Here is a 545,614-nt window from a genome sequence, read left to right as displayed (position 1 = left end):
TGTCTCCACAGCTTCGGAACCAGTCAAAGTGCCAAGAATCCCCCCCACCCCCCGCTCCTTTCAGCCTGGCAGTAGCACACCCAGCTTCGGAGCAGGTAACACGCTAAATTTCCCTGCTTCAGTTCGACCTCAGTATCGACCAGGGGGTCAAAACAAAGGTTTATCCCTTCACATATTGCACGAGCTAAGTCCCGCACCCAGTTCACTTCGGCACATATCCGCACAACCGAGAAAACCAAGCACCTCACCTCCTTGCACAGGCATACACCGTATGCAGGCACAGTTACTTCCAACTCACAAAGCATGGAGTTCTTGACCGATACATATCCGCAACATGCTAATTTGAAAATGGCTTGCATAGATCTGCTCATGAGCATTGTACTGAATCCAGGAATGAGGAGTATCGGTAGGTGTGGACGTGTTGCAAGCTGCCCCATTCACAGCTGAGAGATCCCCACCCTCGGCACCAGCGTTAAAGAGAGTCCACTTCAGTACAACATTGAAATAACACTCTTAGCAAGCTCAATTGCTTTTCTGAGGTCTGGATTGTGGACAAGCAGTTTTTTTCTTGAATCCTCGAATTGTGTGTGCACTTCACAATTTGGTCCCTAATAATAAATCCATTATGGTTCCACATTTACATGTGTTTGAAAGGCCTCTTAAAACTGCAGTGTGACTGCTTACTTTTTCATTTTTCCCTTCTGAAATAATGTGTGCCTTTCTAGGACCACACTGATCTTTTGTCCAAAGTGCTCTTCATATTTGTGATATGTAAGTTGGTATACGTTGATCTCTTCACCTTCCTCTCTTCCTATAGTGGAATCTATTAAGTTTTCAAAGACTTTTCTGTCTTGAATGCCCAAAATGTGTTATAACTAATGTTCTTTTCACTGTAAGTATATGTAACAACATGTTTGACTCCACTGCCTTCCCTTAGTTGTTACATTCCATTCCTTGGATTTGACAGAACCTTACATGCTTTTTTTGCTAACTGGAGTGGTGGCTGGAAGGTCGCTCTTCTAATCTGTATAAGAAGAAAGATTATTCCAACATTGTACGGGAGTGAACCCTTTTTAGGTCGCTGCCTACAAGACAGCCCAGCTGCATGGTTTATAAAAGACATCTTGAGAAGTTTCAGAAAGTTGACTTGAAAATGCATTCTGCCCATTGCTTGCCATTGGCTTTGTGGTTTGTAGCTCACATTTTCTGGGCTCCTATTTGCTGGCTTTATTTGCTTAAGTTCGTTACTGCCCATGCTAAAGCCATGTTTACAGGATGCTGCCACAAACTCTTTTCCTGTAATAAACAGGCCTGTAAATCATATCTCATCACATTTGCTGCCTTCGGTTGACTTAAAAATGAAAGTATTTACAGGAAAAAGGAATCCAGTGCACTTTCTCCATGGACCCGACTTGTACTTTTTTTTTATCATAGTTTACATCTAGCCATCTCAAAAGGTATCTCATTCTTCAGCTGCACAAAACATTTGCCTTTTATTTGTGGAACATGAAGTTCACCATTGCCATTGTCAGGGTTGGTGGAAAACATAAACGTTTTAAAAATCATGTCTGGGCCAATTACGCTGTTTATGGGCCATCCATTGTCAAGCACATGATAAGATCTTTTCACAGGAAAAAGCCAGCCACATTGTAACACAATTTAACAATGCTTGGTTTTCACTTTGATGTTTAAAGAATATGCTGTATTTATTACATCTATGGCAATTCAAGTTTAAAGGCATTTTTTATCAGAGCCTTTGTGTTTATGTTTAGCTACACAATAATTATGTATTACGTCTGCAGCTGTGCCCATATTTTACTACTAAACAAACAGTAGTCACAAGTGCAGTTACCTTGAACGCCGGCCTAGGCCATGATTTGAATAGTGCAGCAGTGGCACAGGGGCCAAAAGCCCTAGGAAACCCAGTGAACACTGATTATTGCTATATTTTACTAGTAAACAATCAGTCACAAGTGCCGTTACTTTGCCAGCACTAAGCCTGTGATTTGAATGGTGTAAGGGGTGCAGTGGCACAGGGGGGTCTAAAAGCTCTGGGAAATCCACTGTACACTGATTATTGCTATATTTTACTATTACTCCCAGTTATGGCCAGTATCTCCCCGCTCCGTAGCGACCCTCTGCCATGACAGTGCTCTCTATGGCACTGTGCGAGCACCGTCTCCTCCGCCGCCACACTTCCTCGCCCTTCCTCTCTACCCTCTTGTGCGTCCTCTCTCGCAGGCTTCCTCTACTCCTCCCGTAGGAGACTGGCACTCCCTAAAAGTGTGCAGATCACCTTTTTTCACAGTACAAGCAGCTTTTATAAAAAGCACTTAACAGTTCTATAAAGTATTTCAGTGTTTTAAAGGAGCACCAGTTACATTGCACAAAGACACTTTTTTATGGCACTGGGGAGATTACATAATTTGGTCAGGCTCACAGGATGTTGAGGCAACACCAAGCCTCGACCCTGATTCCCCAAGTCGGCAGCTTTTTCCATCACTTCACATCTTTATTATAGTCATCTGAAATATGTACAAAAAACATTGACAAAGAAAAAGACAATAGATTTCGCAAAAGGACAATCTATAGGCTTTGCCAATGCTTGTTCTTTATTATTACATACAAATCAATCTTGAAATACATACATTCATGATGTGCGCTGTATGAAAACGTCTGCAACATTTTGTTTACTAAAATGTTGTCAATGTAGAACAGCAACCCAGGCCATCCAAAGGGTGCCCATAACTGACTTACCTCTTAGTTCACTAGTGGCATGGTCCGGGTGGGTGGAAGAGCAAACATTTCAAAATTTATGTTTCAAAACTAAAAATTACTTGACTGATTTAGCCTGATGTACTCCTACTACTACTAAGATTAAAGTTCTGCATGTGAATAAAATATTATCTTGACATGTTTTAATTTTTTTTTTCATACTGTACACCTTTGTTGCAGAATGTCTTTAAAAATTAAGGTGGCCCAAAAGTTAACTGTGCAGGAAACCCTAGTTACTTGCTTTCTTTCACGTTGATTAACTTGTAAATAAATACTTAACCTTTTTGAACAGGGGGCCACATGCAAAGTTCAGTGTACTTGCGACCCCAGACTATAGAGCTACAGGGGCGTTATAGTATAGATTATTCAGCAGCGCTGGCTTCAGTGCAGCATAGCTGTAAGTTAAAAACAACCCACTAGAACACATCCAACACTGGCTGTGTCATAAAGCTTTTTATCTTTACTTTTCAGCCATATTCAGCATGACTAAAAACATTGGCAAAACCACTAGGTCTTGCATATGCAAGACCTATTGACTTTGCAAATACCTGTTGACAATTTCCTACACTAACTTATTGAGTTAATGTATGCACCAAAGGCAGCTCAATTCCAATAAACCTGGTGCATGAACCCATTCCAGGCCTGTGCATGGGTGCTGAAGATGTTCACGATATGGCTCCTGATCCTCTGTAAGGGAACTTGACTCCTGTAGATATGGTTTTCAGGCTATCACGATGCAAGAGTGGGTACAGGGGTGTAGACGCAGCAGATTATGGGTGTGGGGGTGCATTAATTCTGGATGCATCAGTATACATCCTGAAGTTGGTGCCACAGTTCAGCACCTTCAGACCCTCATGGGTGAGTAGCCGCGCTTTACAAATGCTGATGGATTGATTGGCAGTGACATCACAATGAGAACAAATGTTAAATGTGGTTTTAGAAAGCAAAGCTCCGACTTACTCTGTGTGTAGAAGCCTGACATCACGGTGGAGCCCCTTGCTCCAAAAAGAGGGCAACTCAGACGTAAGCTCCCAACATTTTGGCCATTCCAGAGTAATGTGAAAAGAACAGTGAGCTGTAGCCTTACGCATAGACTAGTGGAAGTTAGGCCCTGGGGGTCCAGGTACATTAACATGCACAATAACATGGAAAACCTTCAGAAACTCACTGAGCTCCCCTCTCGTCGCTCCTCCTGCATGGGGCATGGCTTTCAGAGTGCAGTTCCTCGTTTTAGAGGCTGTGGCTGTTTTATTTTACAGAACTGGACAGGGCCTTCTCGAAAGATTGTTGGGTAGTGATCTTTCTGGTGCAAGCTCCAGCCCCCGGCAGATTCCTTATCTATTGAATGGTCCCAAGGTGCCAATCGAGATCCACAATATCTTCACTCACTCACCAGCAGGTGATGACACTCCATCCCTGGATGTGAGGATACGGAGGTCATGTGAGGCATCATTGGCATGCTGATATCGGCTCCGGGCCTGTTTTCCTGCCTTTCATAGGCAGGCTGAGATGAACCAATGTACAATTAGAAACAATGGTGTACCATGAGAACTTGATACTTTGGAAACCCAATAGCAGACCAGGAGTGTGGCCAAACCTTCTCTGGATGGGGAGGAAAACGAGCAGTAAGGAACCTGTGAGAAGAAAGGCTGTTTCAGAAAGTAACTAACCTGCTTTTCTCATGGACGCTTTCTGCAGATGCTTTAATTCTTGAATCAGTACTAAAGGTACTAAAGAAAAGCCCCCATTGGTGACGTGTCTGAGGGCAGAGGTTAAAACAAAGTCTTGCTGGACATAGCTGTTAAAATGACATCTGTTGCAGGCATCAGAAGCCTAACTGTAATGCTTTGTGAAGGTGTAGATAAAACTCCACAGGGTGGTACAACAGATGTCCGAAATTGCAGAGGAGTCCTGGGTAGGAAGCAAAATGTTCCCTCGCAGAATGAGCACTGATGCACTCCATTGACTCCTTTATTTCTATGAAATATCAAACCTTGATGCATAAAACGATCCAATTGTAAGGGGCACGTTTTTGTATAACTTTGCCTTTTTGTGACTAGCAAAGGCAAAGGCAAAGGCAAAAACAGCTGCCATTCAGATGTCCTTTTTCAAGCCCTGTCATTGTAGAAACTTATGGTCCAAGCCATGCGGGCTCTCCTCATACTTGTAGGTATGGGTAAGAGTTACGAATGTTGCCAAGGTGATGAACTGGCCTACATGGAATAGGGAACCCACATTAGGAAGAAAAGCAGCACAAGTGTACTGAACAAGTTTGTCTGGAAAAAACATAGCATAAAACGGATTTAATGAAAGAGCCTGAAGTTCACTGACCCGTCTCGCAGATGTGATAGCAACCAGAGAGACGGTCTTCAAGGTGCACAGTGCAGAGGTTCAAATGACAATACCATCAGTTTTAAATGCTGTTAATGTATCATAAATGGGAAAGATGGGAAGATAACATTAAAAACGTTGTTACTTTTAACACTATGGGGGTTATTCCAACTTTGGAGGAGGTGTTAATCCGTCCCAAAAGTGACGGTAAAGTGACGGATATACCACCAGCCGTATTACGAGTTCCATAGGATATAATGGACTCGTATAACGGCTGGTGGTAAATCCGTCACTTTTCCGTCACTTTTGGGACAGATTAACACCTCCTCCAAAGTTGGAATAACCCCCTATATGTGACTTGAACAAAGACATCTGGTTAGGAAGGTACAAAAAGACCAACAATACCACTGATGAACCTTTAGTCATGGCCAGTGCAAAGCAAGAGGTAATGAGAATTTCAAAACTACAGAAAAGAGGATCTGCCTGCTCAGAGGTACCCCAAGTCACACATTACAACCAATAACCAGAGTAGACAGATTTAGATGAAGGACGTCACGCAGCGAAGATGATGTCTGGGTTCTTAGAACAAAGATCAAAGTTACTCAAAGATCCCCGCTCAATTTCCAAGCATGAAGATGGGGAGTGTAGAGATAGGGGGTGCCTAACAAATCCCAGCTGCAGTGACACAAGATCCCCCTTGACTAGTAGGAAAATCAGAGGGCAAACCCTGAGTGCCAGCAGTTCTGAGTACCAGCCTCTCTTGGTCGAGTCTGGAGTAAAGAAATTCAAGTGCCCATGATCAGTAGAGATTCCCCAAGGGGGTGTTGCAGGGTTCTCCCACCCCCACTGTACACCTTCACATTCCAGATACATTTTTTTCCAGGTAATGATGCCTTTGATTTAACTGTTTTACCTCAGTACTGTAATCATCGCCCGGATTGGGACACGGGTTGCCCAAGTCGCTGTCACCTGGCTTTGGGTTATTGGCGAGGGTGTGGATACGCTGTTTCCCATTACAAACAGCATGACAGCAGTGTCTGGATTAGCTAGGTGAGTGGACTGTAGTCCTGTGTGCACAACCGTACAGGTGGCACCAGGTAAAAACGAAATATATTTTGTTAACACAATCATGTTCAATTTGCATTTGTTCATTATTTAATAAATACGCTTATATTAAACAGCGGATGGCTGCTATTGTGATCGTATTTAGAGCTGGGCATTGAGATAATCGTAGCTTTTTCACCAGACGATTGCCTTTCTATTAAAAAACCGTGTACATAATATACACAAAGAGGGCTTTGGTCAGCATTCTGCATCAATTGGTCTGTTAAGTAGGCATTGAAGTTTTGCTCCCACCCACTACAATCCAGTTAGCTACTTTGCCATTGGCTCTTTTCAGTTTGAGTTATTGAACAAATCCTGTGCACATTGTTCACATTCATCTAAAAATGTGTCTTCTGTGTCAGAGCTGATTCAAAGTGTGATTCTATATTTAGTTTCGGTTTTGTATATTAACTTTAATTAACAACTATTGATGTGGCGTGTATTTTGGGTGCTCATTTAGATAGTGGCATATATTCTGTCTCCTTTTTAATTTGAATACATTTTATTAGATGTTACCAAAGTTTAAAAAATACCAGGGATAATGCCCCAAATACCGCCGCCGTGAGTCCCCATCATACACGTATCTGAGTAATTCACATCACTGGGTTGAGACACATAAGGTAATTACAAATCTGATATTAAGCGGGTCGCCATTAATTTCATTACAGATCCAAGTGTCTGTTTTGTTGCATATTATAAGTCCAGTTGGTATTCTTCTACAGTTTGAAAGACTCGCCGTCTTCTCCGGCACTGGATTTCTCAAACGTTCCTAGAGAAGTATTGCAGGATCATCCCTCATTGTTTCCTAGGCTCCTGTTCCCTCTCCTGAGTGGCTTTCAGAGTGTTCTCCATTGCCTGGATCCATCAAGACCCTATCTATTGAAGCCACCTCCCCTAGAACTCCCCCTGTGCTCCATAGCGGTAGTATACATTGTTTGTCTGCCAGTAACAAATACGAGATAATTTTGCTTTCCTGCCAAACCTTGGGTATATTTCTTTTGAGGGTAATCTCAATAAGACAACCTCAGGACAGTGCGCTAATTAGGATCCTGTAACTTCTTCCATCGTCTTGAGGACAAATTGGCAAAAAGGTTGTAATTTCAGACGGGACCATAGGCCATGTGTCAGTGTACCCATTTCCCCACACTGCTGCCAGCATTGGAGCCCTTGGCCACAGTACGTGGCTTTTCAGTCTAATGGGGGTATAGTACCATCTGTAAAGTATTTTCATTATGTGTTATATAGTCTTTGATGTGTCTGTTTATGTTATCGATGACAACAAAATCTCACAGCAAGGTTGCACCATGAATTTTGGTGCCAGTGTCCTTTTTTTACTGACAGTGACAGGTCTAGAGTTTAGGAACACGCACCATAGTCTGAGATGGTTAGAGGAACCTAAGAAGCATCCTGAACTTCTGAGAGCAGACTATTGTCCAAAAGGATATGATCAAGTCATGCATGTCTTTTATAGGTGATTAGAAATAGTCCCTATTTAGTGGGTGTCTATATCACCACTCATCCACCAGCCCAATTTCTTCCACGTAGAGTCACCCAGGGCTCAACAGGACTAATGTACCTCTCTATGTGTGTTTTTTCAGGTTCCCCTTTCTATGACAATATTAAGCCCCCCTTTGATAAAAGGACTCTCTCCCCAGTCTAAAAGTTGTCCTATGGCCCAAAGCAGGAACTGCTCTTGACATTGGTCGAGGCAGAACATCGAAATGAGAGTGACAGCCTGCCCCTTGAGAGCACATTTCAACGCCACCCATCTGCCTTCCTTGTATTTTCAGGAATTTCTAACAAGGAAGCTGCACTCTTTCCTCAAAAAGTTACCCTCTTCTGCTGTCTTAGTCGCAGCTGAGGAAGAGGTCTGTGTAGGGAAGAGGTGGGTCATAGGTGGATCTAGTCTGCAGGAAGAAAGTAGGTATCCTGACAAGTGGCTCTTAGAACTGACATCCTTAGTGTGGTATTCCCCCAAGGTTTTTGCCTTCACTCCTTCTGTTTTGCTGAATTTGTTTATGCTGGCTTTAGGACTCTGTGCACTTGACCACTGCTAACTAGTGCTAAGGTGCTTGTGCTCTCTTCTTCAAACATTAAAATTGGACTATACCTAACTGGCAAGTTATTTACTTGTAAGTCACTAGTAAATAGTACTACATGTACCCTGGGCCTGTAAATTAAATGCTTCCAGTGGACCTGCAACACTCCTTGTGCTACCCACTAAAGTAGCACTTTATAAGCACATCTCAGGCCTGCCATTGCAGCATGTAGTGCAGTTAGTTTTAAACTGCCATTTCGACCTTGCAAAGTAAACATTTTGCCAGGCCTAAACCTTCCCTTTTAATACATATAAGTTGCCCCTAAGGCTCATGGGGCAGGGTGCATTGTATTGAAAATGCAAGACATGTGTACTTAAATTTTACGTCTTGACAGTAAAAAACTCGTAAAGTTGTTTTTCATTATTGAGCCATGGGGCTGCTTTCATGACAAGCTCTCTGTACACAGAGGGTTAAGAATTAACAAGGTGTTGGCACAGCTCTGCAAAACAAAGACAGTGACTAACACAGGGTTACCTTATCACATTTATTAAGTGCTAAATTTGGATTGAGAGCAGATAGAGATATAGGGCCAGATGTATCAAGGGATTTTACCCATTCTATGTCTATAGAAAAATGTTTTAGTACATCTGGCCCATACTGTTTACACTCAAAATAATTATAGTTTAGAATATGCTTTAATGGTAAAGTCCAATTTTAGGTGACAATCCTGAAAATGCCACTTTAAGAACGTTTTCTTGTCCCAACTATATACATCTTCTGCTGGTGTCCTGGGTCACGCGGCTGTGAATGGCCCTGCTGCTGGGGTATGTGTATTCCTTCCAGTCAGGCATACAAAGGGGGCTTAGGTGTGGACAGGATTGGCCATCCTGACTGGATGACTGGGGAGGGGCTGTACCCAGCTCCACTTACACTTCAAAAGAGTTTGCCTCCTGCACACAAAGGATTTTGACCCCATGCCTGTCCTGCCTTTTGTCACTCCCAGACATTTTGGAGCCTTGACCGGAAGGGGGAGGACTTTTCATAACCAGTTTTGGGGATAAGACCGGGAGTACTCCCTCACAAGGCTGGCACCAGGAATAAACATTGGACCTCCAGAGCTACTCATCAGAACACTCCTGGACCTGTGGAAGTTACAGAACAAGGGCCACCCTGCTGCCAGACAGCTGCCCTGCTGCTAGAAGGAATGCCTTGCTGACTAAGAAGGAAGACTGGACCTGTTTGCCTTCACCCTCAGGCAATCTAGAATGATTACAAGGGTCAGTTGGCTGACCTCCTGTGTGAGCTATAGAGACAACCCAAGCTTCAGAGGCCTCCCTGCAACTGCCCAGCTGAGCTGCTGCAACTGGAACTATCTGAGCCCTGCTGGCCTCGTCTGGAGCATGTCTCTGAGCCCCAAGAGGTGCCTCCCCCAGGTCCTGGACCCTTGGCTTGCATCAGGGTCTACTCCTTCTCAAGATCAGGTGAAAATCCTACAGTTTGGGCTCCTTGCGAACACGTATGGGCCCATCCGCACCAAGACTCTGCCACCCGTAACAACCACCAACACAAAGTACCGTGGGACCACTTCTTTGCACCGGCGACACTCTGCGGCGTCTGGCAATTCGAGGCCTGCACTTTGTGCTACAGCACTGACAGCCCGCGACGACAGCCCGTGACTACAGCAACAACGATCCTCGATGCTCGACTGGCTCTTCATGCTTCCGCAGTGGTTCACAACCTTTTGACTTCTGTGGACCCCCACTTTATCATTATTAGAATCTGGGGACCCCCCCCACTGAGTCATTGCTAAAAGCTGGGGACCTAATCTGTTAATATTATTTAATTTTCTTAGCAGTTGCGGACCCCCTGAGGAGGCTTCACGGACCCCCCAGGGGTCCCCAAACCAAAGGTTGGGAACCACTGTGCTTTGCGATGACCACCCATGATGCCTGCTCTGCTCTTCACGCTATAGCAAAGACAGTCCGCAATGTTCAGCCTCCTTCTTGCAGCCTCCACCATAAATGCAACTCTTCGTGCCAGACCTAGAAGGTAGCTTCTCAGCGAGACTAGCTAAGTCCCTGCTCCATCACTGAAAGCCTGAATTTATGACTTTCACCGGGTCTAGTGTGACCATATAACCGCCAGTGGCACTTTGTGCTTTTAGGCGTTATTTTCTCTTAAAAATTTAAAATTGAGTTGAAAAGAAATTCTACTGATTGGATTTTTGTTGTTCTAGGATTATTTTATTTCTTAAAATGTACTCTATTTTTTCTAAATTGGTTTGAGATTTTTCTTGTGTTGTGTTTTCACTTTATTACTGTTGGTGTGCTGCAGAAATACTTCACACATTGCTTTGATGTTAAGCCTGCATGCTGTTGTGCCAAGTTACCAGAGGGTTAAGCATAGGTTAATATAGCGACATTTTGTGTTTCACCCTGAAAAAGATTGTTGTTGTTGCCTGAGTGGGTATTCCTCCCTTCCTCAACCAATAACCCAGTTTCTACAAGGGCTATGTCTGTTTTCGACTGTGTTAGCTCAAAGAGGGGAGAGTGCTTTTTTTGCCGGGTTATTTCACTCCCTAACATTGTAAGTGGTGAATGAGGGGTAACATTTCTGGCAGGTAATAGAAAGATTGTAAACCAGTGGACTATGGCCCATATTTATACTTTTTTAGCGCCGCATGTGCGTCACTTTTTGGCGTAAAAGCGGCACAATTGTACTAAAATACAATTGCATTTTGTAAGTTTGTCCTGCTTTTGCATCAAAAAATTACGCACATGCGGCGCAAATAAGTATAAATATGGGCCTATGTGCTGGACTGTCTTATGGTGAAGTGGAAGGATAGGGGCATCAACCAAGTTCCCAGAACCAGAGTTATCAACAGTAACATAAACCATTGCAGTTTCACTAACAACTAACTGGAAACTAAGGGGCATATTTAAGAGCTCCTAGCGCCACCTTAACACTGCCATAGTGCCATTTTTTTAAGGCTAACGCGGCGATAAAGTGTCTTCTTTCCATGCACCATATTTACAAAGTGGCAAATTGTAAACCCTTGCGCCACATTATGCCTGCGCCAGGCATAATGTATGCAAGGGGGTGTTTCAGCGTTAGGAGGCCCACAAAAATGGTGCAGTGAAATGTAACACATTTCACGGCACTATTTTTGCTGTCATTATTAACACCTGCTCAGAGTAGGTGTTAAAATGATGCTCCCATAGAAACCTGTGGGCTTCCTTGCGTTTTGCTTCAGTAGCATCACAATGTTTGACGCTAATGTAGCAAAGCGCCACAATAGTTTAAAAAATGTTGACGCTATTGTGCTAACGACCGCCATGGTGCGCCGTATTATAAATACCATGGTGTCGTTAGGTGCCGATAGGAGGACGTGGAAAAAGTTGCGCATCAGCTCTGATGTGCCACTTTTTTAAAAATATGGGCTTAAGTATCTAATCCTATACACAAATTGTGTGGTGATGTGTTTGCAAGAACAGAACATGGTTCCGGAAAAGCCGGATGTACTAAGATGTATGGCTGGAGGAAATGCTAATGTTGTACTATTAGAGGAACTCACCCTACGGGGAAACTATGGGCCTGATTTAGAATTCGGTGGAGAGGTTACTCCATCACAAACGTGACGAATATCCCATCTGCTGTATCATAAGTTTCATAGGCTATTATGGAATCATAATACGGCGGACTGGATGTCCGTCACGTTTCTGACGGTGTAACCCCCTCCGCCAAACTCTAAATCAGGCCCTATAACTATAACTGCAAAAACACCCGACCCCTCGGGCCCCTTGCAAATCACACAGATACCACAGTCGGCAAATCAGCAGGGTGCAGGACCCATACCTTCATCACTGCCTGAGTGTCTGGCTGCCAGACAGGCCCAGTGCTGGAGTTCTGAAAATAAGCGATCATCGTCCTGAAACCCTCAGTGATTCCCTCAGCTTTCAGGGCTCGCCTGGTATGTTTTCTGGATACCTTCTGTCTGTCTCCTTTTTAAAATTGCGGTTATAAAATGTGTCAGTGACATTGCAACCCTATAGCTGCCTGTAATTTCAGGGCTTGGGTTGACTGTGGTTTATATAATTTATACGACCAATCTGATGGAAGTACACATCAAATGAACAAGTTACTTACCTCAAGTAACACTTTTTCTGGTAGAGACTTTGTCAAACTGCAAATTCCTTACCTTAAGCATATTCCCCAGGTGTCAGACTGGACCCAAAAGATCTTGCGCAGTATGTCTGCAACTAGTAGGTAGTGTCAATCAACTCCATGTCAGCATCGGAAGTGATGTGCATGCTGCATATACAAGCGCCACCCCGGAGCACTGACATCAGTTTGTTCTGTGACTATTTCAACATCAAAAAGTGCAGTCATGTCAGAATGATTTTTGACCAGAATCCAAAATCTAACAGAATGTTAGGGTGAAGAGCCCAATTTGCAGAACAGGAAGGAATCTGAGGTTAGATAGAGTCTCTACCAGAATTTTTTTTACGAAAGGTAAGTTACTTGTTCTTCTGAAAGAGACTCCTCTCACCCAAACAATAACCCCCAGAGGCCGGTCTGCGAGCTGTCTCAAACCAAGAAACTCTGGAGGACAGAAGAGGCAAATTCCAATGAGAGATGGTTCTCTTCTCCACTGCCTTGCCTTTTTTTTGCTCCTGTGAATCCAATAAAGAGTTGATCGATAAAGAGGTGGTCTTTGGTATGATCGATGAAAAAAAGCAGACCTTTTTTTCTATCCAGATGGTGGAGCCTCTTCTTTTCCTTAGAAGGATGAAGTGGAACAATTTTTTTTAGCAATATGATGTTTTTACCAACGTGGAATCGGGTCATCACCCTAGTCAATCAATCAATCAATCAATGAATCAAAACATTTGTAAAGCGCACTACTCACCTGTGAGGGTCTCAAGGCACTGAGGGGGGGAAGGTGCTGCTACTGCTCAAACATCTATGTCTTGAGGTGTCTCAAGAAGCTAGTAGGTCCTGTGTCTGTTGCAGGTGGATAAGAAGAGTGTTCCACCTCTTGGCGGCGAGGTGGGAGAACGATCTGCCACTGGTGGTCGTTCTGTGGATGCGTGGGACGGTGGCGAGGGCGAGGTCAGCGGAGTGAAGCTGTCGGGTCAGGGTGTAGAAGGAGAGCCATCTGTTGAGGTATTCTGGTCCGGTGTTGTGCAGTGCTTTGTGGGTGTGGGTGAGGAGTCTGAACGTGATTCTCTTGTTGATGGGGAGCCAGTGCAGGTCTCTCAAATGGGCTGTGATGTGGCTGTGGCGGGGGATGTCCAGGATGAGGCATGCAGAGGCGTTCTGTATGCGTTGCAGTCTTTTCTGGAGCTTGGCCATGGTTCCTATGTAGAAGGCGTTGCCGTAGTCCAGTCTGCTGCTAACGAGGGCTTGAGTGACAAGGAGGCATGAGTACGAATAACAAGTTTGTCTGGGTGGAAGCTGGTGAAGGGAGTGTTAAATGAAAGAGCTTGACGCTCACTAAGCCTCCTGGCAAATGTAAAGGCCACTAAGAAGACCGCCTTAAGAGTCAGGAGTCTCAGCAGACAACTATGTTGGGACTCAAATGGGGAGACCAGGAGAAACATTAGGCCCAAATTAAAGGCCCAGAGGGGCATAATGAAAGGGGTTGGAGGGAATAAACGTTGCAAACCCTCAAGAAAATGTGCTGAAAAAAAGCAGAGATGGACGAAAGTTAACTTTTAATGGTGCCCAAAGCAAGCCCTTACCGGGCTAATGACAGCACAAACACACCTCTGACAAGGGAGCAGAAAGTGTATCAACATGACTGGGGAGCACCAAGCCGCAGATTAGTCCTAATGGCAAGCGTATATAGTCTTTGTGGAGAGACACCTGGGTGCCAAGATGACTTCACAGATCTGATGAGGAAGATCAAAGGCATCAGCTGTCACATCTCAATCTCCATGCATATAGTTGGAGTGTTCACAGATTGGGGTGTAGGACCCTGCCTTGCTGCTTTGTCGCCCTAAGTGGGAAGGGTATGCCCAGACGTGGGTCCCGTGCTTCTCATGCCACTGGATTCAAGCTAGCCTGGCTGATGAAACCGGTCCCAGGATGCTTGTTTCCAGTCCAGGGAAGACCTGGCCTAGCAGTTCGGGCTGAACTGTTCCCATGGGGAACAGGGTCAAGACAGATTTGCATATGGCTGGGTCCAAACTGGAATGGCATGGGCAGCAAAAAAACGATGGATTTAGGCCTAGATCACTGTACTGGGGGTGAATGTTTGACAATGTTCAGCATTCCGTCCATCGCTTGTTGTTTTTGCTTTGCTGCGAAAGGAGATCTCCTGAAAGAGACAACTGATCAGAGGACAGATGCTCAGGAGTTTGGGATAGCAAACTCTCCTAAGCCCAGCCCGGAGCTACTAAGATGACTTGGGCCCAGTAGGCTCTGACATTTTTGAGAACTCGGGGCAGGAGAGCTATTGGTGGAAAGGCGTACAGGAGGCCTTGGTTTCAGTTTATCCGGAACGCGTCACTGAGAGAGAGCCACTTTGAAACATGCTTACATTGAGCTCTCCCCACAGTGGCGAATAGATCGAGCCAATGTTCTCCGCATTCTCAGAAAAGACTTTGTGCCACCTCCGGAAGTAGATGCTATTTGTGATCCACAAGGCATCGACAGCCAGGAAGATGTTTACTATACATTTAACGTACTGCTAATATAGATCTATATAAATTTATGTTTTTATAACTTGTATGAGACATATACTTACATTTGTAGCTGATTGTTAATACGTATTTTAGTACAACATTGCTGTCATATCTTTTCCTTGATGTTATCATATCATAAAATAACATGTTGGTTTTTGGTATGTAGGAGGCTGGCTCAGTGTATGGTGTTCACCTATGGTGAGGCACGATATACTAAGTCCAGGCAACCCTTAGTGATAGTGTTTAGGTGTCCAGATAGCAAAACTCTCTAGGGATAGATGTGGTGAGCAGCTAAAGCCACAATAATCAGTCAGTAACCATTCACAAGAAAGAACCACACCAGGTGTTGCAAAAATAAAGGTTTCTTTATTCCAACACTAAAGCTGTATTAAAATTGGTATATCTCCACCTGGAGATGTCAGCAAACAAAAATATACACTTAGCAACAATCAGAAAAAGCACAAAATACAAGGGGCCCTATTGGGGGCCCTTGGGGGGGGCAAACCATATACTAAGAAAGTAGAATAAGAATGGAGTTGCCCAACCAAGGCAAGTGTTTTAGGATCCCAGGGGCTGGGGGAGTAGGAAATCACCAGAGGTAAGTACTAGAAATCCCACAGGCACCCAGTTGCAGAGTTATCATCGAGCCAGGTGTCCCTTAGGCCAGGACCATTGCGGTTGGATTTTTATGGATTCTGTACCCTTCCCAGAGGACCCTGAGGAATACATTTGGCACAAAGAAGGTTGGCAAGTGCCCCCACCCATGGATGCCCAGAAGACCTGGGTACCTACACCAGGGAGCCCTGGTGCATAGAGGTGGAGTGGCATCGGAAACCCTCATTAGAGTCGATGGAAGCCTCGGTTGTCCAGCTGCTGTCGCGACCTGTGGACCTAGCCGGTGGAACCAAAAGGTGTATTCCAGACGTGAAGAATCTGAAAAAGAAGAGGACAGTGTCCATACCACTCAGAGATGTCCAGGCAGTGCAGGTGAGCAATGCCCACCCTCTTGAGGGTGCAGGACGATGAAAGAAGAAGTCCAGCTGTGGAGTCCAGGGGGATGCAGGAGATCCTTGCAGATGCCCACGAGCTGTCCCACGTCAGTCGCTGGATGGCTTCCCCACACTTACAAAGCCCAGGAAATGGAGTCTGGGGTTTTTAGGGTTACCCTCACACTTAGGGACATGCACCCTGCTCTTGGACTGAAGGGCCTACCGGAGGGGTGACTTACAGAGTCTAAGTGCAGTGACCATGATACAAGGCAAGACATATCTGAAGTGAAAGATGCATACACCATTTCAAACAGGCTGCAAAGGCATGGGCTCCCATGTGGGGCACAATACATGCAGCAGCCCATGGGGGTCCCCTGGTGTACCAATGCCCTGGGTACCTAAGTACCATATACTATGGACTACATGGGTGTACCAGTATCCCAATTGTGGTTTGTAAATGTTTACCAGCAACCAAATTTAGAGGAGAGAGCACAGACACTGGGGTCCTGATTAGCAGCTATTTAGTTTTAAAAAAATATATTTTTATTGAATTTTTAGTTTAGATCCGTTTCCAACATTTAACATTTACAGTTTCAGGATATGGTAGATCTGTTACGCAATTATCACACAAATAAACAATAGAACTTAACTTAGGTCTTGTCATTATACTAAAAAGGTGTTCAGGTGCAGTTTCTGGATGATCAAATTAACCATGCGGTTTTAGTGGACTTGTGTGCCCCGGCTTAGTAATGCTCTTTCCCTGGGCTATGCAGTTATTTGCTTTGGTGGGGGAGGCCCAGTTTATTGACAGTTTGTGGTGTATGGGTCCCCTTGACTTTATGTTCCTGTGCGGGGCACTAGATCCGCTCTTAATGATCACTATGGGTTGCTTCAGGTGGAAGAGGTGGGCGTGGGAGCGCACTCTAATTTTATAATGTGTCCCGTCCAGCTTACTCGGGGTATGAAGATTAGTTAGGTAAAAGTGTGTTTGTTTCGGGCCGCCATATGTTCCAATTCATGGCGGTTTCTCATCGCTCTTGGCCTCTAGTCTGCTTATTAAAGTTTCCCAGACCTCGCTTCCTGTATGCTGTTGGCCTTCCCTTGCTAATTTCCGCAGTACCAGTGACTCTGCGCTAGCCCATCTCAGTGTCATGCTGTGCCAGGTTTTCAGATCTGGAGCTGTGGCCGCTTTCCAGTTCATCGCAATCAGTCTTTTGTACATCACGTATGCTAGGTCTGTGAACTTGTGTAGGTGCTTATGTTTCTTATCTCTCTGTCTCAGGCCCAGCAGGCAGGATTTAGGGTCCACTGTGAGCGCCAGCCCCGTCAATTCCGATACCCTCTGCACCACTCCGCTCCACTCCCTGTGCACCTGGGCGCATTCCCAAATCATATGGTAGAAGTGTGCCAGTGGGGTCTTACACCTAGGGCAGGTTGGGTCTGAGCTGGGGAGCATGCGTTTGATCCTGGCTGGTGAGAGGTACGTTTGATGTGTGTAGTTGAATTGCGTGTAACGGAATCTGGGGCTTCTCGATACCCCCTGTGTGTGATGTAAAGCCCACCCCAAAACCTAAAACCCCCACCCACTCCCCAAAACCCAAAACGCCCCACCCCCCCAACCCCACCCCAAAACCTAAAACCCCCTGACCCCCCACCCACTCCCCAAAACCAAAAACGCCCCACCCCCCAACCCCACCCTAAAACCTAAAACCCCCTGACCCCCCACCCACTCCCCAAAACCAAAAACGCCCCACCCCCCCAACCCCACCCTAAAACCTAAAACCCCCTGACCCCCCACCCACTCCCCAAAACCAAAAACGCCCCACCCCCCCAACCCCACCCTAAAACCCCCTGACCCCCCACCCACTCCCCAAAACCAAAAACGCCCCACCCCCTCAACCCCACCCCAAAACCTAAAACCCCCTGACCCCCCACCCCCTCCCCAAAACCTAAACCCACCACTTACCTTTGCCAACTCACTTCTTTGTACCTTAACCACGCATGTTCGTTGTTCAGAACATACGTAGTTAAGGCACAAAAAAACGGAGTCGTGGTTAAAAAAAACGTTGTTGCGCTTTCGTTAACCACGACTTTCGGAAAAAAAAAGTCGTAAAAAAGGATGTTCCCCATGGTAGTTTACTCCAGAATCGTAACGACCCCTTTATGGAAGCCGATGTTCTCCCCAAGTTTCCATCTCTGAGATCCTCTGGTCTGTGATATATTTGCACCCCCAGGTATTTGAATGAGTCAAAGCACCATTTCAGATGCCCAGTCGGGGTTGTTTCTCTGCTTAACAGGGGCCGTATGGTCAATGGGAACATGCACGATTTTTCCCAATTCACCACCAGACCTGACATCTCTCCGAATTCGGTCAGGAGTGAAATTACTAATGGAATCGTCTTGCTTCCCTTCCGCACGTACTGTATATTAAGGCGTTGTCTGACTATAAAGATATTATATGGTGCGCCCCATTCCCGAATATACCCCATATCGCCAATGGTTCCATTGCTATTGCGAACAGCAAGGGGGGCATGGGGCATCCCTGTCTGGTGCCTCTAGCAATCGGGATGCTATCAGATTTAACTCCCCCCGTTTTCACACAAGCTTGTGGGTTAGAGTACAATGTCTGTACCCATTGTATATAATTAGGGCCGATTCCCATTTTCCGCATAGTGGTAAATAAGAAGTCCTACACTAGTGTGTCGAATGCCTTCTCAATGTCTAGTGAAAGCACCATTTCCTCATATGCCTCCAGCGGAGTGCCCCCCAGCACACCCAACAGTCTGCGGATATTTAAAAAGGTGTTGCGTTTGGGGATGAAGCCATTTTCGTCGTCATGTATCAAAGTGTGAATGACGGGTGCTAACCTATTAGCCAATATTTTACCCAGGATTTTGCAGTCAGTATTTAAGAGTGAAAGTGGCCTATAGGATTTAACACCCATGGGGTCCCGCCCCTGCTTGGGTAGGACCACTATCATAGCTTCTCTCTGCGTGGGGGGCAATGCCTTGTGGTTCCAAGCCTCCTCAAATACTTTCAGCAGATGAGGCTTTAAATGCTTTGAGTACTTCGCATAGTATTCTAGTGGAAGGCCGTCTATTCCTGGCGCTTTATTCCTGGGCATCTGGGCTAGTGCTACGTCCAATTCCTCTGTGCTCAGAGGGGCCTCTAGTTTCTCGCCATCTTCCTGAGATAGTTGTGTCAATTGAGATCCTGCAAGAAAGGATGCAAGCTGTGCGGGTGTACAGGCCGCTCGTTTGGCATAGAGGTTCGTATAGTATTCCCTGAACGCCCCATTTATCTCTTCTTGCGTGGTGGCTGTCTCGCCGTCGTCTAGTTTTATAGCCCCTATTGGAGACTGCTTTCGGTCCTCCTTTAGGAGCCACGCCAGCAGCCTGCCTGATCTGTCTCCCTCCGACTGTAGACGCATTAAATGATATTTGTGGTCGTGTCTACGAAGGCGAGAGTCTACTTCATTATATTTTATGCGCGCCTCCTTTAACGCGGTGTAGGGTATCTCCCTCCTTGCCACCACTGTTTCAAGTGCTCTCAGTTCCTTTTCTAAGTTACTGATCTCCGCGTGTAGGGTACGCCTCACCCACCAGGTGGACGACATACAGTACCCTCTGACTACCACCTCTGATTAGCAGCTATGCCAGAAAGATGGTATTTTCCTTCACAGTACATTTGAAATTAAGAGGCAAAAATATGTCACCCTTCTCAGGTTTTCTATTTAGCTTACCTGTATTTTATTCCTTTTTTCCCCCATCTTCACTGTTGTTTTTTAAATGTGTTGAAATTGATATAAACTAAAGCATCATGTTAACTCGATGTCAAAACTGTATATGTTATGGTTAGTACTCAAATCAAACATTACATCTTCACATTGTATATGTGAAAATGATAAATTAAATGATGTGGTTAAAAAAATAAGAAGCAGATTTAGAACTTAACGGAGGGGAATACTCTGTCAAAAATGTGAGAGATATCCCGTCCACCGTTTTATGATCCCATTATATTCTATGGAGAACGTAATACAGCGGATGGGATATTCGTCACATTTGAAACGGAGTATTCCATCCACCAAGTTCTAAAGCAGGCCCCAAATATATTTCCTGTCAGAGTACCTCGATTTGATTTCCTCAGGAGCAGATGATAAATCCTCAGTCCCAACCCAGACTATTCCCAACGAGTTAGAATCTCCGTATTGAGCACCCAAAAGGGGAAAGGGGAATGGGACTCAGAGAGACTGCCTCAGAGATGATGTACGTCAATTCTCAGACTGCCACCTCACGTCTTATATGATTGGATAACTGCACCTGAAAAAATCACATTCACAATTACTAGGGACACACTATATCAGTTACTATGCTTTCTTATTAATTAACCTTTTATTCTCTTTAATAGTCAATATTATTCTCACTCACCCTGAGCTCCCTGAGGTCTTTCTTCTCTCTAGTGGTGTATTTAAATATTATTATGACATACAATGAGGATACTAGACAGATTAACAACATTATCTCCAAGAATTGGAAGATTTTGAAGAGCGATCCCATTATTGGGAGCTCAATACAGAAAAGACCGCAGATCACTTACAGAAGAGGACGGAGTTTACATGATATTTTAAGATCGAATGATATTACTACCATCTCCCAACTCAATCTACATACAACATAATCTACAAGGTTTTTTTCCTTGTGGACATTGCAAAGCATGTTGTAATAGTGTCATGCGGAAGCAATATACTTTATGTAAACATGGGAAAGTTAAGCAAATTAATCAATTTATAACATGTAGTACTCCATTTGTGATTTATATACTTGAATGTCCATGCTTAAGATGGTATGTGGGCAGCACTAAACACAGTGTTAAGAAGCGGGTTCTAGAACACATGCGAGCTATCACATCTAAAGATGAACACTACCCGGTAGCAAGGCATTTTAAAGACAAACATAATTCTGATTGTACTTTGCTATCCTATTTTGGTATTGAACATGTGCCTGTACATCATAGAGGAGGCAACAGAGAATTGACATTGAGGAAAAAAAGAGTCAAAATATATCTTAGATTTAGAGACTAAGATACCAAAAGGATTGAATATGGGTGAAGAATTGAACACCCATCTGTATGATGATTAATGAGACAATGGAATTTAGCTGAAGTGTGTGGTCCATTGGGTTTTGTGAATTCATCATAGATGTATTTTGGGATGTTGCGAATCATGTGGATATATGACTAGTGAATTTTAGTGTATTTAATCAAGGTGATTAATAATTTTTTTGTATTTAGAAGATGTTTTGTTTTGTATATATTTATTGGTTGTTTATTTATTTATTTGTTTATATACTTTTTCAGATGTTGTGGGCTGGATGAAAAACCATTGAGCCCTGCTTGCCAATGGTTTCTCTATATTGCACGTTATTATTGGGTGATGACATTCCCTTTATAGACCCACAGATAAGAAAATCATTTTATTCATAATTTTTAGCTCATGTGTCCTATTACTACATACTCTTAATATAGATTTGTAAATACAAAAGAATGTTATGATTATTATCAGTACCAGTTTTTGGTTGGGAATTCTGGCTTTTAGAAAATGTTTTTTAGAGTTTGTAATTATTTCCATTTGGGCTTAAATCGATTATATTTTATCAGTTATATATTATGGTCCAATGGAGTACAAACTTTGCACTGTCATACTTTTTTCTGTGATAATATTTAATATTTATATAAAGTGCCAGGATATGAAAATCATAATAGGTATAATATTATGGTTCAGATAAGCTATTATTTTTGAATATGTACTGTGGTTGGGGATTGTTTGTTTTGTATGGTGTTTTTTCTGTCTCATTTTTATGTCTATGACATGATAGTATTTAGTAAATGTCTATTGGTGGTACTTATCATGTGACCAAGGCTGCTGTGTCAGTCGAAACGCGTTGTGTTTGTGATTAAACTAGTTTTGCTTTTTCCTTGAGCCCTGAGTGTGCGAATAACTTTCTTTTTCTTTGTATATATATATATATATATATCTTCACACCAGTTTGACAATTAGGTCAAGGATGCGGCACTCACAGGATTACATCAGTCTTCTTTTATTGCACTAAAAGACCCCAAACAAACTAACACCAACACGTTTCGACCTTCCCGGTCTTGATCATATATTATTATATATATAATTCCACACAAATTTGACACCTTTGGGTGTTGGATTAATCAGTTGCAGATTAAAGAAGTAATTCAAAGAATCCTGTGAGTGCAGCGGTTTTGACTTTGTGTCAAATTTGTGTGGAAGTAAATACAGGGAAATGGTCCTTCCCTGACGTGGGCACCGACGGTAAGAGCGCGTCTGGAGTGGACCGATTGTTGGAGAATATATATATATAATTGTTCATGGTTGAATTAGATAAGGTATATTTCCTCTTGACTGTCTTTTAAATGCTGTATCTGTAAATGCTTATTCGTTATAGTTAGTTTCTTCCGTAAGCTCGATGGAGCTGTGAAGAACTTTTGTATCTGTAAATGCTTATTCGCTATAGTTTGTTTCTTCCGCAAACTTGTTAAAGCTGTCAAGAACCTTTTTGTAACTGTAAATGCTTATTTGCTATAATTAGTTCCTTTTGTAAGCTTGTTTGAGCTGCCAAGAACTTTTTGTATTTGTAAATGTTTATTCGTTATAGTTCGCTTCTTTCATAAGCTCGTTAGAGCTGTCAAGAACTTCCTTTATCTGTAAACGCTTCTTGCTATAGTCCATTCCTGCCGTAAACTCTGTTGAATTGTCAAAACTTTCTGTAGCTGTAAATACTTGTTCTACCTGGATTATATTTATTAGCGGTTAACTGATTATCTGTAAAATTGAGTGCAACATCTAATTTTTCCTCATAAAACGTTTACCTCAAAAGCGCGCTGTCTCCACACATCTGGAGTCCTGTCAAACCTCAGTTGAAGAGCGAAAATTCCAAGCGGCGTGCACGTATCCTAGCAACTAAACTGAATGCAACACTAGCACTGCAACTTAACCTGCTGGATTCTCGTCGGCCATATATGGATTTGTCTCTTTGGCCTTTTCTTTGTATTAAACGTAATACTACTTGGCTAACCTTCTTCCAGCTAGGACGTCGCTGTCTCCACTGTGGATACCTTTTTGCCTGCATCCTTATTGCTTTTCTTAGACGTTTCACCGTTACAGCATGGCAAGTTTGAGTGGTCAAGACAATTCCTGAGATAATTTTCTCTCTGTCATAAACAACCAAATATTTAGGTAACAATAATAAATATGTATATGTAACAGTTTGGTACTGATAAACGATCTTCCCACAGCTTTGTACTAAATGTTCGTCCTCCGAAAGGGAGTTTTAACACTCCATGTGCTTTTGTAGCTCAAACACCTCCAAGAATTATTGGGGGGGGTTGTTTTTTGGGGGGCTTGGTCATAGGAGTGGACGTTAGTGAGGTAGGTGTAAGGAGAGATTAGGTGGGTCTGGGAGGTACTGGATGCTGGAATGGATATGGTGCTTTGGAATGGTTGTGTGTGTTGGGGTGAGGGTGAGTGAGTGAGTGTGTGTGTGTGTGTGTTGTGCTAGCTTAAGGTTCATGGGGGATTAAGATGGGTCTTTGGGTGTGGTTTTGGGTAGGTGCTTGAGAGTGGATGAGGGAGTAAGGTTGGGTGATTGGTTGATGTTGTTTTTTGGCTGTGTGTTTGGTTGAGCGTTTTTTTGAGTGTGTGCTTGGGGGAGGGCTTGGGTGGTGGTTTTGTTGAGGAAGTGGTTTTGGTTGCGTGCTTGGTACAGGGTGAGGGTGTTATTATAGGTGGGTTTTGGGGTGTGGGCGAGCATGTCTGTGTGTTGGTGGTGCCTGTGATTAGTAGTGGATGCATGGGTGCCTGTGAGTATGTCCTTATCTGTTTATTGCTTTTATCAATATACACTTTCAAAAGCAATACATATAATTGTGTCTGCTAGTGTATTTGCTAATGCAGGCTATTAACTTCCTCTTTAATTAGCACACTAGTCAGATATGTAATGATCATTGCATATTGCAGTGCAGCATAGGGTTGATAGTTTCCACAGATATTCTTTGTAAAACTACCATATGCTTTGTAAAACTACCAATTTAACTGTTCGTCAAACCTAACCACACCACTCACCAACATGATCATACCGAAGATTGGCAGCACAGTCTCAACACACAGTTCACTCTCAATGAGAACATCACACTATTAATGTCCCCACTCAGGGGTTATGTCAGATTGTGGTATCGATCCTGGATGTTCAAACATGTCTAGGGTCTCATTCCAGTTCCCTGTGCTGGGGTATTTCAAGCACTCACTGCTGTCTTCCAGTTTCAGTGCCACTTAGTCACTCCTTGCCCACTGGGCCACATCTTTCATCGATTGTGTGGTGGATAGGGCACTGTGAGATTTTCAGTTCATAGCCATGCGCCGCTTGGCCAGCGTAGGAGCAAGTGTAAGAAACCTGGAACACACCAATTGTTTTGTAGCCAACTGAGTGAGTCCCAGTAAATATATTTCAGGTAAACATGGTATCTCCTGCTCCAGTGCCTTGACCACATGCCCAGAATCGCTGCCCAATACTCTTCAACTACCACACATTCACAGACCATGTGCATGAAATCAGATTCAGTTTTTTCCCATCTGGGGTAACTAGACAGTGGTGGAGGATATTTGCGATAGCCTTTTGGGCATTAAGTAGGTTGCGTGAAGATAATTCAACTTGATAAATGTTAGCCTTGCATTGCAGGAGGCCTTCTCTGTGCTCTCTGAGGACTTGTCCCACTGCTTACCTGTGAGTGGTTTCTGGACATGAGTTTCCCATCGGGCTCTTTGGGTATGTAATGAAAGTTGAACATAAGGAGAAGCATTTTATAGAACCAAGATCTCAACCTGCCCCCTCCTCCCATTGTGAACAATAATTGTATAGGTTCATGTGTGTCCAGTTCAGTCAGCCCAGGCCCCCATGGCTCTCACACTATACCCAATATCCTCGTATATAAGAGGAAATGCGTGATAAGGAGGCCACGGTTGTCCATCATTTCCTGACCTGTGAGAAATTCCCCCCCATTGTAGCAGTTCCCTATCGTGAGGTTGTCCAGTTCTGCCCAACGCCTTTGAATAGCCTCTGGAGTCTCCGGCCAGGACAACTGCAGATTCCTGAGCGGGACTGTGGGAGAATAGAGCACTACCCCCTTATCTGATACTGACATCTGTTCCAAAATTTCACTGAAATAGCTCCCAGCCGTGGTAGACCTGTTCACGTCGCAGCAGCATTGGTAACAGGCACTGTGCTGCTTCTCAGTGCCCCCAAGTCAGATGGGTTCCATCCCTCTATCCATCTGGCAACCAGTGTAATTGAGAAGCTAAATAATAAGCCTCGAAATCGAGGACTCGCAGCCCTCTGCTTTCTATCGGTGCCTTCAGGACTGCCAAGGTTACTCTGTGTCTTCCTTCCCAACACAGGAAGTCTTGCAGCAGTTTATCAAGGTCCAGGAACCAGCCAAGTCTGACCTACACAGGAGGTTGGCAAAGTAATCGAACAGTTGCAGTAGCATGATCATCTTGGTCAGGCATGCCCATCACCGATAGGGTGAGCATTCTCCAGTTGCCCTCCTTAAGGTCTTTGTATCTCTGGTATACCCTGATGCTTAGATATTGAAAGGTGCATTCGCACCAACCGATGACCCTTTCTGCCAATGCCTCCGGCGTCACTCACCCTGCAGATCCAATGGGAATGACCAACAAGACCCGAGAGCTGGTAGCATGCTATATTAAATTTACAACATGCACAGTTAATGTGTTAGCGTGTTTAACTACTTAATGTCACCTATAACCTATTTTCTTTAGAGTAGGCCTAGCAGTCATACACAAACACTGGCTGATTTCATTATTCATAACAATGTTTAAATTCAGTTATGGAAATGTAAGAAAGATACGTATTTCACTTTTTTCTATAATAATGTTACATTCTCTACAAATAAACATTTGATTGTAATTTCTAAGTCAGAAAATAGCACTGTTGTATCAATTGACAATGAGGAGCATACATTTTTAGGGGCCTTGCTGGAAAGTTTGTGCTGCACCTGGGATGTGACTTTCAGTAACCCTTGAAAGTATTCTTGTACAATGCTAGGTACTGAGAGGAGTGAACTATGCTGCCAGGATGGGTGGGGTGGACCTGGTACCTGCCCCACATGCCTCTCAAATTAAAATAAACAATGCACACACAAAGAAAGCTAACGCCGAGCTTCTCTTAAGGAAGGTCTCACTAGACAGGCAGGGCACACTACTAGGAAGGACAAGGGAACTCACCAAACAAGTTTTCTGTGGACAAAGGTATGCCTTATCCACCCACAGGCTGCCACTAGTTATATAGATGGCATCCTCAAAATGCAAAATCACATCATTGGTGGCCCTGTGAAGATGAGAAGATGTACAGCCCTGCGGTCTGAAACCTAGAATGAAGAGTTCACCTGCTTGCCTTCACTCCAGGACCCCAGCATTATCTCCAAGGGTCACCTGACTGATCTCGTGTGCAATCTAGAGTGACACCAAAAGTGTCCATAGCAAACAATGTAATCACAAAATGTCTGTTATGCTACTTTTGCAAATTTAAGCATGTTCTGTAGTCAGTACAACTGACCAGATGAATGTTGACACACATTAAACCCTTCTTCGCATCTGCAGAATTTAGTATTAACTCCCCGCAGCTCCTCCCATGGTCCTGGACACCAGTTGATGGGCTTAAGTTCACTACACTGAAGAAAAGAATCAGAGGGGACTTTAACAAAACTGTGTTAAAATGTGAATGTGTAAACAACAGAAGACTGTGACAGCCGCAGATTTCTATCTTCCAGAGGTGCCTTGCTGCTGGAATTGTCTTTGCATCATCCTCAAATTATCGCAATTAGTGGAGTCATATGACTACAGATGAAGGAGGAAAAGTCACTGTTTGAAGTGGGTCTAGTTTAAACTGTACATAAGCACTAAAAAATGAATAAATCTATTCTAACAATTATCTTAAAACATCAATGTTGGCTTAATGTGACTAATCAATCACTTACCACACCATTTTATGTCCATAACTCACATGTATTTGTAATATTTGTATAAAACTTGTTTGTAAGATTCTTATAATGCACCTTGAAAAGAACAAAGGCTCAATCCAAGTACTAACTTACACTATACTATAACTGATAACCAATTATTACATAGAAGATCAGAGGCAACACTTGTTTGCCCAGGTATTATATATAACTCAATCACATAAAACAATTTATGGTTGACAGTATCTATATTGTAATTTCTTGAGATATATGAAAGATTTGAACAGAATATGGCCTTTTCACATTTTTTTCTAATACCTGTGATGCCGTAGCTTCAACGTATGTTCATAATGAGTAAGATATGTGCTATTGTGTATATGTGGGTGTATGCACATATATATATGTATGTATGTGTGTGTGTGTGTGTGTGTGTGTGTGTGTATATATATATATACATATATATATATATATAATAATATAGTTACTTTATTTTACTGTTTACACATCTATATATATTTTATATAGATATGCAAAGACACAAAGGCTAGCAACATGTTTAAATCGTTAGTGGTGGTCAGTTTTTATTAATTTCAAATACCACCACAAGCCACTCATACACACCCTTCACTATGTTCAGAAACGTAGCACAGTCACATATACGGCTTGGTAAATTTAGGCTTTTTAAAGTGTAACAAATGACACTATTAAAAGGTTAGAAAGCAGTTCTTGTAGTCTGCTCTAGCAACAATTAGTAACTTAGCACAGTAATGCTTCAACTGTTATTTTTCTTTAGATATTTGGAAATGTTTGCACATACAGACAATGTACATTTGTAGCCATTTTTAAATTTAAATTTCTAATTTATATATACATAACCACAAGCACAATGAGAGCAAAAGAAGGGCCCGAGTCACAAAGGTAAACTTAAATGTTTGGTCTAAACTTAGACCAAATGTCTAAGTTTAAGAATTTGGGAATTCAAAAAGGGCATTTGCGAGTAGTATCTTTTGTCCACACTCGGGGTGGATCTCCTCCCTGACTACGGACACAAAGATACCACTCGGCATTGCCCTTTGTGAATGCCCAAAGTCATAAACCTAGGGGCATATTTATCCCCCATTTGCGCTGAATTTGCGTCATTTTTTAATGCAAATTCGATGTAAATTTTTTTAATATTTTGACGTTAGACCCGTCTAACGTCAAAATATTGGAGTTTGCATCATTTTTTTAGATGCGTGAACCTATCTTGCGTCAATGAGATGCAAGGTAGGTGTTCCCATCTAAAAAATGGTGCTAACCCCATATTTATCCCCCGTGCTAAAATGACACACAGGTGGAAGGAGGGGCTAAATAATGGTGGAAAGCTTGCTTTGCACCATTATTTAACACCAGGGTCAGACCAGGTGTTTAGGGACCTGTGGACCCATTTCCATGGTTAAACACCATGGCATGGAATGGGTCCACTAGTGCCCTCCTCAAGCCCAAGGAACACCCACACCAGGGACACCAGAGGATGGGGGACCCCATCCCAGGTAAGTAGGGTAGTAAGTATAGGTAAGTAATTTTGAATTTTTAATTAAAGTGCCATTGGGGACCAACTTGGGGCCCCCGGCATGGCACAGGGTGCAATGGCCATGCCCAGAGGACACTGGTCCCCTGTGCTGGCTATTGGGGTGGTGGGCATGACTCCTGTCTTTTCTAAGACAGAGTCATGTGGTATGGATGGTTTTGTGTCAGAAAATGATGCTAAGCTGGTTAGAGTCATCTTTTTTACTCTAACCAGCCTAACATAATTTTTTTGGTGCAAAACCCCCTTCTCCCCTACCGCCAGCTCCACCCGGCTAACGTAACTTTTTTTTTACGTTATCCCACCCTTTGCACTGGCTTGCACCATTCCATAAATATGGTGCCCGGCTGGTGCTCAGGAATGGTGCAAGCCGGTTCTAAACATTTGGTGGAAAACTGCGTTAGTGCAGTTTTGCACCAAAAACTATAAATATGCCCCTTAGACTTTTGGTCTAAGTTTAAACCAAACGTCTAAGTTTACCTGTGTGAATCGGGCCCGAAGTGTTTTCCTTATCTGTTGCTCTGCATAGCCAAACAGTTGACTGTAGTGAGACAGGGCCTCATCTGTAAACATAAGTAGTAGTTCTTCAGTGGAGTTGGGGTCCTGCCTTCAGAACTCACTGCCAAGTTAACTCACAAGAGGTCAGTCAGCAGCAATCTTGGAGGCGATGTTAGCAGTACAAAGGTTTGGAGGCAAGTGAGAAATCGTTAGAGATACATGTATGCCATAGTGACGTATGCATACGTCAATGGGAGCCTACATCAGTCAGTGCATCTGCTAAAGTAAATCACACAATGTTAACCTATGAGTGTGTGTGCTGTTGATGGACGGATGTCTCAGTTGATGTACTTTTACTGTCCCATATCACGATCAAGTCAGTCATCCTCAATTTTATTTCTAGCACATGTTACCTTCTGCAGAGTTTGACGGACATACCTAAAATGATGGAATGTGTCCATTATGACTTTGTAACTTCCGTCACAAATAGTTCGCAAACAATACAGATGACATAGCTATTTACTGTAGAGTAAGCATGTCAGATGGTGTGTATTTTAAACCTCCATTGATGGAAAAAAATAAAGCACATAAAAACATCAAAATATATTAATATATTTAATTTTATGTAAATAATGTATAATGGCATTATAAATTATGAAAAATACTACATAAACCATATTAAAGCTTAATGTACAATTTTTGTTAAAGACAACTACTCCAGCTATAACAGATAGGCTAGATTATACCAGTTAAGAGATTACTGTTCCTTTCCAGACCTTGCCACCGTGCAAGAGAGGGATGTTGTTAGAACTGGCATATTTTGGCGCGTTTCCCCTGTCTTTTTGCCTTCTGACCTCCTGTTTTATGGTATGCTGGACTCTGTTTTTGCAGGTTTATTGTCTCTGTGCACTTTACCACTGCTGATCAGTGCTAAAGTGCAAGTGCTCCCTATGTAAATTGTACTGGTGATTGGGTTATCCATGATTGGCATATTTGATTTACTCATAAGTCCCTAGTAAAGTACACTATGTGTGCCCAGGGCCTGTAAATCAAATGCTACTCGTGGGCCTGCAGCACTGATTGTACCACCCACATGAGTAGCCCTGTGAACATGACTCAGATCTGCCACTGCAGTGTATGTGTGTGCAGTTTTGCGCAACCAATTCGACCTAGCAAGTGTACCCACTTGCCAGGCCCAAACCTTCCCTTTTTGTACATATAAGGCACCCCTAAGGTGGGCTGTAGGTAGCCGCATGGACAGGGTGCAGTGTATGTTAAAGGTAGGGCATGCACAAATCTGTTTTACATGTCCTGACAGTAAAATACTGCCAAATTCTGTTTTCAGTGTTGCAAGGCCTATCTCTCTCATAGGTTAACATGGGGACTGACTTTAAATATCCTTTAAGTGCAGTTTCCCATTGGGAGCAGATAGAGATTTGGTGTTTGGGGTCTCTGAACTCACAATTAAAAAATACACCTTTTGGTAAAGTTGTTTTTTAGATTGTCAGTTTGAAAATGCCACTTTTAAAAAGTGGACATTTTCTTGATTAAACCATTCTGTGCCTCTGCCTGCTTGTGTATTCCACATCTGGGTCAGACTGACAGTTGGGATTTTGTGAATTCCCTCTAGACTGTGACACCAAGGGAGCTGGGGTGTAGCCTGCATATCCCAATGAGTCTCCTGGGCTAGAGTGGGGAGGGAGTAGCTGACACTTACACCTGAAAGGGCTGTGCCTGTCTTCACACAAGGCAGTCTGCGGCCCCCTGGAATGTGTCTGGAGCCAGGCCTGGGCAAGGCAGGATCTTGTCAACAACAGAGACTTTCCTTTGAAATGTGCCTGCTTCAAAGGCAGAAAGGAGTAGAAGTAGTGGACCCAAAACTCCAGACTTTTAGAACACTTCTGGATCAAGAGGAACCTCTGCCAAAGAGAAGAGCTGGAGGAGGAGTTCTGCCCCTTTGCTGTGTGTGCTTTGCAGGGTTGGCCTGCAGTTGGTGTTTCAGCCTTACAGAGGCCAAAGACTGGACTTTGCTGTGTATCCTGCTTGTGAAGTTTCTCCAAGGGCTTGGAGTAGAGCTTGCCTCCTGTTGGAAGTCTCAGGGATATCAAAGACTTAAGGAACTGTGTGTTTTGTGCTGCAGCAGAAGAAAAACCACTGCAACGCCATCAACTATGCCGCTGACTACACAATGACCTGACGATGCCACAGGGACCGTGCCCCACATCGCACCACAACCCTGGTCTCACCGACACAGACACTTGACGCAGTCACCGAGCTGCTGCTTGCACCGTGACCTGTGGGCTCCGCACTCCCCATACCCTTGCTCACACCGCAGCCTTTGCATCTCCGTCCACTTCCGCTCCACACTGACACAGACACCGCTGCCTGCACCATAGCATGAGGACACCGCTCATGAGGTACACAACGCACCGTCCCATCCCGCACTGCAGACCCGGTCCACCGATGCCAGCGCCATGGACTCCAGCATAGTCAACAGACGCCTCTGTCTGCACCGCGTCCCATGGTGCCGCACGAAGCCCGCGCCGCACCACCACCTCTGGCATACAAATGGCAGCACTTCAGCAACGCTGCCGCAGCTGCCTGCACCATAATCTGGAGACACCGGACATCACACCAACCTGCTTCACACCACAGCTGTGGTCTCACCGATGCTGCAGGATGCCGTCACCGAGCCACTGCCTGCACCGTGACCTGTGGACACCGCCTGTTGCCTCGTCCTGCTTCGCACCGTAGCCCTGACGCCACCCACGCCAGAGCTCCTGACTTCGTCATCAGTCCGGAATTCAATCTGCAATGTGTGTGACTTTAAGGGCCCAACGACCTCCGCACTGACCTCTGGAACCGACGCCTGCGGCGCCAGTGACACCACACTCCGGATCTCATCGCGAGGATCAGAACGCCCTACGTTGCCAAGGTACTGTTTGGGGTCTTCCCGACACCATAGCTGGCACGCAACACCAAGGCCCGCCTGAACTGTTGGATTTGTTGTTCACAACACCGCAATAGCTCCAGACGGAGATATTGACTTCAAGGAACTGCTTTTTTAATTTAATTCTTACATAATTCATATCTTTATTACTGTATGTTGGATTTTTCTCGTTTTGGTTTTGTTTTACACAGATAAATATTGGCTATTTTTCGAAAACTGGTGTGGTGTCCTTTTGTAGTGTTTTCACTGTATTACTGTGTGTTATGTGCAAATGCTTTGCACATTGCTTCTAAGATAAGCCTGACTGCGCATGCCAAGCTACCAAGGGGGTGAGCATGGGTTATCTGAGCTGGGAATCTCCCTTATCCTGACTAGAGTGAGGGTCCCTACTTGGACAGGGTGCAAATCAACTGCCAACTTGAGACCCCATTTCTAACAGATGTTATTAAAACAGATTGGCTCAACTGGCAGACTGTATTGGACACAGAACATCACCTGTCCTCAGAACCAGATTATGCCAGTTTAGAGCCAGAACTGTTACCTCTGAATCGGAAACCCACCACTGCTACACCACCTGTGAAAACAATGGCAGTACTTTATTTCACTGCATATGGCTCATTCCAGTGCACAGTTGGGGATTGCAATGGAGCATTCCAAATCACCTTTTCAAGTGTGCTACAAGAATTCCTGAATGTAATGAGCACTTATAAAAATGATTACATCCAATTTCCAACTGATGTGGGTCCCTTGAAGACTATAAACAGATTCTATTTATATTCAAAGGCATTCCACCTGTTGGTGCTATTGAAGGAACACATATTGGTTTGGCACAGCTCCATGACAGAGAACAAGTAGACACATACAAGAAAAATTACCATTCCATCAATGTGCAGGTTGTCTGCATTCCAGACCTGTACATCACCAGTGTATATTTGCACGATTTCCAGGAGCATACAACAGCAGATGGCACAACTTAGAAGTAAGAGCGCCTGGCTTGTTTGTAAGTACTGTGATCAAACAATGTAAAGCATATCATCAATTAGTAGCCAGATAAATATCTTTATATATATCATATATTAATGTCTATTAAATATATATATATATGTGTGTGTGTATATATGTATATATATATATATATATATATATATATATATATATATATATATTCATTTTTACTTATCAGGAAACTGCATACCCTAGAAGACTGTGATTGTTACCACCTCTGTGGAATCCATCAATGCCAGGGGAAATCAGCATCAATGAGGCACATGTTCAAACCAGGAGGCCCGTGAATCCGGCTTTTGGGCTCCTCTAAGCACATTTGTGTTGCCTCAATATACTAGGTGGAGCCCTCAGCTACTAATCTGACAAGGTGTGCCAAATAACTCTTTTAGGATGGCTAGGGTGATATTGGAGATTTGCAGCATGAAGATGACAGTGGTGATCTCAGACAAGAGGTAGTTGACGACTTAGTTAGATAAAAAATAAACTTTGGGCCCGATTCAAAAGCTAAATTTAGACTAAAAGTCTAAACTTAGACCAAAAGTCTAACTTTACTTGTAGTAAAGTTAGACTTTTGGTCTAAGTTTAGATGTTTGGTCTAAACTTAGACCAAAAGTCTCACTTTACTCTGAGTAAAGTTAGACTTTTGGTCTAAGTTTAGACCAAAAGTCTGAATTTAGACTTTTGGTCTAAGTTTACCTTTGTCAATCAGGCCATTTATATATCACACATGGCTTTTTATTTTATTGTTACGTTCAATTATGTCTCTTTTAGGTGGTTGAACATTATTACCTAAAGTAGGTTTTAGATGTTTAGAAAATATAACACACTCATAGATGATTTTTGTTTGTCTTAATATTAATGTTGTGTACATTTATAAATTAACATTTACATAATTACTGGAAAAGGTGTTGTTATATAAGAAGAAGAATGTCAGTGTACATTAACAATGTCAGGTGCTTCCTTGACGTCCCTGTAGGCCACACCACACTGTCATCTTCTGTGCCAAGTAGAGAATGATGTTTTGGCCCATAGTTGTTCAAAAACTATGGGCATCTGTGGCCTCACTCAGCTGAGGCAATCCACGCCCACCTCTAAGCTCACTACCCTGTGAGCTAGTTACTGACAGTGGGTCCTGGCTCAACAGCAGATGTAGTTGTGTAGTTAATACAGGAGGAAAAAACACTGTGCACATTAGACAAGCAGTGGTGGTTGTAGGGGCCACAGGTAGCAAATACAACACCAAATTGTTGAAAATATGCCTGGACTACACTACTTGATGTGGCACTAGATATTAGCAGAGTGAGGCTCACCCTTGCAGCCTAACCAGATAAAGCAGATGGTCGAGGCTGTTTCTCCTTACGATCAAGACCAGCAGGAGATGTCTTCCCACTGAAGGTTTCCTGCAGGTGGTGGAGTGGTGGGTGGATGAATTTCACTGGTTTGCTGAGGTTCTCCTCAGGCTAATAGTCCTTGATCTATAAATATGAAACAGTCCTTTATGCGTGGTAAGTGGCAGATATGGTATAGTAGGTTGTGGGGAAACTGGGCCAGATTTTGCATTCATCAAATGAGATGCCCCATCACAAACATGACGTATATCCCATCCACTGTTATACAATCACAGGGAACATGATATATATCAATCTTGTCACTGAGTATGTTGTCTGCAAAACTCCACATGTGGGCCAGAGTCATGTGTGACATCACTTGATTATGACACGTTACAGAAGGTATTTTTGCAAGATTACAAAATGTGTTTGACTACTTGTTTTGGAACAATCAAAGTCATACAATTTCTGAAAATGGAACACAGAATTACCATGCCAAATGTATGTACTCTCACCCTAAAAGACAAACCTAAAAGACCCATTGCCTAACATCTGATTGTCATAAAGAGAAAACTGTACCTGTAATACCTAAGTGAATGTAAGTTTTAAAGCTTGTCTATGTGAGGTAAAGTCTCACATGAGGATTCCCTGCCTGGGCGGTTTGCCACTGGAGTGGCTAGAGAGAATTAGACACAAATGGTGTCCTTGATCCAGGTAACACTGAATCCAAATGTCCAGTTTAAGAATGCATGATTGGCATAACAAAGTCGTTGTAAATGGACCAGTGTGATTGTGAGGGTACCCAGCAATTGCAAAGTATAGGCAGAATAGGACAATCATTTTAAGTATAGCATCCCAGAGTGGCAAGTGAACACATTCATTCCTGGCAAACATTGGAGACTGGCTGAACTTCAAAAGTGCCATATCGTTGACTTGTTACCCCTTTCACAGTGTGACATATAGAAAACTGTAGATGTAACATATCCCTAAAGCAATTATATAGAAAACATAAGGTGGGATGAACGTAGATACTTTATATTGGAAACATGGGCAACCATGGTGTATTATGGGAAATGTATTCTTTGTCCCCAAACCGTTTTTCCAAACATGTGGGCCTAAAGGAGAAGTCACACAGGGTAAATAAATAGCAGTATGGTACATTAAAGGCTTTACTAATTGCAAACGCAAAGTGAATCATACAGACAATGCCACACAATAGGAGCAGGGTCAACAATACTAAAGCAACTGATCACAAAAAAAAAACCCACAAAATAGAAATTTCACCCAGACCAGTTAGGTCCCTGTGAGCAGATCCCAGCCTGAGTTTGCCAGGCAAAGTATGTTTTAAGCATTCTTTCACCATCACTGTTGAGTCTAAAGCAAATATGATACTCCTAGTACAATGACCACCAATTTATATAACGAGCATGGGGAGATCATATCTCCACCACCCCCTTTATTTGTTATACAATGTTAAAGTTAACATATTTTTAATTCATAAAATATTTAAATAATGAAATAAAAAAACTCTAGATATACACAACTTTAATTAGGATTATCTATTACCTGGGTGATTAAACAAAGTGATTTAATTTATCAGTCTCCACTCCACCAGGGTTTCCTGCAAAACCTCCAATGTACAGGAGTCCATAGAGCATCTCCTCACAAGGACAGGGGTTGAGGGACCTGGGAGAATCACCACCTGTCTGCTGGGCCCACAGGGGCACTTTTGAGGCCGGGGGGCACACACCACCTTGCAGATCATTCCAGCACTTCCTATTTTCCCCTTGTGAGGGCGTGTTAAATACTGCATTCACGTTTGTGACAGTTCTATCCTACACCACCTTCCTGTGTCATTTTGGTAATCTGAACAAGGGCATCAAACAACTGTGGCTCTACACTAATAACCTCAACCATTACTGTTAATTCAGTCTCTGAAAATCTAGGGTAGCTTCTCCTTCTACTTGACATGGTAAGAAAAAAGTTTAAAGAAAAAGAAAACAAGCAAAGTTAGGAAAAAAACATAATGATTTGGAAAGCTAAGGGCCAACTTTCCTGTAGTTGGTGCTGCTTTGAAAATTGAAAGGCAAAGGATTGTTAATTAGGAAGGGGTGTGTTTTATAGTGTGGTTTCCTTGTGTTATTATTGTGGACATCTAGCTCCGGTGTGCTTGATGCAGGTGCCGGCCATCGAGATGGAAGGACATGTCAATGGTGAACACGTCCGCTACGAAATGACTCTGTTGCAACACCGCCGAGATCAAGGACACATTTAAATCCTGCAGGCAGTAAACCTGCACTCCAACGCAGAAAGAGAACTGTGAGAGGGCAGACGAATGCACGCTGCCGAAGGAAGACAACCACTGGTCCAACAGAAAAACCTCCATACGGATGACAGAGGTTTTTCTGTCAAATATATAAATCAGGGATGAGACACTCTGCCGGCATGATGGATGGATTGAAACCTCTATTACAGAAAAGGGGCAGGTCAACCAAGACACAAATCGGGCCCTAAATCTTGTCTCCTTCACATATAACAAGAATAAGATGCATATGGTGCCTAAAAGACATCTTATTCAGGGCCCAAACTATTGCCAGGGCTTGTTTTAATTTGGCTGGACTCCCTCTTAGATTTTTAGTTCGAAGCAAAATTAGATTTTTATTACTACTAATAGAAAGAATGTGTGGGCGTTTCTATGTTAAAATAACTTACCTAGTTCCTGAATTAATTGACATTGAAACATTGTCCTTTGATGGTAAAAGCGAGAGCGCAGGAGACGTTTATCCAGTAGCCAAATTGTACAATGTGTAGCCAGGAAACCTGGGCTTCCCGATTGGATCAAACTGTGTTATCCTAGGGGAATGAGTTTCCTCTACTGTTTTTCATTTTGATTCTGAAATCTGAGAGCACCTTAAAGGAACTCAGTTCGGGATGTGTACCTACAAAAATGCTCCCATATATTTTCTCAGTTGGGGATGTGTTCCTATAAAAATGCTCACATAGATTTTACCAATCAATAATGCTTTACTACATATTACCAAATATTGGCTAAATATATAGTGCACAGAATCTCCTGATTTACTTATGCTCAGTGTTGTCAATGTATTAGGGTGGCTGGGGGTAGGGATGGTGGTGTTTATGTTTACAAATTCATTTTAACAGATGTCAATGCAAGTGATGCAGTCTAATGTAATTAAGGTAAAATCTATGGATTAAGGAAAAATATTTCTGATTTGCAATTAGGTGCCATAATTTTGTTTGCAGTATCTTTTACATGCCAAATCTTGCCGAGGTTTGGCTTCTGGTTTGGCACGTAGTGTCATGCCAGACATCCTTTTAATTTGCTGGATTGCTCGCCTCTAGTACCCACAGAGCTCATCAACCCTCCACAGCAGATCCTTCATTCATTTTTAGTTACCGAACCACACAGTTGTCCAATATTTACATTAAATTTACATTTTTCAATGACCATTTTTGTGATGTAATCTTTAATATGTACGCAAGATCTCTTTCAGTTTCACCAACCGTTGTTTCCCACCTTATGAAGAATCCGCCATCTGTGTAGGGAGAAAATAAGTTACTTATGGCACTATACATTTATGAAAATATGTACATTGTACCACAGGACCTGTTGAAAATATTTACTGCTGCAAGTAATAGAAGCATTTGTTCCAGTTTTTAAATATTTCGACAATACAGCTTGAGATCTACCTTACCAAATCCTTTATCGACATTAGTTGTAATACGCACCATCCTGGCCTATATGTTTAAAACATTTTTCTGGGGAAAACTCGGAGTCCCCTTTTTATTAGTAGGTCTCCCTTGCTTCACCTAAATCACCAACAACATTTACACCCCCAACACCTTTCAAGTCACTAGACACCACTGCCCGATTCCAACCTCTTCACCTTCCACAAGACTATTGCAATCCTAGGAAACATCTAGGGCCAGATTTAAGGAAACACGTGGTAGGGGGGGCGCCCCTTAGGACCTCCTACCGCCATATTTAAAATACGGCACCCCATGGCGCAGGTTAGGGGCAATAGTGTCATTTTTTGTGACACTATTGATGTACTCTGCAGGAGTAGCGCCAACATGTTGTGCTACTCCGGTAGAGTACACAGGGGCCCATTATAAATAACGGTAGGCCTCCTTTAAACGCCTGCTTTGAGCAGGAGTTAAAAGTTACAAAAAAAATGGTGCAAGCAAATCTCTTAGATTTTCTAGTGCCATTTTTTCAGCCCTCCCTAACTGGGGAACACCCCCCTTGCATACATTATGCCTGGTGCAGGCATAATGTAGCGCAAGGGTTGACAAAGTGGCGCGATGCAAGCATTGCACCACTTTGTGAATATGGTGCATGGGAAATGCCACCATAACGCCACATTTATGTCAAAATAAATGCCGCAAATGTGGTGGAAGGTGGTGCTAGGGGCTTATAAATATGCCCCTAAATGTAGAGATAAGTTCCATGAGTTCCACCATATTTGAAATGCATCTCCAAATACTGCAAAGAGGAAATTGTAAAGCACAGAACAGGAGGCACTACATATTCTTTGATATGGAAAACAGGTCCACATGAGGTACTCCCTACTAATTGAAAATCATCAACATCTAGGTTAAGTTCCAGCTCATCTACGAGGCAGCCACTGATCAAATCCTTTGCTCGATGACACACTGGGGGCCAGAGCCTCAAGATATCTAGACAAAGGGGTCACAACTCTACACTGCCTTGCTTCCTGTTCCATAGAATATCAGTGGCTTCTGGGGTTCTATTACAAATCGGGTACACTGACCTTGTTTGCACTGCGGTGCATCTTCAATTGGTACGCTGGTTGCAAAGAGGTTGTCCCCAGGGCCGATGAAAACTCACGGATGCCCTGGGGGCAGCGTGTTAGTGAAATATGACTGGACTACTTGAAACTGCTGATCAGTCTTTCACTGTGCAGGTGAAACCCGCCGCTACTTCAAAAGTGAGGCAAAGATTCCCCTGCAGGTGGATGCACTGAGCCATATACACAGGGAGGACACAGCCATCACCATCTTGCATACACATCCACAATTATCTGCTAACAAACCATCACACACCCACCATCATAAATGCAAACACCTACCATTTATGGCAGAAAATAACTAATTAACCCTGCCAGGAATCCCCAAAAGGATTAATGGCAGATCTAAATTATTTTATTTTATTATTGCAGATTTCTCTGCCACCAGTACAGAGAAAGTCATGGTAGTAAATCTCACAAAAACGATGGAAAGTGGGGGTTCCAAGGCATGGTTTCCCTTAGAAGTTGGTGAGCATTCACTAACTCAAATCCAATCCCTTCCCACCCTGGAAATGACTGGAAAGATAGTCCAGCCGAGGGTTAGTGTGGGGTAGACTGGATCGTAGTTGGGAGGATTGTGGTTGATTAGAGTGGGGTGAAATGGGATGGAGTGGGGTGGACTGGACTAGAGTGGGGCGAATTGGAGTGGGGCAGATTATTTTGGTTTAGAGTGGGTTGTTTAGGATTGGAGTGGGGCAGATCATTTTGAATTAAAGTGGGGTGGTTTGGGGTGGGACAGATTGTTTTGGATTGGAGTGGGGAAGACTGGGGTAGGGTGGACTGGATGGGGATGAGGTAGATTGGAGTGGGATGAATTGCGATGGAGTGGGGTGGACCAGATTTGGGTAAGTCGATTGGATTGGAGTGGGGCGTATTGTTTTGGATTGGAGTGGGGCAGATTGGACTGAGGCAGATTGGAGTGAGGCAGATTGGAGTGAGACAGAAAGGAGAACGGCAGATAGTTTTGGATTGGAGTGCAGCAGATTTAATAGGGGTATATTGTTTTGGATTGAGCAGATTGGAGTGGGGCAGAATGTTGTGGTTTGGGGTGGGGCAGAATGTTTGGATTGGGGTGGGGCAGATTGTTTTGGAGTGGTGTACATTGTTTTAGATTGGAGTGTGGTTATTTGGAGTGTGGCAGATTAACTGGTGTGGGTTATGAGTGTTGGAGTGGATTGGGGTGGAATGGGGTAGATTAGAGTGGGATGGATTGGAGTGGGGTGGATTGGGATGTACTGCACAATCATTTGTTAAAGCATAATTTCAGAAATTACACATAATAAAGAAACAGTGTTGCGTTGCAATATTTAGAAAAAGATAATGGTCATCTTTTAACAGCGCCAACAAGCAAACACCAAAAAACGAACAAAAAAAATGACAGCAAAGTGACAAAAGACAAGTTGGCAAAATAAAAGAAAGCTATAAAAAATAAAAACCTTTCAGCTTGTTTGTCATGCTTGGCAAGTGTTTTGACAGTCACTCATCTTCCTTTTGCAGGGCACTAAAAGTTAAAAAGGACAAAATATTACCTCAATCACACAGGGAGAAGTGGGCAGGCACTGATTAAGTTGAATTAATCAGTGCTTGGTCCCTGCTACACACAGAGGAACGGAAATGATGATGCCAGGACTGCAGTCACGAATTACGAGGTTGTAAAGCAGAGTGCCAGGCAAGCCCACAAATGGTAAATGATAGGCGGGCTCGAAGCAATTTACTGTACACAACATAGTCTCGCAAGCAAGGCACATGCACTAGCGCACGCACTCGCAGGCTCTTCTCTAAAAATAGAGGTTGGATTTAACGTTTGGTATCAGAGAAATAGCCCAAGGCTAGCACTCCCAATAACATCAGTACCCTTTGATTTGACTCACAATATAAAAATATTCCATGAATTGTGGAAGCTCAATAGCATTCAAAAGTGAAAGTCCATATCAAAAAGATTTCCCAGGTCCAGATCTTGTGTGTCTTCATCACTTATTTATTTAAAATGTCAATACTTGTAATACATTCATTGTACATCAAGGGTTGACCAAGGTTTCTAACAAATATGCTTGTAAAACTACATAAACATAGATATTGTTATGTATATTTTTCAATAATACATCCTATTCTGTGGTATAGAGTTTGGTCGTTTTGACGGTTGCAAGATGACCGATAATCAATGGAAGCGCTGATGTCGCTGGTCCTTGCAAAACATGTGTTGACTGCCATTTCTTCTTCCCACTCAGTAGTGAACAACTCTGTCCAGAATGGCCCCTATGAGGAGATTCGTCTGCAAGGACATCAGGGAGGACATCTTTTTGCTAGTGGATAACCGCAGGGATTACAGAAAGGATAATGTTGGTAAAGAAATCAGACACGCAGGAAAGCTCATGGAAATCTAACATGATTAATGAAAAAAATAACTAGCAAGCATGAAAATATTCTGAATGCAAATTTCCTTGTTAGCAGACCAGAACTTCACCCTCTAATCAGTTGGAGCATGTAATGCTAAATTCTAAACATTTCGGAGCAACATTAATACACTTTATATCAATTTAAAAAGCGAAAGGGACGTGTTATATTATCTGTATTCTTATGGTGTACTAATCACCCGAAAGGGAATTCCGGCCCTTGTAGCAGGTGTGTGGGTTCACCCTGGTGGCTTATCGAAAAGCCAGGTCTTCAGTTTCTTAAAGGAGTAAAGAGAGGAGGAGGCTCTGATGTGTTGTGGGAGGTTGCTCCAGGCTTTAGGAGCCAAGTATGAGAAGGTGCAACCCCCAACCCTGCTTTTATGTGTTCGCCCAAGCTGTGTGCTAGTGAGAGTCCATAAGAGCAGAGGTGTCTGGAAAGTTTGTAGAAATGATTGCGGCCATTCAAGCAAGCAGGGCCATTATTGTGGAGTGCACTGTCAGTGTAGGTGGGGAATTTCAAGTGCGCTTGAGTGTCAGGAGCCAATGGAGTTCCCTGTGGTGGTGTGATGTGGCTCGGAGGGGGAGGTTGAGGACTAGTCTGGCTGCTGCGTTCGGAACAGTGTGATGACATCTTGTGAACCGGCTGGTTATTGTTCTGCACAGGGTATTACCATAGTTCAGTCTTCTAGTGATCAGTTCTTGTGTGATCATTTTTCTTGTGCTGTCTGGTAGCCGCTTGAAGATTTCTTCAGCATCCTCAGGGTGTTAAAGCAGGAGAAGGCAACTGTGTTGACTTGGGCAGCCATGTCCAGTTTGTTGCCTCTAATGCTTGTGAGCTTGGCCTGGGAGTGGGCCCGATGTCTGTAAGCCATCAGGGGGAGTTCCATGACGAGATGTCTTTCCCAAACACAACCACTTTAGTCTTGTCCGTGTTCAACTTGAGGAAGTTGGACTTCATCCCGGTGGCACCTTCAGTCATGCATGTGATTAACTTGTTTCTGGAGTTGGGTGTTTTGTCTGAGGGACAGTATCATTTGTGTGTTGTCGGCCTAAGTGAGAATGTTTATGTTGTGGGTCCGGGTGACCCTGCCAGTGAGGTCATGTATATTTTGAAGAGTGTTGGGCTGAGTAAGGAGCCCTGCAGGACTCCACAAATGAGTTACTGTGCTTCTGAGGATCAGAGGACATCATGACATGATAGTCATGGTCAGCCTGGTCAGTGAACTGCTCTGCCTCCGCATAGCTCCACCAGCAAGTAGAAGCCAGTTCTGACTTGAACTCTGACCTCGGTCAGAAGTTTGAGGCCCTCCTCCCCACGCAGGCTTATGCCTGCACCTCATCCCTGGTGTCTATTGGGAAAGCTCTGCTCTTCTGCTGGGCTGCCATCTGCCTCTTTTCTCCGTTCTCTCTCCTCGTTTTTATCTGAGTGTGCTATTTTGATTGTGCCTTTCGCTTCTGCGCTTTTCTCTATCTGTTTCCTCGCTTTTTCCTATCATTCGTGCTTCTCTCTCTTTCCCCTCTCTCTCTGCCGCTGCTGCCCCTGCGGCCCCACCCCCTCCTCTCTCTCACTCTCTCCTCCTGCCGCTGCCCCACCCTCTTTTTTTGTGCTGTTTCCCGCTCCCGCCTCCCCACTGTTCTCTCCTCCCCCCTCCCTACTTAATGGCAGCCGCTGCGCAGTAGGAAGAGCAACCCCACTGTCCTGGTCAGTGAACTGCTCTGCCTCTGCATAGCTCCCACCACTAAGCAGAAGCCCGTTCTGACTTGAACTCTGACCTCAGTCAGAAGTTTGAGGCCCTCCTCCACCTGCAGGCTTCTGCCTGCGCCTCATCCCTGGTGTCTAGTGGAGAGCTCTGCTCTTCTGCTGGGCTACCATCTGCCTCTTTTCTCCGTCCTCCCTCCTCGTTTTTATCTGAGTGTGCTATTTTAATTGTGCCTTTCGCTTCCCTCTATCCTTTTCCCTGCTTTTTCTCGTTTTTCCTATCATTCGTGCTTCTCTCTCTCCTCTCTCTCCCCGCCGCTGCTGCCCCTGTGGCCCAGCCCCCTCGTCTCTCTCACTCTCTCACCCCTCCGCTGCTGCGCCCACTGCCCCTTTTTTGCACCGTTTCCCGCTCCTGCCTCCTAGCTGTCCTCTCCTCACTCCCTCCCTACTTAATGGCAGCCACGTGCAGTGGGCATGCTGCTGGAATGCTGAAGGCACACCAAAGGCAAGCCCATCCGCGACCAGCGGCAGGACCCCTGGACCTCCCAGCCACCACCGCTACTCATCAGCAGCACTCATCGCACTCAAACCAGGACACGACAACTGTAAGCAGGCATCACCAAGTAACACCAAGGGACAATACACCTGTCGCCACTGCAAATTCACCAGCCTCCATCACTCAAGCCCATCCCTGAATACCCACAAAACTGAACACATCCTCAGATGTATCCTGATCAACACTCGCTCCATCAACAGGCATGCCATCGAACTCTGGAACCTCATCGACACCACATCCCTGGACGTCGCCTTCCTCACAGAAACCTGGCTTAACCCCCCTTTGGCTTCAGACATCGCCATCACCATCCCAGACGGCTACAAGATCATCCGCAAAGACCGCACAAACCGCTCCAGGAGAGGCATCGCCATCGTCCACAAAGACTCCCTGCACCTCTCCACCAGCACCAAAGACTCCACAACCAACATGGAACTCCTCCACTTCCAGATTGGAACCAACCCTAACACCACTCTGCGAGGCACCCTCCTCTACAGGCAGCCGGGTCCCCGCCCCCTATTCTGCGACACCATTGCTGACATCAGCACCACCCACGCACTCGCTTCCAAGGACTACATAATCCGGGGGGACCTCAATTTCCACCTGGAGAACGCCAATGACAACAACTCCACAACGCTGCTCGAAAACCTTGCCAACCTTGAACTCAAGCAACTCATCACTTCGCCTACCAACTCCACCGGACACACACTCAACCCCATCTTCACTGCCAGCAACCACATCTCCATCAGCCACATCACCGAACGCCAATGGACCGACCACCATTGTACCCCCTTCACCTTCAGCAAATCCCCCGACCGACACCTTCCTCACCTATGACCCCACAGGAGCTGAAACAAGATAACCAAGGAACAGCTACTCACCAGCCTCAACAATTCACCCCCCCCCCCCCCCAGATGACCTCATCACTAACACAGCTGCCCTGGACCTCCTCAACTGGATCTCAGACTGCACCAACACCTTAGCCCCCATCAACAAACCCTCCAACAGATGCTCAGCAAGGAAAGCCAACTGGTTAACTCCAGCCCTCATGGAGCCCTAACAAAACTGCAGCCGCCTCGAAAGGAAATGGTGCACCGACAAGACCCACACCAAACACAAAGCCTTCAAAAAAGCCATAAACACAGACCACCAACTCAGCAGGACCACCAAGAGAAACGCCTTCCAGGAACGCATAAACAACGCACACAACAGCAAAGTGCTCCTTGTGATCAACAGCAAACCGACCAACCCCAGAGCGAACTCCACGGACATCCTCCCCTCAATCAATCAATCAGTAATTTAAGTGCCCCACTCACCCGGAAGGGTCTCAAGGTGCTTAGGGGGGGGGGGGGGGGGGGGGGTGCTACTGCTCAAAGAGCCAGGTCTTGAGGCGCTTCCTGAAGGTCAGGAGGTCCTGGGTCAGACGTAGGTTGACGGAGAGGGAGTTCCAGGTTTTGGCGGCAAGGTGGGAGAAGGATCTGCCGCCGGTTGTGATACGGTGTATGTGGGGGACGGTCACGAGGGCAAGGCGAGCGGAGCTGGCGTGTCGAGATGTGGAAGTTGAGATGCTCGTTGAGTTAGGCCAATCCAGCGTCGTGGAGAGCTTTGTGAGTGTGGATCAGGAGTTTGAAGACGATCCTTTTGTTGATGGGTAGCCTGTAGAGGTCTCTGAGGTGGGCTGAGATGTGTTTGTGGCAAGGGAGGTTGAGGATGAGTCATGCTGAGGTGTTCTGGATGCGCTGGAGTTTCTTCTGGAGCTTGGCCGTTGTTCCCACGTAGAGGGCATTGCCGTAGTCCAGTCTGCTGCTGACGAGGGCGTGGGTGACCGTTCTTCTGGTTTCACAGGAGCTCTGCAAGAACATCTCCACCTACTTCCACCGTAAGATAGCAGACATCTACGACAGCTTCCTGACTCAGGACCACCCCACGCCCAACACCGTCATAGCTACCACCGAAGCTTCTCCAAACCCCCACCACCTACTCTGCTGGGCCAACATCTCCGACACGGAAACCCTCAACATCATGAACTCCATTCACTAAGGCTCTCCCTCCGATCCCTGCCCCCACCACATCTTCAACAAAGCAAGCAACACCATCACACCTGGTTATTTCCAGACTGGACTACGGCAATATTCTCAACCTGGGTGACTTGAAAGCTCTGCTCAACCATCTCCAGACAGTACAAAACACCCTTCTACTCAACCCTCCCAAATTCACTCCCTCAGCCAGTTTGCTTTACAAACTGCAATGGCTACCAGTCGAACGTTGGGCCCAATTCAAAGCTTTACCCTACATGCATAAAGGTCTATCCAACACAAGGCCTTTATACCTGAGGTCTTTAGTATCTAGGTATATGTCCAAGTGTTCGCTTTGCTCAAGCAATCTCGAGCTGGTAGTGGTTCCCACAGTTAGAAAATCCCACCAAGGAGGTATTTGGACCCTAACCCCTGGAAGACTAAGCCTCAGAAACTGGGAGCCTGTAGCTCACTTGCAGTCTTTCATAAAGTGCTTAAAACCTGGCTGTTTCTTCCTGCCTAATACCTGATGACTGGGTATGACATTTTGGAATATCTGTATCAGACCCATGGTTTTTGGATGAACCTAGTGCTGGAAAAACATTTCTAGGTAGCTATCCGCTTTATAAATCCTTTAGAACAATAATAATAATAATAATAATAAAAGGAAGTCCGGGGTGTCATCTATTAGGTAGTGAATTCGAAACTCCACATACACACTAAAAAGCAGATGCCAGGCTCTTCTCTAGTGAAGAATGCAAGAACACCTTTTAGAGGGATGTGACATACTAAGGTAAGAAGTGTGACTTGATTAAATCTTCTGTTCTTTCTTCGTTGTGCTACGCTTACTAGACCAGCTTGGCTAAATATGTATTGTAGCACATGCACTACACAAATTGGAGTGCATTTAAAATATCTGCAAAACATTCTAAACGTTTACTGCTCTTTAAGCAGGTATAAAACAAATCATAATCGTTAATGCAAATAGGTAGGTGTACGAAAAATTACATCATCACTATTGTCTGGATGCGGTCTGCAATTAAGTGCCTCAGAGTTAGTCTTCACGGTTCACACACACTTGTATCCTCGATCTGTAAAGATTATTTGGAACTACTACCATCACCTATATAAACACCCAAGGGGCAGAGATAAGACCAAAGGTAAAATGGAAATTTCAAATGCTACAGACTCCTCCACTAAAGGTAGTCCCTGTGGGACTGCAGTACAGGAACATGAAAGTACATATTCTGCAAATCCACTGAGTCATCCAATTCCCTGGATCACAGGGGAAAAGGACCTGGGCTAAAGTCAGCACCTTCAATTTGTTCTTCCGCAAGAAGGTATTCACTGGGTGAAGATTGGCTTTACCGCTATATCATTTGGGCACCAAGAAACAGCAGGAGTAACAACTCTCACCCTTCTCATCCTCCAGCACCAGCTCTATGGCCTCACTGGCAAACATGTGACTGAACTTTCTGCAGAAGGAGGGAGGCAAGATCCTATAAAGTCTGAGGGAAAATAGGTAGGTTGTAAGGGTATTGTGTACCCTCTCTCAACAGTGACCAACACCCACGGATCCCATGTGCTGGCGTGCTTCCAGGTAGGAGAAACAAGCTCTTGCCCATACTGCCCGAGCATGACCATGAAAAGGGAAATCAAAAGTGGCTTTGCAGCAGTGTGGTGGGTGTGGAAGAATAGGAAGATAGTTGTCCTTGTTGGTACGCACAATCTCTGCCACCATTATTTACCCTTTGGCCATGAAAGGGATATATTGGCTGCTGCACAGGTTGCAAAGGCTGTCTCTAGTGGTAGCCATGTCCCTGCAAGTATTTTCTGAATTTTCAGAACTGCTGGTGGATCAGATAAGCCGAGAGACCAAACTTAAGAAACATGGCTGTCTCTGAAGCATTCCACACACAATCAGCCTTTTCATGAAAAAGTGTGGAACCATCAAATGACATGTCCTTCATGGATGCTTGCAAATCTCCAGAGAATCTTGGTGTGCATCAATACGTGGTACCATATCACCAAACTGATGACCATTTGCATCTGACACAACCTGTCTAGACTAACTCTAAACATGCACTTGACTATATCTTGTCCATGTTAGATCATCTGAGCAAAGGCATTATGAAATTCTTCCTGAATGTCCGACATGATCCTGCTAGTTATGCCACATAAGGCATGTGTGTATTGCCCCTGCTAGCAAAAGGTGTTCAGGGACCATTAGGCCAGGCTGGCTGATGAAAAGACTTTGCCTGAATTTGTTGATGCAGTTTGATTTCCTCTCCAGATGTGTGGTAGGGATTGTGTTCGGATTTACCTTACTACTTACTAGAAGCTGGGTCTGAAAGACATAATTACAAGGTATGGGCCTATGACACATAGCTACAGGATTACTTACAGGTGGGACTGAACACTGCTTAGATGAAGTTGCCATCAAAGTTTCTACCTAGGCCTTATGGAAGGGCAGCAATGGCTCTTAGGTTGCAAGTCGAGGCTATAATATCCCTGCTAAAAGGTTTGCAATAGATTGTATAGTGGGTGGTTGTACGTCTACCACTTGTGCTTGTCTGCGGACTACTACACCGAACAAGGCACTTCTCAGTGGGAAGGGATGGTGAGGACTTCAGCTTTGTCTGAGGTGAAGTGTCACCTCCACTGGCATTCTGAAAATCTAGCTATGAGCCAGCATAAGCATAGTGAAGGGGACAGTAAGCAGTGTTTAACTTGTAAAACATATATAAATAAGTGCCAGGGCCCTTGTCGGGGGCACTGCAGCTTATGCCACCCATTGCTCCTGCCAGCGCTGCAAATGATAGTCCCAACAGAACTACTAACCATCACACTTCTACAATAGACTATTCCAGGCTCTAAAGCTACAAGAATGGGTTGGTTAGTCATTTTAATGTATATTAAAGTAATAAACAGCTGTTGTGATCATCTTTAAATTAGACAAACAGTGCCCCTATGTGGCAGACTGTCATAAGTGCTGGTATTGCTAATTAAGTGCGAGTGCTGACCACTGGAAACCACCAGCGCATATTAAGGACTGAGAGTAAGTTAAGTGCCTCCTCATCATCGTTTTCATTGTGTGGGACATTTTTAAGCTCTTAAAAGTTGTCAGAATCTGACCAGCACAAGGGTTCAAGTCTCCTGTAATACTGGCACTGAGGGAAAGGCTGGGGAGCCTCCAAAGTTGAGGGGTGTCGTAAGGACCTCTTGGACCCAAGTTGGTCCCCCCTGTTTTTAGCTTCATTTTATACTTTCATATTTTATGCGTTTTAGCTTAGCTGATTTTAGCAGTGACCTTTACACGCATTTCTTCCAGTATAGTCTTCTAGAAGTCTGTGGTACGATTAATCTTTGCACGACATGTAATCTGTAATCTGTTCAAGGTAAGGAACACTGCAAACAATATCCTAGGCCCTATAATGCCTGTTCAGGAGACAGCTTCTAACATCTAGACACACCATTGCATCAGACCTGTGCTTCCAACACAGTATGGTTTTATTATATAAATGGTGCACTGACCCAGAAGGGGCAGAGGGCATTCCAGCCATGACTGTCCTGGGACGAATGTTTCCCCCAAGGAAACCATACAACAACTAAAAAAAAAAAAATAGATCTATATATCACTTTTGTCAATATGTGTGTGGTTTCCCTGAGGGCTGCGATCGGACCCCAGGAAAACCAGACCCACATATAAAAGTGATCATACATTTATATATAGATTTGCCACCAGTTGTCTTGCAGTTGCAGCTTGCGTCTTCAAAGCAATGCACATACTTCAACTGACGCTTTTCAACGGTAGCTTTTAGGCAGCAATAAAAAAGTCAAGTAAGTTTTGTGATTATGTTTCTGCTACAAAAGGGTCAGACTTGTCTAGTGGCAGTTTTAGTGCCATAAAGAAGCGCAGAAGGTTTATATGCCTACTGCAAAGAGCAAATCTGTATTTTATGTAAATAGCTGAGTACATTAGTAAAGTCAGCCATTACCTGCGCTATAGTACAAATGAAATGTATGTGCGGGGTGGAGGGCGGCTATGGAGAGATGAAGGGCACTTTTGCTGGGTGGTAATGAGGGAATCCTAGGAGGAGGGAGTGGGAGCACCAATGATGATTGTTGGACTGAGCGCAGGAGGTGCTAAAGACTGTGAGGAATGGTATGCGACAAGGTGTTTTTTGAGTGTCTTGAAAGAACGTGCTGATTGAGGGAAGAAGCGCAGGTAAGGTGGCCTCTACTGTTGCACGTATCTCACACACACCATCAATTTTGTGACTGTCTACGTAGGCTAGTGTTTTAGAGCAACAGTTTAGCCAATAGCAGAAATGGCATCTTGATGGATGACTGCTGCCGTCACTCGGGTTATAGAGGACAACTCTGACATAGGATCAGAGACTGAGACATCAGATACTGAGACAGCATCTGAGGGATAGGACAATGGCGCAGACTCTGGGAGTGATTTTTCAGTCGGAGGAGTCCCATTCGATAACTCCTCTTCCAGTACATTATGAGGGAGGTGATGAGGACGGTCCTTCGCAAGCAGTCTGTGCAACTGGGTAATAGTGGGTTAGCCCAACCCAGAGAGCAGGTGAATGCGGCGGCAAGCAGAGAGAGAGAGAGAGTGCTCTCTTGGGAGCTCCCCAATTTAGTTCAGCCCCAAATTCCACCGCCCAAATCGTATTGTGGAGACATCAAAATTATATATTGCAAAACAAACTGGTTTTGTAAGGCAGGCACCTGTGTTTTTGGTCCTGGGTTCGGCGGCCTTATAGAGAAACACACTAAACCCAAACATTTCTGGAAACTAGACATTCGGGAGAGTCCACAGAGGTGTGACTTGTGTGGATTCCCCAAAGTTTTCTTACCCAGAATACCCTGCAAAGCTGAAATGTTGAATAAAAACTCTATTTTTCTTGCATTTCTGACACACAAACTACAGGAATATGCTGGGATCCACTAAATTCCTACCACCCAGTGATTCCTCACCTGTCCTGATAAAAACACTACCCCACTTGAGTGCCTACACCTAGTGCCTGCGTCAGGAATGGATCACCCCAGGGTCAATAGCTGCCTCATGTAAGGACCAACATTGACCGTTGTGTGATCTATTCCTGTCGCGGGCACCAGGCCTACCCACACAAGTGAGGTACCATTTTTATTGGGAGACTTGGGGGAATGCTGGGAGGAAGGAAATTTGTGGCTCCTCTCAGATTCCAGAACTTTCTGTCACCGAAATGAGAGGAAAAAGTGTTTTTTGGCCAAATTTTGATGTTTGCAAAGGATTCTGGGTAACAGAACCTGGTCAGAGCGCCACAAGTCACCCCATCTTGGATTCCCCTGGGTTTCTAGTTTTCAAAAATGCACTGGTTTGCTAGGTTTCCCCAGGTGCCGGCTGAGCTAGAGGCCAAAATCCACAGGTAGGCACTGTTTTCTATGAAAAAATGTGATGTGTCCACGTTGTGTTTTGGGGCATTTCCTGTCGCGGGCGCTAGGCCTAACCACACAAGTGAGGTATCATTTTTATCGGGAGACTTGGGGGAACGCTGGGTGGAAGGAAATTTGTGGCTCCTCTCAGATTCCAGAACTTTCTGTCACCGAAATGTGAGGAAAACGTGTTTTTTTAGCCACATTTTGAGGTTTGCAAAGGATTCTGGGTAACAGAACCTGGTCAGAGCCCCACAAGTCACCCCATCTTGGATTCCCCTAGGTCTCTAGTTTTCAAAAATGCACAGGTTTGGTAGGTTTCCCTAGGCACTTTGCAAAAAACAGCTCTTTTCTGTCAAAAAATGGGATGTGTCCACGTTGTGTTTTGGGGCATTTCCTGTCGCGGGCGCTAGACCTACCCACACAAGTGAGGTGTCATTTTTATCGGGAGACTTGGGGGAACATAGAATAGCAAAAGAAGTGTATTTGCCCCATATCTTTCTCTACATTTTTTCTTTCTAAATATAAGAGAGAGTGTGAAAAAGACGTCTATTTGAGAAATGCCCTGCAATTCACATGCTAGTATGGGCACCCCGGAATTCAGAGATGTGCAAATAACCACTGCTCCTCAAAACCTTATCTTGAGCCCATTTTGGAAATGCAAAGGTTTTCTCGATACCTATTTTTCACGCTCCATATTTCAGCAAATGAATTGCTGTATACCCAGTATAGAATGAAAACCAACTGCAGGGTGCAGCTCATGTATTGGCTCTGGGTACCTAGGGTTCTTGATGAACCCTCAAGCCCTTTATATCCCCGCAACCAGAAGAGTCCAGCAGACATAACGGTATATTGCTTTAAAAAATCTGACATCGCAGGAAAAAGTTACAGCGTAAAACATAAAGAAAAATGGCTGTTGTCTTCAGCTCAATTTCAATTTGATTTTTTATTTCAGCTGTTATTTTCTGTAGAAAAACCTTGTAGGATCTACACAAATGACCCCTTGCTGAATTCAGAATTTTGTCTAGTTTTCAGAAATGTTTAGTTTTCCGGGATCCAGCATTGGTTTCACACCCATTCCTGTCACTAACTGGAAGGAGGCTGAAAGCACCAAAAATAGTAAAAATGGGGTATGTCCCAGTAAAATGCTAAATTTGTGTTGAAAAATGTGGTTTCCTGATTCAAGTCTGTCTGTTCCTGAAAGGTGGGAAGATGGTGATTTTAGCACCACAAACCCTTTGTTGATGCCATTTTCAGGGAAAAAAACACAAGCCTTCTTCGGCAGCCCTTTTTTCCCATTTTTTCCCATTTTTTTTGGAAAAAACTAAATTTTCACTGTATTTTGGCTAAGTTCTTGGTCTCCTCCAGGGGAAACCACAAACGCTGGGTACCATTAGAATCCCTAGGATGTTGGAAAAAAAGGACGCAAATTTGGCGTGGATAACTTATGTGGACAAAAAGTTATGAAGGCCTAAGGGCGAACTACCCCAAATAGCCAAAGAAGGGCTCAGCACTGGGGGGGAAATGGCCCAGCAGCTAAGGGGTTAAGGGGCTCAAACAGAGTTTCATTAATAAGTGTCAAAACTAACTGAAGATCCAACTAGGGCACAACAAATGGGGTTGGAGGTTACAGACTCAACAACCCCTTACAAAACGCATGGTAATGAGGACTTGAAAAGGGGTGGCTGGTCAGGCAGACAAAGATATCCAGACAAGGCAGATAAATAACTCTTGACCGTGCCTATCGCACAACCCATCTCAGCAAGGGAAAACACAACCTCCAAGGATGTAGGTGGAGGTCTCAGAGAATGAGATGGAGAACCCCCATCTTGAAGAGAAGGTGTGGCCTGAATGATAGAAGCAGCAGAGGACACTTGGAGAAGAGCAGAAGGTCCACATACCACAGCCCTTTGGTCAATCTGAAGCAATAAGAATGATGTGGGTCCAGTCTGGCCCATCATCCTCTGAACCTGAGGAATCCAGGATCAGGAGGAAATGCGTAGTGCAGCTGAAAGTTCTACCACAACTGAAATGCATCCCCCAATGCCCCCATTGACAGATACTGGTGGGCGCAGAACTGCTAGTAACAAGCTTTTTCATAGGAGGCAAACAAGCCCACCCGAGGAGTGCCCCACTGGGTGAAGATATTCTTGACTACCTGAGGTAGAAGATGCCCATTCATGATTGGCAAGATAACGGCGCCTCAGGCTGTCACCTCATAAATTCAGAGACCCTGCTAGGTGATTGACGGTGAGCTAGGTCGCTTGGTGGTGTGCCCAAAGTCACAGTCTCAACACCTCCTAACAAAGGAGGTGAGAATCTACTTCCCCTGAGGTGCCCAAAGCCAGTCTCAATGCCTCCAAACAAAGGAGGTGAAATGATACTCCCCTTGCTTTTTGATATACCACATTGCTGTTGTGGTATCTGTCAAGATCTGGACCGACCAATCTCAAATGGAGAGGAGGAAGGTCTTGAGCACCAGCCAAATTGCCCACAGTTCCAACTGGTTGATTTAAAGGACCTTTTCTTCTGGAGAAGAGAGGCCTCTGACCTCCAGAAGTCTCCCCACCCTTGTGTGGAGGCATCTGTGACTACCATAGTTGCAGCCAGAGGGGGACTGAAGTTCACCCCGGGGCTCAGGTTTGCCTTGTTCTCCCACCAAACTACTTAAGCATCAGTGCTGGGGAGACCACAAGTGGGTCCGACAGGTCTACTCCGTACTGAAGCCGCTGCCTGTGTGGTACCACTGCAGGGCCCTCATGTGCCAACATAAGTACTTGACCAGGAGAATACAGGAATCTAGCAAACCTAGGATTTTAGAATCTCACAACTATAACTCACATGCCTTGCTGGAATGATGGAACCATTTACTGAATGTTGATGATTTCTTGCAGTGGAGAAAAGGCTGGGAGGAGTATGGAGTTCAATCCTGCACCTATGAGGCTGAGTTGTTGGGAGGGCAGCAGGTGAGCTTTGGGCTCCTTGACTGAAAAGCACAGGCCAAACAGTGAGGATACTGTCACCTGCAGATAGCGCACCACCACCTCTGGTGAACCAGCTTTGATCAGCCAGTTTGCCAGATACGAGAATATTGGGATGCCTGATCTCCTGAGATGGACTGCCACCAATGCCATCACCTTTGTGAAGACCCAAATTACAAATGTCAAACCAAACTGGTAGTGCATAGAACCCACTACAAATTGCAAGTACTTCTGATGTGACTGCAGGATAGGGACGTAGAAGTATGGATCCTGCAGGTCAAGAGATACCTTTAAGTCTCCTCGTTCCAATGCCAGTAGCAGTACTTGAGCTAGGGTCAGCAGCTTGAACTTTTCCTTTTTGAGGAAAAAGTTCAGTTCAGTGAGGTACAGCTCGGCTGCAAAAAGTAACATGTGTAACATCCATGGTCTTTCTCCTACTCTGGCACTAACTCCACTGCTCCTTTTCATCTCCTGTTGCAGTATGGCGAAGTAGTTCGGAGGGGGATTAAGGGGAAGGGGATATAAGGTAAAATCTGAAAGAAGGGAAGGGTGTAAACCTTTGCACAATTTGGAGGACCCAGGGGTCTGCAGTAATGGTCTCTCAGGCATGGACAAAGGGAGACACCTGCCCTCAAGCAGGCTCCGTGTGGGTCTGGGGAAGCAAACTAGGTCTTTTTTTTTCCTGGTAGTACAGTAGACGAGGACGAGGAGGAAGGTTGCAGGATGGACCCATGCCCCCTTCCTCTGGATCTACCTTTGTACTTCCCGACCAATGGTTTTAGCTGTTGCTGGGTTTGCAGCTGGTATTCCTGCTGATGGTGAAAGGAAGATCCTCTTGAGAAGCCTGGAAAGAGTTTAAACTGGCTAAAGTCTTTAGAAAGAGGAGGCAGTCTGAGACCAAGGGAGCGAGACGTAGTTTTACTTAAAACGCTACAAAGCTGAATCAGCCTTGTCGCCAAAAAGAGGGAGGAGCTCAAGTCATTTGCAGCTTGCTCTCAGGCTATCATTGACCGTGTCACAACACTGAGTCTTTCCAGAGGAGGAACCTCTCACAATGAAGGCATCGCACTACATGACAATCTTGTTGCTTCACAAGCAGTGCTTAATTTGAGCCGGGGGTTTCTGGTGGGGGTCACCGGCACTTATTTTTCTGCATTAGGCATTAACCTCGAGCAAAAGACACATATGGAAAAAGATGAACAAAGAGAAAGATACACAAAGGGAGAAGGGAGAAAGCAGAAAGCTACAAGGGTGAGCTGAAGGGGCAGGGAGTGGCTTTAAATGGATTAAAGAGGCCCGAGATGGCTTTAGGATTAAGCTGCGTCAGTATTCCATGCTCGTACATTTAATTGCAGCAGCTGCATGTTTTAGAGGAGCGATTTGGGCAAATTAAACACTGTTCACAAGTACTGAAATTAATCACGAGCAGAGTGCACCAGTTTATTGCCATGACACAGTCAATTAAGGAATAGCAAAGGGTGGTAAGGGAATGCACACTTCACTGCTGGATTAGGTGTCACTGACTGCAACCACATGTCACTTCAGCCATCTCACCACACAAAACACCTTTTCCGTAACTGACACTTCTAGTGTTCGATCAACGTGCAAGCTGTCTGCAAAGCTAGTAGCTACTTCATTGATGTGTATGCTGCCTTTACGGGATGCATACAAGGCTTTGGCCCTCATTACAACCCTGGTGGGCTGGCGGTAACTACTGCCAAATTATGACATGCCAAACCGTCAATGTACCACACCGTCTGCCACGGCGGTAACGACCGCCAGGCTGGAGACATCAGTCTCCAGCCCGGCGGCCGTCACTAGTCTGCCTGCGGGATGACCCAGCATACCGCCATGGTTTTCGTGGCGGCTGTACCGCCATGAAAACCAAGGCAGTAGGCACTATCAGGAATTCCCTGTCACTTATAGGGGTCTTCCCTACCTCCCTCCCCACAGTCCTCCCCCAACAGCCACAACCCCCCTACCACTCCCCAAAGCTGATAGGACTCCCTCCCATCCCCCCAACTCCATCAGGCCCCCCATACATACCCCCCACTCATGCATGCACATACCACACACACACACATACACGCGCACACACATGCACACACATGCACACACACATGATACACCCCCGAAAAAACACACACCACACCCCCCACATTCAGATGCACTCACACACCCCCTCTATACACACACAGTCACACCCCCATTCACGCACACACCACACAACACCCCACCACCCCACTCCCCTGTCGGACGATCACCTTACCTGTCTATGTGGTCGTCCGGGGGGAACGGGTTCCATGGGGCCTGCTCCGCCGCCAGCACCCCGTCACCACAACATCGCCTCGCGGAATACTGTAACGTAATTTGGTGTTGTAATGACGTGGCAGTGACGGTGGAGCAACCTCTACTGCACCGCCGACCACCAGTATGGCTGCTGGCGGCTCTCTGCCCAATTATGGGGGAGAGTCACCAGCAGTCATAATATGGTGGTCGGAAGACAGACAACACTGGCGGTCTTCGGTCTGGTGGGACTTCGGCGGTGAGGTCATAATGAGGGCCTATGTCTTCCGTCAGTCAGTTCTGGTGGCTATTTGTTGGGGATTTTAGTGACATGTGGCTCATAGGTATATTATTACAACTCACACTGGGTCTGCAGGTGCATCAGGGGAATGGCATCTCAAACATACTCAATCATTACCCATTACAACACAATAGACACACATTATCCTAAATGTTACTGGATGTACGTAAATTTACATTTAGAATAGAGCCACATCTAAAGAAGTATCACATCTTCTTTGCAGGTGATGCCGATATGCTGTCTCTTCACATCCTTCCAACATTCAACCACACAGTCTCAACAGAGGTATAATCGGGCAACAACCACGTACACCAGCCACCACTGAATGTGCTTTTGGTACCCTTAAGTCACACTTCAGGTGTCTTGACTGTACAAGGGTGCTATACTCCCTAAAAGAAAACGGTACTTACCTTCAATAATGAACTTTCAGATATAGACTTTATCTAAGCACAAATTCTTCATCTTAGAATATTCCTCAGACATCCGACTGGATCCAGAAAACTTTGAAGCATTTTCGCTGTGCGCTGGAAGGTGGAGTCTGAGACTCCACACCAAGGCTGCCTGCGCAGATGTGACATACACAGGCCTATAGAGACAACACCCATGTGCACTGACATCAGTTGCTTTCTTCACACTTCCCTGCCCACAGAGCCACAATTAAATTGGTTATGACCAGTGTGTTGAGTCACAGATTGGGATATTTTTAGGTGAGGGATTCCAGTTCAAAAAAAGGGGAGGCTCAGTGAGGAATCTGTAGTTAGAGCTTCTACCAGAAAAACCATTACCTAAGGCAAGGGACTTTTCTTCTGATATAATATAATATAATGGAATGGAATTTGCACAGTGCAAGCTGATCACCTATGAGGGGTCTCTAGGCGCTGAGTAGGTGCAGAGAGTCAGGAGCATCAGACAAAGAGCCAGGTCTTCTAATAGAGACTTCTAACCACAGGTTCTTCACCCCAGAATAGATACCAAAACAGTACCTTCCAGGGGGTGATTCTGTGAACTGCCTCAAACCAAAAAGTCCTGCAGGACCAAATAGGAAAGATGACTGCCACACCAGGCCTGACTGTCCAAGAAGTAGTGTTTCAAGAAAGTATGGCAGGGAGTCCACGTAGCTGCCTGACTAAAATCGAGGGCAGGCACTTCACGGGCCACCGCAACAGCCTAGGCTCTGGTCGAATGAGCTTGCAAGCCTTCCGGAGACTGCTACTGTGCTAGTGCATAACAGATCTTAATGCATGGTACAATACAGCAGGAGATGGTTCTTTTCAGCATTGCATTTCCATTCTTTGCTCCTATGAACCTAACAAAATACAGTTTGTTTACTTAGCATTGCCGGGTATGAACAAAATAGAAACTAAGAGCCCTCTTTGTATTCAAACAGGGAGCCATTCCTCCTAATTAGAGGGTTGGGGTAGAGCAAAGAACTTTGGGATGGTGATGGATTGACAGATGAGAAAAGAAGTGTCTACTTTGTGCAAAAAGGAAGCTCAGGTCTGAAGAAACAACTTATCTGGACAGAAGGTGATATATGGAGGGCCTGAAGGTTGCTCACTCTCTGCACCAATGTTATAGCCACCAAGAAGACTGTCTTAATGGTGAGCAGCATAAGGGGACAGTTATACATGGGTTCAGATGGAGAACACATGAGGATTGGCAAAACTAAAGTCAAATCCCACTGGGACATTATGAAAGGGGAAGAGGAAACAAATGATGAATCCCTTTAGGAAACACATTACAATGGCTGGCTTAAACAAAGAAGGCTGGTCTGGCAAATGTATAAAAGCCTAAATAGCTGACAGATAACATTTAACTGCGCCCAACGCAAGACCTTGCTGGGCTAAAGACAAGACAAACAATAAATTCTCTGACAGCTTGGCATGAAGTGGTTTGACCTGTCTATTTGTACACCAGGCCACAAGCTTTTCCCAATGGCAGGAGTATATGGATTTGCTAGAGAGATGACTGGCTGCACAAATAGCATGCACTATCTACTGAGGGACAGCAAAAATGCTCAACTGTTTCCCCTTAGTCTCTAAGGATGGAGGTGGAGAGTACGTAGTTGCTGCCGAGACAGGCGGTCCTCCTGAATGGGCAGCTTGATTGGTGGACTGATGCACATTCTCTGGCATTGGGTAAACCATAATCTCCCCACTCAATCTGGAGTCACTAGAATGACTTGGCCCAGGTGTGAGTTGACCTTCTTCAGAACTCAGGACAACGCATGAAGGAGCCCAAAGCTCCATTCTACTAGGAGCACGTGTCCTAGCGAGAGACACTCTGGAAACTCCAAAGAATAAGAAGTGCTGTCATTGCACATTCTTGGCTTTAGAAATTGAGCCAAGGTTCTCCACGTTCACGGAAGAGACCCGGCACCACCTGCGGGTGTAACCACCATTCATGATCCATGAGGCGTTAATGGCTGAGCTCGTCAATACTGGCGTTCAAAGATCCCACCAGGTGCTGTACCACCAAGAAAATCCCCTGATGTTCCAGTATTGTCCACAGGTGAAGGGCCTCCTGGCGCAGGATCCAGGACCCCACCCAGCCCTGCATGTTGCAATACAATATGGAAGTGTTGTCCATGAACACCTGAAACAGCCTCCCTTGAATGGATGGCAGGATGACTTTCAACACCAAGTGGGTGGCTCTTAACTCCAACAGACTGATGTGGAACTGAGATGCTGCCCAGAGACCAGAGGGCTCTGATCGCCCCCCCTCTCCCAGACAGCAGCTCCAGCCCCGAAGCGATGCATCGGCCACCACTATCAGATCTGGGTGGGGTAGGGCTACTGATCTACTGCTGACCCAAGAGCGATCCTGTAGCTACCACTGCAAGTCTTTTGCAGCCTTCTTTGAAATCTGGACGTGTTCAGAGAAGGTCCCCTTCATGCTGCTGCTACTGGGACATCTATGCCATCGGCCATGTGTGGCAAAGCAGGGTGCAGGAGGTCATCAGTCTCAGCAGCATTGGAGTCAACTTCACTGAAATCCAGGACCAAGGCTGAAACATAAGGAACATTGTCTTAGACTCTCGCTCCAGAGGGTAGGCGCGAAACTGCAGTGAGTCCAGAATTGCTGAGATGAAAGGGAGTGTCTGCAGAGGAGTCAGGTGTGACTTTGTCATGTATATAGTAAATCCTAAGGATTTCAGAAGGTTGTCCGTGCTCTAGAGGTGGGTGATGACTGCCTAGGGCGAGGCCACCTTCAACAGCCAGTCATCGATGTAGGGAAAGACTGGGACTCTGGACCTCCGAAAGTGTGGTGCTACCACTGCTTTCACTTTTATGAACACATGAGGGGCACTTGTGAGATCAAAGGGGAGCAAAGTGAACTGAACATACTCCCGGCCCACCATGAACAGCAGATAGGCATGTATGGTGGGATGTGAAAGTAAGTGTCCTGAAGGTCGAACACTACCATGCAGTCTCCAGGTTTGAGAGCAGACAAGACCTTAGACAAGGTGAGCAGCTTGAATTTGTCCTTCTGCATCCTCTGTCCTTTTTCAGCACCAGAAAATAGGGAGAATAGCAACCATGACCTACGTCTGACATCGGGCCTTCCTCTATGGCTCCTTTGACCTGAAAAGCATGCAATTCTGTTGCAAAAGGGATAGGTGAGGTGGTCTTCTGTCAGCCATTCTTGAAATGGTGGCAAAGATGGCGTGTTTCCAGGAATGGAAGGGCATAACCCTGCTAAACTTTTCGGTTACATCCATTAATTTTAGGTGATGACCTGCCACTTCAGTAAAAAGTAGTGAAACCGCTGCCGACCAGGTGGCTGTGTGACACAAAGGGTACATCAAAGAAGCTTAAAGGTTGCAGACACAAGGGGCCACTAGCTGCCCCTGCTGGCAAGGCTCTGTTGGAGCCACTGCTATGAAAGGACTGAGAGGACTGGTGAGCTGAAAGCAACAGTTGGAAAAGCTGATAAGCATTGCCAAATCCAAGCAGGGGACAAAACTGGCTGTGTGGTGGGCAGGGGGTGGTAGACGACACAAGGGAGTGTGCCATAACCCTGCTGTCCTTGAAGTGCTCCAGTGATGAATCAGCCTTGTCCCCAAACAGATGGGACTCATCGAAGGGCATGTCCATAGGGCTGGACTGGACATCTCTTGAAAAACAGGTCTACCTCATCCAAGCATGTCTAAGGATAACAACACTGGTGGCAATGGCCATACCCAAACAATATGTAATATCAAGCCCAACGAGGACTGAAAACTTCCTTGCATCACATCCATCATACATGGTTGAGGGAAGGATAGCACAAACCACCTCAGGTGCCATAGGAAGGACTTAGATCATGAGTACCATAGACATAAGAGAATCTGCTCAAGAGTCAGGCAGTATTCAATATTCACAGAGCTCAGGGCAAGACTGGAGGACGAGAAAACCCAGTGCTCAAAAGTGTCAGTTCTTTTGGGTTAACAATTGAGCAGATTACCTGTCCAGGTAAGAAAGTCTGAATCCCACAGTGCAGGGCAGGGACGACGGGCAATCTAATGGTTGACCGGAGCACCGATCCAAGGTTTAGCAAGAAGAGGTTCCACTGCAGTTTGCCCTGGTTGTAAAATGGATCCAGAGGGCCCAACTGGTACTGAGGAAGGTCCCATTGCGTGGTTCCATTTAGAGGACCTGTCGACCCCATGGGGCCTGAAGAAGCTCAAGAGGGACTCAATTGTGCAAGCAGGTGCACTTTCTCCTCCTGGAATTGTGCAGGATTAGTCCCTGGCCCAGGAAATGAGGGCTGGTACAGGGTGGTATCAGGGATCCGCTCTACATTATGACTTTGGAAGTGGATCCTGAAGGTTTGGTGTCCTTGCCCCCTTTCGGCGGACTTGGAGTCCCCCATTTGGACTTCTTTTTCTTTTTGTGTAACTTCCTGACGAGTGGGACCTCAACAACGAGTCTTCCGGGGAATGGCTGCTGGGTGAAGATTAAGAATGGCCACTGACTTAGACCGACGAAGGGTATTTCAGTGTTGGGCGATAAAAAGCTTCACCTTCTGCTCCTGTATAGCTTTCGGGTCCTGGGTACAGTCACCGAACGCTGCCGGTTCGCAAGATGACACCAAAACAATACAGACAGACCTCGTTGCAGACGTTTGCCTGTGACACTCCACCACAAGGCTTAAACCCTGTCAATCTGTTGGGGGGCACGTCCCTTGCACACAGGAGAAAATTTGCTATAAAAAAATACTCAAAGTTGTGAGGAAAAACAGCCTTAAAGAAACCAGAGTTGGATCCAGAGCTGCATAGGCATGGAAAGAAAGGAACTGATATCAGTGGAAATGGGTGGTGGATGATGTCTGCACGGAGACATTGGTGACACCATCCAGCGCACAGGAGTACTGCTTCAAAGGTACCAGAGCCAGTGCGACACCTGGGACATATTCTAAGCTGAGAAATCTGTGATTAGAGATCTCTATCTGAAGTTGTGTGCAAGACAGTAATAGCCTGTTGCATATTGCAACACAAAGTCATGCAGTGGAGCTTACTCAGACATAACCCTTGATCTACTGCCACATCCAAGTTTCCAAGGGGGGCAGAGAACAGATAACAGAGTCTGCAGGTGTGTGACGGACAATGGTGGACGTTTATATCATTCACATATACCAACATGAGACAACACTGTAGCAGTACCATAATGTCATAGTCAATCAAGCTATTCTCTATTTAATAATACACATGCACTACACTGTTACTCATTTTATTGCTTTTACATCTGTACACTGAAATACACATAGTTCACACAAATATGTGTAAATACTAGTTTAAACCTTAAAATGTAGTTTTACAAGTTCTTAACAACTTTTTTCAAAATGTATGCTACAACCTTAATACATTTACACATTCTGTGTCGTCCTGTCACAAGGCTGCCTCCCGTGCTCCACGGAGGTTATATGGAGGCAGTCCATGTAGGTGCTTATATAGTTTGACCACAAATGTAACCACAAGGGCTGTCTCCTCCTCAGTGAATTTCCTCATTGTAAGAAATTGGATTACTATATTCGGGGGGTGTCTACCCACGTCAAGCAAGAATCACAACCCCTGTCAGTACAAACCCTCAGTCACTAAATTAACCTAAGCTCATAGGTTATCTTATGAATATTTGAAGAGCGCATCTAATACCCAAAGGTGTCTAGGCACTAGACTAAAAGACTTCATTGTACTGCCGAGCCAGGCCTAAGGGCGAGATAAATCCAGGGTTTCTTTGAACAGCCAGGTTTTCCTTCCACAGCGCTGGTAGCTATGGCACCGAGCAGACAGGCAAACCAGATTAGAAAAATGCAGTACAATTTAATAAACAAAATGACACAAAATCAATAAGGGGAACCAGAGATATTAATTTTTAAAGATTTAAGTAGGTATAGCAGTAAACTGGAACTTGGGGGCAATGTGGTGCTGACCGCGAGGGAGCATGGGTTATATACAACAACCAGTTCATCCTGGTCAAAAGGTTTACCTTCTGACTTTCGTCTTTCAAATCCCAATTCACCACAGGAGTACACTTCTACAGCCCCCAGGCCTTCAAGGAGGCTCTTACAGACTTGCAGAGTGTCAAGACAGAGGCCAGCAGCAGGATCCATTCCAGGTCTCATTGCCACTAGTTAAGTTGCAGGAAAAAGCCTCTAGTTTGTTGTCTCTCTGACGCTTTAAGAGGAGGCCAGCCTTAAAATGCCTGTAGTTCACTTCTTTGTCCTGGGTACAAGATAGAGACTGTCTATTCCTTTCAGACACTTCTCAGGTCGCAAACAGCAGGTTTAGTCCTCTTCTGATCTTTCTGAGGTCCAGAGGTGATCTGAAGTGAGTGCCTGGAGGTGCCACATTTGTGCACGGCATGAGCTAGTGGGGTGGGAATGACTTCTGGGTATGCCATAACCAATAGGATTAAAGTTGCCAGGGCCAACACTACCCACTTTGGGCATTTTAAAGATGGTGGAAGCCTTTGGCCACTCTGAACTTTGGCTCTGTGAGCTGGGTGTATTTAGGGGCAGAGTATTATGGTAATCCCTAGTGCCCACCCATATTTTACACTAAAATCCAGTTTGAAGCAGGTACATCAATAACCAGACAGTGGGTACCCAAGAATTGTCTTGCATTCTGTTATTGGCCTTTGAAGTGTATCTTAAGTGTTATATGTAAAGCCCCAGCAGACCTATGAAGCAGAATTTGACACTTCAGCACATTTTGACACTGTAATGTCAAAAAGGTTGTCCGCAGCCCAACCCTGCATCAGGTTCTGCGGGGTCATCTCTGTCTATTCAGGTTAGCCTACTGGTTGGTTCTGGGAGGCATTTCACATGCATTCACACCTATTCACATGCTAATTACGAGCTGACAAAAGTAGGTGAGCAAATGCAAATGGTCCTCCAGAGGCTTTAGGCAGGTAAAAGGTAACTTTTTAAAAGTACATTTTCCTAACTATTTATCCAAAATGTGACTTCACCATTGAAATTGATTTTAATAACTATTGTGGGGTAGGGTGTTGGCTGTATTTGTGTGTTTTTTAGTGAACAAGTGTCAGGTGTATATGGTTTGTGATTTGGGTCAGGTTTATAGTATATGCCTAGTTTCTACCTCAGCCAGGTGTAAAGTAAAATATGGTGGTAAAGCTACTAGTAGTAATTTTTAGGCTGTAAACTCAGTTGTAGGACGCTCCACACTGGTAGTTGTAAATCTCCACTCGGAAATGGTGAACAGCAAAAAGGGGGTGAGCTGTATTTTGAAGTAAGAGTAGATTTACATCTTAGCAGGTTTGCAGACGTAAATGTATTTTTGTGAATCGGACCCCTATTGTCTCTTTTGTTCACGGCACTTGCTGCATTTAAAAAAGGTTACCATATGTTAAAAAGATACAAATAAAGCATTTTTATATAGCGCTTAAATAACAATGCAGCTATAAATTTAACCTAAAGGCATTAGTTCTCTAAATTACAACACAGCAATTTGGGCTAATTGCATATTTTCAACTCATCACTCGTGTGTCATACAGCTTAACTCATGGTGCAGAGAAAGGGTTGGAGCTGTCGGCTAAAAGACATACCTATTGTAACTGCAGCACATCTACAATGTCCACATGTGAACATCCTATCATTAATATCTTATGGTCAGATTGTTTCCCACAACACAAGATGGCCTACTTGGAAAAAATCAACAAACCAAGGTCTTTTTTCTCCTCTGGGACACTCTGTTAGTGTAATAATATACTGCAGCTTGCAACAAAATGCTTTGGTGACCTTTCTAGCGGACAAAGGGAGTTGTCCATATGACCTGGATCACACTGCACCCATATTTCTGAGACAATGTTCACCTGTACACTCATACATACCCAATTATTCTTATGCACACACAAATATATACATGTCTTGATGTAAATATCCCTTTCCGCCAGGAAATGGTAGCATTAAAGCCCACCATGGGCCAGTAAGGACAGCCTGGTGCTGTTTTAAGAGGAAATGGAAGCTGCATTTCCTAGCTCTTAAGAGTCTGGCTTCGTTAAGTTTTCAGTCTTCTGCTCCCTTCTCTGAAGGTATCGAGTCCGAGCATCTGATATGGATGTCTCATCATTTCTTCTCTTAGCTTTCTTCAAAGCATCTTCTAGTGCCCCTTCTAGAAATATAATGTCAGAAGTTGTATTACACTGGAGAAAAGTGAGATGTGCAACTGCTAAATTATTAACTGCATTCCTAAAAACATATATCTATGTAAAATACATGTACATAATTTGTATCTATTTTTCACTACATCATCCTTTGACAAACAAGGATATTTGGTTAATCTTTGGTTAGACATCTGATGAACTCCTTCATCATCATTGCGATTAAGAAAAACAGGTGAGAAGGAAAAAGCAGAAAATTAGAACATGCAGTTCAACAACTAACAAATTGGTCAACAAGTGAGACACAGCAATGAGCAGAGAGCCAAAAGATAATTCAGGGGATGTAACTTTAAATAAATGAGTCGTAAAGAAAAGGTAAAGGTCAACCTAAAAGAAAAGTCCACCAAACAATTACTGATAAAAAAGAGCACATCTCCTTAAGGGGAGGAAAATCAACTATAAGGGCACTTTGATAAAAAAGATGACATTCCTAATTTAAGATTTTGTGTGAAATGTGGCATAACTCAGGATCTGTGCAAATATTTAAACAGGATTTCTATATACCACATATTAACCAGGATTAATTAATGTCATTGACTATACCAGCTAGGATTTGCATATCCATGCATTAGTCATAATCTGTACAAACAATTAACTGTAACTAGGGCTTCTATAGAATATGAAAATCTTTGATATGTATGTCACAAAAATTATCTAGGACTAATATCATGGATTAACCACCATTTCCTTATACATTGAACTATACAAAATGGGATGTACCTTGACTTATCAAGGGTTGAATTTGTTAAGCACACACTAAATCACACTGCCATTTAGGCAAGGATGTATTGTCTGTGAGTTTTAGTAAATTTCACATCACTGGAGCAAACAAACCATTTTGTGCACTAAATTTTCTCTGTGGTGCCATCCGCCCGATGTACTCAAGAGCATGCCACGAAAAAGTATAATCTTTCCCCTTAGGGTATGGAAGCTCTTGGGCTCACTCTATGCCGCTGAGTTTGTTCTAGTACTATTACACATCAGGTCTCTTTTCCAACCCATCAGGTCTCTTTTCCAACCCTACCAAAAATGCCATGCTGGCTCTACTACAGGTATTGACCATTTCTTTAATCATGTCCTGCTATTTGAAGGCTGATTCCGAGTGCTAAGTTGGAAGTATAAATGACAAGAGAGGGGAGGAGCCCAGGTACAACAATGAAAAAGGACAGTTACCACAGGATCATTCACAGTAACAACTGTCCTGAGAGTTTGTTCAGGGCTAGTTGAGAAGTGTTTCCAGTCCCCCATGCTCATTAAAAGCTATTTATCACTGCTAGTTGGGTTGTCATCCAGACAGTTTGAGTCTAAATTTGACAAGACAATGCCTTCTCTGAAATGAGAGCTGCAGTGGTGCTCACAATCTGTGGTAATAATACCCTAAGCCCTTGGCAAGATCCTATTTGCTGCACTATGCAAGCTTAATACGTATATCCTGATGAACTGGATCCTCTTACCACTTTATGGGAAACACCTCTGCCTGGACTACTAATGATTTAATATACAACTTTGGTGCAGGGGTTAACTGTGAGTAATTTTGGCCTGTGGTTCTTGTGCTGTAGTTTGGAAGCTTCACTAGTTGCATTCTGCTTCTAGCTGTAACTGTAATATGGTGAGGTTAAATGCCCCCCCGCCCCCACTGCCATCAATTGAAGTTTCCATTGTAACAGCTACAACAATTACCTATGTAGCTCATATTTCTGTGATAGGCTTCCAACCCAACCAACTGTGGTGCATGGGTTTTCTGTGCATTGCAGCACAAAAGAATGGGCTGTGTCTATTAATTTGTGCTTTAAAACCTCTGCGATCATATTCTTGCCAGGGGCTACTTGTGAAGTTGTATGGGCTGAGCCTTCTTTCTGGGTTACGGAAGATTGAAATGCTGCAAGGATTATCTGTGGAGTGTACAGAGGTGGAATCCTTACTCTGCCCAAACTGTGAAAGTTTCCTTTTTGATACACTGCCCATATGGAAATCCATGCAGTGCATAGATATGGACTCCTTCCCTTGAAACTCTTAACAGTTCGATTCTCATTCTCTGCTCCAGTGGTTAACTGTACATTTTAAAGGGTTGCATTCCTCTTCCTTCTACTGGCAGATGGAAGTCTCTAGTCTTTCTCTGCAGGAGGGGGTATTTTTCCTGTTATAAGATCTCCATCCCTATACTTGAACTTCAGAAATGTCATACACTTGCTCAGTGGCTACCAGTGCAATATTAAAGGCCTCAAGCACCTCCCCCAAGGTTTTAAAAGCTTCCATGTTCACTCTTTGCTCCAGGGGGTTCCCCTGTATTGACATGGGCCACATTCCTTTCCTTTCTCTTTGCCTACTTTCATGTACCCACTTGGCCTCTGGGACAAGGCTGCAGACAGTATACCCTTCTCTGTTTGCCCTGTCAAAGATTCCATGCTCACAGACTACTTTGTGTTGATGCCTATGAGATGTATCACTTCCCTATACAGAGCAATCTTCTATGCAGAATATTTAGCACAGATTCTGGTAACAGGTTGATTGACATTAAACTACGAGCTCCGTAGCACACTTCAGCACATACGTTCACCATCAGATCACCGTTGAACATTAATTGTATTTCCTCACCGTTTTGACGTTTCAATCCCTCCTTGATGTTCCACTTTGCCATTTCCTTCTCAGTCACAGCTTCTCTGGCCACGCTACTCAGTTCATACACATCCACTTCATGCAGCTTTGGCAGCAAGTCTTTTACCCATTCATAGCGAATGGGACACACAGTCTTCACAAAGATGTTGGACGTCACAAGAACATCATGAAACATGATCCACTCCAGCTCAGCCTCCTGTCCGTGGAGCTGGAAATCAAGAGATCATTTAAAACTGGTATTGTTTTCTTTAAAGCAAACCAAAACTTAAACACGTTTTCCATGTCTTTGCATTGAGAATGCATTTGGTCCTTGTTGTATAAAATTTTCAATTGTGAACAAATAGTCAGTTAAGGTTAGCAGATGACCCCATGACACTAGGACACAAGTTGGCAAGCCCTAGGCTTTCACTGAATAAATCATTGTGTTCAAGGTTTTTAAGACGAATTGTTTAATTTAACTGACCCAAGACAACCCACAGAATGCACTGACTTGTTAACTAAAACACAGGACTGGTAAAGAGGTGTTCCAATTGTAAAGAGTAATCTGGTAACACTAGTTTTATGAAGATTTTATCCCTGTGCAACAAATGTAAAAGGCTCAGTCATTATTCGAGAGATTGCTAGAGTTACAAGGAGCTTACAGGTTGGGGCCTTAAATAGGAGAGCGACCTCCTTGAACAATAAAAATCCAATATGCTCAGGCCTGAGATAATTCTGCTATGGCTCAAGTGATAAGCTTACTGGCATGAAATAAACACCAAAAGAGCTCCCTCTCGTGTGACATGTGTACAGGCTCGCTCAGGCACGAGATGACAGAGTCTTACCTGCGGTGAAACAGCTCTTACAGGCTCACTCAAAATACTGCAAAGCAAACCTTAAATAACAAAGCTCTTACTATCTCTAATCAGACCTATCCACTTACTGGCCTCAGTCAATGGAGCAATCCTGGGCACAGCTCTTGTGGGCCCAACCTGAGGCAACATACCTCCTTCTAGTGCCTTAGACAAAAGGGATATTCAACATGCAGCACAACTATTACTGGATCAGACCCCAAACAACACAGTTTTACCTTAGGAGAAATGTTATATTGGTCCATGTCATTAGTCTATAGGTTGACTGCAGGTACCACTCCAGCAATACAGTTCTTGCTGGGTCAGGCCTCAGGCAATGGAGTGTTTCCTCAAGTTACATAGCTCTTACTGGCTAAGCCCACAGCCAGCAGGTTACAAAGACTATATATGTCCAAGTCTTACATAGCACGACTATTCATTAGGAAACAGTCATTAAAAGTCCATTAACAGTCAGCTGCACCAGCCATCAGGCAGCACAACTTTTACTATTCCAGACTTTAGCCAGTAGTGCAAGTTCTCAGATTATGGGAGTTGAGGTCAGGGACAGAAAACAGACCCGGGCACCCAAATAATAGTGGCCCTCTAGAGTGAATTCGATAGCTCTAAAAAAGTGGCCCATGTTTGCCAATCGGGGCAGTTTTTAACTTGCAAAGACACACTGCATAAGTGTTTTGCAAGATATGGAAGACTGCATGGATCTGAGTTTGCGGTAGGTAATGTTTGTTATAATATCAGGGAAAACATCAGTTAAAAACCACCACGGCAGACCATAAAATAGACCCACAAACAGCGAAATAACACAGCCCTTACACTGACCTGTCATGCTAGCCTGTCAGGTACTGCTTGATTGCCCTATAAGGCAGTCCGACCCTGTACATGTTCATGCCTCAGACAGGGCTTTAGTTCTGTTTGCAAAGATGATACAGGCTCATACTTTAGCCAGCCGGACAGTCCCATAGAATGAACTACGGTTCCAGGAATCCTTATAGCTCAGACCATACACAGCAGTTTTAATTAGGGTTATAGGGACTTCAGCAGACTTTTTCGTCAGGTTTTACAGTTTTACCAGGTTTAGACCATATCCCTCAATGATCCACATTTTACTTGCAAATGCAGGGCTGACTTCCTAATGATAAAACATTGAAATGGGCAGTGTGAGTTAAAGTGGCAGAAAATGCCCCTATGCTATTTCATTGCAAATCCCCTATGGCCACTTACATCACAAGTTGAATTACGGTCTTCTGTCGACCTTCAACCATACAAGAGTAAAGAGAATGGATCATCGCATCACTTTTTTGCTCACAAGCACTGTCATAAGCATATAAATAACTATCAACTATAACTTTGGCAATCCGGAACCTAGACCAGTGCTAAAACTATATTACTTGAAAAATCATTGATACTTCTGAGACCAGTAAGCCTCTGATAAAATCACTGGGTTAACTGGTGTGTAGTGTATGCCCTAAAGAAGTGAATATATTACAGTGAAGCATTTATTGCCATTTCTGCACCTTGAAAAACACAAAAAGGCCAAAACACTTGGGCTTTCGAAGAACATATATCAATTCCATCTTCACTAATACACCACATTTTGGTGGAACTGAATTAATGAGTAGATAGTATCAGTAAGTGCACTCTTTAATTTCTCTACACATCTGCAAAAGTGGGACTGTTTTGATAATGACAAAACCTGAAAATTGGCAGTGTGGGTAACAGTGGCAAAATATACCTCCTATGTCTCTACTCTCTAAACACAGAATACCTACTGTAGCCAGATCACAAGTAAAGTGTTTACTCTTCTGCAGATGCTTAAGCCATTCCTCAGTAAGGATGCATTATATTTTAGTTACGTCAGTTTTCAGCTTCAAGATCAGACTGGAAGTATTGATTTGAACAAAAGTCACAGTAGACTTCAATATATTTGTTTTTAAATGCTACCATTTTAATAGGTAAGGGAACTACAAGAAAAGGATATACCATGTTTTCACATGCCTAACTGTCCAGTTGTTAAGACTGAGTGATCATCAAATGGCTGTGTTACTCTGGAAGAGATGAACAGGGTGTTCATTTCAAGCTCTATCCTATTGCATTTTTGCAGACCTGGAAATTTGTGCAGCTCACACTTTACTGTGAGTCAATAAAGACACTTTTTGGCCCTGTATAGATTTTTCTACTTCCCATTTCCCTTCTCTACAGCTAGATAAGGCAAACCCTTGGCAATATTTGAAGACGTACAGCTGAAGAAGGATGTATCTTCACCATAGTCCCACAGCCCTCCATGGTGCGAAATGTAGTGCCTGCTGACCTGAAAACACAAGAAACAAATACTAAGTTTAGGCTTGTCACAGCGCTTCATGCCTGTAATGCTTCAACATCAACGCTCTACAAACATCAAAACAAGCAGATAAGCATTTATCAGTCAATAATTACATTGTTAACCAAAAACAAAACAGGACAGTATTTCTCTGCCTTTAAACGCAGAGGGTAGTCCTAAATATGAATGCACAATTTAAGGCCTAACGCCTCTGGCTTATTTACCATTTATTTATTTAAGTTCCTAATAGAGCTAGTAATAACCCTAGGTACAGGGTGACAGGATGCTTTACAGTATCGTTGATATAAAGTGCAGATGGGAAAAAAAAAATCAAAAACATCAGCAGAATTTAAAGTGTAAAACGTTCAGGCTGGTTTGAGATTCAGCATGCACTTCTGGGCAGCCCACTTCAGATGATGGATGCGGTTCATTTTAAGACTGTTGAAGGCCCCTGTCAAAGACAGTGACTGATGTGACCTATCTGATGCTAACTAGGAGAGCATCCCATTTCTTTGTTGCATTTTCACAGAAAGATTGTTTCGGTCTGAAAGTTATTCCAAGTCCACCTTGAGTAGTATTAGGTGTCCAGGATTTTGTTTCTATCAGACATATGGAATTTCTGGCACCGGTAGTCAGGTTTTTGTCAGGCTGACAGTCTTATACCTAATGCATGCAATTTTATATGCTGAGCAACATTCCAGAGAAGGCTAACCTCAGGATCTAATGCGTGTGATGCGCTGAAATCTTTTTTTGTTGCGGACCAGAGGCATGCCACATTCACCATCTTGGGGGACATAGGTTAAATTTGGGCAGGTCAGTTGATAGATAATTACCATACTCAAAATATGAGAAGCTTGGGGTCTGCAGGGCCAGGTACAGGTCTTGCTTTGCAAGGAAAGACTTGAAACCTTGAGACTTAGTAGTAGTAGAAAAGGAAATGTATGCAGGATTTCCACTTAATCTCTTTCTGGCAGGTGATTTAAATGCCAAATTAGGTAATCGGTTTTCTCAAATGATCTCGCTTTTGACCCTGTCAGTCAGAATATGGATCTGGGGATCATAGATCTGAGAGGCTGTCAATTACACTCACTCCTGTTGTCATTGGATCTAGAGAGTGTTGTCCCTAGTGCAAGCAGTACCACGTTCCCTAAGTTCACTGGGTGGGGGTGTGGGACTACTATTGACTATGTTTTTGTTTCATGGAATCTGCAACCTTTGATTTTGGTGGCGGAAGTGATACCTACAATCAACAGTGACCACAACCAGATAGCGCTACAAGTCGTAGCACCCTTACAGCAACAATTAAGTGTCATCAATTCCTGTCAGACCCTAAATACTAAGGACGACGGACAGAGGGTGGTTTGGAGTTCTGCTGACCTGCCCCTAATTCTGAATCAGGTGTGTTGCAATTGTATGGACCTGGTGACCTCATGCTTTTCAGATCGGGGTGAGCCTTAGAATTCATTACAGAGTTTTGCTGACCTTTTGTCTTGTATTAATAACATGTTGAGCAGACCCATTAGAAAAACACCTATAACTAAAAAATTATGGCTCGATAAAAATTATACAGATTGTAGGGAAGCGAATATTATTTTGTGACAGGATCTAAAGCAAACCCCTTGGGATTTGGATGTAGTTTCTGTTTGTAGGAAGGCATATGCTCTATCTCTGAAAAAGAGAAAGTCTGATTTAAAGACAAGCAATGAGATGCTATTGTGGCCGCTTGTCAAAATAAGGACCCACAGGCTTTTTGGCGGATGGTCCGGGCTGGTTTGGCCAAGGGCCAATCTTCTGATACTGCCACTGTGTGTATCACCTCTGATGCTTGGAATGTGCACTTTTCTGGTATTTATGGCACCCATACTATAATTTCCAAAGAGGCTCATGAAGATTTGCTGGTAAATTTGAATCTCCTCTATTCAGAAGAGAAGTATTTAAGGCAATTTCCAATAGTCTCCCAAATAAGGACCCAGGTCCAGATGGGATGCCTTGATTTGTTTATAGGAGACCCTAGGTTTTGGTTTTCGATTCTTACTAATTATTTTCATTTGGTCTGCCCGGTCGGCCCATTACTCTCTTGGCGCATATCTAAAGTGGTACCAATTCTCAAAAAGGGAAATGTCCTTGAAGCTAGACGTTATCGTCCTATTTCCCTGCTTGGCTCTACCTCCAAAATAATTGGTAGAGTAGTATTGGGGCGATTGATGTCTTGGGCACAGGCAAATAATGTTTTTCCCAGTCACAATATGGGTTTAGAAAGGGCCTGGGTTCAATCGAACAGTGACTAAATTTACATCTACATATTGCTAAATATAAATTTGCGAAGGGCACCACAATCCATTTGGCATTTATGGACCTAACATGTGCATTCAATTGTCAACAGATCAAAGTTATGGGAAATTTGTTTGTTTGTGGGTCTCAATGTGGATTTGCTTATGTATCTACGCCTTCTCCATCAGGACCTTACCAATTTGATTAGATATGGGCACCATGGTGAGTGCACTCTCCCATTTAGAGCTAACCATGGTGTTCAGAAAGGGTGTGTCCTTGCCCCAATATTATTTTTGCTCTATATCAATAAGCTGGAAAGTACTTTGGTCTCTGTATGTATGCAGATGATGCGGTTTTATTGGCTCAGACAGCCAACGGGTTAAAACAGTTGGTTACTTGCTTCATTGTTTTAATGAAGGGCCTAGAGTTGGAGACAAATTATCCAAAGTCTTTTACAATAGTATATGGCCCCAAATCTACCAAACCAGTACACTGAGCATAGGTGGGCACACACTGGAGAGAATGCACTCTTTTCAGTATTTGGGGCTGGAATTTGATGATGCCTGCACCTGGTTTCTCTGTGTTAGAGGTAGAGTGTCCTGTTTTAGTGCAATGGGAGCCACCTTCTCCCTTGCCACCAGCATAAGGGGGAAAAAAAACATTGCACCTGTTTTGAAAATCTATAAAAGGAAATATCTACCAACTGTAACTTATGGTATGGGAGTGTGGGGGGTATAGGGAAGTTGGCAATACTCAGGTGGAGGAGAATTGTTTTTGCCACTGGCTGTTGGGTGTTATTCTTCCCATTTGGAACTACGTTTAGATTGTGTGCACAATATCATTACTGCAGCTTCGCTGGTGTTCGAGTGTTTGATTTGAGCTAATAAGGCAGTGGAACCCAATAGAGCAATTATCAATTACTGTCTTTCCAGTGACTATGGTCTTTCTATCCCATTGTTGAAGTATATAAGGAACACGGATATTTTTGGTTGTCCTCATTTGTTTGATAACCCTCAGTCAATTACAAAAAAGGATAAAGGACAAAAGGATTCAGGAATGTTTTGTCACCCATAGACAGTCTGTTCAGGAAGCCAACGAGCTAATGAAGCCATCTGATAGGGAGAATTGCATGATTCAAATGTCAATGGGGACTGCATCATATGTGCTGTATGTACAAAATTTGTATGAGAAAATGTTATTGATCCGGTTTAGGCTGTGGTCTATAGGTTGGCTGCTGAGTTTCCCTCAAGGGCAATTTTCAACTGTTGGCATCTGTTTCTGCCCATGTGACAAGTCATCTTCTCAGTCTTTACTGCCCTTGGTTTGAATTTTTTTTTTTTACATGCCCTTTACAAGACGTTATTTGCTACCTCTATTGCCAAAGTATAAGTTCCCTAAATGCAAGGTCGTATTGCATTTTCTACAACAGTTAATGGACAACCTGTTTTGCTGATGAATGCTTTTAAAAAGGTTCCCTAGGTTTGAGAAAACCAATGCTGTTTTAGTTATATTTATGTATATTTGCTGAAATATAGTGACTGGTATGTGAATTTTTAATGGCTTTTTATGTGTAAATACACTTTAATTTCTGGTCTAATAATGAATGTTATCTTTTATGATATATTTTATTACGATCAAATAAAGATTTAATTTAATTGAATTGAGACTTTGTTTTAAATGGAATTTGATGTTTCAGACCTTCTCTTTCAGACAAGGTGAGAGTGGAATAGTTTGCCAAGTCTGAAAGCAAAGAACTTTGCTGAAGTAATTGATTTAGGTGCCAAGCCCATGTTCTGAAGTTGATTTGTTCAGTTATTGGGGAAGTTCTGGGCCTTTCTATTAGGATAGCAGACGATTTTCTGTCTTTTCTAGGGTCAACTTTAGTTTCAAGTTTGTCATTCACTTTTGCATTTTAAACTTAATGTATCATTGGGTATTATCCACATATCATATAAATATGATATCTTGATTTTTTTAAATATTAGCTTGTGGCCCCACAATAGCCATACTGTGGTTAAAATGTTTTTGGAAGTTTCCTTGGTCAAAGGTATCGCTGGTTGCTACAGATGTGTGAAAAAGGACTAGAAGATTGGAGTTGTTTTTATTGAAGATCTAGAGGTTTCAGAGCTGTGACATGATTGGAAATTAGATTGGAAATTCACTAGGATAGGGCTTTTTCTGGTATAGTATTCCAGATGGCTGGGGACACATCTATGATTTGGAGAGGTAGGGGAGGCCAAATATGGGCCTGCATTTATTCAGTACTTCTTTGAGAGCACTACGGGGGTCATTTTAACCACAGCATTCTTTTGACCGCCAGGGTAAATGTGGTGGTCCCACTACCAACAGGCTGGCGGTGGAGTCCGCCACATTATGAGTGTGGCGGGGTGGCCTCTGCCAACCCACCACATCTCCACTCATACCGCCATGGCGGTTGGAACCGCCGGGCCGGAGATAATTATCTCTGACCCGGCAGTCCACAGAAGACCGCCGGCGGTATCGGAAGCCGCCTTTCCACCAGGGTTTCCAGGGCGGCAGCACCGCCACGAAAACCATGGCGGAAAGGCTACCAGTGACAGGGAATTTCTTCCCTGTCACTGGTAGACGGCTCCCCCACCCTCCACCCAGCAAGAACTAGACCCCTCCCTCCCCACTTCAGCCACAGCGCCTCCCTCCTGCCACCCCCTACCCTGCATACATGCACACAGACACCCACACGCATACACCCATTCACCTACACTCACACACATGCATCCACTCACACTCATCCATGCACGCATTCACAACATTCATACATGCATTGAAGCACACATCCATACACGCATTCACAACAACATTCATACACGGATTCAAGCGCGCATACTGACACCCATCCAAACACACATACTCACACGCATACACACTTACATGCAGACCCGCACTCACTTCACCATTCAGACACACATACAACCAAGCATACACACATTTATGCACACACGCAGACACCACACACTCATACACGCACATACAACACCCCCACCCTCCCACCCCCATCCCCCGTTGGAAGATCACCTTACCCGTTCCAGGGAGAAGGTCGTCCGGCAGGGAACGGGAAGGGCCACTTCCACTGCCATTAGCACCCCGCCAACAGGACACCGCCAGCTGTATTATGGCCCATGTTCCAACAATATAAACTTGAAAAGGAGGAGGTTGCTGATGGTGTCACCTCTCAGCTAGTCATCATCGCTACTGCACTTGGGCAGTCCTAGCTAGAGTCACCAGGGAAAACACTAACCCAGATCCTGTCAAGGCCTACAATGGATAGGACTTATGCCTTGGTTGGATGTCACTGTTGGTTACTTGCCAATTAGTTACCACTCTGACTTGGCCTCAGTCAACCGGGTACATTGAACCATTGCTGGATACATGGTAGCTGATGTGCATGGATCATTCCTGTCATTAGTAAAGGTGGCAAGGCAGTGGCTCTTGCAAAAGCCTGACAGGTGAAGGCCATACAACATTACTTCAATTGTAGATAACAACATTCCATTAATTATCATTGGCAGGTGATTAATGTGGAGACTTCCTACTTTAATAATTATATATATATGGTAGGATCTAAACAAGGTATGACAGAATGTAGCACATACAAATTAAATTGTTTGCTCTCTTTAATGTGGGAATGACGTATCCTTTCCACTTCCTGTTGCCAACCAGTTCCCTCTCCATTCCAATATTACATTTAGGTTTCAGAAGCTGAATTGGCCTTCTTTGAAAAGAGTATACAATAAAACTGTACGGCAGTGATTGGCAGCTGGTGGGCTTTAAAAGTGATTTGGGTCAAGAGTCCCCACAAACGTTTGTCCTCAGAAGAACATGTTTTAAAACAAGCACTGGAAATAGCAAAAGGTCTGCATTAAGGTGGTAACACATTCAAACACAAGCATGCATAAATGAACTTGTGCATGCTTGAATTTGGTTGTGTCAGCACTTTATGCCAGAGCTTTTGCTATTGTCCAACCTAGCTAATCTTTATGTCTTGCTGTGTGAGGACTTGAAAGGTGCACTTCAAACTACTGACTTCAAAAAAACATATGCTGCCCATGATGACAGCAACACACACAAAAAATACCCAGTGTAAAATATATCATACTATGAAATGAAAAATATATAAAAAAGGAACTAACTTGCCCCATGACTACTTCAAGCTGCAAGTGCTGAAAAATATATCTATTTTCAAAATGCCATGTATCAGCCAGTGACTTAAGAAGAATTTCCCATAGCCCCTTTCTGTATAATGTTGTATTTTGTGTTGTATAGTACTTGTTGCAGGGACATTAGGTTCTTGGAAAACAGCTTAACCTGTCTGTAGACCGACCCCGAAAATGGGACAAATGGTGTATTTCACAATACAATCTTCAAATAATGTTACTAAAAGCCACCAGTTTTACAGGAAGTTATCATGATGCACTCAAAGATTTTCCTATAGATTCATGGCGTTGGAAGAAAGCCTGATCCTCTACTTGTTTGCATGGGGAGGAAATGGGTGTTGGAGGAAATCAGCAGTCAGGATGAACTGTGGACAGCACTGATACATACATGCATCACTTCATAGGACAACACTTCATTGGCTTCCAGTCGAGAAGCGAATTCTGTTAAAGACACTTTGTACAGTACATAAAGCCCTCTACAGGAAACGAACAATAAACCTCAAAGACCAAGCCTCCAGCTGTGTTCTACCCAAGAGATTAACGTTACAGTGCCAAGGGTCGATTGAAAAGAAGAATCTTCCCCTCCTTAGCTGGCCAGCATTGGAATGCTCTCCGATTGTCGATTAAAGAGATAACCCTACCCTCACTCTCAATTTCATAAGTGGCTGAAAGAACAAGTTACTTACCTTCAGTAACACCTTATCTGGTAGAGACAATATCTAGTTGCAGATTGTTTACCTTTGAATTCTCCCCAGGCGTCCGATTGGATCCGAAAAATTCGGCATCATCGGCGTCGTCTATGCTGGAAGTGACACCTGATTTAGCTACATAGGCGCCACCTTGCTACGCTGACGTTAGTTACTTTTCATGACTTTCCAATCCACAAGTGCAGAGCCATGAGCAGCACTGACACTGGTGTGTCCAAACTAGGGCCCTGAAAGGGATCATCCCCGACCATAGATATCTGTCTGCAGAATGGTGAGGATGGGTGGGTCTGTAAGGAATCTGCAGCTATTGTCTGTACCAGATAAGGCGTTACCGAAGGTAAGGAAATTTGTTAATTTGATAGGGATTTCCAGCCGCAGATTCCGTACCTTTGAATAAATACCCAAGCAATACGATCTCCGGAATGGTGTCTGAACGAACATAAAGTAGGAAAGGACTTCCTGACTGAACGGGTGAAAATGCCCGTCCCTACAGACCTGTCTGTGCAGGCAGTAATGCTTGGTAAACGTGTGTAGGAAACCCAATGTTGCTGCATGGCAGATGACCAGGACTGGGACTCATTATGCTAATGCAGTGGTTGCAGCATTTGCTCTGGTGGAATGAGCCCATTAGCCGAAGGTTGCTTTTTCACCTATGATTAGCAGATCTTGATGCAGAGAACAACCCATTGAGAGATGGTCCGCTTCTGCACCGCCTGACCTTTTTTCACTCCAAAATACCCCACGAAGAGTTGGTCATTCACCCAGAACTCTTTAGTTCGATCAGAACAGCAATGCTTTTTTTAGGTCCAGAAGGTGGAGGCACTCCTCTTCCTTAGAGGAATGTGGAGGAGCATAAAAGGTTGGCAAGGTGACAGACTGATCCCCATGAAATGGTGTTTACCACTTTCGGCAGGAAAGAGGCCCTAGTGAGAAGCACCAGTTTGTCTAGAGAAAATGAGAAGAATAGAGGCTTAGAAGATCAGGCCTGCAGCTCACGCACCCTCCGGGCAGATGTAATGGCCATGAGGAAAGCTGATTTAAGCAGCCAGACGGGACAATTGTGAAAGGAGCACACATCAAGAATGTGAGGACCAAAATAAGATCCCACTGAGGCATAATAAAAGAAGAAATGGGTAACATTTGTATAAGGCCCTTCAGAAATCTATTTACAATAGGGGACTTAAATAAAGAGGGTTGGACAGGCAGCAGCAATAAGGCAGACAGAGTAGAAAGATAACCCTTAGGGGTGCCCAGTGCCCTGCTGGGAAAGGGTAAGGATAAGAGGCAAAATATCAGAATGAGAAGCAGAAAGTGATGAATGGACTTTTCTTTACAATATAATACAAACCATTTCTACTGGCAGGCATATACCGTTTTGTTGGAGGGATGCCTGGCTGCCAGAATAACATTGCAGACTTTGGGCGGAAGGTCGAAAGGTCGAAAGCTGCCAACTGCCACCACTCAATCTCCACGCAAGAAGAAGAGATGATAGGTTCAGCTGGAAGACCCTCCCCTGCTGCTGCGACAGAAGAGCCTCCCGAAGGTGCAGCCTGATCCAACGATTGACATTCATGTGCAATAGCTTGGGATAGCAGAATCTCTGTGCCCAATCCGGACCCACAAGGATGACTTGGGGCCAGTCGTTCCTGAGCTTCTTGAGAACTCTGGGCAGGAGTGGTACGGGCAGAAAGGCATACAGGAGGCCTGAGTCAAACCAAAAGCATCTCTGAGCAAGAGCCATCTTGAAAACTCCAGCGTGCAAAACTGCTGACATTGCCCATTCTCAACAAAGGTGAACAGATCTAACCAAGGTTCTCCCCACTGGCGAAAGAGACCTTACATCACCTTGCAGGTGGAGACACTACTTGTAATCCGCTAGGCCTCGAAGGCTGAGTGTGTCTGCTCTGGGGCACAGGAAACCTGCCAGATGTTGAACCACCAGGGATATGCCCTGCTGTTCCAGCCATCTGCTCTCCACCTCTTCCAGGTGGCCACCCCATCTCAGGAGAGACGCATCTATCACAACTGTGTGATCTGGTTGGGGAAGGGAGAGGGGTCTGTCTCGGACTCAGTCGCAGTTCGCTGGCCAACACTGCAGGTCCTTTGCAGATACCGCAGAGATCTGGACCATGTTGGAGAGATTCCCCTGATGCTGCGCCCCCTGGAACTTCAGGTTCTACGGCAGAGCCCACATATGCCATCTGGCATAAGTCACTAGCAGGATGCAGGAGGCCATGAGGCCCAGCAGTCTCAGAGGCAGTCTCACCAAAACGCAGGATAGAGGATGAAACATCAGTATTATATCTTAAATATCCTGGACTCACCGTTCGAGAGGATAAGCTGAAGCTGCACTGTGTCCAAAACAGCTCAGATGAAAGTGAGCATCTGAGAAGGAGTCAGGTGTGACTTTGGTACGTTTATAGTGAACCCCAGTGAATGCAGGAGGTCTGCTGTAGTCTGGAGGTGGGAGTCGAGATAGGGGAAGACTGACACCACTGATCTGCTCAGATGAGCTGCGACCACAGGCATCACCTTGTTGAACAGCCGAGGGGCCCTGGTAAAGCTGCAGGGGAGTACAGTAAACTGATAGTGCTTGTGACCTTCCATGAAACACAAGTAACTTCTGTGGGCAGGCAGGACAGGGATGTGAAAATAGGCATCCTGCTAGTCCAACGCGACCATCCAGTTCTCTGGGTCCACGGCAGACAAGACCTGAGTCAATGTGAGAATTTTGAATTTCTCCTTTCTGAGGAAGAATTTGAGGGTTCGGAGATCTAGGATAGGGTGAAGTCCCTTGTGCTTTTTGGGGTCTGGGGATCAGAAAGTAGAGAGGGGGGTGCTGGAGCAGACCACTGGCTACTTGACACACGGGGTCGAGAAGGACCACATCCTCGTCTATGTAGAGGCTGGGAAGCTTGCGCAGGTTTGTGGCTGGGATAAGATTGGTGTCGCTGAAAGTCCCATCTGCAGCCACAAAAGGAGTGAAAGGCACACTGAGGATGACGGGAGGAGCTGAGAGGCCCAAGGACTTGGGCTTAGCCTGTGAGTGCTTAAAACTTTCCAGTGTCGAGTTGGCCCTGTCTCCAAAGAGACAATTGTCATCAAAGGGCATGTCCATGAGGGAAGCCTGTACACCCCCTGAAAAGTCAGATGTTCTTAGTCAGGCATGGCGCTTAAGCACCACACTGTGGAAAATGGTCTGCCCAGCAATTCGGTTGTGTCCAAACCACATCATATAGTGAACTTAGCTGTCTCTCTCTCGTCTACAGCTGCTTGGGAGAGAATGGCCCAGGCCTCCATATAGACTTTTAGCAGAACCTGGGAAACCGTGTCCCACAGAATGTGGGAATAGCAGCCCAATATGGATGCAGTGTTCACTGAACGCAATGCAAGGCTGGTGGAAGAAAACATTTTCTTACCAAAGCTAGCCAGCCTCTTGGATTTCCTGAGCCACGGTAGGGGGAAAAAGCATGCCAGTATCTGGAGATGTGTCCAGTCTGGTGGCATCACTTGGTTCCTCTCACCAGTCTATATCCTGTCCTTCTGACTGGCATTCTAAAGGGTCCAGTGACCTCTCCCATTCATCTCTGAGGCCTAGCCTTTCAGAATAAGGCTCAGGCACCAACTTAAAACACAAGGGTCCTGTTGGTACCGGAATCAGTGTTGGTTGATGCGGCCCGGGCTCCATGTCTGATTCATGGCTCACAATGGGGCTGATGCTGCCCGTGGTGGAGGGAGCATCAGAGTCAGGACCAGCACCAGCGAAGATCACAGTGGCATGACCGGTGCTGGTTTGGATCCAGGATCAGATCCACGGAAGCCCATCAGAACCAGGGTCAGAGCTGCCGCAAAGGAACCATATGGGGCCCCCTCTGACCCTGTGGGGCCTGAAGGTGTTCTGGAGGAGTCAGCAGGCTCAAAGACGAGGTGCATGGCCTCGTAAAATTCTTTAATTTGAGCGTGGGCACTCTGGCTCCAAGAAAGGCTGGGAGACACGGGGTTAGCCCTGTCATATGCTCCAAGGAAACATGCCTCAAACGCCGATGTTCCTTTGTTGCATCAGCCATCGGATGAGAAGTTGAAGCACGCTGCAATTTCTTGTATTTTTCGTGCCTCTTACCTTAGTGTCCTGATGACTTTGATAGGGACGAAGAGAACTTGTAACTCCTGGAACGATCCTGGGACCTTCCTGTCACCTGGGACCGAGACCTCCGAGACGTTGCGCTATATGGAGTCACTTGCCAGGCCTCTACCAGCTTTAAGGACTGCTCCCTCAAAGCCTTTGGTACCATGGTCTGGCAGTCACGGCACGACTTGGAGTTGTGGTCAGGCTCCAGTCACCACAGACACATGAGGTTTGGGTCTGTCACCGACAAGGCGCGGTGACAGGCGCCACAGAGTTTAAAACCTGTCTTCCTCAAAGACATTCCATTGACACACCAGGAGGAAAAAATACTCAAAAAAAGGTTGACAAGACATCAAAAAAATCCTGTCAAAAAGTGACAGAGGGGTAGCTCTTCTCCGTATCTGTGCTATCTTGCCCAGAAAGAAATGAACTGACGGCAGCGTGCCAAGGTTGCACCTATATAGGTGAAGCAGTCATCACTTCAGGTGCAGACGATGCCGCACTAGCCGACCAACGCCACCTACTGGTGCGCAGTAGTAATCCTGAAAAATCTTCCGGATCCAATCTAACACCTGGGGAGAATTCAAAGGTAAGGAATGAGCAGCTAGAGGTCTCTTACAGATCTCCTGACTGCTAGGGCAAAAAGGCTGGCAGTGAAGACCGCCACATTATGAGGGTGGCGGGTTGACCTCTGCCAACCTGCTATATCTCCACTCATTCCGCCATGGCGGTCGGAGCCGCTGGGCCGGAGATGTGCCCACAGAAGACTGCCGGCGGTATTAGGAGCCACCTTTCCACCAGGGTTTCTGCGGTGGGGAATGTCTTCCCTGTCACCGGCAGACGACTCCCCTCCCCCCCAGCAAGCACTAAACCCCCACACACCCTCCAGACACAGCATCCCCCCCACCTCCCGTTCCAGACACAGTGCCCCCTACCCTGCATACATGCACACAGACACCCACACGCACCCCGCACTCATTCACCCATACTTACATACACACATTCACTCACATGCATCCATACCCGCATTCACCTCAGCATTCATACATGCATTCAAACATGCATACTCACACCAATTTCAAACATGCATAATCACACGCACTCATCACAACACTCATACTCGCATACACACACGCATATACACTTACATGCATATACGCACTCATTTCTACATTCAGACATGCATACAGCCAGGCATGCACACACAGAGACACCACACACTCACACACAACACCCCCCCACCCCTGTCGGATGATCAACTTACCTGGTCTGGGGAGGAGGTTGTCTGGCAGGGAACGGGTGCGTCCACCCGGGGCAGCGCCCCGCCAGCAGGACACCACCAGGCTGTATTATTGCACATAATACGGCAGGCGGTGTCCTTCTGGCAGGGCGGGGCCGGTGGTGGAACCGCCCCAGCGCCGCTGCCCGCCAGCACGACTACTGCTGGATTTCTACCCAAAGTGTGGCGGAAATCCAGCAGTACCAGTAATATGGTGGACGGAAGACCACCAGCGCTGGCGGTCATCTGGCGCCTGTGGCTTTGGGGGTCTTCAAGGAAGACCGCCAAAGTCATATTGACCACCTATGTCTTTTGTTGGCTCCCCTTCCAAGCACCAGGACGGGTAGGGTAACAGCCGCACTTGACAAAACTATTGATAATGATAGTGGCAAACCAGTGTTTTTTTCTGTACAATTTGTAGACAAACAGTTAAAGACCTATATAATGTACAGGTATTTTCAAGGAATTTCAAACAATCCAGGTATGCACCTTGACATAATATGACATTATCTCATATCACTTTTCAATATGTAGCATCTTTTTCACTTTTACCTTCTGCTCACTTTTTTTTTTTTTTTGCATCTTGCCTGTTACTCTGCTGATCAATAAAATAGGACTGAGAAAATTCTTGGAAGTGGCAGGTTGGCAAAATGAAAAGGTACATATATTGCATATGTTTCACAGGTTTAGACACTAAGGCCCTCAATCCGGCCGGGGACGACGGAAGCACCGCCAACAGGCTGGCGGTGCTTCCCTGCCCATTCGAGTCCGGCGGTTTTCCGACGGATTTCCCCCGGCTGGGCGAATCCGCCATGGCGGCGATTCTGACCCCCTTCCCGCCAGCCTGTTTCTGGCGGTTTTTACCGCCAGGAACAGGATGGCGGGAACGGGTGTCTAGGGGCCCCCTAACAGGGCCCAAGCCTGCTTTTCACTGTCTGCTATGCAGACAGTGAAAAGCGCGACAGGTGCAACTGCCCCCGTCGCACACCTGCAACACCGCCGGCTCCATTTGGAGCCGGCTTCAGTGTTGCAGGCCTCTTTCCCGCCGGCCCAGCGGGAAAGTTGGAATAGCACCAGCGGTCTTTTGACCGCGGTGCGGCCAAATGGCGGTTCCCGCACAGGTGGGAGGCAACCGCCGCCCGCCAGGGTCAGAATGACCCCGTAAAGGCCTAATTTAGATCGTGGCTGTAATAGTACCGCATCTGGTGTTCTGATGGAGAAAACATGACCCCTCGTCAACAGGCTTAAAGGTTGGAAACCTGCAATGGCTGTGTACTTGTGTGGTCACCAAATGTGAGATCAGGACCCCTGCAGTCATATATATGTCACAGTAATTGTTTTGAATTACTGTGCAATGCATATGTGGGGATCACATTTATGTGGGACATGGATGGGAACACACTGATACAAGACACGTATCGCACACATACACAACTGTCATTTTGGTGTCAGTATTCATTGCTAAATGAACGCTGGCACCACAGTGATGTTACTTTCACACCAGTCGACTATGTCCATGTGTGCACATTGCAAGGGGACCTGCACCTCTGAGGTTCTTCAGGTTGTGAGTCAGAACGTGTATGTGTGCGTGCGATTCAATTGGCTGGTTGAGGCAGAAGGACTGGAGTGGGTGATGTAGTTGTGCCTGTATGTGTGCCATTTGCATGTGGGTTTGATGTTGTTGAGTATGTTTGGTTGTGTGTTATGTTGCTGTGTGCAACATTCAGGTGAGTGTGGTTGTGTGATTGCTGTGATGTGTTTAGTTGTGCTTCTGTGTGAGTGTGTACAGATTAATGAACATGACTCCTAACTCTAAGTTCACACACCATTGTCAATAAATAAATATGCAGTCAAATACCTTCTTTTATAAGAAAAAAGTTTTTTTAATTTCTAACTCTACACATGCAAGTTAATACCAATCAGTAGGAACAACACAATGCCCTTGAGGGCCCTGTCCCACCCTCTATCTTGTAACATGGCCGTGGAATTCCACATTCACTGGTTGCCACCTCCAGGGGATGTGCACTACTAGGCCGTAGTGTCTATGGTGCAGCAGCACTGTCGGAAGCAAGTCCCCTGGTGCCCCACAGGCCTAGTTCAAGTTTTACACACTCCCATAGCACAGAAATGTTCGGCGTTGCGGTGATTGCCCTGACCACTTATGCTTGAGAGTTCTGATCTTGTTCAGAGAAGCCAGGATGCTTGTGGTACAAAGGACTGCACTCAGGAGGTGCGGACTCACTTGCGGAGTGGCGCTGTTGGCTTCACAGTGATCGGAGATGCTCCCAGCCTGGGAAGATGCTATAAATCAATTTTCCCCACATAGAAGGGAAGGGGGATTTCCGGTCTTCAGCTCCTGATTGGAGCCCAGCGAGATGGCAACGTCGTATGTAGCATCCTCTACAGCCCTCAGGGGTCAGCTGGGGCAGTTTTCTCACTGTCTGGGCTTGATCAGCTGAACGCAGCCTCAGTCTTTCCTTGGGCGAAAGCCCAAACTTCTTGGCAATGTTGGTGCCAGCAGCTGTTCCATGTACATGCGGTACTTTACAAATCCTCCACTGCAGTTAAAAGTCTCCACATTCTAGCTGCAGTAACTTCAAAGATGCCCCCCTCTGGCATTGGGGGTCAGAGCAACACGGTGGTACGGGCTAGGCAAGTCCCTACCGTCACACAGTACACAGCTCAGTCCACAGTGGCCCTCTCCTGGCATATGGAGGTCGCCAAGCTAACACTGCACACAGGCAGTGACCTGATTGATGCACTGCACTGCTCACACCTCATTCAGAGAGTCCTTTTGGTAGGGCTCCCCACCGGACCTCGCTCCCGCCAATGCTCTCCTCTTCTTCACAGGGCACACTGGTCTTGGCAAGCAGGCAGGGGCTGGTGTGCAGGCTCCAGGGCAGGTGGTCTTGGTTTCCCTGGAGATGTCCCCTCACCCAGCAGGGAGACTAGCAGGCCTTGGCCCCAGTCCTGGTCACAGGCAGAAGTCTTGTAGAACTTCCCCTTCTCACACAGCCTGTCTAGCTGCTTGGCAGATGACAACGTTTGGAGTCTCAACTTTCCCTTTTTATAGTCCTTTTAAAAGGTAACATATATATCATTTAAGGTCTGAGTCGTTGACGTTTTATGCAGGGGTTATGGTACACTTGAAGTGTGCATTTTTCCTTCTCTTCTTCCCTCTTGAAAGGCTACCTGTCACACTAGGAAGACTATGAAGTTGATATGACTCACAACACAGCTCATGGGAGAGACCAGAGTTCACATTTGGTTGTCAGTCACAGTGATATGTGAATCAAATGGTTAATTTAATCTTGGGGTCCCAACCCTACTTTTTATGATTCCCTTATCAACCCAATCTCCTTGCTGAGATGTGTCCAGTCCCCTTCCTTATGATCTATCAATGAATCAAATAGTACACTTTTAAAATGGGACCCAGGGTCCTCTACATAATGTATGTACCACTGCAGGCACACTTGCAGCTAGTGTGCATTCATAGCACACATCCTTGCATGCATACATATAACTCAGCACATGTACTAATCATACATGTACTGCACAGTATTGCTCTATCTTGTACTGTACCCTTCAAAGGCACACATAAATCCAGCACAGAGTCACTACTCCAGTGCTGTGCAGCACACCACATCCACCTGATGTAGGCAAAGGGTGAGTTAAGCACACAGCAGTGGAACTTTAAAAAGGTGTGAGTGAGCTTGTAGGCCTCACTCCAGTGTCACAGGGTAAAAAATAACCTGTAAATTGATCACTAAACTGTATACTGCCACCACTGTGTTCGTGCTGCTTAACTCTTGATGAAGGAGGTAGCCTTCCACCACTATCAGGGTAGCGCTTAGTGCGCCCCTATTCGTCAAACAAGACCACAATCCGTGAGACAGGCCTATGTCATTGTGCACACGCATTGCCTAAGACAAAACAAAAATCAGCATTTGTGTTCCAGACAACAGTACAGTTGGGCACTCAGAGCGGGGGTACACATTTTTACCATGCAAAGGGCTTTTCCATCACTACATACACTACCTACCCAAAAAAACTAATTCTGCCTCATGGACAAGAATACTGCCACAAGAATTCTCTTTATTTAGCAATGGGACCACATCACTGCTGCAGTGTGCCTCTTCAATGGATCCATCTGGACACACTACCTTTCAAGGCCCTATAAACTGCACAGTGTGCTTTCTCATGGAAAAGGCCTACTTATTAATTGCAACTATGAAACTCTGAGCACATATACACACTGTTCAAAATCCAAGAGGGTTCAACTCATGTAGGCCACCTTCTCCATCCAATCTTGATATGTTATTTCCATAATGCCTTATGCAAGGCCATCAAGATACAGATGTTTGGTAACACAAATCCTCATCGCCACCACAAATGTGAATGAGCACTGAATCTGTCAAGACATTCAGGTGCAAGTACTTAGCACAAGACAAGTCCTACAAATTCTGATACGCTTCAAGATGAGATTTCACCATTACTTGCACACACTGCGCCACAACAGTACTTTGTCTCTGCCCTAACACACAACACGCAAAACTTCTCCTCTGCAGCAATCACCCACACTATTTATTTATTTAGATTTGTAAAAGGTACAAATACAAAAAGGGGTGACTTGGTGATGGAACAAAAGGCACACGCTCAAGCACACTTTAAAGAGAATAAATGCTGGCATGGGGTGGGGGTGGAGGAAGAAGAGAACAAGGTTTCAAGCGTGTTGAGTAACAACAACAAAAAACATGTCAATAACTAACACAGTCTCTTTGATGTCTATCCTTGTTGATGACATAAGACCTTTATTATCTTAATGTCTCTAATGAACCTATCTGCATCATTTCTATTTGTCGGAGCATTCAACATGTCAGGTATCTTCAACATGACCAAACACTTTTTCAGTTGATGCTCAACAACACCATGGGGTCTACATAGGGGTCAAACCAATCAACACCCTCCTCAACCACACACTCAAGCACGACAACACTTCAAGGCAGCACTAGTGATAAACAAAGAACAAACATGAAAAGGTATTTATCACCATCAAGTGTGTCCGTCTTGAGCAACCATATGTTAGGGATTCTCACCATATGCCAGAGACATCCATCAGAAGCCAAAGGTGGCTACCACTACGCAATGCCATCATTGTATCAAGCACTAACACACCTATGATGCCCACTTTTATGCCAATAATGCCACAATATGAAAAGTATGGCCTCCTTATGATTATGCTAGGAATAACCATTACTATGTAATGATGGTCATGATCATGAAAAGTCTGCAAATATTATGCCGAGTGCAATGTATTCTATTTGTGACCAGTATTATAGCAGTGACAACAGCCACTGTATCTGAGATGGCCATCATTATGGCATGGATGGGCAACATGATACTAAGAATGCACACAAAATGCCATGGATGCCCAGGCACTGCAGGTTCACTATTATGTCACTAAGAGACATTATGAGGGTCATTACGACCCAGCTGGTCAGCGATAATGTGGCGGTAAGTATCGCCAACAGGCTGCTGGTACTTACCGCCACATTATGACATCAGCCAACCTGCCAATGTACCACTCCGACCGCCACAGAGGTAACAGTCGTGGGGCTGGAGATATCCATCTCCAGCCCGGCGGCCACCATTATTCCACCTGCGGGATTATGACCCCGCCTACCGCCAGGGTTTTCGTGGCATTCGTAACGTAGGCCATATCATTGACAGGGAATTCCTTCCCTGTCACTGATACGGGATTCCCCCGACCTCTCCAGTTACCCCCTTACCACCCCATCTCTCCAGTTACCCCCCCACCCCTACATCCATGCCCCCCTACACACACGCATACACACACTCATTCACACATACATACACGCATGCATACATCCAATCACACACACTTCCAAACATACACGCAGGCACGCAACCACATTTCACAACAACACGCAGTCACACGTCCATAGATGCACAAACGCATTCAACACTCAACACACACCTGCATTCATTCACACATCCACACACACACAACATCCCCCTCTCCCCTGTCGGAGACCTGACTTACCTGGATCCAGGGGTCCTCCGGCAGGAGACGGGACAGGGCGCTGATACTGCCAGCAGAACACCGCCAGGCCGTATTATTTCTCATAATACGTCTGGCAGCGGTCTACTGGGGTGGCGCTGCTGGTGGCAGCAGTGCCACCTTACCGCCATCCACCAGCATGGCCACAGCCGAATTTCCGCCATTCTTTTGGCAGAAATCCAGCTGTGGTCATAATATGGTGGATGGCTGGTAGCTGCGGCAATGGTCTTTTGGTGGCCGTTGCCGCGGTGGTAGGCGGTTTTTACTGCCAAAGTTATAATGAGGGCCAATATCAGAGATGAGAATAAATGTACCTGACATGATCGTAACAGTGCCAGGATCATTAGCCAAAATCTCAAAGATGCCTACATTATGCAAGGGTGCCAAAATAAGTCACAGATGTGCACAATATGCCACTTCCCTCAATACGTTAGAGGTGGCCACCGTAACAACAAGAGGGACTCAATATGTCAAGCATACCCAAAAAACAGGGCATTATTTAAGTCAGGTACAGCCATCATTACGTCTCTCACAACACAGTCCTCAAGAAGCAGTCATGAATGCACACATACTCAGAGACACTCCACAACCTACCACTCATAAACATGCTACTCAGGCTCCTGCTCCAGGAACTCTTTCCTGCAAACTAGCATTCACAGTTGGTAACTATGAAGTCTTTCCCCCTAACTCGAATGCCTGACTGTCCACTGGGTTTTTTTCTGTTCTCATGCCAGCAGGGGTTGGGAGCTTCAGAGCCGACAGTTCCCAAGCATTTCCCAAGCATTCCCAAGCATTCACACAGCTTAGGATCCCAGCAGAGACTTGGGCACCGGAAGCCAGGTATGCAGTAGTAGGTAGGGTACAGGGACTAATTGTGGAGCTACTGTGCACAATGAAGCAGGCAAGAGGGGCTGCTGTTCACAATGGGGCATACACGTTGCAGCGTAGGGAGGGATAGGCACTGGTCCACATAGATCCAACCACATCCTCTACTTACCTGAGGGTTTTTATGGCTCTGACAATGGGGAGCGGGAGAAGGGGGATGGGGTGGAATCTGCACTTGGTCCTGCCAAGTATTACGAAAGCTAGTGACAGTAATTTTAGAGGACGGGTTTTCAACCTCTTACCTTTTGGCCACATTGCTAAAATAGCCAGCACAAAGACACCTTCTCAACATCTCACTTCTAGGTCCTTCACATTTTTCCCTCGGGAAGTCCTTCATCTGTAGAAGCAAGGAGAAACAAGCAATCAGCATTTTTAATGACTAGAATCACTCTGCTAACAGAGAGGTCTTGTAGAGGATGTAAGGAGTACACTGATCATTGACACGTTAGTACATACCTACCTGGTTATTTCCAGAGCAGCATGCCAATGCCGGCCTCTCTCAGAGATATTTGAAACACTTGTAATATACATAAAAACTCAATATATCAGAATTCGGGAGACTGCGAATTTCTCTGATCTGCAAGTAATTATTTATTTAATTGTTTTGGATTGTTCATTTATTGTTTTGTAAAAAGTTAACTCCACCCACATAGGTTTCAGAGCAGTGTACAGAAACTTCATTTAAGATAAGTAAGTGTAAGGCTCCAGTCCATTTTTTTTAACTGTTTTTGTGAAGCCTGGCGGCAACATATTGAAGCTACTGTAGGGGGGACAAGCCTGTTTTTCTGCAAGCCAGTGAGTTCAGAAGGAAGATAACCATACTTTCAATTGCCAGTCTCAAATCCTGGTGACAGCTTCTTGAGTGTGTGCAGGTGGATCTTTGCAGTTGCAGCCATAGTGGATGTAACTTTTGGGGTGAAAGTTTGAGTCAAACAGGATACACAGGGATATGGCTGTGATAGCCAATGTTGGAGGAATATCTGCTGACTTTAGGTTTCTGAATTAGAGAAGCTTAGTTATTATTATTGTGGTGTCAACTGTATCAAATGATGTGGTTAAATCCATTAGGACAGCTTAGATGCCGGTGGGGTGGAGAATGAGCTAAGAGAATACAACCATTCAATCCCAATCTGCACAGATTTACAGAAAGTCACAGTAGATGAAAGACACCAGAGACAGGATCACATAGTGCAAAACTGGTTTTGGTCACTGTTTGCTCGACATTTGCACTAACCCACCAGTGCCCAGGCTATTAGTCCATTAGTATTAGCTATTAGTATGAGCCCATGTACCTTACCCTTTGACTGCAAAACATAGACGTACCAAGTAATCTTGATTCTACTGTGTTCAAAGATGTGCATAAACCTTGGAAATTTGTAGATGTATTTTTGATGGCAAAGAAGGTATCATACACCAACAGGGGCGGTCCCTGGAAGTTTGGGAAGGTCTGAAGCGTGGTTGGGGGTGGGGACGGGTTGGAGTGGGTGGTGAATGGCATACTACTCCTTGGAGGAATAGATATACACAGAGCTGTGGCCTACTGGGATATGCTGCTAAGTGCAAACCTAGGAGTGCCGAGAGGCGTATGGTATGGGATGTTTATAGATGCGGAGAGACAATACTTGCTAGAATGCTTACTTATATGCTTAAGTGTCTGTGGACTGTTCCCTAGTTCTTTCTAGTTTTGGTGCTATGCAAGTGTGGATTTATCAATATGTGACGCTTCTTTGGCTATGCTATGCGCCTGTTGAAAACCAAATAAAAAGATTTTTTTTTAAAAAGATGTGCATAAACTATTTCAGCATGCAGTACATGTAATTTACCCACTGCCACTCTTTAAGGAGATGAAAATGTCAGGCATGATTTAGCACCTATACCCTTATGTATGCTTCCAAACAGCTAATGCCCCTCTCATTTGCACAATGACGAGTAACTGGATATTTTGGTGAATGACACTGCTGTACTGCTGTGGTTCTAAATACTAAAATCTACAGAAACGGGCACCTTGCAGGGCTATTCTCTATTACATCTTCCACCACAAACCAAGCCAAACCGAATGCCATTTTAAGCAGCAGAGGACCAGGCAAGGGTCTTTAGACAGCTGCAGGTGTGCCACTCCACGCAGGCAGTGGGTGTAGAGTTCGACTGAGCTTGGTGCAAGGTGAGGACACACGTGGGTATGTGGAGGGTTCAGTGTAAGACCTAGACATGTGTACCTTGTGAGGAGAACAGGGACATAGAAAGAGCAAGAAGAAATAGCAGGTTGTAGCACGAAGTTGTCAGTAGTTGCTCGTTTTATTATTTTCTTAGTAATTTAATTCCTGCTTTTTAACTGGGAAACCAGGACTGAATTACCTACTCAGACAATGCACGGGGCGACGTTAGATCTCTGCTAAAGAAAGCACGTCCTGCGGTGTAGTGTTTTTTTTCTTTCTTTTCATTCAGTCTGTGAAATGTTTCAGGAGGCGACTGTCAGAAGTGCAGCAGCCCCCTCTTCTCCAATCTTAACACCCAACTGTAAAGTGCGCATTAAACCTAATTACACTGTGTTCTTAAATGCCTTTCAGCTCTCGTGTGGGCTCGGGAACTACAAACACCCTACACTGTTATTACGGCACTTTACAGCTCAAACCTTTAACTCCCTGCTGGGTACGATCCCAGGCCCGGTTCCTCTTAGCGCTGGAATTAAACCCTTTAAAGTGGGGACTCCGCTGCCGCCTTTTGTGCTGAAGCAGGGTCTCTGCGTGTGCGGGCGTGTGCGCAGCTGCTGAGAGCACACCACCCCAGTAACGCCTTCTGAAGCAACCACCAAACCTACAATTGCTGAGGAAAGCTCTGACCTTTTTGGGGGACAGGCAGAAAACAGGGCGGAGGTATGGTCTGGGCACTAATTTAACAGCCGTAAAACCAGAGAACCCAGGAGAAAGTGCTACAGAAAAGAAGAACTGACAAAAACAATCGGTGGGGGGCTCTTTGTAGTCTAAGGACATTACCAAGCTTTACAACCCCCTTATAGCTTCAGCGGAAGCGTCCCTCACACAGAGAGAGACAGTACTACACGTGCAACACCAAATCACACACACACACACAGTTATAAAAAATTACACAGTGGCGCTTGTTACTGTGTAGCATGGGTTCGGTCGCACTGTCCATTAAAAGACATCTTTTGATTTGCCTATTAGCTTTTACCCGACCCCTGAATGGCTCTGTAAAGAAACTGGTAGTCATTTGATGTAGTCAGCTAAGGTGTGGCATGGCTATTCCCATTCAGATCCGTGCCGGGGAAAAAATTAAGGAAGGGGGGTAAAAGTAATGTGTTTTCCCAATTTAGTTCTCGTAGGAAATATTGCTATCCCCAAAATATTTACATCAACCATGGCATGAAAGTATAACTTTACCGAGAATGCGGGCTTTTTGTTGCTTTGGAGTAAATATTTTTAGTGGTTTTTGAGATAGACGTTTTTGAAAAAGTTGACAAGGTGGTCAACATTGCAGACCGGAAATAAGGGCCTTCCTCTCTCAGTGGGGCCAGAGAGAAATCTCCAGCAGTCCTGGGCTCATCATCCGTTCCATCAATGCAAAATGGACTGACAAGTGAAAAGGTAAACGGGAAACCGCCAAGAAGACGAGCGAAAATGAGGATTCAGCTGTGAACACATCCAGGGCTTGGAAAGATGGTAGTGCTGAGATTTCCATCCTAGGTCCTGGAGCAGCCTGAAGATATATATATATAGCAACAAGGTCTGGTGGCATTTCTGCAGGAAGGGATGGGATGGGAACTAGAGCAGGAGGAAAGGCCTAGGGGTGGCAGTGAGCCTGAGAGAGCCAGCATAGCTGTGAATGTAGCTCATCGACCCCTGGTGCAGGCACCAAGAAGGCAAGCAGGCTTGCATTGCAAATGCCACCATCTCCTCAACTACAAAAGAGGAAGCACTACAGAGCAATAGAGTTTAGCGCAGCCTTCAATGCTGAGTGGCCAGGCCCAATGAGAAGCCGACCGCCAGCACAGGTGACATAAGAACTGCAAAGGAAACCTAGAGAGAATCAGCTTTGCACTAGACAGACATCCTAAGCTGTGGGCCTCTGTGAGGGGCCCGCTTCCCAGAATGATCTATTTACCTCAACATAACTCTGGCACTAAACATTTTGACAATCTACAACTAAGCCAGAGAACAGCTGAAAAATAATCAGGAACACTGATACTGGGCAGGTCCTAGCCTGAGTCAGAGACTCCCGGAATTGACTGTCAGGTCACCCTGTCTGCTGACCACCTCTCATCAGGAAGGCAGAAAGAAATACAAAAAATCCACCTACATACTGGTTGAGAGCCACGGGAGCACTATTATTCTTGGTACACAGTAGGGTAATTCCCTCTCAAAATGATCGCAGCAAGAAACAAACGAGACCAGTTGGCCAAGGTGTTATTTAGGTCAATGCCAATGAGAATAGAACCTCAAAGAATGGTTAAAAAGATGACCACCATCCTGAGGTACAGTTACCAGCACAACACACTAGAGATCAACAGACGATCCTGCTGTCTCTTTTAGCGTTAAAAAGGCAGAGTGATTGATCTGGGCTACATGTGAGTCTATACACAAGAACCAAACACAAATGCATGTAAACACAGAGAAATTACATAGGAAAATCCACATGAGACAAGAGTCAAAGTACGGACTATGAATATTTATTTTAAAATCAGGCATCAATACAGAAGGCTAAAGGGTTAGTCAACAGATTAAAAATGCTTAAAATGCAAAAAGTGTAAAATGCTGTTCTCGTGCCGAGAGAGGTGGTGAGAGGAGGCCGTGAGGAGATGTGGGCTCAGAGCTCAACTGGTTTGGAGCTTATAATGCCAGCCCGGGGTCGGAAGAAAATGCACGCGGAGCATACATTTTCTGCCCCTCATTTTTCTGTGCAGCCCTTTTAGGAAGGTAAGGGGCTCTTTTAAGGAACATAAGGGTGGGAGGTCACCCACAAGTTCTTAGAAAGATGAATGGTGGGATAAAAGGTGGATTAAGGGGAAAAAACGGTATAGTTGGCAGGGAAGAAAACCAGACTGCGACTGAGGTGCCTAGAAAAGTGCAGCCCAGCAAGGTAAATTGCGCTGAGATACAGAAGAGGCTAACTGGAGATAAGACATTAACGCCATTAATGGCTTTTTTCAATTCCCACCCAACGCCAGTTAGTGATGTTTAGGCAGTAAAAGTGGGTATAGGGGTTCCATAGACGTCCGCTTTGGTGGCTCATGGAATAGAGGCGCAAGAGTTGGAAATGAGTAGTGAAGAGTCCCCTCCACCTTGTGACGATTCTAATTTTTCCAGTATGCATTACCAATTTCCCCCAGCCTTTTCTGAACCAGGCTCTCAAGAAGAATTCCTAAGTTCACAGAAACTTCTGATTACTTTAACAAATGAGATTTGAGAGAGGTTTCAGGTCTCCGAAAGTAACTAAGAGAACATTAAAGAAGTGTGTGTAGCAATGGAAGGCAAGATTAATCTGCTGACAGAGAGAATTTCCAGCCTGGAAAAATCTGTAGAGGAACAAAGAAGCAAGTATGTGCGAACAGTTATGAGATTTCCCGGCTGAAAGCAGGAGATAAAGCTATTCAAGATAAGCTAGAAGTGCTGGAAAATTGTTTGAGGAGAAATAATATTAGACTGCTGAATGTTCCGGCGGATTCCAAGGGGCCGATATTAAAGGTTTTGTTATCTCTTTAGAGACTATGGGGGTCATTAAAGACCGCCAGGGCTGTTTGGGAGGAAGCACTGCCAACAGGCTGGCGGTGCTTCCAGGGGAATTACGACTGCGGCAGAAGCGCTGGGTCGCGCCGCTGGGACCGGTGGTTTCCCGCCACTTTTGTCCTGGCAGTTTAAATCCCCCAGGGCAGCGCTGCCCAGAGGATTACGAGCCCCCCTCCCGCCAGCCTTTTCATGGCAGTTTGAACAGCCATGAAAAGGCTGGTGGAAAGGGGAGTCGCGGGGCCCCTGGGAGCCCCTGCACTGGCATGGGCAGTGCAGGGGCCCCCTGCCACGGCCCCATGCAGCTTTTCACTGGCTGCATAGCAGACAGTGAAAAGCGCAACGGGTGCAACTGCACCCGTCGCACAGCCGCAACACCACCAGCTCCATTTGGAGCCGGCTCCCGTGTTGCGGCCGAGATCCCCGCTGGGCCGTCAGGCGGAAACCAGGTTTCCGCCCGCTGGCCCAGCAGGGATCTCATAATAGACCCCGCGGGAGTGTGGCTGCACTGGCGGCCGTCCGGCGGTTCAACCTTGGCGGGCCAAGGTTCTAATGAGGACCTATATTCCTAAAATCGGGCACCTAAACTTGGAGGAGGATATCCAAAGAGTACATCGAGACCCTTTTAAGAAAAGTGTTGCCAGGAAAGCCAGAGGAGAACCTTGTTAACTTTGCAACATATTCTATCCAAGAAATTATCCTTTTTGAAGAACTGAAAGTTGGCAGCTTCTTAAAAGGGGACTGGTCTTTCCGTGTACGATCTGATGTCTGTAGGGCCACATTAGATAAGCAGTGAGAGCTGGGAAAGCACATGCAGGAGCTTCGGGCTTTGGGGGCAACGGTTCAGATGAGGTTTCCGGCTGCTCTAAGGATAATGTGGAAGAATAAGACATATAAGCCCTCATTACAACCCTGGCGGTTGGCGGAGAAGTGGCGGTCTTTGGAATTATGACCATGGCGGTTACCGCCATGGTCATCCGCCACTTCTCTGAACCGACACCAGGGTGGAGACGACCGCTGGGCTGGAGACTTGGGTCTCCAGCCCGGTGGCCATCACAAGACCGCCGGGGGTATCATGACCCAGCTGACCTCCATGGATTTCATGGGGTTGGGAACCGCCATGAAATCCATGGCGGTAAGCACTATCACTGCCAGGGAATCCCTTCCATGGCACTGATAGGGGTCTCCCCCACCCCCCACCCGAGTCCTTCCCCGACACCCCCCAACCCCCTATCACCCCCTCCCCACCCCCACCCCCGACATTACTACACAGACACACACCCGACACGCATGCAGACACCACTAACACACATACCCGCACACACACACAAACATGCCAACAGACACACACACAGTCATACACCCACACCCACATTCAGACATACATGCACACATCCATACAGACATACATGCAGGCAGACACACACACATTTCCAAACACACTACACCCCGCATGCATACATGCACTCACACACCCCCTCTTCATACTTGCACACACACACACCCCCATGCACGCACACAACACACACCACCCCCCCCCAAACCCCCTTCCCTAACGGACGATCAACTTACCTGGTCCGCTGATCCTCCGGGAGGGGACGGGATCCATGAGGGCTGGTCCGCCACCAGCACCCCGTCAACATAACACCGCCACACCGATTCACGTAATGAGATTCGGTGGGCTGTGTTCTGTTGACGGCGCGGTGGAGGTGGAGCAACCTCCACTTCCCTGCCGACCGCCAGTATGGCTGCTGGCGGCTCTCCGTCCGGAAAAGGACAGTGGGCTGCCAGCAGTTATAATTCGCAGAGCGGAAAACCACCAGCACTGGCGGTCTTCAGCACGGCAGTCCCTCTGCAATCTTGTGAAAAGACCGCCGACGTTGAAATGACCCCCATAATATTAGGGAGCCAGGCGTAGTTGGTGCTTTGATAGAGCGGATTAAGGCATCACCCTAAGAAATCTGGATGGTTATGCAGGTTTTCTCTCAGAGAGCTCAAACAGGGGGCCATTTGCCTTTTCCCAAATAAAGAAAGGGAGGGTTCCCAAGGGTGGGAGGGTAAGGAGGCAGGGCGTTTTGGGTTTGTCACTTTTCTCTTTTTTTGCAAACTGGGTGAGGAAGTTTATTGGAAGGAAAAAAACAAAAAACATGTCGGTTTTACATTTTGATGTCCTTAGGATACATAGGAATCTTTGGGTTCTACTATATGCTTGTTTTTGTCTTTTCTTGGTTCTCTGGGCTGTTGATCCAAAGAGGTAATACATATAATCAGCTGAAGGTTCTTTTTTTTAATATAAATGGGCTTAGGGTTAAGACAAGAAGGAGGAGGATTTTAGAGTTTTTGCACAGAATAAAGGAGGAAGTGATCATTTTACAAGAAACACACTTGTTACGGGAGGAGTGGGAAGAAATTTTGAAGCATGTCAAGTGGGTTGATCAAAGTGTGACTACCAATCAATCTTGTGTAGTGAAGGGTGTGGCGATTCTTTTAAAAAGGGCTCTGAAGGTTAGGGTGGGTAAAGTGGTTGTTGACCCCAAGGGGAGATGGTTGTGCGCCGAGGTTGAAATATTCAGATCAAGGTTAGCAATAGCAGGATATTATGGTCCCAACACTGATGACCCGGTTCCTTTTCAAGAACGATATAACCATTTGTTGATGTCTGAATACCCCATTATATTAGGGGGAGATTTCAATGTACTTTTAGACCCTAAGTTAGATAAATCCACAGCCAGGAGCACAGTTAATTCCATAAAATCTAGATTTTGGGTGGAGCAGGCTATTAAGGACCTGGGTCTGATGGATATTTGGCAATCAAAATGGGGGGGGGGAGGAAGGCCCCAGATTTACCTTTCATAATAAGAAGTATGGTCATCACTCTAGGATCGATTTCATCCTAGTGCATAAGAGTTGATGTGAAAGGGTAAAATTTGTGTCTCATGCTCCAGAGAATCTTTCTGTCCACTCGGCAGTAAAATTGGATTTTGCTTTTGGAGCTGAATCAGGTAGCCCTTCATGGACCGTAAACCGGGCCTTATTTCTGGAAGCCTTGGTAGTGGAGACCCTAAAGCAGGATACTAGAGAATTATTTTTAATGAATTATAGATCCACCTCTTTGCAGGTGCTTTGGGACACATATAAGATATATGTAAGGGGCAGGTTGATTAGCTTGGCCGCAAGCAAGCATAAAGTGGAGAAAGATTATTTAGAAAGCCTCGAATCTGCAATAGGCCTGCTACAAAATTCCACCTCGACCTAGGAAGATACTCAATTACGGATTACGATGGATTCTCAACTGAAGACTGCTAGAGCAAAGTTAGAGCAGTTTTTGGAAATTAAAAAAAGAGAAGGTGGGAGAGTAGTCAATTTTCTCACTATGAGTATGGAGAAGGCTGCAGTAAATTGTTAGCATGGAAAATAAAAACAGATCGGTCAAAGACGAAATAGTCTCTATTAGAAACACAATCACAGGATTGAACAGCATACAGAACTCGGAAATAAGGGATATCTTTGCTTCTTTTTTTCGAAAACTCTACACAGAAGAGCTGGAGGTTTCGGAGGAGCAGGTTGAAAGCTTTCTAAAGGGTATCCATCTCCCAGGTTTGGATGGAATGCAACAACAGGAGCTGGAGGCAAGGATAGGGATGGAAGAGGCGATTAAGAGTCTAAAGAAAGGGAAAGCTCCAGGTCCTGATAGCCTGCCAAACGAGTTATACATTTATCTGCATGAAGAGTTGGCTCCTTACATGATGGAATTATTCAATCAATTTTTTTTTGCACATATGGAGGCAACAAAATCATGGGAGGAAGCTACAATTAGCCTGATCTTGAAGCCCAGGAAAGACCCGGCAGAATGTGAATCATATAGACCTATTTCACTATTAAATTCAGACTATAAATTGTATACGCATATTTTGGCCAAAAAGTTGGAGAGGGTGGTTACCTCTCTGGTCCATGAAGATCAGAAAGGCTTTATTAGGGGAAGACAGCTCTATGAGCTTACGCATGGTTTATTGGGTGCAATAGACTTAGCCCGTTTTGAAAATACTTATTTTGCAGTTCTTACTTTTGATGCAGCCAAGGCCTTCGATAAGGTTAGTTTTTTTTTGTTTTTGCAGAAGACGATGGAGGCCTACAAGCTAGGGAATGTTTTTATTAGAGCAATACAAGCTTTGTGTAAGAATCCAACTGCCACAGTTGTGGTGAATGACAAGTTATCTAATAGTTTTAAGATTGGACGAGGGACTCAGCAGGGTTGTCCGCTCTCCCCCCTCCTTTTTGATTTATATATTGAACCATTGGCTGTAATGATCAGAAGGAATACAAATATTTTGCCTTTTCAAAGTAACGGTTGGGAGAAGAAAGAAGCACTTTATGCAGATGACTTAATGGTATACACCAAAGATATAGTGGGTTCTCTCCCTAGTATACTATCCTCTTTAGAGGAATTTGGTAGATTGGCAGGCTACCAGGTGAACCAAGAGAAGACAGAAATTATGTGTTGGAATACTACTTACCACAGCCCATTAGTTAAGGAAGAGATAAGGTATTTGGGGGTGCAAATAACAGCTAACTTGGAGGAGGTAGCTAGGATCAATTTTAACAGAGTATGGGAAGAAACAAGGAGGCAGCTGAGGATATGGTCGTGCCTCCGCTTATCTTTTATAGGGAGGCCAAAATCATAAAGATGTCCATTTTACCTAAATGTACTTTTTTGTTTAATACTATACCTCTTGAATTTAAGTTGAATTGGTTTAAAAACATGCAGAAGGATTTGACTTCATTTGTATGGGCTTCAAAAGGTGCTCGTATAGCATGAAAAACATTATGCAAGAAAAAGGAGTTTAGGGACATTCAGAACCCAGATTTCTTTAAATATCATCTGGCATTCCAGCTAAAGAAATTAAGGGTTTTGTTAAACGATAGTTCAAACTTTACTCCCCTGTTTAGGGCAATGACTTATTAGTTTGCAAGAGCAGGCGATCATTTTTTGTATATGTTTGGTCACCCAAAGTACTTAAAAAAGATACGTCTGAAAATATTGTCTGCAGCCGCTAGACTATGGTTTCAGGATAGGGAGCTTATAGGGATTGTATACTATAGCAATACAGTTCCTATTTAGAACTCACTGGGAACACCAGAATGCCTTTTAGATGAACTTTCAGTGCACCTTTACGGGAGTGGAGTGGAAAAACGGGGTCAAATTTTAGAAGATGGGTTACTGATATCATGGCCTAGGTTTAAAGAGCTAGCAGGTCATTAGATTTCTAAACTCAAGTACTACCAACTCGTAAGTTGGGCTAAATCAGAGATGAAGGTAGAAACAGGGAGAAATGTCTGGGAGGGAAAATTGTTGCAGAAGTAAATTTTTCAGAAGGAGGTGGCCCTATGGTATTGGATGGTAATCGAGGCAAGGGAAGAGTCGCCTTCCCTTCCTGTGAGGAGGTGGGGAGAGGATCTGCCTACCTTGGATGTTTCTCATCTTTGGCAAGACTCAATGACCTTACTTTGGGGTATAGTCAAATCAGCTCCTCTAAAGAAGAACCATTTGTTCACCATGCATCGGGTGTATTGGTCACCGGAAAGGATAACAGCTATGGGAAAGGTTACAAAGAACTGCCCCCGATGTGGTGAGGAGAAGGCGAACTGGGGTCTTTCTGATACCCGGTTGAGAAGGTGTTAAAGAAGATAGCTTGTATGGAATTCGAGCTGAGTCTACCATTGATAATTTTTGGGAGGCAGTATGAGGAACAGCTGAATAAGGTGCTAACCAGGCAGCAATCCCACTTGCTCTTTGTTTTAATATTATTAGCTGGACAATAAATCTGTCTTAAATGGGTATCTTCATCTGCCCCTTCTGTTCAGGAATGGGTGGGGCCAATCAATAAACTGAGCTGTTTGGAACGTAGCGGTCCATTAAATAAAAGAGATGAGTTTTGGCTACTTTGGGAGAACAGCTGTCAAGAGATAGGTGTTTTGGAGTATTGGTAAAATGGAGTCCTATGATTACGTACTCCCACAAAGGACGCCACCGGTCTTCGGACTGTGTGGCAAGGTCTTAGGCTGATGATGTTTTGGGAGGACCCGTGACAATTTTTAACATCATCTTAGCCGAATACGGCAGGTCGCGGGGTGGGTCGGAAGGGGTAGACTAAGAGGGTGGTAGGGTGTCTCCCCCCCTTGGAGCAAACCCACGGCCCTCTAATTGCCAGAGTGGAAACCTAAGAGGACAAGAAAAAAAAAAAAAAAAAAAAGAGTCTTTGCTTTATGTGAAATGTTAATAATAATAGTTATGTGGATTATTAAGCTTGCTATGACCAGTAACAAATACACAACACTGCTTTCATATCAACACACATATCCAAAGCTAAGATATTCTGCATAAACAAAGCATGTAAAACAACAATTTATTAATTAATATTGATTAGTGCACTAGAGGTACTAGTTGCAAGCCGATCAATCAAAGTCAACACAGTTCTACTGTTCAAATCATTCAAAGCAACACTTATATGAGGAATCAACACACCAAATATTCCCATAAGCACTTTGTCCATATACAGGTTTCACTCTTGAATCAATTTTCACTCATTTCATTCACATGACACACTCAAGGAAACAATTAAGCAAGATAGCAGCCGACCACCCAATTTTGTGTGAGTCTGAAATAAGCCTTTTTACAACAAACATAATAAATCCCTTTACACATAGGCTCTTCATCCTCCAAAAATTCATCATCACCTAATTACATCTAAGTTCACTCTCTCCAACCATTTCGTATGAGTTCAACCCATTATATTTCTCACATATCATGCACACAACTCTTGCTCAATTCTAAGTCTAGGATGTATCTTTGAACTTCAGAATCTCTCTTCATCCTCAGTCTCTCTCGCTTCATCCAAAACTACACAAATTAGCAACCTCTCAATAAATTCTCTAATAAAATTCTGTTCAACAGCACCCATCTTACACTCTTCTCAACACAGCACTCAACATATACTCTAGATGATCTGCAATAGAACCTAGGCCCCAATTATAAGGACATTGACCTGATGAAATATCTATATAACTTGTTTCTGAAGGATCAATGTCAGTAAAATGCAGGACAGAACACAGGATAAAGGTAGTTGACTGTAGGCCACCCCCTCTGAAACAGAAGCAGGCAAATATGTGCATGCGTAACAATTTGAGAGATTCATTGTTACTAAATATTCATTCAACAAATCCCCTTGTTATCATTTTTATTCAAAGCTAGTTTAGATTCCATCAGGCTAAAATTGGGTAGAGGATTTAGATAATACTTGGAATTTTCCAGGCCATGTCTTATCTGCAACAGTGAAAAGAACTGTGACCTAGGCAACTGGTATTCTTACCTAAGGTCTCCAAATGACTTGATGTGTGTGGATATCCAAATATCAACAAGATGAGGAATGCCTATTTTGTCACACAAACCAAATTCCTTCATTGCTGGAATCCAGTAGCCCTCGCACAAAATGGGTCACCTTTGTCAACTTCCTACTCCATGCACTCCATTTTAAAACCTTAAACCAATAATTGATAGATAACCTCGGTACTGATGGCATAGTTTTGTGGGTATCTCTTGCTATACTGCTGTGTCAGTAATCCCATTTCTTCTAGGCACTGAAGTTAAAGTCTGATGATTGGGTCATCTCGTTCCACAAACAACCATCATTGATGGGAAGTATCTGGGCTGCTCAATAGTAGAATTGCACATACGTTATCCTCAGACCGCTATCATAGGGCGACTGCACACATCTCGCGAAAGCCACTTAGGTGGCTTCACAACCACAAAGTTAAGAGGAGACTGCAGTGACTTGAAAAAGGTAGAAGGCAACAGATGACGATAGCTTTGGAGGATATACAAAATGTGATGTAAAATGATTATTTTGAACAGTGCCCCTCTGCCCATTATGGAAACTGGAGGGTGACTGGGCTATATTTCACCTCCAACTCTTTTCCTGGTGGAGTAAGATGTAACCCCAGGTTCTTAAATGGGCCTCTGGTGACCTGCAGCTCAGAGGCAATAAATATGGCTACTACGTTGCACCCTGCCTGGGGCATAAAAAATGATTTGTGCCAATTAACTCTAAATTTTGAGGAGACACAATATATATTCCGGCCCACTGAGAGGTGTATAAGAGCCACACATAGGAGATAAATCTTGGTTCGAGGAAGGACCTAGAAATTAAGCAGTTGAATGCCTTCTTGAAGTTGATGGAGCCCAGCTCTGTTGGCAAGCAGATGTTATGCATGTTTTCCAAGGCTACATATACTTGTCTGAAGAATTATCTGGTGCCATGGGAGGGAGGGTATAAATCAATTTTTTTCAAACCCAATTACAGTCCTTACTATTCTTACTAGTTTGGTAGCCAGAACCTCAGCCAAAATTTTGGCCTTAATGTTAAGAAATATATTACCCTTTATGAGTAACATTTTGTGCATAACTTAGCAGGCTTGGGTATGATCACTATGGTTGCCCCACAGAGATCATTCGGCCAAGCCTCAGTGTATAGGGCATCTTGAAACATGGTTTCTAGTGGATTCACTAGTCTAACTGCAAATGTTTTTTAAAAATTTGGGGAGAAACCATTAGGTCCAGCTGTTTTTCCTGAGGACATGGATTTAATCTTTTCCAATATTTCAGGACCAGAAAAGGGTTTATCCAGTGTTTCTGTGTCACTTTTCTGTAAGGCAGGGAATAGACTGTCCTGCATTATTGGGTTATCTATATCAGCCTGAGGAACAGGAACTTTATGGTATATCTGCTAACAGTAATATACGAACATCTCAACAATTTCTGCTGCAGTTGTCACCGGACCCCTCTCTCGTTGTTGTATCTGTGGAACAACATGGAGCTCCATCTCTCAGTTTGCAAACCAACAGGGCAATTTGTCCATCTTGCCCCCTAGTTCATATAATCTATGCTGGGACACTACCCATGATTTATTTGCTGTGCCCAATAGTTTTTCCTGCCACCAGTTATCTAAGAACCTCTGTTTCTCAGCAATCAAGATAATGGGGGTCATTCCGACCTTAAACCGCCATGCGGCCGCACTCCCGCGGCCCCCATTCCGACATTCCCGCCGGCCCAGCGGGAATGAGGCCGCAACACAGGAGCCGGCTCCTAATGGAGCCGGCGGTGTTGCGGCCGTGCGACGGGTGCAGTTGCACCCGTTGTGCTTTTTACTGTCTGCTATGCAGACAGTGAAAAGCTGGCCGGGGCCCCCAGGGGCCCCTGGACACCCCTTACCGCCAGCCTCTTCCTGGTGGTGAAAACCGCCAGAAACAGGCTGGCGGTAAGGGGGTCATAATCCCCAGGGCAGCGCTGCTATACCGCCGCGGTCAGAATACCCAAAAAAGCACCGCCAGCCTGTTGGCGGTGCTTTGGTCTTTTTTGCCCTGGCGGTCTCGGACCGCCAGGGTCAGAATGACCCCCAATGTCTTTCTAGTTTAATTATTGAGGACTTGAGATCCATTCGTTCCCTCTTTCCTCCTCTTTATGTTGACTCACTGCATATGAGATATTTTCTCATACCGTAGCTCTTAAGGCCCCTCCAAGGATAACATTTGATGAAACTAAGGGTTTATTTAATTCAAAGTATTCCTTTATTTCCTCCCTAATCTGGTCCATAGACCGACTATCCAACATTTGCTAAGAGTTCAGGCACCACTGTCCCCTCCCCACCACTAGCAGCCCATTATCAGTATTTCCAGAGGGAAGAGTTCTGCCAGGCATCGCAGTGGCACTGTTACATTAGACACCCCGGCTAACTCCACCAGTGATGAGAAAAATAGTCTAATTATGAGTGTGAGATGTGTGCCCTAAGTGGAAGGTTAAGTCATGTTCATCAGGGTCACATATTTGCCAGACGTCAAACCCAAAGCAGAGGCCAACTCAGGAAGTGAGGTTCTCCATCCTGTAATCCAGAGAACCGTAGTGTTCCATTCAGGGACCATATCCAAGTTGAAATCCCTTCCCTACACCAAAAGGAGAAACCTACTCATGAGGGCCTTAAGTATAATTTTGGTAGAGTACTCTCCCTCGTGGTTGGAGAAACATATAGAGTGACAAATGTCAAAGAACAGCCACCCAGGGGACCCTACATTTTCTGCTGACCTCTACATGATGTGCGCATTGACCTGATCTGGTTAACGGACTCTGTTCAAGCTACTGACTAAGAACAATTAAACTCGACCCCTCGAACGAGGTTCCTCAATACTTTCCAATATGAACCACCTGTCACCCAAATACACTAACAAAGTAACTTCAAATTGGGCTAGCAACCTTTCCAGACTCAAAAGGCAGTAGAAGCCTTCTGAATATGTTCTGTTTCCCCAGAGTCCTGCTGTCCTGACGATTTCTACTTCCCTTCAAGTCTTACACTGCATCTGTTTGTAGTCTATAGCAATGTAGAATCACATTTGCCCACCCTCCTTTGTGGCAGCATGTGGCTCTGATCACAGATCTCTTCCCTTTTTATAATTAAGCTCCCTTTTTCCAATACATATGAGGACCACAATCTGTCTTCCCGCCACTCCGTTTCCGTACTACTCTCACCCGTTGTGCGAAAAACAAATTAATATGTATTCAGTGCGATGTGCGTTGCCAGCTAAAGGGGGAGGGAGGATCCTATATACCTCAAAAGACTTCTTCAAAGAAAAGCAACTTGCAACCATCCAAGGGCAATGCTAAATTCCCAGAGTATGGACAGCATGCAACTCTACAGCACTATACGGAATGAACAGATGCTTACTGGCTAGGACTTTTCTTTCCTGATCATTAGGTGGCCTCCAGATATCATTCTCATCTTTAATCTAACCTGCTGAAACCTGCTCTTCCTTTTCATCGTTTGGAACATTGTTTTGTAGAGTTTAACTGTTCTAAGGTTTTTATTGTTGTGGCCAAGAAACAATTTACACTCTCGTTTTCTGAGTTACATTCTTCATTTCATTCCAATGTACTGGGCATAACAGCACAATATTTTACAAATCCATCAACCTATGAGTTTGCCCAGTACAACCATATTATGTCTATTTTTATGTGCTGCATGTTTTACAACAGCAACCTACTTCGCCAACTAAACTGCATAGTGCAAGTCTAGAATTCTAGACCTATTTCTAATTGGATTGCCAGAGGATATCAAGAAACCCATTTGCGAACATAGGCAGACAAAATCATGGACCACGCCAAAACCATACTGACAATCTGTGAAGATTGTAACATTCACACAGCATCGTATTGTGATGGCTATCAGTTCTGCTACTTGTGCAGAAGTTACATTACACAACTGTGATGTTTCAACAATTGATGCAATTGTGAAAACATATGCTTCTCTCAAAATTCCTCAGTGGTCTCCCAGACAAGAAGTATCTATAAATAACATAAAATCAGCCAATTTGAATGGTACATCATGAATGGCTGGTCTTGGTTTGGTAGACTATTTTGTTACAGTGATACAGTCATGGTCACAATCATTGTCTCCATCATCGGAATCATCTCCATCAAGCATTGGCAAGAGTGTGGCGGGATTCAAGACATTACAATGTCTGAATTAAATATTTTGAACCACTATAATAGTGTGTTCATCTTTTTTTTTTTATGCAACTTCTTGTTAAATGCTGAGTTCAAGTACAAGTGAGCAAAATCTCAACTGAATCATGGACTACCACAATAGGTGTCCCTTCACAATCCCTTCACTCTGCTGAATGGTAAGACATGTAGCAGAGAAGCTCCAAATGTGGCCCAGAAGTGCAGCAGCTAATAGGAAGAATGTTGCTGAGAAATAATCCACTGACAGCTTTGCCCTTCTGTGTTGCTAAGTAAGAACTGAAAGTGAGCACCTTTCTCTCTCATGGTAGAATAAATAAAAATATTTTTTCCGTTACCAAACTATGGGCCTAATTACGAGTTTGGCCACACTCCCTGTGGTTTGACTACCAGATTCCGACCCTGATGGTCAGACCACTAGGAGACCGCCACCCCTGCCAGAATCATGGATCCTGACGGGGGCAGCTGTCGGAGTTGTGTTCAGCCACGGTGGTGCTGAGTTCAGCGCTGCTGTGCTGATCATGAGTCCTCTTTACACCAGCTTTTTCATGGTGGGGTCTCCACCATAAAAAGGCTTGCAGAAAGGCAGTACTGGGGGCCACAAGGGAGTCGCTGCACTGCCCATGCCCATAGCATGGTCCGTGCAAAGGCTCCTCTGCCATGACCCTTGGAATGTGCACTGTCTACCGTCCCCCAAAAGAGCCGAGGACAATGCTGTGGCACTGCTTCGGCTGGTCTGACCAGTGGACACGTCATAAAGTGATGTTTCTGCTAGTCAGCCCGGTTGAAAAACCGTAACACGTCAGGGGGGGGGGGGGGGGGGGGGGGGAGGGGAATCTCAGGGAGGGGGAGGCTGCCGGTACGACGGCAGCATCATCCTCGCAGATTTGGCGGTCTGCCAAAGTCGTAATCAGGCCCTATATCTGAGCTCTAGGAACATATACATACATTCATCATCCCAGCATACCCAAACACTCAGAGGTCTGTGAGTAAGTCTTTGCAATCAGGGAAACGTTTGGAATGCACTGTAGACAGTAGGGAACCATTCCCAAAAACATCCTCACATCATTCTGAGTTGTTCGTAAGTTCATTCTCAGAATCACAAATATGTGTCCTGTGGACCTTTCTCAACTTTATGACCCAAGTAAACAACTTCTTTCTAACAATATTGCAATTTTGTCAGGTACACTTTATCACCATGTTCTGCAAAATGATCAAACAGTGCAATAACTGTATCAAGTCTGCAATCCTTTCTCGTTTTGGGTGCCACCATCAGACCATCAATATGCTGCACCAGCACTGGATTATAGGGAGGTGCAGATCCTCCAAATCTTTATTCAGAATTTGGAAGTAGATAGACAAACTTTTATTATACACCTCAGGTCTGGACACCAGACCACGTCTGCATTCAAAAAACCTAAATGCAAAGAGATATTGGCTATCCTCATGAAGAGAAATACAGACAAATATGTGGCACAAATCTGTTATAGTGAACCACTTCCGATCAGCACGGATTTGGGACAAAATGACAGTACGATTCAGTACTACATGAAAACACTGGGCTACAATATTAAGTTTGAGAAGATCTTATACTAGTCTAAATTTGTAACTTATTTTGTTGAAATGCCTTTCTCAATCATTTTCTCAATGACAGGTGCCATTCCTTTATCTGATCCACAAGTAAGCTTCGAAACTCTACATTAGAATCTAGTCAGGGTAAAGGAGAATCACAATTAGTTAACCCCCGCTCGCCCCCTTGGTTGCTTGGCACGAGCAGGCAGGCTTAACTTCAGAAGAAATGTGTAAATTATTTGTACCAACACACACAGTAATACAGTGAAACACTACAAAATGGACACCACACCAGTTTAGAAAAATAGGTAATATTTATCTAAATCAAACAAGACCAAAACGACACAAATCCAACATACACAAGTCAAGAGATGAATTTTCAAAATAATAAGAGTCTTAATCCTCAGAAAACAGTGAGAATGCTGTTACACAAAGTACCTGGTTACTGTAAAAAATAAAGCCGCATGGGCGAGTGTGCTCCAGAAAAGTCAGCGATGCGTTGATTCCTTACTCACAAGTGAGGCTGTGAGTCGTTTCCTTCTCCGGTCGGGTTGGCGATGTGTAGTTTTTGTCCCTCGCAAGAGAGCGATGAGCCAATATCCAGACTGGCACCTTGGATCCGCGCAGAGTTGGGTTGATTTGGACTCCCAGGGACGATGCATAGAAAATTTGGTCGCATGGTGTTAGAAAACCGTGCTGCGTGGGGTTTGCGTTGTTATCAGCCTCCGTAAGCGGGTGTTGCGTGTTGTTTCCTCATCTGCGTTGTGTCGATCTCCCAGCCACAATGCAGGCAAACCGTTGTTTTCAGCCGCGAAGCTGGCGGCATGTCATTTATCAGCCACATTGCGGAATGTATGTCAAAAATTTGCCAGCACGGAGTTCTGTGCATGGATTTTCTGTTCTTGTCTGCCAACTTCACCTTTCCAGGGCCCAGGGAATGGATACGGCACCACTTGGCAGGGTAGGAGTCTCAGAAGAGAGTCCAGGTGCTGACAGGCGAAGTCTATGATGGCCCTGAGACTTCAGCAACAGGAGGCAAGCTCAGTTCAAGCCCTTGGGGAGTCTTCTCAAGCAGGAATGCACAGCAAAGTCCAGTCTTTTTCCCCATTCACAGGCAGAAGCAGCAACTGCAGGATAGCCCAACAAAGCACAGTCACAGGCCGGGGCAGCACCTCTCCTCAGCTCTTCTCTTTGGCAGAGGTTCCTCTTGATTCCAGAAGTGATCTAATTTTCAGGCCTTTTGGTCCAATACTTATACCCCTTTCTGCCTCTGAAGTAGGCAAATTTCAAAGAAAAGTCTCTCATTTTGTAAGATCCTGCCTTGCCCAGGCCAGGCCCCAGACACACACCAGGGGGTTGGAGACTGCATTGTGTGAGGGCAGGCACAGCCCATTCAGGTATAAGTGACCACTCCTCACTTCCCTCCCAGCACAGATGGCTCATCAGGATATGCAGGCTACAGCCCAGCTCCCTTTGTGTCACTGTCTAGAGGAGAGGTGCAATCAACCCAAATGTAAAACTGACCCAGACAGGGAATTCACAGACAGGCAGAGTCACGGAATGGTTTAAGCAAGAAAATGCATACTTTCTGTAAGTGGCTTTTTCAAACACACACTCTAAAAACAACCTTTACTAAAAGATGTATTTTTAAATTGTGAGTTCAGAGACCCTAAACTCCACATTTCTAACTGCTCCCAAGGGGAATCTGCACTTTAATAATATTTAAAGGCACCCCAATGTTAACCTATGAGAGGGATAGGCCTTGCATAGTGAAAACCGAATTTGGCAGTATTTCACTGTCAGGACATATAGAACACATTAGTATATGATACGCTGAACCCTGCCCATGGGGCTTCCTAGGGCCTAACGTAGGGGTGCCTTACATGTATGAAAAGAGAAGGTTTAGGCTTGACAAGTGGGTACACTTGCCAAGTTTAATTAGCAGTTTAGAACTGCACACACAGACACTGCAATGGCAGGTCTGAGCCATATTTACAGGGCTACTCATGTGGGTGACACAACAAGTGCTGCAGGCCCACTAGTAGCATTTGATTTACAGGCCCTAGGCACCTTTAGTGCACTGCACTAGGGACTTACTAGTAAATCAGATATGCCAATCATGGAAGGCCAATTATACATACATTTTACATAGGAGCACTTGCACTTAAGCACTGGTTAGCAGTGGTAAAGTGCCCAGAGTATCAAACACAGCAAAAACAGAGTCCAGCACACATCAAAAACCTGGAAAACAGAAGCAAAAAGTTAGGGGAGACCATGCCAAGGATGCCAAGTCTAATAAATTCACTTTGATCAACACTTGCTCTGCATTTTGTATTAATCCAATTTCTTATTCCGTAAATCCCAAACCTCTTCTTTAACTGTGTGTCTTAAATCAAGAGGTTAATCCTCTTTTATGAGAACCGGAAACAATCTCACTCTAGACTCTCGTGATTTTAGCTTAACCCCTTTGCTGCCAAGCCTTTTTCCCCTCAGGTGGCAGGCTTTTTTTGGCTATCTGGGGCAGTTCGCGCTTAGGCCCTCATAACTTTTTGTACACAGAAGCTACCCACACCAAATTTGCATCCTTTTTTTCCAACATCTTATTGATTTTAGAGGTACCCAGAGTTTGTGGGTTCCCCTGGAGGAGACCAAGAAATTAGCCAAATTACAGTGAAATGTTCTTTTAAAAAAAAAAAAAAAAAAAAGGGACTGCAGAAGATAGCTTGTGTTGTTTTACCCCTGAAAATGGCATCAACAAAGGGTTTGTGGTGCTACAATCACCATCTTCCCAGCTTTCAGGAACAGGAGACTTGAATCAGAAAACCACATTTTCAACACAATTTTGTCATTTTACTGGGACATACCCCATTTTTACTATTTTTTGTGCTTTTATTTAGTGACAATAATGGGTGTGACACCAATGCTGGATCCCGGACAGCTAAACATTTCTGAAAAGTAGACAACATTCTGAATTCAGAAAAGGGTAATTTGTCTAGATTCTACAAGCCTTTCCTACAGAAAGTAACAGCTGAAATAATAAATATTGAAATTGAAACAGCCATTTTTCTCCACGTTTTACTCTGTAACGTTTTCCTGCGATGTCAGATTTTCACAAGCAATATACCGTTACATCTGCTGGACTCTTCTGGTTGTGGGGATATATAGGGCTTGTAGGTTTATCAAGAACCCTAGGGTACCCAGAGCCAATAAATGAGCTGTACCTTGCAATGGCTTTTCGTTGGATACCAGGTATACACCAATTCATTTGGTGAAATATAGAGTGAAAAATAGGTATCAAGGAAACGTTTGTATTTCCAAAATGGGCACAAGATAAGGTGTTGAGAAGCAGTGGTTATTTGCACATCTCCGAATTCTGGGGTCCCCATACTAGCATGTGAATTACAGGGCATTTCTCAAATAGACATCTTTTTTACACACAGTCTTACATTTGGAAGGAAAAAATGAAGAGAAAGACAAGGGGCAATAACACTTGTTCTTCTATTCTGTGTTCCCCCAAGTCTCCCGATAAAATGGTACCTCAGTTGTGTGGGTAAGCCTAATGCCCACGACAGGAAACGCAACATGGACACATCACATTTTTACATTGAAATCTGACATGTTTTTTGGGAAAGTGCCTAGCTGTGGATATTGGCCTCTATAGCACCTAGGGAAACCTACCAAATCTGTCCATTTTTCAAAACTAGACACCTAGGAGAGTCCAGCATGGGGTGATTTGTGGGTCTCTCACCATGTTCTGTTACCCAGAATACTTTGCAAGCCTCACAATTTGGCAAAAAAAACAACACTTTTTCCTCACATTTTGGTGATGGAAAGTTCGGGAATCTGAGAGGAGTCACACATTTCCTCCCACTCGGCATTCCCCCTCAAGTCTTCCAATAAAAATGGTACCTCACTTGTGTGAGTAGGCCTAGTGCCCGCGACAGGAAATGCCCCAAAAGGCAACATAGACACATCACATTTTTACATTGACAACTGACGTGTTTTTTGGAAAGTGCCTAGCTGTGGATTTTGGTCTCTAGCTCAGCCGGCACCCTGGAAAACTTACCAAACCTGTGCATTTTTTAAAACTAGACACCTAGGGAAACCTAGGATGGGGTAACTTGTGGCGCTCTCACCTCCTCCCTTTTTGGTCCTGGGCTCAACAGCCATCTAGGGAAACCTACCAAACCCAGATATTTCTGAAAACTAGACACCCGAGGGAGTCCAGGGAGATGTGACTTCAGTGGATCCCCCAGTGTTTTCTTACCCAGAATCCTCAGCAAACCTCATATTTAGCTTTAAAAAAAAAATCTAATTTTTCCCACAGTTCTGTGTGGGATCACTGCACTGGGAAAAACTTCCTACCATCCAATGTTCCAATCAGTTTCCCGGTAAAGATTATGCCCCACTTGTGTAGGTGGGCCAAGTGCCTGTGACAGAGAAGAGCCAAAAACATGTCGAAATTGAGGGGGAACCAAAGCGGGTCCAAAAGGGCAGTTTGAAGAAAAAAACGTCTTTAGGCCGACAAGTGGGGCAGACTTTTTATCGGTGACAATGCTGGGTGGTAGGAATTTTGTGGATTCCTGAAGATTCAGGAAGGTTCCATCACAAAAATGTGAGGAGAATGTGTGATTTCAAGCAAAGTTGGAGGTTTGCAGGGCATTGTGGGAAGAAAAATGGTGTGGGGTGCATGTGAAGCACACCACCATGGACTCACCCAGATGTCTAGTTTTCAGATGTGTCTAGGTCTCATAGATTTTTCTACACACCAGCCTCCCAAAGTCCAAAAAGTGCAGCCCTCACCATTCCAAGTAGGACGATTTTGAGAGTTAGACAAGCTCTCGTGGCCCAAATGTAAAACAAAAACCAAAAATAATCAAATGCCCTCTTGCTTGCCATGGGATAAGATGTTTTAGTGTGCGGGGGAAGAGCTGAGAGACTGTTACCCCCTTTAGTTGGGGTGGGGCATAACCATGCCCATACTGGTTGGTAGCCACCACCCCACTATTTTTTATTTATTTTTTTATTCCCTGGCATCTAGTAGGCTTTCTGCCCCCGGGGAGTGGATCGGGGGTAATTGCCCCTTCTGCCCGCCGGTGGCCAGAACAACTTTGTTCCCATTTATTTGGGGTGGGGGTATGGCCACACCCCCACCCTCTTTTTTTCAAAACAAATCTTCCCTAAACTCTGCTGGGCTTCTGCCCCCGCTGGGGGCAGATGGTCCTTCCAAAAATAGGCTGATCTGCCTCCAAGAGGGGCAGGAATGGGCAACAGTAGTGTGCCCCCATGGGGAGGAGTGACCCTTGCCCAAGGGGCTGATCCCCCAAACAACACACACACCAATCCCTGGTGCCTAAGTGGTTTCTACCCCCTCCTCCCCCCTTGGGGCAGATCGGCCTAATAGAAATAGGCCGCCAAGGGGGGCAGAAATGGCCTAAAAGAAATTTGCCCCCAGGTGAGCGACCCTTGCCTAAGGGGTCGCTCCACACGGTAATAAAAATAAACGTAAAAAAAATTACTGGTGCCTAGTGGTTTCTGCCCCCCTTGGGGGAATATCAGCCTAATAAAAATAGGATTAAGACTCCTATTCTCAAAGAGCAAGATTCCAGTACAAATAACAAGGCATAACAAATTTCTGCACATATTAGCATTAGCCATACCTGAATTGCTGACAAAACATCTACCTCCGCATTGAGAAACATATTTGCACACCAACTCCCTGCATACTCAAATTTGCACCTGCAACAAAACCAGAATCAAAACCAAGATCGAACAGCTGGAAACCTTTCCTGTTACCCTTCTGAATGTACATCAGTGTGCCACCACCATTTCTCCTTAATCTTCCCCTGCTGTGCATCATAACAATCACTACAATACCTGGCACATTTCAAAATCTCATCAAGAGATCTTGCTTGCCAGCACATCACACTCTGCTGACCACAGGAACTAATTACTGGAAGTTGAAACAAATGTGCTAATGGCATCTTTTGCAAGTTCATCAATGCTGCTATACTGTCTATATATCTGCATTAATATCTCATGATAATATCTCATGCACCGATTCTTTAGGCACCTCTGTAATCCTCCTAATTTATTTCTTTTTGTGGCACTCTAGTCGTCAAATGTTCAATCGCTAATTTATAGTTACCCATCACAATAGGAGCTGGACCGTTTTGAGGTAAAACTCTTGGAGGTTCCTCATCTGCCCAGTTTACAGCTGCCTTGGTCTCCAAACTTAAATATTTAGGAATAATCTCAAACAGCATATTCAAATCAATCTACAACTTTTGATATTTTCACAATTATTTCCATCTCTGTGTATCCCTTGTCTGGTTCTTCTCTAAATTGTGGAAAATTCTTTGTAAATGTCCAGAGATGAGATCTTGTCCACGGCAAATTAACATATGCATCTCCCTGTATCTCTGTCAAAGGAAATCCCGTAACCATGTCACACTCACAATCACTCACACTAGTTCTCTTTTATTTCTCTTCTTTTTTAGTTCCTCTTTTCTTCAACCATTCTGTCATTTTACATTTTCCCATATTTATAACTTGTATCAATTCTCTCATGTTTATTCTCAAATTGACATGTTCCATTTCTGGTATTTCCCTGTCGCTCATTTGCATTCTATAGTTTCTGCACAATCTCTTTATGTACAAATCCACACCAAGATCATCTGACAATTCTTCAAGCTTGTATCCCTCAACTACATGCCTTGCTGCATCCTTATTCAAACATCTAAATTTCTCTTCATTTTAGGACAGTATTCTGTTGTGGCCTCTTTCTATCTTATGCATTCTCCCCACTACCTTAATGTTCCCTGCTGCTCAGCCAGTGAATGAGGTCATTGTATGGTTGGAAAGCTGACAGTGTTTGTGCCTGGATGAGTGGACAGTTGGAGTGAGAAGGGCTGAGCGGCAGGATGCTGCTCCTGGTGTGGCTTTAGCTGTAACATACAACTAAGCTAATAAACCTACTTCTTTAATAATCTACGAGCTTCCATCATTGATTACAACACTGGTGACGATTTAAGGAAGAACCAGTGCATGAATGAAGAAAGAAACTGAACCTACAGAAAATCTATGGAGGAACAGTTTACAGAAGAAAACCAAGAGAAGAGAGATTGAAAATCTAAGAGAAAAATATGAAGCAAAAGAAACTGAAGATTTAAGTGAAGAACAACACCCTGGAAGCCCCACCAGTGTCTTTTCTACCCGAAAGCCTGTACTCAACAGAAGTTAGAGGGCGTGTGACCTGTTTAACTTCAAGGCAAACTGTTTAATGTACTAGGTGTGCAGCAAACAGGAAGTGCAGTGGCCTATAGATTGAGAAGGTTCTCTGCTGTGCACGGAGCCAGACCTGTTGTACTTGCTTGTATGGACTGGTTATATTGAGGAAATGGTCTGCTGAACTGCGGGTGTAGAGAGTTAAAAAATGTATGGGACTGAACATTTGGAACCTAGTGGAAAGTCAGTTGAAGGAGCATTTAAACACTTTATGAAGAGTGATCAGTGAGCCTGGGCAGCAGCCACTTGAAGCGCTGCGCTTAAGGGCACACAATGTGAGTAACAGTTACAGTCTTCCTGTTGTCTGGGTTGCTGCTTTTCCCCACCCTCTGTTCTGCAAGAGAGTTCATTGGGTACCTGATCTGTTTCCAGGAAGCTTTCTGAGAGGAAGACTAGAGCGCCGACCTGGCACATGGGAACAGCTAATGTGCAGTGGAGAACATGTGTGCCAATTTTTCGTATGAGGATAAAGAACTGTGCGTGCATTTAAATGGAATAAAATGTACGGTGGCAATGTATTTGGGTGAGAAGTCGCTCACCAGTATGTAAGCTTTTTCACGGGAATAATTTAACTTTAGATATAGGCCCACATTACCACTTTGACAGTCTTCCATGAAGACCGCCAAAGCCACGGGCGCCAGGAGACCACCAGTGCTGGCGGTCTCCGCCCACCATATCACGGGTACCGCCGAATTTCTGCCACACTCTGGGTGGAAATCCAGCAGTAGTAGTGCTGGCGGGCAGAGGCGCTCTGGTGGTTCCACCACCGGCCCCGCCCCGCCAGTAGGACACCACCCGCCATATTATGGGCCTTTATATGGCCTGGCGGTGTCCTGCTGGTGGGGCGCTGCTGGCAGTGGAAGCGCCCCTTCTCGTTCCCTGTCGGCAAACCTTTTCCCCGGAACAGGTAAGGTAATCGTCCGACAGGGAAGAGGGGTGTTGTGTGTGTGAGTGTGAATGTGTGGTGTCTGCGTGTGCGCATGAATGTGTGGTTGAATGCGTGCCTGAATTTTGAAGTGAGTGCATGTCTGCATGTAAGTGTGTATGCATGTTTGGATGGGTTTGAGTATGTGTACTTGAATGCGTATATGAATGTTGTGAATGCGTGCATGGATGCGTGAGTGGATGCATGTATGTGTGTAGGTGAATGGTTGTATGTGTGTGGGTGTCTGAGCATGTATGTGGGGAGGGGACGCTGTGGCTGAAGGGAGCAGTGGGGGGATGGAGGTTAGGGGGTCTTGTGCTTGCTGGGGGTGGGGGAGTGGCGGAGCCTTCTACCGGAGACAGGGAAGGAATTCCCTATCACTGGTAGCCTTTTTGCCATGATTTTTGTGATGGTGCTACCGCCATGGAAACCATGACAGAAGGCCGGCTCCTGATACCGCTGGCAGTCTTCTGTGGACCGCCGGGTCGGAGATGATCATCTCCGGCCTGGCAGTTACGACCACCATGGCGGTATGAGTGGAGATGTGGAAGAGGCCAACCCGCCACACTCATAATGTGGCAGTGTGCACTGCCAGCCTGCTGGTATGTTTATGCTGACAATGCTTGTCGCTGCTGAAATGAATTTTTAATGCTGTATTGAATTAAGAAATGTTATGTCGTTACTGACATGTTTTAAAGTTGTTGAGTCATGGCATGTATGTTACGCATGGGAGGCGTGCCCTTATTTTATCTGAACATTAAATGTTGCTTACTATATTTTGTCTGTGTATATTGGGCTGAAGTTTCAAAGCTATGCTTGTTTTTAGAGAAGTATAATTTGAGGTTGGATGCTGGGATCACATGTGCAGAGTGACATTTTAATGTTGTGATATTAGTATCTTGGTCCGTATTTGGGACCGTGTTTTTGACCATCGTTCCTAAGGGGTTTAGAATGTGGGGACAGTGTGTTAAGCCCAATGTTAAAGTGGGTACACCCCAGTGATGTGTCAAACCTTCCTATGGGTTTAAGGATATGGGGGCAGTGTGTTAAGCTCAATGCTAGGTGGGGTATACCCTAGTGATATGTGTCAATACTTCCTATGAGGTTAAGGATGTGGGGGCAGTGTGTTAAGCCCACTGTTAAGGGGGGTACACCCCAATGATGTGTGTCAATCCTTCTAAGGGGTTAAGGTTGTGAGGGCAGGGTTTTAGGCCCAATGTTAATGGGGTAAGTAGTTACATCCCAATGCAGTAAAGGGTAGGTGAAACCCTGGTCCTGTTTGAGTATAGGGTGATGGGAGTACGTGGTTACACCCCAATGCAGTATAGGGTAGGAGAAACCCTGGGTCTGTTAAAGTGAATGGTGATGGGGGTACCTGTTTACACCTCAATCCAGTGGAGGGTAGGTGTATGGATGGGGCTACGTGGTTACACTCCAATGCAGTAGAGGTGGAAGAAACTCTAGTCCTGTTGAGTGTTGAGTTGTGGAAGGAAACAGACTGGCCCTGTTATAGTGTGCTTGATGTGGAGGGGGACATGTAGTTAGTGTTCTCTGTTGGGTGAGTAGGGGAGTTTAAAGTTATTTGTACACTTGTATTGTAAATTTGTGGAACATATTGACTAACTGTGTTTTACCATCGTACATTCAATTTGAGTATTGAAGTTATGCAGAGAAAGTGTTTGTTAACCTTTTCTGTTTATTGCAGAGGGTGTTTCTTAACCTGTTCTGTTTATTTCAATAGGGTGATAACGCATAATTTTGGAGGACAGTTGATAGGGGTATTTTGCCATTTTCTGTTCTGATGAATATTTCATTTTTTTCATAAGGGGAGAGGTGTGTTATGGCCTCTTTCTATCTTATGCATTCTCCCCACTACCTTAATGTTCCCTGCTGCTCAGCCAGTGAGTGAGGTCATTGTATGGATGGAATGTTGACAGTGTTTTGGCTTGGATGAGTGGACAGCTGGCTTGAGAAGGACTGAGCGGCAGGATGCTTCTCCTGGTGGGGCTTTATCTGTAATCTACAACTAAGCTGATAAACCTACTTTTTTCATAATCTACAAGCGACCATCATTGATTACCACATATTCGTTAATAGTACCAAGTCTAATTTCTCCCAATTTGATTTTAAGTCTAACAATATCAATTTCTTCTGGCTCTCTCAGTATTGGTACCACTACTGTAGCGGGAAAACAGGGCTCAGTTCTCCAGTTCATCTCTCCTGTAGTTGGATCATCATTATACAGAAGTGGTCTCAAATTCAACAATTCACCTAAAAACCCATTCTCCTCACTAGGAAGAAAATCACTTTCTACTTTCTCTTTTTCATTTTTATCCTAATTCTTTGTCGATATTTGTTAATTTATTTTTGTTTGTCTCTTTAACAATTGCAAGAAACACTACCACTCCTTCCACCATGTCCTCTCTCCATGCGTTATTTTTCATTCAATTTCTTTTATCTATCCAGTGACGCACCACGTTTTCACAATCTTTTTCAAAATGTTCCTACGCTTCTTTTCATTTGCCACAAAATCTCATTTACTTAATGCATCAAACTGTGTAGATTTAGGCTGTAGATTCGCCTAATACACAGCACATCTCAGATACTCACACTTTTTCATGTTTAAAGTACAATATAAAGGAAACTACACAAGCTTATCATGAGAAGTAATCGCATACCATTCACGGAGCCCTGATCCAGTGAAAAACGAGGACTGAATTCAGTTTAGCACAAGGCAAATAAGAAGTCAGAAATCGTGCAGTAAACACAGGAGACAAGAAGCATGAAAAATAAACCAAGGTATGATCAGCAAACAGACTAACATAGAGTCTTCACTCTAAGAAGCAAGGGGAAATGTCTGGCTCGTCTTGTAAATGAAGAGGTTTTATACACTTTTAGAGAGCAAAACCATACAGTCACTGTGGTTTGACATAAAGGTTACATTGAGCTGTCCAATAGTAAAACAGAAAACTCCTCACATGGTATAATGGCATTTACTCTACATATATTGAATAATCCTGTATTATGCCCTACAACAGAAAACAAAAGCACATTAGAAACACAATAACAATACCTCAGTTACGCTAAAGGGAATGGCCTTCAGTTGTATACAGTTGTAAATTTGTCTTCTGGAGGAACATGATGACCAGAAAATAATATATTTTAAAATGTTATAGTGCAAGCAAGACCATTGAACAAATGGAATTCTATACAATTAATATAACAATGAAGGTCACATTTGAGGCTCCTCTGTTCAGAGCAGGGAAAGAAAAGACATGGTTGTGTCAAGTTGTACCTCGCAGGCATTTTAAATGTGCAATTTTGATAATACAACTAGGCCTTCTCATACCAAACAAACTTTGGATTATTAAACACATTTAAAAAATCCTTTTGTTTCTCTCTGGTATTAATAAAAGAACGGAATAATCAGGTGTAGAATTTGCTTCCACAAGCAGAGGGCAGCAGGGAGGAGGAGCTAGAGTTTCTTCAGAGAGAGGTGACTGAACTCCATAAACAGAATGTTATGTTATGTCGATTTGTAGAGTGCACTAATCACCCATGAGGTTATTTAGGCCCTTGAGCAGCTTTGTAGGCGTGTGGTTTCCGCAGAATTAAAGATTCAGGACTTCAGCTTCTTGAGAAACTCAAGTAGCTTACTGTGGGAGGATGTACCATAATCTGGGTGCGATGCAAGCAAATGAGAGACTGCCTGCTTTGCTTTTGCGAATACGGGGTGTGTGTGGGGTGGTGTGTGTGAGAGAGTGAAGCGGAGTGTAGGTGTCTTGAAGGGTTGTGAAAGTGTATGCGGCTGCTCAGTTATGCAGGTCCTGTGTTGTGTAGGGCTTTGTAGGTGTGTGCGAGGAGTCTGCTTTGGCTGCGTTTGTAAATATGGAGGCAATGAGCTTCCTGAGAAGAGCTGAGATATGAGTGTGGCAAGGAAGGTTGAGTATAAGTCTTGCAGCAGCATTATAGATGGTCTGAAGTCTATTCACGAGTTGTTTGGAAATTTCAGCATACAGTGCTTTGCCGGGGTTGAGTGAGCTTTTGATGAGTGCTTGTGTGACAATCCATATGTTGTTCTGTGGAAGCCACCTGAAGATTTTTTGTAGCATTCATAGGATGTGGAAACAAGCGAAGCTCACTGTATTGACTTGTGCCGTCATGTTCAGACTGTTGTCCAGGACGATCCCCAGATTTCTGCATGGTCTAAGGGTGTTGGTGTGGGTCCCCTTCCGTCGGCCATCAGGTGGCATACCACAGGGAGTACTTGTTTCTGAAGACCAGTACTCCAGTCTTGTCAGAGTGCAGTTTTAAGCAGTTGATGCTCATCCATTCCGCTACTGGGGTCATGCAGTTTGTGAAGTTTGTTCTGGTGGTGGGTGTCTTGTCCATCAGGAAGAAGATGATTTGGGTGTCGTCTATGAAGGAGATGATGATGTCTTGAGACCTGATGATGTCAGTGAGTGGAGCCATGTAGACATTGAACAGGATCGGGCTGAGGAATGAACCCTGAGGAACTCCACATCGAAGCTTCTTGGCCTCGGATGTGAAGGTGGTAGTCTGACTCTTTGGGTAATCAGTGAGGAAGGAGCAGATCCAGTTGAGTGCTGGCCCTTAGATACCACACTCCTGCAGTCTTCTGATGTGTGTTGTGGGAGACTGTGTCGAACTTCGCCGAAAGGTCTAGCAGGATGAGGGTGATTGTTTCTCCTTCTCAAGGATGGTTCTCATTTTATCTTTGGCAGCAGTGATTACATTTTTCTGTGCTGTGGTTCTTTCTGAAACCTGACTGTGTGTTGTCCAGTAGATGGTGGAGCTGGCCTGTGAGTTGTTTGTTGATGGACTTTTCGATTACTTTCAATGCATAGAGAAGTAGGGAGACAGGTTAGAAGTTGGCCAGCTAGCTAGAGTCAGTTGAAGGTTTATTGATGAGGGCACAGACTTCAGCAAGCTTCCAGGCACTCAAGAAGTTGGCGAAGGTGATGGAGGTGTTCAAGATGTGGGTGAGTGCTGTGTTGATTGATGATGCATCGAGATTATGGATATGGTGGGGGCAAAAGTCTGATGTGTTCCTGGAGTGCATGGTCTGCATGATTGTGTTTGATCAGAACTGGTAACGCTCTACTGCCTGAGCAGATGGTTGTCTTGATTGGGGATGGGCAAGTTGGTGATGAGCTCCCTGATTGTGTGTTATCCAGCAGATGGTGGAACTCGAGGCGGCTTTTAAGTTGTTTGTTGATAGACTTTTTGAGTACCTTTCCTGGCTAGAGAAGCAAGGAGATAGGCCAGAGGTTGGCCATTTGGCATGGGTCAGCTGAATGTTTATTGAGGGCCGCATTGGCTGCTGCATGCTTCCAGGAAGGTGGCGAAGGTGATGGACGTGTTCAAGATGTTGGTGAGTGCTGTGCTGACAGGTGATGCACTGAGATTATAGATATGGCGGAGGCAACAGTCTGAAGCATTCCCTGATTGGACAGTCACATGATTGTGATTCTATTGTCGCTGGTAAGGGTTTACTGTCTGATCAGGTGGTTATTTTGATTGGTGATGGGCAAGTTTGTGATGAGCTCTGGGATCTGATCGGTGTGCAAAATGAATGTATAGTTCATGACTTTGCAGTGGAAGAAATTGGGTAGGTCATAGCAGAGTTCTTGAGACGTGGGGTTATGCTACTGATGGAGTCAGTGGCTATGGTAAAATCTTTAATGATGAAGAAGATTTATTTGCTGCTGTTGGAGTTCTCTTGGATGCATTCAGCTAGTGCTCTTTTCTTGTTTTCTCTTAGTTGCTGGCGGTATCTTCTGAGTGCAACTTTGAAGCTGGTTCTGTCGGTGTTTTTGTGGCTGGTGCTCCACTTTCTCTCAAGCTGTTTGCAGTTTCCCTTCGTGTCCCAGAAGGTCTTTGTGTACCAACTGCTTTGCTTGCTGCATCTTCTCTGTTTGTTGAGTTTGATGGGTGCAGGGGGTCTGTGCAGTTCTTGATCCAGTTGTTAAAGTTGATGATGTCCTTGTTGATGTTGTCCACAGGGTAGGGTAGGACCGTGTGGAGTGCGTTGAGCCATTCTGATTCTGAGGTTTTGCTTCAGCTGCAGCTGGGTATGCTGACATTAGTAGGTGCAATGGTCTATGGTGTGGATAGTGGATTATGGATTTGTTAGTCGATCTGAGGGATGAGGTTGACCTGAACTTGATGTCATTGAAGGTGATAACAATGGGGTCAACTGTGTGTCCGGCGATGTGTGTTGAGTCAGGTTTCCATGAGGAAAAGGAGGTCTTGTGTGTCGCTGCCTACCAGGTCCCAGATTCCAATTGCATGCATGTGAGTTTTGGGGTGCTGGTTTGTTATTCTTCAAGGTGTTGTGTGGGAAGTTTGTTGTGGTGGCTGGTGTTTGCATGAGGGGGGGGTGGGTAGTTTGCTGACTGAGTGAACGGAGTAGTGCTGCGAGGTAAAACTGGGGGCGGTTGAGCCAGGCTTTGTGGAGGTCATGATCGAATAGCTCTGGCCGATCAAGAATAACAACATGGAAGGTGAAACAGCTGTAAACAAACAAATAGTAAGGGGGAGAGCTTGCTACAGCAGGGACCTCTGATAAGCAAGGGCCAAGGTGAGCTGCAACAGTGTTGAGAAGGGAGCAAGGGACTTGAGAGGACAATAGTGACCATGGAGAGCCCTCATCTTATGGTGGCAGGAGATTAAGCAGCCATGTAATGCAAGATGTAGAGTGGATAATGGTAGGGACTATAGTCCGTTGTGAAGGAGAGGAAAGAGAAAAGGGAAGTAGAGAAAGGTAGAGGATAGGAGGCTAGGAAAAGAGAGAAAGACATAAAAGAGGAAGGAAGAGGATGGGGGGTGTATATTGTGGGTGTGGGGATAGGGAGAGCAGAGGAATGGAATTCAGGAAACATGGAGATAGAGAGAGGAAAGAGAATATTGTTTAGGAGAAGGAGGGAAAGAATAGGTGAAGAGTAAGTTAATCGGCGGGATTGAAGGGAAGAGAAGGGAAGTGGGAGACAGAAAAAGAGCGCAAGGTAGCAGGGAAAACGGGGACGACCGCAATGGGGGTGGGGGTAGTGGGGGAGAGTGAAGGGAGGGATGGAGGGGGGAGTGAAGGGAGCGGTGAGAGGGAGGGCGTGGGCGTGATGTTCAGTGGTCTGCAAGCTGTAGGAAGGGGGCTCAGGTTTGCTGAAACACCTCTGTCCGGTCCGGCAGGGCATAAATAATGTGCTCATGAGTAGCAGTTTAGAACATTGAGGAGGGCACTCATCATGGAAGGGGGGGATTTGCCACTCTCCAATGTCGTAGGATACAGAGTTTAGCCGTGGCTAATGCCGTATATAGCAGACTGAGTTGCATGCAAGACATGTCCCTAGCACCACCAGTATCATACAGTAGGAGCAAGGATGCTGGGAGAGTGGTTGTTAATGGCAGTACCTCCCTTAGCGTGTCCCCAACTGGCTCCCAGTGTGGCTGTAAGGTTGGACAATCACATAGTATATGCATTAAGTTACAGCGTGGGTGTGGGCAGCCCCAACTTTGCGCGTGGGGCAGGAGCCCAGCAGAACTGAGCTTCAAGGGTGTCCAGTACGAGTCATGGACACCTTTTTCCCGAACCTCTATGCCGGTAGTCCTATCTTCTATATCGTAGAGAAAAGGTTTTGGTTTAGTAGTTTATGCATGCCCGACGTCATTCCACGAAAAGAGCCCCAGGTTGCAAATAATTAAGCACCGGTGAGGAATGCAAAGTCAGTGGGTGAATACCCATGCGGCTGGAAAGACAATGAGAAAGCTGTTGGTATTGCCAGGAATAATGGGTAGGGAGGCTAAACTCAGCCCGTAAAGCCGGAAACGTTTTTAGTAGCCCGTTCGAGGAGTTGGTCAATAGTTAGGATGCCCTTAGTTCACCCGCTGGCCCAGTTAATCATTTCTCCACTTATCATTAAGCCGATATTGCCCCAAAGTGGTGCGTGTGTGAGAATCTGAGGGTCTATTCCTAAAAGGCGGTGGGCTCGACGCCATGAGTGTAGCATGGCCTGCACCCACTGGGTGGGCAGATTGTGACGTGGAGGCCTTGACGCTATAAAGTACATCCAGGCCTCCTAGTTTATTCAGGAGAGCGCGTTCCGCCTGCACCCAAAGGGCCGGATCTGGTTTGCCTGGGAGCAGGAAGGCCAGCTGAGACAGGTGGAGCGCCAACGCATAATGTTCCACGGAGGGCAAACCTAGGCCTTCGCATTCTCGGCGCGCGAGGAGTGTGCCTTTGGACAGCCTCGGCCACATGGAGCCCCATACAAATTTTCGTATGCAGGCACCTACCTTCCGCAGTATTGGCAACGGTGCCTGTAGCGCTAACATTCCAAGAACGTATGTGAAGTGGGGTAAAGTCACCATTCGGACAGCTTGTTCCCTCCCCCCAGAGCGAAAATCCCAATTGGGACCATTTCGCGAAGTCCTGTTGGGTGAAGAGGAGCAGGGGTTCCAGATTGTCTTGGATCATGTGGTCTAAGCCCTTGTTGATGAGTATCCCTAGGTATTTAAGGCGCAAGCTTTTCCAGGAGACAGGGAAGTCCGCCATGGCCACGCATGTGGTCACAGGAGTCAAAGTACGGGCCTTGCTTTTGTCCCAGTTAATTTTGTATCCTGAAAGTGCCTCAAATTTCATCAGAATCGCCCGCAGGGCTGGAAGAGAGTGAGTTGGATCTCTGAGCTTAAGTAATATGTTATCGGCATATAGATAAATCACAGAGCGCCCACCCGGGATAGCGACACCAGCAATGGTGGGGTTTCTGCAAATAAGCACTGCCAAAGGTTTGACAGCTGGACAAAATAGCAGCAGTAACAGAAGACATCCCTGCCGTGTCCCCCGGTTAACGGGGAACGCATCAGATTGAAACCCCCCGCAGTTGATCTGCTCTGTAGGCGAGTCATACAACCATCGGACTTTTCTGATAAAACTATCTCCAGGGCCGAAACCTTTTAAAGATTCAAAGAGGTACCATAATTCGATTCTATCAAAGGCTTCCTAGGCATCAAAGGAGATAGCCACTACCTCCTCCCAGGAATCTCTAGCAGCCCAGAGAGTATGCCCTAGAGTGCGGAGGTGGTTCCTCCGTGATCTCCCGCTCCCGGGTATGAACCCTACTTGGGTATTATGAATAAGACATGGGCTGACTTTCTTGATGTGGGCCGCCAAGACACCAGCCAATATTTTGACATCTCCATTGAGGAGGGAGATGGGACAGTAGATGCCGCATAATAAGGGGTCTTTCCCAGGCTTTGTTAGAACCGCTATGGATGCTCTATTTAAAAGTGGGTGCAAAGAGCCCGTCCTTTCCGTGGCCTGGAAGGCTTCATACAGGGAATCCACTGTTTCAGAGCCTGTCCATTTATAGAACTCTGCCGGAAACCTATCCTCCCCGGGGACCTCTTTGCTGATCTCACCTTCCAAGAGCCCTCTAGGCACCTTCGTGAGGCTGGGTATGGTGGCCTCTGCAAAGAATGTAATTAAGCGGTCATGATTCTCTGCAGTTTCTGGGGTGCAGAGGGACTGTCAGAAGCATCCAAAGGCACCAGCTATGTTCTGTGGGTATGTGACGATGGTGCAGTCAGTAGCTCGTATAGCAGGGATGGCTAACGCTGCCTCTTGTTGGCGCAATTGGGCTGCTAGTAGGCGCCCTGCCTTTTCCCCCTGCACATAATGCCTGTCCTTCAGCCGTTGTAGCACGTACTCCGACTGGGAGGTATAGAGGGCATTAAGCTCCATCTTTGCTTTCTCAGGGTGGCAGAGTGTGGCCGGAGAACGGGTCGCAGTGTATGCGCGAGTGCAAGATATTATCTTCTCTAGGTCCTGTCGCCGGGAGAGGTTCTGGGCGTTAGCAAGGGCAGCATCTCTCATAAGCTGTCCTCTGACTGTTGCTTTCGCTGCAGCCCAGAAAACGTAAAGGGAAGAGACCAAGCCATTATCAGTAACATAAGTAGTGACATGATTGCGAAGTTCGTCCTTGCCCTGTGGTGTACGATAGCGAGATGTGTTCAGATGCCATGGCTTGTGACCTTGAGAGATAAGACCCAGTGTGCTAGGGCTAAGAGCACAAGGGCATGGTCAGATATTGCTGCCTCTAGGATCCGGGAGTCTCTAGCCACAGGAACCAATTTGTGAGAAACAAGGAAATAATCCAGCCGAGACTGAGTACCGTGGACGGTGACATGAATGTGTACTCCTGATCAAGTGGGTGAGACAGACGTCAGTGGTCCACCAGCTCATGATCCGTCAGTACATCTCCCCACATGGTCCTGTCTATATTATTGCCGGTATCTAGTCTACCCGTATGGTCCAGGACTGTGCGGCGGGCCAGGTTCCAATCTCCTCCCAAAAGATACTGTGTGGCCCCAATCTCCGTGAAGTGACTATTAAAATGCAGAAAAAACAAATGTTTGGAATCCGTGGGGGCATATAGGGACCCTACAGAGAGCATGTGAACACTGAGTCTGAGTTTGGTAAAGATGTAACGTCCGTCCGGGTCAGACCATGATTTGAGTACCTTGCACTGTAGGGAGCAGCGGACTAGTATTGCAACTCTGCATTTACATGCAGTGCTGAGGCCCCCAGATGCAGACGATGGGCTTCCGCTATAACACCCAGCCCACCCAGTCACGTCGTAGTTTCTCAGACTCTGAGGGGGACAAGTGCGTTTCCTGCAATAAGGCAAAATCTGCACGCTTAGATTGTAAGTAGGAGAGGCCCATCTTTCGTTTGATATAGTGTGTGAGGGCATGAACATTCCACAACACTGCCGTCAGCAGGAGGGTAGTTCCCATGCCTTGGATTGTCACCTGGGTGCAGCGGGGGCAGGGTGGTCTCTTTCAGTTCTAAATGGTGCGCTGTGGATGTATGAGCTGTGTATGTTGGAGTGGAATATATGGTGGGGAGAATGGGAAGATAGGTAAGGCAGGTTGGGTTGGGGGGGGAGAGAACCACGATCGCACTCCAAAAGATTAAACCAAGCAAAGATAAAGGTAGAAGTAGGAGGTGTGGGCGGGAGGGGTAATGAGCAAGAGTGGAGCAGGGGGTAAGAGAAAGGGATGGGAGAAGGGTATAAGCAGAAGATACAAGCCTCAGAAGAGCTGAGAGAATGGTCCAGGTTCTTCACAAGATCTAGGGATATATCTCTCAGGAGCTTGGTGCTGTTAATCCGTGGGTCTAATTTTGCGAAAACACGCAGCTGGCCGCGTCCGAGGGAAGGGGATGAGGGTGCAGGAAAGCGGTTGGAAATGACTGTGGTATATCATACCTATGTTGGTGATGGGGGTGGGGAGGGGAGGTGGGGTTGTGGTAATGGGGGGGGAGGGCAAGGTGGGAAGGGGAGGTGCAGAGCAGGAGAAGGGGTCCGTATCATGCATAGGCGTATCTATTGGCCATGGAGCTGGGGTAAATTGTGGGTTATAAAAGATCCAGCCGGAAGAGAACGTAGATGAGTATCTTAAGGTACCGTGAAGCACCCCCTAGGCGAGGAAGATGTGCTTAGAGAATCATGGTGATGAGGATGAACAAGGAGAACAACAACAGAGGTCCCTACCTAAATCAACTGGGTGTCGGGAGGTATATGGTGGAAGGGAGGAATGTTCGTCCCACGATCACCATATTGATCATTGATGGGGTATCGGCAGACATGTTTCCATATACACCTATATCCTGCCAGGGATGGTGGAGCAAGGGTCACCACCCCAAGCGTCCTGGATATGCCCATTGTCAGGTGGTGGTACTCATTGTTTGGGGAGTGACTTTAAGCTCAGTAAAATAGCGACAACATCATCAAGAACAGCAGCAATAAGAAGAACAAAGATAACAATGATACATTATAACAATATAGCAATAACGGCATATGGAAACATGCGTGGTACTTAGTGCTCAGCAATTGGTCTTCTCATAATCTCATTGGCAGAGAGCCGGAGGTCCAAAAGGCATCACCAGGGGACATCTCAATGAAGCAGCCAGCAAGGAGATTAGGCTCCAGGGGGACCTTGACTTGTCTCTGTCTCTGAGTGGCCCCTGGGTGATGTCAGCCACGGCTTGGAGGACCAAGTTCCTCCCATCCTGGGACCTCAGGGGGAGGTCCAAGAACCTGCCTCTTTTTTGTGTTGCAGTCTGAATGCGAGAGTCAGTAGCATCAACAGCCACGAGCGAAGTGAAGTCACGTGGTGGGGGAGTGTTCGTTGTGAAAACCCCGGCTTCCTGATCCATAGGTTGGGGGGAAATATTGTCTAAAAAAGAGCACAGATCCGCAGGGTTGAAGAAGTCCCTGGATTTACCATCCACCGTGATCTACATTCTCGCCGGTTCAAAGAGCCCAAATTTGATATTCAGTTGACGCAGCTGAGGCCTAAGAGCAAGGAACACCTTCTGCTTCTCATTTGCCTCTCGAGAGAAGTCTGCAGAATGAAGAATGCCAGGAAAGCCGAAGGGCCAGATTCCTGGTGTGCTCCTAATAAATTCTCAGAGTGTTCCCAGAGGTGCCTTGAAGTGCTTCTGATAGTCGGATGGGGCGTGCCAGCTCCGAATAATAATATGTTAACACCTTGGGCCCTTCTGTGATGTTTTTTTGTGCGAGAGCACCAGCCGGTGTAGACTTGGGGCCCAACGGCACCGAATGTGGAAACAATGGCCCCTTAGAGCCCCCTTAAAGCTCCATGAAGCCCAGCGCCACTAGATGACGGGGCGCCAGCCCCGTGGGGAGCTTGTATCATCTGGGGGACACAACTGAGGATGTCTTATTGTGGGTTCTTCGTTGCAGAATGGGGTCTCAATGATGGGAGAGAGCTCCCCTCCAGGTGGTGCAGGGCCTTTATGGCACCGGGCTGTCTTCGCCATGGGGGGGTGGGGTGTCACCATAGAACGAGGACGAGTCTCGCCGGGGCTGGTGTAGAGAGGGCACCAACAGCGTCAAGTCCCCTGTAGCAAAGATTATTTTTTTCCTTTTCAGATTTTGTTTTTCATTTGATTATCCTGATTTTAGAGTTTGAATTTGAATTTGCCCCTTGTGGTAAGTGCTGAGATGTAGGGCCCCCAGCCCCATACACTCACCTTTGCCCGCGGCTCCCTTTTCAGTCTGGGTGGAGGTCCCGGACACTGCTCTTCACACGCAAGGGCAGGCAGGGGTGCACGGGGCCCCTCTCACAGGGCATCTCCGCCTGGCATCAGAACTCCGGTGGGCCTCCAACTATGGTCTGAACATAGCCGCTGCCGTCCCTGCAGCGGGCTCTCACCGCTGACTCCACCCTCTGGTCGGGTGCCACGACTGAAGCAGTTGGTGCGGTCAGGTCCTCTACGATGGGGACCCGCCACACGACATTTCTTCCCTGACTGAGGAATAGACCTGATGAATTGAGCCCGCGGCTGCTGTCTGCGCTGCAGGCCACTGGCTCCAACGGTGCTTCCTCTCTCCCCCGGGAGGGGCCTACCAGCCTGCATGGTCTTCCCCCTGATGTCAGTCGGGGGCAGGGAGGGGAGGACCTCCTTCAGGGTCCAACCGCCTCCGCCGCCTCCCTCAAAGACGCACAGGGCTGCGGAGCTCAGTTTTAAGCAGCCACCATCTTCGTGCCTAGACCATGCCCCCATGTGAATCTTTTTTTAGTTGTAAGCCCTCATTCCCCTATTCTGGATGTCTAAGTTCACATATATTGTAACCCCATTGTAGTATCCTGGACTTTATACCCACAAGTGTCCCAGCCCATAGGCTCGCCACACTGCTTGTGGAATGCTGGTGAAGTTTTACTGCATTTGTTTCACCATGGGGAACTTATCAGTACTGCCGGATGTCATTCGCCTTGGCACCAGCAGCTTTGGTGTTCCAGAGGGTGATAGTGACACTTCTTAAAGACATCAAAAATGTGCCTATATTCCAAGACAACATGTTAATATTCTCTCATGAATGCCTAACACATGATGACACACTGAAACATGTCCTTTCAGTCTTCCACCAACAGGGAGTTGTATTAAAGAGACAGAAATGTGAGTTTTTGAAAAATAAGCTGAAGTACTTAGACTATGTGATCTTGAACTCTGGTTCACTCATAAACTGACGCTGATCAATGTTATATATTACAAGCACCACCCACCCTTGGAGAAGTGTGGTGTTAAAGGTTCCCTCGGGTTACGAAAATGTTGTTCATAATTTATCAAGGATTTAGCATCCAAAGTTAAAACTATCTCAAATCTCCTGAAGAAAGAGGTGGATTTGTTTTGAGTGAGGAGTGTGTAGATGTTTTTGAATAGATCAAATCACAGTCGACGAGCGTTAAAGTCTCTCAAACCATATGAGCCTGCACTCAAGTGTGTTCTGACAGTCAATGCCAACAACACTGGCCTGGGTGCTATTCTTACCCAAAGAGCAGGAAATGTAAAAAATCCTATCGATTTTGCTTCAAGGGTTTCTCATGAGCCAGAACGCGAGTCATTGAGAAAGAGATATTGGCGTGTTGGTGGAACATCATAAATTTTCGAACTTACTTTTGGGGAACCCGCTTTGTGTTTGACTGATCACAAGCCATTAGTGTATATTCATGGGAGAGAGAACATTTAAAACAAGATCGCAAGATTTTCAGCCTGTTTGTTGCAATTCCAATTTGATGTTAAAGAAGGAGGGGAAAATGGGAGAGCTGATTATCTGTCTCTTTTTCCCATCAAAGATAACACAATAGATACTGAACTCTGTGACCATGAGGATGAAAGTCGCTTTGTAGCCCTGGTGGAATTGAATAAAGTGGGATCATTTTCTGAGTCTGAGTGGAAGCCAAACACACATGATGATGTGGTGTTGGGAAAAGTCTCTATGTATATGATGGAAGTTTGGTCAAAAGAAGGAAATGCTGGAGCCAGGTATCCAACCTTTCAGCAAAGTTGCTGAAGACATTTCCCTAGAAGATGGGTTAGTTTTGAGACAGGACAAACTGGTGCCCCCGTCACTATGTGAACATTAATTTTCAAACAAGTCTGTGATGGGCATTTGGGTGCTATTTTTACGAAATGTAGGATGCGGTGGTGGCCCCAAATGGTCAAAGAAATTGATATGTTAGTCAAAGATTGTGTTGTCTGTTTCACCAGTGATAAGGCTTTGACCACCACCCTTCATCTTTTTCACTCACATTGAATTTCTTTCTGGACCATAGTTACAGCTTGAAATTGACTAGGTGGGGCCTTTTAATTCCCATCCCTTCAATTCTAGTGTTGCTTTGGTGCTTATTGATTATTACACTAAGTGGCCTAAAGTAAGATTCATTGCTGAACCTCATTCAAATACAGTGATAACATTTTTAAAATATGTATGCACGAGAGAGGGTTTTCCAGAGTTTTTAGGTTCAGATAATGGAGTACAATTTGTCTCCTCGGAAGTTCAAGAGTTTCTAGAACCTACCACCCTCAAATGAATGGTCTTGTTGGGCGATTCAACAGTGTTTTGGGTGAGTGTGTACGATGGGTATTGCATAACAAGTGCGTTGTCAGTATGGCTATGAAATCTCTGTTGTGGTTTTATCATACTAAGCCTCTGTCCTCTACTTTGGCGTTTCCTTTTGAGCTCCTCAGAGGCAGGAAACCTGCTACTGATTTCAGGCCTGCATGGATGGTAAGATGGTTGAAGCAACAAGTAGATGTGGAAGATAAGAATACTCCTGCCAGGAAGACTGTGTCTTTTGCTCAGCATAAACAAAAAACCTATTATGTTACAGGGAAAAACGCTTTGAACAAACATGTTGTGGGTGACTGTGAGGATAAAGAAAGGTTCCCATATAAAAAAAGGAGTTTCAAAATTTACTACACCAGTAAAGTGAAGGGAGTTTGTGGCAATGCTGTTCGTGTGGTAGGTGGTCATTGGTGGAATTGTTCTAAAATTGTTAAAGTCTTTCTCTAACAGTATAGTCCATATCCAGATTCTGGTCAGGAAGTGCAGTAAAACAATTACTTGCAGCAGGCAAAATCTACGGGTGGGGAGACAAAAATGGAAAACGACTATACTGGTTAGCCTCTTGCCACCTGACAACCAGAATAATACTTGAACTCGTAGGTGCCTATGGCAATTCTGTCTGTGCCACCTCAGGGATTGCATGAACATTTGCACACTATTACCGCCGCCTATACACAAGCCCCCTTGATCAAGACTCAGGCCCTCATTCTGACCTTGGCGGGCGGCCTCCCGCCGTCAGATTACCGTTCCGCGGTCGAAAGACCGCGGCGGTCATTCTGACTTTCCCGCTGGGCTGGCGGGCGGTCGCCTTCAGACCGCCAGCCAGCCCAGCGGGAAAGAGGCTTCCACGATGAAGCCGGCTCGGAATCGAGCCGGCGGAGTGGAAGCTGTGCGACGGGTGCAGTTGCACCCGTCGCGTATTTCACTGTCTGCGCAGCAGACAGTGAAATACATGTAGGGGCCCTCTTACGGGGGCCCCTGCAATGCCCATGCCAGTGGCATGGGCACTGCAGGGGCCCCCAGGGGCCCCGCGACCTCCCCTACCGCCATCCGGATCCCGGCGGTCCGACCGCCGGGATCTGGATGGCAGTAGGGGGGGTCGGAATCCCCGCGGCGGTGCAGCAAGCTGCGCCGCCGTGGAGGATTCAATGGGGCGGCGGTACACTGGTGGGAGCCCGCCAGTGGTGCCGGTCCGACCGCGGCTTTACCGCCGCGGTCGGAATCCCCATTGGAGCACCGCCGGCCTGTCGGCGGTGCTCCCGCGGTCCTCCGCCCTGGCGGTCTAAGACCGCCAGGGTCAGAATGACCACCTCAGTCTCATCCGAGTTCCTTAGTGAGACACTTCTTCCCCGACTGTGCAGAGATGAGGCTCAAATGCTAGATGAACCACTCATAGCCACAGAGATAAGTGCTGCTATGTCGGCAATAGCTCCAAGGAAAACTCCCAGACTCAATGGTTTTCCTGCTGAATACTACACAGCATTCCACGACCCCCTGACCCCCCAACTCCTAGCGCTATATTAAGAAGTCAAACAAAGTGATATCTTTTCACCTGAAACACACACTGCCACGATAGTCGTGATCCCAAAAATGCAACCACCCTCCACTGCATGTGCAGACTACCGGTCCATATCCCTTATCCAAGGAGAGGTTGTGATTTTTGCCATGGTGCTGGCCTCCCAGCTGAAAAAGGTCCTTCATACACTGATACATCCCAACCAGTGTAAATTCATGCCGACTCGCAGCACCAGACATTACCTGCGCTGCCTCCACGTGGTCCTGGCCCACCATCTGCTATTACCTCCTGCTTTAGCCTTGCTTTTCATTGACTTCAAAAAGGCGATTCACACAGTGGACTGGAAGTACCTAGGGGCGGTATTTGCATTTGCTGGAATGGGGCTCCAATTCAGGAGTCTAGACCAGGCTCTCTATTCCAACCCCACGGCGTGGGTCCAAATCAATGGTACTCCCCACTCCTCTTTGCACTAGCGATTGAGCCACTGGCGTGCTTTTTCAGAAATGACGCTCAGCTGAGTGGGTGGAGATGCAACGAGGGGCAAGAAGATCGAATAGCTTTATATGCGGACAATGTTCTGCTATATCTTGCAGACCCCGCCACAAGTGGCCCCTGATGCCTGTATCTCCTCCAGTGATTTGAAGAAGCCTTGGGTCTCCAAATGAACCCCTCCAAATCCATAGTGGTACCCTTAGCCCCATTCCAAGACTGCTTTGATTGGCTAGATACCATTCCCATCCGAGGCCTTAGTTTTAAATACATTGGAATCTGGGTGGCTCTACATCCTGGGCTCACCTGGGCTTTAAACTCGAACCACTGATGAAGAAGACCAAAACTGACCTTGCCAGAAGGCAGTCAGAACTTCTAAATGCCATGGGTGGAATAGCGCTTTATAAGATGATGATTCTACTGAGATTCCTATGCATATTCCTAAACCTACCACTCAGACCACAATCCTGGTTCAAGGCTTTAGACAGAGTGGTGACTTCCTTCCTGTGGCGAGGATGTAGGCCCACCTTGCCCTTGCCACCTGCTAAAGAGCTTCATACGAGAGTGGACTGGGCATGGACAATCTCTACCTCTATTATCTGGCCTCTCACCTCCCGGTGATTCATGATTGGTTCAATGGGGGCTGGTCCGATCCTGCATACCAACCAGAGCTGTCATGTCTAGGCTTTTCCTTGGTGTTAGAAATGCTGTATGGATCCCCAATACCTCAGGACATTACACCAGTGACCAAGACAGTCTTACTGATGTGGAGAGCGTCCCTCTGCCACACCCACTGGAACAAGACACTTACACAACAAACACCCCTCTGGTGTGGAACTTGGCTACATTAGACGCGCAACTACAAGGTTTCAGAAAGTGTGATCTAAGTGGTATTTTATAGTTAGGAAGTGGGAGACCTCCAGACTACATGTGCCCTCTCCAACACAAAGTTCTATAAATATCTTCAATTGTGACACGCCTTACAACCCCATCTACCAAGATCCGAACATTTCTATATGTCCTAAATGCCAAGCACCCTACCTTGTGGACTAAAAGACCTACTTGGGGGTGACTTATCAGTATTTTAAATGGGGGGGAGGGGCGGGGGGGGTTACCTGCCAAAATGGTTTACTATGCTGGGATGAACAGCAATTTCTCCACTGCTACAACCATCCTACACTGGTAAGCCTGAAGCCACCTTTTACACTGTCACTGTAGTGGATGACACAATAGGTGATGAAGTCCACTTGTAACATTCAACTTAAAAGCCCAGGGTACACTTTCTACCATATAGTAAGGACTTTTAGGTAGCTTAAATATGCCAATTAGAGGCAAACCAATTTTATCACCTTGAAAGCAGGAGCACAGGCACTTTACCACTGGTTAGCACGGCTAAAGTGCAGAGTTCTACAGCCAGCAAAAACATCTGGAAAATTGGTGGGACATCACACAAAAGATGGTAATTTCCTACAGTGATTTTGGCATGTTTTTCTAAGTGCTCTTCAACTATAAGAGTACCTACAGGACAAGATAGTTACCATCGGTAATGCCTTATTTGGTAGAGACAATATCTAGATGCAGATTCCTTACCTTAGAATTTCCCCAGGAGTCAGTCTGGATCTGAGATTTTTCTCAAGCAGTAGCCTTGTGCGCTGTTAGGTGGTGTCAATCGGCTCTGTGTCCGTCGCTGGCATCGTCCACTCTGGATATGACATCACGGGTCATATACGTGAGCCACCCTGGTATGCTGACGTCAGTCATCTTTCTATGCCAGAAGCGCAGAGCCATAAAGAACATTGACCACTGGTGCTTCAAAACTAGGGCCCTAAAAGGGTAGTCCCTGTCCCTAGAAATCAGTCTCCAGAGTGGGGAGGATGGGTGGGTCAGTAAGGAATATGTAACTAGCTACATACTCTACCAGATAAGGTGTTACCGAATATAAGTAACTTGTCCATCTGATAGAGACACCTAGTAGCAGATTCCTTACATAAGAATAAATACCCAAGCAATACCATCTCCGGAGGTGGGTCTGCAAACTAAGATCATACTAGAAAGTCCTGCAGGACTGAACAAGCAAAGTTCACGTCCCTACGGACCTGACGGTCTAGGCAGCAGTGTTTATTAAACATTTGCAGAGATGCCGTCTGACAGGTGTCAAGGACTGGAACTCTGCATATTAATGCAGTGGTCGCAGCTTTTGATAGAGTAGAATGAGCATGCAAGCTCTCAAGGGGCTGATTCTTAACCAGTGCGTAGCACATTTTAATGCAAGCACGACCCATCTGGAGATGGTTCTCTTCTCTACGGCTCGACCTTTCAGTGCATCCACATAGCCAACAAAGAGTTGATCATCCACCCGCAACTCTTTGGTACGATAAAGGTAGAGTGCCAAATGCTCTTTTTGGTTCCATGCGGTGGAGTCTCCTGTTCCTTAGAATGATGTGGGGGTGCGTAAAAGTAAGCAAGGTGATGGATTGGCTTACATGGAAGGGCGTAACCACTTTTGGTAAACGAGGCCCTCATGCGAAGCACCATTTTGTCAGACTCAACGGAAAGGTAGGGTGGCTTACTTGACAATGCCTATAGCTTAACCACGCTGCGGGCAGATGTAGTGGCCACAAGGAAGGCTGTTTTCAAAGAGAAGCCTGAGAGGACAATTGTGGAGAGGCTCGAAAGGAGCACACATCAGAAATGTTCAAACTAAACTCAAATCCCACTAGGACATGATAAATGGAGATGGAGGAAACACATGAGTAAGGCTTTTAAGTAACCTAATTACAATTGGAGACTTGAACAAGAAAGGTTAATCAGGCAACCACAAAAAAGCAGAAAAGGCAGAGAGCTAACCTTTGAGAGTAACCGTTGCAGAGCCCTGCTGGGCCAGAGAAAGGATAAACAACCAAAACTCAGAAAGAGGGACAGGAAGGGAGTCAACAGACATGTCTGTGCACCATGCCACAAATTTTTTACAACAAAAGCTGTTTACCGTTTTTTGTTGAGGGATGCCAGTCTGCCAAGTTTACATTACAGACTTTGGGGGGGAGGGTCAAAAGCTGTCAACTGCTGCCGCTAAATCTCCATGCAAGAAGGCGGATACTGCACTGATTCGGGTGGAGAACCCTCCCCTGCTGCTGCGACAGAAGATCCTTCTGAAGGGGCAGACTGATCAGAGGACCGTAGGCTATGCTCAATACCCCAGGATCCCAGACTCTTTGTGCCCAGTCTGGAGCCACAATGGTTACGTGGATCCAGTTGTTCTTGATCTTCTTGAATGCTCTGGGCAGAAGTGGGATGGGGCGAAAGGCAGACAGGAGGCCAGAAGAAAAGCTTCACCCAGCGAGTGCTGCCTTGGAAACTCCAACGCGCACAACAGCTGACATTGCACGTTTTCTGTGGAGGGAAACAGATCAAACTAAGACTCTCCCCACTGCTGAAAGAGACCTTGCACTATCTCCCGATGGATATGCCATTCATAATCAACTAAGCATGTGAAATTGTCGGCTCTGGCGTTCAGAGAGTCTACCAGATGTTGAATCACCAGCGTAATGCCCTGGTGTTCCAGCGACATCCAGAGGAGCAAAGCCTCTTGACAAAGGGTCCACGACCTCACTGCACCCTCCTGCTTGTTGCAGTACCACATAGTGGTGTTGTTGTCCGTGAACACCTGCACTACCTTCCCTTTGAGAGAGGGAAGAAATGTTTTCAATGCTAGTCTAATGGCCTGGAGTCCAGACTTTGCCGGACTAGATGCCTCTGATCTTGCCTCTTCCAGCTGGCCGACCCATCCCAGGAGTGACACATCTGTCACTACTGTCAGATCTGGTTGGGAAGGGAAGAGGGATCTGCCTCTGACCCAATTGTGGTTAGTTAGCCAACACTGTAGATCTTGTGCAGTTCCCTCTGAGATCTGGACCATGTTGGAGAGATTTCCCTGATGCTGAGCTCAGTGGAACTTCAGGTCCCACCACAGAGCCAGCATATGCTGCCTGGCTTGTGTCACCAGCAGGATGCAGGAGGCCATGAGGCCCGGCAGCTTCAGAGTCATTCTCACCGAAATCCAGGATAGAGGCTGAAACATCATATCATAGCCTGAATATCCTGGATTTGCTGCTCAGGAGGATGAGCCCGAAACTACACTGTGGCCACAACAGGTACGATGAAAGTGAGCGTCTGAGAGGAAGTCAGGTGTACATTTGGCACCTTTATAGTGAACCCCAGCAAATGCAGGAGGTCCGCTGTAGTCTGGAGGTGGGAGATGACAGCCTGGGGTAAGTCTGCCTTCAACAGTCAGCCATCAAAATAGGGAAGACTGAAAGCCCTGATCTGCAAACATGATCTGCGACCACAGCCATCACCTTGGTGAACACCCAAGGGGTGCTGGTAAGGCCAAAAGTAAGCACAGTGAACTGAGTGCTTGTTGCCTACTGTGAACCACAAGCAACATTTGTGGTCAGACAGGACGGGGATATGGACATACACATCCTGCAAGTCCAAAACTACCATCCAGTCTCCTGGGTCCAGAGCAGATAGAACCAGAGCAACAGTGAGCATTCTAAACTTCTCCTTCTTGAGAAAGAGATTGAGGGACCGAGGGTCTAGGACAGGGCAGAGGCCCATGACCTTTTTGGGCACCAGGAAGTAGCAGGAATAACAACCACGACCTTCTTCTGACACAGGGACCCTCTCTATGGCTCCCTTGGTTAAGAGAGCCATAACTTCCTCTCCGGATAAGTGCCATGTGATCCTCCGTCATCCAATCGTAGGATAGTGGTATGGATGGGGGCGTAGTGGTTGATGGGAAGTAGCCCCTTCGAACTATCAGCAAAACTCACTTGTCTGACGTGATGTGGAACAGGTGATGGCGGATACTGCCTTTGACTGGTCCCTGATGGGGAATTGGCAGACTTGGAAGGTTTGGAGGCACCTGAAGGAGGTGTGGGGGCATGGCAGACTGACCAGAGCGCTGGCTCCCTGATCCACGGGGATCCACAGGGCAGCATGCATGGCACAGTGGCTGGGGGCCCCTTTTGTAGCCACCAAAGGGGTGAAAAGCAGACTGAGGGGGATGAGGGGCTAGCGAAAGGCCCAAGGACCTGGTCGTAGCACGAGAACCCTTGATGCGCTTGAGCGCCGAGTCTGCTATCTCTCTGATGAGATGGGTGCCATCAAAGGGCATGTCCATAAGATTAGCTTGGACATGCCCCAAAAAGTCAGACGTCCTCAAACAGGCATGGCGACTCGAGGCCATTGTCAAAGCAATCCCTATGGCCAGTGAGTCGGTCGTGTCCAGTCCACATCGGATTGTGAACTTTTCTGCATCTCTCCCATCATCAACTGTTTGGGAAAGTACAGCCCGGGCTTTTTCCGAAACCTGGGGCAGCACTTGCAAAACCAAATCCCACAGCGTGTGGGAATAACATCCCAAAAAGACATGCGGTGTTCAAGGACTACAATGCCAGGCTGCTGGAAGAAAACATCTTCCCAAGTGTGTCCAGCCTCTTGGATTCCCTATCCGGGGATGTGGAGGGGAACGCGCCCTGGGAGGTGGAGGCTTGGATAACCAAGCTCTCAGGGGTGGGGTGTTGCATCAGAAAACCTAGGTCACCCGGTGCTGTGCGATGGAGGCGGGCAATGGTCCTGTTCACAGGATGCCCTGTGCTAGGCCTGGACCAGGTACCCAGTATGACATCCATAAGGGCTTTTTAAAGGGAAGCAGGGGTTCAAAGGAAAAAGTCCCAGGCTGAAGCACCTCTATCAGCCGGTTAGCTTGATTGCCACCAAATGCAGCTTGAGGTCCAGAACCTCAGTTGCTCTTCGCACCATAGAATATGAAACTTCCTCCTATGTAGCCATGGTAGGGGGGAAGATCATGCCAGTATCTGGTGAGGTATCCAGTCCACTGGCTTCACCCAGGTCCATATGCCAGTCCATGGGGTCTTGGAGCTGGTATTCTAAAGGCTCAGGTGACCCCTCCATTTCCTCACCATAATGCTCAGAGTCCAACATAGAGAGCAAGGCCTCTGTTTGTGCTGGATTTAGCGTCATACAACGCACACCCGGCTCCATATATAAGTCGGTAATGATATTTGGGGCGCCGCCAGGAGCATCGATGTTGGGGCCGGTGCCAGGAAAGGTCAAGGTGGTACGACCGGCGCTGGTCCTGATCCAGCAAGGGATCAATGAGTGTCCCTCGGAGCTGAGGCCGAAGCTGCCGATGCGGAACCCAAAGGGGCGCCAGTAGAGTTGGACTGCCAAAAAATGAGGCACATGGCCTCATGAAACTCCTTGAGTTGGGCTGAGATCTCTCCAGTTCCCAGAAGCTCAGGGAGGCGTGGATTCGGTCCCGATGCAGGCTCTGCAGAGGAAGGCCTAGATCGACGATGCTACTGCTCCCTTTCCGGCAACAAACGAGCTGACACTGAATTGCTCAGTTTTCTTCGACTTCTTTCTGTGCCTCGATTTAGCCGATCGTCCTGAGGACTTGGAGTGGAACGACAAAGAGAGGGGATTCCGCAACCGATCCCGAGACCTTCCTCTAGACCGAGATCGAGACTTTTCAGAGCTGAGTGCTGGGCCACCGTGAGCTTTAGGGACAGCTGCCTTAAAGCTTTTGGATTCAAAGCCCGGTGATTGGAGCATGTCCTAGAGTCATGGTCACACTCCAAACACCAAAGGCACACGAGTTGCGGATCCGTCATGGACATCGTCTAATGACAGGATCCAAAGGGCTTGAAACCAGTCATATGAGAAGACATCCCTTGACACACCAGGATTAGAAATACTCAAAAAGGTTTTGACAAAAGTTGAAAAACAGACCAGTCAAAAAACAACTATGGGATAGCTCTGTCTTTGGATCAGTGTTGACTGGCGTGGAAAGAAAAGAACTGACGTCAGCGAGCTGTGATGGTGCTTATATGGGACCCGCAACATCTTATTGGGCGTGGACACTACCAGAGGTGGAGCCAATCAACGCCACCTAAAGGCACGCAGGGTTATTGTCAAGAAAAATCTCCAGATCCAGACTGACACCTGGAGAAAATCTAAGGTAAGGAATCTGCAACTAGATGTCTCTATCAGATATTAAATGTACTCTAACGCTACTGAAGAGTATGTAGGCAACATATACAGGGCATAAGTCACAAAGCAATAGAACGGCATGGGGGGTTTTAGTCAGTACTGGTAGGGCAGACGAAGGAGAGGGAGGAGTAGGGATACATTAGTTAACAGGAGGTTGCTGGGAAGGTGCTTAGACCCTTGGTCTGCAGTTTACAGGCAGGGTTGGTGCAGTGTCACAGCTGCTGGTTTGAAAGGGGCTAGTGTGGGAACTCTTTAGTGGTCCAGTATCCAAGTAGCTACACTGTAACAAGATGTGTTTTGAAGCCATGAGTTGACAAGAGTTTTGAGTGGATAGGGACTGGTGGATCTGAACCGGCATGGTGTTCCAGGTCTTAGGAGCATACAATATTTTTTCCTCTTCCCCAGACTGTGTACCAATAATAATGCCTAGGTGTAATCCTATTATTTTAGACTTTCCTTTTTTTTGGTATTTCTTTGACTGTTATGAATTGTTTTGCTTGGAGTCTTGGCCTCTCACCTCTTCCAGCAGGGTTCTACCCTGAAGTTATTAAAAAAAAAAAAAGAGTGTGTACTATATGAGTTTGTTAAAGGTGAGTCCAGGTACAACAGGATATTAGGGTGGGTGTTAAACCTTTTTTTACTTGGCAAATGATATACCTGAATGAGGTGTTATGCCATTAGTTGTGTTTGACCAATGACTTTGTGTTTCACCACTGCCCATATTAGTTGTTCAATGTTCATCAGTAGCACATTACATTTCGTATTCAGTTTAGCTGCCTATTGGCTTCATCGTGGAGTTCGACATTGCAGTTGAGACATTGCAGATGAGCTGTGTTTTTCCACATGGTAGACCGAGCTGTGTTTTTCGTATTGAATTCACACCGAACCCATGAGTGACAAGAGAGCGTATCTTTTGTATTTTCCTCTCTACTCAGCCTTGGGAAGAGGCGAGGTTTAGGAGATCTGGCCAATCTCCAATGGCTTGTTTACTTCCCAACTCTGCATGTTTTTCATTATAAGACGGTGTCCCTGGGCAGCAGCAAGGGGGAATTTTTCAGGACTTCAGTCAGGAGCGGACGTCAGCTGCCTGACCTCCCGTTTGGGTGGAAAATCTCTTTCTCGCAGTTGAACAGGAGTCATCAACTTGCAGGCAAAAGATGACGTGCAGCGATAGGCCGTACAGTGATGAATTTTGACTTTTATTATTTGCTTTGAAGTTATGCTATAATATAATCACATGTATTTGCTGTGTACATTGCAATTGAGAAGTACTTTGATATATTTTTGCTTTAATTGCTGTGACTACTTTTAAACGTGTGCTTCCAACCTACTAATCTCGTCTCTCAGGAACCTCGTGGTGAAGTAATAATAAATGTCTTCTTTAAACTAAGAAGTGCATTCCAGAGATGTTTTGTCAGCTCGGTCATAAGATAAGGAAAGTAAAACATGAGGCCTCACAGCTGTGAGATGAGCTATCAGAATATATACTGCTTTGATTTGTGTGTAGCTACTTGCAACCAGAAAACCATGTGTTATAAATCAACGTCTTTGAAAGCACAAAGAGGCGAAACACAAGATTATGGACTCAACATTTCTGAGTTATTCTACAAGTCCATGTTATTTTGCGACTGACTGTAGTGCTGAACAAAAATGCAACCTTAAACAAATAAAAGTGATTGACTTTGAGTAGTGAATCCTTACCTGTTTCAGTCTCCGAGTGATTTCTTGTAGCTGCCGTTCAACGCTAAATGCAGACTTCAAAGCCCTCCAATGCACAAAGTTTTGTTGACACCAACGGGCAGGTGATGTACTAAACAAAGGATGAACACAAATTGATAAAAGCAAAATATATATTCTCCATCAAGATACCAAGAGTAGAAAAAAATATGTTTAATTTCAATTTACTCGCCAGTGGTGAAATAAGCAAGCTTAACAATTCCAGCTAAAAAGTGAGCACAAGCCAGTGAGAATTTCCATACCTGCATCTTTTGCTTGTGCTTCGATTCTAGGAAGAAAACCCTGAAGAAGGGGAGATGTGTGTGTATATATGATGATGAGGAAGAACAATCTATATACCTCGGGGTAACACTCTTTCTGATGGATACTCTAACTGCAGATTCCTCACCTTTAAAATATCCCTGAAGGAAGCTGGCTCTGTAAGGTATAGTGTGTAGAGTCCAGTGGATATCCAGATGCTTTATAGAGGCTAGAAGTAGATAATACTAATGCTCTCTTTTATAGCAGTGTGGTCGATCAGTTAGGCTTATCAGAGGGTAGTGCTAAGCATTTGTTGAACACACACAGTCAAGAAATGAGACACACATTCAAGGGTCGGCAGGGTGCAGAGGTCAAAGTTGGTGTTGGGCGCCCAATGGAATCCTATGGAGACTGGGGGCACTCAGAAGTGAACGGTTTGCAGGTAAATACCAGAGGTGTCAGGGCACGGGCCCTAGGGGGTTTACATCAGCTCAGGGGTGGGGGGTGGTGGTGCGTGTCTTGGGGGGAATACCTAGATGATAATCAACAGAATGGTTTAATTGACCCATCTTCATCTCCTCATGGGGCTCCTCTTTTATTCATTCCAAAGAAATCAAAAGATCTGCGCCCGTGTTGACTTTTGTGGACTGAACAAGATAACCATCAAGGATCGATATCCTTTACCCCTTGCTAGGGATATACTTGATGCAGTCCAAGGTGCCAAGAGGTTTACCAAATTGGATCTGAGGGGTGCCTATCATCTCTTACGTGTCAAGGAAGGAGATGAATGGAAAACAGCATTTCGTACTCCGTTTGGCCATTATGAATACCGAGCCATGCCTTTTGGTTTAACAAACGCACCCTCAATATTCCAATGATTCATGGACTCCGTGTTTTCCGATTTATTGACTCACAGTGTGGTGATATATCTGGATGACATCCTGGTATATTCTTGTATACCTGAACAGAACACTGAGCATGTACTTCAGGTTCTGGAAAGACTCAGACAGAATCAGCTATACTGCAAACCTGAAAAATATGAATTTAACAACACAGAAGTACAGTATCTTGGGTTCTGCATCAATCAGACTGGATTAGCTATGGATCCAGACAAAGTACAAGCCATTTTGGATTGGCCCTCTCCCTCTTCTATTTAGGAAAACCAATGCTTCCTAGGTCTCTCCAACTTCTATCAGCAATTCAGACAAGACTTTGCCCATCAACAAAGCTTTATCACTCAGACACATGGTCAAGTACTCCACTCTGCCCTGTTTTTTATCATACCACAAGGCAATTGTGTTTACCGTGAGGACCTGAGCCAGTCTACCCTTGAAGAAAATAAGTTACTTACCTGTAACTGCAGTACTCCAGTATTGGTATCTTTCAGAGATTCACATGCTTGAATCATTCCCAGTCATCGAAGTGGGAGTCTCACAGTAACTTAATAAAGCAGTATATATACATCAATATCATAGGCTATAATGACAATAAAAAATTACAGTTTAGTAGCCTATCCATGTCCTTTTCTAAACAAGGACCAAACTTGAACTATAACCAATCAGGCGACAGCACCCTCTAGAACACTCCCAACGGAGGAAGAGCCCCTCAGATTTTCAAGCACAAGTGGGAATAGATAATCCCGAACTATGAGGGGAGCCTCTCTGGGCAGGAGGGTGGGTTGCATGTGAATCTATGAAAGATACCAATACTGGAGAACTGCACTTACAGGTAAGTAACTTATTTTCATCTCCAGCATTGGATATTTCATAGATTCACGTGCTTGAATCAGAATAGCAAGCAGTTACTGTATTTTTATATCTTATAATTATTAGCACAAATAGTGGATGGTGGGTAGAAAATGAGTGGACGGGAATGCAAAAAATATAAAATCCTGTGCTGAAGGAGACCACATAAAGGGATTGTTTCCGGACATACTTGTTAATTTCTGAAGAGTGTCTGATGGATGAACACTCCTCTGTTTTCTGAGGCAAAACCAAGAATAGAAGCCTATTCCTTGCTGAGCAGGTGGGCCTTTCTCTACAGAACCTTTGGTCAGGGTAGCTATCACTTTCTTCCGAATGAGATGGCGGAATTTGGGCGAACTGCAACATATATCTATATGTGAGGAGATCCAGGACTTATTTGTCTGATGCTATTTTCTGCCATAGATGACAACATTTTTGGAACTGTTTTTCCGAGTGGATGGTGTAATCAGCGCCAGAACGTTGCCACTGTAGGTAAGCTAGCCTAAGGGCTACTGAGAGGGTTGCTAAGTCAGATACTTATCAATAGATACATGTCTTTTTTGGGTCTCTATAAAGATTGTTTAATTCGAAATTGTAATGCCTTAAAAGATTGTGCAGTGTCAAGAGTCAGTTTTGACTTCTTGCAAGGAGTCGTCAACGTGCTTGGCAAACAGAGCGTCTGCATGACACTATAAAAATATTTGATATATTTGTACCTCAAATTTCAAGTGTTGTGACCTTGAACCATAACATCCAAGGACCACCGAACCTGCCAGTTGTGGGAATCCTACTGAAGCTTTCTCTAGAGTCCAATCCATGCTGACATATGATTACATCTCACCTCCATACAGAAGCATTTCTTTTTTCATCTTCCTGCACAAAATGTTATTAATGTGGCCATGTCTGACCACCTCTGGTGGCTATACCTGACCCATATTGCCAGTGAATTGGCAGCCCATACGGTAGTCTGGACCTAGATGAGAACGTGTCCTTCCTGGTTAGGCGGAATTATGAATGACAGGGTTTTCCATGATTGTAATTCCTCCTGGATATATCAGCAATTGGAATAGTTTTTATAGCTTTCCTATTTAAAATCATAAGGAAAAAACAAACAAATTTCTTGTTTGCTACAGGAAGCTGGAAGTGTTTGGTCGCTCGCTGCGAAGAGTATGGACACCACCAAAATTATTCTGGTGGGGAAACCCCCAGATGCAGGTATAATATGCTCTGAAGCTCTAGTACTAGAGATACATGGACCTGACCCATGCTCTGCAGTTGGAGGCGGAGTGGTGTAATTGCTCCATATATTGCCCCTCAATATATTGACTGTTGAAGACATGTTCATATTGGTACCTTAATGCTTGACACTAAATTATCCTGGATTATGTGTGTGTTGTTCTTGTTGATAATTACGTGTTTTCGTCTTAATTTGTACTGTAATCAAGTTCAACGAAGCAGATTTAAACGACTAGGCTGATGTAGACGTTTGTTGTTGGGGAGGCCGTCGTAAAGGCTGCAGTCATAGACAAGGCCGTTGTTGACAAAGCATACAGAGACGAGGCCATGGTAGACGTGGTTCCGTAGACTAGGTCATTGTAGGCAAAACAGTTGTAGTGGACAACCATCAGAAGTGGCTGTTGCAGCAGAACATCGTAGGTGACTATCATAGGTGATTATCATAGATGAGGCTGTCGTACATGAACATCATAGACCAGTGGTTCCCAACCTTTTGACTCCTGAGGACCCCCAATGAATCATTACTGGAAGCCGGGGACCCCCAGCAATTTGTACGATTTAATTTCAAACATTAAAACAGTAATTCGCAAAAAATATAACAAGTACACACCAAACAAATACTCAAATTACTAAAGATTAAATTCTTTTATATTGAAAAAATACGCAAAATTCTAATTTTATTGGGAAGGTTGGCGCTGCATTTTGGCAACTACCTTTTCAATGTTTGGTTTTATTTAGGAAAGGTGAATCCTCAGGTCAGATTCTACATTTCCAGAGCGGTTTCTGTTTTTATTTTCTAGGTATGCAAGATCTGAGAAAGCTTTTTCACATAAATAAGTGAAGGAGAAGGGAAGTAAATCATAAGGGCCTCTCATCTCTCCCTAGCCTCTCTGTCACATGTACTTCATTTGTTTTATAGCACCTCTCATACCACTGTAGGGTGTCAGGGCATTTTACAGGGGACTACAAGGTGTAGGATTCACATGTCATCCACACTGGTAGGCATTTTCTAAAAGTGCTTGGTCCGGAGAAGCACAAACCTAGGATTCAGAACACAGCACAGTGATTGGTGATGGCGTTAGCACAGTGCTTAATTTGTAAATAAAAATGTGCCGGTGCCCAAAGAACTCCTCTTAAATACGTGGCTGCTGCAATTAAATGTGGGAACACGGAATACTGAGGCAGCGTAAGCCTGAAGCCATCTCGGGCCTCTTCAATACATATAAAGCCACTTCAGCTCACTCTAGCTCCTTTCTACTTTCTCACTTTGTGATGCTTTTTCGTTTTTCCCTTCCTCCGTCTTTCTCATATGTGTCTTTTGCTCGCAGTAAATGCTTGTGGCAGAAGAATAAGTCCCGGCCCTCAAAAATAAGTGCCGGTGCTCAGCACCGGAAACAACAAGCATAAATGAAGCACCGCGTTAGCAATAAGAATGTATTTCTACAAAGCAAACCTTTTTTAGCAGCATAAGGAAAATGAAAGACTAGGTAAAAAACAACTTTCTAATTTGTGCCATGAGGGTTGCATGCAGCTCTTTAATGGCAGTTCACAACTCACTGCACTAGATTACGATTATGAACTGCACAGTAACAAAAGAATCTCCGTGACCAAAGCAGTAACCCACTGTGCCATGCACATAAAATACTGTTCTTTGCATGATACACATTCTTTGCAGCAGGCATATTAACCATCTGCACTACCTTTGAGTCAAAACTGCCACTGCACAAAACTCCCATCTCTCTCCAGCAGATACATTAATCACATGAGTTAGCTTGACAGTTTTATTTTTATAGTACAAAGAGCTTTGCAGTGTGTTTAAAAATGCTCAACAAAGGAAGTAATAAATATGAAAACAGCACGCTGGTGTTTGTCAGAGGCCCCAGCTGGAGAAGTGCCTTCCTCCCAGCCCAGGCTTGCGGACCCCCTGGGAATGTGTCACGGACCCCTGGGGGTCTGGGGACCACAGGTTGGGAACCACTGTCATAGACGATCATCGTAGATGAGGCTGTCATAGACGACCATCTTAGATGAGGCTTTCGTAGATGACCATAGTAGACGGCCATCATAGATGAGGTTGTCGTGGATGACTGTCCTAGAAGACCATCGTGGATGAGGCTGTCATAGGCGAACATCGTAGATGAGGCTATCGTAGGCGAACATCGTAGATGAGGCCATCGCAGACAACCATTGTAGGTGAGGCTGTCATAGACGACCATCATAGATGAGGGCTTCGTCGACTACCACCGTAGACGACCCATCCCGTCGCCGATGACTACTGTAGATGACCATCGTTGACGACCACTGTAGATGAGCATCATCATCGACCACTGTAGATGAGGATGAGCACTGGAGATGACAGTCGTCGACAGGTAGATGACCGTCGACGACGACCAGTGTAGATGACTGTTGTAGACGACCACAGTAGATGACTGTCATAAACAACCACAGTTGGGAGTGTTCAAGGTGGCTGTCGCCTGATTGGTTATAGTTCAAGTTGGTCCTTTTTTTTAAAAAGGACATGGATAGGCTATTAAACTGACATTTTCATTGCCATTATAACCCATGATAGTGATATGTATACTGCTTTATTAAGTTACAGTGGGACTCCCACTTCATCAACGGGGAATGATTCAAGCATGTGCATCTATGAAAGATTCAATACTAGAGAACGGATGGCTAGAAGGCTTTCAATGTCAAGGAAATGGCCCACAACTCCAACAAGCTGATGTGGAGACAAGTCTCCAAAGGAAACCAGCATCCTCAGATCTCCAAATCTTCCAAATAACTACCCCAACCCACCAGCAACGCATCTGACACCACAGTCAGCTGTGTGAGGTAGGAAAAGCAGTCTGCCACTGGCCCAGTAGCAGTTGAGCAGCCAACCATAGAGATCATTTGCAGTCTCTTCCGAAACCTTGATGGAATCTGACAGATTCCTTTCATGCTGGTTCCATTGAGACTTTGGATCCCGCTGCCGAGTCTACATATGCCATCAGGCATGGTAGATGAACACAATACAGGATGCCAATAGGCCAAAAATCATCAGAGCAGCCCTCTCTGAGACCCAGGACCAAAGCATCAGAAACATAGCCTGAATGTCCTGGCCCCCCTTACACGACAGGAAGGCCCAATAAGACACTGTGTTTGGGGTAGCTCCAATGAAAGAAAGCATATGCAAAGAAGTCAGGTGTGACTATGGCACGTTGATAGGGAACCCAGACTATGTTAAGAGGTTTGCCATTGTCTGGAGGTGGTCCAACTGACTGTGGCGAGCAGCCTTCAACAGCTAGTTCTCAAAGTAGAGGATAGACGGGTATACCTATGCTGTGATAACCACCATCATGATCGTAAACCCCCAAGGGGAACTGATGCAGTCGAAAGGGAGGACGGCAAAATGGAAAAGCTCCTGGCCACCTTGAGCCAAAAGCAGCACCTGTGAACCCTTAAGAACACGAAACCGTGCTACATTGTGGTTGGCCTCAAACTGAGCTATTTCTACTTTAAAGATTCATATCTTCGGTTCCTTTTAGTGTCATTTTGTTTATGAAATGTCACTCTATTTTTCCAATAAGTTTTTTAAAAATTGTTTTGCATTTACCAGTGGGCTCTATCATATCTGACAAGAAGTGCTTGCAAATTCGCAATTCGTCATTGGTTGGCGGCATGTGTGGCTACTCTTTTGCCAGCAGTGCCACACTTCTTGCTCTCTATCAGGTGGAGGAGCATCCCCTGAAGAATGGCCATTAGCCCTTTTTCTAGCCGCACTTACCACCACTGAATCTGGACGAACTTGGTGTGTGATGTAGTCTGGGTCTGTAGGAGCAGGTTTGTACTTTTTGTCAATTTGTGGAGTAATTACTGACCATTCCAGGTAACATGGGAAGGCACTAGTATCTAGAGAGAGTGGAGACAGAGTGTTGAACAAGAAATCCTCCTCTAGGGGTGTAGTATGCATAAGCACCCCATGATAAGCAGCTGCCCTGGAAACAACCTGCGTGTATGCAGTGGTGTCTTCTGATGGAGAAGGCTTTGAGGGGTACAAGTCAGGATCATTATCTGGAATAGGATCCGGGTCACATAGATTCCAGGGATCCACTGTAACTCCATGAGAGTATTATGAGTGCGTTGGAGAAGGCAATGGTGGGGGGCTATTGTGTGGAAGTGAAAAAGAAAGCTGTGGAGAATGAGGAGAAGTGGGGACAGGTACTGGCTTCTCTTTATGCTTTTGGAATTTTGCTGGTGATTGAACAGAGTCTAAGTCCTCTTGAAAAGCCATCTTTCTTTCAGTTTGTAAAGGGGGTGCTGTAATAATTCTGCCAGTCTCCTTGTGTATATGGATTCTGGATTGTCTCTCATCCATAACCTCTAGCATAGGCTGAATATCAGTGTCCTCATCAAAAGGTCTGTACGATTCTTGCATTTTCTTTGAGGCTTGCTTGAGTCGGCTCAAAAGTCCTTGTTCCTCTGAGGCTTTCTTCGGTTCCGAAGTTTAGATCTTTTTTGGTTCCAAAAATTAAGTTGGTTGTTTCGTCTCCAAAGCAGGGCATTGAAGCTTCGACTCTGAGGAGTGAGGACGCTTACTGGAGTCTGAGACATAACTTTTAACCAACATACTAGACTCCGAAGTGGACTGAGGAGTGGCCTTTTTCAGCGCCGAACCTGAAGGTTGGTCGACGACAGTCTTTTTTTCGGGCCGAACCATAGCCTTCCGGCAGTGGTGTACCCAAGGCCTTCAGTGCTTTTTTGTATGTGGGCGTAGAGGCAGACGAACTCAAGTGCTGGCCAGCAATGATAGGCATATCTTCTTCCGATTCTTGCTTGGAGTCGGTATCTCGGATGGAGACTGCTGTCTGCGCCTGTTCTTCTTCCATGACGTCAAGATGTTCTGTACTCTTCTACGCCACCTCTAACCTTCGGGCTCTCTGATCTCTCAAGGTCTTCTTGGATCGAAACAATGGACAGGCCTCACAATCCTCTTCTCCGTGGCCCGGAGAAAGCCGCAAGTTACAAACCTGGTGTTGGTCTGTATAGGGAAACTTCACGTGGCACTGAGGGCAGAATCGAAATGGAGTCCGATCCTGTGACTCAGAAAAGACTTCTTCAAAGAAAAACAACTTTTAACACTCCGAGCCCAACACTAGATGTCGGAAGAGATACGCCTAGGATGTGTATCTGCAGCTACACATGCCACTGAAGATATGTACGAAGAAGTCTTTACGGAGTCATGGGAGGAGTGGCTCCTCCTCTCGGTTCCAGTGCGCATGGGCATCGACTCAATTGTTAGATTGTTTTTTTTCCGCTGTCAGGTTCGGATGTGTTTCCTCTCGCTCCGAGATTTCGATTCGGAAAACCTCAGAAAACGATCTTATTCAGCGGTATTATTTCAATCTTGTTTCCCATCTAGCATTGAACCGGTAATACAGTCGGAACCTTAATTTTCTGCCCTTTGGGGCGCATGCGCGCGGCTCTGGCCTGTTCGGGCCTACCGCGTGGGAAGCCTGATGGATCAGGCTGCATTTCGATTCTGTCCTCTGTGCCACGCGAAGTACCCCTATACAGACCAACACTTGGTTTGTAATTTGTGCCTTTCTCCAGACCATCGGAAGGAAGATTGTGAGGCCTTTCAATCTTTTCGATCAAAAAAGACCCTTCGAGATCACAGAGCCCGAAGACTCGAAATGGCGTCGAAAAGCAGCGAACATCTCGATGTCATGGAAGAAGAGCGGGTGCAGACAGCAGTATCCATTCGAGACACAGACTCCGAACAGGGATCGGAAGACGACAGACCCATCACAGCTGGCCAACATGTGAGTAGGTCTGCACCTACACCACTGCACTAAAAAAAATTTAAAGGCCTTGGGTACACCACTGCCTGAAGGCCATGGCTTAGCCCGGAAAAAGACTGTTGGTGACCGTCCTTCAGGGTCGGCGCCGAAAAAGGCCACTCCTCCGTCCGGAGTCGAGCAAATCTGTAAAAAGCGCAGTTTCAGACTCAAGTAAAAGACCCCATTCCTCGGAGTCGAAAATTCGGCATTCGGCTTCAGAGCCAAGGCCTACAACTACTTTTTGGGGACCAAAAAAACTACACACTTCGGAGCTGAAAAAATCCTCATATACAGAGGAACAAGGACTTAACACAAATGACAAGACCAATCATGGAATCTCATAATACTTCTGAGGAAGAGCCTGAGATTCAACCAATATTACAGGTTATGGATGAGAGACAGTCCAGAATCCATATTCATAAGGAGACAGGAAGAATCATCACTGCACCTCTTTTAAAAACCAAAAGAAAGCTGGCCTTCCAAGAGGAACTAGACTCTGGGCAACCACCAGTGAAGGTGCAAAAACAAAAGGAGAAGCCACTACCACTCTATACTTCTGCTCCTCAATCTCCCCAGCTTTCTTTCTCACCTCAGAATAGCCTACCACCACTGCCTTCTCCAACACATCCTTTATATTCACAGGGAGGTACGGCAGACCCATGGGATCTCTATGACCCTGATCCCATTCTGGACAATGACCTAGACATTTTCCCATCAAAACCTTCTCCGCCAGAAGACACCACTGCATACACCCAAGTAATATCGAGGGCAGCAGCTTATCATGGAGTAACCATGCATTGTGAGCCATTAGAAGAAGATTTTTTATTTAATACACTGTCTTCTACACATTCCAGGTACCAGTGTCTCCCAATGTTACCAGGAATGGTTAAACACGCAGACCAAATTTTTAATGAACCTGTAAAAGCTAGGATTATCACCCCCAGAATTGATGATAAGTATAAGCCGGCGCCTACTGACCCAGATTACATCACTCACCAGGTCCCTACAGACTCAGTAGTAGTCAGTGCAGCAAGAAAGAGGGCAAATAGCCAGTCTTCAGGAGACGCACCGCCTCCTGATAAGGAGAGTAGAAAATTTGACACAGCAGGGAAAAGTGTTGCTACACAAGCAGCAAATCAGTGGAGAATTGCAAATTCTCAGGCACTTCTAGCCAGGTATGATAGAGCCCATTGGGACGAAATACAAGATATTATACAGCATCTCCCACAGGAGCACCAAACAAGAGCACAGCAAGTGGTGGAAGAGGGTCAAGCGATCAGCAATAATCAGATAAGATCTGCCCTCGATGCTGCTGATACAGCTGCAAGGAGTGTAAACACTGCCATCACAATTAGAAGACATGCATGGCTGCGCTCCTCTGGTTTTAAATATCTCCTAAACTATGGAATGGATTTACACCAAGTAACAAAAAGCACAATCTGCGTACCAGCAGCTAGTTTCTGCCAAATTTGGTCTAATTCCGTCCAGTGGTTTGGACTGTAAATATGTTGGCAGGTCCTGTGGGAATTAACATGGAAAACGTAACTTTCTTTTGACCCCCTTTTTCTCAGCCGCTGCTTGACGGATCACCCTGAAACTTCCTGTGTGCAAGAAGAATCACTGGGCCACTTTTTGTTTTGAAACTTTTGTGAAGTTTCGTCAAAACTGTGCCAAAGATTTAGGAAAGTCAAAAAATGCTATTTCTATGGAAAATGGTCCTAGCTATAATTACTACTCACCGGTGAAGATATATATATCTATATATATATATATATATATATACACCCCCCCCCCCCAAGTGGTCGCTACTAGCTAGTTATAGTTAGGACCTAGTTTCTATAGAAAAATATTTTTTTGTTTGTTTTACTTGCCGAGATCTTTGGCATCAGTTGACGAATCTTCACTAAATGTTCCCAAAAAATTCGACACTCATGTGAGCTGCTGTCTGGAAAGTCTTGGGGTGAATATGTCAAGCGGGCGCTGAGAAAAATGGAGGGGGGCCAAAATGCTTTTTCCCTACTCATTTTTCCTATGGGATTTTGAACAGCGATGGCACCCGAACCACTGGACAGAACTACACCAAATTTGGTAGAAAGGTAGCTCTTGGGCTAGAAAGTGTCATTTTTGTTATTTGGTTTAAGTCCATTCAGTAGTTTTTTTTTAGTAATTAAAGAAAAAATAAATCTGTGTATTGGGACGGTAAGACTTTGCAAACCTTCCCGATATTGTGTAGAGATCTGACTGGCTGCCAGAAGGGGCCAGAGTTGGGACACCCTGACATCTTAGTTCTTGTACTGGTGTACCAGAGCAAAAAAAAGTTGTATTTTCAGCAGGAGCTGCGGCGGATTAGAGAATCTGCTGAAAATGTTAAAAAAAAAAAACAAGTGTGGGCTCCCGCACTTGCTTAACTAAAGCCCCAGGGTGGGCCAGGTCCCAGGGGCATTGCCGAGGTCGGCCTAAGGGAGTAAGGCCACGCGGCGAGGCCGCGCACAGCATGGGGTTGAGTGGTTATAGGGGTTGGCCGCAGGCCCTGTGTCCAGGTCCGCAATAGTAATTAAAATTACTTATGTTAAAAAATAAAAAACACAGAAATTCACTTACCGGGGCGTTATAGTTAGGAAACAGAATTTAAAAAAGCATAGAAAATGCACTTAAAAAAACAAAGGTTAAAGGGACGTTACAGTCAAGTTCACATTTTAAACATACAAAACCATAGAAATTCTATGAATTTCTATGTTTTTTAAAATTCTAATTCCTAACTATGATGTCCCTGTAAACTTTGTTTTTTCAGTGAATATATACATTTTAGTTCAACATAATCCTTGAAATACTAGGAAGACCCGGACACTCCAATATCAAAATGCAAAACAGTTTTATTCCAGCGTGCATCTCCTCGTCCAACACGTTTCGGCTGTAGCCTTGATCACGGTTTTCCTAGTGTCTCAAGGATTATGTTGAACTGTGTTTAGGGCTATCAGTGCCCAACCTGGACCGCTGCATTTTTAGCCCCTGAAATCCACATTTTTTGTGTGTTTTGCACATAAATATAGCACACCCAAAGCCACCTTGATTGAATCAGTCTGGTAAAACTTAAAACATTTGATTTATGAAGAGGCAAAATGAAGGGGTTCATTTCGTCATAGAAATTATGGTTAGTGCAGTAGAAAATAAAATTAGGACAAGTTTTAAGTGAGTTCTCAAATATTTTCTTTTATTTCATTAAAACATTCTGACATGCATACAGAAACAATCACATTTAATTCTAGCAGCAGACTACCAGTTAACTCCCTAGTGATCAGCAGTTTCTTTACAGTGTTCTAATGTGCAACTAGAGTGGTACCTTTCTGACTTTATGTCAAAAGTGTGGCACCTTCTTGACTGAATCAGAGTGGAAAATTGAAAGCATTTTCTACTGAAGATATTATAGTAAATGAGGACATTGGGGAGCTTCATAACAAATAAGTCTCCCAAGATGGCCACCAGAGAAAACAAGAGCCCAAATGTAGCACAAATATCACCCAAATGTAGCCCAATTACAGCCCAATGACACACCTGTGCAAAACACTAAATGGTTGTGATTTCTTTGCAGCTTTATATGGAGCAGTCTTGCCCCAAAGGTATTGGAGTGCTTTAAATGAGCATCAGGTATATTACACAAGGACACATTAATAGGGGATGGCATGGGGATGGGAGATTAAGTGAATTTCACAAAATCACAGGATGTTGAGCTGACGCTGAAACTCAAACCTAGCTCCCCAGTTGCAAAGTCTGCAGCTCTGGCTGTAATGCCACATCCTGTCCCCTAAGTATAACAAATAATCAAGTGATGAACTGGATAAAAAGACCTAAAGATAGAAAATAAAATAAAAGTGATTTGTTGCTATTTGAGAACTCAGAAAATATGTCCTCATTTTTGTTTTTTACAGCACTAACCATCATTTCTATGGCAATAAGACCCTCCTATTTTTATAATTCCTAAAGGAAATGCTTTAGGTATTACAGTTGTGGTTACCTCAAGATGAAGTCAGGTGTGCCACTATTTTGTAATAAATATTGAATGTTAGCTATCTAGTTGTTCAATCAAATACAGTGGGGAGACAGAGGTCAGGGGCACAGACTCAGATAATTGAAGGCATGGAGGAGGGTGCAGAGACAACATTTTGACCAAGCTGGGCAGTGGCGAGGGGCTGTGGCAGCTCAATGGACCATGGAGGGAAGTGTAAAAGGGGGCAGGGAAGCAAACCAATCATGCAGGACAGACAAGAGAGGCTGTTTCAATATAACAGCTCACTGACGGCAGAAGGTAGAGGCACTGGCAGTGCAACCATACATGCTAACAGACCCAATTCAGGCAGGAGACTCCAGATGCTTTTAAGCCCAAAAACGCTGTATTGTATCTGTCTCCTGCCACAAATATCGTCTTTTTGATGTAAGTTAATGGGGAAAATCAGTTCCCCAGATTTTCTTTTGCAAAATCACTCTCTTATCAAGTTCAAAGTGTTGGCAAGAATGGTACATTGGATGATGGAGGACAGGAGGAATGGGGTAGGGACATGGAGTCAGATAAAGGGCAGGAGGGAGATGGACAAGGGCACCAAACTGATCTTACAGGGCAAGCACCAGGGGTTGCAGCAGCACAATACACCACACAAGGCAAACAGGTCAGCAGTGCAGCACAACAGACCATGGAAGGAAAAAGGAGGAGACAAGGCATCGCACATGGACAACAGAGAGAGGAGGGGAAAGAGGCAAGGGCAACAAGCTAACCATACTGGACAGACAAGAGGGAAAGTTGAGCTTAACAGTCCATGAAGAGCAGAAGGGAGGGGGCTGGTGCATGGACTCTGACAACAGAGGGTAGGGAGGCAGTGGATGTGGCAGCAAGCTAACTGTTTAGGGCAGTGGTAGAACAACGGCCACATAGGTCTGTAATGAGGGAGTAGAGGCCTGGACTTGGACAATGGATGGCAAGGAGGAGGGGGCAGGAGCAGCAATCTTGGGTGAGGGGCAGCACAATGCCAAGCCAGACCTGGCATCCAACACCCCGTCTGCCCCCCCCCCGCCCTCCACTGTGCATTGCGACTGCAATGGGCTCTTACTTAACGGAAAAAACACTAGAAAGTGACTGAAAAAAACCCAAAGGTTACAGGGACGTTACAGTAAGGCTCAGATTTTACATGCCCAAAACCATAGAAATCAAGCTGTTATAGTTAGTTATTTCAAGTAACTATAACTCGTGCCCTAAGGTAACTATAACTCGCACCCTGCCATGCACTACTAATTACCCCAGATATTACATCACTAATTACATCAACTATGACATCATTGACAATATCACTGTAACATTTGCAGTAAAAATATTGATGAGAAAACTGTGCATGATGAGGGCCCATGTGTTGTAGTTTCCTAAGGGCATTAATTATATTTACTTGAAATAACACACACACACATACACAAACACAATGTTTTATTGTTAAGTCTTTTATAGCACTCTCCTCCATTTTGGATAGGTTTGTGTTATAGGGTCACATGTAAAGCCAGACATATGTTACAGTAATATCGTGGGTAGGAATCTGTGACAACTATGGGATTCCTTAAAGCTCCTTTTTGTTACAATGGAACTTGTTTCTTTCTGTGTTCTTTGTAGACTATGAAAAATAAACTTGGGGTGCATAATGTATCCATTTCCTTATTTTATGATGTATATTGATGTAATACGCCTTCCTTTTAGCTAGTAACATCTTCCCTGTGTACTTCCTTTGGCTCTTCCGCAGGGTCTTGTCTCCTTGTCTGTAAGCTTGTTATCAAAATAATACTCCCCTTCATTTCAATGAGATACTGCAATCCATAGTGAAAGGACTCCAAGAGTGAAGTTAAATTATCAGCTGTCACAGATGCAACAATTTTGCAAACGCGACCTGTAACTCATATGTGAAAGTTTTCTTTGTTTTCTATTACTTCTGGATAAGGTTATGTATGAAATTCATTACTATGAGCACTTGATTTGCTGAGGGGTTAAGGGTGAATGTGTCTCTTTGTATGTATAAATCTGGGTTTCAGAAACACTGAAATTGGCCAGTTATATTTCAGCACACATTGAGGGGTAACACTCTGAGGCACAGGAAAAGATAGGAGTTATTAGTGGCTGACACACACTGACCCAAGAACTGAGACAGAGGACTGTTTCGATAAGGGTTCATGTGGCAGGGCAGACAGCAGTTGCAGACGTAACTTTATTCAGGGCAGGCAGGATGGATTGGAGCTTTGATAGAATAGTGAAATGAGGATAACTTGAATGTCACCCCAAGGAAAACACCTTATATACATATGGAAGGGCTGCTGCTATTCTTTTTACCTTTCTATCTTTCACCCTGTACCTGTAGATGCATGGTGAACAGTTCTTTGGATGAAATGTAGGCTAAGGAGAGGATAAAAGGAAATATAAGCAAACAGGAACAACAAAGAAGAAGAAAGGTGAGAACTCCACCTCCACCACGGACCCTTGCAAATAGAGCAGAAATCTGAGTGTACTCTAATCTTAATGGGCCACCTTGCTGTTAAAATGAGGGGTAGAAATGTTTTGGGATCTTTAGTCAAGAGGTAGGAATTGGTCAACAACAAAGGAAAAGGAAGTGGTTAGATTTTGTTGCAATGATGATTTTCACTGTGTGGTTCATGCCTCCATTCCAATTTAAAGATAGGCCCATACATGTCCACCACTGCTACTCCAAACCTTACTGCAACATAAACAAATGGCCATTCACCAGCATGGATAAACAGGGTGCCTACTAGCACACCACAGAGATAAACACACCTCCCTTCACTACTCTTCCAGAAAAGTGGCAATTCAAAACAGTGGAAGGTTTGGACAACCTGAATGCAAGGATACGGCACAGGTAATATGGCCTTTTTGTACGCGCACAGACAGGACACAAAGCCACTGTTGAGGAGAATATGGTTTGGGCAGAGGCACACCCACATATATCAAACCTATCCATCATTACTTTGTACTTTTCCTATGTCTGTTTTATTGTTCAAACAGTGTGGATATGCACAATGGCCCAATTTTAGTAGGATAAAGGTCTGCTTTATTTCTCATTTGTGCTTCAATAGAACACCTTGCCATGTAGTATATGAAGGGTTCTCAAATAAATTGGAAGCTTTGAAATATAACAATGCTTTGGATTCTGGTAATCTCATCTGTCAAGCACTTCATTCACATACCTCATGCGGCACTGTTGAAAGATATTAAAAAGCGTGGCAAAGTCATTGCTTCCCCCGGCCTCCATGGATAGCGCCTGATGTTTACGTTCAGCCTCCTCCCGTTTTTCTGAATCTCCTGAGGAAGTGCCAAAAGACATTATATTGAGTACACATACAAAATACTGCAGTGGGTGACCTATGCTAGTGCTCTCACGGAGTAGGCTGCTGTTTAAGTGAACACTATGTTTAATAAGGTGACAGAAATATTTGACCAGGGAAGTAAAACAGCAAGTATGTCAAGTTCGCACCTCCTCATAAAGTCCCCAAAAGCTTCAATGGTCATTGCCTGGACCACCCTTTAATTGGACATGTTTACTCTAGGAAACTGGAAGGACAAGCTTTCATAGGAATTGAAGCAGTGTTTCATTTTCATTCACTGGACCAGAAGAATAATCAAGATCACAAAACTGAAGACTTTAAAAAGGCATTCATAAGCCCATGATTAAAGAAAACAAACCTGGACCCACATGACCCCCAACTACAGACCAATAACAAATAGACCTTTCCTGGGCAGACTGATAGAAAGAGCAGCAATAACCTATATGCTACAATTCACTGAAAACAACTCCATACTTTCAGACTAACTAACTAGATTCCACCCAGGAAGAGGCACTGAATCTGCCCTCATCACCGTCTGGGATCATCTTAAAAACACAGTATAGTGCAATGGAATTGCTGCGCTACTTCTCTTGGACCTCTCAGCTTCTTTTGACACAGGTGATCATTACACACTAATACAAAGACTCTATGAAGCCGACAGAGGTGCCTGCCCTCGACTGGATCACATCCTACCTTCAAAACAGAGCAAATATCAACCATACTCCCCCTTCCCAGCTAAATCCTGCTTTACAAAAGCAGCGGGTCCCTCAAGGCTGAATCATCTCAAACATGCTTTTCAACATCCTCATGAAGTAATTACCGGCAATGATCAATGAATTTCAGATAATATGTTACAACTATGCGCGTGACACATAAATGCTCCTTAAACTAAAATGCCCCAAAGACATTGGAAACTCACAAATCTTCAGTTGCCTCAGAGCCATTGATCAGTGGATGACATGGAGCCATCTCGAACTGAATGCTTCCAAAATGGAAAGACTCACATGTGGCTAATGGAAAGATTATGTGCTGCTCTGCACCTGGACTGATGATCTTGGACCACCTCCTAAAGTATCTAAGGAAGTGAGAAACCTTGGAATTACCATGGACTCCAAGTTAACAATGAATGCCCAGGTGGACAAATTAGCAAAATCAAGCTTTATCACCATGAAAACTCTGCAACGCATCTTCCCCTACCTCGGATTTCCACACAGGGTCCAGGCTACAATCTCTCTTGTACTGTCTAAACTGGATTACAGCATTGGGCTTTACCATAGATCATCTCTATCTACTGTAAAAAAAAAAAAAAAACTACAACGCATTCAGAACTCAGCTGCCAGACTACTCCTACATGTAAAGTCACAAGCTCACATCTTCCCTGCCTTGAGGGTCCAACACTGGTTACCAGTTTCCAGACAATCCACCTTCAAGATGATTGTATCACCCACAAAGCAATATATGGAATAGGACCGCTTTTCATCCGGAATAAAATCACCAAATACATTCAACAAAGAAACCTCCGCTCAAGATTAGCACACCGCCTCAAAACCCCACCATACAAGAAAATTACAATAAGTGGTACATCTTTCTCTGTTCAAGCGGCCAAAATGCATGGACAACTAACATCTTCAGAAGACTACTTAATAGTTGGCTCTTTTCCTACATAACCACCATACTCAAACAGTAAAGGACTGCATATTCCTGTGCATCTAAACATTTATAATTTGATTATATGTATCAATCTAGATATCTGTATTTCTTTGTACAAATGTGTATAATAACTATTTTATCTTGAAAAATATACATATGCTTTAGGCCTGTTAAATGAATATATTACTTACTGTTAAATGTATATATATATATATATATATATATATATATATATATATATATATGGAAACTGTCACTAACCCAGTGTACATCTGTTCGTGGCATGAGTTGCTGCAGATTCACATGCTTTGCACATCCCGCCATCTAGTGTTGGGCTCGGAGTGTTACAAGTTGTTTTTCTTCGAAGAAGTCCTTTCGAGTCACGAGATCGAGGGACTCCTCCCATTTCGGCTCCATTGCGCATGGGCGTCGACTCCATCTTAGATTGTTTTCCCCGCAGAGGGTGAGGTAGGAGTTGTGTATTATAGTAATAGTGCCCATGCAATGGAGTGATTATGTATGTACATAATGTAGTTTAAAGTGATATATTTACAAATTTACAAATGTTTAAGATTAACTTCGAAACGGCTACAGGCTCCCGGGGAGGCGGGTGGGCACATGTGAATCTGCAGCGACTCATGCCACGAACAGATGTACACTGGGTAAGTGACATTTTCCGTTCGATGGCATGTGTAGCTGCAGATACACATGCTTTGCATCGACTAGTAAGCAGTTATCTCCCCAAAAGCGGTGGTTCAGCCTGTAGGAGTTGAAGTTGTTTGAAACAATGTTCGTAGTACTGCCTGGCCTACTGTGGCCTGTTGTGCTGTTAGCACATCCACGCAGTAGTGTTTGGTAAACATATGAGGCGTAGACCATGTGGCTGCCTTACATATTTCAGTCATTGGAATATTTCCTAGAAAGGCCATGGTAGCACCTTTCTTTCTAGTCGAGTGTGCCTTTGGTGTAATAGGCAGTTCTCTTTTTGCTTTGAGATAGCAAGTTTGAATGCACTTAACTATCCATCTAGCAATGCCTTGTTTTGAAATTGGATTTCCTGTATGAGGTTTTTGGAAAGCAACAAATAATTGTTTTGTTTTCCGAATTTGTTTTGTTCTGTCAATGTAGTACATTAACGCTATTTTGATGTCTAATGTATGTAGTGCTCTTTCAGCTACGGAATCTGGCTCTGGGAAGAACACTGGTAGTTCTACTGTTTGATTCAAGTGGAACGGTGATATGACTTTTGGTAAGAATTTAGGATTTGTACGTAAGACTACTTTATGCTTGTGTACCTGAATAAATGGTTCTTGTATGGTAAATGCTTGTATCTCACTTACTCTTCTTAGAGATGTGATAGCAATTAGAAATGCAACTTTCCATGTTAAGTATTGCATTTCACATGAGTGCATAGGTTCGAAAGGTGGACCCATAAGTCGAGTTAAGACAATGTTGAGGTTCCACGAAGGAACTGGTGGTGTTCTTGGTGGTATAATTCTCTTTAATCCTTCCATAAACGCTTTTATGACTGGTATCCTAAATAATGAAGTTGAGTTCGTAATTTGCAGATAAGCTGAAATTGCGGTAAGATGTATTTTAATGGATGAAAAAGCTAGCTTTGACTTTTGCAAATATAGTAAGTAGCTTACAATGTCTTTAGCAGATGCGTGTAATGGTTGGATTTGATTATTATGGCAATAATAAACAAATCTTTTCCACTTATTTGCATAGCAATGTCTAGTGGTTGGTTTCCTAGCTTGTTTTATGACCTACATACATTCCTGTGTAAGGTCTAAGTGTCCGAATTCTAAGATTTCAGGATCCAAATTGCTAGATTCAGCGATGCTGGATTTGGGTGTCTGATCTGTTGTTTGTGTTGAGTTAACAGATCTGGTTTGTTTGGTAGTTTGTGTTGTGTACCAAGGTTGTCTTGCCCAAGTTGGTGCTATTAGTATGAGTTTGAGTTTGTTTTGACTCAATTTGTTTACCAGATATGGAAGGAGTGGGAGAGGGGGAAAAGCGTATGCAAATATCCCTGACCAACTCATCCATAACGCATTGCCCTGAGACTGATCCTGTGGGTATCTGGATGCAAAGTTATGGCATTTTGCGTTTTCTTTTGTTTCAAATAGGTCTATTTGTGGTGTTCCCCATCTTTGGAAGTAAGTGTTTAGTATTTGGGGGTGAATCTCCAGTTCGTGGATCTGTTGGTGATCCCGAGAGAGATTGTCTGCTAACTGATTCTGAATCCCTGGAATAAACTGTGCTATTAGGCGAATGTGGTTGTGAATCGCCCAATGCCATATTCTCTGTGCCAGGAGACACAACTGTGTTGAGTGTGTTCCTCCCTGTTTATTGAGATAATACATTGTTGTCATGTTGTCTGTTTTGACAAGGATGTGTTTGTGGCTTATTATGGGTTGAAAAGCTTTCAACTGTAGAAATACTGCCAGTAGTTCTAAGTGATTTATGTGAAAATGTCTTTGCTGAGTGTCCAATTGTCCCTGGATGCTGTGTTGATTGAGGTGTGCTCCCCACCCTATCATGGAGGCATCTGTAGTTATTACGTATTGAGGCACTGGGTCTTGGAAAGGCTGCCCTTGGTTTAAATTTATATTGTTCCACCATAGAAGCGAGGTGTATGTTTGGCGGTCTATCAACACTAGATCTAGAATTTGACCCTGTGTCTGTGACCATTGTGATGCTAGGCACTGTTGTAAGGGCCGCATGTGCAATCTGGCGTTTGGGACAATGGCTATGCATGAGGACATCATGCCTAGTAGTTTCATCACCATCTTGACCTGTATTTTTTGTTTTGGATACATGGCCTGTATTACATTGTGAAATGCTTGTACCCTTTGTGGACTTGGAGTGGCAACCCCTTTTGTTGTGTTGATTGTTGCCCCTAAGTATTGCTGTGTTTGACACAGCTGAAGGTGTGACTTTGTGTAGTTGAGTGAGAAACCTAGTTTGTGGAGGGTTTTGATGACATAGTTTGTGTGTTGTGAACATCGTTCTTGCGTGTTGGTTTTGATTAACCAATCGTCTAGGTACGGGAACACGTGTATTTGCTGTCTTCTGATATGCACAGCTACTACTGCCAGGCATTTTGTAAAAACTCTTGGCGCAGTTGTTATCCCGAATGGCAACACTTTGAATTGGTAATGTACCCCTTGGAATACAAACCTTAGGTACTTTCTGTGCGAAGGATGTATCGGTATATGGAAGTATGCATCCTTTAGGTCTAGTGTTGTCATGTAGTCTTGTTGTTTGAGCAATGGGATCACATCCTGTAATGTCACCATGTGAAAGTGATCTGATTTGATGTAAGTATTTAACGTTCTGAGATCTAATATAGGTCTTAGAGTTTTGTCCTTTTTGGGTATGAGAAAGTACAGAGAGTAAACTCCTGTTCCTTTCTGATGAATTGGTACTAATTCTATTGCTTCTTTTTGTAACAACGCTTGGACCTCCAGTTGCAGAAGATCCATGTGTTGTTTTGACATATTGTGTGTTTTCGGTGGGACATTTGGAGGGAATTTGAGAAATTCTATGCAATACCCATGCTGGATAATTGCTAGGACCCAAGTATCTGTTGTTATTTCCTCCCATTGTTTGTAGAACTTGGTTAGCCTCCCCCCCACAGGTGTTATGTGTTGGGGAATTGTGACGTCTAAGTCACTGCTTGTTTTGTGGAGTTTTGGGACTTTGGAACTTCCTTCTACTTTTTTGGAATTGTCCCCCTCTCTATTGTCCCCGAAAACTTCCCCGCTGATATTGGCTCTGATAAGTGGGCCTATTTTATGAGGTTGTGGGTTCCGTGCTTTGTCCTCGAAACCCCCCTCGAAACTGTGTTTTACGAAATGTGCCTCTGCTCTGTGGGGAGTAGAGTGCGCCCATGGCTATGGCCCTATCAGTGTCCTTTTTAAGTTTTTCGATGGCAGTGTCCACCTCCGGCCCAAACAACTGCTGTCCGTTAAATGGCATATTCAGCACGGCTTGTTGTATTTCCGGCTTGAATCCTGATGTACGCAGCCATGCATGTCTCCTTATTGTCACTGCTGTGTTTACAGTTCTAGCAGCTGTGTCTGCTGCATCCATTGCTGACCGTATCTGATTGTTTGAGATACTTTGTCCTTCTTCCACCACTTGCTGTGCTCTCTTTTGGAACTCCTTGGGCAAATGTTCTATAAAGTGTTGCATTTCATCCCAATGAGCCCTATCGTATCTGGCCAACAAAGCCTGTGAGTTGGCAATACGCCACTGGTTTGCTGCCTGTGCCGCCATCCTTTTCCCTGCTGCGTTGAATTTACGACTCTCTTTGTCTGGAGGTGGTGCGTCTCCTGAAGTGTGTGAGTTCGCCCTCTTGCGAGCTGCCCCTACTATCACTGAGTCCGGTGTTAACTGTTGTGTGATGTACACGGGGTCTGTTGGTGGCGGTTTATATTTTTTCTCCACTCTTGGAGTAATGGCCCTTCCTTTTACAGGCTCCTCAAACACTTGTTTGGAGTGTTTTAGCATCCCAGGTAGCATGGGGAGACTCTGGTACTGGCTGGGTGTGGACGACAGTGTATTAAATAGAAAGTCGTCTTCAATTGGCTCTGCATGCAGGCTGACATTGTGAAACGCCGCTGCCCTTGACACCACCTGTGCGTAGGCTCTACTATCTTCTGGTGGTGACGGTCTAGCTGGATAACAGTCAGGACTGTTATCTGACACTGGTGCATCATAAAGGTCCCATGCGTCTGGATCATCCTGACTCATCCCTGTATGAGTTGGGGATTGCATCATTGGTGGAGTGGCTATTGGTGATGGTTGCGGAGAGCGTTGTGGAGACGGTGGCGGGGTTACTTGTTTAGCCACCGTTGCCTGTGGCTGCTTGTCTTTCTCTTGGAAGACAAGTTTGTGTTTCATTCGAATCGGAGGGAGAGTGCTGATCTTCCCTGTTTCTTTTGGGATGTGGAGCCTTCTTTGGGTGTAGTCTGGCTCCATTGTCTCCAGTTCCTGTCCAAATCTATGTGTTTGCATCTGTGAGGACAGGCCTTGTTCTTCTGTGTAGGAACTTTTCTCGGTTCCGAGACCGGATGTTTCGGTATCAAAACCTTTTCGGCTGCCTTTTTCGGTTCCGACAACACTTTTTTGCTTTTCGGCGTACAGATTTCTCGGGGCCGACTTGGTTCGGTGCCACTCTCTCGGTGCCGAGATTGCTCTGAAACGGTGTCTCGGGGTCGAGTGTGCTCTGTGCCGGTATCTCGACCGGAGTCGGATGACTTCGACACAGGCGTGCCCTTTTTCGGTGCCGATGCCGGGTCACCTATTTTTCGGGTTAAGCCATGGCCTGTTGGCGGTGGCGTCCCCTGGGCTTTGCTGCTTTTTACGCGAGTCTTGTGTAGCTACGTCCTACTCATGGTTTTCGGCGTCTGTTCAGGATCGACCTCTTCCGAGTCCGATTCTTCGATGGAGAAGGCTTCCTCTTCTTCCTCCATGTGTTTTTGTCCTGTCGGCACCGACGCCATCTGTAATTTTCTTGCTCTTCGGTCCCTTTCTGGACCGAAATGCTCGACAGGCCTCACAGGTATCCTCTTTGTGTTCTGGCGACAAACACAAATTACAGACCAGATGCTGATCTGTGTAAGGATACTTGTTGTGGCATTCGGGGCAGAAGCGGAATGGGGTCCGTTCCATTAGCCTTGAAGACGCACGCGGTCGGGCCGACCAGGCTCCGCCGGGGAATCGAAAACCCCGAAGGGCCGCCGGAGCTCTTCCGAATTCGGTGTTGATCTGTTGTAGCTAACCCGATACCGAACGCAAACAATACCGTTGAATTTTCCGAGTTTTTCACTAACTTTCTGAACCGAAGCGCGGAGCGAAAAGGATCACGTCCGAACCCGATGGCGGAAAGAAAACAATCTAAGATGGAGTCGACGCCCATGCGCAATGGAGCCGAAATGGGAGGAGTCCCTCGATCTCGTGACTCGAAAAGACTTCTTCGAAGAAAAACAACTTGTAACACTCCGAGCCCAACACTAGATGGCGGGATGTGCAAAGCATGTGTATCTGCAGCTACACATGCCATTGAACATATATATATATATATACACACATATATATATTATTTTGCGCTTAACATCTTCATAGGTCATTGCTTAGTTGCTATATAAGATGTTTGATTAGATGCCTGTGAGTCTCTGTTTTTATTTCATCTATCACAATAGGTAAATATTATCTTAACTATTCATCTACAAACATTTCACTATTAAAATATTGAGGAAAGATAAAATAATGTTACCAAGGAGGTGTAGCCGTGGAGGGGGGGTGTTTGGGGGGCCAGGAGTCATGGCGCTGGGTTCGGTCTAGGCATGGGCGGACGCAGATGGGCTTGCTTTTGGTGCTCCAGTGGCGCGGCTATGCTGCAGCCTCCACAGTATGTCCTGGGAGGTGGGAGGGGGTTGAAGGCAGGAAGGCAAACATGACAAAGTCCTTTACAATTTCCTATTTCTTTTTGAAGTAGGGTGATGGAGGGAATGCTGCATGAGGGCTTTTCATGGGACACTGGGCAGTTGGGTAACTGGTAGTGTCCTTTGGGTGCAGGGTTGTTCACCATTAGTGTCCCAGGGTCATATTACTAATGCACTGCAACTGGATAATCAAGTTATTTCCTTATTTTGGGCACTTGAGTACCTCTAGGTAGTGAATGATCATTGGTTACTCTGGGAGGTGAAACAGGCTTAAATTCAGAGAAAGTATGACACAGTGAATAATACTGATGTCCAGTCAGTGCTTTATCTAAGTACTTTACTAAAGAGGTAAGGAAACTGAATAGATAACGATAAGATAACTGAATAAAACAGAAGGCTCTTGCATAATCTGTCACTGAGATACAACCTCAAACATAAACATAGGTCTTAAGCACTGAATGCTAGATTTCTCATAATATTGGCTGCATGGTGGATATTAACTCTTAACAAGTTCAGCTCAGATCGGCTCAGGAGCCTTAGGGAGCTATCTAGATTTTGTGGCCATATGTGCGAAGCTTTTTTGAGGTTGCAAATGTCCCGATTCACAGAATCAGACCTTTGTGACTGCAAAAATGCATTCATGTACAAAAGTCAAATTGAAAATCTGTAACCTGTTAACAAATTGCCTTTAACAATGTGAAAAACTGCCTACTCCTAAAAAATGAAACTTCAACATTGCATTTCTGGGATTTCGAAGTTGCATTTCTGTTTTTTTAGAAACATTTTTAAACACATTCCATTTAACTTGGGCTGCATTAAAAAAAAAAGTCTTATTTGTTAAAAGCAATCACAGACATTGTGGTCTAATGACCCCAGCTCTATTTGCTGTGATTCCTTAGTAGGTCACAAATTGTTATCTGTCTCATTAATATTCATGAGGTAGGCATATTTGTAACCCAAATAGGAATTGCTATTTTAAAAAGAATTCTTTAGTACGTTAAGAATTGCAATTAAGTAAGAATTCCTAATGTTGGTACATCTGGCCCTTCGTCTTTTGTAAGAGCTTTCCTCAGACAAACGCATTTAGGAAGAAAATAAAAGATATGGATGCAGACATGGCAAATTTGGCAATCCTGAAGCACTGCTACTTCAAATTGCTGTCTGGATTATAGGGGCCTCCGAGCAAAGATTCCATAGTCAAAACTATTTGGGCTGATCTCGGGCAATTTGTGGAACAAGATCAGACATAGCTTGTCATGTTTTCCAATTGCCATTGAAGACAAAGAAAACAGAGGGAATGGGATGGACTGGTTCAATCAAGGAGGATACAACTAACTCTGGACAAAGAAGTGGGTTGGAGAACTGACACGCCCACCAGATAAAAAAGGTTTCAAGGAGGTGTGAACAGGCAGGTTGGTATGTGTAAGTTGGACTGGGATGCAGCCCAGAGTAATTACTGTAGGAAGATGGCCTGGTGTGTGGTGAGCACCTATATCACCTTATACCAGGTCCAGGTATCCCCTATTAGTGAGGTGTAGACAGTGTCTAGGAAGCCAGGGCTCTCTAGAGGTAGCTGTAGATGAGCAGCCAAGACTCATCTAGGAGACATGCAAAGGTTATGCAATACCACTACAGTCACACAGCACTTACACACCACATGAAAGAACCACACAGAGTTACAAAAATAAAGGTACTTTTTATGGGAACACAAATACTAAAATACTGAATATGCAATACTCCAATAGGAGGTGAGTAAACACACTATTATGTACAAATTGAAAATCCGTGATTAGCATAGAAAGCAATAGCAAATAGTAAAAACAATAGCAAATAGTGTGGGCCCTGGGGTGAGACCAAACCATATTCTATGTAAGTGGAAGGTGAAAGGCAGTCCCCCACCCAAGGAAGTGGAATCAGTGGGAGGGAGCTGTAGAAACTATGAACCTCAAAATGTAAGTACCAGGGTACCCACCCCCCCACGCGACCAAGAGAGAAGAGGTTGGTACCTGTTTTTTCCCCAAACCCACTGGAGAACTTTGGAAAAAGATTGTGCAAGACCCAACCATGACTGGGAAAACCCAAAGGTCAATCCTGGAAGAAGGGGGCCTGCAAAGAGAGGGGACCAGGTTCAGTTCGAGTTGGAGTGTCTGCTTGTGGCAGGAGCCACTACCCACCTTTTTGGAGATGCAGGACCAGGTTGAGGGTGGATGAATAAGGTCAGCAGTCCAGCACTGGAGCAGGAGAAGAGTTCCAGAAGTGATGCTAGTGATGTCCCACGTCTGCAGTCGTCTAGTGGTGCTGGAAAACCACCAACAAGCTTTGGCAAATGCAAGAGTCGGAGAAGAACGTTTTGCAAGGCTGCACAGGACCAGCAACGCCTAGGGGACTCGACCCAAGGAGGGGAGTCCGGGGTAACCTTCAGCAGCTGGAAGAGTCACCAGAAGAGGAAGCAGACCTCACAGGCAACCCACTGGCAGCAGGAACAGGAGTTGCAGTGAGGTCCATTCAGCACCCCTGGAGGAGTGTCCCATGTCGCTGGAGCAGCAGACAGGAGACTTTGGGTTGCAGGAAGAAGTGCTGGAGGCTGGGGCTACACGGAGCCTGACGAACCCTTGAAGGAGGAGCAAACAAGACTTGGTAGCTGCAAGAGCCGTGGTACACAGGGGTTCTGTCCTGCAAGGAGAGGCCAGGGCTCACCATCTCCCAAGTTGGACAGCTGGTAGAGAGGACCAAAGGGACCACTCCAGACCACCACCTGTGATGCAGGATCCACGCAGTTCCGGAGGAGAGAGGATCCACGCAGCCGGTCGTCATTACGTTGGTGCCTGCAGATGCAGGGGAGTGACTCCTTCACTCCAAGGGAGATTACTTCTTGCTTCTTTGTGCGGACTGAAGACTTGCCGCCCTCAGAGGATGCACAGCCAGGGAAATGTTGCAGATTGTGGAAGGAGCCGGAGAAACAATGTTGCAGAGCGAAGTCGTTACTGAAGCTGCAGATTGTAGGTTCCTGAAGAGTCCAGTTACGGATCCAGTGGCCAGAAGATGGAGTAAACAATGGAAAGGAGTCCTGGTGGAATCTTGCACGTCAAATCTAAGGACCCCACCAAAGAGGGAGACCCTAAATAGCCCTAAAAGGGGGTTTGGTCACCTGCACCGTGACCACCTATCAGGAGGGGGCTGTGATGTCACCTGCCTGACCTGGCCACTCACATGCTCCCAGAGGCCTCAGCACATCTTGGCTTCAAGGTGGCAGAAGCAAGTGACCACCTGCTTGAGTTCTGGGCACCACCCCTGGGGTAGTGATGAACAGGGGAGAGGTGACTCCCCTTTCCATTGTCCATTTTTGCGCCAGAGCAAGGACCGGGGTCCCTGGACTGGTGAAAAACGGTTTATGCAAGGAGGGCACCAAATGTGCCCTTCAAAGCATACCGGTGGCTTGGGGAGGCTAACCCTCCCATGCCATGTAACACCTATTTCCAAAGGAAGAGGGTGTTGCCCCCCCCTCTCTCAAAGGAAATCCTTTGTTCTGCCTTTCTCTGCTTAAGATGATCAAGCAGCAAGAGGGCAGAAAACTGTCTGGAGGGTGGCAGCAACACGGGGTGCTTGCAAAACCCTGAAAGACTGGTAGGAGCAATACTGGGGGGTTCTCTAAGAAGCCCCCAGAGTGCATGGAATCATACAACCAATACTGGCAACTGGCAATTGATACCAAACATGCCCAGGTTTGGAGTTACCATTATGTAGCTGGATACACTGTGTCCAGTACACAGGTAAAATGGCTTCCCCACAGCCACTGTGAATTTTCTCACTAAAGTACTGGATGTTCATCCTACCTTTCAAATGATGACAGGCTGTTACTCAGAGAATGACAGAGGACTTCTAAAGGAATATGGTAAACTAACCCTGCACAGGGTGCCACACATATTACCTACTGTGGAGATGATGATCATCAGAAGGTGACTAGTGGAATTCAAACATAACACCTGTCCCTTTGAAATGTGGTACAAATCCTAAGTTAGACAACTGAAATATTAATGGAAACTAAATGGTTGTTTTTCGGTAAGAGTAGTTTTGCAGATTGAAGAATTTTCTGTATGCACATGCTATTCGTTATTCTGCCATCTAGTGATTGGGTCTGGAACAGACTCCCTGAAGTCTCTCTTCTCTATAGTCTCTTTTTTTTTGGGGTGGGCGGTCGTCGACCATTTGGGTTTAAACCCCTCCTTGTGGTGTGATGTAAGGTGTATGCCCCAGAAATTCTTCAATTCAGTCATCTTCTCATTCTATTTTTTTTTTTACTTTATACTCGTCCGTTTTCTCTTGACTTGAGTTTGTATATACACCTCTACCAGTGGAGCTTGGTGGGTGAACCCCGAAAATTCTTCAAGCTGTAAAACTACTTCTACCAGTAAGTAACCATTTCGTTTTGCAACATGAATGTTTTCTGGATTCACATTGTGTTTATCGATTATAGAGAATTATTTTCTCCTGTGGGTAGGCTAGGTCTTTCGGAGTGTGTGTTTACAAACAGATGTTTCAGTACTCTGTCTCACTTCTGCCTCCTTGTTGATCTGAATGTCCATGCAGTAATGTTTTGTGACGGTATGGACCGATAACCAAGCAGCAGCTGCACAAATGTCTTCCAGTGCTACGCTACCTAGGAAATTGAGTGTTGCTCCTTTTTTCTTGTTGAGGGTGCTTTTGGCTTTTCTGTAAGGGTTACACCATCTGCATTGTGATAATACTGTTTCACTTGTACTTTCCATCTCGCAATCGTTCATTGGTGACTGGGAGTCCCCTTCTTGCGTGTATGAAGGACGCGAATCACTGTTCTCCTTTCCTAATGTCTTTTGTACTCTCCAACTAATATATAATTGTCCTTCAGACAAATAGCGTGTGCAATGTTCTCTCTTCTTGTGTTTACTCTGTTGAGAAAATGCCAGTAGATAGCTTGCTTAATGTGGAATTTCAATACCACCTTGGGTATGAATCCCAGGTTTGCCTTCATTACCAACTTGTCTCTATGTATCAGTAGGTACAGCTCCTTAGTGGTGAGTGCCTGTATTTCACTCAGAGGTGATAGAGTTGAGAAATGCGTTTTTGAGGGTTAGGAACCTATGTTGTGCATTCTCATTGGTTCGAAGGGTGATGTCATTAGTTGGATAAGTACTACATGCAGGCTCCATGGAAGCATTGGCACTCTTCTTGTGGGTGCAACCTTCTCTGCACCTTCTAGGAAACGTTTCACCAGTGGTGCAGAAAAGAAACTTTTCCTCTTTCCTCTTGTGCATGCTACAATGGCTGCTAAGTGGACCTTGATAAAAGGCATAGGAGAGATGCCTGCTCAGCAGATCTGTCAATTATCTAATGACTATGACACCCTGTGTCAAGTCTCTGTTTCCCAGGCCTGTTAACTCATTGTTCAAACCTCTTTCACTTCTTGCTGTAGACTGTCATTGCTCTCCTTGGCAACTTAAGGAGCTAAGCCTCTAAGTTTTCAAGAAACATACTGCGAGACAGAGTGTTTGGTTCTGGGTGCCATACCTGTGCCTCTGGTATAGTTAACAGGTCTCAGTGTGCCTAGAGTGCAATTTACTGTCCTTGGGATATCTTTATGAGGTCTGCGAACAATGTCTGTCGAGCCATCGCCGGGCTATCAGAATTAGGTTGACCTGCAATTTTGGATCATCTCTGGTATCATTAGAATTGGTGGAAAGGTGTAATCAAATCTACATGACCATTTTATCGAGAGGGCATCCCCCAGAGACACTGGGTGGTAGAACCTGAATGCAAAGCTTTGGCATTTCTAGTTCTTGTGTGACAGGGTTTTCCAGTTTCTCTGGTTACCCTGTTACCATTTGTTTTTTTTACTGGAATTCTGTAACCCTGCAGGGAGTCGTTGAATCCTCTCTTGCTCTTAATTAGGGCTTTGAGTTTGCCCTCGACGCATTTCCTTTCTTCGTCGAGTTCAGATTCATTTCTTTGTTTCAATATCGATGCAGAGGAACTCTTCTATGTTGAGATCAGGTGTCTTATTGTTTCGGCGGCTTTCGGCACCGATGCAGAGTGGACATTAGGCACTGTTGTGTGGCTAATATATGCAGAAGGCATCAAGCTGACTTTCACCATCTCCCTCCCATGCCTTTGATCTTCTCTCGAGGTCAAAGAAGGCTTTGAGGGTTTGCCTCCATCATCAACCCTTATTTTGGACCCCTGTGGCTCCTTGGGCTTCACTTTGTACTCCGGCGCAGATGATTTTGGCATTACTGTTGTTTTCTTCGAGTTCAACATCTTTGGCTCTATTGGGTCTCGGGCCTTAGGTATTAGCTTCCTCCCTGGTTCTTCTCCTTGGGCCTACTCCATCTCCAAGATGTCCCCCTCGTCACTGGATAGGCCCAGGTCTTTTAAGAACTCCTGTTTTCTCTGTGGTGACGCCATTGCGGACTCTTCCCACCTCCGTTGCTGTTTTAGCCCGATGGTCTTGAGCAAGAACTATGCACGCTATGCATCCTGGAAAATCACTGCAGGAGGAACAATCTCAGATTTCTGAATATTCCAGAAGGTATGGAAGGGGACATCATTAAAGACTTTATAGTATCCTTGATTAAAGACCATATCCCGGCGGTGTCCACCCACGATCTGGTCTCGGAAATTCAGAGAGTCCACCGAGATCCTTTCAAGAGGAACCCTAATAAGGAGAAATCTAGAAAGGTCCTGGTCAATTTTGCCTCATACCGAATAAAATAATTGATTCTGGCAGAAGCTCTCAAAGTCCAGGGTTTTCGGTATGAGGGCTGGTCATTCCTAATAAGATCTGATATGTTTAGGGCAACGTCAGATCGACACTGGGAGCTGGGGAAGGCTATGCAGGAGTTTAAGTCTTTGGGTGCTACTCCACAATTAAGGTTTCATACCAGCTTGAGGGTAATGTGGAAAAACAAAATGTATAATTTTCGAGATCCCCAAGAAGCTAAGGTTCTGATTGATCAGATAAAAGGGGAGAGCTAGCGGTTTGCGGAGGGTTGGGGCCTAAGGGTAGTACGAACCACCCAGTAAGGTTTCAAGGAGGGTCCCCCAGGGAGTGTTTGGGAAGGGCAGTGCACTATTTGCCTTAATGATTCGATTTAGGTCACAATGGGTGGGGAGCAGATGGGGGAAAAAAAAGAAAAAGAAATTGAGTCCTTGCACAATTGTATAACTGTTGAGGTCAGACAAGAGTTTTTTATTAACTGGGTAAGACATGATGGTGCACCCTGGTGATATAGTTAAACTCAAAATTTTGACCTGGAATGTGAATGGCCTTAGGGTGAGCAGTAGAAGAAGGAGAATCTTGGACCCATTTAAGATATGAGGAGTGGATGAGGATTCTTAAGTCACAAAGATGGATCGCCCACTTTGTCTGTACCAGTCAATCTTGCAATGTGAAAGGGGTTGCGATTATAGTAAAGAATAGCGTTCAAAGTCAGCTGACAGACATCAGTGCTGATTCTAGGGGGAGATGGGTCTTAGCAAATATTAAGTTAGGAGGGCTTCAATACACTTTAATATCCTATTATGGTCCCAACCTGGACGATCCGGGCCCACTTAGGGATCTCAATGAGCAATTGACCGGAAGAGCTCAGAACATAATAATTGCGGGCGGAGACTTTCATGTTTTGCTTAATCCTTCCCAAGAAAGGTCTACGCCTCGAGCGGCTTTCAGTACACCTAGAATGAGAGTTTGCTTACACAATATGATTGAACATTTTGGCCTGATTGACCCTTGGCGAAGCAGAATGGGTCAAACCAAGGAGTTCACTTTCTGGAATAAGAACCTTGGGCATGCTTCCAGAATTGACTTCTTTCTGATAGACATTAAACTTCACAATAACCTAATGGCAGTCTCCCACCAGCCAAGCTTTCTCTCGGACCACTCTGCTGTTCAGCTGACTATAAGTCTATCTGTCTCTCGTACTTGCACTAAATGGACACTTGATCGCTTCCTTTTGAGAGAAGAAGATATTGTTTTAAAGTTGAAAAGGGACTCCAAGGAATTTTTTGAGATCAACTTAGGCTCTGCTCCAATAGCCACGGTTTGGGAAACATATGAGTCCTTTATCCTTGGAAAACTGATCTGCTATGCTGCCTTTAGAGCCAAGAGAACCAGAATAACAATAAAGACTCTCGAGGATAAACTTTACACTCTGCAAGCCCAAAGGCTATCCTCTCAGGACCCAACAACGCAGCCAGACCCGCAGTATCAGATCCAGGAAGCCCAAAATTCACTCGAGGTCTTGCTTGAATCAATTGTGAAGAGTAGATGGGAAGCTAGCAAGCTGGCACATTTTGAGTATGGCGAAGGCTGTGGCAAGTTATTAGCTTGGAAGACTAGGTCTGATAATATCAGGAATAGGATCAAAGGAGTGATACTAGGCAAAACTGGCAGAACCTCCTCAGAAGACCAAGACATTATAGGAGAATTTGTCAAGTTCTTTTCTCAACTATATAGAGACGACTTGGTGATTTCAGCAGAGGCGATTGAAGAATGGTTGAAGGCAGACACACTTCCCAAGCTAGATTCAGTTAAGAAGCTGAGCCTCAATCAATGCTTTCTCCATTGTGAGAGTGCGTGTTATGGCTGGTTTGAAAAATGGGAAGGGTCCCAGTCCAGACGGAATACCTGCTGAAGTATATAAACCCCTGAAAGATGAGCTTGCGCCAACCCTGATTCAGCTAATGAACTCGATTTTTATAGATTCTTCACCGGTCCCGTCCTCTTGGAATGAAGCTATTATTACCTTAATACTAAAGCCACAGAAAGATACCAGAAAATGTGAGTCCTCTAGACCTATTTCTCTGCTTAATAATGATTATAAAATGTTTGCACAACTGTTGGCAAGGAGGTTGGATAAAGTGATCAGTGATCTAGTCCATGTTAACCAGAAGGGCTGCATGAGAAATCAACATTTAGGGGATCTGACCCATGATCTAGTTGCTGCAATTGATATTGCATCCACCTATAATATGCCTTTAACTATCTCTACAATCGATGCTGCCAATGCCTGTGACCGAGTGAACTGGCTCTTTTTGCAGGCGGTTATGGACCGTAATAACCTGGGTGACAATGTTCTTAATGCAATTAAAACTATTTATAAGGCCCCATTAGCTCGGGTATCTTATCCCCTCAATTTAAGATTGAACGGGGGACACAACAGGGTTGCCCTCTCTCCCCTCTTCTCTTTAATCTTTACATTGAGCCTCTGGCCAGGAGAATCAGGGCAGACCAGAGAATTGCGCCTTTTCATTATCACGGCTGGGTCCTGAAGGAAGCCCTATATGCGGACGATCTTCTGATATACACACAGAACCCCCAATGTGCTCTCCCAGCACTTTTAGAAATCATTGCCAGCTTCGGAGAAATTTCAGGTTACTTAATTAACGCAGATAAATCTGAAGTCATGACTTGGAATGGCCCTTTGGACAATCCATTGGAAAAAGACGAAATCCAATATCTAGGGGTCAAAGTGGTCAGGAATTTAGCAGAGATGGCCCAGGTGAACTTTGAGCATCATCTAAGGGAAACAAAGAAGCCACTCCTTCAATGGTCCCATCTACGTCTCTCTATCCTAGGCAGAACTAACTTAATAAAGATGGTGATACTACCAAAATTCACCTTTATCTTTAATGCTATCCCTCTATCCTTTAAAAAGGAATGGCTAAGGCGATTGCAGGGGGGGGTTATAGTTAGCTTCATTTGGTCCTATAATAAACCCAGAATAGCATGGAAAAAAATTGAGAAAGAAAAAGCTTGATGGGGGAATTGCGCTTCCGGATTTTCAACTCTATTACTGGGCATTCCAGCTGAAAAATGTTAGATCACTTCTTTATAAGGAACACCTCTCCTCCCGATTCCAGGCTCTGATAGGATGCTTCTGAGACCAGGGTACACAGTTTCTTTATAAATTTGGTCATCCCAAGTATTACAAAAAGGTTAGACTTAAAACTCTCTTTAATGCTAGTAGTATCTGGTATGTAGTAAGAAGTAGATTGGGTATCCATATTACAGTGAGTTGGCCCCAATCTTGAATTCTCCTGGTACTCCGATGTGTCTCCAGGATGTACTAGCTAAACCACTGAGGGAGGAATTGTGCAGTGGGGACAATTAGTCAGTGGGGGCTTGGTTAGCTCTTGGGAATCCCTATCTGAAGTAACCAACGCTAAATTATCTAGGTGTAAATACCTGCAAATTAAAGGATGGGTGCAAGGAGAACCTGAGGCTGGGTGTTCTACAGGATGGGAGAAGGAAATTACTGGTCCATTGAGCCAAAAGAAAGAGGTTTCCAAGTGGTACTGGCCACTTATACAAGCCGAAGAGGCATCTTGCCCACCCTCTGCAGAGGGATGGGACTTGGTGTTTCCTGCACTTGATCTCCCTTATCTCTGGCAGACTTCTATGAAGATTCTCTGGTCAAATCTGCCCCTTTGCGGCGGAAACACTTGTTCACCATGTATCGAGCCTACTGGACCCCTAAAAAGTTTGCTAAAATAATTTCCCAAGGTAAGAGCAGCTGCCCAAATTGTGATTTAGAGGAGGCAGATGATATACAGCTTTGGTGGCAGTGCCCAGGGATTCAGACTTTTTGGGAACAAGTGGGTAACTCGATTTCATCTTTTATAAATAGGCGTAGTGAGATAACTCTTCCAATGGTGGTATTTGGGTTATTCGAGACCGCTGAGAGGAGTCTGTGTGATAGATTAGAGAGGCCCTTGATGCATCTCTTTTTCTATTTGGTTCTGATAGCCCGGCGGGAAATATGTATCAAGTGCATCTCTAGTCTCCCCCCCCCCACCCATAGGGATTGGTTGATGTCAGTTAAGAGAATCTCTGATTTAGACTGTAGTAACCGCTCAGACAGGTCCCATAGAATGTGGGAGCCCTTTTTTGTCTATTATAGAACCACCTCGGTAGGCATGAGGCCAGTGGGAAATAACTAGGCTTGAGTCTTGGTTTTTGTATGAGTCCAATGATTAAGCCTTTAAGATCCAATAACCTGGAAGTTGGGGTGGATTAGCTCTGCCCTTTCCCCCCTAAGGCTGATAGGGGCCTTTTGCTATCTAAGCCCAGGTGGTCCACCAGGCCGAGACCCTGGTTTTGAATTTGATGTGGTTGATCCTGTCTGTATATGGCTATATATGAGGACTCAAAAAAAAAAAAAAAAACATGTCACGCAGTCCTTTGCACTGTGGTTCTTAGACAGGCAGAGGTTGCACACCTTGTGTGTGTCCTTCTGGACATACCTGTGGTGGCACTTAGAGCAGAACCCTGCCTTGGTATTACTCTGTGGTTTTTGGTGTTGTCCACAGAATTTTTTCCGATTTACTACATCCTATCAGTTATTGTCAATCATCTTCCGAAGCACTGAAATGTTCTCTTTTTGCCATTCCTTCTCCCTCAAATTCGGAGCTCTCCCTTAGGCTCTAAGACCCAATGAGGGAAAAAAGAATCTGAGGAAGGTGAATGGTTCAAAGGATTTCCGGGGCATACTTCTGCGGGCACACAAAAAGGAGTTTAAACCCAAATGGTTGACGACCATCACGAAAAAAAAAGGAGAAAACAGAGAAGACATACTTCAAGGAGACTATGCTCGACCCAACCACTAGATGGCAGAATAATGCACAGCATGTGAATCCAGGAAAGATTTACGCTGCAAAACAAATATTTAAGGGTAAAAAAAATAGTTCGCTTCCTGTGTAATAACTATGTGCTCAAGGCAGTACAGTGATTTGGAGCACGGCATAGATACTTATGCCTTACGGAGACGTTGCCAAAGTGGCTTCTGAAGGTATTAAATGTCTGATGAGCAAGTACCATGTTTCATGCGGCCACTCAGTAAACATTTTTGATTTACAAAAACAAACTTCCAAGGTGCTAAGTGTAATACAAAAATCTAATGTCCCTGACACCCATGGAGGTTTCTCCCAGGGTGTGGGATTTTTTTTTTCTTTTTTCTTTTCAGGACCACCAGGCTTTTTGTTACAGGTTTCAGAGAGAAAAAAGGACATTATACCATCTGCTCTAACATGGTGGACGGTCTGATGTACTTGCACTGACGGCCCCAATTAATTCAGGCGTTTGGTGTATGGTTTTTGTGACAGTGGCAGTGCCAGTGGATGCCCAGTCTGATAGATTAAATAAAGGGCATAGACGCAGAGTTTGGCACATGCTCGCCTGGTCTGTAGAAGAGTACCATGTCTGCCAGACTCTAAATTAGACTCTTTCTGCATTGACTTCCCAAAGACTGCAAAAGCTAATCTGCTGAGAAAGTTTAAGAGTTTTAGTCAAAAGGAAGACAACACAAAATGGTGTGCCTGCTTTGTTGAGGGCAAGAACTCTAGATCATTCCAGCTCAGAGAAGTCAGTAGCAAGACGTCATGCAAGGTCTGCCTCCATACTCAACGTGCACCTGTGTATGCTCTGGGGGTTGTAATCATGGCAATTATTCAAGGGCTTGCTTGTCTACATGTTTCATGACTTCTCAGGTCGCAGATACTTCTGCGGAACCGGTCCTTCTGGTTACTGCCAACACCCCATTCCTAAGCTAGATTGCGTCAAAAAACAAAAACTCTGTTGATTGAAATGGGAAGTAATTGTATTGTGGGACTTGTTCTCTAAAACAACACACAGTATTTTTTTAACAGGCACTCGAGCCTAAAACACTGCAGACTCCAAGGCAGCCACACAGAGGGCTTCCAAGTATTTATTTCTACTCTCCATTTTTTAAAGACAAGAAAGGGAGGGGCAACTAAGGAGGGTGATCCCAGCTAAAATGGTTTAAATAGAGTTCCTAAAGACAAACAATATATTTTGATCAATGGAAAGCTCATGCTACTTAACATGAGGGCTTTATTTTTTGTTAATAGAACTCTGTGTGAAAACAACTAGACATAGGCAAAGTGACAATACAGTAATGCTAACATTTGGATTGAAAAAAAAATGTAAACTGAAATGGTTAAAGAGCTTGTGTAATGCTCTGGGCCTCAAGCTCCAGCCGAGCAAAAATACCTCCAGTTCAAAAACGCCTGAAAAACAAACCTTTCAAGAAAGCGTTTATCTGAAACCAATCAACGTCAACAATTAAAGGATGTCCGCAGTGCTTAATTTGTGCTTGTTGTTTCCGGTGCTGACCGGCACTTATTTTTGAGGGCAGGGGCTTATTCTTCTGCCTCAAGCATTTGCTGCGAGCAAAAGACGCACATGGGAAAGACGGACGAAGGGAATAACGAAAAAGCGTCGCAGAGGAAGAAAACAGGAAGCTGCAAGAGTGAGCTGATGGGGCAGGGAGTGACTTTATATGGATTGAAGAGGCCCGAGGTGGCTTCAAGATGACGCCGCTTCAGTATTACGTGTTCACCCACTTAATTGCAGCAGCCGCGTGTTTAAGAGGAGGGCTTGGGGCACCGGTACCTTTTTATTGACAAATTAAGCACTAGATGTCCGAAGTTAATTCTGACCCACCGAACTGGATTATAACAGCCAGGTTACCCTATTACAGTTCGTATATGTTTGTCCTCATTTGTTACATAGGTTCCACAACCCCAAAGTAACAATATGATAAGAAGCACTATAGAAATCGCAAAAATAAATGAATACATAAATTCAACGGGTACTAGTGCTTAGCAAGTTGACTTAGAACTTTAGAGAGCACTAACATGCTATCAGTGAGGCCTAAGAAGGCTTAGAGTCCAAATAGGAAACGTTTTTGCTATAAGGAACAGGGGCTGCTTTATTTAAAAATACAAAAAAATCCTGATTTGTCGTAGGTCTGCTGTGCCTTGCAGGTCTCTATGTCTGCATGCACAACCGATTACAGGGGCATGCAAATTCTGACCTGCCAAATTAATATTTATTAGGAGGTTCGTTTTGAGACCTTCTGCAAATGGGAAATTTGTAACGTAACCTATTATTACGCAGGTTGCATTGCAAACTGAATTCCCAATCACAAACCAGCGCGTATGCAAAGTATGTGTCTCTGGTTTTCGAACGGGAAGGATCCAAATGGCCCACAGTGCTAAGCTGTTTCAATTTAGCCACAATGAAGGGAATGACAAGTGTGTAGTAGCCCACGTGGCTAATACATATTGACTCATCAGTTAAATAGGGACAGCAAATTCTGCAGAATTAGTTCAATCAAGAAGTAAGGTCCTGCCTTTCACACTCCATTTTACTAATCTATATTTTCAAACACAGCTGCAAAAAACTGCGACTTGTGCACATCACATGAACTCCCAACAGTGATCATCCCATCCTATGTGCAGATGCTGCTGAAACTGGGATATTTTGCTTGAAAGAATACGGAATATTGCTAATATAAAATACACGCTGCATACAGTATTTACCTTACACTTCGGACTGTCCCCTTACCTGGACGTATGAAAACATTTTCCACAGACAACATGGCTGCTATGGGAAGCAGAAGATCTTCACAACCCACAGATGCTGCCTTGATCACTGCACATGCCATATTTGGAGGCAGGGGATATTCCACCATGAACTTCCCCATTTGGGTGACGTGGCCTCTCCTTAATAGGATGAGAAAGACAAACAACCATCAAATCTCGAAAGGGTCCCTCAGTAATAAATGTACAGCTTACAATTATTACGTATTGCATCACTTGTAGATTAGAGCTCAAATGAATGTGAAACCTATATGTAGTAATAAACACCTGTGCCAAATTCCTGCTGAGTTTTGGCCGTAGATTTAGAGTTCTCTGCAGAAGTGTCTTTACTTTTCATAATCCAATAAGTTATTAAGAAATAAAACTTGCAAACCTATGTGCTGAGAAAATACCCTTCTAAACGTGATCTCCCTTTCTATATCATTTAAATTGAGGGTTTGCATTCTGTTTTACTTTCATAGCCATGTTCACGTGCCATGTTTGACACCAACCGATATGCAAGCATTTCAGTTGTAAAGCCAGTAGTCTTGACCCAAATCATATGACCATCTTCTGCCAAAGGGCCCTACCCTGGCAATAATGCTATCACTTGGCTGCCTGGTTGTCACCATGCGGTATAATCGCCGCATTCTGGACTTAGAGAACAAACTGTCTCAGAGCCCCGTCACCTAACCAGTTTGAAAACTGGAATCATTTTCCTGGAGACTATCTCTTATGCAACGTTGGAGATTCTTCTAAGGAGATCATCTCCAAGCAAAAGAATTATAGGTATGCCCCTTTCAGATGTTTTGGGATCTCCCACTATCATGTCTATTTCATCCCTGTAGGTACGAGGAGAGTACCTTCGTAAAGCATTCATAGATTTCTGCATAGTCTTACAAGACCTTGTCCCTATCCGAATACTCCAGCAGAATGGCAATCATGCCTCTTTAGGACTGCCCAGAGGAAGTGTATTCACCACAACTTTGTGTCTTCTAAAGTCTAAAGATCCTGTATAGGTTCCTTGCCCAATGTTCACAATAAGACCAATTTGGTCAGTGATGTTCATTGGTCTCCTTCAGAAGAGCCACTATCTGGAGAGATGGCCACAGCACGGGAAACACTCAGGAGTTGGCTTCACTCAGCCATATAAAATCTGCACTAAATAGAAATGTGATGGGCTGTGGACAACTCCAACCACCGGTTTTTGGTAGGAGAGGCAAGAACGGGATGTCTGAGATGGATATCATCAACTCAAAACAATTTAGTTCACCTTTCACACCCATAAAAATGAATCGTTCATTCAAGGACCCCAAACGATGGGACTGAAAGGCCCTTTACCTGACAGAGTGAGGAGGAGTCTCACCAGTGACATCAGCAACTGGTTCAGATGATGACAGACGTTAAGCAGAAGGAAACGTATCCAGTGGGCTTGCTTGACTGTTGAGCTAACTGGAGAAATACAGACCAGACTGTCCAAAAACAGACAAGGTCAGGGTAGCACACCTCGACCAAATCCTTTGAGAAGACATTCGTCCCGGTAATGTTTATATATGTATTCATCAAAGAAAACAGAAGTCATTTTTTATCTGTTTAGTGGGCTTTGTTTGGGAAGTATGGCATGATACACGTGTCACTTTCACATTCAGTTTAAATGTTAGATGATTAAGCTACAGCCGCCGGGGTAGGTCAGCAGGTACATTTTTGCACTGTACTGGTTATGCCAATGTACATCTGTTATAATTTCCCATTTAAGTATGTCTGTAGTACACCTTGCGATGTGACTGCAAACTATAGCTCTCACATATCACACTTAGCGGTGTTTTTTTGTATTCACTCCTACATTCAGGGCTGCTTTCAGAGCTGACAATCACCCAATATTGGACAATTATTGTGATGGGCATAAAAATGCAATACATCTGCAAACTAGCCCTACCCCCCTCTTCAGGTGCTTGAAAATGCATTCGGAAATCAAACCCACCTCTGAGCCACGACTACATAAGACATCATTTACAATTATCCCTAAATGCACAACAGCAGCAGCGTGAGGACTAAAGAAACCGGATACTAATTATTTACTAGTGCCCACCACAAACTGGATTGCTTCAAGACACCTAAATAAAAGGTGGTGTAATTATTACATTCGATAGCAGTCGTTTTTATCAACCACATAAGTTAAAAGGCTGAACAGGACCTGTTGGCGACACACATTCCTCTGCAGCCTGCACTCTTCCAGCCGCTAACTGCCTCAGACGCAGTTCATGTACAATAGTACATGCTTTTTTATTTAAGTAGACTGTACCGGTTTCTTATTTTCATTATGCATGGCGGTTCCTGTAAATTGTGGTGGTTAAACTGAGAAAATATTCGGAAGTGAGCAGACACACTGTTCATCCCCAGATCACACAGGTCATCAGTGAAACTGAGGCCTTATGAACCTAATCCCAGATACGGTCTCTGGAAAACATGTCGTGCATTGACTTCTGGCCACTACCGAAGATGCACTTTCGTGCATTTGGACAATCCACTGGTCACTGATGGATTTTCCTCTTGATCTAGCACTTACTCCAGAAACGAGAGAATGTTTGTCACCACTGACCTATATCAGAATGTCCTACCGTCAGTCTTTAGCACAAAGCAGATCAGTTTTAAACCTGTGAATGACCTATGACAGCAATACACGTGTCAGGGCCTTATTTCGAGCCTCTAAAATTGGGTTTGTAGCAAAGAATCTGATGACACCCCCATTCTGTGTGTTATTACAACTCCATCACTTGCATCAAGCATTGGCAAAGCCAAAGGGCCTGTTGTTGTCTGCCAGCCTTTAGGGAATTCTTGTTTTGTTTTTTTCCAGGCCCTCATCAATCTAAACAATAACATGGGCCAAAGTAAAAATGTTGTCTTGGTCTCAGAAATCCACACATTGCCATAGTACTCGTGTCACTGAAGGGAAGTACTCCGCGCTGATGTGCTCCTTGTGAAAGGGCTGGAAGCCATAATTCATGGTGAAGTCAGCCACTGGCAGAAGTGGGCTGACACATTGCCCCTTGGTGCATGTGGAAGACAATTATGAATAACAGAACCCCAGACAGAAGGAAGGAAGGCAAGACAGAAAAAGAAAATAGAAACAAAGAAGAAGAAAGAGGAAGGCAAGAAAGGAAGAAAACGGTAAGAAAGAAAGGCAGGAAATAAAGGGAAAGAAAGAGGGAGATAGGAAAGTAAAATGAATGAAGGAAAAGAAAGAGTGAAAGACTTGAAAGAAAGCAAGAAAGAAAGTGGTAGACAAGAAAGAAAGGGAAAAGAAATAAGGAGAAAGGAAACGAAGAAAAGGAAGAAAGCCAAACGAGTGAAAAAAAGGAAAAAAGAAGCAAAGAAAGAGGAAGAGAAGAAAAAGAGAAGGAAAGAGGAGAGGGAGAAAAGGAAAAAGAGAAAAGAATAAAGAGAAAGAAAAAGGACAGAAAGGGAGTGACAGGGTTGCAAAGACAGAACACCATCATCAGCTTATATTCAAAGTTCGTGCGAGGGGCTGGTAAGGTGTAAAAAAGCAGCAGTTAGATTAAAAAACAAAGGCCTGTTTAAAAAGGAATTCACTGCAGCTTTGGCAGGAGACAGGAACTGATAAAGCTAGACTGTGTGCTGTGCGCTCATCCGGTGGCTCTAAAACAAAGGCAGCACTGAAGTGATAATAAAGTAAAAACAAAAACAGTGGCAATGAAGGGACTACCTGGAGTGCCGGATGTGCTCCCTGTGAAAGAGCATAATGCGGTCACTCAAAGTGAAGTTAGCCAGTAGCTGAATGAGGCTGACCATTGCCCCGTGCTGTAGTTAGCAGGGAGAAGCAAAATGTGAAGTACACAAGAACAAACTAGCTGAAGAAGAGAAGAAGCTGAAAATCCCTTTATGTACGTACATTATTATACAAATAATTGTATTAAAATCAAAAGGTCTTGGCTAATGCTTATTTAATAAGCAGAACACACATTTGCTGAGGCAAATGAACAATGAGGCAAATATTGTACTGAAGCTGAGAAACCATGTGTTCCCCCAAGTGACACCAAGCACAGCACCCAAAGCATTACCACACAGTAAAGGCAAAGAGCAAAAACCAGGTCTGCACACCACCGCACCGAGGGTATATCAAGCAAGCACTAGAGTCACCCGGGAATAAGAAACCCTATTTCTTCCATTGCTCACCATGTATGCACAGAATGAATTAAAAAACACACACACACATACACGGTGAGTACTCAGCACACACGTGTGCAGATATTATTAATTGCATGCTATGTGTACATGGTAAAGGCCACCACAGTGATATGCACATGTAATCTTATTTCTCAGACGAAAATACCAGGAACGTGATGCTGTTGTAGTTGAGGAAAGTTGGAAAGTGCAATTCTTTTGGCATTTACAAATGAAAAGGGGTATGCCGCCACTCACCTGTCAATGGCATCGCACTGGAAAAGCTGCTTCAGAGCCTCCAGGATGTGCCTCTCTTCAGGGGGGTCTAAATAGGGAAAACTGACGAGAACACAACAACAATCATGTTACTTTCCGCTGCTGTGGCACAATCGGGTGTATTTACACTCTATCAGCTCCCTTGCGCCCCAGTGTTTAACAGCGGTTCGTGTTTGAGATTGGGGTTCTCTGATGACCCCTTAATATGCCTTTGTGCCTCGGGGGCGTGTGCGCGGGTGCGGCTGCCTTGATAAAGCAACATGACACCTGGGGTTGTTAACGTACCGTTTGGTCCATTCATAAGCAAGAACTCCATGTGCTGATCCTCAACTATTGAGTACTCGGAACCTGTCGTCAGCACAACCAGGTACTTGCAGCGTCACTCCCTATCGGAAGATCAGAGTGAGCCGGGATCTGCTCATGGACGTCTGAGCGAAGGGAACGGGCGGGAGCTGTAGGAAGGGTAGGTGATACCGCATGACTACAATCTGGAGCACCTACCGTCCCAGGCCTGTAGAAAGGAGGGTTCCTGTCCCCCCAGGGGCCGCGCATGCTCCTTCAAGAGGAATCTAGTGCCGAGTACGAGGGGAGGGGTTCACCTGTCAGGGTATCTGGTGAGTTGATTATTGGCATTACTGCTCAGCTATTCCATATCATCTTTCACCAGAACTTCAATGTTAACAGTTACACGCATTCAAGAGAAAATATAAACATAGGTCCTCTGATATCAATTCATACCCATATGAGGGACCGGTTCACACACATGATTCACGGTTTCAGTTCTCAGCAATCTATACACATACTGATTAACGTGCTATTCTCTATCAGCCTCTATAATAGTTTGTAATCAGATTACTTGTCAAGCAGTTTCAGTATAAATCCATACCCCTCCCATTGCATCATTCCCTTTTCCTCTCATTTTTCAAATACAGAAATCTGGGCTTAGCACATCTTAGTAAGTCATTTACCCAATAGTCTGGACTGGGGGGCATTGTATGATCTGTAGTTTATTGAGATCAGTCAATCGGGTAATAACAAGGGCAGGTAAATACCGTCACTATAAGATTATTTCTTGTACTGCTTTATCACACCAAAATGCCAGTCGTGTGTATAAGTGCCCTGGGACACAATATGGAGACGTTCGGATAGGTTCACCCTATCCCAGGGGCGTCAAGTATGTCCTATATAGGTATTATATTCTATGCTAGAAAACTGTTCACCACCTCAAATTGATTCAAGTGAGCCAAATGCTTTTTTCCACATCGATGGATATTACCACTGCGAAAGGCTTATCACATTCTAAGGGCCATATGTACTAAAGCATTTTCGCGTAGACACAGAACGGGTAAAATCCTTTGGTACATCTGACCCTAAGTTCTTTCAAGCCAAGCATATGGAACACGTGCACCGTCCCACTATAAACCCATTCTGATCTGGCATTAAATGTAATTATCTATTGGCTAGTATTTTCCCAAGATTTTATAAGCTATGTTAAGCATCGATTGTGGGTGATAAGATTTCTTAACTGAGAGATATCGTTGTGGTTTCAACAATGATCTATTACTCCTTGCTGGTAGACTTTTCAATGCTAAGAAGGCCAATATGCCATATAAACTTAAGAAGGGAGTTCATGAGCTCATGGTGATTTCCTTCTTGCAATTCAGATTTAGACCTTTTGCACTGTCAGCTTCTGTCTGAAAATACTGCATCATAGCAGCTATGTCTGTGATGTTAATATACAGCTGTGAATAATACTGAACAAACTCCATAATAATTGTGTACAGTATTTGCACTAGTAGAGATACGTTATACTCCAATCGTGTTATAAGTGGGCTGTGTGTGGCAATCTTTCCCAGTCACGCTAACATTCTATTCGCTTTATCACCCTTTTCGTATGACCTTCCAAGATGCTCCCTAAAATGTACATACCTCAGTCTCTCTAGTTATTCCACATACTCTGCATTTCTCCCCAAGCACTCTCACTGGTGCTTCGAATTTCGTCTGTACCTTCTGATGCAGTATTTCCAGATAATTTCCTAGTCTGGTCATCTTATACTACAGTACCCTATAGAGTGTTTTAATACTGTGATCCCTCAGAACCACCTTAAAGGTCCCCATTCCATTAAAGTCATTCCCAACAGACCCTTAGTTTTCTACGAAGTAATGCTGTATTTCATTTTTAATAGCACTTCTTAATGCTGTGTCTTCCAGCGTTAATAGCTGCAGGCGCCATGAGAGCAGGACTGTGTATTCTGCACCATTCAAGAGTTACAAGCAGAGGGGTATTCAGGGTCTATGATCATGCCTAATGTTCATTCCGAATACAAGACTGTATGAACTCTGGTATGTAGGTCATAAAGATACACGCAACCAAACTCGCACATCTCTTGGGATGACGCAATTGTCACATGTCTACCAGGTTACATTCTGAGGACCATGTTCTGTGTGCTCTTGCCCAAATTATAGCAAGGGACCCCATTTGGAGTGGCTGCAGCATCTCTTTCGGGGGATCAACTATGCAATTAAAGTCTACTCCCCATACTGAAGGCGCTGGGACTTTAACCACCAAATGCGCTGTCACCCCATCCAGAAACACTATCTAGTATGTATTTGGTGCATAAGTACATACTAACATATATCACTGCCATCTTCAGGATCCAGGGTTACTGCCAGTGCAATTAAGAGGGTCTTTAGGCAGATCCAAATACCAGTGCACCTGGCATATTTTGGGTATTTAGTAGAAAGCAACTGATCCCTTCCTTTAAATTTAAATTTCTCTGTTTCTATTTTATCAAGATGTGTTTTCTGCAAGAATGTTAATGTACTCCCAGTTGCCTTAAATAACAATACATTTGGTATCTCATAAGTACTGTGCCCAGGCCCCTAATTCCATGTGGAGTGTATGTCCTAGTGCATTGTGGGTTTCAGGGGAAGTATCACAATCCACCTAGAACCAGAACCTCCTTCTTGGAAGAAAAACATCTTCCAATGTCCGAATTCAACACCACGTGGCAGGAGAGTGCACATCACGCGCTCTACAGCAGCACCCTTAGAGAAAGGCCATAGAGACTGATTAATCAATTGTTTCTCAGTGATGACAATATTACTGTTTTTCAACTGGTTTTGTGTATGTGATGCTGACCATCACATGGTTCTTACAGGAAAAGCACACGGATACTGTCGGATGGAGTGTCTGGATAAGAACACAACAATAAATAAACCTGGCATCAAAGATTATAAACATTAATTTCTGGATTACGCTAACCCTGTGTCAAAGTCAATACATAGATGTCTGTTAAATGTGTAAAGCTTGTATTACATCGCTGGCTTTTTCTCCAAGTTAATTTATATTTACATGCATAGCATTTACCTGTGCGTAGAATAAAATGTTTTCCCCAAGTAAAGTGGCAGCATTATTGAGTGCTATTAAAGTTTTTACTGAGTTCTGAGGTTCTAGCCAAGGGCACCTCCCGGAGTAAGCCCTGCCAAGTAAGGGACAAGTGATCCCTCACTTGCTATGCAAGGGCCAGGTTCTAAAGTGGTAAATTTAGTACTCTTGTTTCATTTGCAGTAAGTAAGGGTACCATAGGAAAGCAGAAGACAAGTGCTCCAATTTACATAACGGAAGACCATTAACTGGCAGGCCTTCCACAGACATTTGCAGGCAGGCATACTGTCTAAGCAGTATGGCCGAATTGACCTAACTGCAGGATGTATTTGCACTAAGAACATCTAAAGAGAAGGGCGTGGCCAACCATCATGGCCACGTGGATATAATCCACAAGCGCTTCACTGCATTTCTCCTCAGGCTCAAGGCTTCTGGCACCAGTGTCTCACAAATCGCTACATACTGACATGCTGGAGCAGTGAGGGCGCCGGGGATGCCGTGGGGGCCACCTTTTGTGTTCTAAGAAAGTTGGCGAGAATGCTGGCGTCCGCCTGAGGCCGCAGTGGGCCACGTGGCAGCTCGAGTTGCGGCCCCGCCGCTTTGCTTTACAGACACTTAACCCTGTAATCCCCAGACCTGACTCCTGACTCCCCTGATCGGTCCTCCGGGGTGGAAGAATTGTCCAAGAGGCAACGCCAATTTCTTTGAGTGGGCGGGTTGGGATCATGGGTAGGCAACAACCCCCCCTAGGTCTATGGGTATTGCACATGCAAATGTTAATGTATTGATTCCACGGTTTTAACCACTTTGTCATGGAATGCTAAACGCCTCATTTCTCCATCTAAACGACACAAACTCTGGAAATACCTACTTGACCAGAGATACAATATGGTGGCATTACAGCAAACACACCTTAAACGCAGTGATGAACAAAGACTTCGACACAAAGCTTACCCCTGGTATACAGACCCTTAGCAACCACCAAACGAAGCAACCACCTCATCCAATTGAACTCTGTAAGGCCATCAAGAACTTTTTCAAATGTACGAACCTCGGGATACAATATTTCCACCTCATTGAATGCCTTTAAGACGGTAATTAGGGGGACATATGCATATCCCTAACGTCCATTCTGATGAAGCAGTTTGCACAGGATAGAATAGCGCTTGAGACTGAGCTTCAGCTGGCGGAATGCGCACTTAAAGAAGCCTTACCTTATCTTTACAGAGGAAGGTCACAACATTACAGGGGAAACTAAACGCAATATACACAAATGGAGTGGAGTTGACTCTGCTGCGCCTTAACGAAACAACATATGACCAAGGAAATAAGGTAGACTCCCACCTTGTGCAGCACTTACAGGCCAAACGTGAGAAAGAGTACACTGGCCAGCTCAATCTGGAAACCTGCATGGTGGCCGCTACTGAGGAAGACAAGGCCCTGGCTCTCTGAGACTTTTATTCACAACTAAGGCCCTCATTATGACTTTGGCGGTCTCAAACCGAGACCGCCAAAGCTATTGGTGCCAGAAGACTGCCAGTGCTGGCAGTCTTCCTCCCGCCCTAATATGGTTACTGCTGGATTTTTGCCACATTTAGGGTGGAAATCCGGCAGCAGCCATGCTGGCAGACGAGGCACCTGGGCTGTGCTACCACCTGCACCCCCTCACCAGTAGGACGCCACCAGCTGTATTTTGATAAGACAGGCAGCCTGGGGGTGTCCTGCTGGCAGGGAACTGCTGGCAATAGCAGCGCCCCTTCCCGTTTCTCAGCCAGACTACCTCCTTGCCGGACCAGATAAATCAGGCGTCCGACAGGGGAGGGGGTGGTAGGGGATGGGGGTGCTGTGTGTGAATGTGTGGTGTCTGCGTGTGTGTACGTGTGTGTATGCATCTGTGAGTGTTGTGGTGTATGTGTGGTTGTATGCATGTGAGTGAGTGTGTCTATGTTAGTGTGTATGCATGTGAGTATGTGTGAGTGAATGAGTATGGATGAGTTGGAGTGAATGCGTGTATGGAAGTGGTGGTGCATGGGTGTATGCATGGTGCGTGTAGGTGTGTGTGCATGATTGCGGGTGGTGATGGATGGGGGACGGCTGTGATTCTAGGGGGATAGGGGTGGATGTTGGGGGGCGCTGTCATTCTGGGGTGTTGGAGGGGCGCTGTGATTCTAGGGGGGTGGTGGCACTGTGATTCTAGGGAGGGTTAGGTGATTGCTGAGGGTGGGGGGGGGGATGAGAACCTTCTACTGGTGACAGGAAATGAATTCCCTGTCACCGGTAGCCCTACCGGTGGTAGTGCCGTGAAAACCATGACGGTAGTCTGGCTCATAATACCACTGGCGGTCATGTATGGACCACAAGGTCAGAGATGCACATCTCCGAACAGGCGGTTCATACCGCCATGGTGGTATGAGTGGTGATGTGGCAGGTTGGCTGCGGCCAGCCCACCACACTCATAATGTGGCAGTATACACCGCCAGGGTCAAAATGAGGGCCTATATTCCTCCAAGCCCTCAGAGGAGGTTGCCAAGTCGAATTATCTAGCTGGTGTTATGCTGCCCCATGTAACAGCTGATCAAAACAAGATTTTGGGATGTCCCTGGGCTGAGGACGTTCAGGCAGCCAGTCACATTTTGCGATTCCCTAAAGGCCTTTGTACATAGGAAAAGGGTGTTTTGCATTTCTTAGCGGCCTGAAATTGCAATTCAGCCCATTAAGAAAAGCAAAAGGCCTTTGAACATCTGACCCTAACTCTTTTAGCTTGAAGCATGGCACAAGGCAGAGTTGCCCACTATATCCGCTTTTATTTGCCCTGTACTGAACCCCTGGCAGTCAGTGAGGGCAACACAATCCATCCAAGGATTCCCTTTGGGTCTGTGGAGCATAAGCACTGCATGTTCGCAGACCATGTCTTGTTATCCCTTTCTTCTCCACAAACCTCCATGCCTGCCCTACAAATCACACTAAAAGAATATGAAAAAGTGGCAGGTTTTCGTATTAACCTACACAAATCCATCCTCCTGAACCTGAGTCTTCCCACTAACGAGATGGAGGATCTAGCTGGGTCTGTTCCCTTTCAGTGGGCTTCAGAGTGGCCGATCTTTATAAAGGAAACTACCCTCCGCTCCTGCAACAACTTAAAGCAGAACTTAAGCGTTGTGCACCCATGTACATCTCCCAGCTCGGTCGCCTTAATGATATAGATGACTGTCTCACCAAGGTTTCTGTACTTTTTTTCAAGGGCTCCTCATTGAGACTGAACAGAACTTTTTCCCTTCCCTCCACTCCCTGATAATCTGATTCATTTGGCCAGATCGGAGGGCCCGGCTTCCCTACAAAGTGTTGAGAAGGCAGAGAGGCAATGGCGTGTTGGCCCTACCTGACTTCACACTATACTAAAAAGCTACATAATTTAGGGTGATTTCTGAATGGTCATTAAGAGAGTCAGACAAACACTGGCTCCACGTGGATGGAGCGGTGAGGGGTAGATACATCAGTGACGTCTTGTGGAAGCTAAAGTCAGACGGACCTCCCAATGCTCACATTAGCACCCCAACCAAGACAACCTTTAAAGTGTGGGACAAAGTGAACCGGTCTGCTGGTTGAGATACCTCCCCTCACCCTTCACCCCTATCCGTTTTAACCCAGCCTTTTGATCTATAGCGAGAAGGGGGCTACCTTACCATATCAGATCTATTCCACGGGTGGGACCTCCTCACCTCTGAAAACTGTCAGCAGGATTTAGCTCTTCCGAGGACTGAGAGATACCACTATATACAGCTAAAACACTGAGAACTCTAACCGGAGGTGAGGATAGCTGTCACTAGAGAACTCACCAACAGAACAGTTAGTCCGACAGGTGGGTGGGACAGGGGGCAGTGTGTCATTCCTATAGTCGCTACTGATTACTACCACACCCACAACTTGGCTGAGGTTACAAAAGGAAGAGAAACTGTGTCAGGCGGAGTTATATACCTTCCGCAGATGTGGCAGCATCCGCCTCCGGGAATGATGATTATGCCTTAAGACAGGTGGTAAAGGCAGCAATTCTGGATATTTCCAGCAAGCTTGCCGTGGCCAGATTTTTGGTTTGGAGAACTGAGAGCCACGAGTATAGTGAACGGTTGGGGCATCAATTGGCTGTCTGTGCCAGGAAAAAAGGGCCTTGCTTGCAGAAATTATAGAAGTATGAAATAGGGAATAGGGTAGTTTATGGTGATAGTGTTAGAGAGGTGTTTAGGGGTTACTATGAGAGGTTGTATAAAGCAGATGATGCTGGGGCGGAATATGCTGGGGCGGAATTCCCTGGGGCAGATCTACTTGACTTTTTGGAATCTATCCCTTTTGAAATCCTGGGGGAGACGGATTGGCAAATACTCGAAGCACCCGTTTCCCTGGAGGAGTTACAGGCTGCTATTAGGCCCCCCCCTCTTCAGGGAAGGATGTGGTGGCAGAAAAAAGTCCGCTGGAAATCTGAAAAACTTTCTTCTCTGGTTTACAATTGGATTTAGTGTTTACTTTCCGTCAGATACCGAAGGGGTGTGCCCCACAAGAATCCTGGGCCTCAGCCGACATCATAATTATTCCCAAAAAGGGCAAGCCACCAGATAATCCTGGGTCTTATCGTCCTATTACACTCATCAATAGTGATACCAAATTGCACTCCAAAATTTTTGCCACGCAGCTGAGCTCAATTACTAGCAAGTTAGTGAGGCTATGGCAGCACAGCTTTATCCCTGGGAGGGATACCACTGATCATATTCGCCATGTGATAACCCTTTTTGATGCAGTGACAGTGTCAGGCTCTCCATGGCTCTAATCCTCCTTGATGCAGAAAAGGCCTTCGAAAGGGTCACCTGGGTCTACCTATGGTATATCATGGAGCAGTATGGTACTGGTGCTGGATATATTAGGGCCTTGCAGGCTTTATACCAAAGCCCAAGTGCCAGGGTGCTTTGGGAGGGGGGCAGTCTAGTGTGATATGGATTCAAAGAGGCACTAGGCAGGGGTGTCCCTGCTGCCATTTGCATTGTACATTGATCTGTTTATACGGAAACTTGTAGTGGCTCCAGTGATAACCCCTATGCAATACCACGGTTGGGATACTAAAGGTCTTGCTTATGCGGATGATGTAGCTGTGGTCACCCCTAAACCTGCAAAAGCATTAGCCCAGTTAGAGGGAGAGTGCAGGCATTTGGACAGTTTTCTGGCTATTTGCTTAATCAGAATAAGACCCAGATGGTATGCAATAATTTAGTTGGGTTGAGTGACGATAGGGTATCAATGGAAGCAACCTATCTGGGTGTCACTATTACGGCAGATGTGGATAAGCTGGTGGAAATGAATCTCGCGCAGATATTGAAACAGGCAGGCAGTAACTTAAATGGCCTGAACAATCTGCAGGTTTCTATTATTGGGCGGTGTCACATCATTAAGATAATCTTGTTGCCTAAACTACTTATTTTTTTTCGTGCTATCCCACTTGAGATTAAAAATGGCAGGCTCCAGGCCAGGAGTAGAGTGACAACACAGTTTATTTGGGCCTATTCTAAGCCTAGACGAGCACTTAGGTATTTAACTCTACCTTGGGAGCAAGGGGGCTGGGCTGTTCCAAATTCTAAGTTATACTACTGGGTTGCAACACTCCATATATGGGGCTCCTTTTTAGGGAGTCGGGAGGGTAGCAGTATATACGAGCTTCCACTGGGGAATGTGGCTAGAGGGAGTCTGTGGGGACAGTTGGAACCCAGTTACTTAAAAAAAGGTCAGGTTTAAGACATTACAGGCGGCCCCCACAAGGTTTGGACTCCGATTTGTAAGAAGCTGGGACTGTGGTGCTTTCATTATTATTTACTAATCTGGAACAATCCACTTTTACCAGACATTTTCAGGGGATTGGAATTGTCTCTTTTGAAACTCTACAGGACAATTTTGGGATTCTCCTTAAGGATTTTTTTAAAGTTCTTACAGATAAGGGACTTGTTGAGTAGAAAGGAGGGTGGGATTAGTGGTTTCCAGGAGAGTGGAATGTTAGATTATCTGATTGGGGAGAATCCTGCTCTATGAGTCAGCTTTATCATATCTGAGTTCATACATGGCGGGTGACTTAGGTTAATACACTGAGAAGTGGGACAGTGTGTTAGGGGCATCGAACAGGCTTTCTTTGACTCACAGGAACTTGGGTGCATAATCTTAATTTCATCTAAATTACAGGTACAACATTATAAAACCATTTTCAATCTGTGCCATACTCCCCGGAAAATTGCTAGCTGGGGTAGGACTGATGATATTTCTTGTCCCAGGTGTCAATATTTAAAGGCCGATGCCTCCGACATGTTTGGTGGTTGGCGGGGCCTGAAATCCTTTTAGGGGGAAGATTGCAAAGTTCTTGTATGCGAGTCTCAAGTTCAATATTGATCTGAACCCACATCTTATTCTGTTGGGAATTGGTAATGATAGGGTACCTGCGGAAGCACAAAGATTTACATTTATAGCCATGGCTGTGGACGTCTCTGTATAGCCTCTTTTGGGCTTGATAAGGATCCCCCTACGTTCCAGCAATGGTTTTCCCGACTCCTGGCTAATTTTAATCTTGAAAGAGGGATTTATGACAAGAGCGGCCCGCAGGACGCTTAAAAGGGTAAAGAGATTTGGACGCCGTTCTGGGATTGGCACCGGAGTTTGGTAGCCTGAATGAGTATGGTTAAACATTAGTCTGGCCTGAGCAGGATTAGTAGGGACGGAAGGAGCAGCTATAGAATTTGAATTCCAGGCTATTGAAGTCATAGTCTAAATACAGATGATGGCGGGGCACGCTCTCCAGTATAAAGGTCGGGAACATGCTAGTAAGGACAGTGCACTGTCAGGAACACAAAGGGGGTCATTCTGACCCTGGCGGCCGGTGACCGCCAGGGTCACCGACCACGGGAGCACCGCCAACAGGCTGGCGGTGCTCCCAAGGGCATTCTGACCGCGGCGGTTCAGCCGCGGCCAGAAAGGGTAAACCGGCGGTCTCCCGCCGGTTTACCACTGCCCTTGTAAATCCTCCATGGCGGCGGAGCGCGCTCCGCCGCCATGGGGATTCTGACACCCCCTACCGCCATCCAGTTCCTGGCGGGTCTCCCGCCAGGAACAGGATGGCGGTAAGGGGTGCCGCGGGCCCCTGGGGGCCCCTGCAGTGCCCATGCCAATGGCATGGGCACTGCAGGGGCCCCCGTAAGAGGGCCCCACAAAGTATTTCAGTGTCTGCAAAGCAGACACTGAAATACGCGACGGGTGCAACTGCACCCGTCGCACCTTCCCACTACGCCGGCTCCATTCGGAGCCGGCGTCCTCGTGGGAAGGTCGATTTGCCCTGGGCTGGCGGGCGGCCTTTTGGCGGCCGCCCGCCAGCCCAGGGCAAATCTCAAAATACCCTCAGCGGTCTTGTGACCGCGGAGCGGTATTTTGACGGGGGAACATTGGCGGGCGGCCTCCGCCGCCCGCCAATGTTAGAATGACCCCCAAAGTGTAGTTGGGATGGTCATAAGTGGTAAAGGGGAGGTTGCTATCGTCTATGATATTTTTGCTGTTTGATGAATTGCTATGATGCTGTAAATGTTCTGCTTTTGTTTTTTCCCCAAAAAATAAAATTATTAAAAATAAAAAAAAAATCAGGGGCCAGTGTCTGATTGGATGGCCCCTTTTAGAAGCATCCCTCAATATTCTGGGCAGGCAGTTCGTTTCTAGGCTACAGTTGGTGCAGCATATCCAGTCCGACTCAAATAGGTCTTAGCATTTATGTGGCCTGGCCGCAGGCTAGCTACCTGCTTGGATAAAGGAGGCCACCACCAAAAATACAGGACAGCTGTTGTAGTCATCGGTCTCCATAAGTTCCACGTGCGTCAGCTGTAATGAGGAGTGCATCATGAGCACCTGTTCACATCTATCCATCAGTCTATATTTATTTACGCATGTTGTTGCCTTAATAAGGTTGTGCTATTACGGCACACTCACCTTCATCCTGGGCATTAGCAACCCTGGTTTCCACATACTGGGATCATAGCAATATCAATCAATGATTACACCTTTCCTCTAACTAAACAGAGCTGCGCTGATACCCTCCAGTGGCAGGGCACTTCTAGTGGTGCTGGCCGACAAAGGTGATTGTGTGCCTCTTGAAGATATTCCGCTCCTTCCTGCAGCTGTCGGTATGCCATTCCACAGCTGTTGTTACATTCATCTTGTCCTTGATGGCCTCCCAAAGACCACAGGGCACACATGAGGTGGTAATCATCATGGTCCGGCTAAACAAATGGTCCTATGCCTTCCAGTGCTAATGAGAGGGAGTCTGACCCTGATTCCTTGAATGCATTCACTTTCTGTCCTTGAAGGCAGGCACTGTTAACCACTGACCGCAAAGGGGAACGAGGCAAGCAGCCACATCTTCAGAATTGTCCTTTGTGCATTGGGCAGCTGGATTCGTTAGGGGTACGACTGTAGCCTGGGACACAAAGTTAGGGTGCTTCAGGTAGTTTACTTCCCATCTCCTGTGCTCAAGGAGTGAGTTCTGTATTTGGTTGTGGTTTTTACATCTATGCTTGTGTTGCACACATGCAATGGAAGGATTTCAATCGAGCAGTTACACAAACACTATAAAGCAGTACTAGCACTGTCTCTGCATGTTCACACTCAATCAGCTCTAAACTCTTGGTGATATGACTGCATCGAAGGGACACATGTGGTAATTAAATTCTGCATGTCAGTCATTAGCACACATTTCTTTACTATGCATGTTTTCCAACACATTGTATTATATCATGAAACTTTACAGTTCAATATATTTTCACTTAAAAAAAACAAAGGTTACAGGGACGTCAGTCAGGCTCCGATTTTAACCATACCAAACCACAGAAATTCACCAGTTATAGTTAGAGTTGCCTCAAGTAACTATAACTCGTGCCCTAGGTAACTGTAACTCGCGCCCCACTATGCATAGTTATTTCGTCAAAACTTTTACTGCAAATATTACATTGATATTTTCAATTATGTTATGAAAGATGGCATGATTTCCATAATTTGTGGGGTTATTTGCAGTGCATGGCGAGGGCCTTGGCTTTTAAAGTGAATTTCGATGTTTTTTAAAATTCTATTTCCTAACTATAACGTCCCTCTAACCTTTGTTTTCTTCAGGGAATTTCTTTTTTTAAATTTTTTTAAGCGTATAGTAATTTTAATTACTATACGTTAAACCAACGACTTTTGGCTGTGCGCAGCAGTGGTTGGCCACAACCCCCTAAAAGCACCAAGTCTTACACCGTGCACAGCCTTCACCCGTGCACAGGGGAGGTTGTCCGCGAGACCTGGCATGCAGTCAGTCCCTGTGGCCAACACCTCTTAACCCAAAACCATGTTGTGCATAGCGCTTTGTCCGTGAGTGTAGGGAGTTGGCCGCGGCTTCTCTGGGTGTGAGAAGGTGTATTTTGGGGTGAGAGTGGCTGTCAGATTGTCTGTGGGTGTGAAAATGCATACATCAGTGTTTTACTGGGTGTCACAGTGTGGGCGTGGGTCTGTGAGTGGGTGCATCAGGGTGTCAGTGGGTCTATGAGTGGGTGTGTGATGGTCTGAATATGTCTGAGTGGGTGCATAGTTGTCTGAGTGGGTGTCTGCGGGTCTGGGGCTGTGAGCGAGTGCATGAGGGTCTGAGTGGGTCTGTGAGTAGGACTGAGTGGGTTTGTAAGTGTCTGGGTATGTGAGTAGGAGAATTGATTGAAAGAGAAACAGAGAGAAAGAAAGTGAGAGGGAAGGAGAGAGAAGAACTTTTTAGGCTTTGATGTCTGATATACTTAGAATGAGAAATATGTATCTGATTAAAAATAAAAAATGTATTTGTTTTTTTTCTCTTTCAAATATAGTATTTTTTTTTTTATTAAAAGAAATATGGTAATGAGTCCAGCTGGACTCGAACCTCCGTAGCTCAGTGTGAAGGTCTGGAGAGTTTATTAGCCCTCAAGCCCAATAAGTCTGCGAAGAGGGGGGCTGATGCTCCAACAAAGGATATAAAGACCTTCTTTGCCCCTGCAAGTAGGGAGTCTCAGGTATATTCCCCAAGGAGGTCCCACCCAGAGCCAATCACACCCGCAATTTCTGCCCCACCCATAGATCATTCACAAGTGAGGGTGCCAACTCTGCAAGTGGTCATAGTACCCCCCATAGAGTGCTTCAACCGCTTTACACCACTTGTGCCCCTTCGGACCACCAATAATGATGACAACATATTTAAGGGAACAGAGGAGATATCAAACCAGATAGGCAACCGGGGGGAAGACCCTGTTGGGTCCCGGCTAACTAAATTAAGGGATGAGATTGTGACCCTAAGGGAGTACATGACAACTTTGAGTAGCATGATACACAAGAAACTGGATGGCATAACCGCCATAATTGGAAATATAAGGAAAGCGCCCCCTGCGTTTGAGCTCAGTCTTCTAGATTCACAAACAGAGTCAAGTGAAATCCACCTTTTAGGAAAGCGCAAGGAAGAGAGTCAACATGGCGCTATTAAGTAGTAAAGAGAAACTATGTGTAGCCCCAGACGTAGCTAATACAAGACTAAGTAATATCAATACAATGGGAGGGGCCAGACAAGATGTGCACTCAAGAAAAGAGTATCTGGGAACTAGGTATATAGACTCTTCTCGGAAACCTCCCCAGACCCATACTAGTGTCAGACAGTATGATCTATATTTGATGAATATTCCAAAGTTAACTCATGGCCACAAAGAATCAGGAGATTCACTCAAAAACACTCCTTTTATAGGACTGACATTGAACAGCCAGACTCTAGTAAAGGGACTATTAGCGCTGGAGCAAAGACCAAGACCTGGCATTCAGTCCCAAATCAGCCTTACTCATTCTAACCCCCCCCCCCCCCCCCCCCCTCAATTGCCAATCTTTTCAGTAGGGGAAGACATGGCACTACATTTCTCCCAAAATACACACTGTTTTGATCTGGAACCAAGGGGAGACATTTCAAGTCTGGATTGACTAAAAGCCCCTCACACAAATGAAATGGGAAATGGTCTGCTGGCCAAAACAATTGTGGAGTCTTGTGAATTAACTAGCTCCTTACCTGGCCGTGCAGAAGTGGAGGAAATAGTGCATTACAATACCCCTAGTGGACACCAGGCTGGGTGGGTTAGGGAAGTAATCATCGCTCCCACCAGGGGCATGGAGGGGATGTTGGATTTAGGAGGCCACGATGATTCTTTAATCAAACTTTTATCCTGGAACGTGGCAGGTTTGCGATCTAAAACAACCAACCCTGAGTGGTGCAGCTTCATAAGCCAGCACCAAGTCATCCAGCTCCAGGAAACATGGGCACCCCTAGCGACCCACAGACCAGGATACTTGACCTTCCAGAAGGTTGCTCTCCCTTTTTCATCTGGGAGAGCATCGGGGGGGGGGCTAATAATCTGGCTGAAGCAAGACTTGTTCCCAAAGGCAAAAGAGCTATCTTGCCTCACCAGCGATATACTGGCAGTGGAGTTGGAAATCAGGAATTCAAGGGGAATACACCCGGATAGTGATTGTAAATATCTATATTAGACCTGGGCCACGAAACATACAGATTGCTATGCTGAACCTTCTTTCGGACTTTCTGAGTCAGCTGCCAGGGGGAGTAGGCTTGATTGTAGCAGGGGATTGCAACATGCAACTAAGTTTCAATTATGATTTCTCTCGAGAAGGAATCCAGTATGCAGACCCTTGGGATAGACCAGGCCCGGGTTAGGAAACAATAAAGCAAGCAGGGAGAGCGGTAGTTGCATTAGAGAATTTAATAAATAACATGGGACTAAGGCTAGTGAATGAGAATACCAAGTCGGACACTCCGGCAATGCCTATGTATAAAAAAGGAACTTATGCGAGTTTCCTGGACTACATTTTTGTTGATGATACTCTTGGCACTCCCTTAGTGACATGGTAGTTGTCCCTGGGGTTGATAGCGACCATCAAGCCCTCCGTGCAGTTTTTATATCCTCTACATTCAATAGCAGTAATCTGTCCCAATGGGTGATGGGCAATAATGTAAAGGTGACTAATGACTACAAGAATGTAAGATGGGTAGCGGTGGCAGATGACATGAAGTTCCAAGTTGTAATCTATGACGTAGTTAAAACGACTCTATTCCCCCTGAAGTATATTGATTTTTTATTAGTGGACCTCATTAATTTGCACTGCTCCTTGGTCGTCTGAGACCTCTCTTTCTGGTAGTGAGAGGAAGAGGGAAAACTACGGATACATCGTTAAGGTGGTTCTCTAGTTCCTGCTGCCAGGCCAAATTACAGCTCTTGAGGGCGCTTCAAAAAGGGAACTGTTCGGAGACAAGAGTAGCAAGGACCTCATATAAAAAAAACTTTAAAAATAGCTAAAAATGATTGGGAAACTAATAAATGGAACTCCCTGGTTGGCCCTCTCCAAGAGGGAGATACAAAATTGTTTTGGAAATTGGTGGCAGAAAAGAAAGATCCCCAGAAAGATGAGAATGACTCAGTAATCCAGCCAGCAAGTTGGGTGTCATATTTTGAGAATCTCTACAGGATAGATTCTAATAGATGCAACAGCGAATCCCAGTCATCATCTGTAGAGTTCTGCACTTCCCCAAACTCAACTTCTAGAAATACAAATCTGCCAACTTTTGGTTTAGGCCATTTCTCCTTGGAAGAAACCTCCCTGGCTCTCCAATCACTGCTCAAAGGGAAGGCTCCAGGCTCAGATGGCATCCAAGGCGATCTGTACCTATCACGACCTGGAATTTGGTTGCTGTATTTAAATACTCTTAGCAATGCCATCTTGAGGGGTAGCGATCTTCCCCCTACATGGCGAGGAGCAACAATAGTCCCCATTTACAAAAAGGGGGCTAGAGAACTACCAGCCAACTATAGACCAATAAGTCTAACTGATGTGAGCCAGAAGGTATTTTGTAAGCAGGTTCTGGCTAGATTGCATTCTTGGATTGACGACTCCCAGACCTTCAGGCAGGATTTAGGAAAGGGGTCAGTACAATAGATCAGGTATTCAGATTTAAACTTCTTTGTGTGAAATACCTGAGCCTAAAAAAGGACCACTTGTATGTTGCTTTTATTGACCTAAAGACTGCATTTGATTGGGTCCCTCATGATTTGTTATGGAATGTCTTGGCGTCTTATAATCTCAATAGTGAACTGCTGAGACTGATAAAACATCTCCATGAGGGAACCTACGCTCAGGTTCGATGGTCACAGGGTGGTGACTTGACAGCTGCCATCCCCATCGTAAAAGGGGTCAGACAGAGGTGTGTATTGGCCCCCACCCTGTTTAGCCTCTATATCAATGGGGCAGTAGACCAGCTTATGCGATGTAATCATGATGCCCCTAAGTTAGCAGGAGTGCCGGTTCCGATCCTTATGTTTGCAGATGACACCATACTGATGTCAAGAACCCCATTGGGTCTTCAAAATGAATTAGATGCTTTTGCCAGGTTCTGCGTGAAGAGGGGCCTTAAAAAAAATGCAGATAAGACCAAGATTATGGCTCTAAACCCGCAAAAGACCTTTAGGGGGAAAATTACCATTGGTGACCAACCTGTAGAACGGGTTAGTCAAGTCGACTACCTGGGGATCAGACTTTCGGATGATCAACAATGGACGGCACAAATTGGAAAGAGTGTCTCTCTTCTTTCAACAGCGATCAGCAGTGATAGGAAGGAAAATCAAAAACTCTATGGGAGTGCAAATTTCACCGGCTATCACTGTAAATGAGGCTGCGGCAGTGATGCTGCAATTTATGGTGCCGAGCTCCGGGGCCATTGTAACTCTAGGAACCTGACACTGGTCGAAAACCGGTTTATACGCTTTTTGTTGCGTTTACCGATGAGTACACCTCTTATCCCTCTTAGATTTGATTTAGCGCTCAATAAGATCCATAATGAAATTGCTTTGAGACCACTTATATATTGGGTGTGCCTTTGGACTTCTGATCATTTGGCTCCTTACCAAGTAGCTGTAGCAGAGTTACTAGCTCTTGATGACGCACTGTCAATCCCTTGGTTCAAATTCATCAGAGATATGTGTCATTATATCAAAATGGAGGAGGTTTGGAGAGTTCCTTGCGATGTAACAAAAGAAGTGATACCACGCATAAAGCGTTGTTTATTGGGAGATGGTCTTGACGTAGATAGGGTCTCGTCAGGGGCAGGGCAGTAGGACAGTCCAATTTTTAGATCATAAATGCTCGCCAAAGTTTGAAACCTATATGGATAATGTAAAACCACCCTATATTAAAAGTCTCTTTATCAAATTCAGACTAGGGATTCTACCGCTAAAGTCGTTTACTTCGGGGTGGAATAAGGCTGATTGCACTCCGGGCTTTTGTCAATTCTGCCCAACGCAACCTGAGACCCTGGCACATTTTGTTTTCTTTTGCCCCAGATACTTGATTCCTAGGAGGAAGTGGATTATTCCCTTACGTAGACTGCTTGGAATAAGAAATTATAGGGCATCTCTCTGTATACTGATAAGCGACATAAGTGATAAGGTAGTCTTTGCAGTTGTGAGGTACCTCCAATGTGCCTGGGGAGTAAGATCTAGAGAATCCCCATTTGATTGACTTATAAATCTACAAAGATACTCAGTCGATTGTTGATTAGCCAATATGATATAGGCAGATAGGCTTTTAACTGTGTGATCTCATTGATTGTTCTTAACTAATTTTATCTCTTATGATTTAATGTATATATGTATTTATTATCTTGCTATTGTTTTAGGGCCTTGTTGGTTTATTAATCGCGTGGTATTTTTATTTTTTTGCTAAGCCTTCTTCTAAGACTAATGATACATGTATTTATTTTCTTGAATGCTTTTATGGCTTTTAGCTGAATTAAAGATATTATTGATTGAATTAATAAAATTCCTTTACAGGTTATTTAGGGCTCTTAATTTTTAATTTAAAAAAAAATTAAAAATAAAAATAAAATGCCCTTTACGGGCTACCTGGCACTGCAGGGAAAGCCTTATGGCTTCCCTTGCAGTGTCAATGCTTCAGCAAGCATAGAGCTACTGTGACAGCAGCTCTGTGCTTGCTGAAGCATTTCATCTCTGTCCCCTGCATGAGTGCAGGGGACAGAGATGAAAGCTCTGCTGTTTGACAGCGGGACCTGCTTCAGTGATCCCGCTGTCAAACAGCAGAGTGTTTGCTGTGGCTTGGCTGCAGCAAACAGCTATGTCCCAGGGGTGGGCAGCCCCGGGACATAGCAGGAACCATCCCCAGGGCCATCTGTGCCTCCACGAGGGGGACTCTGTTGACCCCCTCCAACGTGAAGATAGCCCGGGGTGGTGGTCCCCAGGGCTAACTGGAGGGCTGCATTAAACTAACGAAGCGTGGGAGACCGCACTTCATTTTTGTTTTTAATTTTACGAGCAGATTTGCGGATCCACCGTGTCTCCGCTTGTAAAATAAAAAAAATGCTTTTTAGCTCTGGTGGGGTCCTCACCACCAGAGCTAAGGGGTCAGGGTGTTTGCACCCTAGCCTTTTATTTTGGGAGTCGCTAAAATCGAGTCCCAAGATGGATGACAACACTTCAACTGCTTCTGTTGTTGAAGTGTTATCAGGCAATCAGATTTCGGCATGAGATCGTTATGGATCGCGAATCCTTCGCGTCCCTAGATATACAAATTTGTTTTCCCCTTCATTTCTCAAAAGTCTCTGAACTGAATTACACCAAAACAAACAAGCACTCTGTCTGGACCACGCCCTACCTTTCTACCAAATTTGGTGTAATTCCATCCAGTAGTTTTTGAGCTATCACTGTTCAAAATCTCTATGGAAAATGAATGGGGAAAGTTTTGGGACCCCCCTTTTTTTCTCAGCCCCACCCCCCTGAACGGATCTCCCCAAAACTTTCCAGGCAGCAGCTGACAGGACTGGCAAGGTTTTTGGGAAGTTTTGTAATAATTTGCCAAGCGCGGCCAAAGATATAGACAAGCAAAAAAAATGCTTTTTATTTAGAAACTAGGTCCTAACTATAACTACTGCCACTAAGTGATATATATATATGAATATAGCTATATCTACAGTATATGTGTGTGTGCTCATGTGTGTGTGTGCGTGTGTAAATATATATAAAAATATTTGGTGTAACTCAGTTCAGCTGTTTTTTGTGTATTACTTCCCACAATTTCCTGTGGTGTGGGGATCAACATGGGAAAACAATGTTTTGGGACGCACACACATATTATGTAACAAAAAATAAAACTTTCCTGCGTGGTAAACACCTGCATCGTAAAGTACCTAAAAACGGCCTACATGGCACTTACCTGTGGGGTAAAGACTGCATGGTAACAGATGCGTTGTAAAGTTTACATAACGTAAATTCTGAATTACAGAATTCCCTGCCCTTTTACTGCAAGACTAAATGCAAACTATATCTGCAGTACACAAACAATTCCTAGCTAGAATTTGGCTGGGTTTTGCATTGCAGGGCAATTGTATTGATGATTTTATCTCTAATCGGGCATTGAACATCAGAGATTAGTTTGAAGAGAGAGAAAAACACTCCCGGTTAAAGGAGATTACCATAAAAATTAAAACGCTTCTTCAACCTGCATTTTTCATATTGTATTAGCTCAATATCTAAATACTTGTTATCTGGCGACATTTCAGAAATAACATGCCACGGCAGTGGACTGTTTCTTACAAAACAATTCAAGAACAAAATTCAATACTTGTGAATGACAAGCTAAATGGATTACTTTGTTATATTCCCATGATTTGAGCTTTTCCAAGCATTCAGATGTCAAGACAGCATATTATCCTAAAACTGTTTTGTTTAATAAACAACCTGTAAAGTTTAATACATACTGGAGCGCTTATTGCTGTTGTAAATCAGTAAGCAAGGATCTGTGATTGTAGTTCAGTAGTGTGTAAACTGTAATCTATTATCTGCTGTACACGCAGAAATGTATCTTTTCGTTTCAAAGGTTAAATCTGAAGGAATTATGGAAATTCAAGTCTCTCTTTTAAAAAGGCGCGCTACATACTTGAAATAAGTCAGTTATCTAACTTACTGAATGACGTTGTGTATTTCCAGACACTTCAGTGTGAGGATCACAGAGGTCAAGCTTGTTCGCTTAATCTCAGGCACCATGTGCTCAGGCATGCACTGGTCCCAGAAGTCCTTGCTGTAAATCCGGTAGCACACCCCTGCAGAGGTACGACCAGCTCGCCCGGTGCGTTGCACTGCTTCGCTCCTCCAATATGAAACAGAAATGTGACACTATTATTTAGCTCAAAACAAATGGCCTCTAGGCAGAGCTAGCAGAAACAGCACCATCAATTCAGCATTAAGTAACTTAGGGTTAGCAGCAGTAAAAGCTGGAGCAAAAGATCTGGCAGGCACTATGGGCCTGATTACAACTTTGGAGGAAGGTGTAAATCCGTCCCAAATGTGACGGATAAATCACCAGCCGTATTACGAGTCCATTATATCCTATGGAACTTGTAATACGGCTGGTGGTAAATCCGTCACATTTGGGACGGATTAATACCTCCTCCAAAATTGTAATCAGGCCCTAAATGTTTTGGGATTATTCACAGGGCTTTTTTGGGCTTATGGAAGGAAGATACCAATCGAGTACAGGCTTGGGAAACAGGAGGGTTTTAGGGACTCTACCAAAGATATTCAGGGATGGACTAGTACTGAAAACAGTGTTAGGACCAAATTTATTCCCTTGGCTTAGAAAACCCATTCCATGCTGCCCATGCACATTTCCCCAACTACCCTTTGTTTTTCCGCCAGTAAGATGAACAATCATGCAGGGCAACTGGAGGTACCCCATGGCAACATCAGAGCTGTGGCCTGGTATCAGGGAATACATAAAATGGACCCCATTTCTGAGTGGAGGTGGCTACTGCCCCTCAGCCCAAGCTGTGAGTTGAATGGTGGTTAGTGCTAAGAGATTATAGTCCATGGGCACAAGCCTTTTTCCCTGTACCAGTGCAGCAAGACTACCAGTAAAGATCTGTCCAGTCCCCGTAACTTGTGTCTCTTGTCTCATCGTGTCAGGTACATGCAAGAGGGATATATGTTTGGGCTAAGTTGTTCACGGGTGGACTAGTGAATGGTGCACGCTGCACAAGATGATGGTTGTGTTGCTGTAAACTGGCTTTGTCTATCTCAGACCTATCAACCTCAACAGCCTTCAGGCTCCAACTCCAAAACTGTGTAACAAAAGAAAGAACAGCATATTTGACCCATCGTCATCTCTGGTGAAGCCACAGTAATATGCCACAGCTTTGAGCCCATGTTTGCACTTTATGATGCTCTTTATCCTACCATCGTGCACAGTCATTTATCACTCATTGTATGGTATATGTGATGGTAGACTGTACAGAAGAATGTTCTGTGTCAGGACAAGGGTAGATTTTATGCATTAAACTCTCCATTTGTTGCTCAGCAGCCAAGAAAAACGCCAATATTTCAAAAACATTAGGACTAAATACCCCATGTGTCCTAAAAGCAAATTAACAGTCCACTAATCACAGTCCCCGACTTTCCAAGTAAGAGTCCAAAAGAAAAAGCACTTACTCTTTCTTTGCTGCTCAGCAGCCTGATAAGTGCTTTCCCCCTGTTTTATAATGAGGATTGTTCCTAATTGCAACAAACAAGTTTATTTAGGCTTGTTTTGTACTGTTCATTGCCTGTTAACAGCTCTTTCTGTCAGGTTGTGCTGTTGTGCCACTTCTATCAGGATTCACTCCACAAGGCGAGCCTTTGCAGGAATCCTTGTTGTGGTAAAGCCATACCCTCACTTTAACTGCAAAGCGGGACAGCCAATCTGCTGCAAACTGTGCCGCAGTGTGTCAGCACCATCAAAGGGCGCTGAGTGGCCGATAATAGTACTGCATGCATCTCACTGGTCTCCTCTTCTGACAAAGGCACCGAGAGGGTACACAAGTGGCACTTGCTATAAAGATTCTCTATGTTTGACCCAAAGCCCATTTTCAAGAACCCCTGTTGGCTCTAGAGTAGTTATTTCAGGAATCTTGGAGCCAGAAAAGCTTTTGGTTCTGGTTTAATTCCTGCTTGATCATGGAAGGCTGACAGGAGACTGGTGGAACTTTGCAGACCTCAACTCTTGGCCAATACATCCAAAGGCAACTGACCAGTGGTAATTTTACCTACACCTCGCAAACAAAACATTCAGGAAAGATGGCAATAGTTCAGTCCACAAGTATCAATTTTAGTACAATAAATTCTCCTGATTGCCATGGTCGGTGCATGTAGTGAGGGGACATTGGAGGTTGCACTTGCGGAGCAATTTTGCTGGGGAAATTGGTGAATGGCATCAAACTATCACTACAACAGTGGTTGTCTCTGCCCTAAAGTTCCTGAACAGGCAAACATTTTGTTTGTGCCAAATATAAATATTATTTCCCTTATGGGGGAAGATCTGGGGTCTGCTTGGGCCATCAAAGCCCAATGAGCTTGAAAAGGCCAAGCCCAAGACCGCAATAGCCTTCCTTCCCTCCAACATCTTTAAAAGACAAAGGCAGGCCGAGTCTTGAAGGAATTTAGGTAGGATTTTCTTCCTGGGAATGACCATGCAGAGGAAGAAACTCCCCCACTGGTAGTTCTTGATGATGGTGAAGATTCAGAGGAACCTGACCAAGAAGAGGACTTGAGCAAGGAACCCTGACCATGGTGGCCAGAAGGTGGCCCTAAATGTCCCAAGGTTGAGGGCAACCCTCCCTTCACCCGGGGTCAAGGAACTGGCAGGCATGTAGGACACATCCAACATATATCACCTGAAGTGTGCGGAATGAACTCTGTTGGCAAATGTAGCCCAATATGTGTGCATTAGGATGAGGAATCCATTGGACACAGAAGTCAGAAAACTGAATACTCAAAGTGGTGCCTAGAAGGTAAGGTGAAACTGACCCCAGAGACAGATGGGAAAATGGCCACATTCATAATAGAATTTGTAAGAGGCCAGAAAGAAGGGATCAACAATTTCTGAAAACCATGCCAGAATAAACTTCTCAACATTGTGGGACCTCCACCTAAGATTCTTAATATGGCCACAAAGGCTATGGAAACTGTACACCTCATCTCTCCAGACATCTTGTTTGGTTGGATGCAGAGGTTAATCTGTTTCCGCAGAAGTGCAAACTGTGTGTTGTCTACTGACCGACAATGCTCTCTATTGATGAAAATGTACCCAGAGCTGGAAGAATTGGCTACATCAGAAGGGGGTTCCTTTTGGGGACCCCTTATTCAAAGAGATAAGTAAATTTGTCCTTACGTTTTCCTCACAAGAAAAGGCCCAACAATCCATAAAAAGAGTTTTCAGCCACAAGGTATTTGGAGTGTCCAGAAGGGGAAAGGAGGGTCCTTACTCTCCAGCCTCCCAGAGATGTCAGGGAAGGAAGCCATTCCAACAGGAAGAGCAAAAGAGAGGGGTCAGCAGAGGCTGTGGAAGCAGAGAAGCTTTCTTTAGCTTGAACAACGCACCAGCTGGATCCACAGGCAAGCTCTATCCCTTTTTTCCCCAACCAAATGTTGGAGGAAGACTGGCCATGTTTTTACACAAATGCAGATTACAGGGGATGCTTGTGTTGTGCAGATCATAACAGGCTTCCAGTTCTGAAAAACTACAAGCTACTCCTCTTTCATTCTGATAGGCAGACATGCTCCTTATAGGTTAGGCACTTCTAGATAAAGGGACAATGGTGACTTCCTTTTAGTATCTGAGGAGATTCCTGAGCATCCTCTTTTTAGTAGCCAATAAAAATAAGGGGTAGCACCCAGAAGGGAGTTAAAAGAATGCCTTGTATACCGCCATTTCAAAATAGAAGGGATGCTGCTCTTCAGAGACATTCTGCTAAGAAACAATTGGATGGGGAGATTGGATCTAAAGCCATAACTTCATCCTCACACCACAGAGATTTATCCAGTTTGTTTGGAGACACTAGATATACAAATCTGCGGCTCTCCTCTTCCACCTTTCCTCCACCCAGTGATGCTTTACCAGGGCATTTAGATCGGTTACTGAGGTCAAGAGGTATCAGGCTTCCTTTCTAGCTAGATGACATATTGCTGACGAACCATGATCTGCACTCTTGAAGTACAATTTGAATAAAGCAATATCCCTGCTTTAAGTTCTAAGTTTCTGCCTCAACGCTCAAAAGTCCAATCTGAATCACACAAAGAATAACTTTTCTACACCAAGTCATAGACTTGGTCTAGCAAATGTTGCAGCTTCTCCACAGGGATATGGCACTCATCAAGAGAGACCTGAGGAAGACACTAGTGACAGAACACGTCTCTCTGAGACACACAGCCATATTACAGGGTCCTCTGGCTTTGTTTATATAGGCAATATTCCCAGGGCCCCTTAATTATCAGGCACTGCAAAGATTCAAGGTCTCAGATCTCAGGAAACAAATTACTTACACAACAGGAATAGACTTGACAGAGGAGACCAGGACAGAAATTCACTGGTGGCTGGACCAAACGAGGGCCTGTTCGGGATGGGGAGACCGATTTGTGGATATTACCATAATTTGATTGTGGTTAGAACAAGAGGAGGAGCTACACATCAACTGCCTGGAATTCCTGGTAGTTTGTTTGCAGTGCAGTGATTGACAGGGGACAAGGTCTCGTGCTCCACCCAGCTTAAGGTGGATAAGGTATTGGCGGTCCGGTACATTAACCATCTTGGGGGAAGAGATTGAAAGCCTTGGCGGAACTAGTCAAGGACTTCTGGCATTTTTGTCTGGACAAAATCTTCTCGGTCAGAGTGGACTATGTGCCGTGGGAAACTCAGTCCAATAGCAGATGAGAGCTCCAGATACCTGAGGGAGATCAGTGCATAGAAGCTATGAAGGGAAGTTTCAGTTCTATTAAGGACACGGAAGCGAGGATTATCCCACCTTCGAAGATGCAGAGGCTTCTGTACACCCAGTAGATCACTCTGCTTCAATGTATAAGTATATTTATTACTTTTGTTTCAATGGCACTTTTGAAGATTTTGTAAAAGAATGTTATTTTGTAATCTGTATATTGGTTATAAATATGACTACTCATACGTTTTCTTTACGACAGGGACAGAGCAGAAACAAGACTAGTAGTAGAAAACAAAACAATGGTAAAAACGTATGCACAAAGAAAGAGGAAGTACTTTTTGTTGTGGAGTGCTTTACATGGAAGTCTAGGGCTGTGATTGGCAGACTGTTAGTTTGCTCATGGCATATGTAGTTCGAATATTGCTTTGGAATATTGGATTTTTTCTTAGCTGCTCAGCGAAAAAAAGGAGAAAGTTCAATGCATATTCCTCACCTTGTAGACCTTAATAGAACTGAAACTTTTCTTCAAAATAGGTTGGAAATGTTATATTGGATATAAAGATGAATTTGAGTACTTCAAAGTAAACAATAGTATAACATAAAATCGCTGTTAAGAAAGCATGACACTACTGTGCTGTCAGACTATACAAACCAAGAGTAACACGGCCAGATTTTATGGTAAATACTGTGAGTAATGTATTTACAGTGACAGCAACCTTTAAAGAATTATTGCTTATTTTAACATAATATGCAGAGTAAACTGGTTCACTTGGCCCAGCAGCAAGTTTAATCCCGTCAAACAGTTCACAATTTTGTCACAATAATATCAACTGCTTTTCTTCAAACCTACTTAGCTATAGGAACCACCTCCAGGATATCCATGCCAATACGGGGGTTGTGGTTTAACTGCTTCACAAAGCCGCTGTCTACCACGTATCTGTAGTGAAAAAAACATATGTGAAGGAAGCATGACTGTATTTGTAACTCACAAAATCGTCTTTCTGTGTGGTGCACAGCTTTTGTTATCTCTCATTTGTAATGTTTTAGTAAGGGATTTATTTACATATGTATGCATATGGTATTTCTATGGCACAAACTGCTAAAAGGTAGCAGAGAGCTGTACAGGGTCAAATAAATAAATTACTTTCCTGTAACTCGAGTTCTCCAGCGTTTGTATCTTTCATTTATTTGCATGCTTGAAACATTCCCCAAAGCCCGACTGGAAATCCTCAGTACTTTTAAATATCAGTAAACAGTGTTAAAATGGCTCGAGGCTTCACCAACAGTGTGTTTAGCAGTACATCAACCTAATTAGAAGCAACCTGAACTTCAGCCAATGAGGTGACATGGAAGTCTCTCCTACTCCCACTAGAGGCCACCATATCTCAGATTCCATAGCACACAAGTAAGAAGAGTATCTAATAAATCAGCTTCTGACCAGGGGAAGGGAGGTGGGAAAAGAGCAGATGCATGTGTATATATAAAAGATAACAACACTAGAGAACCGGAGTTATAGGTAAATAGCTGACTTCTTCTCCGGGATCTGTCACATATTCACATGCTTGAATCAGAACAGTAAGGAGTACAAAACAATTATGGTTTTTAAGAAAGTGGGAAGCAGGCTCACCTTTACTGAACAGGCTACAGACGACTGCCTGTCCCATTGCTAAGTCGGCTTCTGTGTTAACATCAAGGCAGTAGTGCTCCATGGCTGCAGCTCCAGGGAGCTGCATGGCAGATGTCTTGCAAGGGTAAACCAGCAAACAGAGCAGCAGTTATAGCCATGCTCCTAGTGGAATGTACCTACACTCTGGCGGGAGCGCTTGGCTCTGCTGTGGCCCAAGTGCTGCAGGTTGAGAGCTAACATGCTATCCCTTGTTTAGATAGGGGTCCACCCTTTCCTGGCCAGCTAAAAGACACAGTTAGTTAGCCAAATGTACATTCTTGTTAGTCCGATCTATGTATGTCTAGAGAGTGCAATGATCTTTCTGCTGACTTAGTTGGATTTGGAAAGAATGACTGTACTATCACCGGTCACTCAAATGGTCGTCAATAGGGACCGGTATGAATTTAGGCTTGGTTTGTAAGATAACTTTATCCCTTGTGATCTGCATAAAGGGTTCTTTGACGGCATTCCCCTCCCATCCTTGCTGATGTAAGCGCTAGGAGAAAAGCTGCCTTCCAACATATAAACTTTACGGGTACCTTGTGGAACGGTTCATAGGGAGGCAGCATCAGAAGAGCCAGAAGATTAAGTAGCTCTGACAGTTTATGGAGCCATACAGGTGGGAAGGCTCTAAATAGTCATTGCATACATTGTTTTATTATTCTTTGAGAGAAGAAAGTGGATAGGGTGTCTTCTGTTCATCTAAATCTTTATAATGTAGCTAATTGGGCTCATATTGATGCACGTTTCATGCCACTCTTGGGTAGGTCCAATATAAATTAAGTATCTGGACAGCATATCGAGTGGATGAAAACCTTTGGTTTTGCACAAGATACAAAGGGCCAGATGTAGCAAAGGTTTTTTCCCATTCTGTGTCAATGGGAAAATTTGTTTGTATATATGGCCCAAAAACACTTCCACTTGGCATTATATGTTGTGGTGGTAGGCACATTCCAAAACTCCGTACCTGCTTGAGTGGCTATGTAAAACATTGATGTTGTACTGTCAGTCCTGATGAGGACAACTTGACTTACTAGTCTTGGGAGGAACGATAGCAGGTCCAGTTGTATGGCTCAGAACTCCCTATAATATGGAGCATCTTTTCTGCTTTCGACCAAAGGCCTTTTGTTGACTTTACCTACAAGTGAGCTCCCTAGCCATCCATTTTCAGCACTCTGTCTGATGAAGGTTGAAAAGAAAGACCTGCCTTTAGATTTTCAGGAACCTCCACCACAACAGTGCTTGTTTTATTCATCTTGTAACTGTAACCGTGTCATCCCATGAGCCATCAATATTTCACCATTGTGCATCCAGTCGTTGTTGGACGGGTCTCATGGGGAGTCAGCAAAAGGGTATAAAGTCTATGCAGGATGACATCAGGCCTAGGAGAGATTTGCACTGCCTGACAATGACTGATTGCTTGCTAGACAGATTATTTGCCATGACCGGCAGCTTCACCACTCTTTCTGGTGATGGAAAAGCCTTTCCCAAATGAATGTCTAATAATGCCCCCAAGAACTAAGCTTTGTGTCTGGTTCCAAAAAAGAGTTCTCAGTGTTCAGAGTGAGACCCATATTGCCAAACAGACTGATGATGGTGGCCATAGACATCTGTGCCTCTTCCCTTGATGGAGCTGTGATGAGCCAGTCATCTGAATATAGGTACATTTGGTGACCATATTATCTGAGAAAGGAAGCAACTTGCACTAGGCACTGGTTGGGCAGATGGGTGGTTTCTGAACAAACTCTAAGGTATGACCTGAGTGTAATACCTGCCTCACCCAAAGATCCACTGTTACGGAATACCATATGAGGGCAAAACAGGAAATTATCCCTGTATCTATTGAACTGGAGATGTTAGGGAGGAAGGAGCTGAAAGAAGTTGAGCTTGTTTTTGGTTGTGTAAGCACAACAATAAGGTGTTCCTTTTTCGCCCAGAAGATCTGCCATATCCTTGCCTGTTGTTTCTATTGGGTGTTTAACCCTTGTCATACCCGGTCTGCTTTGGGGGATAATGTGGGCAGCATTGACCCCCATATTGATTGAAACCTCCTCTGCAGGTATGAGTTCTTTGTGAGACACAAAAAGATGTTAAACCTGAATGACAATACTGAAAAGCTCCCAAAGAATTTTACAATATCTGTTTTAATATTCTGCAAGGAGTCTTCAACTTGCAAACCAAACAGGGTGATTACACCAAATGGCACATTTAGAATTTTTGCTTCAACTTCTAGGCGGAGGATTGTTAATGCAGCCAGTGTTGCCTTCTGTAAACAGACGTGCCTACCAAATGGTGAAATCTGCATTTGAAACATCCATTGTTGCATAAATGACAGTCAATAAAGTTGTTGTTCCCTCTTTTGCCTCTTGTATCATAGGTGATAATGGAAGCTGTATTTTTCTTCAATGTCTATACCGAAGTCATCATTGGAGACTGGAATTAAGTCAGAACGACTAGAGAGATGGATTTTCATCAGATTTGAACACAGGTTGGTGTCCTTCAAGTCTGCAGCATTTGTGGAGGTGGCTTCAGGCGCGTTTGGATACAAGTCAAGCTCAAGGAAATTTATGGTTTTCCTTTTTGCACTGCCTTTGTAGAAGTGCTTGGAGGAGCACTTTTCACAGAATCATCCCCAGAGGAGGGGGCATGGCCCTTTGAAGGAGAGTATTTTTTCTTTCACAATACAATGAGAACCAACCTCCTCTCTCGGTCCTTTATGGTTCTACGTATATCATAGTGTGAACACTTATGCGTTGGAAAAAGGCAATAAATACATTGCTTTTATGGGTCATCAGTGTAGATTTACTTCTACCACCTGCAGAACAGTATTTAATAATATTTAAATAGAGACTTTTTGTCTCGAACAACCATGGTGACACCTAATGACAGCTGGCAGCTGCAGGGTCACCCTGGCTTAGAAAGAGGATTTTTTTCCGAAAAACAACTTGCAGTTCTCTGAAAGCTGAAGGTAGGGCTGGTTCAGCCCCAGGGCAGACTAGAAAAATGTCAGGATAAGGTCAAGCAGAGGTTAAAACAGAACTCTTCTTGGAAACTCCCTGACACACAATGTGAGGTAGAAATCTGAGCTGTGGTGGCCTCTGGGTGGGTGTTGGGAAGGGTAGAAGAGCTGGCACTTCCACTTCATTGGCTTAATTTAAGGTTGCTTCAAATGAGGTGGGTGTACTTCTGAACAAAGACTGTTGTTGAGTCGCTGTGATCATTTTAACATTGTTTATCTCTACTTAAGATTACCAGGGAGCCTGACAACAGAGTAATTCAAGTATGTGAATATATGAAAAATCCAATGCTGGAGAAGACAAACATAAAATTTGCAAGTGATAGGAGAAGTAGCTGGTTTGTGGACTGTTAATGCATTGAGATGTAGTGCCTCCTTAAAGAGATGCCCTTTTAATTATTACTTTGGCATATGTGGGTGCAATTTATCAGCCAAGGTCAACGGCATTCAAATATGAGGGTTCTATCAACATTATTGTTAGAATTCTCTTACTTAATTAGTATTTTAGGTAATTAGTCTCAATTGTCTATGAGACCTCTGGCCAAGTTGCCACCCAAGATGTTGACCAAGTCTTTACAAATGTAGCAGGCACTGACGAAACCCCTTCTTTTTATTAGTAAAATACTTTTATTATTTTTTTCAACAATAACTGTGCATCGCTTACAGAATATCCATAAATGATTGGCGTTACAACTCTCATACCATTTACACTTCTCAAGCACAGCCGCATTCTGACCACCTCCCCTCCCTTCCAACCTTACCCGCCCTCCTTACATTGCTCAGAAGTACACCTACCAACGTCATTTGTTTTCAGAATACCACCCGACTTTTAGTACTTGTATGATTGCCCCTTTATTAGTCTGCAAGATTGCACACCCACTACAGAGCCTCTCTGCTACATCTACCCACCTGCATCCACTTATAACACATTCTACTACGTATTGGTCTCACCCCATGTACCCCAAATCTTTTAGAATTTCTTCAGGCGTCCCCTACCATACCTCTCTCTCCAATAACCTGCACTGTTCCATGACTAATGTTTATGCGACCACGAAGCCCATATTAACCAGATCCTTTGGCCCGTGTTGAATCTGTGGGACCCTAAATACCCAGTAGAGCTACCCGAGGTTGTAGATACATGGGCAACCCAACCGCTTCCATCAATGAGTCACACACCTGATCCCAGATTGGACGCATGTTGGGGCAGCTCCAGATCGAGTGTAGTGGTGTGCCTTCCATTCCACAACCTAGCGAACACAGCGTACTTACTGTAATCCCCATTTTGTGAAGTAGTACCCGAGTGTAGTACGTCCTATGCAGTATTTTGAGTTGGATCGGGCGGTAACTGGCTTTGATTACGGCTGCTGCAGGGAATCTAGGTGCTGTTTGCCAATCTTCATTATTCATCTCCCCCACAACTTGTACCCATCTTCCCTTCAGTCGTGTAAGGGGACCCTGTGTGTTTCTCAGTGGGGATTTCTTTTGTGCTTCTTCCTCAGCGGGTATGCTGTTGCGGACCGTGTGTCTGAACTGCCTGTACCACAGCCATTGTGTAGCTGGTGTTTGGTATTCTGCTCATAAATGTTCAAATAGGACCATTCCATTCCATTCACATCCCAGACATCAACTGGTGTAGAAAGGCCTATGCCCATGCCCAAAAGCCCCATAGTGTGGCCATCTGCGGCAGCCTGGCCCCGTCCCACAGAGGTGTTTCAAAGGTGAGTCATTTGTCCCATTCCATTCCTTATGCAATCTGGCCATACATCTACCACTGATTTGGTGGCATATCCTGCCTTTGCGTCCAACTTTCCCCCGTACAGTGCGTGGAGGTAACTCCTATTACCCATACCTTTTCTATCCAACTGAAAGGCGGCGCCATCTCAGTCTGAATAGACCCACTTGTTAACCCCCCCCCCTTTGTAATACTTCCCCACATTGGGAAGGGCTACGCCTCCATCGTATTTACTGCACTGAAGAACCCTCAGTGCTATTGAGGCTGTCCCCCGTCCATAATAGTGTTCTGATAATTCTATCTATACCTGAGAAGAAAGTGTCTGAAATTTTATACAGACAGTTCTGGAGGATGTACAGTAAACATGGCAATACAATCATTTTAAACATAGCAGCGCAGCAGTTTATGCCAGTTTCTCACATCCCCTTCTAGTAGCTTAATCACTGATGACAGATTGGCGTCAGTGTACGGTTGCGCTCAGAGAGATTCATAGCCCAAGATATTTGAATGCTTGGGGTTCTACTCGTGATAGAAGAGGCAGCACCTCCGTCTGCACCCATCCTCTCACCAGAAATATTAACGATTTCTGCAAGCTGACCGCGAATCCTGAGTACCTACCAAATATGTGAACTATTTTGTTTAGTCGGGCTAGCAACTGCACTGGATTTGTTCGGCAGAGTAATATGTCATCAGCATACAGAGAAACATGCTCCTCCTATGCCTCCCGTCCGACCCCCACATCTTGGCGTCCATCCGCAACCACGCCACCAGCGCTTCTGTCACCAGAGCGAACAGCATCGGCGATGGCGAGCACCCGTCCTATCGAAAATATTCGGGAGATACAACCACTGACTTTCACTCTTGCCCTAAGGTGATTATATAGCAGTCTTAACCACCCAATAAATTTAGGATTGAACCACATTCTTACCATAATCCCAAACAGGGAGGGTGACTCCCCCAAGTCAAATACTTTGTTCGAATTCAAAGATACTATGAATCTTGGATCCCCAGCCTCCCCATATCTGCAATTTTATTCTGTAGGCGTCTCAAGTACAGTTTGACCGGGCCACCTGGCATAAACCCGTTCTGGTCTGGGTTTACTAGATATGTTTTTACCGCACGCAGCCTTGTAGCTAAACTTTTGCTCAGACTTTGGTATCTGCGTTGATCAATGATATCTGCCTATACGACTCACATTTATCACTGGGTTTCCCAGCCTTGGGGAGTAATACTACTGTTGCAGTTCGCTGATCTTCTGATAGTGCCCCACTTTCTAGCACTACCTTGTAAGTAGCATGTAAAAGGGGCAGTCATGTGTCGAGACAGTCTGCAAAAACGTTCTAAAGGCAGTCTGTTTGGTCCGGGGGCCTTACCGGTCTTCATTTGTGCCATTGCTGGTGCCACTTCCTCTGCCGATAAATCAGCCTCCAATGCCATTCTTAGTTCTGATTTGAGGCAGCACACTGGGCAATCATTAAGAAACTCCAGCACCTCCTCCGCAGGGACCCGGAGCTTGTTGCTATAGAACTGTTCCATGTAGGTCGCAAAAACCTCTGCTATCCGCTACCTGTCACCCGCTCCCCATTGTTCAAGACAAGCTCTCTCACATGCACTACCTCTTTTTCTTTGCTGACAATCAAGGTAGAAGTTTCCGTGCCTTACCCACCCTTTCGTAAAACAGTCCCTGTTTAACAATGTATACTGTTTTGACCTCATTCATCGCTACTATACGATATTCCATCTCCCCTGTTGGAGTGGGAGTGAGATTTGTTGCAAAAATATATCAGCTCTGCCTCTAAACAAGTCAATCTACCATGCTGTTCCCTTCTGACCTTCACTTCAGCCGATATTATCACCTCCCCACCCCACCCCCTGATGGTGGCCTTATAAGCTTCCCTCATTGTAATTTGACTCAGTGCAGACATTTTGTTTCCTTAAAATACATCTGAGTGGCTTTATCTAGCCTTCAGACCTCCTGCATGTCCTTGAGGCGCCAAGTTGCCATCCTTCACTCCTAAGGGGGTTTCTGATTGTCAGTCAAGTAAGTTACCTGTAGAGGGGAATAGTCACTAATACCTCGTGCTAGGAAATGTGCATCTGTAAATTTGTTTATCATGTCCCCAGTGGTGAAGAAGTAATAAAGTCTAGAATGCATATTGTGTCCGTGTTCCCAGTTTCCCCCCTTGTTGCGTTCTCTTCCTGTCTGTTGCTTTGTCTGTCTAAATGAGTATCCAAGGCTAATTAAAGTATCTTCTAAGGATCCCCAGTGCCAGGGGGTGTCCAGCAGCATGTTTCCCACCTTGCCCAACATCCCTAATTGCAATCCCGGTGGGGCATGCACATTTACCAACATAATTGTATTTCCCTCCCTTTGCCCCCGTCAGGGCAGTGTAAAAGCCCCCAGTGTCCGTCCACGTATGGACTATTTGGAGGTAAGGACCTCTGATATAGAATAGCCAACTAACTGGAGCCTGATGTGTAGTGAGAAAGAAAGCTACCTCGTATCTCCCCCTCCCAAAGCAACAGTGTTGACCCTCTAAAAGAGGAGTCTCATACAGGAATACTATGTCTGCATTATATTTATTAAAGGCTTTAACAACCAGACCTCTCTTCACCTTATGTAACTCCTTATATTTAATGGTCCATGTTGTGCCACAATTTACATTAGTGGGCATAGTCCTTTTGCCTCATCCTTGGAGAAACACATTCTCTAATAACCTGTAAAATTGGAACCTAGCCAAGAGAATTTTGACCGCGAGCAATGTTTAAAACAATTGGACAGAATGGAGGATTTCACTAACAGGCTGCCAATAAATGTTTGTGGGATATTAAAAATCTGTCCAGTGCGCAAACCTAATTTAGTTACATTTTAGAGAAGAAATACATATTGAGAACTAGTACCATGAAACAATTTAAAAGGTAGCATTTTTAGTTGGGTTTTTAAGTCACACTCTGGAGAAATACCTTCACTAACAATCAAAAAGTTGACATTCATTATATTAAAATGATTCTGAACTCACATACGATTTGCTTACATATAGGTGTGCAGAAAGAGACAGACACAAAACACACATCTTGCAGCATCAAATTCTCAGCAATGGTTCCCCTCACTTGACTTCAATGGCACCAAGCTACGTCATCACCTAACACTGACTTCTCACAAACAATTGTGTGAGAAGGGTTTGCCTTTTGACACAGATGTTGCCTCCCCTTATCTTTCTAAGAACTGTGAAAGCGTCAAGACATTCAACTAGTGACATAATGACATAGATGTAACACCATGTCAAGAGTAAAAACAAACAAATACAGACATGTAGCTGACATAGTGTATTCTGAACTGAAGTCTTTTTACCTTATATGTTCATAAGGAAACGTCTGGGCTGCACACATTGATGCACATAATGTATGTAAGCCATTCCTAAACGTATGTTAGAAATTCCAATTACTGATAAGATTTAGTATATAAGGACTGCCACTTGACCACTGATCAGGAGAAGTCCTTCCCCCAGATTATAGTATGAGGTTCTGCCAGTGCGGTTTCACCTCTGGTCAGTGCACTTCGCAGATAGTATATCTCACTTGAGTCCCGAAGCCGATAAAGCCGAGTTCTGGATTAGGACCACAGCGTATGTTAACCCTTCACAGGGCACACTCTCTTAACACCTCTGCTGATAAAAACAGCGTTTGCTGTCAACAAGTTATGTAGTGAGTCTCTTCTTCCTAAGAAACTCTAGACTGGAAGTTACTCTGCCTGCCAAGCTGCTTAATGTAGCGCATAGAAGTAGACATTAGGGTGTAAGGTTCTGAATGACATTTTAACCATGTCAGAATTGTTCTTTTTGTTTTTATTATTTATAACTTGCCTTTGTGCTTGTGAGAAAGTAGCCTCTTTTTAGCATGGTTACCACATTTTTTGCCTGTTTGTCACTCTGTTATAACTGTGTCACTGGGATCCTGCTAGTCAGGACCCCAGGGCTCATGGTTTGTGGCCTACATCTCAGTATGTTTTACTGGTTTGTCACTATGCTTGACTGTGTCACTGGAGTCCTGCTAATCAGAACTCCAGTGCTTATGCTCTCTCTGGTTCCAAATGTGTACTTACATACTGGTAACCCAGTATTCCACTCCAAACTGGCATACTGGACCCCCCTTATAAGTCCCTAGTATATGGTACCTAGGTACCCAGGGCATTGGGGTTCCAGGAGATCCTTATGGGCTGCAGCATTTCTTTTGCCACCCATAAGGAGCTCATATAAACACTTCTTCAGGACTGCCATTGCAGCCTGAGTCAAATAGTGTAAGCACTATTTCACAGTCATTTTCACTGCACCAGGTCACTTATAAGTCACCTATATGTCTAACCTTCAGACCCTGAAGGCTAGGTGAATAAGACCTGTTTGTGAGGGCACCCCTGCACTAGCAGAGGTGCTCCCATGTCGTCCAGGCCCATATTCACGGACTTTCAGAGTGCGGGGACACCATTATAAGTGTGCCCTATATATAGGTCAATACCTATATATAGCTGCACAGTGGTAACTCCGAATATGGCCAGGTGAGATGTCTAGCAACTGGGAATTGTATCCCCATACTGATTCTAGTATTGGGGGGGCAATTCCATGCACTCTGGGGTCTTCCACAAAGACCATTAGTACTGCCATACCAGCCTTCTGAGGTTTTCACTGCAGCCCCAGATGCTGCCATCTCACAGACAGGCTTCTGCCCTCCTGTGGCTTGAGCAGCTCAATCCCAGGAAGGCAGAACAATGCATTTCCTTTAGGAGAGGGGTGTTACACCCTCTCCATTTGGAAATAGGTGTTACAGGTATGGGAGGGGTATCCTCCCAAGGCCTTTAGAAATGCTTTGAAGGGCACAGATGGTGCCTTCCTTGCATAATCCAGTCTACACCTGTTCGGGGTCCCCCAGTCCCTGCTCTGGTACGAAACTGGACAAAGGAAAGGGGAGTGTCCAATCCCCTATCACCACCCCAGGGGAGGTGCCCAGAGCTCCTCCACAGTGTCCCTGGGTTTTGCAATCTTGGATTCCACGGTGGTGGGGCACTCTGGGAGCATATGAGTGGCCAGTGCCAGCAGGTGACGTCAGAGACCCCCCCGATAGGTCCATATATGGCTAGGTGACCAATCCCCCTCTGAGTGCTATTTAGGGTCTCTCCTCTGGGTGTTTCTTCAGATTTGGATTTCAAGACTCCAGCAGGAATCATCTGCATCCTTTACTTCATCTTCTACCGACGGATCAACTTCTGACTACTCCAGGAACTCTGCTTCTTTGTTGCAGTTTTGTAAAGACGACTTCTGCGACTTTGTAACTTCAGCTACCTGCCAGTTTCCAGGTTGTGCACGCTCCGGGGACTGCCTGCCTTCATCCTGCACCAGAAGAACCAAAGGAATCTCCTGTGGAGTGACTAAGTCACTTCCCTGCTTCAGCAGGCACCTCTCTGCAGCGACGACCGGTAGTCTGGGTCCCCTCTACCGACGACGAGCTTGGATCCTGGAACACAAATGGTGGACTAAAATGACCCTGACTGTCCAAAGGTCCAGCTGTCCAAATCTGGTGGATGTAAAAGCCTGCCTCCCCGTGCCACAGTACCCCTGTGCACCACGTTTTTTGCAGCTCCTAGGGCTTCTGTGTGCTTTTCCAAGAATTCCTTTTTGCACAGCCTAGCCCAGGTCCCCAGTACTCTATCCTGCGATGCTCAGGTCCCTGAGTTATTCTCCAGCGGCGTGGGGTCCCTTTGTGTAGTGCTGCGATGACCGCCACTTGCAACTCCTTTGTCCCCATGCTGTGGGACTCCTGTCGACATCACTTGGTGGTGCACAAATGATAAATATTTAATGAAACACGATTTCCACAAATTATCATTTATGTGCAATATAGTATTATCTGTAAGACTGTACTTCTGAGCACATTTCAATAGAAAACCTGCTGTCGGTAAACAACAGTGTGCTACTACAGAGTGCTTTAGTTACATTAAGAAATCACCTCCCTCAAGCCTAGTAAAGCTAGGTTAGTCGCAAAAGTTTGTATTTCCTACAGCCTCTACTGTAAGCATCTGTTTGTAGCGTGTAGTACTGTAGATTGACATACTCAGCAAACTTCTGCCATCTAGTGTTGGGCTCGGATATTGCAAGTTGCTTTTGCTCAAAGAAGACTTTCTGGTCACAATCCAGTAAGTGACTCCTCCCTTAGTTGGCAATACACATAAGCAGCGACTCCACTGCTAAATTGTTATTCGCCGAGTAGATGAGGGTAAGTATGGAGTGGTGATGAGCAAGAATATGTTGACCATGAGAATGATGTATAACGAAAGCACGTCACACTGTAGTCAATGATGAGCTTAATATTGGTAACACTGGCTGAAAGTTTTGCAAATACTGATTGCACTGAAAAGGCATGCTTTGAGAATATGAATTGTAAAATCAATTATAAATGTTTAAAAAAAACAAATATTACTATTACAGAGATGGGCAAAAAGGTATTGACTCCAAGGAGGAGGGTAGGCACATGTGAATCTATATCACTACAAACTACAAACACATGGTTACAGCGTAGGCTTGTAGCATGTGTGGCTGCAGATGCACATACATAGACTATAAATCAGTATACCCCAAAGTAGTGGCTAGTCAGTGGATGATGCAAATGTCTGAAAAAAAGTTCATATTACAGTAAGACCACCCTTGGTCTGTTGATGGGCAAGAATATCCACAGAGTAATGCTTTGTAAATGTGTGGTGGGTTGACAATGTAGTTGTCTTACATATGTCAGCTGTGGGAAAGGGTGGGAAAGCCATGGTTGCACCCTTTTTCCTAGTAGTAGAGCGTGGCCGGTGGGGGTAGTTAGAAGAACCCTTTTAGTTTTAAAATAGCTTGTGTGGCTACATTTAATACTCCATCTAGCTATGTAACTGAGTGACCTTTACGAGGTTTAGCAAAAGCAACAAATGCTGTTAAGTTTTACGAGAGGATTTGGTTATACAAATGTAGTATATTAGGGCTCCTTTACTGCCTAAGATGTGAAGGGCCATTTCCGCAACAGAGTCTGGGTACAGAAAGAAATCTGGTAGCTCATTAGTCTGGTTAAAGTTGAAAGAAGACACTATCCTAGGAAGGAATTTAGGGTCAGTTATAAGGACAACCCTTTCTACATGGACTTGAATAAAAGGTTCCTGCAGAATGAAGGCCTGCATCACACCCTAGTGAGGTGATGGCTATAAGAAAAGCTACTTTCCAGGAGTGGGAGTGCACAGAAAAGGGAGCAGTGGCTCGAATTAGGACCATAATAGTCTTGTGAGTACAACACTGAGGTTCCAGATAGGGGCAGGTGGCACTCTAGTTGCTATAACCCTTTTGAGGTTTTCCATGAAGGCTTCAATAACAGGGATTCTAAAAAGAGAAGAATGTTCTCTGTTATGCAGGTTTGCGGCAATAATGCAACATGTAGATATATGGAGGTATAAGCTAGCCCTGATTTCTAAAGGTGAAGCAAATAACAGGCAGTGGTTTGGACCACTAGCTTGAGGGGTCCACATTTTTAAAATTACAGTATTAGACAAACCATTTCCACTTATCTGCACAGCAACTTCCAGGAGTATGCCTGCAGGATTTTTGTCTATGCACTTCTGTATGAGCTTCAGAGAGTCTAACTCTTAAGACCTCAAGTGCCAAATTGCTAGATTGAGTTGACTGGGGTCGGCATGTCTGATCTTGCCATGTTCCTGACAAGATCCGGCCCAAACTTCTTGTGAGAAGAAACAGATATCTATCTTGAGGAGAGTGGAGAACTAAGGGTGCCTGGTCTATGTGGAAGCCTCCAGGATGAGGGTGAGAGACATTTGCAGGAGCTTCCTATCATGAATAGGAGAAAAAAACATGGAAATATCTATGACTGGTTATGATGTGTAGGTGTGGAAACCTAGAGGTGAAGTTTTGGCATTCTGCAAGTTTGGGTATGGTGTATAGGTCTGTCTGAGGGAACCTACAACGCTGGAAGTGAGGGAGGTAGCAACTGTGGGTGGTGTTCCTACTTGAGGACTTGCTGATACGTCTTGCTGAGCAAGATCGGCAAAGTTGACCACTTGCAGCTGGTCCATATGGAGGCCAAAGCGGTGGTGAATTGCCCAAATGACAAATCTTTTGCAGCCGTTTAGAAAGCTGTGGTGCATGCATGCCATCCTGTTTTTGCAGGTAATACATGGTGGTCATGCTGTCCTTCATTACCAGCACTATGGTCTCCTGAAGGTTCTAGAAGGCAGCTTTTAGGGTAAGGCAGCTAGCAAGAAGTTCTAGGTAGCTGATACGGAACTGCTGTTGGGGTGACTAGGATCCTGAACTGTCAAACAGTGGAGATGCACTCCCCAGCCAACTAGAGGTGCGTCCATGGTAATAGGCACCTGTGGAATAGAGTTGATGAGAGCGATGAGAACTGGCCCTTACAAAAACTAGATCCTTTAGATAACCCTCTGCTTGTGACCACTGTGTCGAGAGGCAGTCATGCAATGGACACGCATGTAATCTAGCATGGAGAACTATGGCAATCCAGGAGGCCACCATCTCTTGTAAGTGCATTTACTGATCTGACTGAAAGAGTACAATTTTGCTGAAAAAGAAGCAGAAGTTGACAGAAAGGTAGCACTCTGACGATTGGGATAGGCCTTGCTAATGAGGGCACGAGAATTAAGCCGTGGCAGGGTTGAATTTTTTAGGGGCTGAAGGTGAGATTCAGTGGAGTTTATTGAGAATACCAAACTGTGGAGCAAGAAGATGGCTGTTTGAGTGTGTGTTAGACACTGCTGACTGCTTGTGCTCTTGAGCAGCCAATCATCTAGATATGGGAAAACATGTGTGCCCCTCTTCTTTGACTGCTAGGCATTTGGTAAATACCACTGGGGACGTGATGACCTTGAAGAGGAGTGTTGTCCACTTACCATAAAGCAAAGGTAGTGCTGATGAGCAAGATGGATGGATATGAGCAATTAGACATCCTTCAGATCTACGGTGATCATGCTGCAGCAGGAAATGTTCAAAAGGATGTTTTTGTTGAGGGATCTGAAAATTAGAAAGTATAAGGAGTAAACTCCTTTGCCCTGTGTTGTAAGGACACTGGCTCTATGGCCCCTTTGAGTAGGAGCCTATGATCCTGTTCTTGGAGGAGATAGAGGTGTTCCGCGCTTAAGGTGTGTGTGTGGGGTGGAACGTTTGGTGGGGTTGAGAGAAGCTCTGAACATTACTCTTGCTGGATGATGTTTAAAACCCATCAGTCTGAGGTGATTTCGTCCCAACATCGGAGAAACTCCTGTAATCTCACCCTGATAGGTGATATGCAATCGGGTGGGATAGATAGCAAATCAATCAATGGAGGTAGAGACTCATTTGATGGGCGGTGCCTCTGCCCCTATTGTTGTTACCTCAATATGTTCTCTTTGTGTTGCTCCCACCACCTTGCTGATGGTATGACTGCAGCAGGCATTGTTATGACTATAGCTGTTCTGGGGAAGTAGCCTTCGGTGCACCCCTGTACAGCTGCCACAACAGGTGTCCTTGCTAGGTAGTTTTTGGAGAGTGCCCTATTTGTGTTTTTCATAATTGTATCTAAAATATGAACCACTTGTGGGCTATACAGGTGCTCAACATCAAAGGGTAGGTTAATTAGGTGTTGCTGCCCCTCTGGCTTAAAACCAGAAATATGGAGCCATGTGGCCTGCATAAGATTACAGAGGTGTCAACCTCTCTGGCTGCTATATGGATGGCATCAAATACTCAATGAATGATGGTATTCTAAAAATGTTCGCCTTTGGCAACAATTTCTTCCACTCCCCTTCTAAACTGTTCTGGGAGGTGCTGTAGGTTCTACTCACCGTGCCCTGTCATACAGTGAGAAGAGAACCACTAAAATAGCAACTCCAACCACTTGGTGACTTCAACCACTACTATTTTATCTGAAGCGTTGATTCGCCTGCTTTCCTTATCTGATGTGGGGAGGAATCCCCTGTGGGCTGTGCAGCGGCCAGTTTACAGGCAGTGTGTGTAGGAAGCTGGCTATCCATGTAGGGTACGGAATGTCCATACAGACAGTCCAGGCAACCCTCATTGGTTTACAGGGGTTAAAGTAATAATCCCAAGTGCTCTCTTTTGTGGTAGTGTGGGCAAGCAGTTTAGGCTTACCAGAGGGTAGTGCTATATTTCTGTTGATCGCACAGAGTCAATAAATGTGACACAAACTCAAGAAGAAACTCGAGACCAATGTTCAGAAAAATATAGTTATTTTTATAGAATGTTTCAACAACAGAAAAATTTCAAAGAAGGTACGTAGTGATGCACTGTATACATTTTTGCAAGTAAGTAACAAGTTCACTCAAGTATGCTTTTAAGCTGTAAAGGAATTCCTTTGGGTAAATTATTTTTACTGCAAAGGGGTCTCTGCCGTCGATTCTCGGGGGTCCCCTTTAGGTCGTAGGCTGCTAGGGAGCCAAAGTCACCAGCAGGAACACCAGCAGTTCAGTTTTACCTGCCCATCTTCCAGGTGCAAAGGTGCTGCATGGGTTAGGTGCCTTGTACACTGCACGGCTGGGATAGAGGGAGGCAACTCGGAAACAGGCTGCAGAGGGGGACTTGGGAAAAAAATCCAGGAGCTCCCAAAGAGGGGCGGGGAGCTCAGTCATTGGGGGTCCTGGGAGCAGGGGAACACCTTAGGTTGTCATGGACCCGACCCGTGGAGCTTGGATGCAACTGTTTTTTGTCAGGTGCACCTACGTCAAGGTGCCCACAGTTCTCAGTTGGACCTGCAAGAAGGAGACAAAACAGGGCAGATGGTCCATTCTCGGTGTTGGCCTCTGCGATGCTGACATTTCTCAATGACTGGTCTCTGTTGTCTGCTGCAAGGGGTCCGGTACCCCAGGTATTGGTGCAGGATGACTCTGGTAGATGCTAGTGTCTTTACACTTGGTGGGGAGACGGGTCTGTCCCTCTGGAGCACGATGACCTCCTCATGGGCAGCTGCTGCATTGGTAGACCCGGTGGTCAGCAGAATGGTGAAATGGATTTTGCAGTTGGAGCCTGCAGGGAAGTGGCTCCTCCACTTCAAGGGAGATGTTGAGGGTTTGAAGTGAAATGCTGGAAGCCCTCGGATGCTTTTGGAGGATGCAAGTCGGGCTGTCGCGATTATCGGACCAGGAGCAGGTAAACAGGCAGAGTTTTGTGCCAAAGTCGCAATTTTCACTTCTTCTGCTCTTCATGATCAGTCTTATTCTTTTTTCAAACTAATCTGTTCTTCTGGTGTCAGGGGGCCACCTAAATACTAGATTTCAGAGTGTTTAGGGTGGTATAGGGTAGTAGCCAATGTGGGCTACCTACCCCTGGGGTGACTACATTCCCTATATGAACACTTCCTTGAGGAGTGGGGAGAGGGCATAACCCTGTCCCAGAAGTCCTAATTCCACTAAAAACAAGATGACGGAACCCTAACTTTTTGGAGCACATCAGGCAGCGCACCTTAGTGGTGTGGCTAGCCTGGTTCTGCAACACGCCTACTACATAATTAATTTCCCACTTGTCCTGGTGCCAAATAGGCTTCAGCGCAGGGGGTGGCATCTCCCAGGTCTGAGGGAAGCCAGGGTCGCATTTCAAAGGCGGCAGGGACTTTGAAGTGCTTGGCCTTGGTATTCAAATTCACTAGCCATCATGCTGGAGGAGCTGATGACACCTTCCTCCGAAGCCGGCATTGTTTCTGGCCTCTAAGAGTGTGGGCTCTCACCTCCGAAGTGTCAGAAACATATCTGTGGTGGCATCGTGGTCGATATCAGTCAGTCAGCACACTAGAGGGCTAGTATGTTTTGAGAGGGCACCTCAAAGGTGCCCTCTGGGTGCATGTCATAATAAATCCAATAGTGGCATCAGTATGGATTTCTTAAGATAAGGTGTTTGATGCCAAACACCATAGGTTTCAGTGTAGTCATTATGTAATTGGGTAACTCGTATTGACCAGTGCCTAGTACATACCTTAGGGTGGGTTACCTGTTCACTTGCAATATCTAGTAATTGATCTAGACATCACAGAGGCATATCTGCTCATGACAATATGTTACATCAAATATAATGCACCCTGCCTTAGGACTCTAAGGCCTGATGAAGAGCTGACATGCATATATTAGATGCAGTGACTTGGGCATGGCACACAATGAGCGTACCATCTTGTGTCTTCACTCATGGTTTGCAACATGATACGCAGTCTGCAATGGGAGGCTGTGTGCAATTGTTTTGGGGAGAGAGGAGGGCCTTAGGTGGCACAATACATGCTGCAGCCCTTAGGGACCCTCTCTAGTACCCAAGGTACTAGAATGTGTGCCAACTGTACACAATTAGACCTTTCACCTTGTTTTAGGGAAAAAGCAGTGGCACTCAGGACCTGATGGGAAGGAACCCAGTGCACCTTTAGTCAAAAAACCTCAGTACGAGTGGGGGAAGAATTGGGCGTGACCAAGTGTGCACCACCAAAGAGTCTCGAGTGATGTGGCCTTTGATATAGGTAGGGTCATAGGGAGAAGGATGGAACTTTTCCTCCACTCTTGGACTAACTACCGGGGTCCTGGCAGCCTCTCTGAAGGTGTCTGTGGCAGTGTTCTGTATTCCTTTATGGCTGAGATGGAACTGCATAGAGCATTCTGCCGCTCATTCTCTAGAGTCAATGGAAAGAGGGGAAGCGGCTTTCGAAAATGACATGGGCATCCAGATTATTGGGGACCCAGTCTTTGCCTATTGACTCTACGGCATTGACGAAAAATGAGGAAAATGAATTGTGACACCAATTAAGTGTTTCTCTTGATGTTGGGAATCGAAGTCTTATTGAGAGTCTGAAACAGCAAACACAGAACGCGGCGAGTCCAGGAGTCTTGTCAGACTGCGTCTGAGCCCAATGGCAAGAAACAAAAATAACAATGGAGTCGGTGGCCATGCACATTGCTATGTAATGGAGGAGTCACACATTACCTCATAACGTGAAAAGACTTTGAAAAAAAAAAACTTTCAATGTCCGAGCCCAACACTAGAAAATAGCTTGAGTCTGCAGTGCATGTGTAACACAGCCACACATGGAACAAACATGTAATACCCAAGGCAACTGATGATGCACTGCAAAGGGGAGGTGCAGTGCTGCAGACAAAAGAAGCTGTAGCCTTTGATGCTAGCTACTACTCTCCATATCAATAACAAGATGCAAAGGAAGACAGTAAGAGGAAGTACTGCAGTCAGAAGAGTGCATGCCACGCTCTATGATACGTTTGGATAAACGTTTTTCTTTAAAGTCACTGTAAGATTTGTAGTAACTGAAGTGTGCAACATGTGTTATCCGATGGCAATTCCTCTCAGAAAATCAGCAACACAAGTTTGCATAGAAATGTCAGTTCTGAGTAAAATCACATTCATAGTTTTCATTAAGTTAATATTAATAAATTGTTTTCATAAAGTGCCTTATACTGCACTTCTAACCTTACAAGTGGTGTTAATAACAAATATTACGAATACACATTTAATAGACTTAATGTACTTTCCTTGGAAGGAAGGAAGGCTGAGTTTGCCTTGCCATATTTCAAACTTGTGAAACCTTCAGATCTTACAAAAAGTTTGCAAGCAAACAAAATAAATTAGGCATACAGGTACTTTTGAGCACCATGTAATATGAGCAGCACCTAAAGAATAAAGTCATTTTCTAATTTTCCTAACCATGTGTCTTTTTTTCTTCACACCTCACCATTTTTCAGTCACCCCCAATACCCCTTATCATTCATTATGGATGTTATACTATTTTATTTTTGAAGTTTTTTTGTAGTTGCAGTAGTAACCGGACTAGCTCAGGGTAGGAGCAAAGATGGCGACCGGAGGCACGAAAGGAATAGTCAAACTTCACAGTTAGGTATGTGCAATATAAATATCCATACAAACATGGATGTAGGTGGAAGCAGGAAACCCTGTGGTCCAGATAAGGTAATTAAGCAAATTGATTTATGAGATTCAGTGTCTGAAAATGTTATAGTGAAAGTACTGATCACAACGTAGGTTTGCAGTTTCAAACCAGCATGACCATTCTTTACCAATACATGCATACGTGCAAATTCACAGACCACTGACAGTGAAAGGAGTAGCAGTGAATGCTCCTGCCATAAAGGAAGTTATATATCATTAATTCATGGACCACACATTGTGACAAACAGAGAGTAATTGTGATGATCGATGTTTGGCAAAGTGATGGTCACCTGCTAACATAAATCTAGACTGAAAACACCAAATATATTTAACTGAAATCTGCCACAAGGCAATGACTCCCAAACTCTCACAGAGTGGTTAGTTGTGACCTGGTGATCGAGAAGTACAAATTGATGCTAAACCTTTAGAGACAAAAATGTACCACCAATAGGTGTTAACATAAGACAAACACGTTAGAGATGTGGTCCAGTGCCTAAGGTGTCAACTGCTAAACCAGGAGGCTGGAGTGTTTATTCTGCTTCCACATGACCAAACTAACAAACAGCCTTATTTCAAATATTAAGCACTTTATGAAATGAAAGAACTTAACATTTCAGCCATGATAGAATTCTTGTCCTTTAAGCTAAGTGTACCTGATGCCAGGAATTGTTAAAGACGTAGCAGCAATATTTGTAGACAGAACACACTTCCTAACTCCAGCAGGTGGTGGATGAAAGATTTCTTTCTGTTGATCTAAAAAAAAAATGTTACTTCTCAAATCAGATGAATATGTGCAACATGCAATATCAAAGGACTCTGACTCTGCTTGCTGATTCGAGGGCAATAACATGTGCGCTGTATAGATCCAATGCTTCAATATTGAAATACGAAAGGCACTACTTAGCACATACTTTGGAACAGATATCAGGAAACCCTCATAGAGTCGTTAGTGGAACATGAATTATGCCACGCAGAATATCGGCTATTTCGAGAGCAAATCCAAAAACTCAATGGAAATTCAATATGTAAATAAAGTTCAGAGCGATATTATGTTTTAAATCATATTTATTACACACAAAAAGTATATTACAGCTCATGTCCAGGCGAGCTGTAGCGCAGCTCATGCATTTACTGTTGAAGACTCAACATTTTTTAACTGGTTCTATAAGTGTTACATTGGTTAATTCTAAGTAAAGGTATATGAATTCCAAAAGGCTCCCAATGTCATTTCTCATCATTGACCCAGGCAGTGTAACTCAGCATCTTTGTGCACAACTACCAATTAACCCCAATTAACCTGTAATTTAGACTACAGCGAATCCTTCACCATCAACAACCTTGCTTTTTCAACAGATACCCTGGCAACGCATTATGTACAAATAAAACATTTCAAATGAAGTTATGATGTTTTGAATAAGATTATATGTCGATTATCTGATGGTATTAGCTGCTAATTTGGAGGATCTATGCTGAATAGAACAGGAAAAGTAATGTTAGATATAAAATCAACGATACAAAAATAAATTGTCTGTAACTATGCCAGAGAATAAGGACAAATTATAAAATTACAATTATTTGGCAACATGGTAAGAGTAGCATTCTGGATCACAATTCACAACTATCACTTAAAACTATCACTAATTGGTAGAATCAACTTTTGGAAAAAAACTTTCTTACCAAAGATTATCTTTATATTTAATCATGTGCCCACTTATTTTAATAAAAGGCACCAGACTAACAATTTCATTATTTTACCTAGGTCTTTTTTTCCTAAAGCATGCATACTTATGTTACTGTGTGCTAGTAAGTAGCTGGCGTTCGTGCTGCAAGATGACAAACAAACAGTACTAGTCAATGCCTAGAAAAAAATCTGTCTGAAGAAAAAGTTATCAATATGTTTGTAAAGGTCCCTCCCCATCTGCAGAGCCAGCAGGAAGAAACTCCAAAGGAAAGTTCCTTATACTTGCAGGGAGCTCCAGCCAGACTAAGTTGGAATAAGGATCAAGAGACAGTTGTGAGAGGCAATGCTGAATGTCTGATAAGTTGGAATTTGCTTATCAGAATCTAAAGGTTGTTTAGAATGTGCCAGAGTAAAGCTTTATGTACAAAACACAGCATGCTGACCTCAACCCTAGACTGCAAGCCAGTTGACAGATTTAAATGCCAGTATTATGTGGTCAATTGTTTCTAAGAGATGGATGTGACACAAAGTATAGTTTGGTGCCTTTGTAAGGTTGAGATGAGGTGAACTGCATAGTTTTGCACCTTTTATGGCTTCTCCACTGTTTTTGTCAGATCTCTTACGCACCCTTACAACAACCAATCAAGATCGGGAAAATTTAAGGATGAGTGTGATGCATAGCAAGTCATCATTTAACATAGAAGCCCTCTTTCAATCCTCGGGGCACAGTAGAAAGAACACATTTACAGGTTGTTCATTTGCAAGACAAATTGTAGCTCCGAGTCAAAGCTCACCCTAAAATTGCACACTGAACTAACCATTGGGGTGATGCTCAGCAAAGATATCCAGCTGAACAGAAGCACTTTACAGTCCTTTTCAACATTAAACACAACCTCCAGTTTGGATCCGTTTGTGGCGGTAGTTGAGATTCATCCATCAACAGATGTGGGTGAGACACTCAATTACTATTTGTTAACTACACTGATACTCACAATCCAAGATTGTGAGTTGTAAGGATGGCCACAAGGGAGGCTCTGTAGGCCACGAAGGCCACAGGAACACGTTCTAATCCTAGAGGCACAACATCGTTAAAGCCCTGGGAAAAGAAAGAAGCCAACTTAGTCTGGTGTGTGCGATTTGCAAAAGCATACCTCAACAGTTTGAGGGTTGTTGCCACTATGAGGGTTACCTCTATGAAGGAGGCTGACACTGCCTACAGTGTCAAAAGAGGCAGGAAGGTCAAAGGGAAGGCAACAAGTCCTCACCCTAATCTTTAGCATGAAAACCTCGTCTCTTAATTTCACAAGTATACCTGACGAAGGAGAAGCCTGACTGGAAGACACTTAAGAGGAGGCTAACAGATCAGCAGTCAATATTTTTTAGAGGCGATATGATGATATGCTTAAGCAAAAGACAAACTTAACGTCTTTTGATTAATGGCATGATGACTGGGTGACTTAATTTAAAGATGTACACCTGCATCTGCAGGAATCATAGAATATTTTATTTGAATAATTATTTTAGTGATGGGGGTCTCCTGCTCCTTGATTCAAATTCACAGAATGTGAGCCAACGCAATAGTGCAGCATCAAATTAAAAATAACCGGCCAGAGGAAGGTTTTCATTCAAACGTTTCATGAACTCTTCCCATAACAGATGGAAAAAGAACACCAGAGTCTGACAAATTATATTGCGGAAATTAACTGAAATATGTTATAGCCACTGACCGTATTATCTGAATAAGAGCTACTGTTGGATGGAAAAAAGCACATTTTAGAATAATTTGCTGGAAGAATTAGATATGTATTGATACTGAAATAGCTTTTCCAGGTGGTCTAAAAGTAATTAGGTCACTCACACACTAGTTTGTAAACCCATTGTTATCAAATACAAGCAATAACTAACTTTTACTTATGGGAATTTTGGGGTAACACCTGGTTGGAGACAGAGCACTACTATTACATATGAACAAATATCACATAAGGAAAATGTTACTTGCCCAAAAGAGATCTATTTTGTGGCATGTATTGCTGTAGATTCACATGCTTTGCATAAGTCCGCCATCTAGTGTTGGATCCGGAGTGTTGCAAGTTCTTTTTGTTCGAAGAATCTTTTTGAGTCACCGGATCGGGTGACTCCTCCTCTCGGTGATAGTGCACATACGCATCGAGTCCCTTATTAAATTGTTTTCCCACAGGCGGGTGAGGTACGGAATGTATGGAGAGTAAGGAGAAAGAGATGGTCATACTATGTATTTACATATGTACAATATTTATGTTAATGTAACTGCAACGGTTACAGACGTCCGGAGAGGAGGAAAGGCATGTGTGAATCTACAGCACTACATGCCACAAACAGATGTCTACTGGGTAAGTAACATTTTTGGTTCAATGGCATGTGCGGCTGTAGATACACATGCTTTGCATTGACCATAAAGAAAACCCTCCATATAAGCAGGGGCTAGTCTGTAGGAGTTGGAGTTGACTGAAAAAGTGTTCTGAGCACTGCCTGGTCAACATTGACTTGTTGGTGTGCTAATACAGCTACACAATAATGTTTAGTAAATGTATGTGGTGTAGACTAAGTAGCAGAAGCACCCTCTTTAGGGTTGAGCACAAAGCGTTCTGTCCCTGTTGTTATCTCTCTGCGGGCTTGTAACCACTCCCATATTAGGCCCATCCCTTTGGTTGGTTCGTGGGCTTGCCTTTTACAATTCGCTTCATTTCATTAGTGAAAGGCATGCATACGACATGCCTGTTCCTGTGTTTAGCCCTCCTCGAGCGTATCGGCCAACTACTGAAAACATGCAAGGCTTCGTGTTTTCAGCATGGTTTCTGGACTACGTTGTTACATGGATATTTGCACTTTTGCCGATAAGTTTCATGCGGGCAAACATCTGTTTCGTTTTGTGTGTTTGCTTTGCGCTCATAGCAGACACTGGCTTGCTTATGTGAAACTTTTTTACTTTTCAGTTTATGTGGCAAGAAAAGTCCGGTTATGAGTTTACAAATCTAATAGCTTTAACTAGAGTAAACGTGAGACCCATTGCATTGCAAATGCTTGTTTCTAGATGAGTGTGCCTTGGGGGTAACAGTGTTTGGCTTTAGCATAGCAAGTCTGAATACATTTGATTACCCATCTGGCTATACCATTTTTTGATATTGGGTTGCCTTTATGAGGTATTGAAAATGCTACAAAAAGTTGTTTAGATTTCCTGAACTGTTTGGTTCTATTAATATAATACATGAGAGCCCTTTTAACATCTAGTGTGTGAATAGCTCTTTCCACAACCGAGTCTAATTGCGGAAAGAAGACTGGTAATTCGATAGACAGGTTGATATGGAATTGTGAGACTACTTTTGGAAGGAATTTAGGGTTTGTTAGAAGAACTACTCTATCCCTGTGTATTTGGAAGAACGGCTCTTCTAATGTTAGAGCCTGGAATTCACTTACACGTTTTATGAAAGCGATAGCTACAAAGAAAGCCACTTTCTACTAAAGGAACTGTAAAGGGCATGAATGCATTGGCTCAAAAGGTGGACCCGCGAGGCTAGTAAGAACAACATTAAGGTTCCAGGATGGTGCTAGATGTACCATGGGTGGAGTGACCTTCCACAAAAGCTTTAATAACTAGGTAAAGAGATGTGTTGTTTGTTTTGAAGATATGCAGCTATAGCTGCTAATTGAAGACAAATATGCTAAGTTTGCTTTCTGAAAATATAGCATATAACAGCCAATGTCCTGAACTGAAGCTTTCAGTGGGACAATGTTCTTTAGGCTGACAGTAGCATACAATTCATATCCATTGTGCCGCATACAACTGTCTGGTTGTAGGTTTACGTGCTTCTTTCAGATTGTCCAAACTTTCCGGTGGTAGTTTTGAGTAACCAAACTCTATGATTTCAGGAGCCATATAGCAAGGTTGGGAGTTTTGGGTTCTAGGTACTTTATCTGTCCTTGATTCTGAGTGAGAAGACCTGGCCTGTTGGAAAGGTTCTCATATGGAACTACTGAAAGATCCAGAAGTGTTGTGAACCACGCTTGATGTGTCCATGTGGGAGCTACAAGGATCATGGTGAGAGAGGTTTGCCCCAATTTGCGAACTAGTGATGGAATGAGTGGGAGAGGCAGAAAAGCTTAAGCAAATAACCCTGACCAATTCATCCATAGAGTATTGCTATTGGACTGAGGATGTGGGTATCTGGATGCAAAGTTTTGGCATTTTGTATTTTCTGTGGGGAGGGAAGAGGTCCATTTGGGTTGTTCCCCTCTTTATGAAGTACTGTTGAAGGACTTGTGGGTGGCTTTCCCATTTGTGGACCTGTTGCTGCATCCTGCTGAGCAGGTCTGCAAATTGGTTGTCCATGCCTGGGAAATACTCTGCCACTAAGTGAATATGGTGGTGAATTGCCCATTTCCATATTGTTTGAGCAAGATGTGATAACTGAGAAGAACGTATCCTCCCCCAATTTTTGCAGATAATACATGGTTGTCATGCTGTCTTTATGGACTAGAACCACTTTGTGCCAAAGGTGTGAAAGAAAAGCCTTCAGTGCTAGGAAAACTGCTTGAAGCTCCAGGTAACTGATATGTAAATGGAATTCTATAGTCCTTGTATTGTGAGGTTGTTGAGGTGATCTCCCCAACCTATCCCCAACCTATCTGTGACGCATCTGTAGTCAGAGTGATTTTAGGCACAGGGTCAAAAAAGGGCCGCCCCTAGCAGAGGTTGGTGGAATTCCACCATTGCAGAGAGCGGTGAGTTTGGTGGTCCAACAACACTAGGTCTTCCAGATGACCCTGTGACTGAGACCACCGTTAAGACAGCTAATGCTGTAGGGGACGCATGTGCAGTCTGGCATGAGATACGATAGAAATGCAAGAGACCATCATTCCTAATAGCCGCATCACTGTCTTCACTATGTAAGTGTGGTCTTCCTGTAACTGGGAAATTAACGTTTGAAAAGTTTGAATCCGAGCTGGACTTGGATAGGCTAACCCTGTCTGCACATTGAGCACTGCTCCTAGGTAAAACTGTATCTGCAAAGGTTGGAGATGGGATTTGAGAAAGTTGATCGTGAATCCTAGATTATGAAGGAGATTCACTGTTAGCGGAGTGTGACGCTGACAGTGTTGTACAATACTGGCTTTCATGAGCCAATCGTCCAAGTAAGGGAAGACATGAATGTGTTGACGTCTGAGATATGTGGCAACTACTGCTAGACAATTTGTCGAGACCCTAGGAGCAGTTGTGACCATGAAAGCAAAACCTTGAACTGATAATGTTTTCCCGCAATTACAAATCTGAGTTATTTGCGGTAAGCTGGGTGAATGGAAATATGAAAATAAGTATCTTTTAGATCTAAGGCTGTCATAAAGTCTCCTTGCTGTAACAGTGGAATGACATCTTGGAGAGCGTATGGAAATGCTCTGAGAGAATGTAGTGATTTAATGGTCTGAGGTCTAGGGTTGACCTGAGTGACCCGTCCTTCTTTGGTATAAGAAAGAATAGGAAATATACTCCTGATCCTTGATGACACAAGAGGACTGGTTATATAGCCACTTTGAGAAGGAGGGGCTGAACTTCTTCTTTGGGAAAAGTAAGGCGTTCTTGTGAGAATTTGAGTAAGAAGGGGATTGTTTGGTGGAGTGGAAGTGAGCTCCAGGCAATAACCATGTTGGATAATTGAGAGAACCCTGTGGTCTGTGGTGATATTGGATCACTGTGGATAGACATTGTTCAGTCTTCCCCCTACCAAAGCGGTGTGAGGTGGTGTAAGGTGTAGGTAGTCACTGGCGGACAATGGAGGCAGATCCTCGGGAGGTGGATGCCTTCCCTCTGCTTTGTTATTTGTGCCTCTGTATAATCCCCTAAATGAACCTCGGTTGTAAAAGTAGGAGTCTTGTCTGGTTTGGGAGGTGGAAGGCTATGTAGACGATGGTTTGAAGCCTCTCCTGAACGGTAGGTAATGAAAATGACACACGTTGTGTGGTGTTTAGTAGTGCCCCCATTGTTTTTGCTCTTTCAGAGTCTTTTTTAAGCTTTCCAGTTGTGGTATCCACTTGTTGTCCAAATGGGTGTTCCCTATCAAATGACATGTTGAGTACTGCCTGCTGTATTTTCAGCTTGAAGCCTGAACACCTAAGCCAAGCATGCCTGCCTATGATGATGCTTGTGTTAATTCTGCATGCTGCTCTTTCTGCGGCATACATCGTACAACGAATGTAGTTGTTAGTGACAGTTTGACCTTCTGATGCTATTTATTGTGCCCTTTTGTGATGCTCCTCCAGGAGGTACTGAAGGAGATCCTCAATTCCGTCCAAGTGGGCCCTGTCGTACTGTGCTAACAATGCTTGTGAATTGGTGATACGCCATTGACTGGCGGCTTGTGCTGCTACTCTTTTCCCCGCAGCATCTTTGTCAGGAGGGGGTGAATCTCCTGTTAACTATTAGCATGTTTTTATGCAGTACTAACCACTATTGAATTTGGAGGGATTTAAGTCCATATAAACAGAGGGTCTGTGAGTGCCACTTTGTATTTTTTATCCACCCTATGGGTGATAACGTGGGTGGGACCTTAGGGTTCATTAAAGATGTCATTAGGATGACGAAGCATGCTGGGTAACATGGGGAGGAATTGACTCTCTGTGTGTTGTTATTGTATGGGTGTCAAAGAGAAAATCCTCTTTAATAGGGTCGGTGTGTAAGTGGACATTGTAGAATGCCGCTGACCTTGCTATCACCTGCTGATATGACGTTGATTCTTTAGGTGGTGATGGTTGTGCAGGGTATAGATTTGGGTTATTTTGCAAGATAGTATCTGGATCATATGAGACCCAGGGGTCTAGCTGATGTGGTGTGTCACCTAAATCATCCTCTTGTGGTACTGGTGAACCCTATGATGAAAAATGTGGTTCAGGACGTGGTGTAGGAGAATGAGGAGGAGGTGGTGGAGGGGTGGAAGGAAGAATTGGAGAATGCGGAGGAGAAGGCTGAGGCCCAAATGGAGCCTTGTCCTGGGAGGCCTTTTCTGGGGGTGGAGTAGTGTCCAAGGCCTCTTCAAAGGTCAACTTCCTTGACTACCAAAATCTTCGGTCAGTGCAAAGCTGTTGGCACCGAAGCTGATGTGAAGGATTGCTTGCTCAGTGCTGAAGTAATTGGTTTGATGGCTCTGCTCGATCCCGTAGCTGTATGTTATGCTCCAGAGCTGAAGGTCAATGCTGAAGTTGTCTTGGCTGTTTTCGGTACCGGGCCGGAAGGTGAGGCATCCGAAAGAGACTTTCAGATCCGACCATGGCCTGAAGGCAGTGGTGGTCCGGCAACCTGCTTCTGGGGCTTTTTTTAAGTCTTTGTATGGGGAGTAGTGGGTTATTCAACTCACAGGTTGTGCGGAGGTGACCGGCTGGCTCTGGATGTCCGACTGTCCTCTTCTTCTGGCTCCTCTTGCACATGCTTTTCTCTTAAAATATCCGGCGTGTTGTCTGGTGTCTTTTAGGCCATTTCCAATCGACGGGCTCTTCAATTCTGGAGTGTCTTCTTTGATCGAAAGGAATGGCGTGCGCTGCAACTCTGTTCGTTGTGGTCCAGGGAGAGACACAAGTTACACACCAGAGGATGGTAAGCATGGGGAAATTTAGAGTGGCATTGAGGGCAAAAACGAAATGAAGTACGTTCCATTAACCTTGCATAGTTTGACGTCACGAGGAGGAGTAGGCCCGAGACGGGCGAGGTCACCCTGAGGAGTGGTGAGAGGGTTACTGGAGCAAAAATTTGGACCAACCACCCAATAAAGAGAAAACCTGATCAGAGTACAATACCGTCGTTGATGGGGAGATGGGAAAGAACAGTTCGGAGTTGACCGAGCCGAGGTGAAACTAGAGTGAGAGGAACACACATCCAAACCAGACAGTGGAGAAAAAACAATCTAACAAAGGACTTGATACCCATTCGCAGTATTACTGAGAGGAGTTGTCACTTGATCTTATGACTCGAAAAGATTCTTTGAACAAAAACAACTTGCAAAACTCCGGACCCAACACTAGATGGCGGACTTATGCCAAGCATGCGTATCTACAGCCACAGATGTCATCGAACACACTGTTACTTATGTCTAATTGTAACTCTGAAAATAGAAACTGTAAGCACTTATGATTGGGAGCCAAATGGAAACTCACAGCTTCTCTTAACTCTCTCTTACATTGGTGATAGTGTGGATAAAGACCGTTGTTTGAACACAAACCATTTCATGTGAAGAATGCTAGAACTGCAAGGCTGAGGAGGCACAACTCCCAAACTCTTGATTATTATATGACTGAAAGGAACAGAAAAATTAAATTTCGTATACAAATTTACTTCTTTGGATGTGCATTCATTTATAATTAGACCTATGAGCATGTTTTCCAACAAACATTCCTTTAGTTTCATCAAGACAAGATAGGATTTTGAGGTCTTCATCAACACTTATTAAATGTGATAAGATACTGTCTTCAGCAGTCTTGTACAGCGTACTTCTGTCTCATTTGGTAGATTACGGGATAGTAGTACTGACCACCTCATATTTAGGAGATTTTCAACATTAACTAAGCAAGGCCTCCAAACCTTTGTTGCAACAGTTGCAGTGTTTTGTGTGTCATTAGTAATGACAGAGGACTCAAGGCTTCTTAATGTCCTAACATGTTATAAGTGCTAAATGATCACCTGTCTGCAGAAAACAGCTAACTTATGGCAGTTCCATAGCAGATGCATGGAGTGGTCCCCTCATGACTGCATGGTTAACATTTAGCCTGCCAGGCAGATCAGTTGTCCAGGTCTCTGCTGAGTGACAGTACTGTTACAGTACCTTCTTATTTTCACTGGGCACTTCCAGCAGGTCCTTATAAGCTTTGCATGTTTGGAAGCATGATGCTATACGGCACTGTTATTGGGTGCCAAACATTGGAAGGATAAGCACCCAACACTACTTAAAATTGTGATGTGCTGCTGGAGGAGAGTACTCCTCAAGAATACCCATGGCTCGCCATACACACCAGTCCTCCCACTGGTGGCCATCCCCACTGTGGGGGGCGGGATATTTTACACCTAGGAGCCTACTGAAGGCATGGACAGAAGCATGAATCCAGATGGTGACCAACTCTTAGCAATATAGGAAATTCCAAGTGTTGGACACCATAGTCAGTTTGGACAATCTACCAGACTCACAATATCTGGTGTATGCTACCCTGCGACACTCCCTGGGAACCCTGTGGAAAGAGTACCACACCGAGTCACCACCACTTGAAACTGCAAATACTCACATTTGTAGGAGGCCACAGACTTATATTCTGGCTTTATAGATTCTTGTTATTTATGGCTCTGTTGGCCCCAACAATGTAGATAATTAGGAATAATGTATAGGCTGATGCACTGGAGCACCCCTGCCAGGTGTCTAGAAACACCAGGTTAAAATACACACAATTCAATTACTTATACGCCACTTAACTTACACCTCTTAGATTAAATGCTATCATTGGCACTGGCAACAAAACCTGCCTCAGGTCCTGAGGAATGAGGATTTTCACCACAAGATCTGGACATGCCCGGTGATTACAATCTTCTCGCAAGAGGTTACTTCAAGACAGGACAGAGTGGTGGGTCAGGCGGAACGCCACACACTTGAGATATGCCTCTTGTGGCTGTACACATGAGCAGAACATGGGAGAGTGTCCTCCTTATTTCTTGCTCTAGCCTTAGTGCCTACTAAGCAGGCTATAGTGAAGCACTGGAAATCCACAGAGGGTGTTTCCCAGTGCAGATCAAAGGAAGGACTTAAATCCCAGACTAAACAAGGTTATGCATTATTACATGCATGTGCCTATGATGACTAGCACAGGTACTAGTGGAAGAGATATGGTACAGGGTGCCTAGTGGGCAGCCTGTAAATTATCGATTTAACAAAACATAAATAGGCAGGGATGGGGCCCATCTCCATACAGGTGGAGAGGTGAGCGCTAATATCACTGTTCCCTAGGAGTACAGGTGAAATGAACGCTTGTGGAATGGGGGCAGGATATAGGTCAAAACATAGCGCTACAACACATGTGAATGTACATTTTGCCACAGAAGATGGGCCAGGTGAGAACTTTATTTTGTTTCTTTTGTTACAAGTTTGCATAGGTTATAGTTCCAACGAAGACCTCTATGCATGTAACATATGTATAATTATTTCTCTTCACGTGGTCGAATGACAGCGCCTGGGCTAGAAACCTGAAAGAAAGGCTAAAATGCAGCTTGGACTAATGGCTTCAAGGGAGCATGTTTGAACATATTTTAAATGTGGACTTGTACATTGAACTAAAGGGTACATGCTTTGTAGGATCAATAAATACAGTTTGAAAAAAATGAGGAATAAAAAGCAGGTCTTCTCCGCAAGTACATTTCTGCGGAGTGTATAAGATTTATGACCCCACCCATACTCATAAACCCCACTTCCTCGTCCTGACCTATCTTCTGTACTGAAGTATCACACTTTACCCAGATATACTTTTCTCTTAACAATGAGGCCTTATCTCTGCAAAAGCCTTTGAAAAACCTACCCACTTGCCTTTTAATCATTCTGTGTCTGTTTGATCCCATCACACAGGTTTTAGGTTATCGAGCTTTCCAAATTCTAGCTCAAGAATTTGCTCAAAGAGAATGCACCCTGGCACAAGTTAAGGAGAATTACACAAAAATTGACCCATCATGTAAGATGCTCTGATGTCTAACATGAGTCCATCTGTGCCCAAGAAAATAGTAAACAAATTAAAAGCGGGATCCCAAGCAAGGCGTTATTGCAAAGGTCACCAGTATGAAATATATTATTCCTTGGAGTTACAGTACTCTTACCTGTTGCCATGGATCCATACAAAGGCAATATAAGCAAACCTTCCACTGACTGATCTCGGAGATCGTACTGGTAATCAATGGACTCGCCCTTTGTGAACAAGAGATTGCACGCCTTCTCGATTTCAGCTTGGCCTATAATGAGGGAAACAGACATACACTAAAGACACAGTTTGCAACATATGGAGAAGGCTAGAGGGTGTCTTTGACAGAACCACATCTTGCCCCTTACGTAAGACAAGGAGATTGACCCACTTAAGGATAGAGGACCCCAAATAAACATCAGACACGGAAATATATTATTAATCCTTTATTTGTGATCAATGGCAACTAATTATAATGATCACTTTTGTTATCACTCACAGAGGGACAGGTCATGGGTCAATGGTGGTCCTGCCACAAGGCCTATACGTACGTCAGAACAAAAAACATGGTATTTTATCATCATGCATGAAAACTTTTTTATGCCAAATTATAACTCCATAAAAAGTTGAGGATGTAAGAAACAACTGTGCCTCAACACCATCACATGAAGTGCATTTACTCTCACAAATGTCAAGCTATTACAATGAAATACTAACTGTATAATTGGAGGGGTGCTCATCTGACATCACAAAACACCTGCAGTAAATCCGCTGTAGGTGACCAGTGGCACAAATTGCGTATTACACGTAAACTGTGATACATTAGAAGAACTGGTATGCATCTGCCTGCTTCAGAATGAGCCAGGGGAGGCCAGTGGATGTGGGGGCCTGTCTGTCATAATCTGTCAAACAGTCTCCACCTACTGGGGCAGCCATGTGCCATAGTCTCTGGTCTTTGGCCTCTCTATGTTCATGTAAACTCCATGGAAATTGCAATATATTAATAATGAGGCTAAGGTAGGATACAGTATCCCGTTTGTATTGCTTGCTCCTAAAATCTGTGTTAAATACACATTTTTTTAGTTGCCTAAATCTTTGGCAGTGTTTTCAGATTAGTAAAGTGGGTTCATGATTACCAAGGAGGAAGCGGACTGGTTCAGCCATCTAAAGATGGCTTACTACATTTATAGAGTACTGTAACCCGCTTGGAGGTTTAGCACGTGTATCTATGGCAATACAATTTGCCAATGGTATTGTGTAGCACTTCTATGCATGTTATAAAAAGCATGAAATTCAGTTTGGCACTTGCTACGAAAAGGACCATTGTCAAACTGGCAAGTACATTTAAGAACTGAACACAAGACTGGCCGGTACAATACAAACAGTTACGTTCAGTTTAATATTTCTCTTGTGAATTAACTACTTCATATTGATGTGTACTATTTAATATACAGAATTAACTTGTTTGGTAGTGCACACAGAACACTACAGGTTAGGGTTTGAGAAGGAATTCCGATAGGTGAGAGTAAACAATGAAGTAAGTGAATTGGGGTAGCACACATGGGCATTATGGAGCAAGAAGTTATTAGAGGAGCGCAACGGTGCTATAATGTTGAAATAACATGAATCCACCATGAATCAAGGCACATTTTAATCAAAGACAGTGAAAACACATAGGGCCTCATTCTGACCCCGGCGGTCAATGACCGCCGGGGCCAGGGTCGGCGGGAGCACCGCCAACAAGCTGGCGGTGCCCCGCAGGGCATTCTGACCGCGGCGGTTTGGCCGCGGTCAGAAGAGGAAAACCGGCGGTCTCCCGCCGGTTTTCCGCTGCCCAGATGAATCCTCCATGGCGGCGCAGCTTGCTGCGCCGCCATGGGGATTCAGACACCCCATACCGCCATCCTGTTCCTGGCGGTTCGCCCGCCAGGAACAGGATGGCGGTATGGGGTGTCGTGGGGCCCCTAGGGGCCCCTGCAGTGCCCATGCCAATGGCATGGGTACTGCAGGGGCCCCCTTAAGAGGGCCCCACCCTGAATTTCAGTGTCTGCTTTGCAGACACTGAAATTCGCGACGGGTGCAACTGCACCCGTCGCACCTTCCCACTCCGCCGGCTCCATTCGGAGCCGGCTTCCTCGTGGGAAGGGTGTTTCCCACTGGGCTGGCGGCGGCCTTTTGGCGGTCGCCCGCCAGCCCAGTGGGAAACCCAGAATAACCGCAGCGGTCTTCTGACCGCGGTGCGGTATTCTGGAGGGGGGAACTCTGGCGGGCGGCCTCCGCCGCCCGCCAGGGTTAGAATCACCCCCATAATTATTAAAGAGAGAATATTTTCTACCTAAAGTAAGTTTTATGTGAAGATTGTAACTTGTACAGGAAATTAGATAAGCTCTATATAAATTAGAAAATGGTGTAACACTGCTCTTGCCTGTTTTTATTATGGTTGTAGATACAACATAAGCATGTTTCAAGATGTAGTAGTACCATCATTAACCAAGATTGTGTTCTGGCCTTTACCCCACAAGGGTGTCCCCATGGACTGGACAGGGGCGCTGTTTTTTCAACTGTCGACCAAATTGACAGTTCAGGGTCACTTCCATTGCTAGCTTTCATCTTCGATTGGGTATGTTCATAGTTTTACACAGGAAACAGAGATTCTAGCTGCCTTTGTTTTTTACGTCTCTTCTCAGTTTGCAAATTGCAGGTTCTCTATACGAGAGTCCATATAGGTGGGATTGCGTCTTTTTAATTTCAGCAGCACATTCAGTATGAGACACAGAGGGAGAGACAGAGAGGGAGAGGGGAAGGAGAGAGGGAAGGAGAGAGAGTGAGAGTGAGTGCGCACAGGGACTGTGGTGTATTTCTTTGGTTTGTCAGTATGTTCTTTATCACGGCTGCTCCTCACACGCATGCAGCAGGTTCGCCATTGGTCCACACTCTGCACAGGTGATCTGGTCATCTACATGCCTGGCTAGATGTTTAACCTCCTCGGGTTTGCACATTGTGTTGCAAGTCATTAGCAGAAGGTGAGCTGGCAAAGATGTTGATAATATGGTTATAATGCTTGAACAAGTCTTCGGATTTTCTCTTTAGGTCCATGAATCCCCCATGTTTGAAAGTATCTCTGTCCTCCCCCGGCCTCCCTAGTGTAATTCCATGTATGCATCTCATAGCTGTGTCTCTCCAGTGTCTCCTCATCTGCCCAGTTTTCTACATATCCATGCACTACCACATTTCACAGTGGGTATCACGCAGTGTCTTCCTACATCTCTCCTTATCTGTACATTCTCAAGATATTCTTAAATCTATGTCTCCCTATGTGCTCACATGTTTCACAAGGCCTGTTTAACTGTACGGAGTCCCATTTTCCATTTCTCCCCAAAGTCTGCATGTCTTTGTCTGGATCACTCCTCTTGCCCTTGTGTAACTCCTTACACCCAGAAACCAAGGTCTGTGTCACAAATCATTTCCCAAGACTTCCTATGTCTGTGTATCACCACACTTAGAAGCAGCTCACGGCAAGCAGAATGGGCAGGCGGCGCACGGGGATTAAAATACAATAACATTTTTTTTAAAACACTTAAAAACTTAACCCTGCGTGCTGCGCCACTCCTCGGTCTCTGTCGCTGCAGGCACAGGCTCCCAGCCTGCCCTGCGGCCAATCCCGATGCTACTCAGAGCAGTGTCAGGATTGGCTGTGAGTGCGCTCCGAGGAAGACTGGGAGCCTGTGCAGGCTCTCTCCTGACCGGTAACTGTGTTGCTGGGCTGGAGAGAGCCTACTGCTCATGTGTGTTTGTCTGGCCCGAGACGGCCGGCCCAACACACATGCGCAAACACTACTCGTCAACCCCCTTTAAAAGAAAATGATAATAAACAAAGTTTATTATTGTTTTCTTTTAAAGGTTTTGCAGCTGCCGCAGCTGGCATGGGGCGCCACTCCTCCACCCTAATGGAGGAGCTGCCCCTGACCACACTTCCTATACTAAGTGTCTTCTAGTGCTTCTTTAGCATCCCATGTCTCTTCAGTGTCTTTGATGACGGTCTTTCCATTATCTTTCAGTATAGTTATCCATTCTTCCCTGTAAATGTATCTGTGTCTCCCTAATCGCTATCTCAATATATTATCTGCATTTCCCCACATTTCCCTATGTTTGTGGCACTCACTGTTTTTCTATGTCTTCCCAATGTTCTTTATCTGCATTCATGTGATGCCACCTTAAAGTTTACCCAGATCTCCATCTTCCTGCGCCTCCCTTATGATGCCCATTCAGCCCCAAATTCTGCGGAGTCTATTTCTCCACAGTATCTTACTGTCTGGGTGTATTGCTTTGTTTGCCAGTTTTTCAGTATTTTGTAGTGGATCCTATTTAGTTTTATTGGGAATCAGGAGTTTGCTTAGCCTCCTGGCTTGTAGACCTGTGCCCCCATCACCTAGTGACTGTTAACCTACTTAGCCTGCTCTGTTTTAGCACATTTATTTAATTATTTTTTCCAAAACGGCTGGTATGTTTATAATTAGGAAGATGTTTTGATTTAACATTATCAGTGCCACATAGTGAAGGCATCACTATCAGCCTCAAAGACAAGTGATATACATAGGTATTTATATCATGTCCCTTTCCTCCTTTTGTGTGATAGGAACATTATGTACTTTTTGACGGAATTGTTTATATAATTGCCTCCCCAAGCATGCCTTCTTATCTACTGTTTGGGAACATACCTGTGTCAGGGGTTCTGCAAGATCTGTATGAATACATCTCATGCAGACAAGATTAGCAGATGGATTCCTACCAGATGCCATCAACGCTATCTATTCTACACATCGCCTTGATGCAGACCCAACCTTTGCGTCCCTACGGAGTCTGATCTAGAGACCTCATTCCAAGGTAACAAGGGTTGGTGGGCTCTTTTCATAGACAAGGTACTGGCAGATTAGGTCTAACACACCTAGCTCTCGTTAGGTTAGAAATTAGGTTCTCCGTGCTAGGGTATGAAGGCCTATTTCACATCTCATGTTATTGCAAGATGGTTGGGGTCTTTATATTCACAACTCTCGTTTTTACAATTCTGCTTCTTGCATTGTTCATTATCCTAATCAATGCAGCTAATGCATTTTACAGTAGATTGCAGTCTTTTTAATAAAACCTATTGAAAACTTTACTGTATCTTTCTATGCCTGTGTGCGACTGAGATGTATTCCTCATGTGAGAAAAGGGTCATCTCTGTTTAACCACGACTCCCCTGAGATGTCGCACTCTAGACTCCATGAGTAAAGGCTACCAGAAATCACCTTTTACTGTTAGGGTTTTTGGTGAGGTTCTGCTTGTGAGCCAGGAGGGTTGGGCCGACAGTTGCGACTTGTTGTAGGATTCGCCTAGTGGCCTACAAAGAAAAGTGATGTCATCCCTAAACCAGCAGTCTTGCCTAGAGCAAGAGTTCTACTGCGACAATTTGTGACCCACAGTGACACTATGTATACCTTTAGTATCTTCCCTGAACTTCACCTGGCAGTCTCCGTATCTCCCCATGCCTTGCCTACCCACATTTACAGCTGCCTCGGTCAGCTATTGTTTTTCTGTTTCTCTCCAGTGCCTTTCCATTTCTCCCCAATGTTCAAAACGACAATGTTGCTTTGGGTCCCTATTTACCATATCCAGGCCATTGTACGAGTTTACCTGAGTGTCAGTCTTTTGACCCTACATGCATGTGCCTATGATGACTTGCACAGGTACTAGTGGAAGAGATATGGTACAGGGCACCTAGTGGGCAGCCTGTAAAGTAAATTATCAATTTAACAAAACATAAATAGGCAGGGATGGGGCCCAATCTCAATCCTCATGTGGGTGTAATGCTCACAATTAAGCTTTAATGTAGTTAGCTGGTAGGCAGAAAGACTTGCCAGGATATGTTCCCACTGTTCATGATTGATAAGGGCATAGCATGAATAATTCTTCGCAAGTCTGAGGTAGTTCTTCAGAACTAAACGTAACCCGAAAATGGTTTAGGTGTATTCATGTGCTTCAAATGTATTTCAAAACACTGTACATAGATTATTAGAAGAAACTGCCCATTTAAACTTCTCAATTGTGTCACCATAACCCATGGCAGGAAAGGGCACAGGAGTATTTGGTAGATTCATGTGCGGTAGTATGGAGTAAAACCACATTTGTCAGACCATTGCACTAAGTATACAGATGTTAGTGCTGTGGAGACCTTCTTTTAAAAGAAGGTAATTCTTGAGGAATGTTTTAAAGACGGGCAAGGGATGGATGCCCTTGAGTTGAGAAAGAAAAGCTCTCCAGTGAGAAGAGTAAAGGGCAACCATCTAGAAGTGGTGTAGAATACTTTAGATTTAATGAGTGCTGGGAGCAAAGTCATTTCTAAGTGATGATTTGGGCTAAGTGGAAGGGTGAGGTTGCAGACCATGGATGGGTTTCAATACAAGGCAGGGGATTGTGCACAACGCCCTGTTCAATACTGAAAACTACTGTTGACACCGGTGTTCGGTGTTGAATGAAGCCCTGAAGAAGTCGTTTGGGATGAGAACATTTCCCATGATGAAACACGTGTTGGCTTGAAATGTTTTTTCCATGGATGAAGTATTAAAATATTGGATGTTTTGATTCAATAAATTACTTGATTGGACCGGACATTAAGGAACTTTGTTTAAATATAAATGGACTGTTTTTCTACAATATTACTCACTGAAGGCAGTACTCATTTGGATTTGTGTAACTGTTACTACTGTGGGGTGCCTCATTTTGTCTTCTACAATACTGTAAACTAGTCTGGAAGATGTATGAAAAGTAGGGGAGAAATGGTCTCGAGGAGCAGATCAAGATAAATAAAAGCGCGTTTGCAAGGGTAAGAAGTAATAGTGACCAAAATAGATTAAGAAGCAGTTAGAATAGTTCTGCTTACAGACAAACAAAGCTTGAGAGTTTCTGACAAGTGAAATGAGAGATCAGGACAAGATTAGTGGCAGCCTGAATATGTGGGTGAGGGCTGGAGAAATGATGAAGGTATAAAGATGCTTATGACGGTCAAAGTGATTGCTGTGGTTTCCGGAAGAGGAGAACAGGAGGATTTGGCTATGAAGAAAGGAGATGGAGGGAAAATGCTGCATTAGAGGGAGTTGAAAATAACAGGAAGCCTTGGGCTCCAATTATGACAGAGACTGTGCAGTGTCATCTAGTGCTGTAAAGCAATGAGGCTGCTGGTTACTTGTTGATGTCATCGGCAGAGATGGTAATGAAAGCCAAAGTAGAAAATGAGTGGCCAAGCGATGCAAAATATAAAGATAAACCAGGACAACACCCTATAACACAAAGATTAAACAAGGGTCTAAATAGGATGTTGTTGATGACTGTCAGCCCCGTGTGGGCACCTACAGAGGAGACAGGAGCTATTGTCTCACAGCTGTGTGGGCTGTGGTAGTATGCCTCCACTATCCTGTGGCTTGTTATACTATGGCTCTGCAAACTAGGCAAGTACAACTTGTTCAACATTTAACCCTCAGTGGTAGCGACAACAAGCAGTCAGAGGCTTGGAGGTTAGGGTCAAGGAACTCACGCTCAGCATTCAACACCAACCCCATCCTCCACCAGTGTAATGATATCAATGTCCTGCTCATGCTTCCCTTCATTAAAAACAAGTACTTTATTGCACAAAATGTAGAAATACTACACACTATAATTCAGTGGAAATAACCAATTCACAGATGTATTAGGAGCTATAAATTGGTTCTACTTTCTCTAGGAGCTATATCCGCTCCATCTCTATCTGTGCCTGGGGTCTCTCACCAGTCCTTAGTTAGAGCAGCACAGGGACCATGTTGGATCATCTGGCGGTGGTGGTGATCTGTGGGGCTTTCTATAGAGAGCATGTGGCAGTACAGCTGGATGCAAGCAGCTGCCGACCAAGCAGTGAGTCCTTTGACAGTCCGCACTTGAGCTGTTTTTTCTGGCACTGGCTCTTTTCTAGGCTCTTATGTCAATGCGGGTCGTGCAGGAGGCTTCAGTGGACCAGTTCCTGATTCTTCAGTGAGTCTCTTGAAGGCAGCAGTTTTGGGGACTCCCCAGGCTGAAGCAACTTTGGGTGCAGGCACTCGGGTCCCCCGATCAGGTGCTTAGGTCTTAGATGCCTCAGCTCCCATGCGCCATCTTAGCACATAGTGCAATGAGGTGATAGGCTCAAATCTCCTTAGCAATGTGGCGTGGGGCACTTTCTGGGCAGTGCGGGGTCCTATACTCTTTACAAGGCACCTACGTTTTAGTAGTCTTTGCTTCTTGGGACCGGTCAGGACTGCATTGCACAGAGTGGCAGTGCTCTGATTCCACCATCCAATGCTCTCCGGCACACATAAGGTGGCACAAGTAGGAACTAATCCCAGCTTTAGCTGGACATACTATTAGGGTACATCGCTCCTGGGGCGTTGGTAATGATGACGGGAATAATGCAACAAGACTCCCTGGCACACATACGCAGAGCTGGGGCTCTTTGACAAAGCTGCAGACAGATCAGCTCTCTTTATCTCATTGGTCATATTAGCCGACACCCTATGCCAGAGTCAATTATGGCTGTTCCTTCGATGATCAGCTCCTCCTGTAGGGTTGGTGCTTCCTTCCCACTTGCACAGGCAGAACTCCATGGTTCCCAGCACAAATTCAACAAATCGACCTCGAGACTGGACTCAGGTGATATTCCCTCACCTCTGGAGAGTTGGCTGTCAGAAGGACACCACTCTTTGGGTGACAGTAGTCTTTTGAGTACTCTGCAGACTAACTCCTCAGATGTATAAAACCTGGAACTGGAACTAGTTTGGCTGCAGCTCCCACTTTTATATGTTTTTTTAACAGAAGTTTAATTTCCAAAGCTACCTTCTCTAAACTGGATAGGGTCAGTTTCTCTTTGTGTCCTGGCCAGGACATCTTTGTGACCAAGCTTTTATTTCAAGTCATGCTATTCACAGCAGGACAGGCTCTAGGTAGAGCACCCAGAGGTACAACAAAGGTGTAAGCAGGCTGCACTGTGGCTATTTACAACCACTTCTGAGAGAGATCAGAAACAGAGGCAGAGGTCTGCTCTCCTTCAAAGAAACCCTATATCCTCAACAATTGATACTGCAGTCCTCAACCTTCACCTCTGCTGTCCACAAAATGGCAGTTACAGGAAGACTAAATAATAGTCCTCTGTGTCAGACCAGACATGCACAAAGTCTAAGAGAAATCCTATTTCCACTTTCCTCACTTCATTGTCTGGTCTTAACCTGCAAAAAGTAGGCCTATGCCTTCACACTCTAGGTTAGTGTGCATTGAGGGTAAAATCCAAAAAGCAGAACCACAGATTCTCACATTTCAGACACATAGGGGAGAGGATACAACAGTACTTCATACAGGGGATACTCTCCTCCCAACAATGATCATATCAAATGTGACAGAGTATGGAGAATACATGTCAGCGATGGGTCTAGTGGGGATGTATGAGAATAATATGAACTCATGTAATCCTTTATAAACATAGTGTGACCGCATTTACAGTTTGTATGTCTTCTATTGGTGTGCATAGCAAACGCAGGAGAAAGATGCACATATCTTGTTTCACATTTGGTCTGAAGGTCTACTCTACATGTTGCCAAATGAATCACACCCCAACAAAGAAAGTGAAGTCTTACCTGTCAGAAAAACCAATATGTCTCCGGCCATCTTGTTTAGATGAATATCCATCACTACCTTCACAGTCTGAAAAAAGTAAAATCACTGTAAGCTGGGGGGAGTTTCTCTGCACTGACAGCTGCCTTCCAACTGAAGGAGGAGTGGAAATGAGCATCAACACCAGAAACTAATACATCAACAAATGTAAATGGGAATATGAATCAAAATATAACTATACATTTCTTTGTAAATAAAGGCCTAGTAAAAACAACTATTTTATTTACATGCTTTGTAATGTAAATCACTTATTAGCTTTAAAGTGAGAGTTGTATAATAAGAAAAATGCACAAATAGGTTTCTACAAATAAAAAATGAATCTTTTTGGCTAGTGGAGAACCTGAAGTTGATGTCGGATACTGATATGCTTCCATAGTGTTGGTGTACATTCCTTCTGTTCCTAAATGTTATGCAATGGCCCAAGGGCTAAATTTGGTAGGTAATGTAGTCATGGCTGGGTTCTCAATTTTTGTATTCTTTGAGGATTATTTACTCTGGGGAAAACTGGTCCAAATCCCCACTTGATTAGCCACTGTCTAAACTAAAAAATGTGGGCACTTGTCAATGTGAGGGAGCATTAGACCTTGACCACCTATACCTGATCTTTCACAAAGTCTCCCTCCCTTCAAGCCCGATAAATTATTAATATTCTGACTAAATTTATTCTTTAGAATCAACATGGCAAACAGCGCAAGCAGACGTGACCTAAGAAGAAGCAAATCTGATCAAGTTTTTAATACTTCTGGTGCTGGCCTGAATCGACTACATATGACCAACTGGTCCTCTGCAAAAAAGCACTTTTCTAGCCCTAGAACGGGCGGTCAAGGAGGAAACATCTAAATGGTGGGAAGCAGCTTCATAAAAGAAATATCTTGAACACAACCTTATACCACGGGGCTTGAGAATTCTAAGTTTTCCTCCAATTGACACTACATCTCAAGAAAGACTCCAACAGTGGGAAGCAAACTTACAGATGGCTTCCAATAATATGATACGACAGTTAATAGATATAGCTCAAGAAGAATATGAAAAATACCAACAGGAAGTAGATACTCTTAATAAACAAAGTGAGGAAACCAAGTGGGGTGACATCTCTGTAAAGAATTACGACATTCTTAATACCATAATAGACCAATATGAAGAAGAAATCATTCAGAGAAAAAACAGGAAATTTAGACAGTACTTAACTGACTACCAACTGGGAAGAGTATACACTTTTGGCAAACAGTATTACAATGTCAAAGCATCTGGTTCAAGCACAGAATTACCAAGTTGTTCTGAAACACAACTTTCCTCAGAAAAAGAATCGCCGGAAGAAACAAATACACATGCATCCAACAAACCAACAGTACATTTTTACGAGGAAGTCAGAAGACATCGTCTTGGCACAGCACAAGACAGTCGCACAAAACCGCCAAATACTACAACACCAGAAGCAAAAATACTTGGTATACAGACAAGAGCACGAAGCAAGGAAGCCAGACACAGAGAGCAAACAAATAATTAATTGTTAATCTATCGGATCTGACATTATCGACACCCCAATGTGAAATTTTAAACAGGGGTCTTTCACTTTGTCCCACTCATCAGTGGGATCTAGTCCAAACCAAAATAGACCTCTTCAAATTCACCCGCAAACTCAAACTTAAGTCTTTCTTCGCTTCTGTACCCCCCAAACCTAACTTACCTCAGCAACAACAAATTTCCAGTGATCTTACAGTCTAAGATCTGGAATCAATACAATTGCTCACCAATCTCTCTAATACAGGGGAACAAGATCAATCCCTTACTGAAATAGCTCAAGAGTTAAAAATCAATATAACACTTCGCCAACAGTTTGATCTTCCTATTAAATCCACTTTTACTCCTATACTACCAGCAGGCAATTCCATAGACTTATTTTTTACAGCTATGATGGAGGACCTTGATCAACAATATAGTAAATATGCAAAAAAACAACATTACCTCCCATCCAACATCAATCCTGACCAAAGAAAAGCTATCACAGAACTACAAAATAACAATACTCTTCTTATAAAGGAAGCAGATAAGGGAGGTAATGTTGTTTCTCCTCAACAAAAGTGACTACCTAAAAGAAAACTTTAGACAAATCAATGACACTACATGCTATAAAAAACTTCCTTCGAATCCAACAAGGGAAATTCAAGCAAAACGTAGAACTTTGTTAGGTCACTGGTGTACCAAACAAATTCTCACTCTGGAAGAAAGAAATGTTCTTTTTATTCGACATCCCACTACTCCTACACTATACCTTTTACCGAAAATACAAAAAGGAGGGTTCCCTCCCAAAGGAAGACCTATTATCTCTCGCATCAATTCCATCTGTTCCAATTTAGTTACCCTTATAGATTCTGAACTACAACCTTTCATGTATAATTTACCCTCATTCATTGAAGATACTAAGGACATATTGCAGAAATTGCAAAATATTGATTGGAAACCTGACTACATACTAGCTACTATAGATGTAGTCAGCTTATACACCTCGATCAAACATCAGGATGGGATTGAGGCGGTCAAGAACTGCCTCTCAACAAGATCAGTGCACTTACTTGAACGCAATGAGATGATTGTTGAAATGTTATCATTTTGCCTCACAATTTTTTTTTTCCTTTTCAAAGGACAATACTTTTTACAACTACAAGGTACAGCGATGGGAGCCAAATTTGCGCCACCATATGCATTTATTTTTATGGAAGCAGTAGAAATATACTGGCTCTGGAATGATGACATGGAACACTTTTCTCGACACATCATCTTTAGGGGCCGCTATATAGATCAATACACATGGAGAGAGGATCAGGGAGAAGGAGGGACAAATATGGAGGAACCCACCGTACTTAGCTCCCTATTTCTATAACTCAAAGTCTCACACACTATATAGTGTCATGCTTCATCATTTGACCACCTAGACCCACCCAGGTAGGACAGTGCCACCTGGGCGGACTCAACCTATAGGCTATTAGTTACGTGACCCTGTGACTCCTTATCCTCACAGAGGTGTCCCAACCCCTGTTTTAACTACACCAATCAGACACCACCATTAAATTTGTCACTCCTCACAGGTGTCTGCTTAGGTGTTTTTAATTTTTTCACTAGATTAGCTGGATCCCGATCTTTCCAGAAACAAGTTTATTTACGCACTCCCTCCTGTTCCTTTAACAGTGAGGTTGAGTCCGCCCAGGTGGCACTGTCCTACCTGGGTGGGTCTAGGTGGTCAAATGATGAAGCATGACACTATATAGTGTGTGAGACCACCTAGTCCGTAAAAGGAACTCCCCCTGGTGTCTCTCCCTGTGCATGCACTCTGCAGTTACTTACTGACATTTCACTGACATTACCTTTCCAAATAGGAACACGTACAACCTAGGGCTACGCTGGTACCCGCGACGCCCTCTTTAGAGAACCCCGTACTTTCTTGTGTACTTTGCCGCTATACAGATAACATTCTCATCTGGCAGGGAAAAGAATCATGACTTCAAAACTTTCTACAATCCCTAACGCCCAATAGATGGAACATCTAAATAACATATCAAATTTCTAAAACCACAATTGAATTTTTAGACCTTGTGCTGTATACGGACAATGATAAACTACACACCCGCTTTTATAGAAAGAGTACAGCAGCTAACTCCATTTTACACGCTTCCAGCTGCCATCCACAGAGTACGATTCGCAACATTCCAGCTGGAGAATTCAGACAAACCAGATTGAATTGCAGTAATAAAATGGATTATGAGACTATTTCCTCTGAAATTACTGAGTGGCTGTCTACCAGAGGTTATAACTCATTGAGTTTAAAGAGCACCAAGGAACAATTTGCTAAAATGGTTCGAAACACTATTCTTAACAAGACTAAAACAATTGCTGAAAAGACTCAGATCCGTTTCATCACACATTTTCACAATGGCCATCAGATAATTTGCAAATTACTCCGCAAGCACTGGTACTTACTTTATAATAATCCATCGATCAACCAATGTATTTACCCTTTCTCACAAGTTGGCTTTAAGAGAGCTCCTAATCTCAGAGATAAACTTTGTTCTTTTTACAATGAAACATCTACTCACAACTTCATGCGACCTCCCAAAGGTTTTTATACCTGTACAAAGTACTCTATTTGCAAATTGGGCCTAACAAAAACAAAAACAATTGTTATCAATGACCAACCATTTATGACACGGGACTTTATTAATTGTGAAAGCACTAACACAGTCTACCTTATCAAATGCCCATGCAATAAAGCCTATATAGGAAGCACAACTCGGGTACTTAAAACACGGATACAAGGACATTATCGTAACATTCAAAAGGATGACATCAAATTCCCGTTAGTTGAACACTTTGTGAAGTATCACCCATACACACGTTCTTTTACTTTTAGTGGTCTAATGCAACTCAAACAACATCCTCGAGGAGGTAATCTTGAACTCAGATTACGACAGAATGAAAGTAAACTTATTATCCGTTTTGATACTGTACGACAAGGTCTCAATAAGGATCCTGAATGGCTTCAATAATTGTGTCAATCTTATAATTTTCAGTGTGACTCTTTTTGATGTCTGTATTATCTACTTTTTGATATAACTTCAATATCATAGAATTATTGTCTTCTTATAGTTAAGGTGTTGTCTATGTTTATGTTTTGCAGGCAACCTAATTAGATTTTTCTATGAGTACAAGGATATATTTTAGATTGAACTTGGAAACACCATATTAATCTCAAAGTTTAACATGTATAATTAAACGTTTGTCTAAATTTATTCACATTCTTATGTTCTTTTTGCTCTTTGAAATACCGTATTAATCTCAAGTCTAAACATGAATAACTAACTGTTTGTCTAAATTTATTCACATGCTTATGTTTTTTGTCTCTTTTCATTGATACATGATTCCCTCAAGATTTTGTTCCTCATTACCGAGTCTCATTTAATTGTAACTTTTCCTACCCTTCATTCTCAATACTTAATATAAATCACACTATGAATACATCCTATTAATTTCTATATCATCATACCTGTGGTATTACTTTTAAAACACCTTCAATAAATACTGTCAGAATTGAGTTATTCTAATATCTTTCCAAACGATCTATTGGATTATTTCCAATAGATAGCCTTCACTTTCATATATTTATTACAATTTGTATTTCAAACACGTAGGATCTTTAATAATATAGACCACATATTTACCCAATTCAACTTTATTATATCAACGTGGCCGCTGTCTTAAAATTGTTTATAACACCACGTTTTTTGCATAGATTTGCTCACACCATCTAGAACTACTAACATGGCTGCTATCTTTTTCGTATGGAATTCTCCCGTACGAAAAAGTAAAATAGAAGAAGGACTCAACTTTATTATATAAAATAACAAACATGGTCGCAATGGGAGCGTCCCATATGTAAAAACCGAGACTAGCGAAGGACTCTGCCTATTCTCCGTTTATATTGCAGGTGAACTTTCCCTCTATGAAATATGCTTAAAAATAGAAGTAGGATGTGCGCTTTATCACCTACACGCTACATTTAAATAGGGTCACATTCAACATTGTTTACTTATATATCCAACATGGCGCTGATTTAGAACACCGTAACTTCGATTTCGGGATTATTCCCAGGACGTTTGTATTTCGTACCTAGGTGAGACCTATTTATCTAACACCTACTAAATCCATTTACACCAGAAATGAGCCTTTGATTTAACTTACAATGTATTTGCCTGATTATGGAATAGCTGTATTATTATTAACTGGAGATATCTATTATATGTATGATACAGCTTTTCTCTTACATTGTTGTGCCACATAACATCATGATAATATCATACACACTTCTTCTGTATTTTCAATTTGGGGAACTGTACTATTTGTATCACACTTATGTATATATTTCCATTTGGGAGTTTGTCAATCTATAAGTATTGAAATACTATTTCTCTTGTTAAATATTAGCATTTTGGTATAGAACTATTTTAGGATATATACTGCCAATCAATTTTACAGGCTTAGCTTCATCACACTAACAATTTAATTGTATAATTTGGTTACTTAATGAACTTTTCAATCTTTATATTCAGATTTCCAACAATTACAAAATTAACCTAAATCGATGAGTAATTTAATGGTATGATATTTCTGAATTATAATCTACATGATGATTTCACCTTACTAATTCACAATGATTATTATATAAACCGTGCAGTGCCAGCACTCTCCTTACTTCTCTTTTGGTTCTGGATCTCTCATTTTCTGTCCAAATTTGAATTCTCTCATTCCTTAATATTTCATCTAGTTAATTATCCTTAAATACACTTTTTAAAGGACAGCTTTATCTATACACATTTAACTAGGTATGAATTAGATAAAAGAACTATTATCTTTTTCAATAATCAGCACCATTTTCATGGTCTTTTTCTCTTTCACTTGTTCTTACATACTTAGACCTTGCACGACGGGGTGCACTTTTGCATGGTCCTCACTGATACCCTCTTCCTTGAACTTGAATAATCCTTTTTCTGATTTACTCTTACTTACTACTTGCAGCCTTGAAAAAGCCCTAGGTGAATGCACCACCTACGGAGAAACACGTGTTGGCTGTTCTCTCATGTTATCTTCAGTACAATTATAAGCTTGAAATCAATAAACAGATTTGAACAAAATACCAGAATTTGATGGACTTTTGCCTTTCTGTGATCAATATTCTCAGAATCTTTTTCAAAAAATGACCTAAGTGGGTTCTCAATTTTTGTATTCTAGTCATGGCTGCTACCTGCACCTTTAGAAACAAAAGTTAAAAGTGGGAACTACAACATGTTTTTGTTCTGCTGGTTGAAATTAAAGGATGTATCTATTTGAAGGCGCTACTATTTCCTGCTTAGCACAATAATATCACTGACTTGCATAGAAAGCCTTTTCTCCAATGTGAACTGTCTAACTGAAAACTCAGTCTTTGCCACTGGAATCATTCTTTAAAGTACTAAGGTTGGCTGTCACAAAGCAGTCTTCCATAGGTAAGAAACCATTATACAGAATTAATCATTACCTTTCACTTACTCCTACACATCCCTCTTACTCACTACTTCTTCAGTTATTTATTTAGGAGTTTCACAATGCACTACGCTTAACCTTTTGGTTACTCCAGAGTGCAGAAGCAGCACAGAATACAATCTGGAAAGGGAGCGATATGGCAGAAGAGCATGGCCCATGCACAAGGGTGCTACCTATAGCTGATGTTCATGGACAGTATCTTCTTAAGAGTCTTGAAGGTCCATCAAAAATGTACGTTTGAACAGTTCAATTTTCAGGAGTTTTCTGCAGCAAATATGTGAGGGCAGGGCTTAGGACATTCCACAGTGTGGGGTTTAGTAGTCTCAGATCACAGTTTCAACTGTCTGAACGACTATTGCTGGAACAAGTTAACAGTTGATGAGCTGAGGTTTCTGCCCAAGAGGTAGCCTAAAGGTAGGATATGCAAGCATGCTACAAATATCTGAAATGAAGATGTTCTGACACCAGGGTATTCTCCTGGGCGCCAAGTACAGACTTGTTGTTCATGCGTAACAAGTAAATAACATGAAAAACATAACTTGAGCAGAAACAGAAAATATCTCTGATTAGGAGATTAGCCAAATCAGACAGACAGCATGTCTTTATTTATAATTTGAATTAAATTAATTTAGAAAGCTAGAATAATGTTCTAATAAAATTCAAAGAACAGAATCAAAATTTACTTGGAACCTATGTACTTAGGAGAAGAGAAGTCACGATTAATGCAGCTTTTTTTTTTTTTTTTACTTTGAATCAATTGCATTGGACCTATTTAGATTCAGATGCAGAGGATATATCACAAAAGCTACCAAGGAAAAGCTTCTATCATAGTATGTCTTAAAAACAAGGCGATAACGGCACATTCGTAGGATGGCTATAAGGGTCACATGTCACAAGGGCACTACAGGCTGTATTACATAAGTGCCATTGGGCCCAACCAGTGCTTGTCACAATTTTGTGCCACCAAGACACGTTTGTATTACTGAGCGGGCTGTAAATGTTTGTGTGGCCCATTTTGAAATACAGATTACATTGGTGCACTTCAGCACCGGTATAATATTAAGGTATTCAGTCAAGTCTAATGAGGCGTGATTTGCATGTGTTGCGCAATTTCTCATTAACTACAAAAACCTGAACATGAAAAGCACTGCCTTCAAAGTTACATATTTGTAAACAAAAAATGTTGTGCCACTGGCAAATGTCTTACCATCATGTGTTCTCTTAATAAAACGGTGCACCACATTTGTGGATGAGCTTGCACATGGCAGCGGAACAGATTAACAACTTGGGTATGCTGGCTGCTTATGAACTTTTCTTTTTTGTTTTAGGCCCATGGTTACCCAAGCATCAGAACTAATATCTAGTTCTGAAAACTAGAGATCCATGTAAATCGACTTGACTGAGGTATATATTTAATGGATCTGTCTGGTTTCTGTTACCTAGAATATCATGCATAAATCACACTATGGCTTAAAAACGCATGTTTTTTAAAATTATGATGAGGGATGGCTGCAACATTTAGGCAAAGGATCAGTCAGCACCCATAGAACTCTACCACCAACCAAAGATATTTCTGCAAAATAGAGGCACAGGGGATGCAATGAATGTGTGCTTTGCATAGATCTGATCAATTTTTCCCCCAGAAATCCCTGCACACATCAAACTATAGATAAAAATAAAAACAAAATTCGGATGCTGAAAAACACTGGGATTTAAAGTCATGCCATTCAGTGTTCCCATACATATGTGGCTGGGCTGAGTGAATGAGACAGGAAGAGGCCCAAAACATGAACATGGCACTAGGTCCATTGGGCAATATGGATAAGAACTAATGATAGGATTGATGTAACTGCACCACTCTGTATTCCTCTGGGTCACTAGTCTTTCAGAAATGTCTAGGGTTGGTAGGGTTCCCTGGAAGTCAGCCAGTCCCAGCCTGATCCCTAAAACTTTGCCCCAATTTAAATGGTTCCATTTATCCTTTCCCAAACAGCCTTAAGCCCTTCCGGTTCCATCCTCAGCCACGGTGTTCATATGCTGAGAACAACAAAAAACGATCAGCCCTCAGCACACTAGCAGGAAATCACTCTGGTGCGGGCACCATAGAATTTTCCTGTCTGCCTTCACAGCCTTTGTAGGAGGGGAACAACTGCCCCACCTCCTGACTCAGTTTTTGGTTTTCAGGGAAATTATGATTAGCACACGCTCACCCTGACGTCATTTCTCTGAAAACAAAAGTGAAATGAGTTGATCGGCTCATTTAACTTTTTCTGGATCTTTGCTCATGGGAGAATCTCAGCCCCTCAAATACGATCCAGACAGGAGAGGTATCGTTGGAAAGGGGAGAACCTCCCCTTTCCAATGGCACTTCTCCCCAGTGGATCCCTGCTTGGGGATCATCGCAGGAGGACTAGACACCAGGAAAGAGGAAGCGGCCCCTTGGGCAAGGGCTTTAGCTCCCTCCCCATTTTTTTGGGCCAGTTCATTCTTTCTGCCTCCCCAGGGGCATTAGCCCCCAATCTGCCGCAAAGCCGTCAGGCACTTTTTTGGATGATATGTAGGGGCTCCCCAAAATGGGCATGCCAAAGCCCCCACTCCTCCAAAATAAATAGAAACAGTCCTTTTGCCCCCCGCGAGGTAGGTGGGGGTAATTACCCCCAATCTGCCCCCGGGGGGAGGGCAGAAAGCCCATTAGACACCAGTATTTTTATGTTTTTGTTTTTTTAATAAAAGAGTGGTGGGGGCTGCCCAGAAAGGGCATGGCAATGCCCACCCCCAAAAAAGGGGCCAGTCTTCCTGATGGGGATTATTACCCCCGATGTGCCCCCCCAGGGAGGCAGAAAGCCCATTAGACACCATGGAAGAATTAAAAAAAAAAAGAGAGGTGGGGCATGGTCATGACACAGTCTTTCTGCCCCTGTTTGGCAAACAGGGTAATTACTGGTGACCTGCCCCTGATGTGGCAGACAGCCCACCAGATGCCACGGCATTAAACAGAAATAAACCCCAACTGAAGGCCGTAACAAAAATCAACAGTTCCTGGGGGAGGTAAGTTTGGTTAGGTTTCTCAGGTAAGTAAGGCACTTACACAGTCAGTCTCCTGGGCATAGACAGCCCACCGTTGGGGGTTCAAGGCAACCCCAAATCCACTGCACCAGCAACACAGGGCCGGTCAGGTGCAGAGGTCAAAGGAAGGCCCAAAACACATAGGTGCCTATGAAGAACAGGGTTGCTCCGGTTCCAGTCTGCTAGCAGGCAAGTACCTGCGTCCTCAGGGAGCAGACCAATGGGGTTTTGTAGAGCATTGGGGGGGGGACACAAACAGGCACACAAACCACACCCTCAGTGGCACAGGAGCCGGGTGCAATGTGCAAAGTAGGCGTCAGGTTTGGAGGGACCCGGGGGTCACTTAGGCGATGCAGGCAGGGCACAGAGGGGCTTCTCGGGTCAGCCAACAACTGGGCTAGGATGAGGGCCGCCTGCTAGTCACTCCTGCACTGGAAGGTGGTTCCTCTTGGTCCTGGGGGCTGCGGGTGCAGTGCTTGGTCCAGGCGTTGAGTTCCTTGTTACCAGGCAGTCGCGGTCAGAGGGAGCCTCTAGATCCTCTCTACAGGTGTCGCTGTGGTAGTGCAGGGGGGTCAACTCAGATTACCCACGTCATCGTAGTCGCCTGGGACTCCTCTCTGTGGTGTTAGTTCTCTGGAGCTCGAGCTGGGGGCGTCAGGTGCAGAGTGTGAAGTTTCACGCTTCCAGCGGAAAGAGAGAGTTCTTTGAAAGTTGCTTTAAAGTTGCAAAGTTGTTGCAGTTTTTGAACAGTTTCTCAGGAGTTTCTCGGTCCTTTGGGTTCAGGGCAGTCCTCTGAGTCCTCAGAGGTCCCTGGTCCCTCTCGGATGCGTCGCTGTGCATGTTTTTTGAGTCTGGAGACAGGCTGGTAGGGCTGGGGCCAAGTCAATTGTCGTCTCCATCGTCTCTATGGGGCTTTCAGGTCAGCAGTCCTTCTTCTTGTTGTAGGTTGCAGGAATCTGATTTCCTGGGTTCAGGGTCGGCCCTAAATACTAAAGTTAGGGGGGTGTTTGGGTCCGGGGGACAGTAGCCAATGGCTCCTGTCCTGGAGGGTGGCTACACCATCTTTGTGCCTCCTCCCTGAGGGGAGGGCGGCACATCCCAATTCCTATTGGGGGAATCCTCCAATCTCAAGATGGAGGATATCTAAAGGGAGGGGTCACCTCAGGGGCTGTCCTGACTTGTGGGTGGCTCCTCCTTGTTTTCCTCATTCTCACCTCCAGCCTTGCCACCAAAAGTGGGGGGAGTGGCTGGAGGGGCGGGCATCTCCACTAGCTGGGATGCCCTGGGGTGCTGTAACAAAAGGCATGAGCCTTTGAGGCTCACCGCCAGGTGTTACAGTTCCTGCAGGGGGAGGTGAGAAGCACCCCCACCCAGTACAGACTTTGTTCCTGGCCACAGAGTGACAAAGGTACACACCCCATGTGGCCAGAAACTCGTCTGGTTGTGGCAGGCTGGCAGAAACTGGTCAGCCTAGCACTAGGAGTCGGACCGGTATTCAGGGGGCATCTCTAAGATGCCCTCTGGGTGTATTTTACAATAAATCCCACACTGACATCAGTGTGCATTTATTGTGCTGAGAAGTTTGATACCAAACTTCCCAGATTTCAGTGTAGCCATTATGGAATTGTGGAGTTCGTGTTTGACAAACTCCCAGACCATATACTCTTTATGGCTACCCTGCACTTACAATGTTTAAGGTTTTGCTTAGACACTGTAGGGGCATAGTGCTCATGAACTTATGCCCTCACCTGTGGTATAGTGCACCCTGCCTTAGGGCTATAAGGCCTGCTAGAGGGGTGACATACCAATGCCACAGGTAGTGAGAGGTGGGCATGGCACTCTGAGGAGAGTACCATGTCGACCTAGTCATTTTCTCCCCACCAGCACACACAAGCTGCGAGGCAGTGTGCATGTGCCGAGTGAGGGTTCCGCAGGGTGGCATAAGACATGCTGCAGCCCTTAGAGACCTTGCCTGGCAACAGGGCCCTTGGTACCAGGGGTGCCATTTAACAGAGACTTATCTGTGGGCCAGGGCTGTGCCAATTGTGGGAACAAAGGTACAGTTTAGGGAAAGAACACTGGTGCTGGAGCCTGTTTAGCAGGGTCCCAACACACTTTCAATCATAACTGGCATCAATAAAAGGCAAAAAGTCAGGGGGTAACCATGCCAAGGAAGGCATTTCCCTACATGAAGTTTGCAGGGGATTCTGGGTAGGAAGATTTTGGGGGATCCATGCATGCCACACCTCCCTGGACTCCCCCGGTGTCTAGTTTTCAGAAATGTCTGAATTTGGTAGGTTTCTCTAGGTGCCGGTTGATCTAAGGCCAAAATACACACAATGCAAAAAAGGGTCAGTTTGGGGTAGAAAAATGTGATGGGTCCACGTTGCATTTTGGGGTTTTTTTCTGTTGCGGCCCTTAGGCCTGCCCACACAAGCGAGGTACCATTTTCTATCAAGAGACTTAGAGGAACACAGAATAGTTGAACAAGTGTTATTATCAATTGTCTTCTCTGCATTTGCACCTTCCAATTGTAAGACAGTGTGTAAGAAAGAAGTCATTTTGAGAAATGCTCTCCAATTCATGTACTAGCACGGGTACCCCCAAATTCAGATATGTGCAAATAACCATTGATTCTAAACTCCATATCTTGTGCCCATTCCGAACATACATAACTTTCCTTGAGAGCTATTTTTCACGCTTAAAATTTTACCAAATTAATTACTGTATACCCGGTACACAATGAAAGACCACTGCAAGGTGCAGCTCAGTTATTAGCTCTGGGTACCTCAGAATCTTGGTAAACCTACAAGACCTATATATCACCACAACCAGATGGGTCCAGCGGATGTAGCTGTATATTGCTTTAGAAAATCTGTGATATTTAGAAGTTACAGATGAAAACAGACACAAATGGCTGTTTTTTCAGCTCAATTTCAATATTCTTTTATTTCAACTGTTACTTTCTATAGTAAAGCCTTGAAGGATCTACTCAAATGAACCATGCTGAATTCAGAATTTGTTTACTTTTTCAGAAATGTATAGCTTTCCGGGATCCACTATTGGTTTCATACCCGTTTCTACCACTAACTGGACGGAGGTTAAAAGCACAAGTAATAGGTAAAATGCCAAAACTGTGTTCAAAATGTGGTTTTCTGATTCAAGTCTACCTATTCCTGAAAGCTGGGAAGATGGTGATTTTAGCCTTTGTTGATGCCATTTGCAAGAGAAAAAACAGACGGTTTCTACTGCAACACTGATTTCTATCCTCCCTACCCCTCCGCCCCCAAAACCAAATTTAGCTGTATTTTAGATAATTTATTGGTCCCTTCCAGGGGAATCCACAAACCATGGGTACCTTTAGAATCCCCAGGATGTTGGGAACAAAGGGTGCAAATTTGGAGTGGATACCTTATGTGGACAAAAAGTTATGGGGGCTCAAGAAGGAACTACCCCAAATAGCCAAAAGAACGAGTTACTTACCTTCGGTAACGACTTTTCTGGTGGATACATTAGCTACCTGTGGATTCCTCACCTAATGAATACTCCCATGGCGCCAGCATTCGACGGAAATCTTCTTCCTAGTCTCTGCACGTCGACGAGGACGTCACTCTAGCCCACGCAACGCCGTCTGACGTCATACAGGCAATAAGAGGTCCTCGCCGACGTGCCGACGTCAGTACCAACACTTTTTACGTGCATGAGAACAACAACCCAATGCAATGAAAGAGCAAGGCAACATCCCATAACATTGTAAAATACACAACATTGCAATAAAATGGCTGTAGATTTAATATAACTCTATTCTTTTTTTAAACCAACAAATATATGCAAATCATGTATATACACAAAGATATATACATATATATATACATATAAATATATACAAGTATCCATATATACAACATCTATTGCAACCTTGAAGACCAAGAGGTTAGCGCACTCAAGGATTACTTGGTAAGACCAGAAAGGCAACGGGGAGGCAGGTGGCTACCGTGAGGAATCCACAGGTAGCTAATGTATCCACCAGAAAAGTCGTTACCGAAGGTAAGTAACTCGTTCTTCTGATGGATACAACTACCTGTGGATTCCTCACCTAATGAATAGAGTCCCAAAGCAGTACCACTCCCGGTGGTGGGTGCCGAAATGGTCAAACCAAGAAATCCTGCAGCACTGACCGTGCAAAATGGCCGTCCCTTCTGACCTCAGAGTCCAAACAGTAATGTTTCGCAAAAGTGTGAAGGGACGACCAAGTTGCGGCCTTGCAGATGTCGACCACAGGAACACCCCTGGCCAAGGCCGAAGTGGCCGACTTAGCTCTGGTGGAATGAGCTCTAATGCCATCAGGAGGATCCTTCTTTGCCAAAGAGTAACAGATTTTAATGCAAAGAACAACCCACCTGGAGAGTGTTCTCTTGTGGACTGCCTTTCCTCTCCTCTTGCCCACGTATCCGATGAACAGCTGATCCTTCAGCCTGAAGTCCTTCGTTCTATCAATGTAGAAGCTTAACGCCCTCTTTGGGTCCAAGCGATGTAGTCTCTCTTCCTCCTTTGAAGGATGAGGCGGAGGATAGAACGTGGACAAAGTAATTGTCTGGGCCAAATGGAAGGGTGAAACAACCTTCGGGAGGAAAGCAGCCTTGGTCCTCAACACCACCTTATCCCCATAAAAAGTTGTATAAGGGGGTTTTACCGATAAGGCCTGCAACTCACTCACTCTCCTTGCAGATGTTATAGCCACCATGAAGACTGTTTTAATAACCAAATACCTTAAGGGGCAAGAATGCATAGGCTCAAAAGGGGACCCCATAAGGAAAGTGAGGACCAAGGACAAATCCCATTGAGCCATAACGAATGGTTTTGGAGGATATTTATTTAGAAGACCTTTCAAGAATCTGAGAACAATAGGGGATTTAAATAACGATGGTTGATCTGGAATACAAATGAAGGGAGAAGGAACTCAGGTTGCCCCGTTCAATCTCCAGGCATGTAGGTGTAGACTCTGGAGGTTGGGGTGTAAAACCTGCCCCTGCGACTGCGAGAGGAGGTTTGCCCTGAGAGGGAGACGGAGCGGAGGGCACAGTGAGAGTTGGAGAAGGTCGGAGTACCACACCCTCCTTGGCCAATCCGGAGCTATTAAGATGACTTCGGCCCGGTCTTGGCGAATCTTCCTCAACACTCGAGGAATCAAGGGTATGGGGGGAAACGCGTAAAGCAACTGGTCGCATCAGGTTATCAGAAACGCGTCCCCCAATGCTCCCTGCACCGGATACTGGAGGCTGCAGAATAACGGACAATGCGCGTTCTCCCGAGTGGCAAACAGATCTATCCGAGGAAACCCCCACATCTGGAAGATTAAACGGACTTGATCTGGATGGAGACGCCACTCGTGGTCGGCCGAGAATTGGCGACCGAGACTGTCCGCACGTACATTCAAGACCCCGGCCAAATGATTTGCTACCAAGCAAATCTGATGGTCCTTTGCCCAGGACCATAGTCGAAGAGCTTCTCTGCAGAGAAGGTACGACCCTACTCCTCCCTGTTTGTTTATGTACCACATCGTGGTAGTATTGTCCGTCAGGACCTGTACCGACTGACCACGAAGGGAAGGGAGGAAGGCCTTGAGAGCCAGACGTACAGCCCGTAACTCTAACAGATTGATATGAAACATCTGTTCCTCTGGAGACCAAAGTCCTTTGATCTCCAGATCTCCCAGATGAGCTCCCCACCCTAGAGTGGAAGCATCCGTTATGACCGTGGCCACTGGTGGCGACTGCGCGAACGGCTTTCCTTGCGAAAGATTGTTGGTCGCAATCCACCACTTCAAGTCCACAGCAGCATCTCTGGAGATCTTGACCGCACCTTCTAGATCTCCCTTTTGTTGAGACCACTGCCTTCGGAGGCACCACTGAAGAGCCCTCATGTGCCAGCGAGCATGCGTGACCAACAGTATGCAGGAGGCAAACAGACCGAGCAGACGAAGGACCTTGAGGACTGGAACTACTGCTCCATTTCGAAACATTGGAACCAATTCCTGAATATCTTGAACCCGCTGAGGCGGAGGAAAGGCTCGATTCAATGTTGTATCCAGTACTGCCCCTATGAACAGGAGGTGCTGAGAGGGCTCCAGGTGAGATTTGGGCACGTTCACCGAAAAGCCCAGGTCGAACAACAACTGGGTTGTTGACTGCAGATGATACGACACAAGCTCCGGGGACTTGGCTTTGATCAACCAGTCGTCCAAGTAAGGGAATACTGCTATCCCCTTCCTTCTGAGCTCTGCCGCAACCACTGACATCACCTTCGTGAAGACTCGAGGTGCTGAAGTAAGACCAAACGGAAGGACCGCAAACTGATAGTGCTGCGACCCTACCACAAACCGGAGATACTTCCTGTGTGACTTGAGTATCGGAATATGAAAATAAGCATCCTGCAAGTCGACAGACACCATCCAATCTTCTTTGTTCAACGCCAAAAGCACCTGTGCTAGGGTCAGCATCTTGAACTTTTCCTGATTGAGGAACCAATTCAAGATCCTCAGATCCAGGATCGGTCTCAACCGACCATCCTTCTTGGGAATCAGGAAGTACCTTGAGTAACAACCTCGACCCCTTTCCTGCTCTGGGACCAACTCCACCGCGCCCTTTGAAAGGAGGACTTGAACCTCCTGTTCTAGCAACAGGAGGTGTTCTTCTGAACAATAAGATGGGCGGGGTGGGAGGGGGGGCGGAAACTCCCGAAAGGGAAGGGTGTAGCCTTTTTCCACAATACTGATAACCCAAGTGTCCGTTGTAATAGTCTCCCACTTGTGGAGAAAATGCCGTAATCTTCCCCCTACAGGAGAGGAGTGAGTGGGAAATGGTGGAAGCCTAAGGCTGCTTTCCCTGCTGCACCCCTCCAGAGGACGAGGAAGAGGCAGAGTGCTGTTGAGAGGCTCCTCTGGTGCGGGCCCTACCTCTCCCTCTAAATGATCTATAGGGGTGAGAAGAGGCGGGTTGCTGGAACCTCCCCCGAAAGGAAGAGGAGGAAGAGCCACGCCCAAATCCACGAAACCTCCTGAAAAACCTGGAAGAGGCAGAGGAAGAAGGAGCTTGCAGCCCTAACGATTTGGCTGTGGCCCTGCTCTCTTTAAATCGCTCCAAGGCCGAATCTGCCTTTGCTCCAAACAGTTTGTCCCCATCAAACGGGAGGTCTAATAGGGTCGACAGCACGTCCGCAGAAAACCCTGAATTACGGAGCCAGGCCTGTCTCCTCGACACCACAGCCGTGCCCATCGCCCTAGCCACCCAGTCGGTCGTGTCCAGCCCAGACTGGATAATCTGGGTTGCGGCAGCCTGGGCGTCCGAGACAACATCCAAGAGTCCCTGGGGAAGCTCCGTAAAAGAACATGAAATATCATCCATAAGAGCATGGATATATCTCCCCAGAATGCAAGTTGCGTTGGTGGCCTTCAACGCCAAACTGCAAGAAGAAAATATTTTCTTGGATTGCGCATCCAGTTTTTTGGAGTCCCTGTCTCCAGGTACCATCGGGAAAGATCCAGGCGCTGATTTCGATGAACAGGAGGCTTGCACCACCAAGCTCTCCGGCGTAGGGTGTCTTGAAAGAAAACCAGGGTCAGATGGTGCAGCCCGATATCTTCTGGCCACAGCCCTATGAACTGCTGAGGAAGATACAGGCTTCTTCCACACCTCCAACACCGGATCAAGCAAAGCCTCATTAAACGGCAAGAGAGGCTCCGCTGCAGCAGAGGCCGGATGCAGCACCTCCGTCAATAAATTCTGCTTCGCCTCTGCCACCGGCAAAGACAGGTCCAGAAAGTTACCGCCTTCCTCACCACCGCGTGAAAGGTAGCAGCCTCCTCCGTATACTCCCCTGGAGATGAAAGGTCCCACTCAGGGGAAGTATCCAGCCCACTGGCCGTATCCAGACCATGCAGTCCATCACCAGAGTCCTCAACCTCTCCTTCCTCCAGGACTCGCTGGTACTCCTGCTCTTCCAAAAGACGGAGAGCACGCCTCCTTGAATGTAGTCTCTGCTCAATACGCGGAGTCGACATGGCCTCTGCCGAAGTCGAAGATCGGCGCCGATCTCTAGAAGCATCCGACGCCGCATCCGGCGCCACAGGCAGCTTCGGCGCCGATGAAGGAGCAGGACGAAGAGATCTTGGAGCCGATGGACCCACCGGAGTCACAGGACGAAATCCCGACGTCGACGGGATGGAAACCTCCGGAGCCAATCCCTCTGAAGCCACCGGAGCGGCCACCGGCGCCGACACCGGCGCCGAGCCCACATTCCCAAAAGGGAGAAAGGGCATAAAGGGTGCCGGCCGAAGAGGCGCAGGATCACCCAATGAAAAGGCCAAAGGCCCCGAAGGACCAGCCGGAGCACCTCCTGGAGCCATCTGCTGAAAGATGGTATACATCGCATTCAGAAATGCAGTACTATCGGCTCCAGGGGCGGGAAAAGCCGGATACTGAGGTGCCTGGATCGAAGGCGACCCCGACGCCGGCCTCGACGTCCGCGACGCCGGAGACATCACAATAGGCTGCATCACCTCAACCACAGACGCTTGTCCAGGGGAAGTCGGTGACGCCGGAGAGGGCAACGGCGTCCATGGATGCGGCGTGACCGTGGGACTGACCTCCCAAGTCCTCCGACGCCGAGCCAAAGGCGACCTCGAATGAGTCTCCTTGCTGGAATGACGCCGTGAATCTCTACGGCGCCGGGAGTCTCGATGACGCGGATGAGACCATGGCGAGGAAGACTTTTTGTGATGTTTTTCCTTTCTCTTCGACTTCGCCAGAAATAGTTTAGCCTCACGTTCTTTGAGGGCCTTCGGATTCATGTGCTGACATGAATCGCAAGTCACGACATCGTGGTCGGAGCTCAAACACCAGAGACAGTCGGAGTGAGGATCTGTAACGGACATCTTGCCCCCACACTCTCGACAGGGCTTGAAACCCGACTTTCTCTGAGACATTGTTATTCCAGAGAAGAACTACGCAGCAGAAAATACACTGTAACTACTAAAGTAACAGTAGCTCCCTCGAAGATAACCGTTTCGAATGCACGGAAAAAAGGGAACTGACGTCGGCGAGGACCTCTTATTGCCTGTATGACGTCAGACGGCGTCGCGTGGGCTAGAGTGACGTCCTCGTCGACGTGCAGAGACTAGGAAGAAGATTTCCGTTGAATGCTGGTGCCATGGGAGTATTCATTAGGTGAGGAATCCACAGGTAGTTGTATCCATCAGAAAACTGTGTTCAGAAATGGGGTGGGAAGGCTTAGCAGCGAAAGGGTGAGGGGGAGTCAAGCAACAGCACATGCTTCTCTTAGAGCTGCCTTTTCACTCTCTTCTTCAGAAAAGGCTCCAGCACAAGTCTTAGATTATCTTGTTCAGCTTCCATGAGAACAGCCTTCAGCACGTGGGTTCAAGAAAAAACAAGACTCATGTCCTTCATTTTTACTCTGAGTGGAGTTCTTACTGTCTTTACCAAATTCCAGTACTGTTTTGAGTCCAGAAGATGGAAAGTTTACTTTATAGTAACAACCCAACAGTGGACGACGACGCATCTAAGGCTTATAATGGTGATTCTCTCATGGTGCCAGCACACATAGTTTTCAACACTTTCCTTGCATTATAATCAAAACTATCACCAACTTGCGGAAGGAAAACTTTAGTCACCATAGCTTCCTATGCTTTCTAAGCTTGCCACTGGGCTGGCTCCTGCTAATTATTTGCCTCCTTTTCCACTTCAAATAGAAATCCCCCAGATGGTCAACCCATGCATTCTACCTCCTTGGGTGCATGATGCCACAGTATATGGAAGAAGAACTACAACAAAACGCCTCTTTTCACTGGTGTCTGGAAGATGAAAGGGGAGATGCCAAATCGTCCTGTCTGTCTTTGGGTGACTCATGCCCACTGTATCACTTTTCTCCCACTAGGGCCATTATCTTTCCAGCCCTGCTTGTTAAGCACATATTCCAAACCTCGGAGGTTAGAGGTTGGGGCTCAGGTAAAGCCTAATTCATAAAGGGGGAACTTAGGCCACTTGAACTGGGCAGTTAATACCCAGTTCATGAAGCAAAAATGTAAAATCAGAACTATAAATCTAAGTTATAATTGCATAACTTCTAAAACCCAGCAAGCATGACATTTCTAATCTCTTAAAAAGAGAGTTTTAAAAAACCTGCACATACTGTACACGTATATACATTTGTGGCAGCCCTTTGCGTGCAGGGCTTTTAATTTCTGGTTACCGCGCTAAACATGGGGCAAACATAACTATTTTGTGGAACTGAGACTTGCCCCTGTACGGGAGTTGTAGATTTGAGCTACATCAGGTCACATTAATGCCTTAAATACCAAGATCGGTTTTGCTTTGACATTGTAATGTTGAAGCCTACGCTCTCATGTGACACAACCGACTTTTAAACCATATGCTAGGTTTTTAAATGCCCAGAGTAGAGAGAAGAGAGAGAGTAAAGAGAGGGAGAGAGAGAGAGAGAGAGTAAAGAGAGTACAGAGTAAAGAGAGGTGGAGAGAGAGAGTAAAGAGAGGTGGAGAGAGAGAGTAAAGAGAGGGAGAGAGAGTAGGGAGAGGGAGAGAGAGAGGTGGGAGAGAGTGTAAAGAGAGAGTGGGAGAGTAGGGAGGAGAGTAAAGAGAGGGAGAGGGAGAGTAAAGAGAGAAGAGAGAGAGTGGGAGAGAGAAAGGAAAGAGTAAATAGAGAGAGTGGGAGAGAGAATAAAGAGAGAGAGTTAAGAGAGGGAGTAGAGAGAGGGAATAAAGAGAGAGAGTGAGAGAGAGTAAAGAGAGAGACTAGAGAGAGTAAAGAAAGAGTGGGAGAGAAAGAGCAGAGAGAGAGAGTAAAGAGAGAGTGGAAGAGAGAGTAAAGAGAGAGTAGAGAGAGAGAGTAAAGAGAGAGATTGGGAGAGAGAGAGTGGGAGAGTAAAGAGAAAGAGAGGGAGAGTAGGGGGAGGGAGAGAAAGGTTAAAGAGGGGGAGAGAGAGAGGGAGAGTAAAGAGAGGGAGATGGAGATGGACAGAGGTAATAGGTCACACTCTATCCCACACTGGGCCTTTAACAATGGAGCCACCTTTGTATTTTTATTTTGAATTTGCCAAAAAATCCAATCTGTGTTTGCCACTTCAACGCCGGGTTTTCAGGTGGTACGCACATGGAGTAAGAGAGGTTTAGCGTGCTTCCACTGCCACATAGCAGCAACCTGTTAACTCGCTGGTGTGTTTTTTGACAAACTACAAATTCATTAATTGCTGCAACGCGAAGAGGGCAGCGACAGTAATATTATGTTAGTTTTGTATGTCATTTTTTAGTACAAAAAAGTTACAGATGTAAATCTTATTGCCGATTTATATTTTCTTCCTATTTGCATTCATTGACGTGTGAATTCAGTGATTCATTTGTTTCAGAAAGCCTTGACCAATTTATACAAAAACAATTGCTGGCTTCAGAATTTTGAAGTTTCCAAAATAACGGATTTGAAAATATTTTCCAGGCAAACCTTTTGTTAAATCCAAATCTTAGAGTAATTTTTTTTTTGAACATTTAAAAAAAAAATACTTGCATATTTAAGCATGTAATTTAGAACATACTAGCATAAAAAAGAAACCCTGGGTATCTGTGGGTCTATGCGGAAAAGGAACGCAAATTTGGACTGGATATAATTTGTCAAAATAAAGTTTTGATGACTTAATCATGAACTGATTCATGTGCTGAGAAAGGGCGTAAGACCAGCCCAGAAGTAAAACCCTAGCGGTCATGGAGTTAAATAAATAAATGCAAAAAAGTGCAACCTAAGAGCAAAGCCTCCTTCCTCCAGAAACAATGATCCCCTCTTGAGATCACAGGAAGCAATGAAAGCAGAGTTTGTGTGTGCACAGTCTTCACAGCAAACACAACAGAAGTAGGTTAAAAACTCAGTGTTATTCCAAACAACGTTTTGATAACAACCAAAGAACTAGGGCCACAATACAGATGTTACCTCGGCAACATACGCTGAGCCTTCAAGATTTTTGGGGCCGATCAAGTTGCAGAATATTTCCTTGACAGGAAAGGTCCTCCCTGGGATTTTTACAACTGGACAGTTTTCAAAGAACTCAGAAAGTTTTTGGATATCCAAGGTTGCCGACATCACCACTATCTTCAGCGGGCGTTTCCGACCAGAGCACATCTTCTGCTGGAAGAGCTTCTTAAGCAGACCAAAAAGGATGTCCTATGGTTAGAAAGAATAGGACAGAGCAATGAGAAGGGCAATCAACTGTCACATCAGAGCTACATTCACAGGCATTTCCCACACAGTACACTGTAAACATATCAACACTAACAAAGGCAGTAGGTTTTGATTTGTATTTATCATGAAATGATTTGCTGTGGTAACAAAGCTGTGTTTAGGTTATTGTTGTGAAAGACAGTTATCTACAAAGTACATAAAAACCTATATGCAACATACCACATTAATTATTGTGCTAAGGAAACTGAAGGAATTGTAACACGGACAGTGAAGTCACACTATTAAAAGTGCAAGAGCAACGACAGACCTGCAGACTAATTTGCCTACTATAGTGCAGGAGACCCAGAAAGGGGAAACCCTAAAGGGTTTCGCAGGCCATATATCCGACAATGTCTAATTAGTTATGCCATGCAATATATTCTTTGTTGTATTGCAAACCTTCAAGCAAATACTCTTTGTAACTGTTTTCTGTAGCCCCTAAAGTCTCATTCCAGACAAATTTTACACCTGCAGGCATGGGCTCCATTCGTTTTAAGTGTTAACATTACAAAGGCAGCAGGCGAAACGGCGTTCTCTTTTTTGGAGAAACGTATACAAGAAAAGCATGGCTGGAATTACCAGAATTCTGCTTTATGTTGTCATCAACAACACAAGGTATGGCAATCACAGCTCTCATCTGCGGATATAAAATTAAATGTAGAATGCTAGTGTTCAAGCCATTAACTCGTCAGTCCTGCACAGGATTGCGACACACAGGTTATCTCTGCAAACCACTCTCCCCACACACATAGCACAGTAACGCATTATAATGTGCTACAATTAAAGCACTCTACCACCAAACAACCACAGAGGAGGGATCGACAGCCTCACACACCTGCCGTAGACTGAGCACCCCACTACCACCAGTTGTGAATTCTAACTTCAAAGCACAGAAAGAACAGGTATAGACTAGGTCTGGCCATTGACTTCGCAAACACGACAGGGCCACATCAACAGTCAGCCTGTAAACGAGCACTAAACCACAAACCAATCCAAAGTAACAGGTGTGCACTATAAGCTGCATCTGAAGAAGTGTTTATTTAATGGGACGTTAAAATCTACGACCATATTGGGAAAATACATTGACAAGTAAAAGATAAAGAAGCACAATACAGAAAATATATAACTCTGCAAAAAAGAAAACTTACGGTGCTTAGACTGCGCTCATGAGCTTCATCAAGGATGATTGTGCTATACTGGCAAAGATTAGAGTCTGCAAGTATGTGTCGCAGCAAGCATCCATCCGTCATGTACTTGATTGCAGTATCCTGAGTGAAGCAAATGTTTTTTTTTTCATTTGTGGCATGTATTACAAACTGGTCCTCCAGTTATAACCCACGTTTACAATTGGATCTTATTTGCACATTTTTCTCCCCATCCGCTTTCAGCAGTATAACTCATGAAGTATAACAAAGTTTTGCCCAAAAACAGGACTTTTTGCATTTATAGTGTGCACATTACCTTGTTCGCATTACTTCAGGAAATTCAAAAGGCGTGGGCCAAAAATTGAAGAAATCATATTTTTTCCCTGTGGGCTGTGAGTTTGGAAATGGGAATAACTAGCTAATCTGTACTTCAGAGATTCCAGGTATGAGTGAGAGAATGGATTCTGGAAGGTAGATAGCGCATGATGTACAAACCTAATTTTGTGATTACATAGCCTGCATTTCTCAAAATCATAGGGTTTTGACCCCAAAATAAAATTTTACTGTTTGTAAAAGCCATTTTAAGGGTTGAAACAGTCACCCTACTCGTGAAAACGCTTAGAGACATAGGGCCTCATTATGAAATTGCCGCCCGCCAATGCCATACTGCCATCAGGCCACATGGGCGGCCTGAACCCCACCAGCCCTATTATGGGTTCCATGCTGGGCCGGCCGGTCGGCGGAAACAGTACTTCCCTCGGCCGGCCCAGTGGGGAACAGGGCGGAGAACAGGGCCTTAACACTGCAGCCAGCTCCTAATGGAGCCGGCTGCAATGTGGAGGTGCAGTTGGTGCAGCAGCACCTGTCGCGCATTCCACTGCCCGTAATTCAGGCAGTGGAATGCGCGATGGGGCTGTGCATGGGGGCCCCTGTACTGCCCATGCCAAGTTCATGGGCACTGCAGGGGCCCCCTAGGCTGCAGACTGGCGGCAGCCTGGCGGTGTCAGCAGTTGGACCGTGGTGGCTTTCGCCACAGTCATAATGTGGCGGTCGGACCGCCACGACCGCAGCAGTCCGACTGCCACCATGTCCCTGGATAAGGACCCCCATAGTTTGAATTGCAAATAGGAAGGGGTGTGAAAGGGGTACTCCTTTATCATCTGCCATTAGGAGAGGAATGCCTCAATGATTTGTGACTGCATTTGTGCTTGCTAGCCATTGATAAGTTACCCACACCTGAAAGAGGAGAATGGTTTGATTTGCAATGAGAAAGTCGTCACTGTGGGAACCGGATGTGTTGCCCTATACAGATTGGTTTTCTGAGGGAGAGATTAAATGATCACGCTTTACAATTAGTTATTAGCTCAGACTTAGAACTGTTTAAATCTAAGCTACCGTCTCACACAGAGGACTGGATTTTAAAAAGTGTTCTCTAGATTCAGCACCTAGGAACAGTAAAGCGGATATACACCTGTGTGTCATCCGCATAGGACTGCACTGTCAAGGATCAACTTGGAATAAACAAAAAAACTTTTAAATCATGTTTGGTTTTTAACACAGGGACTGCTTGCAATGATGTCAACATACGTCCTCCCTGGTGAAATGTTCTGATTTTTTTATGACACTGCACTTTGCCTGGCAGAAAAACAGCCCCAATGTTGCACGTTTAAAACATGTAGTGCTCTATTTACAAAGGAAACACAAGTTTATGGCCTGAAATACCTCATTTACGCCTGCCAGGCTGGGAGGTGTAAATGCATTTAGTATTTTAGATTTCTCCTCGAGGAGTGAAGAGAAATCTGCAGAAGTAAATCCCATTCAAGGTGGATGATGTAGGCTTTACAAGGCATGGTTTGATTTGTTAGTTTGGGAACGCTCACAAACAGGTAGGTTTGTGAGCATTTACAGACTGAAATTTGACGCCGTCCTGCCTTTTAAATGGTTGTAATGCCACGAACACCCCTTTCAGGATCGCGAAGCGGAACCGATCACTCTCAGCACTGGCTGGGGTGTACGGAAAGAAAGGGGCTTCTCCACAAGCAAAAGTCTTTTACCCACAAAGACAAACAAGCATTTGCAATGCAAAAGGTCTAGCATTTTCGTGAGTTAGAGCTATTGGCATTGTAATTTCATAACTGGACTTTTCTTGTCACATAAATTGGTCAACCCTGCATTATAATTTTGTCTTTTCCTACGATAAAAATTATAGTTAACTAAAGCCCTTCCATTTACCTTCTTCCTCTATCTTAAAACAGATACAATTATCATATAAACCTTTACTGGAAATAAACTTTTGGGATTAGAGCGTAATGCTCAAAACACCATAACAAAAATATCATTTGGGACGGATTAAAGGGTGAAAGGAAAAAGGGAGTCGGGAGTAAAGATGGAGAGGACAAGTGTCGTAGTAACAGTGTCATGAGCCCTGGAGTAAGAAAGGAAAACGGTTAACTGCAATTTCGGTAGGAAAATACAGCACTAATTAGAGTTTAGTGAGGTTCTGAGGTCTCTGGGCTCCAGTGCCACTGCACCTTTTGTTCCATTGATAACTAGGCCTCAAGAGAGAAAGCGAATGGGGCAGAAAAAGAGAAGCGAAAGGAATACAACAGACAAAAGGAAGAAAGAGAAGGGGCCATGAAGAAATAAAAGAAAGAAGGGAAAGAAACAACAAGAAAATGAAAACACAACTAAGAGAAGAAATAGAGCAAACGTGTGAGACAAAAAAAAGGGAAGGAAGCTAGCAAACTAAAGATAAAGGGGAAAAAATAATGATAGAAGTGTGAAAATAAAAATAAAAATTAACATTAGAGAAAAAAGGAGAGATGGTGGGAGATACAAGCAGCGAAGGAACCGGGACATGTATGTACTGACATATTTCCCACAGACACAGAATGAGAAAACCACTTTGACACTTCGGGTCCCGACAAGTAACTTGTGGCTTCCACATACAGATGGGAAAAAGCGCGATTAATACTAAAACGTGAATTGACAGATAAACATACGAAAAACACCAGAAAAAGGAAGGAAGAAAGATGTAAAAAAAAAAAAAAATTTAAAAAAAAAGTGAAAGGACGCATACCGAGTCAAAGGAAAGACCAAATAAAAAAGACAAAGAAAGAATGAAGGTCAGAGAAAAAAATAGTGAAAGAATGAACACCTGATGAAGAAAAAAGAGAGGAACGAAACAAGGAAAGAAATAACCAAGTTTTGCGAGTTTGAAAGAGGAAGTAGCAAGAGGGAAATAATAAAAGGGATAGGAGTAGAAATAAACAGTTGAAAGAAAGAGCGAAACTGTTAAAGTGTGGATTTTAAGAGCTGGAAAGAGAAAAGTGGGGGACAAAGAAAACATTGCGAGTAAACATAGTAGAGGAAAGAACGGAGTGAGACAGGTGAAACAGACCCTCCCAAAGTTGTATGTGAAGCCCACTACAGCAATATTGGGGTGCTTCAGATCAGGATTGGGGGTATAGACAGAGCTGTGCCCTGGCCCAGTGCTGGAATAACAGAAAGGCAGCTGATAAGGATGAGAAACGGAGCACCGTGTAATTTTTGGTATTGGATTAATTGGGCGCTGCAGATTAGGGTTGAGGTGCACTGACAGAGTTGTATGTGGGCTGCAGTACAGGAATAGTAACAGACACACAAGGTCAGAAGTGAGGTAGGTTCATGGAGCTATGTGTGGAACCTAGTATTAGTGTGCTAGTATTGCTGAGCGTTAGTCACCAGGTGCCCTGGTGAAGCTGCGAGTGGGGCCCAGTATGGGAGTGGCATTGCCTCTGGACCACAGAAGCAAGAAGTCTTGAAGGGGGTGTGTGTGAGCCTTAGTACTGAGAAGAAGTGTGCACTGAATGTTAGAACTGATGGATTCTGGCGGAGATGTTGGGGTTTCCATCAACAGTGGCGTTGGATGTTAGGCTTGAGGTGCACTGGCTGAGCTGTGTTTTGCTCTTTTGGGTCCAGTATTCGCATGGCAGTGGGACTGAATATTCGAATTGAGCTGCTGTAATGGAACTGTATGTGGCGGGGTTCCAGTATAGGAAAGGAAGTGACCTCCTAGGGTAGAACTGAGGTGCACTGATAGAGCTGCGCCCGAGGTCCCAGCACTAGAACAGCAGAGTCGACTGTAAGAACTGAGGTGCTATGGCAGACGGCATATGTGGGGTTCTGGCACAGGCACGGCTGAGGGGCTTGGAGTGTGTTAACTGATGTGCACTGATGGAGCTGCGCCCGAGGTCCCAGTACTGGAACAGCAGTGTTTACTGACTGTAAGAACTGAGGTGCTCTGGCAGACAGCGTGTGTGGGGTTCTGGCACAGCTGAGGGGCGTGGAGTGTGTGAAGTGAGGTGCACTGATGGAGATGTGCCCGAGGTCCCAGTACTGGAGCAGCAGAGTCTACTGACTACAAGAACTGAGGTGCTCTGGCACACCTCGTGTGTGGGGTTCCTGGCATTGGCACGGCTAAGGGCTTGGAGTGTGTGAACCGCGGTGCACTGATGGAGCTGTGCCTGAAGTTCCAGTACTGGAGCAGCAGAGTGTACTGACTGCAAGAACTGAGGAGCTCTGACAGACAGCGTGTGTGGGGTTCCTGGCACTGGTGCGGCTGAGGGCTTGGAGTGTGTAAACTGTGGTGCACTGATGGAGCTGTACCTGAGGTCCTAGTACTGGAGCAGCAGAGAGTACTGACTGCAAGAACTGAGGTGTTCTGGCAGAAAGCGTGTGTGGGGTTCCTGGCACTGGCACTACTGAAAATCCAAGCCAAGGAAGGGCAGGAGCCATGCCGGTGAGAGAGGGTGCAGAGAGCCCACAAAGACCAAATGTGACCATTTAACAGCCTGATTTATAGCCTTGTTTACAGCTTAACTCAGAGGAAGAATGCTCTGCAAATGAAAAGGGAACCTTCCCTGGACAGGAGAAGGAATCAAAGCTAAAAAAAAGTCCCCTACAGACTAGATAAACAGGACAAAGCATAATTATACAGTAGTTGGTCCCTGCTCTCACACAGGAGGAGGGACAAAGAGGCATGACTGACCACTAGCAAGCAAGGATTTTTAAATGACACAAACTAACAAATGAAATAGCTGGAAGTCCACAGAAGAAGTATACTTAAAAATATACAAGATCGACCTAAAAAAGGTAAGTTGCACATGGTGCACCAATCCCTATTTGCAGAAATCTAAACTACGTAGATTTCTGCATAGCAGGAACAGGTGCCATGGAACTGTTTCAGATGACATTGCCAGAAGTACACTTGGAAACCTGCATTGCCCAAATTACCATGCATACTTCTGGGAATGCTTGTCAACAGAAAAAACTAATAGTATGTTCAAGCAGAGATGTAAATCTGCTCTGGTAATTTTATGCTTATTTCGTGAACAGGCCAATTCATTGTTGCTGTAATGAAGAGCCACACTGCATCAACAAGGACACCTGTGCTAGAATGGTCAATCACATGTCTGGTAATAAAGAAGTGTAGACGTTTTCTGTTGGTCAGCCCGACCTCTAGTAACACCATAGTTTCAGCAATTTGTGATGCAAATATCAACAATAAAGTGTTCCTACCTTGGAGGAGCAGTCATCAAAGCGAACCTGGTAACCCACTGTGGTTCCTAGTGAGCAATTCAACTCCTCCGCTACACGCAGAGCCACGGATATAGTTGCTACTCTTCGTGGCTGTGTTACGCCAATCATCCCATGCTTTGCAAACCCTGCAATAAACACATCCTACCGTTATCTTCAAAGTAGGAACTTAAATGGTAGCCTAAAGGAAAATGATGGGCATATAAGAACAGATTGCACAAACATGATTGAGAGAGACACTTCTACAGAACATTCTGACCCCAGTTGGTTAAACAAAGGCCCTTGGGATTCCTATCAAGTAAAATGTAAACAACGTATCTCAAGCCTCACTAGTGACAGAAATACCTTTTTGACTCACGTTAACCCATTTAACCCCTCCAGAGTTTAAGGAATGATACATTTTATGATCAGGTGGATCCAGGAACGAGTGAAATGTAGATAAATACATAATGCCAACCTACACTTGAAGCTGTCTTTTATAACATTATTGTACCAGTTTCTTTAATTGCCTTTCTGAGACCTGAACGTGCTCCCTAATTGGTCTTATGTACTGAGTTTTATAAATTCAGCAATGAGGGGAACATAACTGAAACTCACTGAGACTATAAGAACCTCATGGTGGGCCCCAGCATTAATCTCATCACTGCCACACAGCTTTTCACAGCACCCTTCTATGCTTTTCACCATCTAAAGCATTTGCAAGACTGTGGAATAAAATGTTCGCTTTTGTGGAGTGATATAGAACTTGCTTGCTTTTTAGGTATTGCATATTACATTGCGTTTTGCTCACATTTCTTTCTTGAATTTGAACCACACTTATGCAAACTGTTTTAACATTATGTACAATTAAAAAATATCATGAACACACTGGCTACTCATTTACACTTACCTACCTACCTGCTTTATGCAAATACTGAGGCAGCTGGGTAGTTTTGCCACTTCCAGTCTCTCCGGTGACAATTAAAAAGTTCGAGTCTTTCACAGCTTGGACGAGTTCCTTCCTGTACTCGTAAATTGGAAGGACATCCCTTTCCATTTCTTTCCGGGAACTGCTGCTTCCTTCCATTGCAGTTGCTATTTATAATCCATTCCACATGGGAGTACAATCAGACCTTTACAAGAGCGGATGAGCACAGTGTGATCAGGCAGACTAGCTCTGTGAGTAGACAAAGGGGATTTCAGACCTGGAACTTTACTGATCACAGGTTCAAGTCACACAATGACCACAATCAAACTACCTTTGCATTCCCCGAGCAGTGCATTTCCTCGTCACACAGGTAGGATTTTCTTTTATGCCAATGCCAGTGCACCACCATGTTCCGTGATGCACATATTCATGACCTGCAAATATAAAGCACGTACTTAAAAGCCATATGAAGATGGGGAAATCAAATTAACACCTAATACAAAGTCTATATTACTACACAACACAGTTTTAAAGAACAATGATGTGACGAGAGAACTTCCTCAAAGTATGGGCAGCAGATACTCAATGCAAAGACTACAAAAAGCACATAGTAAAGCCTGAAAGCACATTTACAGACTTTCACAAGTGAATGCTCTAGAACAGCGCTATTCACTGTAGGTCTCGGGGGAGACTGATAAATGCTGGATTCTAAGAATTACCAATAAGTAACTGATTTCTATTTAGATTCCTTGAACCCAAATGTGTCTTCTATGGATATCATGAAAATCGATCTGGCATGGATCAGGGACTCCTGTACCTACATTGGATAGCCATGATAGAAACAAAGGAGATGATAAAGGAGTCACAATATTTCATTAAAATGGTGACACAAGTGACTGTTGGCAAATTAGCTGTCAAAGGCCTGCACAACTGGATTACATTATTTTTTACCTTTTCTCAAAACACCTTGGAAAAGCCTACATGATATTACTGATCAACACTGGTGCACACAGGAGAGCTGACAATTCTGAGGAAAAGAACAAAAGGAACAGATCAGGGTAACGTTTTCTAAAAAGGAGGATGATACCTTAAAACCCTTAGGGAAATAATCACTAGTATATATGTGTGTATATACAATTTCTGAAAAGATGCCCTTTTTATGGCATGTGCAGTGAGTGGCTAAGGTCTGTGGTGCAGTTACCATGTGCCACCCTGCTCCTGATTTAATTGGTTCTGGCATACCTGCAAAATATTCCTACCTTAGAGATTCTCCACAATGGGTCTTGTTGTCGGGTCCAACAACCAGACCTGACCGACCTCGCCAAGTGCCCCCTGATCTTATCCAAAGAACCAATGCTAACTACATTGCCCATCAGCACCCCAAAAGAAGCCATCATTCATGAGCCCCATCAGACCCCTGCCCCCACCATACCTACTCCAGAGGAATGCAATCCATCAGCGCCAAGCTACAGCCATTCTGAACACCTCCATCTCTTCCGCCACCTTCCCAGATGCTTGAAAACATGCAACTGTCCTGCCACTGCTAAAGAAACCATCTAAAAACCATTAAATGCTTGCCAACTTCAGACCGATCTCCCTGCTACAATTCTCGGCCAAGTTCTTAAAGAAAATCATCAACAGATACCTCCCTAAATACATCATTAACCACCAACTGCTTGACACCACTCAGTCTGGTTTCAGACCTAAGCACAGCATGGAAACTGCCCTCATCACTGCCATGGATGACATCATCATGACTCTGGACAGACGGGATACTGCAACCCTAATCCTTCTGGACCTCTCAGCTGCATCTGACATGGTATCCGAGCCCATCTTCATCCAACGACTACTCAACATCGGAATTCAAGAATACGCACTTTGATGGATCTGCTCCTTCCTCACTGGAAGGACACAGTCAGTCAACCTGGCACCATAACACCTCGAACGCCCGCGACCTCATCTGTGGAGTTCGCTATGATCCTCCCTGAGCCCAATCTTCTTCAATGCATACATGACCCCTCTAGCCAACATGGTTTGCTCTCAGAAAATCAACACCCTACAACAACGCATTCTCTCCCTCACAACAAAATGCCCAGTACTTGGAATAAGTTCAAAACCTGCATGACTGAAATCTTCTACTGGATGAAGACCAACTGCCTAAAGCTGAACACAACAACGCCAAAATTATGATCTTCAGGAGGAGCACTTGACCTTAAGACTCCACCTGGTGGCCAACAAAGCTAGGGTTGACATCTATCCCCAGCACTCACATCAAGAACCCTGGGATCTTCATAAACAGCATACTCAACATGACCGCCAAAGTCAATGCCGTTACTGCCTCATGCTTCCAGATCCTGAACATGCTGAAGAAGATTTTCAAATGGCTCCAATCAGCACCTGAAAAACCATCACATTTTTTCTGGTCACAAGCAAGCTGGATTATGGGAACACCCTCTATGCCGAGATCAACAAAGAGCTCACAAGAAGGCTGCAGACCATTCAGAACTCTGCAGCCAGAATCACTCTCAATCTCCAATGCTGCACTCACATCACACCACACCACACCTGAAGTAGCTCCACCGGATCCCCATATACAACAAGGAGAATTCAAACTCCTCCCCCACACTTTCACGGAACTACATAACAGTGGCTCAACATACTTCAACAATTGCATCTGTTTTCACAATCCTTCCAGCCACCACCGCTTATCCAAACTCCTATTTGCACACACCCCACGCAACACAGAAAACGAGATCCTGTGGTCAAGTCTTTTCCTACATCACTCCTAAAACGAGGAACGCCCTGTCACTACACATAAGAGCTGTCTACTCGCTTCCTGAATCCTGAAAGAAGCTGAAGACCTGGCTTTTCAAGTAGCTCCACAAGGTCCTGGGTTTGGCTATAGACTCACCTGTTCAGTGCAGGATAACCTCCTAGAGCATAGAATACAGTTTGTACATCATGAAAGCTACTCTATTTCCATTCTCTGAATCAATCGATAGGGTCAGGACAAAGGACGTGCTGTTGAATCAATTGAAAGAAAATAAAATAAAAACAGAACCTAGAAACTCCCCCCTTCCAACACAACCCCCCCACCCCACCCCTTTGGTCTCTGTGTATGTTACCCATTAAGTGTTGTGTTTTAGAGTCTTTGAGGACAAAGCGGACAGTCACCCTCTGTTCACCTCGTGTAGTAAGGCTCACACTTTCCATCTGAGGCTCCTCTCCCTTTCTTCACTAAGTCATGCCACTTCATCCCCTGAGGCAGGAGGATCTTGTGATGCCTATAATTCCGATATCATGTCGACCAGGCACGAAAATCGTCCCCCAAACAGTCATCCCTGCAAACATGGCGCATCCGTACCTTCTCTGCACTCGCCCATTTGACCACATCTTTTTTCCAGGAATCATGGGTGTGAGGCACTAGCAAGCCATGCCATAGCTGTGCGTCGCTTCCCTGGGACTAGACCAAGAAGGATGAATTTCCTACTACGATGTTTCTTGGCCGGTGACAGGAGTAGTCCCAGCAGTACTGATTGGATGTCCAGTCCACCCCAAGGCCTCATTTAGAGTGTGCACCACAGTGTTCCCATAGGAGGACAGGGAGAAGCAGGACCATAGGACATGCAGAAATTCCACTATCGGTGTGTCACATCGGGGACATGCAGGGGACTGGCCGGGGTAGACTGCGTGGAAAGTTTGCAGAGTGAGATACGTCTTAGGAAGGATATCGTATTGAATAAGTTTGAAGCAGGCATTGGAGCTAACTTTACGCACTCCCTCATATATTTTTACACAGTCTTTGGCGCAAATTGGTTCCCCAATTATCGTCTCCCATTTAGTCTGTATGGGGAGTGTTGTCTCAGCTATATCCACTCGTAGTGCTCAATATAGGTGGGGGATCAATGTACGTCCTTCTGCCACATGTAGCATAGCCGACAAGGTAAAGGAGCCAAGCAGCCAAAAGGGTCATATGGAAAGGAGAGCAACACCTCTGCGCCATGGTTGAGATTTTTATGTATTGGAGGTATTGTCCTTCCCCTAAGGAGAACCTGTCCGTAGCTTCTGTGCTGGTGATGAAGCGTTGTTCAGTATATAGATCTGCCATATTTTCCCACCCCCCATCTTTCCATCGCTGGTTCGACATGGAGTCTGCTATTTTTATAAATAGTTGTATCACCCAGAAGAGCATCTCAGGAGCGTACTGGGCTTAATGTAGAACCCTTTGAACTGCTCCATCCCATACTCTTGCCACCGAGCAAATGTTATGGGGAATTTTAGGGGTAACCCGATGTCCCATCATCAGCAAGACTGACAGTGGTGTCCCACAGTACGTACCCCGCAGCAGCCTCTTCTCTGAATTGTCCTCTGAGTCGAGCCAGTGAAATGCATGTTGCAGTTGGGCTGCCATGTAACAAAGTTCTAGGTGGGGAACCTCCAGTCCTCCCTGCTCCCACGTCCTTTTTAAGGTATCTAATCTGACACGTCTGTGCCAGGGCCCCCAGAGTAAGTCCACTATTAAACTGTCTATAGACCGCAAGTAGTGGCCGGGATCTCGAAAGTCTACGGTGAAGGTCATACAGACAGCGAGGAAGTACAATCATTTTTACAATGGCAATTTTGCTCTTCAGTGACAGTGGCAAGGCACTCCAGAAGCGGGTTGAGTTTCGTATTCCCTTGACCACCTGACCAATGTTCCGGTCATGGTAGGTTGGAGCTGTGTGTGCCAGCTGCACCCCAAGGTAGCGTATCTCTCGTGGTTCCCAGGGGATGCCCGCTCTGGGAAGATTTCCAGAGGAGACCTCCACTAGTCTTCCCAACGGAAGCAGTAAAGAATGTTAGGGGGTTGACTCTCAATCCCGAGATTTCTCCGAATTTGCACATGAGATTCAGCAAGATAAGTGCGGAGTACGTCGGCTGCCGCAGATATACTAAGACATCCTCCGCATAGTGGGAAGCCCTGTGAATGGTCTCCCCTAGCGTAATGCCCCATGGGTGTAATGTGTGTTTAAGGGTTGCCGCCAATTGCTCCATGGCCAGGGTGAAAGTAAGCAGCAAGAGTGGTCAGCCTTGCCCGGTGCCCATGCTCAACCGAAAAGGAGCAGACACTACACCCCCGGACCACAGACTAGCATATGGGCAGCATGAAGTAGGCGGACACAGCGGATCAATCCAGGTACCACACCAAAAACTCGAAGTACGTGCCATAGGTAGTCCCAGTTCAGGGAATCAAATGCCTGTTCAATGTCTAATAGGGTCAGGGCACAGCCATCGGTTAGTAGTGGTGGAGCATGGTAGACATGGGCCAAGTGCCTTAGGCTGTATAAGGTATTCCGCTTCTGGATAAATCCCTACTGGTCCGGGTGAATCAGAGTAGACATCTGGGGGAGCAGACGGTTTTTTACTGTCCACAAGTCCAAGTCATGGCACACGTCCCAAATAGTGATAGATCAATCTGCAATGTTACCTGCACCATAGTTAGCGAGACACTACCTTCTTGCACTCCCTGTTTTTTTCATACTGTTTGTCATGACTGGGAGCCTCCCCCTTCAAATCCCCACTGAGTGAGAGAAGGATCTATAAGATATGTTTGAGTGCACAACAGGGGATGACATCGGACTGGCTAGTGCTCCCAACGTTAACTTAAATGTCCCCTGTGCCCATCCTTTTGTATCCTATGTGTACCTTGGGAAGAATTAGAATGCACAACGAGCATGAGACCTCTCTGGAGTTAATATACAACCCTATTGAGTCCAATAGGATGGTGGCATTCACCATGGATTCTGAGACACTGTATATATTAAGAGATGAAAACAAGAACTGGAGTGGAGTAGTGTAGAGTGGAGTGTGGTTGATTAGGGTATATTAGCGTGAAGTGGGGTAGAGTGGAGTGGGGTATATTGGAGTGGGTTAGTATGGACCGGAATGGGGTACAGGGGAGAGGGGTTGATTGGAGTGGGGTGGGGTGGGGTAGAGTAGAAGGGGTAGACTGGAGTAGAGTGGAGTGTGATAGATTTGAATGGAGTGTGATAGATTTGAATGGAGTGGGGTAGATTTGGTTAGAGCGAAGTGGAGTAGGGTGGAATGGAGTAGATTGGAGTGGAATGGGGTAGCCTAGGGTGGAGCTGAATGGGGTAGACTGGGGTGGGGTAGATTAAAGTGGAGTGGGTAGACTGAGTGGAATGGAGTGAGGTAGATTGAAATTGAGTGGATTGGGGTAGCCTGGAGTGGAGTGTGGTACAGTTGAGAAGACTTGAGTGACGTGGAATAGATAGGAGTAGAGTGGGATATACTGGAGAGGGTTAGTGTGGAGGGGAGTAGATTAGGACAGAGTGGGGTATATATTGTGATGTAACTTGGCCAAGTTCTAGATTGTAGACGTGTGGGATTCCAAGGATGCCAGTTGACTCTGGGACCTCGGAGGAGACTAACGCCAGGTTGTGTGTTTCCAATAAAACTTATGAAGGAAACCCCTATGTGTGTGGACATCTATTCTTAACATTTTGGCGACGAGGGTTTTGAAAGACGGAGGTCCGGTGCGCTTTCACACAACCTGGTGTTCAACGTGGCTCTCCCGGCGGCTCAAGGAACGCCGCTCCACCCATCCCGGAATATCTGGAGAGGACGGCGGCGTGTCCGGCACTTTACATGGGATCCTAGATGCCGAGTGGGGCACTACATTGGCCTCTTTATGCACCAGGCATCGATCAGCTGTGGTCACTGTTGGTGGAGTCCCATAAGGGGAGAGTCATCCCACGCGCGCTGCCCCTCGTGCACACAAGTGAATCGGTAAGCCTTCATGCGCATGCTCGTGCTGTCGCGTGTGCCTGGAATAGCCGATACTGTTGCTGGGAAAGACTAGAACGACAACCTGATTCAGAGTGAGCGGACCAGAGCAGGGGCCATTTTTTTCTCTTTAAGCAGGCCCGGAAAACGCTTTTCAACTTCAGTATAGCCGATATTGTTGCCATGGGAGATGTGAAGCTGTAAAAGTCTAGAGCGACGACCTTATTCAGAGTGGGGGCCAATTATAAAAATAAAAATAAAGGTTCTTTCAGTCTACTGTACCTATTGAGAGAGACCTACCTTGTTACATTGGTATTCATACTCTTGTCGAGTGAGTATGGCTGCACAAGCAAATATCATTACTCCTCCATACTTTTTGTCACAGGCAGGTCAGCCTGACATCTGTTGGGAGGACTGGATAGAGATTTTGGAGAATTACATAATTGCCCTTGATGGTCAAAACTTCTCACCAGCCAGGAAAAAGGCACTTTTACTGAGTGCTCTGGGTAATGAAGGCCAAAGGGTTTTTAAATATCTGCCTGTGGCGTTGGGCCCGAACGGTCAACCTATGGACGATGTGTACAAGGAGGCAATTAAAAGATTGGAGAATAGATTTGCTAAGGAGGTTAACTTGGTGATGGCCAGGTACAAGTTCTATACTCAACCCCAATCTGAACATGAGTCCATAGATGAATTTGTTGCTAGACTAAGAGAGCTTTCCATTAAATGTCGTTTTGGAAACATGACTGAAGAGTTAATTCGCGACTAGTTGATTGTCAAATGTAAAGAGAAGAAAATACAAAAGAGACTATGGGCAGCAAAGGATCCCACACTCATGGAAGCCATTGGGATGGCGAAAGTGATTGAAGAATCTCAACGATGCATGAGAGAACTGAACAGGAGACATAAGACTAGTGATGTATCCCTCGTCAATGCAGATTGTCAGAGTGGTAACGAAAGTGAAGTCAGCGTAATTAGGAGGAAAGAGAAGAGGGAACATGTTCTTCCAGCGTCTAGAAACAAGGGAGACTGTGCTCGTTGTGGCAGTATTTATCACGATTCAGACTCAAAGAAGTGCTTTGCAAGCAATAAAATTTGCAGGAGGTGTGGGCGTAGGGGTCATTTTGCAAGGGTCTGCCGGGAAGCTAGTAAGGCACACACAAATGTCAACTTCAAAGTGGGAGCAGTCAATGTCACGGATGAAAGTATGTTTGCAGACAGAGTGCTTATGATTAATAGTGATCTTAAGGTTGGAAATGTCCAGTGTGCGAATACTGCTGTCATGGGGAAGGAGGACAAAGGGAGGAGGATGTCTAGACCCACTGCTTCCTTTAAAGTGTGTGGTGAGAATGTTGAGCTTATGGTTGATTCTGGATCCATGTATACTATCATCCCGGAACGTCTTTTCAAAATGCATTGGGAAAGTTTTAAACTCAAGCCCAAAGACATCAACCCGGGAGGTTTTCAGGGTGAGTCTATTGACATCTTGGGATACATTGAGGGCGATATACAATTTGGTTCAAGGACTACGAGAGGCAAGGTCTATGTGTCAACTGAGGGACCCCCAATGTTGGGGTGGATGCACCAATTTGATTTGAACATTGTACTGAATCCCAGAGCCCCTACCCAAGTAATGGTGGTGGAAGAGATTTCCTTGGAAGACGTGCTGGGGGGTGCGAAGAATGTTTTCAAGGTGAAATTGAGGTGCTTGAAGGGTTATGTTCACAAAGTCAAGGTGAGAGAGGATGCCATCCCAGTACAACATAAATTGAGGAGAGTACCACTGTCTGCAAGAGATGGGTTGAAAGGATTGTTGAAAGAGATGTTGGATGAGGGGGTTATTGAACCGGTGGAAGCTTCAGAGTGGATCTTGCCCATTGTCATTACCCAGAAATCTAATGGACGTATGAGGTTCTGTGTAGACTTGCGTTCAGTGAACCAAAATATTGTTGTCGACATGTTTCCGCTTCCCAACATCAATGAATTGCTGACCTCAGTGAAGGATAGGAGGTACTTTTCTAAACTTGGTTTGAGAAGCGCGTATCACCAGATTAGGCTGCACGAGGACTCCAAATCACTCATAGCTTTCATTACTTTAGAGGGAACCTTCCAGTTTAAGCGCATGCCTTTTGGGTTAGCGTCTGCTGCTAGTGTTTTTCAATGGGTGATGACAAAAGTTCTAGAGGGGATAAGTGACGTGGTTTACTTTTAAAATGACATTTTGGTCATGGGAACAACTAGAGAGGAACACAATATTACTTTGAGATTAGTGTTGAGAAAATTGGAGGAATTTGGTCTTACACTAAATCAAGAGAAATGCGTATTCCTGACGAAACAAGTAGAATACTTGGGGTACACTGTTGCCATGGGAGCGGTAAAACCAAAACAATTGTTGTTGGATGCTATAAGCAAGGCACCTGTCCCAAAAGATAGGGATCAATTAAGATCATTTTTGGGGTTGGTGGAATATTATGCTAAGTTTGTAGAGAAATTTGCTGAGAAGACGGAAGACTTGAAAAAAAGTTACGCAAAGGCGATAAGTTCTTGTGGGAAAAGGAACAACAGGTTTGTTTTGACGGCATTAAGAGAGAGATATGCGAGGCGGGAATTTTGTCTGTGTTTAACAAAGATCTGAGATCGGTACTCACAGTGGATGCTAGCGCGTCTGGGACTGGGGTGTTGTTCTTGCAATTTCACGGCAAGAACTTTGGCATTTGCCTCTCGTACATTGACGACTGCTGAGAAGAACTATTCGGTTATTGAACGAGAAGCTTTAACAGCAGCGTGGGGGCTGAATATTTTCATGTATATCTATGGGGGCTATCGTTTGTCATAAGGACTGATCATAAGCCGCTAGTGAGGATTTTAGCTCCGGGAGGGGCAGGCAAAGGTTTGGCCAGACTGGCCAGGTTAGCGGCCAGACTTCAAGAGTATACGTATTCGGTCGAATTTTTACAAGGGTGGAAGAATGTTCAGGCTGATTGTTTATCAAGGTTGTCATTAGACTGGGAAACAGTTGATGATGTTGGAGTAAGAGAGGCAGACAAAGAAGGTGCAGCTGCATCCGTACAAGATGCAGTGCACAGTGGTACCGGATCTTTCACAGGGGTACAGTGGAAAGAGGAGATGGAGAAGGATGCGGTTATGAAGGATGTAGTCAAAATGATACTGTGTGGTCAAGCAAGTGAAAGTACCCTTGCGTTGGCGGTGAGGACGTACTTGAAGGTGCTCGATGAGTTATCTATGTGTGGGGAAAGTTTAATTATGAAGGGGGGGTTGCTTTATTCCTCCTGTAGGATTGAGGTTCCAGATATTTCAGTTGGCACATGAAGGCCATCTAGGGCAAGGTTTAACTATTAGGAGAGTAAGGGAAGACTTTTGGTGGCCACGCATGGATAATCAAAGAATGGGTGGAAAGATGCAGTTTGTGCAAAGAAAGTTAGAAAAGGTTGTTACTTGGAAAAAAGGTTGAAGGTCATTTAGAAGATCCGGGAAAGCCTTGGCACACCGTCTGTATGGATTTTATTGGGCCTTTGGGAGAGCTACCTAGCAACATGAGGCATGCAGTGGTAGTTGTGGATGTACATTCTAAGTGGTTGGTTGTAGAGTTTGTGAAAGATAGCACTACTAAAACTACAATTGAGATTTTGCAAAAGATTTTCAAGGAGGAAGGTGCGCCAGTGGTTCTCATCACTGACAATGGTACACAATTGACTTCGCATGGAATGGTGAGGTTTTTGAAGGGATGGGGTGTTAAGCACTCTTGCACCTCATTGTATAATCCCTGGGGAAATGGGATGGCTGAAAGAGCTATTAGGCTGGTCAAAGGAACTATTCAGTTAGCTCTTACCAATTGTTGTGATGTCAGTGTGACTATTTCTGATATGGTGTGGGCGCATCGCACCACACCCCACAGCGTTACACAGAAAATTCCCTTTGTGTCCATGCAGGGACGGTTGCCAAGTACGAGGTTAGTTCCAGCTTGGTTGAAAGAAGGGTGGTGGGGTGATATTGGAAACCACACTAGCATCAAATCTTCTGAAACACATAGGGCTAATGCCAAGCTACGGGTGGAAGTAGGGGACTGGGTCAAAGTGAAATCAGGCAGAATTCAGGGAGGCTTGACCAAGTTCAGGGGACCATTTTAGGTTCGGCGAGTAGGCACATTTTTTGTGATATTGGACAATGGTGAAAGATGGAACCTTAGGAGTGTGGCTTTGTATCAAGAGTGGGGGCTGTATAGCGAAAGTTGATGAAGGCTGTTCGGGGCTCATGTTTATGAGTGATGATGAAGTGATCAAAGGGAATAGTGCGAGTTCTCTGCATGACACCGATATGCATAGAGGTGAAGGTGAAGGTGAAGGGATGAGTATGCGTGACACTAAATCAGTATTAGAGAAAAGGGTATGAAAATGACCACCTTATTTGAGGGACTTTGTGAGATAGTAAACTTCTTTATGTAGCATACGTCATCTTATTCATGAAGTATATGTCCGGGATATGTGTAGAGAAGTGTTGTTTATTGTAAGTATAGTTTATTTTTATGTTTATTTATCGTGTTATTGTTTTATTAATTTGTTAGGGAACAGGGGAGGATGTGTTGTGATGTAATTTGGCCAAGTTCTAGATTGTAGGCGTGCGGGATTCCAAGGATGCCAGTTGACTCTGGGACCTCGGAGGAGACTGACGCCAGGTTGTGTGTTTCCGATTAAACTTATGAAGGAAACCCCTTTGTGTGTGGACGTCTATTTTTAACAGTATACTGGAGTGGAGTGGGTAAACTGGAGTGAAATGGGGTAAGTGGGATGGAGTGGAGTGGGGTAGACTGAGTGGAGAGGAGTGGGATAGATTGGAGTGGAGAAGATTGGGTTAGAGTGGAGTGGTGCAGATTGGGGGTAGAGTGGAGTGGTATATATTGGGGTAGAGTGGGGGTAGACTGGGTGGAGTGGGGTAGACTGGGGTAAAGTGAAGCAGACTGAAGTGGAGTGGGGTACACTGAGGTGGAATGGAGTAGAGAGAGGTAGATGGGGTTAGAGCGAAGTTGGATAGTTTGGGGTAGAGTTGAGTGAGGCAGACTGTACAAAACTAAAAAGCTTTAATTAGACACCTAATTTCAATGCGCAGAAAAGAGATGGAGTACATACGAGACTAAGAACACAGGTTGAAGGAGAGATGGGTAACTGCAGCACAAGCTAAAATTGAGATACTTTTAAAAGCCAACAAACGCAGCCTACAAACAGATGCAGTCACACGGACAGCTTTAACAGTACATAGCATTTGAAAAATGGCGGCCGGGATGGACGCCTCAACGAGCGCTCCGTCCAGGGCACGCCAGAAAACATCCTGTAGGGCGCCCCCGGAACCCCACGCACAGATCGGGAAGGGCGGACCGCCCGGGGCGCATCGGAGCGTCCTGTGGGGGCTTCGCGCTGGCCGGACTGTGGTCGCGCCACCGGAATCTGCCTGCGGGCTCTGGAGCTCTCAGTGGCGCCCGCACCTGCCTGATTTTTTTTCTTTTTTTTGAACATCCGGGCGCGCAAGGGGGCGCGGGCCTCCGTCCTCGATCATCGGCCGCCGCCCGCCGCGTGGGCACTAGGACCCAGGAGCCGCGATCGGCCCTCCCGCAGTGCGAGAGGTGCCTGCAGGAGACGACGCCAAGAGCCCAGACGGGGCCCGCGGCGCTGGGTCACCCAGAGCGGGGGCAGAAGAGGAACAACCACTCCATCGGACGGGCAGGCTCGCCCGAGAGCAGGCGGTTCGCGCAATGGATTTCGGCCCGAAGGGGGCCCAGGAAAAGGGCTGCGGCAACCACCGAGAGACGTTGAGGTGAGGGGTAGACCTGCCGGGGGAGACACGGCTCAAGTGGGGGGGAGCCACCATTAACTTCTCCCCTCCCCCCCTCTCCACGCTCCTACTTCTGCCGCTGTGCGGCTCTAAAATGGCGCTGCATGCCACCTGAACTCGGGAAGTGCCCCACTCCCGGTGATCTATGCAAGGGCACCACTGACCCTGCACCGAAAGGCCGATTCGCCCCGGAGGAGGGCCTACACTGGGCGCGGAGGACACTTACCTGGGCCCCATGGCACAACTGCGAAAAAGTGTGAACAGACTTCCTCTCGCTCCCACGGATCTCTGCCAGTGATTGCACGAGGGAATCCGGAGCCCGCCCAGGGGCCAAACATCCTCTCCCCTCCGGTAACCCGCCCTACTACGCTCCTCGTTGCCATCGCACCCCCCCTCCCACCTGGGGGCGCTGCTGCTGATTGGCCCTATCGCTGCTTCTGGGGGAACTTGTATCCTAATATAACACACGCGGGACTCATCCTCACAAGGGGTGCAACACTCTGCTTCGCGGCGACCCAGCACCCAGTACAACGGGCGCACTGTCGTCCCCCGCGCCGTCCCGCAAGTACATAGATGCACGAGCTGGACACTCAAAAGCTAAGAATAAGCTCCTCCTTAGCTCTACTAACTAACATCATACCTGGAGTGTAAAAGGGCACGTCATACTGAGAACAGCAATCAAAAGGTTGGTCCACTGAATAGTCTGCGCTAAGCCGTACGCAACAACATCCCACAAGGTAATTCCTAATCAGCCATAACGGCTGGCAGGGCCAAATCATCCAAGAACCTGGACCGCAATACTCCTGGAACAACACCCAATGACCAGCAGACAAACCTGTCCCTACAGTCATTAGAAAACACCCTCATGTCGCATTCTGCACAGTTTGAGAAAGTGTTACAGGCGATTATGGACACTAAGGCCCTCATTCCGACCTTGGCGGGCGACTACCGCCGCCCGCCAGACGGGAACCGCCAAGTGGCCGCCATGCGGGCAATTTACCGTGGCCCACATTCCGACATTCCCGCTGGGCCGGCGGGCGTTAGCGCCTGCCAGCCCAGCGGGAATGAGGCCGCAACACAGGAGCCGGCTCCTAATGGAGCCGGCGGTGTTGCAGCTGTGCGACGGGTGCAGTTGCACCCGTCGCGCTTTTCACTGTGTCCATGCAGACAGTGAAAAGCAGGCCGGGGCCCTGTTAGGGGGGCCCTGCACTGCCCATGCCAGTGGCATGGGCAGTGCAGGGGCCCCTGGACACCCGTTAACGCCAGCCTCTTCCTGGCGGTGTACACCGCCAGAAACAGGCTGGCGGTAAGGGGGTCATAATCCCCAGGGCAGCGCTGCCCTGGCGGATTATCACCGCCGGGGGAAAATCGGCGGGACACCGCCGTCCCCGGTGGTGCGACCGCGGCTTTACCGCCGCGGTCGGAATGGGGTTTGAAGCACCGCCAGCCTGTTGGCGTGCTTCCGTCATTCTTGCCCTGGCGGTCGAAGACCGCCAGGGTCAGAATGACCCCCTAAATCCTCATTGGAAAACAGGATAGATGCAGTCTCACAAGACTTGAATCTCTTACGAGTGGACCACCGCAGCCTAGCCGAAAGAGTGAAAACGGCAGAAGAAGGGCTATCCGATCTAACCCCCACGGCTCAAGACAATCAAAAACAGATCCGGTGCATAGACGCAGAGCTGAAAGTGCTCTGGAGGAGATCGGAAGAGATGGAGAGCAGGGCGCGTCGCAACAACGTGCGCTTTCTAGGGTTTCCGGAAACTATGCGGCAACCAGACTCGGAAATCTCTCAAGGAGGTGTTAAACGGAGCCCCATCCAAGTTCTTCTCCATGGAGCGGGCGTACAGATTCCCGGGCAGACCCCCGGCCCCAGGCCAATCACCTAGACCTCTGATCGCCAGATTTCTTAACTACAGGGATCGAGATGCAATACTACAACAGTTCCGCAATAAAGGCCCATATACGTACGAGGACTCGACCATCAATGCCTACCCGGACTTCACACAGGAAGTGCAGAATCAACGGAACTCCTATGTCAAAATTAAACAACGCCTGCGTGAACACAACACAAAGTATGCCTTGCTATTCCCTGCGAAACTAAGGGTGGTATCAGAGGACCGCACCCACATATTCACCACTCCTGAGGATGCCTGGACTTGGCTGCATGCCAAGGGCCTCGCCCGCCCACGGGAAGACGCGGAAGGAGACGAGGAATGGCAAACCTCTGCCTCAAGAAAGCGGACCAGGAGGCGCGCCAGGGGCCAACCTAACAACCAACAAGTAGCAGAAGAAAGAGCAAGAGTACTGAAAGACTCCCCTGCTCATGCAGAGCAACTTTTTGTCGGTTAGGAAGCCCCCTGAGATGGGCACGGACTCTGACATGGCTAGCTCCGTATCCACAATAACAGGCGAGCTAGGTGGGCCGAGGATCACCCCCAGATCCGCGGACGAACTTTAATCGCACTCAACTGCTCCTACGGACCGGTGGCACTAACACTGGCTGATTTATGGAGCCACTGGGGACTTCGGGGCGACGGCGGGGACCGAGGCGAAGGCGCCACTAGCAATGAGTATCTTTGGTACAAATGTATAACTAATTGTTGTGGGGTGTCTCGGGGAGCGGCACGGGGGGCGGCGACGGAGCGCGGAGCACACTCACTACCTGGGGGCGCCCAACGGTATTAGCAGACTCAGGCCCTCATTCTGACCTTGGCGGGCGGCGGAGGCCGCCCGCCAAAGTCCCGCCGTCAGGTTACCGTTCCGCGGTCGAAAGACCGCGGCGGTAATTCTGACTTTCCCGCTGGGCTGGCGGGCGGTCGCCTTCAGGCCGCCCGCCAGCCCAGCGGGAAAGAGGCTTCCACGATGAAGCCGGCTCGGAATCGAGCCGGCGGAGTGGAAGCTGTGCGACGGGTGCAGTTGCACCCGTCGCGTATTTCACTGTCTGCGCAGCAGACAGTGAAATACATTTAGGGGCCCTCTTACGGGGGCCCCTGCAATGCCCATGCCAGTGGCATGGGCACTGCAGGGGCCCCCAGGGGCTCCGCGACCCCCCCTACCGCCATCCGGATCCCGGCGGTCGGACCGCCGGGATCTGGATGGCGGTAGGGGGGGTCGGAATCCCCTCGGCGGCGCAGCAAGCTGCGCCGCCTTGGAGGATTCAATGGGGCGGCGGTACACTGGCGGGAGCCCGCCAGTGTTGCCGGTCCGACCGCGGCTTTACCGCCGCGGTCGGAATCCCCATTGGAGCACCGCCGGCCTGTCGGCGGAGCTCCCGCGGTCCTCCGCCCTGGCGGTCTTTGACCGCCAGGGTCAGAATGACCGCCTCAGTCTGCGGAAAGATGTGAGCCCGCAAAAGAGCCACATCTGGTAGATATGATTACTCCACCACGGAAATCCAATCAGATACAGGTTTTTTCACACATTTATGGGTTCAGTAGTTTCACACAAGTTGTTAGAAGGGTTGGGGATCCATATGGGGTGGTTGGGGTTAGTAGTTTAGTAAACTTACACGCGCCGGAATCACTCAAAGCACAGAGGAAACAGCTGCATACGTCCCCTTTAACAAATAGCTATGTCAAAGGGGCAGTGACCAAGAGGGTCAAGCTCAGGGACCGGGACCCATGTACAGAGGGATATCCCAGACACCCTTATGGCGCCACATGGGAGAAATAACATAGACCAGTTTGTCATAGTAACATGGAATGTGAGGGGCCTGGGAGCGCTGAGTAAACGGACCAGAGTACACGCACGCCTTAGGCGAATAGGAGTACACATTGCCATCCTGCAAGAGACGCACGTGCTAGAGGCGGACCTGTGGGAGCTACGCGCGAGATGGGAGAGCCAGCTCATAGGCACTACATACTCGGCTTTCGCGAGGGGGGTGCTGATCTGGATTGCAGCCGGGGTCCCATTCCTCCTATCGGCTCACAAGATAGACCAAGGAGGTAGATACGTGGTAGTGGAAGGCCGGCTGGACGGCAGACAGTTAGCTGTAGTCAGAATATACGCTCCAAATAGCGGGATTGCAGGATTCCTGGGCTCTCTCACGCCGACACTACTGACAAATCCAATGGCTCCGGCCCTCTGGGGCGGAGACTTCAATAGCACTCCAACTGCGACACGAGACAGATCCCACTCCCAAGCGAGCTCGATGGTAAATAGGAAAACCCCAGGCCCACTGCAGGAATGGGCAGGCACTATGAGACTACATGACTTATGGCGCATAGGGATCCGCAACAGAGGGAATACTCATTCTACTCAGTCCCACACAAAACCCACACTAGAATAGATATAATATGGGGCACCCAGGACATAGGAGCACTGGTCGGTGAGGCAGAATACCTAGCAAAGGCACTGTCGGATCATGCACCACTGAGAGTAACACTGAACTGGGGCAGGACATGACAGGCAATCCCCACATGGCGACTGCAAGTGGAAGCTTTACAAGACCAAGCATTCGCCGAAACACTGAAATCCACACTAAGGGGGTTATTCTAACTTTGGAGGAGTGTTAATCCGTCCCAAAAGTGACGGTAAAGTGACGGATATACCACCAGCCGTATTACGAGTTCCATAGGATATAATGGACTCGTAATACGGCTGGTGGTAAATCCGTCACTTTTCCGTCACTTTTGGGACGGATTAACACCTCCTCCAAAGTTAGAATAACCCCCTAAGTCAGTACTGGGAAGCTAATGCCATGACTGCAACATCACGAGCTATAGAGTGTGATGCACACAAGGTAGTGATCCGCGGACTATGCATATCATCCACGTGGGGAGTAAGACGCACCTTACAGACGGAAATTGGCAAATTAGAAAAGGAGCTTAGAGCGGCAGAGGCAGCAGTAGCGCAATGGGAAATTCCCCACACAGTCCTAAAAGAAAGGCGCTCAAAATATAACAATGCTGACAGCAAACTCCGCTGCCATCTAATGCGTCTGCAAACAGAAGGGGACAGATCGAGCAGAATGCTGGCGTGGTTGCTACGCGAGGATAGAGAGCAGTCCCCAATCGGGGCCATTCGAACCGACGCTCATGGCATGGCTATCACACAAGCGGAGATAAACGGAACGTTTAGAGAATACTACTCAAACTTAGATACCAAACGCACCTCATGCACCTCCCCACAACTCGAGTCCTTTCTCGCGGGATCTCTCCTACCGCAGCTCGCACAAACTGACAGAGAAATAATAGAAGCCCCCCTGACAATGGGAGAAATAGAATTAGCCCTAGCGCAGATGCCCAGGAATAAAGCGCCTGGCACAGACGGCCTCCCATTGGAGTACTACACTGCCTACTCGTCTTACCTAAAACCCCTCCTGCTGAAGGTGTTCGAAGAAGCGTGGGCTAATGAATACCTGCCCACATCACAGAGAGAAGCCATGATAGTGGTGCTCCCCAAACAGGGCCGCGACCCCACAGATGTTAAATCCTACAGACCACTATCGCTCCTAAACTTAGACTGCAAAATACTAGGTAAAATTTTGGCTAATAGACTAGCCCCTATCATGCATACCATAATACATGACGATCAAAACGGCTTTATACCAAGGCGCAACACCTTCTTAAATATTCGTAGATTATTGAGCATATTGGGAGACACCCCCCCAGATGCATAAGAAGAAATGGTGCTCTCGCTGGACATTGAAAAGGCGTTCGACACGCTGGAGTGGGACTTTCTGCTGTCCACAATGAGCTGCATGGGAATAGGCCCCAATTACATACGCTGGGTCCGGACACTGTACTCTAGCCCACAAGCCAGGGTGAAGACGGGCGGGGTGATCTCCGACAGTTTTCCGATCACTAGGGGAACGAGACAGGACTGCCCACTATCCCCGCTACAGTTTGCAATAGCAATGGAACCGTTAGCGGCAAGAGTACGCTCCATGGAACGCAGCTGGGGAATAGTCATGGACGTGGTCCACCACACAATCTCGCTTTATGCAGATGATGCATTAATATATATCTGGAAAGGCTACGAGGTTGTCCCCTCAGTAATATCTCTACTTGCTGAGTTCGGAGCCCTGTCGGGCCTGGTGGTGAACTGGGAAAAGTCATGTGCGTTCCCGCTAGTAAAGTGGCTACCCGAAAGGCAAGAGGCCCCCCTGTTGGGGCACCTGAAATGGTGCTTTGAAACGTTTAAGTACCTTGGGATAAACATATACCATAACACAGAAGATCTCAGAGACGGGAACCTGGGTAGGGCGCTGGCCTCCATAAAAGGTTTGCTGCAGTTTTGGAACAAGCTACCGCTCTCCCCGCCAGGGAAGGTGGCGATCGCGAACATGCTGATTCTGCCCAGGCTGCTATACTACTTCGCGGCCCTACCGATCATTATCCCCAAAAGCTTCTTCGGTAATTTGAATACAGCGCTGCTGCAACTCATTTGGGGCGGGGGCAGAGCCCGGGTGGCTCTAACCACGCTGCAGCGACCGGTGGACGTGGGTGGCATGGGGGCCCCCAACTTCGAACGCTACTACGCAGCCGCACAGCTGCAGTGGGTTCAGAACTGGATCCACAGACCGGCACTGGCGGAATCAGTGCGGCTAAGGACCTGGTTAAAAGAAACCCCCCTGTTAAAGTGGCTGGCATCCAAACATCCCAAGGCAAACCCTGCTAACCCACTGCTGGCAGTGGCGCACGCCTGCTGGGTTAAATATGTGCAAAGTGGGGGTTTCAAACTCCCCTACTCCCCATACATTCAGTTGGATCACCTCCCGGAGTGGACCGGGGCGAGTACGCAAACGTCGACAGTGTGGACAGAGGCGGGTGTGCGGACAGTGGGCGACTGCTGTGAAGACGGCAAGCTAATGTCGTTCAAGGCCCTACAGGCTCTCACCGAGATAAGTCTCAGCCAATTCCTCACATACCACGCCATATGCCACGCAATTAAAAAAACGTGGGGGGCAGGTACCACAGAACCAGAATCCTCCCCTGTAATCCATCATATTCTACAATATGATGCCCAAATAAAAGTAACATCAAGTCTATACAAAATCCTTAATAAACCCCCCGAGCCGCATGCGGAGAGAGCCAGGGAGAGATGGAACTCCGTTCTCCCTGGCCCGATCACACAAGCCGAGTGGCCGAACGCTCTGCACCATGCCCGAGGAGTGTCAAGGAACCCCAGATTCAGGTACACCCAGTTCAACTACACACATCAAACATACTTGTCCCCTGCTAGGATAAAGCGAATGTTCCCTGACTCTGAACCGACATGCCCTAGATGTAAAGCGCCGTTAGCACACTTCTATCACATGGTCTGGGAGTGCCCCAACATACAAAAAGCATGGATGGAGGTGGTCCAGGAGATCTCCGAACTAACGGGGCTTGCACTGGCAGCAGAACCCAAATCCTGCCTACTGGGGCTGAGGTCAAGATCTAAAAAACAAAGACACTTGCACAAATTCGTAGACCTAGCCTGCTTGATGTACAAAAGATTGATAGCTATGCATTAGAAGGCGCCCATAGCACCCGATCGGAAATCTTGTTGCACCCTAACATTACGCTGGGCCCGCACGGAATACCAGGTACTAAAGAAGCTGGCGCGGGAGGGACAACAGCACACAGGGTGTGTCGCTTGGGAAACATTGGTAACTAAACTTGAGGCCAAAAATGATGATAAGCCCCCATGAACCGGGGAATTCACAGATTGAATAAGCAGCACAAATTCCCCTGCGCACCCCCCACAAAAACACAATTCAACGCACGGCACACCAACACCGAACGGGTTCGTTCACCCCTTCCCTATCACGCTAACAGTCCACTAGCTCACCGGCACAAGAATATCTATAACACACAGGGCAAACATCCAAGCTCCGTTATTATCAGTATTTGCAGGGCCCACTCCGAGCCACCACCAGGCGACAAGCGGTACAGATCCAGCAGCAAAGGGCCCACACTGGTCACACGTGCGACCGCCCCATCAGCTATTTATCATACGCTAAAGTTTTCAGCTAATGCAGCAAGTAATGTCACTGAAGGTTAAATAGTGTTCCGAGACGTGTTTAATGTGTGGGGTTTGGGATTGTTACATGTTTTCTTCTTAAGCAGATAAATGGGATCCTGCGGATAACAATTGTACAGCTTGTAACGTGTATCTGAAATATAAAATCAATAAAATATAAAAAAATAAAAAAAGAGAGATAAGCACTGAAATGGATGAAGGAAATTGTGTACAAGTGTAGCAATCCCGTGCATCCATAGTATCACTGTAATCATAAAGGAATATAAAATATATGTTTGCAGAATAATCTCCACTAGAATCATCTATGTGCAGAGCCTTATCATCTTATCCATATAAGCCATTATCTCTAAGACTCAGTCCCTGTGGGGGAACACTAGACAATATCTCATTTGTGCCGAAGGGGTAGGAGAAAATGCTTCTATCAATAAAGTAACCAATACTACAAAAAAAAAAAAAAAAAAAAACAGTACATAGCATTTTAATGTAAAAGGAAGCCTCAAATTCCAAAAGAAATTAAAACAAAAGCAAACAAACAAACCTGCACTTCATACATGGAACGGGACACAAGTTAAAACAACCCAAAGGTGTTTGCAAAAGGAAGCACTGAACTATGAACAAAATCACTAACCGTTTAAAGAACCTCTGGAAAAAAAACTGTAGAAAAGAAAAAGGCAAGTCAGAAACAAAATAGAAAAAGTATCCCAAATCACAGAGCGAGCAGCGGATGGACAGCAGCAGGACACAAATAAAAGGGAATCAATTAGTACCTGTTCCATGCTCTGGACAAATAAAAGGAAAAGAGATGAGGCATATGGTGACCAATTGGAAGGTGGCTAAAAAAAATGACAATAAAGCCAGCAAATGTTACGTAAAGGGGCAGGCTCCAAGCCATTCCCTGTTTACAATACCCCTCACATGCGTGCAGTTATGCAAACAGGGATATTTTATACTGTAGAGTGTGATCCTAATTACACCAGTGGGCGAGGGACGAGTTGAATGTATAAAGACGATGGTCCCTACTTGGTTAAAGACTATTAAGCTCTCTAACCTTTTGGTTTTAGGGCACATTTGCCTCTAAGTGCCATTGTATGCTATTTTAACATAATTTTTTGTGAGGACTGACTTTAATCTACTTTGTCGACATCTTCAATTAATCAATCAATCATAGTATTTGTAAAGCGCGACTTATCACGCTGGGGGTGATCTAGGCACTCAGGGTTGTCGCTGTGCGTCCAAGCTACTTCTCATACAGCCATGTCTTGAGATTTTTCCTGAAGTAAAGGAGGGTATGTGAGGTGCTGAGGTGGGGGCTTTGGGGGCTGTTCTAGTTCTTGGCAGCTAGGTAGAAGAAGGAGTGGCCTCCGCATTGGCTGCATTGGATTCTCAGGACATGGGTGAAGGTTGTTGCTTGGCTGGTGAAAGGAGAGTCTGTGTCCGACGTTGTGAGAGCTTTGAGGGAGATGGTGAGAACTTGAAATTTGCACCTGGTGTGCACCAGCAGCCAGTGTAGACTTCTGAGGTTGGGAGTGATGTGGGTTCTTTTCAGAAGGTTTAGGACAAATCTTGCTGCTGCATTCTGGATTGTATGGAGGAGATGGAGGAGCTGGGTGGGGAGTCTGATGTAGAGGGCATTTCCGTAGTCTAGTCTGCTGGTGATGATGGCTCGGGTGACCATTTTTCTGGTTTCGATGGGGATCCATTTGAAGATCCATTTGAAGATCTTCCATAGCATTCAGAGGTTGTGGAAGGTGGAGAAGGCCTCTACTGTTTGAAGGTGAGTTGGCTGACTATGATGATGCTGAGGTTGCGCGTGTGGTCATTCGGTCATGGGATTGTCCAAGCATGGAGAGCCACAATCAGTCGTCCCAGGGGGAGGGGCTGCTTCCGAAGATGATCACTTCTAGCTTGTCCATATTCAGTTTCAAGAAGCATCTTGTAGCTTAATGGAGTAGATGTGGCCTCATGTTCAGAGCTACCAAATTTGGAAATGGAGAACCAGATTTGAGCTCCGTTGTTGGATCATCATTCTGTCCAAATTACTTAATCTTTTCCTGCTTAGAATAAAAAAAATATATATATTTTTTTTTTAAATGACCTTGTGTAATATAATTTAGTGCTCATATAAGGTGCCCTTATTCCCTTGGGCCGAGTTCTTGCTACATAAAAACTGCAAAACGTGTACATGGGATATACATTTTGCATATTGCTTTAAGGTATAAAATACCCTAAAGAAAAGAGTTACCCATTCCAGAAAAAGTTATGGTATACTTCAAAGGACATAGCACTACAAAAGAAACAAATGGGAAGGAAACTCCCCTGGCATGTATTACTACCTTCATTTTAGCCACAAAGGAAATCCAGACATCAATTATAAGTATGGGAAAATTTTCAAAACTGATACCAACCACCTAAAGACCCCAAAATCCTAAATAAAAATGAATCAGGGCATATATACTTATGAAACAAGACAACATGTTTGCCGTTAGCCATACATGGAACCTCCCAACAATTAAAAGGCATTAGAAATGTCTATATTGTACTGTGCATGAACATATCAGTAGATATTCTTCTAACAGAGGCACCGTAACCAGAAGCCCTCTGTTTGGAATACAAAACACACAACTAATGGAATAATTGCTCCATGTAACTTGGTACACATTGGAAAGACTAAATATGAAATGTATACAACAAAATAAGTAAAAAAACTAAAATGACAAATGTTGACAGGGCTATAGATGTACCACTTTGTATAGCATAGAAATACTAAAGATTAACCAAAAGTAACCGAAATGCATCCCAATAGTTTTTAATCATCTCTCTGTCCCACCCCTAATAAATAGAAATACTTTTGGTTAAAGGCTTAGGAAGTTTTATGCTCTAGATCCTAGTTCAAACACCCACCCATAAAAGCACGAGGAGCCATTCACCACTAGACTTGAATGAATGATGAATGTGGCCTGGCCAATGATGAAGCGTGACACATGGGAGGTGGGTTGGAGGGGGGGAGGGCAGAGGGGAAATGAGGCTGCGCCTTTCATTTTTTTGTGATTCTCTTTGGTCCCATTTATACTGGGAGACATACCATGGACTACAGGGTTCCCAGAAAATGGAATCCCCTGTGAGTGACCGTCTTGTGAGCTTCTTCTGAGACCGGTCACATTTAACTTTTGTGTTTTTGCTATCCATGGAATCATCTGTGACTGTAAGGAGGATTTAAATTAGGGACTCTCAAGGAGTTCGGTAATGTCAGTTCCAGGATTTTGGTGGATAAGTAGCAAACAAAGGAAGCCCACTCATCCTCAAATGCATCTACGCCTCCTTATGCCACTATGTTTATTTTCTCCATTCACAGTAGTTCCCATACTCAGTAATGTTATTCTTTGCGTACTGGGGCCATGGACTTATCGCACTGCACAGTCATAACACATCTTGATACACAGAGTCAGCACCTTTGATTATCCTTAAGAGAGTATCTGGTGTAAGTCTAGAGGTAATTTAGGTATTGACATGTCAAACATTTTATATATTGCATCTAAAACTATATCCCCAATATGAATGCAGTTTGCAACATTGCCACAAAAACTGGTCTCAATAGTCCCCAATTCTCTGCAGCAAGTCCCTGACCCATTCCAGTTAAACCCGTGAAATTTCACTAGGGTTTAGTACAATTTTTTGTCAATTACACCTTGGCATCCCTAGCTGTGGTGCTTTTGCACTGCTGTATGTCCTTTTAAAAAGCTCTATACATTTCCCAGGGCTTCTGGTCTAGAGTCCTAACTGAGGTACGCAGTTGACGTAGCAGCTTGTATATTTAAGAGGTCAGGTGCTTATCACTGTGTTTGGGGGTGGAGAGAAAGAGAGAGAGAGATATTCACTGAAAAAAACAAAGGTTACAGGAACGTTATAGTTAGGTTCTGAATTTACATGCACAAAACTATAGAAATTCAGCTGTTATTTCAGGTAGCTATAACTTGTGCCCTAGGCTAAGTATAACTTGCTCCCTCACCGTGGCCAGTTTCCTCATCAATAATTTTATTGCAAATGTTGCAGTGATAATATCAATGATGCCATAGAAGATGCCATGACTGATATAATATATAGGGTAATTAGCTGTGCATGGTGAGGGCACAAGTTATAGTTACCTAAAATAACTAACTATAACAGCTGAAATTCTATGGTGTTGTGCATGTAAATTCAAAAGCTAACTATAACGTCTCTGTAACTTTTGTTTGTTTTTTTTCCAGTGAATTTTATAGGTTTTTTTAAAATGCTAATACCCAACAATAATGTCCCTGTAACCTTCGGCTTTTTCAGTGAATATTTATGTTTTTTTTTTTTTATGTGTTGGAGTTTGGCCTTAATTAAATGCAGTAAATGCTTCTTTCTTTGGTGGAGATGTGCTCATATTTCTCTGCATCAAGAACAGGTCTCCAAATTCGAACGAAATGCACCCTGGGGGCTTTTTAGTAAGCTGCCTATCACTAAATTATATGTGGTGGGGCCAAAGTCCCGTAAGCATTGCTCACGCATGCAGGGAGAAGATAAAAAAGCTGCTCCCTGCACGCAGGTGCAATCCTTTCCTCTGCTTTCCTGTCCGCTTGACAGCGGGTAGGAAAACAGATGAAACGTCTGCACCCAGCGGGCGGCAGCAGTTTCCCTGCTCTCGCCCGCTAGGAGAGGATTTACTGTTTTCTCTCGATTAGTGAAAGCTGCTAAGGTCCCACCAAACGAAAGCAAACTGCTATCTCTCAAGGGTGGTTACCTCAAGAGATAAGCCGGCACTTGAGGGTGGCGACCCCCAGGGCCATTAGTGGCTCCAGGAGGGAGCCGCACGGCCTGCCTTCATTTATTTGCACAGGCCCGGCCCTAGAGAGTTGGTGGTCTCTGGGGCTGTAAACAGCCCAGAAGTGGGGCCACGTGGCCGCCCTCCCACTTGGTATATCAGACATGCCCCAGGGAGGTGGTGGTCCACGGAACCAAATATGGCCTGGGAGGGGGTCTTGAACTGCCCACCTCCCCCTTTTTACGTCTTCTGTGCCCTGGGGAGGTGGCGGTTCCTGGGGCAAATTCCCTATAAAATGGGGTTTTGCACTGCCCCCCTCTAATATATATGCCTAGCCCTGGGAGGTGGTGGTCCCTGGGGACTTCAAAGGCCCACAAAGGGGGCCGCGCGGCTCCCCTCCTTTTATTTTAATAGAGTTAAGCCCCGGGGAGGTGGCGGTCCCTGGGGCTTTTTTGGGGGAGACTTGGCCGAGCCCAAGTCCCAAAAATGGTTACCAACACTTCCTGGTTGAAGATTTCAGCATAGATGACTGTTGGATCCACAGAGGATCCGCATCCCTATATATACAAATTTAGTTCCACTTAATATTGCAAAAACTACTGACTGGATTTACACCCAATCACAAAAAGCACGTTTTCTGGACCAAGAGCTAGCTTTCTGCCAAATTTGCTGTAATTCAGTCCATGGTTCCAACTGTAGTCATGTCTAAAATTTCTATGGGAAATTGCATGGGGAAAACGCATTTTGGGACCCCCTTTTTCTCAGCCCCCACTTGACAGATCACCCCAAAACATTCAAAACAACAAATGAATTGAGTGGCATAGTAGATTTGTCAAAGGGCGCCAGAGTTATAGCCAAAACAAAAAAGTATCGGGACACGGGAAGAAAATGTTAGGAGAGTGATAACCTTATCTCACACTGTTTTCAACGACCAATGGTACATGATCAATAAAAACCCCAGTTAAAAACAAATTCTCATCAGGAAGGGGACCTTTCCACCACCCCCTATCTAAAAAGCACCATTGTTTCTGGATTTACCTCTGTGCCATTCTATCAAATAACTAATTTGGTCTGTTATGTGTATCTACTAAGTTCGGACAATCCCAGACCTCCCTCCCTCGTGGACCTCGTTAATATCTGACTCAATACTTTTTGATGCTTCCCGGCCTATATCTAGTTATTTATCACTCTTCAGAATTGCTTAACGAGTGGAGGAAGGTCACTGATTGGAGTCATCTGGAATAAGAATAGAAGTTTCAGCAAGATTGCTGTCTTAGTAGCAACAAACCACCCTAGAAAAGACAACCCTCTCATCCACCATAATTTCAAGTCTTTCTGAATGCAGGACAGAAATAGGGTGTAATTTGCAGCACCATATGCTCCAATCAAGGATGTAATATCCATCGCTAACCACAGAACCGAGTCATCAGCCAAATGAAATGGAAAACACGCTTGCAATATCAGAACTTGATCCCATGGTATCAAAATGCTTATGGTGTGGGACATTGCTAAGTTCACTTTGAAACTATACACCAGTGTGCCGAGTCCATGACAGTGACCAATAAATCATTCGCATTCATTGTTGTCTTAAATGTAACATTCACAATTTGTATGCCCCTTATGTTTTCATTTCCCTGGATCACTTTTTTCAAGAAGCTCTACAGTCAGGGCAAAGAGCAGGATGGTGGGTGGGGAACCCTGCTACAGTACCTCTTGATATAAAGAAGGGGTGAGACCTCATCTCCACTGACTCTATCCAACATGAAAGTTTGTTTTTTATTTTTTATATCAACTAAGGACATCAACTGAAACCTGGCCCAAGTTTGAAAGTGTTGCAGCAAGAACTGGCATACAGTCAAACTTTTTTTCTCATGTTGATTGAGACCATCAGAGCCAGATTATACTTTCTATGGACATTCTTGATCAAGTACATAACCTTTTTGCCATTATCACTATTTTGTCTATTGTAATTAAAAACAGATTCATCATGATCCACTACCTCGGTAAAGGAGCCACTCTAGACTCCTTGAGGACTGTGAAAATCTTAGCATCCACAATGAGAAGGGATATCAACCAATATCAATCAATCAGCCAATTTGTAGATTGCTTCTTATCATCCGCAAGGGTATTCAGGTGTTTACAGGGTGCAGTAGGTTTCGTCGAATAGGCAGGTCTTGCGTGCTCTATGGAATTTTGGGAGAGAAGGGGGAGGAGTGGCACTGTTGTTTCAAGCTTCTTCTGTGAGGTAGGAGATGTACTGTCTTCTGCTGGAGCTTCTGTGGATGAGGGGAGAGTAGGCGATCGATAGGGAGGCGGATCAGAGTAGTCTGGCTGGTTCAGGAAGTTCAGGTGGTGGTTGATGTAGGCAGGTCCTAGCCTGCGAAGGGCTTCACACATGTGGTCAGTAGCTTGAACAGGAATCATTTCTTTACTGGGAGCTAGTGGAGTTCCTTGAGGTGGGACAAGATGTGGCTCCATCGGGTGAAGGTCAAAGAGGAGTCTGGCTGCAGCGTTCTGGATGGCCTGTAGTCTCTTAAGGAGCTGTGTAGCAATCCTGTGGTAAAGGGTGTTGCTGTAGTCGAGTCTGCTTGTGATGAGGGCTTGTGTGACGGTGCATCTGATGTTAGTGGGTAGCACTTAAAGATTTTCCTTAGCATGCACAGAGTGAAGAAGCAAGCTGATAAAACTGTGTTGACCTGGAATTTTATAGTCAATTTGCTGTCAAGGCTGATACTATGGTACTAGCATGTTTGGGTGGCAAGGGTGATGGTCTGGTTTCTGCGGGGTCTACCAGGAATCGTTTCATGGGGTGGAGTTTTTGAAGAAGACCAGAACATCTGTTTGGTCGGTGTTGAGCTTCAGGCACTACTCCCTCATCCAGTTGGCAACATTCTCCATTCAACTATGGAATCTGGCTTTGGTGGTGGTGGGGTCCCTGGAAAGGGAGAGGATAACCTGTGTGATGTATGAGATGATGTTGAGCCTGTGGAATCTCACAATGTTAGCCAAGGGTGTCATGTAGGTGTTGAAGAGGGTGGGGATGAGGGAAGAGCCCGAGGGGCCCTGCAGATGATTTCATTTGGTTTGGTGGTGAATGGGGTGTCAGGCGTGTAGAATTTATTAAACTATCTACTTGTCCATGGGACGGGTTGCTTTATAAATCCACTTGTCCTGTGTCAAAATCCACTTGTCCCTTTGGTGCCATGTAGTGCGGTCACAAATTATGACAGCAATCTCATTATATAAGGGCTCTGATTATGTCAGGGCTCATACTATAGTAGGGCTTGAATACTAGCAAATTCCTTATTTTGACACCTTTCTACACATGTACTGTAGGTATCAGTAAGCAATAGTTTCAGGGTTGGAATGCACTTTTGAGTCAGTGCAAATCTACAAACTAGCATGTTTTAGGGTTTTTTTGCCAGCTCTTTTGTTATCTTATCCCCTAGAGAGAAAGCTCGGAAATGTATTCCTAACAGTTTGGAAAAATGTAATTGGAGAGAAAGTGAACTTGTACATGCTCAACACATTTTCGCATGAGCAAATCTACACATACATATTTGCCTGAGCTAAAATGCAGTTCACAAATGTCTCCTAGAAATTCCCATTTCATGGCCTACTGTCTTGATTCTGCCCTAATGCAAGACTATATCCCATGGGTGCACTTTTGTGAATTCCTTTAAGAATTGGGCCCAAAATTAGACCTAGCATTAACCAAGACCTTTTGTTTTTATTTAAAAAAAAATCTGTCTATTGGCTGGCTTCACTATGAGTGACACCATTGTGCTGTTTCACAAGGAGCATATTGGCATCCAAAGTAGTTTTGTTTAATGCAAGGAACTACTGTGACAATGTGTGATTTTGAGACGATAAATATGTTTGCATTTTTGCTAGTGTTTGTTATAATCACGCAAGCTCGCAAGCACCCACGCCCTCGCCTCGACGGACTACATCCTCCTTGGAGACCTCAACTTCCACCTGGAGAACAATGACGACAAAAACACCGCGTCACTGGCCACCAACCTCTCCAACCTCGGACTCAGACAACTGGTCAACACACCCACCCACATCGCCGGCCACACGCTAGACCCACTCTTCACTGCAAGCAACTACATCTCCTTCAGCCACACCACCGAACTCCACTGGACCGACCACCACTGCGTCCACTTCACATTCAAGAAACACACCGAACACCACCGCACCGCCGCTGGGGCAAAGTCACCGAAGACCAACTAACCAGCACCCTCGCCAAGAACCCGCCGACCGACCCTACCGATCCAGACTCCGCCGCCATCAACCTCCAACAGTGGATCCTCAACTGCGCCAACACCCTTGCACCACTCAAGAGGCCCACCGTCAACCAAGAAAAGAAAAAAGCAGCCTGGTTCACAGACGAACTCATCACCTCCAAACGCACCTGCCAGAAACTCAAGAAAAAAATGGCTTCTCGAGCGCACACCCGACAGCCTGGCAACCCACAAGGAAGCCACCCGCAAGCACCACCAACTTATCTGACTCGCCAAACGCTCACACTTCACAGAACGCCTAAACAACAACGCACACGACAGCAAGGAGCTCTTCTGCATCGTGAAGGAGCTCTCCAACCCCAGCGCCAACGTCAACGATGTCCTACCATCCCAGAAACTCTGTGACGCACTCTCCACCTTCTTCTACCAGAAAATCGCCGCCATCCACGACAGCCTCAACACCACACCTCCGCCAGACCCCACCCCCGACAACTCCTCCTACGCCGACCGCCTTACCACCTGGACCCACGTAGATGACGCCGAAACTCGAAAGACCATGAACTCCATCCACTCAGGATCCCCCTCAGACCCCTGCCCACACCACATCTACAACAAAGCCGACTCCACCATCGCCCCCCAACTTCGAAAGATCATCAACCTATCCTTCGATACTGCGACTTTCCTGGACAGCTGGAAGCACGCCGATATCCAAGCCCTCCTCAAGAAACCCCAGGCTGACCTCAACGACCTCAAAAACTTCCGCCCGATCTCCCTCCTCCCCTTCCCAGCGAAGGTCATCGAGAAGATCGTCAACGCCCAGCTCACCCACTACCTCGAGGACAACTCTATCCTAGACCCCTCCCAATCCGGCTTCAGACGCAATCACAGCACCGAGACTGCGCTCCTCGCCGCCACAGATGACATCAGACAGCAAATGGACAATGGCGAAACTTCAGCCCTCATCCTCCTGGACCTCTCCGCTGCCTTCGATACGGTCTGCCACCGCACCCTACTAACACGTCTCCACGAAGCCGGAATACAAGACAAAGCCCTCAATTGGATCTCCTCATTTCTCTCCGGCAGAACCCAGAGAGTCCGACTCTCACCCTTCCGCTCCGAAGCCACCAACCTCATCTGCGGCGTCCTCCATGGCTCCTCGCTAAGCCCGACGCTGTTCAACGTATACATGGCACCCCTCGCACAACTGGCCCGTCAGCACAACCTCAGCATTCTCTCCTACGCCGACGACACCGTGCTCATCCTCTCCTTCACCAATGACCCACACACCGCAAAAGCCAACCTCCATGAGGGATTACAATCCATCGCCGAGTGGATGAGAAACAGCCGCCTGAAATTAAACTCCGACAAGACGGAAGTCCTCATCCTCGGACGCACCCCCTCGGCCTGGGACGACTCCTGGTGGCCCACCGCGCTGGGACCCCCCCCTACTCCAGCCAACCACGCACGCAACCTCGGCTTCATCCTCGACTCCGCCCTCACCATGTCCAAACAGGTCAACGCAGTCTCCTCCTCCTGCTTCAACACCCTCTGCATGCTCCGTAGAATCTACAAGTGGATCCCGACGGAAACCAGAAAAACTGTGACCCAGGCCCTCGTCAGTAGCAGACTTGACTACGGCAACACACTCTACACAGGCATCCCAGCAAAAGACATCCAACGACTCCAACGCATCCAGAACGCCTCTGCCCGCTTGATCCTCGACGTACCCCGCCGATGCCACATCTCCCACCACCTGAAGGACCTCCACTGGCTCCCCGTGGACAAGAGGATCACCTTTAAACTCCTCACCCACGCGCACAAAGCACTCCACAACGCCGGACCCGCCTACCTGAACAACAGACTTAACTTCTACGTCCCCTCCCGCCAACTCTGCTCTGCCAACCTCTCCCTCGCCATCGTTCCCCGATTCCAACGCAAGACCTCCGGCGGCAGATCCTTCTCCTACCTCGCTGCCAAGACCTGGAACTCCCTCCCGACCCCCATGCGCCAGACCCAGGACCTCCTCACCTTCAGGAGACTCCTCAAGACCTGGCTCTTCGACCAATAGCAGCACCCCCCCTCCCCTCAGCGCCTTGAAACCCTAACGGGTACGTAGCGCGCTTTAGAAATTTAATGATTGATTGATTGATATAATAGTGAGGACCCATCAGCTCCCACAAAACAATAAAGTTTTACAAAAATAATTTCAAAATAAGACACGCATTAACAAGACCAAAAGGTTGACAACCAAGGTTTAACCTACTGGCTTTGCCATTGCTTGTTTATTTTCATGTTTCCCCTAATATTATTGAAACTGGTTACACTGATTTTTCCATTACGGATATATTTTTGGGAAATACTAGCATGCATCAACACATTTTACTAAATGATACTGAAAAGAAATAGTACCTATAATTTCACAGTAGTTTAGCAAAACTTTTCTTTCCAAGTTGCATTTTTTTATTGAACGTTTTGATTTTGAAAGTAAAGAATTCTCAATATTGCTTTCAAGCTTCTGCAGATATTTGCATCTAATTAAAGAGCATTGGGGGAGCATCAAATGTAGCCTCAGATTGTTAAACTTTGCAAATTTGTGTACACATTTTTATATTGGAACTACTGTCAGTAGTGCAGCCCGAGCTTACAGCATTTTCATAGTCCACTCAACCTAATAATAAAGGTTTTGCATTAATGAACCATAAATACAAGTGTGAACAGCATTAACATATGGACAAAATGTTAGCTTTACTGTAGATAATGCCCTTCCCTGATTCATAATGTGGCACTCTAAAATGGCAGAAAAAGGGATTGGGCTGCAGGGGGTTGGGCCTACGTGTCCCATGGACAAAATAAATATGATAACTTGTTGCCTTGACCCCAAACAATCCTATGTTGCTTGAGGTAAATATATGGGGTCCAGTGTGTGTCCTGCTGTGTGTGTAGGGTTGTGAGTGAGTAGAGTGACTCCTATGTTGTTTATGCATTTGAGGTTGGTGGTGTTTGGGTGACTGTGGTCATTGAAATGAAACTGAGGTCGCCGAGGAAGATGTAGTTGTTGGAGTCAATGGCAAGGGAAGCATTGAAGTTGGTGCTGGAATTGCAGAAGCTGGGGCGGGGGACCCGGTGGGCGAGGGTGCCTCTGATGGTCGATTTATCGTTGGATTGGAGTTTAAAACTGAGGTGTCCCATGGTAGGTGTGAGGGCCTCCATAGAGGTGGTCTATTTGATAGTTTCTTTGTTGCTAATGGTGATTCCTCCTCTGGGTCTGTTGGTATAGTCCCTGTGGATGATCTTGTATACATCAGGTACTGCTGTGGTGATGTGGGGGTGGGTGAGGGCTTGAGCCATGTCTTGGTGAGGAAGGAGACATCAGGTGCTTGGCTGGACATTAGGTCCCATATCTCAGTGGCATGCCTACACATCAAGCACCTGTTAAGGAGGATGCACGCGAGCTGGTGGTGGAGCGATGGGGTGATGTGGAGGGACGTTTGTGCTATAGTCGTAAGGTGATAGGTCTGCGAGATGCTGGAGGTAAGCTAGTGACTGTGCTGAAGCAGGTGAAGCTGCAGTGAGTGCAGGAGAAAGGGCCTTCTTTGGAGCGAGATCGCTGGTGTTACGTGTGTTCAGACCATGTAGTTCAGCAGCAAAGTAGCTGTATGGGGAGCACGACAAGCTTTCCTCGTGCTGGGTGCAGTCCAGGCACAGACAGGCTTGCCTTTGGCGTGCCCGCTGCATGCGGTCACCAGTAAGTAGGTCCTGGGAGGGGAGCAGGGGTGAGATGGGTAGGGCTAGCTGAGGCAGGAAGAAGAGGCAGGAGAAGCACGCAGGACAGCAGGTGAGGAGCAGGGGGAGAAGAAAGGGGGAGAAGAAAGGGGGAAAGCAGAGAAGGCGCTGGAGGTGGAAAGGCGGGAGTGAAATAGAGGAAGCAACAAAGTAAAAAAAAAAAATCAAACAGGAGAGTTCTCGAGACAAACAATGGAAAGACAGTGAGAGTGTGAGAAAACAAAAGCAAACTAGGAGCAAAAGGTCAGAGAAAGGAAAAGGAGAGAGCCAGAAGCAAATGTCAAGGAGCAACAGTAATCGAGGAAAAGAGCCTAACAACAGCTTGCAGCTGGGTCCGAAAGGGCCTTGACTGGTCAAAGGACCAGCCCAGGTGAGTGGGGAGCTGCATTTGAATGAGCGTGGCAAATCAAAGTGACCGCAACTTCCCTCATTGTTAGCATGACAGAACTTTTGTCAGTGAACAAATTGAAGTGTCTTGTCAATATTGGTGCGATAGATATTCACATGGTTTTGTAGATCAGGGCAGTGAAACCGCCTGGACCAGGCCTTCACCAGACTTTAGATGGGCTGCATGCCAGATCTCTTCCTCCAGTTCAATCGGCCATTCCTATAGTTCTGGTGTCACATTCTGCCCCCTCAAGGTGCTAAGACAGGAACAGATTCTGTTTGGACATGCCTCATTCGCAGAGTATATATCTGCCTGGAAGTGTTTAAACTCTTTGGCTATGCTAATGTCAAGCATATAGATCCCCTCCCTGCTCTGAACCCGAGCCACTCTTTTTCATACCTTTTTGGCTCTCAATTTGCAGGTGAGCATCCATCCCACTTTACTGCTTCTTACAGAGCATTTCTGTTTAAGACTAAAGCAGGCTATTCAGTTTTTTTCATACTCAATTTTATTTTAAAATCTGAAACATATACAGTGTACCAATTTAATAAGGTTTCCTCTGCTAGTCCAAATATATTTGTATATTCATACTCAACTAGTACATCAGCATGTATTAGAATTTAAGGGGGTATATATTTTGTCATAGCATACTCATATAACAATCATCCTCACTCATAAGAATTGTCCAGAGAACTCTCCTCTGGCAAGTAATTACAAAGAAACAACTGACAAAGGTGTCTGCCTTGCAACGAGAGAAAGGCCTCTTACAGAATGCTAGATACTGTCACAAAAGGAACAGGCACCGTGCCACTAGTGACAAGTACAAACACTAGTCCAAATATAAGAAAACTTAATACAGGTGCTAGGATAATCATATATTTCCAACAAGGGATACATTTATCTACCTAATTGCCCATACAACAGCCCTACTCCCGACATGGACCCCTAAATGTCAAATATGAGGGTCCAAAGGCATTTACAGGTGAGAGAGAGAGACTCAACACTGGGAATAAAGTCATTTACACCCAAATCCTACTGTAAAAGAAATTAAATACACACTCCCTTCCTCACAATACAGTCAAAAAAGGTGTTCCATAACAGCCAATCTTTTCATTCAAGCACTGTAAAATAAAGATGCCTACCTAGAAAGCATCTATTTGCAAACCGTTACTACTACATTTCCTTAGCAAAGATAACTATAGGTTTGAATTGCCCCTGTATCATGGCAGAGCACAATCTATGTACATGTTGTCTGACTACGTATATTTCACACACTAAATCCCCACACACAACCTCAGCTATTTCCTCAAGATAGCATATGCATATACAACCTTGGAAACATGAGAAAGTTAGGTCACGCGTTTTACCGCTCTTTAGCTTAGGAAAAGAACAGTGGATTCTGGATGGGACAATGACAGACTGATGAGTGCCCTGCCTATGAACTTGACACACAGGCAACGCTCTTCCTGGTTCGTCCAATGAAAGGTATGCTGTATTAGGATACATTTTTTTGAGCTCTGTAGAGAATAGAACGCAGGGTTCTAACTAGTAGTATTTCTTTTATAACATTAACTATCACCATTGATCTCTAGCCAAGTACCTGAACAGCAGCAACCCTCTAAAAACTTTTATTAAGCATGTAAATAGCAAAAGCTTAGAGAAATGGCCAGGTTAAAAATGAGAACGATATGTCTTTATGGAGGCCTCAGATTGTAAACAAGCTGTGAATTAATTCCATAGTATGTCTGCCGAGACCTGTTATCCAGATGCGCTAACAGTTGAGCGTCATTAAACATACATTTATGCTTTTAAGCCTTTATTTACTAACAAGCTAGCTGGCAAGGGGGTATAACAGATATGTTTTAAGATAAGGGGAGAGGGAAGATCCCCGTGGAGCACTGCATGTGATTGGTAACTGCTGGCCAATGTTGGAAATAAGCCTTACAGCCTGGGTATGGTTGGAAAGGACACATTGGAACCAGTTCAGAGCTGAGCCTCCAAGTCCGTCTGCGGCAGCTCCATTTTAGGATGGTATGGTCAACGGTATGATCGACCGTATAAAATGCTGCAGATAGGTCTAAAAGTATTAATGTTCTCAGATCATCAAAGATAGCACGGATCACATATTCTGTCCTAAATCCAGCCTGCAAGGTTGCCAGGCAATTATTAGCCTGCAATTCGCTACATATTATATGTGTGACGTGTTTCTCCAATATTTCAGTGGTAAAGGGTAGAAGCGAGATAGGGCAAATGTTCTTAAGATCATAGGGGTTTGCTCCAGTTCTGTTTTTCAGACTAGGGGTGACAATGGCTGTTTTAAAGAAAGTGGGGACTTCACCTTTCAACAGGGAGGAATTTAATAAGGACCCAAGAATGGAAATCGTTCCCCGAAGTAATGATTTAAAAATTAAGGGAGAGTAAGTGGACAGCTCTGGCTGGGTCAACTCAACTTCTTATATCAAGTGCACATGTTCAAGTGCCCACAAGCATAGTCAGTAGAAGCTAGATGTACAGATTCTTCTCAACAAATTATTTTTTTGGTTGGTCACATAGCTCCTGGGACGGCCCAGGCTGGATCTCTAGATCATTTAAGATGTGAAAGATCGATTTTTTTAACAATTCGAGAAGTCATTTACTTGGAGTACAAGTTTTGCTTAGACCCAAAAATTTGCGATCATGTGATTTTAATTTTGAGTTAACGAAGTGTTCCAAATACTTTATTGCATGGGTACATCATTTACGTTCAGATTGGTGCAATTTAACTTTAGCGTCTTTCTGTTGTTGCAAGGAACATGGATCATTTCTTGACTTCTTGGAACCCAAAGTGGGGGTACCCATACAATCAAATAATCCTACCACACCTGAGGCAGTCTTGATAATGACACAGCTCCGACTTAGCTCATACAGTCAGTGAGACATCTGTCTGTTCTCCTAGCTGTGTGATCTTACTGGCTATCTTCTCAAGTGCAGCCAAGGGGAGCCAAAGTATATGCTGGCAACAACTCTCCTGGTGGCATGGGTGCTTATTTCGGATTTAGGTGCTTGCTACGTGAGAAGGCTTAAAACTCGTACAGTTGCCTGGGATGGTGGAGCCATAAATTAAAACAAACACTGGCAAAACCAATGTGTCTGGCTTTGGAACACTGGTTTGATTGTTATTTTTAAAATATATATATTTCAAGAATGTCACAAAAATATAAATAAAAATAACAGAAATATGTCATAACTAGATTATCGCAACCTTATGCTTACAATAAAAATGTAAAATACTTTCACAGATGCTTTGCAAGAGCTGTTTTTGAACCACAAACTTTTCAGTTGTGCCATGCATTACTAATTGTGAAGAGCAAAATAAATCACTATCTAATCAAACACTCAATTCAGAAGCAGCTATTAGGTTACAATGTCAGTTAAATACTTTATGACATACATTGTGAAGAGCAGTGGAGGCAAAACAAACACCCGATATTTAATCTTACTATAAACAATTAAAAAGCACAGTTTTAACCATCTTTGCAAAAGAAGAGAAAGAAGCTATTTTTAGCCAAGTGAGCTTAATGTGTGAAGTCATGCAAAGTGAAGGGAGCCAATGTGTAAAGTGGGCTGACCCACAGTCCCATCCTGTATGCTGCGATGGTGGAAACAAAAAGTGACTTCATATGTAACAGACCAATGGATGAAATTGACTGACAAAAGCCACGCTCTGTATGTATATTACATATGATTTTGTTGGGAAATCAATAGTCTGGCAAGCTGGCTCAAAACCCAGGCCTAAAAAAAACCTCAGACTTGCAATAGGCCTTTTTTGGGGCTGGTGCCCACTTAATTGTTAAGACTGTGAAAAAGAAGAGTAAGCCTCAGTGTAACACAGATTACTGCTAACCAGGAGTTGCAAGAGCTTGAGAATGAGTCTTTTCAAGATGCCATTTGGTGTTTGTGTTGCAAATTGTAAGAAAATGTCATCAGCTTTATGGAATGTGCTTAACACTTGTAACCTTCTGAATAGTTCTGATACTATTCTACTGGAAATACTCTACTTTATTATCTGGCTGTACTGTGTGGTAGCACTCATGTAGCACTTCATATTCAAGAAGGGATTACAAAATGCTCCGATTAGCATTGGGTTCCGAGGTGTCCTTTTGGAGTGCTTGGTTGAAAGGGCGTTTGTTGAACATTACCCTAGATGGGAGGTGTGGGTGTGTGAGGTTTGGAAACATCCTTGAACGCAGTACACTCGTGTCACTACACTTCAGCATTATGGCTCATATTCATACTTTTTGAGGCAAAACTGCGCAAACACAGTTATGCATCAAAAAGTATAGCGCTGACTTGTGTCATTCCAGAGCGCCAGCCGGGCTCCAAATTTATGGAATCCCGCAAGCCGGCACAAAGGGTGGGCTAGCGTGTGGGAAAATGATGTTAGCCGGGTGCGTGTGCGGGTATGGGGGGAGGGGGTTTTGCACCAAAAAAATGAAGTCAGGCTGGTTGGAGGCAAAAAAATGCCTTTAACCAGCCTAGCGTCATTTCCTGATGCAAAACCATCCATACCACATGACTCCTGTCTTATAAAAGACAGGAGTCATGCCCACCACCCCAATGGCCATCACAGGGGACAAGGGTCCCCTGGACATGGCCATTGCACCCAGTGCCATGTAGGGGGGTCCATTGCAGGGCCCCCAATGCACTTTGAAAAATGTTTTTAAATACTTGCCTATACTTACCTGGGATGGGGTCCCCCCATCCTCTGGTGTTCCCCTGGTGTGGGTGTGGGTGTTCCTGGGGCTTGGGGTGGGCACCTGTGGGCTCTTTCCATGGTGTTTAACCATGGAAATGGGTCCACAGGTCCCCTAACGCCTGGTCTGACCCATGCATTAAATAATGGTGCAAAGCAAGCTTTGCACCATTATTCAGCCCCTCCTCGCACCCGTGCGTCATTTTAGCACGGAAGGATAAATATGGGGCTATAGGGATAGCGCCATTTTTTCGATGGGAATGCCTACCTTGCATCTCATTGACACAAGGTAGGTTTACCCATCTAAAAAATTGTGCAATCTCCAATATTTAAAAATATAAATAAGGGGTTAGTTTTGTGCCTAATTTGTGTAAAACAAATGACGCAAATTTCGCCACAAATGGAGAATAAATATGCCCCTTAGTTCTGTAGAGTGTGAGAATAGACGTGGATGAATAGTTATCACTTTTAGGATGATATGCATCATAAAGCACAGGCCATCACTGAGTTGGGACTGTGTTAGAACACTTATATACAATATTGCTATATGGAGGAGCAACAGAAGCCAAACAGTCAAACCATGGAGACACAGGCAAGCAAACAGAGCTTACTGTAAGGGGTCCATCCAGGAACCTCCCAGGAAAGGTTAAGCAAACAGGAGAACAGGGCGTACTATAAAAGGGTCTCTAGAAGAGCGAGAGGCCTCAACCCTGAGCCTAGGAAGCATTGTTAAGCAGAAAGTCACTACTACATGGATAGTTCAATGGGCGAAAGAGGTCCAGGATCTAGAGGCAAGGTTAAGTGGTCAGAGCATAGCCTTTGAGGCATGGTAAAAGAACCAAGAGAATAAGGGGGCTTCCCTGGAATGGCAAGAGAGCAGTCATGTAGAACCAGCCATACCAAACGCACTGTGGAGTATTGGTAGGACTGGTAGGTAGCACTCAAGATACAGTGGATGTGACACCAAGGAGAAGTGATTACTTGATCCTTCGGTGCAAATGGTAATATGGTAACCACAGAAAAAAGTAAAGATTATCCTGGCTTGCATTATTTCTGACTCGATTTGGGAAATAATACTTTATTAAGTCGATTTGAGAAAGACTTAATTGATCTGTAAGTACAGAAACCTGCAGAGTTTGTATCTGTAATTCAAATTCGTGAGGATTTAATTTATTTTTGGGGACTTAATCAGTGCATGGTATAACTGTTTTTTCACTAAAAACTTAATGGATAGATCTGTTTAACAAAAAGGTTACTTGACTAACAGTTATGCAAGCAGCATCGTCATATTGCTCAACTGTTTGAGCAGCCAAGAAGAGTTTTATGAGGATAGTGATTCTGCTGAGGTTAGTGGTGATAAACAATTTTAGTTAGTGGGAAAGATTATCAGGATGGATGTTTCCAATTAAGGGCCTGATTATGATCTTGGCAGACGAGGTTACTCTGTCACAAACTGATATTCTGTCCGCCGTATTACGATCCCACATTATCCTATGGAAATTGTAATGTGGCGAACGGACTGTCATGTTTGTAAGGGAGTAATCCATCCACCAAGATCGTAATCAGGCCCTAAATCTATATACGTCCCATTGATACACACTGGGGATGTACGGGTGGGCATTTAGATAGAGTATGTGTACAGCCTCATGTCTGGAGCCTCTGTTCTGCTTTCAACGTATTTAGGATTTTACTGCCTCTCCAGGATGCATGCCTAGATGCATTAAAGCTACTTCTGAAGAGCTGTCCTGAAAAAGGGTGAGATTGCAAAGGGAGATGTGAAGTATTAGAGCATAAAACATATTTTGTATGAAATCTGTCCTGGTTTGGGATGCCAATGAAGGGCATATCTGAACATAACTTTCCTTCACACATAGCAATGCACCAGGGAAAATGTGAATGGCCATGCAGCAATAAACAACATGGTCAAATTCAGAGAACAAAAAGTCAACCATGTAGCGGTCTATATGGTGAATACAATACAAATGGCTGAACAGTACAAGATGTCTTTGTTCCTTCTGAGGTTCAATTACTTGCACATTACAGTAAGGCTTAGCCTTTCTTAAAATCTCAGATTTTTGCTGTTTTTCCCAACTTGCAAACCTAAAGCATTGAATATATAATGAGTATGGTGCTGAAAATAAAATCACTCCATTCAGTAAAACATACTATTGGTGGCACCCTGCCCTCTAGTATGTTTTCCGTCTACCTCAGTCTAATAATGGACTACACTACATAACAAGGATCGTATAAAGTGGTCTCCATTAATTCTGTCTGAACATCGCTCACTTTGTGCATACTAATAAACATACCCTGACTGATATAGACTTCAAACTGCTGCACTATATTTGTACCGCTCCTAGTCTCAAACATATAAAAAAAACAAAAAACAAAAAAAAAAACTTACCAGCTGCACTAAACCCATTATGTTGTTTTTTTATCACCATGCAGATGTTCATGTGAGCTCCATAACTCCTTCAAGCACTAACCAAACCCTCACCTCTTCCTATTTGCCACAAATGTGGCTTATTACAAATGTACATATAATCTTACATACCTTACTAATGTATTGCTGATCTCTCTATGTGTTTAGTCATTGCTGACTACATATGTATATATCTTTTAAATTCCCTAGCTTTATGTACTGATGCCAGCCACAAAAAGATATAGCTATCACTTGCTGTTGGGAAAAGAATGTCCCTGCACAGTAAATGGGTGTGTACCCCCGCCTTGAGTGCCGAACTGTAGGTGAAACCATTATCTTAATATTTGTTTGGTCCTAGCATCATGCTAATTTAGTACATGCACACAGGCCCAAGCCTGTTTCTGGTAATGAAAGGTCCTACCCCCACAGTGAACAAAGTGAAGCCCATGCCCAGGAGTGACAAATAGAGGTGGTGGAAGCGTACCGTGTTATGTTGAGTATATGTGTGTGCAGTGAATATGTAGCACATATATGGTAGTAGGACTCTGTGTGTATCATTTTTTGGATGCCAATAGTTTACTATGGCACAAGAGGAAGGATGGAGGATGAAGACAGTTTTCCCAGTCAGTTTTTCCAGTCATTTGAAGTGTATTGCCTGCATGGATGGTAGGTGGAGACCCAGACACTGAAGTCAGGGAGGATGGAGGCAAGGCTATCTTTGGAAATTCAATGACAACCTTGTTAGCAAAAGTCAGCTGATTAGGTCTTCCTCAACACCAACATTTGGTAGATTGTTGGGGTGAGAAATGGGACTGCACTGTGTTGTTTAAGGTGAATACATTTCTAGGCAGAGCCAACCATTTTGTCGTCTCCTATTAATGCTTCAATAAGGCTAATGGCATTTGATGCAGAGATCGCACGGTTTATGTTTTGGACACTTCTATTTAGAGCCCGCCCAGTCACTACCTGCTGTCACTCACATTACACAGATGCTGTTTCCAAGAAAAACCCAAAAAGTTACAACTAAACGTGAATCAACCAGGACCAGTTCTGATGCCCTAGATAGGGGATCCACATCCCTTGTCCAGGACTCCAGTTCCAAGTTCTTCTTGAACAAGGAAGGGAGAGCTCCACAATTAATCAAACAGTTGGTGCATAACCAGGGCTGGTGTCTGTCTGACAACTAGTCTCCCAGAGGCGAGGGCACATTGCCTTAACTCTGCTCTTTCTGCTGGAGGAACAGATGATCTGCCTAAAGTGCCTAGAAGCCTGACTTTGTGCCTGCTGAGAGAGGGAAGGAGCGTGCCTTGCCCTGCAGTAGGAGAAGCTCAACGTGCCACTGGCATGTGGGAGCATCCAGGTCTATGAAGCGGGCCTCTAGTCTCGAGTGGTTTGCACGTGAACTGCACAAAGGCATTTGCAAGAACAAGTTTCATTGTATTAGCTTGCAATCCACCAGGAGTCTTGCAGATTGGTGCTTCTGACGCTGCAGAGAGGAGCCGCACACAGTGAAAAATCCCTGACCAGCCCAAAGGTTGCAATTGATGAAGACTTTATCATGAATGAATCAGCCTGAAGTTTGCATCTGCCTTACCAGATCACCTGTCAGCTCCTGCCAAGGAAGCTGCCCCTTCTGAAGACGAGAGCTACAACAATGGCCTGCCACAGCAACTTCATTCAGTGGTCTATGTTACACCGTGAGGTTACCACCATGGTCCCCACAGAAGCAGAGCGTCTGCTGTGTGGTCAGTATCCGAACAGCTTGAACTGCAACACCAACAAAGAGGGAAAAAGCGAGGCTTGGCCTGCAACCAGAACGAAAGACTAGATCGCTTGGACGAGTTCACTGCATGGACTAAATGAAAACTTTTTGGAAACTGCAACAGGTAAAAAGGCAAACTAAATTATGCATTATCAGTGGGGTATTTGTTGTAATTAGCAACTGTGCCCAATCAGTGCCTATGCCCACGCATGATTGGGGAATGTAGTCTAGATGTCTCCTCTAACCGAGACAGAGGTATCTGAAGGGGGAAGAAGCACCTTACTGAAAATTGTAACTGAGATAACACAACAACTGAACAGTGTAGTATTTAGTTTTGTTGCACGATTAAAGTAGGCATTGTCCAGCACTGCACTGGACAATATGTTATTGTATCTGTTGTCTGGCTGCTTTGTTCTAAGCGCTAGTCTGCCACAATACTTCCTCAAGAAGCCTTAATCTGCTCACCATTAAAATCTTGGGAGTCACTTGCGAAAAGGGTTGTACTTGGCCCAATTTGCAAAGGTGGCCCCAGGACACCAGTGACAAACTAACTCAACTACCACGACTGGGACAAAATAGCATTCCAGCTCCCCTATGAATCCACCGACAGGGCTGTGACATGTATTTATTTCATCTCTCTTCCACTTGCAGATGCTGTGCAAGTTATCATCTCAACCTCCCCGTGCCTAAATAAACAAAACAATGAACGTGCCCATGTGTAATGTAACTGGTGCTCATGCAAAGCCCGCTAATACCTTGGTTCAAGTTACATATACAGACAACATAATCCAAACATGAACTGAAGCAGCCTGTATCCCAAAAACTACAAGCCAACTCTCCCGTATCAGGCATGAATTTCCGAGCATGTTTCTTACCTCCCGCCTACAAACAGAAGAGTTTAAACATCCGCATGCAACTACTTCTCTTCCGATTTTGAGCAACTTCAGTATAGGGAGAAGACAGCTGGTTTGAAAAGGGGCGGTACGACCATATTTTGTGTTGTCATTCTCAGTACATCCTTTGATTGGTTAGGAAAATGACCCGCTTCACAAAAGACGGACTACCCACCCAATAAGGAAACACTCATGCTGTTGCGCCGGAAAAAAAATGTTCGTTGCTCCGGAAGGCGTTGGTCAGTTGCACGCTGGCCGCCATTATGGACAGAGTTAGAATAATGAAATGTAGTCAGCTGGAGCACCGGGTAATCCGACTTGTTCTTTTGTTGTCTGAATGAGAGAGGAGGTGTGCATCAGAGGCTGCAGTTGCGACCGACACTGCCTGTCATCAGATAGTACTTTTGTTCGGCCTACTTGGAAAACGCCCGTGCTGATGCAGATAAAATAAAGGACGACGTGGCAGCTTGCCTGGACCCTACCTGTAGAGAGAACGTTGCAACTGATGTTACCGCAGGGACTGCTGTTCTGCTTTGGTTTCAACATAGTGTAGAGACACATCCTGGATGAACTGAGTAGCATCATGTGATTTTATTCGTCAGCATGGTGGGGAGTGAGCAATAAATGGGGAAACAACAACAAGGGCCTCCGCAAACCGTAATTTTATTACAAGACCGGAGGCTCATATTATGCAGTCTTTTCTTGCTTTTAATTTAAACAGCAGCCAAGAAGAAAACTATATTCCCCAAGAAAAGTAAACTACAAAGGGACATAGGAACAACCAATAGGACATTGAGTACAGCTACTAATACTTCCACTGCGAAGAAGTCCTCATTTTTTGCTGCTCTCAGTCAAGATAAATACTCCAACTTCATTCAAACAATTTCTTATACTTATGTGCATTTATTTGTTTATATGTGTATTTACTCTATAAGCTTTATTTTAACTATAAGCTTCATTTTATATGCCCACGCTCTGTTTTCATCTTCATGACGCCTCACGCGTCTTCCAACGGTTATTTTTAGCCGTTGTAGACGCGTGCTGCCGGCGTTTTACTTCCTGTCCTCGTGTCTTATCAGTGTTACCATTATTGCTCCTGTGCCTGTCTTCGGCCGTGTTGCCCACATGCGAGGCATTCTTTCTGACTGAAACTCCCCTGGGAGGAGTTTCCTAATCCTGTTACCGCCACCTGTGTCGTGAAGCATTCTTTCTGACTGAAACTCCCCTGGGTGGAGTTTCCTAATCCTGTTACCGCCTCCTGTGTTGCGGTAGGGTTTTTCCCTTCTATTTTCACACACCCACCCCTTCAAAGCCACTCCCTACCTTCACAACCTAATTTTAACCCTTTATTTACTGGGTTAAATGTAACCTTGCAGTTTTTTTTTTCTCAGTTTTTTGATATTCTTTATTGTTTCTGTGAATTTTCTTCTTTCAGTATGTCTAAAGAAGAGGATTCTCAATTTTTTAAAGAAACCTTAAAGTCCTTTATTAAGGACTCTGTTCAACAGGCAGTTTCTGTCTCAATGTTGGACATATCCAAAAATGTAGAAGCCTCCTTTTCCAAAATTATTTCTGCTACTGATGTGCCTTCTGCGAAAGGCAAGAAACGTGCGGCCACCCTTGCTGGGCCTTCAAAAGGTGTTTCTGTCTCCTTTGGTCCTCCCAACCGAGAGGTTTCTAAATCGGGAATCCCTTCCTTCCCTTTCCACATTACCCAATTAAGAGACACTGATGACGATGATGACTCTCTTAGTCACATAGATGATATGGACGGATCTTCAGATCCATATGTTTATGGGCCTTTGAAGAAAAGGCGCAACATTTCTCCTATTGACGGTGGTGCCGTTCACCCTGTGACTCAGGTCTTGGTAGACCACTTGGGTGAACCTATGTTCGACCCTTCCTTCGTGATTCGTCAAAACTCCAAAGAATAGTTTCCTGCTGACCATGTTGCAGACCATGTCTCGTTCTATTTACGCCACTCTCTTGACAAGGTTACCAGAACTAAGTTGAAATCTGAGTGTCCTCGTTTCTCTTCATCCGACAGTGTCACTGCTACTCCTGTGATTGACCCAAACATGCTCATGTTGTTCACAAAATTTGGAAAAAACCCTAAGAAAGGAGTGGATAGAGCCTGGTCTGGTTGCCAGGATAAACTTTTAGATTTGGTGGGTCCTCTCACTATGATTTTTTATATGGCTGAGGAAGCCAAAATGGACCATTCCCCAATAGAACCTGTGGTCCTTTCCAATTGGGCGCAACACACTATTTGTATGCTTGGGAATGCAAACACCCAATTATCTATTGAAAGGAGGAAGAGTCTCCTTTTAAAGTTCGATCCCAAGCTGGCGTCTTTGCTCTCCAAAGAAGCGGGCCCTTCGGCTAAAGGTTCGTTATTTGGAGATTCCTTCATAAAGTAACTGAGCAAGTACGTCTCCACCTTCGCCACCCTGGACAAAGCTCATCTTTCTATTGAGAAGATTTTTTTTGTCACAGGTTTTCACCAGGGCCGGCAAAGGCAGGAGTTGCTTTGCCAGCCTCTCCTTCAGAGGTCAATATCCCAACCGAGACTCTTACAACCAGCAAAATCAGCTTGATACCTACTCAGGATACAAACCACGTTTCTATCCCCGTCGCTCAAGAGGGTATCGTAACAGTAGTTATGCCAACAAAGGAGAGCAATTGTCCAGTAAGTGTTTTCAGTTCTGGCCTTCCTCCAGTAGGAGGCATACTGGCTTTATTTCTAGATTCATGGTTGCTTCTCACGTCAGATCCCTGGATAATTCAATCCATTCAAGGTTACCTTTTAGAATTTTATCAACCCCCAAGTCAGTTCCTTTTTCCTCTCCCCCTTGTTTTTTCTCACAACTAAAAACAACTTCTCCACAACGAGATCCAATCCCTCATCTCCAAACAAGCCATTGTACCAGTTCTGTTTGACTCCTCCGTTTTTCGCAGTACCATTTTCTTGGTCCAAAAGAAAAACCAGAAGTTTCGACAAGTTCTGAACCTAAAGAAGTTCAACAATTTTGTAATCTATCGACATTTCAAGATGGAGACTATCCTCTATCTCAGAGATATTTTGCTACAAAATGATTGGTTGGTCAGATTAGACCTTCAAGATGCTTACCTCACAGTACCAATCCATCCCTCACACAGGAAATTCCTTCAATTCCAATGGCAAAACTTTTACCAATTCAAGGTTCTTCCTTTCGGGGTCTTTTCGGCCCCTTGGTGTTTCACCAAGATTCTCAAGCCTGTAGCAGCCTTCCTTCGATCTCACGGTGTCCGTCTGATCCTTTATTTAGACAACTTTCTCCTAATGGCACAATACAAAAACCTTCTCCTTGTTCAGTTACATTTTTGTCAGGATCTTCTACTCAAGTTAGGTTTCCTCATCAACTTTCAGAAATCAGCCCTCGTTCCTACTCAGAAACTGGAATTTCTCGGTTTTCTCATAGACACTACTCCTTCAATTCTTCAACTTCCCCAGCACAAGGTCTCTTTAATCAAGAAAGAGATTTGTCAATCTTTATCCCTTCCTCACATCTCCCTCAGAACGTTAGCTCGTCTAGTGGGGCTTCTCGCTTCCTTTATTCAAGCTATTTTCCCAGGTCCTCTGCGTTATCGCGCCTTCCAACGTTTGAAGATACGCCATCTTCACAAAGGCCTCGACCTATTCCGATCCACTGGTTCTAGATTCCGAATCCAAAGAAGAACTTCTGTGGTGGCTAACACACCTAGATGCCTGGAACGGGAGAACCATCTTCTCTGCCGCCCCAGATCTTGTATTAGAATCCAGTGCAAGTTGGACTGGTTGGGGCGCAAGATGTGGTCAGTTCTCGACTGGAGGCGTATGGTCTCCGAAGGAGTCCTTCTTGCACATAAACAGTTTACAGATGCTTGCAGGTTCCTTTGCCATCCGCTCCTTTACAAAAGACAAAGTAAGTTGCACCAGTCTTCTCAGGATGGAAAACTTAACCGCCGTCCGATACATCAACCATCTAGGAGGCACCAGGTCCAAGATTTTATCTACCCTAGCAAAGCATCTCTGGAAATATTGTCTTCCTCGTCAAATATCAGTCAAAGCGGTTTACCTGCCAGGCAATCTGAATACAGTCGCAGACTGGTACTCCAGACATCTTCATGATTCCAGCGATTGGCAGTTGCACCCTTCAGTGTTCAATCATCTTATTTTCATCTTTGGTAACATGTCCATAGATCTTTTTGCTTCTCGTCTCAATTCCCACCTTCCTTCCTTTTTCAGTTGGAGGCCGGATCCCCAGGCTCTTGCCATGGATGCTTTCCTTCAGATTTAGCCGTCATCTCTTCTTTACGCTTTTTCTCCTTTCCTTCTGATTCCCCGAGTTCTTGCACAAGCACACAGACAACAATCCACTCTAGTTCTCATAACCCCCTTTTGGCAGGCTCAGCCCTGGTATCCAACTCTTTTGGAATTAACAGCCGACCGTCCGGTCTGGCTTCCTCATTTCCCCAACCTGCTGTTGGATTCCCGGGGTCGACAACACCACATGGTCCTCGACAACTCCTGGTTCCTCATTGCTTGAAATTTCAGGTCGACCTGGAGAACCCCAGGAATTTCAGAGGATGCTCTTAACTTCATCCAACAGTCTAGAGCCCTGGGTACCTCCAGAGCATATAAATCCACTTGGACCATTTGGTCCAGCTGATGTATGGGCAGGAGTTCAGATCCCTTTTCAGCTGTTCTAGTGTTAGTTGTGAATTTCCTTGCTTCCTTGGCCTCCCAGGGTAAGGCCTACCGCACTATCAACACTTACAGATCAGCCATTTCAGCCGACATCATAGAGTCAATGGCAGACCGATTGGTGAACATCCCCTCATCTGTCAACTTTTAAAGGGAGTAAGATGTGTTTTTCCTCCATCTCTTTAATATAATATTATGTGGGATGTTAATCTAGTGGTGAAATTGTTTACGGCTTGGCCGGATAATGATCTGCTTTCTCTTAAGCAACTTTCGGCAAAGTTGACTATGCTTTTATGTCTGATATCCCTAAAATGTGTTTCGGATGTTAAAGCTTTGGATGTTACCTCCTTCTTCTTCTCTCCTTTTGGTGTTTCTTTTCAGGTTCGAAGAAGTACTAAAACTAACCTGGCATCTGTTCATTACCCATTTTTTCCCTCTCAACCCAAACTGTGTGTTGGAAATTGTTTAAAGAGCTATGTGACTCGTACTGCAGATTTGAGATCATCCTCAGCCTCTCAATTACTTATTTCTTTCCATAAACCTGTTTCTCCACCTACCTTAGCACGTTGGGTCAAATGGATCATGTCATTAGCTGAGATCAATGTAGATTCTTTTGGAGCTCATTCTGCCAGAGGGACCATGGCCTCTCGGGCTTTCTGGGCCAGGGCCTCTTTACAGGATATTCTCAAGTCTGAAGACTGGACTAATGAAAACACGTTTAAAACATTTTACTGTAAGCCAATCTCTCATGTTTCAGACTGTTATTGCTATGCTTTGAACATGCATAATATGAGCCTCTGGTCTTGTAATAAAATTGAGATTTTCCTAGCCTTGGTGTCCAAAAGGCTAGATTTTATTAAAGACATGGAGGCGACTATTATCCCACCACTCGATTAACTCTTCCCTCTTCCTTTATTTCAGCTCCAACTCCCTCTACCGGCGTTGGCTCCTCCTAGTCTACATGATGTTCTTCCATCAAGACAGGATTCTTTCTTCAACGGTTCTCCTTCCTGTGCTCAAGTCTACGCTCGCCAACTTCAGGATTGCTTTATTGACATTTTCACTGTGATGACTATTTTCTATACAATTTTTTCATTACTTATTCTCCTCTCGCATCAAGAAAAGAGGACTTGTTGTTTGCAGTCAATGTATTAGTAGCTGTACTCGATGTCCTATTGGTTGTTCTCATTGTGATGTCACTTTGTAGTTGACTTTTCTTGGGAAATGTAGTTTTCTTCTTGGCTGCTGTTTAAATTAAAAGCAAGAAAAAACTGCATAATACTCGCCTCTGTGTCTTATATAAAATCTAGTTTTTCAGACACCAAGGCTAGGAAAATCTCAATTTTCGGTGATGGTACAATGACGAGGATGCAGAACTGTGAATTCGCTCCCTAGACACAATAGTTATGAAGAAGAGGCAAACGTTTGGGGTTTACACGGGTCTCCCTGCAGGCGTAAAGAATAACCACAGTACTTTGCAAGCATACATCAATTCTTTTGCCTCGTAAGCCATAGCTACCTGGAATTCAGGTTGCATATGTGGTATTTGCATGGTTTTATGTGTTTATGAGTGACACCAGTGCATTATGCGTGAAACTCTGAGTGACACTATCATAAGTAGAACACGTCACTGAAATCTATGTAATGAGATACATTTCAGAAATTACAGCACATTTTTCGAATATGATACTTTAAAAATATCCTTAAAGCTGTACTCATGTTCCTGAAATACCCATGCAAGTGGGGCATCATGTTGTGTCCTCGCCAAAAGCTATTAGATGTTCTTATTTGACGTCAGTAGGGATGCACTTCAAACAGTTGAGGCTTATCCAATCATTCATAGCCAGTAAAGGAGCAATCTTTTGCCATTTTTAGAAGCTGGTAACATTTTCAAGAGGTATAACTTACTCTTTGAGCTCTGAATAATATATTTTATAGATGGGTAGATACATGCATAGATGGCAATAGATCTAAAGTTCTTTGACAATTATTGGGACAATTACTGACAGAGGAGTTACAATCTTTTTGAAAGCTCTTCTCATCAGTAAATAAGTAAAAGTAGAGAAATAATCAATTTAATGCCACTAGACGTGTGAGAATGGTAAATGACCACAATTCTTTGTTAGAAATGTAGTTAATTTGATACTCCGTTAAGGCATGCACTTAGTTTCCTGTTGCCAGAAGACCATGACTCCATTTCTGATGTTTGATAAACTGGCATCAAGTCAGCTATTTTTTCCAGTATAAGTTAACCAAAACTACAGTTCCAAGAATGCAACAGGTTGTGCTAGCTATAAAGAATGTGGCTTTCTCAAATGAACTGATGCCCTACAATGAGAGGCAGCCCCCTAAACGATCATGTCAACATAACTGCCAAGGTTTCAGATTGCTATGTATGACATTTTCATAATTTCAGTGTAATTATGAGTGACATTTCAACGACCATGAGTGACACTTTCTTGTGAGCAAAATCAAGCAATAAAGATGAGGGAAACGCATAGATATCAGAATTTACACCCATTTGAACAATGAGAAACTGTGGGGCCTGGCAGGCGCGCCCTGCTCTGCATCTTCCCACCTGCGGTCCGCATGGCGGGAGGAACATGGCATTTACTCCTGCCCCCTGAAAGCAATGCTGTGTTAGGTATGGTTTGAGCAGGAGGGGATTTAGGCGGGTGTGTGGTTTTGTGTTTGTCTTCAAATCTTTGTGGTTCGGTTGGCTGGGGTATGAGTGAGGGATTGAGTGATGGGAGTCTTTGAAAAATAAGCAGAGTGGTGTGCCAGAGATATGCTGTACATGCGTAAAGCCAAGCGATCCCAGATCTTACACAGTTGTGTCACCTGCACTCCAGCTGTGTGACTTTTTTTGTCTCTATCTCTGCATTCCACAGTTTGACGATTCCATCATCTCTTTTCACCAGTAATCCTAGAATTAAATAGTGCTTGTGTCACTATAGCTCTTAAATGCCTTCAGTACTAAGGGTTCACTGAAGCAGCCATTCGGGCAGCACATAGCCACCCTAATGTAGGTGACCCATTGTAAAAACAATTACCAAGAGCCTCCCTTTGAGTGAAGGTATCACTCCCTGCACCCTGCAGGCAAGGAACTCATGAAGTCTAGTAAAGTGACCAGCTGCTGACTGATGACCTGGACCCAGCACCCCAGCCAAGTACTGTACAACAGCCCTTAAGGGCAAGCCCTGCTACAGTGTCAAGGTTGGTGGCACTGCGACTCTCCAGGGCTGTGGCGTACTACTACCCGGGGTACCAGACCCCCAGTGTTGGACACCCAGAAGCAAAGTCCACTCCAGACTCCCAAAAGCTCAGAAGTAAGAACTAATCGAGATACTTTAGGTCACCCAAGAACCACCCCCAGAATGGCCCTGCTGAACTGCAATCTACCCTCAAATTCTCCTGCTCCTGACTCCAAGGATCCTTAGATACACGACTACCAGATGACTTATCTGCGCTGCACCCGGCCTCCCTGGCCCTTGCATTGACAAACTCGCTGTGTTCTAGAGGTCCCTAACCCCTTGCGACCCCCCACCCTCCAAGGGGACCTAATGGACTCACCTTCAAGTCCAACTTTAAAGTGTGTTTCCAAGTAGTTCCCTTCTTCTTTTAGCACCAGCTCCAAGACCTTCAGCCGCTGCTCCCACTTGAACTGGGAATGGGGACGTTCTCCGGCTGATCCGTTGGACACTTCAACGATCTCGACCTAAAAGTAGAAGGTGACCTTTGGGAGAGCATTGCCTGAATATATAGGCATTTTTAAAGTTTTTCCCATTGATTCCTATGGTGCATAATTACACACAAAAACAGAACATTTTCTAAACTTTGAAAAATCATAACAAAAGAAGTATTTAGCATATATAGATGATCTTGGTCTTAAAAAGTTTATAAAAATCTGAAGTATTTTTACAAATTGGTCTTGAGTTAGTCTTCAAAGTGTGTATCCACATTTATTGATACTGTGAGTACAACAAATGCTTACCACATCTCCTGGATTCGCCTAACTGCTCGCCCACACTACCACAAAAACAGAGCATTAGGTGGTCTGCTTTTTATTTGTGGATACCAAGGTGGGGTTGCTTGCACACTCTGCATATTGCACGTCATTTTTGTGCACTATATTGAGAGCCAGCCTCCTACACCAGGCATGTCTGTCTCTTAGTAGTACAGTTAAGAGAATTTTTTTCTCAAGTGCTGTGTAGCCCTATCACAAAACACAAAGATACAAGGGATTTTGCCCAAGCCGCCTTCTGCACAAACTCTGCATATCCATAGCAATCACTCCTCTCCTCGACCCTTAAGTCTCTGAGTGCTGGGTGCACGCAGCATTGTTAGCTGAGAGCTTCTGTTGACTATAAATACACAGCCTGCCAAGAGCTTTTCAATTAATGGAAAGGTCTTATTGCGTGACTAAAGCCTTTCATTGTGGGGATGAGGCTACAAGCATTGACATGCGTTAGTCTGACCTCTAATGCGTATTACTTGGCAGAGCTGGTAAACTGCACGTCGGCTTAGCTGTGGCGATGGCAACTAGGTACCTATCAATCTTTTATATGGCAGTTGCATAAAACAGCTAGTTCTGCAGACATGCAGAAATAAACTTAATTAGATGCACAGTGCCAACACTGCAGCAAGAAATGAAAGTACACCCTAGTCAGTCAGGTCTACCAGGAAGGACTATGAAGCCGAAACTTGAAAGAATCCCTGTCTCCTGACACTTTTCTTTCAAAAGGCTGCAGGCAGGGTACAGCAATCTCTCACCAGCAGTGTGTTATACAGGGCTCCTTGTGGCTTGGGCCACGTCCCTACAATACCTATGCTTTATTTAGTGCTGTTGCTGCTCAGTGCTTCTCCATAATCAAGTTTGCTTATCTCATAGTGGCCTGGTTGCTCTGGAGGCAGGCTCGCAAGTATCTAAGGCAGAGCTCCCTTGGACAAAAGTCAGATCTGTCATTCTGCTCAACTCAACCTGTGACTGTTAGCCTATGTGTTTTCAGCTGCATGCACTTCGGCTCTTCAAAGACAATCATGAATTGTAGTGTAATTGCATTATGTGCGCACTTCTTACCTATGGTGCTGTGCTAAAGTGCTTTCTGACCAGACAGTAGGCTTTTGAAGTCGATATAAATAGAAAATAAAGTGTTTCAGTTGTTAACAAGCATTGGCATAGCCAATAGGTCTCGCTTCTGGACCTTATAAGCATTTAGCCATGCAGTACATTACATTGGCAGATGGAACATACCATCACTGACATTGTGCAACCACTGGTGACCCCCTAGAAGGGTCCCCAAACATATCAAGAGTGTTCAGTCATAGTGTTATAAGGATGTTACGTTGGCATGAATCATGTTCACAATTGCAATAAGAAGAGATCAATAAAACATATACAATCATCATTTAAACCCAATAAACCTTTATCAGAAATAAACTTTGTTTGTGCTTTCCTTCATACACGTGCCATTAGACTGTAATGCTCAGAAAAGCCCCTAGAGGGCACCACAATAAAAATAGCATTTGTAAGAAACATGGGGCCATATGTACGAACACTTTTTCCCATAGACACAGAATGGGTAAAAACCTTTGCTACATCTGGCCCGTGGTCTTGTAACCATAGAGTCAGCAACTACAGAGCATAACCACATGAAAACAGAATGGCAGAATGTAATGCAGTGTAACCATGTTTTTAGCCCCTAAAGAGCATAGTGCGTCATACATATTCGGGCCAAGCAGGCCTACTAGAATAAAATTACAAACAAGACCCTTAAAACACAAACTACTCCCGCTGTAAAACAAAAGTTCCATCCATGAGAGGGATTAAAAAAAAGTCACTGAATGGTAGGAGAGGTTATTGCCCCCCCAACCTAGTGTGGAGACCCAGAGATTCCCTAGACTGAAAGTGTGTGTCGTGCTGAACGTTTTGATGGTGGTCCTATTGTCCTAGGACCATCACACGGTGAGTTATGGGCAAAAATGTTGTGTAGAAGGAATGCTCTGCAAAGCATTATGGGGTGAGTTTCCGATTGCAGCGAATATTGTAGTATCTTTACTGTAATGCTCAGAACAACCCGTAGAGGACACCACAATAAAAATAGCATTTGTAAGAAACATTGGGCCTGATTACAACTTTGGCAGAGGGGGTTAATCCGTCCCAAATGTGAAGGATATCCCGCCCACCGTATTATGAGTCCCATAGGATATAATTGACTCGTAATACGGCGGGTGAGATATCCGTCACATTTGGGACGGATTTTCCCCCTCCGCCAAAGTTGTAATCAGGCCCATGCTCATGTAACTATATAGTCAGCCCCTGGATGGCATAACCAAATGAAAATGGAATGCAGAAATTAATGCAGTGTAACCATATATTTAGCCCCTAGAGAGAATAGTACCTTACACATTTTCAGGCCTACTGCAATAAAAGTACAAAAAAGCCCCTTAAAAACACAAACTACTCCCTGCTGTTAAATACATGTTCCAGCCATGAGAGAACTTAAAAAGACAATGAATGGTGGGAGAGATTATTTTGGGGTCCCCCCAACCTAGTGTGGGGACCCAGAGTTCACCTAGAAATCGTGCATCATGCTGAAGTTTTTGGTGGTGGTCCTATTGTCGTAGGACCACCACAGGCTGAGTTATGGGCAAAAATGTTTTGTAAAAGAAATGCCCTGCAAAGCATTATGAGGCGAGTTTCCCGAGTGCTGTGAATATTGTAGTATCGACTCTCCTTCTGTGCCGGGAGAGTCCTATTGAAAATATCTGTGTTTTTTTTCTGTTTAAAATGTGCCAGTTTGTATATTTTGCAACTGCAAAACGTAAGTTGTACTCATGTAAAGCACTTCTCCAATCGAGTTCGCGCTATATGAAACTCAAAAAATACAAATAAAATATAACCTCCCCCCTTCAGCTTGCAGCCTTTGGGCACAGACTCCACAAAGAAACAGCGGCAAGCCCAAAAACAAGGAAGAAACAACATACGGCCACGGAGGGCGAAGCAGAGAAGCAAAATAAAATGGTAGTGTGCCACACTAAGGCCCATATTTATGGGAAAGTGACAGAGCGCGATGCTGCGCCAAAATTGGAAGCACCACGCTCTGTCATTTTCACAATGCAGGGATGCGCCATATTTAACTGAATACGATGCACCCCTGTGTTGTCCCCGTGCGCTGGCGCTAAATTTAGCTGCCAGCGTCAAAACACAAGTATCCTTGCACCATCACTAATGGTGCTTTGGCACTTCTATGTGTTCTGCAGAATGCATCACACACAGAAGTGCCAAAGCGTCATTTTGAAATCATTGTTTATATATAGGAAGGGACACCTTCCTGCATATAAACAATAATTTCTGGCATTTTGCTCTTTCTGCAGCAAGCATAGAAAAAGCAAAAAACGAGGAGGAATATAAGTATTCCTCCTCGTTGCGCCATGCTAACGCCACCCCTGGGGTGGTGTTAGATTTTGACGCTGCCTCAGGTTTACGAAATCTCGTAAATCTGAGGCAGTGTCAAAATGCAATGAGTGTTGCTACGGCATGCCTACAGCAACACCCATTGCACGCCCCTCTGACGCAGAAAACTGCATCGGAGGGGGCCATATTTACAAGGAGGCGTAACGCCACAGAAAGTGGTGTTACACCTCCTTATAAATATGGATCAGAGGTTAGTGCCACTGGTGCGTCACATAAGGTGACGCCCCAGTGGCGCTAGGGGCACTTAAATAAGCCCCTAAGTTTTATGGCCGATCATGCAATAATACATGTAACAGGGTCAGTCTCCAAGGTGGGACAAAAGTAAAACATTTACCTATGAAATTAAGGGAATTTTGTAAGGCAGAGTAGATTAGAGCATGTCGAGAGAGCAGCAAATGTGTGCTGCTAGGCTCAACCTCAAAAGCGGAATTCTAGCACCTAAACCAATAGGGTTGACAAATTTTGGCTCTTTGCAACAAAGCAAAGTGTAACAGTAAGTAATAAATAAATGGATTCATACAAAGGGCGCAATCACTATCAACCTAATACGTCACAGTAATGCACCTTTACTTAGTCCTTGCAACAAGAATTAGCAAAACCAATAGTTCCTGCATCTGTCACTGGGGTGCTTGACATATTGGCTTTGCTAATGTTTGTTTTAGTTTTGACTTTGTAGCAGAATTCATTGTAAGATGCCCAACCAAGGTATCTTTTTTTTAACGTAATTTTATTGTTTTATTATACATACGTTAAATCACACCACATCACATGTAACATCATAATTGTCAGATCTTGAAAATCTAACACACAAAATGCATGTACTAGGGGAGACCATAAAATGTCTACAGGGTGCATTTCCACAAATTAAATTAACATTATTTTCTTATCTTGTGGGTGGGAGGGATACTTTGTCATGTCGTCAGTGAAAGAATATTTCTCCTTACTATCGTCCCTCCCAAAGTTGTCTGTATGCAACACAGCAATAAAGCCTCAGGGCAAGTATACAAAAAATATACAGCTTTCCTGTAGAATCATATCAAACAAGCTAACAATAATAATAAATATTGAACACTCTCTTGGAGCATGGACCCTATGTGGGCTGGAGTTAAGTGCCAGTGAAGCCTCTTACTATCTGTAGGGAATCTTAGATACACTATGGAGAGAAAGGAACCTAAGCGGAGTGTCACCCAGTATCAGCCTTAGGACCTGATTTAGAGTTTGGCCGAAGGGGTTACATTGACACAGCAGTGACGTTATCCCATCCACCAAAACATAGATACCATAGGATATAATGGGATTTATATTTTAGCATACGTGATATCTGTCTTCTTTGTGACGGAGTAACCACTGCCAAACTCTAAATCAGGCCATTAGTCTTGCATTTAGCTAACAGTTACCATCCACAAGGGGGTGGTTCTGAGGAGCAGGTGTAAAGCCCTGGAGGGAAGCTCCTTTATTTTAGGCCACTGATCTCAGCTGTTGTACTTTAAAAAAGGATGGTATCCCAGGATCTTGCAAAGTCAGGTTTTCTCAGTCCTCACTTCATGTCCATGTGTAACAAGGTGTTTTCATATCCAGGCCATGTCCCAACCTCTCTGTGCCATTTATTTTTGGATGGGATTGCTCTTCTTTTTTCATGGCTGTCAGATGCTTTGCCAAGATGAATGCTAGATCGGTGAATTTGGTTATAGGCTTCTTCTCTATAGGATATGGGAAGTCGCTCAAAAGACATGCCTGCATATTGCAGTAAATGGTCCTGTTTGTGACTTGATTAACTAGTTGTGTGATCTGTACCCAGAATGTTGAGCTTTGAGGGCAGCTCCATGTCATGCGGAGAAAGTTAGCATCCAGCGACTGCATCAAGGACAGGTGGCCTCTGCCTGTGGGAAGTAAACAGGTAAACAGTTTGAACTTAATGTTGCAATATATCAATCATATTGTTGATAAGATGCTTCCCCACCTAGTCTGTTTGATTACTTGTCCCATGTCTCCCTCCCATTTGAGCCTTAACACTATGGGCCAGTATCTTGGAATATTTTTTCATAAAGCATAACAAAAAGCATTCCTGGATACCTCCTGTGTGCACACATATGCACAGATAGCACTCTTAGGATGGTTTAAGAACCTTTCAGAGTTGGTTGGCCATAACTGTGTAGCAGCTGGCAACGAAAGGTGCTCTGGGGGGCAAGTGGCAATAGGAGAATAGGGAGATTTTAAATAAACTGGGCAGGGAGAAAATAGCCCCTCAAGCACTGCAACAGAAGGTCCCGACATGAGGTACAACACACCCAATCAAAACACGATGAGATAGCTATGGTCCTCTGAGCAGGAAAACCCCAAGAATAGGGAGGAAAGACACTGAGGGGCATATTTATACTCTGTTTGCGCCGGATTTGCATCGTTTTTTTTTACGCAAATCTGACGCAAAACTAACTCCATATTTATACTTTGGCGTTAGACCCGTCTAGCGCCAAAGATCTTGGAGTTTGCGTCATTTTTTAGCGTGGACACCTTCCTTGCGTTAATGATATGCAAGGTAGGCGTTCCCGTCTAAAAAATGACTCCGAGGCATGTGCGCCGTATTTACACTCCCGGGCAAAAATGACGCCCGGGAGCGGGCGGGTCAAAAAAAATGACGTCCAGCCACTTTAGCGTCATTTTTTAACGCCTGGTCAGGGCAGGCGTTAAGGGACCTGTGGGCTCGGAAAGAGCCCAGAGGTGCCCTCCCATGCCCCCAGGGACACCCCCTGCCACCCTTGCCCACCCCAGGAGGACGCCCAAGGATGGAGGGACCCATCCCCGGGAACTTAAGGTAAGTTCAGGTAAGTATTTTTTTTCTTTTTTTGGGTGGCATAGGGGGGCCTGATTTGTGCCCCCCTACATGCCACTATGCCCAATGACCATGCCCAGGGGACATAAGTCCCCTGGGCATGGTCATTGGGCAAGGGGGCAAGACTCCTGTCTTTGCTAAGACAGGAGTCATTTCAATGGGGGTTGGGAGTCTAAAAAAATGGTGCTAATCGGGTTGAGGCGAAAATTTTGCCTCAGCCTGACTTGCCCCATTTTTTGGCGCCCAAGCTCCATTTTCCCCTACGCCGACGCTGCCTGGTGTAAGTCATTTTTTTTTACGCACACCAGGCAGCTCCGCCGGCTAACGTCATTCCATAAATAAGGCGCCCGCATGGTGCTTTGGAATGGCGTTAGCCGGCGTTAAATTTTTTGACGCACAACTGCGTTGGCGCAGTTGTGCGCCTTAAAGTATAAATACCGCACTGAATCAGGAGCAGGAAGCTGTAGTAGACAAGAAAGCTATCAAATCAGGAACCAAGGGTGGAACCAAAGCACAAACTCAGTATATTGGGTTTAATAGATCTGCTGCAGACAGTTACCTAAAGCTGTAGCCAATCCCTAAAAGCGGCTGTGTGATTTGTGCCCCTAGCATGCATACAGAAATACTATCTGCAATGTCAACTTCACAATTTACAGACTGAACAGACTCACGGCAATGCCCCAGTGCTGCGTGATGTGCACTTCTACAGGAGATCCACCAGGCTGCCCTCTGCTCCTCTGGGTACCGCCTTTAACATCTCTCTTCCCTTCTGCTAAGACATATCCTCTCATTCGGTTCACACATAGCCTATCATTTACAAGGCATTTTTGTATAGCGCACATGCAGCAAGAAGTATTAGTGTGTTGTCAATGTAACCAGATACGTACAGGTGAGTGCTGAACATTGTAAATACGGGGAAGGAAAAACATGAGTAAGGGTCTGCACATGAGGATTACAGACATTATCAACAAAACAGATTGAAATGTAAAACCTTCATGTAGCTCTAGGATGTGGATCCTCCCTCACAGTTACTTCTTACATCACCCATCCCACACGCTAACCATCGCTCCTGAAGACAAGTTCCTGTAATCAAAGGCTTCTCTCTCTTTGGACATCCAAACACTTGTTTCTCTTTGGGCATTCTGTGTCATCTCAGGGTGGTTTGTCCTTAATGATAACTGCGTTTGCGCTCTGCTCTTCGGTGGAGAGGGGGAGGGGCGAGGGTACCTTGGAAACCCTTGCACACTTCAATCCTCTCTTGATCCTATGCTTTCCCTCTGTGTCAGCGTCTTCTCCTCGTTCCCCCATCTATGCCTTACCAAACAGGTGAATGTTCGGTTCGGTATTAGGCACAAAGATTCCTCTGTGCACATGGCCTACTTGGATCCTGCAGGAGTATGATATGGCTTTCTTATGCCTCGGGACTGAACTACTTGCTGGCTCGGTCCCTCTAGGCCCTTGCTGTACTGTGCAAAACGGCTTGCGTTGCCCAGCCTCTGGCATGTGCTGTCATACTCCTCCAGCCGTGGGGCGTGCCTGTTCTTTCAGTATCTTTTGACCAGTGGCGGGGATGCGTAGATCCCCGAGGTTCCTCACCCGCAGCCAGCTGAGCGGGTTGAACCAGTGTGGGTGCTCCTCTGCTTGTGCTACCTGCAGCCACCTCGAGCTCAGAGCGACATTTCTGCTGCAGTCTTTCAAAACAAAGAGGAGGAGTTGCTCGGCCACAGGCGGTTAACAACCAAAAGGCCTGAGGCTGATCCCCCAGCACCCAACGCGTAATTCGTATATCAGCCAATGAGGTCAGAGTGGACACACCAGCCCGTGGCACTGCCTTGGGAGGCACGTGACGTCGCATCCATCAGAACATAGGACGTGGAAGATAAGATTAATAGGTAGTTTTGCACTTTGCTTTCATAAAGAAGCTGCCCCAGAACTTACAAATAGGTACTGTATTTCAGTACTGGCAAACGCCGTCACAAATTACTGCTGGTCCTGTTCCTCATCTTTTGACGTTCAAGACAGCAGCAGTTGTGTGTGTTCAGTAGAGATGGAAAATATTGAGAAGACAGAAGTGTCAGGTACGCTACCCACCTGGAAAACCTATATCTCTGACAGTCTTCTAACAGCGGACAGGAAAGTGTTAAAAAAGCAGGAAACCTGACCTAGCACATTTTAGATGCAATGCTTACTGCAATAACTCTGCCTTCTAGCACGTGTGACTTCTACTGAAGTGCTTAAGTGTGCGATTCTTACAAGTGAAATCAGGGAGGCATTCATGCCCAGTTTTGCCACTGTTGACCATAGCACCACCCTGTCCACTGAAACATCAGCTGGATCAAGCAAGGCCATTTAAGTGCCCCCACCCAATCCTGACCATCAACTGCGCCAACATCTTGAGGGAGATAGAATGAACAGCCATACTGCTCCATTTTATGACAATCTCCTCTCCTGGACGTCTTAGATGAGCCATTATTAAAAAAAATTATTCCTGGAGATGTTAGGAAACAAGATTGATCGATAGCTGCAATGATCCTGCATTTCTTGTTTTTTGATGTAGATAATTGCTTCTTGAGCCCTAGATATGCATATAAGGTTTGAGTTGCACGGAAATGTTGTGTCTGCGTCAGAGGATCCTGGTTTGCATTGAGTAATAATAGGCCTCTTTCCCTGTTCTCGATATTTTTTTCTTAATAGTATGTCCGGTGTGTGGAGGGGGGGGGGGGGGGTGTTTAAAGGAGTCATATCCAAGCCAAAATCGGGAACTGCGTAGTGTTCCACTCCACCCCCTAACCCAACCCTCTGTCCTCCCAAAGTGCATAAAGGGTTACTGTACCCCCACTTCTTGGAGAGTACATAGATTGTTAAGGACATCAGATCTTGTTGATTCAAATATATTATCATAGCCGTCTTCTTGGATTTTAAACAGTATTTCCTAGTTAATCTGCAATTCATTAGAGCTGTGCACCCCAGCATAATCCTTCACAGAATTAGGTCAGAGCACGGATCTCCACATGCTTGACTACACGCTAAAGAGTTGCAGAAATATTCAATTAGCAGTCCCTTAAAAGGATTAATATGCTTGGTGCTAGTTCTTACCGTGGAAGAAAATGTTTCCTGAAATATTTTTGTTCTTTGACCATTTAAGTGGGCTAGGCGAGAAACAATACTTAAGTGTTACTGCTGGTACTTTTGATGCTTTAGAGCTGTGTGCTTTACCAGAATGGTAGAAAGCCTCTTTAATAAAGCACGTATTTAAAAATCCCTCCTAAAGTGCACTAAGAAAAGTATTTTCACAATTTTTTTAAAATATATTTTTATTTTCAATTTTAAACACTTTAATAAACTTGAACATACATCAATTCCTTCAACATTGCATTACAATGCCTGTACATACTGAAATGTGCACAATCCACTGTGCATGCCATAAGCCAGCAAAATTTGAACTTTTACTATAGAGTCTCTGCGACTCGTTTGGTGTGTCCCCCTTGACTGTTATTGCTTTGTATCCTCAATTTTTTTCTGTCTCTCGACTTTCCTCCTTTAGCCCAACCTCGAAGCGATAGTAGACCTTCCAGGACCCCTAAATCCTACTGAACGTTTTCGGGCATCCCTCGCGTTGTATGTCACTTTCTCTGCCATCATATATAAGTCCATACCTACCCTCCGTTCCCCAATGTTTGGCAGTTCTGGGGCTCCCCCAGTGCTTGGCCACATCTCTCTTGGCCACCTTTAACCCCAAATGGGCCAGTAGAAGTTTAGGGCGTGGAAGGACTACATCAGTGGGTATCCCCAGCAAAATAAATTTGAGGTCTAGAGGGATGTTTTGCTCCAGTACTGCCTCTAACTCTTTTTGTATCTTTATCCAGTATCCTTGTACAAGGAGGCATTCCCAGAGCGTGTGTAGGAAGGTACCCAGTGTCGTTTGACATCGCAGGCTGTGAGGAGGCGAGGCTCTTCCAAATTTGTGCAAGCGGAACCTATCAGAATATATTCGATTGAAGATTTTAAATTGAATGATCCTCAGCCTGGCTTTAATGGCCATTTCCCTATGATGCATCCATCTCGCCCAGTTCTCCCTCCCACCTCGCCCGTAGTTGTTTTTTGGGAGTCAGGCATATTGTTGGAGATTGTTCTGCACGTCGCTAAGAGTACTTTCCCCACTATCTCCCCCATTAGCAGTCTGCCTTCGAGTGGGGAGTATTCAGGGATGTTCACTGGTCCTAGTTTCTCTGTTTGCTAGGCATGCCACACCCTAATGTAGTACTGTTGGGTATAGTCCAACTAATAGTCCCCTTGCAGGGTCTCCCTGGTCTTTAAATGCCCAGCCTCTATCAGGACCCCCACTGTGGAGATCCCTAGTCTGTCCCAGGCTCCAAATCCTGTCAGCTTCTCAAATTCCCTAAGCCAAGCTTCCTTCCAGAGAGTTGTGGCTCTTGTGATTTCCGTGTTCCATCCCGTGTACTTCTCAGCCACCTTCCAGGCCACTATGGTATGTTTTGTGGCTATCAACAGTTTCTGCACCTCCTTCCCTCCGTATAGGTAGTGGAAAAATTATTTGTTTTGGAATTGGCTTCTTTCTAATAAGTACATGGGGTTATCTTCCTGAACATGCCCCCAGCCATTTATCGAGATGAGATGCGCTGCCCAATAGTATGCCCAGATATCTGGGAGGGATAGCCCTCCATTATATTGATTGCGTTGGAGTGTATGAAGTGCAATGTGTGGGTGTTTCCCATTCCAAAGTAAAGTGCAGAGATCTCCCTCTCTCTTGAGGAATACGGTCTCTGGGATCTGCACATGCGTGTTTTGAAGAATGTAGATGAGCTTTGGCAGGGTGACCATCTTAAACAAGGCCGTCCTGCCCTTCAATGTTAAGCGAAGTGACCGCCATCTCTCCACGTCTTCCTGAAAGTCTCCCAGCACCCTACCAATGTTTCTGGTGAGACTTTGCTCTGTAGTTTGAATTACAAAGATGCCCAGGTACTTGAACCCATCTCTAGCTTATTGCAAATGCTCCAGGAGTGTTAGTTGTGGCATGTGTATAAGCTAGATTTATTCCAGTTTATCACATAACCGGCATAGTCCCCAATATCGTTCAAATGTTTGAAATACAGTGGGCAACGTGGTATGTGGCATGGTGATGTACAACAAAATGTCATCTGTGTAAAACAAGATCTTCTCTTCTTTGCCCCATACCCCCCTCCCTGAATATCACAATTGCCTCTTGGTTGCGCACCATGCATGCCAGCTGCTCCAGCACCAGGGCAAAAAGTAGTGGGGAGAGAGGGCAACCCTGCATGGTTCCCCTCCTTAGTAGGAAGTCTTCTGATGTCACTCCATTAACTCGTACAGCTGCCATGGGGCCCTGATAGAGTAGTGCTATCCATTGTAGGAATATAGGTTCGAATCTGAGTCTCAGTATTTTCACTAATTTATTACTACAGTGCAAAGGTCAGTCTCTGTATTACCATAGACCTTACATTAGGGCCCCATGACTAACTTAAGAAAAGAAGACGCAATCATTGCTTACTGCCTCACAGATTCCATATTATTACAATCAATTAATAGAGAAACCCATAATGTCCATATTCCAAAAGGCTAACATAATGTCATTTTATCACACTGCACTAATTTAACCCTATGTGCTCTAGTTCCAGTTAAATGCCTGTATTGATACATTCTTCCCATGGAAATGACTGCTTGTCATAAACCCTAGGGGCCAGATGTAGCAAAGGTTTTTACCCATTCTGTGTCTATGGAAAAAAGTGTTTGTACATATGGCCCTAGGTGTGATAAGTACTAAATGATATTAACATTGTTGATGGAGAGACATATTACTCACTTGGATTTAACTCAAAAGAGTCATTACCACGTCCCACAGTCAGTGAGGCTAATAAGCAGCATATTATACTGTGCCTTTGCATATGTACTATAGAGAGCAAGCCGTAAGTGGACCATGAGGTCTCTTCCTTCCATCAACAATAGTATTAAATAGCATTAGTGTAGATTTTCTACTCTGATATTGTGTGTGTGTATATATAGATAGGATCAACTCAGTAGCTATAGTTACTTCTCACTGCCCCCAGAAAATACAATTTTCAATGTTTAAGATCTCTGGCAACCTTAGACTAAAGTACCCAAAATCTTCCTAATTTGGGGGCTAAAAGTTATACATGTCATTTGAATTCTCATAGGAAAAAAGCCACACTCACACAAAAATCTACTGGACACATTTTCATGAAACATGGATGATGTAAAGCGGCCTGCTCCTGCTCGCAGTCCCCCTTTGTTGTTGTAATCATCCTTTCAGTGGCTTTGGCGAAATAAAGCTGAAAAGCTAGAGGTCAATTGATGTAGGAAAAAGTTACATATTTTCTGAAAGGTCTCTTTGCGGGCTCCAGGTAAGGTTAGTGGCAGTCTGACAGAATATGAAGATCAAGGTGATTACCTTGCCCATATGACAGGACTAACGCAGATGTTACCCTGCAGGACATTGTTGGCATGCATTCAGGCCACAAAATCAGAGTTTAGGGCAGGCGTAAGAGCATTACAAACCTAGCAGATATCTAGACCTACCAGTGCTTGCGATTCTGATCCTACTGTCAAACCCAAGCAAAAAGAAATATTAAGAGCACCAGTGTTCACTCGTAGTAGATAGACTTTTCCTTTGTCAGGAGCTGGTTTCAACATCCCAGGTGATACCACTCAGATACAGGTTATCCATGGCTGCTCCTAAACGCAGCTATGCTAATAGTAGTAAATTTGATATTTTCTTCAATCAGTGCCATTTGCACGTTATGGCTTGTGCCGTGACATTTCCAGATGACCCATCAAGGGTAGCCTTTATCCTTTCTTGTTTTGGAGGAGATGCTGTTTAATTGTCCATACTCTTAGTGGAATATGATGATCTCATCTTGTACAACTTTATAGCCTTTAAAGACACGATACGACGTATGTCTGCCTGTCATACTTTCATACAGTCAGCAGACAATGAGCTCCTTAACCTAAAACAGGGTAGTTCTGATTTGCTTCATTATGTGAACTCTTTCAATCATTTAGTGATTGAAGCGGAATGGCCAGAGTTCAAGAAAAGCTCTTATGTTTTACTGTGATTTACCCAATGACTTAAAGGGCCTGTTAGTGCAAATGGTAGACCCGCTGGGGGAGCTTTTATAGACCTTGTATTATAGGCTTGGGGAACATAAATCCAAGAAAGGCAGGGGTGGGGAATATAAGTATATTGTGGTTCAGTATAAACCCAGAAAAATACCCATAAGAGTGTCCGGTCAAGCTAACCAAACCTAGACCGAATATAAACCATATGCACTTTCCGTGGTCAATGTGGGTTCGATGGGAAACAGTCAGGCTCGGTAGGTAGTGAGGTCGGCCTACTGGGCTATTAATTTAGATTCCAGATACTCTGTGTCTATCCAGGCGCATGCATTCTCTTCTGGTGCTACTACCCAGGAGTTGATACCTGATGCAGAGAAAGACTTGCTGGCTGTGTTTGACAAAAAAGGAGCTAATACCCTGCCACTCCATTGCTTTTTCAACTGTCATATAGACCTGGTTCCTGGAGCCAAACTGTCTTGCAGCTGAACCTACCCTCTCACCGAGAAAGAAAACGAACATCTATGCACCTATTTGAATGGGTTTCTCAAGAATGGTTTTACGCGCCATTCAAAGTCCCCTGTTTCCTATCTCCTCTTTCCTGCAGCGAAAAAGGATGGGCATCTACGCACATGAATAGACTACCATGCAGTGAATGACATAACGGTAGTAAAACGTTACCTGTTGCCCTTAATTACCAGTATTTTCGATCAGGTCAAGTCTGCTACCATATAGAGTAAGCTGGACTTGCGCGGGGTCTATCATCTTGTCAAAGTCAGAGCGGGTGGCAAATGGAAGATTGCGTTTCGAATCAACTGCGGCCTCTACGAGTAGCAAGTTATGCCTTTGGACTCTGTAATGCGCCCGCTGCTTTCCTATTTTTTATTGACAAAGTGTTAAGGGAGCACATTAATGTCAGTTGTGTCGCCTTCATAGGTGTATTGATCCATTCCAAAAACATGCAAGAACATATCCAACAGGTACGTGCCATACTACAACAACTGCACAAGCACAACCTATATGTGAAACTAGAAAAAAGTATGTTTCACACCACAGAAGTATACTTTCTAGGCTACATCCTGAGTCCCTAGGGAATTAGAATGGATTCGAATTTTTTTTATTCCATACTCCAATGGCCATCACCCACCTCATTAAAGCAGGTTCACAGTTTTTGGGGATTTGGCAAAGGCTACAGGTGCGTCATTGACAATTTCTCCAAAACGATAACCCCCTTAACTCGTTTGCTACACAGGGCGTTAAGCTCTTATGGGATGCTGATGCCGAATAGGCATTCCAAACCCTGAAGAACATATTCACGTTTATGTGCCACGACCATCTTATGACTAACCATCCTGGATACCATAAGACAGTAGAACACCTGCAAAGACACTTTTGATGGCCTTCTACGGGCAGACAAACATGAGTACATATCTCGATGTACTATCTATTCACGGGGAAAAACCCCACTTTACCCACTGTTGGGTTGTTACACCTCAAACCTGTGCCCCACGTCTGTGGCACAAGGTGACCATGGATTTCGTAGTTGAGTTACCCAGAACTAAGATAGGACACTCTACCATACCCAATGAGTAGATCACCTGACCAAAATGACACACTTTGTGCCACCAAAGACACTCCCCACAGCTGTAGACCAAGCCCCCATCTTCATGAAATAAATAGTACGTTTACATGGGTTGCCCTCCGTGTTATTAACTAACTGGGGTGCTCAGTTTATATTCCATTTCTGGGGCATGTTATGCACCTCGTTGAACATGGAAATACTTCACTCTTCATCCTATCATCCACAAATTGATGGTCAGACAGAAAGAACGAACAAAATCATGGCACAATACTTGCAATGCTTACTGCTTGCCATAGAAAAAGAATAGTCCAACATATCAGGGGCTGTTGAATTCTCATACAACAATACTGAGCATGCATCCATAGGCATGTCCCCTTTCTTCTGTCGTCAGGGACATCATCCACAAGTAATGCCCTGGGAATTCTCCAACAGTCCTAAGCTTACTGTGTAGGAGTTCCACTCCTCCTTGCAGGCATTGTGCAATGAGCATGTTTTGAACTTGCTAAGGCCAAAGACACATACAAGCGAGCAGCTGATGCACACCATCAGTCCAAACTTGTCTACCCAGTGGGGGATAAGGTATGGTTGTCCATAAAAAACCTTAAACTACATGGATCAAAAAAGTTGCTACCACAATACTTGGGTCCCTACACCATTACCAAAATCATAAATGAGGTAGCCATGAACCTAGATTTACACACAACCATGAAAATACATCTGGTATTCCATGCTGTCCCTTATAAAGGGTGCATCAAGAGAATCAAGTCAGCACTCCACTTCTCTCTGAGCTAATTGATGACCATGCAGAATAGAAAGTCTGGGCTATTCTGGACTCAAGAATAACCAGGGGCAAACTGTACTATCTTATGGATTGGAAGGGGTACAGTCGAGAGGAACGCTTGAGAGAGTCTCTTTCCCATGTCTATCATGCTACTCATTTGGTTCATGCTTTTCATGCCTATCACTTACTGAAACCTCACCCTGCTACTCCTGTGTTAGGTATACTGTCTCGGGGAGAGGGATGGGTTACTGTCATGGTTCTGAGCCCATGACCACCTTCTATCTTGTCCAATCCCTCCCTGTTTGACAGACAGTGTGTATGACATGTTATACAATAATGTTCTTTACCTTTGTGTTCTGCTTCCTTTGCCAGTCAGTGCTGTGTTTGCTGCACGACCCGATCTATTGCTGTGTGCAGAGTATAAACAAGCAAAACGTCTTTGAAGTCAGTGATGCAGCTCTTGCTTTCCACATCCATTGTGGTCTACATAATGGGTTGGAGTTCCAGGTTGCACATCATATCAACCCACGTCCAAACGCTCAATGCTGCTTCGATTTTTTGCTATGGTTACAAGGATGACGTAGGATTACTCTTTCCTATCCAGGTTACCGCACTATTGTTTGGAACGTTTCCTCTGTGACTTGCGAAGCTGTATCCCCTGCCTTCCTGCAACTTTACACAAACGTGTGGTTGCACGTACCATCAAGGCTTCCCTGCATTCCTGCTCACAGTAAGTTACAGCAATTGGAGCGCTTAAATTATACATCGTGAGGCACATGCTTGGAGTGTATAAACTTGTACATTGCAAAACACGCCTCGGAAGCACATAGCCCTTATTATGGCCATCACACGCTTGGAGCGCTTAACCCTGTTCTTGGCCAGCAGGCGCTTGGATGCGATTTTGTTTTCATTTTACTTACAGCGCATGGAGCGCTTATGGTAGCATTTCAGAGTGTGCTTGGAAGCGCTTTTTTCATATTGCTTACTGCGCATGGAGCGCTTACAGTAGCATTTTTAGCACATGCTTGAAAGAGCTGTTTTCATATTGCATATTGCACATGGGGAGCTGGTTGTGGCATTTTCAGCATGCACTAGGAGTACACATATCTCTCGTTTCTTTGGTATCACAGACCTGGATGCGCTAGTTCATCACAACAGTACCACAATATAAGGCATGTGACTTTTCTTTGTTGATTTACAAAAGCCATTAAGTTAGCGAATTAGTAGACAAGCAAATGAATTTGAACTGAGTATTTGCTTGTTGTATTCCTGGACTATGAGATATTACATCATGCCAAGGTTAATATATTTACATTCTTCTCTTACTATGGGTGTGTGAGTGGGCAGTAGACACTGATCCTATACTACATTTGCCCTCAGGTAGATATCAGGGATTAGGGGGTGGTTGGGAGTACACAGGATTGTCATAAACATTCCCATAGACACTAACCTTATCCTTTATATTTAAAGGTACAGCCACAAATAAGAACACCCTATAAAAAAACCTAGAATGTCCTCTCCTATGCCCCATCCTTCTGCCTTGTTAATACATAAATGCAAGTGGGAGGAGGTGGAAAGGGACGTTGGAGTTGGTTCGTATCATCTCTACAAGGTCACTCCGTGGACGCCAGGTAAGGTTTGCGGTGGTCTGACAGCTTATTTACAAAATTCATCAGGAGTCAACAAACATATATTAGAAATACTGTATAATGTTCTAACAATGTTTACAAAATTCTTTTAGGATCATCAATCAAGACACATTTCATTAAAAAGTAAAGTGCAATAATTCTTGTGTGCAAAACAAGACCTACATAATCAATCATTTTATGCATTTAATCTGGCATCAAAAAGTTCAGAACTGCATTTGTGCAATGAGCGTATATGATAAAGTGCATTTGTGCAATGAGCATATATGGTAAGGTGCTGAGTGCATTTCTGTAAAAGGTTATCGACTAGTAGTAAACATACAATTTCCTCAGATCAGTATAAAGTGATGTCTTATACCACTTGTAATGTCAGTAAGCATGATACCACTCATAAAATGGACTTCAATGTGTTTCTCACTATTAAACAATCAAGTGATTAAGCCCAAATATGTCAAAGACCCCTATTCATGAAAATATTGTATTCATTCATAAAATACATTTCATTACAACAATATTAAGTGAGATATACAACATCTGCCTCAGAATTCATGTTAAAGAAGGAAAGAACTCAACATAAATGCCCATGAATATAAAGGGCACTTCACAAATGCACATATAGTTCTGCATCACTGTTGTAGCCCAATGGAGTTTCAGTTCCCATCATTAAAATCAATTTAGATTCCTGTCTCCTCAGTTCCAATTTACCGCCCCCCCCTCCCTTTGGAATGTGTCCTTATATGCTTGATACCATAGTATTTAAATCCCTTCAAACATCCCAGAATGGCTTCCATTAAATGATTGGCCACGGCGTAGCTTTTATCACAGTTTTTTATAGGACTTATGTGCTGTAAAATTCTCACTTTTACTTTTTTAATGGTGCTACCAATGTAAAGTTTCTGATATTCCACAAACTAAGGGCCATATTTGCAAGGCCCTTTGCGCCACTGGAACTTCACTTTTAGTGATGGTCCGGCAGCTCACACTGCAGGGCCATATTTACAAGGCCACATAAAGCCACTCTGCGTGACTTTTCATGGCCTTGTAAATACGGACTGAGTCAACACAGCACAAGTCTCTGCGTTGACTCACCCTGCGACGGGGGGCATTCCATGGGTGTTGTGTTGGGGGTTCCCACTGCTCACCCATGGATTTTGATGCATTCCCAGGTTTACAAGGATTTGTAAACCTGGGAATGCATTGTGCAGTACACATAGAAAAAGGAAAACGCCTCTTGTGATTAGGATACCTTCCTGCACAAAAACAATCATCCCCGCAATGCAGACACCCTTGCACTATAGTGCAACGGTGACTGCGTTGGCACATAGCAGCCCATTGTGCACCAGTGCAGGGGGAAAGGAGAGGAATGCACCATATCTTGTAGATACAGGACATTCCTACCCTTTTCTTTTGGCGCAGAGCAGTGCAGCAAGAAGGCTTGCGTTGCTGCCCTGCACCAAAAGCTTGTAAATATGCCCCTAAGTGTTACATGTTATTCTCTTTCTTATCCTGATTTTCCATCTTTCAGGGGCTTTATATTCTTTTGCATTTTGGCCAAGTGACATGTTTTCTATATATCACATTTCACAAATAAATTTCCCTAGTTTTGTCAGCAATTCTGCAGAATTTCTTTCAAAATGATAAAAACTATGCATTAAAATGTCCCCCAGGGTTGCAATTCTCCGATTTGTGATGTTGGGATGTGGGCCCACAATGTTCTTTAAATGTTCATCATGTTTCAAAATGTGCCAATTCCTATTCAGGACTTTTTCATATCAAAGTGTGCCACATTGTGCTCCATTAAAAACCTACGTTTATTGGTGTCCTGACCACCAATTGCTCTTGACATATCCTTTTCATCCTGATACAGGAGATATTACCTTCTTCTCATTCTGGTTCTTCTCAATGCATCATCAAGGACACTTTGTGAATATGCATGAGAAGAAAATCTTTTAACCATTCTTGCTTACTCTTTTTCAAATTCATCCTCCATAGAGCACATTCTCCCAAAATCTGGCCATATGGGATACTCTGCTTCAATGTTTTTGGATGGCCACTATTGGCATGAAACATGGAATTTGCAGTTTCGCTTTTCTATGGATAGTGGAATTTAATACATTTTCTTTTACGTTCAAATCAACATCCAAAAATTCAATATGCATTTTTGTGAACTTGATGTGCAATTCATTTAGATTTAAGAGCTGTATGAACTCCTTCAATAGTTGTTCATCTCCATCCTAGAAGATACATAGATCTTTGATAGGGTCCAAATGGCCGCATGTTCCATGGATGCATGGTTCCTCTCAGCCCAGGCAACCTCCTTCTCCCACAACCTGATGAATACGGTTATGTAGATGGGAGGCGAAGGAGCCCCATGGCTGACCCTTGCTGTTGTAGGTATAACATATTGTTGAAGAGGAACACACTGTGATTAAGCAATATTCCAGCATCTGAATTATTATCTGAGTATGTTCTAAATACTCAAGTGTTTGTCTCTGAGGAAATAATTGCAGCCAGCAATTCCACGATTATGACTGAGCATTAAATACATTGTCACCATAATGTAACTTCTTTTCCATGGAACTTGATCACTGTTTTTCAAAAATTCAGTAGCGTCCTGGCTCTAAAAGCTGGCAACACTCGGATGGAGAAATTGCTAAAGGTATCTAGAAGTGTTCTCCAATAAAGTTTATATGGAACTTACAATTTGTCTTCCTAAAACTATATGGAGGTATTTAGGTGTTGTCAAAAGGAAATAAATGGTTGTCACCTTTGCATTAGTAACTCACAAATACTGGTATTCTTCCAATTCAAGAAGGCCATCATTCAGCCACTTGCTAACCAATGTATGAAACTCATAATGCTAGGTAGTGTTTTGTATTCTTCAGTTGTCAATCAGATCCAGTAAGTCCATCATATCGATGTTGTCCCCTTTGTCCAATGCCTTGAATATTAAGAATATGCCTTGAATATTAAGAACCCATTATTTTTTAGTGCATTAACATCTTTCCAGTCATTGTATGGGAGATTGGCTCCTTGTCTCAAATTCACTGTACTTCTCAATGCATTAAGTTACTCCACTGCTATCTCATGAAAGAGATTGATTTTATTCCCTGCTGGTACTCTAGGACAAAATGTACTTTTGAGATTGCATTCACTGGGCATTGCAACACCAGTAATGAATCCCATTCCACCAAGGATTTGTATCTTAGATAAATTAGATAGTTCTTTTTGATTGTTAGGAATAGTCTGCATGGTCATGATTTGATTCTCTAGTTGACCTGTCTCTACCAGGTCTTGGCTACCCCTGATGGTAAAGTTTGACATCGTATTATGGCCCCAAGGTTGTTTTATTTCTTTATTTGATCCAATGAGAAATGTTTCCTTAAGTTTAATTTAGTGGTGGAATTTGTAGATCTCAGTCCATCGATTTATGAAAATCAGGGGCGGTTGAAAGGCAGAAGCTCAGTCCATAACTTAATAATCTTCCTTGATCTGGTGTCAATTTAGTCGAGATATTAACAATCAGTGATCTCACCTTAGTATCATTGTCCCCCTTGGGACAGGTATCATTCCTCCTCCATTTACCACTCCTCGTCCTGCATTTCCTTTTCTTGATTCATGTGCTTGCCTCTGCCACCGATTTGTGCTGTCATGTGGAAGAGGTGCATTTCTCTAAAAAAATCTAATTTCTTAGAAGGACCTTCATCTGTGCTTGCTCCTGCTTCAGAACTCATTTCAGTTTCACTTCGTATTGCCAAAACAGTTTTTTCAATGTTTTCGTTCCACCTCATATGGCCAGGTCGTTTGGTGAAGGTGTATATCCTTCCATGCTGGTAGTCAAGTCTATCCCGAGGGAATTTTGTAGCTTTTCCTTTCCTTATCTCTTCACCATATTTCTGTAGGGTTGTTTCTATCTTAATTAATGATTCCTTCACTAGCTCATCCTCCTTATTAGATTCTAGTTCTTTCACAAGAGTCTCAATCCTTTGTGCTTGTGCATCCATTTTGCTTTCAGCATGCTTTACTAATGAGATCATCAATTTCTTTGAGCATTCCTCGTGTTCGGACACCATTCCTTTAGATCTTCATTCATATCCTCATATGTTTGTATGAGCATTATATGTAGACCCCTGGAACGCTGCAAAATTCCCTGTATTTTGAGAGAGATGTAATTTCCCACCAATGCTTTACTGCCGGCTTTCTTGCTTTTTGTAGATCTTTGATTATTTGTACACATGTTCTTTTCGCTTGGCTTTGTTTTTACTTTTCCATTTCTACACCTGATCTATCAAGAAATATTTGTTCAGCTACCTTTTTTCAATCCACTTTGTCTTTCCTCCAGCATAGGTTTGGTTTAATTAATACATTTACAAGGAAATGTATTGATGAATACATTCAGCATATTTGCGGGGCCAATGTGTGTTCTATATTTGTTTTCAACCATTTGTGCATCTGTCAATGACAGCTATCCCATGTGCTTATGGATGTCAGTAGTTGTGAGGAGGCTGCCTGACAATCAATAGTATTATTGCATTCCCCCGAGCTCCGTTTTACGTGTGTCTTTCAGTTCGTATTTAAATCTAGTTCTCGTATATTTGATTGATACGGGCTACACCAGGCAGTAAATTACATCTGTGGGCCTCACCATACGGTGTCTCGAGGGGATGCTAAATGGGAGCCAGCTCCTCTCCGTGCTCCTTCCGGGATCCCGAGTAAAGGCTCTCAACCAGCCCAACACAACCGACTGACTTGTTTGTAAGGGCTTTGCTGCAGTGCTGCAGTGCTTCATTTGCAAATAAAAACGTGCCCGTGCCCAAAGCCCTCCTCTGAAACTTGCGGCTGCTGCAATTAAATGAGCGAGGACGGACTAGTGAGGCAGCCTAATCCTGAAGCCATCTCGGGCCTCTTTAATTCATTTACATCTACTTCCTGCCCCTCTGCTCACTCTTACAGCTTTCTGTTTTCTCCCTTTGACGCTTTTTCTTTTTTCTCTTCCTCCGTCTTTTCCATATATGTCATTTGCTGGCATGAAATGCTACAGGCAGAAGAATAAGTGCCAGTTCTCAAAAATAAGTGCTGGTGCCCCACACCGGAACCTACCGTCTCAAATTAAGCACTGCTTTGCTGTTGCCCCATCATTGGTTTAGTTTAATTAATACATTTAGAACGAAATGTATTGAATACATTCAGCATATTTGCGGGGCCAATATGTGTTCTATATTTATTTCCAATCAGTGTGCATCTGTAAATGAACACCTTCCCATGTGCTTATGGTTGTTAATAGTTGCGAGTAGATTGCCTGAAAATCAATAATATTGTTTCAGTCCACTGACTTCCGGTTTTACATGTGGCTTTCAATTTGTATTTAAATTAATTTCTCTGATATTTGATTGATACGGCTACACCAGACAGCAAATAACATCTGCGGGCCTCATCATATAGTGTCTCATGAAGTCCGTGGCTTAACGAAACTAGAAAGGGCCCCCCTGCATATATAGTGTTGGGGGCCCTAGGCCCTAATGCTACTAAAGGAATGGTGATACGGACACATAGGCCCTCATTATGAGTTTGGTGGTCTCAAAGCGAGACCGCCAAAGCCACGGGCGCCAGGAGACCGCCAGTGCTGGTGGTCTCCCATCCGCCATATTATGGAGACTGCCGGATTTCCACCACACTTAGGGCGGATATCTGGCAATAGCCATGCTGGCGGTCGGAGGCACCTGGGCTGTGCTACCATCTGCACCGCCCCGCTAGAAGGACGCCGCCGGCCGTATTAATGCGGCCTGGCGGTGTCCTGCCGGCGGGGCGCTGTCAACGGTAGCAGCACCCCTTCCCGTTCTCTGTTGGACGACCTCCTTGCCGGACAAGCTAAGTCGGGTGTCCAACAGGGGAACAGGGTGGGGGGTGTTGTGTGTGAGTGTGTGGTGTCTGCATATGTGTATGAATGTGTGTGTGAGTGTGTGAATGGGTCTGTGAGGGTTGTGGTGTATGCGTGGTTGTATGCATGTGAGTGAATGCGTGTATGAATGTTACAGTGAGTGCGTGTCTGCATGTCAGTGTGTATGCGTGCCTGAATGCGTGTATGGATGAGTGTGAGTGAATGCGGGTAAGGATGAGTGTGAGTGGATGTGTGTGAGTGAATGCGTGTAAGGATCAGTGGGAGTGGATTGGTGTATGGAAGTGGAGGTGAATGGGTGTATGGGTGGTGCGTGTGGGTGTGTATGTGCATGTATGCGGGGGTGGGGAGTGTTGGGTGCTATGACTTTAGGGGGGTGGGGCGGTCAGGTGATTGCTGGGGGGTGGGGGAGCCATCTACCGGTGACAGGGAAGGAATTCCCTGTCACCCGTAGCACTACCACCATGGTTTTTGTGGCAGTGCTACCGCTGCAGAAACCTTGGCGGTAGGCCGGCTCATTATGCCGGCAGCGGTCTTCTGTGGACCGCGGGGTTGGAGATGCACATCTCCGGCCCAGCGGTTCAATCCACAATGGCGTTATGAGTGGAGATGTGGCGGGTTGGCCACACTCATAATGTGGCGGTATACACAGCCAGCTTGTTGGCAGTGACACCGGTTCATTAACTCTGGCAGTCAAAAGACCACCAGGGTCTTAATGAGGGCCATAGTATGGTTCATATAACTGGCCTCGGGCATGTGCACCCGGCCTCTTTTATTTGCAGGGTCACTTGACTGGTGACGCTTGTGATGGATGGGTGTGTGGTGAGTGTGGAAGCCAGCTCCCCAGCAGAGTGGCTGGTGGAAACACTAGAATGTGTCCAGAAGGACACTACATTCCTCCCAAACTTTATTGAAAAACAAACAACTAAGTCCAACCTGTGGGAGAGAAACACAAACTCTAAAATAATCACTGAGTATCTTCAGGCGGTCCACCGGACATTCTGCATGGAACAGGTGCAGCTGGGCACTCGGCATCACAGCATGCCTCCCAAGTTTAACCAGACTACTCTGGACACAAATGGCAGTGTAGATGAAGTACCTCAATTCCCTGTCCATGACATCACAATTCACTCGGACACTGTAGATCCTGCCCCACCTGGGATCACGGTGTAGGAGTCTATTTACAAAGTTTGATACAGGTGCATCAGGAGCAGTGGGGAGTCCACTCCAAGGATCTCTGGGAAGGCATTCAGGCTGCAGAGATGGCAAACCTCCAAAGACTGAGGATGACCTGGATGAAAAGGCGTCATCCTTGAAGGCCTTGCTGCATCCTAACGCCCGCTGGTAGAGCGGCTTCAGGCTTCCCTCTTGTGCCAGAACGCCATCAGAAAGGAGTCTCCTCAAGGCACTTTGGCAGGCTGTCACAGGACTGTGTGGACTGTGCCAGGCCTATCACAGGCCAAGCGAAGGCATTGCTGAGGAACGGCCAACAGGACCGCATACAAGTTGCGCTCTGAGCCACAAGGGCGGTTGTCAGAGGGTTTGCGTGCTCCGGCCATCAGGACTCTGGTGCACTGGCCTTTGTGCAATAGTCTTTGGGTGTCCAGTCTCCGTCCGTGATCTCAGTGCATCCCGGTGCCTTTCGTGGAGCTGCCTCAGACACATCTCTCTTGGTGGGATTCCCCTCTCACTGGAATTTCCTTGAGGCCCTTGCCACTGGACTGCCACGGGACTGCGTGGGCTGTGCAGGCCATTTGTAGGCTGTGCCAAGGGGGTCACTGCGGAACTCCCAACAGGGCTACGTCCAAGCCTCGTGCAACCACAAGGGTGGATGATCCAAATGGTCGAGTATGCTCTCTTTGGCAGGTGTCCGGTTCACGGGGGCTCACAGCAGGTTTCTGGGTGGTCAGCCTCCCACAATGACAGGGATGCCTTGTCAACGTCTGGTCTTGTCGCTGACTTTAGCTCCAATCTGGTGGTGCAGTGCTCCTTGGGTGGTTCGATGATGCACCTGGTAATGTTGACAATCTTACCGAACAGTATTTTAGGACAACAGGTGGCAGTGTCTTTCTTGGAGAAGGGATGACTTGAGGGACTTCGCGGCCATGTGCATTTCTTGCATGGCATGTGCAGTTGGCAGCAGGGATGCCATCAATGTCAAGCAGCCGGTAACAGGTGTCAGGACGGTCACACTGCGAATCGCGGGGCTTGGACGCGGGTTGCACATGCTGGCGGCTTACAGTTGGCCCACCCGCGGAGCTGTGTCCAGTGACGTCTGTTCACCCCGGTGGCTGGTGTAGGAAAGTACCATCTTGCCTGGCATGTTACCCCCATATTTCACTGTATATATGTTGTTTTAGTCTATGTGTCACTGGGACCCTGCCAGGCATGGCCCCAGTGCTCATAAGTATGTGCCCTGTATGTGTTCCCTGTGTGATGCCTAACTGTCTCACTGAGGCTCTGCTAACCAGAACCTCAGTGGTTATGCTCTCTCTGCTTTCCAAATTCGTCACTAACAGGCTAGTGACTAATTTCACCAATTCACATTGCCATACTGGTACACCCATATAATTCCCTAGTATATGGTACTGAGGTACCCAGGGTATTGGGGTTCCAGGAGATCCCTATGGGCTGCAGCATTTCTTTTGCCACCCATAGGGAGCTCTGACAATTCTTACACAGGCCTGCCAGTGCAGCCTGAGTGAAATAACGTCCACATTATTTCACAGCCATTTACCACAGCACTTAAGTAACTTATAAGTCACCTATATGTCTAACCTTCACCTAGTGAAGGTTGGGTGCAAACTTACTTAGTGTGTGGGCACCCTGGCACTAGCCAAGGTGCCCCCACATTGTTCAGGGCAAATTCCCCGGACTTTGTGAGTGCGGGGACACCATTACACGCGTGCACTGTACATAGGTCACTACCTATGTAGAGCGTCACAATGGTAACTCCGAACATGGCCATGTAACATGTCTAAGATCATGGATTTGTCACCCCAATGCCATTCTGGCATTGGGGGGACAATTCCATGATCCCCCGGGTCTCTAGCACAGTACCCGGGTACTGCCAAACTGCCTTTCTGGGGTCTCCACTGCAGCTGCTGCTGCTGCCAACCCCTCAGACAGGTTTCTGCCCTCCTGGGGTCCAGGCAGCTCTGGCCCAGGAAGGCAGAACAAAGGACTTCCTCTGAGAGAGGGTGTAACACCCTCTCCCTTTGGAAATAGGTGTGAGGGCTGGGGAGGAGTAGCCTCCCCCAGCCTCTGGAAATGCTTTGATGGGCACAGATGGTGCCCATCTCTGCATAAGCCAGTCTACACCGGTTCAGGGATCCCCCAGCCCTGCTCTGGCGCGAAACTGGACAAAGGAAAGGGGAGTGACCACTCCCCTGACCTGCACCTCCCAGGGGAGGTGCCCAGAGCTCTTCCAGTGTGTCCCAGACCTCTGCCATCTTGGAAACAGAGGTGTCTGTGGCTCACTGGACTTCTCTGAGTGGCCAGTGCCAGCAGGTGACGTCAGAGGCTCCTTCTGATAGGCTCTTACCTCTCTTGGTAGCCAATCCTCCTTCCTAGGTAGCCAAACCTCCTTTTCTGGCTATTTAGGGTCTCTGCTTTGGGGATCTCACCAGATAACGAATGCAAGAGCTCATCAGAGTTCCTCTGCATCTCCCTCTTCACCTTCTACCAAAGGATCGACTGCTGACTGCTCAGGACGCCTGCAAAACCGCAACAAAGTAGCAAGATGACTACTAGCAACCTTGTATCGCTTCATCCTGCCAGCTTTCTCGACTGTTTCCAGGTGGTGCATGCTCTGGGGGTAACCTGCCTCCTCTCTGCACCAGGAGCTCTGAAGAAATCTCCCATGGGTCGACAGAATCTTCCCCCTGCAACCGCAGGCAACAAAAGACTGCATCACTGGTTCTCTGGGTCCCCTCTCAGCATGACGAGCGTGGTCCCTGGAACACAGCAACTCTGTCCAAGTGACTCCCACAGTCCAGTGACTCTTCAGTCCAAGTTTGGTGGAGGTAAGTCCTTGCCTCCCCACGCTAGACTGCATTGCTGGGTACTGTGTGATTTGCAGCTGCTCCGGCTCCTGTGCACTCTTTCAGGATTTCCTTCATGCACAGCCAAGCCTGGGTCCCCGACACTCTAACCTGCAGTGCACAACCTTCTGAGTTGTCCTCCGGCTTCGTGGGACTCCCTTTTGTGACTTCGCATGGACTCCGGTTCACTCTTCTTCCAAGTGCCTGTTCAGGTACTTCTGCAGATGCTGCCTGCTTCTGTGAGGGCTCCCTGACTTGCTGGGCGCCCCCTCTGTCTCCTCCTCCAAGTGGCAACATCCTGGTCCCTCCTGGGCCACAGCAGCACCCAAAAACCTCTACTGCAACCCTTGCAGCTAGCAAGGCTTGTTTGCGGTCTTTCTGCATGGGAACACCTCTGCAAGCTTCATCGCGACGTGGGACATCCATCCTCCAAAGGGGTAGTTTCTAGTACTCTTCTTTCTTGCAGAACTCCAAGCTTCTTCCAACCAGTGGCAGCTTCCTTGCACCCTCAGCTGGCATATCCTGGGCTCCTGCCCACTCTAGACACTGTCGCGACTCTTGGACTTGGTCCCCTTGTCTTACATGTACTCAGGTCTGTAAATCCACTGTTGTTGCATTGCTGGTGTTTGTTCTTCCTGCAGAATCCCCCTGTCACGACTTCTGTACTCTCTGGGGGTTGTAGGTGCACTTTACACCTACCTTTCAGGGTCTTGGTGTGGGCTATTTTTCTAACCCTCACTGTTTTCTTACAGTCCCAGCGACCCTCTACAAGCTCACATAGGTTTGGGGTCCATTCGTGGTTCCCATTCCACTTTTGGAGTATATGGTTTGTGTTGCCCCTATACCTATGTGCTCCTATTGCAATCTACTGTAACTTTACACTGCTTGCATTACTTTCCTTGCTACTACCTGCATAATTTTGGTTTGTGTACATATATCTTGTGTATATAACTTATCCTCATACTGAGGGTACTCACTGAGATACTTTTGGCATATTGTCATAAAAATAAAGTACCTTTATTTTTAGTACTTCTGTGTATTGTGTTTTCTTATGATATTGTGCATATGACACCAGTGGTATAGTAGGAGCTTTACATGTCTCCTAGTTCAGCCTAAGCTGCTTTGCCATAGCTACCTTCTATCAGCCTAAGCTGCTAGAAACACCTCTTCTACACTAATAAGGGATAACTGGACCTGGCACAAGGTGTAAGTACCTCTGGTACCCACTACAAGCCAGGCCAGCCTCCTACAGCTGGCTTGTGGTGATGGATGCCCTCTGTGGTACTGCTACGAGTCCTCAGTCATATCGCTGTCCTCCCTTTCTCTTGTGCACTTGTGGTGTTCCTGATCTTCTGTGTGACAGGTCTGTCACACCCCTTTTCTTTCAAATCTTAACAGCGTGGCGTCCTGCCAAGTTCCTCTCTCTTCTCTTTTTCTCTTCTTGATGTGGTGTTGCGCCATGGGTCGCATGTTGTGTCACATGGACCGTTCACTGGTTTGTGCTGCACCTCGGAGGGTGCATCTTCTTCTGTTGCAGCCTCTCGCAGGCTCAGTCCTGTTAGTAGGACTTGATTCCTTCTCCTCGCGGATCTCTCACAGGTCTGTTCCATTCTGGGATCTTCCTGGTGGTCTGCTCCCTGACTGGAGGTTCACCTTCTCCTTCTTCATGTCTTCACTTGAGGGCGCAGCGCTTGCGCCTCGAGACTGCGCCATCGTAGCACTTGCTCCTGCCTCCGTTTGCTTTGCAGGGTCTGTCAATCCTCCTGACCTGCTCAACGATGGGCCAAAGGTGGCCATCTTGTGCTGCGGTGTGGCCAGCTGGCACAGCCTCTTCTCACTTGGCATTGCATCTCACTCTCAGAGGGCTGTCTGTCTCTTGGGCTCCTGCCCGTGCTGTCAGGTTCGCTGGTGTGGCCCTCTGCGCACCTCTGACATTTATGCTCTCTGTCATTCTCCATGGGCGCCCTCTGCTGGCGCCTGGCATGCCTGTTCTCCTGGCTGGTGGTGGTGACCATTCACCGATGGGTGCATGCAGTGCTATCCCCTCACTTGCGCTGACGTTTGACTGTCAGTAGGGTTTGCGTGCTCTGTGTACTCTCTTCTTGGTGGGTTCTCTCTCTCCTTTGCTGTGTAGCCATTTTAGTTATAGCTCCATGCATGTTATTTTAGCACACTAGGCCTGCCGCTGTGCACTTTAACCTAGATACATTTTATTCAACTTTGTTTATTATTTTAACAATAGCCACTTTTGCGGTCTTGTTTTATTTCTCTCTGTCTAGCTGTTTTCGCTTAGGCCAGCACTATGTTCTCGAACTAGACATTCTTGTTCACTCTGTGCTTCTTTCAAGGCTGCAGTAAGATAGGTTGCCGGTGAACGTGGTAAAAGTTTTGTCTCTGGTATTCATAGAAAAACACACATCCTTACATAGGGACATTTCCTCAGAACATCAACTGTTTATTATAAAAACACTTCCCTGTGCCTTACACATTATAGGGAGATTCCAGCCAGAGGACCACAACTGTAGGCTGATTGCTTCGCTACAGCTGCTTATGCAGACTTCACGCCTTTGCTCAGGAATGGGGGATGATGTCTTCACAGGGGAACCTGAAGGGCAGAACTAGAGCTTAACATGCTGTGGTCTATCATAGCCTAGGTAGGAATTAGTCCATTGACTTTAGTGACAATATGGTAGCGTTATTTCTATGCTTCACTCTCCTTGTCAGCATTCTAATTCTGTCATGCTGTATCATCCTGGTTATTGCAGTACATGCTTTGTTATCTAAGATGCAGATGCTTCATTAAAACCTTATTGAAACATACACTGCCTCTGTTTGTCATTGTGTATGTGAGACTAATGTAACTGAGAGATCTGAGTCACCACGATTTCCTTGAGAAGTCAATTGTGTCATGCACTTGGCTGCCCAATCATGCCTGCTCTTGGGTAGAGATGAGGCACTGCTAGTTAGCTCGTGCAAAACCCGGATTGGGGCGACAGGTGTCACCTTAAGTGGGTTAAGACTCAGTCTCCCACACCGCAGGCGATTCTGCTGCTCAAATCCAGGAGTCTCATTAGAATAATGAGAGCCTACAGGACACCTTCACCCGCTGTCGTAAAGGAACATGGCAGTGCCTCATGGGGACAAGAACGATTCTTCTCATCTGTGGTGGTGGCAAAGTCAGCCAGCTTTGGAGGCCTGTGTCTCTTCTGATTCTCTCCTCAGCTGCTAGGACGTGTAGGGTATTCTCAGCCAGCCCAGGGCTTCTACTGTCCTGCTGCAGTTACTTGGATGAGGAACTGTGCAAGACAAGCCGATGCTGGCATCCCCGGTCATGTCCTCATTCTTACAGTCTCCCAGGACCTCCTCTGTAGTCTTCCAAACCAGTGTGTTGTGTGGCGAGTGTCCACCAGGTGGCGCTGCAGCTACTATTCACATGCTCCGGCAGCTTTCCTAATGCTTCCGGTATCGCGGCTCTCAGTTGCTGAGAGGGAAAGGTTAACCGTCGCTGAGATGGGCATCCAGAGGAGGTGAATGGGGGAGCGGATTTGCAGTTTTTTTTTTCTTCATGCCGGGCAGCTTTACATATGCACAATGATAGCCCCGTCGGCTGCCTCGTTCTGTAAGTGACTTGCTTTCCCAGTGGCAGTGCAGTCTCTGGTGCTGCCAGTGTGAGGTTTTGCTCTCTGCCACGGGCAGCCTCGGACTGCGCTTCTGCCGGTGAAGTGCCACAGCAGACTGCTAGACACGTCCCTCATCAGTGTACTGCACTTGTGGACCGGTCTCCGAATTAGCAGGGTGAGCCGCCGGCAGTGGAGGCGCCGCACTTCCATGTTGGTTGCCCGTAGCACAACTCGCAGGGCACTCCGTATGTGGGGCAGTGACCGCCCAGGCCTTGGAGCAGTAGCGGCTCTTTTGGGTGTCGCAGAGGCTGCTCTTGCAGGTGTTTCAGCTGCCACGAGGTGATTGCTGTGTCGTCGCCCCTGCATGTGCTGAAGGTACAGGGGACGGTTTTCACCTCTTGCAGTGAGGGTTGGCAGCATAGAGGCACCTCAAGCGCAGAGCTGGCTGCAACCCTTCACCCCCTTTTGCGCCTCTCTCACCTCCGGGCCGGTCAGTATGGCGGGCGGCCGCAGAAGGTATGGATGGTGGGTGCCGTCGGGCTCACTGTGTGGGTGGCCTCATTCCTGCCCTACCTCAGGTAACGTAGTGCTGTGGCAGCAGGTACGAAGGTGCTTTAAGCTCTGGCTGCACTCACCCCAATGGGACTAGCACAACTGCTGCCATTGCACACTCGGGGTCGGGCCCCTCCGTCTCCAATGTAGTGTTGGGGGCTCTAAGTTCTCATGCTGCTAAAGGAATGGTGACACAGACACATAGGCCCTCATTATGACATTGGCGGTAAATCCCACTTATCGCCATGCTGACTGCCGCCAGCATACCGCTGCCGCAACGGATATCGGTTCACCATATTATGACACACACACACCAATCCGTCACTATTCAGCCACAGGCACAATTCCGCCACACCAAAGGTCAGTGATAAACTGGCGGTATCCAAATCCACACCGTTACGCCAACAGAACAACGCCCACCACATTATGACCCACAAATCACCACGGCGGACATTCAATGGCAGTAAACCATTGGCGGTACATACCGCTGCGCTCAAAATACACACACAAACAAAACAACACCAAATTGGACAATTCAAACAACACACACCTGACACCCATACACACACCACACCCACCCACTCACACCACTATAAAACACCCACCCACATTACCCACAACCCTTTACCATTACAAACAATTGCCACCAGAGAGAGACAGCAAGATCACAGACACAACCAGAGCCACACACTACTCACACCTATACACCACTCATGTACCCCACATCACATACCCCAACACATTACCCAACACATCCTCACCTACAGACTTCACACAACACTCATGGCACCACAAAGACACCCCGCCTCACAGAGGAAAAGCTAAGGGTCATGGTGGAGGAAATCATCAGGGTAGAGCCACAGCTTTTTGGAGCAGGTTCAGCAGATATCGATAGCTAGGAAGATGGAGCTATGGCGGAGAATCGTGGACAGGGTCAACTCCGTGGGACAGCACCCCAGAACTAGGGATGACATCAGAAAGAGGTATAACGACCTACGGGGAAGGTACATTCCATAGCAGCAAGACACCAACTTGCTATACAGAGGACTGGCAGTGGACCCCCAGCATGAGAGGAGCATGTCTTGGCAATCATGCATCCTGAGGGCCTGGCCGGAGTCAGAGGAGGACTGGACTCTGAGAATCAACTCTTTACTACTATCAGCCCCCTACCTGCATGCTATCACATACCCTCACCCTCACTCCCATCACTCCACCACCTCCCACACACCCCACCATCACATCTCACTCATCCCAATGCCAAGCCCTGCATGCCATACCAATGCATGGACACCACTCACAGCCCTGCATGAATACTAGAGAGAATCAGCTAGCCCACCACAAACCCACTTACACAAGTGAAAGCTGCTAGGGCAAATACAACCAAAGAGGGCAACCCACGGATGCACAATATGTGAGACACAGAAACAATAACACATAATTTAAAACCCCACAGGTACCCCAGCCAATGTCACCGGAGAGGAGGTGCCAACAATATCCAGTCCCCCAACAGAAGAGGCCCACAGTGATGACAGCAACTCTGGTCTCCTGGATCTGGATGACCAATCTGGCCCATCAGGGACCTCTGGACAGTCAGTTATCCAGGCCCAGTCACACACCACCACAGAGCCTCCCTCATCAGGAAACACCACCAGAGCACCCACTCAGCGTACCCACACCTCTGTCCCCAGGACACGTCAATCAGCAGTGTGTCCACCTCTACAGAGACCCCAGGGCACACCTCATACCCAAGACAATCAAGGACCTGGGGTCAGTGGTAGCGGGCACACGCTTCAGGGGACAGAGGCACAGGCCAACAGGGAAACTGGGAGGACTGCTGTGCACCAGGGGGAGGACAGGCCCAGGAAACCGACTCTCCAGGAGGCACTTGCATAGATCCTGGGAGCATATCAACATTCCCAGGACATAATGGGCCAGATCCTGGACAATGTGCAGGAAAACAGGCGGCTGCAGGAGGGAAAGTACCAGGGTATCAGGGAGGACTTGCAGGGCATCAACACCACCCTGGTCTCCATAGCAGGGATTCTGGCAGAAATGGCCAACATTATGAGGGAGGCAGTCACACAACAGCGGGCCCCTGCCACTAGCCAGACATCTGAACTGCCTTCCACCTCCGCTGCCGCTAGTGGACCGGAGGCCCCGCCACAAGACCAACATCCCAACAGCACCCCTCCCCCTGCAGAAGGAGAACCAACCCGCAAACGTTCCCTGCGATCAAGACAAAAGCCAGAGACTATTGCCAAGACCCCCATCAGGAAATGAGACTCTCCGGATTTTCACCCTTGTGTCCCACTCTGTCACCCTGTCCACCTTGAACTGCCATTGCTCCCCTTCCTATGTCCCCTTGAACAATGCACCTGTGCTACAGACTGGAACAATACCCTGGAATTTCCTCCATCATCACCCCATCCCATTGCACTTGCCCCTCAATATCTTAGCACTTCAATAAACACCCTTGGAAAAAATAGAAGAATGGAGTACGTCACATCTTTATGTATGTATGTAAGTATGTATTTGTTTAACCAGTGTGAGAAACTGGGGCTGATTGCAGAGGCCCCCTAACTTTTTGCCCCATTTTTCCACTTTATGCTGGTGTTTTCCTGACTCTGATGGTGCCCTGGGTACTGCTAACCAGTCCCAGGGCCTGTGCTCTGTGTAAAATGGATATGCAAATTAGGCTAATTATAATTGGCTAAGTTAACCTACCTATAAGTCCCTAGTATATGGTAGGGCATGTAGGTTTAGGGACCACAGCATAGGTGGTGCACACCTAGGTGCATTGCTGAGGTGCCCAGTGTCATTTTAAAAGCAAGCCTGCCTTGCTGGCTGCTTTTAAATTAAAGTTATATGCAAATTCGACTTTGGAATTAAAGGTACTTCCAAAGTCTTAAACTACCTTATTTTTACATATAAGTCACCCCTAAGGTGTGCCCTGTGTGCCCCTAGGGCTGGGTGCCATGTAACTATAAGCGGGGACTTTATAAAAGTAGATTTATAAGCCCTGGTGAGGTAAAAACAGCCAAATTCGTTTTTCCCTCATGGAAGTAAATGGCCTTCATAGGCTAGAATGGGCAGACTTTATTTAAAATTTTAAAGTCTCCTTAAATGTTACATACCAAGAATTTGGTATCAAATTGATTGTTATAATAAATCCCACAACTTCCAGTTGTTGGATTTAATATAACTAGTGCAGGTAAAAAGTTTAGACTTTACCTAAAAAGTTGCCAATTTCAGCTCTGCATTGTTTTTGCTGCTGTGCTCTGATTGGCCAGCCTGCAGCAGCTTCTGCCAGGCTACTTTAATGAGGTGTGAAGTGGCCTGACTTCACACAAAGGAATGTGCTTGGGGGAGAGAATCTCCCCTCAGCAGATGGTGAGGCAGGAAGGGGGAGGGCTGCCAAACTGGTCTTCAAAGGCAGAGAAGGACATTTGCAGCACCCAGCAACACCCCCACATCCTGCAACCCCAGACAGCTAGGTGCCCCCTTGATTAGATTAGGAGAGGGCAGGAGAGGGGTGTGTTTATGATTTTTAGCCACACCAGTGGGTGGGCTCAGCCAGATCTCTCCTCCAAAAATCAGATTCATCCATTTTGGATTTTTAGAGACTGTTGCCTTCTGGGATGGATTTTTGCCACACTTCCCAGGAAGTGGTCATCACAGGGGGACGACCCTGTCCCTGATTGGAGGACCAGGGCCCCCCTGCTTTTCACCCAGGAGCAAGGATAAAACTGGCAGACCTGCACCCACGCCTCAGATCCCCACCAAATTTCAAGAAGAAAGAACTTAAGGAGAAGAAGGACTGCCCTGCTGGACCCCTGGCCTGCACCTGGACCCTGCACTCAGAAGGACTGCACCAGCTGCACACTTGGGCTTCACCACAAGAAGGACTTTGCCTGGCTTCAACTGGTTCAAGGAGGGACTCCCTGTTTGCTACAGGTGAAAAATTGCTAAACCAGAGTCCCCTGCACCAACTCCTGAAGAAAGCGACCAGCTGACCACTGTCCAGTGGCCAAAAAGGAGTTTGCACCAGGTGCATTCTGGGAGTTGAAGTCCGCACCCCCCAAGGACCATCACAGAACTTCTGGACCCTTGGGGTGAGCTGTGGACCCCAAGAGAACCTTAAAAGAACATCTGGGTGAAGCCCCAGAAGTTTGGAAAAGATTTGAGAATTTTTGGAAAAAAGTTCCAGAGAGGGACCGACCCGCCGCGGAAATTCTAGCCGGCTTGCCTCAACCGCGACCCGGCCTGACTTCGTGGTTCGTCCCGGTAAAGAAAAACATCCAAAAAAGAGACTAAGTCCGAACGTAAAAAGTTGACCGGGACCTCCCAGCCATCGTATCCGAGAAGGGCTCCATGGACGTCGGATCAAGATCCAGGTTTACCCCGGTCGAAGGATTTTCATCTCGAAAAAACGACTAAGTCCGAAGGTAAAAATCACCACCGAGGAAACCGACTTCGCGTATCCGGACAAGGGCTCCAGGAGGTCGGATCCAACTGGCAGGTTCGTCCCGGTGAAGAAAAACTTCAAAATAAAGACTAAGTCAGAAGGTAACTTTTTAACCGAGGCCTCCCGCGACCTGTAGCCGAGCAGGGCTCCATCGCGGTCGGCCTGAAAGTTTGACTTTGCCCCGGTCCTGGTGCAACCAGATGACCCGATTGGCGCTTTTTGTTTCTAAGCGCTAGAAAATAATAATACTTTAAAAATTCATATCTCCGGTTCCCCTGAACCGATTTTAATCGTTTTTGTGTCATTTTAAAGATAAAAATATAAACTATTTTTATAAATTGGTTGTGGATTTTTAAACTGTTTCCTGTGTTTTATTTAATTACTGTTTTGTGATATTTGAATGCTTTACACTTTGTCTCCTAAGTTAAGCCTTGACGCTCGATGCCAAGCTACCAAGGGTAGAGCTGGGATTAATTTACTGAGACCTAACTGTACTTTTGTGGAGGTTTGTGGCTTGTTGCTAGGTGTAGGTACCTACCTGCCCTACCAATAACCCATTTTCCAACATAATTGGAAGCAGCGACGGGATCCTGTACTTGTGTTCAATATCACGTTACAGTTTTAGATAAAACAAATTAAAAATCCTTTAAATTGTCCTAGTGCAAAAATTGTTTTTAATTTTTAATTTTAAATTTTTTAAAAAAAAAAATTAATTTGGATTAATTTCAATTATTGAATTTTTGTAATTTTTCTAAATTATTGTTTACAATTTTTGCAAAAAGTTTTTGTTGACACAAAACTAGGGAACCATGGAGCTTGATCTGGCTAGCCTACCCACACTGACAGTAGTCCAGCTTAGGGGGTTGTGTATTGAGAGGGGGTTGCCTGCAACCACTAATCTCAGGAAGGCAATCCTGATTAAATCCCTGACAGCATGGGCTGAGGCCCAAGAGGTAGAGACAGAGGAAGCTCCAGAGGAGGAACCAAAAGAGGATGATGCTAACTCTAACCAGTCAGGGGAGGAAAGGCATCAGACCCCAAGTGAGGAAGAGGAGGAACGGTCCTCACTGGACACAGTCACTAGGGGCAGACCCAAAGCTAGTGGTAGGAAGAGGGTCCTTTCAGGAGGAGAGAACCCATCCATCAGGGAAAGAGAGCTGGAAGCCCAGCTAGCCTACATAGCTTTGGAAGCAGAGAAGCTGGCCCTAGAGAAGAAAAAGTGGGCATACAAAGAAAAAAGAGATGGAAGCAGCGATAAAGAAGCTGAGGTGTCCATGGGTGGGGGAGTTTGCCCCAGATTACCCAAGGGGGTAGTTCCTGCTTATATAGAGGGGGATGACATAGATAAGTGGCTAGGGGCCTTTGAGAGGGCACTCCAAATGAGAAGGGTTAAGCCTCAATACTGGGGTTCCCTTTTGTGGGAGTTGGTCCCCAACTCAGGGAGGGATAGGCTTCTGACCTTAAGGGGGGAGGAGGCAGATTCATACCCTAGTATGAAGAGGTGCTTAGTCAAGAAGTTTGGTCTGACCCCAGAGCAATATAGAATGAAGTTCAGGGACACCCAGAAGGTCAGTACCCAGTCTTGGGTTGACTTTGTGGACACCTCACTAAAGGCACTAGAGGGCTGGATTATTGGCAACAAAGTAAATACTTATGAGGGGTTATACAATCTGATCATGAGAGAGCACATCTTGACCAATTGTATCCAAGAAAGGTTACGCCAGCATCTAGTGGACTCTAAGCTGACCCACCCTAGAGAGCTAGGGGAGGCAGCTGATGAGTGGTTGAGAACCAGGGTGGTTGTCAAGTCCCAGGGGGGAGACTCCAAGAAGGGGGGGATAGGTCCCCAAAAACCTAAGGAGGGAGGTGGTAAGCCCACCACAGAGACTCCCTCTGTACCCCAGAACCCTAAGAAGGAGGAGAGTAAATCCCACTCCCACTCTGACAAGCAGAGACAGGGAGACCCAGGGTTAAAAAAGCTCTTGGACAGTAGGGCTTGCTTTGACTGTCAGCAGACAGGTCACTTCAGAGGAGATGCAGCCTGTCCAAGGAAGGTGGTTAGCACTGGGCTGTCCAGTGTAGCCATAGAGGAGGATTCCTCAGATGATGAAGTCCTCCTAGCACTGTGCTGGGAGACAGGACCAGATGGTAAGCTGGTGATCCCTGAGGGTGGGAGTAGGCACTTCCACCACATTCAAGTGAATGGGATCCCTACCACTGGCCTGAGAGACACCGGTGCCAGTCACACTATAGTGAGTGACCGGTTAGTGACCCCAGACATGTATGTCCCAGGAAAGACAAAGAAAGTCAGGATAGCCACAGGGGAGGTCACCTCCAAACCTGTAGCCATAGTGCCCCTAGAGAGGGAGGGTATCCTTGACTGGATTAGGGTGGTAGTCAGTGCTGACCTTCCCCTAGATTGTATCCTGGGCAATGACCTCCCAGAGGTGAGTCTGGTCACAGATGGGGTGGTCGCCCAGGGCGCCCCCCCAACCCAAAGTCCTGGGGAGTCAGTCCCTACAATTAGGAGACAGGGGTCCCCAAGAAAAGGAAAGAAGAAAAGGAAGGGTAGGCCACTCTTAAAGAGAGTTCCAGGGAGCCAAGGGCCTTCTGCCCCAGTAAGGGGGGAGCCCAGAGTTGGCACTGGTGAGGCCTCACCTGACCCCAAGGAAGTCCTGAGTAGTCAGGCAGCTGTCCAGATGCAAGGTGTTGCCCCTGCACTGACAGAAGGGAGAGTGGAAGGAGGGTGTCTGCCACAGGAGGTGGTAGCCCCCCACTCTAGACAGCAAGAGGGGTGCCAGGACCCCAAAGATGCCCCTAAAGCAGCTCAGCCACCTGTCAGTGGAGAGCTTAGGGTGTGGTTCTGGGTACTGACAGCTGTCAGTAGCCTCTGCTGGGTGCTAGCCTTTCTGGCAGCACTGTACTTGGCCTGGGAGGCAGACCCCAGGGCCAATAGCAAAGTAGGCCCCCTGACCCTATTGGTCATGGTGGGGTTGCTCAAGTGTTGGGTGACTTCTTTGGGTAAGCTAGGTGTTGCCCTAGCAAAGTTAGGAGTAGGGGAGGTGGGCACCTCACTACCCAAGTTGGCAGAGAGAGAGGAGGAAGACCCCCCTAGAGGGAAGTTTCAGTTTGGGTTGGGTCCTTTTACTGTTGGGATGGCTTCACTACCCAGAGGGAGTGACCCTGACAGGAGGATATAAGGCAGAGTAGGCCCTGCAAAGGGACAGCCAGTTTTCTTCACTGTCTTCCTCGCCTAACAAGCCAGGAAGACTCTCCCAGGGTTGGGCTGAGTCTCCTGGGCGTGTGGGCTGGGGGGGGGGTTGTGTGAGAAACTGGGGCTGATTGCAGAGGCCCCCTAACTTTTTGCCCCATTTTTCCACTTTATGCTGGTGTTTTCCTGACTCTGATGGTGCCCTGGGTACTGCTAACCAGTCCCAGGGCCTGTGCTCTGTGTAAAATGGATATGCAAATTAGGCTAATTATAATTGGCTAAGTTAACCTACCTATAAGTCCCTAGTATATGGTAGGGCATGTAGGTTTAGGGACCACAGCATAGGTGGTGCACACCTAGGTGCATTGCTGAGGTGCCCAGTGTCATTTTAAAAGCAAGCCTGCCTTGCTGGCTGCTTTTAAATTAAAGTTATATGCAAATTCGACTTTGGAATTAAAGGTACTTCCAAAGTCTTAAACTACCTTATTTTTACATATAAGTCACCCCTAAGGTGTGCCCTGTGTGCCCCTAGGGCTGGGTGCCATGTAACTATAAGCGGGGACTTTATAAAAGTAGATTTATAAGCCCTGGTGAGGTAAAAACAGCCAAATTCGTTTTTCCCTCATGGAAGTAAATGGCCTTCATAGGCTAGAATGGGCAGACTTTATTTAAAATTTTAAAGTCTCCTTAAATGTTACATACCAAGAATTTGGTATCAAATTGATTGTTATAATAAATCCCACAACTTCCAGTTGTTGGATTTAATATAACTAGTGCAGGTAAAAAGTTTAGACTTTACCTAAAAAGTTGCCAATTTCAGCTCTGCATTGTTTTTGCTGCTGTGCTCTGATTGGCCAGCCTGCAGCAGCTTCTGCCAGGCTACTTTAATGAGGTGTGAAGTGGCCTGACTTCACACAAAGGAATGTGCTTGGGGGAGAGAATCTCCCCTCAGCAGATGGTGAGGCAGGAAGGGGGAGGGCTGCCAAACTGGTCTTCAAAGGCAGAGAAGGACATTTGCAGCACCCAGCAACACCCCCACATCCTGCAACCCCAGACAGCTAGGTGCCCCCTTGATTAGATTAGGAGAGGGCAGGAGAGGGGTGTGTTTATGATTTTTAGCCACACCAGTGGGTGGGCTCAGCCAGATCTCTCCTCCAAAAATCAGATTCATCCATTTTGGATTTTTAGAGACTGTTGCCTTCTGGGATGGATTTTTGCCACACTTCCCAGGAAGTGGTCATCACAGGGGGACGACCCTGTCCCTGATTGGAGGACCAGGGCCCCCCTGCTTTTCACCCAGGAGCAAGGATAAAACTGGCAGACCTGCACCCACGCCTCAGATCCCCACCAAATTTCAAGAAGAAAGAACTTAAGGAGAAGAAGGACTGCCCTGCTGGACCCCTGGCCTGCACCTGGACCCTGCACTCAGAAGGACTGCACCAGCTGCACACTTGGGCTTCACCACAAGAAGGACTTTGCCTGGCTTCAACTGGTTCAAGGAGGGACTCCCTGTTTGCTACAGGTGAAAAATTGCTAAACCAGAGTCCCCTGCACCAACTCCTGAAGAAAGCGACCAGCTGACCACTGTCCAGTGGCCAAAAAGGAGTTTGCACCAGGTGCATTCTGGGAGTTGAAGTCCGCACCCCCCAAGGACCATCACAGAACTTCTGGACCCTTGGGGTGAGCTGTGGACCCCAAGAGAACCTTAAAAGAACATCTGGGTGAAGCCCCAGAAGTTTGGAAAAGATTTGAGAATTTTTGGAAAAAAGCTCCAGAGAGGGACCGACCCGCCGCGGAAATTCTAGCCGGCTTGCCTCAACCGCGACCCGGCCTGACTTCGTGGTTCGTCCCGGTAAAGAAAAACATCCAAAAAAGAGACTAAGTCCGAACGTAAAAAGTTGACCGGGACCTCCCAGCCATCGTATCCGAGAAGGGCTCCATGGACGTCGGATCAAGATCCAGGTTTACCCCGGTCGAAGGATTTTCATCTCGAAAAAACGACTAAGTCCGAAGGTAAAAATCACCACCGAGGAAACCGACTTCGCGTATCCGGACAAGGGCTCCAGGAGGTCGGATCCAACTGGCAGGTTCGTCCCGGTGAAGAAAAACTTCAAAATAAAGACTAAGTCAGAAGGTAACTTTTTAACCGAGGCCTCCCGCGACCTGTAGCCGAGCAGGGCTCCATCGCGGTCGGCCTGAAAGTTTGACTTTGCCCCGGTCCTGGTGCAACCAGATGACCCGATTGGCGCTTTTTGTTTCTAAGCGCTAGAAAATAATAATACTTTAAAAATTCATATCTCCGGTTCCCCTGAACCGATTTTAATCGTTTTTGTGTCATTTTAAAGATAAAAATATAAACTATTTTTATAAATTGGTTGTGGATTTTTAAACTGTTTCCTGTGTTTTATTTAATTACTGTTTTGTGATATTTGAATGCTTTACACTTTGTCTCCTAAGTTAAGCCTTGACGCTCGATGCCAAGCTACCAAGGGTAGAGCTGGGATTAATTTACTGAGACCTAACTGTACTTTTGTGGAGGTTTGTGGCTTGTTGCTAGGTGTAGGTACCTACCTGCCCTACCAATAACCCATTTTCCAACAACCAGGTTCAAACATTGCAATTCAACTGTACAGTAAATGAGCATATGTAAATGACCTGTAGCTGGCTGCAGTGATCACACCAGGAGCTACTGTGAGGCACCAACATCTGTAAAATGAATTGCCAAAGGGTACAGTAAGTGGGCATAGAAGTGGGAAATAACAGTATGGCAGTGCCAAAGAAATTCAAAATAATGACAATGAAATGTGAAGTAACACTGTCTTACCTGTGTGTCATTGGAAGTATTTTCTGATCATTGCTGTTCTGTTGTCCTCATCCTCATCCTCTGCCTCCTCATCCTCACTGTCCACAGGATCCACTGCTGCCACACGGGCATCTCCAGCCTCCTCCTCCTGCAGAAAAGGCACATGGCGTCTCAGGGCAAGGTTGTGCAACCTGCAGCATGCCACTATTATCTGGCAGACCGTCTTGGGTGAGTAGCACAGGGATCCACCTGTTAGATGGAGGCACCTGAACCTGGCCTTCAGGAGGCCAAAGGTCCTTTCTATAACCCTTCTGGTTCGCCCATGTGCCTCATTGTAACGTTCTTCTGCCCTTGTCCTGGCATTCCTCACTGGGGTCATCAGCCAAGATAGGTTGGGGTAACCAGAGTCACCTGCAAATATTGAGGGACAACATTTAGCCACACACTATCCTATATGGCCCACACCATACCCATACACCAACATATATTGGGTGGGGACCAGGGCTCACCTATTAGCCACACCCTGTGCCTCTGTAGTTGGCCCATCACATTTGGGATGCTGCCATTCCTCAGGACAAAGGCATCATGCACCGACCCAGGATACTTAGCACTGACGTGGGATATGTACTGGTCCGCTAAGCACACCATATGTACATTTATAGAGTGGAAACTCTTATGATTTATGAACACCTGTTCATTTTGACGGGGGGACAAATGCAATATGTGTTCCATCAATCGCCCCAATTATGTTGGGGATACGTCCCATTGCGTAGAAGTCGGCCTTCACTGTGGCCAAATCTTCCACAATTACAATGTAGCTGCCCATGTGTTTAATCGGGGCAGACAACACTCTTGTCAGCACTATGGAGAACATTAGCTGTGACATTCCTGCTGCCAAGCCCACTGTCACTTGGAAAAAACTAGTTGCCAAGAAATGGAGCACAGATAGAACTTGCACAAGAGGGGGATCCCAGTGGGGTGACAGATAGCAGATATCAGGTCAGTCGCCAATTGGGCACACAGCTCTGTGATTGTGGCCCTGCCCAGTCTATACGTGAGGATGATGTGCCTGTCCTCCATTGTTGCCGAGTCCACCAGGGGTCTGTACACGGGGGTATGTCTCCATCTCCTATTCAACCGCAGCGGTAGCAATCTATGGGGCAAAAGAGTGAGGAGGCGGTCACAAACTGAACAATGGGGCAACAACAGTACATTGCATGCTGTTAACTTGTAATGGGTCAGTGAGAATTGTCCTGTATGTCCAAATTTAAACAGTGACGCAGAAATTATCCAGGGCCTGCCCCCCCACCCCCCCTGAAATGGCGTCCGCCTGTCCTGTGTGGAGGGACAGGTGGAAGTGAGGTAATTCCGCTGACGTTGTGTGCCGTTAGTGGAGGCGGTCGGGAACCGCAGTGCAACTCTTCATTGGTTATAATTGGGCCCTATGGGTTACAGTGGCCAATGGTGATGTATGCCGGTGGTGACGGTATGCACTGCCGCAGATGTGACCGCCATTTTCTATCTGATCCCTCACTTGCTACCTGACCTTCAACAGGAGAGGACCTACACTGCATGTGCTGCTGTGACCTGTGTCTGGAACCTACCATGGCCCGTGTGACTGGGGAAAGGGCCCCTGCCTTCACTTTGGCGGAGTTGGAGAGACTGGTGGATGGGATCCTACCCCAGTACAGACTGCTGTATGGGCCTCCAGACCAACAAGTGAGTACACTGTGGGCGCGATGCATGTGGCATGAATGCATGGAGTGGTGAGTGAAGGCCTCGTGTATATGTCCCCTAGGCGGCGTTTTGGTTGTGTGCTGGGCCATGTGTGTGGAAATGGTGATGTGAAGGGGTATGGTGGGCCATAAGTGTAACAGGCAGGACTGTCTGACGAATACTATTTTCCTGTGTGTATTCCCTCTGCAGGTCAGCGCCCATCAAAAGAAGGGTATGTGGCATGCCATCGCCAAGGACGTGCTGACCCTAGGGGTCTATGGCAGGCGGAGCACCCACTGTCGGAAACGCTGGGCAGGGAAGACGGCGGAGGCCCAGCTCGGAATGGCCTCCCAACGAGGAAGGGGTCCCCATTGAACCCTGACCCCGCTGATGACCCGCATACTGGCGGTGGCCTATCCTGAGCTGCATGGGCGCTTGAGGGCATCACAGCAGCCACAAGGGGGTGAGTACAGTGCCCATTATTACTACTAATGCCTGGTGGGGAGGTATCGGGTGGGGGATGTGTGTCAGTGGGTGCCCTTAGGCCAGGCCTGACATTGCAGCGTAGGTCCCCTGGTGGCAAGGGTTCTGAAGGGGTAATCCTGCTACCTAGCTCGTAGGCATCCACTGCTGCTCAACGCTACATGGGTCCCAGGTGTGCTGGATTTGCCGGTGTGTGCCCCTCCCCATGTCTTGGTGGCTAGCAATATCACTGGTAGTGCAATTCATAGTGCGTAGGCCTGTTCCCTGTGTGTGAGGATGCTGTGTACGCCAACGGTGGTGTTGGTGCAGCCATTGACCACGTGTATCCTTTGTCTCTTCCCCCCCTTTTTGTTTTGTCACTCTGTCCTTATGTGCATTAGCATCATCTGGCGGAGGAGCAGAGGCACTGGCGATGGAGGGAGCTGCATCCACAGGACCCAGGAGGCGGAGTCCACCGACGGTGAGGGGACCAGTGGGGCAGAGGGCGATGGGAGCACCACGGCGGAGACTGGAGGGGACAGTTCAGACACAGATACCTCCTCCGATGGAAGCTCCCTGGTGGTGGCAGACACTTCTGTGACCATCCCAGCTACAGTTACAGCCACCACCCCGTACCAGCAATGCCCTCCCAGCAGCCCCTCATTGAGTTGCCCGTGCCCGCTCACCCAGGAGGGTGGGCATTTCCTTCACCCCAGGCACCTCAGGCCCTACCCCAGTGAGCCCTGCTGCCCTGAGTGAGGAGGCTATTGACCTCCTGAGATCCATCTCTGTAGGGCAGTCAACCATTGTGAATGCGATTCAGGGGCTGGCAGCCCAGATGCAACAGACTAATGCTTTCCTGGAGGCCATACACACTGGCATGGCGGACCAACAGAGATCGATCCAGGCTCTGGCCTCCTTTCTGATGGCAGCCATTGTCCCTATTTCCACCCTCCCCCTCCAACTTCCTCTTCTCAATCCCATTCCCCTCAACCCCAACCTATCCCAAGCAGACGAGCATGCACACAAGACAACACACAAGAATGACAAAGGCAAACTCAAACACCACACATCATCCCACAGGCACTCACACAAACACCATCCAGATGCAGACATACCAACACCTACTATTTCCACTGCCTCCACCTCCTCTTCCTCCTCCACCTCTATCCCAGTTCTGTCTACACTCACACCTGCATGCACAAAACCATCATCCACCACCAGCATCTCCACCACACCTAGCAGAACACACACCTCACTGGCAGACACCTCCACAACAGCCATGCACACGTCCCCTGTGTCTTCTCCCATTGTGTCTGCCCTCCCCCCCAAGGTACACAAACGCAAGCACTCAGACACCCAACAGCCATCCACCTCACAACAGCATCCAGCCCATGCACCTGCACTCACAATTAGCGGACAGACACCTCCTACAACCACTCTCTCTTCCTCCACTCCCAAACATTCTCCCTCTTCCCACCCCAATGTCCCTAAAAAACCTTTCCTATCCACTATTGACCTCTTCCCTACCCCTCCCCCCCATCCTGCATGTCTGGCCAGGGTGGCAAAAGCCCAGCCAAGCACCTCAGCCACCCAGTCCATGGGTCATGAGTCACCACACCCACTCGTGGTGGGAAAGGATCCAGGGCACATGTCCTGAGGGTGAAGGAGCCTGCACCAGACAGCCTCAAGGGAAAGGAGCCTGCCCAAGCTGCTGCCAGGAAGACAAAGGAGCCTGCCCCAGCTGCTGCCAGGAAGATAAAGGAGCCCGCCCCAGCTGCTGCCGGGAAGACTAAAGAGCCTGCCCCAGCTGCTGGCAAGAAGTTAAAGGAGCCTGACCCAGCTGCTGCTAGGAAGACTAAGGAGCCTACCCCAGCTGCCAGGAAGACCAAGGAGCCAGCACCAGCAGGCAGGAAGGGCAAGGGGCCTGGGGCAGGAACTCTGACGGAGCCCCCACCTCCAACCATGGTCCGATGCTGCAGGGAATGGGCCGGAGCATCCCCCCACCAGCAGCAGCACCACCACCACCTCCAGTGGGCAGCCGTCCAGGGTTGCAGGGGATGGGCTGGAGCCTCCCCCACCAGCAGCACCACCACCTGCAGTGGGCAGCTGTCCGAGGCTGCATGGGATGGGCAGTAGCCTCCCACCACCAGTAGCAGCAGCACCACCACCACCATTGAGAAGCCATCATTGCCGGTGGACGGTATGTAATCCTGCCTCCATGGACTGCGGTGCGGCCTGCCCCCTGCAAATCCAGTGGGTATGACACCCACCTGAGAGACTGTGACCTTGCACTCCCCAGGATCAAGAGCACATGGCACGATGCTCCCTCCAGAACCAGCGGGTATGAGACCCACCTACCCCAGACTCCCCAGGATCAAAAGCCTAGGGCACGATGCCCCCTCCAGAACCAGTGGGTAAGACACCCACCTACCCCAGACTCCAGAGGATCAAGAGCACAGGGCACGATGCCCCCTCCAGAACCAGTGGGTATGACACCCACTTGAGAGACTGTGACTTTGCACTCCCCAGGACCAAGCACAGGGCATGTTGCCCGCTCCAGAGCATGTGGGCAAGTCACCCACTTGAGAGACTGTGGCCTTGCACTCCCCAGGACCAAGCACAGGGCATGTTTCCCCCTCCAGAGCATGTGGGCAAGTCACCCACTCAAGAAACTGTGGCCTTGCACTCCCCAGGACCAAGCACAGGGCATGTTGTCCCCTCCAGAGCATGTGGGCAAGTCACCCACTTGAGAGACTGTGGCCTTGCACTCCCCAGGACCAAGCACAGGGCATGTTGTCCCCTCCAGAGCATGTGGGCAAGTCACCCACTTGAGAGACTTTGGCCTTGTACTCCCCAGGACCAAGCACAGGGCATGTTGCCCCCTCCAGAACTAGTGGTCTTGTTTCATCTGCCGGCTGAGGTGCCCCCCGTCTCCCATCCCCTGAGGTGCCTGCCTATATCCCAACTGATGCCCCTGCAGTGTTCTCTCCATGTTGAGGCTGGTGCCATGTGTGGCCTTGGAATTTGGCCTGTGGCCATGTGGACAACGTACATTGTGGACTGGGCTGTGTCCCTTTTTATGTACATATGTATATATCTATGATCTTGTCTCACCTATTTACCCTGATGTGTTGCTATCATTACATTCACTTTTTCTAAAACGTTTTGACCTTGCATTATTCATCCGAGGTACGGGGTAAATATGTTTTAGTACTGCAGCTGATTGTGTGTATGGTGTTGGGGGGAATGTGTGTTGCATGTGTGCGTCACTGTTGTTTTCCTCCCTTCCTCCCTTGTGTGATAAGCGGCTGTACTCTCCGTCGTCGTCGTCTTTGCCGGCGTCGGAATACGTGGTGGAGCAGCACATAGAAGACCATGGGGAAGACATGCAGCTCGGGCTTCATGACGGTGTGGTTGTTCCCTGTGTCTCCAATGGTGAGTCCTTCCTTTCTGAGGTCTGTTTCCACCAGGCTTTTTATGTTGTTGGTACCGCTCCAGAAAAGGTGGCGGTTTGGCATATCATAATATGGTGGGCCGAACATTGACTTCCGCCTGGCTGTAGGCGGCTACCGCCGTGGTGCCTGTTGTTTCCGCCCTGGCGGTCGGTGTGGTAAAGTGGCTGTCTATCTGAGATCTATCCGCCATGGACATAATTTGGCGGTAATTACCGCCAGCCTGTTGGGGATATTACTGCCACTTTTACACCAACCACCAGGGTTGTAATGAGGGCCATAGTGTGGTTCATATAACTGGCCTTGGGCCCGGCCTCTTTTTTTTTGCAGGGTCTTGTGACTGGTGACGCCTGTGATGGATGGGTGTAGGGTGAGTGTGAAAGCCAGCCATCAGCAGAGTGGCTGGTGGAAACACTAGAATGTGTCAAGCAGGACACTACAGGACAGAACATAGAAGGGGCCCTGTCTGACTCACTCAGGCCAGGTGCTGTGCTGAGGTGGCTTCCTGGAGCTTGGGGGCCCCCCAAACTGTAGGGATTTGGGGGCCTTTGTTACGCCCCTGCTTGAGGTCTCTAAGCAGGAGCCAACTCATCCCCATGCTCCCTTTTTGGCCCTGAGTAAAAGGTCTCAACCAGCCCAACACACGCCACTGGCCTGTTGGATACGTCTTTGCTGTTCACTTTTTATCCAATCTGTGCTGGAAGAGGGCCACGGTATATTTCAATTTTCTCCTCCATTCCCACTGCAGTTTGTTTCATGCACCCCACACCTCTGTGCCTTGCTGTTGTGCGTGTAGGATACATGCATAAAACTCCTCAATCGCCATTGGTCTTCCTCCCAACAGTTATACATATCTCATTCAAAGCAATACTTTTCTAGGCTTAGAGTGCTGCATAAATTATGCAAAAAAGGAAGAAGGGAACTCTACGCAGTTCTCAAGCTCTAGATCGAGAGCAGCTCCTTTTTATGGAACACTCTACAACACCACTGAGACTCCAAAACTAATCACCGTAACTATCTTGTTTTTCTGGCCGCTTGTAAACATAGAAATAGGATAGTGCCATCCACGCTGAGCTACACAAGTGACAAAGCCTTTTGCCATTTTTACAGCAGTCTTTAAGCATAGGATTAGTTAGTGCCATCTTGGAGGGCGCTGGTTATATTTACAGGAGATAATTACAACTTGTGAATTTCAGTGGTTTGGTTAGTTTAAAATGTTAGGTTTTAACTGATGTACTACTATACTTTACCTGTAAACTTTGATTTTATTAGTGAAGTTCTAAAGTTTTTTTTAATATAGAGTAAGTTATTCTTACAATTCCTTACTATACCTTCATTTTGACCAAATTTTTTCAGTGAAGTTTTATGTTTTTTAATGTAAAGTAAGATGTCTAAGGCCGTGCGCAGTAGGGGGTTGGGTGCAGGAGGTGTGCACATCGACATATATAAAGCAGACCTATTTGCTTTGTCAAATAGCAGTAATTGTAATACAGCTTTATAAATACATACATTAGAATGTTTAATAATACTCATTGTTTCATAATATTCTAAATAAAGCACTCTTTTACTCTCATGAGAAACAGTTGTGATTTCTGCCAGTTGACCCTGAGGCCCGACAATTCACAAAATGCCTCCAGCAAAGCTCTGGCTGCTTCTAGATCTGAGGTCTCATTCTGGAGGAAGATCACCAAATTGTCAGCATAGAGAGCAGTATGATGGTGATGTGGAACCAGCTGGAGCCCCCGGTAACTGTTCCCCTCCCGTGACTGGGGAGAAGGGTTCCTGAGGGGCAGCCTCTGTGCCAGGGAGAAGACGGATGGTGCTGCGGCCTTGCAGCGAGGCAGAGTGATGGCGCCTGCCTGGAGCCTCCCGCGCCTGCGGTTAACAGTGCTGGGCAAATGGCCGCCTGCACTCTCTGCCTCCTCCACCGACGAAACTAACCCACCGGAGGCGCTAGGAGAATTGCAATGGGAGCCCCGGTGCCTCTCCTACCTGGGGACCAAAATATACCACAATCAGAAAGACCTGCTGGGTGGCAACATAGGCAAAGCTGTTAGGTTGATCAAGACCTGCATTGAGGGTTCTGGCGTACACTCCTCCTCCTGTTAGCACACAGAGTGGCCCTACTCAAGATGCTCGTCCCCCCAGATTAATCTATTACTTTACAGTGTGGATCCCCAGAGCAGTGTTCGAAGACATTGACACTCTAGTGACGTCTTTTCTGTGGGGGACAGGACGGATGAAGAGTGGCTCTTATGACGCTCCAAAGACCATCCGCAGATGGTGGCATGGCAGTGCCGGAATTTAAATGCTACTACCTGGCAGCACAACTACAATGGTATGTACAATGGTTGGCAACTCGCCTAAAACCGGAGAAGACGGTAAAACCCTTTACCCCCACGTTACAAGCGTTGACTAGAACACTCCTGAAGGTGGGGGGGGGTCCCGCAGAAGAAGACTCACACGAACTCCGAGTGATGCGCAACTGCTAGCACCGCTGTCTACAGAAAACAATAACACCAATTCCGTACTCCCCAGACATGCCTATGACTATGCTGAAAACGGGGATAACGGAGTGGCTGATGCTGGGGTGACGAAGATGGGAGATCTATTTCAGGCAGGAGAGTTTTCTCCCCTTCAAAGACTTCTGAACAGAATTTGATATCCCACTAAATCACTTCCTACTCCATTGAGCCATTACAGTGGCCTTTGCACAAGACTGGGCGAATGGAACCGAAACCACATGCTACTAGTCAATATATAGCATTTTCTTAGGGTACATATAAGGCATATATAGAACCTTGCGCAGAGACATGATTCAATTACTGGAGGCCTTACAAACAAAACAATGGGGAGAGGATCTGAGGAGCCCCATTTCTGATAAAGACTGGGCATCTATACTGGAGAGATTCCCAAAATCATCCCGCAATGCCTGATTTAAATTAACTATTTGATACTATATAGGGTCTACCTCACCCCGGGACGTATCAATAGATACTTCCACATAGTGCCAGCAGCCGGTCCACGCTGTGAGGAAAAAGGGGCTGAGATTAAACATATGCTGTGGGACTGTCTGCACCTGGGAGAGTTTTGGAGAATGGTCACCAGTGTAATAGCTGAGGTTGTTGATAAGGAGGTCCCAGATTCGATGGCACATTGCATACGAGGAAGATTCCCCCATACAACTAAGAAGAAGGTGACTAGAAGATTTCAGGACTTAGCATTGGTCCTGGCTAAAAGGGAAATAGCATGGAATTGGAAGACACCCGGGGCACCCCGCATTGACTTCTGGCACTGAGAACTTGAGAGATGGGCGACCTATGAGAGGGACGTGCTGCTCAGGGAAGCTAGGAGGGGTATACGCCAGATAGAGGACGCCCGACCTCGGGAGGGAGTGATAGACTGTCTAAAAGAACCAGAGGAACGGCCTGTGGGTACCACACCAGTGGTATCCAGAACACAATCCCCTAATACATCCCTGCGAACACTGCAGAGACTAAAGGTTAGATTAGCCAACATGGACGGTCTGTTTCCCCAGATTTGGCCCCCTGTCCCTCCTCCACATATAATAGACCCTATTGTAAATTTTGTAAATAACATTCTCATAGTGAAGACCCAGTGACAGTTTCACTAAAACATAACATGACACTGACTCTGCACTGGGGGAGAAGGGACTATGAGGGAGGGAGGGAGAGAGGGAAGAAGGGGAGGAAGAGGGGGTGAAGAGAGGAGCCAATAGGGAACTTGACCGTTATCTAGGGAGTTTTTGTTTTTTTAATCTGTAGCTGAGCTGTACGGAGTGCAGATGTGTATGTACGCTAGGCAACTGGTGTTCAATTGTATGATTCTAAAAATGCCTATAAAATCTGTTTACAGAAAAAATGAGTGATGTAATGTGTGAGAATATTAGAAGTGCATGGCGATGGCAATCATCCACATTGTGTTTGTGATTAAGTTGCATTTGCCATAAGAAATAGCTATTATTATTTGATTGGGACTTTGTGCAAAATTTTGCAGTCTCTCGACATCAAATTTTCATTTCAAGTTTCATGTAGTTTCTGCAAGGAAGACAAAGGGGTCGATTTAGAGTTTGGCGGACAGATAACTCTGGATAGCCAGTCAACCTTATTACGGATGCGTGATATCCTAATGTACTTTCAATGAGGAAGACAGGATATCAGTCATGTTTGTGACTTCAGTCAACCCTTTTGTCAGACCCAAAGTTATATGGTATAATGCAAAAATATTATTTTAATTTATATATCACAGTTCCTGTGCTTTGCACTGCGGTAGCACTGCACTCTCAATTTGCCATATTTTGTTTGCTGTAACTGTTTGTTAGTATTTTAGATAATTTAATTACAATACGTTGTTAGGAGGGCTTCAGAGGGTAAAATGTATCCTTACTGTATATTGAAGACAGATGCCTCCGGGGGATCTCACTGCTGTGAGAGGAGCCGCTGCCATGGCGGCACTCCTCACAGTACTGAAGGCTAGAGGGGGGCATAAATCACCTAATAACACGTGGTGTAATTATGTGGAGTTGCCCAAAAGGAGTAACTCTGAATGTAGCTGTATTTTCATAGAGCAAAAAAAAACCTTTGCATCCAAAATGGACGTGAGAATGCATTCTGCGCTAAGAAATATCGCTAAGTGCAACAGAACTAAAAAAACAGCTAAAGCAGTCACTTGCCCTCGCTAATTGTGTTCTCACAGTAGGATATTCCTCCCAGATTACTCTTATTTACACGAGCGGGCATCAGTGCTTAATTTGTGATTGTTGTTTCCGGTGCTGAGTACCGAGGGCCGGGGCTTATTCTTCTGCCTCAAGCATTTGCTGCGAGCAAAAGACACATATGGGAAAGACGGAAAAAGGGAAAAACGAAAAAGAGTCACAAAGAATAAAGTAGAAAGCTGCTGGAGAGAGCTGAAGGGGCAGGGAGTGGCTGTAAATGGATTGAAAAAGGCCGAGATGACTTCAGGATTACGCTGTCTCAGTATTCCGTGTTCACACATTTAATTGCAGCAGCCGCGCGTGTTTAAGAGGAGTGCTTTGGGCACCGGCACCTTTTTAAGTACAAATAAAGCACTGGCAGGCATAATTACTTTATTGTTGGTAATGCTGCCTCAAAGAGTATTCCAGAATTACCAAAGTTACTTTGATTACTCCAGCGTGATAGAAATTCCTCCCAGCACTACCAAAGGCTTGATGAGCTGAGGGGGCTCAGTCTGTAAAGTGTCCACTAGGGACGCATTTTTGCTCAGAGAAAAAAGATTCTCAAAAAGGGAGTTTTTTTCTCTTAACAAAAGGCAAACGGCCCTTTATGGAGGGAGCTTGTTCCCTGCATATAGAGACTATTTAACAATTTTTCCACCATGCATCTCATGGCCAGCGTGTACATTGAAAATGAGTGATGGTAGTCCAAGCCTCATAAGGCTGGTCGACCACCTTAGTGGCCCAGCGGCTCTCTAGAGGACGGACCACTGTGTCAGAAGCTATAGTTAGAAGAGCCACTGGATTCCCTGATGGCAGCAGCCCAGCTGTTTCCTCAAGTCTAGAACAGGGGAACTGCCGGTGTGTGGCATTCCTCCTACTCTGCTAAACCCTAAATAAGGCCCTAAGTCTGAGAACCAAAAAAGTTCTCTAAACACTTTAGTACGTGTTTGAGAATGTATACTTTCTTGTAAAAAAAGTTTGAAGAAAATCACATTAATAATTACTTGCTGGGAATACATTAAGCAATGGATTCTGGTGGTTAAGCCTTCTCTGGTTCTGCTGTGTATTGCTGGGAGCTGTTCACAGCAGGTCTGAAGATGTGCTGCCTAGATGCAAGGCATTGTTGGAGGCTCTGCATTTAGAGCCTGCTTTGCATGGTCATTGGTTGTAAACAGTTAGTTGTTGGGGCATTTGGGCTAGGCGGAGGCCACACCCTTTACCCAGAGCTCACTGCACATGGCCAGTTTCTAGGCATGGCGGTTGGATGCATGACATAGCTGGAGTATCAAGGGGTATCCGCACCTCAGTGTATGTAGGGCATGACCAGAAGCCTAGAGCCTGTTGCACCGAGTCATAAGTTATTTGCAGTGGGTGCTGAAGGTGGTTGAGTATAGGGCGTTGGTGGAAGTCCTGAGGTTACAAGACACACAGTGAGGCCTAGGACCATATGTTGCATCTATGGATCTATGTTAACCTCAGGATCCATCACAGTGAAAGTATTGCTCTTCAACATGGGTACTCGCAAAGATTTCCTGGGGACTTAAATTTTGGTCTGCAATGTGACCGAGAGCCACATTGATGCCAACAGGGTGGTTCGTGGTTGGGGTGAGGATGGTTTGGGGTGTGTTGGAGGTAAAGTGCTTTTAGGGGAAGCATAGATTATACATCTAGGGGCTGAATTTCACAATGTGAAACCATAAAACATGGGATTAATCCCAGCTTCCCCACTTTCCCAGATTGTATGATCCTAGGCAATTGTTTTATTCTACTTTCCTTCATTACCATATATAAAAGGACTCAAAATACAGGACTTCAGGGTGCGCCCTGAACTAAACTTTGTCCTCTACTTGATCTAATAAACTATAATGTTATTCATCTGTAATTGGAAACCAGGCCAACCAATGCCTCACATACCAACTAACTTGCCCCTTAGTTTACAACTGGCATTATTCCTAGGGGTAGAATGAATGTTTCCAGATTCATGTTTGAAAAAATTATCACTTTTCAATTAAACAGAACTTCTGATATAAGCTGATTTACTAAGGCGAAGTACTTCTGCATGTTAATGAAATGCACTTTTTAAATGTTAGACTTTATTATACGCTTTTGCTGCAAAATGTCTTTAAAAATGAAAGTGTTCCTAAAGCTAAGTGGTGGGGCACAACCTAGTTACATCCTTTTTTTAACTTCAATTAACCTGTTTAGGTAAAAAAATTTTAATGTTAGTGCTGAGTCGAGTGAAAAGCAGCCAGTTGCTGCTTTTGACCTGGGGGCCTCATGTAAAGGCCAGGAGGGCCGCATGCGGCCCGGGGCGTACTTTAAGTATCACTGCTCTTCACAAATGGGTTAAAACCCTGAGGAGTATATTTGCTTTGACATGAACAGTGTTCCTTAGAGCAAGGTCATATTGGAAATAACCTGGTAATCCTTCCATTAACCCTTAATAAAGTGGTGACAGCTCCTTAACCAGGGTATCTGTACTTCATCAATACGGTCCATAAAAACAAAGAGTCAGGGCTTTCAGAATGTCTACAGCCCAGGCAAAACTAAAATGCACCTGCCTCTTAGGAGAGCATGACTAATATATCACAATTACTAACTCTCACAATTAGATCTGTTCCCTGGCACCAAACAGAATACCTTTCAAACCATCCTTTTTTGCCTACTGAGCTCCGCAGTTGTTTGTGCTGAAGAAGACGGGACTCTGCATTTTATGTTGGGTGTGAAACAGTGCTTAATTTGCAAATAAAGACATGCCGGTGCCCAAATCCCTCCTCTTAAACACGCGGCTGCTGCAATTAAATGCGGGAACACGGAGTACTGAGACAGCGTAATCCTGGAAGCTTCTCGGGCCTCTTCAATCCATAATAAACACCCCCTGCCCTTCAGCTCACTCTAGCAGCTTTCTACTTTCTCCTTTTGTGGCACTTTTTCGTTTTTCCTTTCCTCCGCCTTTCCTATATGTGTCTTTTGCTCCCAGCAAATGCTTGAGGCAGAAGAATAAGCCCCGGCCTGCAAAAATCAGTGCCGGTGCTCAGCACCGGAAACATCAAGCACAAATTAAGCACTGGTCTGAAAAGAGTCAATGTAAAAAACGTCAATTGCCACTAATTCCAAAGTCATCATCATTATCACTTTATTGCGCCTCAAAGCTAAAAAAGTACATCAATAAATACAACCAATCCATCCAAATAAACAAGTTCATTACAGTTATAAAATATATCAATGGCATCAAACTTAGAAAAAGAATAAAACAATATAAATAAAAAATACAAGATAAAAATGATAAAATGAATCCCCTGCCCCCCAACCACCCATAAAAGAAACTACACGCATCTCTTACGGATGCTCCCAGCCGTGAACAAATACCTAGACATGGAAAAAATAATTGGCTGATGTGCGTTAGGTTTCAAAATTCTTAAAGCTGCTTGGTGCTGGACAGTACCTAGATTTCTGCAGAGGGGAACCAACCATTTTGATCTAACATGTTTGCAGGCTTTACAAAAAAATAAAAAGTGGGCCTCTGTTTCCTGAGCCCCACCACACGCTAGAGATAGCACACTCAGTGCATCACATCCTGCCCCCCCACTTGCAGGCTTACGTACAGAGAGGAAGGACCCATGCCTAAACTGCAAGTACAGCTTCCTCGCTAACACTGGCTGCACCTCATCTAACAAAGGTCCAAAACTATAGTAGTCTTTAAAATCTAAAAGCTTAAGAGTTTCAGACCCATGCTCAGAGTTAGCCAGATGTGCAGTCAAATTAAAGTGCCTATGGGACCTGGCCAAGTCACTCTTGGATATCGCAAGGCAAGCCGCCTCAGGGTTCTCCCACAGGCTGGCCCTTATTATTTGTCTTATGGTATCCTTGACGTATTGAAACCACAGCAATTTGCAAGTGCTTGGCAAACCCATGATCTCCTCCAACCCCTTTCTATTAGAGATTAGCTTGGGGAATGCTCATACTCTTCTTCAAAAGAGAAGTGGCCTTAGCCCCTATTCCTCAGCAGTGGGCAAAACACCCTGGTCAAACCTTAAAGCCAAAAGTGGAGCACTCAAAGGGAGGTTTAATAAATGTCTTAAAATTAAAAATGCATTCTCCACTTTCGAGATACCATTGATCCTCTTGTGCACCCACAGCTCCACCCCATATATCACTGCCTTTAGATCCTGCGACCTGTATAGCTCATACACTGGACTGACTGGCTTAAAGGACGAGTCTTTAAAGGCTCTCCCTTGGCCACCAGTAAATTGAGCCAATCTTAGCTTTTGTTTATTCATATGTGGTAGCCTGTCCATTTGCTCTGATTCTCATGTAGTCAAACACCTTGACCAGCTCCAACGGTACCCCATTGAGTTTGGAGCCTGGCCTGGTGGATGGGGAATGATAGAATATCATGTACTTCATTTTTCCCACGTTAGTTTCCAGCCCCCTCACCCTACGGAAATCAACAAAACAATTTAGAATCCTTTGCAGGCCCATTGGAGATCTTGACAATAAAAGGGTGTCATCTGCGAACATTAACGCAGGAACCCTGAGATTGGCTAATCTAGGGGCTTTGTTCAAAACTTTATTCAAGTCATCAATCAAACCATTGATGTATAATGAAAACAGAGTTGGGGCCTGCACATAACACTGCCTAACTCCTTTCCGGACCGGAAAGGGTTTGGTAAGATCTCCTAATTTACTGAACCGAACCTGAGTGAAATTTCCCTCATGGAGTCTCTGTAGGATCTTACACAAGTAGGCTGACGAGCCTTGGGAGGCACCTGTGCGCCATGAGTGGTACATTAACCTGAGAAAACATTTGGCGGCATTTCAAGCAAGCCCCTATACCATGCTGCTCCCTGCTGATGACGGGCTAAACCCAGAAACACGTGTACAGGGATAAACAGCACTTGCTGCGCCTACAGAGGTGAAAGACTTTATTACTTTCTGAATGGACTACGAAGTCGACTGCATTTACCATGATGCGTTGGGGTTGGACTTTGTTGCTGGAGTGTAGGCAGTGTGCTCCCTTTCTTTGTAATTTTGTCTTTGGACGGCTCCCTTGAGCCACGGCTGACGAGCCTTGGGAGGCACCTGTGCGCCATGAGTGGTACATTAACCTGAGAAAACATTTGGCGGCATTTCAAGCAAGCCCCTATACCATGCTGCTCCCTGCTGATGACGGGCTAAACCCAGAAACACGTGTACAGGGATAAACAGCACTTGCTGCGCCTACAGAGGTGAAAGACTTTATTACTTTCTGAATGGACTACGAAGTCGACTGCATTTACCATGATGCGTTGGGGTTGGACTTTGTTGCTGGAGTGCAGGCAGTGTGCTCCCTTTCTTTGTAATTTTGTCTTTGGACAGCTCCCTTGAGCCACGGCTGACGAGCCTTGGGAGGCACCTGTGCGCCATGAGTGGTACATTAACCTGAGAAAACATTTGGCGGCATTTCAAGCAAGCCCCTATACCATGCTGCTCCCTGCTGATGACGGGCTAAACCCATAAACACGTGTACAGGGATAAACAGCACTTGCTGCGTCTACAGAGGTGAAAGACTTTATTACTTTCTGAATGGACTACGAAGTCGACTGCATTTACCATGATGCGTTGGGGTTGGACTTTGTTGCTGGAGTGTAGGCAGTGTGCTCCCTTTCTTTGTAATTTTGTCTTTGGACGGCTCCCTTGAGCCACGGCTGACGAGCCTTGGGAGGCACCTGTGCGCCATGAGTGGTACATTAACCTGAGAAAACATTTGGTGGCATTTCAAGCAAGCCCCTATACCATGCTGCTCCCTGCTGATGACGGGCTAAACCCAGAAACACGTGTACAGGGATAAACAGCACTTGCTGCGCCTACAGAGGTGAAAGACTTTATTACTTTCTGAATGGACTACGAAGTCGACTGCATTTACCATGATGCGTTGGGGTTGGACTTTGTTGCTGGAGTGTAGGCAGTGTGCTCCCTTTCTTTGTAATTTTGTCTTTTGACGGCTCCCTTGAGCCACGGCTGACGAGCCTCGGGAGGCACCTGTGCGCCATGAGTGGTACATTAACCTGAGAAGACATTTGGCGGCATTTCAAGCAAGCCCCTATCCCATGCTGCTCCCTGCTGATGACGGGCTAAACCCAGAAACACGTGTACAGGGATAAACAGCACTTGCTGCGCCTACAGAGGTGAAAGACTTTATTACTTTCTGAATGGACTACGAAGTCGACTGCATTTACCATGATGCGTTGGGGTTGGACTTTGTTGCTGGAGTGTAGGCAGTGTGCTCCCTTTCTTTGTAATTTTGTCTTTGGACGGCTCCCTTGAGCCACGGCTGACGAGCCTTGGGAGGCACCTGTGCGCCATGAGTGGTACATTAACCTGAGAAAACATTTGGCGGCATTTCAAGCAAGCCCCTATACCATGCTGCTCCCAGCTGATGACGGGCTAAACCCAGAAACACGTGTACAGGGATAAACAGCACTTGCTGCGCCTACAGAGGTGAAAGACTTTATTACTTTCTGAATGGACTACGAAGTCGACTGCATTTACCATGATGCGTTGGGGTTGGACTTTGTTGCTGGAGTGTAGGCAGTGTGCTCCCTTTCTTTGTAATTTTGTCTTTGGACGGCTCCCTTGAGCCACGGCTGACGAGCCTTGGCAGGCACCTGTGCGCCATGAGTGGTACATTAACCTGAGAAAACATTTGGCGGCATTTCAAGCAAGCCCCTATACCATGCTGCTCCCTGCTGATGACGGGCTAAACCCAGAAACACGTGTACAGGGATAAACAGCACTTGCTGCGCCTACAGAGGTGAAAGACTTTATTACTTTCTGAATGGACTACGAAGTCGACTGCATTTACCATGATGCGTTGGGGTTGGACTTTGTTGCTGGAGTGTAGGCAGTGTGCTCCCTTTCTTTGTAATTTTGTCTTTGGACGGCTCCCTTGAGCCACGGCTGACGAGCCTTGGGAGGCACCTGTGCGCCATGAGTGGTACATTAACCTGAGAAAACATTTGGCGGCATTTCAAGCAAGCCCCTATACCATGCTGCTCCCTGCTGATGACGGGCTAAACCCAGAAACACGTGTACAGGGATAAACAGCACTTGCTGCGCCTACAGAGGTGAAAGACTTTATTACTTTCTGAATGGACTACGAAGTCGACTGCATTTACCATGATGCGTTGGGGTTGGACTTTGTTGCTGGAGTGTAGGCAGTGTGCTCCCTTTCTTTGTAATTTTGTCTTTAGATAGGAACCCCCATTTCTAACAGAACCTGCCACAGGGTGTTTCTTGGGACCAGGTCGAATGCAGCCAAAAGGTCCACAAATACTCCATAAAGGCTTACGCCTTCCAGCACCACGGTTCCCAATATATAAGCTGGAGGCGAAAGACCTGGTCCATGGTGGAAGTGCACTTCCTAAATCCAGCCTGAAGTGGGCTGAAGACACTATTTCAAATGTGAAAACAATGTTTACATTGAGTCTATTAAACTAATAGGTCTGTACTTGGCTGGTAGGAGAAAAGAGCCCTTTTTGTAAATGGGTATTATTTCAGCTCCGGGCAATGATGCTGGCATAGGCATCCCCTCGAGGATGACATTAAACAGAACCTCAAGATTTGGCGCCCAGACATCAGGTACAAAACTATGTAAGTCCCCCGGAATTCTATCTCAGCCAGGTGCCTTACCTGGAGCCACTTTAGAGATTGCATGAAGCACCTCCTTGATTGTAATCAAAGGGTATGCCTTAGACTTTTCAAGGACCACCCCACCCCTGCTTTAACATCTGGTGGTCCACCAGTGACAGTTTGGAAACCATAAAGAGACTGAAAGTGCTCCGACCATTGATAAGCAGAAATATTGCTTTCATTTGCGCCATTGGTCTTCTGCTTCCTCGAGGCAATAAGTCGCCAACACATATGGACGTTCTCACCTCACAGCTAGGTACAAGGATTCCCATCTTCGGGTCTCCCACTCTTTCTTTGCAGTGGTCAGAGTGCTCTTATACTAGCTTCTAGCCGTTCGTACCAGCCTGGGATCATTCAGCTTAATGGTCTTGCAGAGATCCAATTTTGCTTGCCGGCACTGCTTGTTCTTGCAACTACCAGCCTGATACTCCGCAAAGAACAGTTTTTTGAGCTCACCCATTAGCTCCATATGCAATTTCTCCACACAAGCCCACTGATTAGTGGGCACCCGGGCCTCTAAAATCTCACTCACCTTGCCCAAGGCTAGGGCAACGGCGTTAAAAAGCTGGTTAAAAGATTCAGGGGACTGTACAGTTTCAGTCCACATGATCCTGCGCCTATTAGAGGACAACATAAGTCTGTCATCCAACCTGGAGTTTCCTTTACCCTCCCCCTTTGAGCACGATCTCCCTAGTTGAAGCGATAGTGCGGTGTGATCGCTGTCATGCCTTACGATAATTTCCATGTCGATACCAGAAGCCCAGAGTCTAACATCAATAAAAATATAATCTTTCAAGGAGGTCCTACCTGCCTGGTTAAATGTATGGGACATTTTTTGGTCATACAAAGTACGACCGTTACATACACGGACAGAGTGATTCAATACAAAGACATTAATCTGAAGGACCAAAGGGGTGCACTTCCTCACCACTTGAGAACCAGACAATACAATGTGCCACAGTCTCTCCTCCGCTGTCACAAGATCGTCTGATACTAATGGGTTCAAAGTGACAATTGAAGTCTCCTCCAATCAATTTGAATGCACTGCTGGAAAGCTGAAACAGAAAATCAGACAAACACTCCATCACCAAGGATTCTCAGGCAGAAACTGCAGGCCTGGAGTAAAGGGTGATCACATATAAATTGATATTACTCATGGAGGAAAGTGAGAGACATAAGATATCACTAATAAATGTCTCTACGATCGTAACCAAATAACCCAAATAAGAAGCTACCCAAGTAGACAACCCTCCCCAGAGCCTCCCCAACTCCCCGTGGTTGCTGCTTTGGAATAAATGGCGTATCGTGGGTGTTGGACATCCTCGCTAATCCTTGACTCTTAAAATAGGCAGATATGATATGTTGTGAAGGATACCCAATCAGGGTTATCCAGTTTGCCCGTAAACCAGCCATATTCCTAGAGTGCACTTTGATAGAGCTTGAAGGACTTAGTTGATGCTTGGAAAGCTCAACGGACTCAATTCTCTCTACCCCAATTATCTCACTCTGGATGGTATCTCCAATCGCACCCCTTCTCTTCCCACACCCTTCCCCTTCTCAATTGACCGACCAAAGTGGAAAATGTCGAGGGCTCCTCAAGCCAGAGGGAATCCCCAGTCATCATCTTCTGAAATAAATCCACGTTTAAGCCCATCCCCTTGCCACCCTCCCCAAATGGGCCTGTAGAAATAGGGTTTTTAATGGGTTCCATGGACCTAGGGGCATTGTCCATATAGGCTGCCAGTGGTTCCATATAGTCCCTCTTTGCTGTACCTACAGCAACTGTACCACTCGGAGAAGAGCAACAACTTGCCTTACTAACCATTTCATCAGGGCTCAATACTTGTCTAGTGATGCCGTAAGTATAAGGAGACCAGAAGTCTCCTTGGTCTAGAAATAGACCATTGGCCCTGCCTCAATCCACCTCTTCCCAGGACACTGGGATGTTGACAAAGTACATTAACTGTTTAAATGTTAGACTGATAAGACTGTATGACAAATGGAGGTCAGCAACAATAAATATTTTCTAAATTAATAAATGGAGGGCCATATTTATCAATCTTTCATGCAGTGCAAAGCAGCAAACCACCTTGCTGCTCTGCTTGAAAGGGCAGGAATGTGCTGTATTTAACATTATACTGCACATTCCTGTCTTTACAAGTGCTGGCGCACTTTTGGCTACCTAGTGCAAATGCAGGCACCCTTGCGTCATATTGCAACAGTGCCTGCATTGTAGGCAGGATTATTTTTGTGCAGCAAGGGACACCTTCCCGCACAAAGAAAGGAAAAAAGAGGAGAAATAAAGATATTGTTCCTTGTTACACCCTACCTGGGAAGGTGTAGCATTTTGACACATTCCCAGGTCTACCACTAACGGTAAATGCAGGAATGTGCCAAATTCCATGGATGGATGCGTGGGAACATCTATACTTCACCCATGTAAAGCCTCCCTTCCTCAGAGTAACACAAGGCAGCAATTTGTGCTGCCATGCGTTACTCTAGATTTATCAAGCCATGGAGGGCCACAAAGGATGGCTTGTGTGGTTTGATAAATCTCACTTAGGTTTTGTATCGCCCTTGCACCCCTTTGCATGGCAGAAGGGCGACGCAAACCCTTGATAGATATGCCCCTGCCATAGAAGCAGCTCATCTTCGCTGTAATTTTGACCATTTAAAATGCCTATTAAAACAGGACCTTAGAACTACACCTAGAAAGCATAGTGTTTGTACATTGATGTCATGTGGCTTAAGCAGTTACACAGCTGCATTTCAACACACTGCAAACCATGTGTTTCACAATCCGATCAGACCTTGTGTGCAAAGTTTTGTGTGAAGTGCTAAAAGGACTAGCAAAACCTTTCACACAGAACACGTAGAAATCATTAGTTCTATATCAGGCCCAGAAGAAGGGTGGCACTGGACACAGTGCAAGCAGTGAAAAAATAACTGCAGCCATGGATTCTCAAGGACTTGCAACATTTCCTGGGTTCTCAAATACTTCATCTCATGTTATAAAGGTATTGTCTCTACATTAACTCACCTCACTTATAATAAAAATTGCCCCTGTCATGGGTCCATTTTAGTTAGTCGCTTGGGTACCATGATAGCTAAGCTTGTGACCTGTGCCTTTTTACCTGGTGACTATGCTCTGTATTTCTGTATTCAATTTTTATTCATTTTATTATTGCTTTTTTTGTGGCATTGCTTTCATTTCATTATCAGCTGCTATTCTACGAAAGCGTCATTATCAGTGTTATGGATGATATACTTTGCATCTTGTTCCTTTGCTTGGAATCACAAGAACAGAATGCGAGCCACACAGAATAATATTTTGTATTGCCGGCCCCAAGACTGCGTAAACAGTCCAGTGCTTAGGTATATATCTGCATCAAGCGTCGGTGCATAAACATAAACATGTCCCCTATAAAAACATCTTGTAGGACAAAGGGTATTAGAGGGGATTCCAGACGAATTTCCATCCATCCTGCATGCCGGTTTTCGGTCGACTTCAACCTTGTGTCTTCACGGATCCTGATCTGGAGACTGGCGGCCTGACCTTGTACCAAGGTAACGGGGGCGGGGTGTGCATCCAGGTCTGTTCTGAGACACATCTCCTCTTCCATGTGACTCCAATGTATTGTAACAAATGTGTACGATTTCAGACCATGTTCCTTTATAACAATACTTTCAAGGACACCCAAACACAGTTCTTCTACAGTTAAACAATAGGCTTTTTCACAAATGGGACTTTGCTTCTCATGGGAGCGAAATCTGAAGAAGGTTTCACGTTATTAAAAAACAGTTCAATACTTTTAAATGACAGCAAAATGCAAGCTCTGTAGGCCTCAGTTATGCTAACAGAAGGAAAATACAAAATGCGTTTGATTTGTACTTGTTAATAAGACACACATAATATGCAAACTTAAAAATTCAGCATTGATAATATTTAATCAGTGTAAATAAAATATTTCATTATAAATTGTAAAAGCTTTGTTATTGCATTACATTAGGTGTAACAGAGATGTGCATTTTTCTCAATTGCACATATTTTAAAAGTCATCAATCTTTCATAAAACTTAAGAAATCTGAATTTGTTTTTAGCTATTAGTTTGGAATTTTAATATCAACTTTAGCATTCTAGCATGGGATTTAATCAGAAAGGCACTTATGTTGAATGGTGAAATACAAGCAAATGGCACATTTAAAATGTGTGTCAGTGCATCTTTCTACTCTAGTTTTTCTGTCTTCCACGTTTATGAGCTTAAACTTGTTGCAGTCTGCTGACTTCAGTGACACGAGGAACAGAGCTAACATTTACTCTATATCACACTCCACCCAGGGAACACCTCTCTGCCTCAGAGTAACGCAAGGCAGAGATTTGCGCTGCCTTGTGTTACTCTAAATTTATCAAGCCATGCAGGGTCAGGCTAAGTGGCCTTGCATGGCTTGATAAATCTCACTTAAGTTTTGCATCACCCTTGCGCCACATTGAATGGAGCAATGGCGATGGATAACCTGAGTGAATCTGGCACTGCGAATCTAGTGCCAAAGGAGAACCCTCATACTCATAGTCATTCCCTCGTTCAGAAATGCTCAACGTGGAGGAAGTTCTTTCTTTGTACAGACTTCTAAGCTATGGAACACTACCCAGGCATTATTAAGGGCAACCACCTAGGATTGTGGAAAACTAGACCTGCCTATTCCCTGAGACATAATCTGTCAAGTGCAGGTCACAAGATGTAACAATGTATATAACAATCCTTATATTGTTCACTTTTTCATCCACTTTCATACTTCGTCACTGCTACAAGAAAGTGATACTACTATAAGATCACACGCCTGAACTCCATGTACAGCACAAAACATACTTCACACATGACACCCTAGTCCCTGTGCCAACACTCTTCCAACCATGCCTAACAAACTGAGTGGCACCTATCTAGCTGTATACAAAGCGCTCTGGGACATTGTGAGGAGTATGAAGCACTGTACACATACTACAACACACTACACTATAACGTTCAAAAGCAACAGGAGATATACCTCCTATTGCAAAATCCGTCGAGAAATGGAGTGAAATGTACATCTATCTCCCACGGAGCTAGAGCTCCCCACACCAGTAAGCCCATTTTCGCAGTCAGTGCAATTGCACATTTGAAAAGGTTTGAGTAATACCTGAGTTTGCAACTTTGCACTTGCACTGTTTTATGCATAACCTCGTAAAGTTGGTCCTCTGTACCATAATGGCTAAACTACACAAATAGGTACCTTAGTACAAACGTTATATATGCGTGCCATATTTTAAATCATGTAATGTTGGTCACACTAAAGCGGATGACCCAAGAAAATGTAAAATTAGGCAGGAAAGGATAGCTGTCATGTCGCTGCCCCCACATGCCTAAGGGGAAACAGAAATAGCCGCAGAGATGCCTGCGAAGGATAGCTTTCGGACAGTCGGAAGGATATTGATGAGAAACAAAGCGTTCCATGCAGCCTACATTTTGGCCACAGGGTGTCAGTAACATATCTTTTTGTAATCCCAGACAAGCCTGGCGGAGGGAAGAAGCAACTAACAAAACAACTGAGATGTTATGTTTATCATCACTGCAAGCTTTCTTGAAAGTACACTGCCTTTATTAGAGATTCGCCTAATTCGCTTTTGTGTAATTATGCAAAATTTCGGCAAATTACACGAAATTAGACATAATGCATAACTAGCATTTTGCTCTGTATTTTGGTGTAAAATTCATACTTGCGTCTGACCAATTTCAGACTAAAAAAAGAATGCTGCAAAAAGCTGTCACTTCTGTTCTGGTCGTTTACGTTGTTCTGGTGTGCAACGCTACATTTTTGCCACAAATGTTACGTAACTACATGATGTGGTGCAATAGCAAAAATCTGGAAATTTAGGCCAGATTCAAGAAAAGTGCAGCGCCACTTTTCTTGCGCCCCATAGCGCACCCCTAACACCACCATGTGTGCGCCGTGTCTAAGATACGGTGCTCCATGGTGGTAGTTAGGGAACTAGTGTCAATATTGTTTATGCTAGTTCAGAGCTTCGCAGGATTAACATAATAAATGTTGACGCTAATCCTGCAAAGTCCATTGAGGCCCATTAAGAATAATGGTGTGCCTCTTAGATTTCTTTGCACTATTTTTTCAGACCCCCTTGCATACATTATGCATGGTGCATGCATGATGTAGAGCAAAGGGTAACAAAGTGGTGCAATGCATGCATTGCGCCACTTTGTAAATCTGGTGGAGTGTTTTTGGCCATCTAACGCCACATTAGCATAAAAAAATGATGGTAATGTTTCATTAGATGCTGCAACATTCTCGTAAATTTGCCCCTTAATGTAACAAGCGTAATGCAAAATTGCTAAAATAATGCAATATTAAGCCTGCGTCACAAATGGAAATCTTCCCAGGCTTCGTCTTAATCAAGAGGCAATGAAGTTCCACTCTGGACAAACTGTAAAACGAAAACCCTGTTACAAAACAACCTTTCATGAAGACATTATTTTTCCACGATATCTCATGTTTCATGTAAACATGATTGTGCATCCTTGTGGATCTCTGAATACAAAGACAAAATGCTGAAAACTCTAACAAACCATAACTATTAATATATAGGAGATCACTGAACAACTAACCAGTCTCTTTATTGTGGCAACAAAGAGCTTGATGTACAAAAACAGAAATTTGTTATTCCTTGTTAGCAGAAATAGTGAACCACTAACGAGAATTCACAAAATACTATGTACAAACAGCCCAAGGGGACAAGGGGAGATATAGTGATTACTTAGAGGTCACTATTTCAGAATAGCGATTCACAAGTTAGGAATAGTTATTGACAGATTGTAAATATACCTCTGTCTCACAGTAATGCCATTTCTTTGTAGAGTCTCATTAACTATGTCATAGGAAAGAAAAATATAGATACAGAGAACCCATGTTGATGGGGTTACTAACAGGAGCATCGAAGAGATTCATAAACGGTGGCAAGGCCACCATTCGCGCACTGTGGAAAAACTCACTGGCAGAAGACAAGAGTCTGTAGGTACAGAAGGTGGCCCCAATACTGCCCCGCCACCCACACTCCAGGAGGAACTCAGACAACTCTCCAGCCAGAGGCTGTGACAGGTATCAGCAGCAGTATAGACACACCCATAATAACCAAAATACAGCAGGCAACTGAAATGGATTATGTGATGGGAAGCCTGTGTGATAAGGAAGATATGTGTAGCAGCATGTAAGACACTACACTCGCTGTACAACCATCAATGAAATGATCAAAAACACCAGCAGCCAGGTCCATGGCACTTATTTTCTGATGGCCACTGGTGAAGTGCGCTTAGAAGATGACAGGACATCCTTAGGCCAAGCATGTAATACCATACTATCGAGGTCTGCATATGTTTAGCATTAGTACATGCACACTTAAGGTCACACTCCTGATTACTACTTAACCCATATGACACCTACATGAGTTCACCTTCACCCATGGGTTAAAACCTACAAGAAAGCAAAAAGGAAAGTGACTCTCTTGCCTTTTATCCAACATGTCACTGAGATGCTAAGTAGGCACCACTAACACAACAGGATAATGAAGAGTCACTAAGTATGAGCAGTGTGTCTGTAGCAGAAGGTGTCTGTGGAAAGCTGGTTAGAAACAAGAGTGGCGGCAGTCAAGATTCACGCAGCCACCCACATAGGAGACAACAGGTGGCAAAGTAAAAAATGTAATAGTGTAATTGCATTTCAGGAAATATGTGTTCATCTTTAGTTAGTGAAGTTCACATAAATAATTTACTTGTTCAAGATCACAAGAATTGAAGTCTTTTTATTTTCTTCTAACACTGCAGTTATCTTTTGGCACATTCTCTAGTGGTTCCCCCCTAGAGTTGAAGAGTTTGGTTTCCTGACTTCTTGGCACCGATGACACAGTTAATGTGCCAACTCGAATCAGAAATCTAGTTGGACCGCAACCCATACAAAATACACTGAGCAACGTTGAAGTGGGACTGTTTACTGGTAATGATCAGTCCCGTAAACTGAGTTCAGGGGCAACCATGGAACTCCTAACCCTCTTTTGTAAAACCCTAACCTGCTCCATAAAATGTGAATGATAAACACACAGAATAAAAATAGTAAGGCAGCACAGCCGTTCATAGATAATAAGAATAACAGAAATAATTCTAACATGTTTATTAAAATCTATATTCCTAACACCCTCATGCTGCTACTTCTAGGTGCATTGCTAGCCTTACCTAAATGAGTGAATAATACATCTCAGGACCTTTTGTCCAATGAGGACAAAAGGTCCCGATATTTGAAGGGATGTCCCCAAGCCTAGTGACTATAGTGTGGTTAGTGACTGAACTGGGAGAACGTGACTGGGTTGTTTTAATCTCACTCTCAAAGTGTGGCATACAAATAATAAATCTGCCACTGAGTTCCAGAGATTGTGCACACAGCATACCTGTTTCTAAAACAGCAAGAAGCGGTTGTGCAATTCTAACATAGCCAAGTTCCTATTTCCTATGGTCTCAGAGCAGCTCAGGAGTACAAACAACAACCTGTGAAAGCCACTCCGCTCATTGCAGCTTTTGGCTAAAGTGGGTGCTGCAGCTATGATATGACGTGACCTGTAGTCTGACACCTGGGTTTTTATAGGGTCTGATCAAGAGGTTGTTGAAACAGACCTTATCTTTTGTTATATATTTATTTCTTATAATGAAAATAATGATAAAGCTCGCAGACATCTATGTTTACATCAACTTAACAAGAGAACAATAAGTCAATGTGTTAACTTGACTAGCATCTTTATCTGATATATTCTAGTTATAACAAACATTCCTAGAGAATGGAAGCATGTGGTGCAAGCATTCCCACACATGTCTAAAACTTCACACATTCTATGAAAAAACAAAAGAGCTAAACTATAGAAATCAAAGAGTTTAAATACATAATAACATGAAGGAAATAGAAGAGTCTGTATCCTTAGTGTTTACTACATCCCCAAAATGATAATTGAGGCAAAAGCAAATAAAATATTCATGTGATTATTTGAAAATTATATGCACAGTGATAGAAAAAAAAACCTAAATGATTTATTTCCTTCTTGATTATTGTGGCTAGGTGCAGAAAAAGAATGGAAAAAGAGAAAAAGGTGCCAACGGTCCCATTGCACACCTCTTTATTGTAATTTCCGAAAAGTAGGAACAGTCTTTCTTCTTTGTCGTACTGAAATGTCTTTCACTTTTTCCCAAATTATGATGATGTCACAAAACCTCTAGTGAATCCAAGAGTTGCTTTCATGGGATACATAGCTCTTAATGGAATAGCATATGAATCATCTGCAATGCGGCCGTTCACAGTTGATTCAGTACCCACTGGTGAGGTTGATGGGCATATATACTGAAAAATGTCACCCATTCCTAGAAAATCCAAAGTTGGTGGCCTTTTTTGTGAATCACTTCTGGTCAGGGCAGGTGGCTCAGATGTTGAGTTGTCAGCAGAGTGAACATTGGAGGAATAGATGGCTCATCATACCTGGTGCATTTCAGTATTGGCAACTACAGTGTGCGGCAAAAGGCTAGTGGTCAAATTAATTTCTTTATATTGAAGAATGGCACAAGTGGCATCTCCAGTGGAATCTTTAGGATAGTTGTGCCCCAACAATATATGCACAAAATGACTGGTCTCACTTATTTAGCACTTAACTCGTAAATCAACAGAGTTCAGTGCTCACTTAGTATCAGTAGCCAATCTGCTACAAGATAGAATGCCATTCTTTCTCAACTCTACTTCTCAGTGGGATTGTTGTGTTTCATGTTGTTGATTGGTCTGATCTTTATTCCTTGACTTACAAAATATGAAAATGGCACAACCAATGGTCAAAAAGAATGACGAAAATCAACCAAATAGATTTGAGAATAGTGAACTGATGACTGAGGCCAAACACCTGGGTATATTTAGGAGCCCCTAGCGCCATCCCAACGCCACATTAACGTCATTTTTTATGCTAATGTGGCGTTAGAAGGCCAAAAACTCTGTGCCATATTTACAAAGTGTTGTAATGCATGCATTGCGCCACTTTGTAACCCTTTGCGCTAAATTATGCATGCACCAGGCATAATGTATGCAAAGGGGGTGTTCCCCGTTAGGGGGACCAAATAAATGGTGCAAGGAAATCTAAGAGATTTCCTTGTGCCATTTTATTCGGCACATTTAACGCCTGCTCAGAGCAGGCATTAAAAGGAGGCTTCCATTGGTTACACTAGGCCTCTGGGTGCTTTGCAGGATTAGCGTCAACATTGTTTACGCTAATCCTGCAAAGCGCCGGACTAGCGTCAAAAGTGTTGACGCTAGTCCCCTAACTACTGCCATGGTGCCCCGTATTTTAAATAAGGCATACACATGGTGGTGTTAGGGGGCGCTAAAGGGTGCAAGCAAAGTGGCGCTGCACTGTATGCAGCACTATTTTTCTTAAATATGCCCCACTGTCTTCAAACCAGTCAGCAAGCCAGATCAAATTCTCCTGAATAAGTGTGTTATGCCGGTTGCGTTCAATGAATGATGTTGTGCAGCAAATCAGCAAACAGAGTTAAAAACAGACTTGCAGGAGTGCTTCAGTCTCTGAAGCAGAGCAGGCTGTTAGATAGGCAAAGGTTTCTGCCACTCAGGTTAAGGACAATTCTGTCTGCAATAACATCTCAAGTTTGCTTGATTTATCAAGGTGCATATTAACGATTTCTATCTTACGCCAACGAATATTTGCAAATAACCTTGGTGCAGTTGATTGTACAGTTAACTCATAGGACAACCCTAGTGGCATGCCACAACATATTTAATCCAGCCTTATACAATAAAAATTGTTACCTAGAAGTGTACGATAGAAAGGAATGAATGGAACTGGTGTTGCCAATAACTTAAAATTCAAACCTGGCATTAAAGGGTTACAAACTCCATGCAAAGTAATGAAATTCCAGAGGATCAGATGACCTCGAGGATTAGTACATTCAGCTGAGCTTATAAATGCTGAATTGTCATTTGTGTAGCAAAAAAATCAAATGGAAACTCCCATGCATGGTGAAGACAAATGTTGTGTATTTTTACATACCATCCCAAGGACCTACATTTCTGGCATTTGTGGAAGTGGAAGGCAGTTATGGGTAAGGAGATTACTCCATTCAGGAGCCATACGATATGCAGATTTTCAGTCACAGAAAACATGGCTCTTTCTATTTCCTCAGTATTTAAAAGAGTGTATGTGGCTTAGTTCTTAGCCATTGTTTTTCGAAAATCAAATTAGCAGGTTCGAGAGTGGCACGTTCATTTATGAGCTTCCATGGCACTTTACTCAAATTTTGTGTTTGCAGTGACCAATTTTGCTGTAGAGCAGCTCACATCGAACTCTGCTCATGATGTAGAAGACTTAAACCTTTTTTATGAAATTAAGGCTTGATGACATTATAGTACCTGTCACGTACACTCATTTTGAGAGTGTCTGAAAGCCAAAAGCAATACCTTAAATAAGTTTTGCACTATTTCTCTATCAATTGCTCTAATTCTTCAATAAAAAAAAACCATGTATTTTTAATTGGATGAGGACCCGTAGAAAGTCACTGAAATCAATGTTTTCACTAATTGTGGGAAGGTGATCCTTCACAGTGGCTTGGCTGGAGTGTGCTAGCCATCACTGGCACAGCTTGTCTCCACTGCATGTGGTAACAGTCACAAGTGTGTACTTATTACATCTGGGGTCAAGGCAATTAGCTAAAGGAATAGAAGTTCTGGGAAGAAATTGATTTATGCAAATGTTAGTGTCAAATGGCAACAGGGCTACCCTTTGGATTGAAATACAGTCAAAGTATACATATTGCCAGCACAAACGCTCTGTTGAATTAACTTTGGGAACAGACTGTGTTTTCAAATCTCCAATAGACCCAAATCCCAAGCAGGCTGATTGCTGTACTGTTTTACTTATGAAAATTGTTTATCTGAATATTATGCATGCACTAAATAGGGCATTTGTCCCTTGAATTTGACACAATTTTGCTCCTCAATACTTTTTTCATTTACATTTTCTTTCCAGTACTCTTGGCATTTTAGAGCATGTCTCTCAATGAGTTGTGAACAAAATATAAGTTTATGATTGGTAATCAAGTTCTTCTGAAGTTTTTCTGGTTATTGTAATTATTAAAATTCAGAGGGATCTGACTTATTGGCACTGTTGAAGTAAGGCAATCTTTCTTGAACATTCTTATGACTATATATGGGCATGAGGAGAAAACTACTAAGAGAGCTACTCAAATGCACTTGAAGATACCATAATCTTCAAGAAAACCACAATAGAGTTTGAAATAATAAGAGCTATATATAATAGACCAATTATAAACACATGATATCAGGCTGCTATACTCTAGCAATTAATAACAGATAGAGTAATCCTATTATATGATTTTATATACATTTTTTTTTTGTTATTATTATTCAGTGATAATACAATCATAGAAAAATATACATCATTTTATAAAAAAGACAAACAAAGTACCTAAGTCAGACAAACCACAAGCATACTGGACAAAACAGATGGAAAGGAAGATCTTATCTACAAGTGAAACATGACATCAATAAAGCTAATCCTAATAACATAGAGAAGCTAAAACAATTTTTCATGATAAAGATATATAAATATAAATTCTTCTAATACATTAATGATAATCTAATACATAAAAAGAAAAACAATGCTGACGTGGTTCTATCGAAGTGGTACCGTAGGGACCAAAAGGCCTACGCGCGTTTCGGTGTTTTATGATATTATGGGTCACCTTCTTCAGGGCCGTTCCCAATGGTACTGTTCAATAGTGGTCTAGTCTTAGCAGCCAATTCTTCTGGTAAATTTGATTTTAGGTGTGTAGTGTATTTTTTGATAATGTAGTCAAAAAATCTGATAGAAGGAATTATATAATAGTTTATATGAATCATAGTGCTAGTATACTAAAAGTCACCTATCTATATTTTATATATATATCAATCAAAGGTGACGTGTTGTCATATCAGGATAGATGCCCAAGAAGTCTGAATATACTTTAAATAGTGTTGTTAGTAATAGAGTATGAAGTATAGAATGCTAAAAACTGAAGGCATTTAATTAGAGAACGTAGAATGGCAAGTGTTTAATAAATGACAATGGTGCATCCTAGATATAGCTAGGGAAACCAGTGGTTAGTAAATCATAGTTGGAGGGTGCCTTGCATTGTGTTACCAGCATTCTTTAATTCCCTTCAGTGAGTACATGCGTCTTGGTGTATGTTAAATGATAGAGGTAATAAATTCTAATGATGAAAGACCTTACTTGAGGAGTCTTTTCTAACTTTTTTATGTAGCAATAGTTGTTCCGGCTGTTTCCATCTCATTACGGAGCGGATGCCAATTGTTAAACAAGGAGATGAGCTAAATAAATAACAAAAACCACATAATAGATAAGTAAGTATATAAATAATAAGATTAAATGTACATGGTGTAGTAGATATATGTTCCTACTATTGTTTGTAAGTAATGGAATTCACCTGAATATTAGCTGGTAGCAACTGTTGAAGTTAGGTCCTTATGTTTGTTTTTTGTAGGTCCTCAAAGTCATAGCGATACAAGGGATGAATCCAGGATATGTGTATCTAGGTATGGTGAACGAGACTGTTACTAATAATACAGAATAAACAGAGGGCGAAAATACTTAAGCTCTGTGCTGTAGGCTGCACAGATCATACCTGTGAATCAGATACATTCACAGGTATGCTGAAGAGCATATTGTATGGAGTCCAACCACCTAATACTCCTCTAGGCAGATTATTGAATACTCTGTGAACTCCATACAGATTATACAGCTAACTCAGTCCTGTACTTAATACTGTAATAGTCAAGGCTTGCTTAAGCGTATCATTGGCGTGCTCTATGACATTGTTCGATCCTGGACGGTACGGGTGCAAGCATAGCAGTCGTGCTCCCAGAGCATACATAGCATCCCTGAAAGTTTTAGGGGCAAATGCAGGGACATTGTCCGATTGAAAGGTATGAAGTGCTCCCTTCTCGAGCATCAGCATTTCTTTGTGGCCAAACCCATATGAATCTGGAGCATAAATCAACAGCAACCAATATAATGTTATATTGGTTCACTGCTGTAGTTGGTCCGATATGATCAAGAAGATGTATTCCAAACAGGGAGAAATTCGCTGGTTTTGGAATGGTGGAATGTTTTTATCTGTTATCAAATACTGAATTGCCTTACGTACGATTTATTTTGTTGTGGTAAATATGACCAGCAGTATCATTGCTGTAGCACTGATATAGCAGGATTTTCATCAGCATTCTCAGATGTGATCCCCTCACGAGCTGCTCTTATGAGGTCTAATCTAGTATACACATTAGGAATGTATATCTCTCCTACTCGAGTAGGAAATCATCGGAGCATTGTCTGCATCAAGAGTGTAGGGGTATTTACATGGAAAGTTGTCAGGAGGCTTCTCTCCTTTTAATGTAGGTTGTATTGCTGACAAGATTTATGTTGATCTTGGGGTGATATCTGGTCTCTGCAGCTACCTTGAGAGCCTGTACTGCTGTTTTTGCAGCCAGCCCAATCTGCTGCACAGTTTTCTTTAGCTTGAATTCCCTCAGTTTTATGGGCCATGGTGTGCTGCACATGGACCAAAGGAAGCTGATCCTGGAGTTCAGCCAGATTTCCAAAGAGCTGATTATCTTTATTGATTTCCCTTTTGAATTTCTCAATCCATTTAAGCACTGTATTAAATCTACATTGTATTCTTGCACACAAAAGGCAGAATCAGACACTAGTGGTGTGGAAACTGATGGGTCCGCCCTTTGTAGCGCAAGCAACAAGGCATGTATTTCTGCTAGTTGTGCAATGGAACCACCTAGAAGTTAGTGTGTATTTGAAGTGGCTTGAAGCCTCCAACCTCAAAAACTCACTGCACTGCAGAACAAGCTGCAAAGTATTTTTGTTTAGTACCAACCGGAGTCTGTGCAGAGCTGTCCATGTAAAACACACTCTTGTCTTCATGTATGGGTAAAACATTAGGAGTGTTTAGGTGGAATATTTTATGAAAATTGTAGGAATTCTTGCGTGCAGAGGGTAGGGTCATATTCAAACTTCATATCAAATGCACTTAATGAAGCAGCCAACTGCACCCAATGCTGATGTAGAGTGTGAGCTTTAGGTACACCTGCTTTTGTCACAGCTTCCAGTGTAGGAATAGGAGAGAATAATGATGAGCTTCCCCTGTGCCAAAGGGTGCTCTTTCAATATGGCCATCTACACTGCAGTAAGAGTTTTCTCTCAGTGTGAAGCATGCTTCACCTGTGGAAAACAAATACGATTTGTACGTATGGGATTTGTTTGTCCTTTATTGAAAACCACTTATGTGTACCCTGAGGAACTAGCAATGATTCTAATTACTAGGTTTGTTTTATTGTCCCTAGACAATAAATATTTACGGGCTTATTTACAAGCCCCTTGTGCTGCCGGTGCGTCTTCTTTTCCCATATAAAAAGTGACGCATCGCCAGTGCAAGGGACTTGTAAATAAGCCCCTTAGCTTCTAACATGTCTGCATGCACTCCACATAAGATATCTGTTTTTCAGTTCAAATTCATTCAGAAAAGGTGGGAGGAATCATATCCTACAAGGGCTTCATCTACCCAGCATAATGCAGCAAGAAAGCTCTCCCGAAGTTAAGAAATTAAATCACAGCTTTTCATTTTCTTAAGGTATATGTAGGTTGTAAAGTAGCACACTTCTGTGCGAAGTCAGGTGCAAGTCTCTTACCCTCAGTGGAGAGCTCATACACAAGAGAAATCATATTTAAATACACAATTTTTGGTTTTGTAATGTTCATTTTGTATCTGTGTTGTGGATAATAATGTCAGTATCCTGTCCTACCGAGTCAGATGTTCATTCAAGACATTGTTTGTAATATATATATATATATATATATATATATATATATATATATATATATATATCATCAACATAAGATAGTGCCTCAAGGATCTTCCTGCATGATCTCTACAATTCTTGCTGCAAACAACCCAGGACTATTCTTCCCGTACAGCAGTACTGAAACCCATTGATCAAGAAAGTGGTTAGATACTTTCAGGTGCTACATTGTGGCTGAAAACCCCATTGGATATGTCTAGAGTTGTTTTGTATTTTTCACCCCATGGGCCTGATTACAATCCTGGTGGAGGTTTTAAAACCAGAAAAAGAGAAGTGTTAATTTACTCCCCATCCCAAGGTGCATCACTTATAAAGACTGGAGGCCAGTCACCCTGTGCAACAATATCATCATAAACTTCAGCCAGATGGGACAAGAATATTGCTTTTATTTTACATGGTATGTGCCCCTCAATTTGTATTTTTACATAATAGCCCCTCTCTGTAGGATTTACATATCCATCTGGTGTTTCAACCTATATACATTCTTTAGTTCGAATCACCACCAAAAACTCTTGGAGAGTCTGGCAAACTATTGTCACTTCCGCTGCACTTTTGAGAAGCGTGATTGTTCTCAAGTCCCATTCCGCAGAAGTATCTGTAGTTTGCAAGGCATGTTTTTAGTCAGCACAGCCACATTTGTCTTTTTAAAGTGAGTCTTGGAGTCAGGGCCATTTTCTTCCCTCTTTAGACTAACCTCATCTGCACATCTTGAGTCCCTTAGCTGCTTAACATACTTGAATGTTCTTCCACACTCAGTCTGTCACCTTCTGTCAGCTCCTTGACTGTCAGAGCCCTGAGAAGAACAGGAAGAACAGCTATCAGTGTACTGATACCAATCCAGCCTTTTAATTTTATCATGGTCCCTCAAGCTATAACCACCCCGGCTAGACTCCAGAGTTGACAGAGATCTGGTCCTTGTTTTCTGTTTCACTTTTTGCCTCTTTTTACTTTCCAGTGCTGCTTTTTCCTTGCTGGAACCCTAAGTCTTATTGCTTGTTTTTAGATGCAGTCTAATGGCTCATGACCCTAAGATGTAATGGCCTACAGAAGTGTACACTTCTGAAAACATTTTTTAATGATCATAATGATCAGGATCTATGGCCATCCTCTGGTGCACTGCCAAAGCAGTGGCTTCTCCACAAATATTACTCAAAATAATTGAGAAAACTGTTACAAAATTTCTCATTAATTTCGTACCTTAATACATAGCAGGTGCAGCTCCATTATAATTTGTACCTGTCTTAACACAGCTAGTAGCCCTACTAATGACAGTGGGCCATGCATGGTAGTATAAATACACTTCCCCAGGTGTGCACTCCTCCAATAGTGGCATCATCCCGCGGGAAAGGCACATATTCAGAAATCTATATTTTGCCTTGGGGTGTTTAATGATGATAGACTGCTTCCAGCTGGTTGGTTTTATGACCAATCCAAAATAGAATATAATCTTGTTTTACGGGCATCGTACTCACAACAGAATTAGCATTATAAAATAGGGACGAGAGTGGACTATTACCACTCTTGTCTCCATCCACACAATTATCCACCCATTCACCCATCATTCATCCATCGATCTAGTCCTCTGTCCATCCATCGCTCCCTTCCTTCTTTTCTTTAATGTTGTCTTGTTTCATGTGTTTGCCAGCACTCAGCTCCACCATGTAATTCTTGTGCAATGCTACTTATGAGCTTCCCTTTAGAGACCGATGTCAAAGGAACAATGGCCAATGTTTTAAAGGTTTTATGTTATGCACACACCGTAGTGGCACCTATCCCCCGCTGTTGCTGCCCTTAGTAGCACCTAAGTCCAACATTATGTGGGTGGCTCGATTCCTTGAAGCTTGAATTCTGTAGTCTGGGTGCAGCTTGGGCAGTAAGGTTTGGGGGGAGGGGGTAGCTTCAGATTTCCCAACAGTCACGCAGGTTAAAGCACATTATAAGACAAGCAGGGCAGGAGGGTTCTTAAGGAGCAGTAGGAAGGGATTTTAAGGAGTGCTTATAACTCAGTATTTAGCAAAATAACCATTTTAAGACATTTAAAACAGAGACAAGAGTGTCTATGAGTGTGTTTGCCTGCGTGTATATGTAAGAATCTCAAGCGAAATCCGACAAACACCTCACCATATCCAATTTAAAGCACCTATCCCCAACTATTTACTACAAAATACTTTTACTAGGGCTGTATAAAGCCCCAAACACACACCCTGAAGCTACACCCCTGACTGAAGTTGCTCTGGTTCTGCACCCCATGCATACCCTGAGGCATTTAGTTTCCATGCACTTTTAGGACAACTGAGAGTCTAGTTCTACGGTTCTGGTGATGTTCCGGGACCTACATTTTAATGGGCCTGTTTGGGAGCTAATTGGTCAGCAAACTGTTGGCCTAGCATATTACAAACAAGGCCCAACATTTAAACAGTCAAGGAATCATCCTTACATTCCAGATGGAGTTTACGTTCTTCGGATGCGTTTTTTTGTCATCGGTTCCTCACATTTCTCAAACAAGACAGAGAGGGTGATTGTTTTCCTCTTTATATCAAAACATTGGAACTCACGTCCTCTAAAATCTATTTGTTTCAAAACCTGAAAAAAAAGTCTGAAAACATGGTAGTTTACCTAGATCATTCAACTGCTTCATTCGTACGTAGCACTGAGACACGTGTATCTGTTCGTGGTCTAGAAGTAACCTTCATCATCTTCAGCATAGCTGCATGTTTCTGGGTAATCTGGGAATCCATTTGGTGTCTTGTGTCCGTGCGTCTCTGGATGGCCTGCGTTGGTTAGGAAGTGGGTAGTGGTGCAGGTGCTTTGGGTCAACTGGGGAAATGTGTCTGTGGGGTGGATTGGGACACAGTGTGGGGAGGTCCCTAAGTCTTTGACCTTTTATCTTGCAGTTTGAGATCCCATGTTCTGGAAATGTTCAGGAATGTAAACACCTCTTGCGTGCTAGTTTTGATTTGTTCTGCCACATGCTTTGTTGTCAGGTTTTTACCTGTGGGTGGGGACATGATCAGATAAGCAGCAACAGTTTTTAACTTATTGGAGCCCTTCTGTCATGTGAGAGCTGTTGCTTGTCACATGGTGAAGGAAATTGACAGAAAGCAGGAGGTGGCAATTCATATGGTAGTGGTGCAGGGCGGAGGGTAGACCCATTGAACTATTAACCTGGTGGGAGGTCAGCATCTTCTTCATGGTTGATGCAAGAAATATGGGGTTTCTATCCAGCAGGAAGACTAAGGCCCTCATTACGACTTTGGCAGTCTTTTCAAAAGACCGTGAAAGCCGAAGACACCAGAAGACCGCCAGCGCTGGCGGTCTTCCGACCACCATATTACGAGTACGACAGGATTTCTGCCACATTTTGGGCGGAAATCCTCCAGTAGTCATGCTGACAGTCGGAGGCGTCTGGACAGTTCCACCACCGCCCCCACCCTGCCAAAAGGACTTCACCAGCCGTATTACGACCTGTAATACCTCCTGGCCGTGTTCCGATGTCGGGGCGCTGCCAGCAGTGGAAGCACATGTTCCCTGCCGGACGACCTCCTCACCGGACAAGGTAAGCCGGGCGTCTGACAGGGGAGGAGGCTGGCCTGGTTTGTAGTAGGTACCTTTGGTACTTACACCTTATACCAGGTCCAGTTATCCCTTATTAGTGAAGTAGTAGTGTTCTAGCAGCTTAGGCTGATAGAGGTCGCTATAGCAGAGCAGCTTAGGCTGAACTAGGAGAAGTGCAAAGCTCATGGAATACCACCTATAGTTACACAGTACTCATACACAGGCAAAAACAATACTCAGTGTTACCAAAAATAAAGGTAGTTTATTTGGGTGACACAGTACCAAAAATATCTTAGAGGCAATACTCCTTCTGGACGTAAGTATTATACACAATATATACACTAGACACCAAAATAAGGTAAGTAATTAGACATAGGATAGTGCAAAGAATAGAAAATGCTATAGAATACAATGGGGGAAAATAGGTCTAGGGGCAACACAAACCATATACTAAGTGGAATGCAAATCATGAATTCTCCCCTAGACAAGTGTAGTGTGTGCAGAATCACTGGGAGAGTAAGAATACAGAAAAGGTAAGTAAATTATCCCATCCCAGAAAAGCAGAGGTAAAGTACTGCAAGTTTCCTTAGGACACACTACACCTCGTGATTGGAATTATTGCAAGAACCTACCAAGTTTGCAAACAACAAACAGTGGCTTCCTGGACCTGAAGACCTGCAAAAGAAGGAGACCAAGTCCAGAAGTTCCAGGAAGGACAGGAGCCCCTGCCAACCCAGAAGAGGGTGCAAAAGAAGAGTCCCCAGTTGGACGAAGACTGCAGGAATACACCCTAGGAAGATGCCAGCGGGTTCCTGCATGATGCAAAGGATGTCCCACGTCGTGAAGATGGATGCAGGTGAGATTTGGCGCTGGAATTCTCCAACAGGCCTTGGTTTCGGCAAAGTCGCGTTTTGCATTAACTAGGTGCTATCTGGACCCAGGAGGGACCTGGGGGTCTCAACTCTGTGTGAGGAGGAAGAGGGGGCTCTCAGCACTTCAGAAAACCCTCAAAGCACCAGATAGCACCCACGGGAGTCCCAGGACACGGGGACAAAGGAGGAGCAAAATGCGGTTGGTGCAGCACTACACAGGAAGGTCCCACTCAGCGAGTTGAGTGTCACAGGATAGAGTGCTGGGGACCTGGGCCAGGCTGTGCACAAAGGAATTTTGCAAATAGTGCAAAGAGGCCTCAGGAGGTGAAGAAGACACAGTGCACAGGGGTACTGTTGTTCTGGGGGAAGGCAAGGTCTTACCTCCCCCAAAATTGCGACATCAGGACCTCAGGACAGTCAGTGTCGATGGGGTCCACCCTCTGTGTTCCAAGGTGCATGCTTGTCACCAGGAGAGGAGTCCAAGAGAACCGGTTGTCGACTTAGAAGGTGCCTGCGTGAGCAGGGGAGTGACTCCGTCACACCACGGGAGATTTCTTCTGTCCTTCTGGTTCAGGGTGAAGACAGGGAGTCCTCAGAGCGTGCACACCGTGGAAACTGCTGCAGTTGCTGGCTGGAGCTGAAGTTGCAGAAGAAAAGTATCCCTTGTAGATACTTTGTTGCTGTTACAGCGGTTCCTGGAGCAGGCTGCGGTTGATCTGAGGTCAAAGGATGAAGTAGTAGTTGCAGAGGATTCCTGCTGGAAACTTGCAAGTAGAATCTGAAGAGTGCCCACAGGAGAGACCCTAAATAGCCCTGAGAGGGGGATTGGCTACCTTATCAGGTAAGGACCTATCAGGAGGGGTCTCCGACATCACCTGCTGGCACTAGCCACTCATAGCCCTCCAGAGTGCTCCCACACCTTTCAAAGCAAGATGGCTGAATTCTGGGACGCACTGGAGAAGCTCTGGGCACCACCCCTAGGGTGGTGATGGACAAGGGACTGGACACTCCCCTTTCCTTTGTCCAGTTTCACGCCAGAGCAGGGGACAAGGGATCCCTGAACCGGTGTAGACTGGCGTATGCAAGGAGGGCACCATCTGTGCCCTTCAAAGCATTTCTAGAGGCTGGGGGAGGCTACCCCTCCCCAGCCTGTAACACCTATTTCCAAAGGGAGAGGGTGTAACACCCTCCTCCCAAAGGAAATGCTTTGTTCTGCCTTCCTAGGACTGAGCTGCTCAGACCCCAGGAAGGCAGAACCCTGTCTGTCAGGTGGCAGCAGCTATAGCTGCAGTGCAAGCCTCAGAGAGCAGGTTTGGCTGTACTGGGGATCCATAGCGGAGCCCCCAGGATGCATGGAATTGGCTCCCCAATACCAGATTTGAAATGGGGGGACAATTCCATGATCTTAGTCACCTTACATGGCCATATTCGGAGTTACTATTGTGAAGCTACATATAGGCATTGACCTATACATAGTGCACACGTGTAATGGCGTCCCCACACTCATAAAGTCCAGGGAAATGGCCCTGAACTATGTGGGGGCACCTTTGCTAGTGCAAGCGTGCCCTCACACTTAGTAACTTTGCACTTAACCTTCAGCAAGTGAAGGTTAGACATATAGGTGACTTATAAGTTACTTAAGTGCAGTGAAAATGGCTGTGAAATAGTGTGTGCACTATTTCACGCAGGCTACAATGGCAGGCCTATGGAAGGGTTTGTCTGAACTCCTTATGGGTGGCAAAAGAAATGCTGCAGCCCATAAGGATCTCCTGGAACCCCAATGCCCTGGGTACCTAGGTACCATTTAATAGGGACTTATAAGGGGGGTCCAGTGTGCCAAATGAAATTGGTAAATGAAGTCACTAGCCTATAGTGACACATTTAAAAGCAGAGAGACCATAAGCACTGAGGTTCTGATTAGCAGAGCCTCAGTGACACAGTCAAGCACTATACAGACACACACATTAGGCCATAAACTATGAGCACTGGGGTCCTGACCAGCAGGATCCCAGTAAGACAGGCAAAAACATACTGACATACAGGTAAAAATGGGGGTAACATGCCAAGAAAGATGGTACTTTCCTACCGGGAGGGTGGGGGTTGTTGTGTGTGCTTGTGTGAGTGGGTGTTGTCTGCGTGTGTAAATGTAAGTGAGTATGCGTGTGTGTATGCGTGTGTATGGGTGTGTATGAGTGTGTGTATGCATGTGTGTGTTTGGAGTGTGTATGCGTGTATGAATGTTGAAGTGAATGCATGTATGAATGTTGAAGTGAGTGCGTTTATGGATGCATGTGAGTGAATGCATGTATGGATGCTTGTGAGTGAATGCGTGTATGTCAGTGTTGGTGAATGAGTGTATGTGGGTTGCGTGAATGAGTGCATGCGGGGTGCCTGTGGCTGTCTGTGTGCGTGTGCATGTATGCGGGGAGGGTGGTAGGGGGTGCTGTTCTGGTGGGGGATGGGGGAGAGGGGCACTGTTCTGGTAGGGTGGTGGGGGCGGTGTTCTGGTGGGGGCTGGGGGCAGGGGGGCTGTTCTGATAGGGGGACGGGTGGTGGGGGTGCTGGTATGGAGGGTAGGGGTTGGGAGGTGTATCAGGCTTGCGGGGGCGGGGGACCTTCTGCCAGTGACAGGAAAGAATTTTCCTGTCACCGGTAGCCTTTCTGCTAGGGTTTTCGTGGCGGTGCTACCACTGAGGAAACCCTGGCGGAAAGCTGACTCCTAATACCGCCAACGGTCTTCACTGGACTGCTGGGTCAGAGATGCTACTCTCTGGCCCTGCGGGTCCAACTGCCCTGGCGGTACAGGAGAGGATGTGGCGGGTTGGCCGAGGCCAACCCGCCACACTCATAATGTGGCGGTCTTTACCACCGGCCCGTCGGCAGTGAGACTGCTACCGTTCCAGGTCAATGATGTTGGCATAATTCTTTGCTAGTGGAGACCCATGTTCTTTCAGTTTCGGAGTCTGTGCAGCAGTGTGGAGGTTGAGCTCGTGATGGGTGGTATGTGATATCTCGGTTGCCACTGGCCGCAGTTGCATACTGTGGACAGTTTCAAGTATATTGTTACAGTTATGACCTCATGCCATCTCAATTTTGCATAAATACAGGGTCGTACTGGCCTAGAAGGCAATAATACAGTGCTGGTTGGGCTGGTCAGTCTGACAGACAAGTGTGTGGGCCTGATTTCTTGTCTGCTGAGCAGACTTTACTGTTAATTCACCTCCTGATATTAAAATAAACACGCCTGCAGCAGGCTTAAATCCATGCAGTCTTCCATACCTTGCAAAACACTAAGGTAGCGTATCTTTACATTTTCAAAACTGTTCCAATTTGCAAACATGGTTCACTTTTTTATGCTTTTTGATTCGCTACCGGGGCATACTTTTATTTTAGTTCCCAGGCCTATTTTCTGTCCCCTGCATAAATATGACTATTGATGCAAACAACTTGACAACATGAGCTGCTGTATCATAGCTGCTAAATCAGTGCCCTCGTGTTCTCTGCCTGCTACGGGTTATAGAGCCAGCATCACTGTGCAGACCCCGGCAAAAGCCCCACCTAAGGGCCTGGCTCTCGCCCATCGGTCGGCCAGATTCCACGGCAGAAGTTATTAACTTTTCATTGTCCGAGATATCATTGCAGTTGAGATAACACAGATTTATAAGCCCCTTGGTTATTTCCTGATCGTTCCCGGTCTTGTGCTTGCACTCGGCTGTAGTGCAAGAAAAGCACGGTCACACGAAGCCTGCAGCAACTGAATTATTCATGCGCACGGTGCCATCAACCTGCAATATAAATATAGGAAAACAATCAATGGCGTCTTACATTGTCTTAATTTGCTGACGTCTGGCGCAGGGGTCACCTACGACTGTAGCATCTGTGTAATCTCTATTTCAGGGTTAATGCAAGCTTTCCTGCCTTTCTATGACCAACATCATGTGAGCAGAGGAAAGCTTCGTGGATCTTAAAGCAGCCGCGGACAATGTTGCATGTAGTGAGCAAGCCTGACCACTGCAAGGGAGATTTCTTTGCACCATTTTTTGGCCCCCTAACATGGGAATGCCCCCTTTGCATACATTGTGCCTGACGCAGGCATAATGTAGCACAAAGGGTTTACAAAGTGGGGCAATGCATGCATAGCACCACTTTGTATATTAGCAACGCGATTTTGGCCACATTAGCGTGAAAAAAATGGTGCTAATGTGGCGCAAAGAGGCGCTAGGGGCTCTTAAATCAGACCCAAAGTCTTTTGCTATTTGCACAGCAAAATCTTTAACCACAGGATTGGTCCAGTGGTATGCTTGTCGAGCTGTAAAATGAGCAAAAGCAACCCCTGACACGTGTTTCTATGTCATTACATCTCTTCAGAGAGATTTAGCTGCTCTCTAATTATATTGAAACACGTGCTAAGGGTTGCTTTTGCTCTTTCCTGGTTGGCTGTAATGGTATTTTACCAGTCCAAATCTGTAATACTGTGCCTGGAGTGGTGAAAAACGTTTGTCATTTTATAGCTCGGCATTGATGGCACTGGGCCAATCCTGTGCTTAAAGATTTTGATGTACAAATGGCAAAAGACTTTGTCGCTTTCTAGCTCTGCGTGGATGGCACTGTGCCAATCCTATACTTAAAAACTTTTCTAGAAAAACAGACATTTGAGGTGAGCAAATCTAGATTGTCGCTGGTGTTGCAGGGTGCGCCCTTACTGGAGCTGCTTTCCACCTAAACTTGATAACTACCCAGAGTTCTGTCTTCTGTTTTGGTGTCACTCTAACCCTCAAAGTGTGCTGGTTTGACATATATATATATATATATATATACACTCACACACAAATATACAAACATATCTATGTCACAATTTTTTTAAAAGGTTATTGGAATGTTATAGTTAGCTTCTCAATTTACTCGCACAAAACCATAGAAATTCAGCAGTTATAGTTATAGTTATTTCAAGTAACTATGCTCTTATACCCACCCAAACCAGCACCACTCAAAGCCTTTGGCCGTGCGAGGCCGGGGTTGGCAGCAGGGTCCAGCATGCGGCCAGGCCCGGTTGCCAACCCCCTATTGTCACGATTCACCCTTGGCTTACCGTTTGGATCTGAAGGGGATGGTGTGCGGCCCGGTTCTTGCAAGTCCTACTCAAGGTAGGGGCGACCCCTTCCGGTAGCCACTGTGCTGTTGACAATAGTACGCCACCACAGTCCGTGCCCTCCAGAAGGAGTCCCAGAGGAAAAACCCCAAAGGGAAAAAATATCCAACAGGAATTCCCTGGAACAGAAAAGGGGGACACAAGAAATTAGCACTTCGATGCCTGGAAAACACTGGAAAGCAGGAGAAAAAACAGGAGCAAAAACTGGAGTCCAAGAGAAGACCAGCCGGAGCGTGACCACCACAGGACAAGTGTTGCAACGCAATGAGAAGAAGAATCAATCCCCCTTATATACCCCTAGAAAGGAAGTGATAAACAGGAAGAAGTAACACAGCCATTTTGGATTGGGAAAGGGCTATAGAATTGGAAAAGGCACCATAGTAAGAAGGGAACAAGAAAGGTGAATGGTGTGCTGGGAAGGAGAAAGCATGGCTCCATCAGCCAGAAGGAGGGAGAAAGGCAAGTCCTGGCATGGGGCACCCGGTAAGTGTGAGACACGAGGGGGGGAGGCGCGGGCACCCCATGACTACACCTGCGCCACGCGCTGTGTGTGGCGAGGACCGACGCCCAATCCTGGGCCCCCGGCCTCGCCGCGGTAACGAGAACAGCGCACAGCCGAAAAAAAGGGCCAAGGCCCGCAACACCGCCACGGCATGACACCTATAACCACCCATTATGCGATGGACGAGAGAGAGAGCATGAGAGAAAGTGACAGATTAAGAGACAGAGAGAGAATTAGACAAAGAGATTTAGAGAGAGATAGAGGGAGAGACTGAGATGATTTTTTAGGCTTTGATGAATAATATACTTAGAATGAGATATTTCCCGATAAAATGAAAAATATAATGCATTTGTCAAGTAAAAATAGTAAGATCAACTTTCGTTATATACCTTAAATATTTAAAGTTGAAAAAAAATTAAACAAGGTATTTGACCACTGATACTTCTAGACTGGAGCCCTCAACCCTTTTTATACCGGTCTGAGAGTTTAATCACCAGGCCATAGGTGACTCTTTTGTTCAAATCACTTTCTTTCTCTCTCTTCCATCCCCTTATGGGATGGAAGAGAGAGAGAGAGAAAGTGACAGGACTGCAGGGGGAGCCTCAAGGCCCCCGCAGTCACAGCCGGCTCCCGACTCCAGCGGAGCTGGCATTGCTCCTGCACGCAAGGAGCTGCTTTAAGTAGCAGCTCTCTGTTTCTAGGAGCAATATTTTCATCCGTTTTCCTGCAGGGAAACAGATGAAAACTCTGCTTTCTACAATGAGAGCTGTTTGACAGCGCCCGCTTGCAGAAAATGGAGTTATGTTTGCTTTTGCTTGGTGGGAGCTGTGAGCTGCCACCAAGCAAAAGCAAATAGCTACCTCCACAGGGTGGCCTTGGGGGGGTGGCGGTCCAAAGGGCCATCCATGGCTCCAAAAGGGGGGCCACGTGGCCCCCTCCATTTTTTTTATTTAGCCCTGGGGAGGTTGTGGTCCCCAGGGCTGGGGGGGTTAACAGGACCCCTCTTCTATTTCTAAAGCATTTTTGCCTTGGGGAGGTGGTGGTCCCAGGGGCCCAGGGAAGTCTGCAGGATACTGTAATAAATGTATCTTGCCCCAGGGAGGAGGTGGTCCCTGGGGCGCGGGAGGCCGCATGGCCCCCGCACATATTTTTGTTTCTTAGCCCTGGGAAGGAGGTGGCCCTAAAACGCATCTATATCACACCCTGGGTTCAGGGTATCTTCACCCTTATGCCACTTTCAATTTGAATTCTCACCCCGGGGACCATGTCCCGTGAAATAAAATGGCAGTCACAACTTTCTAGTCAGGTTGCGGTCAGCCAATTGCAATGCTTCTTTTTTCACGTGTATTCGTGAAAATTCACGGATTTCGCAAAATATTTGCGTCCAGAGATATACACATTTATTTGCCCTTAAATGTCTCCTAAACTACTGAACGGATTTACACCAAATGACAAAAATCACAATCTGCGTACCAGCAGCTAGCTTTCCGCCAAATTTGATGTAATTCCGACCAGTGGTTTGGGCTACGGGTTGACAGGTCCTGTGGGAATTAACATGGGAAACGCAATTTTTTTGAGCTCCCTTGTTGTAAGCCCTTGCTTGACGGATCACCCCGAAACTTCCCCAAAAATCACATGGCCACTTGTTTTGGGAAGATTTGTTAAACTGTGCCTATATATATATATATCCAAAGGAGTTGAAACGCGTTGGTGGTGGTTGCTGTTTGTTTGCATAAAATATGCTGTAAAGGATTCCTTGGAGTGCAGTGAATAATTCCTTTGGATATATAATTATTTTGAGGGTGGCCTCCTCTGTCACCGGCAGCTGAGTGTGCTTCTGAGACTGTGATTCTGACCTTTTGCTTAGCTGTATATATGTGTATATATATATATATATATATATCAGCAAACAAATTCAACTCTCAAAAATTGTTATTCTTCTAATTCTAGTAATCCCCTGTCTCTCCATTCTTCCAGTCTCATCCAAAACATTTTGTTGGCCATTTTAGTGGTTTCCCTGTTAGATTTTTCATAGCTACTAGCATCATTTAGTTGTCTCAATCCTTCTTGTAGATATTGAGTAAGTGGCATAATTACTGCATTACCTCCCTTAGGTAATGTAGTAATTATGCCACTTACTCAATATCTACAAGAAGGATTGAGATTGAGATTGAGATTACTAGAATTAGGAGAATACCAATTTTTGAGAGTTGAATTCCCTAGATTGCCAGCTATGTATTTTGTTCCTAAATTACATAAACATCCAACTAATCCCCCGGGTCGACCCATCGTCTCTTCCAATGGAAGTCTCTTAGAAAATGCTTCTAAATATGTTGACTTCTTTTTGCAACCTTTTGTTACATCACTTCCCTCATACATTAAGGACACCACTGATTTTTTGCGTATTGTTAATGAGATTCCATGGGAAGAGAATTACTTATTCATGTGCCTTGATGTCAACAGCCTATATACCTGTATTCCCCATGATTTGGGAATCAAGGCTGTTAGACACTTTTTGAGATCAAGATCTTTATCCCATCTCCTCCATACTGAAATTTTGTTAGACATGATTTTTATCTGTCTTACTAACAACTTTTTTTATTTTTTATAAAGTCATTTATAAACAAAAACAAGGGACGGCGTTGGGTACTTGCTTTGCTCCCAGTTACAGAGGCCTATTTTTAGGCTGGTGGGAAGAACAAATAGTGGGCAAAATTTTTGTTGTTGTTGTCCTCATTCACTGTGGCCGTAAAACCAACCCTTCTGACTTTACCATCAATAGAGTAGTCCAGGCCAGGGGACGCCCTTAACTCTCAAATAATCCTCTATCTACCAAGATTTCCGTGAGGATTTCAGAGCGGGGGGGTAGAATCATTGGACCAATGACAAAGAAAAAAATAGCTTATTATTACATAATGCTTTAAACATATTGCCATTACCTAAATCAATGTTTCCACGCCAGTAATGGGGCCCAAAGGTTCCCCCCAGGCCTATTACTCTTCCGTAACATTAAATCCAAATCTGCAGTACGAAACACAGCGTTAAGCCACTCCAAATATATTGGAGGGGAAGCCAACATCCATTTTCTACATATTTCTCTTCTCCCCAACAAAATTACATAAAATAAAAATTTAAGTTTTAAAGATATACCTCTTCTACTCCTCCCCTCCTGACCCTGTGGTTGACCAAATATTACTAAAGGGAGAGATGCTACAATATCCCACTCCAATATGCTCGAAGTAGTCTCACATACTTTTTCCCAAAAAAGGCAAATATCCGGACATTCCCAGAACATATGAATGTCAGTTGCTCGTATTAAGCCGCATTTTGGACATTTCACCTCCTCCCCTCCTTTCATTTTAGACAGTTTCTCCGGAGAAATGTAAGCTCTATGAATCGTATAAAAATGATTCTTCCTCAAAGCGGCCGATTTAACTGTATCAAACAGAAAAGTAAGTTATTTCTTCCACCATATATGAGCTAGCTCTTTAGAGAACAAATTACTCCACAAAACCGTAGGAAGTTCAAACTCACCATCCACCCCTTCTAGGATGCCCCAGTACCAAGCTGCCACTCTATGGGGACCTGCCAAGGGGCTCGGAACGACATCTTCCAAAACGTTAGGCATACCGACTCCTCCCTTAACCCCCTGTGCCCAATCCCTTATCTGCAAAAACTTCCATCTAGTCAGGGAGCCGCCCGTTTGTTGCTTCAGCTCTTCCCAAGAAAGGAGGACCCCCTCCTGAAAAAGATCCCCCCAGTACTCCATCCCTGCCCGTTTAATTGGTAAAGCCAAAACATCTTGAAAACAATCTGGTGTACCCGGAGAATCCCAAATACAGTAGGTGCGTTGCAATTATAATATGTTACCTTTGCGGCTAATCTAAGCTGATACCAACATTCTGCCAGTCCCTGCATAATTTTCAGTTTTACCTTTTTAAAGAATTTAGGATCACCATATTTAAATATAAAATTCCTTGATGCACCCTTAATGGTGGAGGCCATCGCCTTAAACATAAGACCCGTTGTTGTAGAGTCTGGAGAGAGAAATAACATCCTAGTATTCTTCAAAAGAAAAGCCCAAGCATAATACTATAGTTCTGGTCGTGCCAAGCCACCCTTTTCCTTACACCTGCGCAGCTTTTTCTGAGAAATTCTAACCCCTTTAGAACTCCATATAAAATCATTTATAAGCTGCTGCATCTTATCTATAAATTTTTTCTGCATAAGGAGTGGGGAAGCGGAAAACAGAAAATTCCAGTTGGGAAGAATGGACATTTTTACCAAATTAACTCTTCCAATAATTATTAAAGGGGGATGAGCCCAACCCTGCAATAATCCCTTATACTCCAATAACAGCTTTTGCTGATTCCTCTCTGCTAACTGCTTGATATCCTGGGTCACCAGGACACCCAAATACCTTATTTTATTCTTACTATAAGCCGAACTGTACTCCATATTCCATGCCATAATCTCTGTCTTTTCCACATTTATCTGATCTGATAGCCTGATATCTTACCGAATCCTTCGGCTAATTTAAAAATCTCGGGGATAGCTGATGATAGATTATCTGTATACACCAAGAGATCGTCCGCATATAAAGCAACTTTTTTTTCCCAACCTTTACAACGAAAGGGAGTAATCACCGGATTCTGCCTAATCTTCCTAGCAAATGGCTCGATATATAGATTAAATAATACGGGGGATAGTGGACCTAGTGTCTAGTACCTCTTGTTATCGTAATGGCTCCAGTAAGATTTCCATTAACGAGTATTTTTGCTGTAGGGGCCCTATATATCCGATTCACAATCCCACAAAAATTATCACCCAAATTAGCTTGTTTTAAAACTGATTTTAAATATCCCCAGCTTACTTGATCAAAGGCTTTCGCTGCATCAATAGTAATGATCCCCAAAGGGGATTCAAAGGACGTTGGCAGATCTATAGCCCCAATCAAATTATATGTCATTTCATGTAAATATCTTCCCTTTGAGAAACCCTTCTGGTCCGAGTGTATCAGGTTATTAACTACTCTATTCAACCTATCTGCCAATATCTTGGCAAACAATTTATAATCACTATTTAATAGCGAAATGGGCCTGTAAGATGCGCATTGTGTCGCATTTTTTCCTGGTTTCAGAATCAGCGTAATAATCGCCTCATTCCATGTAGTTGGGATATCTATTTCGCTTAGAAAAAACTTCCCAAACAACTCTGTCAAGATTGGGATAATTATGTCACCTAGTGCTTTATACAGCTCCACTGGGATACCATCAGGACCCGGGGCTTTCCCATCTTTGCCTCCAAACAACACCACCCGTACTTCGTCCATTGTTATAGGGCCATTAAGGAACTCCTGCTGCTGCAAAGTGATTCCCGGTAACACATCCGGGGCTAACCAACCCTCCACCAATTCTTCTCGCCCCTCTACACTTTCAGTATACAATGATGCGAAAAATTCCTGAAATACATACTCAATGTCCGCACCTCGTGTCGCTTTCGCCCCCGACTCATCTGATTTGATTTCCTTAATATGGTTCCTAACTTGATCCGATTTAATCTTCCAAGCAAGCAGCTTCCCCGCATTTTCACCATATTCGAAGTGCTCCAGTTTGCTTGCCTCCCATCTTTTAACAATTCTTGCTTGTAAAATATTTTCCATTCGTTGTCTTAACTCGCCCATTTCCACCCTTGCTGCCTCTGACTGAGTCGTTTCTTCTTTACCAACCAATTTTTCACTTTTTTTTAATCATTTCCTGTTCTAAAAATCTTATTTCATTTCTAAACATCTTAAGCTTATATCATGCAATGCTCGTGATCTTCCCTCTTATGACGGCCTTGAAAGTATCCCATACCACCGATGGTGATGCAGAGCCTATATTAGTACTAAAAAAAAAATCTGTTTCCCTACGTAATTGAGATATCACCTCTTCTTCCAGTAGTAATGCACGCTCGAGTGTCCATCTATTATTCGTTCTCCTCCGAGACAAGATTATCTCCAATGATACTGCTGCGTAATCTCATAGATAAGAAGGTAAATATCCTACCTCATCCACGCTCTCAAGCAACCGACTGTCAACCACAAAATTGTCAATACGTGAAGCGTGGCTATATTTCTTATTGATAAAGGAGAAAGCCCTTCCATTCCCAGCCCTCTTATGCCATATATCACACATGCCTGGCTCTTTCATCATTCTCCTTAGATATTGCTGAGATTTTGGCGTTCCTAAGGATCTACAAGTATCCGTCCTCTTTGTTGATGGTTCTCTGATTTAGCTTCCCTTCCCATATACTCCTCCCTATTTCTCCAATTCGACGGGACTTTACCCAACTAGATATTTGAAGATACTTAAATCTAGAAACTGTCCCACCAGTACCTTCCTGGAATGCGCCCCAGCTTAACACTTCATCTCCTTCCATCAACTGGCCCCATCTTTCCACCCCACTTGTTCTCAAAGGAGTTGATAGTTTGTCTATAAGGCATTCCGGAGTGCCAGGCGAATCCCAAATGGGAGCTGAACTACAAAAATAAGGTATCTCTAACGCCCTCCGAAAATGCATCCAAACGTTACATGCATGTCTGGGGAGTTTCAAGCGAACCTTCTTGAAGTAACTGGGGTGTCCAAATTTATATAAAAAATGATCTGCTCCTTCTTCAAGGTGAGCCGTTAATGCTCCCCAGACTGAATCGTGCTCAGACTTTTTATTCAATAAAACTCTAATATTTTTTAAGTGAAAAGCCAAATAGTACTTAAAAAGGTCTGGAGACGCAATACCTCCCCATTCCCTTTTTCTACTCAACTTCTTCCAAGCAATCCTAACTCCCTTGGAAGCCCATACAAATGAGGATAACTCCCCTCGTAGTTTTTTAAACCAGCTCTTCTCAAACTCTAATGGGATAGTGTTAAACAAAAAAGTAAATTTTGGAAGGATACACATCTTCAAGATATTAGATCTCCCAATTATCGTAAGAGGAAGAGCAGCCCACGCTTTTAATAGTTTTTTGGTTTCCCTATATACTATATCAAAGTTCAATTTAGCTACCTCGTTAAGATCAGCTGTTAATCGAATACCCAAATATCTAATCTCTTGTTTAACTAAAGGGGAAGCATACAACAAATTCCAAAACATTATTTCTGTCTTTTCTGCGTTTATGCTGTACCCAGAAAGTCTACCAAATTGTTCCATCAAAGCAATGACCCTAGGTAGAGTAGAGCTAACATCACTCGTATATATCATCAAATCATCTGCATATAAGGCTAGTTTTTTTTCCCCATCCCCCAGTTCGAAATGGGGTAATCTCTTTAGAAGACCGAAGTAGAGTTGCCAAGGGTTCAATGTATAAATTGAAAAGCAAAGGAGATAGGGGGCATCCCTGTCTCGTACCTCGCCTGATCCTAAATTCTTGTGTTAAATGGCCATTGACCAAAATTCTTGCTAGGGGACATCTATACAGTTCCCCTATCGCTCTAATAAAAGGGATTCCCAAGCCCGCTTTTTCCAGAACTACCTTTAGAAACAACCAATTAACACGGTCAAAGGCCTTGGCCGCATCAAAAGACAAGATCGCCAGTGGCACCTTCTCGTGGGCCGCCAAATCAACTGCAGCAAATAACTCGTGAGTTATCTCGTGAAGCTGCCTCCCCTTCATGAAACCCTTTTGGTCCGGATGGATTAAATTGCCAACGACTCTCCCCAACCTCTTGGCTAAAAGTCCTGAATAAAGTTTATAGTCTGCGTTCAGCAAAGAGATGGGCCTATAGGAGGAACAAGACGTGGAATCCTTACCCGGCTTTAACAATAAGCAGATTGTCGCCTCTCTCCAGGAATTGGGAATTTGGGCCCCTTCTATCAACATAGAGGTTGCATTGTGGTACCACGCTTTGTTAGAAACATCAGATGATAGCGCTTCCCTCCCCTTGTCGAAGTGGGGAGCGACTTTTCCAACTTTAGATGTTATAACACTGTGGCAAAAGTCTTGTTCAATATTGTGGCTTACTACCAGTCCTAACAGCTATTGGGAAAACTCAGAAAAATTGTCCAAGGTGCGGGGATGATAAGGCGGATGATATCCATATGTTTTGGCACTGCGCAAAGTTGTTGAATTATTGGGGGGACATAGAGAGTATTTTTAAAGTAATCTTTAATGTAAACTTAGTTGTAAATTCAGCATTAGTGGTGTTTGGGGTGTGGGAACAAGATACAAACTATCAGAAATTGTCAGTTCAGCAGGAGCATTTGCTGTTCATATTAATTCTTCTAGCTAGGCGAGAAATTTGTCGTAAATGGATTGATCCTCTTCCTCCTCGTGTGTTGGATTGGCAGATAGCTGTAAACCGAATCTGTACATTGGAACAACGGGGCCCCCTGTCTAGAAAAGATCATTTTTGGTTATATTGGGAAAATGTGTATCAATAACATATTATTTCTTTGTCATATAAGCTCCTTATACTTTTGAATTTTTAAAGTCCAATGATTAAGATCTCCCCCTCGCTCTCTGGAGGTGCTGCTTTGGCTATGATTGAAAGTGATAACTTTTGATCAATGACACCCGTACGAGAAAGTATAATCAGTAGATTAGAGGGGATGATCTACTGAGGTTTGGACTATGTACTTGGTGGCATGTTGTCGTCTGTCGTGCCAATGCCTTTCCTACTTAACCAAAGCAGGGGTGATGAATATGAGGACAAAAAAAGAAAAAAAAAGGAAAAAAAAAAAAAAAGTATCCGTCCTATCCAGTTTATTATCCAGCACCACAGTAAAATCTCCCATCAAAATGACTGGATCTGAAAATTCAATTACCTGGGAGAACAACCGATTAAGAGGCTCAATTTCATCACGATTTGGACCATAATACCCGACCAATACTATAACATCTCCCCCAACCTGAGCTCTTACTAAGACCCAACGCCCTGCTTGATCTGATCTTACTTCGAGTAGTTCTACCCTAGCTTGAAAGCCATGTTTAACCAAAATAGCCACCCCTCTCGTATGGAAATTATGGTTAGTGCAGATACAACTTTGAACCCATTTTTGCGTCTCAAATAGTTTCTTACACTCATCTACCGCCAGATGAGTCTCTTGTAAGACAAGAATTTGTGCTGGCGAGTCTCTTAAATATTGTAGAATTGTATTCCTTCTCGCACTGGTCTTCAGACCATTAATATTCCAAGAAAGCATGTGCATGGTAAGCCCTCCCTTCCCCTGACCTTTGCCTATACTAGCCATTTCTAACCAGTGAACTACCCCTATGCCTCGGTGAATAAGGTACATTTTTCCTATTTCCCCCCAATTGCCCCCCACCTTGTGACCCACCTCCCCTTCCCTCCCTCACCCCTCCCATAGAGAACCCCCCCCACTTTGTTGGCCAGCGTGGCCCTATTTTAGAACGCCCTGCCTTCCTGGGTGGCTTAGTGCAAGCGGGGGAAACTCCCCCTTCACATATGGTCAGCCTGCTCTCTCCTGATTACGGCCAACAATTCATCTGCCCCACCCACATCCCTTATATTATACATTTTATTACTCTACATAACTCGGAGAAACACAGGGAATTTCAACTGTGCAGAAGCCCCTAACTTCTTAAACTCATCCAGACGCTTCCCCAACTCCCACTGCCTATCCATAGTAAGTTTAGACAAGTCTGACCTAATCTCAAATGTCACATTTTCCACTTTTAATGACTTTTGCTTCAATGCGCTAGTCAAAATCTTTTATTCAACTCATAAGTTAAAAAGTTAATCAAAATTCTTCGAGGTCTACTACTATTCAATCGTCTCGTAAAAGGGTCACGATGTACTCTCTGAATATCTTTCTCGATCTCTTCTTTACTCTCCTCCAACTCACATGCAGACTTAATTAAAAGACCACATAAGACTTCAAATGTTCCCCTTCCGCTCCTTAGGAACTTCAAAAGTCTAATATTGTTCTTTCGTGAATAGTTCTCCAACTGCTCCAGCCTGGATTGTAATCCTTGCTCCTTTTCCTTTAGCTCTTGAATCTCTTCTTTATGCTGCTTCAACTCCTACTTCATTCCCCCCACCGTTTCCTCTAGAACTTGAGTCCTCTCCATCAAGCTGTCGAACTTCCTTTCCAGTACCTCACAGGCCTCTCTGATTTCTCCTTGATTGATCTCAGAGCTGGCAAAGCCCTTTTTTATATCTTCCGAAATGGAGAGGATCACTGCCTCCATTGAGGGGCTATGAATTGGACCAGGGACCAGGGCTTGGGCGGGAGGGGGACTAAAATCCACCAACACTGGGTCCTCTTCCCCTTGCGGAGAGGTCATTATCTCACTACTTCGTTGAACCGAGGAAGAAGACTCAGATCCCGCTTGCCCTGCCTCTTGACAAACCCCATCACCAACTGGAGGGAAAGTATTATCTTCCACCCCCTTGCCAGATCCCCCGCCATTACCACTTGCCAGTGAAGTATGTTCATCCATTCTCCCCTGTCCTGGAATGAGTACAATATCGTCCGGTCTCACCCTAAAATAGGCTCTCAGTGAGGGCGTACGTTTATTTTTTAATTTTTGCCTTCCCTCACCTCCTCTCCTTACAGCATTTCTGCCAGGCTCTAAAACTTTATTTCGTGTATTTACACTCCTCTTCCCCTGTGCTCCAAAGTCTTCGTTCTCCCTCTCACCCTCCTTTTGCCCTGGCCCCCCTACCTGAAATAGATTAGAAAAAGAGCGGGGGGCTGCTACCCCCTCCACTCTGCCTTACTGAGCCTCCAACGGGCTCCACCGCCTCCGCAGCCTCCTTTCCGGCTGTCTGCTTCGCGCGCATTACCGCGCTTCCAGGTTCCTGGGAGTTCCTCCCAGGAACCTTGCTTGTGCTGATTCTGCCGGGATTCCCCCGGAGGGGAATCCGTGCTGCTCCTCGGCGCACCCGGCGGAGCTCCAGCGCGGCACGATCCCAGTGCCGGGGTCTCCCGCCAGATGCCTCCCCCTCCTCCTCGAATGGAGTCAACAAACTCCCTGTGCCTCCGATCGCCGGCGGGCACATCCGCAGTGCCTCCCAGGAAAATGTCAGGTGGGCGTCCTAACGGGCTACCGCCTCAGCGTAGCCCGCCATGTTCTCCCAATAGTGGGCAACATTGATCTATTTGAGACTCATGTGATTCTTTTGGTAAGATTTTTTGATGATATTTTTTGTATTTGGCAAGGAGATGTGGATACAGCGCACAAATTTGTGAACATATTGAATGATAACACATTAAATCTGAAATTTTCAAGTCGGATTGATTCCGACTCCATTGATTTTCTAGATGTTCGGATCAGTAAAGATGATAATAAATTGACCAGCACTTTATATCGTAAGGAGACTGCAGGAAACACCTTACTTCATGCAAGCAGCAGTCATGCAAAAAAGTTATTACAAAGTACTCCATATGGCGAACTGTTACGAGCTCGTCGGAACTATAGTTCAGATGATGCCTTTTTTAGCGAAGTTGAAGTTATGACTGAAAGATTTCTCCAAAGAGGTCATAAGAAATGTGTGATCGATAAAGCAGTTGCCAGAATTTTCCAAATAAGTAGATCAAATTTATTGATAAAAAAAAACAATTTGAATTTACAACAGCAACAACCGATTAGATTCATTATCACATATAGTAGTGGTAGTAATGAAATAAGAAAAATCTTCACTAAATACTGGCCTGTATTGAAGACAGATGAAACCTTTTCAAAAACATTAGATGAGTCCCCACGTTTCACTTTTAGGAAAAACAAATCTTTATGTGACTCACTTTGTAACTGTTTCATCCCACAACCTAGAGTTAAGAACCCTGTTCAGGGATTCTTTACCTGTGGTAGATGTAAAGCTTGTAAAAACAGTACCAACACGAAAAGTATTGAATTTCCTACCATCTCTAGTCCTTATGTAATTCGTAAAATGTGTTGTGTATGTCAGATCATTGTGTCTACACTTTAATTTGCCCTTGTAATACATTTTACATAGATAGTAATATCCATCCGGCCAAAAAACGAATTCTGGAACACATGAGAGCTATAGATCATATAGATAAGAGCTATCCTGTAGCCAGACATTTTAGAGACTTTCATAGTCAAAGGGCAGATTTGTTGAAATTTGTTGTATTAGATCAAGTTCCAATAAGGGAAAGAGGTGGAAATAAAGTACTAGAATTAAGGAGACTTGAATCTAGATTAATAGTAGGTATGAACACTTCACAACCGGTTGGACTTAATATGGATGAAGAATTGTCAATACATGTAGGCAATTAATGACCTTCACAACTTGCCCTTTTGTAGAACAATTTTTTTATGTTGTATAATGCTGCATCTCTTTTTTAAAATTCTTCTATATTTCTCTAATTTTCAAATCTTTTGTAGTATACAGCAATTGTCTAATTCTATTTTAATTATATTTTCATATCTTTTTTGTAGGTGGCTTTTATATGAATATATTAAATAGGGAAGATCATGAGCGCTCTACTTCGTTACCAACAAAAGCAAAGGAGCTATTGTATCCTTTTCATATATATTTATTTATACTCTCTTATATCTAACTTCTCTGTAATTGTGTATGTCTTCATTTGGGCAGCAAATATATTGCAAACATGATAAGGCTATTAACTACGTCAGTACACATTATTTTTAAGAAATATGTAAGAAATATGGAAGAAATGAATTGAAGATTCTATCTAGTAAATGATTTGAATATGTCACATTTCATTACTTTTTATTGTGTACTCACCTTGGTTTTAGCTATATGTGATGTATATTTCTACAGTTAATCCCTCTTGTTTAACTGTATGGCTCACGATATAATATTCAAAATATTAAATTATTTATAGTATTTAAAAAACATCTAAAACTGTGATAAAACGATTTTGATGTGAAGTAATGTAATATTTATTAGGAGAGTTTAAATTATAAAAACTGATGAATAGTAGTCACGCTTTGTGTATGGGATAAGATTTGATTTTCATATATTTATAGATTATTTCAGCCACTTCAAAATGGCCGACATGTTCCAGGTTGAATTGAGGAGATGTTGTGTCTTAGTCCTTTTTTGATGTTGTTTGTATATCACATTTTGCAGTGGGTGTATTTAAAAAGTTTAGAAGAAACGTGTCTTTCACCCGTGACCAAGGAAATCTTATTTTCCGAAACGCGTTGGGTACCTCGCCTAATAAAACTTGTATTCATCTCTCTGAAGTGACGGAGACTCGTCTTTATATGCTCGGGACATAGATTTTCAGTTCCCGAGTATTTTGGATGTTTGTTTGCTGAAGTACTGGGGGTCGCGACCCCGTATCCGTCTACCGCGTGCAGGCTAAGACCCTGCGATTTACAATTATATATATATATATATATATATATATATTAAATATTTATATATTACCCAGTGTCGCTCACTGCTAGGTAGTTATATTTAGGTCAGCTGTTCCATATGAAAGCTTTTTTTGTGTTGCTAATACATTTACCTCCATTTGAGGAATCTCCATGAAACCTTCCAAAAAGGTGCTGCTTTTGACTAGTTTGTTCCCCTTCTTTTCTGAACAGAAATCTGCCAACATTGAATGTTTTATTTCAGCTCACTCTTGGGGTACTCATTATATGAAACATTTTGGCCAAGGGAACGCTACGGAAATCCATGGGGAAGGATGGGGGGCCTCTAAGCTCACCCATAGATGAGAGTGCCCTTTCCGCTTTAAACTTGTCAATAGATTGTAAAGAGGTGGCCAGTGCCATCAATAAGAGTCTGTAACACAAAGCTCCTGGCCCAGATGGAGTCCCCATGAATCTGTGTAAGACCAAGATTGGTCTATAGGCTCCTCTCATCACAAATGTCCTGCATGCTGCTGTTATTGGCCATATACCCTTTCCTGGAAGTAGTTGGGTATTGTCCCCATCTTTGAAAAGGGGGACAAATCTGACCCAGGTTGCTATAGACCTATTTCTTTGTTGGATACTACTTCCAGGATACTAGTGTGGATCATTCTCACATGATTGGAGAACTGGGCTGACTCAACTGACATCCTTTCACCATTCCAATTAAGTTTCCACTCTGGTGTGGGCATGGTGGAGCAATGTCACTCTTAGCTGGGAAATATGTCAATGCCAGGGGAGGTGCCTTACATTTGGCCTTTATGGACCTCTCCTCTGTTTTTGCCAATGTTAACTGCTCCAAACTGTGGGTTGTGATGGAATCTATGGGGGGGTCTCTCCAGAGACTGCATTTGAATACTACTATTAAAGTCCAATATGGCCAAAATGGGGAATGCACTGCTCCAATTAAATCCAGCAGAGGGGTTAGGCAAGGATGCATTTTGGTTCTGTTTCTTTTTCTGTTGTACACAAGTGGCCTGGACTCACACTTGATGAGGAGTGGGAAAGATTTCCCTGTGGTGGGCTTGCATCCTATCCCCTGTCTACTCTATGCAGATGACATTGTGTTTTTAGTAGAAACAGCAAATGAGCTCCAAACGTTTCTTGAATCTTTCACCGCTTTTATGAGTAGGTTAGACCTAAACCTTAATTTCTTGAAATCTTTTATGACGATTGTGGGCCCGACAAAAAAGAAATCTAGGACACATGGTTGGAGGGGTCACCATTCACAAAGACCCGACTTTTAATTATTTTGGTATGCCCTTTGATACTTCTTTAAATAGGGTGCATTTTCTTAAGGTTAGAGCATAACAACTATGAGGCAACATTGAGGCAATATTCAGTTTTTCATCTAGCCTAGGTGCCAAATTGGTTAGAGAAACACTTCTTTTGTATCAAAGCAAATGCATCCCTGTTGGGCTTCATTGCATGGGCGTCTGTGGACATGTTAATGTTGAAACCCTCAAGATTCTGGAGAACAGATTTGTAAATCATATTTTATCAAAACCAACCTCTGTTTCTTCATTTATTAGACACGGGGAACTAGGTCTAAATTATTTTGTGGATATGGCCCACCTTGCCCTGGTACTTTTGTGGGTTAATATCTGGTCGTCCACAGAAGCAGTTTTTTCGAGATTAGTTTAGGAAGATTGCCAACCGCTGGATGGGGCCTCAGTATTCCCGGGCTGAACTATATCAAACACTCTTTCAAGCAATTGGGCCTTAAAGATCTTTATTCTAATCCCACAAGGGTAACTCCTCAGTTTAAGGACAGGATAAAAAACTATTTTTTCTGATTATGCATCCACAAATCGGATAATTAAAATTTAAAAGATGCAGTCAGTGAGGACACATCTAGACCGGGTTTTATCTTAGGGTCCGGTACCATATCTCGCCCTTTTTCGTAATCCTTAATACAGAATTTATTTAACTAGGTTCAGACTGAGCACTGCTCATTTTTTTCAGCATTTCCTATCCACGGGTCCTGGTTTAAATCCCTTCCCAAATGCCAAAGTGATAATTCTACTTCACAAAGCACAACACATTTTATGCTATTTTGCTAACCATAAGCAAAACCTCAGAAAATATTTTTATTACCAGTTTTAAAATTGTCGAACATTAGACTACATAGAAGAGGCCTAACCTTTTGCTCGGCAGAGATCTGTTGTAGTTGTGAATTTTGTTAGAAATTTTTTATTAGGTGCAGATATGCATACTAATTCCTGTTTTTAGATTATACTTATGTACTGTAGGATGATAACACAACATTTTAACCTTACTTTTTGATGAGTATGAAGAATGACAATGTATCGGTTTTATCCTTGTAAAATTATGCTGAGTTTGCACTGCCTTAATCTTCAATTAATGTATTTTGTTTTATAATGTTGATATGAATTGTATGATATGTCTTTTTATAGTCCAATTCTGACCGAAGTAAAAGAAATGATCCTGACCTGACTAGTTTGTGCCTAAAAAGTTTTGGGGTGATCCGTCAAGTGGGGACCGAGAAAAAAGGGGGGTTCCAAAACGCAAAATCCCCAAGCATTTTCCTTAGTCTTCTTTAGACAAGGCTACAGCAAAAACTGCTGACCGGAATTAGACAAAATTTGGCAGGAAGCTAGTTATTGGTACAAAGATTGTGCTACATTCGTGTAAATCTGTTCAGTAGTTTTTGAGAAATAAAAGTTCAAAAAAATAGGTATCTGGACGGTTGAGTCCACATGAGGCTTGAGAAACTCTTTTGTGAGTGCCAATTTAAAATGAAGCATTATGATTGGATGAGGGAGCTTTTTTCCCCTTGGGCCAATTAGTTTACACAAGAGTCAGACTTGCTCTGATTGGCTACCAGCAACATGAGAACAATGTTGCTGGCAGCCATTACAGGACTCAGGGATTTAGGCCCTCATTACAACCCTGGCGGTCGGTGTTAAAGCGGCGGTAATACTGCCAACAGGCCGACGGTAAAAAAAATGGGATTTTGACCATGGCGGTTACTGCCATCCAAAACTGCGACTTCAACACACCGACCGCCAGGGTGGTAATGACCGCTGGGCTGGAGACTTCAGGCTCTAGCCCGGCGACCCTCACTAGACCGCCGGTGGTATCAGGACCCCGCACACCGCCATGGATTTCGTGGGGTTTTGTACACCGCCACGAAATCCATGCGGTAGGCACTATCAGTGCCAGGGAATTTGTTCCCTGGCACTGATTGGGGTCTCCCTCCTCCCCCTCCCCTGAGTCCTCCCCCAACACCCACGACCCCCTTAACACCCCCAAAAGGTGGTAGGACCCCCTCCACTCCCATGTAAACCCACACACATACCCCCACACCTCCCTACACGCACGCTCACACCACACACACACATACACACGCACATACATGCACACATACATACACGATACATTTCCCATACACCCATTACACCCCGCATGCATACACGCACTCACACAAACCCTCTACACACTCACACGCACACCCCCATGCACACACACAGCACACAACAACCCCCCACCCCCCTCCCCTAACAGACGATCACCTTACCTGTTCCGGTGATCATCCGGGAGGGTACGGGATCCATGGGGGCTGTTCCGCTGCAGCACCCCGTCACCAGAACACCGCCACGCCGAATACTTGGTCGTATTATGGTGGGTGGTGTTCTGATGACGTGGCGGTGATGGTGGAGCAGCCTCCACTTCACCACTGACCGCCAGTATGGCTGCTGGCGGCTCTCTGTCCAAAAAAGGGCAGAGGGCTGCCAGCAGTCATAATATGGTTGGCGGAAGACCGCCACCACTGGGACCACTACCTGCTCTGAAAAATATTTTTGCTTCCATTGACAAAGGGGAAAGGGTCCGTTGGGGACACCTTCCTGTTTGTGAATGGGTTAACACCAATTTGAAATTGGTGCTAAGTGCAATTGTTTTGCAACCACATTTACGGTCACAAAACAATCATACATACCACTGCAACTCACAATTAGGAAGGGACGCCATTAGAACTCCCCTTCCTAAATGCGACTCGCAAACCTTTTTTGCAATTCAGTAAATAGATTACTGAATCACAAAATTCGGTGTGTACATTGGGAAATGATTTTTTCTTATTGCAAATGGTTTGCGACAAGAAAAAACGTTTTGTACATCTGGCTCAATATGTATTTTTGATCTTTTCCTATCTGGTTTTTAAATGAAAGTTTGGTTTTGCAATTTTGACTGGTTTTAATGACAATATTATGAATATAGAATCTTTTTTTAAGTGACATTGGCTGGAAATACTACTATATACTGATTGTGGAGCTCTAAAGAATTTGGAAAGTGGATTTGACTAATTTGTTGCCTACATATTTTTTGACTGAGTTGCTAGACAGCAAAACTGCTCATGGGACAGGCCAGTGCATTAGGGGCCTGAAACAGCAGCTTTCAATGCCTATGGTCCTCACCTGAATTCAGGCCAGGGCCGTAGGCAGCGAAAGCTGGCAGGCCTGTTGTGCACCGGCCTGTCCCATGTGCAGCGCACATGGGACAGGCCGGTGCACAGAGGCCTGAAACGGCAGCTTTCACTGTCTATGGCCCTGGCCTGAATCCAGGCCAAGGCCGTAGGCAGCGAAAGCTGCTGTTTCAGTCCTTGTTTGTGCACCAGTATGCACAAACAATGAAAAAGAAGAGACGAGGACTTACCTGGGTCTTCCAGTGGGTCCTCCTCTCCTCGTCCTCCTACGATGAGTCCACAGCAGCTGCCTCCCTCTGGCCTCTGCTCCCTACTCCTAGGCTCCATTGTGCACTGAAGCCCAGTTATGGGCTGCAAAGCACAAACACAGACTGTCTGCCCTTGCGCTGTGCAGCCCATAAATGGGCTGCAGTGTGCACCTGTTGAGATCCGCTTCGCTGGTGAGGCTAGCAGAGTTTTTGGTCCTTGTTTGTTTCAGTCCTTGTTTGTGCACCAGTATGCACAAACAATGAAAAAGAAGAGACGAGGACTTACCTGGGTCTTCCAGGGGGTCCTCCTCTCCTCGTCCTCCTACGATGAGTCCACAGCGGCGGCCTCCCTCTGCCCTCTGCTCCCTCCTCCTAAGCTCCGGTGTGCACTGAAGCCCAGTTATGGGCTGCAAAGCACAAACACAGACTGTCTGCCCTTGCACTGTGCAGCCCATAAATGGGCTGCAGTGTGCACCTGTTGAGCTCCGCTTCGCTGGTGTGGCTAGCAGAGTTTTTGGTCTAACTCCACGTTCCAAGCAGAGCACGGTGTTCCAAAAACTCAGTTAGCTCAGCCAGCAGAGCGGAGCTCCCCGCACACCTCTAAAAGTAAGGGACCTAAATGGCAGTGAAGTGCATGAGTCCTTAGCTGTCTAGGTGCTTTGATTGTTAAGGTCTAAGGTGTCACAGGCAGACTAATCCCCAAGGGCGAAGATATCATGGCGATGTCTGATGACAAACATGAGGAACTGGTAAAATATTTATTTTCGGCCAGATTCATGCTCGCGTAATGGAGTGCAAAACAAAGGACCAAATAAGGAAGGTTTACTTGCAAAACTTGAAAAGTTAAAGAAGCAATAATTATCCAAATGGTGGGATGGGGTCACCCTGAAACAATATTTAGAAAACAAAAAAGTAAGACCTTGCCTAACTTTGATGATTTAGGCCATGATCTCATACAGGAATGGGAGGATAACTTACACAATTCATCTTTCACCATGATGAGAATGTTGGTCCAACATGCAGACAGAAAGTCTACCTCTTTAACAGAAGAGCTAAAGAACTTGGAGGACGAGATTAAGGGTATGAATCCTAACGAGGCAACTGAAAACTAAAGGATGAAATACTTAAACACCAAACCGTAGTGAGGGATAGGCAACTAGACAGAGATGATTGTGACTATGAAAATGGGAGGATTGTCACCTTTGACCCTAAATTTGATAATGTGGTGGTTCCCAAAGCAAGAATACAATAAGCACTTAACTTTGTTACTCTCTCTAGTGAAGCTAGGAGTTCGGACATTTCCTCAATTAATGAAACAGGCCCTAGTGGATTTAACACCAGAACAATATATCCAGGTAGCTCTTCTACTTTTTTAGAAGAAGTATTGAGATACAGAATAGGGAACATAGAGCAACAAAAACGTTTCAAAAAACATCTTTCACAATATGTAGAAACGTTTCTCAAACCTTTAGTCTGCAAAATACCTTCATTTATATGGGACATTACCAATGGCCAAAGCCAAACAGCCAAGTCAACACACTGACCGCCACGGCGATAACAACCGCCAGGCTGGAGACTACAGTCTCCAGCCCAGCGGCCGTCACTAGGCCGCCCATGGTATTTTGACCCCACCCACTACCATGGTTTCAGTGGTTTCTGTACTGCCACTGAAACCATAGCGGTAGGCACTATCAGTGCCAGGAAATTCCTTCCCTGGCACTGATAGGGGTCTCCTTCGCCCTCCTTCCTCTCCCAAGAGTGCTCCCCCACCCTCCCACTCCCGACCCACCCCGCACACTTACACAAATACACGCACATACATACACACCCATACACACATGCACATACATACACACCCATACCCACACGCATACACACATTCACCCATGCATTCATACATTCATACACACTCACAGCAACACTCATGAACATACACCCAGACAGACACGCAATCTCACAACACAACATGCATGCACACCCACTCATGCACACACGCATTACACACGCATGCACGAATTCGCACACACTCACACACACACACCCACACATGCACACAACACCCCTCACCCCCCCTCTCCTGTCGGAGAATCCGACTTACTTGCTTGCAGGGGGTCCTCCGGCAGGAGACAAGACACGGCGCTGCTGCCAGTAGCAGCGTCCGCCAGCAAAACACCGCCAGGCCGTATCATGGAACATGATACGGTAGACGGTGTTTTGCTGGCGTGGCGCTGCTGCTGGCTGCAGCTCCACCTTACTGCCGTCCGCCGCCATGACCGTAGACAGAATTACGCCAGCCTTGTGGCGGAATTCCGTCTACGGTCATAATGGCATGGAAGGTCGATTTCCACAGCGACGGTATGTTGGCGGCCGTGGTGGTAGGCAGCATTTGCCACCAATGTCATAATGAGGGCCTTAGTTCTTATAAGCTGAAGGTGATAGGTTTTGAATACCAACCAAACAAGTAGGATGATCTACCTTTCAAATACGTATCAGCTCTGGGTAATTGTTCTCTAAGATGGAGTCTGTCTCTACTCATGTTGATATGAGCACTATTGTTCGTGGAAAATAATTTACAGGTTGGGGCATGATTACACACTTAGGCCCTCATTACGACCTCAGCGGTCATTTCGCAAGACCGCCGAGGTACCGCCGTGCTGAAGACCGCCAGTGGTGGCGGTCTTCCGCGCCGCGTATTATGACCACTGGCAGCCCTCCGTCCTTTTCCGTACGGAAAGCCGCCAGCAGCCATACTGGCGGTCGGCAGGAAAGTGGAGTCTGCTCAACCTCCACCGCCACGTCAACAGAACACCGCCCAAAGAATCACGTCCGATGATTTGGTGTGGCGGTGTTCTGGTGACGGTGTGCTGGTGGCAGAGCTGCCCCCATGGATCCCATCCCCTCCCGGAGGACCAACGGACAAGGTAAGTTAGGGGAGGGGGGTGGGGGTGTGTTGTGTGTTGTGTGCGTGCATGGGGGTGTGCGTGTGAGTGTGTTGAGGGGGTGTGTGAGTGCGTGTATGAATGCGGGGGGTGTTGTGTGGCTGAATGTGTGCGCGTGTCTGCCTGTTTGTATGTCTGTGAGTATGTGTGCGTGTATGACTGTGTGTGTGTATGTTGGTATGTATGTTGGCATGTGTGCGGGTATGTGTATCGGGTGTGTCTGTATGCGTGTAGGGTGGGGGGGTGTTGTAATGTTGTTGGTGTGTGCGTGTTGGGGTGCGTGAATGAATGTTGGGGGTGCGTGTTTGGGTGCGTGAATGAATGTTGGGGGTGTGTGCGTGTTGGGGTGCGTGAATGAATGTTGGGGGTGTGTGAATGAATGTTGGGGTGTGTGCGTGTTGGGGTGCGTGAATGAATGTTGGGGGTGGGGGTGGGGAGGGGGGTCCTGCCACCTTTGGGGGAGTGTCAGGGGGGTGGGGGGTGTAGGGGGTGTAGGGGGGGGACTTGGCGGTGGGGGTGGGGGGTGGGGGAGACCCCTATCAGTGCCAGGGAAGGAATTCCCTGGCACTGATAGTGCTTACCGCCATGGATTACATGGCGGTTCCCAACCCCATTAAATCCATGGCGGTCAGCCGGGTCGTGATACCGCCGGAAGTCTTGTGACGGCCGCCGAGCTGGAGACCCAAGTCTCCAGCCCAGTGGTCGTTTCCGCCCTACCGGTCGGATCGGAGAAGTGGCGGATGACCATGGCGGTAACCGCCATGGTCATAATTCCAATTATTTTACCGCCAGCCTGTTGGCGGCAAGACCGCCACTTCTCCGCCAACCGCCAGGGTCGTAATGAGGGCCTTAATTCTTATAGGTTAAATATAAAGGACTTCAAGAGTTTTTTACAAGATTATGGATATTGAATTGGTTTGATCTTTGGAACAACTGTATAACATCTGTTCCAAGATGGCTAATGTAGAAGAGGTTTTACATTGCAGATGTTTATCTCTGGCGTTTATAGAGGGCATAAAAAGGAGCAATGGATTACTGGTGCCTCTTTGGCATTTTGGTAGCATGATAGATGTACCGCTTGCCATACACGGGTAAGTTTTACTTTTTGTCCATACACCTAAGATATCAAATATTTGTTTCTGGACTGAATAGTTGACTGCATGAGAGGTAATTGGAGCTTGGGGGAGTTTTCATATGTGGGCCGTTCATAGCGTACTTGCAAGTGCTAGCCTGATTCCCGACTGCTACGGGGAATACACTTGTCCATGGTTTACTTCACTATAGTTGGAATGTGACTTCCTTTAAATATTGCTGTTGCATGTCTGGGCTGAGGAATGGGTCTCTTTGAACTTCACAGTGTATTTACTTGGTTATTGATGTTTGGATTACAGAATGGATGTGTTTGTTTGATGACATGGGATTTAAGAAATAAGAATTGAGTATGAGATTTAGGGCCCTAAAATGAGCCTGGCAGCTGAAGACTGCCACACTCATGGTGGCGGTCGGATCGCCAAGGCGGTCCGACTGCCACATTATGATCCTGCCAGTCGGACCGCCAAAAAAACGCTGTCTCCGCCAGGATCTTTGATCGCGACAGGATAATGGTAGTTGTGGTTGTAATCAGCCCGGCGGTGCTGACGTGCTGATTATAACCATGTTCTCCGCCAGCATTTTCAGCGCGGTTCAAACACCCTGTAAAGGCTGGCGGAGAACAAGCATAACCCCTGGGAGGTTTTAGTCCTCCTGGCTCTCCCTTGCAGAAAGCAAAGTTTTCATCTGTCTTCCTTGCACGCAAATATGCGTGTAGGGATGACAGAAGAAAACATTGCTCCCGCAAACAGGGTGCTGCTATTGAAAGCAGCTTCCTGCTTGGAGGAGCAATGCCGGCTTCCACAGGATGTGGGGAGCCGACTACGACCACGGGCCTCAAGGTCCCCCCGCGGTCCTGTCTCTCTCTCTTCCATCCCATAATTGGATGAGGGAGATTGTCATTGCATGGGCTCTCCATGCAATGACTTCAAAGCATTAGACTAGTTAAAAGTACATTTTGATGCATTCCAGAACAGCATCTCTTCTGGCCTATTCTGGCCTATTGGTAAAGTTCTTGGACAGCTACACAGTAGGTTGAAGGTTCAAGCCCCGGTGTTACATGGTACTGTTTATTTACTAGTGCTTTAAGTTTTAAATGTTCCGTGTGATGGGACATTTATGTCCTTTTGTATTCAGATTCTTTGGGTCGAATGTCAATGTCTGGGTTCTGCAAAAAAAATGGACTCTCCTGTGGCCTGGTGATTAAGGTCCCACACCCCCGTACCGAAGTTTGAAGGTTCCAGCCTAGGTGTGTATCTGATCATTTACCTGCTTTAATTTCTTTTCAACTTCAAATATTTAAGGTTCATACTGGAAGGTGATCTCACTCTTATATTGACAAATACATTTTTCTTTTGAATTTTTCCAGAAATATCTCATTCTAAGTATATCATTTGTCAAAGCCTAAAAACTCTCTATATCTCTCTCCCACTCTCTCTTTTTCAATCTCTTTCTCCCACTCTCATACCCACTCACACCCTTACACACCCACTCAGACACTCACACACCCACTCACAGAACCACTCAGACTCTCATGTACCCACTCACAGCCACACTCAGACCCTCATGCACTCACTCAGACATCCTCAGACTCTCACACACCCACTCACAGACCCACTGAAACCCTCATGCACCCACTGAAGACCTTCATGCACCCACTCACAGACCCATTCAGACCCTTACGCATCCACTCAGAGAAGCACTTAGACTCTCATGCACCCACTCACAGCTGCACTCAGACCCTCGTACACCCACTCACAGATCCACTCACATGCTTGCACCCCTAGTCACAGACCCACTCAGACACTGACGCACCCACTCACAGACCCACTCAGACACTGACGCACCCACTCACAGACCCACTCAGACACTGATGCACCCACTCACAGACCCACTCAGAAGGTCATATATCCACTCACAGAACCACTCAGACCCTCACACACCCACTCTCACACCCAGAGACACCGTCTCACACCTATTCCCACACACAGAGAGACAGACCCTTTGGTGGTGTGTGGTGCAGAGTTGGGTGGCCAAAGGGCACGTGTAACGATGGTTGGATTAATGTATAGTAATTCAAATTACTTTACGTTAAAAAAAACATAGAAATTCACTGAAAAAAACAAAGGTTACAGGGACATTATAGTTAGGAAATAGAATTTAAAAAAACATAGAAATTCAATTTTAAAAAAAGGTTACGGGGATGTTACAGTTAGGCTCACACTTTACACATACCAAACCATAGAAATTCACCTGTTATAGTTAAAGTTATCTCAAGTAACTAGAACTTGTGCCCTAAGTTAACTTTAACTTGCCTTCTCCTCATGCACTGCTAATTACCCAACATAATACATCACTCATGACATCTTTCATAACATCATTGATAATATCAATGTAACATTTGTAGTGAAATTATTTAGCCGAAAACTGTGCATGGCGGGGCACGAGTTATAGTTACCTTAGGGCACAAGTTATAGTTACTTGAGATAACTTTAACTATAACAGGTGAATATGGTTAGGTATGTATGTATATAAATATATATATAAATATATGGGAAACAATTACTTTTTATGCGATTGACCATGTCCCTATAAGTGAACGTGGAGGGGACAGAGAAAAGAGACTACGACAATTGGAGTCTAAACACATCTTGGAGATTCGAACCTTGACCCCTCTGGGGATGAATCAGGATGAGGAGTTATTTGTACATTTGTAATTTTACATGGCAGCCATTGCAAATAATCATAAAACACAGTTTTTTCTATTTTCTATTTTCTATTCTGTAGCACTTGCAGCTAATATTCAGTTTGGTTAATATTTTAGTTTTTTTATTACGGGGGGAGACACAGACAGTATGCCACATACACACATTTATGAGGTGTATCAACAGATTGGTTAAATTGTTTTTGTTTTGCGGTAACTACAACTCCCAGAATGCAGCATTATAAGTTTATAGTGCACTAGTTAATAATTGAATTTATTTGGAAATTATGGGTGAGTTTTAGTTGTGTAGACCGCAGTTATTAAACTTAACAAGCAGAGAGAAGTAGTTTCTAAGTGTATTTAGAAATATGTTGAGTCTTTATGAATTGTTATCTGTAGATATAAATGTGGAAACAGAAACCCCCTACCGGAAATGCCCGTGATCAAGGTCTCTCAGACCGAAACGCGTAGGGCAGGTGATTGTTGAGCTGTAAACGAAGTTAATGGAGCCTGAATAAATGAATTTTGTGAAATAAGAGATCCCGGAGTGCGGTCGTTCGTGAAGTATTTCATGAATGTTGTTGAGATATATATATATATATATATATATATATATATATATATATATAATTTTGTTTACATCATATGCATTTTTTTACTTTTCGTATCTGTTTTTTAAATGACATTGTTGAGGAAGCTCCTGTGTGAGTGAAATGTGCTGGCTGGTTTTAATGAAGATATTATGAAAATGAAATATTGCTATGAACTGATTGTGGTTTTCTACAGTAAAGTATTTGGACATTGGACTTGCTTAATTTGTTGCCTCTTATTTGTTACATATTGTTTGATTTAGGGTTGTTGGATGGACAGCCATCCCTTAGAGGTGAGCAATAATCTGATTCTAGTAAAGGAACTGAATGGTAGTGTGGTAGATGAGTCCTTATCTATCTAGGTGTTATGATTGCTAAAGATCATACTACCTGCACCCATCATACTGTGGTGAAAGCTTACAGATAGCCCACATTTTGAAGCAAAACAAGCACATGTACTTTGGTTAGAACCTTGTGCACACACTCTTCACTGTACTGTAAAAATTACACTGCTGATGATCTGTCTAATAACTCAAGGCTGCTTACAAAAGTTAGTATCTACTATGTAGAATCTTTCTCCCGTTGGAAACTTTTTCTGCAGAGCCAAAAAGTTCTGTGGAGCCTAATGAATACAAGTCAACTGTCACTTGCAAACAGAGTTACTCTTGAATGCAAACATGTAAAACATGTTCAACGCCTTTACACAGCTATGGTGCATTAGGAGCATATCAGTTTTGTAGACACTTACACCCATTAACTGAACCCAAGTTGTATACAATTATGCAGAAAAGTAATATGGTAGTTACCCTCCACTAACTAAACTGTAAAATAAACTTGTACACTCATTAGAAGATGTCATCAGTGATGTCATCAATAACGTCATTTAAGATGTCATCAGTAATGTCATTAATGATGTCATAGAACATGTCCTGAGTGACGTCATATGTGTGGTCATAAGTAGTGCATGGCGGGCAGCAAGTTATCGTTAGCACTGCTAACTATCTTATAGCTGTGTTTTTTTTAGTTCAAAACTATAATGTTGCCACTAACAAATTCACCTAACTGCATCATTACTTTAACCTTTGGTTTTTCAGGGAATAAATATATATATTTCTATTTTTTTGCCACTGGGTGGGACAGGTCCAGGGGGCACTGGGGGTTAGGGCTTGTATTAGCCCCAGGGACTATCACCACCCCGGGGAGATCACAGACAAACATCCAGGGGGCTGCACAGCCCCCCGCACTCCGGGGAACACCACCTCCCTGGGGGAAAACAATAATTTGATATGGATGAGGCCTGTATGGCCTCTCCCAGAGCCCCGGGAACCACCACCTGCCCGGGGCTAAAGAGTAAATTAATTAACACGTGGGCCTGCATGTTCCCCCTGCAGCCCTGTGACCGCCACCATCCTGGGGAAAAAGATTAAATTAACACCGGGTGCCTGCATGCCCCCCCCCCCCACAGTCTCAGGGATTGTCACGTCCCTGGGGCAATTGATTTCACATTACAGCCCCCGGGACTTCCACCTCCCCGGAACTGAAAAAAGATAAGGAAGGGGGTCAGTTGCAGATCCCTCGCGCAAGGGACCACCACCTCCCAGGGGCAAATTTCAAATGTTGAAAGGGGTCCATGTGATCCCCCCCCCATGAGGAGCCAATAGTGGCCCTGGGGACTACCACCCCCCAGGGATGGCTCCTGCTGGGACATAGCTGTTTGTTCTGACTAGGCAGGAGTTTTGACAGCTCCGCCAATTCACAGCAAACACTCTGGTTCCAGCAGGCAAGGGCTGTCAAACCACTCTTGCTTGCTGGAAGCAGAGGTTTCCTCTGTTTCCCTGCTTGCCAAAATGCGGGCAGGGAAGCAGAGGAAACAATTGCTCTCACAGACAGGGAGCTGCATGTTTAGCAGCTCCCAGTCTGTGACAGCAATGCCAGCTCCCGCAGGAGGCAGGGGGCCGGCTGGGACCGCAGAGGCCTTGAGGCTCTCCCGCGGTCTCATTACACACTGGATAACCTGTGGGGGCACCCAGGATAGAAGGCCGGGCCCCAGGGGGTGGCGTCACTGGGGCCAAGATCAACCCAGGGATGGGGCTCCACGTGGCTTCCCTTCGCCGCACTGGACATTTCCCCAACGAGGTAGCACTTAGTAACTAATCAATAGAAAGTGCTCCCGTTATATAGGCATTTTGTTCAAACTGTGGACTCTTGTTGGATAAACAAGCAGGTGAGCTTCCATTCTGGTCATGATGCTCATTTCACAGAAATTAAACCTCAACAAGAAGCACTTACAAATATAAATGTAGCAGGTGCCACGGTTAAAGCTCCACTTCTGAAAAGCACAAACGATCCTAACCTCTGGGTTTGGTGAAGGCAAAGCAAGTGTATTTACTCTGCGATTCTATATATCTGAAATCTTTTGTGGAGGTGAATGCATCTTTCATCTATTGGAGCACAATCAGACTCTCGCCCACCCACACTCACACCCGTATAGACCCTCTCACACCCAGACAGACACTCTCACTTCCACTCACATACCCAGACACACCCTCTCACACCTATTCTCACACCCAGAGAGACAAACCCTGTGGCCAACTCCCACTGCGCATGGCCAAAGGCTGTGCGAAGTGTGGCGTTGGTTGCTTAGGGGGGTTGGCCGCAGGGACTGGCTGCAGGCCAGGCCCTGTGGCCAAACCGCCACTGCACATGGCCAAAGGCCATGTGTGATGCGGGGTTGAGTGGTTATGCGGGTTGGTTACAGGGCCTGGCCGCAGGCCGAAAGCTGTGTGCGGTGGTCGTTGGATAAACGTATAGTAATTAAAATTACTTTACGTTAAATAAAACCATAGAAATTCACTGGAAAAAACAAAGTTTAGAGGGATGTTAAAGTTAGGAAATAGAATAAAAAAAAAACCTTAAAAATGCACTTAAAAAAACAAAGGTCATGAGTGCTGTAATATCTGGGATAATTAGCAAGGCATGGCTAGGGCACAAGTTATAGTCATCTTAGGCCGCGAGTTATAGTTACTTGAAATAACACTAACTATAACTGCTGAATTTCTCTGGTTTTGTGCGAGTAAATTCAGAAGCTAACAATAAAGTCCATGTAACCTTTGGCTTTGTAAGTGAATATATATTTGTATACACACACACACATATATATCTATATATACATACACAACACACATGTGTGTATATAAATAGCTGGACGTGCACTCTCCTTAGGGGTAGTCGCGGCATTTGGAGAGCGGACCCGACAAAATGTGTCCATAAAACACACACAATGAAATTCCAAGTAAGCTGTGCACAATTCACTTTATTAGCACCACTCCATGCAACGCGATTCGGCTAGCAAACCTTGCTCACGCTTGCATATTCGTTTTCCTAACCACCATTTTGAATTTAAAGTGATCGAAATGAACAAAGGACTTTATATTCAAAAGGAGGTTCTCATGGACAGAGAAGTTTGGCTATTTTAACAGGGAGAGGCGGCACATGTTGTTTACAGTCAAGGTTGCACTATAGCCGATTATACCTCGAAGTTATATAGCAGCCCATACAAATCTGCGAAAGCACATTTATAAATACAAATGTAAATCAAGCAAAGGTATAAAATTGTATATCTCTTTCGACTGACAGAGAGACAATTAAAAAATATTCTCTAAATACATGTGATAATCCCCCTCAGTCCCATTGGCATTGCAATCAATTACTGGGCTGCTCATTCTACGTTATTCCATTAGGCAAGTGACATCAAATATATGATCACATTACATTATTGAAATTTACTTCCCCGCCTCCAAAACAATTTCCATGGCTTCTCACCCAAAGTTAAGAAGAGACTCATCCCATAGAGGTAATGAATTACAAATAGCCATTCAACATTGTTTATCCCTAAGTTTTATTTGCCTCAAAGGCAGCTTCTAACATCTCACTGTCCTAACTGTCCAGTTTTAAAATCTTAATCCCACTCACCCATCTGAATGCATGTCCTAATCTAGTATTCCATATATAGGGAATCATACATTCCAAATCATGTGTTACAACCGTGAATGTGGAAGAGATGGGTAGGGTGTTTCAACCTAGGCTTTCTCTCTATGCCGCCAAGGTCAAGAGGGCCCCTTCCACTCCTCCGGTAAGAAATCGAATGACAAAGAAAAAGAAAACAGTGAGATTAAAAACTTCTTGTGAATATAAAATGTAAAGTAATTAAGACAATACGTTCATAGGGAATCAGAGAACATTAATTACAACAATCCCAATCATTTACTGGTTCAACCCCGATTAATCCAGGTGTACATGTAGCTCCTCAGTTATATTCAGACCTCTTGGAACCTTAGTATCTAAGTCAATGATATGCCACGATTCTCTGTTACGCAGTCATAGAATTCTATCCCCACCTCTGAGATGTTGGTCCACCCTCTCTATGCCATAGTATCTCAAACCTTTCCAATTGCTAAAATGAACATGTTCAAAATGTCTGGCAACAGAGTAAGACTGGTCTTCATTAGTAATGGCACGGGTATGTTCTAGTACCTTTTATGTACCGGGTAAATAGTACTTCCTACACTCCAGGACATAGATAACACAAGTTGTAGCACAGGTAATAAATTAATGTATCCTCCTACGGTTATACCCTCAGCTATGTTCTTGCCAATTTCTAGAAAATGTAAATGATTTACATGTCCCACAGACATAGAAGCTTCTCAATGCATCTTGATTCCGCTAGTTTTTTGACCCTGCGGTGGCTATGTCTCCGTGCATTACTAAATCCCTCAATTATTTACTTTTTCTGTATGTAATGGATATGAATATATTTATGTTAAATCAAAAGGTCTTGACTAAGACCAGACCTAAAAATGAGGGCAGTCAGTTTAATAGGAAATGTGTTTGAAAAAACAATAAAAAAATTTGAGGTTTGATAAGTTATCAAAAATGCCCTGTGTCAATGATACGAAACAGTACGCAGAAGGTAGAAATTTGTAGCAGTGTTGTTGCTTAATATACCACACACAATAATTCTAGTTTATTTTAAAGCTAGGATACTATGCCGTGTATTCATGGCATGGGTCCCACATAGGGTAGCTACCATTAAAGTACAGGAATGCAATCTGTTTGACAGTTTTTTCACTTTCTTTCATTGATGAGCCGGTACGGACCCCTTCCCCTTTGCAATTGGGGGTGCAAAAATGTTTTAAGAGCCCAAGGACCACTGCCTATTCTTAAAAAAATGTTTTAAAACTATTAAGGGGGTCATTTTGACCTCGGCTGTCTTTTTTAAAGACCGCCGAGGGACCGCCGTGAGGAAGACCGCCCTTGGTGGCGGTTTGCCGCTCGGCCTATTATGACCGTTGGTAGCTCTCCATCCTTTTACGGACGGAGAGCCGCCAACAGCCATACTGGCGGAAGGCGGGGAAGTGGAGGTTGCTCCACCTCCACCGCCACGCCAACAGAACACCGCCCAGCGAATCACGTCCTGTGATTCGCCGTGGCGGTGTTCTGTTGGCGGTGTGGTGTCGGCGGAGCTGCCCCCATGGCTCCCGTCACCTCCCGGAGGATCATCGGACAGGTAAGTAAGTCGATCGTCCGTGAGGGGAGGGAGGTGTTGTGTGTTGTGTGGGTGCATGGGGGTGTGCGTGTGTTTATGTAGAGGGGGTGTGTGAGTGCGTGTATGCCTGCGGGGGTGTTGTGTGTATGGGAATGAGTGCGTGTATGTCTGTGGGTATGTCTGTATGGATGTGTGCGTGTATGTTTGAATGTGGGTGTGCGTGTATAACTGTGTGTGTGGATGTAGGCATGTATGTCGGCGTGTGTGCGTGTAAGTATGTAGGTGGTGCCTGCATGCGTGTCGTGTGACTATGAGTGAAGTTATGTTGGGGGTCGGGGTGGGGAGGGGGGCCCTGCCACGTTTGGGGGGTGGCAGGGGTGGTGGGGGGGGAGGGGAGGGAGTCGGTGTGGGTGTGGGGGGTGGGGGAGACCCATATCAGTGCCAGGGAATGAATTCCCTGGCACTGATAGTGCTTACTGCCATGGATTTCATGGCGGTTCAAACAGCTGGAAATCCACGGCGGTAAGCCGGGTCCAAATACCGCCGGCGGTATAGTGACGGTCGCCGGGCTGGAGACCCAGGTCTCCAGGCCGGCGGTCGTCTCCGACCTGGCGGGCAGAACGGAGAACCGGCGGATGACCATGGCGGTAACCGCCATGGTCATAATTCCAAAAAGTAAGACTGCCAGCCTGTTGGCGGTCTTACCGCCGGTTCTCCGCCTTCCGCCAGGGTTGTAATGACCCCCTATGTGTTTTTTTTTTGTAATACATTGTATTTTCCTTTGAGAAAACAATGCCCAGCAGGCCACCATTCCTGTAATTGTAGTCATACAGAGTGGGTCGCAGATTGCGACCTGCCTCATGAAAATTGATGAGGCAGATCCATTTGCGACCCACTATGAATCGCTAACTGTGTTAAATACACTGTTGTACATCACATTTTGCGATTTTCTAATAGCGAATCACTAAAATTTGCTATTGGAAAATCTTAAGCCTGTGATTTCGTACATCTGGCCCAATGTGTTGAGTTTTACGCGTCACCTGCAAACGCAAATCTTTCCAGGGCCGATTCAGGTTTCATTCTTCTATAAGTTGAATGGCAAGACATAATCCAGTGAACTGTGTGGTCTCTCAAAATGATTAGTATTAGTAAAATTAGGAATTACTTGAACTGCGTAATTCGATGTCTGACCCCCTTTTGTTTTCCTTGACCTCAGCGAGCACTTTTCATATATTTTTTTTTTTTGATAAAGACTTTTTTTTATTTTGCAAAAAGAAAAGAAAAGGGTAAATACAATGGTACATACATGTAACAGGATGCCAACGTGCATCTAACAACAGCCGAGCCCATACTCCCAGACAGTACAATATGATTGGTGGCTATACTTTGTTTAATCTAAGGACCTGCAGCAGCCTCCCACTTCCCCCATATCTTATTATATTTGTTTGGACAGCCTCTGGCCTCATATACAAGTTTTTCATTCTGCGCACACCAGTCTACCCCTCTTCTCCATTTAGTCAGTGTTGGGGCACTTATAGCCTTCCAGCCCGCCACTATATCCCTCTTGGCTACCAGGCACGCCACCCCAAGGAAAGCTCGGTCCGGTCTCCTCAACCCAGTGTCGCCCATGATCCCCAGTAGAAGGGGCAGAGGTTTCCTCTCTATGTCTTCCTGTAGGACCTCGGAGATTTCCTGCAAAACAGCCTCCCAGTATGTCACCATGACTGGGCAGGTCCATACCATGTGGAAAAAGTCGGCTGTAGGGTTTCTGCAGCGAGGGCATTCCGCTGTGGGGCGTAAGCCCGCTCTATGTAGTTTGATGGGTGTGAGATAGGCTGTGTGAAGATAATATGTTTGTATCAATCGAAGGCGTGTAGCCATCGCTAGGGCGCGTGGGGCCATCAATGCTTCGTCCCAGTCCATCTCCTCCATGGGGCCCGTCCATCCCTCCCACCTTCGGCGGAGCCCCTCCAGAGAACCCGGGGTGCCGGCGACCAGGGCACGGTATATCTGGGAAACACCTCCCCTACCCAGGCCCCCCATCAGCACCTTAGCCTCCATAACACTGTGCTCGGGTATGGCTTCTCCCATTCGGACATGTGCTAGTAGGGCGTGTCGGAGCTGGAGATATCTGTGGAACTGTGTCTTATTCAGGGAGAAAAATTTTGGGAGATCCTCAAAGGATCGCATATACGACCCTCTCCAGACGTCCCCCAGAGTAGAGATACCTATGTTGTCCCAGTTTCGAAAACCCTCCAAGCCCGCCACCTGCGCCAAGTGTCTCCCATGCCACAACGGGGTTTGTTGGGTGAGACGCCCCTGCCACCCCGTCAACCTCTGAGCAGTCCGCCATCCCTGTAAAATCACCTTAGTTACGTCCGGGACGTCTTGAGAGATTGGACCTCCGTAGAGGGTGCCAAAGATCTGAGGATAGCCCATGGACTGAAGTTCCAACCGGTATGCCGGGTCTGACCACCCACCCCCCACCCAGTCGTTAATCACAAGTAACTGCGTTGAAAGGTAGTAAAAGTGGATATTGGACATGCCTAAGCCCCCCTCGTATACATCTCTTTGGCAAGTTTTGAGCGCCAGTCGTGAGCGATCTCCGCTCCATATAAACTGGCGCGCCAGTGAATCCATTTCCCTGAACCATTTTATGGGTATGGGGAACGGAAAATTTTGCAATAAGTAGAGGAGCCTAGGGAGGATCATCATCTTGTAAAGCGCTATTTTGCCGAGCAGATTAAGGGGGAGGGTCTTCCAGCGTAGAAGATCAGTCTTGATTTTCCTAGTTAACGGCGTGATATTGAGTTCCCATGTCAATTCGGGGAGGAGTGAGATGTGTATTCCCAAGTATTTAAAACTGTTTCTTCGTACTGGAATGTTTCGCTGCCAGTCCACACAGTCCCTGGAGCGATGCAGGGGGACCAGTAGGGACTTGGTGGGATTTAGGATCAATCCCGAGGCCTCCGCAAAGAGGCCTAGGATTTCTAGCACGCATGGGGCGCTTTTGGCTGGATTGGAGATATATAGGAGGACATCATCTGCGTATAACGCCACGCGATCCTCTTAGCAGGTGGGCCAGGACCAGCCCTCGATCAATGGGTCTCCTCGGAGTATTATCGCTAAGGGTTCTATTATCAATGCGAAGAGCAGGGGAGATAGTGGGCATCCCTGTCGGGTTCCACGGCCAATGGGGAATGGATCGGAAACCACTCCGTTCACCTGGACTCGGGCTGTCGGCCTGGAATATAGGAGTCTCACTAGGTTTCGAAATTTGGGGCCGAGCCCGTTTCTTTGCAGAACCTGTTCGAGGTAAGACCAGTCCACCGTATCAAAGGCTTTCTCAAAATCGATTAGGAGTAGAGCCAAGGGTTTGTGCGACAGGGTCTTGTGGTGGGCCAGGTGTAGCCGCCTAATGCAGTGTCTGGTGCTGCGGGTGGGCATAAAGCCACATTGGTCAGGATGCACCAGAGTGGGAATTACTTTTTTCAATCTAGAGGCAAGGATCGAAGAGAGCACTTTGACCTCAGTGTTTAAGAGTGAGATGGGCCGGTACGCCGAACAATGTCGTGATGGGGGTTGGGTTTTGGGGATCACTACAATCGTGGCTTGATCGATCCCAACAGGGAAGCGGCCCAATCTCTCAGCCTCCTCGTACATGTTAAGAAGGTGTGGACCCAGAATGTCACTGCATTTCCTGTATAGCTCTGCTGGGAAACCGTCAGGACCGGGGGTCTTACCCGATGCCAGGCTGGAGATCGCGTTGGTGATTTCTTCGAGGCTAATAGTTTCATCTAGTCTGCCTCTTGTCTCCGAGGAGACCTTAGGAAGGGTAATGTCGTTTAGAAGGGGAGCCTCTCTCTCAATGGTCGGGCGGGGGTGCCTTGCATATAGGCGGGCATAGTATGAGGCGAAACTCTGCGCAATATCAATAGGTGTTTTGGTGAGGGTGCCCGAGGCATCTAAAATCTCTGGAATAACTCTGTTGGCCAGAGGACGGGTGGCCAACCAATGCAAAAGCTTCCCATTTTTGTCCCCCCAGCCATATATTCGGGCCGCGGAAGCTCTCCAGATATGTTTAGCCGATTCTAGCATTATATGTTTGATTTCGCCTCTGACTAAGGTCAGCTGCCTCGTGGTAGAGGCAGACGGCGAGGTTGCTTGTTGGCACTCCAGTCTTAAGGCCTTGGCCTCCAGCCTGGAGACCTGAGAATTTCGGTCCCGTTCGCGGGAACGGAGGAGGTATTTAGCTTGCCCTCTAAGGGTGGCCTTACATGCTGCCCATAGTGTTCCTGGAGACTGGACTGATCCCGTATTCAGGTCGAAGTATTGGGTAAGGTGAGTCATAACCTCGTGGGTATAGTCTTCGTCCTGCAAATACCAGACATTCAGGCGCCACACCGGGCGCCTAGAGGGGTCTGTTCCGCCCAAACAAACACGTACTTGAGCATGATCTGAGACTCCACGAGGGAGTATCTCTGCCCCCGTAACGCTCGGGAGGTCCGTGGCGGGCATGAATATAAAATCTATTCTGGATTGCGTTTGGTGGGCAGCTGATGTATGCGTGTATTGCCGCTCCCTGGGGTGCCAGGTTCTCCATACGTCACATAGGCCTAGGCTCTCGGTCCGCACTTTTCATATTTAAAGGATAACGTGAAATGCATTAGTTATTATGGCTCAACCAGTTTAAAACAAAGTAACCAGCGGCGGCTGCTGCAGATATCAAGGGGAGGGGCCGGACGGATGGGGGGAATAAATTCTAATAAAACTTGGTGCTGCTTTCATACTAAACATAGCAGGTAAGCAGTGTCAGGATTGGTCTGAGAGGCAGTGACTGCCGCTCAGACACAAGGCTGGGGCCTGTGCATTCTCTCTAGCCCGGCTGTGTACACAGCCGGGCTGGAGAAACCTAAGTGTGCATGTGTGTTTGGATGGCCGTCTTAGGCCGTCCAAACACTCATGCGCACTTAGGGGCATATTTATACTTTTTGATGCAAAACTGCGCTAACGCAGATTTGCATCAAAAAGTTTTGAGCTGGATTACACCATTCTACAATGCCAGTCGGGTGCCATATTTAAGGAATGGCGCAAGCTGGTTCTAAGCTTGGGCTAGCATCAAAATAAAAGATGCTAGCTGGGTGGGGGTGGTGGTAGAGGAGATGGAGGTTGAACATCAAACAATGACGGTAGGATGGTTAGAAGCAATAAAAATGCCACTAACCAGCCTAGCTTCATTTCCTGATGCACAACCATCCATAACATATGACTCCTATCTTATAAAAGTCAGGAGTTATGCCGACCACCCTGATGGCCAGCACAGGGGATCAGTGTCCCCTGGGCTTGGCCACTGCACCCAGTGCCATGCAGGAGATCCATGTCAGGGCCCTTAATAGCATTTCAAAATTATTTAACAAATTCTTACCTATACTTACCTGACTTACCTGGGATGTGGTCCTCCATCCTCTGTTGTCCCTCTGGTGTGGGTGGGGGTGTTCCTGGGGCTTGGTGTGGGCACCTGTGGGCCCATTCCATGGCATTTAGCCAGGGAAATGGGTCCACGGGTCCCCTAATGCCTGGTCTGACCCAGGCGTTGAATAATGGCTCTAGGCAAGCTTAACGCCATTATTTGGGTCCACCTCCCACCTGTGCATAATTTTAGCAGGGGGGGATAAATATGGCACTATGGGGATAGCGTCATTTTTTGGATGGGAACTCCTAACTTGCATCTAATTGATGCAAGGTGGGTTCACGCATCCAAGAAATGGCGTTTACTCCAACATTTTGACGCTAGACGTGTCTAGCGTCAAAATATAAATATGAAGTTAAGTTTGCGCCACATTTGCCTAAAAAAAACAATTATGCAAATGCGGCGCAAACCAAGTATAAATATGCCCCGTAGTGCACACAATTCCTCATTCCCCCTCCCACCTCCTGTGGCCCAGACCCGTCCATCCCTGCACCCGCTGACTGAGCCAGCAGCAGAAAAATAAAACGATATTTAAATATCGTTTTATTTTTCTGCTGCTGGCTCTTAGCCAGTGGGCGACGCTCCATCGCTATTGCGGAGGCGCTGATCCCGATTTATTTTTAAGTAACACCAAATAACAGTGTGTAAATTAAAGATCCTGATAGCATGGCACAGAAAAGGCTCCTTTCCAACAGGTTCCACAGACACACAGACTAGATTGCGTCACATTGTGAATCAGTTCTTCTGCGGAGTTGGGGGCGATCAGGGTCTTGAAGGTGAAGCAAGAGTCGCTGGAAGCGTCCCCGCATTGCTTTACTAATTCACCACAACCCTTGGCTGCCACTACCTCAGTGCGTAACACAAAATGATGCACCCACCTGCAGAATTTGAAGAGGCGTCCCTTAGCCTACCATACCTCACTCATAGGACTAGGGCTGAATTTGGGCCCTCAGAAGACTTGGGTGGGAGGATGAAGGATTGGGGCGGAACTGTACCTCAGTGGCTGCAGCTGCCTGCGTTACGCTCCTGCATTACCTTTTCCATTCCAGTCTGGGCCTCCCACAGCCATGTCTGGTGATGTGCCAAGTTATGTTACTTGCTGGGTGGATTTGATTTTGCCTTCAATTTCCTGCATCGTGAAGATCTAGCTGTGCTAGGCTGGCCTTGAGGAACTATTTTCAGATGCGCTGGGATGCATTATGAACGTGAATAAATAATGACTGGCTCTTGGCTGCTCAGGTCACTCTCAGGCTCTCGAAGGCTCGCCGAAGCCAAGCACAACATTAAATCCGCACAGTGTTGGCTTCTGCAAATGACTCTCTGACTACTTAAGAGCGGCTGAGGGACACCCTGGTCACCTTGCTTCTTCCACTGACTGCTTTGGTTGGGAAGACTTGCGTCAGGCCCTTTGCGTACCAGCAATGATGAGTTTTTAAGTGATTGCTTACATAGTGTATATGCAGATGTGCAATGTAATATGCTATTTATTACCACTTTTTATATGTTTTTTCTCAAGATTAAGCAATTCAAGGAGGTGCCAACATGCACCCATAATTTTACAAACCCATACACAGTGAACCACATTGTCATTACATTGATATACTGAGCATGAGGCCTTTGTCAATCAGTTTAAGACATATTTATTAGTATTTTGTCTCCATGGTTTTGCATGGCCTGAGATCAGCTTCTCCATTTGTGGGTGGGCCCCAGTGCATAATACTGCCCCACACTTTTAATTTTTTCCATTGTTGAGTGTGTGTGAGGGGTAGGGAGGGGCTTGCCCTTTAGATAGAGGCAAAGCCTTGAGTGGGTCCTGATACTACTCCCCCCCTATCTCTTTCTCTGCATATGTGGTTTATTTAATGGCATGTTTTCATTTGTAACTCTTTTAATCAATTTGTTCATAAAAAATCATGATTCAGGGGTTTAAATATGTACAGTAAGATGAAAGTACATTGAAGATGCCTCATGACCATAAGGAGAGTTGTTACTATGAGTGAAGTAGTTGTAATATGCAATCTGTGAAGTAATAAACAATTATTTTCTCATGTGAATTTTACACCATTGTGCCAATTAACTGGAATTTGACCTTTGCACTGTAGGAATAAATCTGTGAATGTGAGTTTATTAGTTTAGTTGTTCTAAAGAACATGAATTATTGGGCCACATTTTTTATATTCTCATATTCTCTGTCATGGCGTATATATGTATATATATATATATATATATATATATATATATATATATATATGCTGATGTGCATAGTGTAAATGCTGTTTTTACCATTGTTAAATGTGGGGAAGGGCGAGTGTAAATGTTGTTTATTATCATTTTTTAGTGCGGGGAACCATGACCCCCGCGAGGTAAAGCCTCGCTCCCTCCAAAATGTTGAGAAAAAACATAGCAAACTTTGTGCATCGGCATATATGATTTACACCTTGGTATTTTTTCATTCATACTTCTTTAACAAAAGATATTTAACCAAAACCAGGATACAAGGAGTTATACCTCGGCAACATGGTAAAATCACATTGAACAGACCTCTTGACCATTAGAAGAATTATTTTTCTGTGTAAAATTAATTGTAATATGCAATCTGTGAGTCAGTAAAAACTGTTTTTCTCATGTCAATTTTGCTGTACAGTAGTAATGATCTTGAATTTGACCTTCATACTATAGTAATAATTGTATGAATGTGTGTTTATTAGTTCAGTTGTTCTTCATAACATATGTTGTTGTGTCATGTTTTAGTTTCTCTACCTTGGCATAAATGCTTTTATGCAATGGCAGTGAAAATATAGGCAGCCCAACATGACACACACTTTGATTCTCACTTCACCGGCTTCTTTAATTTAGTAGAAGGCGTTAGTTAAGCAGTGAAGTATCATCTTTGGTTAAATGCTTATCATGTTTTGGCCTGTTTGTGAAAGCTATAAATATAATTTCCTCGCCCTCGATCCAGCCTGGTATATATACTATATACTATAGTGCCCTGTAGTGAAGGGTTCCTCCAGCTTGCAACCATAATATCCTAAATTCCGACTTCCTCCTTGTCTCTACACACAAGAATCCCAGTGTGACTTTCTTGGACAACTTCTCTAGTTCGAGCGTCTTTACGTGAATATTGGAACAATGTCACAGTGTTTTTTTTGACAGATAAATATTCTTTATTTTCTGCAAAGGCATTTGGCCTGGCCCCTTTCGTTCACTCTTTAAACACAGAAACGTGCTGAAATCCATACATCTGCGCACAGGTATACATACACAAGCATATATGCATACACGATTCTTGCAAAATATCTAAATAACGTATTTCTATATACTAATTTGAAGCAATATAAGTTATATTATATAACCCTATATGACGCAGTTATTGCTGCTTCTAAGTGCTCTAAGTGACAGGCGCAACCATTATCCATATAAATGGCACTCACCCCTGAAGAATGAAAAACATAGTTGCACCTGCAGGAACTCAAACGTATAACTGTCCGGTCTTGTAAGAGGTCAACACTGAGCATGTATCTCGCTCAGCCATCTTGCCAGCACTCGAAGGCTCTAATCAGAAAGCACGTGTTTTTCGCCGAGAAAGGCGTAGCAGTGCGTTTCACACCGCTATGAAACGTTTCCTGTGTAGTACACTGTGCGTGTATTTTAGTTTTTTAAATGTAATGTTCGTATATGTGCAATCATCCATGCAGACCCATTCGCGAACATTACAAAGAGTCAAGTAAACTAAGGCTTCAGAAACATTACTGGTGCACTTGTTTTTAGGGTTTCCTGTAACTGACACAAACATTTTTTAGAGTAAGAATAGTGTTAAGGATGAGTGTTGCCCACAGGGCAGTCACACCTTAACTCCTTTTTCCTGTTCTCCTCAGTGATCGTCGGTCTGGGGGAGTACACATGGTTTCCCTTTGTAGAGTTGTCTGTACAGGTTTCGCCAGAGACCCAGCACCCCAAAAAGAAAGGAAAGCTGCTGTAGTCTGAATAGATCAACACAAAAAGATGATGGGTGGAATGATGAACATTGTCAAAACAATGATGGATTTAACCCAGATCTGTGACTGGGGTGAATGACAACGTTCAGCATGTCCATCATCTTTTTTGTGTTGCTGTAGTCTGATTAGAGGTACCTTTGAATTTCTAGGATTGCTTTGGACACTGATTGGCAATGGGAATCTACCCAATTACCCAGCATCGCCAATATAAGCTGGATTTGCCCAGCAGCTCACCAAACTTTTCCTATACAAGACACCTTCTTGGGCCTTGTTTTCTATGGTGCATTTGATAGAGTGGAGGAGCTGGTTTGCTTCCCACTTCATTCTAGGTCAGGATGCATCTCTGCTTCCTTGCCTACTGCTGCTGTACTTGCACTCATGGAAGCCTCTGAAACAGCCCAAGGAGTCCTGCACTGGTGACGACAGCCTGATTCCACTCACCTCTCCAACATGCGATGGTGCTTGGCCACTGACTATTCAACATCAACAACATCAGATGTTTGGAAACATCTGCTGAGTCGCTCACACCCAACAGCAGCAACAGAAACAGGTTGTCGAAGAGACATGCTGCTGCAAGGGTAGATGAGACAATGATGACTCTGCCTGGTGATTACAGCCTTCACTGCACCAACCCTTACCGTTTGTATCATGTTTATGTTGATCCCCAGTCTGGTACTTGGATGGCTGGTGGGCTAGCTGTTTCCAGTCTTCCTAACAAGAACTCATGACACTTTATCATTGTGTTTTGCTTTGTTTTATTTTAGATAATTTTGATCAGCTTGAGTCTTGAATCTTAACTGATATCACAGATTTAATGTAACCCATTTTGGGAGGAAAACTGCAATCCTCCAAATGACGTACATGGTGTACATGGTGTGCTTTAAGGCTTCATAAGCAGTACCTAGTGAAAACCTTATTTTTGTAACTGTGCGTTCGGTATCGGTCATTTGTCTTTTCCATTTAAGTGTTCCAAGCTAGTACTCACGCAAGATTGTCGTTCTTATTTTGAAATTGACAGTTAATTGTATTATCGTTTGTATTAGATGGTTGTGCTATGTTTAGTTTCTTTCTGATTACCACTGGTTTGAACTGTTGATAGTGTAAATAGATTTAAGGTATATGAGATAACATTAAAAGTGTTGTGAATGGCTGGGCCGTAATACTTTATTTTGGCTTTCATAATTGTGTTGCACAGTACCTAGATTCTTCATACACCTTTTTGCAGCCATGCCAAGTACCACGCTTCAGGGGTTAAACTGATGCATTCTAGTGCTGGTGTCTGTATCACCACAATAAAATGCATTAGTCATGCATACTACAACTCCTCCGCCACGAGACGTTGCAGAATATAATCAAACAAAAGTAAAAAAAGCATCCAGTGCTCTGCTTCTCGGTTTGCTCTGTGCTGCTTCCCAGACTGTTATCAGCCCAATCAGCCTAAGCCCCCAGCCATTTCCAAAGACGCCCTCGGGCTCAGCCTGGCTATTAATGGGGAGACACTTGTGGCTGACACAGATGTGTCTAATAGAGCACTGAATTCATCCTGAGTGCAGTGACGTTGGTGTCAAGTTTTGGGGTCAGGGTCGAAGAGGAGACTGCAAAGGTCAAAATATTCTGCAACTATTTTGGTGGTCTTCATCTTCAGGCAACTGCGTGCAAAATAATTCACACATCTTAAATGAAAGATAAATGCAAGTTAAAGTAATTGATGGGAAATGCGCCACTTTACGTTATGAATCATCAATTGGTAAAAATAATCAAAGCAGATGTCTGTGTGAAATCAGAATTGAATCTTGGTTGGCTCAGTGGGGACTAATGACTAGAATCGGGTGTAATATTTCACTGCCCACTGGGTGGGGAAATTTGGTGACTCCGCGTTACTCTTGTGTGGAGTTCCAGCCAAATTCCGCCAACCGCCAGTGGCAGAAGTTTTTCTCGTGAGGCTCTAAAATGTGAACATGAGTGAGATTTGGGGGCATATTTATAAGCCCCTAGTGCCACCTTGCGGCACATTAGCATCATTTTATTTTTACACTAATGTGGCCCAATAAGGCCAAAATCCTCGTGCCACATTTACAAAGCAGCGCAATGCATACATTGCGCCACTTTGTAACCCTTTGTGCTACATTATGCCTGCACCAGGCATAATGCATGCAAAGGGGGCATTCCCCTGTTAGGGGAGGGAGTGAAAAAATGGCTGCACTTTTAACGCCTGCTCAGAGCAGACGTTAAAAGGGAACTTCCATTATTTATAATGGGCCCTCATGTACTCTGCAGGAGTAGCGCCAATATTTTGGCGCTACTCCTGCAGAGTACATCATTAGAGTCATGAAAAATGACACTATTGCCCCAACCCAGTGCAATGGTGTACCCTATTTTAAATACGGCGCACACATGGTGGCAGTAGGGGCGCAGTAAATGGGGCAACAAAAGTGGCCTTGCACACAGAGCAGGGCCACTTTTCTTAAATATACCCTTTGGTGTCCCCTAGTGAGCAGTTGTAGTAAATGGGCTGTTTCTCGAGTACATTTACTGCCATTAGAGTAGATTTTCTACTGGAGGAGCAGCAAAATCGACACAAAATGATTACTCTTGCACACCACATTGTACTGTTTGTGCTGATTTTTCAGCACTGCTGATGCTATTGGTGCTAAATTGCAGTTCGAACAGCACGGCATGCACATTTTCCACCCATTGGTGGAACGCAGAGGAATCTCGCTGAGTTTTTATATAACTCGGCAGAATTCCACAGTGTCAGTCAGAGATTCTTGTAAAGTGTGAGTTTTTCACGCCGAGAGGTCTCCAGCCACTGGGGGGGGTGCTGCTATCCTTGTCAGGCTGTAGCTGGTGGTCGAAGAGCCTAGTTTTCAGCTGTTTTCTGAAATCGTTCAGGGAAGGGGAGGTGTGCAGGTGGAGGGGGAGGTTGTTCCAGGATCTGACAGCAAGGTGGGAGAAGGAGTGCCCTCTGTAGTGTTCGTTGCGGATGCAAAGAACGTGGGCCTGGGCAAGGGAGGCTGAGCGGAGGTCTCGGGATGGCTGGTGGAAAGAGAGGCGATTGATGATGTAAGCAGGTCCAGCGTTGTGGAGGGCTTTGTACGCGTGTGTGAGGAACTTGAAGAGGCTTCTCTGCTGGATGGGGAGCCAGAGTGAAACTTTGCGAGTTCCGCCCACCCCTAACAGTGACTTGTGTACTTAGAATCTTACGAGGTCTGTGAACGAGAAGACTGCATGTGAATGAGAAGGTACTGTAAATATGCGAGCTATTATGTTAAACCTGTATTATACACACTATGAGTGTTACACATTTGCAGTAAAATGAGAGAGATAAATACACTGAAACCCTGGAAATATCACACATAAATAATCTTAAAACTTGGCAACTATTCTCTCTTGTTAACTCACCAACCCCTGACAATATAATCATGGGGGCATAGATGACTGTACTTTCTTTTGCAGATGGATACCTTGAGCGCCGATTGCTAGGGATCCTGGGCTTTCTCTATTTTAGTGACAGCAGACAAGCAAATTAGAGCACAAGATTCTTCATGAATGGATTAATAAATACATGTATATAAAGCATACATTCACCCAAGCACATCAAGGCAGTAGGAATAAAGAGCAAGTGGCTATGGGAGAGTGCTAACAGAATAGACAGAAGCAAGGGGAGCTGATTGGGCGGAGGGTGAATAGTCTATCCTTAAAAAACAGTTGGTGGCAGTGATGAGCAGGCAAAATCTTAAATTCTTTGCCCTTACATCCCTGATAGCTAATGGATATTCCTTTGTGTGGTAGAGGTAGAATCAAAGCTTATGTGGGCCAATCTTGCCTAGAAAAGACAACTAATAACCCAAATTTGTGGCAAGTGTGTGGCAGTGAACGGGGCCAAGAAAGGGAAAACGTTTTTCTAATGGACAAATGTAAGAAATTGGTTTATTAGCTGAGAGGGGTAAATAGCCACATCAGGTAATAATCACAGTCCTTATCAGGGAGAAAGATTAAAGTCACTAATTAAAACTTCTTTGAGCTATGGTACAGAGCCGACAGGTTTAACTTAGAGGCAATGTGTAATGTATTTATGCAGTAGTAAAACAGTAATAATGTTGAAACGCCTAAAAAGAAGCACAAAGTGCCAATGATTGTCAATGGTCGCAGTAGAACAGGTCCTAGGAGCCATTTGATGCTCACCATGATGGAGTACACTTACCAGGTTCATCTTGGTCAAAGATTTTACCTTCTGACTTTAGTCTAGTCTAGTCTAGTCTAGTCTAGTCTTTTAATGCCAAAATACACTTTTAAAGCCCCACAGGACCTCAGGAGAAGCACCTAGGACCATATGTACGAACACATTTTCCCATAAGGACAGAATGGGTAAAACCCTTTGCTACATCTGGCCCCTAGAGACTCACAGGGTGGGAGGCAGAGGTCAACAGGAACGTCCAGTGGAGGGGGCGGGGGGGGGGGGCATGGCTTGACTGCGCATGGATAAGGCGGTGAACTCTGAAGCTCTGGGTTGCCGGGCTCCACCTGACCCATATCCTGCTGTTAAGATCCGGGGATCCAGCCGTTCTCAAGCATGTGGGGCCAGACAGAACCCCGGGGATGCAGAACGGAGCCCGAAGACCATGTAGGAGCCGTATGGACGTGGACTCCAATGCATGGCAGCATCATGCCAAAATGGCAACAGGGCCTACGCTGTAGGCTTCAGAAGGCGTGCATGGCGCCAGATGATAGTGAGAGCGGCCTGGGCGGAGAGCACACCGTCACCCGCCTTGGAGCGCGCTGAGGGTGACCCCACCATCATGAGCCTCGGTGAGGAGTCGAGGGGCTCGGGAACCGAGTGCTGCTGCCATTGGAAAAAGGCCCTGGGGGTAAGTGCGGCAGCGGCAGGGCTCTAGGCGCTGGAGTGGTGAAGAGGCGTGCAGAGCTCCCCTCCCCCCGGGGCACCTCGGACACTCTCCCTACAAGGTGGAGGACCCTGAAAGTGCTAGCCACGCTGAGAGATCTGCAGGCAACTGGCAAGAATATACCTAACTTGCTGCAGCTGCCCGATGGAGGGTGGAGATCCCCAGGGACCGGTGGAGGTGGCAGAGAACCAAGATATCATTTGCACCCTTAGCTAGGAAGGCCCCCCTGTAGGCCCCCAATGCTTGTGCTGGACGACGCAGACCTCCCAGGATATCGGGATACAGGGGGAACACCATCTCTCTGGTGGAGACTCTTGGGGCCCACGGAGACCTGCCACGGGAGGAGGCACTGAGGGGCCCATCTACTGATGAATGACTAGAGCAAAACTCGTCCCCCGGGGAGCTCTGAAACCAGTGCCTATATGACACTATGAGGAGGCCTTAATTGTTGACCGGACGGAGACCGAGAAGAAAAGGCCCAGGCCAGCGCGCATAATCTCCAAAGGGCGAAGTATACCTCAGCGACTCCGATGGGGGCACAGGGACTCCAGCGCTTACGGAGTGATCAAACATAAAAACAATTGCCATCATGCCGAAACCACTGGGCACTACAAAGGGAAGATCGAGTCTGACCTGAAAGCACCGGTGAGCACACACTAGGACGTGAGACTGGATATCTCCAACCACATTACATTAACACCCATTGTTGAGACTATTACCTCATTCCTGGGGACTGGAGACAGTTGATCTCCCTGCCAGTGCAACATAGCTCAGCGAAAACATGGGACCCCATGAGAGCCCTGCCGCCGAGGGCGCCTAGAGCCTAGATAACCCGACGAGACAAGTTGCTGACAACAGGACGGATGAAGGCCTTTCATAGTGCCCAAATAAGCGGATCCTTATGCAGCATTTGCCAGCACCAGAAAAGTAATAAGATACAAAGACCGCTGCAGACAACTAAATCATGTGGAAAGCATTGAAAAAAGGGGGGGAGAGGAAACAAGAGGATCCCAGTGCCTGGGGACCACTGTAGGGAAGCCGGCACATGCCGTGGATGAGCCCTCGAGGACAGCACCCTCTGCCCCCACACTTCAGGATGTCTTACAGGCTATAGCAGCATAATGACAATCACTAGAAGTTAAGATGGGTATGCTTAGCATAGATCGGGGATTGCTGTGCAACAACCACAGACACTTATCAGAGAGAGTCACAGCGATTGAAAGGGAAATTTCCAAAACACTACCTACAGTGGTGGCTGCAGGCAGATGAATGGACTCTATGGAATCTAGACTGCACGCCCTTGAGAGCAGAACAGAAGATGCGGAAAATAGAGTGTGCCGCAATAACATCAGAATAGTGGGGCTACCGAAGAAAAATGAGGGAATCAATATGGTGCAATACCTGGAGGAATGAATCAGGAGAGAGGTGGCCCGAAGGGTATCTCTCCTTTCTTTGCTTTTGAGCGAGCACATAGGGTCCCCGCACCGCGGCAACTGCAGGGGGCCACTCCTAGACCAGTAGTGGCGAGACTACTTCACTTTAAGGACAGGGACCATATACTGCAATGTGCTCGGAGGAGTGGTGACCTAACAGTAGATAACAATAAAATCTCCATACATCTTTGTAGGAGGCTGGCCATGGTACTTTCCTACAATATTGACTTCACAAGGGAAGTACAGTGCCAAAAGGTGGCCTTTGCATCAGTGAAAAAGAAACTGAGGGAAGCAGGAATCATCTATTCTATGCAATTCCCTGCACGACTGCAGGTAGTAACACCCACTGGAGTATAGTTCTTTGCTACGCCCCAGGAGGCCTGGGACTGGGCCGAATGACAGCTCATTCCAGGCCCAAGCGGACCACCTCGTACGCAGAAAAGGAAGCGCCTCCCTCACACACAAAGACAAGACCTGGCAACGCCATCTGGGTCACCAATGGCACAGGAGGTGCAAAGAGGTCAGCAGGCGGCTGTAGCTACGGTAGCATCCTTGGGGGGATCATAACCTGACCCCGGACGTTCACTGAGGGAAGTGAGTGATGATGGCACGAACTCGGACAGAGACTCGGTGTCTTCGACAGCTGCCAGCGAGATTTTACCAGTGATCACCCCACGAACCGCAGATGAGATTATCTAATCTGAGACCCGTCGGAACAACAGATACCACTACTGTCATGGCAGCATGGACAATGCCTACTTGTCTACAAATGAATCTGTAGATAACCAGACGAAGGGGGTCATTCTGACCCCGGCGGTCATGGACCGCCGGGGCCAGGGTTGGCGGGAGCACCGCCAACAGGCTGGCGGTGCCCCGCAGGGCATTCTGACCGCGGCGGTTTTGCCGCAGTCAGATGCGGAAAACCGGCGGTCTCCCGCCGGTTTTCCGCTGCCCTTTAGAATCCTCCATGGCGGCGCAGCTCGCTGCGCCGCCATGGGGATTCTGACAGCCCATACCGCCATCCTGTTCCTGGCGGTTCTCCCGCCAGGAACAGGATGGCGGTATGGGTACTGCAGGGGCCCCCGTAAGAGGGCCCCACTTTGTATTTCAGTGTCTGCTTTGCAGACACTGAAATACGCGACGGGTGCCACTGCACCCGTCGCACCTTCCCACTCCGCCGGCTCAATTCTGAGCCGGCGTCCTCGTGGGAAGGCTCTTTTGCACTGGGCTGGCGGGCGGCCTTTTGGCGGCCGCCCGCCAGCCCAGTGCAAAAGCCAGAATACCCTCCGCGGTCTCACGACCGCGGAGCGGTATTTTGGAGGGGGGAACTCTGGCGGGCGGCCTCCGCCGCCCGCCAGGGTGAGAATCACCCCCGAAGCCCTTAATTGTACGGATTATGACATCTTGTTCTAATTCTATATCTTGGTGTCTCAGGTGGGTGCGTGGGGAGCCCAGGGACTGGGACTGAGGGCAGACAGAGCTACTGACCCCCCGCTGAATGAAGCCTGAGCATTAAAGGGCACGACCATGATTGACTATGTTATGGTGACTGTTTGAGTGAATGGCTTACACTGTTTGCCCTGGGGAGTGGGAGTTGGGTGAAGTTTCTGTTTACTTTGTTGGGGATTGTCCACTGCTGCATATCTCTGTACTTGCTAGCGATATTCTGCGAGGAACTCCAGATAGAGAGAAACATGGGCGCTTTGCAATGCCCACACTCTGCCCTACCCTCCTTTATTGGCTGATCCCGCTACTCTTAAAGTGCTCACATGGAATATCAGGGGGATGCACTCAATGGGCAAGCGGCACAAGGTATGGTCCTACCTCACTAGATGAGAAATACATATAGCCCTATTGCAAGAGACACACCTAGATGCAACTGGAGAGGACAGGTTTATTATACTACCTACTCAGCTTATGCTAGGGGGTCCTTATCTGTATTAAGCCTGGAATACCTTTCAAACACACTGCATCTGTCATAGACCCCTTGGGGAGCTATATCCTGATAACAGGGAAATTACATGGTTGAGACATAGTAATAGGGAGTATTTATGGACCTGATGTTGATCAACCCGGATTCTTGAGGACGTTGTCTGATCGTTTGGCCTCCTACCTTATGGGATCCATTTTGCTAGGTGGGGATTTTAACTGCATTTTTGATACAATACTCGATAGATCACATCCTCCCTCCCCCTGCAGGAATCCCCCATTAGACGCACCACTAAGGCATTCGGGGAATGGCAATGGGAATGGGGACTGTTAGATTCTTGGCGCACTCACCGTCCAGATTAGAGGGATTATTCTTTTTATTCACCATTATATGACCTACAAGTGCGATTAGGCACTTTCCTCTGTTCCCCGGACGCCCATGAATCAACCAGCGCAACTGAGTATTTGAGTAGAACGATCTCAGACCATAACACTCTATTGTTGAACCTGGGATGGGCACTCCCCCGTCCTCCAGACCAAGCTTTTAGGACAGACATTGCAGCTGAAATAACTGCCTACTTTAATGAAAATGAGGGCACGAAAGACACAAGACTATTAGAAAGGGATGCCTTCAAGGTAGTCGTAAGGGGGAAATGTATCTCAGCCTTGAAAGGGGTTCGATATGTATTGCAACAGGATATAGAGAGGGCAGAGCAGGAACTGAAGGAGATGGAGAGAGAATACCCCAGACAACCAGGGCTCCGAACGGCCGTTATAGACGCACGGAAGAGGGCTGCAGTAGAAGTTGAAAGACTGCTGCTACGACTACAAAAACAACCTCTTTTCTTGTTCCCGGCAGAGTCCTCTTTCTGCTGAACTGCCGCTTGCTGAGAGGTTTGGGCCTGTTAGAGCCCACCTCCTTCTAGGCATTTAGCGGGCAGACATATTAGGGGGATTTTAGGTCAGCAGGCCTTTGACTTTTGGGGGGCAATCACTACAAATACTGTTGCGGAAGCGGACGCGCAGCAGATAACCGAGTAAGGGAAACTATTACACGGGCTATTTTTTACCCTTCTCTGTGTTTTTTAATGACTTTTTAACTGGAGCGCTTGGGGTCACTTTTAATATTTTTTAATAGTTGATGTGCTTTACTGAAATTATTACATTGTTGACATTGTTGACCACTACGTTTAGGACTCACCCTTGGTATAAATATTCCAGGGCTCTTTTCTTGTTCCTGGCAGAGTCCTCTTTCTGCTGAACTGCTGCTTGCCGAGAGGTTTGGGCTTGTTAGAGCCTACCTCCTTCTAGGCATTTAGCGGGCAGACATTTTAGGGGGATTTTAGGTCAGCAGGCTAGTTGCTTGCTGACGCTTTGACTTCTGGGGGGCATTCACTACAAATGCTGTCGCGGAAGCAGACGCGCAGCGGACGCGCGCAGCGGGCGCGCCAAAGGCAAGCCCGTCTGCACCCGTCCGCGTCCGGAAGGGGCCGGGAGCCGGACATTATGCTGCTAATCAGTATGTTTCCTACTTTAATCAGGACTTACTTTCTTTAAACAAAACCCCTGCTAATCACTGCTGCAGACGATTTGATCCTGCAGTAGATTTGAGCGCTATTTGTAATCATTGCTACTGGAAGCCTTCGCCTAATCTGGAAGAAGGTGATGTTTTAGACTCACATAGTAATGTGAAGCCTGCCAAGCAAAGCACGTCATGGGGTCTGATTAATGTCTGCTCTTTAATTAAAGATGCTCTTGAAATTAATGAACTGATTAAGTCAGCCAATTTGGACTGCCTTTTTGTCATGGAGACTTGGGCCAGAGAGGACTCTGACCCGGACTTTTTAATTGCTTCACCTCCAGGGTATTCCTTTGTTAGACACGATAGAGAAGGAAAAAGAGGAGGAGGGTTAGCCATCATTTTTTAAAATGATTTACGTTGTTCCTTAATGGAACTTAAGGGCTGCCCCCAGATATGTGAAAGAGCTTACTTCAAAATTAAAGCTCAGAATAGTCAGGTTACTGAAGGCCTACTTTTATACAGACCACCAGGCCCCAAGAATGCTTTTTTGGCGGCCTGGCCGTCAATGTTGGAACCATTGCTCTTAGTTAAGAAGGCTTTGGTATTAGGTGACTTCAATCTTCATTTAGATGATCTCTCTGACCCTAGTATGGTGGATTTTACTAGCTATATGCACAGTTTGGATTAGCTTTCTGGAGATAGTGTTCTTTCGCACACGGCTGACCATAGGCTGGATGCCATTTTTTCAAGATCAGGATTGATCTCTAGGAACGATAATAGGGAGGTAGACTGGTCTGATCACTTTCTATTATCTTTTACACTCTCTCGGACGCCTCCTATACCAAAACTCCCTCCTAGTATTGCCCAAAAAAGACCATGGCATAAAATCAATAAGTGTAATTTTTCTCAGGCCCTGAAAGCGGGTTGGGCCCAAGCTAAGTTATTAGGAGGCTCTCACCTTGAGACTTTTGATTTGGGTTTGAAAAGGGCCGTTGACGCGCTTGCACCACGGGCCAGGATAATTCCTAAAGACCGAGGGGTGCAGTCGGCAGCCTGGTTCTCTGAGGAGTGGAAAGATTTACAAAGAATTTATCGAAGGCAGGAGCGTAAATGGCTTCTGAATAAATCCCATTTAGAAAGAGGAAATCTTAGGGAAGCCCTGAGGAAGTATAAAGCAGCCATTAAGCTAGCAAAAACTTCGCATTTTTCTAAAGTAATTAGAGGAGCTTTGAACTCGTTTAAGGAACTGTTTAATACAGTTCGTGCCCTAACATCTTCTCCGTCAGCAGTCTCGCCGTTAGAGAATTCCCCCCAATTCTGTCAGTCAGTGGCAGATTTTTTCAATAATAAAATTACCAAATTACTGACGAATTTCAGTTTTCCCCTCCCTGATTTGGAGGACAAAGCTTCTTTGGGCTATGCAGAACCAATGCAAGTACTGGACAGCTTTTAACCTCTTTCTGTTAATAAAATCTGTGATCTTCTCATATCACTAAAATCAGGCGCATCCACGGATCTCTGTCCACCTCGTATCCTAAAGTTAGCTCCTCAGTTGGTGGCCGAGGCCTTGGAACCTGTGTTTGTGGAGATCCTTCAGGAAGGGACTTTCCCGGCAGCTTGGAAGTAGGCCACAGTGATTCCTCTCATTAAAAAACAGGGAAAAGAAGCGGCGGACCTTACTAATCTCCCGATTTCATTACTCCCGGGTTTGGCCAAAATATTAGAAAAACATCTTAACTATGAGTTATCTGCTTTCCTTCGGGAGAATGGTAAATTGGATCCCTCGCAGCATGGCTTTCGGGGTGCTCATAGCACGGAAACAGCACTCATCTCTACTTCTGATATTATCCGTCGTAGAGGCGACTTGGGAGAAGGTTAGATCTTGGTCCTGTTAGATTTATCAGCAGCTTTCGACACTATCTCTCCTACTGTTCTATGTAACCGGTTGGCCCAAGCTGGAGTGAGAGGGAAGGCTTGGCAGCTTCTCAGCTCCTTCCTCATGGATAGAACAATCATGGTGGCCTGTGGTGATCATGGGGCTTCTCCTTTCCATCTACTGTGTGGCGTTCCGCAGGGTTCTTCCCTCAGTCCGACACTTTTTAATTTATATATGGTGCCTCTGGCAAACCTGGTACATTCATTTGGGGTCTAGATTGTCTCTTATGCAGATGACACGCAGATGATTGTGCCCATTTCTCGTAACTGGGAGGACACAAAGGAGAATTTTCAACGCTGCATGTTAGCAATTGACAATTGGATGACTTGCAACTGGCTTAAACTTAATGGGGACAAGACAGTGATTATGTGCTTTGGCTGTAACAACTCTCCTTGGGACAACAGTTGGTGGCCCCCCACCTGTGGGGGTTGCCCGTCTCCGGTGCCTGCCACAAAAAACTTAGGCATCATTTTTGATGACACACTCTCATTTAAGTTACAGATTAATCATATTGTCAAGGTTTGTTTTTGGATATTGAAAATACTCAAGAAAATTTTACATCTTTTAGAGGATGACTTAAGACGGTCGGTGGTCCTGGCGTTAGTCACTTCTAGACTGGATTATTGTAATTCACTGCTGCTCAATGCAAATAAATCTTCTTTAGATAAATTGCAGTCAATTCAGAACGCTGCAGCACGTTTAACCTTGAATCTCCCTCAGTTTATATCTGCCAATAGATGTGTATCATCTTTACACTGGCTTCCGATTAAGAAGAGAATTATTTTTAAAACACTCTGGGGGTTATTCCAACTTTGGAGGAGGTGGTAATCCGTCCCGAATGTGACGGATTTACCACCAGCCGTATTACGAGTTCCATAGGATATAATGGACTCGTAATACGGCTGGTGGTATATCCGTCACTTTACCGTCACTTTTGGGACAGATTACCACTTCCTCCAAAGTTGGAATAACCCCATCTGTCTCACGCACAAAGTACTACAGTCGGAGGGATACGATTATTTGAAGTCTACTCTGTTTTTTTATCAACCATCGAGACACCTGAGATCCTCGTCCAAATTTATGATCAAGGTGCCTCGCTATAATAGGGCCAGATGGGGAGACCGGGCTTTTACGGTGGAAGCGGCTAGGCTCTGGAACAGCCAGCCCCTTTCACTTCGTCAAATAATGACTCATTTCTCTTTTAGGAAAAGCCTCAAAACCTGGCTTTTCACGAATTATATTCGTTGGGTAGTCTGTGTTCTTTTTTCCTGTATCTCTGGTTTGACTAGCGTTTCGATGCTTTTGCCGGAATGCGCTCTATAAATAACTCAATACAAATAACTCAATACAATACCTAGTGAAAAAACACATGCTGGGGTTGACCGCGCAGGTTCACTACTGGCATTGTTGGCTAATCCGGCAAAAAGGGGGTTGAGCATTGTGGAATTGGATACCTCCACTGTCCAACAGATCCATAGTCAGGCTGCAATCAATCAGGAGTTTTTTGATTATTATAATAGTAAAACACACACTACCATCACGGATATCCAAGAGTACTTATCACATACCAACCTTCCAACGGTATCGGAGCAAGATACTGAGGCCCTGGGACAGGCAATAGAATTGTCGGAGGTAAAGGCTGCCATAGATAGTATGCACGGAATAAAACTCCAGGCTTGGACAGCCTACCCATCGTATTTTATTCTGCGTTTGTGACTACCTTAGGACCCCGACTGGCCGACATGTATAAAGCAGCTAGGTCGGTTGGGGGCCTTCCTTCGTCAGCGTGGGAGGCCCTCATTGTCCCACTCCTGAAACCGATGAAGCCACCCGCTAAGGTAACCTCTTATCGACCCCTGTTTATTTTATCTGAGGACTACAAAATCCTTAGTAAAATACTTGCGACATGCCTCTTACCATATATGCCCAGGCTGATCCATACTGATCAGGCGGGTTTTATTCCCGGACAACGCACGGCCATTAATATTCGTCCACTTTTCTCATTGCTCGAAGATAGTACCTATAATAGGACAGACCCAGTGGTCTTTGCGGTAGACTTCGAAAAAAGCGTTCAATAGTTTAGAATGGCCTTATTTATATGAAGTACTACGCAAATTTGTCCTGGGTGAGAATTTTATAGCCTGGACATGCTAATTATAGGCGGAACCAAGACCATGTTTTCGTACAGACAATACAATATCAGGAGACTTAGAACGGGGTACCAGACAGAGGTGTCCGCTTTCCCCCCTCCTCTTTGCTCTGGCCATAGAGCCTCTGGCAAGCCTTGCAAGGGAAGGCAATGCCTATAGAGGACTGGGGGTAGGGAATGACACCCATTACAGTATATGGCCTTATATGCAGATGATTTACTACTATTCCTAGCAAACTCAGATGCTGCATTGAGAGGGGTGTGACAGTTACTAGATCGGTTTGGATCATTATCTGGCCTTCAAGTTAACTGGGGGAAATCTAGTCTATTTCCCATGACCACAGGCCGAGAGGCCCCACAAGATCTGAGGGGACTACAGCGGGAGCTGCATTGTTTGACTTACCTGGGGGGTGCATGTCTATCATAACAGGACTGACCTCTATGAAGGCAATATAGGACGAGCTCTGCGGGGTCTTAATAGTAATATGGCCTTTTGGGGATCATTACCTTTAACAGTTGCAGGACGAACAGCACTAGTGAAAATGATCGTATTGCCCCAATTGCTATATTACTTTGTTACACTACCTTTATGGATACCCCAGGCTTTCTTTAAGACCCTGAACTCATTAATTATTGGGTTCCTGTGGGGAGAAGGCAGATGCCGCCTGGCACCCGGTACCCGACTTTGAGGCCTATTACCCTGCGGGCCAACTATAATGGCTGACCAGGTGGATAGCCAGCCGGGTGCAGCCAAACAGGCTGGCAACACCTTTTACCCCAGACTTTTACCCCTGACCTAGAGACCTTGGTACAGGTGGTTCTTCAGCTTGGCCCCCCAACCAAGACATTGTAACGGAACTCAGAGTGTTACACTCCTGCTGGTTGCGCTAGCTTCGCAGGCCACAGGTACTTCGGCCTTACGACCCGGAGTTCCCAATGCTCCTTTTATCAGTTTTACTGCATGGAGGAGATTGGGGTGGAATTGCGACCTTGGTAGAGGAGGGGCAACAACTATGGGGACACTGTTTGAAGGGGACGTACTACTACCCTTTGAAGAGTTTAGAACAAGATATGACTCACCACGGGGACATTTTTTACTCCATAGACCGATTACAGAAGCAATCACTAAACACTGGCACTCAGGACGAACAGAACCTCCCTTATCCAATATTTGTCAATATTTGACTAGTAGTGCAGGCACATATAAAGCTGTAACCTTTTTATATGGCAAGATAAGAGAAGTTCTTCACCCGCCACTCACAAGCCTTAATCTGAAGTGGGAGGAAGACTTGGGCACGGCAATAACAGAGGTGGCATGGGAAAATATACTGACATGGATCCCCAAGGCGTCTAGAAATGCCCGGTTCAAGCTCATTAACCTATATATACTCCACAGGGCATACTTAACACCGGGGAGACTTCGACGCCATTTTAATCTTGTGGAGGTCAAATGCCCGAGATGTGGAGAGGAAGCAGTTGGGTTCTTTCATATGTTGTGGACCTGCCCTAGCGTAGGGGACTTCTGGTACTCCGTGGTCAATATGCTAATAGAAGCAATTGAACAAGAGGTCCCCCATAATCCCAGACACTGTCTACTTAGTGATTACCCCCATACGCCCAAGCACAAGGTGTCCAACCAGTTCCAGGACCTGGCACTCTTGTTAGCCAAATGGGAGCTAACTAGGAATTGGAAGCAAACAAAGGGCCCCCCGATTGAGAGTTGGAGGAGTGAGGTAATAAAGTGGGCAAAAGCTGAGGAGGTGGTAGGAGACCGAGAGGTCAAACGGGGACAAGGGTTGATTGAGAGAGCTCGGACCTTGAACGCCTTGGTTGGTTGGATGGAGGAGGTTGATAATACTCCAAATAATGATACACTATCCCCTTGATTGATGACCTCTATGATTTATTATGTGGTTTTAGTCAGCACCAAGTACTCAAAATTGATACACGGAATAAACCCTGCAGGGACAAAAGGGACTGTAGGAGTAGAGTGCATTGGAGAGCTCTGGAAAGAGCATGAGACCAGACCCAGGAAGGCATGGAGGACTTAAAGCGGTAGTGGACACAAGGGGAGGGGGGAAGGGTTGAGGGAAACTCAAGAGCGGCAGTATCTTCCTACATGAGCATATACATCAAGGATGATCTATTGACAGACACTATGGAGACTCAGAGACCAATTTTTATTCATCGGTTGTTGTTATGAATGATATGCAAGAATTGGAGTGTGTACATTATACAAGATATTGACAATAACTGACTAATGTTGAACGGAACATACCATTGTAGAGCTTTGGAGGCACCTCAATGTTCCTGTTAAAACTTCAATAAAAAGTATTTTTTTTTAAAAGAGGAACATCCAGTCCAGTCCAGGCCCAGTTGCCACAAGTCAGCTTGGCATTTGCAGGAAAAAGTCTCTTGTAGCTTGTTCTGTCCCTGTAGCTTTAATAGGATGACATGATTTTGCCATCCTTCCACTAGATGTCACTTACAAGGGGCCTTTCCCAACCTGCCTTAATATCCAAGTAGGTCAATGAACACATCAACACTTACCATACTTAGTTTCACTTGACCTTTTAGTCCAAGTTTCTGTTCCAGCTCTCTGATGCATTATGACCCTTATGGTTCTCTCTGTCTTCAGTCCCTTCCTACATCATGTCCTGAGGTGGTTTCTTGTTCCCAAGATTTGTTCCTGGATCCTATGGTTATTCAGATCCCTTATATTTGCATTCTGGACCCTTCTCTAGACTTGTTCCAATCAATGCTCTGTTCTAGGCCTTCCTATTTCCTTTTTTGGGTCTCCTGGTTCCCCTGGACTTCCCTTCTCCAGCTCCCAGGTCAGCCTTTTCTTCATTGGTGGTTCCCTGAGTCCTTGCATCTGGTTAAGTATTTGCACTTGGCTCTTTCCCTGCCCCTGTGCTCCTCCCCTGAGCCTCCAGCTATTTCAGCCTTGTGAGCTCAGAGTACAGCTGCTTGCAATTCACTTCTGTTGAGTTTCCTTGAGTTCTGTTGTGTTCCTGCTGCTGTTACTACAGGTGTGTTCCTTGATTCTGCTTCCTTTTTTTATGTACCCATTTTCCTGTTTTTGAGTATGTGTTGTATTTGTTTCTGACCCTTGTTTTCCCCATCTCTGATCCTGTGATAGCCATTGACTATAGTCTCATGTCTGCACTCTTCTTGATCTGCCATGTTATTTGCAAACACCTTGGCCATATATTCTGTGTTCCTGTTTATCTGCATACTTCTGTCTTACATTGTTTGAGTGCAGATCTTCCCTAGCCTTATTCTCAGAATTTCAGTCCTGTTCCTGACCCTCATTCCAGTTCTTCTATTGCCTGAGCCCAGTTTCTGTTTTGGTGTTCCTTGTTCTGTTCTCTGTTGTTCTGTCTTGTATTGCTATCCTGATTTTTATTGCTTCCAAGGGTGCCAGTTAGACTCCAAGGTTTGTGCCTCTGGCACAGAGGACCACCCTGGACTCTTTCTCTATAGCAACTGCTGGGTGTCTCCCCGAACTCTGTGCATTTAATCTGCTCATTGCTTTCGTAGATATTTTCACCTCACAGAGAGAGTATTTCCGAGGAGCAGGCAAACTATAATTTATGATAGTTTATGTATTGTTTCCCTCCTTTACATTCCCGCTGTGTGTACTTGTGCTTTCCCTGTAGAGTTGGAGTGCCCTACTCAAAGCCTGTTCAAGCCTGCTTCTAGTCCTCAGCTTCTGTCCTGCTTCTCTTTTAGACTTCAGGTACTCTCTTGTTTGTTTTCCTTTCAGAGACCACACACAAACCCAGTATCCAGTCTTGTCCCAGTCTGACCCAGCTAGCCCTCTGACTGATCTCCCTGCTAGTTCCGTGCTAGACACCTGACACTGCAGGCCAGCGTCATGATCCTTTGAGTGCACATCATTGTCCTGAGTACAAGTGAGGGAGTAGGTACAGCCCCCGAGCGCTCTTCCATGGTTGCAGACAGCAGGTTCAATCAGTTTCTGATCTTCATCAGGTCCAATTGTGTTCTGAAGTGGGTGTCTAGGGTTCCACATGTATGGCTGGCATAAGCTAGTGGATGGAAATTACGCTTGGTGCTGCCCTAACCAAGGGTGTAAAGGTTCCCGGGGCTAATCCTACCCACTTTGCGTAGTTGTGGGATGGCTGAAATCTTCGGCCACACAAACTTGGACTCTGACGACTGGGGGTGTGCATATATGCAGTGTCTTATGGTAATGCTTATGTCCTTCCACACCTAACACTAAAATCCAATTGTAGACAGTCCTTGTACCTACAACAAACTCAGAGACAGAAGTCTGGTTAAATCAAAGATGAGCTTTCAGCAACTAGATAGTGGATACATACAAAATGTTTTGGCATTCTGTTTCCTTCCTTTGAAGTGCGGCCCAAATGTTATATGCATATCCTGAAGACTAGTCAAACAGGCTGTGGCACTGAAATGTCAAACAAGGCCCACTGTGATTGGAGTCAGATGAGTTGGGAAGACAACAGAAAGGCCCTGCCCAAGTGTCAGCTAACATTTGCCTCTTTGAAGTGCACCCCACCAATCATAAGAAAAGCTGCACCATAACAGTCAAGGAGGATCTGACATTCAAGCAGGACTTGGCACTTTGATGTCAAAGAGGATTCTCTCAGCCTTCCTTAGATATTCTAGCAGGTTCAGATGGGTATTTTCTGCCCATTCAGGTCAGCTTATCGTTTGCTCCTGGAAGCAGTTCACACCTCACCACAGGGGAGCCATCAAACTACCAGGTGACAGTTGAATACTTACAGAAAGGCTTCCAGAGGCTTTAGGCAGTCAAAAGATAACTTTTGTAAAGTACCTTTTCTGTAATAATTAGACAAAATTCTACTTTACCATTAAATCAGATTTTGTTTAACTATTAAAAATGGGCCATTGAAACATTTACCTATCTATTATCTAGGCAGAGAGGACAGTTATTGAATATAATATTGTTTCCCAGTGCTTTTCTATGATGCAACCAACTCTAAGTGGCTTAGAGGTGCTAGTCACTGTAAGGACATGTTTAATATTAACCTTTACATGGCCTACTTCTAAATACCATGCAGCCTGCCTTGATGAGCATAAAGGCATACTTAAGGATGACATGTAAACATTTTAAAGTGGGAGTTTAGTCCTGTCAAAAAAGTTTATTTTGACATGCCAAGTTTGCAGTTTAAACCTGCACAGCCAGTCAAGTTTGCATTGTCGCTGCAGTGGGTGGTACACTGAATGCTGCAGCCCACTGGTGACATTTAACATACAGGCTCTGGGCACTCTGTGGGTGCTGTATAAAAAGGACATATAGGTAAGTTAAATATGACAATCAGGGGTATGCCAATTTTATTATGTTGAAAGGAGGAGCAGGAGCACTTTGCCAGTGGTTAGCAGGGGTAATATGCAGAGTACTACAGCCAGTAAAAATAGGGTTCAGCAAAAAGGCCAAAACATATTTGGCATAACCTTGCAGAAAGGGAACATTTCCAGCAACAGAGCTCTTAGAAAGAAGATAGCAATACCTTGGAAAAGGTCAGAGTGTAACAAGTTGTTTCCAAAGAGGAGGCCACAATAAGAACCAGTGGCATAGCAGCAGTTCCCCTGCCCTCTGGTTGGGTAGGAAAAGAAAGCCTTAATTAGGTTGCAATGTACACCCTCTACCTCAATGCAGCTGCACCTGCTGTATTAATGGTGATAGCTGCCCTCCTGGGATGATTCCACTGGTAGTATTTTGAATGTATTAAGTTTAACAATAATGTATGCATGTTGCAAAATTAGCATTTTTGAGCTGGTATTTTTTTATGCAAAACCTTGAAGTTTGTAGAGAGCTGCAACCAATGAACAACACCTCTAACTAAGTATAGGTCAGGTTATGTCAGCTGAAGACAAAAAAGGATATGATTTTCTTCTTGTAGTATCTGGGGAAGTTTACAGTAGTACTTGAAGCATAATTGTCGCTAAATTACGATCAGAATTCAGTGCACAGAGAATGTGCAATGTTCAGAGAGGTCTAAAAGTTTGAGAGTGTTTTCCATTTTTATATTCAGTTGGGCTCATTTTGTAAATTGAGTGTAGCCCCACTAATTTGTTCATACCATGATTTTTAATTAGAAGCAGTTCAATGAAAAGAGAGAGATGGACTTTGAGAATCATGTATGATGATCTTGGACTTTGTTACGTTCATGTAAAAGTACCTCTTCTACATCAACTGTAGTATGAGATCCAAACATATGGTGATGTTGGTGTCTTTTGCTGATGTATAGCCAAATATTAATTTGAGTGTTTTCTGCATACATTTGGAAAAGTCACAATATAGTGGCCTAATTACAAAGGTAAGTATTCATGTGTGTATTTACTCATGTAGTATTTTCTGGTACACCTAAGTGTGATACTACGCCTTTTTGCTATTCGCTATTTACTAGTCTACATTTACACCCATTTGTAGACATACATGTTTCTTCCCCCTCAAATCAGGAAAGACCTCCTAAACACAATTTACAAGTGTAAATTTAGTCCTACTAACTTTGCACACATAGGTGGAGATCTCCACTAATGTGGCGGAGACCTTGCACAAAAAAGACAGGAGAGTTGTAGGTTTCTGGATGTAGGTTTCTGAATCGAATTGAGTACCATGAGTAGTGATACCATGGTACTACTTTATGTACCACAAAAAGCAGTTTACGAATAGGCCCCTAATAGGCAGAACTATAGAATTTATTGTATTGTAGTGTAGTGTATACTTCACTCCACATTTATGTGCCTTCATGATATATACATCGTACAGGCACAAGATGTAGAATAGAATCTGCATATATATATATATGTATATATATATATATATATATATATATATATATATATATATATATATATATATGTATATATATATATATATGTGTGTGTATCTCTCTCTCTCTCTCTCTCTCTCTCTCTCTATATATATATATATATATATATATATATATATATATATATATATATACTTACCTTGATGTTATAGGGGCTTATTCACAAACTGTATTGTGCAGTATGCAAAGTAGTAGTACAGTAGAACTACTCATGTACTACAAAATGCTATTCACAAACCTGCGGCTGGAGACCTCTGCCACCAACTTGCCTAACTTTTCACTTTGGAGGTCTTTGCCACAGTGGTGGAGATATCGACACTTCAGGTATACATTTTAGTGAAAATGTGTTTGGGAACGGGTGGGAGTGGTCAGAAAATGGCGAATGCTTACTACTAAGTGGGAAGGGTTAGGGAAATTTAAAAAGGGGTTTAGGGGAGGACATGCTAATGCAAACACACACGGACAAATGAGTAAAATCATTGCTGATCACAAACTAAATATGCCAAAACAGGCACAAATGTACTTCAGCCCAGCCCTGGACTAAGTCAAGTACCACACAAGGCCAAACACTGGTATGCTTCAAGAGAAAACATAGAAACTAATGTAAAATGAATTAAACTAATTATGTATAGATAGATATGTTTTTTTTTAAACTACATAGAATGAATGTTATTATTCTCATATTTAAAAGTGTTACAAACTTGATTAAAAACTACATAAAACATATAAAATGTTATTAATAATAATAATAACATAAATTAAACAATATAATTTTCCACACAATATCTAATAAATATTAATTAGAAATAACAATGTTGATGAGGGTGTGAATTTGTACAATATTATCATTTATAAATTACATTAACACATTTACATATATTAATTTCTTAATACACATGTAATTTGATGAGTTATTGTGCTGTAACATTTGATTGTATTACTTATAGGGTAAAAATATGAAATGAATTTACATTTATATTTTATGTTAAAATAGTTGTATTTTCTGTAAAGAATGATAAACTTTAATATCTTTTCCTGTACTTTCCAAAAGGGAGATTTCCACCACAGTGGAAGGAATGTCCATGTACATAGGCAAGAATACTGGTTTTAACTTTACACTCTTAAATCCTACTGGAGTAGGCTCCTCACCCTGAATTCAGGGGATAGAGCCATTTAAGTCTTCACTTAGTTGTAAATCTACTCTTGGAAATTGTGAATAGCAAGAAAATATAGAGTTACACCTAGGTGTAAGAGTAAATGTACAGGACACTCATATTTACTGAGCAACGCAATAAAGCATGTATTATTCCTCCACAGGATCTGTTAATGTAGCTTTTATTTTCATCAGTTAATGTAGCTTTCATTTTAACCACTGGACAAATAAAATGTCCCTGCTTCCAAAATATTAGGCAGGATGAATGTGCATAGTTATATAGTTATAGTACACCCAACCTCATAGGTGTAGATACTGCTTATTTATTGAGCTGCTATGTATTTAACTTGGGATTTAGGATGTATCTGCCAGTTCCTCTTTACAATTATGTATAATGGAGTGGAGGCACTATAACTGGAATAGAACTACATGGCAAGCAAGAACACTGGTAAAGTGGTATGTCACACAGTGCTGTTCCTGCAACTAAGCTAAGGTCACTGCACCTCACAAAGATGTAAAAGCAATAAACTCTTTCCTGTATACATCTACAGTACTATCAGACACATTGACACACCCAGCACGTAGAAAGACAGCAGTAGGGCTATTGACTAGGGTGCTACATCACAGGATCATTCCTGTGTGATCCATTCATTACCAATGGTTCCAATACATGAACAAATATAACCATTTCATAGAAGCTGTCAACACAATCACATTGGTGCTGTGATGACAGTGTTTGTGCTATGCAATATGCATAATAACCAAGCTAAATTAAGCAATGTTTACATATTCACTATGTAACCGTCTAGTGGCTGCAAATACCTGAATGTGGCTCCCAGCTCTTGGTGCTGTGTGTTTGGTGAGTGAGTGTGTGTGTATTTGTTTTTCATTGGGGTCAAGGTCCACAGATCAGTCGCAGATTTACACCGGTGCCACGATGAGCACTGGGGAGAAATTGTGGATCCTCGCGTGCCCCCCCAAAAAACATTTGTTGCCAATTTGTTGCCCATGAGGGGGTTCCTCAGAGACCCCTTCAACTGTCCTGTGCGGTCAGAATACCTATCTCCTGACCTCTTCTATCCTTTTTCATTTTTATTTTACTTTATCATTTTATTTAATGGCGGCTGCAACTTTTCTCTCAGGTTGCGGCCAACCAATCAGGGCTTTGCCTTTGGCTCGTGGATCAGCATATCCTCTTGGATCTATCCACCGCATTTGATACAGTTTGTCATTCAGTGCTCATTGAATGACTAGAAAGTATAGGCGCCGATGGGAAGGCTCTAGACCTTCTGAGATCTTTTTTCACTGATAGAGAACAATCAGTAGCATTTGGTGACTTTACATCTGAGTCTTTCACCTTACCTTGAGGAGTCCCTCAGGGATCCTCTTTGAGCCCTACGCTTTTCAATTTTTATGTAGTACCACTGGGCAAATTGATTAGATCCTTTGGTTTTTCCACAGTTTTATTTGCTGACAACATACAAATTGTAGTCTCGATCTCATATGATCCTAGCTAGGTTGCCAAATGCTTCAGCAGTTGCATGCAGGAGGTAATAGACTGAGCGGGAGGCAATTGTCTTGAATTAAACTCAGAGAAGACAGAGGTTCTTCTTTTTGGAAACAACACCTTTTTCAGGAATATAATGTGGTGGCCTCAAGAGCTTGATTCCCTTCCCCCCACAGTCATTAAAATTGGAAATCTGGGAGTAATCTTTGATAGAAATCTCAATTCCTCAGATCAGATTAATCTAGTAACATCCTCTTGTTTTTATTTTACTAGGACCACTTACAAAGATCCTCCCTTTCATCCCGTTCAATCTTCAAAAAACAGTAATCACCACTCTAGTTCTTTCTAGGATCGACTACTTTAATGCCCTATATATGAGCATTCATGGGTGAGTAGTGCGCTTTACAAATTGCTGATTGATTGACTCAACAAAGGCAGTTAAATAAATATTTCAAAATGCAGTGGCCTGCCTTCTCATGAGGATCCCAAAATGTACATTGGTTTCTCAAACCATTGAGGAGCTACACTGGCTACCAATCAGAAAAAGAGTAGCCCTCAAGATGCTCTGCCTGATGCATAAATAATAATAACAATAATGGTCCAACTTTTCTCAGAAAACAATTCCTGTGGTATGCCCCCAGAAGATCTCTTTGCTCTCCTTCCACCAAATCAAGGGTACTATCCAAAATCAAGAAAGCTTCCTGAGGTGGCAGAAGTCATGTTGTTGCCACTTCTAAACTGTGGAACAAGTTGCCTTTGCACCTCAAAGCCCAAACCCCTCTACTGCAGTTCAGAAAACAGCTTGAAACCTGACTTCTTTCATATTCTTTGCCCCTTTACTTGACATCCTCTTCATCTAATTCTCGGTCCTCTTTTTCTTATTAGTATCAACAATTAAAAGCTAGCGCCAAGACCCCTTTGGGCAATCGAGCGCTCTATAAGATCATATCAATATCAATATCAATGTAATGGGTCAGGGATGGGTGGCTGCAGCCCCCCTCCCCCTTTTATGCAAATTGTTGCCCCAGGGGTGGGCTCTCATGAGAGTCCCTTGAATCCAAGCGTCCAGATATCTATATTTTTTTAACCTTAATTTCTCAAACATTACTGGATACATTTACACAAAATCACAAAACGCACAATCTGTGTACCAAGATTTCGTTTCCTGACAAACTTTGCATAGTTTTGTTTTTGCTATAACTCATGCCCTCGCCATGCACTGCTAATTACCCCACATATTACGTCACTCATAACATCTTCTTTGACTTAATTGGTAATATCACTGCAACACTTGACGTTCACTACAGCTGTGGTCTGGAAAGTTTTGGGGTGATCCGTCAAGCAGGGCCTGAGAAAAAGGGGGGTCCCGAAATGTGTTCTCACCATGTTAATCCCCATAGGGTTTTTTAACAGGAATACAGCCCAAACCGCTGGTCGGAATTACACCAGATTTGGCAGAAAGCTAGCTCTTGGTCCAGAAAACGTTCTCTTTGTTATTTTGTGTAAATCCGTTAAGCAGTTTTTGAGGTATTAAAGAAAATTCAATTTGTTCATATAGGGACACAAAGGCTTCGCAAACCCTCCTGATCTCGTGCTGAGATCTGATTGGCTACCAACACTTCAACAAGGAAGTGTTGGCAGCCATCTTGGGACTTGGCTTCAGCCTAGTCACTGAAAAAAGATTCAAAATAAGAAAAGGCCCCACTCCCCCAATAATATATAATATATTCAAAAATCAGGCCCTTGGGGATGGGGTTTTCAGGACCAAAATCGGCCGGGTAAGGGGGCCTCCCTCATTATGAAATAATTTGAGGTTATTTCCACAAAACAAAGAAGCACTTATGTCATATAGCTAAGAGGAAGTATCCTGGTTTGGTGGAGATTTACGTCTTTGTACTCTTGTTGGACTCTATAGCAGGATTTATGTTATCACAGAGTTTTAGAGAAAGATGCACGAGTCACAATTAAAATTGCTTTTAGGTTAAATAAATAGACATTCACTGAAAAATAACAAAATGTACAGGGACGTTATAGTGAGGAAATATATATTTTTTTTAAACATGGAAATTTGCTAAAAAAACAAAAGGTTACAGGGAGTTTATAGTTAGGTTCTGAATTTACTCATACAAAACTATAGAAATTCAGCTGTTATAGTTAGAGCTACAGCACTCATGACAACTTCTCTAACATCATTAAAAAGACTAATGAAACAATAGCTGTCAAATTATTGAAGTAAAAACTGTGCATGGCTGGGGCATGAGTTATAGTTACCTTAGGGCGCGAGCTATAACGTCCCTGTAACCTTTGGTTTTACAAGTGAATATATATATATATATACACACACACACACACACACACACACACATATATTCATGTAATATAATATATATATTAGGTAACTGTGTAAAATGGTTCCATATTGCCATCAAGGGTGATATCATAAACCATGGGGCCAAAGGCTGAGTGGTTTGTAAATGTCACCAGAACCCCGAGATGGCAAGCAGCTCCTTGTTATATGTTAACCGTTATGTATCAGGGTAGTTATCTTGAAAAAGGTGCTTTCCTCATTGCAGCTAAAAATGAGCAATGATTGCAATTAGAATATTTAATTTACCTTTCATGAAGAAATTGTTGATAATACAATGGGCAATGGTCAGGGCCAGAGTGCTTATGAGATTCGGATCCCACAACGTTTACTGCATCATTATGGACTTACTGCATTTGGACCATAATTTCCCCTATACATTGCAGAAGTGGCGTATTTCACCGAGAATGTTGTTTATATCTAAAATGAATGAGAATATTACTCTGAAGTAATGTGCTGCATACTTTGCATTTTTGCTAGTAGCCTACAATGGTGAAGCTCTGCAGATCGGTTTGGGGACTGTCATTATGATGACGAAATCCTTATTTCATAGGGAACCGTTAACTATCACCCTTATTTCATGGTTCACTGCGAAATATGGAGTTTTACACCACTTCATTTTGTACAATAAAAGCACCCCAACATGTAGTACGAATATATAAAGTTTGCTTGACAAGGCCAGAACCTATTGGCTTTGCCACCACTTGCCAAAACTTGTTTTACATGGTGCCGGACCATTGATGGACTCCTGTGAGAACTTCATCACTCAACAACGAGACCTTAGGTGTTTTCCAAATACAATGCCAATATCTTGTAATACGTGACCTGTTTGTGTGATTCATTCACAATTAAAAAAACGAAACCTCCAATTATATTATGTTACGTTTATTTTTTATAAAGCATGGCGGTTACCCCATGGTTACCTGGGACTAGGTATGCAAAATGCAATAAATCCATTTTGATTAAGTATGACAAGGATATGTTACCTCATAGTATTATACACCTAGCTAGAAAGTACTACTGTGGGAACGCTCGAATTCGTTCTTTTAAAAAAGGGCCTCCCCTGAACTTCAAGAAGACCTAATAAAAATATGATATACCGACAATAGGATAGGGTGAGCGAATACGTTAGCTCGGTGGCCGCATGACTCGTTAATACAGCCCTTTGCGCAGTGTACGTTGTGCTTCTAAGCGCTGTAACTGCAGAAGATGTTATTAACCACCTCAATTGTGGCTGTTTATTAAAGAATAAAATAGTGAGGAAGCGCTCCCAGAACTGAAAACTGTGTGTGAATTATGTATACTAATTACCTTCAAATAAATTATTATTCAAAAATTCAGCAAGAAACTGGACTGTATATTTCTCGAATGCATCGTTGTTCTCAGAAGTCATTAGGCCGAGCAAAAGGAGACAGTGTTTTGTTGTAAACTAGAGGAAAAGCCGTAGGATTGTCCTTATCCGTCAAGGATACTAAGTCCAGAAATATATCCAATTTATACAAAGTTTTTTTTATGGTTGAAACGGCTGAAAAAGCATTGGTTTCTATTTGAAACAGGGTCGTCGAATTCCTTAATATGTTGCTTTTTTGAGGAGGGGAATCTGGATTAAATAAAAAGGCAGCTATGCAGTGTGACACGTTTACTTACAATGTTTTTCTGACTCATTCTGGTGACGGCAGCTGACAGTTCACATTATCCCTGTTCCCTGGCGTGCTCCCCCTCTCTGACTCTAACATTATCCATCTTACACCGTCTCTTGCTCTCTTTGTCTCACTCTAGTCTCACTCTCTCCTATTCACGCCGTCTCTGTCTGACAAGATCCTCACTCATCTTTCCTGGTTTCCTCGTGGCTACAGCGTACTCTACAGTACTGTCTTTTCTCGCTCCCCCACTCCGTTTCCATCTCCCCTTCCTTGTCTTTCATTCATCTCTGCTGCTCTTCCCCCCCCCTCTTCTGGGCCCTACCCTGACAGGCTCCTCGCTTCCTATCCTTAGGGCTGCGGTGCCCCCTCCTCCTGCTAACATCAACAACACGTCACTATATTACAGTCACAGTTATTGGGCTTGACAAACGTGTTAAATGTTCACTAGGAAGAGACAGACAATAACTATACTTACTAACACCCAATTATCATACAATTGAAGTCTCACTGTAAATTTTGATTTGATTTGTCATTTTATATAAAGATAGTGCACGAAGTGCTGCGCAGTAAAGAAACAGATTTGCTTCGAGCTTTCCTTGTTAGCTGGTGCCACCTAGTGGTGCTGCCAAAAAATGTTGTTTTACCTCGCCTTACGAAGCTTCACTCTGTTTTTTTTCATTTTAAAGCATGGCTTTGACATGATATCCCCACACAGCAGAGGTCCGTAAATATGGACAGTGGGGTCACACTACCCCCTTTTTCCCAGCAAGAACAGTGTCTGTCAGGCTAAATAAAAGTCAGCCTGACAGACACTGTTCTTGTTGAGGTCCGGCAGCCAGGAGCTACACATGCTCTAAATGTGCAAGCTCCTGGCTGCCTGAGCTGAACTTTACCAGGGTAAGTATTTCACAGCCCTGTGGGCGTTACTTCCTCAGCCTGGCAAAAGTGCAGTGAGGCTCCCGCCCTGGTGACAAGGGGAGAGTCACTGACTGCCTTGGACCTGGGTGCTCCAGTTTTAAGCCCTGAAGTGCCCAGGGTGGAGTGTTAATCAGTAACACCTCGTCACAGAGTGGGGTGGGGTCAGCAGTCTCACTGACTCCATCCCACTCTGTGACGAGTGAGGGACTGCTTTAACCAATGAGGGAAGGCAGTACTCCCAGCCCTCCTTGAACCTCCGAAGCTTCCGTTTCTACAGTGAAGGTAGGTTTTATGCATTTTTTATGTTTGGAGCATGCATGTGTGTATGCATGAATGTATGTGTATTTGTTAGTGAGTGTTGTAAATGGGTGTGTGTGTGTGTGAGGGTGTGTGAATGCATGGGTGTGAGTGTGTGTGCGTGTGTGTCCCCCCCCGGCCCACTACCTCATAAATACGGTCCGCCACTGTTCCGAAAACTGCCATTTGTGTTTTTCAATCAGATGTCTTTTGACAAACAGGGTCGGACTAGCCAATAGGGCAATCAGGGAGTGCCCAATGGGCTGGACTCACTGGTTACTGTTTTTTTGGAGCTTTTAGTTAGCTTGTGTGATGGTCTGGTGAGTTGGTTTTTACTATTGAGCGGGGCGTAGCTTGGTCAGTGAGATTAGGGGGGCTGTGAACATCGGATTTTCCAACAATCATGCTGGCATACAATTTTAAAATACATTATATAACAAGGAGGGTGCATGAGAGGGGCCTAAGAGGCAGTTGAAAAGGAGATGGATGGACAGCTTATTAAGTTAGAGAAAACACAATAATTTGTAAAATAGCCAACACTTTTGAAGACTTTCAAAACAGTGAGAGGGAAATGTTGTGTGCCTTTTTGTCTATGCATAAGTAAAATCCTCTGGACAATCCAACAGACACCTCACCATACTCTACGGAAACAACATGTACTTAACTGTTTATCAGAAAATATATTTTTTAGATGGGTGTTACACCTCAAACACTCCCCTGATGTTAATCTCCCTGATATTAGAACAATCTTTGCTGCAGCAAGCTCAGATCCATTCTGTCTACCTTATCTTGTAAAAAAGACTTATAGAGTGTGTCTTTACAAGTTCAAATCTAACCCAGTTTGCAAACAAGAGCCACTATTTAGCTGTCTAATTCAGTAAAGGGGAGCACTTTTATTTTGGTGCCCAGGCTTATTTTCTGTCACAGTCTAAACCTGATGACTAATTGAGATTTTCCTAGCCTTGGTGTTTGAAAGGCTAGATTTTATTAAAGACACGGAGACGAGTATTATGCAGTCTTTTCTTGCTTTTAATTTTAACAGCAGCCAAGAAAGAAAAAACTACATTTCCCAAGAAGGGAAAGGAAAAAACTACAAAGAGACATCACAATGGGGGAACAACCAATGGGACGTTGAGTACAGCTATTAGTATATTGATTGCGAACAACAAGACCTCTTTTCTTGATGCGAGAACTAAAGAGGAGGATAAGCAACGAATAAAACAGCATAAAATGTAGCCATAACAATGAAAATGTCCATAAAACAATCTTGAAGCTGGTGAGCGGAGAGACGAGCCCAGGAAGGAGAACCGTTGAAAAAGCCATCCTGTTCTGAAGGGAGAACATCATGTGGATTAGGCAGAACCAACGCTGGAAGAAGGAGTTGGAACTAAAATAAAGAAACAGGGAAGGGTTAATAAAGTGGAGGGATAATACTCGCCTCCGTGTCTTTAATAAAATCTAGCCTTTTAGACACCAAGGCTAGGAAAATCTCAATTTTATTACAAGACCGGAGACTCATATTATGTATGTTCAAAGCATAGCAATCACAGAATCTGAAACATGAGAAATTGGTTTACAATAAAAGGTTCTAAACGTGTTTTCATTGGACCAGTCTGCAGACCTGAGAATATCCTGCAATGAGGCTCCAGCCCAGAAAGCTCGAGAGGCCATTGCACCTCTAGCAGAATGGGCACCAAAGGAATCGACATTAATCCCAGCTGAAGACATGATCCACCTGATCCAACGGGCTAAGGCAGGGGAAGAAACAGGTTTATGAGGCTTTTGGAAAGAAATGAGTAACTGGGAGGCGAAGGAGGGTCTCATGTATGCAATATGATTCACATAATTCTTTAAACAAGTTGCAACACACAATTTGGGTTGAGAGGGAAAAAACGGATAATGAACAGAGGCAAGGTTAGTCTTAGTACGCCTTCGAACCTGGAAAGAAACACCTAGAGGAGAAAAGAAAAAGGAGGACACATCCAAAGCTTTAACATCTGAAACACGTTTAAGGGAAATCAGACATAAAAGCATCGTCAACTTTGCAGACAGCCGCTTAAGGGAAAGGAAAGCATTATCCAGCCAGTCAATGAGGAATCTCAATACCAAATTAACATCCCACATTATGCTGTACTTAGATGATGGAGGAAAAACATATCTTACCCTTCAAAAGCTGACAAACGAGAGGGTGCTCACCAATCGGTCTCCCATTGACTCTATAGTGCTCAGCAGAACTGGCTGACTTGTAAGTATTAATAGTACGGTAAGCTTTACCCTGGGAAGCCAGAGAGGCAAGGAAATTCACAACCAATACTACATCAGCTGAAAGGGGATCCGAATTCCTGTCCATACACCAGCTGCACCAAGCGGTACATGCAGATTTATAGGCCTTGGTGGTACCAGGGGCTCTAGATTGTTGGATGAGTTTGAGAGCATGTTTCAAAATTCCTGGGGTTCTCCAGGATGACCCGAAATCTTCCAGGCTATGAGAAAAAGGGAGTTGTCGAGGACCATGTGGTGCTGATGACCCTGGGGATCTAGAAATAGGTCGGGAAAATGAGGAAGCCAGACCGGACGGTCGCCCGCTAGTTCCAAGAGAGTTGGATACCAAGACTGAGCTTGCCAAAAGGGGGTTATGAGAACCAGAGTGGACTGCTGTGTGCATGCCTGTGCAAGGCCTCGAGGAATCAAAAGGAAAGGAGGAAAAGCGTAAAGAAGAGATGATGGCCAGATCTGAAGAAAAGCATCCGTGGCGAGAGCATGCGGATCCGGTCTCCAGCTGAAGAAGGAAGGAAGATGGGAATTGAGGCATGAAGCAAAGAGATTTATGGAAAGATCACCAAAGATGGAAATAAGACGATTGAACACTGAAGGGTGCAGCTGCCAATCGCTGGAATCCTGAAGATGTCTGGAGCACTAGTCTGCAACTGTATTCAATTTCCCTGGCAGGTAAACATCTCTGACTGAGATGTTTCGAGGAAGACAATATTCCCACAGATGCTTTGCTAGGGTTGATAAAATCTTGGACCTGGTACCTCCTAGGTGGTTGATGTACCTGACGGCTGTAAGGTTGTCCATTCGGCGAAGAATGGTGCAACTTACCTTGTCTTTTCTAAAGGAGCGGATGGCAAAGGAACCTGCAAGCATCTCTAAACTGTTGCTGTGCAGGAAGGACTCCTTCTGAGACCATGCTCCTCCAGTCAAGAACTGACCACATCTTGTGCCCCAACCAATCCGACTTGCATCGGATTTTAATACAAGATCTGTCCCGCTCAAAGCATCTAGGTGCGTCAGCCACCAAAGTAGTTCCTCCCTGGACTCGGGGGCTAGAGCAAGGGGATCGGAATAAGCAAGGCCTCTGTGAAGGTGGCAAATCTTCAAACGTTGAAGGGCGTGAGAATGGAGGGGACCTGGATTGACAAATTTCCTTTTTGATTAGGGAAACCTTGTGCTGGGGAAGTTGAAGAATAGAAAGAGTAGTATCTATGAGAAAACCGAGGAATTCCAGTTTTTGAGAGGGAATGATGGCAGATTTTTGAAAATTGATGAGAAATCCCAACTTGAGGAGAAGATTTTGACAAAGATTTAAGTGGGAAAGAAGCAGATCTCTGTCTTGTGCCATAAGGAGAAAATCGTCTAGATAGAGGATGAGGCGGACACCTCGAGATCTGAGGAAAGCTGCTACCGGCTTGAGAATCTTGGTGAAACACCAAGGGACTGAAGAGAGGCTGAAAGGCAGGACTTTGTATTGATAAAAGGAGTCTCCCTATTGAAATTGAAGATATTTCCTGTGAGAGGGATGAACTTGTACCGTGAGGTAAGCATCTTGAAGATCTAATCTGACCAACCAATCGTTTTGTAGAAGAATGTCCCTGAGGTGGAGGATAGTCTCCATTTTGAAATGGCGATAGATTACAAAATTGTTGAAATTTCTGAGTTTTAGAACTAGATGAAACTTCTGTTTTTTCTTTTGGACCAAGAAAATGGTGCTGACAAAACCGGAAGAGTCAAACTGAACTGGCTCTATGGCCTGTTTGGAAAGGAGAGATTGAATCTCCTTGTGGAGGAGTTGGTGTTGTTCTTGTGACAAAACCAAGGGAAGAGGGAAAGAAGATTGGAATTGGGGGTGATAAAATTCTAACAGGTAACCCAGAATGGACTGAATCACCCAAGGATCTGACGTGAGAAGCAACCATGAATCTATGAACAAAGCTAATCTGCCTCCTACCAGAGGTAGGCCAGAATTGAAAACACTTACCAGACAATTGCTCTCCTTTATTGGAGTGTCCTCTGCTCCGGTAACCTCTTGAACGGTGGGGGTAGAAACGTGGCTTATATCCTGAGTAGGTATCAGGCTTGTACTGTTGAGAATAGGAGTCTTGGTTGGGATATTGGCCCTTGAGGGAGGGGCCGGCAAAGCGACTCCTGCCTTTGCCGGCCCTGGAAAAAACCTGTGTTGTAAAAATCTTCTTCAGAGAGAGTTGAGCCTTATCCAAAGTGGCAAAGGTGGAGACATACTTGCTAAGTTCTTTTATAAAGGAATCTCCAAATAAAAGGCCGTTAGCCGAAGGACCCTCTTCTTTGGAGGCCAGAGGTGCCAATTTGGGGTCAATCTTTAGAAGTAGACTCTTCCTTCTTTCGATGGATAACTGGGTGTTTGCATTACCCAGCATACAAATAGCACGTTGTGCCCAATTAGAAAGAACTACAGGGTCTATAGGAGACTACTCAATTTTTGCTTCTTCTACCAAATCGAGAATCCTGGTTAGAGGACCCACTAAGTCCAACAGCTTATCCTGGCAACCAGACCAGGCTCTATTCACACCTTTTTTGGTATCTTTGCCATATTTGGTAAAAAACATTAGCATGTTCGGGTCAATGACAGGGGTAGCGGTAACATTGGTGGATAATGAAGGATGGGGACACTCAGGAACATATTTATACTTTTTTAGCGCCGCATTTGTGCTGCTTTTTGACGCAAAATCGGCGCAAACTTACAAAATACCATTGTATTTTGTAAGTTTGCGCCGATTTTGCGTCAAAAAGCGGCGCAAATGCAGCGCTAAAAAAGTATAAATATGGGCCTCAGACTTTAGTTTATTTCTGGTAACCTTGTCTATGGAATGGCGTAAATAAAAAGAAACATATTCTGAGACATGGTCAGTGGGAAACCTTTCTTTAGAGTTGGGATGAATCATGAAGGAAGGGTCAAACATAGGTTCACCAGAATGGTCCACCAAAATTTGAGACACAGGGTGAGTGGCACCAACGTCAGAAGGAGAAATTTTCCGCCTTTTCTCCGGAGGCCCTTTAACATATTGATCAACAGATCTATGCACATCATCAGTATAACTGAGGGAGTCATTATCATCACCATCATCATCCGTGTCTCTCAAATGGGTAATATGGATCGGGTCCCTATTTAAGAACCTCTCGGTGGGAGGACCAATAGAAAGAGAAATGCCTTTTGAGGGCCAGGAAGGGAGGCTGCACGTTTCTTGCCTTTGCTAGAAGGCACCTCATTTGTAGAAATAATTTTTGAAAAAGAGGCTTCCAAAGTCTTTGACAAATCCAATATTGAAACAGACACAGCTTGCTGGACAGAGTCTTTTATAAAATTCTTTAAAGATTCTTTGAGAAACTGAGTGTCTTCTTCTTCAGACATATTGAAATAACGCCAAAATATGTAAAAATGAATAGAATACTGGTAAACAAAAGTTAACCAGCAAAACCGGGTTAAAACACAACCTAGGAGAGGGGGGAGTGGCCTGGAGATAGAGGCGTGTCGAAATATCGGAGAAAAATCCTACTGCAATAACAAGAAGAGGTGGTAACCTAATGTTAAACCCCTCCCAGGGGGAAGGAACCAGGAAAAAAACGAAGCGGAAGAGCAGTTGTCGCAGGGGAAGTGACTGGAGCAGCAAGCAGCGAGGCTGAGGCAAGGAGAAACATTACGAAGCGTTTCCAACGGCCAAATGTGACCGTTGTAAGACGTGAGGCTGCAGAATGGCACACGCACTCAAGCACTAACGCGAGGGAAAAGCGGAATAGAAAGAAGGTATGCACCTCAACAGAAGTCAAAAAAACAATAACTGTTAATAAATATCTAAAACACTGAATACGAATAAAGATGAAATAAGCGAGTACTTATCCTGACTGCGAGCAGCAAGAAAAGAGGTCTTGTTGTTCGCAGTCAATATACTAATAGCTGTACTCGATGTCCCATTGGTTGTTCCCCCATTGTGATGTCACTTTGTAGTTTTTCCTTTCCCTTTTTGGGAAATGTAGTTTTTTCTTTCTTGGCTGCTGTTAAAATTAATAGCAAGAAAAGGCTGCATGATATGAGCCTCCGGTCTTGTAATAAAATCATCCATTCCCTATATATGTAAAGCTAATAACAGCATCTTAACAATGGGCATGGCATGGTATGGCACTTTTGTATCTCCATAGCATTGTAAACAGGTAATAAGACCATCACTGTTTACCAAGGAACCTACCTTCTCAAAATGAAGCATCCTGCTGTTTTTTAAACAAGTCTCATCGGCGATTGCACTTTTATTTTTTGTAGTTTGATGTAGCGCAAACTTGACCGAAGGTATTGGAGTGCATTACATAAGCACCAGCTACATTACACAAGGACAAATTTATTTTTTAGGCTTTAAGTGCTTTACCCAGAATGTTGAGGTGACTCGATCCTGGCTCCCGAGCTCCACAGTTCCAAAGTCAGCATCTCCGGCCAACACACCTCATCCACTTGCTATACATGTGTTTCTATCAATAACAGGCCTTTTCTACCTAAAGTCCAACAGCATGTAGGAATGATTTGCCCTGCTCCTAACATACTGGTGGTCACGCTTGGCATATTGTGGGCACCCTTAGCAGTGTGTAGTCATCCGTAATGTTGGCCCTGGCATAATGGTACCCATCCTTAGCTTATTGAGGGAATTCCTCAGGTGTTTGTAAACATTACTGGTTCAATAATAGTGAAAATCCCAGGAATGAGATCAACATCTCTGGTATGTGAATGTAATGTAAAAGACATATAAGGCAAAATATATCCATTTGTGACACTGTTGCATGTGAGTTTTTGATGAAAATAACAAACTGATACTGAGGGACCAAAATTTATGTATTAAAATGAGAAGCTGGTTTTAGTAAGTACCCGCGTCCTCGGGGGGCAGACCAGGGGGGGTTTGTAGGGCACCGGGGGGGGACACACAAGCAGGCACAGAAAGTACACCCTCAGCGGCACAGGGGCGGCCGGGTGCAGAGTGCAAACAGGCGTCGGGTTTTGTATTGAAAGCAATGGGGAGACCCAGGGGTCTCTTCAACGATGCAGGCAGGCACAGGGGGGGCTCCTCGGGGGAGCCACCACCTGGGCTAGGCAGAGGGTTGCCTGGGGGTCGCTCCTACACTGGAGTTCAGTTCCTTCAGGTCCTGGGGGCTGCGGGTGCAGTGTTGGTTCCAGGCGTCAGGTCCCTTGTTACAGGCAGTCGCGGTCAGGGGGATTTCCTCTGCAGGCATCGCTGTGGGGGCTCAGGGGGGGGTCGTCTCTGGCTACTCATGGGCTCGCAGTCACCGGGGAGTCCTCCCTGTGGTGTTGGTTTTCCGCAGGTTGAGCCGGGGGCGTCGGGTACAGAGTGGAAAGTCTCATGCTTCCGGCGGGAAACGTGAAATCTTCAAAGTCGTTTCTTTGTTGCAAGAAAGTTGCAGATTGTTGAACAGGGCCGCTGTTCATGGGAGTTTCTTGGTCCTTGGTTGCAGGGCAGTCCTCTGAGGCTTCAGAGGTCGCTGGTCCCTGTTGGATACAGCGCTGTTGCAGTTTTCTTCGAAGTTGGGAGACAGGCCGGTAGGGCTGGGGCCAAAGCAGTTGCCGTCTCCGTCTTCACTGCAGGGCGTCAGGTCAGCAGTCCTCCTTCTGGTTAAGGTTGCAGGAATCTAGTTTCCTAGGTTCTGGGGTGCCCCTAAATACTGAATTTAGGGGTGTGTTAAGGTCTGGGAGGGCAGTAGCCAATGGCTACTGTCCTTGAGGGTGGCTACACCCTCTTTGTGCCTCCTCCCTGTGGGGAGGGGGGCACATCCCTAATCCTATTGTCGGAATCCTCCAAAACCAAGATGGAGGATTTCTAAAGACAGGGGTCACCTCAGCTCAGGACACCTTAAGGGCTGTCCTGACTGGTGGGTGACTCCTCCTTATTTTTCTCATTATCTCCCCTGGACTTGCCGCCAAAAGTGGGGGCTGTGTCCAGGGGGCAGGCATCTCCACTAGCTGGAGTGCCCTGGGGCATTGTAACACGAAGCCTGAGCCTTTGAGGCACACTGCTAGGTGTTACAGTTCCTGCAGGGGGGAGGTGTGAAGCACCTCCACCCAGAGCAGGCTTTTGTTTCTGTCCTCAGAGAGCACAAAGGCTCTCACCCCAGGGGGTCAGAAACACATCTCTCAGGAGCAGGCTGGCACAGACCAATCAGTCCTGCACTGAAGGATTGGGTAAAATACAGGGGGCATCTCTAAGATGTCCTCTGTGTGCATTTTGTAATAAATCCAACACTGGCATCAGTGTGGGCTTATTATTCTGCGAAGTTTGATACCAAACTTCCCAGTATTCAGTGTAGCCATTATGGAGCTGTGGAGTTCGTTTTTGACAAAGTCCCAGACCATATACTTAATATGGCCACAACTGTACTTACAATGTCTAAGAATAGACTTAGACACTGTAGGGGCATATTGCTCATGCAGCTATGCCCTCACCTGTGGTATAGTGCACCCTGCCGTAGGGCTGTAAGGCCTGCTAGAGGGGTGACTTACCTATACCACAGGCAGCATTTTGTGTGCATGGCATCCTGAGGGGGATGCCATGTCGACTTTGCCTTTTTCTCCCCACCAACACATAGGTGGTCATTACAACCCTGGCGGACGGTGTTAAAGGTGCGGTAATACCGCAAACAGGCCGGCGGACAAAAAAAGGGAATCATGACCCTGGCGGAAACCGCCAACAAAGAAGCCACTTTAACACTCCGACTGCCACGGCGGTACATACAAGCAGCGCGGCGGTTACCGCCAACAGACAGGCGGGAGACAATGTACCGCCCACACTATTAGAACCCGCCAATCCGCCACCTTTTCCGGGGCGTATGCACCGCGGATAAAAAAAAAGCAGAAACAGCTTTTGCAATGGGAAAACGCTCACCACAACACATCCCACGAGGAAGGAGGACACCATGGAGCCCGAATTACAAATCCTACCTGCCCTTGTTTTTCTGCTCCTTTACGACCAACAGCTACGTAGGCGCAGAAGATACCGGTGAGTACTGCACCTACGACACGGGGGGAGGCAAAAGTTAGGAGGACACCCACCAAACACCCCCACCCTCGCATATCACAACATACACACCAATGCAGTCACAAAAATCACAGTAACAACCCACAATCCCCCCGGAAGAATGCAAAGACAATGCGAAAATCGGGCAAACATTGTAATGTGCCAATATACATGTCATACAAAAATATACAGATATACATATCTCAAAATCACTCTTATTTACACATACAATCCGGGAAGTAGTGCAGATATGTACACAACAATGTCCGTGCACCAACAGTCCAAAAAAGCATGGGCGAGGCCCACAATAGATACCTGACCAAAATCGGACAGAACACTGCCGGGGCATTAGATAGAAACACTACAGGCACCTCAGGGGGAAGGGAAGGGGGGGCACCTCAGCCAGATGAATGCGAAGCCAGATCCATGACGGGGCTCCATGCCCATTGATGTATCCTGGGGAGTGCAAAGCCACAGTCTCTCAAGTCACTACAGTGGGTGGTTTTCCCACTGTGCCATCCTGGGGAGTGCAAAGCCACAGTCTCTCAAGTCACTACAGTGGGTGGTTTTCCCACTGTGCCATCCTGGGGAGTGCAAAGCCACAGTCTCTCAAGTAGATGCAGGTCTCCACTGGTTCTGGAGGGGGACCGGTGCCCAGACTGGATGAGTCTCCACGTGAAAGTACCTGTCCTGTCACTGTCCCAGCTGCACATGGGATAAGGATGCCTGATGTGGCAGTCCATTCATTCCTAGACGGTGCATGCCCTGTTCAGCGGTGCTTTGAAATGGCGGTCTTTGCCCTGTTCAGCGGTGCTTTGCCATGGCGTTTCAAGACTGTTCAGCAGTGCTTTGCCATGGCGTTTCAGGACTGTTCAGCGGTGCTTTGCCATGGCGGTCTTTGCCCTGTTCAGCGGTGCTTTGCCAGGGCGTTTCAGGACTGGTCAGCGGTGCTTTGCCATGGCGGTCTTTGCCCTGTTCAGTGGTGCTTTGCCATGGCGGTCTTTGCCCTGTTCAGCGGTGCTTTGCCATGGCGTTTCAGGACTGTTCAGCGCAGTACTTGGGCCCTCCTGGGCTGTGACACTGGCGGTGGTCTCTGGACCAGTGACGATACTTGGGCCCTCCTGGGCTGTGACACTGGCGGTGGTCTCTGGACCAGTGACGATACTTGTGCCCTCCTGGGCTGTGACTCTGGCGGTGGTCTCTGGACCAGTGACGATACTTGGGCCCTCCTGGGCTGTGACTCTGGCGGTGGTCTCTGGACCAGTGACAATACTTGTGCCCTCCTGGGCTGTGACTCTGGCGGTGGTCTCTGGACCAGTGACGATACTTGTGCCCTCCTGGGCTGTGACTCTGGCGGTGGTCTCTGGACCAGTGACGACAGTGCTGGCGGTTGTGTCTGGACCGCCGGATATGATGGCGCACTTCTCTGCCGTGACACTCACAACAGGCTGGGCAGACTTCCTCTGGACCTTCCACACCTTTGTTGGAGTTACAGCTGACTCACCAATCGCCTCCGATCCCATGTCACTTGTTGTCCCACCAGGAGTCTTAAGACGGTCCCGTCGTCCACTCTCCATTTTCAGAGCCTTTACAGGGGGTGGGCTGCCACTGCCTTGGCTCCGGGTCCTACTGCCTGCCCTGGTGGACGGTGCACTCCAAAAACCTGGAACACGCACCACTGGTACTGGAGGCTTTTTGGCTGAGGCGCTACGACGGGACTGATGAGTGGGGGGGTGGGGGCAAAAAGGTCAATTTGACAGAGGGACAGTTTCTGACGAACACTGGGATGGGTAGCTGGAGGGGGTCTGGGAGTGGAGGAAGAGGAGGTGGTTGTAGGAGGTGTCACTTTCGGTGTTTTGGGTGCAGGTGCAGGTACTGGAGGCTGTTGTGAGGTGGATGGATGTTGAGTGAGTGATTGCCGGCGTTTGGGTACTTTGGGAGGGGGCGTCACAGACACATTGGGAGAGGACACAGGGGACGTGTAAATGGCAGTGGAGGTGGTGAGTGCAGTTGAGCGGCTTGTGGTGCTGGATGTCCTGGTGCGAGTCCTAGTGCCTGTAGATGTGGTGCATGCAGGTGTGTGTGTAGACGAGAGTGGGAGGGAGGAGGGAGAAGAGGAGGAGGGGGACACAATGGAGACAGTGGATGTTGCTGTGTTTGTATGTGGGTGAGGCTTGCGTGAGTGCCTGTGGTGTGTGTGGTGCCTATGTTTGCTTGAGCTACTTGTGTGTGTTGACTTGTCTGCATGCTGGTCTGTAGGTGTGCTTGGGATGGGCTGGGGTACAGGAGATTGGGTCTGGGTGGAGGAAGTTGGAGGGGGGAGGCTGGACACAGGGACAATGGCTGCCATCAGTGCTGAGGCCAGAGATTGCAGGGTTCGCTGAAGGACAGCCTGACCAGAATGAATGCCCTCCAGGAATGCATTACCGTGTTGCAACTCCCTTTCTACACCCTGGATGACATTCACAATGGTAGACTGCCCAACAGTGAGTGACCTGAGGAGGTCAATGGCCTCCTCACTGAGGGCAGCAGTGGTGACTGGGGCAGGGCCTGAGGTGCCTGGGGTGAAGGTGATGCCCACCCTCCTGGGTGAGCGGGCACGGGGCGAAGGCTGAGGGGCTGCTGGGAAGGCGGTGCTGGTAGGGGGGGTGGCGGCCGTACCTGTAGAAGTGGGGCGCACAGGTGGTGCCGCCACCACAGGGGAGCTCCCATCGGCGGACGAGTCCATGTCGCTGGTTTGTGATCCGGTGGCCGACGTGAAGCTCCCCTCGCCCTCCGTCCCACTGGTGCATTCAGAGTCTGTGGTGTGGCCCTCCATGGCCATGTGGGATGCAGCTCCCTCGTGCTCCGGTGCCACTGTACCTCCGCCTGATGATGCTGATGTACAAAAGGACAGGGAGAGCAGGAAAAGGGGGGAGACAGAACAACAAGACTTTTAGTGCATGGCATACCGCTACCGTTGGCGGACAAGACAGACGGAGCAGCCCCCTGCATTACGCTGTTCTCCTGCCCTCTGCACATGCAATTTCTGGGACATGGCCTACATGGCAATGGTGGGAATCTGCGCACATTGATGCCACAGGGGCAACTATACCTCAACTTGGCACTCTGCTGAGGTGGGGTTGAGTGCCACATGGCCTACATAACGGAGGGGCCTTGCCTACCTAACTCGCCCTGGCCTAGGGACACCCACAGCCCACCTCCCCCACCCAGACACCTATACTGCACGCAAACTCCGCTGAATGAGGTTGTACTCACCCCCTTGTGTCTGTTGTGATGTCCTCAAGCGCCCATCCAACTCCGGGTAGGCCACCGCCAGGATCCGGAACATCAGGGGGGTCATGGTGCGACGGGCACCCCTCCCATGTTGGGAGGCCATCCCCAGCTGAGCCTCCGCCGTCTTCTTGCTGCAGCGGCGGATGTCCTCCCATCTCTTACGGCAGTGGGTGCCCCGTCTCTGGTGGGTCCCCAGGGTCCGGACCTCCTTGGCGATGGCACGCCAAATGTCCCTCTTCTGGTGGGCGCTGACCTACATGACATGCACAAGGAAAGAGGAAGAGTCATTACCAACTGCACCGTCAATGTGAGTGGCCCCCTCCCTACTCTGGCCATGTGGCTCATTCATTCCCATGCATGACTGTTCTATGTACTCTGCCCCCTTCCCTCTTCCACACAGCCCTCTCCACCCAGGCCTAGCCCATACAACGTTGGTTGGTCTGGAGGACCGTAGAGTAGCGTGTACTGGGGGAGGACCCCATCCACAAGTTTCTCCAACTCCTCTGCAGTGAAGGCAGGGGCCCTTTCCCCAGACGCAGCAGCCATCGTCGCTTCCAGACCGAGGTCACAGCAGCACTAGCAGTGTAGGTCCTCTCCTGTCGAAGGTCAGGTATCTAGTGATTGAACAGATAGAAAATGGCGGTGACGTCCACGTCGGTGACGTCCGCGGCGGTGCGCATCATCACCGCCGGCGCACCTGCTCATTGGCTCCTGGGACCCATAGGGTCCAAAATTAACCAATGCAGCATTGCGCCGCGGTCTACGACCGCCTACCGCGACCGTGTGCAACGCCAGCGCAGTTACCCCACAATCCCATTGTCCCAGTTTAGAGGTCAGGCAGCCGCCATTTCAGGGGCCCACCTGGCTTCATTTACTACTGCGTCACACATAGCTAGGCCTACACTCAACACACATACAGGAAGGGTTTTTTGTCTGGTGTAGTCTTGTGTGTAACTGTGGGTACATACCTGGAGGAATAGTGACTCGTTCTTCGCTGTTGTCCTTCTTAGGCACCGTCAGCTGGGACATATGAGAAGATGGCGGAATCCTCCAGTGTACCGACCGCTGGTGGACCTGTTGACAATGGAAGAAAGACACATCATCGTCACCTACCGGTTTGACCGTTCCACAATCCAGGAACTATGTACCCAGTTGGAGCCAGACCTGATGTCACCAATCCGCCATCCGACTGGAATTACCCCTGACGTGCAGGTGCTGTCAGTGCTCCATTTCCTTGCAAGTGGGTCATTTCAGACAACAGTGGCCATGGCATCAGGGATGTCCCAGCCTATGTTTTCCAACGTGCTGTCCAGAGTGTTGTCTGCCCTGCTGAAACACGTAAGGAGATACATCATTTTCCCTGAGGTGGAGGATTTGCCTACAGTGAAAGGTGACTTCTATGCCCTTGGACATATCCCCAACGTCATAGGTGCCATTGATGGGACCCATGTAGCTCTGGTCCCTCCCGCAGGAGTGAACAGGTGTACAGAAACCGGAAGAGTTATCATTCCATGAATGTCCAGATGGTCTGTTTGGCAGACCAGTACATCTCGCAGGTAAATGCTATGTTCCCTGGCTCTGTGCATGACGCATACATCCTGCTGAATAGCAGCATCCCTGATATGATGGGCCAACTCCAGAGGCACCGTGTATGGCTATTGGGGGACTCTGGTTACCCCAACCTTTCGTGGCTGTTGACCCCAGTGAGGAATCCCAGGACCAGGGCAGAGGAACGGTACAATGATGCCCATGGGCGGACTAGGAGGGTAATCGAACGCACCTTCGGCCTTCTTAAGGCCAGCTTCAGGTGCCTCTATATGACAGGTGGATCCCTATTCTACTCACCGAAGAAGGTGTGCAACATCATCATCGCCTGCTCCATGCTCCATAATTTGGCATTGCGACGCCAGGTGCCTTTTCTGCAGGAGGATGATCCAGATGACGATGTTGTGGTAGCTGTGGAGCCTGTGGAGCCAGTGGACAGTGATGAGGATGAAGCTGAGGAAGAAGAAAACGACAACAGGGAGTCAGTCATACAGCAATATTTCCAGTGACACACAGGTGAGAAAATGTTCTGGTTTAAAATTACATTAACTTTCACACGTCTACCTCTATCCTGTACCTACATTTCACTAACTATTTGTTAATTGAGTTGTACCCTTCCATTTCAGTTTCACAAGTGTGGTAACCTACGTGTCAACTGCTTGCATCCTTCAAGGGCTTGTGATGTGTGACATTGGTATGTTAGCCTTACAATAGGTAACCCATTATGACACTGTAATTGATAATACAAAGTTCCAAATCATAGACTGACTCAAGATTTTTTTGGCTTTCAAGGGTCTTTATTTAAGTGCTAAAAAAATCAAGGAAGGTTGTAAAATTGTGATGGGTGATGGTGGAGGAATGTCCATGGCAGAGTCCATTCTATTCGTCTCACAGGTGCACTGCCCATCTGGGCATTGGAAGTGGAGCTGGGGCAGTTCCAATCTGGGCAGGGTGACAAAGTGGGACAGTGGGGGGACAATCAGGGTGGTCTTATTTCCTGGCGGGGGTCTTGCCATCTTGCTCTGTCCTGTTGCCGGATCTCAGGGACCGCTTGCGTGGTGGTTGTCTGTCTGCAGGGGATGGGGTGCTGGTGTGTTGGTCCTGTGGCGGGGCGTCCTGTCCACTAGCGTGGTGGGCGAGGTGGTGGGCAGTTCGTCGTCCTGGCTAGTGTCAGGGGCCCCTTGGAGTGCCACGGTGTCCCTCAAGGTCTTTTGAATGTCCGTCAGCACCCCTACGATGGTGCCCAGGGCGGAGCTGATGGTCCTGAGCTCCTCCCTGAACCCCAAATACAGTTCGTCCTGCAGACGCAGGGTCTCCTGCAACTTGTCCAGTACCGTGGCCATCGTCTCCTGGGAGTGGTGGTATGCTCCCATGATGGAGGATAGGGCCTCGTGGAGTGTTGGTTCCCTTGGCCTGTCCTCCCTCTGTCGCACAGCAGCCCTCCCAGTTCCCCGGTGTTCCTGTGCCTCCGTCCCCTAGACCGTGTGCCCACTACCACTGCCCCCAGGTCCCTGTTGTTGTTGGGGTGGTGGGTTATCCTGGGTGCCCTGTAGTGGTGGACACACCGCTGATTGACCTGTCCTGGGTAGGGAGGTTTGGGCCCGCTGGGTGGGTGCTGTGCTGGTGTTACCAGAGGGTGGCAGCTCGGTGTTGGGCTGTGGCTGGGCAAGGGGAACCGACTGTCCTGAGGCCCATGATGGTCCGGGCTGGTCATCCGGATCCAGTGGGGCAGAGCTGCTGTCGTCACTGTGGGCCTCTTCTGGGGGTGGAGTGGTGTTGTCTGGACCCTCTGGTGTGGTGACGTTCCTTCGGGTTCCTGCAGGGGTATAAGCACATGATTATTGCATCTGTGTGTGTAATGGTGTGCAATGGTTGGGTGTGCGTGATCCCCAGTGCAGGAATTCCTGTGTGGGGGCTTGTGTGATGATGGTTGGGGGGGGTGTTCTGGGTATATGCACTGGGCATGCTTTGGTGAGGGGAGCACATGCTTAGTTGTGTCATGCAGGGCTTGGTGTTGGGATGGGTGCTTGGTGTCATGTGTAGATTGGTGAGGATTTGGGATGATAGGGGAGGGTGTGAGGGTGGGGGTGTGTGATAGCATGCAGGTAGGGTGGGGGATGTGATAGTTAAGATTTGACTTACCAGTGTCCCATCCTCCACCGACTCCTCCGAGGCCCTCAGGATGCAAGATGGTCAGGACTTGCTCCTCCCATGTTGTTAGTTGTGGGGGAGGAGGTGGGGGTCTGCCGCCAGTCCGCTACACTGCGATGTTGTGCCTGGAGACCGTTGAACGCACCTTCCCCCGTAGGTCGTTCCACCTCTTCCTGATGTCGTCCCTATTTCTTGGGTGCTGTCCCACGGCGTTGACCCTGTCCACTATTCTGCGCCATAGCTCCATCTTCCTGGCTATTGATGTGTGCTGTACCTGTGGGCCAAATAGCTATGGCTCTACCCGTACGATTTCCTCCACCATGACCCTGAGCTCCTCCTCGGAGAAGCGGGGGTGTCTTTGGCGTGACATGGGGTGTTATGTGTGATGTGTGGGGTGGTGTATGTGTTGATGAGTGTGGTGAGTGTAGTGGTATGTGGTGTTTTGTGCGTGGATGTTGTGTGGGTGATGGTGTTGTGTGCCTCTGTGTGATGGGGTTGTCAATAGCTGTGCTGTCTCTCTGGCCTTCTCTCAGAATTTCTGGTTGTAGGGGTTTGTGTGTGATGTGGGTGTGTGTTTTATATTGTGTTGGGTGTGTGGGAGTGGTGTGTGTATGTGTATCAGGTGTGTGTATTTGGAATTGTCCAATGTGGCGGTGTTTTGGAGATGTGTGTGTATTTTGAGCGCGGCGGTGTGTACCGCCAATGGAATACCGCGGTTGAAAGACCGCCGCGTGGATTCGTGGGTCGTAATAGCATGGGCGTGTTTCTGTTGGCGTGGAGGTGGAGGATTTGTTTCCGCCAGTTTATCGCTGACCTTTGGTGTGGCGGTGTTGTGTGGGTGTCTGAATTTCGGCGGATTCCATGATGTGTGTCATAATAGCTGTGGCGGTCTGCCGCGGCGGTGTGTTGGCGGTCTTCTGCACGGCGGTAAGCACCTTATACCGCCAATGTTGTAATGACCCCCATAATCTGTTATGGCAGTGTGCATGGGGTAGGTGAGGGGTCCCTTAGGGTGGCACAACATATTCTGCAGCCCTTAGGGACCTTCCCTGGTCACAGGGCCCTTGGTACCACTGGTACCTTTTACAAGGGACTTATCTGTGTGCCAGGGGTGTGCCAATTGTGGGAACAATGGTACATTTTAGGTGAAAGAACACTGGTGCTGGGTCCTGGTTAGCAGTGTCCCAGCACACTTATCAGTCAAGTCAGCATCAGTATCAGGCAAAAAGTGGTGGGTAACTGCAACAGGGATCCATTTCCTTACACTGGTATTCCGAAAAAATTGTGTTTTTCATGAACATGAAATGCTTTTGGTTGTGAGGTCTAGGTTTAGTTTTCCAAAAGGCAAAATATTTTAAGACAGTATTAAGGTGATGTTTAGGGGTCAACATGATTGCAATTCTGAAATATATTTATTGCTGATAGTTAAGTTTTAATTTACTTTTAGATCAGGAGACCTATTTCTGATATTGGTTTCTTGGTTTCCAGAGAGCATATGCTGATTTAGCTGTTTCAAGATTTGTGTGGAGGCATTTCTTCATCTGTATTGCTAAAACTCTATGTGACATTATCACTATTGCCGCCTGAATCTTGAGTTAGTAAAATGGGTGTGGCGTGTCTGTTGTCTGACATTGTTTTCTCGCTGTAGTCTGAGTAGTAGCACTGCTGTAAGATCTGCCTAGCTCTGCTGTTTATAATCTGCAATTGTTAGTTTTGTGCAACTTTTTTTCCAACCCCTTCCAAATGGATTGTCAGGCATCACATTTGACTAAAACTCTCTTGCAATGAGACAGGATGGACAATTGTAAGTTAGAGGTAGAACTGTTTTTGGGGCATTTCCTGACACTGCATACCCAGATGTGCTGAAGTATCAATTTTCACCAGATTGGGTTGAAAAAATACTTTTTGCCCAACATTTTTATGGTGGTTTTGGGCATGTCAGCCCTTAACACCCCTAGGGATAATCAGCCTTCATGCACCAAGGCAGCTGAAGGATTCTCATGCAAATCAGAGTGCTTCAGGATGCCGTACTGAGTCAGAAGCACAAAATAAATACAATATAATACAATGTAGTGCATTGCAACATTATTGGAAATGTGCCATTTGCTGATGCTTTTTCTATCTTTTTCTCAGGCGAGAACCCCTGAGGCCCCCGTAAGTTAGTAAGTTAGTTGTGCTTTTATTAATTTCTTAGTGCAATTCAAGGTAGATATTTACTGCCGACAAATTTTAAATTCATCAGCCCCCCCCACTAAAGAGCTAATCTTACTGAATTACTTAGGTTTGTTAGCATGCAGTATTGGGCCTCTTGGGCAGTTAAGCATGAGACCCCAAAATATGCAGCTATTCCCAAATTTGCAACTGGAATCGCAAAATGCAGGTATGACTTCAAATCGAGAAAAAACACTTCTTGGTATTGGGTAATCACCTCTGAACCAATAAGTGCCTCACAGTACCTGCCTGGAAACCAGCCTTAGTGGATGTGGAGTGCAGCTGCCCTTTCCGGCACAGGTATGCAAAACACACAGAAGCTCCATCTGCACCAATGGCCAGCCAAAGTGTAGAAAAGGATGCTGGAGAAAGGAAAAGAAAATTGAATTTTTCTGAAAAGAAGTTGAAGATCCTGACTGAGGAGTGCTGTGAGACCCATGAAGTACTTTTTAGAAGGGCATCCATGACAATCCCAGACTCACAGAAGAAAAAGATCTGGCAGGAAATGCAGACTAAAATCTATACCATTGGAGCCACCCACTGCTTTACTGATGAGATCCAGAAGAGGTGGTATGACCTCAGGTTGCGCACTAAAGACAAGATGGCAATGCAACTGTCTGAATCCCGGGCAACAGGAGGTGGCCCCCCAACTGTACCCTCACCCACTGCACTGGAGACCATGGTTGAGACCCCACCAGAGCCTGAGGCTATTGTGGGGAATGGGAACATTGACAGGACAGCACCTGAAAGCTCACAATTAAGTGTGATTTCCTTAATATTGTCACATCTCAGTCCTCACATCTTTGTCCATATCCATACAGAACTGCAGCAGACGGTTGTTCTCCAACTTAGTTTAAAAAACAAGTATCAATACAGTGAATTATTGGCCATCTAGTCAAAAATCCAGCACAGGTGTCACTTGTACAAATTTAGTGGGGTACTGCTACCAAAACATACTCATCGATATCTCATCATGTCAGTAAGTAAACAGAATCTCATTATTTTCCACAGATCTCCCTGAGGTACAATCAGATGACACTAATCTGGAGGGAGTGGAGGACACAAACATAGCAGGTGAGGAACCCATCCCCATTGCCAGTAACCAAAGCACAACATCAGCCTAAGGCGGCACTGCCTCACTGTCATCACGGGCAGCATCAACGGAGGATAACAAAGCCACTCTGCCCACCAATCCCATCAAGCACTCATGTGAGGAAACACCATCATGTTGCAAGGTGTGGGCGCAGTCAGTGCCAGGAAGCACATCATGCTGTAGAAGCTGAAGCCAACACAAAGTTGTTCAGAGACATTGAGGCGTCATTATCCAAATTCAATGCCTGCAACACAAGAAGATGAAAATCATGGCCAGAAAGATGCAGAACATGCAGCAATACATATAGGTGGTCATTCTGACCCTGGCGGTCTTTGACCGCCAGGGCGGAGGACCGCGGGAGCACCGCCGACAGGCCGGCGGTGCTCCAATGGGGATTCCGACCGCGGCGGTAAAGCCGCGGTCGGACCGGCACCACTGGCGGGGTCCCGCCAGTGTACCGCGGCCCCATTGAATCCTCCGCGGCGGCGCAGCTTGCTGCACCGCCGCGGGGATTCCGACCCCCCCTACCGCCATCCAGATCCCGGCGGTCGGACCGCCGAGATCCGGATGGTGGTAGGGGGGGTCGCGGGGCCCCTGGGGGCCCCTGCAGTGCCCATGCCACTGGCATGGGCATTGCAGGGGCCCCTGTAAGAGGGCCCCTACATGTATTTCACTGTCTGCTGCGCAGACAGTGAAATACGCGACGGGTGCAACTGCACCCGTCGCACAGCTTCCACTCCGCCGGCTCGATTCCGAGCCGGCTTCATCGTGGAAGCCTCTTTCCCGCTGGGCTGGCTGGCGGTCTGAAGGCGACCGCCCGCCAGCCCAGCGGGAAAGTCAGAATTACCGCCGCGGTCTTTCGACCGCGGAACGGTAACCTGACGGCGGGACTTTGGCGGGCGGCCTCCGCCGCCCGCCAAGGTCAGAATGAGGGCCATAATTTTGATTTGATAACAGTGGGGCACAATTGACAACCATGAACGCCAATACGGTCAGTCTCACCACCTCGACACAGGATTTATGCCCAGGGGCGAAGCTTCAGGGAGGGTGTTTTGGGGTGTTACATTCCTTCTAATAAATGTATTTTCTGACAAATAGTTAGGTAAATGTGCTTTCAGTTGGGTATGGTGAGGTTTCAGTCAGATTTCACCAGGAATGTTTACATAAACACAAACAAAAATGCACACACACACTCCCTTCCTCTCTGCTTTGAATGACTTCAAAAATGTTTGTTATTTTACAAAATATTGGGCCTGATTACAACTTTGGAGGAGGTGTTAATCCATCCCAAATGTGACGGATATACCACCAGCCGTATTACGAGTTCCATAGGATATAATGGACTCGTAATACGGCCGGTGGTATATCCGTCACTTTACTGTCACTTTTGGGACGGATTAACACCTCCTCCAAAGTTGTAATCAGGCCCATTGTGTTTTCTTTCACTTAGTACCCCTACCAATTCACATTTGTCTTCCTTTCCACTGCCCTTTTGACCCTCTCATATGCTCATATTAGAACTTACCTTGAGAGGTCATTTTTTGCAATGTGATCCCTTCGGTGTTCCCCTCCACTGTTGTGTTCTGGTCTCCAGGCTGCTGAAGTGGTGGGTCCAGATCCTCATCTTCAGAATCACTGTCCTCCAAAGGGAAGGGTAGTCCGCACCTCGTTGCTATGTTATGCAGCATGACACATGTAGCCACAATTTTGCAGTCTGTGTTGGGGGAAAGCTGTTGTGCTCCTACACTCTTGTGAAGGCACCAAAATCTTGATTTCAGCATGCCAAATGTTCTTTCATTCACCGCTTTGGTGCATCGATGAGCAGTGTTGTACCTCCTTTCATTTTGGTTTGCTGGGGTTAGGTATGAGGTGTGTATCCAAGGCCTTAACGCATGCACACTGTCACCTGTAACAAAAAACATAAGTGTGAGCACGACAGAACCTAAGATTTGACAATCACATTAATTTGTGTTATGATGCAGCAGCACATTACCTAATAAATAGACATCCTCAAACTACCTTCTTTCCAGGTGCTGGTGTATTCCACTATGCCTGAAGATGTATGAGTAATGGGTGCTCCCTGGGAATTTTGCCACTATATCTGTGACTACATGATGTGCATCACATGCAACTTGGATATTGTGGGAATGTATATGTTTCCTATTCCGAAACAGGTATTCTGTGTAGGCTGGAGAACAAATGTGTTCCATCTGCACCCCCTAAAACATGGGGGAATTCGACCACCCTGTAAAAGTTTAACTTTGTACTTTTAATTTCCTCTGCATTCCTGGGTACATATATGAACCTGTTGATGTTTAGGACCATGGCATCCAGGAATTTCCTAAACAAATTAGACCGTGCACTTTGTGACACGCGACCAGCAACAGCAATCACGCCCTGGTAGTTGCCCAAGCCCAAAAGGTGCAGTGAGAACAAGACCTGCACATGAGTGGGGACGGAACTGCTGTGCAGGGTACTGCTTTCAAGATGTGGTTTAAGTAATTCAATCAAATTGAGTATCACTGCAGTATGTAGCCTGTATTTTTCAAAGATTTCCTCCTCTGTCTGCTGGAAAATGGTAAGTCTGGTTCTAAAGATCGTCTCTTGTCTCCTCCTCCTCTGTTGAGCAGCTAGTAGTCATATTCCCCTTCACAATCACATGGAGAGCAGTCACCGTGGAAACCCCATATATATTCTGGGCCAGCTTTTATAGTTTGCACACAGTTACCACCTAAAAGGAATCAGTGCAAAATTGCTTATTGTGACTGCCTCAAACATAAGATTCTTCATGTGCCTCCCACGGAGGACAGCCTTCACTTCTAGGACCCACTGACCCATTGTTGAAACATCACTGGCATGATAGACAAGGCCAGTTCTTCCGCACCCCAGTTGTAAGGTGGAGGGGGTTTCCAGAGCTTTCAAGACTACATATTGGTCTTGGAGCTGGGTTGCTGCCACCAGTTGTGGTCATAATGGGCATGGCTCTCCCACATCTCCGCACTTGTAAGGACTTATTCCTGATCAGGAAATCTTCTGAACGGTGAAATCAAGTGACAACAAATCATCTTGCTCTCCCATCAGCAGAGTCTAAATGAAAAGACATGTTAAGCCTCTGGACTTTTAACATTTGCTCTACTTTGTTTCCAAAATAGATTGGTGAATTTGAAAATCAACTGCAAGAGCTGAGTTTTCGGATTTTGCATCTGCTTTCCATGAACCACCCCCAGAGAATACACCTGGCCGTCACTGATAATGATGGTTCTGAAGCAGATTTGAATACATCCAATGAAGTGTGGGTCAAGAATCAAAGCTGATCATTTCTAGCAAACCTTAGGCCCATATTTAAGGAGAGTTAGCGTCACCTTAACATCATTTATTTTGACGCTAAAGCTGTGCTAACTTAACTCCATATTTATATTTTGACGCTAGACACGTCTAGCGTCAAAATATTGGAGTTAGCACCATTTCTATGAAGCGGCAACCCACCTTGCGTAAATGAGATGCAAAGTGGGCGTTCCCTTCCTAAAAATGTCACTAGCCCTCCAGCGCCATATTTAACAACCAATGCAGAAACAATGCACAACTAGGAGGCGCTAAGCCCGATTAGCGTCATTATTTAACACCTGTCAGACCATGCGTTAATGTGCTGGTAGGCCTATTTCCAGGGGGAAACACCATGGAATGGGCACAAAGATGCCCACCCCAACCCCCAGCTTCACCACCACCCACACCACAGGGACACTACAGAAGGAGTTAACCTACCCCAGGTAAGGTGCAGGTAAGTGTTGTGTGTGGTGTGCCACTGGGGACACTGATACCCTGTGGTGGCCATTGGGGTGGTGATAATGACGCCTGTCTATACTTAGACAGGAGTCATTTTTTCGCTGCCTGTGCATCAAAAAATTGCGCGAGGCTTAATAGCATCAGATTGTTTGCAGCTAATCAGCCTACAGATTTTTTTTTTACCCACTAACACCATTTACCCTAACGCCATCCCTCACCGGCTAGCGTCTTTTTTTGAGACACTAGCCATTCCTTAGCTCCATCATGCGTCATTTCTTAAATGTGGAGCACAGATGGCATTAGGGAATGGCGTTAGCTCGTGTAAAAAAAATGATGCACAACTGCGCTAGCGCAGTTTTGATCAATTTTTCCTATATATGGGCCTTAATGAGCCCGCGTTTGGAAGGCCTCACACAGCACATGCATTGCCTGGATGTGAGCCCGTGCACAGCCTCTGGTAAATGCCTGCATAGGTCAGTTGGGCTGGCAGTGTCCTGCATCTTCCACTGACATTTATAACTGTCTAGTGAACTGAGGGACGTGAGAATCATCTTTGGTTGCCTGAAGGGGGAGTCGGAATCACATCCATACACCAGATACTGCTTTAAAACAAAACGAGGGAGATCACTATCCGTCACATCTTTCTTTTCCCTTAGGATCATTGACTTTATAGCATCAGGCCCTGGAACTTTGGAAATACCTGAGCGATGCTAGTGCCCTTCTTCAGGGCGGGTGCCTGTCGCTGAAGATAGTGCCAGCTTTCTCTCTTCTCCCTCTCTTACACTCACAGAGTTGCACTTCAAAGCTTGCATGTTTTTCCATCCTTTGAGCCACGTTGAACGAATGTTTTTACATAGCTAGCCTTCGGGGAACATTTCAGCCCTCGAGACTCACACAATGTTAAGTGCTCTGTGTGATGTGGCCCTTCTTTTGAAAGCAGAATGCGGTCACCGCCATTTTCCTGCGGTGGGCAGGACCTGATGCTCGGCATACTGTTTTGTCTGAAAATACTGTATAAGTATACTCCATTCACCATTACCACTTCGAAGCAGCTCAATTACATTTGCTGTCAGTATGTTAAATGTTTAATGATGGAAACAGTGAAAAAATGGTAATTCTGGGTTTGGGAGCCAAAACAGAAAGCTTTTAGTTCGCTATGTAGTGGTAAGCATTCTATTGCTTTGGAAAAGTTTGTAAGTGGTGTTTATTTTCAACAGTGTTTTGTCTGTGTTGCATCGGTGCCTCTGTGCTTTTTGTAGAGTTGTGACGATTGCTCTGCCTGAGGCAGTGAAATAACAGCTTCACCAGCAACATATTTATGGTAGGACTGGCCTTTGGGGCAATCAGGCAGTGCCCGGTGGGCTAATCTAATAGGTTAGTGTGTGGGTGGGTTTTGATTGTTTTTGGGCTGTTTTCTAGTCTGCTGGGCCAGTTTGTACTGTTGATTTCCTTGGTATTAAAGCAAACATTGCCTCGCCTGCAGCAAGCTCAAATCATGCAGTCTTTCATACCTTGCAAAACACATATAGTACGTGAATTTATAAGTTCAAAGCTGCCCCAATTTGCATATGTGGACCACTTTTGTAGCTATCCAGTTCACAAATTGGGGCCACTTCGGTACCTTCTGTACTGACCACCCCTCCGTCAACCAGTAACTTTTCCCTATTGTAAAATTCTAGTGAGTGATTTAAGCTTTCCCATCCGTTTAAATCCTTCCTGCTGTTGTTTTGTCAGTGTCAATGTATAAACCTTCTAAATTTGCCATTCATGTGGCAGCCCATTGGTTTGCACTGCCCTTTGACTTCGATGCTTACTTCTCACCCCCACTGCCACACTTCAGCAACAATTCTGATGTCACTGGAAATTGGTAAGCATATTTCAGGAGTTGGAGGACTTTCTCACAATAAGTGTGAGGGAGGACCAGGACAAAGTTTGCAAACAATGTAAGTCCAAAAGGTACCAAATGTACACCAAACAAATTCCAATAGTTTGTCAAAACTCTCCTTGTAAGGAAATGTAGAAGCCGAAAAGTAATTAAATTCCTTTATTATATATGTTCTAATCAATTCTTCCATTTTCTCAAGTTTCCAGTACAACAGCCAACACATGTTTCGTCTCAATAGTGACTATTTCAAGGCTGTGGAAGTATATAAAAAACTTCAAAAATATAGTAAATCAAACTCGATGACAGAGAACCATCTTGTAGATGCAAGTTAAACATGTCAACTGTTCAAAGTTACGCCCAAGGGTCCACCACAAGTGCCATGCACAAGTGGAAAGTGGATACCAGAAAGTGCAGCTAACCCCTTGGGTACACACACAATAGAGACAAGATTATTTTTTTTGTAACTGCGAGAAACAGTCAGAAGCGTGCATGGGTGCAGATCCGGCAAAAGTCGACAGCTGTGTCACCAAGGAAGGGTTAGGTAAAAAAATCAGTATGTGCCCATGGAAAACATAGAATTGCATTGAGTTCAACCAAGAAGAGTTAGAAATCATGTGTGAACAAATGTGAACTTAGGAAAAGGGTGCAAGATATAACTAAGGATAAAGACAGGTAAGAAAATTGACACTGAGCTAACCTAACATCAAGTAGAGAGTCAAGCCACAAAAAAAGCACGAAATAGTCCAAAGAGAACCACAAATGTAGCAATAGATAGTCTTGGAAAACAAAAAAGAAAAAGCATAAAGCAAACAAAATTGACAGCTTAATGTGATAATAGATCCACAAACTGCCACTGTTTTCATGCAAAATTGTTGGTACACTAACCTTTTTGGCACACATGAGTAAGCCACAAAGTATGGGTGAGCATGTGCTAATACTCAAAATTTTATAAGATCTCCAGCTGGTGTGATCAAGTATTTGTATCGGTGAAAACAATCAACATAATAGGCAAATAATTAGTGGTAACCAAACAGAGGAGGAACTGTTTATAGTCCACCTGAGGCTGTAAAATAGGTTGCCAGCAAATTGCATTAAAAACGTTGAGAAACAGTATCAAACGCAAAAGTGGAAACCACAATTACTGTAAGTACACCATAAACCTGTGAAAGCCTAGCTCGTAAAAGGCCATAACATGTCAGAAAAAGTGTGAATTAATGACTGCAGTAAAGGAGAATTATTTGAATCCACCTAAGGTGACAACGTAAAAAGCCATATTTCATGTGTCATCTAGTCTAACGGGAATAGTGGAGGGAGCTCAAGTATCGCAGAAATGCAAGCCATGGTAGGATGAATAAAGTAGAAGAGACCCCCAAAGTGAAATTACTATTCAATTTACAATAAGGGGAGATGAAAGTAACACACTGCAAAAGCATTATATGAACACTGTATGTCCATCATGCTAAAACTTAACATATATATTAATCCTAACATGTGCTTGAATTCTTATGGCATGAAAGAAAGCTACAACTCAAAATGTTTGGTAATGTCACTACATACGTAATTTTGTTGAAGAGAGTATTGCACATGGACATGTCAGAAAACACTCCATTTACTGTGCTTGAAAATGCATGTAGTTCTTTATCTATGTTTAGACCTATCGCGACCCCACGTAGCCTCGAAATCCATTGACATTCAGATTTTCTCAGGGTGGCCACCCAGGCTATTCCATGAAATTTGATGTTATACATTTCCAATGGAGTTGGAAAACTGTGTGACTTTGAGAAGTATATGGGGTAATAAAGCTAAAGCGCCTATCTTTCTGAGTGGTAGCCTTCTTGCTAGAAAGTAGAGAATGTTGTGTCATATTTAAAACATGTTCCTTTCCTTCTGCAGTGTATGTTCAGAGTACCCTCTAGTTCTAAAGTGGTTTTCCATCAGATCTAATTCATACCTGAAAACCTTGTCCTCACTACTGTGTCTCAAATGTGTCATTTCTCCTAAAGGTATGGCATAAATCTGTGCACTTGGATGTGATGTAGTAGTACAGAGCTGCATGCCATGGGTTTTCAATAAAGTCTTGACAGAATATTAGAGCCGTCTGTATAGACTGTGAAATCTAGAAAATCTATTTGTTTAAAGGAAATGTTGTAATGTTGCTGTTGAGATGGATTATAAACTCATTGAGCTCAAGTAAACTGCCAGTCCACATGACAAAAATGTCGCCAATATATCTCCCCCAATGTTAAATGCAATTTCTGGTGGACAGTCCTGCCATAATATTGCAAGCAGGCAACCCGTGGTTACACATATGAAGGCCCTTCAAGAGATCCTTCCCAGTCGTTAGGCTTCTTTCAGTCAGCACCAGTCCAACATTCTATGATGATGTCCCACACTCCCTGCTGCTCTAGCTGGCACAAGAATCTTCCTGCCATAACAACACTGTGTTCACATTCTCATATAGAAAATAAAACAAAGACTTAATTGAACTATACCCCTAAAGAAATGCATGTCAACAACTGGTCTGAAAACATGCCTAGGCCCAAGAAAAGCAATAACACTTTCTCAAGGCTACCAAGTAGTTTACAAAAGTGAAGACCAGGGCGGGCTCTATGTTGGCCTGCGCAGCCGCACCTGGCTTTGACTTTTGGGGCACTGTGATTAGAAATAACTTATGGCTTTAAGAGCAACATTTCAGAGTTCCTTGTGAGTTGGACAGATTTTGGGCAACAATAAAAATGTCTGCTGGAGAGAGATGAGTTTTGCCTAGCGGTATTTTTGACTCATCATAAAGTAGCGCAGAGGATTAAAATGCCTGCTGCAAAAAACATGTTACATGCAGATCACTGAACTGTATTTTATGTAGATAGCTCGGTGGGTTACTGTCTTTGTCACAGAGATCTTTTTGTTACTTGCAGTTTATAAGTTATAGTCATAATATAACACAGTAACCTATGAACTGGCATCAAATAGCATAAACGCAAACTGCAAGGCATGGGATTGGAGCTTTAGGTTTTTCCCAGTCTTTCATTATCCTAATGTTGCTAAAAAGGGTTAGTTTGGGTAGAAATACATTGTTATCAGTAAAGCCAACCCTAACCACTGTGGTACTTTTTAAATCCAGTTTGTGCTTCCACAGACCAAACACTCTTAAAATATACTACCTACTACTATGGATGACATGTGACTATTACACCTTGCAATCCTTGTTGTCTTATGTAACATGTAACACGTAGGATTCATTGTCTCTGTACAATGAGTGTGTGATGTAAAGAGTTCTGACACCCTACACTGATATGAGTAGTGCTATAAAACAAATGAAATGCATGTGAAAGAGGGGCTATGAGGGGCACTGTTGCACAGTGGTAGTGAGGGAACCCGTGGAGAGACAGGTCGTTGGTGGGGTGCCATTAAAGATTGTCGCACCAGGAGCTACCTGCAAGAAAACGTGCCCCAGCGATGATGCAACTGTAAAGCTCTAAAGGATTACATCTACACCAGTGTTTCTATCATAATTTTTCTCAGTGTGCAGCATTGGGATACTTGCATGAGCTCCGTCCTTTGCAGAGTGTACAACTGAATGATGGAATGAGGCAAAATGCAAGGAAGATATCGGAACTCACAAAAGAAATTGGGCAAAATTAGTCAAAAATATAAAGTGTATGATTCTAACTATATTAGCTAAAAGAGCATTCAGAAGGTTTTGAGGAACGTTGACGTAACAATCCAATACTGATAACATATGTTTCTAGAGCATCTGCACAACAAAAACATCCAAAAGCCTTATTCAACTACAGCAGAAAATATATTTATATACGTGAGCATTCTATTAATCACAGAGAACAAAGCAACACCAAGAAGGGCAGTATAAGGTTTTTCCATCCAGTCCAGAATACACAGTTGGAGCAATTTTTGGGCTGAGCAAGTGAGATCATGTTTTGGCTTGTCATAGATCACTTCATTGGCCAATGGCTGTTCGTATCCAGTTTAATATTGGCTTCCTGATTTTAAAATGTATTAATCAATTTGCTGTCTAATGCTTATCTTCTAAATGTAAGCCCTGGCTGGCCACCAGGCTTCTTTGCAGCAAAAAGCAAGGTTTACTGAAGGGTGTTAAGTATTGGCTTTATATGCAGGGAGGTAGAGCCTTCACAGTTCAGGCCCCTCTGGTTTGGAACAAATGTCAAATTGAGGGGGGAATGATGCTGCTGCTGTAGTGCGTCACCTTGCTTCCGGCCTCTGACTCCAGCCCCGCCACCCTTCAAACTGCAGCACGTCAGCTCAAACGCAGAGGATAAACTCTGTTGAAGAGTCCTTGCGTTTTGGCATCCCTTGAAGCCTTCTAGGGGTAGCGCTTCCCCCCGTCACGCTGAACTTGAACTTGCCACCTGGACCCTGGATTGAATGATTATTGAATGGTGCCAGTGCCTGGCGTGGGGGTTATTGCTTTTAGAGGCTCATCACATGGAATGAGGTGAGCGTGGATTGAAGTGGCATATTAGGGGCTAGGTAACATTGATGTAATATTGATTGGCCTTTGCTGGCACTGGTGCAGGCTGCCTTCAGGCCTTCATGCCGGGCCGAGAAGAGACTGAGGAATAATCCTCTGTGACCTTTGTTGTCTGTGCTGCTTGCAGTGCCTGCCCTGACCTGACTTGTGATTGCTTTGGTTGCCTCGAGACAGCCTTGAGGCTGCCTTGGGTTTGTCATCACCTCTTTCCCTTTTTAGGTCGAGCATAGGCATATGACCTCTTGTATACTTTTAGGTATACATCTTTTGTGGGCTTCCAGCTATTTCATTTGCTAGTTTAAGTGTCATTTAAAAATCCTTGCTTGCTAGTGGTCACCCATGCCTCCTTGTCACCTCCTTCTCTGTGGGAGCAGGGACCAACTACTGTATAATTATGCTTTGTCCTGTTTATCTTGTCTGTAGGGGAATTTTTTTTAACTTTGTTTCCTGCTCATGTCTAGGGATGCTTTCCTTTTAATTTGCAGAGTATTCTTACTCTGAGTTTACCTTAGCTGTAAACAAGGCTATAAATCAGGCTATCCTGGTCACGTTTGTTTGCTCTTCATGGAGCCTAGTGTGCCTGCCGGTGCTGGGAGGGAGGGCAGAGGCACGCTTGTTTATTTAATTGCTTGTTAGTTAGGGAAATACATACTCTAATGTGTCGCTCGAGACCCGTGTGTCATGTGTCACTACGTCGCTGTGCAGCCTTTAATGGTCAGAGAATCATTGCCCAATCAGCTTTCATTTCCATTCAACATGTGGTAACAGCTGTCGTATGTGCTGAGAAGTGACAGAGATTGGAGAAATGGTTGGTACCTGAGGTACTGTGTGGCCAGCGGCTTAGCGTACATCAGCCCTTCCTTGGTGGATCAAGAGAGATATTGGTCTTGGCGTGAACAACTGCACTGCAAACTCCTTTCTGAGAAGTGCTTTGTGGAATGATTATTGCAAGACTTGCGTATCCCAGAATGCGTCAGCTTTGTTTCATGATTCTTGTCCAGATTTGTTAACCTATGGACAAGAGTTTGGCACAAGTGTCCTGGCACATGGATGCCATCAGTGGTGATAATGCGCTTTACAATTACACGTAACATAACATTTGTACTCCAACGTTCTTACCTGACATGTTTGTCATAGCACCCCCTGGGTTTTTGATGCATTCTTTAAACCTTGGTAAGAGGAGTCATGTTATAGACTTACATTTTATTCACTCAAAGAAATGCGTTCCGCCCTCCTACTTTCATTGAAGCTGCACAGCAGGCCCCAGGCCGCAGCCCCGTGATGGCTTCTGGCCTGAAACAGGAACATGGGGCGCTTATCTCCCTGCATCCCAGCTCAGGGCCATCAGTGCACGTTATTACCTCCCACAATTTTATTGGGGCAGCGCTTTTCTTTCTCTAGGGTTTCATTTTCTCCGCTTAGCACAGGAAATAAATGCTGAAAGTTAATGGAAACATTTAATTGTCCTGTTCTTCCAGTGGGTGGAGTAGAAAACCAAACAGCATTAATTCGCAAGACGCACAACTCTGTTTCTTAATTATTTCCCAATTCAATAAATGCTGATATGTGCAGTTCTTTGTTTTGCGTTTCCACTTAACGGACAGTTCAGGTCCCTATTAACGATTAACATTGCTATTGTTTGTATGCTCAATTTTATATGCATCTTCTTTTACGAAGTTCAACAATAATAGAAGTATATATTTAAATGCACATCCTGTTTCTCTGCATTTTGATATCAACAATATCTACTTACGCTGCATTTCCTCAGTGACTTTTGAGAGATATAAGTAACTGCTGTAACACGCAATATTTTCATGTTTTGCTGCAGATAGAGGGAGAAGGTAAATGGAAGTGCTTTAGTTATATGAAGGGCCACTGGAATTATGTGCAGAGAGGACCAAATTATGTGGCAGGGTTGACCAATTCACCTGGCAAGAAACGTCCAGTTATGCATTTACAATGTCAATAGCTGTAACTCAAGCAAATGCGAGACCTATTGCATTGCAAATGCTTTTTTTGTCTGCCCTTGCCCCCTTGCTGCGCTTCTGCTCCTCTGCTAGGTCACTGGTTTGGTCTGATTGCTTGATAGCTTGCAGCGAGATGAGCACAAATTATTAAAGCAATCCATGAAAAGATGCCAGCAAAAACCCCAAAATCAGTTTGACCTGCCAAACTCTCGGAGAAGCGGAGGAAACATTTGGGGCCATATTTATACTCCGTTTGCGCCGAAATTGCGTCGTTTTTTTTGACGCAATTTCGACGCAAAACTAACGCCAACTAACGCCATATTTATACTATGGCGTTAGAGGCGAATAGCGCCAAAGTTCCCGGAATGTGCGTCATTTTTTAGCGTGAACCCCTTCCTTGCGTTAATGATATGCAAGGGAGGCGTTCCCGTCTAAAAAATGACTCCCAGGCCTTTACGTGGTATTTATACTCCCGGGCAAAAGAGACGCCCGGGAGTTGGCGTGGCTAAAAACGGCGCATTTGCGCCACTTTTTAACGCCTGCTCAGGGCAGGCGTTAAGGGGCCTGTGGGCTCAAAATGAGCCCACAGGTGCCCTCCCATGCCCCCAGGGACCCCCCCTGCCACCCTTGCCCACCCCAGGAGGACCCCCAAGGATGGAGGGACCCACCCCAGGGACATTCAGGTAAGTTCAGGTAAGTATAATTTTTTATTTTTTATATTTTTTTTTGGTGGCATAGGGGGGCCTTATTTGTGCCCCCCTACATGCCACTATGCCCAATGACCATGCCCAGGGGACAGAAGTCCCCTGGGCATGGCCATTGGGCAAGGGGGCATGACTCCTATCTTTACAATGATAGGAGTCATGTTGATGGGGGATGGGCGTCGTTAAAAAATGGCGCAAGTCGGGTTAAGACGATTTTTTCGACGTAACCTGACTTGCCCCATTTTAAGACGCCCATGCGCCATTTTCCCCCTACGCCGGCGCTGTCTGGTCTACGTGGTTTTTTCCCACGCAAACCAGGCAGCGCCGGTCTGATTGCGCCGTCTAACGCCATTCCATAAATACGGCGCCCGCTTGGCGCTTCAGAATGGCGTTAGACGGCGCAAAACTTTTTGACGCTAAACTGCGTTAGCGCAGTTTAGCGTCAAAAAGTATAAATATGGGCCTTGATGTCTGAGCCAAGGAGTGCCCAGAAGAGCATTCTGGGGTCTATTAATTGGTCGGCTGTGGGCCGAGCTCCACAATTACGAATGGAGCAAAGGAAGGGCTTGTCAGGCCGCTCCTCTGATAACCCCTTTGTATGTACCCTTGACAGTTCCCCCAGTACCTCATCCCTGAAACCGGTAGAAGCTGGAGATGCATTAGCAAGATCTGGAGATACATCAGTAAGAGAATGAGGGGTTGAGTCCTCAAGAGATCAGAGGCCGCAAGAGAGTCCCGGAGATGTTGAGGCTGGGGCAGCGGGGCAAGATCTACAAGGAGTTTCACCCAAACAGTGGATGCAGGTCATGGAGGGGCAAGTGGTGGAGCAAGGTGCGCAAGGTGAGCAACGAGATCAACAAAATCAGACAAATCCACCAAAGGAGGATGGTAGAAAATGCAGGTCTACTACTGAAAATGCTGAGGACAGAGGCCGAGGCTTGGAAGCCCTTATTCCAAATGAACCAAACAGTAATAGGAGTGCCGATTGAAGCCGTAGTGAGACAGAGAAACCTACTTGAAGTAGTTGTCGTCAGTGACCAGATTAATGTTGGTTTAGAGGAGCAGGGGGTGTTGGCTCTGGAGCAGGAGGAGATTGGCACTACCGGCCGACAGACTGAGGCAGCTGGGTCTGAGGCTCCCAAGGGTTTGATTTGCATGCTCTCTGAGCTCCTATCAGTGATAAAATCTATTAAAGCCATGCAGGCAAAAATGGAAGATGATTTGAGAGAGTGGCTAGACTCAGTTAGTGTACAGCTGGGGAGTCTCTCAACCCCTTTGAATGAGATGGAACAGAGAGTACATAATCTGGAAAAGATTAAACAATACCTTGAGAAGGAGGTAGCGTGGCTGAAAGAAAAACAAGGGCAGATGGAGAAGCATGAAAGGAAATTCAATCTTTGGTTCAACGGTATCCTGGAGCATAGTGAAGGTACTGTTGGATGCATCAAATTGGTAGAAAACCTGATTCAGCCTTTCATTATTCTAGAATTTGACCAGGACTTAACAATTTCATGAGCTCACTGTGTCCTAGATCACATTAGTGGTCAGGCCAAGTATCCCTGTACTGTGCTAGTGAACTTTGCTGATTTTAAAATTAAGGAGAGGATTCTGGCCTAGGTAATAAAGGAGAAAGCCTTTAAGTTGGTGAAGAATTTTGATTTTCAAATATATTCAGACATGACGATAGAGGCAGCTCAGAGGTGCAAGGAATTTAAGACTTTGGGGCAGATTTATGGAAGGTGGCGCTGCACCGAGTGCAGCTCCACTTTCCCTGCGCCCTTTAGCACCCCCTATCGCCCCCATGTGTGTGCCATATTTAAAATATGGCACACCATGGCGCACGGTAGGGGGCAATAGCGTCATTTTTCAAAATATTGGCACTACTCATGCAGAGTACATAGGGGCCCATTATAGATAATGGAAGCCCCCTTTTAACGCCTGCTCTGAGCCGTGCCGTACAAAATGACGCAAGGAAATCTCTTATCTTAATGGGGGAACACCCCCTTTGCATACATTATGCCTGGAGCAGGCATAATGTGGCACAAAGGGTTACAAAGTGGTGCAATGCATGCATTGCACCACTTTGTAAATATGGCTATAGGAATTTGGCCTTGTTGGGCCATATTAGTGTAAAAAAATGATGCTAATGTGGCGCCAGGAGGCGCTAGGGGCTTATAAATATGTTCCTTCGATTCCAACATTTCAGTCAGTGCGGTGAGCAAGCTTCTATAATTTAGCATTCCAAGCTTAAAGTTCTTTATAAGGGTTCCTTCACAGTTTTAGGTAATGTGCGTGATGCCAATTAGTTCCTAGAGTCGATGCTTTAACTTAATTCCTACGTTTGGCTGTGGGAATGTATTTTTCAAAATATGTGTAGCTGAGAATTTTGTGGGAGAGGTTGGATAGAAGAGGCCAGAGATCTTGGCACGTGTGATGCTGCCAATATTCCTAGGGTGGGGGGTTGGGATGCATGTGGAGGGTGGTTGGAAAGGCGGGCCTCCCACCGTGGCTTGGGGTAGAGTGGCGTGTGGGGTTGGTGGAGGTTGGGGTCAGAGGGATAGTTTGGCATACTTGATAAAAGGAGATCCAATATGGTGAATAGAAGGAGTATACACTAGTATAAAGTGCAGCATTCAAAATCAGGAGCTGTCTATGTTGGTATGGTTTGATGGTGCAATGGTTTTGAAGTGGTGGAATGTTAAATGGATGGTGGGGTGGCGGATTCCACTTCTGGGGAATGGTGACCTAATCATGCCTTGGAAGGGAGGAGGTTTGGAAGTGTGCTAAAAGTCTTGCACACTTGCACTTTAGTTACTACATGAAATTACTCAGCAAGGCAATAGAAAGTTTAGATTACATCTTGGAAACAGATGCACTTAAAATTTTGGCCAGCTGCCAGTATTTTCTATGCGTTTGCACCTTTCCACGCTAGGCACTGTATGGATTTTTTGTACTTTTTTGTGAACTACGTTCATTTTTGGGGAATAGAAGGTAGGTGTGATGTCTAAGAGCACTTTGAAAGTTGCTTCTTTTAATGTTATTGGGTTTAACAATAAGAAGAAGTTTATACATTTACACGCCAGGCACTTTATGCACTTTATACAAATGTTTTGCATTTGCTATGTATTACGTTTATTGTTTGGGAATAGAAGGCAAGTGTGATGTCTAAGAGCACTTTGAAGGTTGTTTCTTTTAATGTTAACGGGCTCAACAATAAGAAGAAATTGCATGCTGTAGAAGCCTGGGTTGTAGCTGAAAGCCCTTCTGTGGTTCTATTGCAGGAAACCCAAATATCGGTTGAAAAGCTTTCAGAGTTTTCCATGTTTAAAGGTTGGGCCGGTTATAAATGTTTCTCATCTGCCCAGGCTGCACACCATGGTACTGCTGTTTTTGCTGGCTAAGGGATTGAGGGCCGAAGGGTTTAATTCTACTAGTGATAAATATGATTGCTGGTGCTGGTCAATTGTTTGGTGTTCTCAAGATGACCCACTTTTTTGAGTCTGTATGTCTCAGTGGAGGCTAATGCTGGGCCTTTTGAGGAGTTATTTCAGTCGTTATTGCAAGTACCGGGAGAGATTAGTATGGGCGTCAATTTTACATTTTTGAAGGACCTGAGATTAGGGCCCATATTTATACTTTTTGACGCAAAACTGCGCCAACGCAGTTTTGCGTCCAAAAAATTAGCGCCGGCTCCGTCTGGTGTGCGTTAAAAAAAACGACGTACACCAGGCAGCGCCGGCGTAGGGGAAAATGGAGCTTGGGCGTCAAGAAATGGGGCAAGTCAGGTTGAGGCAATTTTTTCGCCTTAACCCGATTTGCGCCATTTATTACGACTCCCAACCCCCCATAGAAATGACTCCTGTCTTAGCAACGACAGGAGTCATGCCCCCTTGCCCAATGGCCATGCCCAGGGGACTTCTGTCCCCTGGGCATGGTCATTGGGCATAGTGGCATGTAGGGGGGCACAAATCAGGCCCCCCTATGCCACAAAAAAAAATGAAAAAAAACACTTACCTTAATGTCCCTGGGATGGGTCCCTCCAGCCTTGGGTGTCCTCCTGGGGTGGGCAAGGGTGACAGGGGGTGTCCCTGGGGGCATGGAGGGCACCTCTGGGCTCCTTCAGAGCCCACAGGTCCCTTAACGCCTGCCTTTTGCAGGCGCAAAAAAAGGGCGCAAAAGCGGCCGTACGTCATTTTTTTTGACCCGCCCACTCCCGGGCGTGATTTTTGCCCGGGAGTATAAATCCGACGCACATGCCTCTGAGTCGATTTTTTAGACGGGAACGCCTACCTTGCATATAATTAACGCAAAGTAGGTGTCCACGCTAAAAAATGACGCAAACTCCATGGACTCTGGCGCTAGATGCGTCTAACGCCAAAGTATAAATATGGAGTTAGTTTTGCGTCGGAATTGCGTAAAAAAAAACGACGCAATTCCGGCGCAAACGGAGTATAAATATGCCCCATGATTCCCAAATTATATATAAAAAACAGCTAAAACCCAGTGTTGCGAAAACTTTGCATAATTATCAGAAAACTCTCATACTTATTGATCCCTTTATTTTCTAAAACCCCGATTTTTAAGCACCAACAGACTCTTCCCAATGGCTTTTCAGGTCATGCAATTCTTACCTTAAAGATTGTTGTGGAGAAGGGTACTCCAAAACGCAGGAGATGGATTTTTAACAACCATTATTTACAAGCGGTGGGATAGTTGCGAGTATGTAAAGAAGAGATTAAAGAAACTTCTGATAAGGAATTATGGATTCACCTCACCAAGGGCCAGATGTAGGAACCAGTTTGCGACTCGCAAACGGCAAAAATTGCCGTTTGCGAGTCGCAAACCGGAGTTTCCGATGCAGAAATGCATTTTGCGAGTCGGGACCGACTCGCAAAATGCATTTCCGACTCGCAAATAGGAAGGGGTGTTCCCTTCCTATTTGCGACTCGCAGTGGTATGCAATTCCATTTGCGACCGCGTATGCGGTCGCAAATGGAGTCGCAGTTACCATCCACTTGAAGTGGATGGTAACCCACTCGCAAATTGGAAGGGGTCCCCATGGGACCCCTTCCCCTTTGTGAATGGACCTCAAAATACTTTTTCAGGGCAGGTAGTGGTCCAAGGGACCACTACCTGCCCTGAAAAAATACCGAAACATACCTGAAAAATACCGAAACAAAAGGTTTCGGATTTTTTTTTAAAGTGCAGCTCGTTTTCCTTTAAGGCTACACTTGAAAAAAAAAAAACTGCTTTATTAGCAAGCAGTCACGGACATGGAGGTCTGCTGACTACAGCAGGCCTCCATGTCAGTGAGTGCCCATAGTCGCTATGGGGCCACAATTTGCGATCCACCTCATTAATATTAATGAGGTGGGTCTTTGCGACCCCAGTCGCAATTTGCTTTGTACCTACATCTGGCCCCAAGTGTAGTGTGGGATGCATTGAAAGAGCATAAAAGGGGGCTTGCGATAGCAAAGGACTTGGCAAATACCTGAAGGGCTAGAGAAGAAAAGCAGACTTTAGAAAAGACTGCCCTGGGTTTGAAAGATACATTTTTGAGGCACCCTTCTCTGCTAAACAGGTGCTAAGTGATTTGAACTATACTAAAAGTGGTGTTGCTAATCAGGCTTGTATGCAGAAGGTCTGTGAGGAGAGTAATTTCACTGGAAGATTTTTAGCATGGCAGGCACGAGAACAAGCCGAGAACAAGCCTCAAACAATACGATTTATGCCCTGAAGAGCCCAATTTCTGGGGTTAGATGCAAGGAGCAAGAGAAACTGGGTTACATTTTTCTCGAGTATTATAGGCAGATCTATATTCAGAATCAAGTGATTGATAAAACTGCTGTAGGTAATTTTTTGGTGGGCTGAATATTCCTACTTCCTCTGAAGAAGATATGGAAAATATAGCCTGCCCTTTCTCCAAGAAAGAGCTGATTGAGATGGTGAAAAGCCTCCCAAATTGCAAGGTTTGTGGCCCTGGCGGCTTTTCAGATGAATTTTATTAATCGTTCCTGGGAGTATTAGCAGACTATTTTTTATTGGCTGCCAATGCATTGCTGGGGACGGCCCCATACTGGCATCTTTTATTAACGGGAATGTGGTTAATTTTTTTTTTAAAAGGTAAGGATGGAGAAGACCCAAATTCTTATCACCCAATCGCATTGTTAAACACAGACTATAAGATCATTATGAAACTATTAGCTAATAGATTTAACTCCATTGCGGCAAAGTATCAGTACCAGAATGGTTTTGTTGCCAGCTGACAGTTAGGTACAAATACACATTATTTGGCAGAAGTGTTGGACTGCTTTGCTGTTAATGATATCCCTGCCATAGTTCTTCTATTGGATGCAGAGAAGGCATTCAACCTCGCGGTATGGGAACTGCTTTTTTGTATCTTAGCTAAGTTTGGGGTTCCTTCCAAGATCACAAGGTGAATTTACAAGATGTATAACAATGCGGAAGCCAAGATCATAGTTAATGCCGCTGAGGTTGTTACGCTGCAAGCTTGCCGTGGCACTCAGCAGGGGTGTTCCCTATCGCTGGTGCTGTTTGCTTTTTCTATTGAGGCACTGGTGATTGCGATTAGGGAGAATGAAAATATCCATTCTCCCATTGTACAGATGGGGAAGATAAAATTGTATGCCAATGATATAATGTTGCTTTTAGATGCAAATCGGCACTCGCAGGAGTAGGCTTTTGAGATTTTCTAGCTGTATCAGGAGCTTCAGCGATATAAGATTAACAGAAAGAAAACTGAAGTTATGTTTTGATAATGTAACTCTGATAGTTTTCTTCCAGATATAGCCCCCTGTGTAAATGACCAGCCAAGAGGTAGTTGGGTATATGATATTCTTCTACAGTTGAGGACTTGATCTTGATTATGCTCCTCTACTTTTAAAAGTAAAAAGCCTGTTTGCACTGTGGAATACGCTCCTTTTACCTATTCTAGGGAGGGTTGACCTGCTTAAAAAGACAGTTCTTTCGTTGTTCAATTTTCTTTTTTCAGCCAGTCCTTGTGATTTAGCAACATCAGTTTTTAAGATAGTGGAGTCTATGTTTACATCATTTATCTGGCAAAATAAGACTGCCAGATTAGCACTGGGCACTTTATATGAAGGAAGAGAGAAAGGTGGTTGGCACTCCCTGTTCTGAGGGATTATTATTTTGCATTTTCTGCACACTACACATCCAAATGTAATGTGAAACTTAGAGCAGGAGGAGTTGTTAAGAACAATTTTCTTCGGCCGATGCTTAACAAATGCATTATTAGAAATGTGTTAAAATTAACAAAGTCGCCAAAGAAAGTTTGTTACAAAATTTTCAGAATTGCCTGAGTAAGCAGGGACTAAGTTGGATCTTGACATAGTGCATAAATTGGAGAGAGTTGGGTTTTGTAAGATTGCAGATTTTTTGCTTCAAGATAGGTGAAAGAGCCCCTTGGAAATCCAAGAGTCAATAGAAGGCAATTTTCTGCTCCTTGGCTCCTATAGAATTCGGGGCAGCATATTTCGCAATCTAGAGATCGGGCAGGTTTGGGGCAGTCAAAAAACTGTGATGACATTAGTGGAAGCTCAAGACTGTAAACGGCCTGGGAAATGAAAAAGGTTGCTTGCCACTATGAAGGGCCCCTGTTACTGTCTAAAAGCAATTAATAAATGGGAGAAGTATGAAGGGCTGGAACTGACTAGAGAGTTGTTGGATGAAATTAATATATTCAATTTTAAGATTTCGAGAGGAGTCAATTTGTGAAGAATGCTATTGTAAATGAAATAGTTACTCTGTAGAACCCCACAATTTTTAGCCAAAGTTAACCTCAGTTGCTCAGCTCATTGCTTCAGATATAATTCAGTGCAGTCGCAAATTGGTCTCATGTAATTGGGCAGTCCGCTGCCATCCAGGAATTCTGGAAAGAGATATTTGGATTCTTGGGGAGGGTTTGGCAGAGAAAGCTGGCTTCTAGTTTGTGGTTGATAGTCCTGCAATCCTGCCACCTGGTTAGCTCCCAGATTGAACAAATTGCTGTACATTGCAACAGCAGTGGCTAGAACTTTATTGCTTCAAAGATGGCAAACACAGCTGATTCTCACAATGAGGGAGTGGACTGAGAAAAAGAGGTAGTGAAGAAATAAAGAATGGCTGTATGCTCTTCGCTGCAGGGGTTTTTGAAATTTGATAAATTGTTGGGGCAATTCATGGCCGAATCCACTAGGTAGGGCAAAGAGGTTGATTATCGTTTCGGACATTTATTGGTTTTATTTCGTTCTCTGTATTGATGAATCATGTGAGCTTAAGCTTCACTTTTAGATGGACTCATAGGCCCTCATTACGATCATGGCGGTTTGGCCCGCCATGCCAGCAGTGGCGGCTGAAGCTGTCTGCCGGCATAGCGGGCCAAACCGCCATATAAGGGACATGGTGACGGCCGCCAGCGGCAGCTGTCACCCATCGCCAGGCTCCCGCCGTCAGGCAGCCTGGAGGCGGGTTGAAACACCATATGCCAGGGTAGCTGCGCTACCCTGCTGATAATGTTTCATTTCCCGCCAGCCTTTTCCTGGCGGGATATCCCACCAGGAAAAGGCTGGCGGAGGGGGTGACCCGTGGCACCCCTGGGGGCCCTGCACTGCCCATGCACTTTGCATGGGCAGTGCAGGGGCCCCGGTGCAGAGCCCCGTCGCGCAGCTCACTGCCCGACGGGTGCAACTGCACCTGCCGCACAGAGGCATTGACGGCGGCTCCATGTCCCGGCCGAGCCTTTCTATGAGCCGGTGGGCGGAAACCTTGTTTCCTCCCGCCAGCTCACAGAAAAGTTCATTATCTGGCCGGCGGGGTTCCGGGGTCGCTGGCAGTTAGTGTTTTGACCGCCAGCATGAACAGGGCAGTTGTTTCCGCTGTGTTCATAATGACCACCATAGTGTTTTAACTGTGATCTGTACATGTATCTAAGTGCTGGTGTATGAGGATTTGATGTTTTCTTTTTTGTCGCTGTGATGGATCTCAATTAAAAATAAATATTAAAGAATGTCAAATTGAGGTAAAGGAAGAACTCTCTCTTGTCGACTTCAAGCACAAGCTGAAGACCAGTGTGGTTGGTTTAATAGGCTTTAAACCAGTGTCAAGAGACCTTCTGGGGCAGAAAGCACTTTTAAAGTGCAATCAGTCAATCAGTGCATAATAGATTACTTTTTACACTTGTAGCCATTTTTTGTCACCTCAGAATTGTATCCATGATGCACTATATTTTTTCTTGCATTGTATTTATAATTGTTCCATAATCATGAGCAGCAAGGGATTGCTAGGCATTAGTCTTCTCAGAAACTGTCAAATGTTAGGGTTCCCGTTATCTAAACTGGTCAGGGAGCGGAACCACTTAAACGCCTGATAAAATTGGGATTAAATATTAAGGCCCTCATTACAACCCTGGCAGTAAATGGCGCCTACCGCCGTGCTGACGGCCGCCAACATAACGTGACCGCGGCGGTAATCCGCCACGGGTATTATGAACCACAATACAGACACCCACACAAGTCCGCCACACCAAAAGTCAGTGATAAACTGGCAATAGCAAAACCCACACCAACAGGCATACGTCCACAGTATCACGACCCACGAATCAACGCAGCAGTCTTTCAACCGCAGTAAACCATTGGTGGTACACACCGCCGCGCTCAAAATACACACACATTTACAAAACACCACCACATTGGACAATTCAAAATACACACACCTGACACACATACACACACCACACACACCCACTCACAACACTATTAAACACACACCCACATTACCCACAACCCTTTACAACCACAAAAAAGAGACCAAGCACAGAGAGACAAGAAAAGGGCACACAATCACTCAGAGCCACAGAACACCATCACTCATACACCATCCACGCACATCACATTATACATCCCAACACATCACCTCACACATATCACTCACACCACATCATGTCACCTCAAAGACACCCTAGGTTTTCTGAGGAGGAGCTAAGGGTCATGGTGGAGGAAATCATCTGGTTAGAGCCACAGATATTCGGATCACAGGTGCAGCAGGCGTCCATTACAAGGAAGATGGAGCTATGGCGGAGAGTCGTGGACAGGGTCAACGCCATGGGACAGCATCCAAGAACCAGGGATGACATCAGGAAGAGGTGGAACGACATACGGGGGAAGGTGCGTTCCGTGGTATCAAGCCACCAGATAGCAGTACAGAGGACTGGCAGTGGACCCCTACCTCCTCCCCCACAACTAACAACATGGGAGGAGCAAGTATTGGCGATCATGCATCATGAGGGCCTCGCAGGAGTAGAAGGAGGACAGGGCTCAGGTAAGGCAAACATTACTACTTTATCCCCCCCACCCTACCTGCAGGCTAACACATACCCCCACCCGTACCCTCACTCCCATCACTCCATCACCTCACATCCACCCCACCATCACAACCCACACATCCCAATACCAAGCCCTGCATGCAACAATAATGCATGGACACCCATCACAGCCCTGCATGGACACTCATCACCACAGCATGCCCATCACAGAGAATCACCCAGCCCACAAAATCACCACTCACACAAGGCCATGGTGACAGGGAAAGCACAATTCTATAAGGGAAACACACCCATTGCACAAGATGGCACACACAGATACAATAACAATGCATTTGCATCCCAACAGGACCCCTACCCAACGTCACCGGACAGGAGGTGCCACCTACATCCAGTTCCCTTCCAGAAGAGGCCCACAGTGACGATAGCAGCTCTGCACGACTGGATCAGGATGAGCAACCTGGCCCATCTGGGACCTCTGGACAGTCGGTTACCCTGCCACAGTCCCAAACCACCACAGAGCCTCCCCCTTCAGGAAACGCCAGCACAGCACCCACCCAGCGGGCCCATGCCACTGTCCCCAGGACACGTCAATCAGCAGTGTGTCCACCACTACAGGGACCCCAGGCAACCCCACTAACCCAGGACGATCAGGGACCTGGGTTCAGTGGGCACATGGTTCAGGGGACAGAGGCACAAGACAACAGGGAAGCTGGGAGGACTGCTGTGCGACAGGGGGAGGAAAGGCCCAGGAAACCGACCCTCCACGAGGCACTCTCAAACATCATGGGAGCATACCACCATTCCCAGGAGACCATGGGCATGGTACTGGCCAAGTTTCAGGAGACCCAGCGGCTGCAGGAGGGACAGTACATGGGGATCAGGGATGACCTCACAAAAATCTACACCATCCTGGTCACCATAGCAGGAGTGCTGGCTGATATGGGTAAGACCATGAGGGAGGCAGTGGCACAACAAAGGGCCCCTGACACTAGCCAAACCGATGAACGGCCTTCCACTTCCGCCGGCCCTAGTGAACAGGAGGCCCCGCTACAGGACCAACAGACCACCAGCACCCCACCCCCTGCAGAAGAAAAACCACCCGGCAAAAGGTCCCTGCGATCCAGGCAGAAGACAGAGAACATTGCCAAGACCCCCGCCAGGAAATAGGACCCTCCTGATTGTCACCCTTCTGTCCTTCTATGTTACCCTGTCCACCTTGAACTGCCATTGCTCCCCTTCCTATGCCCCCTTGGACAATGCACCTGTGATGCCATGAGACCGGACTCTACCATGGACCTTCCTCCACCATCACCCCAGCCCCTTGCACATACCCCTATACTTATTAGCACCTAAATAAACACCCTTGAAACAAATACCAATCTGGAGTCAGTCTAATGTTTCACAAATGTATTACTACAACATTAGCAAAGCATTGCAAGGTGTATGCTCATTTACTCATACCAATGTATGACAGTTGTTGGGCAGCAGTACACATAGCAGAAGCCAGAATGGGGTACACAGACCTGAAAAAAGGAAACCCAAAGGGAACAGTCAGTATACATAGGCAGAGGGTAAGAGGCTTCCATGTACAATGTCCTAAAGTATACTGAAATGTGAAGAGGAGTTACAGTCTCTTACCTGTGTGTCCCTGGAAGTACTGCTGTATAATGTTTGTTCTACTGTCCACATCTTCTTCCTCTGCCTCCTCTTCCTCACTCTCCACAGGCTCCACCGCTGCCACAAGACCATCACCAAGCTCATCCTCCAGCAGAAAAGGCACCTGGCGTCTCAATGCCAGGTTGTGCAACTTACAGCATGCCACGATGATCTGGCACACCTTCTTGGGTGAGTAGTACAGGGAGCGACCTGTCAGATGGAGGCACCGGAATCTGGCTTTCAGGAGGCCGAATGTCCTCTCAATAATCCTCCTAGTTCACCCATGTACATCATTGTAATGTTCCTCTGCCCTTGTCCAGGGATTCCTCACTGGGGTCAGTAGCCATGACAGGTTGGGGTAACCAGAGTCACCTGCAAATATCGAGGGACAACTGTGAGACACACGCTAACCCTTAGGGACACCCCCATACCCAGACACCTACTCATACTGTGTGGGGACCTTGGGCTCACCTATTAGCCACACCCGGTGCCTCTGGAGTTGGCTCATCACTTAAGGGATGCTGCTATTTTGCAAGATATAGGCATCTTGGGAGATGTACTGGTCCTCCAAACACACATTTGCACATTCATCGAATGATAGCTTTTTCTATTCCTGTACACCTGTTCATTTCTGCGGGGGGACAAATGCCACATGTGTACCATTTATGGCACCAACGATGTTGAGGATATGTCCCAGGGCATAGAAGTCAGCTTTCACTGTGGCCAAATCCTCCACCTTGGGGGAACACGATGTAGCTGCGCATATGTTTCAGCAGGGCAGACAACACCCTGCTCAACACGTTTGAGAACATTGGCTCAGACATCCCTGATGCCATGGCCTCTGTAGTTTGGAAGGAGCCACTTGCCAGGAAATGGAGCACTGACAGGACCTGCACTAGAGGGGGGATACCTGTGGGCTGGTGGATAGCTGACATCAGGTCTGGCTCCAATTGGGCACACAGTTCCTGGATTGTGGCACGATCAAGTCTGTATGTGATTATAATGTGTCTGTCCTCCAGTGTCGACAGGTCCACCAGGGGTTTGTACACCGGAGGATGCCGCCATCTCATCATCTGCCTCAGCAGTTGTAGCCTATGGAGGAGAACGGTGAGCAGAATGTCATTTACCACATAGATAGCACAACTGTGTCTGAATTAATGTTACAGAAGCAGTGTGTGAAATCGAGAGTCAGTATATTTGCCAAGATGTGCTGTGACGCAGTTAGGTGCCATGCCATGTGCCGCCGTGAAATGGCAGCTGCCTGACCTGTGAGGAGGGAAAAGGGAAAATGAGGTAACTGCGCTGGCGTTGTGCAGCGTCGCGGTAGGCGGTTGAGGACCGCCGCGCAACTCCGCATTGGTTATCATTGGGCCCTATGGGTTCCAGGAGCCAATGGCGATGTACGCCGGCGGTGACTGTATGCACCGCCATGGACGTCACTGCCATTTTCTAACTATTCACTCACTTGATACCTGACCATCAACAGGAGAGGACCTACATTGCAAGTGCTGCTGTGACCTGTGTCTGGAAGCGACAATGGCTCATGTGTCTGGGAAAAGGGCCCCTGCCTTCACTGCAGAGGAGTTGTAGAAACTGGTGGACGGGGTCCTTTCCCAGTACACGCTACGGTCCTCCAGACAAACAGGTGAGTACACTGTGAGCATGATGAGTGGGCAATGCCTGTTTGGAGTGGTGTGGATGTAAGCCACATGTTGGGGGGTGCTAAGGCGCCCTGGCCCGACTGCTGCATGAGAGATGGTCACTGTATATGCGTCAGGGCATGGGTGGGAACTGGTGGGCAATGAGTATGGCGGTCCGGATGGGTGAATAATTACAGTTTCCGCTTTCTTTACCCTCTAGGTCAGCACCCACCAGAAGAAGGGTATTTGCTGTGCCATCGCTAAGGAGGTGCTAACCCTGGGGGTCTATCACAGGCAGAGCACCCACTGCAGCAATAGATGGGAGGACCTGCGCTGCTGGACCAAGAAAAAGGCGGAGGCCCAGTTGGGGCTGGCCTCCCAACGTGGAAGGGGTGCCCGTCGCACCATGACCCCCCTGATGTTCCGCATCCTGGCGGTGGCCTATCCGGAGTTGGATGGGCGCTTGAGGGCATCACAGCAGCCACAAGGGGGTGAGTGCAGTTTCAGAAAGCTGACTTTGTGCGCGTTATGAGGTAGCTGGGTGGGGGATGTGGGCTGTGGGTGCCCCTAGGCCAGGCCGATCATGCCAGGGTATGTCCTTTGTTTGCAGGCTCTGCAGCACCCCTATCCCAATGGTACAAGTGGCCATCTACTACTGGGCAGGGTCCTGTGGGTGCCAGGTGTGCAGGTGCTGGCGTTAGGCATTGTACCCCATGGGCTGGTGACTACCTTAGTGAGTGGTTGGGCATGGCCTAGTGCATAGGGCAGCTCAGTGTATGCTGTGTCCGCCAACGGTAGTGGTGTTGCTGGCATTGACCATGTGTGTCCCCTGTCTATCCCCCCTTCTTGTTTTGTCACTCTCTCCTTGTGTGCATTAGCATCATCTGGCGGAGGAGCAGAGGCACCGGCGACGGTGGGAGCTGCAGCCCACATGGCCCATGAGGGTGAATCCACGGAGCGTGAAGCCACCAGTGGGACGGAGGGCGAGGGGAGCTCCACAACGGCGACAGGAGGGGAGACCAGTGACAGCGACTCTTCCTCTGATGGAAGCTCCATGGCGGTGGCGGACACCTCTGTGCCCATCCCAACAACAGGTACAGCCGCCACCCGCCTACCAGCACCGCCCTCCCAGCAGCCCCTCAGCATGTTTCCTGTGCCCGCTCACCCAGGAGGGTGGGCATCTCCTTCGCCCCAGGCACCTCAGGCTCTGCCCCAGTCATCCCTGCTGCCCTCAGTGAGGAGGCTATTGACCTCCTGAGATCCCTCACTGTTGGGCAGTCAACCATTCTGAATGCCATCCAGGGTGCCGAGAGGCATTTGCAACAAACAATTGCATACCTGAAGGGCATTCATTCTGGCGTGGTGGCCCAACAGAGAGCATTTCAGGCTCTGGCCTCAGCACTGATGGCAGCCATTGTCCCTTTGTCCAGCCTCCCTCCTCAAACTTCCACTACCACGACCCAATCCCCTCTACCTCAGCCTATCCCAAGCACACCTTCAGACCAGCATGCACACACATCAACACACAAAAGTGGCTCAGGAAAACATAAGCACCAAACATCATCACACAGGCACTCACACAAGCACCATCCCCATGCACACACACCAACATCCACTGCCTCCACTGTGTCCCCCTCCTCCTCTTCCTCCACCTCCCTCCCAGTATCGTCTCCACTCACATCTGCATGCACTACATCGTCAGCCACTGCCTCCATCACTATCACGCCCATCACCACACACCCCTCATGAGCAATCACCACCCCACAACCATTCACACGTCCCCTGTGTCCTCTCCCAGTGTGTCTGTGAGCCCTCCTCCCAAAGTACACAAATGCAGGCACACACCCACTCAACAGCTATCCACTTCACAACAGCCTCCAGCCCATGCACCTTTACCCAAACTCAGCAGACGAACACCTCCTACAACCACTACCTCTTCCTCCACTCCCACACCCCCTCCATCTTCCCGTCCCAGTGTGTCAAAAAATATTTTCCTAGTTAACGTTGACCTCTTCCCTACACCCCTGTCCTTGCCCTAGGGCCAGGATGTCTAGATCCCAGGCCAGCACCTCAGCCACCAAATCGGCGTTCGCTAGGGTCCCTGCAAGTCCGGGAGGATCGAAGGGCGCACCCATCAGGGCTGCCAGTGTACCACCTACAGATGGTAAGAACCACCCGATCCCGCCACCTGCCAAGGTTAAGAAGGGGCCGGCATGCAGCAGGGAAAAGTCACACCACCCACCCAGCAAGGTCTCATCCAAACACAAAGAGGACAGTGCCAAGGTTCCAGCAGCGACTACCAAGGTGGGAAATGGACACAAAGGCAAGGGCAAGTCACCTCAGGGCACAAAGCCTCCTGGTGAGGGGCTGGTGACCACCATTTCCCCAGACAGGCCAGCAAACTGTACCACGGTCAGCACCGCCGCACCAACCACCACCTGCACGCCACCTGCACCGCCACCTGCCCCGCCATCTGCACCACCCCCTGCACCACCACTGCCACAACATCAGTCACCAGCATCCTCCACAGTGATCAGCCGTCCGAGGCTGCCGGAGACGGCCTGGTGTCTCCCTCCACTACTACAGACACCTGCACCACAGGCAGCAATGGCAGCATCTCCGCCACAGCCACCGCCGCAGCCAATGCCGCAGCCACCGCCTCCTGCACCGCCATCTGCACCGTCATGTGCCAAGCCGGTGCCACTACACCGGACATCAGCAGCATCCCCATTGGGCTACCGTCCGAGGCTGCAGGTGATGTCCTGGACCCTGCACACACCACATGAGGCACCACCACCAGCACTGGCACTACCAGCAGTTTGCAGCCTAAGTCGCCGCAGGATGGAGTGTGGCTCTGCCTCCATGGAGTATCATGCTACCTGTTCCCTGCACATCTCGTAGCTCAGACAACCAGGTGAGGGAATGGGAACTGCCACACCCCAGATGCAGCATCACTGGGCACAATGCCCCCTCCAGAACCAGTGGAGAGATGCATCCACTCATCCAATCCTTGGCAGGATGAAGCACACTGGGCACAATACCTCCTCCAGAACCAGTGGAGCGATGCATCCACTCACCCTATCCTTGGCAGGATGAAGCACACTGGGCACAATGCCCCCTCCAGAACCAGTGGAAGAAAACATCCACTTGAGAGACTGTGGCTTTGCACTCCCCAGGACCAAGCAGTGGGCAAACCACCCACTTGAGAGACTGTGGCTTTGCACTCCGCCGGAGCAAGCAGTGGGCAAACCACCCACTTGAGAGACTGTGGCTTTGCACTCCCCATGACCAAGCAGTGGGCAAACCACCCACTTGAGAGACTTGAGAGACTGTGGCTTTACACTCCCCAGGACCAAGCAGTGGGCATGGAGCCCCCTCGAGGAGCAGTGGCGTAGTACCATCTTCCGGCAGAGGTACCCCCCCTTCCCTTCCTCCTGAGGTACCTGTGTTTTTTTTTTACCTGATGCCCCTGCAGTGTTCTTTCCGTTTTGAGGCAGGTGCCATGTGTGGGCTTTGTCCATGATTTTTGGGACCACTGGTCCACAGACATTTACAAGGGATAGTGTACGGCCTTCTGTACATAATGTAAATATTTGTATATACTGATTTATTTCTATTCGATTGCTATATCTGAATGTTTCAAAATATCACTGGTTAAACTCATTTCCTTTTATCCTTGCGTTCTTCCAGGGAGTGACGGTGTTTATCTGTCATGTTGTTGGATGTGTTAGTGTGTATGGTGTTGTGGGTAAGGGTGGGGGGTAGTGGTGTTGTGTGCCGCGTGTGTGTGCAACTCTCTTTTACCTCCACCCCTCCCCTGTGTGCTAGGTGCAGTACTCACTGTCGTCGTCACCGCCGCCTTCTTTCTATTTCCTGGTGTAATAGTAGATACACCCACATGGGGAGGACCTGTAGTTCGGGCTCCATGGCCTCCTGGTTCTTCGTGGAGTGTCGAAAGGTGAGTGGTTCCCCTTCAGTGTGCTGTTTCCGCCATGCTTTTGATGTTGTTGGTACCGCCCCGGAAAAGCTGGTGGATTGGCCTCTCATAATAGGGTGGGCGGTACATTGTCTTCCGCCTGTCTGTTGGTGGTGACCGCCACGGTGTTTGTTGCTACCGCCTTGGCACTCGGAGTGCTAAAGTGGCTGTCTATGTTGGCGGTTTCCGCTGTGGTCGTAATCCCATTTTTTTTACTGCCGGCCTGTTGGCGGTGTTACCGCCGCTTTAACACCGACCGCCAGGGTTGTAATGAGGGCCTAAGTCTCCTGGGGCAATGACAAAAATGTAGCGAATGGATCACATCTAGAAGTGGTGTCTGCCCACAAGTGGCTTTCAAGTTTTTTAGTATCAATGATAATCTGAACTGTTTCTGAGTAGACTGTGACATCTTTTTTCTTTTGGGTCATTAACAGTATGTGAATACTAGACAGTACATGTGGTGGATACTGTTTCATTAGCTAAGATAATATTTCATGCAACTAAATAACTGAATTATTCATTTTGTCTCTCCAAAGGCAATAGTAGAAATCAGACAAGTTTCACTCCCTAAGGTGGTAGAATTCAAATACATTGTAACACAGTATTGACACTCAATTAACTCTATGTATGGTTACATCTATATCTTTTTAAAAGACTGGAGACTTGATTTAATGGCTTGGGGTTTGAAATGAAACACCAAACATGTGCTTTACAACTCATAGGGTCTGATTATGACTTCACCGGAGGGGATTACTCCATCCCAAATGTGATGGATCTCCTGCCTGACGTATTACGAGTTCCATAGGATATAATGGACATGTAATTTGGTGGGCGGGATATCCGTCACATTTGGGACAGAGTAATCCCCTCCACTGAAGTCGTAATAAGGCCCATAGTCTACTGTTCCTGACAAACATCGTAGTTATGTCCCTTCATGCGTACAGTGTTTCTGTGCTTGCAACTGTGTCTTGCTAAGTGATATTGGAAAGTTGGCCACTCAACATCACAGTATACTTGCTCTGCCATTCAGGTACATTCACAGGGGCAGCTGCATTCTTCATTTTAGAACACTGCTGATCCCAATTAGATACATGCTATAACCGCCTTTTGTCATTTCACAATGGCACACAGATATGGTATGATAGTTACAAAGTCCATACCAGCAGATCTCTGAGCTGTCCTCCTTCAACCTACGCCTACTCAGGACCGTAAATGTTAAACTTAAAATAAAATATCTCAGAATGGACAACACAGTGCAGTAACCGGGTACATGGACTATGAAAAGAAGAAATACCATAAAGAGACCTGCAGAGTTCATCAAAGTTGCCATGTTACTGAAAACCATAAACTGCACACCTCTCTCTCAATTTCCCATTAACCAAATAACCACACTGCTAAGCACTGTGTCCCATAACACAATAACCACACTTCAGTGGTCCTCACATATGACTTGGAAACACTTCCCACACAGGATCAAAACAAAGACATGTAACGGCGCGCTCTGACGTGGCATCTCTTTCTGTCCTCGCGGGTGGAACACGCTACCGATATTCGGAGCGCCGTTCTCCGTGTTTTTTGACTATGCTTTCTGGGAAGCATATATTTCGCTCCCGGTCGCGCTACACTTACTTGTAGCCTTTTTTCTTCTTTTATTGTTGGTGGTGGGTTTTTTGTTGGGCCTTTTGCCTGTCTCTATCCATGTTGTGTCCTTCTTATCTTCTTCGTGTTTTTGTCCCAGCATGCTCTGTTTTTCTTTTATACTACTTCCTTTTTCCTATACTGGTCTATGGGCTTTTCCCAATCCAAGATGGTGTTACTTCCCTTTCCTGTGATGTCACTTCCCTTTTCTCAGTATATAAGTCAGTCAGTCTTGTTCCTCCTTGCGTTGCAAACACTTCCTTCTGGTTGTGCTGTTCGCTCCTGTTCTTTGTTCCTGCTTTTTTGCCTTGGGAGATTTTTGCCTGTTCTTTGTTCCTGCTTTTGCCTTGGGAGATTTTTGCCTGTTCTTTGTTCCTGCTTTTGCCTTGGATATTTTTGCCTGTTCCTTTTTTCCTGCCTTGTACCCTGGATATTGACTATTTTTGTTTCCTGTTGTCAAGTCCTGTTTTTTCCTTCAGGAGTTCCTGTTAGAGGTTTTTTCCCCAGTGTTGGGGTTTTTTCCCTCTGGGACTCCTTCTGGAGGATACGGTCTCCTTTGGCGTAGCCTGTCAAGCGGCACCGTGGCTATTAGAAGGGGTCGCCCTTATCTGGGAACATCCAGGACCTGTAGAAGACTTGGGCCCTGATTTTAACCTTGGCGGACGGCGGAGGCCGTCCGCCAAGGTTCCGCCCCCAAATGACCGCACCGCGGTCACAAGACCGCGGCGGCCATTCTAACATTTCCTCTGGCCCGGCGGGCGCTCTCCGAAAGAGCGCCCGCCGGTCCAGAGGAAATGCCCCTGCAACGAGGACGCCGGCTCAGAATTGAGCCGGCGTAGTTGCAGGGGTGCGACGGGTGCAGTTTGCACCCGTCGCGTATTTCAGTGTCTGCATGGCAGACACTGAAATACTTTGCGGGGCCCTCTTACGGGGGCCCCTGCCGTGCCCATGCCATTGGCATGGGCACGGCAGGGGCCCCCAGAGGCCCCGCGGCACCCCCTACCGCCATCCTGTTCATGGCGGGTTTCCCGCCATGAACAGGATGGCGGTAGGGGCTGTCAGAATCCTCATGGCGGCGGAGCGTGCTCCGCCGCCATGAAGGATTCCCCCGAG

At 45.3% G+C, this 545,614-nt stretch overlaps 1 protein-coding gene across 3 annotated transcripts; it reads right to left on the bottom strand.

Annotated features, from left to right (window-relative positions):
- Positions 1 to 62,518: 62,518 nt before the first annotated feature.
- Positions 62,519 to 329,075, bottom strand: DHX40 (DEAH-box helicase 40). Of its 3 annotated transcripts, XM_069226422.1 has the most exons (19): positions 328,953 to 329,075; positions 285,691 to 285,793; positions 285,350 to 285,608; positions 284,435 to 284,580; positions 278,879 to 278,998; positions 277,443 to 277,673; positions 255,261 to 255,327; positions 245,729 to 245,860; positions 233,837 to 233,936; positions 213,653 to 213,739; positions 208,023 to 208,205; positions 187,538 to 187,618; positions 183,084 to 183,241; positions 160,437 to 160,551; positions 144,131 to 144,239; positions 91,050 to 91,144; positions 71,189 to 71,258; positions 68,082 to 68,310; positions 62,519 to 65,437 (listed from the first exon to the last, which is right to left on the bottom strand). In XM_069226422.1, the coding sequence occupies exons 3-19, from the start codon at positions 285,516 to 285,518 to the stop codon at positions 65,307 to 65,309; spliced, it is 2,223 nt and encodes a 740-aa protein (XP_069082523.1). In that variant the 5' UTR covers positions 285,519 to 285,608; positions 285,691 to 285,793; positions 328,953 to 329,075; the 3' UTR covers positions 62,519 to 65,306. The 3 variants fall into 3 exon arrangements, with proteins under 3 accessions (XP_069082523.1, XP_069082524.1, XP_069082525.1); XM_069226423.1 differs by lacking the exon at positions 187,538 to 187,618; XM_069226424.1 differs by lacking the exons at positions 285,691 to 285,793; positions 328,953 to 329,075 and having other exon boundaries at positions 285,342 to 285,466.
- Positions 329,076 to 545,614: the final 216,539 nt, after the last annotated feature.

This window comes from Pleurodeles waltl, chromosome 3_1, assembly GCF_031143425.1.
Source record: "Pleurodeles waltl isolate 20211129_DDA chromosome 3_1, aPleWal1.hap1.20221129, whole genome shotgun sequence".
NCBI classification, from domain to species: domain Eukaryota; kingdom Metazoa; phylum Chordata; class Amphibia; order Caudata; family Salamandridae; genus Pleurodeles; species Pleurodeles waltl.
This window is presented reverse-complemented; position numbering and strand designations above follow the sequence as displayed.

Bases quoted from the DNA above. Each gene is read 5' to 3' on its own strand.
- DHX40 (XM_069226422.1), bottom strand. From the start codon at position 285,518: ATGGAAGGAAGCAGCAGTTCCCGGAAAGAAATGGAAAGGGATGTCCTT. The intron at 233,937-245,728 runs GTAAGAGTACTG...TTTTTTTTTTAG, and splicing joins GTATGGATCCATGGCAACAG to ATCAACAGAAAGAAATCTTT. The intron at 144,240-160,436 runs GTATGTGAATGA...TCCTTTGTTTAG, and splicing joins TTTCAACAGTGCCGCATGAG to TACATCACCTGCCCGTTGGT.